The 576,716-nt window shown below is 42.2% G+C and overlaps 1 protein-coding gene across 1 annotated transcript; it reads left to right on the top strand.

Moving 5' to 3' along the window:
• Positions 1–92,885: 92,885 nt before the first annotated feature.
• Positions 92,886–567,276, top strand: Slc24a3 (solute carrier family 24 member 3). The gene is made up of 17 exons (XM_027421608.2): positions 92,886–93,162; positions 157,210–157,338; positions 376,603–376,679; positions 433,261–433,335; positions 438,964–439,048; positions 439,866–439,969; positions 507,593–507,667; positions 519,769–519,794; positions 526,885–526,938; positions 532,244–532,377; positions 534,459–534,619; positions 535,542–535,812; positions 541,290–541,456; positions 544,141–544,255; positions 545,348–545,460; positions 561,981–562,046; positions 564,450–567,276. The coding sequence occupies exons 1-17, from the start codon at positions 93,024–93,026 to the stop codon at positions 564,594–564,596; spliced, it is 1,938 nt and encodes a 645-aa protein (XP_027277409.2). The 5' UTR covers positions 92,886–93,023; the 3' UTR covers positions 564,597–567,276.
• Positions 567,277–576,716: the final 9,440 nt, after the last annotated feature.

Raw genomic sequence — 576,716 nt, 5'->3', positions numbered from 1 at the left:
TGGCCTCTAGGAAGCAATTAGGTCAGTACATTGGAGCCCTTGAAAATGGAACTATGGGCCCCAAAGTACTCGACCTTTTTCTGCTGTGAGAAAACAGCCCAGCATAGCACCATGTATGAACTGGAAAAAGGTTTTCCTGGGCACAAACTATGCCAGCATCTTGATCTCAGAATTCTCACTTCCAAAACTATGAAAAAGAAATGCTTGTTGTTTCAACTATCAAGCCTGATACTTTTGTTGTGTCAGTCCCAAGGACTAAGACAAGGCTAGTAGAGAGAAAATCTAGGAGAAGCAAGCAGAAGACATTTGACAAAGGCATTCTTTTGTCTCTTAACACACATTCTCATCTGTCATCTGGGTGAAGTGTTCAAAGAATATACAGAGTCCTACTGCCAATTACATTATATGAGGTGACATTCATTTGGCTGCATGCCCAGTTGTAATTCTGAATGTTAGTCACTTATTGGTATCTGTTTTCAATTCAGCAGGACCATGATGCATTTCTGAAGAAATCACTCCTCCTTTGGTGCTTCTAAACCCAGAAAGATTATGAACAAGGTGCTAATAAGCTAAAGTTTTTCAAGTGGGTTATGAAGAGTTACAGTGAGATGGGACATTTTTTTCATCCTGGCTGTGGAAGAGGGAATCATATATTTAGATGTTGTTTTAAATTAGGTAATGGAGAACATCACCACAATTTCATATAATGTAGTGGTACACAAGAGCATCATTTCAACACATAGCAAGCCAGCATCTAGGTGATGGGGCGTGTTGAGAAGCCAAATAATCCTGTATGTGTAGCCATTGGCACCTCTGCAATGAAACTTGATTTCTAAGCACAAATCACACTGTATAGGAAACCATGGCATAGACAACAGATTTCCTAAGTCTAGGAATAGTAGCTCTGGAAGATACATTGCCAGAAAAGAAGGTAGATGCTTGTCTGTCATAAGTATGTGCTCCCATGAGAACAGAGCACTGTTCACACCATTATGGGACAGTCTAATGTGATCAAGTCGCCATCAAGTAGTTGTCATATCTAGCACTAGTTAAAGCCAAGTGGAAGCCACTGGGTAAAGGACTTTTAGTGCTGCTCTCCACCTCTGACAGCTTTCTAATTGGGAGCCATTTGGAGAAGGGCAGAGAATTGAACATTGGTTTATGAATTTACAAATCAAAATCAAAGGCTCCTGTTCTCAGACCAATGAGCTACTTAAGTCTGTGATATATCTCCTCTTCTAGGATCTTCTGGCTGTTTCTGCTATCAAAACTGAGAATTCCGGAGATACATTTCATCTCGGTGAGAATGTGGAGTAGCCTCTTTTCTGTGTGTGTTTGCGTTTAACAGCAAGTGTATCTGTTGTATGTAGACTTTTTTTTTATGCTCATCTGGAAGGTGAAGGATATCATACTAATGCGCCAGCTGCTGGGCTAAAGTGGGAGTAGCTTGAGAAAAGCCATCCTCCGAGCTGGGTGAAGGAGGAAATACACCGATGGATTAGTAAGTAGCAAAGGAAAAAGGAAGCAGGGGTGCCAGAGAGAGTCCATTCAAGAGGGCCTGGCTCACTTCCATGTGGGCCATGTGCAGCAACTCCAAAGAGGAGGACCAAGGCTCAAGGAAAGTCTCAGAAGAATAGGCAGTGTATTTGTAGTACTGGAAAATTTAAAGAGCAGAACATGGTGAAGAAAGGAGGGAGGGAGAGAAAAAAAGGAGTGATGCAATGGACAGAATGTGTGCATAGCAGATGAGGGGTAGAAACCAAAGGGAGGGAACACAATTAATGCTGGACTTACCAATGAGCATAATTGCATGGACATCCAACATGTATTTCTCCATATGTGTACACACAGAGAAACACATATAGCACGTACACACACACACACACACACACACACACACACACACCCAAGTGCTCTCAAGTAAATGACTTAATGGCACAACTAAATTTTAGAAAGATATAAACAATCCAAAACTCCATGGAAAGAAATAATAAAGATCAGTGTAGAAGCTGATGAAACAAATATTAATAGCATTAATATTATTCTTAATAATATTATTCTTAATAATACAAAAAATCATAAAATCAGGGAAACAAAAGATTCCTTCTTTGAAAAGATAAACAAGATTCACAAACCCTTAGCCAAACTAGACAAAACCAGAAAGAAATGAGATTGAAGATATAATAACAGGTACCAATGGAATTTAGAGTGTTATTAGGGGAAGGTTTGAAAACCTATCTTCTAATAAATTACAGAATCTAGGCTAAATTGGTAAGTTTCTAGACACTTATGACCTACCAAAATTAAACCAATAGAATATAAAAATGTAAACAAATCTATAATGAGTAATGACATTGAAACAGCAATAAAATGTCTTCCAATTAAAATATGTCCAATCCCAGATGGACTCACAGTTGGATTTTACCAAACGTTTAAAGAAGAACAAACATTGATGTTTTTCAAACGATTCCACAGATCAGAAAGAGAGGAAATACTACCAAGCTCATTTTATAGAACCCAGATTACCCTGGAACCAATACTAGCTCAGGCCACATCAAAGAAAGAAAATTTTAGGTCAATCTACTGGATGGATGTACATGCAAAAATTCTCAATAAAAGACTTGCAAATTGAATTCAGCAGCACATTAAAAAGATCATTCACAATGACCAAATTGGCTTCAGTCTAGGGATGTAAGGATGGTCCCATGCATGTAGATCTGTACATACAGTACAGCATATAACTAGGATGAAGAATAGAAATTACACGATCATTTCAACATACACAGAAAAGGCCCGTAACAAAATCTAACATCCCCTCATGATAAAAAGCCCCAAAGAAACCTGAAATAGGTGAAGCATACATCAACCTAATAGAGGCTACATATGACAAGCTTACAGTCAATGTGATATTACACAGAGAAAGAGAGCACCTCTTCAGATCTGGAGCAAGACCAGGTTGCCCTTTCTCCACCATACATAGTTTTTGAATTCTGAGCTAGAGCAGTAAGACAAGAGAATGAAATGAAATGGGTACAGATAACAAAATTAGATGTGAAATTATTTTTATTTGCAGGCTCTGAGAACTTCCAGCAAAGCAGCAGGACACAAAAATCAACACAAAAAACCCAGCAGGTTTCTTATATACCAATACGAAGCTGCCAAGAAAGAAATAATGAAAGCAATTCCATTTCCATTAGCTTAAAAATACCCATAGTAAACAATGCAAACCAATGCAGCCAAGTCTTGATTTCCAGATAGAGAAGACACAGGCAAAGGTATTCTGAGAAGGATTCTGATGCCAATGCACAATTTCAAGACTTAAGAGATAGGAATGCAAACAATTAATAGCTCCTGCACAGCAAAGGAAACAATGAAGAGAAGAGACGGGTCACAGAATGAAGATCTTCATTAGCCTTATACCTGACATTTGTATGACATTCAGTGTCTAGGTTATACGAAGAAGTAAAAGAACTAAATAGCAAACAATCCAACCAAAAAAAATGGGCAAATGGTATCAGTAGACCTTTCTCAAAAGAGGAAATACAAATGACCAATAAGCATATGAAGAATGTTTAACATCCTTCGTTACCAGAAAGATGCAAATTAAAACTACATTGAGATTCCTTCTTGCCACAGTCAGATAGGCAATCATTGTATGCAGCTGGGGACAATGTAAATCAATTCAGCCACTGGTAATCAGTATGAGAGTTCTCCAAACAACCGAAAGTAGAACTGCCCAGCCACTCCTGGGAGCTGTCTAAGCTAGCATTCTGCAGTGATTTGTGCACATACCTGCTGATTATAGCATTATTTACAATAACCAAATTACTGATAGATAAGACCAAAGAAAAAATAGATGGCATTAATGTAAAAGCTGGAATATCTGGTAGTGGGACAAAGGAGAAGGAGAAAGAAGTGGGTGTGGGGTGAACATGGTTTAAGTACGCATCATAGTTTAATGAAAATGACTATGCAATCCACCACTACATAGAGTGAATATACACACCATTTAAAAACAAAAGCAAATAACAGGTATACTAAGTCTGACTCATTCCCCTGGCCGTAAAGGTAACCACTAAAGCACCGAGTGCTATTTAGTTTGGGTTCTTGTCTCTTACAATGTCTATCTCAAGTATCTGGTCATAGAGAAACTTGAGGGAGACTGCGTTGTAGACATTGTCAACTAATTTCTCTAAAATGAGCAATGAAGAAGGATCAAACCAGTGGGACCAGGAAACCCAATGTTCTGAGTTAGACTCTCCTGGGTCCCAGAGGGTATGACTTGGGACAGCTTGTAGACTGGCAGGATCCAACTTTATTCTTCTGAAATCCAGGGACAAGAGTGACTGTTCCCTAGGGCTTAGGAAGTTAAGTGTGGTTGCAAGTGAATGGTAACAGTTCCGGTGGCCCCCACCCTTCCCTCTTGTGATTGCTGTGCCATCCCTTGGCCCTTCGCTGGCTTAGAGTTACTATTTATGTGTTTTGTTAAAGGGTTCCGAGGTCCAGGTCTCAAAGGGGAAGATGAACATTAAGAATTAGAGATGTTAGATAAAGCTGTGGCTTTTTATCAGTGAAACCCACCACATAGTTGTGTGAAGATGTGGCTCATTATCCTCAGGATGCTATTAGTCTAAATGATCTGACTGGAACCTCTGAGCAATGATTCCTAATAAAACTTCCAGGACTAAGGTCAAAACCACCCCCAGCTTGGGCTATTCATCTTACTCTCAAGCTCATCCATGTTGATCTGGTCTACATATGCAGTTCTCAAATCCTTCTTAAGGGGATTGATGTAGTGATTTTCTATGATCAAATCCTTGCTTATAGCTAAGAACTAGGCTTGCCATATTCCACAAGAAAAATAGGCCAAAAAGGAGAGATGAAAGGTGAGAATACATGAATCTCTCAAGCTACATGGATGGACCAATGACTTAAAATAGCTTGATCTGAGTGAGAGATCTTTATGCTTCACTCACACAGTTTAATCAGTTACCCAGATGATTCATTTGATGTCCCAGCTGGGTAATTGTGTGACGGTACACTTGGCTTTTCCATGAACCTTTCTCTGACCAGCACAGCCTCATGAAGAGCTCTCTATTCTGAATTACCTTAATACTCACTCTAGCTCCATAATTGCTCATGTACTTGCTACAGCCACACCTTGACCTTCTTGATGGCACAGGGATAACAGAGAGGGCCCTGAAAAGGCCAGTTACTGTTTCTCAGACATCCTTTCTGCTAGGACTTGAATGTGCAACTGATCTTGACTTCTGGACTCAGGGACAGGACTGGGGAGTTATCTGAGAGTTTTAGAGATTCTCTGCAATTTTAAAATATGGACACCAAGTACTTGTGTTTGCATGGTAGACATGAGGGTGCAGTGCCAGCAATCTAATGGCCAAAGGAATAAAGAACACATAGCCATAGAGAAGCCAGAACAGTCCCTATGACAAAGTTTCAGTCATTGATGGGATTTTTGTGTGTGTGTGATTATGGTGCCATAAGATTATAGCAGATGTGTTAGCATCAATTACTGATATCATAGTTATCACACAATGCATCACTCACTCACATGTTTGTGGTGATGAAAGTGAGAACAAATCTGTGTTACTAGTTGTATAAAACAAGTACATTTCCATACATGCAATTATTTATGGTATATTACACTTCATAATAGTAAATAATTATTTTCCTAGTTTATATATCTAGTATACTATGCATTTTACCATTATTTTGGAATATATGCCTACTTATTTAAAAAGCAAAGGAAAGACGGTGAAAATAGGCAAATGACATTAACTGGTGATGGGAGAGATAGGGTGATACAAAGTAAGAGGGAGATGGGGGATATATGACACTAAGATAAATTAATATGGTTTCCTTATGGAGTTTTCAAAAATAATATCCAAAAGTGCTATTAGTCATGCTACCTAGGGAGAAAAGCAAACAATAGTCTTATCTACCTGTAATGTCTATAGGCTAAAATAATGACCAGCCCGTCAGAGTACCTTCAATTATGCAACAGTGGAAATGTATCTTACGGTCAATCCACTGCTGTCTAACTGGACATGAAGCCTGCTTTTGGGGGGAGTTCATGCATGATACTCTAAATCTAGGCAACTACCCATGACTGGTGAGGTCATGGAACCTAGAGGAGAACCTACAACTGCCACATTGCTAAACCAGTATGATTTCTAATTCCATTTCAAAACTTATCCTTACACCCACAGTTAAATACAGGTGTCACCCCATCAAAGAAGCTTTGTTTTACAGCAGATAGGGACTCTTCCAGCAATCTTCAGTTGGTCAAAATGTAGAGAACAGGAGACTTGGGAGGGCATCCAACCCTAGTTGATACGTCTATACCTAAGGCTCAGAAAAGCTTGTAGAACAGGGGATAGAAAGATTGTAAGAGGACCAGGATATCTGCTAAGAGATAGTATCCTCTAGATAGCACAGGAAATCTGCACCTAAGAAATAAAAAGTCATCTAACCAATACATGCATAAAGACAAACCCCCTGAGGAGTTATCTAATCCCAAGTGGTCAGCTCTAAACACATGCACATGGGAGCAACATTTAATGAACTTAGTAGGTTCTCCCTCTCTCTTTCTCGTGTGTGTGTGTGTGTGTGTGTGTGTGTGTGTGTGTGTGTGTGTGTGTGTATGTGATGGTCTTGAATTTGAAAGAGACCAGGAGGAGCTTGAGGGTGGAAAGAGAAGGATGGGAATGCTGTAGATATAGTACAAATATAGGAAATTCTCACAAAAATCTAAAAATTAAAAAAAGCATGAAAAAGCATGTTAAAAAGTTTATAGCATTCTACTGAAGTGTATTTCCTAACATGCCTGAAAAAGGCAACTTAAGGAATGAAGAGTGTATTGTGACTCAATAAACTGAAGGAATCCTTGTTTCCTTTTTGTTGCTACGATAAACACCATGGCAAAAAAAAAAAAAAAAAAAAAAAAAAGACAACTTGGGGTGGAAAGGGTTTATTTCATCTTATACTTCTAGTTAACAGTTTGTCACTAAGGGAAGTGGGAAAGGAGATGGGGGCAGGAACCTGGAGACAGGAACTGAAACAGAAACCATGGAGAAATGCTGCTTACTGGCTTGCTCAGCTTGTTTTCTTATACAGCCCAGGACCACCTGCTCAGCGGTAGCTCCCCACACAGTGGGCTGGATCCTCCCACATCAGACATAATTTAAAAATCACCCACAGACATGCCTACAGGCTAATCTGGTGGAGACAATTCTTTAGTTGAGGTTCTTTCTCCCTGGGTGACCCTAGTTTGTGTCAAGTTGAGAAAAGTGACTCCCACAGAGGGTACCATTCACCTTGACAGGGAAGGCATGGCAGCAGGAACACAAGGCAGCTGATCACTTAGCAGCGGCTGTCAGGAAGCTGAGGGAATTACTGGCTCAGCTCAGTTTCCCTTCATTTATTAAGTCAGGGCTGCTGCATACAGGATAGTGCAGCCCTTATTTAGAGTGGCATTTTTCATTTCAGTAAACTCAGTCTACACTCCTTAGTGGGCATCCCCATAGATGACTTTACACACCTTAGCAGGTAACCCCTTAGATGACTGTCAACTTGACAGTCACTAGAAGCCATCACAGTAAGTCTACCCCTTCTACATAGTGAAAGCAGTATGCTACATTATATTGGCAATGACCTCAAACATCTGTTATTTACTGTAGTTCTTGATCTCACCAAGTGACCACATTGTTATAAACTTATACCATTTAGGTTTCTGTAAGTACACTGTATAATGTTCATACAGCACCACAATCACCTAAAGAAACACTTCTCAGATTGTATCCATGTTGATGAAGGCGCTAAGATTGTAATTCAGTTGGTCAACTAACCAGTCCTGGCATTGCCTCCTTTCAAACTTCTTGCTATGTACAGTTATCAATGCCCTTAGTTGTAGGCACTTTGGATTGTTGCCAGTATTTGATGATAATAATAATTTCAAAATATTCCTCTTCATTCCTTGTTAAAAGAATACAATTCTATTCATTAAGAAGGAGACCCTCTGTCCTTGGGGGAGTTGAGTTCAGCCTCCATGCTAAGCAGAGTGGGTAAGTTAGGTTGGAAAATAGAGTAGAAGTGAGGACTTGGGGTGGCTATGAGAAGGGTACCTCTTTCCTAATAACCGAGAAGCTTGTGAACACAGAGGCTCTGCCCCAGTCTCCCTCATGAAGACAGTTGCATAGAATGTGTTGTAGAGGAAGGAGGTGCCCTCAAAGCAACAGTGGAGGACACATCTTTGGGTTTCTGAACTGAATCTTGAACTACCTGCTTTTAAAGTTTTAACAAGAGCCATTTGTAACTATTTAATTTGTAGCCATAGTTGGGATGTCCCTGCTAAAAAGACTTTCAAAGTGCTCAGTCCTTGCAGGTGGTAGGGGTCAGTCAGGTGGGTTTTCACAGTGATGCTGATCAATTTTCCTCTTTAAACAAGGAGAATGCATATCTTGTTTTTAGAGTGGTGGGAAAATTCAACAAACTAAAATGCCCATCCAAGTGAGAGAACTATGCCCTTGATTGGGACAACTTGAAACTATGGTTTGGCCACAATGTGGTACAAAACAGAAAAGTCCTATGTTAATGAGGACAGTGGCTTCAGCATAGAGAGCCTCAACGCCTTATGACAGGGCCCACACCATAAATAACAGGAGAGGGGAGACATCTGACAGAACCACCTTTGGAAAATAGATGGGAAAAGAGTAGAGATTGATTCCGTGATTTGCTGGTCAATTATAGCAGTGACTATTTTTTTTTAATCACTAAGCTCATGAGATTGGTATGGCTTGGGGAAAATTGGCATATGATTCTGTGTTTGATTGTTGCCAGCACCTCTTTAGCCAGCTTGTCTGCACCTGTTAGGAACCATCTTACACTAATCTTTTCTCCACGTACAGGCAACAAATATGGTGTTTGAAATTGAATTGGGCAGATATTCATTGAGTCCACACCCTGTCCCAGGCATGGTGGTAGGTATTGGAGGATTAGTAATAAAAGGCTGCTTACACGAATCAGGGCAAACATCTGATAACCCTTGGCTGGTCATTGTGGCTCTACCCAAAGGGGCTTCTTGTGTGTTAACCACTAGAGGACAGAAGAGCAGACACTTTGGAGCTCCTGTACTATCCACAGAGGCATCTTTCTGGAATTACACCAGGCTCTGGAGATCTAAGAGGGAGGCAGGGGTGGGACTAGGACTCCTTGGAACTGTTTCTGGGCGCTGTTCTGGCTTTTGGTGTTCTTCCCAAAACATTCCATAAACTGGAAAAAAAAATCATCCAGTCATATTAGTAATGGCGGGAAGCGACCTCTTTCAAATTACCCCTGCGTCCGAGTTCTGGGAAACAAACTTTGAAGCTATAAAATATCTTCTTTTAGCCAGGTGGTGGTGGCGCACGCCTTTAATCCCAGCACTCGGGAGGCAGAGGACAGAGAAACCCTGTCTCGAAAAACCAAAAAAGAAAAAAAAAATCTTCTTTTTTATAGAATGAAGCACTTTTATAAAACCCTCAATGTACCCATAGGTTCCCAGGAAAATGGAGTAGGCGACTTTTCCTAGGTAGCCTCTCCTCCTTACCCTTGAATTGGTTCGGAGTATTTATGAAATGGTAGATTTGCCCCGTTGATGGAGAGAGTCGTGCAAGTCTGACTAACATACAGCCCAGTGTTTCAGCTACATCAGCTTCTCAGTCCTCAGGGAACCACAGTTGAACAACTAATTAAATGGCTCTGTGTATTGGGAGATGCCTCATGCCTTTACACTGAATTTTCTCTTCGTGTTTGTTAACCTTTAAGTGTGGTCACTCCACAATAAAGAGAAAGTCTCAAAACAGGAAATTATTTGCTGTTGTGGGACTTGAAGCGATTCCCACCTTCAGCAGAGAGCCCAAGTGTGCCACTAGGTTCTAGTGGGGAGGGGTGTCCAGGGTACCAACATCTTGTAGAGGACTCAGCATGTGGGACAAGAGAGGGCAGAGCCCCAAGACATGAAAAGTCCTACAGTCTTGTTTATGTGGAGCCTTGCAAGTAATGTGCTACTCAAATAGCCTATGGAATTGCTTGCATGAATAACTGGCTACATCATTTAGGAGTTATATCCTAAGCATTTTGGAAAGCGGCCAGAGGGATGGACGTAATTGAAAATGGCTTATCTCCAAGTATTAGTTGCCCAGTGACCAAGTCCTGAATATGCATTGTGTAGATCCTGAGAGACGCAGGCATCAGCTGGTTAAGAGTGAGGGACTGTGAAGTTAGGTTACCTGGCCAAGCGTCTCTGCAGGGTGTAGGGTCATGGGAGGGAGTGTTTAAAACCTGGACTTTATTTCTGCAATCAGAAACATGGTTTGCAGTTGGAAATCTCTTCATATTCTTGGGGGAAGCAAGAGACATGTGGAAAGTGTAGATAGAAAGTTTTATGATGATTGCTGAAGAATTTCTCCTGAAAAGCCATTTCAAGAAGAAAGTGGTGCTATGTGTTCAGGTTGGAACAAGAAAATGAAATCTTCTACTGCTTAAGATAAAAATCAACCTATGGAGAACAAAGAAGAATTACATGTGTTTGTGTCTTATCAGGATTACAATTCTTGGGTAACAAAATTCAGATCATCTTGAAAACGTGTTTTGGGTTTTACAATACAGTAGCTATGCGCATTCTTCAAATTGCAAGGGAGCTGTTAATTACATCTATTGTTTGTCAAGAATGGGGGATTGCTGTTGCAAAGGTCAAGCTCTTTCACAGAGAAAGGACTAGGTGTGGTCTCATCACTGGGCAGTGAGGAGACAGGGTTAGAGGGACTGGGGGTGGGAGGTTTATGGAGGTGTTGGGGGTTGACACTTTGTACAAAGGCTGTTGAGTTTTGTACTGACCTAATAAGAGAGTAACAAGTCCAGAAGCTTCTGTCCTGCTCAGATGGTGGCCAAGAGCCAGGGCTTCAAGTCCATGGCTTGAAAAGTTTGACTTTGCCCACAGCAGTAATGTTCGTTTTATTATTATTATTATTATTATTATTATTATTATTATTATTATTACTTTTTAGAGACAGGGTTCTTTGTGTGACTTTGTAACCTGTCGTGGTACTTTGTCTGTAGACCAGGCTGGCCTCGAACTCACATAGATCTGCCTACCTCTGCCTCCCAAGTGCAGGGATTAAAGGTGTGTGCCACCACTGCCCAGCTAGCAGCAATGTTCAAATAACAAGAGTGATTACAAATCCTGAAGCTTTTTCCGAAGTTTGAACGATTTATAGTGAGAGCTGAAGGCAGAAATATGTAACAGTAGGTATTGTATCACTGTTTTAACTGTAAAACTTGGCAAAAAGAAAATAGTCCATAACAGTTAAGTTTGTGTGTGTGTGTGTGTGTGTGTGTGTGTGGAGGGGGGTGAATTATGGAAAGTATGAACTTGAAAATGTTTATTTCAAACAGTTTTTAGTGACAATGCAAAGTGTTCATGATATGGTTGACACAAACTTACACAAGCAATATAATTCTACCCCTATTTTTAAAGCCTTTCTTTGTAGATAAAAGAGATTCGAATGAAATATGCCAAATATAATTTTTGGGTGGTGTGATTATGAATGATTCTAATTTTCTTTTTATCCTCACTATTTTTCCAGAGCATTTTTCTTTCATGATCAGAAAAAAAAAGTACAGTTTTGTTAGAGACTGGGTAACAGAAGCGTGGTGACTTGTTCTAGCTAAGGTCTGAAATGTCCTCTCCAAAGCCTGAAGCATTAAGTGGTGTGTCACTTCAGCACAGACCCAAGCAATAGGACCAATTTAGCATGGACCAGTGTCTCTGAATACGTGATTCAAAATGAACCTGTCCACTTTGCAAATTGACTGTCTCAGATCTTTTGCTTAAGTAACAGAAAGCTGAACACATCCCTAGTGATAGTTTTGAATCTCTTTCTCTTTAAGTTAAACTGCCCTTCCTCATCACAGTTCCCAGGGCTTTCTATTGTAGTCATCCTCTTCTATCCAGGCTCATCCTGATGGCTGGAATTGGGTTTCTCTTTAGTAGAGCCCAAGCCCTGGCCTTCTCCGATCCATGTAATATCCTGTCTTGGACATATGTGGTACCTCACACTCACAGAATTGGATTGTAAATGTAAGACTTGGTTGGGTATGACATTAGGGGCAGCAGGGGGAGAAGTGAAGAGATTAAAAGGTTGGTAAGTCATGATTTTCTGGCAGGGTGTAAGGGCATTTTTTTTCTTTACCTGGTCATCTATGGGTTGAGAATAAAGACAATGCCCTTCTCACAGCATGGCACTTTCAGTGAACTAGCAGAAGCAGAGCATGCTGGGTGGCTTTGAATGTGGAAAAGCCACTTACTACTGGTGTTCTCCCTCAAACCCTGCCACTCTGGAATCCTTACCAGCCCCACTAGGGGGACCATCTCCAAAAGTGTGAACTGAGGAAGTGTGGGTCATCTCATCCCCTTCCCTTGGTTCACCTTCCATCCACTTGTTGCAAATTTCTTCACCATCTGGGATCATAAACCCCCTGAACTGGGAAATTTATTAAAGTTTGTATTCTCTTCCATGCATTGCCCTTAGCAGGTACTAAATAAAACATGTTTAATGAACTTTAATTTCCCTTCCCAGATAACCTATTTTTTTCTTGTTAATCACAGCAATTCCTAAACTCCAATGCAAATGCTTCCTGTTTACTCTAAGGCCAGGTCCTGGGGGTTGGCACCTGGAAGGTTAAAACAGGACAGACCTTTGGAGACAGAGTCAGAGGCTTTCTATAAGTGAGTTTGGAAGAGGTGAAGGGATGCTGGCCTTCACTGGGACCATTCACTCTTGGGCACGTGTCAGCTTGTCTTCAATGATGAGAAGAGGATGTAAATTTATCTCTCATTTGCGTCATTCACTGAGACATAGCCTTGTAGATGCACAGCCCCTGGCACCCAAGATGTGTTGAAATATTTATTTACCATAAAGTTCACACATATCTCCAGGCAACTTAGTTGCTCTCACCTAAGTTTGTTAACAGATACAGAGGGAGGGAAAATGAGCCAATTTTTAAGTTATTCACAGTTCTGGGGTTCAAGGGCACTTTCAGAATAACAGTGTGGGGACTTTCTATGCTACATTCAGAGCCTGATAGAAACAGGACTTATTCTCCTGGTCCTGAAGCAAATCCCTAACTAATCCTCCACAATACAGCAAACAAAATCCATTCAGGAGGTGGTCCTGAATTCTGAGCCAGCCAGATTTTCAGGTTTGTTTGTCCATGCCACGTAATTGTGTAGCATTAAGCAACCCTACTAACTTGTCACTGATCATTTTCCTCCCGCCTAAGGATAAGTCAGAGGCTTGTGACCTTGGTCTCTTTCTGGAACAAGGTGAGTATTCATGTTTTTATGTAAACATAAATGCTTGAGTTTTTCTAACATAAATGCTAATTGGTAATAACCAGTTGGTAAGTTTGCTGATTTAGAAGTCTCTGGAGAAGGCTCCCTATTTCATCTGCAAATAGAGCATTTCACATTTGGTGGCGGGGTTGCTTGTCATCTCATAATAGTGTTGGACCCTGTGTCTTGCTGGAGCATGACTCACAGGATGAATTTGCCTGCCACCGGATGTCACAAATAATGCTGCTATTCAAATGAGGAGGGATGCTAGAAGCAGGACTCAGAAGTGATTTTTTTATTTAAATTGAAAACCTTGTTTGTATCTCCTCTGGAATATTCCAAGCCCCCTCCAGGAGAATATACAATGTTCTCTGTTTAGCTGTGAGGCAGAGGCAACAAAAACCCCATTATGTGTAATACCTCTAAAGCCAAATTACAATGTTTACCTCTGCATGTGAACTTGACATGCATAATTATCTCTGCTTAGAACAGAAAATGGGGGAAAAGAGGTTCAATGAACAGCCACGTGTGTGCTGAATAATGTTGTTCCCACAGAAGCAAAGCTGTGGGGGAGGACAGGAGAGGAGGAGAGTGGGGAGGAGGCAGGAAACAAAGCACAGGGGTATCCTGGGGAGAGGAGAGCAAGAGGAAGTCTCTGGGTGTGGGAGCAAGACTGGAGAAGTGTAGCCTGGAGCAAAAGGGTCTCTTGTCCCATCAATGGCAATGGGATGTCCTTCAGCGGTGACACAGCTTTTCCCCTCTAAACCATCCAGTATCCCCACTATTCTTTGGTCAGAATCAATGTAAAGTGACAGCAAAGCAGCCAGGCAAGCCCAGTGTGGTCCAGGCCCTACTGCAGATTTGGAGGGAATCGTCGGACTGTCTATGACAACAAGCCTCTGTGGCATAAGAAAAAGAGCTTCAAATACTCCTGGCCAAGTGGACTCTAGCCTCCCCACTTCCTAGACTGCCCCGAAAGGGTCAAAGCATGTAGAATCTCAAGATCTCTCAATTTTTCCCCCCTGGATGGCCACGCAGAGGAAGGAGTCTGGGGTAAAGAAGGAAACCCACAATGACTCAGTTGTCAGAATAGGCTCTATCTTGTGCTCTTCCACAGCTACAAGCAGATAACAGTGACAGCCTGACCCAAAGCCCCAGCAATCAGATCTTCACTCCAAAGCAACAGGAGCATTTATCTATGATAGAGGAAAGCTGAGTGCTCAAAGTTTTTACTGGCCTGTAATTGACTGATGGGTAACACTAGTTTAAGTATTGATTTTTAATTAGCTATCACCTCAAGACACTGCCATCCAGATAGCATCCTCTGAGAATTATGAAGATTTGCTCTTACTTCATCTATCACCCTATCCTTGAAAGGAAATCTCCAGGGACAGAAGACAGAACATTCTAGCACAGCCTAGAAATAAGCTCAGCTTTCTCAGCTTGGAGGCTGCTTGCTTCAAGTGCTGAAAAGGACACCCTCTGGGGACATGGTCTCTTGAAGTCAAGCCAAGACTCCAGTTCCCAGTTAATGCTTGCTGTGCCTCAGCCCCTAATAACTTTCAGGTGCTACCTTGGATGTGCGGGGGCTGTAATTTACTTTCAGGCCCTGCTTCTTATGTTTTGTGTTCACAGCCTGGCCTAACCTCTTAAGCTCTATAGAAACCAGTTTCCCATGACCCAGATGTTGAACATGAGCTTCACTGCTGGAATAGACATGGACAAGTCAGTGGGAACAAGCTGGGTAATACTTAGGACTTGAAGGCAATTGCCACACACTGCCATCACCATAAATTAAATTATGTTAAATTGGAAGTAAATACATCACATGAAAAACAAAGAAAAACACTGTTAACTTGCAATATTCCTATTTTACTGCCTTTTCCCGTTGCATCTAATTGTGAGGTTACTAGTGTCTCTTGCATGTAAATGCATGTCCTTATGGATGCTACATCATACCTCTTCCTAACTGTGACGCCACTTGTGCAGCTTGGACTTGTCCAACCCAGGAGTATTCACACCATGGAATGGTAATTATAACATGAGCTGCTTCTCAGGCTGCTCGGGGAGACAGGCATTCAACATTCAGAAGCACAGCACTGATTTTGCACACCTCTACCCAATACATGGTAAGAAATTCCCAGACACATGTTTTGGGTGTCATTTTCTGGGAGATGCTTAACTGCCACTTATGGGTAAAGGCTGGGTGGCTAATTAATAGTCCACAGTGAATACAGTTGCCCCCACAATGAGGATTTATCCATCCCCAAATGTCCTTAAGGCTATTTTAGGAAACTCTGAGCAAAGCAGACAACACAGGTCAGCCTTCTGGTGCTGAGACCATGACCACAAAAGAAAGTCCAACCATGAACTTAAAGGGAAATAGGGCAAAGGTGGATTGTGCTGTCTGACTGATGGCACCGGAAAAACCAGAGGCAGCTTCTTCACCACTGGAGTTTTTTAAGGAGGTCAGTCTGGTTGTATCACACCTGAAAAAGTGTTGGAATCAACTGACTTAACAGCTCCCAGGATGCCCCTTCAAGCCAAAGGACCAAGGAAAGCAGTCAGATAGGCCAGGAGCTAGAACATGCAAAAGAGGTTAGCATCTCCCAGTGCACCATGAGCTTGGTAAGCCGACATGATGTTACCTGCAAAAGGACCCTACTTCCTACCTACCTACGTATGTTACCTACCGTGCTTCCCACATGCCTGGGACCATCTGTTCCTGGAAACGCACAAATGCAATCTAAACCAGCAATGCTGATGTCACTGCCTGTGTACACTGCATATGGAACCCCCTTTCTGTGGTGAGCACTGCAGTAAGGGAGCACTGTGGAAGACTGTGGGCTCTTTGTCCAGTGTTGCACCACCAACCCTTCAAAGTATCCCATATATACAGTTTAAACTGTATGCCTCACCAGTTGCTTTGGTCTCTTGACAATCTACCCCTCTGCCCTGTGATGGCTCAGACATTTATAACTCAATCATTATCAATCAGCTGGCTGAGTTACTTTGGTTATGCCTGAACAGAAATCATAGGTAAGTTAGGAGAAGCTCTAATCCCTGGACCCTTAAATATTCAAAGTCTAGGGAATTTACTAGCAAACCCAGAGTTCAAAACTCTGAGAACTAAGGGCCCACTCTTAACATGGCTTTGGATCCCAAAGATTTAAGCTGCAAAACTCAGGTTGAGGCTTATCACTCTGGGCTCTAGCCAGCAGCAGTTCTGGTGTCTGTCGGCTACTATAATCCACAGCTCCCAATAGCGGGAGGTATTGTTAAGAGCCACAAGAAGTGACAGTGGGTGGTGCCTTCTAATGCTACATACCTCAGATAGACAAGTGCTGGAGTCTCCTGCTTTGACGGTGACATGTTTTATAACGCTCGGGATAGTGTGTCTGAGACCGTTGGCCCTTAAACTTTGGTATATCCCTTGAACTCTTCCAGTGACCAGTACATGTATCTTCACTTCTCTGGCTCTCCATAGCCTTCTATAGTCCTTCTGTTTCTATTCTCCACCCTGTTTTTCTGTTTCTCTACTACTATCCTTCATCTTTGTCACCTCTGTTCCTTATCATTTTTGTCCTAGCTGCCACTACTAGGGTTGTGGCTACCACCAGTGTTGTTGCCTCTTTCAATCTGCTGCTGCTTCTGCTGCTGTCCACCCTTCATGTTAGCAGGTCAGCCTATTCTACTAAAGATGAGGCAAAACTAGGCAAGCAAAAGCCATTCAAGAGAACTCTTTCAGTCAACCTGATGTTGGATACCAGGAAAAGCTCTGGAGGGTTTGAAAAGTGAACTGAACTGCACACTTACATAGCCAGAAGGGCAGCAGAGTGGCAAGGTTTTCTTTTCCACCAAGCAAAGCAAAACCTCATGCAAATGAAGGGTGTTGGTACCAAGCCTGCCACCATCCCTCATGTAAATGGAAGGCTTTATATGTACCAGTCATGGGTCTTGTGCTGGACCATCAGCACAAGAACTGTTGTTCCAATAACTTGGGTATATGGCTACAGAATCCTGCAGAATTCATTGCAATTTGAATGGTAAAATTGTGCCATGCAAGCCACTGGAATCAGTCCCTTTCAGCACTGTACATTAGCAACTAGCAGCTGTGCTTTCCATGTTGTTTCCTCAAGGTGTCTGTGAATTGTTAAAAGCAGCTGATGCACTAGAATGATAGTAGTCTGATTGGCTGTTTGGCTTTAGCTTTCTGGTTAAGCTGGCTGAGACACCACCATCAGAAATCTGGTGGAGCAGGGACCTCTGTGATGCCTGGCAAGTACTAAGAACACTGAATGAATGGAGGAGTGCAGTAATGAACTCTAACTGGATAAAATACCTTTCTCAGCATCACAGGGTGGAATAGCAGAGTTCTGCCTGGCTTCCTCTTTATGTTCCTGCCAGTGTTCAAGCCCAGCTGGTACTCTGTGGTTCTGGCCTCTCCCTTGCTGAGCAGTACAATTGCAGGTGCTTTGTCCTTCATGGGAGTAAGTATGTGCTGGTCACCATGTAGGGAGCTTAGTCAAGGGCTTTTCACACGGTAGGGCATCAACAATACGTGTCTCCTCTATGCTGTATGCTTAGGTTTTTGAGTCAGCATATGGAGCTTTGTGTGGCTTTCCTTATTGTGTTGCTGTAAGTTATTAATCTTTGTTTTTGTTGACAATTCTCATCTGTGGCTTTTGGTTTTTCATAGGCAAGAAGTCAAAGCTAGTTCACATGTACAATGAAAGAGAGGAAGTTGACTCTCATTCACACCACTTATGTCCAATAGTCACTGGGAACATTTAATTAGTACCAAGCCTTAGTTCCTGGAGGAAATAGAACTGGGCTCCCATGAGTTTGTGGTCACAAGTCAGAGGCATCCAGTCCCAGAGGTGTGGCAAGGGCTACAAGGCTCTTAGCTCTGGCAATGTGGTCCAACCATAATCTACTTTTGGATATTTAAATTTTAAGCCAGCAAGCAACTCAAGCCAGATTGAATCACCTTCATTATTGCCATTTTCATGCAAATGATCCATGATTAACTTATCCATTTAGTGAAAATCCTTTTTTACTATATTGCAGAAATGCAATGCAACTGATGCTACTTTATTTCCGATAACAGGTCACTCTCCATCAAATGCCACATTTTACAAAAGAATGCTTTTATGAAAGCTGCCTTCCTGACAGACAGGCAGAAACACATGGATACAGAGGGAGCAAAGAACTGAAACTAATACTATAATCTGCTGTGCCATTTCTCTTAGGTCTCCTGGAAATCCACACTTGAGTGTCCACTTCTTTGGTTGCATAGCTGCATTTGGCATTCTTGCCATGACTTTTTTCTCTCTGGGCTTTGCTTTTTTCAACTGGGGTACATGGCAGGCACAATAGGTCTGTGATGGGGACTGGAAAGCTGGAACTGGTACCTTCATAATGGGCTGTTATCGTAAGTTCTCTGGGGGCACAGCTTACATCATTCCAAGTTGCACTCTGCAGATTGCTAAGTTCCAGAGAAGTGAATATTAATGGAAACACATTAGGCACGAGGTTGTCTTGGAGTTGAGCACTTGTTCCCAAAACCACCCTGAGAAACTGTTTGCATGAAGCTGATTTTGTTCATTCTTTTGGTAGGAGGACATTCTGGTAATAGGATTGGACAGACTACATTATTTCCTTTAATGCCTTGCCGGAGAGAGATTGATTTTTTCTTGATGTAAAGTACTGATGCATCTCTTCCATTAAACAAATTAAACTGCTTAGGTCAGGAAGGCTACACGAAGGAGGAGTGGTGTGTTGATAAATGTTTAACAACCAGCTCTCTGCAAGAAAATGCCCCAGTTTGTAGGAGTTGCCAATTCCCATGGCATAGATCTGCTCACTGTGGCTGATTCAGCTTGCCAGCCTTCTGCGGCTCTGTTTGGAGACTGGTGAGTAGATACATTTGCATGAGCCTGCCCCACCCTCACTGCCTTTGATGCTGTGGTAAGATGAGGTGGAAAAGAATGGACTCCCTTGATTGACAGTCAAGGGGTGAAACAGGTAATATAGGGGCTCTGTGTAGACTTTCTTGAGGGTAAAGTCAGCACAGGATGAATCAGGATGAATCTAGAATGCTGATGGAAAGGCCTTTTCCAGGATGGGGCTGTTTAAAAGTAATAATAGCACTGCTGTGTTTTCTGTGTAGCTATTACAAAGCTGCCACTTCTCTTAGCACTTCACCCCCATGAACACAATTACTGTTCATGTGAGCATGTAAGCAGGACTCTACTGGAAATATGGGCAAGGACCAAACTTGTAGTAAGACTCTGATTGAAATCCAGGCACTTTAATCTCAAGTCCAACTTTGACATGAAGCTGACTTTCCCACAGTGCCTGAAGAAGTTAAAATTAGAACAGCTCTATATTCTCCTCCTTCTCAAAGATACCCCCACAACTCTGCCAGGATATGCGCACCTACATTCTGCATTTGACAGGTGGATACTCCTGCAAGAAGGAATAAGCACTGGTATCTCTGAGGCTGAGTGTGGCCCTGCCTACCTGTGCCATGACTTATACCCCAGACCCCAGCCAGAATCTCCATTCAGGGATAGGAAATCTAGCTTATGCTTCCTCATAAGAGCCATTTGGAAAATCTTTGGGGGATTTCTCAAGCTTTTATCAAACATTGAGTCACATAAACCCACAACTAAACACTTTGTGAAAGATAAAAATAAATACTTGCCACTCATTTCTTCTGAGGTAAGTGTCCTGCCATCTGTGACCTGGGGTTATTCATATGGCACCTATCTAGAAATTTTTGTAGGAATGGGGCCACTGAATGTGCTTTCTAACTTTATGTGTAAGGCATCACAGGAGAAGCAGAAAGCCACCCACGGCAGGAGGATTTGCACCATGGAGACCGTCAAAACAGAGCTTGGTTTATGATTTTGTTGTTGGCTGGAGCTGAGAAGGTGCTGCAGAAGACATCACTAAAGCAGATTAAACTTCAAAGTCTCTGTCGTGTGTGTGGCAATTACAGCCCAACATGGTATGAAATGTGGCATTCCCAATATTTGAAAGTATGATTTGATGTAGGCAAGAAGTCCCTCATGTTCCCAATGAGCATGTGACATCCCAATACTTTGTATCATTTTTGTTAACAAAAAATACCAGTAATGGACCTATATTCAAATAGCAATTGCAATAAGTTCAATACAGATGCAAGAATTAGATATTTGATGAAAAAAAAACGAATAAATGAAAGGATTCTTTATATTTAGCCAAGGCGAAGTAACTAGACTATTCCATAACTATAGTATAAATATAATTTATAAAAATGACTTTTTGAATGTCAAGAAAGTGAGGAGACATGTGGATTTCATGGCTGCTCAAGATTGTTGTTAAGAAAAACAGCAGGAGGTTATAGCCATGGGACAAGACAGAGCCTGGCAGATCCCTTGAGTTAAGGAGATGGAGCTGGCTGTGTAGTAGACTTGTTGAGTTAAGTAGATGGAGATGCTGTGTAGAGAGGGCAACATGGCTTTGGTATCAAAGAGCTTCAGGGAGGAGAAAACTCTTCAGAGGCAACATCCATCCAAAGGTGTACCCAAGTGTTCACTGGTGTGTTCATCAGCATAGCAGCTGGCAGGCTTAAACATGCAGGGCTATGCATACACACTTGTTTTAGGTACATTGGCACGATAGACTAAAATAGGCATACATAATGTGAAAAGCCCCTCTTTTACATTTGGGAATACCATAGTAGATCATATTTATTTATCAGTTGACAACCCTTTAAGCTATCTCACCTGAACAGTGTGTTTTAGTCTGCTTTCTATTGCTGTGATAAACACCATGACCAAAAGTAACTTGTATGAGGAAAGAGTTCACTTGGCTTACACTTTCATATCACTGTACACCACTGAGGGAAGTCATGACAGAAACTCAAAGCAGGGGCCTAGAGGCAGGAGCTATAATAGAGGCCGCAGAGGGACACTGCTTACTGGCTTGTTCCTTCTCACTTGCCAGCCTTTCTTATATAATCTAAGACCACCTACCTAATGGTGGCATGGCCCACAGTGATCTGGATTCTCCCGTATCTATCATCAATCAAGAAAATGTCCCATAGATCAGTGTGATGATGGATAGTGGCATCTTCTTAATTTAGGTTGCTTATCTTAGCTTGTGTCAAGCCGACAAAAAAACTAACCGTCATACAGTGAAAGAGCTGATCTTCATTTATGCATAGCAGGCTTTGGATACAGTACCATCACAGTGATGGAGGCAGAATGGCCTGCACTGTTTTGCAATGGACCACCAGCTAATATGAGATGCACTTGTAATAGGTGTCAGCCAGGGCTAGGTATCTGAAGCTAAAGTTGCAATGTCTTTAGATTCAGATATGTGGACAAGCTGAACTGAATTAGCATTTTTCAAATGTGTGTTCATTTAGAAACCTTTAATGAGCATTTCAGATTATAATCCAAAATGAACAAGCCCTTGAATGAAACTCAGTGTTCCCATCTGTACAACAGGATTGCAGACACAAAAGTTTTGAGCAAGCAAACGGTGACTCCATTTAGTGATGCAAATGTGAAGCTGTCAAACACTATGTGGGTGCTGATGGCTTACACTTTATTCTCTAAGCACCACTCTACAGCATGGAAGTTAACCAGGCAAGCTTTGGAATCAGACAGGCATGGCTGGAAAAGCTCAAATATGGGGCAGTTGCTGTTTCTGAGCCTTGGTTTTCATATAAAACATCCACAGCCCCTCTAAGAACAATGGTGTATGTGAAGGCCTGCAGCCCACTTGAAACTGCAGAGGTCTCACTCCATGTGGGGCATACCTCCACATCCCAGGGTATGGCTTGGAAAGAATCAAAACCATAGTGTTTGTTTTTGTTTTTTCCCCCACACATCCTAATCTCTTCTCACCCAACCATTAGATGAGACTATTTGTATTGAAAGGACTGGACCACATTTTGTTGAAATGTACTCAGCAGGATATTGGGATATTGAATGCAACACTGTTCTTAGCAGCAGCAGCAGGAGGAGAAGCAGAGGTGTGTGTGTGTGTGTGTGTGTGTGTGTCTGTGTGTTGTGTTGTGTTATGTTTCACTGTGCCATGTACTGGAAAAGGTTATTTCAAACTCTGCAAGTTGAGCAGGGCAATAGCACATGGCTGACAGTTCACTGAATTGCTAACAAAGGCTGACATGTTCATATTTGGGAGATTTCTTTGTCCTCATGTGAAGATCTGGGCTGACTCAACACTTTTATTTTAATTGATCATCTACAACAGTGCAAATATGCCTAAACCATTTGAGTGTGTGATGGACTTCTATACAAGGGTGTGATGGGTGCCCAGGGCCCTACCTTCCATTGATCAACTCATACAGTGTCAATTTCCACATCCAAGATTTGCATCTCATTCCCAAATTCATTATTTTAAGGAGATGATTCTGTTAGAAGTTGCAAAGAGCAATCCTCAACCCCAGGGTGTTGGGAAACCTGAACAGGGAATCCCAAGTATTTTAACTTCGAAATAATAAAGCTTTAGATGCTAAAAATACTTCACAGTGTAAACACTTGGGATTTTAATTGGCCTTCCAGCATGTCACAAATATGTCACAGCCATTTAATCTGCTGTGGAGTGCCATGCATAACCTCTGAGCATCCTGGGAATCGGGGAACTTGAGTTTTGGTTATGGCAGTGGTCCATTTATTGCCCAGAAGTTCATGAGAAAGGCAAATTAGGTCTCTGCATCTGGTTAAAAAAATGCCTTTGGAGAGTCCATTGCCAATTAAATTTTAGGCTTTAAAATTAAACAAGTATAAGATAATTTTCACAATAAAAAATTCATTTTTACAACAAGAAAAGTAACTTGTTAGCACCTAGCTTAAGAATTGTAATTCTGTGGGTCTTTCAGAAGCCTGTGGATCCTGTTGTGATACAGATTCCTTTCATTCCTGCAGAGGGAGAGCCACTACCTTGAACTTTGTGCTTATAGATAGCCTGCTTACACTCAAATTGTGTTATGTATATGCAAACCTTTCTCAATATGTCCAGCCTTCTTCACTTGGTAACGGGGAATCATCTGCGTTTTCCTTTAGGACATGCTGTTTAACATTGCTCTCTAAGTCCCCCTAGTTTGTTCTGAGTTACAGTAGATCACTCATTTGAATTTCTACCCCATTCACTGTCTAACATTACAGTTTTCATTTTCTGGCCTTTCTTGTTTCTTGTTTCTTTTTTGCATGTATTCTTACTTTTTCTTTTTCTCTTCCTTCCTTTCATTCCTTCCTTCTTTTCTCTACCCCTTCCTTTCTTCCTTTCCCTTCCTTCCTTTCCCTTCCTTCCCTCCTTCTTTCCTTCCTTCCTTCCTTCCTTCCTTCCTTCCTTCCTTCCTTCCTTCCTTCCTTCCTTCCAGAGCTCCTCAAATATCTAGTAAGTTTGTACTTTATATGATTTGGGTTCACACTGTATATCTTAGTTTTTTTCCCATTGTTGTAACAAAATACCTGAGGCTTGGTATTAGTTAAGGATAAGAAGCTTATTTAACTCACAGTTTTTGAGGCTAAAAGTATAGACAGGATGATACTAGCTTTGGAAAGGGTGCCTCTCGTTCACATCACATCACGCTGAAGGACATAGAGATGTTTAGTCAGAAGTTTCCCTTCACATCAGCAACTAGATTGTGCAAACCATTTTCAGTATGCTGGGGAAAACAGGCCTGCAAGTATATGCCTAGTGAACTTTACTTTAGAAATTTAGTCAAATCAGGACTGGGCATTGCGAGGGGCCACTTTTTCTTTCTTATAGTAACCCTTCATACTGTAATTAACCAGGTTCCAAGAAAGGAATCTTACACTCTCTCACTAGTGGCACTCCAAATGATCAATCACTTCCCATTAGGTATAACCTCTTAGAGGTTCCACTTCCCCAACACGGCCATAGTGAGGACCCAAGCTCCCAACACAAGAGGACTTGGAGAACAACTGCACCCCAACCATAGCACTGTGGGGATGTTAATACCCATTCTAATCTTTAAAAGGCTTGAGATTATTGACGTCTTCAGAACTTCTCAAAGCATCACAGATTTGGACACATTAGCTCAGCTTACTCCACTCTCCCCCAAACACACTGGATATTTTTGTGATTTTAATTCCAGCTTGTTTTTTTAGCACCCCAAACTGGATATTTGAAAAGCCTTTTGTAATGCTTGGCTTGACTTACCCATATCTTCCTCATGTTTGCCCACTCCTCTCTTGTGTATTGCCCACCTTCTTTCTGGATATTTTTTCCTAATGCGTATCCTTTGGGATTTTTTCTTTTTAAACATCTATGAGTTTTTATTTTATGTGTATAGGTGTTTTGCCTGCATATATGTCTGTGTAGCAACTGTGTTCAGTGCCTGCAGAGGACAGAAGAGGAGATTGGATCCCCTGGAAGGGGAATTACAGACAGTTATGAGCTTCTAAATATAGGTGCTGGAAACCAAACCCGGGTCCTCTTCATAAGTAGCCAGAGGCATTTTCAGACTTGTATTCTTTGGAACTTTGTTTAGTAAATCCTTATCCATGTGTCTGTGACCATGTTTGTTCTGTCTTCTCGAAGTGAGTCTTACTACACGTATAATCTCAGGCTATCCCTTTCTTAGCATATTGAAAACATTTAGATCACATTTGTGTTACACAGTTGCTGATGCAGCCTGAAGCAGCAGCCTAAAGATCTTTGTGGGTAACTCTCAGGTTGAATTTTAGACTGTGTCCTTGAGGTTTATATAACTTTACCATGCACTTGACTTTCTTCTTAATGATCCTGCCTGAATTTTTTTCTTGCTTAGTTCTCTACATGAGTCCTAGCAATGCTTGGGTATGGTATCTTTGCTTCATACTTGTTCTTTCTGGCAGGACTGAGGCTGTCAGGTGAGTAGAATACACATATTGAGTACAGAATTAAAAAAGAGGGGCTAAAATACTTAGTAATTGAGGCAAATCATATCTTAATGTGACAATTCTAGAAATAAAAACCAATTCTGGAAGCAGCATTGTCTACCCATACAGGGTACCTTCACTTAAATTCACACACACACACACACACACACACACACACACACACACACACTATGTGTGTTATATACGTGTATGTGTGTATGTATTATATTTAGGTGTATGTATAACAATAACTACTAAAGAAAAGGAGGAATTTGAAGGAATCAGATTATAGGGAGACATCAGAACAGACGGAGGGAGGAAAGGGAGGAGGGATAAAATGTAATAATACATATGGAATTCACAAAACAAAATGTATAATATAAAGCTATATTTTGTAATTGTCTTACAAACTAGTGAGTTTCCACAGTCTTTTCCCATACATCCTTCATTTTGGTTAGCACACCCTGTAAAACCCTTCTTTCTCCTAACCTCTCTTAAACTTTTAATCTCTAGTATTCCCTATGTCTTCTTTTGTATCACATATACCACTATCCCTTCTAATGGTACTCTTTAATTAAGTTGCAAGGTAATAAGTTTCATCTGTTTTTTTTTATACACTCTTCAGTTTGGTGAAACCTCCAATCTCTTTCTCTCTCCGTCATTTTCTGCATCTCCCCAGCTCTCTTTGCTAAAACTTCCCCACCCTCAGTATTCCCCCTCTCTACTTGTTTAATATGTATTCTACTCTTCTGCATGGTATCCTGGCTTCCACATGTACTCCCAGCTAAACACACAAAGATTCAAAGCTAGAATCCACCTCTGAGAGAGATCATGCGCCATTTGTTTTTTGTTCATGAGCCCTAATGGCTTCCAAAACAAAACAGGCTATTACTATTGCTCTTAGCTGTCTATCATAACTAGATGGCAAGGCCCTGTTTCTGAAAACATCACACATATTTGTTTCAAGACATATAGAAATCAGTCTTGGAATGACCTTGAAACTTCCTTTTTGCTAGCTAGCACTCATTGTGCCAAATACTATGCATGTCATTGGGAGAAAAGGCATCAATGGTCTTATATAGACTTGGATCTTCTATACTACAATACAGAACTTCCATGCAAGATGTGCTCACTGGTTCAACACTGGCTTAAGTGTTGTGAGGGTAACCAATTGCTTTCTTATTGAATCTGAGTCCTTCTCTGTAGGAGGCAATTGTTCCCCAGTACTGTAAACCTAGCCAAATGATTAGAGGACACTTACTACTGTCTTTTTATTTTAATGGTCATGTTGTCAAACTGATATCTAAATATTTATATTTATACCCATAAATCTATTCTACTCTCAAATTTTTCAGAGAAGATTCTTTTTGCAGTAGGCAGGGTTAATGCAGGGACTCCTAATTGGTCAAGAATGATGACAATAAGCAATTGTAGGTATTATATAATGTGCCCACTGTAACGAACTAGTCCACTTTTTTATTAACTGTTAAGTATGTGATGAATGGGCCTTATGCTTATTGCCAGTTATTTGGTCCTCAGACTTGTCAAGGGATGTAACACTGAGAAGTTGGTCCAGGATTTGTAGCTCACATGCTGAAATATTGAGGAAGATGATGAAATGACCTGAAGATGGTTAGATTTTTCACACTTTGGTGTAAACAAATGACATATATTAAAAGTTAAAGGAACATTTCTAGGCTAGCACTCCATCACTAAGCAACATCCCTAACCCAAAGGCATTTTTTCCCATCCAAGTACTACCAGGTACTTAACTTCTGCACATATTTAGGGTGGTATAACTGTAGAGCTAAATGGCATTTGCAAGAGAAAATTGAAAAATTGAGATGATCTACCCACTACCTGCAGATCCTTTTGTTTTATTTGCCTCTGATGTCTGGTGGAGCTGGAGTTCCCTGGAGGCACAGCTTGAGATAGTTGCCAGGTTGCATCTTCTTCAGCTTCACTCCTTGATGAGAAGCAAAGACAGCCTTGAGAGCTGCTTGATTGGAAATGTGATCCTCGAGGCTCATATTCCCACAAAATCTCCTGTGTGGCCTGAAAATAGTCTCCATCTATGTATATGCACATGTGATACCTTTAACAATGCATGGTATGTGTGGTATGCAATTCACGTGCAGTGTGTATGCATGTGTGTATGGCAGGGAGGAAAAAAGGGAGGAAGGTAGCTTTGAACAGATGTTCCCGAGAACTTCCATTTTAAGTCTTCAGGGATGGTGAGACAAAACTAAACTATTAGGCTTCTTGATACTTGCTTCTGTGAGCATTCCTCCCATACTGGATGAACCATGGTTTATATGCAGCCCAGACCTGAACTGCTTTTTTTATTTTCATGATCATTGATATATGTACTATAAATGACTAGAATTTTCTTGACTGGTCCACAAATTTATCACAAACATAGGAAGAAATCTCTGCCAGTCACATGATTGAGGGTACCTGCTTTATCTTTATTTTTCAGAGTAAGATACTGACATTTTGCAAGATACTTCAGTGTGTTAAAAATTTATATATATGATGTAAAACAAGATAGCTCAGCAGATAAAGACACTTTCCAAGACTAATGAACTGGGTTCAATTTCCAGAACCCACACAGTGGAAGGAGAGAACCAACACCCACAAGTTGTCTTCTATCTGTACACACATATGGATGCATGTGGGCCTGTACACACACACACACACACACACACACACACACACACACACACACACACACACACCTAAGTTAAGTGCTGCAAAAAATTGATAAGGCAACTGACATGGAAAATGAGGTTATTACTATACAGAAAGGAAGTCAGACAATGTTTAAACATTTATCGCTGGAGAAGAGACACATTTTAGATAAACCATTGTGAGTTCTGGTCAAGTTCTCCCATCCTATTGCTTCAGTGGCTCAAGTTAATAATTTTTCAGAGAAGCCCCACAGCATAGGTTTCATATGGTTGGTTTAAAACAAAGAAACAACAGCCATTGCCAACAGTATCTTTAGAGAGCTTCTATACTGCTATTCCTTGGAAAGTCAACCATATCACCTAAGAATGGAATTGTAAGCCTCAACCATCACTGTGTGCTCCAAAGAGGCTGCTATGGTTCATCTTCAGGCCTCTTCCTTTGTTCTTTGGACAAGCTGATAAGATACAAGTATTCTCCCTAAGAGTAAAAACAGGTCAGTCTGCCTCATTAGTCCACACTCCTCTTACTCACTCTTACACAAGATCCAGAGTTGCTTTTCCTCAATGAAATATTACATTGAAAAAGTCTCCATGTGTATTATCAAATGATATGGATACTAGGCTCATTTGACTATTTAGATTTCATAGAAAATCAAAACAGCACCCAGCATCCAGTGACTATGATGCCAGACAGCAGAACTAGAGATTTCTTCCTCACATGAAGTACTAATGGATAGCGCCAGTCTCCACTGCACCTAATTTGTTTGCCAATGTCAGGGAGTGGAAAGAAGTTCTTCAGGCTCTTACTAATCCTCTTCTAATAAATCTATATTTTATGGATTGTGAATTTTCTTACTTGATTATTATACATTTTATTCCCTTTGGCTCTATAACACAATGGTCTCCTGAAGCTTCTTTGTGGCTTTGGCACTTTCATTGCTCTAGCAAGAATCATAATTTTAGCATCCTGTGTTTCCATTTTGTCATAGAATATACCCTACAGCCAGTTTTGATGTGTTGGATGAATCTGCATGGCCTGGTGTTTGGTTTTATATAAATGGCCATAGTAAGTCTTGCCAGTTGGCTGTGGATGCTCAGGGCTGGCAATAGGTGCCAAGCAGGTGCAGTTTTCAGCCGGGGTTGGACATGCAGTGAGTGTAGAAAGTGAGCCAGGGCCTGGATTTGCTGATAGAAATAGCTGAGTTCAGACCTGGTTTTTCTGAGTCATTGACTGCTTCCATCATATGAGCAGATCAAAAGATACAGCAGAGACCTCTGAAAATGACTTGTGGTGAGTTTGAAGAAAGAGTGACTTAAATCATCATTGCCACTGCTTCTTCTAGGGAATATGAACTACTCCCTTCTCCTTGGACCTCGTGGGTTCCTGTGTTTTTATTACTATGTACTAAGTTTCCACCAACGTAGCCTTGTAAAACCACACTTGTTTCTTCACTCTGTAGGTCAGAAGTCCAACACTGCCCTCTGTGTTTTCTGAGAACATCACAAAGGTCAAACCCTGACATTGGTCGGTGGGGCTTATTGTCTGGAGACTGCTCTCAAGATCTTTCAGGCTGTAGACAGAATTCACTTCTTTGTAACTATATGACTGAGTCCCTGTTTTGTCACTGACTGAATTAGGAGGCTCCCTCTGCTAGTAAAGGCCACCTGCAAGCCTTTCCATAAAGCTTCTACCACTTTTAAGGAGCAGAGGTACACTGGATCCCCCATTCTTCAGATTTCCAAATCCTCCTCCTTCTTCCCCCAGCTGGAACATTATATCATGCCATTCGGACATCCTAAGGTCAACTATGCCAGAGAACAGAACTTAAGCATAATCCTGGCTTTAATGAAGGCAGGACAACTTTGGGATGTCATCTGAGAAGCTTTTCCACAGTTTGTGACAGTTTGACGGACAGAATCTGTTAGGAATGAACCAGTGTGGCTTGTAAACCTACATCACAACAGATGCTCCATCTTTTTCCGAGCTCACGGTTATGTGTATCTGTGGCCTGCCATATGTGAGGTCAACCACTCCATGAAGTGAAGAAGCAATCCACATGTATATGACTGCCTGAGAGCCCTCAAATGTGACTCAGCTTAGATTAGGTTCCAGGCCCAGAAGGGGCTAGCCTTAGATAAATCTGTCCCCCACCCAGAGACATTTCCAGTTGAGGTCCTAGACAGGAGAGGAGAAAGAGGCAACTCCTGCTGTACCCTCCCCTGGTCAGTTCCTGATACATGAGCAGAGAACCATAACAGCATGATTGTCTCAGTCTCTACCTTAGGCTGTAATTGGTTATACAGCAATAATCAACAGGATAAGTAGCAGTAGAATGAAATCACCATTTTCTCATTGCCCCTTTATGAAATGAAAAAGCATTTACTTTATAGAAGACAGGAAGCAGGGTCAAATTACAACAGGGAGAGGCCAGGGCAAGATACATCCCCAAGGGCATGCCTTAAGTGACCAAGGTCCTCTAAGTAGGTTCCACCTTCCACAGTCTACCACCTTCCAACAGTCAAGCTTGAATCCATAATTAGATTAAACTGTGAGCCCGTCATTATATCAGAGCCCCTGTAATCTAATTATCTCTGGGATGTCCTCACCTACACAAAGAGATGTGCTTGGTAATATTCTAGTATTTCTCAGTTCAAATGACATTAACAACCAAGATTAACCTTCACAGGTGAGATGGGACTGCTAACCATAAGCCTTATTTTAAAATAGTTATCATTTATAGCTGTCAGACACTAGGCAGGTGAGGGGGACGTGGTGCTTGATGGAGCATCTCCTTTGTGGAGGTTAGAGACTAGTGAAGGGAAGATCAAGACAGGTAATAATTCAAGATTACCATAGATAACAGTAACTAGAGCACAGAAACTAGAAGGGCTGGAGTTGTGGCTTAGTGACAGAGTACTTGCCTAGTAAGCACAAAACGCTGAGTTTGATTGCAGTACTAAAACTAAGACAAGACAAAACAATACAAATAGAACATGGGTGTGCACTGGGCCTGTTCCTGTGGAGAAACAACCATGTCTAACAGGGTGGCAAGCCAAGGTCTGTTGGAAGAGGCAGAGCTGAAGCCTGAGCTACAGTCAGGGTCACTGCTATACTCATTTTGAAAATAGGGATTTCCTTGTGGGATTGCTACATCCAGAAAGAAGTTTTGTATTTGCTTATGTGGGTCTCACCTGCAAAAGCACATGGTGTGCATGGAAAATGACACCCAGAGAACCAGGTGCTTAGACTATGCAAAAGACAAACAGGCCTCCAAACCCAGCAGCCACCTCCATCCACAGGAGGTGTGAGGGACACACATGCCCATCCAGGTCTGACAATAGAATAACTCAATTTCAAGGCACGGGAATTTGCCAGACTCAGCTTTCAGTGTGTTTCTACAAGCAGACTTTAGGCCATTTTCAGACCTTGGCGCATGGTTTGTCATGTTTATTGCTTCCCTGACTAAAATTCTGCTACCATTTTTAAAAATTGAATTTATTTTTAGTTATTTTTTCAGACTATAATTATAGCATTTCCTCCTCCCTTTCCTCCTTTGCAAAGCCTCCTACATACCCTCCTTATATTTTCCAAATTCATGACCTCTTTTATCATTAATTATTGTCACATACATATATGTACACATGTACACACACATACATATAATTCCCATTTTAAGAGACATCTTTTTTAAATTTGAATTTAAATTGAAAACAAGCTTATTGTACATACCAATCCCAATTCCCTCTCCCTCCGGTCCTCCCACTCTCCCCACCATCTCTCCATTCCACCCCCACATCTACTCCTCAGAGAGGGGGATCATCAAAGTCTGTCACACCATTTGGGTCAGGACCTACCTTCTGTATCTAGGATGAGAGAGCATCCCTCCATAGGGAATGGGCTCCAAAAAGTCAGTTCATGTGCTAGGGATAAACACTGCTTCCACTGCCAGTGGCCCCATAGACTGCCCAGGCCCCCCAGCTGACACCCATGTTCAGGGGGCCTGGTTCTGTCTTATACAGATTCCCCAGCTGTCAGTCTGGAGTCCATGAGCCCTCACTTGCTCAGGTCAGCCGCTTCTGTGGGTTTCCCTAGCATGGTCTTGGCCCCTTTGCTCATCACTCCTCCCTCTCTACAAGTGAATTCCAGGAGTTCAGCTCAGTGGTTAGCTGTAAATCTCTGCTTCTGCTTCCATCAGCTCCTGAGTGAAGGCTCTATGGTGGCATTTAAGGTAGTCATCAATCTCATTATATGGGAAGGGCATTTAAGGTAGCCTCTCCACTATTGCTTAGATTGTTAGTTGGGTCATCCTTGTGCCAGGTTTCTTGTTAAGTCCTTAATGGCTCTCTCTATTAGGGTACCTCTTTCCTTGCTCTCCTTCTCTGTTCTTCCCCCAACTCAAACTTCCTGATCCCTCATGTTCTACTCCCCACTCCCCTTTCCCTCTTTTCTTTTTCCTTCCTCCCTCCCCCTCCCCCATGCTCACAATTTACTCAGGAGATCTTGTCCCTTTCCCCTTCTCTGGGAGACCCTGTATGTCTCTCTTAGGGTCCTCCTTGTTTTCTAGCTTCTCTGGGATTATGGATTGTAACCTGGTTATCCTTTGTTCTATGTCTAATATCCATATATGAGTGAGTACATACCATGTTTGTTTTTCTATGTCTGTGTTAGTTCACTCAGAATGGTTTCTTCTAGTTCCATCCATTTGCCTGTGAATTTCAAGAGGTCATTGCTTTTTTTCTGCTGAGTAGTGCTCCATTGTGTACATGTACCACATTTCAACAAGACAAAATGGCAGCCTACAGAATGGGAAAAGATCTTCATCAATCCCACATCTGATAGAGGGCTGATCTCCAACGTATACAAAGAACTCAAGAAGCCAGGTGGTGGTGGCACACAACTTTAATCCCAGCATTCAGGAGGCATAGGCAGACAAATCTCCGTGAGTTTGAGGCCAGCCATGTCTACAAAGCTATACAGAGAGACCTTATCTTGGGGAAAAAAACACAAACAAACAAACAAACAAAACACCAAGCAAAAACAAAAGCAAAAAAAAAACCCTCAAGAAACTAGTCACCAAAACACCAATTAACCCAATTAAAAATGGGGTATGGATCTAAATAGAGAATTCTCAACAGAGGAATCTCAAATGGCCTAAAGGCACTTAAGGAAGTACTCAACATCCTTAGCCATCAGGGAAATGCAAATCAAAACAACTCTGAGATACCATCTTACTCCCATCAGAATGGCCAAAATCAAAAAACATCAGTGACAGTTTATGCTGGAGAGGATGTGGAGAAAGGGGAACACTCCTCCATTGCTGGTGGGAGTGCCAACTTGTACAGCCACTTTGGAAATCAGTATGGCAAATTCTTAGGAAAATGGGTATCAGTCTACCTCAAGATCCAATAATTCGACTCTTAGGCATATACCCAAAGGATGCACATTCATACCACAAGAACATCTGTTCAACTATGTTCATAGCAGCATTATTTGTAATAGCCAGAACCTGGAAGCAGCCTAAATGCCCCTCAACTATAAAGACAACATCTTATGCACTCAAGTCTGTCCCCCCCTCTTTCTGTCTCTATCTCTATCTCTGTCTCTCTGTCTCTCTGTCTCTCTGTCTCTCTGTCTCTCTCTCTCTCTCTCTCTCTCTCTCTCTCTCTCTCTCTCTCTCTCACACACACACACACACACACACATACATACACAGAGAGGTTTGTGTCATCATACCTGGCTACCTGCCATTTTTATTGGCTTTAAGTTATTACATGTGTGTCACTGATGATGTTGATACTTTTGAATGTTGTACCACTACTGAAACTTTTACTGCAGTGCAGTGGGTTTTGTTTTGTATGATTCTGCACGGCAGGGTGATTTTTAGGAACACATAGGCCATGCTATAGAAGATCTAACTTTAAGATCTTGGGAGATCTTAGAGCCATGTTACACTGTCTAAGACGCAGAAATAAGCCTGTTGTCTAAGGAACTGTGACACCTGGACATAGGGAAAAGGACAAAAAAGAGATGTGGAGAGAGACAGCCCTGAGGGCTGGATCATAGGAGCCTTAGAGTTTGATAGAACTCGGTGCTGGAAGCAACTCATATCCATTGCATTAATATTGAGTCACTGGAGAGGAGAAAGAGAAGGGAATGAGAGACCAGCGGCTTTCTCACCATGCTGCCTGCTGTGGGCAAGTGATGGCAGGTCCTCTCGGGAGCAAGGGGAATATAGAGCTGGATTTCTTCAACAATTTTAATTCACTTTCTTTTTTGCATTATCTCAGGTCCTAGTACAGTGCTGAGGGGTTGATTAGGGATATCTCTGTGTTAGCCTTGAGGGCTTTTCACCATCTCACTTCTACCTCCACCCCAAGGGAGGAGAATTGTGTGTGTTCTGTTGGACTGAAATGTCGTATGACATTATGTTGATCATGGCAAAGCTGGATGGGAAACCATGTCTAATTTTTGATTGATTGTTTGGCAGTGGATGAAGGCATACATTTTCAATTTCTGAGGGGGCAAAGCTTACATTTCTAGATATTTAATGATACCCACATTGAAGGGATTTGAGGAAATCATCTCTTTTCCCTAACAATGCCTGCTCATGAGCGTTATAAACTCGCTTGCCTGCATACTGGGAATTTTCCATTGTGGCATTATTGCCCCTCAGAAAATGTTGAGTCCTTGGTTTACTAATGCTTCTGGGGACAAAGTAGAGCTTCCCTCTTTGATCTCCTTTGATCCCTCAGCAATTCTGGGACATTTTCTCTTGGCACTAGGATGAGGTTTTAACAGTGCTGACAGGGAACCAGTGGGGGAACTTCACTTGGCCTGTGGACGGTGAAAGGGAAGTAACAGTTCTCTGTTCAGTGGGTGGGGAAACTGAGGCAAGTGGGGAGGAGTGTGTGATAGCAGCAGAGATCCAGATAGCCTCGTATGTTGATGAACTGTGCATCACTCCTTTAACTGTTTTCAAATATAAGGATAGTAGCTCTATACAGACCTTAGCCATCAGCCCTGGGAGACTGTTGGTATACTGTCATCATACTGATGGTATGTATGATGGTAGTATATGGAAGACATATTGTTGACAAACGATGGTGCATTGTTGGTATAATGATGATATACTGATGGTGTATTGATGGTATACTGTTGGCATACTGATGGTATATTGTTGGTATGCTGATGGGATACTGATGGACTGCTCCTTAGGACTTTCATGTCTTCATTTTCTGTGACTACTATTTAGGAGTTATGTGGTGAAATGGAACTCCCCCTTAGTCTTCTTAGAGTAGTATGTCCCCAACCATCACTATTTCTTTCTCTTGGGATAGAAATATGATACAAGAACTCACAAGGATCTTCTCTCAAACATGCCAAGCTCGGTCCATCATCTTCTCACCATTATCATTCAAATGCCAGGCATCTTCTAAGATCTGGGTACTCTTGGCCTCATTCTCCTGAATCTTTATCAACACTGGACCCCCTGCATGTTTGTTTTGGATGTGAAATGTCCCCCACAAGCTCATGTGTTTGAACATGTGTTCCTCAGTTAGTGGTGCTGTATGGTGAGTGTATGGAACCATTGGGAGGTAGAGACTAGCTGGAGGACATGGATCTCTGGTCGATCTGCTTCTGGATCCATCAAGAGGTGGGAGAGGACCTTCATGTTCCTGCTCTCACAGATAATCTGTGAGAACAACCTCCCCATATCGTCCCTGTCATGATCGACTTACGTTCCCTCAAATTCCAAGTCAAAATGAATCCTGCCTTCTTTAGGTTGCTTCTATCAGAAGTTTTGTTAACGGTGAAGAGAATTTGTTAACAGTGAATAGTCACCCTGCCTTTACATTTATTTATAAAGAGAAATAGATTCCCACAGTCATGTGAGTGTATATAAAGAAAAATGAAGTGAAGAGGTTAGGATAAGAGAAATGTACTCAAGAGTTGAGAAAGTTCTCTAAATAGCTGAAGAACTTGGCCTCAGAATGGGGGTAAGCCAGTTAGTTCTAAGAATGGGGCTGGTAAAAATTGCATATCCAGATCTCTGTTTCTCTGTCCCTTCTCATCATCCTCATCTTCTTCCTCCTCCTTCCCTTTCTCTTCTTTTTCTTTCTTCCTTGTTATTTATATTCAGTAAATATTTTCCAACTAGCATTCTGCAGGGTTTACTTACTCATACATAACTCTTGTATGCAAAATGGTCCCAGTGGGGAAGCCCCCTCTTCGATTCACCTTGCTCATTGGCCCATGTAATTGATCAAATACTTACTTCTCAGTCCTGAGGTAAGAAGGCTGGGTTTTTTGAAACAGGTATAAAACCCTTAAGTTGGTATCCACCAAGGATCAATCAACTGTAACACAAAATATCGATAAAGTGGTATGCCAATCCCTCTTGGGTCCATGAAAAATGTGTTCAGGGTGGAGAAGAAATTGGCCTTTTTAATACAACTTATGTTCAGCTCTACAGAGCTTAAAATTTAATCATCCTTGTGATAGTTCCTATGTCTGAATCTCATCTCCTCTCCGAGATGGGTCCCTGTCAGCCCATCTGTTAAACGGTCCCTGTTTGACCTGCTGTTTCCAACAAAGTCTCATTGAGGAGATCAAAGGAATCACTGTCTATGGTGTTGATTTACATATGAAATGTCAATCTGAACACTTCACGGAGGGCATTTTATTCAGTTAAATCATGCCAGCGCTGCGCAGAGGAACACCATCCCACCAATGAAGTGTGGTTTAGGTAAAATATTTATGGGGTAAGATGTTTAAACCATTGTTAAATGAAAAAAGTGAATCCTAAATGGTTCACACATTATTATTCTGCCTGTGAGTGCACATGTATATGTGAATACATGCAGACACATAAAAACACACATACACGCAGTCTTCATATTGGGGAAGATGCTCACTAAAATATCACCAACGGTACAATGTAGATGCTGATAATCATTATTTTGTCTGTGTGGTGTCCATGTCCGTGTGTCCGTGTGTGTGTGTGTGTGTGTGTCCGTGTGTGTGTGTGTGTGTGTGTGTGTGTGTGTTCTTCCGTGTGAGTGTATGAGTGTATGTGTGCATGTGGAAAATAAAGATTTCTGTAGGGTGTCTTCCTGGATCACTCTCCATTTTATTAACTGAGTCAGGGTCTCTCAATGAACCCAAAGCTATAGCTATCCAGCTTGCCAGGGTCACCTATATTCATCTCCCAAGAGCTAGGATTACAGGATGACTGCCATGCCTGCCTAGCTTTTGCATGGTTGCTAGTGATCCAGACTTGTAGGGCAAGTATTTTATCCACTGATCTTTCTCCCCAACTACAGGTAATAAGGTTATTGATGATAAAAATTTATTCTGTTTACTAAGCTTTAATTCTTATATTTTCAACAATAAGCATCAGACACAATGCTCAATCTCTTTAAGGATAAACTACATGTTTTAGCATCTGCCATAAGAGGCCCAGGAAGTAAATGTGTGTTCCCTTAAATTCTAAGTGGAAAGTTTTAGGTGTATTCACAGGTGCCTGTGCCTGTGTCTGTGAGCATGAGTGAGTGGTCACATGGTACTGAATGGCTTTCTTGCCTGTGTCTGTGAACATGAGTGAAGTGGTTACAGTGCACTGAACAACTTTGTAGTCTGTGTCTGTGAGCACGAGTGAAGTGATTACATTGAACAGAATGTCTTTCTTATGTCCAACCCTGTGGGAGGTAGTGGTTTATTTGAAAAGTGGTCTCAGGAAAGAGAAAAGGGAAATAAGACTGATAATAGAGGAAAGCCAACAGTGTGTATGCTGTTCATCACACTTTGGGGAAACTGAAACTTCCCCCATAGGGATATCCAGAGGGCAGGAGCTGGAGTATCTGTCTGTTTCCTTTTACTATTGGTTTAGGTCTGTTCCAAAGGGGTGTTGACTCTGTAGTCCTTCCAGTCTCCTTGTACCCAGAAATAGCAGTTCTGGAGACTCGATATGGTCTTTGTCTTGGCAAAGACCCATAGCACTTGGAGTTGGAAAGCACTGAGTGGATCATTGTACACAGAATTATGAATTTTGAGAGGATGTGACCAGGTACCATATACATCCACTGCCACGGGGTTCTGCTTCTTTTCCTTAATTTTGAGTCTTACTATGTACCCAAGATTGACTTAAAAATCAGTCCTCCTGAATGAGCCCTTTATAATTATAGGTGGATAGCATCATGCCTAACCATTTTGTCCACCCCACCTCCACCTTACCTTTAACACAGGATCTCCCTATTTAGTCATAGATGTCCTAGAACTCATCATGTAGACCAGGCTTGCCTCAAACAATTGTGCTACCTTTATCTCTTGAGTTCTGGGATTAAAAGATATGAAACAATACTCCCAACAGTATTCTGTCTTCTCTATGAACACCTTCCCACCAAGTTTTACCCACAGTTTTTCTTGATAGGTATACAACTGAGATTATTGGGTTTACTTGTAATGGTCCATGTGATACTGTTATTGATAACCACTTAAGCCAATTAAAAGTTTTAAGTCCCTTTTACTGATGGCCAGACCAAGAGTGGGCTTGTGCTTCTGAAAGTGTCTTGGTACCCAAGTGCAGAGATACAGTTTTTTAAAGCCAAAACCCACAAAACCCACAATCTATATCAAAGTTATATGAGGGTCAGAGTAATCTAGAAATGTTCATTCCTTCCTGACCATAGTAGTTATTTTAGACATAACTTGCCAGTTATTTTGTCTAATACATCTGGACCATGGTCCAGACTATGGAAATGTCAAATGTGTTGCTAAAGCAGACATGACCATTGGTGGGAAGTAGAGGACTAATAACTGTCTAAGCAAACACAAAATGGAGTCAGAACATGATGGTGTTACCTTAATCATTTCATACTGACAGAACATGAGTGAAGGGTTGCTGGCAGAAGTGTGGATGACTCCCAAACATCCATGTTTTAAAGTCTTCCCTCCCCATGGACCATGACTTCTCCACAGTCACGTAGAAGGAGGTCATAACTCTACTTAACCTTTACCAGTTTATATACTTTATCACCTCCAGAGTCCCTGAGGATACCTGGTCTTAGGTAAGAATGGCATATAAATGGCTGGAATCCCAGGTGAGGGTCAGTGACCCTCTCTATCCCTTCCATCTAGGAGGCATCAGTTGCCAACAGGTCAGCTCATGACTGTCTCTTACAAGCACTGACCTGATGAAGGTAGAGACAGTTTTACTTACAGAAACCTATCATACAATACCTGGACTTGGTATAATTCTGTTGTTGAAGACTAAAACAATTATCCCTAATGAATCTGGGAACACACAAAGCAAAGGTGTGAAATCAGGGCCAGTGAAATTGAAAAATACATCATGAACACATGATAGCAGAACTGAGAGATGTTTATTTATACATTTGGCAAGGTCTTTTTATTTTTATGGAGCATTTGAACTCTTCTACATATAAGGCAGAATTTTATCAGCCCAACAAGTCTATAAAATCCTTCACAACTCATTTTATGGTGTGTTTGAAATACTTCAGGCTAAGTTATTTGTTGATAATTTGTCTTTTCTTTTTGATGTCTCATCCAGGGATTATCTTCCCCCAAATAGGATTCCTAACTTCTTGGAGACCTGTCACCATTGTTTGTTAGCAGGACACATAAATATTTATTTATTGGTGCCAAGCTAGTAGCAGCAGAGTTCTGTGTCTTAGGTTTAGTAGAAACAAAGTCTTTCAGAAGGAGAATCCCAAGTTTTCATAGTATGATTCAGAAAACAACCTCCATCATATTATCCGGTTCAGGGTGGAACTCCACCATTTCTTCCCCGAAGTAGCCTATGTGAATGCTGACTGGTGTCTTGTCCTGGTTGGATGGTAAATGATTCAGTGATTCATGCTAATCATCAGCTCAGACTCCTGTGGTTGGAATTCCATGTGATCTCTTTCATTGACCACAAAATGTTTGGAGGAGGTCTCAACCTCTGTAGCTTTCCTGGGCCTTTTAAATTTATTGGATTCTTTCAGAAGAGCAAGGACAATTAATTACTTAAAGACAATACCAATTAACTAGAACAAATCATTATGGGCTCCTAAAATAAAGTTTTTCTGTGTCATGGAGCCAGCAAACTCCACTTCTCCAGCCAGGCTCTCAGCCTCCTCTATGGGGTCAGTTTTGAGGCTAAATTAAACGATATGTATAGTGAAACCACTCTGTGGTCAGGCTTAATTTTTAAAAGATTGGATGTTCAGAGAAAGAAAGGGCAACTGGCTATTTAGAGGATTCATAAGGAATGCTAGCTAAGGCATATCCACAACATGCTAGGACTACCTGCTGGCCAAGAAAGGCAAGCTTTAGCAACAGAGTTTTAAGAGAGAGTCTCAGAAGAACTATTTAAAAGCACTTTGTACATGTGTTGTTGTCTATTTAAGGTGTGTTCTTTTGTTTAAAGAAGTCAGGCAGGAGATGGAAAAGGAAGAAGACATTAACCTGCTTGCCGATGTAACTCCTGAACCTCAGGTAGAGAGAGGACAGTGATCTTTATTATTATCGCATCAGTGTGTCATGTTCTCTCCCATACTGACTTCCTTGTTGTACATCAGTTACCTTCCCCAACTCAAACTTTGTGCTTCTGTCTGCTTACCATAACATTGGTACCATGGGGCGGATGAGGATAGTGGTGGATGCCTTCAAAGGAAGCAGAAACTGAATCCATCCTATAGCCAGAAAAGCCATTTACTCCTGGTGCTGTAGCCTACCACTACAGTGTTAGGGTGTCACACACTGTGGACTGTGATCTACACCTGGGCCTGGGCACAACATCCCCTTTAAAATGTGTGAGAGTAGCCAGGCACAAAAACAGCTTTGTAGAAAAGCCAACCATAGCCTTGTCTGTAGGGCTGTACTGTACCACATCCCATGGAACATTCATTGAATAAGAAGGGATTTGAGAGGTGGTTCAATGCACTTTCCACTTCCCAACTGCATGGAGTAAAACTCCTGTTTCTTTGAAGTTCTGATAATGAACTCAAACCTCAATCCACTTTATGATATTTAGTATTTGCTTAATAGTTCACCAACCACAGTGGCTAAAATCTTTTGCTGGGTCAAACACTATAGAATTCAGCCTTAATAGGGCACTCAGAAAAACCTTATAGTTTGAAACACACAACAGCCTGCAGTAGAATGTGTCTTTTTATGAAGCAATAGTCCTGGGAACTATCCCACCTGAATTTCCTCAGTGTTGAGTATACATCATTGAGTGTGCATCAAAGACTGTGTAAAGCTTGACTTGGAGATGAACTCTCAATGTGGCCACTATGCCGGTGTTGCCTGGCTGAGATAGTTTTTTTTTAATTTTAATTTTCTATTATTAATATATTTTCATACCGACCACAGTTTCTCCTCCCTCCTCTCCTCCCATTCCCTGCCCCGACTCCTATCTATACCCCTCTCCCTCCACTCCTCTGTCTCTATTCAGAAAGGGGCAGGCTTAAACTATGCTTGCACATATGTGAACATGTGTGTGCGCGTGCATGCTGCTTGTCTCCAAATGAAGTTTGTATTTTAGTTAAGGTCTGTGCTAAGTATTGGTTTCCAGTTGTAAATTTTTGTCTTTTATGTTTTCTGGCATCTGATTTAGTTTATCCCTTCCCTGTTTTCCTCTTCACTTCCTTTCCCTTCTCTTCCCCTCCCCTCTCTCCTGCTTCTTCTCTTTTCTTTCTTCTCATCCTTCTTTTTAATTGTCCATTAAGGATTTCTGCCTCTCAAATCAACCTGGATGACATAATTCTAGAATATCTGCTATCTGGCAAGTGCTTTGTATCAATGGGCAGAATCTTACAGTAGGCCTATAGAGTAAGTGCTGGTGGCAGTTGATATTTGAGATAGAAATGAAAGCAGATGCTATTATCAGTATCTCTCCAGGGTCTCATGACCACACATATCCACACTCAGTGTGTGTGTTTACAACAGCTAGTATCTCACTTCTCTGATGGAAGACTGCCCTTGGGCCTCTGGACAGTTCTGACTGTATGCCAAGTCCTGGAAGTACTTGAGAGTGTGTTTTAGTTTTAATGAAACTAACGACAAACAGAAAGATTTGACAGGAAGCCAGTGTGGTGAGAAGCCAAGTTTTGAATAGGATTCTTCTACCTTCCAACTTAGACTTTAATACATTGGGACATCATTTGTATTCAGCCCAACAAATACGTATCTTATACCCCCATGAAGACAGTGAACATTTGCATCATCATGAAGGTGACCTTGTACCCATTTCTCGTTAATTCCAACCTCTCCGGGACCACAGACAACTCTTCTCTCACTTACATTAACACTGTTGACACTTCCATGCTCTAGAACTTTATGAAACTGACATCATTTATTTCCTCTGTGTCTATACTACTTCCTTCAATGTTATGTATGTTTGTAAAATTCTGTCACGTCTTTCTTTGTCGTGATAATCACCATTCTGGCTGTAGAGTAGACTACAGCTTCTATATCCTTCCTTCTGGTAATAGACATTGGGGTCATATACAATTTGGAGTTTTTGTGAATAAAGCTGCTATGAACATTCATGAATGAGTCTGTCTGTAGACCATCGTGTTCCTTCCTGACATACTACATTTAAACATCTACTCCACATTGGGTTGGAAGAGAAAGGACTTCATTCTTCTTTCAGTGTGTCCTGAACAAGATTTTGCAGACTTAGTCTTCAGGAAGGGCTACTCATAAAGTCACCCTCTCTCCCTCACCCCACCTCTTCCTTCAGTCAACCACGCAGCCCTTGCATCCTAAATCCTTCTCTCGGATGATTTCAGCTCTTCCTGTCTCCCCCGTTTACCAGCACCACTGTGCAAAGTATTAATTGGTATTTTATTGCTTCTCTACTGGGAATGGAACCCAGGGCCTCACACTTGCTTTCTGTGCCACTCAACCATATTTCCCAGGCACTCCCCCCCTCTCTTTTTTTGATCCTCACATGTCAGTCTGACTTTACACCCATTGCTTGTGGTTCCCTTTTATCCAGGTGGAAGCCCTAGGCTCATCAGATCCCTCTCTTCTGTTTAGTTTCTTTCCCCAGCCTGTTGTTCACAGCCTGCAAACCCGAGACCAGCAGAAGTTAAAGGATCTGTCTAAGGTTAAAGACCTGTGAAGCCAGAGCACGAACTCAGGGCTGCCTTGCTCTATAGGCCACTTCTTGCTACTCTCATGTTTTAGATAACATTATAAATAAACCCTCCAGGTGAAGAAGAAGGAAACTGCAGATCAGAAGTCTCAGACTCCATCTATATTTTATTTTAATTACAAAGGAAAGCAGACATCCTCAGGGAACAAGCAGCCTGTGTGGGAGGAGCTATAAATGACTGAACTTAGATTCCCATGGGGGCTGCTTCTACAGCAGGCAGTGTGAGAAGTACAGCCATGCAAAGGCAGGCCTGTCTATAGTGCTCTACAAGTGCAATGGCCAGGCAGGTGAAGGTGCAAGGTATTTTATTCTGTATTAGTCTTATGATATATATATATATATATATATATATATATATATATATATATAATGCAGCTTGAGAAAGTAGAACATAGGCCAAACACGGAGAGCTGGAAATTCAGAATTACTGAGGGACGGCATTCTTTTCTGTGCCACCCCATGACAAAATGGAAGAAGCTGTAGTAAAACATCGGCTGATGCAACTATAGTCACAGAACACCAATCTTCAGAGCCTAGAGAAGCCTCAGGCTTTAGGAACACCTGGAAAATGCACATAAAACTTCATAAAACTTCTGCAGGCTCCCCTGGTTACCTGGATTAACTGTCATGCTGTGGACATGTCTGGCCTACTACCTCTGGGCTTTGTGCCAGCCTGTCTGAGGACTGGAGCAGGTGGAGACAGTCCAGCTGCTGAAGAAGGCAGGACCACCTGTGTTATCTGCACACACCTCTGCTGCAGCAGCATGGCAAATGTGTTAGGGGTGAGTGAGCACTTGTGGAGACTTGCTATGCAGGTTAAATCCCCAAAATGGAATACTGAGGACACATAGTCTGTCCATGTGATAAGATGATTAAGTTTCTTTGTCCAATGAACAATGTAGCTTAAATATTTTTGAAGGCATGTGTTGAAAATTAAAACACTTCTGTTTTTAACTTTTCATTTCTATGCCGTTTCCAATACTTCCCAGTAACATTTTAAAACTAACTAACTGAAGAAAGAGATGGCCATGGAACTTAAGAAAGTGGGTTAGAGGCAAGTCCCAACTGACAGAGACAGAAGAAAGGCCCCACAGAAGTAAGGAAGGAGGAGGTTGAGTAATGGGGGACTTGCTGGCTATGCATCCTGATCTTTCTGGCCCTGGTCAGGGAGGAACAGAGAGGAAGAGGGATACTGGCCATGTGTTCCATTTGGAGTTTTAGTTGTTCTGATTGGACAATGAGGGAGAAGAGAATCTAAATTTTCTCTTCTACAGTCTCACTGCTCCCATATAGCTCGGCAATGTTACCGATGGACTCTTTGGACTCAAAGGATGGAGAGTTAGTGAGAAAGTCCTGGAAGATGACAGAAGTGACTTGTAGCCAACAGTTACAGGAGACTACCCAACCACTTGGGACTTCTGCACCAGGGAGTATTGGGTTGAGAGGCCCAAACAAGGAAATGAGGCTCCAGGCTCTAAGGGGTTCAAGAAAATGAACCATGGCTTCATCATCCACTGCGGCCACCAATGGAAACAGATTGACTTGAAAACAGACAGACTAGAGTTTCCCCAGAGAGGCCAGGAGAAACACAGCAGTACCCATGTTATCAGGGCTTGGAGTCTGGGCTGGGTCTTTCCAGGTTATTGGCCTCTTATTAAAAAGTGAGATAAAAGTCCATACAAACTGCAAAGTGTTGAAAAAACTTCATTTAAATCAAAGAGATAGAATAGGTTGGAATGTACCACAGGAGAGCAGCAGGCCATATGAGTGAAGATGCTCCCAGGCCCCAGCTGGGCCTTTTTATGGGGTAAAAGGAAGGAACGCTGGTAACTAAGGTTCTCTATTTTGAATGATAGATTAGATCATATAGTTATTTTCCTATTGCCCATATCCCTTCCCATATTGCATCTCATTTTAATCATATGCACACTGGATTATGCATTGGCACAGATACCAAATGGGGATTAGCCTTAAAAGTTTGCTTGAAGATCAAGTTATGCCTAATTGTAAATGCGTCCAAAACTAGTTTAGACTACACTGACCTTTATTTTCTCCTACTTGGACACAAGCACATTACAGGTGGAGCAAATCTGTTGGAACAATGTACTTTGTAAGGGAAGAAAATATCCATTTCATTGTTAGAGAGGAATGTATATATATGTAGCCTGGTATAAACGAAGGTCCCAGGTTGCTAACAGGCTGCCAGGCACATTGTTCAGTGTGTGTGTGTGTGTGTGTGTGTGTGTGTGTGTGTGTGTGTGTGTGTTACGTGCAGGCAAGGGATCTAGGCTTCCAAGTACATTACTATTAGCAGGTAGGGGTGCATATAGTCCAAACCAAGTGAGGCTCCAAGGTTGATAAAATATTCCTTATGCTCAACTGACTCACCTAGATCTGTGTGCATGGATTTGAGATGCCCTCTTTTACACCATCAAGGAGTTCCCACCTTGACATCATGAAATACCAAGGCAGACCAGCAAAGCAGAAGAATAGCATTCATTTGGAGCATACTGGGTCAACTAAGAACTTTTTAGTGGGAAAGCAAGTGATGAGAAGTGGGTATTCTGGCCTCTGTTCTCTGGCTCTGATTCTCATGTAGGTAGAAGGCAAGGCTGAAGATGGAGAGGCACTTACCCAATTCCCTTGGGAAATATGGAGGGGCACACTTCACAGGAGGCAGCTAGATCAACATTGAAGACATTTGAGCAGATTTAGATAAAAAGAGAGTTCAGGTCTATCCCCTAGACTCCGCTCTTTTTCCTTGTGGCACTGAAGTGAAGGCCAAGTTCCATAGTTTGTGGAAGCTAATGGTGAAGTATTAACTATGGGAGTGAGTCACTGTGGCAGGAAGTTGAGAGTCAATTCCATAAGAGGCAAACATTACTGTGTCCAAATCTCTTAGATTAGAACAGTCACAGACCTAGGGAAATGCAGGTATTGCTTATGATAAATGGAATGGTTAGTATACCTAGCAAGGCTGCAACTAACCATGTTAGCTGTATAAAAAGTAGTTGTGTATTTTAAGGTGGAGACTTAGAGGTGTTCAGTTTATGAGTGAGTTATGTGTGTGGATACTGAGTCAAAGAGGTGGAATCTACTTCTTACAGGTCTGAGGATCTTGTGTGGAACCAGCATGAGCTAAGATGGAGTCAGGTAAGCATAGAAACCCTTCAGGTCCTAGAGATTCAGCAAATGTGGATGCAAGCAAAGATGCCCACTGAAGATACTTTTTCATCTCAAAGGACAAAAATCAAATAATGAATCATGCAGGTATATGAATATGTAGAGATATCCATATAGTTATATACAGAAATATTGGGTGAAACCCATTACTTTATATAGCTAATGTATATTAATAACTACAATTAAAAGTAAACTAAAGGATCCATCATGTCCTCCTCATCCCTCCTCTTCTCCCCTTCTCATTCTTCTAGCTCCCTCTCCCCTCCCCTCATGCTCCCAATTTGTTCAGGAGATCTTGTCCCTTTCCCCTTGTCCAGGGGACCAGGTATGTCTCTCTTAGAGTCCTCCTTGTTTACTAGCTTCTCTGGCAGTGTAGATTGTAGGTTGGTAATCCTTTACTCTATGTCTAGAATCCACATATGAGTGGATACATACCATGTTTGTCTTTTTGTGACTGAGTTACCTCACTCAGAATCGTTTCTTCTAGTTCCATCCATTTGCCTGTGGATTTCAAGAGTCCATTGTTTTTTTCCCACTGAGTAGTACTCCGTTGTGTAAATGTACCACATTTTCTCTATCCATTCTTCAGTTGAGGGGCATCTAGGTTACTTCCAGGTTCTGGCTATTACAAACAATGCTGCTATGAACATAGTTGAGCAGATGTCTTTGTTGTATGAATGTGCTTCTTTTGGGTATGTGCCTAAGAGTGGAATTGCTATGATGGGTCAGGGAGGTTGAGTTGGGGAAAGAACAGAAGACAGCAAGATAAGAGATACTATAATAAAGGGAGACATTATATGTTTAAAGAGATATCAGGCACTAGGGAAATGTCTGGAGAGCTACAAAGATGACACCAACTAACAATCTAAGCAACAGAGGAGAATCTACCTTAAATGTCCTCCCATGATAATGAGATTGATGACTTATATGCCATCCTATAGCCTTCATCCAGCAGCTGGTAGAAGTAGAAGCAGACACCCACAGCTAAACCTTGAATTAAACTGAAATCCAGTTGCAGAGGAGGAGGACTGATGAGCAAGGGGTCCATACCAGGCTGGTGAAACCCACAGAAACAGCTGACATGAACAAGGGAGAGCTCTTTGTTCCCAGACTAATAGCTGAGAAACCAGCATGGGACTGATCCAGACCCTCTGAATGTTGGTGTCAGTGAGGAGAGCTTGGAAATCTATGGGGCGTCTTGTAGTGGATCAGTACTTATCCCTATCATAGGAATGGACTTTGGGAGTGGATCCCACATGGAGGGATACTCCCTGAGCCTAGACAGAAGGGGGTGGGCCTAGACCCGATCCTGAAGGATATGACAGACTCTAAGGAGGCTTCACCCTCCTTGGGGAGCAGAAAGGGTATGGGATAGGTAGGGTGTTAGTTGGGGAGGGGAGGGGAGGAGGGGAGGGAGAGGGACATGAGATTGACATGTAAAATAATCTTCTTTCTAATTAAAATAAAAATATTAAAAAGTAAACTAAAGGAGAACACTGAAGGGCAAATAAATAGAATGCTCATTGTTAAGGAAGTTTCTTATTTATCTCTCGGGGTGGAGATATGGTTAGTCCCTAAGGAGATTAAACTTGTTATTATTGATAAGAAAGATGTGCTTTCTTTACCTGGTCAATCATAGAATGAATTAGACATTTTATTTAGATGAGTTGAAATTCCATAAGCACTAGAACATCCACTGAGCTGTTCTTCTCTAGAGTTCTGATATGGTGACTTCAATAGATGGGACACCTTCATATCTGTGCTTTTTTGAGAGTCATAAATTGTATTCTATTTGAAGGTAGGAGGGCCATATGTCTTCTAGTTTCATGAATCTATGTTTGGTAACAGCTTGCCTTTGAAAGAAAAAAAAAGGTGCTGGTCAATATTAATTTAGCTGAAAAACCTGCATGGAAATAACACACAGGTAGGCAGTGTACACTGGCTGAATGGGACATTAGAACCTTGCAGTGATTATGCAACCAACCAACTGGGACATTTGAATATTTAAAAAATACTGTGATGAGATAACTCAGTAAAGAGCTTGCCATGCAAATATGAAGGTCTGGGTTAGACTCCTCCCCATTCACATAATCACATAAAAAGTCAGGTGTGGCTTGTAATTTCAGATCAAGGGAGACTCATATCCCATTTTTTACTAACCAGTCAGCCTGAGCTAACTGTCAAGCTCCAGAGTCCAGTGATCAGTCTCAAAAATAAAAAAAACAAAACAAAACAACAAAAAACCAAGGTGGACAAGCCTCTGGAGAATGACACAACAGACGGACTTCTAAATTCTACACACATGTGCACAAACTTGCAAAGATACACCACACACACACACACACACACACACACACACACACACACACACACACACACACACAAAGGGAGGAGCAAAGAAGAGAGGAAGGGAAGGAAGGAGGCAGGCAGGCAGGCAGGCAGACTGACAGGCACTGTGCTCAGCAAACAAAAATGCCAAGAAGCAGACTTCAGTTTGCAGTCTCACTTTAACAGCTAATCCTCTGAAAATTTAAATGTACATTATGTGGAAATAATTTTTAAAATCGTTTGCTGTTGAAGAATGATTTCTTTTCCATTTTTCTTTCATGAGCCACTCTGAAGTTCCGAGGAGGCTCAGCAGCCACCAGGACCTCAGGTTACCTTAGAAAAGAACCAGTTAACTATTCAAAGTTTTGCCAAAAGAGAGGTAAGTTCATTGTCGGGCATTCCAGCTCAGCATTTTTCTTTGCTAGGAGACATGGCCAATGAGGTTTTTTTCCACAGGTATTAAGTTAAGAGTATTCCCCACTGATCCCTGAATTCGGTAAAAAGAAGAAAAGGAATTGCCAAGAAAAACATTAGAATTGTATATAAAAAGTTCTCAAGATCAAAGTGGCCTGTTGGCAAATGTCACTACTCTGCCTCCCCACCCAGGCAGTTTTGAGCAATGAGGCCTGGTCTGTCAGGGTTCCGATTTCAAACCTCTCAGAGAGGGACACAATGATACTCTGGGTTCAGTGCTCCTTATCTGTGGAGAGTATGGCAGTGGCTTTCCAGTTGCATTTATAGAGCCCAAGGGTAGGATGTTTAGAGGATCTGTGCAGATGTCAGACCAGCGAAGACGTGGGCAGCACTTGTTTACAGACTGCTGTCTCTCATCCTTCCACACTCAGTTGTGTGGGATCTAGCTTCACGACTGCCCCACCTGCTACTTTCTGGTACTCTCCATCAGGAGGGCGTGAGCAGAAAACACAGGACTAGGATAGAAGGATCTGCTCTTTCCTCTTTGCTTCTCGCTCTACCTTGCATCTTCATGCTGGCAGAACTGTTGGTTCCTATACCACAGCTGGGTGTATTTTGCAGTTTTCCCAACAATCATAAACCCACCCCAGGCAGCACCCCCAGCCAGTCAGTGGCCCTCTTAAGAGTCCATCATCAGCACCAGGGGGACCCCCTGTGAGCTCAGAGGCACCAACACTGACTTCCAATACCCCCCCCCAGCATCTGTGCTACAGTAAGGATGTCCTTAAGCATCTATGTTCTTGTCATTCCAGCCTCTTTTTCATGTTCCTATGGTCCCAAAGACGTTGTTTCTGCTTCCTGACACTCCACTTCATGGCACAACACCTTGGTGTCCTATTTGTGTCCCTTTCATCTTCATTATAGGGTTAATCATTCTTTTTACGTTGTTGTCTTTGTGAGGGGAACTAGTTTGCATTTTGTTTCCTGACTAAACAATGACTGGTAAGATGAGCATTTCAGAGGGACAGAGGAAATTACACTCACAGAATTGCCTCTCCCATGTTTGTGCCTAGAGACTTCTAACTCAGGTGTGTGTCTATACTTTGAGTATTCTGATGGGGGTTTCCAAGTCTTGTTGTCCATCTGCTACCACTTAAGGGGCCTGCTCATTTCTCCATGATGAGAATGGAATTCAGTCTTACTGGCTTTTGGTTACAATCACAAGACCCCAGAAAGGAAAAATTCTTCTATCAATTCCAGTGTAAGGTCTGTCTTCACAGATAATGAATTCCATCTAATGTAAATCTCCTTTTAGGAGTTTAGTCTTTGAGAACTTTCTAGATAAAAGAGCAACTCTGCCTGAGGGAGTGTGAGCTGCTGCCTACATCCCACAGACAATTACGGTAGGAGAAAGTAGATTCATTCCCCAGTCACTGGCTCATCCTTTATAACTTTAAGCAATGTGGACAGGCTATGCAGAACATGTTCTCTGGATCACTTATTTCTTCCCTCAGTATGAAATACAAAGAGACTGTATTGGTACTTTCCTCCTTGGTGAAACAAAATACCTGATAAAAGCAACTTAAGGAAGAAAAGGGATATTTTGGCTCACAATTCAGGGGACACAGTCTATTATGGTGGGAAGATACTGGTGGCTGCAGAAGGTGGTTGGTTACATTGTATCCACAGTTAGGAAGCAAAGAATGTATGTGCTCAGCAACTCCAATTGATTGAATCTGGGACCACAGCCTATGGAACAGTACCACCCACGTTTAGGATGGGTCTTCTCACCTCAATGATCTAATCTAGATAATTCTTCAGAGATATACCCAGAGACTTGTCTCCGAAGAGATGCTAGATACTCTTAAGTCAACAATTTAAATCATCACACATCTTCATCCCCATGGCAAATTGTCGGGGCCCATAAAGACGATTCTGCTTCATCTTGTCTCAAGGTCAGAGAGTTCAAACTTGTCCTTAGTAAGTCAAAAGACCTAATGATCTAAGGCTTGGCTACTGCAAGATGTTTTGGTCTTGGGAGCAAATGTCTTATCTAAATAACAGACTTGGGCTGAGGTGTGTTTACTCTTGAATCTCAAGGCCAAGGCTGGACAACAGGTGTGGCTACCAATTCCTTGAAGGATTAATAGAAGAAAGTCTGTTTTTTCCTTATACATGATAATAGAAGTCCTCTGCCTTGTCTTCCTTTTGGTTGGGGGTACTTAAGAATGTTGAAGAATAAACTTGGGGTGTTCAGTATTCACTGCATTGCCTTCCTGACTCTATCCTGTGTCCTGTATTTTTCTTAGTGTCTTTACCTGCCTTTTCTTAATCCATACTCCCCCTCTCAGGTATGAACCAGGCAAGTTGGCTGGATCTGACTAAAGGCCCACAAAGACAGGTTACTAAAGCAAATCCTCCTTGCCTGCCCAGAGAAAGCCATACACAATTCTGTAAGTACAAACAATAATATGAGGCAGATTAAATCCATACTGGGATCACACGTTTCTTTTATTCAAATAATGGGATTTACAAGTAAAGCTTGCTAAAAACATACCAAACTAGCCATGGTGGTGACAATCTGTAATCCTGGCACAAGGAAGGCTGACATAAGAGGAGTTCAAAGTCAGCTTAAGCTACTTAGCAAGACTTTGTATCTAAACAAAAACAAATTAAAATATCTGCAGAAAACATAAGTCAACTTTATATTCATAAAAGAATATTTGACAACTCATTTCCAATGTCTACACTCAAGTTAACTTATTTAACATTGACTTATTTGTACCTAATTTATATGAAGTTTCTCCTATGACTAAAATAAAGAGTGTTTCATGTAAAGTTATAGTGTGCCTAACAACTGTACATCACCTTTTTGGGTTTCCTTGGGAAAGAAAGTTGGTGTTCTCAAGTCTGGCTATAATTTAAGCAAGTTGGCTTAGAATAAAGGCAGAATTCTTTGAGAGAATCACACCATAATTTACTTCAAAAATCCTAATGGGTGTTTGTCTATAGTAAATAATATCTCCCTAAAATACAGGTTCACTCAGAACCTCAAAACATGACCTTATTTGGAACTGGGGCTAGCAGAAGTTATGAATCATGATGAGGTCATATTGGCTGAGTCCTGATCTGGTGATGCAGCAATTGCAAAGTTGTCCTTTGTTGCTGTTTTTCTGTCTCCCCCACACCCTCCCCCGGGACTGTATCAAAGGCCTTGAGCTTGCTAGATGAGCAGTCTAACAATGGATTAGGCCCCTAAGCTTTGATGCCATCATAAGAAGCAGAAACAAAACAGACAGAGGAAAGGGCAGCTTATAATAATGGGAACAAAGAATGGGGTAAGGATCACACTAACCAAGGGATGCCCTTTGTGGCCTATACTACTTTATTAAGTATTGTATAAACAACTGGAAGAGTTTGAAAGTTCTCCACACAAACAAGTGATGAATGTCCAAGCAAGTGGAAATGCTAGTGACCTGGTATGATCTGCACATCGTGCCCATGTCCAATTATCACCCTACCCTTTACACATGCATAAATAAACATAAAACCTTTCAACAAGAGAAGGCACATATAACACTCTTACACTAAAGATTACAAATACTGGTGTTAGAAGTCAAACACATCTCAAGAAGAGGAGAGATGCATTATGGAGTTCAAGAGTTCAATAATGCAAAACCACAAATTCTACCCAAACTTACCTTGAGTAACAAAACACAATGAACTTAATCTTCAAAATGCAATGAGCATAATCTTTTCATCGTTTTGATGTTGACCATGTTAACAGAAGGCAACCTGTGTTCATTCCTTATAAAAGTCATGATTTCCACCTCTGCCTTCCTCCTTCCCTCATCTCTCTTCCTGTCTTCCTCTGTCCTTTTTTCTTCCTGGGTGGTCTTTCCAGAGGCTTGAAAATTTTGTCAATCTGCTATTAAAAACCTATTTATAGCTCAAATGATAGTCTTGACTATGTCTCTGCTTAAATGTTTATTCATTTTTATTCTTTCATAATTATTTCTATCACACTTAATATTATGTTCCTTTGATGAGCTTTTAAAATTAGACATTTTTCTCATTTCTTTTCAACATGGTTTCTTATAAGATAAGTGTTTAAAGTATTTTATTACTGCTTATTTAGGTATACCTATATTTATACTTTTTGTATACTTTGTATCTCTGTTATCTTGTTATATGTCACCAAAGCCTGTCTCCCTCAAATCTTATCACTGGCTCATAACTCAGTGTAATAATTATAGAAAAAAGTGTAGTAAAATTGGACAGTTTGGGGATAGATAATAGCTTAAGTGTCAAACTTGAGGTTATGGTATGTTTTATATTATTACATTTCAGTCCTAAGCTTCTTTTCTGAGAGCAATATAATATATCTAAATGTGATTGTGAGGCTACCAGAAGCAAAGAGTTTCATTAGAATAATAGTTAAAGAAATGAGAAGCAGAAAGATTGTAAACATTATAAAATCAACAAATGGTAGGAGGTAAGGCACATCTTCCCCAAAGAACTTCTTTTTTGCCTTTATCAGCTACAGACATCAGATAAAGGCAAAAAAGAAAGAAAGAAAGAAAGAAAGAAAGAAAGAAAGAAAGAAAGAAAGAAAATTATAGGCCATTCTTCTAACAAACATAGATGCAGTTTCTCAACTGAGTATTTGCACATCAAATTCAACAACCCAGGAAAACTACCATTCACCATGATTGGATTGGCTTTATTTCTGAAATCATGCAATCATTATATAATAGATGCAGAAAAGTCTTTTGACAAAAATCCAATGTCACTTTGTAATAGAAGCTTTAAAGATGATAGGAATAGAAAGAACAAATCTCAAATAACAAAGGCCATATACAACAAACCTCTATTCAGTAGTATGTCAAATGGGGGAAATGCTTTTCCAATTTAAGAATAAGACAAAGGTACCCATATTCTTCACCTTTATTCAAAATAGTACTTGAAACCTTACAACACTAAAACAAGAGAAAGAATAACTGAAAAGGATACAAAAAGGAGAGGAAGATGTCAAAGTATCCCTACTTGTAAAACAATATGACCCTGTACCTAAGGAACTCTAATATTCTGTCACAAGACTCTTAGAACTGACAAACATTTGCAGAAATTTGGTAGGATACAATAGTCAATATGAAGAGAACATCAGTAACCTTGCTATATAGAAGACAGTAACAAACATACTAAAAGAAACCAGGAAAAAAATCATTCATAATATCCTCAAAAACACCTCACAATAAACCCAACAAAGGAAAGGAAATACCTCTATTATTAATTATACTATATAACATAATATATAAATATATCATTAATAGAAATAAATATATCATTACATATATTAAATACATTATATATAAAATATATTTAAGAACAAATTAGAATATTGAATAAATTGAAGAAGGCTGTTGGAAATGGAAAGACATTCCATGCTCATGGGTCAGCAGAATCAATATTGTGAAAATGATTGCATTACCAAAAGCAATCTACATAGTCACTGCAATTATCCCACTCAAATTCCATGACGTTCTTCATATAAATAGAGAAAACAATCCTAAAATTCATATGGAAGCCAAAAGTCCCAAGATAGTCAAAGCCAAAACAAAAGAACAAAGCAGGAGGTATCAGCACTTCTGCTTTCAAATTGCACTGTAGGACCAGAGTGACAACAATAGAAATACAGAACAATAATATAAAGGACATGTATACAGGACCACATGGCTACATCTGCTCCATTATTGACTAACATACAAAAATACACACTTGAAGTAAGAGAACCATTCAGTAAACAATACTGGGTAAATAGTATTTGGTTATCCACAAATAGAATAATGAAACAAGATCTATATCTCTCACCCTGTACAAAAAATTGACCCCAAACAATCAAAATCCTTCTGGTAAAACCCCAAACTCTGTAACTGTTAGGGAGAATACTTAAAACCAAAGCTACAGGTAAGGGTTTTCAGAAAAGCATTCTGGGAACAATCCACACGACAGAGAAATTAGATGGTATTAAAGCAAAATGTGCACAGCAAAGAAAACCATTGAATGGAGAGAGAAACTATGCAATGGGAGACAACCAGTGCTGTCTACTGAAGAGGGCTGACATTCTCTAGAATATACCAGAAACTCAAAACACAACATAGCAATGAATCAAATTACTCAGACAATAATGGGCCTAATGAAATGAGCAGACATTGCTCAAAAATGTGGTATTTCTGTCCAATAAGCATATGAAAAAATCCAACATCAACAGCCATCAGATGAATGCAAATTAAAATACATCTCAGTCAGAATGATAGCCATTATGAAAACCAGTAACAACAAAATCTGACGAGGATTCAGGGGAGAGGGAGCCCTTAAACTGATGATGGGTCTGTGAATCAGCTACCCACTATGAAGTCGTTATGGTGATTCCTCCCAAATCTAAAAATATCTACTATGTCACCCAGATATATTCCTGGTCACTTACGCAGAAGACTGTTAGTGAGCATATTACAACAGTGCTTGAACATTGATGTATATTGTAGCACCACTCATGACAGCCAAGTTGCAGATCCAGCCTGGATGTCTTCTAAGACAGAAATGGATCAAAGACCTCAGCATAAATCCAGCCACACTGAACCTCTTAGAAGAGAAAGTGGGAGGTACCCTTGAAGAAATTGGCAGAGTGAAAGACCCCCGAAGAGGTACTTTCGTAGAGGGAGACCCACACCCAGGAATCAGCGAGGCCACGAACTGGATGTAAAAACAAGAGGCTTTATTGGAGACGCGGGTACCCGGGGCGACTTAGCTTCTGTGTGGCTAAGCGCCCCGAGCCAAGGGAGAGGTGCCTTTTTTATAGAAAAAAAACACAAGCGAGGAACAGGGATTCTATTGGATGGTTCAAATGAGGCACAGAGCCATTCCAGATCAGCATATTCTCAAGGTCTGGTGTCTGGTACAACAGACTTGATTCCTCCCTCCGCGCCCAGGTGGCTGACCTTGGGACGAAGGTTCCCCAAGGGGGGGCGGCGTGGGGGCGAGGGGTGCCCTTTTCCCGCTCGGCCCCAGCCCCGGGGCGCGGTGCCAGGGCAGCCCCGCCTGGGTGAACCGGCTTGGGAGGGAAAACGGCAGCCGGGGGAAGTGGAGGCCGGCGGGGGCAGGGACAGCGGGATGAAGGTGAAGCAGGGCGGCTCTGCGGCAGCTCGCCCGCGCTGCACTCTCCAGCCCCTGGCCGTATCCTGGCTCTGCCCTGCTCAGTCCCCGACGCGCTGCCCTAGGTCAACTGCTCTTCTCAGCCCATCCCGGCTGCTCCAGAGAGAACACCCAGCATCAGCATAGGCGGGGGGAGACAGAGAGGCAGCGGGCCTTTCATTCCCCCATTTCTCTTGTGACTGAATGGAATCTTTCATTCAGAGGTCTCTGGATATTCTGGATCTATTTGCTTTAGCTGGTGGTATTGTTGAGTTAAGATTAAGGCCTGTATGACAGATAGTCGTTCTCTGATGAATAGAATGCAGGGACCAAATATGAGGATCAAAAATAGGATAACCAGAGGTCCCATGAGCGTGGATATAAGGGTAGTCAACCAGGGGGACTTAGCGAACCATCCTTGTTGAGATTCAAATAGCTGTTGTCTCTGTTTAAGCCTTTCCCTAAGTTTGGCCATGCTGTACCTGTAAAAAAACAGCATTCTTCCTTGAGGGCAGCACATAGCCCCCCCTTCCTGTAAAAATAATAAATCTAATCCTCGTCTGTTCTGCAGGACCATCTCAGAGAGTGATGTTAAGGATTTCTCGAGTGCATTGACTGACTCTTCTAGGACCTGGATATCCGTGTGCATGGCTTGCTGTAGAAGTTTGAAATGACTAGTTTCCTGTAAGGCAACCGTACCGGTTCCTATGCCAGCTGCTATACCTCCCATAGTAATTCCCCGGAATAATAGGGCCACGGTTAAGGACATTGGCTCCCTCTGATGTCGCGTTGACTTCTCTAGTACCCTATAAATATATTCAGGTTGGTGGTATGTGACTTTGGGCCAAAGTTCTATCAATATACAAAAGTCAATGGTGGTGTTGAGAACAGTGGTAGAGACACAGGGAGTCAACCCAGTACTGCAAGCCCAATAAGTTCCATAAGGGGCAACAAGGTATCGGCTGTCCTGAGATAATGGCTCTGTTTGGTTACATAACTCTTGATATGAGGGAGGAACCCTGCCTATGCATAGCCCCTTTCCTGAGACCTCAGACAATGTGAGCTTGTGCTGCATGGCAGTTTCACAACTGGTAGGCGCTGAGGTCTGGTGACGCCGGACCCAGACAGTGTCCCCGATCTGGTAGGAATGGGGAATGGTAGGATGGTCCCTCTGGTCTTTATAAGTTTTTTTTTTAAAGGTGTGAGCCCATATGGCCTAGGGGTATGCTAGGGGGAGTAGGAGGACCCAGTCTCTAGTGTCCCCATCAGGGAGTGATAGGTACTGGCATCCCCACGCAAGGGAGTTCCCTTTGACTTAGCATTTCAACCAGGGAGAATGGACGGCGAAATTCTTTTCCAAACTGCTTCCTGCTGACTTTGGGACGAAGTTAGGGACCCCAGAAGGTTGAAATGCTAGTCAAAAGCAAAAAGGAATTTAGGCAACGGGGAATCCATCAGGGGCTTCTGGTTAGCAGACACTGTTGCAGAGATAGGGGGTGTCCATATCAGCAGACTAGTTCACATCCATAGCAAGTCTAGGGTTCGCAGTCTACTTAGAACAGTCTGAAGTCAGCAACTGGTACTCAGATGTCTGTCAGAAGCAGAAACCTGTTTAAGACATATTTAAACTAGGAACAGAGGTTAAAACTTATTTATAGAAGCCCACAGTGCAGAAAAAGCAGATATCTGGATATCTGTTCAAACAGCAAGAACATATTTATAACTTTGAGTCCTAGCAAAAACTACAGATTTGGGCTATAAGCATGTACATTTTTCTTCTGTCCAGAGAGCTAGGTATGGATTGGACAGAGGTGCCTTTGGCCTGATGAAAAGCCCTTTAAGTTTGTACTTAGATGACAACCAAAATAAACTTAAAAACCTTGAGCTTGTGCCTGAACAGTAGATAGTCATTATTTTATCAGCTAACATACTGACTAGTCTATAGTGGATCTGACTGTCTGATGCTGTCAAGCTGACAACCAGTAATATTTCAGAGATCTGAGAAGGGTATATTTTATCCGAATCTACTAAAAAGTGACAGAAGCCAGTTAGAAGCAAGTCCATATACAGTTAGCCAAACCCAAGTTTCTCCATTACCGTTGGAGGCAGCTGTCTCAAAGAACAGCAATCTTCGCCAGGCCTATATTGTGAGAGGTTTTATTTTCTCTCTGTGGAAGAGGGACATGGAAAAGACTGACCTTGTTTTGTCTAGGCAAAGGGGTACAATCAATTTTCCAGCGTCCAGCAGCTTTGTCCACAGTCTCGGCCAGGTTCTGGCAGGCGGCAGGTTTCATATCTGAGCATCTGCTCATTGGTCCAGGTGCAGGAACTGAGGTGCCTGTAATCTTCGGGTCATTGTCAGGATCTGGCAGTCTGTCTGACATTATAAACTTTAGAGATAACAATTTAAATGCCATATTCTGAAGATCTCTGAAGCATTAGAGGTCTGTTTGTCTGTTTTAATTACTTGCCTTAAGCATACATTAAGTATCTACAGGTGGCTAGGTAAGGTCTTATTTCTGTAAATAATCAGCACCTGTTCTAGAGAGGTACAGGTGATGCAAGCCCAGGGCAGGCACATCTAAGTGCCAGGATTCCTTAAACAGTAGCTTAACTTCTTTCTTAGGCAGGGTTTTTCTGTGACTTTGGAGCCTGTCCTGGAATTCGATCTGCCGGACCAGGCAGGCCTTGAACTCATAAAGATCTATCTGCCTCTTATTCCCGAGTGGTGGGATTAAAGGCGTGTATCCCCAATGTTCTAAACTTAAGGTGTGTGCTACCAACATCCTGAGCTTAAAGGTGTGTGTTATCAACATCCTAAACTTATTTCTAAAATATAAACTGTAATATCTTATAATTTAAATTGAAGCTCTTTAAGTACAAACATTAATAAAAACAAACATAAAAAAACTGGTTTTAAAAAGAAATTTAAATTCCCTTAAGGTCTTTCTGTAATATATAGAAGCATTAACATTGTAAATCTCAATTGAAAAACTTGTTTCTAAGATGGTACCTCTAATTTCCATGCGGTCATCTTTAGTCAAGATGGCGGTTTAAGTATTCCTTTTTTAATTTTAGCAAAATGGCGACCAGTCAAGTCATATGAACATTTTAAAACAAGTATATATAAAACAGAATTAGCTTAATATGGTTAAAATTTTAGACATGAGAAACCATAGCACAGTTTACATTTTTCTCTGACTTATAATAACCTTTTTTCTGACTTTTAACAACTTTCCTCTGACCTTTTATAACTTGCTTTGACCCTCCATAACTTTCTGTAACAATCTTCTCTGCTATGACTTGCTTGCTTTAATTTTCTATAACCTTTTAGTTCATTTCTCTGACTCTCTTAGACATTCTTAGACAAGTTTCCTTTTTCCTTTCCCTCTTTATTATTTAAGTCTCCTACATTTTTTTTTCATTTCTCAGTTAACATCAAAATTTTATCAAAGTCCTTTTTACAGTTCTTAATAACTTTAAGGCCGTTTAGATGTCCGGATCAGGCCAGATAAGTTTATACGCTCGAGCTGAGGAACAAAGAGTAATTCATTTGCGTTTATGCACATCAATTACAAAACAAAGGCCAAACAACACAGAACACAGAACAGGTTTTCGCAGCGCGGTTTCGACAGAGAGTCGAAAGAATTGAGAGGGGGGTCGAAGAAGGGGGCCCTCCTTCTTCGTCCCCAGTAAAGATTGCAAATCCCTCAAGCCGAGGGCCTTCTCCAAAGAGACTGGGAAGATGTCCAGTCATAGATCTAAGTTCAAAGTACAAATCCCTCACACCGAGGGCTTCCCAAGTTCAAAGTACAAATCCCTCACACCGAGGGCTTCAAACGCTACCAGGACGTCTCCTGGAGCCGCGGTCGGGAGTCCGAACTCGTCAGTTCCTCTCGGAGCCGCCAAATACAAATGTACACAGCTGTATACTACAAACGCAAGCGCAATTTACAAGACGGACTCAGACCAGACAAGACAAAACAGTGGATCCGCACAACACTTACCTCCCAGACGTGGGTCGGTGGTCCCTGGGCGGGTCTCGATCCCGGACGAGCCCCCAAATGAAAGACCCCTGAAGAGGTACTTTCATAGAGGGAGACCCACACCCAGGAATCAGCGAGGCCACGAACTGGATGTAAAAACAAGAGGCTTTATTGGAGACGCGGGTACCCGGGGCGACTTAGCTTCTGTGTGGCTAAGCGTCCCGAGCCAAGGGAGAGGTGCCTTTTTTATAGAAAAAAAACACAAGCGAGGAACAGGGATTCTATTGGATGGTTCAAATGAGGCACAGAGCCATTCCAGATCAGGATATTCTCAAGGTCTGGTGTCTGGTACAACAGACTTGATTCCTCCCTCCGCGCCCAGGTGGCTGACCTTGGGACGAAGGTTCCCCAACGGGGGGGGCGTGGGGGCGAGGGGTGCCCTTTTCCCGCTCGGCCCCAGCCCCGGGGCGCGGTGCCAGGGCAGCCCCGCCTGGGTGAACCGGCTTGGGAGGGAAAACGGCAGCCGGGGGAAGTGGAGGCCGGCGGGGGCAGGGACAGCGGGATGAAGGTGAAGCAGGGCGACTCTGCGGCAGCTCGCCCGCACTGCACTCTCCAGCCCCTGGCCGTATCCTGGCTCTGCCCTGCTCAGTCCCCGACGCGCTGCCCTAGGTCAACTGCTCTTCTCAGCCCATCCCGGTTGCTCCAGAGAGAACACCCAGCATCAGCATAGGCGGGGGGAGACAGAGAGGCAGCGGGCCTTTCAAGAGGAGACCACTTCCTGAACAAAACACCAGTAGCACAGACACTGAGATTGACAATTAATAAATGGGACCTCCTGAAACTGAGAAGCCACTGTAAGGCAAAAGACACACTCAACAAGACAAAACTGCAGCCCACAAAATGGGAAAAGATTTTCACCAACCCCATATCTGACAAAGGGCTGATTTCCAAAATATACAAAGAACTCAAGAAGCTAGTCACCAAAACATTAAATAATTTAGTTAAAAGTGGGCTTCAGAACTAAATGGAGAATTCTCAATAGAGGAATCTAAAATTGCTGAAAGACACTTAAGAAATTGCTCAACATCCTTAGCCATCAGGGAAATGCAATACCATCTTACACCTGTCAGAATGGCTAAATCAAAAACACCAAATGAGATACCATTTTACACCTGTCAGAATGGCTAAAATCAAAAAAACACCAATGACAGTTTATGCTGGAAAGGATGTGGAGAAAGGGGAACATTCTTCCACTGCTGGTGGGAGTGCCAACTTGTGCAGCCACTTTGGAAATCAGTATGGCGATTCCTCAGGTAAATGAGAACCAGTCTAACTCAGCATCCAGCAATTCCACTCTTAGGCATATACCCATAGGATGCACATTCATACAACAAGGAAATCTGTTCAGCTACTTTAACAGCGCATTATTTGTAATAGCCAGAACCTGGAAGCAACCTAGATGTCCCTCAACTGAAGAATGGATACAGAAAATATATCCATTTGCACAATAGAGTACGACTCAGCAGAAAAAGAACAATGGAATTTTAAAATTTGCAGGCAGGCAAATGGATGGAACTTGAAGAAATCATTCTAAATGAGGTAACTCAGTCACAGAAAGATAAACATGGTATGTACTCACTCATATATGGATATTGGACATGGAGAAAAGGATCACCAGCCTATAATCCACACTGCCAGAGAAGCTAGGAAACAAGGAAGACCCTAAGAGAGACGTACACGGTCCTGCAGTGATACAGAAAGGGACACGAGCCCCTGAACAAATGGGGAGCATGGGGGAGGGGGAGGGAGGTAGGAGAAAGAGGAGGGAAGAAGAAGAGGAGAGGAGGAGGAGAACGTAAGCAATCAGGAAGATTGAGTGGGGAGAGGTGATGGGGAATGTACTGTGTATGTTTATCTTATTGATTGTTAAATAAAATACTGTTTGGCCAATGAGATAGCAAGTAGACGGGACTAGGAGTCAAAGAGGATTCTGGGAAATGTAGTAGAGAAGTGATGATCCAGGCAGGAAGTGACATAGCAAGGAGACTCACATTTAAGCGAAGATGAAATAGGGAAGGGCCTCTCTTTCCCCTTCGCCTCCTCCAACAGCAGGATGTGATCCACCAGCAAGGAGGGATGCCAATAAGGCGTCCGACAAGATAAGTCTTATAAAATATATAAAATATATAGGTTTATGATAGTTAAGACTGAACTAACAGATGAGAATCCTAGTCATTGGCCAAGCAGCATTGTAACTAATACAAGTTTCTGTGTATTTATTTGGGCCTAACTTGGGCGGGCGGCTGGCATAAAGCTCACACCTGGCGGTGGGGCTCAGGCAGCTTTTGGCAGAAAGATTTATCGTAACAGAATGGTGGCAGTGGTGGGATAACTCCATGCCCCAAGGTTCCCAGAGAAAGAGGTAAACCTGCTGCCACAGCCTGCCGCCGCTGAGAGGCATCGGAACAGTTTCCATATGCTCGCGCCTTCTCGGCACTTCTGGAGTTTAGACTCAGCATTTCTAAGATGATAAAGACAGATCCAGATAAAGAAAAACCTCTAAAGGTTTACACTGCGTTTAAAAATATATGTAGGCTTGTGAGAGAAGGAAGCAGAGGCAGGCGGATTTCCACAGAGAAACACTGTCTCAGAAAAAAAGAAACAATAGGAAGTAAAAGTAAAATAGTAAAAAAGCCACCTAGAGATAAAAAATACACAGAGAATCTGGATACTAAATGCCATATGTTGTCTTTAAATTGATTGCCGAGGAAAGAATTACTGCTGCTAAAATACATTTGATTATAAATGCTGCTAAATTAATCCAACTTATAAATTTTAAAAATGTTTTGACTTCAAAATTTAAGTCTAAGGACAGGCTACTTAGAAATAAAGGTTTTGCTTGTATTTCCACAGAAAATAAAAAGCTATGGATTCCTTCCAGACTAATATGGTTTAATCAAGCAAGACCCCCTAAAGCTGAGATGATACAGCCTTACAGACTACAAAAACAAGGACTTGGTCAGGTTTCTATGTTTTATCATGATCCCTATGGTATATGAACATTGTCCCCAATCAGCAGGAAGCAGTTTAGAAAGAACGACGCCCATATTCCCAAGTATTGTTTATAAATGTTTGTTTTCATTTAAATGGGGTTAGTTATAAATGATAATGAGCATAGTCAATCTCTTTTTAAAGAAAAAGGGGGGAATAGGATATAGGAATGAATACTTTGCATTGGTATAGATTTTCATTTGTTGATACAACTTTAAGGTCAATTTTGTGATAGGTATATGTCTCTTCTTGTTTGGGTATTGTGTTTATACAGATCTTTTACCTATAATAGTCAGAACTTATAATTAGGTTAGTTAGGTTTTCTAAATTTACAGAGATGTATTTGAGATGGTTAGGTATTCTTCAAACCTTTCAAAGACCTACAGAAATATGGCATTTAAATGGTTTAGGGTTTTTCTTGGCAGTGAGACACAACTGCTCCTGGCACACCAATTACGTCAGAAAGGAGGATGGGTATCAAAGAAACTCATTATGGAGTTTGCTTTCAACATGGCAAGATTAGCCATTTGGGCAAGAAACTGCTCTTGCCTGGACTGTTTGTTGCTTAATAAACTAGACATGCAGGACCCACAAGAAAATGACTACTGAACTTACAAAACAAGACAGTTCTGAAGGGTTCCTGTTGAAATGGAGAAGTGTGTCAGACATACTATGGCCTATGGGCTGAAGATGGATGCCCCAATGTTACAGAGGAACTTTGGGTGACTGTCCAGGTAGTGAGAAGTCTCTGTCAATTCTAGAGTTTATATATTATCCTTCTATGGTCTTTGATAGAGTTAAAGACAGATAGTTATGGTTATAGGTTTCTTCAGTTATAAAAGATAAGTTATCCTTGTTTTTATTTAGACAGAAAAGAGGAGATGATGGGGAATGTACTGTGTATGTTTATCTTATTGATTATTAAATAAAATACTGCTCAGGCAGCTTTTGGCAGAAAGATTTATCGTAACATAGAGGAATAGAGGAGAGCAAGAAAGAAGACACATCAATAGAGGGAGCCATTATAGGTTTAAGGAGAATCTGGCACTAGGGAATTGTACAGAGATCTACAAGGATGACCCCAACTGGTACCCTAAGCAATAGTGGAGAGGCTAACTTAAATGGCCTTCCCGTATAATGAGAATGATAACTACCTTAAATGCCATCATAGAGCCTTCATCCAGTAGCTGATAAAAGCAGAAGCAGAGATCCATACCTAAGCACCAAGCCAAACTCCTGGAATCCAGTTTCAGAGAAGGAGGAGTGATGAACAAAGGGGTCAAGACCACATTGGAAAAACCCACAGAAACAGCTGACATGAGCAAGTGGGAACTCATGGACCCCCGTCTGACAGCAGGGGAACCAAAGTAGGAACAAACCAGGCCCCCTGAACATGGGTGTCAGCTAGGAGCACTGGGAAGTCTATGGGGCCACCGGCAGTGCAACCAGGATGTATCCCTAGTGCAGGAACAGTCTCTGGGAGCCCATTTCTCATGGAGGGATAGTCTCTTAGCCTAGATGCACAAGGGAGGGCTGCCCCAGATGACTTGACAGATATTGATGATCCCTAATGGAAGGCCTCACCCTCCCTGGGGAGTGGATGGGGATAGGATGGGGCGTTGGTGGTAGGCATGGAAGGATGGGAGGGAGAGGGAACTGGGATTGATATATAAAATAAGATTGTTTCTAATTTAAATAAAATCTACAAAAAATTCTACTTCAACAAAATACCAAAAAAACCCCAAGTACTCATTGCTTACCAGAAACCATATTTAAATATAAAGACTCATATAGGCTACAAGTAAAGGGATAGAAAAAGATAATTCATATTTATCACAATCAAGGAAACAAAAGTAATGGTTAATTTCAAACATATCTTTCTTTAGGGCAAGAAAAATTATTTGATATTGTAAGGTATTTCAAAATGTTAAGAAGAAAGCATGAGGGTAGGGGAGAGGGAGCTGGCAGAATGAGAGGAGAAAAAGAGGAGGGGAGAGGAGGAATTGGAGGAGCAGGAAGGTTGAGTCGGGGGACGAATAGAGGAGAGCAGGATGAGAGATACCATAACAGAGGGAGCCATTATAGGTCTGAGGAGAGATCTGGCACTAGGGAGATTTCCAGAGATCTGCAAAGATGACACGAACTGACAATCTAGGCAATGGTGGAGAGGCTACCCTAAATGTCCTTCCCCTATAATGAGACTGATGACTATTTTATATGCCACCCTAGAGCCTTTATCCAGTGGCTGATGGAAGCAGAGGCAGACACCCACAGATACACACTGAACTGAACTCTGGAACCCAGTTTCAGAGAGGGAGGAATGAATATCAAAGGGGTGGGGACGAGGCTGGTGAAACCCACAGAAACAGCTGGCCTGAACAAGGGGGAAGAACATGGACCCAAGACTGCTGTCTGGGAGGCCAGCACGGGACTGATCCAGACCCCTGAATGTGGATGTCAATGAGGAGGCCTCCACACTCTAGGGTCCCCTGGTAGTGGATCAATATTTTTCCCTGGTGTAAGAAGGGACTTTGAGAACTTTGTGAAGGGATGCTCTCTCAGACTGGACACATGGGGGAGGGTCTAGACCCTGCCCAGGATGGTGTGGTGGACTTTGGGGAGCCCCCATGGAAGGCCTTACCCTTCCTGGGGAGCAGAGGGGGGATGGGGTGGGGGCTGGAGGGAGGGTTGGGGGGAGGGCAGAGAGAGGGAGAAGGGATTGACATGTGAAGCAAGCTTGTTCCTAATTTGAACTAATTAAAATTAATAACAACAAAAAAGAACTTTGTATTAAAGGAACAAAAAGGCTTCAGTTGGGATATATTGTATGAGAGAATACTGAACTAAAAAATAAGGTAAAACAAAATCACAGAGTACACAGAAAATCAGACAAGATATGGCTGATCTATATAGGGTCATCAGTCACCTTGATTTTTATAGAATACTCCATCAAATAATAGCAGAATATACATTTTTCCCCTGGCTCATATGACATTTTTACCACACTGACCATAAACCATTCCTTAGTAAATAAAAAGGAATAGAAATCACGTAAAATATGCTTAGGGATCAAGTTAGAAATCAATTACAGAAAGATTTCTATAAAGCAGTAAAAAAATTCAGAACATAAATTAAGATTATTTAAAAATAATATTACATTTCTGGGTAATTTCTAAGTCTCTGGTCCATATATTTGTTTAATTTAATTGGTTTTGTTTGCTTGCCTAAGAAGTGTGTGTGTGTGTGTGTGTGTGTGTGTGTGTGTGTGTGTGTGTGTGTGTGTGTGTATACAAATGCAGGGCATCAACTCTAAAACCTTGTGCATCACCCATAAGCACCCTACCACTGAGCTACAGCCTCAGTCCAAATTGTTTTAACATGAAATGTTGGCACACAATTTCAGGGTCCATTAGATTTCAGCTTTGGCCTTGGTGTTATATTCTGACCTATTATTTGGCTTTGCTGCATCTCAGTCTTTGGAAATGCAGTTTCTACTCTACTCTGTCTTATCACTCTGTTTTTGCAGCCCAGTAATCAGTTTCCCACAATCATATGATTACATCAATAGCCCTTATATCTCATTGGAAACAATGGCAGCATTTAAAAGAAAGCCTGCTTAGCAGCACTATTTGTAATAGCCAGAAACTGGAAGCAGCCTAGATGCCCCTCAACTGAAGAATGGATGGAGAAAATGTGGTACATTTACACAATGGAGTACTACTCAGCAGAAAAAAACAATGGAATCTTGAAATTTGCAGGAAAATGGATGGAACTCGAAGAAACCATTCTGAGTGAGGTAACCCAATCACAAAAAGATAAACATGATATGTACTCACTCATATGTGGATTTTAAACATAGAGTAAGGGATTACCAGCCTACAATACATACTGCTAGAGAAACTAGTATACAAGGAGGACCCTAAAAGAGACAAACTTTGTCCCCTGGAGAAGGGGAAAGGGACACGATCCCCTGAGCAAATTGAGAGCACGGGAAGAGGGCGGAGGGAGCTATGAGAATGAGAAGGGAAGAAAAGGAAGGATGCAGAGGTCATGAGGGAGCAGAAAGGTTGAGTCAGGTGTAGATTAGAAGAAAGGATATGTGATAGGTAGGGTTTTAGTTGGGGGGTGGTAGGGGAGGAAGGGAGGGAGAAGGGAACTGGGATTGTCAGGTAATTCAATCGTGTTTGTAACTCAAATAAAAAAAGAAAAAAAAGAAAGCATGCTGTTTAGATTTATTCTTACTATCTGAATTTCTATTTCCAAATACAGATACATGTGCTAAAGGTAACTTTGGACAAAAAGTATGTATATGATGAAATTCCATTAAAGTATGGATACATATTAATTATTATGGGAGTAAGATGTTGCAGTGAGTAATTATGAATTTTAATGTTTTATTAGCATATATTAATTACACACAATAGTGGGTTTCTCGTTATTTTCATGGGTGTTTATAACATGTTTTGGTCATAGTCTCATCCCTCTAGCAGACTTCTCTCTCTCTTGCTGATAACCCTTGCTCTTCAAGTAGCTCTGCCTCTACTTTCATGTAAGCCATTTTTTTGTGTGTGTGTGACTCATTGACAGGAGTTTGAGCCTTTTTTTTTTTTTTTTTTTTACCAGTAGCTATACCACTGATGAAAATGCCCCCTAACCTACCTGTTAACTAGCTATAAATCCTTAGGGTAGAGTAATTATTATGATTTTTCAAAGAGGATGATAGAACTGGGAGTCCACAGGCCACACTGACTGGGGAAGCAGTAGGCTACCTGAAGATCTTTGCTTCTCAGAAGCATGCCAGATTCCAGGTACATCTTTCAGTTTGTGTTCAAAAATTAATAAAACAGAGAGCAATGGAGGGAAATTACTAGCTAGAAGGAGTAGAGCTATAATCAGCATTCTTTGTGTGTGTGTGTGTGTGTGTGTGTGCGTGTGTGCGTGTGTGCGTGTGTGCGTGTGTGTGTGTGCGTGTGTGTGTGTGTGTGTGTGTGTGTGTGTGTGTGTGTGTGTGTGTGTGTAAGACAGATGTTTATTTCAGCTTAAAGTTTATAGTCCATTACTTGGGGATGCCACATAGGTGTCTGGAAGTCAAGGCAGGAATCTGGAGGCAAGAACTGAAGCCGGAGACCATGGTGATGCTTACTGGCTTGCTTTACATCATTGCCTTCCTTCCTTCCTTCCTTCCTTCCTTCCTTCCTTCCTTCCTTCCTTCCTTCCTTCCTTCCTTCCTTCCTTCCTTCTTTCCTTCCTTCCTTCCTTATTAATTTATTCTTTCATGTTTTACATTCCATCCACAGTTTCCTTTCCTTCCTCTCATCCCAGTCCCTCCTTCCCCTCCCCACTCCCCATCCACTCCTCTGTTTCCCTTCAGAAAAGGGCAGACCTCCCAGATATATCAACCAAACATGGCATATCAGGTTTCAGTAAAGAGTAGATACCTCCTAGAAGAAGGGGAGAAAGAACTGGAGGAGTCAGAAGGGTTACAGACACCACAAAACCCCCACAGAATCAGCAAACCTGGACTCATACAGACTCACTGAGACTGAACCAACAACCAGGGCGCCTGCATGGGTCCAACCAAGGCCCTCTGCATATAAGTTATGATTGTGTAGCTCAGGGTTTTGTGGGACTCCTCTCAGAGCAGGGGCTGTTTCTGATGCTTTTACTTGCTTTGGGGGACTCTTTTCCACCTACCGGTTGCCTCCTCCAGCCTTAATACAGTCAGCATCTTTAGCCACCAGCAGACTACAAGATACACAAGAGGCTCAAGGAGGGCCATGTCAGATGCTGGCAAGAGACATTCACATAAGCAGCAGTGACATGCTTAAAAGGCTTCCAAGAAAGAAACAAAATGGCAACCAAAGCCCTTCTTGCTTTAACACTGTGTTTCGCTGTGAGTTAATGGATGGAGTCACTACCAGCCGTGGTTGCTTTCAGAGAAAATTGGTGGAAGCGGTTAGAAGAGGGACCAAATGAAAGATCTTAAAATGTAAGTTTCACTAGTAGTTCAAGGGAAGCATTCAAGTAGCAGAGGAGAATAGAATTCAGAGATTAACTCTGTGCTTCTGAAAGCTAGTTGTGTCTCCCTTTTGTTTCCATAGTCATGATGGGGAAAGACATTTTTATAGTATTTTTACAATACAGAAGCTTCATGTAGAACCAACTCTGACATATAATCCTCTATCTTTGCCAATATCTTCATAAATATCACCATTATATCTGTCGCTGAATATATTTACTCTCTTTAAAGCAGAGAAAGATATAAGTTTGTTAGATGGCTCCAATAACTGGGTTAAATACATTATATGATATAAATGTTTATGTTATTTCTATAATCATATAAATGTCTTTACAATAGCAAATAACTTTTCTGGCTCTAAGGAAAAAATTTTGAAATTGACAATTTCCTTTGTTCCCTTGATGGTGTTCATACAAACTATCCTTTTCTATTCCTTTACTTTTAGGCTATAGGAGTCTTCATATTTAAAAATGGTTTCCCAAAACAAAGAAATTAATTAATTAACCTGGTGGGGATGTTAATTGCATCGCCAGGTCCAGTTAACAGAGGAAATCTGTTTACTATTACTATGTACAGTATAATGGACACAATAAAGTGGCAGCTGATAGTCCATCCTGAGTCCATCAAACTTTTAAAATGTGGTATCAAAATTCTAACCAATACAATTATACTGATGACTGAATGTTTTGGGTCAGTGTTTCTGATTTATTTGTCTGTGACAGAAGTTCATTTAAAATTCTGTGATCTTTGTTTGCCTTGATTGAAAAGACTGATTTAGCATCTAGTCCTGTTGAATTTGGCCACGGGTAGTGTTTGATGCTTTCCTTCCAATACACCTTGAGAGGATGAGAAAATAAGTGAGAACATAAAATGAGCCCTGACTATCGTCATGTTCACTATCAATATCATTGGGGTTTTGGTTTTAGCTGGAATGGGAATGGCAGGAATAATTTCAATACAAAAATATAAAACCAGCACATGATGGAGAAAACTGCCCCAGAGGCACCCCTACCTACTGAAAATTAGCAGTCACCCATGCCCATCCAATTAACTCCTCGGTCTGCTTGGGTCCTGGGTGATTGACTCATGTGTGTGAGCACCTAAGATTTGGATGTAGATCCAGTCAGTGCAATTCACTTGCTAAGTGAAACCGCAGACCTAGTGAAATCCGCATGCTTGCAAGAGGTTAAGGGAAGCAGTAGTTGGGGGTGGGTGGGGCTGTCTACAAGACTGATGACAAATGAAGACCTGGCAAGTGTGTCAAGTTAACAGCTGGGAATGGGAAAACACCCAGACGGATGGCGGGAGGCACACCTTGGTAAAGAATGATCTCAGTCTCATGGGAAAGGAAAAAAGCTCTAAGAAAACTGATGAAGCTATGATACATGTTTATTAAAATCCCTTCTCATTATGAATATAAATACTGTCTAAGTACAATTACTAATAATGGAGACTATGTATTAGATATTTATCATGTGGCCGACACTGCTTTAAGTATTTTTTGCATTAATCTAACTTTGCTCTTGCCTTCTTTAACTGCTCTCGTTTCATACATGAGTGAACTAAGCTGAAGACAGACTTAAGCCACTCTCCCAAAGTCACACAGCTAGTGAGTGGCTAAATTGGTCAATTAAGGATATTATAGCAGAAGTCTATTGAAAAAATTACAACTTATTAATCAACATGTTCATTATCTGTTTTAAGAACTGTGTGTTATCCGGGTAGTGGTGGCCACGCCTTTAATCCTAGAACTCAGTAGGCAGAGGCAGGCAGATCTCTGTGAGTTCGAAGCCAGCCTGGTCTACAGAGTTCTAGTACAGTAAGATTCTTTTCTTAAAACATATTATGCATACTAGTCCCGTCTTAGTGGTAGAACTTAGAAATATTTTCCATTCTGTAAGGTTGTCTTGATAGTAACCTTTAAAACAGAATTATTTTCTGCTTTGATAAAGTATAATTAACCAATTTTTAGGTTTCCCTGCTTTGGCATTAACCTGACTAGTCTTAATAGTCAACTTGATGCAGTCTTGAGTCATCTAATGAAAGAATTGCCTATGGGCATATCGGTGACCACTGGTTTGATTGCTAATTTATGTGGGCACTACCATCCTTGGGAAGATGGTTCTGGGAAAGCCAGCAAAACATGAGCATGAGAAGCTAGAGAAGGAGTCAACAAGCAGAGTTCCTCCACAGTTCCTTCCTGGAGTTGCTGTCTCCACTTTTTGTGATGGTAGATTTTGATCTGGAAGTATAAGCCATATTAACTGTTTCCTCCCCAAGTTGCTTCTGGTAAGAGTGTTTCATCACAGCAACAGAAAAATAACTAACACAGGTATTACCTAAGAAATCATCAATCTGAGAGACTTGTAATTATCATTTTTTTTAAAGAGTTTTTATCTTCTTAGCTCTTTTATTCAAGTGTGGTTGATTTTGAGTTAGTTATACTGCATCTTAGGTGAAGTTTGGCTCTGGTCACCCACTTTCAATATGCAGCCATTCCAGTACCATCTGTTACAAAGGCTCCTCTTTATTCACTGTCTAGTTGGTCCTTTAAAAAAATTAATTCATTATTAAATGTGGGAATTTATTTACAGACTCTCAATTAATCGCATTGATCTGCATGTTTTGTCAGTGCCACACAGTGTTGATTACTGTAGCTTTGTAGTAAGTTTTCAAATTGAGAAGTGTGAGTTCTCCAACCTTTTATTTTTTCATGTTAGTTTTAGCTTCAGTCAGTCCTTCCCACAACCATTCAATTTTAAAATAATAAACCTTATTTTATTTTGGTTAATTAAAAAAATTAACATATACTTATACCATTTTTCCCTTCTCTTTTCTCCCTCCAATGTCTTCTCTTTACCTCCTCCTTCCTCACTATCAAAACTCTGGCCTCTTTTTCTTTAATTGTCATATGCCTAAATATATAAATACAACCTGCTTGGTCTGATTAATGTTATTTGTATGTATATGATTTTAGGGCAGACCATTTGATAGTGGGTAACCAATTATGAGACTCATCTCTAGGGTAGGCTATTTCTTTCACTCTCAGCATTGTTTAGTAGTTCCTTGTCTGTGGGTGGGGACCTAAGAGATTTCCCCATTCCATGTTAGCAGGTCAGCTGATATTATACCTCTTCAGTACACTCTAATTTTCAGAGCTGTTTAGACTGGAGGAAAATGGAGCAGAAGGCAAAGAGAATCCCCATGTAGCCCCTTTCCTGTGATATGTGAATCCTTCCTCACATAGAAGTCTTGTATCAGAAGAGTACATTTGCTGCATTTGATGAAACTACATTGACACATCATAATGCAGCCTGGTGTTTATTATATTCGGGTTCACTCTCAGTGCTATACATCCCATGGATTTGGACAAATGTGTAATGACATGAATCAGCACTATTGCATTAAGCAAAGTAGATTCTCTGCCCTAAGATTCTTCCGTGCTCTATTTGCTAACAGTGACAACCACTAATCTTTTTACTGTCTAAGTAGTTTTACCTTTTCAAGAATGTCATGTGTGGCTTCTTCAGACTGTCTATTTTCCCTTGGGAACATAGTTAAGTTTTCCTGTGTGTCTTCTCATTATTTGATCACTCAATTGCTTTGTGTACTGAATAATGTTCCACTGTCTGGATGTGCCACGGCTTATTTATCCACGTCACGAGGATGGAAGACTCCATGATTGCTTCCAAGTTTTGACAGTTTTGAATAAAGCTGCCATCAAACCCTCCTGTTCAGGTTTGGTGTGGGCATCAGTGTTGGACTCACTTAGGTAGACACTGAGGGGTGGTTGTGGTTTGAATGTGACATACACACGGGCTCCTGTGTCTGAACTACTGCTTTGCAGCTGCTGGTTCTGTTTGGGAAGGCTGCAGAACCACTGGGACATGGGCAGTAGCAGGTGTGTATAGGCCAATGGGGCAGGCCTTTGAAGATTGTTTCACACTCTGGTTCTAGTGTAATTGTTTCTCTGCCATGGTCATCAGTGATGTGAGAAGCAGTGGCCGCTCATGTCTACTGTCACAGCTGGCTCTGCCATGCCTGCCCTACAATGATGCATTGTGCTGTTTTAAAAAATGAGCCAAAATAAGCCCTTTTCTACCACAAGGTATTTTGCCAGGTGTTTGTGTTACAGTGACAAGTAACTAACAAGAGTGCACAGTTTCTGAATTATATGGGATGAATATGTTCAGATTTACTTACAATTGCTCAGCAGGCTCTCAATGGGGCCATAACTTTTTGTATTCACACCAATGATGGATGAGAACTAATGGTTCCCATGGTCATTGGTGTTTAGCATTGACTATAGGATTTTTTATTTGAGCCATTCTAACAGCTTATAGTAGTATCCTGTTGTTTTAATTTGCAATTTTATAATGACAAATGATAGCCAACACATTTTCTCTGTGTAATTTACATTTGTGTATCTTTGGTGAGGGGCCTGTTCAGGTTTATTGCCCATTTAAAACATATTATTTCTTACTGTTGAGTTTTAAGTGTTTGCATATTTTAGACAGCAATTCCCACCCCCACCCCGCCTTCCATTTCTTTTTCTCCTCTTAACGTTTCTCCACTTCTTTTCCTTTTCATAACTTCCTCGTTTTCCTCTTTTTCTTTTTCTTTTGAGACAGGGACTTGCTCTGTGGCTCCAGTTGGCCTCATGATCCTCAGTTTGAATACTGCAATGACATATGTGTACCACAACATGGGATTAGACCACACTTCTTTATCAGATGTGGCCCCCAAATGTGCCTTATTGTCTCATTGTCTGGATAGTGTCTCTCACAGAGCAGACGTTTTCTATGTTGAAAAAGTTCAACTTATCAAGTACTTCTTTCAAGAGTCACACTTTTGACATTACATGTGAGCAATGGGCACTATTCCCTGGGTCACATGGTCCCTCTCCTGTGTTACCTTCCACACGTTTATAGTTATAGAAATTGGCATTTAGGGCATTGCCCTGCTTTGGATATCCTTCTAAAATCCACACTGAAGTCTCACGGTCCTCCTAATGGGGCTAAGAGGGAGAGTCTTTAAGTGGTGATCTGGTCACGACAGCTGTGCCCTAATGAATGGATTGTGCTCCCAGTGGGAGGGGGCTCATGATAAGAGTGTGCTCCCCCTTTCCTCTCACTTGTTCACTGCCAAAGCTGATGCAGCACAAAGACCCTCCGCAGATCACACTGACATGCTCTTAGGCTTGTCAGCTTCCAGAGCTAAAGACACTTCCAGGGTTTATAATTTATTCAGTCTGCACTATTCAGATGCAGTGGCAGAAAATGCTAATAATCATGCTGGACTTCATTTTTATGAGAAGTCTGAGGCCTTTGTTCAGATTCACCTATTTCACTCTGATATCCTGCTATTTAAATACCGTTTATTGAAAACACCATCCTTTCTCCACTGGCCTGCCTCTGCCCTTTTCTCAGAGATCACTTGACTATATTTATGTGGATCTATTTATGGTTTCTTTGTTACATTCTATTGATCTCTCTGTTCCTTTGCCAGCCCCTTGTTGTGAGGATTATTGTATGATTATTTCAGCTCTTCAAGTCATATATTGTTGGTTCCTGAATTTTGTAGCCCTTCAAGATTTGGTTGGTTATTCTGAAACTTAATATTTCAAAATAGTTTGAGAATTAGTTGCTTTATAGCTACAAAATAACTATCGAGATTTAAATTGGACTTGATTTGAAAATTAGATCAAGTTAAAAAGAACTGACATTCTGGCCATCGTGTGTGTGTGTGTGTGTGTGTGTGTGTGTGTGTGTGTGTGTGTGTGTGTGTGAAGAACAGCTAAACAAAATGCTGAACATACTACGTGTTCAGAAATCTGGTCATCAGGAGTCCTCTATATTTGTGATGCCTACATATCTCCCCACTTTCTTCTTGCTTCCCATATCTGGCAACTATTCCTTAATTTTATATCTATATGAATTTACACCTTGGGTTTGAAATTCTGCATGTAAACATATATTAAGGAATTTTCCTTTTGGCATCTGCCTTCTTCTATTCTGCATAATATCCTCCAGGTCCAACAATTTTTTATAGATGGAAGGATATCCTGCCAAGTAATAGTCATACACACACACACACACACACACACACACACACACACACACACACACACACACACGTATCTATTTTCCCACCCCTCATCAGTTAAAGGGTACATTCCAATACCACCTTCAGTACCTGAAACCATACTGGTGCTGAGCACTACAGATAATAGTTTACATACTCTATGTAGATGATGGATAACTGTTGTGTCCAGGACTCTGTACTGGTGATGGAGATGGCCACTAAGTGACTAATAGGAAGATAGTGTGCACTACATAGATATTTAGGACAGTGTGATGAGTTGTCTTCCCCGCTAGACAGAGAGATGTTCTAAAATTCCAGCATCTACTTACTATAGCACACAATTCAGACAGTTATAAATTTTTTCTAAACATTTCCATTCAATATTTCCAGTTTATAATTATATAAACTTCACAAAGGGAAAACGAATATAAAGAGAGAATATTGTTTAACATTCTATTTATCCATTCATCCATTTATAGAGAGTAGTGTTGTTTACAAATCTTGGTTCTTGTGAATAAAGCCACAATGGTGCCAGACATAATCATATGGACATACAGATGTCTTTTTGAGGTGGTGATTTCATCTTCTTTGAGTATGTAATAAGGAGACTGATAGCTGATTCATTGCTCATTCTAGTAATTCTGTGGGAAACTCCAGACTGTTTTCTATAATGGGCACACCTATTTGCATTCCCACCAACTTCCTGATAGGATTCTCTTTTTCTGTGCAGTTCATTATCTCTTTTTTATTTTTGAAATTATAATTACATAATTTCTCCCTCCAAACCACCCACCACTTGTTGCTGAGAGCAGGAGAAATAGTGTTCTCTAGGTAACAGTACACCAATTGGTTATCCTAATACCAAATGGTAAGGCCTGAAAATACATACATACATACAAGTATCATTATATGAACTGAGTAGGCTGTATTTATATATTGAGTCACACACACACACACACACACACACACACACACACACACACACACACACACAGGCACAGATGTAACAACAGTTCATTATTTTTTGTATTTGTTGATAGCCACCATCCTAACTATGTGGTTTAGTTTAATACTGCCATAATACAAATAAGGTATGAGGCATGAGGCCATAGTTCATATGGTTTTGGGTTGCATTTTCCTAACGATTAATAATGTTGACCCTATCCTAAACCTACTTATCATAAGCCTATCAAACAGTTTTATTTTATAAAAAAATATTTGCTGAAAACACCTAAACTCAAATTTTCACTGCTAAGTTATAAATTTTTTTATTAGCAAACCAACTCTGAGATACCATCTTACACCTATCAGAATGGCTAAGATACTGATGGCAGCTTATAATGGAGAGGATTGAAGTAAGGGGAAGACTCTTCCATTGCTAGTGGGAGTAGAAACTTGTACAGCCACTTTGGGAATCAGTATGGCAGTTTCTCAGAAAATTAGGAATCATTCTACCTCAAGACCCAGCAATTCCACTCTTGGGCATATATCCACTCTTGTTCAATCATACCATGAGGACATTTGCTTAACTATGTTCATAGCAGCATTATTCATAATAATCAGAACCTGGAAACAACCTAGATGCCCCTCAACCAAAGAATGGATAAAGAAAATATGATGCATTTATAGAATGGAGCACTACTCAGTGGTTAAAAACAATGACATTTTGAAATTTGCAGGTACATGGATGGAACTAGAAAAAACTGTCCTGAGTGAGGTAACCCAGACCCAGAAAGACAAACATAGTATGTATTCATTCATAAGTGAAGATTAGACATAAAACAAAAGATATCCAGGCTACAGTCCAAAACCTCAGAGAAGCTGGCTAAAAAGGGGGACCCTAATAGGGACACACATGGAGGCCCCAGGAAGGGAAAATAGTTCAGATCTCCTGGGTTAACTTGGAGGTGGGTAGAAGGGAGGGGGTGGAGGATGGGAACGGGAGAGATTAAGAAGACTGAGTTGGGGAGTAACAAACGGGGAGAGCAACTATGGGGTTAGGGAGAAACCTGGTGCTAGAGAAATTCCCAGGAATCTACAAGGATGACCCCAGCTAAGACTCCTAGCAATAGTGGAGAGAGTATCTGAACTGGCCATTCTCTTTAATCAGATTAGTGACTACCCTAATTGTCATCATAGAACCTACAGTAACTGATGGAAGCAGATGGAGTGACCCACAGCCAAGCGCTGGGCTGAGCTCCTGGAGTTCAGTTGAAGAGGGAGGAAAGGGGGGTCATATGAACTGGTGGGGGGCAGTCAAGAACATGATGGGGAAAATCACAGAGATGGCTGGCCCGATTTAGTGGGCGCTCAACGACTATGGACACACAGCTGGGGAACCTGCATGGGACCAAACTAGGTCCTGTGAATGTGGATGACAGTGGATGGCTTGATCTGGTAGGGGGGACTAGCAGTGGGACCAGGACCTATCCCGAGTGCATGAACCGGCTTTTTGGAGCCCATTCCCTATGGAGGAGGGGCTTGACCCTGCCTCAACTTGATATGCAAGACTTTGTTAACTCCCCAAGGAAGGCCTTGCCCACTCTAAGGAGTGGCTAGAGGATAGAAATGGGAAGGTGAGGTGGGAGAAATGAGGGAGGGGAAACTGGGTTTGGCATGTAAATGAAAAATAATTTTTTAAATAAAAAAGAAAAAATTGGATATTAACCCCATATTGCATACGTGCCTTGTAAATATTTCTCCTTATTGGGAGGTTGTCTACTCATATTTTTTATATGAAGACCTTTTTTAATGTCATGCAGTTTTTTGTTTGTTTTTTATACACTAAAGCTTTTGGCAAGGTCTCAGAAATATTCTCTAAGTTAAATCTACAAAAGCAAGAGTAAAGTAATCAAAAGCAAGAGTAAGGTAATTTTAAAACTTGCCTTTTAGGTAGGTTGTTGTTTGTGTATAAAAAGTGTTACTGCTTTTGTAGGCTATTTTGTGTCCTGCACATCTACCTGGTTCATATACTAGCTGTAACTAGGTAGGAATGGATGGATGTGTGTGTGTGTGTGTGTGTGTGTGTGTGTGTGTGTGTGTGTGTGTGTGTGTGTGTTTCTTTGCATAGGATCCTGCCATCTGGAGGTACAGAAGATGTCAAGATTTTCCTTTCCAGTTTGGATGCCTCTTGTCTCTTTTTCTCGATGGGTTAGATGTTACTTGTAGACTTTTAGTAGACAGACACTTCTTTTAGTAGACACGTTTACTCATGTCGAGGAACTTTACTTGACCTTTTTTTTAAATTGCTTTTTCTGCATTCACTGAGGTAGTCATGTGATTTTTAAATAATTCTGCTAATACAATGTATTCCTAGTGACTGATTTACTTATATTAGCAAGCCATACATGGCTGCAGGAAGTCCCATCTGATAATGTATGTGTTCAGTAAAAAAATCACTTCATTGTAAAGAACTTGAAAAAAAAATCACACAGCTTTTAAACAAGTACTTGCCCTCACCCGAAGCCTGTATATGCCAATGAACTTATATATAGTTAGGACAGCTATTCTGAAGCCATGGAGCTTTGCTCTGAGTTTTATGCTCTCACTATCAACTCCAATTTTATGCAAGTATTCACCACATAAAGGGGAAAACATCCTTTACAGAGTTAAAACCAGAAAGAGTTAATTTTATATTCTTTTTCCACAATTCTTGCATCCTCTACCTGCATCCTTTCCTTCCTAAGCATCCTTTCTTATTCTCTTTTCAGCATGATATTTTACACCTGGCCATACATCTGATTATATATGTACATGAATATATTATATGCTACAGTCTGTTTATAAGGAAGAACGTGTGCTATTTTTTCTTGTGATTGAGTGATCTTACTTAATATGATATATTCTAACTCTGTCTGTTTTCCTGCAAATATCGTGAGCTGAGTGGTATTCTATTTTATATGCATACCAAATTCTGATTATCCACTCTTCTGTTGATGGACAAGTAGTTTGGTTCCATTTCCTTACAGCAACAAATGTGGGGCTGTAAATATCTCTGTGATAGGGTCTGGAGTTCTCTGGATGTATGTCCAAAATTAGCTGGGTCAGATGGTTCTATTCTTAATGTTTAGAGGAATCTCCAATTTGTTTTTTCATAATGGCTATATTAATTTGTGCCCCTACAGTGAGTACTTCTAATGTGTTATAGAGTTCTGTTGCTAATATTTTATTAAGGATTTTTTTTTTGCATCAGAAATACTGTCTGCCATTTTCTTTGCTTGTGGTATCTTTGTATGGATCAGATGTCAAGGTGACAGTGGACACATAAAATATATTGGGAAGCATTCCCTTTTGCTCTATTTTTGGAAGGTTTAATAATTCCCCTTTAAATGATTGATCAAATGTAGAGATAAATTCTTGCCAACCTTGTTTTTTCTTTATTGGAAGACTTCAGTTACTTCTACAATCTCTTTATTTGTTACTACTCTATCTATAATTTTAAGTTTTCCTTGATTTAATCTTAGTAGACTATGTTTTTCTGAAAAGAAAACAAGACAAAACATTTACCCTCAGTTATCTCTTTTCTGGCCTATCATTGTTCACACAGCTTCATTATTCTTTTCATTTTCAAAGTGTCTTCATGTTTTTCCACTTAGGATTTTAGGTGTGTGAGCTTTTGCTCTTTTCTTTCTGGTTTTACTGTAGGTTTGTAGTAGGACTTAAAATACATGCTCTTAGACTTAAAAGATGTGCTCTTTGTTTCTTTGACTTCTTAATGTTTCTTTTTGTTCTTGATTTATTCCTATTCTTACGTTTATTAGCTTCCTCCTCCTGCTAACATTTGCTTTTGCTGCCTATTACAGATGTGGCTATTAGGATCCCATTGTAATTTATCTAAAGATAGCTTTCATTTTTCTACCTTTTCTCCATTTATTGTTGAGGAACTTGTTTAATTTTACATATTTAACTTTTTCCTGATATTTCTTTTATGATTGACTTGTACTCTGACATTATTGGAGTTGGTGTTGAGGAACATGTCTAATTTACATGTTTTACTTTTTCCTGATATTTGTCTTATGATTGACTTGTACTTTGATATTATTAGAGTTGGGACTAATTCTCAACATGAGTCAATTTTGAATTTGCTTAGGCATATTTTATGGTCTAACATGTAGTTTATACTGAAGGACATTCCATACATGCTTGAAAAGAGTATATATTCTGCTAGTGATGAATAGAACACTCCATATATGTTTTTAGATCAATTTTGTCTATCAAAAGTACATTTCTAGTTCAATGTTTCCTTCCTTATTCCTATCTTATTAAACTACTCACTGTTCAAAATGAGATATTAGAGTTCCTTTGTTCAATTGCTGTATTTTTCTTCCTTCACATTGATTAATATTTGCATATTTAGGTACACAGATGTTGTTTGCTTCTGTATTTACAGCTATTACATCCTTTGGATGACTAACCTCTTTATCATAAATCCTAGTTTTCTTTCTCTCTTGTAAAAGCTTGAAATATATCTTCATTTCTGGCTCTTTTTTGGTTAATGTTTACATGAACCATCTTTCTCTATCTTTCAATTCTCCCCTATGTGTTGTTCTTAAAGTAAGTTTACTGTTGGCAGCATTTAGTTGGGTCTTGTTTTTCATTATTAGTTCTATATCTTTGAATTGGAGCATTTAATTCATTTACATTTGGGTTTGCAGATAGGCAAAGACTTCTACTACTTTGTTAATTGTTCTCTAGTTGTTTCTTGAACCTTCATTCCTTTATTCCTTTCTTGTCTACCTTTATGACTTGGCAATTTCTGTGGTGCTAAACTTGGATTTTTTCACTTTCTCATATACTTATATATTGTATATTTATGTCTTGTGGTTATCATAGAGCTTGCATTAATAATGTAGTTATTATACTTATCATAGAGTATTTTAAGTTGATTGCAAAGTAATTTCACTCACATTCAGACACACACCAGCTGTTTTATCACCCTACTCCAAGATTTGTACTTATCAGTGCCACAAGTTATATATTTCTAGTACTGTATACTCCTTAACTATGTATCTAGCTACAGTTGGTTTTGACTTGAAATTCTAAAGATTTACACAGTACCATAGGAGTCATGGACTATTCTGAATCTGAATTGGACTGTAGATTTGCACCAACTATGGACTGTGGATTTATACCAACTAGTGAATTTCATCCTTAATATGTTTTCATGATAAAAAGTGTCACTCCTTTGTTCTACAGATGAAGTGGACCTTCCCAGGAAGTCAATTCTGTGGCTACTCGGAGCAGCGATGCCAACTAACATTTCCTTCATGTTTATACAGTCAACTCAAGTCAATCAGTCAGGGAAGGATTTAGATTCATTTTGTCTGTCTAAACTACATCTCTAGTCCAATGTTTCCTTCCTCATTGCTATCTTGTTAAACTACCCACTGTTCAAAATGAGATATTAAAGTCTCTTTGTTGAATTGCTTTGTTTTTCTTCCTTCATGTTGATTAATACTTGCATATTTAGGCACTCAGATATTGTTTGCATCTATATTTACAACTATTACATCTTCTGGATGATTAACCTCTTTACCATAAATCCTAGCTTTTTTCTCTTTTGTAAAAGCTTAAAATATATCTTATCTAATATGTGTATATCATTTCTGGCTCTCTTTAGGTTACTGTTTACACGAACCATCTTTATCTTTCAACTCTACCTGGTATGTTCCTAAAGTTTAGGGTGGCCTCCAGTCTTTACTCATCATGAACATGACCTCGAAATAGACACAGCTCTTCACATGCATGTGGCTTTATATATTCCTACAAATGTTGGTGTTTTCAAAGCCCTTCATGGACATCTCTTTGTCTAGATCTTATTTTTAAATTTTTGGTTAGCCTACTTTGTTCCATCTGTTATTCACTGCCTTGGGCACAATGTTAAACAATTGCTGTTGATTAGTTCCAACAAATTCCCACAAGCAAAGGTCAATCTGTATTGGCTGAGCTCTGAGTCAGGTTAAAATGAAGAGGAATTTTTCCAAGAACATGTACTGTAATGGCTGTCTGCTTCTTCTCATGGCTGCTGGTTTTATACTGCACTTGGTCACAGGCTGTTGATTGTCAAAGGCTCCCATGGAGGTGGAAAGTGTGGGTATGAATGGGACAAGCTAAAAATCCTGCTAAACTCACTGTTATTTCCCTGTTTAAGCCACAGTTTCTTGACTAAATGTTCCATGTATTAATGGAAATCTTTGGTTTTTCAGAAGCCTATTGAAGTAGATTGTGTTTCTCTAAGTTCTCCTTGTTGTCAAGGAGGGAGATATTTTAGGGTGTACTAACTTGATTCTTGGTAGAAACTCATAGAACTTTTGAGCAAGAGATGAAACACGGTACACATGAGGCTTTGAGGTGTAGTAGGCATCTGCCAGTCAACCTCTCACAGTTCTGGCCATAAGAGCTATTGTTTAGTGGGAACTCAGAGAGATTGCTGTTGTAAGCACACAGACCTCACAATTTCAGTGCCTCAGAAGTTTCTCTTAAATACACAGAGAGCAGAATTCATGTTTTAAGAACAAAACAAAACACTTGAACACCATGACATTTTTGAAAACGAACTCTATCAACATCATGATACTCAATATATCTGACTAAAGATGTCTTCATGGAGGCCCTTAAATCATCAAAAGCATGCTGCATACCAAAAGACTCTGTTAATGTTTATAGGACATGGTGATTTAAAAAGTTACAGATGCAAATCTATTTGATCACAGATAACTGGCTCTGCTTGATTTATGTATTCTGCTAACAGTAGGGTTGGCACATGTAGATTGCGGGTGTTTGTCTATTCTGAATGGCACCTAAGCTAAGGTTACTCACAGATACAGCTTAAAGCCTTATATCCTTGAGGCCTTGTCTGATAGATTTATATTTATGGATTGAAAATCTCCACCGGAGATAAGAAAGTTCTGAAGTTGAACAATGCACTTAAATGTGCAATTTCCTACAGACAGGGCACACTGCTCACTGTTTATTGCTTGAACACAGTTTCCTTCCTTTCTCAAATCCCCAGCCTATGCACACACACACACACACACACACACACACACACACACACACACACGCACGCACACGCACACGCACACTCACTCCACACATCCACCCTCTGTTAGTCATTCACCAGTTTAGAAACATGGCAAGTAACTTCATCAATCAGGTGAATCTTATATTAGTCATCCTAGTTAAAAAAAAATATTCCACCAATGCTACTGAAAGTATTGGGTGGAATTTTTATGAGAATCAAGATGTACATAGTTTCAAAGTGTTTACCCTCAAATAATTAGTAGTAGTGATCAATATTGGTATCACCAATAATAGACCTAGTAGTGGCACCAGAAACCACTCTGTAGGGTGTCCTTAGAAGGACATGTCATATTTTCATTGCCCCAAATGCATAACATCAGAAAAATCGTGGGAATATAGTAGAAAACCTTAAAGTAAGTCTGCAAAATAAGCTCACAGTGTGCTTCAAATGTGTCAAAGTCACGGAGAACCATCACAGAGTGGAGAAAACCATAGAGACATGGAACTAAATGAAACGTGGGGTCCTTGACGGGATACTGCATCAGAAAAATGGATGGGAGAAAAATGATGACATTAAATAAGATACAAAGTTTAGTGAGCAGTGTTTGTATCTCTGCCTGTTCCATTGCTTTGATCATGATGCTAAAGATACCCAAGGTCATATCACAATATGAACATTGAGCTGTCAGTAAATCCCTGTACAACTCCTGCCACTGTCTTCTGGAAGTCTAAAATTAGCTGAACCACCCCCCCCCAAAAAAAAACTGACCAGTAAGTGGCTGCATCCATTTTTACTATTTCAATTGGCTTTTATTTCTTTAGTATTGATGTCATTATAACTCAAAAATTGATAGTTTTTTATTTAATCTAATGAGAATATGACTGGTGTAGACTAAGGGTTGGAGCACTTCAAGAAAATAAGAAGTATGACTCTGAGGCAGGATTGTATTCACAGATTCTCATGATACTTTTTCAAAGTCTAGGTTACTTCCTGCTTTGTGTTTGAAATATATTATACACCGATGTTGTTGTCAAACTAACATGGTTTACTATAGATGTGGGATTTCACTTACTTTTTTTCTTCTCAATGTTGTGTGCAATAGAAGCCTTCCTATTTACCTTTAATTTTGTGCTATAGCTGGACTTCTTCCTTGGGGACTTCTGAATCTATTACCTACATATTGTTTTAAGAGCTTAAACCCTGGGGATCTAATTTTGTTGATTTTCCATATTTAAGAAGTGTTTGGATGCAAATGAGATGTAGAAAGTTGGAACAGTAGAATGAGCCACAAACATGGGCAGTTTTTGGTATGATTTGTCAATCCTCTGAATCTGTTCCCTAAAAGTTTGGGGGACATAAGCTAGAAGCTTGGTCTGTGTGACTATACTGAGATGACAGGATGTTTCAGTAGAGGCCATGGTGACACCAACCTTGCAATGGATTGTGCTGGCTCTTGGCAATGCTGCCTCTTGTGGGATTGGATTAGCACCACAAGAGTTAGTGTTCATAAAAGGAAGTCAGCCTGCATGGTTGACCTTTTCTTCACTTGATTGGTTCTCATTTTGCCTCTCCACCATGTTGCCACACAGTCAGGGGCTTCTCATTAGATCACTGGTACCTCTGTTTGAACCTCCAGCCACATACTTGCAAACCTAACATGCTTCTTTATTTTATAACTTCCTTAGCTTCTGGTGTTTATGTTGTAGCAACTCAGAATGAACTACAAACACTTACAAAGCACTATTCATCTAATCTATGGGTGTGCATAAACCTAATCCCTGCTTCTCAGTCTTTAATGTGTAAAAGAATCTACTGCACAGTTTGCTAAAAATGAAGCTGGTGAGCCCAAGAGTCATTTCTAACAATCTCACAGGTGATGCATCTAATTGTGGGTCCTTGTTAGTCCTGTGATGATGTCTTGAAAGAAAAGAATTTCATTTTAAATGAGGGAAATATTAAGTACCTACAGGCAGTATGGCTTGATCATAAACATCTGAAAAAAAATGTTGTCAATAAAGTGGACTCTGGAGTCCTGAAAGGCTGCCTGTGACTTTGAGTCATTTTAACCTTGCCTTAAAGGAAGCATGAAAACCAAGTAGCCTGGATTCCACCTCAGTTTAAGCTAAGCCAGTCTAGGGCAGATAAGATGAGAGTAGTGAACACCTTTTAGGAATGCAGATCCTAGAGCAGGATGTTTGCCACTGCCACCAGGGGGCGCACCACCACAGCCTTTCCGGCCTGCGGCATCTGGTTTGAGTCAGTTTGAGAGGCTGGTAACATGTGACTAAAATGGGATTAAAACAAAACAAACAAACAAAAAAACAAACAAACAAACCAAACAACCGATACTGCACTGGCAATGTGGAGCATTACCTAATGTTGAGGACTTTTGGTAGGTTGCATATGTACAATTCTCATATCCCTGGCAGCTGTGCTGGTCTTGTGTTAAAGTGGATTCTGAAGTCAGATTGAAGACTCAGTAAAGAGCACTTTCCAGTGATTATCATCCTTAAAATAACCCAGAGCTGTGCCAGAGGCGAATGACGTTGGCACTCTTTTGCTTTGAAAGTTTTGCGTTTCCAAAATGCTTCACTGCTGTAAAATGTTTTAATGAGGAAGGGCTGTGGTGGTCTAATTATCAGAGGGGAAACTGAGGCACATGTTAAGAAATGGCTCCTGCCATTTAGATCTGTGTCTGGATTCAAACCAGAAGTCCAGTTTCCTGCCTAGGCAGCTGGCTGACCACCTGGGTGGGCTGCCCAGCTGCTTGACACCCCAGGGCTCCTCAGAATGTACCTCCGGGCCACAGAGCAACCCAGTTAAAGTTGAGAGAATGGCTGGCATTGGAAGGCTGGCTGGGACCTAGCCTTCTGCTGTTCTGCCAAACTGAAACCATGTTGGCTGTCTAATTTAAGTCAACTGCTTGCCTGTGAACCCATTCTTTTAATTTTATTTTGTAAATTTAAAAACTATGACATATTGATGGGAGAAGAATTACCAAACTACAGGAGCATATAAAATAAAAAAAGTGAAAAGCCCCTTTGTGTTCATCAGTTGTCATCCAAATCCTACACTCCACTGTTAAACACCTAATAAATGTCATGATATATGTTGTATTTTATATACATATATACACATATGTGTACATATATACAATACAGATCTTTGCTTTAAACTTTCACAGGACAGAAATTAAGTATGTGCAATTTGATTAATTTGTTCATTATGTCAGGAATGTTTTCACATATAAAGATGTATAAACTCACATATATAGGGATAGAAAGGTGATTTGCTGAACTTTCAAGAAATGGGATTATGCAACTCATAGTATGCCTTCTAATTTTTACACACACACACACACACACACACACACACACACACACACACACACACACATATATATATATTATATATATATATATATATATATCCATATCCTATCAGGATAAGACATTAAAGAAATCTTGATTAAAAGCATGGAATTCTTTTTTTCTCCATTTTTTTTGTTTGGATTAGAAACAAGATTGTTTTACATGTCAATCCCAGTTCCCTCTCCCTCTCCTCCTCCCTGCCCTCCCCCAACTAACACCCTACCTATCCCATACCCTTTCTGCTCCCCAGGGAGGGTAAGGCCCTCCATAGGGGGTCTTCAGAATTTGTCATATCCTTTGGGATAGGGCCTAGGCCAACCCTCATGTGTCTAGGCTCAGGGAGTATCCCTCTATGTGGAATGGGTTCCCAAAGTCCATTCCTAAAAAGCATGGAATTCTTAGCTGTGCACAGTGGCCATATTTGCAGCTCCAGCACTGAGGGACCAAGTTGGGAGGGTTGCATGTTTGAGACTGGCCAGGCTATGTACAAAAGTGTCTGAAAACATAAATCCCAAGGGACTCCTAAATCCAATGTTCTGTAGACAGCAGCAGTATGCTTTGAGGCCCACCCTGACCTTCTCTTCACACATTTAGCATCATATCTGCTTGAGTTTACATAGACAAAATAAAGAGACATTGGTGTGGTTTCCTTCTAAATCAGTGGTTCTCAACCTTCCTGATGCTGTCACCTTTTAATACAGTTCCTCAAGTGGTGGTGACCCCTGCCCATACAATTATTTTCATTGCTACATCATAACTATAATTTTGCTACTGTTATGAATCGTGATATAAATATCTGTGTTTTTAGGTGGTTGGTCTTAGGCAACCCCGTGAAAGGGTCATTTGATGCCCATAGGGGTCGCCATCCACAGGTTGAGAACCGAATGATCTTAAGCCTGCTCAAAGGGCTCAAATTGTGAGTGCTGAATCTTTGCCTTCTGAGGATTGAACATTTTAACCTCTTGTCTCTGGATTATTTTATGGAACTTATTTTTCATATTCAGGAGAAATAGGAGATGCAGACATCTCCTATAGAGTGTGTTGGTGTGTGATCCTCAGTTCTTCAAAACAAGTCAATTGAAAATATTGACAAATAGGAGCTAGGTAGTGGATCGTTCCTTTGTAGATTTTCCTCCAGGGTCCACGAAAAGTGCCCACCCAATTGTTCCTGCCTCACAGCAGCAGGTCTCAGCCTCAATAATGTTGAGGCTGGAGAGTCCCAGGAAGCTGGAGAATAATATAGCTGACTAGGTGTGTCCCCCACTGCCTAGGGTGGCTGGGTGAGGACATCTCTGACATGTGCCCATGGGCCTGTAACAGCAGATAACATTGGATTACAAGGAAGGTCTATGAGTATGAGGGACCGAGTGTGTATTTTTCCTGAAGGCAACTGTTCTATTTTCCTTCCCTCCCCCACCTCCCTCTGTCTCTTAGAATAAAAGGGGTAGAAAAAATACAGGGAAAATGATTGTATTGACTTTCCCCGTGAAAAGCAACTTCTAAAGTGTACATACTTCTCGAGAATTCCTCTAGGTTCATCTTAAAAGCATGACACCCCTCTCTCCCCCAACGCGTCTGTTGACGAATAACTGAAGTCACCCTGGTGCCAATCCTTATGTGGTACAACAGGTTTGAGAAGCAGCCAGTGACTGCTTTCAATTTTAGCTGAAGTTCCTTAACAAAACTAGCTAGCCCGGGAGGTCATTTGTCTCCGATCCAGAGGCGGTGGTTTGATTATTCTTGGCTCAAACTGAACTTGGAAGGGAACTGAAGCATCAGGTAGGGGAAAAAAAATCCTCCATACCTACATAACATGAGAAAGAACAAATAAATGAATGCCACCAGTGTGGACAGGTCTCATGGAAAGAAAGCCAAGTGACTGGACGTTCAAGGACAGGTAACAGTGACCTGAAGTGCAATAGGAAGGAAGGTTGTCCTATGGGAGGATTACTGCTTTCCAAAGAGACCATGGGGAAATGTTCCAGGTCCTATTTTGATGCTTATTTATCAGGATGCATGTACACACCTGACTTCATGGAGTAAAGACTTGAGCTGAGCACACTCTGCTGTATACATATATTATACCCCATTAAAGTTCTTTTTATAAAGGAGAAAGCTGTGGTCTGGGCCGTGAGCCATAGGAAGAAAACTATAGTCATCTGTGAGGTGAGTCAAAATTCATCAAACAAATGCATACAATTAGGGAATGAATGAAAAAAAATTAACACTTAAAAATAATGCTAAAATAAGAAGGTCTCTTAATTCCAGTAGTTAAGAGACCTAACACAGGAGGAGCCCATGCTGTGGATACAGCATTCTCGAAGTCCACACCCCATAGAGGGGCCTTTGTGCTTAGAAATGCTGCTGCACAGGCCTTTTAATAGAGACAGAGGGCAAGGAAGGCACAGTGTCTTCCTCAGGAAAAGTGGGTCTTCTCCAAATCTGTGTGATGGGCAAATGAAGAACACATGGGACTTACAGGTGAGGAAGGGCAGCTGGTCAGTCCTCCCCATACAATAAACATACAAATCACATATCCTTAACTCCCGAGAAGGTCCTGCATTCAAGGTCTGTCCCAGGAACATTTTTTTTTTTTTTTTTTACCTTTTTCATCGTCTTCTACCTACACCAGTTCATTGTGCTAAAATGTTCCCAGTGGGCAGCTAGTGATCTTTCCTTGCTTGGGCCATGCCTCTGTGTTACTGAGCAGCATGGGGAGGGGTCACTTCATCACTTAGGAAGCTATTTTTCTTTTTTCACCTTCCTTCCCTTCTAAACCCTGGCTTGTCTGTTTGACACAACTGGCAATGCTTGGCGTTATGGAGACACAACCTTGCTTTGTTGTGGAGACTGCTCAGTCAGGTCTGGGCACTATGGGTGAGGGGAGATCAGAGAACTGGGAAGACTGCAAGAGAGCCCAGAACAAGGTGCCTTCCTTGTCTTGACACAGTGGAGGCCCCACCTCACTGATGAATGATATCAAGTCAGTGTTGTCATAGGAGGGACTGTTGTTTATTACTGTTGTTTATTGTTGTTTTGTTTGAGATAATGTTTCACTATGTAGCTCAGGCTTGCCTGGAACTGTGTTTATAGCCCAAACAGACGTCAGATTTATCATCCTCCTGTCTCAATCTCTTAGGGGCTGGGATCACAGAAGTGTTTAGCAGGCCCAGTTTTCTGGGAAGGCTTTTGCTTTTTGTTGTTGTTCCTAGTACAATGGCAGGGCTGTGAAAGCAATGAATTGCAACTATTCCCTACATCAACTCTGCATGAAACTGCAAGTGAAGTGCTTATGGGCTAAAAACTCGGGCAAAGAGGGTGAGCCCTGCCTCCAGCCAACTTGGATATACTCTGTAAATACACCTGCTTCATTCTTGGAAGGGGAAAGATCCCAGAGCCTCCAAGCTTCTTTTTCCAAGCAAGCTCATTCTGAGATGGAACTGTAAGTGTGAGATTTTCATCTTGGAGCATAAGATGTGAGACCAATTGTGGAACAGACAGGAATAAAAGACAGCACCCACAATGGGATCCTCCAGCTTTCCTGAGAGTGAAAGACCGCAGATGCATTCTTTATTCTGGGTCCTACTCCTTCTAAACTTCTGTTTCCTGAGGGACCTCCCAAACACTGAGTCAGGCACATAACATCAAAAAGCTCAAAAATGATACCAAGGCTGTCCCCCTTCCCCTTTAGCTCTGACGGGGCACCAAGAGATTGCTCTACATTTGCCTGGTGGTGGGGTTGGAAGAAGAGACAAGGGACCTGTGGCCCCAGGTAAATTCCTGCAGATATAATCTCACCCTAGGAATTAGGGGGCCTCTCTGAGCTAAGACACTGCCAGGAAGGGGGCCAGAGGGACCCCCACCTTGCCCTCCCACTGATGATTGGCAGTACTCAGAAGCTCTTTTAATGTGCTCTACCTTCCTTTGACTCAGATTTCTCAAAACAAGTATCAGCTAGCAGTGTTCACTCTGGGCCATGGGAGTCTCCTCTCTCTCCCAGGGAATCATCAGTTCATAGTCTTCCCCACTGTCCTTCTCCTTCTCCTTCCTCACACCCCCTACCCATGCCCACATCACACAATTCCTTCTGTCTATGGTACTTTCTGTCCCAAGATGAGTTAGTGTTCATTCTCTGTCTCGGTAAATTCCAGATCCCCCTCTCCATCTCCCTCCTGTCTTTCACTAGAGACACCATATGAGTGACTTTCCTAGCAAGTTGGATTACTCTGAACTCCTCATGGGCCTCAGAATGCTCGATGGAGATGGCCTACCTGGAGAATTCTCCATGACACTCCAACCTGGATGGACTTGAATAGTTTGAATCTCTCCTTTGGTACCTGGCAACCTAAGCAAAGGTAAACTCATCCAGGCATTTCAGGGAAGGTGTGCTGTACTTGGGGCAGCCAGCAGGAGAGTAGGAGGGAATAAACTGTACACACCGGGAGCAACCCCCCCCCCCATGTATGTGTATATGTGTGTGTGTGTGTGTGTGTGTGTGTGTGTGTGTGTCTGAGAGAGAGAGAGAGAGAGAGAGAGAGAGAGAGAGAGAGAGAGAGAGAGAGAGAGAGGAAATGGTCCATCTGTGGAAAGGAAGCCAACTATGACCACTTTTCATTTCCCCAGATGTTGTCAGGGGGTATCTACCGCTGATTCTGTGGGTCCTTTGTGACCCATGTTTGGAAAAACCTGTACAGAGGTTCCCTCCTCCCTCCAACCTCCCAGAGCTACACTGCTCAGTCCCAAGAGCTTCCACACAACCATCCAAGTCATATATTTGGTTTCTAGGGCCATTCCTTTTAGAATAAGACTTAGGCTTTCAGCACCACGTGTAAAAACACATCTCTTCCTCCCTTCCTCTGGGGTTGTGTGTCTTCCAGTCAGCAGGCACCTGGGAAGAGGCAAGGAAAGTCTAAGTATGGAGAGTGAGCTGTTCCGGGCATCACTAGGTGTCCTATTAATGGTCACCTGCTGCAGATGGAGGTGGGGACATCAGCCCCCACATCTAAAATAGACAGGGGTAGAAGAACCCGGATTAGGGGAATGGGGGCCTAGAGCTTAATCTTGGGGATGAGATAGGCTAATGATCTTTGTAGAAGGCCAGGAGATTCCGTCCCAGGGATCTTGCCAGGGCTCCCTTAGATTCAGCCACACACTGGACTTGCTTCAGTTCCTCAGAGAGCGAAATGTGAACCTGAGCCAGAGGGGGGAGCCAGGACACCCCTAATAAGCCAAAAGCCCCCAGGAGGCCAGTTTTAGAACTTGAGCCTAGCTCACCGGGATCCCCACCAGGGGGCAGAGGGGAACCCCAGAGGCCAGCGGGAGGAGGCAGTACCAGTGGTTAGGCACTTGCCACCTAGCACACACTCACGCTCTAGCTGAAGGCAGCGGATGGAAGAGAGCCAAAGAAGCCCTCCTTTTCTCCGAAAGTTTCAGGCGAATCCTCCTTGGTGGCGATCTGTCTACCCAAATCCCGCCTTGCGGGCCTCCCGTACCACCGCTTTCTCTGGGCACCAAAGGGTTGAAGGACTGTGCACTGGGCTCCCTCTGCAGCCCAGTCTCCTCCCTGCGCCCCCTCCCCGCAGTGCTGGCCAGAGACCCGTAGCATCCTGGGCGCTGCCCCCGACCCGTGCACCCCCACCCCCTGCCGTCGACCCGCTGCGGGCTAGGGGAAGCTGTGCTCGCCCGTGCTGCTGGCGCGCTTCTGCCGCCGCTTGGCTCCTAGTCCTCCGCGCTTAGACAGTGGAGTAGGGGGGCGGCCCCGCGACGCGCTCCTGCAGCCCGAGGCCCGGGGCCTGCTCAGGGTGGCCAGCGGCTGGCCCTCCTCTAGCCGGTCCTTCCCCGCTCCTCCTTCCCGGCCCCGCCGCCCCCCTCTCGGCCGCCCCACCGCCGCCGCCCCAGGCCGAGCGCGGGCGCGGAGCGTGGGAGCCATGGTGTGCGAGCAGGAGAGGGACCCCGAGCGCAAGGAGGCGGCGGCGCAGGCGAGCAGCGAGGAGGAGGAGGCGGCGGGGGAGGAGGGACTGAGCGATAGCGACGAGGGCGACGGCGTGGAGACGGGCAGCGGCCGGGAGGAGGGAGAGCAGGAGGCGGCGGCCGGGTGGGAAAGCAGCGAGGACGCGCGGCTGCTGCGCGCAGGGCTGCCTCCCGCCGCCGTCCCCGCCGCGCCGCCCGCGACCCGAGCGGACGCCTCCCGCCGGGGACGCCGCCCGGCCGCCCGAGGATGCCGCCGCCGGGCGACCAGGACCGCGCGCGCCGCCGTCGTCGCCGCCGCCGGAGGGACCTTCTGCTGAGCCAGCTCTGCTTCCTGGCCTCAGTGGCGCTGCTGCTCTGGTCGCTGTCGAGCCTGCGAGAGCAGAAGGGTGAGTGCTCGCCGCCTGCCCCGAGTGGGCGCTGCGGCTCCAGCGGCTCAGGCTCCCCGGGCTCAGCTCGGGCCAGCTGTGCTGGGCTCCGGCCACACCGAACAGGCACGAGGACACCCGGTTCCTTGCAGGGTTGGGAAGGAAGGGGTCTGGGCTCTAGGACTGCTGCGGTGGAGGAGTGGCCAGTCCCCCTTGGGCACCCTGAAGACCTTTCCTTGTGACTCTTGCTTTCTCCCCCTTCCCCACAGCCTGAGGACTGGTGGTGGCGGTGGTGACAGGGAGTGTCACCCTAAGCAAGAACCCTTTCACCACCAAGGCCAGTAATAAAGTTGTTCTGGCAGCAATCGGTACCTGTGCAGGTAACCAACCACCTGTACCCCGGCTTGCTGAGGGCATGCAGGGCTGCCTGACCGGCTCATACCCGGCTCTCCACGTGTTCGCCACACAGAACAGGTGGGGTGGGCAGCAGAGAATGCTCCTTGCCACCGTTGAGGTCCAAGAACAGGTGCTGGGAACTTCCGACAGGAGAAAGTGATAGCTACCAGCCAGCATTTAGGAATGGGCATGTTTTCTAAAGGGTTGCTGGGCAGGAACACATGGATTCATTTCTCAAGGCTAGCTTGCTTTCTTCCCCGGACTTGATACTGGGGATGGATGGACCACTCTATGCTGTCCACTTTTTCCTGGTGCCTTGGCTGGTGGTGCACTCGCGGGTACACCATACACACACACACACACACACACACACACACACACACACACACACACACACACACACGACTTCTTATCTTTGCCCTTGGCTTTTCTGGAGCTAAAATAGACATCGAGGAGAAATGTGCTCAAAACAGTTGCCTATTGGAAACAATTTGGACTCTGGGATGCAGCTGTGTAAAAGAACAAAGTAACACCATGGAAAGGCAAGACCGGGGCGGGGAGGGGGTGTTGTAAAATGATTTTGTATCTTGGCTCTTCAAGTGCTAGGGTTTGTTGGGAAGCAGACAAATAAATGGTTGTGGGTGAAATAAAACAGTTAGAGATATGTGCTATATTGTTAAGATAGACACAGATCTGATAAGCGATGCTTTGAACGCACAATAAAGGCATTTTGATAGTGATGGTGACATTTTTAAAAGATGCCATCAATCAAGAAAGGGATTTCCCTCACATTATCTGGTGTAGTGCTTCATGGTGAAACTTGAGGGTCATTTTAGAGTTAGCAGATCTCTCTTACAGACTTCATCATATATGGTAATAGGAGAGAGGCAGTCCTGGTTTTCAGTGAAGCCCTCAGACTTGACGACTCTCCCCGTTGCTTCTGAATCTCAGATTTTCTGGCCTTGGGTGCTGACATGAGGGAGGGGCCTGTGTTGTTTGAATGAAGTGAAACTTCTCTCCAAGGGCAGATTCAGACCTGCTAAGCAATGTCCACTGACTGTTACTAAAAGGGTTTACAGTTTTTCCGAGTGAAAGCCAACAGATAGTTTATGCCTCCCTTGGCAAGAGCTATTCCAAGTCAATTACTTGGTGGCCCTTTCCCTACCTACAGGTTTGGGCCCGGTGAGTGACAGGGTTCTCAGCACTCTCCAGGACATTAAAGACATTGTTTTTTTTTGTTTGTTTTGTTTTGTTTTTTTTCTGGATGGTGAATGTGACCAGCACATTGAAGGGGGCTTCAAGTCCTTATCACCACCAGAAGCTGATAGGGTATCAAGCATTGTAAACTTGGAACCAGGAGACTAGACTTTCGTTTTCAGTAGTTTCCCTGACAATGACGTTTCTGTCCATGTGCTACTGACTTGGATTTTATTCCATAGTATACCCTTTATTCCATAGTATACCATCTGTACCCTTTTCTTATTTATCTTTCATGTTTCCTTTCTCATTCTCACTTCCCCTTTAGCCCCAATGTCAATGTCTAGTTTAGGAAGCCCTGATTCCCAGTCCTGGAAAGACTTAGTTGGGAGAAACCCAACAGTTCTAAGGACCCTGCTACCCAGACTTTGCTTATCCCCTACACTCCAGCCCCCAACTCCATGACTTGTTGGTCCTAATTCTGTCTCTAATCACCTTTTCTTCCATTAGATGATGCTGTTTTCAATAGGGGAGGCACAGCCATGTTGCAGCAGCAAGGCATAGTTTTCTTGCAAGATAATTTTGAACAGATCAATTACTGTGTGGAGATCTTCCAGTGATATTTTTGCTTGGGGAATTGCCACTCAGCATTATAAACATCAGAGTAGTGACTTTCACCCTGAAAACTTCTGGACTGCTCTACATAATATACTTTCAGCATGGGCAAAAGCTTCCTAATTTGGCCCCGTTTTAAAGACACTAGGACTCACAGAGGGTGATTGAGGAAAGTCACACAGGAATTGAGGAATGGAGGGACAAACCAACTTGAGGTGACCTGGCTCTTTGTTCCCAGCTGTGTTCCTTGCTTTGGGGTGCAGCACGGTGATGCTTATATAGTCATGTGGGGGTATTTCTCTAATGACCAAAGGTGCTATTTCACCTTTAAAAGCATGTGGTAAATAGTGACCATAACAGGATAACACCCAGAGGCATGTTTTCCATGATCTCCCCTCCCTTTTTCTTTATCTTTCTTATAAAAAGGACAGTTAGTTCTTTTTTATAAGAAAGTTCAAATAGAGGTGTGTGGAAGTTATGTTATATAACATTTCTAATCATGGAATTTGGGATCTCTTTCTTGATTCCTAAGTAAATCTAGATTCGGTTATATACTGAAAAGTTTGGTTCTACTTTGCAAATGTTTTGGTGCTCAGTATTTGGTTAGAAGAAGTATATCAAAGAATATATACTGATTCTCCCCCCCCCCCCCGTGTAGCTAGGACATGAGGATTGTTTAATTTAGGTCAGGAAGAGTGAGTGCTGGAATGAAGAGAATTCTTAATTCTAACTACAACAAAAGCAATAATAATAACAACTACAGTTTGGGTATCTCGAGTGCCAGGCACTGTGCCAAGCAAACTTCCTGTGCATCCACCTCATCTGCAATCACCGTCTTCAGTCCCGTGAGACTTCAGCCGGGAAGACTCAGGCCCCGGTGCCCTATTTACTTGTTGCTGATGAAGATTTCCTTTTTGATCTCTGTGTTCAAAGCCAATTTAAATAAGGTGTTAGATTTGCTAATGAGGGTTTTCATTTATTCTTGCCATGAGAATGAATTACTTTTGTATATATTGAGTGGCTTAGAAGTGTTTCACTTATCTTGATATGAACTACATGGTCATCTTTCTCCAGAAGTAGGGCTTCTAACCCAGGAACAATTATATACATCTTCTCTGGAAAGTTCTCAGTGTGTAACTAAGGAAAAAATATTTGCACACACATACACACATTTGTGCGTGTGTGTGTGTGTGTGTGTGTGTGTGTGTGTGTGTGTGTGTGTATAAACATATTTTATATGTAAATTACTTTTGCTATTTAACAAATTAGCCCCAAAGATGATATAAAACAGCTGTTTAACTTTTTTGCCCATGGATACTTTGGTTCAGGAAATTTAATGGACATGTTTGGGATGGCTTTTCTCTACTCCATTATGTCAGAGGCCGTGGCTGGGAAGAGTGCAAGACTGGGCAACTTGACAGTTGGATCTGGAGTCATCCAAGATAACATCACTCCCATGTGTAGGGGTTGATATGGCTGTTCACCCAGACCAACAAGGGGGCCTTTGCAGGGGGCTCAGTTTGAACTTCCTCAAAGCATGGTGGCCATGTTCCTAGAGATAGCACCCCCAATTTTATGCTCTCACAGTAGCCACAGAGTGCTGCCGCCATGGAGGTCTTCCGCTGGTCAAGGCAGGAACAAATGACACCCAAATTGGAAAGGTGAGGACATAGAGTCACGGTTTTCTCAGTTTTAATGGGAGATTTGATGATTCGTATATTTGGTAAAATCTGGAGATCCGAAAAGTTCATAACATAGGGTAACTTAGGAGTGGGTGAAGGCATTTCCCAAAGTAGCCAGCTGTGAATAAAGGAAGTGTATGTATATGTATGCATGTAGACATTTGTATGTACACCCATGTGAATATACACTGTACATGCATGCGCATGTATAATATCTTTGAAATGCCCTCCAATCATGAGAGTCTTGCCTTTAACCTTATTAGGTGTGAAGATAGGAGGTATCCTTTGAAGAAAGAGCTACAGTATGGATTTGAACTGTAAATTTGAGAGCCCATCTTTGCTTCTATGGAATCCCACTCATCAGAGAGCTTGGGTGTGCAGCCTGCAGAATCCCACACTTCATGTCCCCTACCTTGGCCTTCTCTTTTCTGATTTATTTCACTTGGACTCTTCTGTTGCTTCACAAGGGTGTGACCTTCCTGGTCCCAGATTTCTCACATGTGCTGGCCCCATTGAACTGCTGTGCCCACCACAACTAGCTAATCCTTCACCCTGCAGTTACTTAATCCTTCTGCAAGGCCAAGGTCTTCTGGACTATATTAGATTCCCCACTGTGCTCTCTGAAAACACTGCTTTCTGTTGATTATGTTTATCAAAGTCGGCAGCTATCTATTTGTTTGGTCAGTGTTCGAGTAACATTCCTCTTCACTGGATTCTGAGCTCCAGGAGGTCAGAGACCCTGTGATCTATTATGCCATCTGTCACCCCCACCACCTAGCCCATAATAGGAGCTCAAAATGTATTTGTTATAGATAGAGAAGCACTTTTGATTTCTGAATTTCAATACCTCTGATAAAAATGCAAAACAAAAACAAAAAAAATCCACTATGTTTTAGGACCCTAGTTGCTGTCATGTGTTTATTTTCATAATTTCTAGTCCTGTAAATTTGATGTTGTTGCCTTTTTTTTTCCTTTGGAATGCACTGAGCTAAAAAAAAAAAAAAAATGGCAGGCTGTGCTCCATATCAGTTGGATGGTGGTAGGATTTGAACCTGGGGGTGCCTGTGTCAAAGCTGCATACGGCTGCATTTTCCAGCATTGGCAGAGAGGAACACAAGACTGGGAATCACCCTGCCTTTTTCAGTCAGCCAAGGAGTAAGGAGTAACAGAAGGCTGGTTTCATAGAAGCGGTATTTTAGAAACATGTCGCTTTCAACCTTTTCTATTTTCCGCACAAACATATATAGAAGTGTTTCTTTCCTCCTGCCTTTTCTTAGCTGCTCATCAACCCAGATTTTTCTCAAAGATTTCCTCTCCTTAGAAGCCTCGAATCCTTGTGGGAAGATTTTTTTTTTACCCTGGAGCGTTGGCAAAGCCAAAAGAATTGCAAAACTAGCTATTTGCTGAGCATTCCAAGGCCTGGTGGAAGCTGGCTGATAGTGCAGGACTTTGGCAACTCTCGCTTCTATAAGGAGTGTTCCATGCGCACAAGGAAGACCTTTGTGTATGTGTTTGGGTAATGGAGGGAAGGGTACTACATAGAGAGTACTAATGGAGAAACTGAGGTCTAGGGGTTTCAAAAAATGTTCCCAGGGTCACACTGCAAGTGTGATCTCAAGAGAGTGATTTGAGGATGTCTGGTTGATGGCTGCCACTTTCTGATTCTGTAGAGTTTTATTCATTGCATGTAATAGTTTCAAACAAGGTCTTGCTGTGTATGATCTGAGAACCACAAAGTATTGACGACTCAAGTGGAGGAAGGTTTGCTGTGAGCCAAGGGGGTGATGGGCTATGGTCTTCCAGCGTTCCACTTGCTGTTCTCAGTCTGCTTCTGGCTTGAGATTGGCCATGCTCCTCACTGTTGCCAGTGTTGGGTGTCACCATTCTTTGATGGCCTCGCTATCCCATTGCCATCTTTGTTAGTTGTCTTTTTATGAAATTCTTCTCAGTGGATTCCTTGGAAGGTGTCCTTCCCAAGATCCCAAAAGCATCAGATCCAGGGATCTCTGCCTATGCCTTCTGTAATTAGGCATTTTGCTAGTTGTTTGAATGACAGTGGTGTCTGTGGTAGACACCCAGGATCGGTGTTCAGGCATTTCGAGAAGAGGGGCACTGAGTAGCTATTTTTGAAGAATTATTGGAGATATGAATGAGGAATCCAGCATGCCCTGGAGGAGTTTGTGGTGCTTCGGAGGTGCTGGGGCCTGGACAACAAACAGAAACTCCTAGAAAACTGAAAATATTGTGGGCAGGCAACTGACAGAGACACAACTTCAGATGGCCAATAGCCACAGACAACATTTTCCACCCTTAATTGTCAAGTGGGAGACTGGAATTTAAAAATAATGAGATGTCATTTTTATTTTTATAGTTAGATTGGCAAAAGTTAATGGACCCAAGTCTAGTTAACTACAACATGGAGGCTGTGTGGCTAAGTTGTTGCTGTTTTGAACTACATACATGCTCATGGGGTTAAAGCAGCCACATATATTTTTGAACCCTGGGTAAAATCTTAGTGAACTTGAGCCCAAATGTAGGCCATGGAGCTGGTTGGCTGTTTAGTCTGGAGTTTAGGATTCGAAGGGAACTCTGGGGATCAGGAAAGACCAGTGCCGGGTGCTTATTTAAACCATGCAATTTAGCATTCATCCTTTGCCTTTTAGTAGCTATGTATTCCTGAGAGGGTGAGCAAATAAAATCAGCTCAGCTGCTACCCAGTTTGGAGAATTTCCCATCTGTAGCTTTTGCAGCATTGACAGTGTTCCTCTTCATTTTCCCTGTACATGTTTGCTTTGTTCTGGCTTAGAAAGGGGCATTTTTACTTTAGTGACCTGGTCTGCCACCAGAATTTGAACCACTGGAGGACACGAAAGAACAAAGAGTGGTGAGGAGGCCTTGGTGACCAGACAGGCATTGCACATCCACACCAGGAGGTCAATCATACCATTTTCTAGACAGAATGGAAGTGTTCATTTTTGGATAGTTTGAGTTAGTGTGGTGGTGGGACATGAAGCTGATAGTTGAAAATTGGGATCATTAGCAGTTGCAACCATGGGCGGGGAGTTGTGAGGAGTGAAAATTATCTCTTTGGTGAGCTCATGTTCCTCAATCTTCTCTGCAGTGTCACCTAGGTAACTCTGGGCTTCACTTGTGTCTGAATCTTACCTAGAGATGCTGATGGAGTGCCCCAGGTTGTGCCGTGGACATTGGGATTTGTTGTTGTTGTTGTTAAGGGTGTTACAGCTGGTGCCAGTGTGTAACCAAGCCTGAGCCCTGCTGGGGTTGGTTCATATGCAGCACTCATTGTATTATGGATATGTAAAGACTCATTGTCTCTGATCTGTGAAATACACTGAACTCAATTTTTCTCTTCTGGATGTAAATCAATATAATTCTGCTTTGTTTTCTAAATCTTTGCCACAATTTCATCCCAAATTCTCTTCCATTGGCCTCATCTCAATTTCATAAGTACACTGACATTAAGTTCTCCATAAGGGTGTTTTTGGGAAGTGATCTTCACTCAGATTATTCTGACCTTTTCTTGTCTGGTTACTTGGTAAGCCTGCGATCCAGATAACATCTAGACACCTCCCTTCTGCTCTGTGCCCCTCACATCTCTTGACTCTCCCCTGGAAGTTGTCTCCCTAGAAGCCATGCATGTGTTACTCTTGGCTTACTCGCACGATTGTTTTGGATCTCACACATTCTAGGTGCCTCTGTAATAAGGCAGAGAATGCACAGGTTTGACACCTTGCATGTTTGAAGGTCTTTGTTCTAACCCATGTGTCAGATGAATTGGGCTCATAACTTAGGTTACACACGTATAATCCTAGAACTAGGGAGGGCCGAGGCAGGAGGGTTAGGATTTTGAGGCTAGCCTTAAATTTAAAAATAGAAGGAAGATAACTTAGGATGATGCCTATTTTCCTTGGAGGTCTGAAGATGTTGCCTGGATACCTTTCTTTCAATGATGCCTCTAAGGACTCTGATGCCGTCCTATTTTTTAATTGTTTTTAGACTCTGTTTCCTTTTTCTAAGACATTTGCTTTGCTTTTCCTGTGTTATTCACTCTGTGTCAGTGAGTTATAAGACTAGTATGGGTATGTGTCTGTCCAGTCTCTTATGTCTTCCACCAGATTCTTCTAATCTGGAAGTGAATGCCACTCAGACCTAGGAACCTCCACTCTGTGATGTCCTCATCCTTGCTCACTCTCTTTCTGGGTTGGCAGTTACTGGATGCCTAAGTCCCTGAAAGTATATCCTAATCTACCTATCATCCTCACTTCTTTCACCATTTTGCCTGAGTTTTTTTTTTTTTTTTTTTTGTCTTGTTTTGAGATAAGTTTTGTTATCTAGCCCAGGCTGGCCTTGGACTCACAATCCTTTTGCCTTAACCTCTCAAGTGCTGAGATTACAGTCCATTTGCAATCACCCAGGACTTTTGGTATGATTTTTATTAATGTTATTTCTATATTTATTTATTCATATTAGCACATGTGGGTATTTTGACTACATGCATGCCTATGCACCACAATGTATTCTTGGTACGTGAGGAGGCCAGAAGAGAAATGTAGGTCCCCTAGGACTGGAGTTACAAAAAGTTGTGAGCTGTCACATGGGTGCTGGGAATCAAATCCAGTTCCTCTGGCAGAGCAGCCAGTCTTACGTCCTCCCAACCATGACTGTCAAGGGGTTCAAAACCTTATTTGATGACAGAACCCAGACCATCCAATGTTATTTAAGTCAGCTGGTCTCTTTCCTCCCTCCTCTTCCTTTTTAGGGTCAGCTACTATACAAAAGGAAACAGAAGGTGGAGGGGTAAAAGGAATGGAAAACCTTTTTTAATTGAATTTTTTATTGAGTGAATTGATTGTCATATGGTTGGAAAAACAAAATACAGACTCCATTGTATATGTTTTCTAGTTAACTTCACTGTAATATTTTGCAAAATTGTGACATAATATTATCAGGAGGGTGGTGACATCAATCCAGTCCACCTCTCTTAATTACTCAGGCTGACTCTCAATTGTGCATGCAGGTACGTGTGTGTGTGTGTGTGTGTGTGTGTGTGTGTGTGTGTGTGTGTGTATGCCAGGTTCTACACAATTGTATAACTCATCTGAGTTTCTGTATGTACCATTAACAGTGAGGAAATGGAGAAGGGGTCCTCTTCATTCAAAGCAAAAGGAGCAGGGGCATTAATATTCACCTACAGTCAAATAAAGTCAATTTTTAAAAATCACAATTTAAAGGATGGAGGGAAATCACCAACAATTTTATTATATTCTGCACAAAATTTGGATTATCCACTGGGGCAGAGAAAGGATCACCAAGTTCATTTACATTTGAAAACTCTAGAATATGGAAAGCTGAACTGAACGTCAGGGGAAGGTTGTGCTTGGCTTGCTGAGGGCTTTCTTAATGGATAGTTATTTTCTGTCACGTGCACAATATTTCTGAATGAAGGATGCTTGAAAAAATGGCTTCTTCAGATAGATGGACCATTCAGGCAGTTTAGCCATGGGGCTTCCCATACTGCCTTCCTTAGTGTTTGTTTTCTGGACTATTAGACATGGAGACACTTTAAGGGGCCACTGAGTCTTAATGTCTTATTTTGTTAGAAGTGACATCCAAGAAAATTGCCAGTTTCACTCTTTACTTGGAAAAAAAAAAAGCCACGTGAGAAAACAGCACAAAGTGAAGGGAGGAATATAATGAATGAAGATCAACTTTTGGCAAGTTGTCTCACATTCTGAAATGCTACTGAAGTGCTGGAATCCCCTGGGAAACTTTGTGACATTCAGGAGAGTCCGTCCCTGGGAAAAAAAGGGGGAGTCACAGGATGAGCTGCTTCGTGTAACAAGTAAAGCGATGAGCTGAAGCTGGCCCCGCCCTCGGGACACTCCTTGTTTTCTAAGAGTTTGTGTTACTATTTCAGATCCCTCTTTCTTGGTGTAATCAGTGGGATAATGGGCTCTTTGGAAAATGAGTGGCCATGGATTTTCTTTTTCTTTTTTTCCTTGTCAGCAATGTTTGCTTCTATAACTTTCCAACTTTGTTTCGTCCTTGCTGTAACATTTCTGGACATTGATCTGAACACCGGTTGCTAAGAAGAGCTTCCTAGGATTTTAGCAATATAGGATTTGAAAATCAGACTTACAGCCTTTGGCGTGGTAGTTCAGGTTGACGTTTAAAATCAAAGATAGTTTTGGGCTGTGTACAGACAGTAAACTCATTGTACCCACTTTAAACAAATCTAGGCGATTTCAGATCAGTCCCATTATTTTCTAACATTGTGATGTTATTTCCTCCTTCAGCGTGTCAAAATTGAGATCAAACCGTGTATAATAGCTTAGATCTTTAAAAGTTTTGTTTGTTTGTTTTTTGAGACAGGGTTTCTCTCTGTTGCCCTGGCTGTCCTGGTATTTACTCTGTAAACCAGACTGGTCTCAAACTCAGAGATCTGCCTGCCTTTGCCTCCTGAATGCTGGGATTAAAGGCATGTGCCACCACTGCCCAGCAGATCTTTAAATAGAAAAAAAAAATCTGTCTGTCTGTCTATCTATCTATCTATCTATCTATCTATCTATCTATCTATCTATCTATCTATCGTGTATGTATGCATGTATAATACATGTATATATGTGTATACATGTGTTCATGCCTCAGCATAGGTGGAGAGGTCTCAGAGGATAACTTCAAAGATTAAATTCTGTCCTTCCACGATATGAGTGGGTCCTAAAGATCAAACTTATCAGCTTAGAGGCTACTGCTTGTACCCACTAAATCATCTTGCTGGTCCCTACATTTTTTAATTAAAAATTAGTATGTTTTAATTTTAAAGTTGCATACAGTAAAACTGATTGACAGTCAGGATACAGATAGTATATCACTCTCCCTGCCAAACTCTCAATTGTCCCTTAGCAGTCATGTCCTCCTCTTATCCATTACCCTGATCTATTGTCTGTCACCAGAGTATTTGAGTTTTTAAGAATGTAGCCAAATGTAATGGCACACACCTATAATGCTAGCGCCAGGGAAGTGTAGACAGAAAGATCATGAGTTTTAGGCTAGTTGAGACTAAATAGGGAGTCTTGTCTCAAAAGAAAAAGGAAAATGAAAATTAATGTTTTGTAAATGGAATCCAACACTCTAATAGTTTCAGTTTGTTTCTTTTACTTAATATCATGACTTCATCTAAGTTGACTTCTGAATCCGGGAGCTTACAGGTCCACTTCTTTTGACTGAGTAACATTCTGTTTGTGGTTTTGAATGGTTTAGCCCATTACCTGTTGTAAGATGCTTGAGTTGCTTTTAGTTTAAGTGTTTATGAATGGAGGTGCTATAAATACTCAGTTCTAGGTTTATATTTTCTTTTTCCTACCATGTTACACTGGCTGGATTCTTTAATATAATGTTGTTTGAATAGTCATCTATGACTTGTCCCTGATGTTAGGGGGAATATTTAGTCATAAACTGTTTAAGCAAGATGTTTACTGTAGTTTTCTCATAGTTATATTTTATGATGTGAAGGGATTTCCTGTTGAATTTTCATTTGATGAGAAGCCGTTTTTCTTTTTAAATCAGGGATAGGTATTGAAATTTGTCAAATGTCTTTCCTGTAGGAGTTAATTACTCCTTTGATTTTTTCTCTTAGACAATTAACATATAATGGCTATACAGAATGGATTGTGTGGAACGGCTTTTGAACACAGAGCCAGTCTTTCACACCAAGGATAAGCCACAGTAGCTCAAGAAATGGTTTGCAGTTTATATTTCTTGAATTTGATTTGCTAAGACTTTACTGAGCACTTTTATGTTTTGATTGCATGAGAAAATAGCTTGTGATTTTCTTTCTTGGTACCGTCTTTGTCTGGTTTTGCTGTCAGGGTAATACTGGCTCGCAGAATGAGTTGGGAAATGCCCCCCTGCTCTTCTGTCTGCTAGAAAAGATTGGAATTGACAGAGCCTCCCTTTTAGCTTGTCATCAGCATTTCTTCATGACATTAAAATTAAGATGTAATTTGAATGTCTGCATAATGGTAATAAAATTGCATTTGTGTATGTGAGAGAGTACCTTGCCATGTAGCTCAGGTTAGTCCTCTTGCTTCAGTCTTCTAAGTGTGGGAATTACAGGTGTATGCATCTGTAATACAAGTCATGCTACTTTTGTTGATTTAATGGAAACCAGCATTTCTGGAGTACTCAGCAGGCCCGAGACAGTGTTCCAGGTACTTTTTCTGTCTTCTTTACCCTTGCCCAATAACACTATGGAATGGGAAACATTCTCTGTTTTACAAGCAATGGAAAACAGGACAAAAAAAATGAAGTGTAACCACTTAGGTTAGAACCCACCCTGTCTGGTTCAAAATCTCATCACATACCATACTGTCTCCTTTAATTTTAACATGTCATATCTGATTCATTTGACATTTTATTTTTCAGATAGGGTCTTACTCTGTAACCCTGGCTGGTTTGGAACTTGCTGTGTAGATCAGGCTGGCCTTGGACTCATAGAGATGTCCCTAACTCTGTCTTCTGATGGCTGGGATTAGAAGTGTGTGCCCCCCACACCTGGCATTTTTAGGTTCTCTATTTAGCACGATGAGACATTTTCCATGGGCTATCTGTGGTGAGAGTCTTTTGCAGAAATCTTTGCCAGTTTCTTTGACTGGAATCTTCAAAGTGGTATTTCCTCCTTAATGGACATGTCTGTTGGAGAGGCTCATAGTTACTGCTCTGCTAGCTTCCAGGAATGTATGTGAACAGGTTTGAGAGAGCTTTGGATTCAAGGCACACTTGCCAAAAGTGAGTATTATAATCGTGTGGTGCGTCTCTTCAGCAATGGGAGTCAAACCCAAAGCTTCTGATGGATGCTAGGCAAGTGCTCTATCACTGAGCTACATCCCAGCGCCTACATTGTTCTCATTCAGTTTACTATAGGAGAATGGAACCTCACCACTTTTGTTTGCCTTTCCCCTCTATCTTTCATCCATTTCTATCATTTTCTTTCCTTATGGAAAAGACTTGTTCATCTGTAATGTCAATTTTTTTTCTTTTGAGAAAAAGAATCCCAGGTTGGGATTATTAGTTTGTGTCACCACACTCAGGTCTACATTTCTATCGAGAGGAGTGATAGTTTTTAAAAGAGAATGTATAAGAGTTTTATATGTATTTTGTATATCTTATCCTCCCAGAAGTTTTTATGGCATATTGGTGTCATTTTCATCCAGTTCAAACTCTCTTTTTTTTGGCTTATATTTTTCAATATTTTATTCCTAGATTCAGGATCTCAATCATACATTTATCCCACATACTCTTTCCTGTCTTGTCTTCCTACCTGTATGATTTAGCAAAAAAACAACAAAAAAACAAAAACAAAAACAAAAACCTCCTATACTTCACTTAGGGTTTATTCTGGTTGAGCTGAAGAAGTGAGCAGAATCACTCTGTTGATTCTAGTATTGTTTATGGAATCATCTTAACCCATGCATTTCTCCAATCACATCAGTCAGTGTTTATTCCCCCTGTGCCACTGGCTGCTTTTATGACATCTATTTTACTCCACTTCCTCATTAATTAATGCTGTAGTTTATTAGCATGTTAATTATCTGGCAGGGTGAGGCTCCTGTCCTCTTGTTTTGGAAAAAGTCATTTGCTGTTATCATCCATTTATCTTTCTAAGTGAACTTTAGAATCTCTGTGAAATTTCCATGAAATCCCTCTAGGACTGGGCAAATCTATAAATAGTGTGTAGAAAATGGCATTTTGCAGTGCAGATTTCTCTCACCCCTGCTGTGCTGTTTTGTTTGATCAGGCTTTAAGGAAGTTAGCTGGGAGTCATGATTGCTCCCCCATTTCTTTCCTGCATTTGTCTGTGAAAGTTGTTCTGCTGTGTATTATTTATGATCGCCAATGATTCATTCAAAATATTTCTTCATAATGTGTTTTTCTTTTTCAAGGTTTATTTTTATTTATGTGTATGTGCTTCTGTGTAAGTGTATGACATGTGTGTGCAGGTGCCTGTGAAGGCCAGAAGAGAGCATCCTATTCTCAGATCTAGACTTACAGAAGGTAGTGGACTGCCTGATGTGGGTGCTAGAAACCGAACTCATGTCCTCTGCAGGAACAATATGCTCTCTTTACCATTAAGCCATCTCTCCAGGCCCTTCCTTGTAGTCTTAAAATTTAAAAATTATGTAAGTATAATTATTCTGCTAAAGCAGTAGTTCTCAACCTTCGTAATGCTGTGACCCTTTAATACAGTTTTAAACAATTCCTGCTGAGGTGACCCCAACCATAAATTTATTTCCATTGCTACTTTATAACTGTAATTTTGCTACTATTTTGAATTGTAAATACTTGTGTTTTCCGATGGCAGAGAACTGCTGTGTTAAAGGAATGTAGCAATAAAATGACTTCTAATGAGATTCCATCACACCTATACACCTCACTCAGCCGCGTCACAGAAACTTCTTGCAGTAGATGAGAACTAACACAGAGACCCACAAGTAGACAATGTACAGAGAGTGAGAGACTTTGGAACATTCAGTCCTAAAGGGGATGTCTTCATCAAAGCCCTTCCTTCAGAGCTCAGGGATCCATGGGAAAGAGGAGGCAGAAAGACTGTAAGTACTAGAGGTGATTGGATGACTCCAAGGCAACAGCGCCTTCCATGCACACCAAGTTAGCCAACTCCATTATATTAGCCTTGCTGTTTATAGTTATCGAATTTTTTTCCCCTATAGCCCATGTTTCTTGCACCACACTGAGACTCATTTATGTTCTCCTGGAAATTTTTTTTTCTATATAATTCATTCTTCTTTGTGGAAAATATTGGCTTTCCTTTCCTTTTTTAAAGATTCAGTGAGTTTTCAGGATATTCAAGGCCCTGTTCTCTGATTGAGGAAGTCCTGATCAGATTTTGAAAAGCCCTCTTGTTCCTTCAGTGTCCTTCTGCACTCCAAAAATCCATTTCCAGCAATATCAGTGATACTGACAGGCAGGCTGGTGGGCATGGCTTGGATAACTGTCCAATGTTTGGGGATCCCTGTTCTACTCTGAAGTCCATTCCTGCTGCCTAGTGCTGTGAACATGTGGTTGAAACTTTATTCTCTTTATTATTTTCATAGAGAGATAATTCATCCTAGTTCTTAAACCAGAGATAGTGTATGAAAATTTTACATCTTCCCTGGTTTACAGCTTTCTGGAGCTCTCCATCCCCCCTCTTTTCTCTTAGTCTCTGGAAAGCAATGTATCAGCATCCTGTTTTCTATCTGGTTAATTTGCATTTCCAGGAAATGGGGTCTCTAAATAGATGAAGGGGATGAGGTGTCCTTGAAATCAGCTCCTTTCAGTTACAAAGCCTGCATTTTTCTGAGTTTGGTGCTTACACCTGGGGGTCAGTGTGTTCTCCACGGTCCACCTGTCACATCCCATTTTTATGTCTCAGGGGCTTCACACTCAGCATCTTTTTATGTATTTCCATATTCCGTTCATTGGGGGTGTGGAGAAATGTGAACTGTTTGCTACTAGCTAGTTGACATTATATTCCAGAATGCCTCTTCATTTCAGCTTGAAAATGTCTGCTCATTAGAAAGGAAATTATCTCCACAGAAGTGCAGGTGAGGCCCTGCTGCCCTATCCAAGTTAAGGTCAGTGGTCATTTTGAATTTGCACTTAATTATTAAAAGCTGTTTGTATGCTTCCCCTATTCCATGACTCTCAACCTTGCTAATGCTGCACCCCTTTAATCCAGTTCCTCATGTTGTGGTGACCTCCAACCATCAAATTATTCTGGTGCTACTTCAAAACTAATTTGGCTACTGTCATGAATTGTGATATAAATATCTGGTATGCAACCCCAAAGGGGTCGTGGTCCATAGGTTGAGGGCCACTGTCCTATTCTAAGCAGCTCTGAAGACAGAGATCACTGAACATGGAGACTCAGACAAGAGGTTATCTCAGTGTGTTATTCAGGGTTATCCAGTGGAACAGAACTGATGGAAAAAAGAAATGATATGTACCATATATTTTTACTTATAATATGTATTATTTAAATTTTTTACATGATCTGGGCAGTGCAACAATAGCTGTCTCAAACTGGATAGGTCAAGAACCCAGTAGTTGTCCAGTCCACAGTTATGAGTATCTTACCAGTCATGATCAGTACTGAAGACCTGGAGGACTATTGGAGAATTGCTGTCTTTAACCTATACTGGAAGATGAAGATGCTTATTCTAGCATCAGTGAAGAAATGTGGTAGTGGCAGTCACAGAAGGGATAAACTTGCCAGCAGGAGTGAAAGTAAGCAGGCAAAAAAAGAAAGCTTCCCGTTATCCATAAGGGTTATTTTCTTGACTGTCTGCATTTTATGGTAAAGTCTTCTTACTCCAGATAATCAAATCTAGAAAGCTCCTCATAGGAGTGCCCAGAGACTAGTGTTGTAGCTGATTTAAAATATAGTTAAGATAGCCAGGCATGATGGTATACATCTTTAACCCCTGAATTAGGGAGGTAGAAGCAGGCAGATCTCTGTGAGTTTGAGGCTAGCACAGTCTACATAGTAAATAATAGGCCAGCCATGGATGCATGGCAAGATCCTGTCTCAAAAAAAAAGTCAAATTAACAACTAAAATTATCTGTTACACCCTAGCATGATAGGTGTAACAGTGGTCCTTCATAGATGCCTATGCCCTGGTACCTAGATTCTGTCATTTTGCTATGCTGCATGGCAGTTAAGGGGGAAGTAAGTCTACAGGTGGAATTCAGTTGATCCTGAAGTGCTGAGATGGTCTTGATCCTCAAGATGGTCTCATGTCATTACACAGCTTCTTGTTGGCAAAAGGGAGGAAGGAGACACTGAGTCAGAGAAGGGGATGTGATGCCCAAGCAGAAGTCAGAATGACTTGAAGATGGAAGGGGACCACAGGCCAAGCACTGCAGACAGCATCTAGGAGCTGCAGAAGACAAAAGATTCTGTTGTATAGCTTCCAGAAAGAACACAGCGTTGGGCATGTCAAGACCTGCTTTGGATTCTGTGTTCCAGAACTGTAAAATTGGAAGCTGTTCAAAGGCACCAAAGTTATGTTAATTTCTTAGAGTAGCAACAGAAACTCTTTTTAAATTTTTTTCCATTTTTTGTTTAAATTAGAAACAAGATTGTTTTACATGTCAATCCCAGTTCCCTCTCCCTCCCCTCCTCCCCTGCTCCCAACTAACATCCTACCTATCCCATCCTCTTTCTGCTCCCCAGGGAGGACGAAGCCTTCCATGGGGGATATGACAGAGAGTCTGTCATATCCTTTGGGATAAATAGAAACTCTTGTACTCTATGTTTCAGATACTGACCACAGCCTAACTTTTAAATGTAGATGCCAGAGGTCTGTGTGGTTGACTGTGTGTACATTTCATGGGCATTTTGTGTTAACATTTCTGTGTAACTACTTGAGGGTTATATATTTATTGTTCCTTCAATTGTTACATTCCCCAAACTGGAATACCAGCTCCCTAAGAAAAGGCACCCCATGTAAATAAATAAAAAGATTAATGCTTTAAGAATTTCCACATCACAGACTGGTCATTCCATTGAATAGATTGCTCATAATTATCTGTGTTCGATTCTTTAAGTTGTGCCGGTTGTTGAGGTATTTCATTGCTATTATTAGACACTTGTGCATGGCTCAGTTCAAATCCATTCTTCTTTCCCCTTGCCATTGTGTTTGCAGTAATTCCACAGGCCTGCACAGCCCAGTCAAGCTATCGATGGTGCTGATGGGTTACAAGACTTTCACATACTGTAGAACTTCTTCCAGGATACCACCCACTGTAGAGTTTTGAATGGTTGTTCAGTTTCCTGTGCACCTGTTGTCAAGTGTCCCCATATTGCCTCTTCAATGTCAGCTTATGCTTCTCCTGTTCTTCAGTAGACATCTCCAGAAGCTTTCCAACAGATGGGGATAGGTGCAGAACAGGAGGGAGCACAGTGAAGGCTAAGGTGAGCAACCAGTGTGGAAGGCAAAGCAGCAGGCTTGTTGCTGTCAGGCTGAGGCATCTCCTTCTAGTGTGTCATAGGACATACTTCCCCTTTTCAGTAGCTACTTTGCTTCCCTTATCTGATCCTCATGAAGGCTGCTTTGGCTTCCTCACACACTGACTGCTTCTCAGATGAAAAAATCTGAAGGAAAACACAATTTCAACCCTTGCCTCAATTTCGCAAAAGATCAATAAAAAGTTGGGGTGGGGGAAATGATGTCTCTCGGCTTCCCATTGTTGTACAAACATGCAGTGTTAGTTGAACTAAAAACAGCAGTCCTTAGGGGAGAGAAGAACGTCTGTGCTAAGACAGGTCTGGCCAGTCATTTTGTCTAAAATGGCAAAAACATGATTTTTCAATCTTTATTCAAGAGAAGCATCAATGGCTACATCTTGTTTGACTGGGTCAGGATGCTCATGTGGGTGTCTGGGTGCTGTAAGTGTCCCTTGACGGCTGCCCCACTCCATGCCCTGGACTTTATCTTTTCGGAAGTGGGGTATGAATGGGATTAGGGAGGAAGGGAAGACACAAGAAGCACACTTGCCTGGCACTCTTTCCTGATGAGCATTCCAAGTGTCAGCATGGAAGGAAGATTTTCTTTAGGAGAGTTGAGGAATGAAATCTTTTATGTTGCTGTTGTACAGGACTGGGTGGGATCACTCTGCTCTTGTATCTTTACAGTTTCTGCCACAGAAACACCCAGGTATAGGAAACTTGGCTTATTATTTGAGTGACATTGCCTAGAACAGGAGTAGTGGATAGAGAGCGTGGAGGCAAGAGGTTCTAATCCCTTTCTGGAAGTAGTCTTCTATGTGCTCTCTTTGATCCTCAGTTTCCTCATCTGTGAAATGTGGATCTGTGTGTTCAACTGTTGTTGCATTCACAATACTGTGTTGCTCAAAAATTAATTTGAATCTGTTAGCCTCCTGGATGATGTGGGAAATACTCTTCCCTCTCAGGTGTATTTACAGCCAGAACACTGTTGCTTTGCCCTCAAGCGTGCCCTGATTCATCATTCATTTTTATTTCACAAGAATTACTCTTGTAAATGTGATTTTTCAATTGGTTTCACAGGGCCATTGAGATTGTATGGCTGAATAGATTCCTTCCATGTGTTGTAAATTTTTGCTCATTGTATATAAGTCAGTGGTTTTCAAAGTGATCCCAGGGACAGCAGCTGAGATCCTCTGGGATCTCCCGAGAGCTATGTTAGTCGGCGGAGGTTCTTGGATCCCACCCTGGCCTGCTGAGTCTCTGTGAAGAACTAGACAGCTTTGTTCACCATGGTCTTATGCTGCATCAGAGAAGTGTGAGAAGAATTGCTGATAAGCCAGGGGAATAGAATGTTGCCCTTTGCCCTCCCAACTCAAATAAGCACATTTTCTTCTTTGAATGGCTGTTATAGTTTGGATCTAGACTGTACTTCAGAGGCTCATAGTGTTGTAATTTAAAGAATGGCTCAAGAGAGAAAGATGCTCTGCAACATAGCTCATGTGGAGGGTTTGTTTTAATTAGAGGAAATGGAATGGCAAAAAGTAAGGGGAAGGGGGAGACCAGCCTCTGGGGCCAGGAGCAGCAGAAGAGAAAATGGGGCAGGGGTAGATAGAGAGACCAGCAGAGAGGCAGAGAGGTTGGGGAACAGAGAGAGAGGGAGAAAGAGGGAGGGAGGGAGGGAGGGAGGGAGGGAGGGAGGAAAGGGAGGGAGGGAGGGAGGGAGGGACGGAGGGAGGGAGAAGAAGGAGAAGGTGGTCAGAGCTCTTTTAAAAGGGAATGTAGTGAATGTGCACAGTGGCTGCAGCTGAAGACATATCCTGTCTGAACCCCAAAGGCAGACCAGTACAGATGCCTGAATACTAACACATAGTTTGAGGATTTAGCCCAGGCCTGCGGTCCTTTCAGAAGACTAGAAGTTTTAGTTGGTCAGAACTATTGGAAGAGAGTTAAGTCATTGGAGGAACCCATGGGAAGGAGATGCTGGAACCATTGGCCCTTCTGGTTTCTCCTTTTGCTTTCCAGGCATGATGAATGCCCTTCTCTGAAGGGCCACAGGCCCAAAGAACAGGTCTAAAAGATCATGAAGTGAAACCTTTAAAACTGTAAACTGAAATGAACATCTCCTCCTAGTAAGTGGTTTGCCACAGGTAATTTGTCACAGTAACGAAACTCATTAACACAGAATTCAGATCCATTTGTGTTAGAGAAACAACTGTGGCTTCCTCAAGAGCTTAATGATGCTAAGGGGCGAAAAGTGGACCTACTGCAGGTAGAATGGAGAATGGGTCTCTTTAACTACTTGGATAGCAGGATTAACTCTGGAATTTCCCAGGAATGGCTCCTTTGCTGACCTCATGGGAACTATAGGCTCATATAGGCACAACCTGAAATGGGGTACTGGACCAAGTATCTCTGAGGGACCTGGGTGATAAACAGCAGCCATGATTAGTCTGCCATTTATGTGTATGGCAGTTATTTTGATATGCATCCATGGGCTTTGATTCCAATCCCTGTGGTGATAGGCACCATCTAATTGGGAGCATGGTTCTGAGACCTAAGTAAGTATCAGCCCTACAGGGAATTCTTAGAGACCAGCCTGAGCCCAGGAGAGATCAGAGTTTCTATCTTTGGTCATTTCTGCAAAAGTTAATGTGCAAAAGCATTGTGCATGGATGGGCAGGTGTGTGTGTGTGTGTGTGTGTGTGTGTGTGTGTGTGTGTGTGTGTGTGTGCACATACATGCCCCTTATTACCATCTGTTCCCAGTGTAAGGTGTTGTAAAGTGTCTGTTTATCCTACCCTAACTGGCACTTATCTGAAGTGTGTTATGACAGCTTGAGAGCCACCATAGCCTTTTCCTTATTGTGAACATCTCAGAGTTAAACACTGAGAAGTTCACATTCCCACTCTTTAAGTGCTTTTTACCAATAGAACACTTGACTCATTGCTGGCATCCTTTGATATCTAGTAAAGATCCTTAGTGTTCCATCAGGAACATAAGGTAACCAAACATGCATTGTCAGGATGTCCAGCTTAGGTGGTTACTGGATGGAAGCCCTGGCCTGGAGCTATAGCCACTCAGGAAGGACTGTCTTTTCCACATGCACGTGTCATTCTTTCTGTATATTTGCTTGGCATCCTCTTTGTACAGACTTCTAATGGGTGGGCTCTGGGTCCCTGAAAGGTGAAGGCAAAACCTGAGTTTTCATTTATATGTTCTGTCTCCATCTCTAAGTGTGAATATTGCTAAAGAAAAACTTCTCGAAATGGCCTCTTAAACTAGGTTTCTTTCCTGTTTGGTTACCTGGGTTTACTATCTGAGCATCCTAGATCTGTGTGTCTTTACTATACCTTACCCTGGAAGCTGGATCTCTTGATTCTGTTTCTGTTTCTCTCTCTCTCTCTCTCTCTCTCTCTCTCTCTCTCTCTCTCTCTCTCTCTGTCTGTTATGTATACTCTTACCTTATCTTTTGTCAGGTCTAGATCTTGTCACCTGTATGTCTCTGATTGCATCCATCCTGCTTGTTAGACACATCACACAGTATCCTGAAGTAGTGATGTGCTGGAGGCAGGGACATTCTTAAGCTGAATGTCCTTTCATTGCCCCTCCCCCCACATTACATGAAAATGGATCCATCTTCCCTGCGCTTGAGGCCTCCAGCATTCAGTTCTTGCCAACACTAATGATGCCCAACCCATTCCACAGACCATAGGGTTAAGGTGAGCATGGAATGCCTGTGGATTTGAGAGCAAAAGCTTTGGGTGACAAACCAAATGACAGCACACAGGAAGTACCGCAGAACAGAAAGCTGGGAGACATTTATTGTGCGCCTTGTTTTATAGCCTAACTCAACCCCTGTCTAGTTGACACCTGTCTAGTTGTCAGCTTCTTTGAGGGAGGGAACCACTTGGCCATTATTTAATATAGCTAAGCTGCCTTTGGAGGTGGGAACCACTCGTTCCTGGCCCCACGGTGGTAGTGCTTAGACACGGTGCTTGTTCTCAAGATGCTCAGAGTCTAGTGGGAAGATAGACATGTATAAGCAAAAGGCTCCTAATGCCTCATGTAAAGTCCCCCAAAGAGTAACATGGGAAGGCACTAGCCTGACTGTCAGGGTTGGGATCCGACACACAGAAGAGCCACTTTGTGTGTCTGCTTTTCAATGTGATAATTTTTAAAATTGAAGTATTTAATCAAAAGATATAAGTTATTGTCATTAAAGAAGCATAATGTGTGGCATATATATGTATATATATATAATGATGACAAAAATGTATATATATGTATAGTGGATACATACACATATAATGGTATTTAACAACACAGTCGTATTAATGAGCATCTATCCCTAGTTACTACAACTAGGGATAGATGCTCATTCCTACTGTGAAGAAAATACACCATAACCACTTGGGTGTGGTTTATATAAAATTTATTTATCCATAGCAAACATATGGTGTTTCATTGTATTTAGGCAATAACAATCTGTGCATTTCATTTGATATGTTACTTATTATCATCCAGTTATTATGAGAAAAAGATCCACTACCTTTTCAATGTCATAGTGGTTTCCTAGGATATCCTATGCATGTTCACCCCTCTTCCACATTATTCTGTGCAAGAAACTGCATTTCCCAGCATTCTTGCCTTCCATCTTCTGGGTAGATTTGGTTCTTTTTCTCATCTCCTCCATTTCTTCCTACTCTTCTTTAAGGGAGTGTAATATCCCTGGCAGTGACTGTGACTCCTTTTATGCTAGACAGCCCCAGCCATCAAACTTGGTTTTCTAAGCTCTTATTAACATTGTAACAGTTAATAATGGTCAGCTTGACAGGATCTAGAATAACCATGTAAACAAGCCTCTGTAGATGTCTGCAAAAGGATAGTCTAGATTATATTAATTGGAGTGGGAAGACTTACCTTAAACGTGGGAGATACCAGTCCATGGGATGGGGTCCTAGACTGTATGAAATGGTAAAGTGGAGGAAGGTACCTGAACATGAACATTTGTCACTTATTCCTGGTTGCCAGCAATGGAACAGCTGACTCCTACTCCTGCCAGCATGCCTTCCCTGTCAATATATATATATATATATATATATATATATATATATATATATATCCTCCTCGAACTATAAGTAAACATAAACCTTCCTTTGAGTTGTTTCTTTCCAGATATTCATATCTCAGCAATGAGAAAAGCACAGGATAAAGCACCTTCTTATTTATTTACTTATTTATTTATTTATTTATTTATTTTGGTTTTTTGAGATAGGGTTTCTGTGTGGATTTGGAGGCCATCCTGGAACTAGCTCTTGTAGACCAGGCTGGTCTTGAACTCACATAGATCTGCCTGCCTCTGCCTGCCTCTGCCTCCCAAGTGCTGGGATTAAAGGCGTGTGCCACCACTGCCCGGCTTAAAGCACCTTCTTAGTTCACCTCTTTCACCACTGTAGAGATGCTGACAGTTTTCTCCTGTGGACAGCTCTAGGCGTGCATCCCCTTTGGCCATGTTCTCACTTACAAGGACGATTCCCTGAGTTAAATTCCTGCCATTTGAAATGCCTATTGTGATTTTGGTATTTGTCACCAATGTCTGCCTCATTCATATGAAAATAATGGATTATTTTGGTTTTCGGTTCTTTCTCATCATGGTGAACACTTGAGTTACGTCTAATTGTCTTCCCAATCAGAAATGCATGGGTGTTTGCACCCCTGTGCAGAGTTCTGAGTGCACAGGCATGAGAGCCATTTCTCTGGGTAACACCAAGCAGTAAGATCACCAGGGTTAGCACTGAAATCTCCTCCAGTGCATTCTGTCTGCAGTCTCTAGCAAGTTCATCTTCAGGGATAAGTCTGTTAAGCAGCTATGAATGCAGTGAAATGAATAGGTTTCCACTTACATCTGGAGAAAGCATTGGCCAGGTGACCTCCGATGAAGGACTCTCCGACTTTTTAGCTTACCCTTTTCTTGTTTTTCCTGGTCATAGTGTACATTACTTTGGGGGCCCAGACCCTGGAGAGATTGACCTAGGAATCAGGGTTTGCTGCTTTATATAGGATCCAGATTTTCATGGATTCACACAATGAATCCCGTGTCTGGTCTAAATAGATTGTTACAGAGAAGTCCTGTTTTCTTCTCCTGGGAACCCAGTGTATATTGTCATAGAGGGAAGTGTTGTGACTCTGGGGGTAGGCTAGGTATTGGTAGAGATCAATATAGGTTAGTATCTGACAGTATCCCAGGAGAGGCAAGCAGCTGTTGTCTGGAGAATCATGGAGTCTCCATCCCTCCCTAGGGGTTGATAGACCACCCAGTCCATGTTTCATTGTGTACTTCTATCCTCTACCTTATAACACCTCTAGATAACGAGAAATCTTAAAATGTGCATCCAGAACACATTGAAAGGACAACAGTTATAACAGCAAATCCACTGTTGGCCAGGGATACATATGTAGAAGGGAGAGAATATTCCTTGGTAGTTATATTATTGTATTAGTATTTGTTTGCTATAAGAATATACCCAAAGCTTGGTCATTTATAAGGAAAACTGAGTACCCCAAAGTTTTGGGAGCTTATCTAAACAGCATATTCTGTCTCTGGCAGATACCCCCTGGCTTTCGAATGTCACAGCAGACATGCACTTAAGAGGAAGAACCTGTAGAGTAAGATAAGATGCCAGGGAGCAAGATGGGCTCAGTCTCGCTCTTCTTAGAACAACTCACCCTCATATAACCTTCACTATCTACCTAAACATTTCCAAGGACAGCTGCTCCAAGGACCCGGCCACCTCTTAAAGTTCCCATTGTCTCCTAAAGTCACCAGCCTGGAGAGCAGGAGTCCAACACATGAGCCCCCGAAGGACACACCTCATCCTAACACGAGCAGGAAGGTTGATGTCTCCACAGAGGGAGCTTTGTAATCAACCAGACTTTCTGTAGAACATTGAGCAGACCCAGTCATTCTCTTTATCTCTGACTGTTGGGGAACCTGCCCAAGCTCCAGACAATTCTAAATCCTGAGATTAACTTAAAAATATGAATTGTATCACCCTTGGCCTGAAATGTTGCCAAGGACACATGATGGATACACAGTAGATATGTGATGCTTGCAGTCTTTATAAACACGGCACTTGCCAATTGTACACATATAGTAGGAAATTACCAACACGGAGTCAGGGAGAAATATAAGGGTATTTAATAGGGAAAAGCCTTATTTACAGAGCGAACCAGCCAGCTGGTGGTAGTCTGCACAGCAAGAAGCAAAGAGAAACCGAAACCGAAAATGCAGTCCCCCTACTCACTCTGACCACGCCCTCACAAGCCCTCAGGTACTCCTGTAGCCAGCCCCTAGTCTGTACAGCAAAAAGCAAAGAGAAACCAAAACCAAAAATACAGTCCCCCTACTCACTCTGACCACGCCCTCACAAGCCCTCAGGTACTCCTGTAGCCAGCCCCTAAGAAGGCATGGCTACAGCTTCCCCTACATACACATGTCCCTCTTCCTTAATGTCTGAGTTTAGAGACCTCCAGGTCTCAGGTACTACACATGCATTCACTTGTCCCTTCCTACCCAAAGTGAAGGTCTTTCTGTGGTCAGATGTCTAGGGACTTGCATGCCTGCTGCTGGCGCAGGCTGGTGTGGGGCAAACCATGGAATTGGATGGAGTTAGTGGCCAGGGACAACAAAGTCTTCTGTTATTGTCCTGTATTTTTTTCAGTCTCTGCCTTTAGCCACTGTGCCATCTGCAAGTCATCTTGAAAGTGATTTCATGAGAGTTGCCTTCTGGGAAGGCCTGGTGTGGGGTCCCTGAACAGTCTGAGGGAACTGCTTTCTGGGGTCAACATTTACTCATGCCACATGCTGGCCTAGCCTGAGATACCTGCAAATTGGAATGACCAGGCTAGAACTCAGGCCATCAAGTAGATCTTACACATGTTCTCCTTGAATACTACAGCTGGCTTTCCCTATATCCATATCTATGGATCCAAACGCCCATGATTAAAAAATTATCCAGAAAAAAATGATGTGTGTGCCAAAGTATATAGACTTTTAATCTAGCATAACCAATGTTTCTACAGAATTCATTGTATTCAATGTTGTAAGTACTACAGTGACTTCAATTTTATGAGTTAATGTGCACAGGTTGTAAGGACTTGGGGTTTCTTTGGCTTTTAGTACATGCAAGGATACTAAGGGGTGGATACTGAGGGGTGATTGCTTTCTATCTCTGGTCTTACATTAGTGTGGACATGAGAATGGCTCAGTTGAGAGAGAAGTTGGGAGGACAGAGGTGCTTCTCTCATGTGGGACTCTTGGTTCTGCCTTTCCCATCAGTCCCCCCAGTCTCCACCTCTCCCTCTGCTGGAAGCATTCTGCTTCAGCTGATTTTACTTTGGGTACATTCTATGAAAGCCTGAGCTGCCGAACGTTTCCTGTGGCTTTTCTATTTTCAACCTGAATAGGAAGTGACAAGACAGCTTCAGAGGAGGGAAAGCATGATTCATTCTGTTTCTTTAAAACTGCTCTTGGAGAGGGAAAGAGAAAAGAGAGGGGGAAGGGAGGAAGAGAGGAGAAGGGAGAGAAAGAGGGCGGGAATGAGGGAGAGGGAGAAAGGGGGACAGTGTGAGAGAGAAATATTATATACATATAAGAAATGCACCCAGCATAAGTGTTTAGATGCATTCTCGTAAACAAAGCACCCTCTTGATAGACATTGATTTATTCTACCCAATATTGTGTTGTTTCAATGTAATCTGTGGGTATTCCTTTGCTGAGTGTCATATATGGGAGATTGATCCATGTTCGCATTGGTGGTACATGATTACTGATCGTTGTCATTTACTCATGAGAACTGATGAACAGCTGGTGACTTCCTGTGGTTTTATGTTATGAGCAGTGCTGCTCAGAGCATTCTGGCTCACATCTGTTTTTCCATCTTTCCATGGTCACATGTCTGCATGGCTGCACATCTCTACAGAGTGGAGCTGTACCTGCACTCTGATGTGGTGCCTCAGAAGTCCCTCTCCTCAGTGATACTTCTTTTTAATGTGTAAGCAAGGAAGAAAGTGGGCTTGCAGTTTCCTGTCATGTTTGCTGGATGGAAGGCCTCATGGGAAAACTAAAGCCAAGAGAGGACCAAAGTCTGGGGGGATGTAGGGGCAGCCAGCATCATGGTGCCATAGCTTCACATCCTTGATGAGTCCTAGGACCATACAAGGAAGTACCTAGACAATGGACACATTAGAGGCACACGAATTATCTTTTGGAGGCAAACCAATGATTGTTGTTATTATTTGATACTCCTTTCTTCTTCTCTTCTACACACACACACACACACACACACACACACACACACACACACACACACACACACACACCTACCTCACCCTGTGGCAGTAATGCAGGCAGGGGATTACAGTGAAGAGGAAAGTGTTAATTATCCCAGAGAAAGTGTGATCACAATAGCCACAACTCTTCAGAGAAATGCTTATTAAAAGGAAACAGCAAGGATGAGTCTTCCCAAAATGACTGCGTCTAGGGTCTGCCCAATAAGCACTGCCTCTCTCCCCTGGTCTCTGTGCAGGGCTGGAAAGTGCTAAACTTATAATAAGTGGTGTGAGAACCAGACACCCTGAGGTAGAAATAACAGGGCAGCATTCTCCAAATGCAGCATCTTCTTTCTAGCCACACCCTCTGTGACTGGGGATCCCACTGGCAGCTTGCTGTGGTAGCTCTGAGATGGGGTGAGGGCTTGCTTCTCACCTGAAGCCTTGATTTATGCAGAGAGGGCAGGGTGCTGCTGATGGGAAAGACATTTACTTGAGACACTTGTTACATTGCTAAAGAACAATGTCCTTTGGGATGTTGGCCCGTCTCTCTTCCATTTAGTTCAGCTCAGGTGTAGGTAGCATCTTGAGAAGTCCTTATATATCTGTGGAATGCTGGGATATCCCAGGCTCTCTATGTTGGCAAGTGATTGGTTTGATTTACACAAAAGTCGTGTTGTATTTTTTCTCCTCCTACCTGTTGATCAGAGGTTTGTGAATCTGGTCTGAGATCACAGGACATAGGGTGGAGAGGAAGAATCTCAAAGCCTGTTTTGTTGTGTCCCATGTGGTCCTACCTACAGTGCTCTGTGGAACACCATAACAGCTGCTGAAGACTAGTGGTATAGTGTCTCTAGAAATGGAGGGAACACCCATTGTGCCTTTCCACATACATTGTCTCATGTCCTGTTCTTGTACAGAGCCTTGCTTCCAGCCAGACCTGGAGAGTCCCAGCTGCTGGCAAGAGTCTCTTCTACCAACAACTGTGCTCTGAGAAGTGGTTTGACATGGTATGAGATCCCTTGCAGGCAGCCTTGACATGAGTCTTGGGCTCTAGCACACAAAGCTATTCTGGGATAGGTTCCAGACTGGCTGGGTTTAGCCCTCAGATGCAAGAGAAGTGAGTGAAGTGGGTTTTATGTCACCATCAACCCCTTCTCTCTCTTTTGACCATGGCCAGCCTCCTCTTCTTGAAAACTCTAATTACTAGGGCTGGGAAGCCTCCATCTTGATGGCAGAGTGCACCTTGAACTTTGTGGGGCGATGTGATAGTTGGTGTGGTCAACCTGCACCTCTTCTCTCTGGCTGTGTCTTCTCACTGTCTGGCCCAACTCCAAGGGCCTAACAGAGGATCAGTTTACAAGGTATAAAAAGGCTGCTTTATAAGGTTCCTTCAGTGAGTATCTCCTAAATATCCAAGGTTTTGCAAGATTCCGTGAGTCAATCAATAAATCCATATATTAATAAAGCATCATTTCTTCCCTGTCCACTGAATTCATCCTAGACCTACACAGCTAATTACTGGGGCTGTCAGTGAGTGCAAGAAGTGATGTGACCACTTGAGCTTACGTCATTATGGATGGAAGCAGAGGCTTATGGGTTTCTTTACAGCCATATCCAGAGGAGGTCTGAGGTTCTTGATGTATTTCAATAGTATACAGCCCCTCAAAGCCACACTGCCCTGCCACTGGGCAGAGGAGCAAAGGCTCAGCAGTACATGCTTGCATTGTGGACACAAACAATCTTCCCTGTAGGTTCCACATCCTAAGTTACTCTTCACAGTGAACCAAACTGTGTGTGTGCAGATGGGTACAGGGAGGCCAGCATAGGAAGCCTGGGCTGGGGGGACAAATAAAAATAGCACTCTGGCCTCCTCCTGGGGAATCACCTGCTGCCTCAGGTTGCCACCACTGTATTCTTGACAGTTAGAAATAGGAGAGGCAGCTAGGAATGTTGTCTTGCTGGAGTCTAGTAGGTCCCACAATATGAGGACATCACAGAGTCAAACTGATCTTGAAGCAACGGGTCATCTTTTGTATTTCCCAGTCTGCTGCTCATTAGCCCCAATACCTGGCTATTCCTGCCATGGGGTGGATGGCAGGTATGTGGCCTCTGAAAGAAGGCAGGTTATCCAGAATACTGGGGTAGCTAGAAGCCATGAGCAGCCACTGATCACAGTGGCAGGATGATGTCTGGACAAGGGATGGATTCTAGTTGACACCAGTTGTGAGCACAGGAGCCCCTGTGGGCCTGGCCTGCCTTAAGTCTTCATCTACTGCCCTTATAAATCATCTTGTGAACTCCCCTGGGCCAGCCAGTTTACACGGTACCATTCAGTAGGTTTGGGGACAGCAGACCTCCCATAATCAAGAGCACTAGGCCAGTGGGCAAAACAGCTGTGAGATGTGGCCATTGGGTAGAGCATGATCTGAGGGCCCCAGATATCTGGTGACCCTGTTTGAGGCCCATCAAAGCTTAGTCATATATCTCTGCTTAGAACAGTTACTATGAGATACCAGGGTTGTGTGGACACCGTGCAGGTCTAGGCAGTTCCTCAGGTGCCACCAGAACCGTGAATTTTCCACTCCTCATTCCCCTCTCTGGACCAGGACCATTTCTGCAGATGGCCTGGATCCTGTTCCAGCAACTCCACCGCTTCATTCTTGGGATCTGGATGTTGATTCGGAAAAGCATAATGGTCTCACATAGACTAGTGAGGCATCCGGGTCTGAATTCTGAAACAGTGAAAAGTACTCCCCGAGCATGCCCAGGAGCATGTCCCGAAGACAGCACAGATGAATCGGGTATGAATGGCTTGTAAGCAGCGATCATGGTATCGGTGGTGCTTATGGTGAAAACCTCAGGTCTCAGCCTTCTTGGCTGAGTTGGAGGTATTCCTCCCAAGCTGGTGGCTTTGCATTCACCTTAGAATCCTTGTCATATGCAGGGAAATGTCGATGAATCATGAGTTAGCACCTCCCAGGTACTGGGGGTTATTTTACTGCAGAGTGGCTGCTTTTTGTCTCTACGGCAAAGGGGTGATGAGAAACGAGTAATAAGGACCCGTAGACATGCTGAATACTAAGTGAACTCGATCCCATCAGGCAGCACGTTTGAATGGCTCCCTTTGATTGGCCCAGTATACCTCTAAGGTTCCTGGACGGGCACTTTGGAAAAAGTGATTGGCTTCAGCTTACCTCTCTACCTCAGGGTGATCAGATCTCCTTGCAGACTCCCATTCTCACAGGGAGTTTTAGTTTTGAGAACAATAATTTTATGGAAAAGCAAGAGGAGGTGAGGTGAAGCGTGGGGTTGTGAGTGGTTGTACTGAACCCAAATCCAAGAGGAAGATTCATTTACAACTAAAAGGGAGGGGTGTTGGCAGTATGTGGAGCCAGCCTGTGTGCCCTGATAGGAGTAAATGAAACCCTCAGGTTTTGTCTGTTTCAGGTTCATTCATTCACTTACACATTCCCTGAGGTGAGAGGTGTGAGGTGAGACCAGTTTTGCTTGTATTGTGTTTGAGATGCCCCATATTGATTGGGATTTGGACAATAGAGGTCCAGGCAATGGAAAGAAGAAATTTTCCACTCTTTTTCTCAAAACTGTACCCACAGCAGCCAGGATTGCAACTGACATTTACCATACATTGCAGTATTTACTGGTCAGTACTCACTCAGGGGCAAATTCTCTTGTTCTTAGCTAAATAAAAATGTTCAGGAATGGTGGCCCATGGATACTGTGTGTGTGTGTGTGTGTGTGTGTGTGTGTGTGTGTGTAAAGAATTCATTTACTGACTTTTTAATCCGGTAAAATAATAGTAACACGTCAAAAAAAAAAAAAAGAGTACAAAGAGCAGGTAGTTACTGGCCAGGGAAAGTAACCAGCATGCAAATGGAGGCAAACTTGCTTTCCTCTTCAGTGGAGGAGGGAAAGTTAATTAAATGTACTCTATGAAATTAGCAAGTCCAGGTAATTATTTTTGCGTCATCAGTTTACAATGTTGTAAAATAGCTCAAGGGTAATGAAAAGTTAGAATCATATAATTTGGAAAATGTACTGTCAACAATACATGATTTTTCTATTGAAGCATGCATTTTCCCCCTCAGTAAAATCCAGGAAATATGCTGCGAAACTATCCTTCTGTCTATTTTTAAGTGTATAGATAGAAATAATGTTTTTAAAAATAAAAATTTGATATTATCTCTATTTCCTTCCCTGGCAGTGTTGCCATATTGCCTAGGCTTACCTTGAACTCCTGACTCTCCTGGAAGTCTTATACTGGGATAAGGGCATATGCTTTAAGTAACTTGAAGAGTTATTTCAAAAGCAAATGACTGGATTTACCCTGCATGCTTTCCCAGGATTTGTACTAATGAGTCTAAAATGTGGTTAGAAGAATATATATATATATATATATATATATATATATATATATATATGTGTGTGTGTGTGTGTGTGTGTGTGTGTGTGTGTGTGTGTGTAATGCACACGATGCTGAGCGTGTGCATAGCCTCTGGGTAGCTAATCTGTGAGCCAGAAGTGAAGAGGGCATGAGGAGCTGCCCCACAGCCTGCTATGGTCAATGCTGGGAGGTTGGGGACCAGCACATTTGGAAATGTCTAAATAGTTGCAGAACATGATATCAGCACTTCCAGTGACCATCATATTTTTTGCACTTGATCTTTTTACACTTCATCCTCAGCATGGGAAAAATGACCATAACCAAATTGCTTCCTGTGAAATGTGACTCCTTTTCAAATGTAATCGTTCCTTACATTGATTTACCAAGGACTTCAACTCTGCCCTTTCCTTTCATTCTATCATCGTTATCGGACCCCCGACCCTCATTCCTCCATCCACTGGTGGGTCACTGCTGTGAATTCTGTATTCATCTGAGTTCTATAAGCATTTCTTTACTGCTTTCTGAGGATCATGAGCCAGATGCTGGAGATCTGATGCTGCAAATGAAGATGGACATCAATTAAAAACTTGCATTTTCAACTATATAACAATAAACAGAGGAAACTTCTAGGAATATACTACATGAGTATGCAGTGGGAAACCCGGTTTAGTCTGGGAGCCAAATGAAACTTCCCCTGAGGAAGTGATTGTTGGGACAAATAGTGACATACATAAAGGCAAGGTGGTGGCTTTTGCCAGGACACTGGGTTGCAGGAGGCTTGTTGCATCCTAGAAAGACTGAGTATGAGAGATGCATGTGCTAACAGGAAGTAGATGAAGCCTAGAATAACCTGGGATGAAATGGGGAAGGGAGGCAGAAGCAGGCAGTTCTATGTTGCAATAAGCAATTGAGTGTCTATTGCCAGGGTGAAGGGAGATCCTGGAGGATTTTAAGCATGTGGGGAATGATATAACCAGCCAAATCTTTTACAAAGGCCATTGTAACAGCTATGTGATGCCCAGTAGACAAGAAACCCTGAATGCTGGAGAAGATCACAGCAGGGGTAGGGATAAGCTTACAGGGAAGGAAATGATATCTCTGGAACTAAAACAAACTGACAGACCAATATTAGCGGAAGGAACATGCTGCCTCTGACTGCTTCATATTTCTGGTGGCATCTTGTCAATAGACAAGAGATGTACCTTTAATTAAATGGACAAAAGGTAAGGCTAAGGGTGGTCATGGTTAAGGAGCTAGATACAGTATATTCATCTGAGAAAGCGACACTTTCGTTTGTAAGAAGAACGCCATATAGTAACTTCCTTCAAAAGAAAATGTTGGGGAACGTCTCCATTTTGACCTGGACTCTGGTTGGGAGTGGAAGATCTTGTTCCAAAAATAGCTTGCCAAGGACCTACCATCTGGGTTTGAAATTCTTCTTTATTTTCATGACTCTAGATATCCCATGCCAAAACCTAAATAATAATAGGTCCCACACATCCAAAATTCTCTTAATCTAAAGAACTTTATCCAACAGCATGCATGAACACATATATAAATATTTTAAGATGCATAGAGCAATAGTGGGTGGTATAATTAATTTGGGTAGATGGTCAGAATTAAAACACTACATTCTTATGTTTTGAGGGGAAGACTAGCTATTTTCAATTATATAAATTTATTGAGTTAAATGTGTATGTGTACATTAAAATTATGAGGAATTACTAAAGTAGTAAGACTAGGGAAGGTAACACTTGGAATAAAGAATCTTGTTGGTCCAAAGAAGAGAGCATCAAATAATGAGGAGAAGAAATGATAGTATAAGAAAAAGTGATGATATAAAATCATAAAGTAAAAACAAATTCAATCAAGTAAATGATAAATGTAAATGGATTAAATTTAGGATAGTTGTCCAACTGAATCATAAAACACCTAATTGCACGACTGTATTTTTCCACAGACAGATACAGCATAGAAAAATAAGTGACTGTAAAGATAAGAATGGAATTTTATGGATAAACACTAAAAAAAGACCCTAGAAGATAATGTAACACATTGCTATAAAGCAGTTTCAGGAATCAAAAGAATTGATGTAAAGGGTCAGTACTTAATGATAAATAGTACTTTTCATAGCAGTTTAAATCTAAGAAGTTAATACAGTCATCTCAAAATATAATTCAAAGACTGAAGTCATCGCAAGTAAGGACAAAGTTACATATTTACAATACCAAGAGCTTTTAATACAACATTCTTTGTTCCTGAATAATCATGAAGTCAAAATAGCCACTCATGATATGGAAGATCTGAGCAAAAGTTTGATCTGGGTGATACATGGAAAATTGCTCTAAACAAATAAGGATACAATGCATTAGAATTTTCTTTACACTTGGCTATGATGTAAGTTGGGGAAAACGCAAGATTTAGCATCCTGGCAATTAAGTTATTTGACCTCAGACAGACACATATGGTCTAATTTCATCTCTGTGTTCTGTTCTCCGATACTACAGTTTATCCTGTAGTCATCTACCACTTAATGATTGGGGGCCATTCTGAGGAATGGTGATTTTGTTGTCATGAGAATATCATTGTTCATATACAAACCCAGATGGAATGACATTTTTCACACATGTAGCCTATGTACAATGCCTGTTACTGTGCTGAATACTGTAGGCAAATGTCACACCATGGTTAGTATTTGTGTATCTCAACAGAACAGGTTCAGTAAAATACAGTACAAAAGATGAAAAAAAAAAAATCATGTCCCTATGTAGGCACCTACTACCATGGATGGGACTTGCAAGCCTTGAAGTGATAAGAACAGGAGAAAGGTAGGAATTGGCTAGGAAGGTTAGGGGCAGCAATGAGCAATGTGTTTTGTAGAGGAAAGGAATGCCAGAATATATATATCCTTAATTGAGCTCCCTGCATGAAGGCTATACTCAAGGTTGTGACTGAAACTCCAAACCAGAAATGAATCCACCCTGGATTTTCATTATGGAGGAGGATTATATTTATCCCCCAATTTCAGCATTTCTCCTGATGGTGGTAGGGTTACCACCATCTCCAAAGCAAGGGAATGCTACAAAGCTCTGTTGAAGCTCCATATTAAAATAATGTTAAATAATTAAACATTATTAAATCGTGGTTAGAAGAATGGAACTGATTTCAGGCACTGGATAGAGACCTGACATTCCAAAACTGTTAAAGTGTTAATCCAGCTGGACCCCTGGATCACCTGGCAAAGGGTCAATCACCTTAAGACATGCTAAGGAGATGGGAGGAGTAATTACCCTTTTAATGAGGTGATGTGCTTTAGATTCCCAGAAAACTGCCCCCCAGGGCAGCTGCCATGCACTGGGTTAAAGCCTTTCTGACTTGGGAAAACATACTTTCCACTTTTTCTTCTTTTCTATCTTTTGGATACTAGCCATAGCCCATGTATGCTTCCAGACTGTACTTTCTCATTCTCTTTCTCTGAAGCTATCACCCTTCATGCCCACCACGTGGCTGCTCATCACATGGGCTTCTCTCCTCTTCTCCATTTTCCTTTTCCAGGCAGCTGCTGAGATTTACATCTTGCCAGCCTCCCCGGGGGTCTTTTAAATGCTAATTGTCCTCCATCTTTCTCTTTTGAGTCTGTTCTTAAATTATTAATGAGACTAAGAACCCTGAGAGGGGACCCTAGTTTCCCACAGTAACTCCAGCTAGGGGCACCCCTAAATTTTCAGAAACAGAAGCTGCTCTGTGCCAGCCAGAGAGTGAATGCTGGATAAATGTGAAGACAGCATGGACTGCCCACTGTAGAGGGCTTTTTGGTGTTCTGCTTTTAAGCTAATTTAGAGAAAAATTAGTCATAGCTACTATAACTTACAAAACTATCTTCTAAGATTTTTGATCCTTTTGTAATAATATTTAGGAAACAGATGCATGATAGTTTTGTAAAAATACTCTTTTTCCCCCCATGTGTGACAGGGTCTCTCTCTGTAGCCCAGGCTGTTCTCAAACTCACAGCTCTGTCTCCACTTTTTAAGTATATCATTATAGGCTTACATCATTATGTCTGGCCTTAAAATGCTTTCTTTATGTTCTTGTTACTGTTTTGAAATAAATTTTCTAAGCCAAAACACGAACACAAGCACGAGTCTAAGCTGACACAGGACCAAGAATCTCAAAGTCACCTTCTATCACCTCTACATCTGTTCCACTGGAGGGTCTCCAGGGAAGGACCTTTCCCAGGATGTTTTATAGTTAGCCTTTTACAGAATGGATAGAAGAGTGATAGTTTTCAAAAGAAAATCACAGATGGCCAAGAGGTTTTCTGTTTTTGTTTGTTTTGATGTTCAACATCCCTAACTATTGGGAAAATTCGAATTAAATCTACTTTGAGATACACCTTACTCTGATCAGAATGGCTGTCACCAAGAAATCTGACAATAAATGCTGGGAAGGATGTGGGGAAAGGAGTGCAAACTAGTGTAGCTACTGTGGAAGTCAGTGTGGAGAATTCTCAAACAGTTAGAAAGAGAAATGACCTACGACCAGTTACACCATTCCTTAATGTGCACCTAAAGGGATGTATATCTTATCAAGGAGATAATGCAGTTCCATGTTCTTATTTGCTCCGTTCACAATAGCAAGGAAATGGCATCAGTGGAGATGCCCATCAACAGAGGAGTCCAAAATGGGACACATATACACAATGGAATGTTATCAACTGTAATGAAAAATAAAATTATGAAAATTTCAGGACAGTCGGTCTAGAAAGTAAGCAAGGTGACCTAAACTCAGAAAGACAAAAGCTGCATGGCTTCTCTCATATGTGAATAACTTATAATGTGTGCATGAGTGTATATAAATGGGTACAGATGAAGGTAAAGCACACCAGAGCTAGAATGGAGACCAAGACAGAGTGAAAAGAAGTGATGAGAAAGGGAACTGGAGCCAAAGGACACATTTCATATGAGCATGGGAAGGAGAACTGGCTGGGGGTAGCAGTGGGTGGAGGACAGGAGATGAGTGGGGAGGAGAATCTGCTAAGATATACTTTGTTCTCTTTCTTTGAAAATGCTATCATGATAGCTAATATTTGCATGCAAATTAAAAGTTCAAAACCATATAATATGGCAAACAGGGAAACTAGTGATGGTGGTCCATTATCGTTACCAGGTTCAGGCATTGTGCATAGTTGTGCTCTCTACAGTGGGCAGGATAGCAGACATCTCTACATCAGTGTCAGTGCAATTAAGGATGAAGCATCCATTACCTTCATGATAGCTAGGAATGTGCCCAGTCCTATTATAATCTGAGAGGACTATTTCAAGTGGAGTCTGTTGTTGACTGAGGCCATTATGTAGTGCCCAACTGTAGTTTACTATGCCACAGCCCAGAAAGACTAAAAATAAATGTGCTAATTATTCACTGTAAGAAGTTACAGGGAAGAACAATCAAATAAACCCAGAGACATTCAAAGGGAGAAACTAAGGTATGTAAGTACACCCAGTTAAATAGGAAGCAGAGCTTACAATTCACGGAATCCTCAAAACCAAGCCCAGTTCTTCATAAAGAGCAATGAAATACACTTCTCAATAAGACTTGAAATGGCTGATACTAGACAAAAACAGTGGCGCATAGATGTATCTGTGCAAGGAGGTCATTGTCAGTGCAGTAGGAGACCCTGCAAGGCTGGAGTTGTTTTAGAGAAACATATGCTGACAGTGGGATCCAAGAAGACCTGAACATTTACAGGAATGTGAATTATTAAAAGTTTTTTCAGTAGTGTAAAATATCTTTATGTGTTTAAATTTATTAATGGGGGTTACCTCACAAATAGGTCAAAAATAAAAGATGTGATTCACAGAATAAATGTAGAAAGGCATTTCAGAAATTCAGCTATTCTTCCTCCCCCCTTTCTCTCTACCTCTCTAGCTCTTCCACCCCTCCCACTCCACCTGTCTCTTTCTGCCAAGCAGGGCTACTAGAAAGTAGAAGTAGACTATCAAAACCAGATAAGAAATATAGCTATAAGTTCAATATTAAATAAGTATTTCTTTTAAAGTCAACAACATCCAACATTGATCATATTATTCCTCTTAATCAATATTTTATCTGAGCTTGTAAGTGATGTACTATGTCAAGACAAGTTAAAGACAAAAGCATTTCCTCAGATTAAGAGCACTGGTTGCTCTTCCAGAGGACCTGGGTTCAGTTCCCAGCACTCACGACCAATTGGTTCCCAGTGACTTACAACCATCTGTAACTTCAGCTCGGGGGTATTTGTCCTTCCCACTTCTGTGAGCTCTAGGCACATACGTGGTGAACATACATACATGCTGGCAAAACAGTCACACATTAAGACAATACAATCAATAAACAAAAACCAATTGAATGTCCACATACCAGTCCTGTTCAAATAGGTGAATATGTACCTTTTAGAAAGGAGGGGCATCTGTCTCCTTCAGTGCCATCTCCTAGCATGGGGTTTTTCCTGATCAGCCGCCTGTCCCATTCAGGCACACCCATACCCTGCACCTAACTCTGACCTTCCATGCCAAAACTCCCTCCTTAGTTGCTTCTCCCAGTATTTGGCTGACTAAAGGGAAATTAAAGGGGGTTGGGGGGAAGAATCTAAATCCAATTTCTGAACGTCTTCAGCACTTTCTAGTGATCTGTGACTTTCTCAGAACACTCTTTAAGAAGGAAGGGTATAATCCAGAGGTAATAATTTTGTGGCTAAAAATATGAGGCTCCCAGCCACTGAAATGTTCAATCCTGGCGGCGGCAGATGGCTCCCAGCTCTCTGTGGTACAGCAGCCAGCAGTCACATGTACATGAATGAGAACTTGAACTGCAGAATCCAGATTGTAATGTGCCCATCAGACTTAGAAGACAGAATGCAAGAATACAAATATTTCAATAATAACTCTCTATTGATTATGTGTTACAAGGGTATTTTCGATGTATTTGGGTTGTTTACATTTGTTTTTTCTTTTAGAAAAACTCGAAGTTGTAAGTGCCAGGCAATGTAAGGTTCTAGGTTGGGCTTGCATCTGTACACATTTTGTTTCTATCGGCCAACAGGGTTTTGATCTGCTTTTCCTAGTTGTGTGGTTTGGGGTGAGTGCCTCATTTCTTTGTGTCTCACTTTTCTATTTTGGAGGCAAGGATGGTGTATCTCAAGTGCTGCACAGGAGGCTGAGAGAAGTGAGAAACCCATCTGACGAGGGGCCCATTTAAGTCAAAGCAAAGCTTTAGAAAATGGACACTGGATGCTTTTGTTCCTTGCTCGCCAGTCCACTTTTGTTCAAGGACATAGCAGAATTCCACAAGTTGAGGAAAACAAAGGGGTTTGGGAAAAAAAAAAAAAAAAACAACCATAGTTCTGGCATCTTGTTTCATTGATTGGACCCAGCATTCTGAACCAACCTCTAAGCAAGCTTTAGATATTTGTCTTCCTTAAAGACTTCTACATATACAGAGAATTAATTCTATATGCTCAGCATCCCACATTCCTGTTGGGCTTGGAGGCTAGGCTAGTGGTAGAGTACTTGCCTGGTATGTAGGGGGCTCTGGGATCCATCCCTAGCACATGAACTAAGTAACAACTACAAAGGCTTTTAGCATTGGTTATAAATTCACAGTGTGGTGAAACATAAAAATACAAATATTTAGTTAGAACACTTTAAACATTTGAAATATTGAGATTCAAGTGTCTTCTTTGTAAAATAAAAAATTTAAAAACACCAGAAAAAAAAAAAGCAAACAGTAACCAAGAGTCCTCTGAATAGGGCTTATGGCATAGAGTAAGCATTATTTGCATGATTTTGCTGGTGCTCTCTCTGTCAGTTTGCTTTTTGTGCTTTTAGTTCCATGAAACATTTCCAAGAGTTCCTCAGACACAGCCCTCTTTTTCCTCGTGGTTGCTTTCATTGCTTTTGTTGATAAGTTTGCCTTTGCTAATTCCTGTCGCTGCAGTCCAGTCTCACTAACCCATGGCATCATTCCCATGGGCAGCTGTGTCTTCCACAGCTCCACCACCTCATGGCCACATCTGTGGTGCCACTTTCCACTGCTTTGCTTCACTTCTATCTTGTGGGCAACATGGTCTTTCCATTATCAATCTTGTAACATGTCACATGGGCATAATGCCTGGGAGATGGGGGAAAGCACAGCTTCATGATCTGCTGCCCTGTTGGAACCAGTAAGCTGACTCAGTGACCCTTCAAGACCAACTTTGAAAACTTGGATGTGTGGGTCACTGATCGAGAGGCACATGCTGCTTGAATGGTGATTTGAGTTAGCAGCAAATGCTGAGCTTTTGGTTGATATACAGTAGAGGTGAAACTTGAACTGTGCTATTGGGGTGCTAATGTGATTTAACTAGACCATAGCAACTGATAGCAGTGTCTTTCAGGACTACATAGTGAGGCCTGTATATACTGAGCATGTTTCTTGGGAGAGAGACCCCTCTGTATCTCTCTCTAGTCCCTCATCTGCAGTGGAAAGGCTCCTTTCCTAATTGCATTCCTCTAATGTACACAGTCTGAGCGTGTTAGGATGATGTGCAGGGCCAGCAATCATTGAGTCATTCAACAGCCATGTGCCCAGGCCCCATTCTACACTGGGCTAAGGGCTGGCCTCTGGTACATTTTCTGGCAACTGAAAGTGCCTGAAATTGCTCTCATTTTTGGTTTTTGGCAGCTAACTTTCCAGCATATTTTCCAAACCACTGCTTATACCGTTTGCAGAAGGTTTTCAAGTTGCTTCTTACTTGCACAACTTTCCAGTATCTTGATGGTGAAGATACACACGTTAGGAGCATCGGCTCCTGCGATTGGGCTACAGTCCCATTTTCTAAATAGGACAATCAGCTAATGGACAGGTTCTAAACTTGCATCGCTGCTGGTTAATTATTCAAAGCAACGTTTCATCAAAGCCAGGGCTATTTCTCAGCACCATCTTTCCTTAGTGTCTTTAATTGACCTAGGAATTATGGCCAACATGGTCTACAGGGTGTGTTTGGGTTTACTTAGGATTAGATGTCTTTGCCTGGAGGGTTAAATTCCACTACAGAATTAACCCAACCAGAATAGAGGTGTGGCCAGAGGGGAAAGTTCTACTTAGAGGAAAAAAGAAAAAAAAAAAAACCCAAACCAACCAACAAAAAACCCCCAAACAAACAAAATAACAAAAGATTTTAATAACTTTATGATCCTTTACCATTTAGATACTTTAGGTTGTATTGGCAAATAATACATTTGCTTAAGAAACTTGAAACTCATTTTGAGTGAGTTCTCTGGCTTTCAGTACGAGGGGAACTGAACTTTCATTGAGCAAGGACTGTCATGGGGGCTTCTGCATATCATCCTGCATGGTCCTAATAGTAGCCTTCTATTTAGGAGTCATTAACTTTACAGAGAAAACTAACAGTTAGGAAGGAAAATAAAAATGTCCAAGATCTAATATCTTTATACATTAGAATTGAATTTTAATTTATTAGTTTATCTGGTTTCAAATTCTTTACCCCTCTCTATGTGGAATTGTAAATGTTTTAGCTTATGGACCAGTCTCCTATCTTGGTTCCACTACAGACATCACTAATTGATAGCCTATTATCTCTATCTTATGACATGCTCCTGCCTTTGAAGGTGTTGAATGGTGCTCAGAATAGACATTTCACTTGACTCCTTAAAGGAAAGGTAAGGTAAGCAAACAGATTTTAGGGAAAATTGTACTAAAGAACCAGCGGGGATCCTGGTGGCAGGCAGCTTTCAGGCCAGTGTGAGAGCTCTTCTCCTGCCTGGCATTTTCTTAGGCCCATTATTTCTATATTAGGGGTAGTAAAGGAGAGCTAAAGTATCCCCCAAGGAATAAGCCACAGACAACAAAGGAAAACAAGAACTTGTGAATTTAAATCCTGCATATTCAGCCAATGTCTTGGCTTGAGTTTCCTTAAAAACAGACATTCCGATAAGTGCTGTAGTCCAAGGAGGTGACCCAGGAAGCAGACAGAGGGGAATGAGGTAAGTGAGACAGAAGGGCAAATAAATACCATTTTTTTTCATGTGGGTATGTGATACATACACACATATGGGAGTGTGTGAACATCTGTGCACATGCATGTATGTGCATGTATATAAACACATACAAATACATACGTGTGGGGAACAAGTAAACATCTGTGTGCCTACATGTGCATTCACATGCCTAGAGAGGCCAAAGGTCAAGTTCAGGTGTCTTCCATGATTACTCTTCACCTTAGTTTTTGAGTCAAGGTTTATCATCAAATCTAGCAAGCTGCCTAATGAGCTCCAGGGATTCACCTGTTTCTTCCTCCCCAGCACAGGCATTACAAACACATGCTGTCATAACTGTCTCATGCATAGGTACTGGGGATATGAACTTCTGTCCTCATGCTTTCAAAGCCAGCATTTCTCACCTGAGCCACCCCGTCAGCCCTGAATACTGTACTCTTAAGCTGAGTACTGCAGTGGGGTTGTGAGACTGAACCTTAGTGGGACCTTGGAATATAAAAACAAATAGAAAACAAACAAACAAACAGCTTCAAGATCATTCCATCGCAAAGCAAAGAAGATGGGGTATTTTCCCACCAAGCTGGTTCCCTACAGGTTGAGGGTGCTTCTCAGCCCTCCCTTGCCCCTGATGAAATCTCCTTTTAATTCACAGGCTCTGGGGACAGTCTTTGTGAGAAAGGTGCTGGGAAGCAGGGACAAAGCATGGAATAGAAGTGACATGGGCACCCATATGGCTATAGGGGTGCTCCAGCATCCATCTTCTTTCCACCTAGCTCAGAGGGATGTTTTTCTAGATGGATGTTTTTCTAGTCCCACCTCCCTTGCTTATAGGACATCACCCAGATTTTCCATGTTCTGAACTGCAAATGCCATGTACTCACCCCTTAATGGCTTTTCTCTACATCTAGGCAACATGCCTAGCGGTTGCAGCCAGTTCTGTGGATTTGTAGCTTATGGTGCTGGATGATTCCATCAAAGACAGCACAGAGTGCTGTGTGTAACTCCTAATAAATTCCTCGTTATCTTTTACAACCATTACGGGAGAGCATCATTCCTCTGGATACAGCGGGCCATGTCAGCCAGAGCAAATGTTACCCTAGATAGCTGTGGATCCAAGATTAAAGAGGTGTCAGGGCCAAAATAACTGCCTTTGAGATGGAGCCAAATAATTTTGTACGGCAGAAAGGCAGATCCAAGGCAGGATGAACTCAGATGGTTTTTGCATTGGTGATACCCTCAGCTTTGGAGGGTCCCAGCAGCTATTGGTAGCAATGCTTTGCCACCAAAGCTTGGAACAAGAAGAAAAAACCATGGTGATGACAGGGCAGTAATCCACCCATGGTAATAGGCGCTAATTAACTCAGACAGATGATTTTAATAATTTTTGTCATCTGTTGAAACCAGCTAGCTGGCAGAGAGGTTCTGTTTCATCTTTTCCAATGAATGGATGCTTAGAGATGTTCTTTTATCCTACCTTACCTTTCTTCTAGCTTTAAAAAGTTCTTATGGTTGGAATAGGGGGTGTGCTTCCCAGAAATCCCTGATCATTCCCTTTGAGTTGTTTTGGTGTGTTCATTTGAATGTGACATTGTCCCATTTGACTGTGGAAACTAGCAGCCAGCAACTCCATGGATTTTTAAATACCTTTTGTCTGGAGTTCCTATGACACATTTCTTTGGATCCTCCAGTTTGGGGATGAATTAGTGTCTATCTAAAGTAGATGTGGGCACAACTTTGCACCACATTCCAAAGCTATAGGCAGAAGTGGCACTTGGTTCTTCGGTGTCCTGGTAGGAGCCATGTGTGTGCTTAGATTTCTGTCATTATGCAATAGGTACTGTGCCTTTTGGAGTCAGGCGAGGTCAGTCATGCGGCAACATGTGGAGCAATTCCTGGATGTTTGGTCTTCCCACAGGATTAGGCAACAGCCCTGTTCCTCATGTGTCTCCCCAGGGCTGCAGCTGGAATGGCGCCATTTGTAAAAGGTATTGGCCATTGTCCCAGGTTGCCTATGGACCCATCTGCCTGTTCCTGTAGGTGGAGGAGGGGCTGTAAGTAAGTTTCACGTCCCTTGAGGACTTGTTGGGATATCCCAAGGTGTAGGCCATGCCCTACCAATTTCAACCGGTGACCCCCAGATGTTGATGGTAAATGGTATTCCTATCACTCTTGGTTACAGAAACCAGCCATTTCCAGGGCCTTTCCAGCTCAGGAGAAGAGAGACATGCAAAAAGTGTTCAGGATCTGAGGAAAACCTATGTGTAGCACAGGTAAACAATTTCCTTGCCAGGTGTCACCTTGACACTGCTTGCTCTACCCTTGGGGCCTGAGCTCTCTCTGCAGTCAAGTCAATCCTCTGGGTTTTCAGTGTCCTTCCCTGAAGTCTGACATTCACTGCTCTGATTATTGCATTAATGTTAATTTGGACTCATCAGTGTCTTAATCTGCAGGGATCAGGTGTATACCAATCATGACCTTCTGAGGTCTTGGCACAGGTTTGAGCACTGGGTATCTGTGTGAACCCACATATGCCTTGCCCTTCCTTCAGTTGTTCAGTCTGCAGGAAGAGGGCTGAAAGAAGGTGATGGAATGGCTCTGCCATTCCAAGTTGCTAGAGGAGATGGAAAAAGCAAGCATGTGTGTGGGAGGGAAAGCGTGATCTTCTATTCTGGGCCAAAGAAGGGAGCCTGAGTGCTAAGGGAAGCCCTCACAGGTGAGGAGTGCCTGAGTGCTAAGGGAAGCCCTCACAGGTGAGGAGTGTCTGAATGGCCTGCTCCTGGTGTGGTATGCTGTGTGGGGCTTAAATAAGAGAGAAATGAGACCTGATCAACTGGGGCTTGCCCATTGCCAGCTGCAACATGTGTGTTCTGTGCCTATGTCCCATGGCCTTGTGAGCAGTAAGAGGGAGTGGTTGGAACTCTGAGAGCTTAGAACTTCTCTTGTCCAGTACATGTCCATGTTCTCCTCCATTCCAGAGTGGCATAAACTCTGGGCAATTTTACCAGGTCTTCTTGGCTCTCGAGCTAAAATTGCTTTTTTTTTTGTAAACTTGGGAATTTTTTTATACTGTATGAACAAACTAAACATGTGCATGCCTATATCTAGCCTTTGTCCAGCTTCCATCCAGGACATTCCTAGTGTGCTCTAGTGGGGGTAATAATGTTCCCTGGGCATCCTGCTGCCTGTCCACAATGATGTGACACTAGAGCCTGTCTGCTTCTATCTGGTCACCCAGATGTTCATGAATAGATCCCAAGAACACATTTTAGTCTTAATCCTTTTTTCCCTTATATTGGTAAGGACCTCATGCTTGCTCAGCAAGCACTCACCACTAAGCTTTTATTTTGAAACTGGGTCTCACCAAATTACCCAGGCTGGCCTTGAACTCACTCTATAGCCCAGGCAGTCATGGATTTTGCTGTCCTGTTGTGTCTCACCCTCCCAAGTTGCTGAAGTTACAGGCCTTCAGGATTTGTCTGGCTCTCATTGCTTTTCCCTGAGCTGAGACTAGAGCATTGAGACCTCATGTTTAGTGGGAAAGTCACGTGCTAGGCTGCACCAGAGGAGGACTTCGAAGAAAGCATTTCAGGCACAGGTTTGGGGCATGGTTTGGGGACAAAGCCAATGGATCTCAGCATTGTGGAGTCTTGTCATTCTTCAATGACAGACTCAGCAGCTCCTTCCTGTTCAGTAAAACCCTATGGCTCATGCAAGCGATGACAAGTAATAATAATTCATAAGCAAACAGAAGGAATTCTTTTGTCTTTCTATTTCATGCTTTGTAAACAGAGTGGCCTCAAATGGAGTTAGAAGGCTCAGGGCGATATGCACACACACTGGAACTCTTTGGGTTCTGTTGAGGGAGGTAAGCTTCATAGGGTGAGGTTAGGTTCCCTGTACGTTCAGTCTTTTCAGAAATAGCCTCATGGTCAGAAACTTGAATTCTGAACACAGATGCCTGGGATCAAATATGAGTTATGCCACTTAACAGCTCTGTAGCTTCCAGGAGATTATTTAACTTCCCTGTGCCAGTTTTTCTCTTTAAATGTTGATCATGAAAATAACAGCAATAATAATAATGATTACACTTACTACACAGGTTTTGACAAGCTACATATCATATCTAAATGTACCCTATGAAAACCTCTCAGAAGAGCATCTGGTACCTAATTACTGTCATATAAGTGTCAGCTGTTGCTATTAATTATTCCTATATGCTGAAGAAAGGGTATATGTGTCATTTCCCAGAAATAGTAAATGCCTTCGATCCAGTGAGTGGGGATTCATGGGCATTATTATTTCCAAGGGATGGAAGTTCATTGCTGACTACCCAGCAAGTCTCCCATTCCCAGGTGTACTTGCATCTTGTTTCCATAACTACTCTCTAAAGTAGGGGATGTGTGCATTGTCTTTTTGCCTAAGGACTTCAGTTCCATTATTTCTTGCAGTGACTGTCAGTTTAACCTTTGCTGCCCATCAATAACTGATACTATTGGAATTTAGCCATCTCAAAGATGGAGAAGCCCCCCCTCCTCTCTCTCTCCTTTCCCTCACTCCCTCTTTTCTTTCCTTGGCTCTTCATATGGAGCTGTCTTCAGGGTGACTATGGCAGCTTTCCACCTAGTCTCACAGCCTGAGCCTTGGATGAAAACAGAATGACAGCCATGGTGTAGAATGATGTTCAGGGAGAATAATGGACTTTTGGATGGATTTCCATCTTCCTCTTCTCCATGTGACCCCCAGTTTAGATGAGGATGAAGCATGTTGCATAGAATGGGCATATGAACAAACAAATGGCAAAGACTTTGGTAGTCTTGTCTGTTTTCTGATAATAACTGGATCCACAGAGGTTCAGTCAGAGAAGCAGGATGAGGAGGGAGATACGAACGAGCTTTAACTTACTGTAACTTTCCCACTGGGCTCATGATTTCAGGGATCCCCAGAGATAATCAAGCAGGCATGGAGGCTACACGGCCACGATCAAGTACAAGGTCAGGGCAGATCAGACTGATTTGTGGAATATGATGCAGATAGCATCCAGGCCATCTGGTGCTCACAATAAATCACCAGTAAAAATAACCCAGCTCACCCAGAAGGCTTCCATTTTAATGAGTGCAGGGATAGACCCCAAATCACAAGAAAATTGCCTGGGTGATTTTCCTAGGCACAGAGGAGGTACTGAAAATAGAGCTGCACAGAGAGAATTTGCCCCTGACCAGGATTATTTGATGGCTCTGTGCAGAGAGTACTCCTGTCTTTGTGGCTTTGCTACTGAGACTAAGCCCTCCAACCCCTCTGATGGGAATGTGAGACAAACTCCTCTGGAAGAAGGACTGAAGCCAAGGTACATCCTGAGGTGCTGGGAGAGTTGGGGTGTCTCTGAAGTACAGATTCAAGTAGGCGTGGTTCTGGAGAAGGATGCTCCTTACTGCCTGATGCCACCAGGACTTCTGTATGGGTATGTTCAGGGTGCCTGGCTACAGTGGGTGCCAGTACATTGTCACCCCAAGACCCTGAGGCAGAGTAAACATTATCTCAGAAACTTTTGAATGGCAGTACACCATGATATTTTAGGAGCAGACAGGGGCGAGCATACTGGCCACAAAGACAGGCATGGCCACACCTGAAGGGGTTCATTTGTGCACACTGAACTTGGCCATGACACTTGCTGTACTGTTAGATACTCCAAAAGGGGGATTATCAATATGAGAGCACTAATGAAGCCTGAGCAACATTGTCCCCAATATTTCATATGAAACTGTTAGACCACACAGAGACATTTGAAAATATTATAGCATGTCATTCAGATTCCCACCAGGGACATTCTACCACCCACTTTTGTTGTTCCTCTAGCTTTGCTGTTTTTCCTTCACCACTGTCAAATCTTCTTCTGAATCCCCCATCATATCTAAAAACAACAACAACAAATGAACAAAAGCAAAATAGTCCAGCCCCTCATTTCAGATGTAAACATAAAGGGAAGGAGATATTGGTGAGGTAGATCAGAATTCAAACATCTGGAGTTTAAGGTACTAAAATACCTATAGAAGATTCTTAGGTAGAGGGAAAAGTGGGGGAGCCAGGCCACACTCTGCTGCTCAAAACATTGTGAACTTGGAGTAATCACCTTAAGTCTGCCAGGACCACTATCAGGCTGATGTTCGACTTGGTGTAGCTATCAGTCTGCCTAAGGCAGGGACTCAACATGTAGTTTATGACCTTTGACAAGTTGTTAGACTCAATTCCCTGGTAGTTCTTTTCCATTTTAGGCATAGCAATAACAGTAGCCACCTCACAATATCACTGTCATAGTAAGTGAACTGTTGAAATGTAATGGGAAGGCCCATTTTTAACTATGTCTGGCGTGCTGTCGACATAGCTAGGATGACAGATGTTAAGAAGGCAAGAATGCATATGTCTTTGCATGGTGCCCTGCACATCTCCTCACAGAGGAGACATCACTGAAGTTCTCTCTGTGTTGTATTTAGAAGATCAGTAGAAGGAGCAGTGTTGGTTGTAAAGTGAAGCAGACCAGGACTGAACACAAAGAACCAGTGATTAAAACGAAAACAAATTCTCAGTTCACAACCTGTAAATCCTCTGCATGACTCTGTGAAAAGAGCTGTTCTGGTTGCCTCAGAGGAAGATAACTTGCTGTTTTACTGTTTCCTATCAACTAGTTATGAGACCCCTGTCCTTTGGACCTTTGGAGAGGCCCGTGAGACACCATTGCTGATGGTGTTATTTGCTGTATGTGCTCTTTGCTCTCATTGGAAACCCCTCTGACAAGGGAGACACACTACTCTGACTCAGTGAGTACCTGTCTGTCATTAGTACAGAGAAGTCAACCAGAGACATAGATCAGGTAGCCTTGGGAGTAGGACATAGCAAGGAATGACTTTCTATAGCACCTCAGGTGCCCCCAGCTCCTCATGTGGCTTCAGACTGTCACAGAAAACAGATGGTAACATTCATAACACCATCATGGCTTCAGTGAGCCTCTCTGAGGCAAATGTTGCTCTCAGAGAGCATCCCTTTCCTTCTTCTCTTCTGCTGCAGTGGTGTGGAGTTGCTTGCCAGGCTGCCCCAATGGACAAGGTGCTCTCCCTCACCCAACAGATGGGCTTGAGTTGATTCGATGTGGGCCCTGAGAAGGAGAAGAGCGACATTGTGATGAGCATTCACTGACTTTATGAAAAATCTTCTTGTCGGGGGAGGCAGACCTGTGGGACAGTTCCCACATGGAAATTCTCAGAAGCTCCCATGGCAATAAGATTACACAGGCCAGAAATCCACAGGTGCCAGGTAGGAGACAGTGTGCTGGTTCATGGCACTTCATATTGCCCAAAATAAAGCAACTGAAATTCTGTCTTTACCTGGTGATTCCAAAACAGATGTTTTCAGTAGACTATGAGGGGCATCAAGGCTTGAGAAGCAAACAGATCCGTGGTCACATCAAAAACCCAGTTTCATTCTCTCTTCCCATGTGTTTCCTTCATTTCAAAACCAACTTCTTCATGGTGGCACAGTAACTGTAATGGTTCCAAACCTTACCTCTTTACATATACGGAGAGCAGCGTATGACACCAACAATTCTATATGAAAAATGAGAGGGCATCCCTCCCTCCCTCCTTCTACAGACTTCCTTTTATGTCTCACTGGAGATTACTTCTCACTCCCCAACCAGATATGTCACATGCAAATCCCTTCTACTAAAAAATAGTGGCCCACATTTGAAGTTAAGGCAAGCCACCTAATCTCTATATAACCTCCTGCTGGTAACAGCAGGATGGGTTTCTCAAGAAGTGATCTTGAGAAAAAGACAATATCCATGATGTCTACCATGGGGGTTACCACGTACCAACCCCACTCTGTGTCTGGCATATCTGTGATGTCACCACTCACTCACCTTTCTGCCACGGAGAGATAATACCTCATTCCAGAAGAGACAACACTTCCATTCATTGCCAGAATCCTTTGTAACCACCCTTTTATAATGTGTCATCTGTGTGTGTGTGTGTGTGTGTGTGTGTGTGTGTGTGTGTCTGTGTCCATGTGTCCCTGTGTCCATCCATCCATTGTTTACCCTGTTTCTTTGCCATGGAAGCTGTGATGGGCAGGGTGTCTCGCAGCATTAAGAAAGGAAACGGGATGGGAGCTAGAAAGCAGGATTCAGGCAGCCTGCAAGCACCAAACTTAACAGAGTGGGACCAGGATCTCAAGGCTAGGTGCATATGGCAGAAACCCAGTATTCAGTATTGAGTTTCATTTTCAATGAGCACTTTCCAAGGGGAAGTCATTGGAAGACTGCCTCAGAGACTTGTGGGAATTCTGGGAAATAAGCAATAGAAATGCAGGGCTCCTCTGAAAGTCAGCCTGGGGGAGGTATGGCCCCCTGGCTGTATTGTATGATCCTGTCAATCCTGCTTGCAGTTCAGACAGAACGTGGTGGCAGACAGCAACCACTTGCTCCAGCCTGTGACTGTCAAGCTCAGTAGTCCGCTTTCCCCAGCTTGCCTTTCCTCCCAATGGAGCTGAGACCCAGGCTGAGGCAGGAGGGCCTGGAGCTGATTTTGTTTTTCCATTAGCTCCAAGTGTTCTCCTGTTGCGGGCTTCAGTTGCCAGCTTGGATAGGTGTGTGCATGAGACCAAAAGAGCAGGGGACTGTGAGAACGAAGTGACTTTGTTTAAACAGAAAGTGTGCCACCAGCCCCCTCCATTGTCCTCTTCTCTTTGTCAAGGGGGTTATTTCTCTTCTGGAGTCAAGTTCCATGGTAAGAGGAGAGAGAAGGAGGTAAACATCATTAAGATGTCCATCATGGCTCTGAAAAATTTGCATCTTTCTACTTGTTTCAAGAGACTTTGCATCAAAGACAAGGCCAAGGTTACCTTTGGTGGATGACATCATTTGGATTCCCTCTAGACACCATGTCTGCTCTCCTTAGGTTCCGGTCACAGCTATAGTGGGAAGGTCACTATGAATTCAGACTCCCATTGAAATTACAGGGTATGCCTTATTTCATTATCAAACCCTTTTTAGATAGGGTGTCCCCCACAGTCAGGAGCTGGCTTGACCTACTCAAAATACAGGACTGAATTACACCGTTGGGATTCTAGAAGTATACCAAATTTATCCTTCAGATGAGCAATTTGGGAAGGCATTTTGTATGCATCACCAAGTGTCCAAGGGGCTTGTGCCAGGTTAGGAGTAAGGGTGCATCATGCTTTATTTTCCCCTTGTCTTGCCTTCTGGTCTTTCTCTCATAATAAATGACTTACATCCAGGTCTTCCTCTTCTCAAATTTGACTTTGGGGAACCCAAACCAGGACACTCCTCAGTGTTGCCAGCACTGCATTGCCATCTAGAACATTCCTGTACCACCACAGTGGTATTTGAGGTTTTTCATCATTTATATGTGCTGCCCTGTGGCTGTCAGCTGCCCAGACTGGCTGAGTATTTGGAGCTGAGTATTGTGCCTAATTAGACTAACTGGATCCACTTTCAGTGGCCCAGCTTTGCCTGTAGTTGATCTCTTTGTACCCTGTAGTCATCTTAGTTCACAGTAGCCCAGTGCTCTTATAGATCGATTCCTTTGTTTTATAGATGGCATTTGAAAGCTCACTCTTCATGACAGGATGAGGAACATTTGTTCAGAAAAAAAGAGCTCCCTGCAGCATGGTAGATGCAGGATGAAGGCAAGCTGATTTAGACAAGAGCAGTACTAGTTTATTCTTTTAGATTTCCTCAGATTTTGCATGAGAAAGACCAACCTAGACTGGCTCAGGCTGCAGACAGAAATCATTGCAGCATGTGACTAAAAGCTCATGATCATCTCGGGTTCATCTGTCAAAGCCAATATATGATGTCATCTGGGCCTCGGCTGCCTGCCTCTTGATCTTGTCTCTGGTCACCTTAGTATGCCTGATGTGTTCTTATGCTCAAAGCCTCTGGGAATTTCTAGCTCCAGGTTCATGTTCATTGGGAAAGAATGGGTGAAGATCTTTCCTGGGAACTGGCCTGGTTCAGCTATAGCCATTTGTCAGATCCCATGAGATTATTAGTATGTTGGTCAGTTTTCCACTACTATAACAAAACAACAGAGGTGATTAACTTGTGAAGAAGAAAGGTTTATTGTGCCTTCGAAGTTTGGAGCTTTCTGTTACCAATTGCCTTGTTACTTTGGATCTGTGGTGAGGCGATGCATCCTGGTGTGACACAAATGGGACAGCAAAGCTGCTCACTCATGGTGGCTGAGAACTAAAAGGAGAGAGGAGGAGAGGAGCATCTCGGGTCTCTTTTAAAGCATGCATCCAGTCTCCTAAAACTTCCCACTCGGCCTCACCTCCCAAAGCATCAACACATGGGCTCTAGAAGGACATCCAACATCCAAACTGCTACAGTTGCCCATGTGTTCTGTGCAGGCTGCACGGCTGGATGGAGCTTCCTGTCAGAATGGGTAGACAGGGTGTGGTGAAGGCTCTATTCTGGAAAGGAAATCTTAGGTTGATTCAAATTAAGGGAGAAGAGATGTAAAAGGGGTGGAGTGAGTATAAACATCAAATTTCCAGTGTAGTGAACATTGTGTATTTCTCAATAGGGATTTATTGAATCATTCTGTGCAAGACCTTCCTAGAGACCAACGAGGAAAGGAGAACCATGTCAGGAAGCCCATTACCTACGTGGGGTGGAAATATGTGTGGCTGGCAGTCATGCCATCGTCATTCAGAGATGCATTTCTTGCTCTTTGTGAGGCTGTGACTGTTCTTCCTCACTATTAATGTTATTTCCTTTCATCCCTGGTCCCTGTCATCCCCCCCCACCCTCAGGGAGAGTCCTGATACTTCCTGTGTTTGAAGAGCCTGTCCTTAGGTCCACAGAGGAAAAATTTCCTTTTATCTCTCCTCCCTCAGCCAGATTCTCTCCTGATGTTTTTTATCAGTGATGGGAATTAAGAAGAGCCCAGGATGAGGGGAGTCTTAGTCCCCGCCCTTTTCTACACCAGTGGGATGATGCAGCCTGTGAGGAGATGCATGCAATTTTGTACTCGTACCCAGCAATAAATTGGAGTGTTTATTCAAGCACAGATGATGGAAAAGGCCGTGCTTTTGAGGAGCCAAGTGATGTAGTGTGGTCAAATTCTACTCAATTGGAAGCAAAATGTGAGTTTTAAGAGAAACGAAGGAACATTTTAGTCAGAATGCAGGGGTCAAATTTATTCTCTGTATGGAAAATACAGTCACAGGGGCACACCAGCAGTGCGTGGCTTAGCTGGAATGGATGGAGTCATTTGAAGCCAGAATCTGCAAATTCTTCTGAACAATGTGAATTCATGTGTCTTAATACTTTATTATGTGTGAAAATGATGTATTTTACTGGGTCCTTGTACCTAATTTTGTATTTCTATTTTACATTTTGAAGAAGGAAGCATAACTTTAGGCTCTATAAAATCCAGAAACATAAATTTAAGAGGTGAAAATAAAAGTTAAAAAGTGATTTGAAAATTCTTTTTATTTTTTCAGAGCAAAATATTTAGATTTTAATGAATACCATAACATGAATGAACATTGTTTTATTGAGTAAACAATGCTCAATACACTTAATCATTTTTGAACATGTGGCCTTCCAGAAACATGTATTTGATGCTCTGACAACTTTGGATTTCGTTTAGACTTGAAGCTTAATGGCTAAGGTCATTTGGCAAGGCACATGTGTCTAAATGGTAGAAACACACTGTAAGTGAGCTCTTCTAAGTTATAACACTGATTTTTCAGTCATAGCCAGTTATGCAAAGAATCCTCATCCTGGCTCAGCTGATTAATCTTGTAGTTTTTCAGGTGGTACTTTTACACAATTTTAGTACATGTGCTCAAAACTCCTTTTTTGGAATGCTTTTCAGCAGATTTCACTATTCTAGCTAATATATGGTAGGTGGGGCATACAGATATTTTTAAGAGTCTACTGATCTTTGTCTTCCAGGAAGAGGACACAAAACTTCTTGATATTTGTTTTTCAAATGATATTTTCATAGAGCAAGTTACTTGAGGAAAGCAACAACATTCTCACTAGCTATTCAAATGTCATTTTTGAAAGATGCACACTTGTCTGTGGGTGTCTATGTGTGTGCTCTGGAAATATCAGCTAATAGCCTGCTTATCTGGTAATCATGTTCTCCTCAGAAAATTTTAGCATATTTATAGCAGTTGTCATTTTATAATAGATAAATACATACTTAATATTTAAAAATAATTTTTACATGCACGGACTGTAAATGTGAATTCAGGAATGCATTTGTATGACACTTAGGGAACACCTGTGGAAGGCAGATAACAACTTGCAGGAGTTAGTTCTGTCCTTCTACCAGGTAGGCTCCATGGCTTGAATGCAGTCATGAGACTGGGTGGCAAGCAATCTTACCCACTGAACCATCTCACTGGCCCAAAGTCACCAGTTAAAAAACTATACTTTCTGAAAAATAGTTACACATCTATGAAGTAAAAAAAATGATCTGAGATCATAACCCCAATTCATCTCAAAATAGTGTACAGAATTTACTATTTTAAGTAATAAGTTGTGGTTTTATTAAACTGAACTTATTCAAAGAGCACCATGCTATAGTTCTATGAAAGCAAGGGTGACACTGTGAATGTCATGTGCTCTTCCTTTAGAACCATTCCCTGCCTTTTGGTTATAGTAATTATTAATATTGGACATGTACACTCAGTGTGGTGTTGCCAACTTATATGTTAAATATTAAGTCAATATATGTTTTTCTGACTTTAGACTGACATGTGATGAATATATACCATTTCTAATAGTTCCTTCTTTCAAGTCAAAGCTATATGACCCATCCACAAGGCTCTGGAGGCCAGGGATCCTATTAGCCATCAGATAATTCTGCCCTAGATAAAAGACAAATATAAAACCCAGCTAAAGGGACATTAGAGGTCAGATCACTCATGCCCTTCGTTGCTCAGATCAGTAACAGAGATGGAGTGATTTAACTTCTACAGACAAAAGCTCTTGGCAGATCTGGGGCTAGAATTCCAAGTCACCATATGCTCAGGATGACAAGGTGGCACTACCGGGTCCCTTCCCAGAGGACCTCATGTGATTTCTTGATTGACTAGATTTTGTTCGGGTTTAAATCTGATTTGGGAATGTTTCTGAGATAACACACCAGAGGGCTTGGGACTGGTTCTGAGTTTTGAAAACTCTTTCTGTTCTCTTCTGCCTTTAAAACTTGGCCTTTTTTTAACACCTGGAAATAAGAAAGGGAAAAGGAAAACAAAATTGAGGAAACTCCATCTCCTCTGTCTCACTCTGGTGCTTGGTCAGCTTTATCTGAAGGACTTTCCCTTTGCCTCCTTTGCCCCTGAAGTATACCAATAGAATAGGGATTCTACCTTGATTCTTTGTCTCAGAATGAAACATTTTATTTAAGAGATGCAACCAGACTTTGTTAGACACCCATTGCATGTGGCTATTTAAACCTAAGTTTAAACCAATTAAGATAAAATGAAACAAAAGCTTCATTTCCCAGTTAGGTAATTTCATTTAAGCAAATAATAGCCGTGTGTGGCTGGTGGCTAGCTTATTGGTGAGCATGGGCATAAGAAAATCCCATCAATGTGTAAAGCTGTCAATTTCCAAAGTATTTATACTTTTTTGCCTTCTAAAATATAGAGGATTACTTTGGATTTTAGGAGCATTGAAGGACATAGGTATTCATGAACCTACCGGAAATTTCTTGGTAGGTTATATTTTGAGTCAGGCAGGCAAAAACAAGAGTTTAGAGAAGCAGTACTTTAGCTATTTCAGCCTCTATTTGGAAGGGTTTCCACTCCAGAGTGAGGTCCACATTCCATTCAGTGGATTACGGGTGCACCTGATACCAGCTCTCCTTTCCTTCCTTCGTATTTCCCCCTTCTCTCCATTCTTAGACACTGTCCTTGCTTAAGTCCAATTGTACTGTTGGTAGAACAAGCTGAGATGAGATTGCAGCCTTTGGGTGAATGGATGGAGTACTGGCTGACCCAAAGTCTTCTGCTACTGAGAAACCCACAGTGCATTTCTCTGCCTCTCCTCAGGTAAAGAGGGTGCATGAGTTTGATTTTACTATTTGATCCTCTAATTGATAGATCCAGCAGGCTCTTGCTCATGGAGGGAACTAATTGTAGGTCTTTAGGAATGCTACATGAAGAGAAGAATGCCCCCTCAGACCTTCATTCTGCAATATGGAACCCACCACTGGAGGAACCAGCGCCCTTTTATTTCCAGTCTGTCCATTTCATTTCCAAAGGCCCACATTCCTGTTGAGACTGCTTAGCCCATCCCCCAAATTGGGATTCTCTGGGGGAATGCATGGAGTTCCTACAGAACTCACTCCCAAGACACATGCAGTTTCCTTTCTGAATTGCATTTTGGGGACAACTAGTATACAGCTACTCAGACTCTATTCCTGAACATATATGTGTATCATTTAAAGATGTATGAAACTCCTGCTTCTTGGAGTAGTGTTTGGACCAGCAGTACTGGTCTTCCTGGAAAATAGTTAAAAAGGCAGAATTTCAAAACTCACTCTAAAATCTGTATTTATATATAATTATATTAAAATTTGAGAATATAACAGAATACTGCAGATTACATGGCTTAAGCAATAAAAAAAATCTTCCTCATTGTTCTTAGACTGCAGTTCTGAGATCAAGGTATCAGGTCAGGGTCAGGTGAGGCCTTCTGGGTTGCAGGCTACTGTCTTCTTGTATCTTTATCTTTTGGGAAAAGATCTAGAAGGCTCTCCAGGGTCCCTTTATAAGGACACTAATACTATCTCTCCTTGTAATTCAGTGATGACATTCCAGCCTCATAAACTAATTACCTCCTAAAGGACCCGTGTCCTAATGCTGTCACACTCAATACAGCAATTTGGGGGAGGCACAGTCAATATATTGCAACATGAATCTCCATATCAAACATATTGTGTGTGTGTGGGGGGGGTCCTCTTATGTGAGGCCAGTCAGGAGACACATCATGAAGAACCTGAGCTTCAAGCTCTGCAGACAATGGAATCTAGAAAAAATCATCAGTAGGCAGGATGTGGTGAAGGAGTTTCTCCAGTATGGTGACGTGATGAGCAAAGGGAGACTAAGGAGAAAGTGAGGTACTTGGTGCTAAGTTTGGATCCTTGACATTGTCAATGGACCATCAAGAGGAAATTGGGCTGTGGGCAGGATGCATGGGTCATTCTAACAATCCCATTTGCTGCACTTAGTAGTTGAGTTTATGTCATGAAGACAGAAAGCTTTCTGCACTCTTCACCCCTGTGTCAGTTTCACAGCTACCCTACCTTGACCTTCCCAACATCTTCATCAGCAGTTTGGCCTTTTTCTAATGTCTTTGCTCTCAAACTCTGGGAAGTCCTTTCTTCCTTGCCAGGGACTCATCCAGCTTGCATCTTCCCATGCCAGACTTCTTCAGGATGGATGAATTGGTGTGGATGTATAAGGTAGAGCAATGGAGTGATCAGCATCAGGCTGGACTAGAAATTAAAATGATTTTGGTGGGAAGCAGGAAGAGACCTGGGCCTCCCCTTTCATTTGCTGTGGTGAGCTTGTATCTTGTCTTGAGATGGGCACAGTTTCTACAGATATATGGTGTGGCTGTATACCATCCATCTGACAGCTTACTTAGGTCCTCATCCTCCCTGACTCCATCAAGGCTTGAGTCTGCTGTGCTCTTTTTTCCTCACCAAGAAAAATATCAGCTTCTGACAGGTTCTTCGAACCTTTGCCTCTGGTGATGAGAGGGTGGCCTCTCAGAGTCTGGATGGAGACCCCATAACTGGTATGGCCAGGGGGCTCCATGAGTATTAAGTACAGAATCCAACATCTAGCCCCAGGAGGATCTGAAAATGCTTGCAACTCCAAGAATCCCTTTTTAAGTGGGCTGGTGACTAGTATTGGTTGGTAATCTGCTCCCCTCTACTCTGAGCCAGAAGGAACACCCCTCAAATAGACTGAGCCCCTCAATTGGATTCAAGTCCAATGTAAGTTTTCTCTTGGAGTAGAGACAATAGGAGGAAGTTTAAATTGGTCATGAAAGCTGCTGACTGAGAGTGCCAGAGATGACTGGGAGACACTGGAGGTATGACTTCGCCCATCAGATTCTCAGGGTCCTATCACCTGCCACACACAATGTGCACATGGCCTGAAGAAGAGAAATTAATGGAATCTACAGCTTCCCTAGGGTTTGGAATTCTTCCCTTAAATACCTCTGGATCTCCCCAGTACTCTTCCTGGAAGCTTCCACACAGTTGGGAGAAACAAGTGCACAGCCCCCCCCCCAGGGCTCAACATCTTCCTCTGTGCTGGGTTTGGAGGGCTCCCTTGTTGAGTTATGGCTTTGCTACGCATTTCCTTCCCAAGGACCAGGAAACAATGCAGAGGGGAGTTCTTGGTTCAAAAGGATTTTTTGGTGGTGGGGTAGATATAGAAAAAAAGTGTAAAGGGAAGGATACAGTGAGGAGGGGTGGGCCAGGAAATGAGAGGAGAGAGAATTGGCCCCAATGAATATGTATAAAAATCCCATATGGAAACCTGCTACTTTGTAGGCTGATTTATGAAATAAGAACAAAGTGTTTAAAAAATTCATTGGAAAAAATCCTCGTGTATAAATCCCTTTCAGTTATAGAAGTTAAAAATTGCCTGACCACCCTCTTGGGATATAAGGGGTGGGCCAGAAAAGGGGCCATGTGGAGAGTGGTGCTGACCACGGAGACTGCAGAAGATAGTCTGCAGGCTGCTGGCTTGTGCAAACTCGACCTCCAACCCTGGGGTGAAGACCTGGACTGCATAGAGTGGAGGCAGCTGTGTAAACTGCAGGGTGGGTATTTATAGCCTTGGTGAGGCTTCAGAGCCAGCCTAGAGTCTGTCAGTGTCCATCACCATCAGCTTGAACCTTGTGCCCTGGACTGAGTTTTCTGTTCCTTCCTTCTTGAGTGATGCAGGGGATCCCATAACTTAGTCCCTGCACCTGCAAGGAGGGAGCGGCTGTTGCTATGGTGTTCAGGATACTTGGGAATGGTGGCTCTCCAGTCTCATTTTCACAAAGCAGGACAGCATTCCAGTTCTCTAGAGGAAAGAGTTGTATGTACTCTCAAAGAGGTGCTGTTGTTCCTGGGAGGTGTCTCTTTTGCCTCCCCTAGCACTTCAGGACAAGGTAGGGAAATGCATGCCTAGACTATGGACTCAGATATGGACTTAGGTTCCACCTTGGCTGATCAATGTCTGAAGCAAAAGGGTCACAGGATGTGGTGACATGACACAGGTAGGGCATTGGATGCATAGCTGAAGGATATACAAAATACATTTTACATCTTCTATTTTCCATTTTTATTAGCATGTATTAATTGGACAAAACGTCATATTGTGACATTTTCATACAGGCATGTGTGTGTGTGTATGTGCATGCATGTGCACACGTGTGTGTATTTTGATCACGTTTATTTCCCTGGCCACTCTGACTTACTTACCCCTCCCTCTCCTACTGTTCTACTGTCACTGATGATGCCATCTTCAACCTGTCCAGGTCTCTGAGGAGTTAATCCCGTGGCAGAGAACAAACAGCTCCCCCCACCCCCAGCTTCTCTTCTGAGGCTACAACCAGTATCTGAGAAGGGTTAGAAGGCCTGTGAGTCAGGCTAGCAGAACAAGACAGAGCGTATTCGGAGTCAAGGCTGTGAGCTGAGAATCTGGGTCATGGAGCTCCCAAGAAGATGCATAATTGGCATCTGAAATCCTTGGGATCTGTGTGCTTTGGTCATGGGAAGGAGAATGGGAGAGAAATGGAGAATGAGGGGAAGGGGGAGGAGAGAGCTCTAGAGTGCAAAAGGGTGAGCACACAGCTCTGTAATGGAAACTTGGCACCCAGCCTCCACTTTCTTTTCTTCCTCAGTGCATGCAGCTCGGATCTCAGATTGAGAGTTGAGTTTCCCCTCCTCCAGCAGGAACCCCCAGCATCTCTATGGCCCCCTCTTGCACTTCTTCTCAGAGACCACAGCCTTCCAAGCTTCCTCTGCTGGTAACATGTGACATGGGAGCCCGCTGCTTCCCCTGCACACCCCCTGCCTCCTCCCCTTCCCCTGACTAATTAGGCCAACATGCAACTTCCAGGGCCTGGCAGATGAGAGGCCAAGAATGCACTGGATTGGGGCCAAGTGTTTTTGTTGACATTGCTCGAGTGTAGCTTTGTAGAGCAGCCTCTTGGCTGTAGCAGAGAAGTCCAAGGAGCCAGGGAGGTGAGTTAGGAGAGAGAAATGAAAAGAGCAAATGTGGGCACCCTTTGCATATCTGCTTCACCTTCTCTTGCCTCCAAGCTTCCCCACTGCCCACACTTTGTATTTTCTCTCTAAATGCAAGAATGCAACAGCCCATGTCATGGATAGCCAGGTTCTTGAGTAGAGGGCCATGAATAGAATGAGATTCTACAAGTGTTTGAGTCTTTGGTTTGCAGTGCTTTCCAGGTGTGCTGCTCAGCTTCATAATAGTTCCTGGGGACTGTTGAATATGTCTAATGAGATCGTCTTCACCCACATCTATTATAAAAAATTCAGCCTGCTTTCCCAATCTTACTATTAGCTGTGCATTGAAACCAGGGAGAGCTTCTTCCATCCAGGGATCTGCCAGGAGGCTGGCCTTTGAAACTGTTAGTCCTAGGTTCAAGTCTCTCCTCTGCTACTTGCTCACTGTGCAATGCACAGCAAGTTGCTTAACCAGGTTATGTGTCCATTTCATTTACTTATTTGCAAAAAATAGAGCTAGTATTTCCGCATAGGTTTATTATAAAGATGAAACATACTGAAGAATGGAAAGTTGTTTCCACATAATAGACACTCAATAAGCACAATGACAAAGGCTCTGGGAAGTATTTGATATGGCCATAGATTGCCTGTGGTCATAGGCAAGTCACTTCCATGCCAACTTATTTACTTCAGAGATACATAGGCCCTGAAGCCGTCTCTTCTTACCAGGAGATTTTTGAGGAAATCAAACTGGACTACAGCACCATCAAACTTTGTTCTCACTGGAGGTGGTTACTATTTTTATTATTAATATTTTCTCAGACTCCGAACATCATTGTTGTATCAGTGGTCGGTGGTCAAGTCTGTTTTTGTTGAGATAAAAGTTTGTAGATTTTGGAAGGCTGAGGTGCTGTCTTAATAGTGTCTAATTCCTGAAGATATTGAATCATTATGTTAAAAAATCCTCTCATTTTCTGCTACAATAGCTGGCTTTGCTTTTACATCTCTTAATTGGTATCAGCTTTTCTCTTAGAGTCACAGAACCATGGAAACTTGGCAAAAGAGCTTTGGGAGTCATTGGAAGGAATACTTTTGCTTCTTTGCAAGTCTTCAGGGTCTGCCTGAACCTTAGGACTGCAAGTCCACAGAGCACCCTTCTCTGACCCACATTATGAGAACAGGCAGTAGAATGGCCACTCTGACAACCACAGCCTGACTGTTTCTTTAGACACAACTCGGATTGGCCGATACCATAGTACTCTGCCCATGTCTGTTGTTCAGATTCTTTATTGCTTACCAGCACTGTACAGCTTCTAGAACCTTCATCTGGCTGCACCAGCACTTACTTTGGAGCTTCATATCATAGATTAAAGAAGCTGGAGAGCGTGTTAAAAAGATGGCTCAGCTATAATAGAAGAAAAGTGGTGCTCCTGCCAAGGACCCTGAGTTCAATTCTCTGCTCCCACAAATGGTGGCTTACAACAGTCTAGAATCCCAACTCTGGCTTCCGTGAGCACTTGCACTCAAGTACACACACACACACACACACACACACACACACACACACACACACACACACACACACACACTTAAAAATAAGAACTAAAAGATAAACATGAACATTAATGTTTGTGGCAATAACCTTAAACCTATGGCAGAGGAGGAATGGGTAGACCGATACCCGTGTTGCCTCACACCTTAGGTATCTGAGATGCTTTTTCTCTGGCTTATAGTGCTTTCAAAGGGGTCCAGTGCTCCTGGCTTATTTTGGCAGCAGGTTTGATGCATACCTTCCCTACCCTACTTCTCTATTCCCTGGCACATTCTTCGTGGTATCACATTGTAAGCCAGTGGTGCTCAAATCTTCCTTAGGAGCCACTCCTGACATCTAGCCTGGGACAAAGTTAATACCTCTCTCCACACTTGATAGTTTTAATATGGTACATTTGTGTTTTAAGACTGCTTATTGGAGTTTAAAGGCCACTGACTTTACTCTTTCTTCATGAGTTCTTGGAAGATTTTTTTCCTCTTTTGATGTCATTTTTAGTCATAGGACCAACTATTCAGGTTAAACAAGCTATCCAAATAACTTGATTGAACTTTGAACCCCTTCTTAAGTGTTATTCTGGTAATTTTGGACAAGTGAATACATGTAGCTACCATAGAGGTTTTTCATAGTTGGGAGTTGAAGTGATTGTTTATTGGACTGTTCCACCCTTTCTCTGTCTAGGGGTGCTTTTCTGGCTAAATGCCTAGGTTCTAAATAAGCTATCTTAACAGTTTTACATTCGGAGTGGAGCTGTTTGGGTGGAAAACCTAAATCTATGTGCTGCTGATTCTATCTTTAGACTTTGAAGTGAGATGCACATGAGCACTGCACTTTCCAGAAAGGTTTAGGACCCTAACTTATCCATGTACAAGGTGGAAACTGTGATTTCAGTTTGGGCTTACTGAGTATATTTGGGCTTACTTAAGTATATTTGATCATATTCTTCCCCTCCCCCAAGTCCTTCCAGATCCTCCCCACCAACCCAACTTTAAGCTCTTTCTCAAAAACCCAATACAACCATTTTTTTAACCACAGCTATTCTAGCTATTTTGGAGATGATGGTCTCCCATAATTTCTTTTCTTTGTGCCAGGCTGCTAGAAAGAACTGCCATGTCTTATCACCTCCATCTTCAAGTTCCCTCATGGCCTCCATCTCCAATAACCACCCCTCATGGCCTCCATCTCCAATAACCACCCCCCATGGCCTCCATCTCCAATAACCAACCCCCATGGCCTCTATCTCCAATAAACCCCTCATGGCAAGCTCTGTTTGTCTTGCTGGATTTGTCCATGGTGTTCAAGACTGTTATTTTTTTCTTCCTTGGATTCATTCTTCCTGCTTTTCATTCCACCTTGCCCCCTTCTTTCCCTTCCTCTCATAACCCTCTGTTGAGTTCTTTTAACTTCCTGCTCTCTGGAGAAATGTTAGGTTCTCAAAGGTTTTCTTTTTCTATTACTTCTCATTAGTCATCAAGTCATCACTAATGTATGTATTCATGGAGTCTCCTTCTTGTCATGAAACCTACAGAGACCCCATCTGTACTATATCCTAAGGCCTTCCCGGGGATCTCTTAGCTCTCCTGCCTGAGGTATAATTACCAAGAAGGTATATGATTTCTTCCTGATAATCTTATCTGTAGAAACTTCAGACTCAGCATCTCCTAAGCCAGATGGAGAGCCTCTTCCCTCATGTGCCCTTTCCTCTCTGTTCTTTTTACTGACACTTTCATCTCCATAGTCGTCCTACACAGAGACCTAGGTCTTCTTTTACCTTCATCTATTGTTTTATTGAATCTTATCCTGGGTCCCTTGCAGGCCACTGCTTTGGGAATGGTGAAATGATGCCTTAGCTTGGGTAACCCACAAGAAGCAGATTCTTAGCATACCTTCAACTACAGTTGGTTTAAGTGAGAGATGATTTAAGCAAATATGGCTAAAGCAGCTCACACTGACTTAGTAGAGTACATTGTTTCCATCTCTTCCCAGATTGGTCTAATGGTGTCATATTCATAGTTTGGATTTAGTTCTTGTGAGAGTATTGGTGCCATGGAAATCATACGATGGCTACAAGTCTAGATGCCTCTCTCACTATTATTGGTTGTTAAACATTTCTTAGCATCCTTGAATGTAGAGGATTGCAAAACAGAGGACATAGCCATCAACCAAATATACTTTATCATCAGATTTGTCTTGTAGACAATACTAATTTATTCACACTGTGGGAAATGCTGGAGACTAGTATAGAATGCATCCTTCATTATCCTCTTTCTCAAGCAATGAAGTGTTCATACATGAGTTTCTTCCTGTCATTGGACAGAAGACTACTTTTGTTGAGCCTAGTAGGAGTCAAGAGTCAGAGGAAGCCCTCAAATAGATTCAAGATTCTTTAAAGGCATCTATGAAGGACAGAGGAAAACGATAGCCAGTTAAGGTGCAGGCCAGCATGGGTAAAGACTGACAAGACTGACATTACATTCAGTTATTAGTGATGCATGGTGATTCTTTTTTTTTTTTTTTTTTTTTTTTTTCACTTTCCAGAACTTGACCTCATGGATCTCATTGGGGAAGATAGAAAATGGATGGTGGGGAGGAAGCTGATGCAGATGAATGATACACTGACTTCTGAAGATGCAGGACTCCGGAGCAGCAAGAACTGCACTGAGCCAGGTAATAGTGGTGTCATTGTCCTGGCAATGGCTGCCATTGTCAGGGATTGTGGCTGAGGATAAGATGTGTGACTTGTCATTTCTTTAAATTCTAATCTGGAGAGATTTTAAAGATGTTTAGGGCATATGTCCCAGAAGCTCATGCTTGATTCTCTCAAAAGCCTCAGAGCTCAACAATATGAGGATTGTGTATCTAAAGATGGGGATAGACCGTTGTTATTGTGCTTCCAAAAGCCTTAGGTGTTTTGATATGTAAAGTGTTTCAAGAAGTCATGTATCTACTCCATTTTTGAAAGATGAATAGAAGGATCTTTCCCTACTACAAGCATCCTAATAATCATTTTTCAAATGTAAATGCAAAGAATGAAGACCAGTTACTTGTATGCCTGCCCCAAAATGCTATATAACCTATAGTCCTCAGGTTGGGGGAGTCATGGTTACTATCGATCGTCTGTTATTTAAGGCTCACAAGGAACATTGTCAAAGGTCAGTGAAACATGTGGAAGCTACATTAATTATAAATGAAAATACCCATGAAGGGTTTGAATGCCCTTGCTGAGTGGATAGTCATGTATGACCTGAAAAGCACAGACATATCAAGGACTGGCCTGAACAGACAGGAGAGGAAAAGTGCAGGCTCTACTCCAAGGGCTCTGTTGGTGATTTTGTCTGATAGTCAAACAATTTTCAATGTATTTCTTCAATTAGCCAGCAAATGGTAAGTGAGAAAAAGGAAAACAGGAATCATGGTAGTAAAAATCTCATTTTTACCTCTGTGGTGGAAGAGTGGAGTGACATGTGACAAGGTGATGAAGTCCCTTCGATGAATTTGTTTATATGCAGGGTTGGTGGAGATGGAAGGATTCTATTTCCTGCTGGTGTGGCTTTGTTTGTGGGGAGAAGGTAGGCAGTCTTGCTGTGAGTGACATCACTCACTCTTTTAGGGATGTCTTCCTCACAGAGATAGAGGTAGAAACTTCAGGTACATTGAAAGTCATTCCAAGGGAAGAAATGACTCGATTTCATAGATAGCAGCAATAATGTCCAGGTTGATAAAAAAATCCACAAACTTAGTGTCTACTGGAGTTGTTAAAAGAGGGTCCAGAGAAGAAGAGATGAAAGGTTTTTGGAAGAAGAAAGGAGGCAGTGAAAGAGAGATCAGGCATGCTGTCCAGGGAAGACTATGATGTGTGTGTATGTCAAAGTCATAAATAAACCCACTATTAGGTACAATTAATAAATGCTCATAAAACATTACAAATAATGGTTGCAAAGGAATACAGTACCAGAATTGACTTTACTCATCTGTAGACTAAAGGGACTGGGATTCACTTTGGGACCACGACTGTGAACTAAACAATAGTAGAATTTTTCATGCCTGAAGCAGAGAGCCCTGTTCCCATTCTAGCATGTTGGAGCCTGTATTCTTCAATTCCCCTCTAACCCAAACTGTGGGGACCACTTCCTTTCCTGAATATTGTTGTTGTGAAATGTCTCTAACTGCACCCTGGCTGCAAATATTCAGTGACAATTTAAGTCAAATGAAGAAAGCTAGAGAGATGGCTCAGTGATAAAGAGTACTGGCTGTTCTTCCAGAAGCCCAGAATTTTTATTCCTAGCACTCACATATCTGCAACCGCACTTCTGGGAATCCAGTACATTCTTATGGTCTTTGCATGCACCGGGAATATCTATGATACACAGACATACATGTATACTAAACATCCATACACATAAAATTTGTTAAAATTAAATCAAATGAACCAAAAGAAGTAAAACATGCAGATGCTCAGAATGTTAAGTTGTGTTAGCCGTGTGTCAGATATCCACTTGCTGCATGTGACCACCAGCTGCTGTAACAGGGAAGCACAGGTCCTAGAACATGTTTATTAGCATAAGACGGATTGTTGGACAGGCTGATCTAAAACTCCCAGTGGTCTTTGGACCCATTTTCTCTCTTACTGGCTCACTTGCAGACATCTCAAGAATGAAGAGTGGATGTGTGTCTCTGTGATCTTAATTTCCAACCTTCCAAACTAGATCTTGGAGTCACATCTAGGTTTAAATTCTAGCTTGGAACCTATGTGCTGTGGGCAATGTAACCAGATTATCTTAGCCTATCAGCTTCTCAGAAACTGTGGCAACCATTCTGATCTTTTACAAGTGATGACCAGTACTGACTTCACAGGGCACGTACAGTTTAGGACCACTTGTATGATAGTATTGTAAGAGTTGACTTGTAAACTCCCCATGTCTGCTGGAAGGTGTCTATCTCCCCGTTTCAGGTTAGTCATGATGCAAGATTCCTAGAGCCACAATTCCATAGCTACTCATTCACAAGAGATGGTCAGTCTGGGTCTCTCAACTTCTCAGACTCTCTAGAGGTCCAGAGCTGAGCAGCCAGTCAGTCAGCTGGACTGTGAGAATCAAGTACCATTATCTGACAGACAAGCTTTGAAGATCTTGTGCTGATAATGAGCACTGTCATCTCCCCTGACCTCCATGACTAATACTGATGTGATAAAAGCATGCTGGGCATGCATGGCGTAGCTGGCTCAGGGCCCTCCTAAGATAAACAGGTATTTTAAAGCCAAATCACAGGTAAGGCTGTAATTTAATGTTATTACTTTAGTAGTGACATCATCTCCCATTCTAAAAGTTATGAATTTCTCATGTCTGGAATTTTCCATTTAATGTTTTTGGACCATAGTTGACTCCAGGAAACCAAAGTAAACGAAACTGTGGGTAATGGTAGGGAGCTGCTGTGTTATCTCTACCTCTGACTTGTTGAGTGAGAGGACTTAGCTGGAGTGAGCTGTGGCGAGTCCATTCACCAATCATTGTCCGGTTTCCTTTAAGAGGCTCTGAAAACAATGAATATCATTGTGCTGACTGAATACAGTGGTGTCTGCTCTCAGAAGTCTTAATGTAGGGGCTAGGGAGGGAGCCTGTGGTTTCTGGACTCTTTCCCTTCTTATTTGTGATGCCAGCAATGGCCCTGCATTGACAGAGACTATGGACTGGGGTTCCCTCTGTGCTTGGAGAAGTGATTGTTTGTATTGAAACTTCAACATGCTGGGTGCCAGTTGAGCTGTAGCCATGTGAGCCACGGTGTCAAGGTCATAGGCAGGAGTTAATGTAACATTTGTCCTGAAGCACAGTCTGTTACTACTTATGTTGTTACAGTTTTCAGTTCCAAGACTGTGTCCTTGGAAACCCTCATTTTAGATGCTGTTAGAGAAAGCCTATAGATTCAGGCTCTAGTGGTAGAATTAGGGCATTTATTTCCTCCTGTTGTCATGGAACTGGTTTGCTTTTCAGAGCTCCATTTCTTCAACTATGAAATAGAACTCCAGCTTTCATCCCTTCCATTACACAAACCCACTAATTCAGAGAAATTTCCAGAATAGAGACTGACAAAACTTCTACTCCAAGTCAGCCTCCTGCTTCTCCTAATAACTTCCTTGCATCTGCATAATTCCACATCATTTCAACCTTCTTTTCCCTTTCCCTTCTCCTCCCTGCCCCCTCACCTCTCCCTCTCCTCCTCTTCTCTCTCTGCCCCTCTTTCCTTTTCCCTGAAGGTCAACAGCCTAGAGCGCCCCATTTGTAGGCTACAAGTAGCAGGGTGCAGGGCCTCTTATGAAATAGTAATGCTCCGTGTGACTGGTCTGGCAGTATTGGGGTGTCTTACTCTTTATATGATACTTGCCACTTTAGGAATATATTATTTTTTATTTTTACAAGAATGATATATTTCATCTCCCCTGGTTTTTGTAGAAACCTATCATTTTTTTTCCCTCCAGAACTGAGTGAAAAGACTGACCTCCAGGCTCCAATTTTTTAGTGCAATTGTTCCAGCTCTGTGTGAGTTTTTGAGGCTGTTTTCTTAGCCTGACACTGCCGATTTCATCTGAAGCCTGGAAACATATTGTTTTTTTGGCAAATAACACTTGAAATTGTTTATTCAGATGACCTATTAAGAGAAATTTCACTTTGAATAAATTTGATCCACAGAAAATTCAGTTAGCTAAATGTAATATTGAGGGTGGTGGGCAACTACAGCAGGAATGCATTCTTTAGAATACTTCTGTGGACACTTGGCAGAATTTTATTTATACACTTTGCAGTTTGTCTCCAGAAACCTCTGTCACCCCCCTGTTTTTAGTTCTTTGATATTTTAAAGAAATGAGTTTCTTCTTAGGGTATCCCTCTGAAATAAACGTTGGAAGGAGCAAAATAGCTAAAGTTATAGGCTTTGGAGTGAGGCCCTTTGGTAGAGAGGTTCAGCTCATCACTCACTCTGTCCCCTAACTTAGTTGGGTCTAAGGTTTGTGGAGGTAAGAAAGCCACCTGGACCGTATTGCAAGACCAAGGCAAGGTTTTGGGGAGAATTGTTCTGAGGGAGTGTGTCAAGAGGATCTATTAGATCAAGGGTTTATGGAATGACCAGAAACCGTATAACTAAGGAGGTAAGTGGTAATTAGAATAGCAGAGGGACACTAGAGGTAGTTGTGAAGGAAACATCCTCTTTTAGACTAAAAGGAGAATTGTAGGGAGACGCCGTAACCAGGCCTTCTAAGGTGTGGTTGCAGGTGTCTCCCTACAGGAGTAAGTATGGTGGAAGATAAACAAGAACTTAGATGTAAATGGATGAAATGCACACAAGGTTCTGGCTGTGAACAGCCTGCCAAGATCCTACTGTTAGAGATTTGGCTAGTTTAATGCAGGGCTGGATATGACCAATCTACATTCATGAGAAGGCTCCGCTTCTGAGTTTTACATGAAAGATCAAGATCCAGATGGGGAGAAACAACCTACCCAAGGTGATGGGCCATAGAAAAAGACACCTGGACCGTATTTCAAGACTCCTTCACTGTACACATAGTGTGTACAGACGTGCATAGACAGCCTGAGTCTCACATTATTGAGAACAGAACCAGTAGGAACATAAGGCCGACTCAAATGTACACTTAGATTTTTCTAGCAGCTACCTTACAAAAATAAGGTTGAACAGGTAAAAATTAAAAAAAAATATGTTGACTATATTTCTATCAAATACATGAAAAACATTAGGAATAACCAATTGCAGCTACCTTCGTGTTGTCATTAGTTGCTGGCTTTGAATTCAGGAAAAAATGGAGTCTAAGGACTTAAAATCCATATGTCATTACTGAATGTCACACAACTTCCACTAACTTCTCTTTGCAGTTGCATTTTTCTTCTTTCTGGTATAGGTATATGTTGTATGAGTGTGTGTGCATGTAAGGGGGGTTGCCCATACCCACATGCACACTGCAGAGGCCAAAGAAAGACATTGAGTGTCCTGTCCTATCACTCTCGACCATATTCCCTTGAGATGGGGTCTCTCACTGAAACTGAAGCTTGACATTTTGACTAGACTATCTGGACAGAGAACTCTCTAGGCTCCTCCTATCTCTACCCCCAATTCTGGGTTTCCAGGTACACAGGGCAATGTCGGACTTTTACATGGGTGCTGGGGATTCAAACTCAGGTCCCAGTGCTTATGCAGCAGGCTCTTGTACCCACTGAGCCATCATCCCAGCTGTAGCTGCAGTTTTTTTAATGATTCAAAATAACAGCTGTTTACATCCTTATGTGGAACAAATTAGAAACTAATGTGATCTGCTTTTTAATTTGTGTTGATTTGCTTTTTAATTTGTGTCAGACTTTTCTGCTGAAGTAGTTATATGGATTAAAACTGCTATAACAACAGATATGGGTGCTTTCTATCAGAAACTTTCTTTCTCAAGCAGAATTCTGGTCCATGGTTGGCCTTATTGTAAGAAGTGGTCCATGAACTTCCTATTGCCTAGGGACTTTTGTATCCCCAAATCTGGCTTCCAAACCCTGTGTTTCTTGACATTGAAGGTTCACACAGAAATTGGACATAGCAGGATTGGTCACTTCTGCTCAAATTCCATTGGCTAGAATTCAGACACATGATATCTTCTACATACAAGATAGGCTAGTCCATGGATGTTGGAAGAATAAAGAAAAAAATAGAGAGAAAACATGTTTGGCCAATAGCTAGCTAGATCCTACTCCATTAATTTCTCCAAAGGTTAAAAAAAAACTTTATGCTTTTTTATTACAATGGTGTGGTGGCTAGTTTTATGTTAACATGACATAGATTAGTTATTGGATAGGAGGGAGCCACAGTTGAGAAAATGCTTCCCCTCCATAAGATCTGGCTGTAGGTGAGCCAATAGGGCACCTTTTAAATTAATGATTAATGTGGGAGGGCCTAGCCCATTTTGGGTGGTGCTACACCTGAGCTGATGGTCCTGTGTTCTATAGGAGAGCAGGCTGAGCAAGCTGGGGAGCAAGCCAGTAAGCATTTCCCCTCCATGGCCGCTGCATCAGCTCCTGCCTCCAGGTTCCAGTTCTGTTTGAGTTCCTGTCCTGACTTCCTTCAATGATGGACCATGGTATAGAGATGTAAGCCTTTCTTCCCCAACTTGGTTTTGGTCATATTGTTTCATGATAGCAATAATACTAGGATAAAAGGCAATGCATACCACTATAGAAAACTCATAATTCAAATAATATCTTTCAAGCTTAGCTTCAGTCCTTGGTGTCACCTGATCAAGGTGATATTGTTGATTCTCTTTTCACCCAGGGAAGATTATCACTCAGGTAGAAATTCTCCCAGATGCAAATTATATTTTTTTCACTGGAAGAGAATGGTGATTGTTTTTGCATAGATGAGTTCATTAATGGTGTGGAAAGAATCTGAGTCTTTGAGGAAATCCTAAACACCAGTCCATCATTTGCAGCCTCTTTGATGTTACATGAGGTTTCCAAATTCTCTAAGCTCCATTGCCTTCTTCTGTAAGGGGAAGATTAAAGTTTCTTTTTTATAAGTGGTACAGTCACTAATGGTGTGAGCTTTGTAGAATCCTTAGGTCCTCAGTGGCCATTGTGTGCATCCTCTTTACAGAAATGGAAGAGAAGGCAGGCTGACAGCAACCATTCGCAGTCACTATATGGCTATGCAGGCACATTAGAACATGGCCAGATATTTGTTTTATTCAAAGGATAATTAGTATTCATACTAGTTCAGCAAGAAGGCACCATTCTCATGGGTCAAGCAGTGAGAAGACAACAGATAGAGGAATTACTCAATGGACTTCTGACGTCAGAAGGCCAAAGAGGCCATGTTGGAGACAAACAAGATGAAAGGGAGTGGGGGACTTTCTACTTTATAGTCATCACAGTTTAAAAGACATGGGCTCTGCCAGGAAAGGGGCAGCCACCCCACATTTCTTTTAACTTTGACATCCCTTTAAGATCTTCAAGACATCTTATTGAGACCTTTCTCTTTTTAAAAATAAACTATTCTCTAACATAATCTGTTAAGTGGAGTGTCTGGGATTCTTCTAAAAGGCAGGCACAGGATGATAAAACATCCTTTGATGTAAGGCTTTGGGGGCTATTTGTAAAGCACGTTTTGCTTTTCAGAGTATTTCATGTTCATTAGCTTACTGGAACAGTTTGGCCCTTGGAACAAATCCACCCAGCTCAGACCTCCAGTTCAGGAATGACTATCCTATAATGCCCAGTTGATAAGTAAATAATTGCAAGCCTAGAGTCACAATGGTGAGGAGAATTGGAGGGATTACTACTTCTAGTCTCTACCAAATCTCTCCCCTTAAAGTCAGTCTCAACAAACTAGAGCCCTTGGATAAAATGGCACTGTTGACTATATTTTATGAATAAAGTTTTATTAGAAAAGAGTCACACATAATCATTTATGTGTGATCAATGACTATTATTGTCTATTAAGATTTAATTGAGTAGTTGTAGACAATAAAGTATGCAAAGTGAAAATTAGTTATTCTCTGACCCTTGGTAGAAATATTTATTACTGTTCCCGGTGCTGGACCCTGACATCAAAGCCTCATGTGGCCTGGAAAGGAGATTAAACCAAGAATGATTTTTTAAACTTCCTCTATGTATCTGACCCTGTCCATTCCTGTGCCACATGTAATTCCCAGTATTAGATGGATTGTGAGCTACATATTTTTCCTCTCCTGCCCTCTCTGTTCAACACATAATATAAAATTCGTCTGTCCTTCAATATTTCTCTGTTATTATATTGGGAATATGTTTAAAATTTTGCTTCAAGAAAACTTCTCTACTTCCTACAAATACTTCAGAAGTGCTTTTCTGAACCATCTCCTGCTTCATAGCATCTGCTTTTCAAACTCGTTTCAAATAACTGCCTGCATTTTTTTCTCCCTTGGGTCTGAGTGAAGCTTCAATGCAGGGTTGAATCCAGGCATACCAGCCCATGTCATGCATGGACAGTTTCATTAATGTTTGCCTTTCAGGCATATCCAGAATGGTGGCCAACATACTCACCTATGTGAAGAGACCATAAGAACAGGAACGGGGTGGCTGGAAGCACCTACTTTTGGATCTACCCAAGAGAAAACCACTTTCTAGCCCTATTGTACCTCTAGACTGGACCAGTGTTGCCTACAACAGTGATGGTTATGTCTCCCTCCTGGCTAAGGATCAAATGCTAGTTCATGTCTCTTGCCCTCTGGGTCTTACTTCTTTGTCCTCTGTTATTTCTGTAGCAGCAATATATCCAGGGTAACTGGGGTACTCATTTGAATCTCTCACTCAGAAGTTATCTTTTTGCACAGTTTACCTCATTGTTCAGATAAAGCCAAGCTGCTGGAATTTGCCACTAGAAGGTGCGAGAATGAGAACAGACTAACCACAGTGATAGTCTAATGCCTCTAGCTTTGTTGGTGTGTACAATCAGCTTTTAAGTCATACCTGCAAATATGGATTAGCAAAGAGCATCTATTTGGCCTTATCCAAGTGTTCTCAGGTGTCTCAGAACCATGCACAGTCTAGGCCCCAAGGCTTGCAGAAGTGGTCATTTCTTGGCCAGATTTGAGACCTGCTAGATCAGAAGATCTTAAAAGAAGACCTAGACATTTGGATTTTCACATATTTTCTGGTCTTTTTGGGTGCACTCGGGTATGAAGTCCCCCTTGGTCCAGCTTGTGGGAGTCACTTGAGGAGATGTGAAATTTATGCTTCTCCCTAGGCTTAGAAGTTTAGATGGCTTAGGTAAGAGACTAGGGATAGAACCTTATGGTGTAAGCAGCTATTCCTGCCACACTTAGACTCAGAATATGATGCTCTGAGCCTGAGGATGAGACCCAGCTTCTTTCCCCCAGAGCTTCTCTACTGTTTCTCCAGGATCCCAATAGTCTCAGCTGCCTGCCTGAAGGACACAAAGATGGTGGAGCTGAGTTATGTACCACATGAATTCAGATGCAGAGACATCCCTCAGTGGGCTTTTGTGGCCAATAGGCTGATAGACTCCTTTACTGTCTACTTAGGGGCCAGGCCCTAGCTAAGCTGAGAATAGTACTCACATTGCACTTCAGATAACCCATTAAATATGAATATATCTAGTTTGTTGTATGGCTTCTTGTAAGCCTTCTGAAATGAGCCCATTCATTTCTATGATAGAAAAATAAAATTCCCAAATTAAATATTAACAGCCCTTTGTAGAAACACAGAACAAAAATGATTTTATGCTAGCCTAGTATCTTATCAGTCTATATCAAGACATGGAGTTCATCTTGGGCTCCCAGTCCTGGGCCAACAGTGAGACTATGAGATACTACCCACCTTTGGAATAAGAGACAAGGAATTGAGACAGGAAACAAGACAGTCTACCAACTGTAGTAGACTGTCCTGGAGGAGGCAAAGGTTTGGGAGACAAAGAGTAGGCTGGATTTGTCAGTGGTTTTGTTATTCTTTTGTCTTGGAGTCATGAGAAAACCTTGAAGATAAGGGATGTTGAAAATTGTTTTTGTTTTTTGAAACAGCATTTCTTTGTGTAACAACCCTTGCTGTCCTAGAACTCACTTTGTAGACCAGGTTGGCATTGAACTCATAGAGCTCTGCCTGCCTTTGCTTCCTGAGAGCTGGGATTAAGGGTGTGTGCCACTACACTGGCAAGGATGCTTGTTTTATAACTCCTTGGTACAGTTAGGGATGTAGGCCTGAGTCCTATAAACCTGGATAGGAATCCTGACTTTGACACTCATACAAACCATCTATTTAACATCTTAGGGACTCCAATTTCTCCTCTGTGCAGCAGAGTCAGTTCACAGCAGTGAGTTTATAAAGAGCACTAAGTACTTTACACCTAGCACATGCTCAGTATTGAATGGATGCCCATGTCCTGGGCACATGCTGTGAAGATTCCAAGTGACCTCACAAACAGGGACTCAGTGAGTGACACATAGGGAACTGTGATTACTATTCATGCTATTGATTCTTTTCTCTGACGTGGGGAACATGAGAAGAGTAAAGTGGATTTGACAGGTATTAATATAAAAATCTAGGAATAAAATAGAAACAACTTTAACTGCCCAAGTGTTGGTGCAGGGCACAAGAATAGCCTATGGGCATAAAAATAAGCCGCTAAATGTGTCTTTTATAGAGAAACAGGAATTCCACATATGGTAAAACTTGTTGATTTGTCCTAGGCAAAGCCAGAGAGAGACCACTGTTGATGGGGATTTGGAGCATTAGATGGAGTCTGCTAAGTTGTGTGTATGGAATAAATCCCAGTGGATGATGAAGAGTCAAAGGCTGTGAACAGGTGCAAATGATGTTGGTTTTTTTCTGTTCAGGACTCTGCTTCCTGTTGTCTTAGCTCATTTGGCTGCTGTAACAAAATACTGTAGGCTGTTAGGCTCTAAGGGAAAGGAATGTGTGCCCACGTTTCTGGAAGTAAAAGGAAGAGGTGCCCACAGATTTGGGGCATGTCAAGGGCACGCTTCCTTTTTTGCAAGTGACAGCTTCTCACTCTAATGTCCTGTGTTAAGGTCTGAGTTCTTTTTCAAACTTTCCTTTAAGATTTATTTATTTCATTGTGGTGTGTATGAGTATTTTGTCAGAACATCTGTCTGGGCGTCAAGTACATGTGTGGTGCCTGTTGAGGTGAAAGGAAGGGGTCAGATCTCCTGAAATGAGTCATCAGTGGTTGTGAGCCACCACATGGGTCCTAAGAGTTGAGCCATGTCCTCTGCAAGAGCAGCAAGTAGTCTCAACCACTGCACTATCTCCCCAGATGGTGAAGCCCTACCAGTGCTAATACTAAAGAAGCATGGTGCATTGGGTACCTTCCTTCCCTGAATCACTTGCTCATTCCCTTATGTTGTTTACTGGCATAGCCTCCTAAATAAATACACTCAGATCCATGCCTTGGCATCTGCTTGCTTGTCTTGGCATCTGCTTTTAGGGGAGCCCAAAGTAAGCTGAGGCACTGGGTAGATACTGCTATCTTTGTGTGCTATCTTTATATGGGTCATTTATAATCATAAGTTATCTAAAAAAATCACCTTGTAAGGGACTGAAAAAAGGAACATTAAGAAATAAATGGCACCTAAGGGAGTTTTTCAGCAACAGAATTTGTTGGAAGTTTAAGATATTATTCCATTCAAGGATCCAAATACAATTCTCACGTTAATACAAGGGCCTGGTTTTCTTACCTGGCTCAGCATCTGTGTCTCAGTGCAGGCAAGTGTAGACTTTTTTCTTCTCTCTGATGCTATGACTGTTGACTGTAATAAGGAAACTGCTCAACTCCAGAACAGTGCTGCATAGGCCTCCTGGCTCCAGAAGCTTCCATAGAGGAATCACAAGACTGTTTACACAGTGGATCACATCACTCCCTCCAGCCCCTTAGCTTCTCCCTCAGACTTACTATAACTGATTTTTTTTCATTATGCCCAGAGATATACAGGACTAGCAATAAGCCCTTAAGAAACACAGAGACATCTCCCACACCCCAACCCTTTCCTAGGGACAATCCACACTTCTACTTTGGAGGGACATGAGAGGGGGCATTATGGGTAACTGGTCTTTGCTAAGTTTCTTTCCCTGATGAAGTTTTCAGATACCACAAAAGTGTAAGTATCTGAGAAAAAAAAATGACCAAAATTTATAAAACTTTTCCCAGAGAGAAACTCAGTCAATTCATTAACATTTACCCAGAGAGTTTATCATTGCATATATGTGCATATGTTTACATGTATGTACATAGAACCAAGAATATATCTATACTACAAAATATGGATGGATCTCAAAGTCTGTGTGCTAAGAAGGCTTGCATCAAAGAGCATGCTTACACAGAATTCTAGAACAAGTATGAACTATTTTATGGTGATAGAAATAAGATGTGTGGTTGTGGGAAGGTTGAATGGGCTGGGAGTGTCCGAAGAGACTGTATGAGACAATGTCCCTGGGGCCATGGAACATCTTTATCTTCATAGTAGTGGATGCACAGGTATATAGTTGTCCTCAATTAGCTGATGGTAGACTTTAGACTTGTGGACTTTGTTCTGTTGGTAAATGTAGCCCCCCAAAGAAGGGAAATAATAAACTTTAGTTAATGATACATTTATTAGCCTATGAATGGGAGGGAGTATAGCTGTAGTTTGTCTGACATCTGGTCTCAGTATGTAGCCCAAATTGGCCTTGAATTCCTGATTCTCCAATCTCAGTCTCCCAAGTGCAGGGATTACATGAGGGAATACATTAACTTCTGTAAATTGCTTTGAAATACACCAAAATATGACAGATTAATGAATGGATGCTGGCCTGGCTACATGGAAAAAACTGATAGAGTAAAATACAAATTTCAGCATTTCAGTGGTGGGTCTGTGGTCTGTGGATGGTTACTCTAAAATTCTTCCTGTTTTCCAGGATGTTTGCAAATGTTCACAATGAAATGTCTAAAAAACAAAATTGAAGACAAAAGTGTTGAAACTGAAAGGGGAAATTGGGGGTGCAAATTTTCATATAAATAACCTGTAGAGTTGTGGCATTTTCACACAACAGTTGTAGACTTCTAATGATAACTATTGAGAGATTGTGTCCCCCTGGGAATTGCTTAGCTGAGCCAACAGCTTTTAAAAAACTGTCCTTTTCTAACTAGAATGATAAAATAATTCTGCAAAGGGGCCAGTGTCCTGAAACCAGGGCCAAGGGATACAATCCACTGACAGACAGAGAGGGGCAGCTGTGTGGTTACTTCTAATTCAGCCATAAATAATTCAATGTAATAAGTCAGCCTAGGATTTCAGGTTAAAATGGAACAGGCAGTGGAAAAACATAGAAGGTCTGTAGCTTTTATGTCTGTGGAACACAGGTCACCTCTTTTGGGCTGGTCTGACTGAGGTGACATTCAAAAGACAGGCATGAATGCCAGTGCTCAGAATGGAGGAAGTGGGGAATCACGTGAATACTTAAGTTTCTCCTAAATTCACATGCTGAAATCTGAGCCTGAAAGGAATTAGAAGCCAGAAATGGGATTAAAGTCCTTTAAAAAGAGAATCCACAGGTACAGCAAACACACCTTGGAGTTCTTCCACCAAGAAGGGCGGGAGACCAGCTTTCAACAGTCATGCCTTGAGGGAAGGTGTACACAGGTTCTGGTTGTTGGAAGTTGGGCCAGTGTGTTCCCAAGAGCTAAGGGTAGAGAAGGGCGAGTAGTACATTAGCAACCATTGGCCAATCTCTTTCTTCTGTCTCCCCACATATCTTAATATCCTGGGAAGTATATCCTAACCCCAGAAATTTTGTTGTGTTCCATCTGAATGTGCCCGTTTGTGTTTGTCTCCCTAAGGACAAATAAGTATGCAGACTTGGTCCTCTAGATCTCTCAGCCTCGTAATGTGTTTGCACAGTCACTGATAAAGGCACATAATTAGCAGTAGGTTCAGATCTCTGAAAGGGAGAGAATGTTCATGAAAATCAGAAAACATCCCCACCTTCCCCATTCTATCTTTTACTACCTCTCCTCCCATGTGAGACATCTGGGGACCCAGGAGGAAGCTCCAAACTTGTCACAATTGCAAAAATGGAAGCTAGAAGAGAATCCTACTCCAGATTCTTCTACCAGGAAGCAGAGGATTAACTGTCAACAGAGCAAATCTTTTATTTTGCAATCCAGGAAAGTAAGCAAGACATGTCTAGAAGTGTTGTTGGGACCTGAGCCTGGGACTTACATAAATTCAGAGAGAAGAATCCTTGAGGACTGAGTGGATGTTAGGGACATGGTACTGCTGGAAACATCCTGCCCACCCCATCCATGGCCCTTGGAGAGTATGAGATTTTAGGGGCACACATAGGCTTTTCTGGCTCCAGAGTTCAAAGCAAATGGATGCATATCTTCAGGCAACACTTTAATCTCTCACCAGGCTTTGCCTTGTGTGGAATGGAATTTGTATTTCATACTAAATAATTTTTTAAAGAGAGTCGGTATGTTTAAAGTGAGGAACCCTGTACTCCTGTTGTTCAGCTCTTCTGTGGTTTTCCCTTTTCTAGAGATTCTCGAAGGTGGAGCACATATATGTTGGCAATATTCTTCAGCCAAAGCTTGGCGCAGTGGAGGGAATCCCCAGGCTGGTATGAGGTGTGTGGATTCCTCAGAGGAACTAGAGTATAGTTTTTAGGGAGATTGTACCTCATGGAACTTTCAGACATGCCCATCAATGCTGAGGCTGGGCCTGCTGGCTATCTCTGTGAACATAGCTGGCCATTGTGACTTGTGTCTGATAGGTAAAATGTAGCAGAAACTGTGTGCCTTCCACATCTGAGTTATTGCAGGCAGTGCAGCCTCCATCCGGCTCTCCCTTGGGATGAGTTGATCTTGGAATCTGGCCAACACACTGGGAGAAAGCCAAGGAGTCAGGGAAAGCCACATGCAGGCTCTCCAGTCAGCAGTCCCAGCTGGCTCAACAACTAAACATGTGAGTATAGAGCCTTCCTGGACGACCCAGCCACAGCCCTTGTCTGATAGCAGCTTCAGAAGAGACCCCGAAGAGGAATTGTGCACAAGAGCCCAGGTACTTCTAGAACCAGGAATGAGAAAAATGAAACAGAACTGTATTTCTTTGGTGCTGCCAACTTGGGTTGGTTTGTTCTGTAGCCATGGTGGTTGATGCAGTTATTCATCCACCATCTCACTGCTGAGGAACACCCATGACCAACAAAGGATTTCCATTGCCCATCACTCTTCTTCGGCTGTTCAATTCTTGTTTCCCCAGAAGTCATAGTCAGGGGAGAAAGGACAGGGGGACATCTCTCTTTCCTATGATTCTCAATCTCCAGATTTTTAACACTTAGAGGCAGTGTTTGTGACTTAGAGGCAGACATAAGGTTTCTACCACACTGATTATTCGATTGATCGTCTGTTTGGCTGTTAGCAGTTTCTGTTTTTCTCTCTATACACAGGATCACCATGGTGATGGCAGCTATGACACAGTTCTGTACTTACCATACTCTGGACTCTGGCCTCCATTGGCCAAATTTTGCTTTTGTCTTTTTTAAATATATGCGTGTGTTGGTGGGGCTTATGCATGCTTGTGGAGGCCAGAAGAGGGTGTCAGAGGCCCTGGAGCCATGGTTACAAGTGGTTGTCAGAGAACCGATGTGGGTGCTGGAAACTGAACTCAGGTCCTCTGTAGGAATAGTATGCGCTCTTAACCACTAAGCCATATCTACAGCCCTTCTAACTTGAATTCTGGTCAGCACCTCCATAACCAAAACTGGGGCATTAAGAAGTAGCCAGCTGCAGGGTGCCTAGCAGAGGCTTTGCTGTCCCTTCTAGTTTTACAGTTCTTTCTTGTATGAATATTTGTGGGGACCTTTATAGTGTCTTTCTTCCTGACACCATTTTGTGATCAGTCCAGAAATGGCCAACTCCACTGGCTCCTGGGGATAAATGGGAAGAGAAATCTGCAAAAGCAAGAAGCTACCATTAAGGGATTAATGAGCAGTTACCAGGTAGGGCAGGAGTGGCACACCTTTGTGGCTATTTGAGCACCTCTCCACATACATTAGCTCTTAGCACACACAACTTAAAAAAATTCCTGTGACCCAGGTAATTCTGGAGTTGCCTTTGTAGCATCATTCTGAGGTGCTGTACCTTCATGTCCTTGGATACCTGTAGTGACAGGAAGTTCACTCTTTATCTCCTTTTATTGCTAGTTGCCTGGGGTAATTAATATTGTCATCCTTTTGAGTAGCCAAAGTTAGTTGCCTTTATGTTATTCTGAGTTTGTACAATACATCTTAAGCCTTTCTCACTTGTGTATATTTGAAGGCAGCTATCAATTTTTTTCCATTTTCAGGTGTCCCTCTGGTTAATCTTTCAGCATCCTTTTACTGTGACATAATTTGGAGAGCCTCTATCTCCCTGCTCACCTTTGGCCTTCAATATCATCTTCCCTGCTCACCTTTGGCCTTCAATATCATCTTCCCTGCTCACCTTTGGTCCTCAACACCATCCTCCCTGCTCACCTTTGGTCCTCAACACCATCCTCCCTGCTCACCTTTGGTCCTCAACATCATCCTTCCCGGTCACCTTCTTTCTCAAATGTTGATACGTTCATCCTCAGCTTACAAACATCAGTTTACTGCTGTGTTTGAACATGGGAGGAAATGGAAACGGATGGATTCCATGATCAGTTCATAGTTGCAGTTGTTTCTGATGCACTCTTAGCATTCCTACAGTAGTATTTAAGCCCACATGTCCTGTCCAAGGAAGAGACAAGGGAACCAGGTGCTTCTTGAGTACCCTCCTTGAAGTCAAGGCTGGGCTAAATGCCCTGCCTCCAGAATCTTAGTCCTGGTACCATGTCTATGAGTCAGACATTCCTGAGCACCTAGAGAGAGCTGGGCAGGGCTGGAATTACAGCCTAGCCATGCCTAAGTGCTGCTTCCCAAAGCCTCACCCCTCACTAAACCGTGCCAGGGAAAGTCTTGCAAGGGTGCATCATTTCTTCAAGTTCTGACCATTTCCCAGTGGGTGATAAGCCCCAGTGCAGGGCTGCTTTGCTCACTAGCACATCCTCAGGATATAGGTTTTTATCTGTCATGTGGAATGAAACCTTTGCTCAATGAAGACTTGCATGAATGAATCTGTGCAATTTCCATGTGGCAGTCTTTCTTTATTTTAGTTGCATCAAAACAGCAACAACAAAAACCTACCAGACTTCTAGGTATTTACCCTCAGAATTAATAAATTTGGACATTTAATATAACCTTGGGACTAGAAGAGTTTCTGACCTTAAGTTATTTTGGGGATATACATTTTGCATATACAAAATGAGGTATCTTAGGGTTGGAACCCACAGCTAAAGATGTAATTCATTGATGTTCACATGCAGGTTTTAACATACCTGAAGATAATTTTCATATGATATTTTCAAATTTTTTGTACATGAAACAAAGTCATGTACATTGAGCCATCAGAGGTCAGGTGTGGACTTTCCCCTTGTAGTTTTGTACTAATTGTTATTCAGAAAGCTCCAGGTTTTGGATTTATAGTTTATTCTCTGTATTTAATCTTTTTTTACTACAGGAAATAAAGCCTATCAGTTCAAATTTTTAATCCTTTATATTTAATTGCCCAGATCTTTGATCTTCATAAGCAACCACCCTTCTATTTTGAAAGTCTCTGGGTTGTATTTGGTGTCTTTAACTTCATGTGTATGTATGCATAAGTAACAAATGGTTTTGGTATTATTTTCAAATTAATGTAAGTGTCATGTTGCTTTATTAGCATTAACATTCTGTGATTCTCCTCTCGTGGTTGAGCAGAGCTCTAAGTATAGACTCTGGCTCATTTTCCTGCTGTGTTTCCTATTTACACATTGTCCAGGAATCAATATGAGGGCTGTTGTCTGTTCTCAGCTGTGGGCATTAACATTATCACCATCATCCCAAGCTTTCAAGTAAGGAGATTTAGACCTGACGGGTAAATGATCTATCTAAGGCGAGACAGTTAAATGATTGTGCAGCCAGAGTCAGCCCACTCTTTCTACCTCGGGCTGGTGGTCTCTCTCACTGTTAACAAGATCTCCCTTGAGGGAATGATACAAGTAACAGAGGGATCCCTACATCAGCTGGGAGCTAGAGGAAAGGGGATGATCACTTTAAGAGTTGAGTGTAAATGTGTTGTTGCAAAGGTTACTCCTGTGTGTTAGCAGGGGCTATTCATGGTGTAGAGTTTCCTTCTGTGTTGTCACCACCAGATGTGGACAACATTGTCACTAAGTCTCCAACCTAGTGGATACTGAGCGGAGTACCCACTCCTGTCTCCTGCACACAGGGCAAGGATTATGTTTACCAGAAGTCTGGTGTACTTCATAGAAGACACAGGTGGCTGTGTGAGAGAGCATCTCCAGACTCCATCAAGATGGGACCGTTGCTGTCCTGAGTTAACATCATTTTGTTTCTTATTTAAACTGAATACAGTGTCTCACTGAGCAAAGTTTTAAAACCAGTTACAACCAAAATGGCCTGATCATGTCTTCCCTCATTTCTCTTTAAAATTCAGCACTTAAAATTAGTCAAGATTTACGAGTTTCTCAGAAGATGTTCCTGTAACATTAAAGATGCCCTTTGCTGTCTCAAGGCATGTGACAGTGCAATGTTCTTCAAGCCTCCTGGCTCTGTTCCTTTCCATTGAGAGACCTGGGGGCAGTTTGTGTTTCCAAGCACATGATATTAAGGTAGGTATAGGGTAAAGGCTTGTCATCCCACCTACTCTAGAGGAAGGAGGATCATGAGTTCAAGGCCAGCCTGGTCTCAAAAATGAAATTTCTCACATACGCTTATTCATTCACGGGGAAGCATTCCTGAGGTTCTTCTGCAGTCACCCTGCCAAGACCTGTCTAATTCCCATTTATGACTTGGTAGGGTTTTTCATAAAGAAATTCACTTAGATTATGTGAGCTCTGACCCTCCACACTGGGGACCCACTTCATTCAACAGGAGGTTGTCACAAGGAGGATGCTGGCACCAATGAGCCTGTTGCATCATGCATGAATAGTGATGGTTAGCCATTGTTAGGATAGTCATTTCACTAATGGCCTGAAGGAAGAGTGAGTGTTCTGTCATTACCTGGACTGAACTGAGTGTTCCACCAAATTTAATCTTTCCATTCTGCTTCAGTTTGGCTTCTTTGGGGGCTTCAAGAACATTGTGGCAAAGACTTGAGGTGTTAGTCCCTATCCACCAGATGTCCCAGGATTTTTGTGACATGGTAGACAGAAATCCATTCATTCCCTAAGGACCTTCATCCTATGTTCTTCCACTATTGTCTGTCAAAAGGAGACAGCAAGGTTCTGAGCCATCCATTCTGTGCTTTCTTTTCTGGTCATGAAAGAAAATGAAAATGAAAATGCTTCAAGTTAAAGTAATGATAAAGCATTTTACAAGGAAAGAAATGTGGGAAAAACACTCATCAACAAAACATTAAGGAGGTGTTTGGGGGAAGATGGACCATGGAAGAGGGAAGTGACTGGAGTTTATTTGGAGCATGCTCACTACCTGGCTGCGCGAAAAATCCTCTCCCTTCAGACCTGTACCAGGATATTTTGGTCCCATCTGTGTTTTGAGGTCCATTTTTCCCTTTATTTTGTTTTTATAAGCAAAGCGATAGTTGCATTGCTAAATTTACCTCTTTTAGTTGACTGCCTCCAATTGTTTTGTTCACATATGATATGTGTGGGTTGTTAGCAGATTTTTATTGAAGATCAACATGACCAGGAGCTATCACATCCCTGGAGAAGCATGGTCCCATGGGGCCCCATAGAGTTAGTTACTCTCAAATGTCACATTTCTTTGTATATAATTATGTTCCTTTCCCAGAGGAAGGTTTTTGGTTATTTTGGGTTTTGTTTTCATTTTTTCTTTTCTTTTTTCATTTTCTTTCTAGGCCTTCCTTGTATTCTCAGTTTTTCTGAGAGAAATAAAACTATTCCAGTTTGGCCGTGGCCATGAGAAACTGTGAGAAGGTGATTGTTGTTGTTGTTGACTAACTCTGAAAGTTATTTGTGATCGTCAATTTTCTGTAACTATGACAAAATATCTGAGATAATTAGCTTGTAAGAAAAGAAAATTGGGACTGGAGAGATGGCTCAGTGGTTAAGAGCTCTTCCAGAGGTCCCAAGTACAATTCCCAGCAACCACATGGTGGCTTACAACCCTCTATAATGGGATCCAATGCCCTCTTCTGGTGTGCAGTTGTACATGAAGACAGAATACTCATATACATAAAATATATAAGTAAACAAATCTTTTTTAAAAAGCAAAGCAAGATATAAAAAAGTGACAGTTAAATTTAAAAAAGAGACTTATTTTGGCCCACCATTTCAGAAATGTCAGTCTGTTATCAGTTGGCTTTGTTACCTTTGGGTCTGTGGTGAGTAGAACATCATGGCACAGACACTGTACCACAATGGCTAGAAAGCAATGAGAATGTGAAAAGAGCACCAGGGTCCCAATATCCCATTCTGAGCATTCCCCCAGTGGCCTAACTTCATCTTACTATGACTGATTTCCCAAAGGTCCCACCACTTGCCAATTGCACACAGCCTGGAGACCCTTTAAAACATGGACCTTTGGGGTTCAGTTAAGATCTAAACTCCAGCACCATTTATGAGATCTTCCAGTTTCTTCCCTCTTTGAATACTGTCTTAACACTCACTATGTACAGTGCTGGCACACAAACCAACTGGAGGGTAAAGGGTTTGTGGAAAGTGAAAGTGGCAACACCTGTTAAAGAGTGGATGCCATGCTATGACTTGGGATACTGCTCTTACTTGAGCCCATTCTTGGTTCTCATTCTTTTTCTTTTTGATTAATTTAATTTTTTTAGGAGTTTCATACATGAGTACTGTATTTACATCATTTTTACCCCTCCTTCTCGCCCCTCCTACTCCTCCCACTTCCTTGACTCCATCAAATTCATGACCTCCTCTTCTCCAATTATTACTGTCGTACACACACCCATGCACACATGCACCCGTGCACACATACACACAACCTACTGAGTTCATTTAATGTCGCTTATGTGTGCATGTATTTAGGGATGGCCACTTGAGGTTTCATAGCCTATCTAGGGGATATATCCCTAAAAAGAATAAAGTCTCCTTCTCTTGGCAGTCATTGTTTGCCTTTATCTCTTCATCAATGGGTGGGCTTTGTGTAATTTCCCTCACACAGGCATGCCAACTGGGAGTCTTATTAAGCAGGTCTTGTTTAAGTGACAATATTGTTAAGATTTTATTGGGGAAGCTTCCCTGTCATGTCTAGAAGATACTATCTAGTGGCAGACATCCTGGTCCTCTGGCTCTTACAGTATTTCTGGCCTTCTCCCGAGATGTTCTTTGAGCCTTGTGTATGTGTAGGCATTGCATCATATGTATCAGTTGAGATTGGGTACCACAAGGCCACTTGCTATATTTGGACCAGTTGTAGAACACTGCAAATAGTCACTATCAGAAAGAAGTTTCTGTATGAGGAGTGAGAGCTGCTCACAAAGTAGCTCATGGGAACAGTATATGTGTATAAGGATGAGTATTTAGAATATATCTAGGAATTATTTGGATTCAGGAAAATGGAAGTTGTAGGGTCTCCTCTAAGACCCATAACCTTTCCATCCGTGAGTAATTGGGTAGTTCACGGTAACAGGCATGATTACATCCTAATGAGTGGACTTTTATGTCTAATGAGACAGCTGCTGCTTACCCCAAGATAGTAAAGATATCTTGCATATCAGGCATTGTTATGATTCATAGGCTCTACACTGGGGAAGGACTATTGATTAATTTCTCTCTCTTTGCAGCTTGTATATCACATTCAGATACAATGGGAGCTAGTCCTCAGGGAGGGGGCTTCTGGGACAGTTGAAACTCAATTTCTCCAAGTCTTATATTTGAAGTACATGGTGTTGTCAGCAATAGGGTCCTACTGTCAAGTTTTTAGAGGCAACTGAAGGCACTGGAAATAGTTTATGTTGTTGTGGGGGGTCACTTGGACCCACTTGTGGTCCTCACTTGATATATGTATTAAGATGGCTTGAGTCTTATGGGACACTGCATAGCAACTATTCCCATGAGCTGCTTTGTGAGGACCCTTGACTGATCTTTTGTAGTGAGAGCTGAGGCTTCAAAGGGCTAGAAGATTCTGGAACCTTCTTTGAGGTCTGGCTGTACATGCTCTAATTAAGGCTTTGGGTGAGGTGTAAGCCATGGCAAAACCATGGAGAAGAACTAAACAAACAGTTTAGTTTTGGCACAGAAACTGCATCAATGTGACATTCTGTAAACTTTATTTTGACACTATCTTGTCCATGACTCAGTTAGATAGTTTTCCAGTTTCACAATGAGGCTACTATAAAGGTCAAATCAGATAGTGTCCGATAGATAATGAATAGTGTGTCGTATACATGAAATACTTTATGGACCCTCTCCTCAGAAGTGCATATTTTAAGTATGAAATACAAAGGTGAACTAGGTTTGTTAAGTCTCCTGCTAGTGTGAGAAGGAATGCTTTTATTTTTTAAGAAGATACATAAAAATGTCCCCCAATAGACTGAAAAGCTCATGTGGAATAAAAAGGATAAAATTTAGGAAAAATAGATATCTTGTTTGTAAAATTCTTTGTACAGAGATACGAAGGTAGGGAACCCTCTGAGAGTTGGGCCTTTGTCTATCATGTGTCCTGTTTTTCTAGGGCCTAGAGCAGGAGTTGGTATGGAGTAGATTTCAGTGAGGTATTTGGTGAATGAATGAATGAATAAATGAATGAATGAACGAACGAACAGCACAATGATTAATATTGTAGGTAGAACCTACATGAAACCCCAGCATTTATGGGTCCAGTGAGCTATAATGATAAGCATCTGGGGACAGTGGCGGGCAGATCCTTAGGTGAAGAACTGTTTGTGTTTAATTGTCAGAAGGATCCTGTCCTAAGATTCATTGATCTTGAATTAAGTAAATCACTTTCCTGAAAATTGGATGTGGCAGATGGACACTGAAAATGAGTTTTGTTTAGACATAACTTTGGATAAAGCCTGGAGAAGAAACTTGTGTCAGTCACTATGCTTAAAGAACACAGACCTGAGTCATATCCTGTGAGGGACCTAATGATATTTCACTTTCAAAGCCTCAGGAGCCACAGTGGCAGATCTGTCTGATCCTTTTAAGTTTCCCTTTCCTAAACCAATGGAGCATCTTTCTGTTAGTCTCTGTTAGGAATGGGGTTCTGTAAAACATGCCTGGAGACATGCCCATTCAGGAGGGTGTCAATCCATGTTTCCTGTCTAGGACATAAACCTCCACATGTGTCCAGATTCAGATTAGGATCCTCAGAAGCATCTCATTGTAGACAGCCAGTGCATAGCACACAGTACACACTGGACAGCCAGTGCACAGCACACAATACACATTGGACAGCCAGTGCACAGCACACAGTACACACTGGACAGCCAGTGCATAGCACATAGTACACACTGGACAGCCAGTGCACAGCACACAGTACACACTGGACAGCCAGTGCATAGCACACAGTACACACTGGACAGCCAGTGCACAGCACACAGTACACACTGGACAGCCAGTGAACAGCACACAGTACACACTAGACAGCCAGTGAACAGCACACAGTACATACTGGACAGCCAGTGCACAGCACACAGTACACACTGGACAGCCAGTGCATAGCACACAGTACACACTGGACAGCCAGTGCATAGCACATAGTACACACTGGACAGCCAGTGCACAGCACACAGTACACACTGGACAGCCAGTGCATAGCACATAGTATACACTGGACAGCCAGTGCACAGCACACAGTACACACTGGACAGCCAGTGAACAGCACACAGTACATACTGGACAGCCAGTGCACAGCACACAGTACACACTGGACAGCCAGTGCATAGCACACAGTACATACTGGACAGCCAGTGCATAGCACATAGTACACACTGGACAGCCAGTGCACAGCACACAGTACACACTGGACAGCCAGTGCATAGCACATAGTACACACTGGACAGCCAGTGCACAGCACACAGTACACACTGGACAGCCAGTGAACAGCACACAGAACACACTGGACAGCCAGTGAACAGCACACAGTACATACTGGACAGCCAGTGCACAGCACACAGTACACACTGGACAGCCAGTGCATAGCACACAGTACATACTGGACAGCCAGTGCATAGCACATAGTACACACTGGACAGCCAGTGCACAGCACACAGTACACACTGGACAGCCAGTGAACAGCACACAGTACACACTGGACAGCCAGTGCATAGCACATAGTACACACTGTGGGTAGCCCATGCACAGAACACAGTACATACTGGACAGCCAGTGCACAGCACACAGTACACACTGTCGGTAGTCAGTACATAGCACACAGTAAACACTGTGGACAGCCAGTACACAATACACAGTGCACACTGTGGACAGCCAGTGCACAGTAAAAACCTCCAGAACTTCAGAACCAACCATTCATCTGTCTTGCTCAAGCAAATGCTGCCTTGCTTAGCTCATCATAGAAATACAGTAGTCCCCTATTAGCCATGGCTTCAATTGCCTATGATTAGCTGCATTCTGAAAAGATCAAATGGGAAATTCCAAAAATGTAATTGCGTGACATTCTGAGCATCAATGTGGCATCTCCATCTGTCCCTGTCCTTAAGAGGGATGTCCGGGACATTATTCATCCCCGGGTCTAGTGTATGTATCCACACTGTATGCGCTACCTTCCTGTAAGCTAATCACCTAGTCTCAGCAATCAGATTGAGTGTCATAATATCAAAATGTTTATCTTCAAGTAACCCTTGTTTCATGTAATAATGTCCCTAAGCACAAGGGTTGTGGTGCTAGGGATTCAGCTATGTCATCTGAAGTTGCTAATTATTTTAAGTGAAAAGGCGAGAAATCATGACTTAAGGAAAAATTGTATGTTAAGAAGTGATATTTTGAGAGAACATACTGTCATTTTTATTATAATTATTATATTTTATTAATAATTTTTCTTAGTATCTTATTATGCTTAATATATAAGCCACATTCTCCCAAATGAATGTATATACACGGACAAGTCTGATAATATAAGATTTGGTACCCTCTGCAGTTTTATACATGTCCTGTTGGCTTTACCATGAAGTCTCCATAGGTTACTACACTACTGTAATTGTCATTTTCATGTGCTTGGTTTTAATGGAAACCTGCATTTACAAAAATGAGTTGTCATCTTTATTTGCCAACATCGAGTTAGTATCTATGACACTGAGGTCCTTCCTGTGGACCTTCGGAAATGCATGGAGAAAGGTGAGTCTTTTTATCATGAGGATGTGTCCTATTAGGGGTATCTCACTTCACTGCTGTGAGTTTTTCTGATGAACTGATAAAGGGAAAGGCTTCGCTAAAGATGTATTGGTCAACAGTGATGTTAACAACTCTGTGGCTTTTGGTTCCCTTCAACCTCACGTTTGTGAATATTGCTCAAACATCCTTGCAAAAAGAAAGATACAGCTTAGACTCAGCCTGGCTTCATTATGAAATGGGGAAAAATAAGCATGTAACTCTGATTTTGTTACATGTTATGTTGTAAAAATCCAGATGCTCTGCATTGTAGTCCCCAAGCCACTGACTGAGTCAGACGACATCTGTATTGCCCTCGGGGAGCAGGTGCTGTAGAGATAGATCACCACAAGTCCCCCTGTCCATCTGCCAGGTATTTGACGGAGGGCCTCTCAAGATAGATTTTATCCTTGATACACCCTGCAAACCTTTATTGAGCTATTTGTTATTAAAATGCCCCCAATCAGCAATGTCATTTGCAATTCATGATAGAGACATAGTAAGCAGGCTACACTAGTGGCTTTATTTCATTACTAAGGAGCCTGAATTATGGCTTAAGTGTCTCATTTATCCAGCCAGCATCATAGAGAAATCATTTCTACCTAAGTGGCTGCTGTTGATAGTACGGTTCCTTATATATGGAGGAGCTCCTTGAATGGTTGTTGAATGTAGCAAAATGAGTGAAATGCTGCATCTCTTCAAATGCTGCAGGATTTACAAGAGGTAAGCATGCAGTCCATATCTTTCTAAGGCAAGTTCTATTCATTTTTGTCTTCTTAATTACTCAGTATATGCTAAATGTAGATTGACTTTCTGGCAACACTATGAAGCCATGATTTTGTTGAGGATACATTTACTGTACTGTTGTATAATCCATCCCTGGGCCCCCTGTTCTCTTGCTGTCTTTTCTACTGGCTCCTAGGTTTGCCTTTAAATTGTCCGCACCTCCTGGTCTCGTAAAGATCCATCCTGACAGGTATCACAGAAGCATGACAACAGGCAAATTACTGTATGTCTGGCCCCTCCCATTCCCTAGCTGCAGAACTCCGTGCAGTTTCTCAGTTTCCCTGAATGTGATCTTTTTGTCTATCTGCCACATGGTCTGTGCTTGAGCTGAGAGTGTGACGAGAATATTCCATTAATTAATTTGGATTAAGGGCCTAATGCAGGGGTTTTATCATTCCTTAGCCTCCTGCTACTCAGTTTGGTCAGGGGACCACTCAATCAGTGCCAGTAGCCCCCAGGAGTACTTCCTAAATGCATGCTCTCGGGCTGGAGAGATGGCGCAGTGGTTAGCAGCACCCGCTTCTGCTGTTTCTTGCAGAGGTTCAGTTTCATTACCCACCTGGTGATTCACAACCATCCTTAACTCTGTGTAGTTCCAGGTGACTCCATGACAACCTCTTCTGACCTCTGTGCATGTATCAGACATACCCACACATTTGTGCAGGTGAAGCATTCACACACATAAATAATCTAAAAAATAATGCAGAATATAGGTCCCAGCCACCTAGATCTATTGATTCACAGTGTATAGATGAGTGCCCTCCCCAGGTGCTCCCTGTGCACAGTACATTTTGAAAGTACAGCTTCTCCTTTCCTTTCCTGGTGAAGAACAAACCATAACTCCAACTTAGGCATTCAGGGTCTTCTCTTTATAGAGGGTGCATGTACCTAAGCTTCATGAGCAGCATGAAGTCTCCACAGAACAGTAGAATGCTCTCTAGACTCCTCTTTTTGTAGGAGGGCTATCGATAGCCTTTTGACACTCTTTCTTAAATGTACACATACGGATGCAGAATTGTATGGGAGGACAAAAGATGGCATCCAGCCTGCTTCTGGAATCCCAGTCCTGACTAATCCTAGGGGCCTGAACAGAGCAAGGCTACTTGTCAGCCATGTCATCAGAGGATATTGATATATGATCACCCACTCTTCAGTTTTTCAATGTCATAGGCCCTTGACTTTCCACTGTGCCCTAATCATCTTCGAATCATAGTCCAGACGCTTGCCACTCAGAATGTAGTATGAGGAGTGGAGGTATAACCCTGCCCCACAACTAATTGTGCAGAAGCTCAGGCTAAGTCTGCCTAGGCCCACTGAAACTGAAAGTTCATTCCAAACAGTCCAGGGTGACCATGCACACAGCAAATGTTGAAAAGTATGGGCTACTGTGTGTTCAGTAAATACTCTCTCTTACCTTGTTAAATCCGTTGTGTGAAATACAAATCAATAAGCCACTACAGGAGAGTAATGAGTAGGCCATGAGCAGGCCACATAGCTCTCTAGGAGGTTAGGGGTGTCTAGAACGGACCTGTGGCTACCCAGAAATGAAACATACTGCCTCAGCCACTGTTCCCCTCATGGATGTCTGCATCCCATGAAGCCCTGGCTGGACACAGCTCTTGTCTATCTTGCAATGGCTCAGGTTGCAGGAGCAGAAACAGAGCCCAGCATAGCTCTTTCCCTGCTCCATTTCCCTGAGTTGCTCTTTAGTAAACTTTCAGATGTTGTGTGTGGGCATGCTCTCCTAGTCTTGGGCTACCTGTTCCTTTAACTGTATAGTTTTGTTGGAGAAAGACAAGTGTCAAATCCAAGGACAGCCAAAGTGTTCAGAATTTGGGAACATGCCTTTTTGAGATCATTCTAGTTTTTCTTATTTTTTTTTTCTGGAGCCTATCTAAAAGCTTTTGGTTTTCCTTCACTCGGTAGAACCCAACACTCCTTATCCCCCCTCCCTTCTACTGAGAGGTAGATCAGATCTTCAATTTGGGTTGCTTACTCATATGTATCACTAAGCCCAGATAAGTGAGTTTTTACAGCATGAACCTAAAACATGTATTCAAAGGCTCCAGATATAGAATTCTACACTTGCAGTGGGTAGTTTCAACCAGCAGGGTATGCTCAGGGGTTCTCCTTCCATGGTGGATCATTTCAGAGCCACGTACAGGAAATCAGAACGAAGCTGCCTACACTCAGCAGGCCCACATTCCTTGAGGTTTCCTGGGGGCTAGGCATTCCTCCCCATGTGAAGAGGCATAAACATAGGACCTCAGCAACCACATGCTAAGGAGCTAGGGAGAGAAATAGTTACTTCTACTAGAGGTATCTGTGCTGTTCTTCTTGGCTGTGGACCAGAGGAGGATGGATACAGGATGTGGAGTGAAGAAAGATTGCCTATGGAAAACAGTTAATTTAGCACTCACCTGGGAGGAAAATGGTCCTATGAAGTGGTGGATGCCATAAAGTCAGCACTGTGTGTGTGTGTGTGTGTGTGTGTAAGAGAGAGAGAGAGAGACAGAGAGAGAGAGAGAGAGAGAGAGAGAGAGAGAGAGAGAGAGAGCATGTGACTTTCTACTTTCACCTCACATCTGAAAAAAGTTCATATTGCCTCTTGCACTCATTAAAATCCATCTTTCAAATGGATTGCACAAATTATGTATGTTACTCAAGGCCACGTAATAACATGGCAGCCCATGACCATCTTCCCTATTAGGGGTTGGTTTCCTATGCTTCTTTCTTGTTCCTCTGTCACAAGTGCTATGTAATTTCTTGCTCACCTTCATATTCATTCCTCACTCTGGGGTATGCCTGTGTGAGTGCAAGTGCACCTGTATTTGCAGGTTTGCATTCCAGAGTGGAGGACAGAGAGCAGCCTTGGTGCCATTCCTCAGATACTGTCCACATTTCTACCTTCTCTGAGACAAAGTCTCTCACTGGCCTGGAACTTGCCAAGCAGGCCAGGGTAGCTGGCCAGATGGGAGCCCTGATCTACTGTCCTAATAGGATTGCAAGTACATGTTGTCACTCCCAACCTTTTCTTTGTGTGTGTGTGTGTGTGTGTGTGTGTGTGTGTGTGTGTGTGTGTGTGTGTGTGTGTGTGTATGGATGTATGTATGTCTACACATGCACACACAATGCATTGGGATTGTATTTACCCCATTATACTGTGGAATCCCCTTCCTTTCTCTCCGAACCCCTACTCCTACCACTTCAGTCGTCACATTTTTAGAGAAAATGACACCCCACCTCCAGCAACCATTCAAAATCATTAAATCCCCAGGAGGGGATGGAGCCTCATACACCCACCTGATTGCTGGAAACTGTTTTATTTTTATTTTTTAACTTGGGTTCTGGTAACTGAATGCTGTTTGCAAGGCAAGAACTTTACTTCCTGAACTATCCTTCTGTCTTTCATATTCATTTCTGAAGCCCTGGAATAGTGAACGAAAGGGAACATGTAACAGTAACTCTTGCTGTGAACCAAAATGGCATTTGCTGGGTTCATGAACCTGCTAATGTGATTGTTAAGTTGCAGTGGGCATGCCTGTCACATTCCAGATCACCGAGATCACTGTCTGGGAAGTATTCCTAAGGTGTGCAAGACACTCAGCCCTGGTTTTGCCTTACTGAAAGGCCTAGTTGATGTTTCTAAGAAAGGTCATACAGGGCTGGGTGTAGAACAGCACATCTTTGATCTTAGCACCCAGGAGATGAACACAGAGCAGTCTCTCTGACTTCAAGGTCAGCATGGTCTACAAAGTGAGTTCTAGGCCAGTCAAGGATACATGGTGAAACCCCATCTCAAAACAGGGGATGGGAGGTGGGAGGGACAGTGTGTGCCCTGAATTATCAACAGGTGACCCGGAGTAGGGAAAGGTATAAAAGAGAAGTCTAGAAAACTGTTCACAGTCCTAGTTGTATGGAAGTTTAAAATAGTGAAATGTCTCGAGATTTTGTATTCATATGGTTGGTTTTAAATTAGCTGAGTCCTTTCAACACACATATTTGTCCTAAAACAAAAAATCCAAATGGAACCACATAGACCTAGAGCATAAAATTAAACTCCTTCTGAGACAGGGTATAAGCTGATGGCTCAATGGGTAGAGCGTTTGCTGTTGATATGTGAAGACCCAAGTTCAGATTCCCATAACTCATGCCATCTCCTCCTGGCACAACAGCACAAACCTGGAATCCCAACACTGGAGAGTGGAGATAGGCAGATCCTAGGAACTCCCTGGTCACTTGGTCTAGCCAAAAGAGGGAGGAGCTCCACATTCCAGAAGAGGCTCAAAACAATATGCTGAAGAAGTGATGAAAGATCCTAGTGTTAACCCCTGGCCTGCACTGATTCCTTCAGTGGGAGAGTATCCTCTCACACATGTGTATACAAACACATGTATGCACATACACACATGTGTATGCACACACACATACATGAATACACAAGCTCATACACACATACAAATATACACACATACTCACAATAACCCCCTGTGTACTTCTGCTTCTCTGTGTATACCACATTGCTGCCACCTATGTTGCATAAGGAACTGAGCCACTCTGAACAGGGTTCTGAGAGGGTGGAATTGCTAACCTCTTACTCATTTACAGGTTCTTGCATGCATTATGAAGCAGCACCAGTGAGGCACAGCTTCTATTCACTGAATGTGTAAGTGTGAAAACTTACACAACTCCTGGGAGCTTGTGCTCGCCCCACTCCCTTGGTTTTTCATTTAATTACTGTTGTTGTTGTGGTTTTGTTTCTGAGTATATATCTAGACCTTATAATTAGAGATGGAGAAGGACCTTTGGGTGGTCTCTTAAATTTCTATTGCTAATCAGTATGACAAAAAATCAACTTGGGGAGAAAGAATTTATTCCAGCTTACCATTCCCAGGTCACATTGATCACTGATGGAAGTCAGAGCAGGGACTCAAGACAGGAATTAATGAAGAGACTATGGAGGAGTGTTGCCTACAGACTTGCTCCTTGTAGCTTGTTGGGCCTGCTTTTTATAGCACCCGGGACCACTCTCCCACATTAGTCATCAGTTGAGAAAATGCCCCACAAGTGGGCTGGTCCACAGGCCAATTTGTAGGGGTATTTATTTTCAACTGAGGTTCTGTTTTTCCAAATGACTCTAGCCTGTGTCAAGATGACATAAAACTAGCCAGAGTAAGTTGTGATGTATTTATTTATTTATTTATTTATTTATTTATTTATTTACTTACTTACTTACTTACTTACTTATTTTTTTTGAGAGAGAGACAGAGCTTCTCTGTGTAGACCTGGGTGTCCTGAAATTCTCTCTGTAGACAAGGCTGGCCTCAAACTCAGAGATCCAATCTCCTCTGTCTCCCAAGTGCTGGGATTAAAGGTGTGCTACCACTGCCCAGCACAGGTTGTAATTTTTATTTTGGCTCTTGAGTGAAGTTTGGGGATTGCCATATGCTTTTGTAGTCTTGGCAGCTCAGAGCTCCACTGACCCACTAAAGCCAGTGTAGTTGCATTGTGGACTTTGGTGGTCACAGGGAATTACCAGCATGGCCTGGCTTCTTAAGTTCCCTGGACTAATAGCTTATTTGCACATAGGTAGGTCACTCTTATTCACTGCCCCCTCATTTACTGTCCTTCAAACAAGACAGCAGAGTCAGGACCCATAGAATGAGGACACATAGGCATGCCCCTCAACATTTTTGTTTACTCCTCCTTTTGGGGTCTTTCCATGACCCCTTCATCAAGATAGAGTGAAACAGAATATTCTGGAAGCTTCTGCATGTCCTTTCAGAGGCAGAATAAAATCAGAACATCTTAAACAGAGCAATGGGTAAGCAGCTGGTTCCTCCCATATATTTACCTGGGGCTTTGTATCTGAGACACTGAAATAACAGCAAACAACAAATCTAGCATCCAGGTTCACACTGCACCATTTCAATGGCAAGGCTTGATCTTGATTCTTCTCAGTCTTCCTTTTTTTTTTTTTTTCTTAGTTTAACAAGTCATATTTGAAGCTCTAACCAAAAATCCAGGGCACAGAGTCTGTATGGCTTCAGAATTCTGCTGCTTATCATGAATAGTTAGGTAGGAACTTCCTGTTTCAGAGGAAGTTCAGTGGGCTATGATGATGACATGTTTTTCTTGTATTTGTACCCTTTCTTCTTCCCCTTTCTAGCCAGTGCCACAGAAATGCCCCTTGACCAGTTTAGCCCTTTCAGCCCTTGAAGCTCCTCATATTCTGCCTCCCCACACTAGAATGATACATTTCTATGCTTAGGCCAAGAGGCAACAATGCCACACACCTGGCTGAACTGTAGACTTTCAGCTACTAGGGTACGGGGACACATGCTGTACATCCTCCTGATGTAACTCATATGCACTTACTCAGCTCACACGTGTGGCACCTGGGTGCTCCTTGCTGGTGTGCAATGAAAACTTTTCCACTGGATAGACTGTCTCTAGGCTTGTCTGTGGCTTTGCTATAATATCTGAGGCCTGCAGAGCTGCTTCTTTGGAACAATAGATGGGCAAAATATGTATTAAAAGTATGATTAAACTAAAGGTGTCTGTTTCTATTCTAAAACTAAAACCTTTCCTGGGTTGTTCTGGGCACTTGAGTGTTCTCACTAGGCCCTGAAGCTTTCCTTGCTGCTAGATAGAAGGGAGGTGCCATGGAAGGTTCTTAGCTATGCTGCCATCCTGGAATGCCTGCCTACTCGGCATTCTGCCCAGCCTTACAGTCTTCCAGGAGAAGAGTCAGCAAAGGCTTGTCACAACACACCTTGGCACCTACCAGGCCTAGGCCTGCTGATGTGCTCGGACATGGGGTGCTGATTGCAGGCTGGAGGCCTGATGTGTCAGATGTGGGATTTACACATGACGTCTGTAACACACAGACCCGTGGTACCACCCTGTCATCTGCAAATGTGAACTGCCTCTCTTGGCATTCCAGCAAAGGCAACCTCTGAGTAAAGTGCTGAAGAAGAAATCCACTTTGATCTTACAGGTCACTGAGCCAGCAGGATGGCAGTCAAGTTACTCACTGCCTCTGGGACATCCCTCCTTCTGTCCCAGCTCCAGAAGCCCATCTGCTCTGGTTTGCTACCTTTAAAAAGAAAGGGCCCTCTGTGTTACTGTCCTCAGACCTACTTATCCTTGTTCCCACACCTGTTCCTAAATTCCCCAGATGTTGTTGGTTTTCTCCCTACCAGGCAGGATTATTTGGTTTTCCCCACCAGATTAGGAGCATTGAAATGGAAATGGGAAGGGAACTGTGTGCCACAGCAGGGTGCTGTGCCCCCATAGTGGGCTTTTCATGGCATGCTTATCTCAAGGTCTGGGCACAGAGCTGAGGCCTCAAATAGGCACTTAAATATTTAGGAGGTGGTATACATTTGAAGGTTATTTTCACCCAGCACCAAATAGGAATGAAATGTTCTGGAGAGGAACCATACTTATGCTGGGATCCTAGCATTGTCGTCCTACACGGAGTTATGTCTGAAGACAAATCCTTCAAACTATGAGACCATGGAAACTTCTGACAATATGAAGGTGTGGCAGGAGTCATGGTGGCTCCAGGTGCTGGGCTCTGCATGCCTTGTATGTTTCTAAGAATATCCAAAGTTGTGATCATCATGCTCTTTGTGTAGCCAGTGGCTCTGGGGAAGGTTGTCACCTTGTTGGAGGCTCAGCAGTATAGCCAGTCACACTTACTCACCAAGACTAGGAAAGCAATAGTGTGAGGGTTTTTTTGGGAAATATGAGACCATGGTTGCCACCTCTATGTGCTTGCTGGAGGGGATCAGTAGATAAAAGTGTGTCATCAAAGCCATAGAGAAGACAACCAGGTCTCTAGGACTAACATGGAAGGGAGAAGGTAGATGACCGACAGTCACATTGTGTCATTGGACTGTTAAAACATCAGTGGCTGTTCCTCCCAGGAGCAGGTGTAGTGGTCCATTTGACAGGGCTGGGGTTTCCTATTTAATCTGATCTACGAGTCATAAATCAGTCAAATGAAAAATATCCAATTTTGAAAATCTGAATAGTGGGGCAGTAAATCAACCAGAAGTGAAGTCATCTTGAACCCCACTGGATAGAAGAGAGGAGTGTGGAGGTCAGGGTGGCCACAGTGGAGGAAGGTCACCTGAGCCAAAAAACTCAGAACAATGTTAAGAAGATAAGAACAATGTTAAGGTCTTTGCTTAGTAGGTGGGCCTCAGATTTTTATTGGTGCATATTAATTGTGTTAGAATTTTTACTTAACTGGGTTTCTTGATTTCCAAGAGAGTTCCCACTGGGTTGGTGTATTCATTCATGGGGTCAGAATCCTCATTTCCATTTCTTCTCCATTGGTAAATGATGCTTTTATCTCTACCCTGCTTCCCGTAAGAACTCTCTGGCAACCTGCTCTGTCTACATCTGCATCCACATCTGTATCCACAGAAAAGAGAAAAAGGGAGAAGAGCTTGTGACACAACATCCATAAAGGTCTCCTCATCTCTCACAAATGGTAGGGCAAATTTGGGTCCTCAACCACATGCCAGTCTTGCCTTGAGATGCCTCTTTTGGGGTTTTTGAGACAGGGTTTCTCTGTGTAACAGCTCTGGCTGTCCTGGAACTTACTTTGTAGACCAGATTGGCCTTGAACTCACAGAGATCCACCCACCTCTGAGAGCTGGGATTAAAGGTATGTGCCATCGGTGCCAGGCTTTGAGATGCCTCTTTAGAAACTGACAAGGAAGATGGCCAGGGTGTACACTGTCTTAGTTACGGTTTCTATCACTATGAAGAGACATCATGACTATAACATCTCTTATAAAGGAAAACATTTAATTGGGGTGGTTTACATTTTCAGAGGTTTAGCCCATTATCATCATAGTGGAACATGGTGGTGTTCAGGCAGACATGATGCTGAAGAAGTAACCAAGTGTCCTACATCTTGACTTGAAGGCCATAGGAAGTGAACTGTTTCACTAGGCATGGCTTGAACATGTATGAGACCTCAAAGCCTGCTTCCACAGTGACACACTTCCTCCAATAAAACCACGCCTACTCTAACAAGGCCATACTTGCTAACAGTGCCATTTCCTTTGGAGGTCATTTTCTTTCAAACCACCACATATATCTTCCTCCTTTGAGCTGGAGGCAGGTCTAGATTCCTTGAGAGGTGTCTTTGGCTCCTTACCAACACCCTCTTTGTTCAAATTGAACTACTTTGTTGGTTGAATGTGCATGCCTTGGGTTTTCAGTAGCCCTGTATCCCAAGAAGCTTCAACCTTTAATTTAAAAGGTGATCTGCATCACTGATGCTGATTCAGTAACAGCTGTGCTCTGGGTTGTGTGGGTAGCAGACACTGGCCATATCTTGCCTCTGGTTCCTTGTTCTTACCTCTTCAGTGCACTCTGGACAGGTGCCACCTACTCCCAACTGTGTTCCTTTACTAAAAGGCTTTCTCTGGAGATCAGAGTCTACTTACCTCTTTGCTTTGCCATAGCAGCTCCTGTGATACCCCTCAGCAAGTGGTCCCTTTCTCTGGATTGGGAAGTGTCAGGTGTGATTCTGAGTCCCTCAGTAGGATTAGACTCTAGTCCCGTCCCCCCCCCCCGCCCCCCACCCAGGGGTGACATGCTGTTTCATTGACAAATGTTCCCCAACTTAATCTCTTCCCCCTCCACTTTTTGAATAATTTATTTGAACTAAATATTTGCCCCATGTTTTGTTCAGTGGATCTGTACCATCTTTGCATGTAGCTGGTGGTTGAAGGAATTAACTGTGATGAACAGAATCAGAGAAAGGCCGGGGCCTGGAGAAATATAGGCATTTTGGCTGCAGAGGCCACATTATATCCTCATCTCTGGCACAGATGTTTGCAAATTTTCCAGAAGTACTAAATTAGTTCCTTTAGTGCCTGTTTCCCAAGGTCTGCTGCTGTCACCACCAGGTGTGAGATCAAGGATAGGAAACACTGACTTCTCTCAATTTGAAGTCCCTGGCTCCCTCTAGAAGCACCTTGTAGTCTCTTGTAGGATTCCAGGGGTGGAAGGCGAGGTATGTGGAAGGGAGTCACAGATATTTACCCCAGACAGATGACTGTGAGAAAAGAGCACAAGGCTAAAGAGATGCCCTTTGTGTCATAAAGATAATCCAGTCATGTGCATGTCCCAGAGCCCGAACCTACTTGAAGGGGAAGGAAGCATTTTGTCTAACTTCATGCAGAATGACTGTATCAGTCTAAATGATGGATTTCTTTCTCCCTTACACAAAGAAGCTTTCACTCTGTGTAGTTCATCCCCCTTTTCAGACACAGTCCAGACTTCAGAGAGAGGGACCTGGTATTGGGGTGTAGGAGCTTCCCCATAACATATGACAGGTTATCTGCTTCTTTTGGTTTGTTGGAATATTACCCTCATACTATCACTTCCTTCCCTAGTCATTACAATTATTTGAAGGTGAGACTTAGCTGCATTTGGGGAAGTAGAAGCAAGAGCAAAATGAATCTCACAGAATCATGGATTTTCCTGTCCATGTAGTAGGGGCACTAGTCTGAATAGGGCATTCTTTGGTGTGTGTGTGTGTGTGTGTGTGTGTGTGTGTGTGTGTGTGTGTGTGTGTGTGTGTTAAAAGTGTGTCCTGGAGCTGGAGAGATGGCTCCATCAATACAGTGCTTGCCTCATAACCATGAGGACCTGAGTTTATATTTCCAGGTACCACATAAAATGCCAGGTGTGCCAGTATATGACTGTAATCTCTGGGCTGGGGAGGCAGAGATAAAAGAATTTCTGCAGCTTGCTGTCCAGCCAGTCTTGCTTAGTCTGTGAGCTCTAGGTTCTGTGCAAGGCTGTGTCTCTAAATACATAAACAAATAGATGGAGAGAGACTGAAGAAGACACACAACATTAACATAAACACACACACACACACACACACACACAGAGAGAGAGAGAGAGAGAGAGAGAGAGAGAGAGAAAGAGAGAAGAGAGAGAGTGGGTGTGGCTCAGAGACAGTGCAGTTTGTACTCTACCTTCTTTCTCAGTTGCTGTGTTCACTCACTCATGTGGACAGCCCTGTCACAGCAGAGACCGTTTCATTCCGCAGTGGATTCTTTTGGATGCCCTAGCTAGTGCACTGCATGCATGACTCTGGGAGAGATGTAGGGTACAGAGATAAATAGCCTCCCTGCCCTGAAGAACAGGGTTCTGAAAGGCATGGTGCTGTTTAAAGTGTCCATTAACAGCAGCGCACAAGCATTGACAATTGGAACTGCCCTAGGTTAAAGGGAGCAAGGTGTTGAGAGAGTCATGGGATGGACCTCCAGAGCAGGGAAGCAAAGTAGGAAGTTCTGGGGGCAGGGTTTAGAGGGAATCTATTCACCAAATGGTACAGAATAGGTCAGTATTTGAACAAGTGGTAAGTCTATACTGGTTTTATATCAGCTGACCTATGCCCCTATTGACCATGGGTTTTGGTATACTCACACCTCCTGCTCATCAGCTTCTCCATGCACTAGGGAGAGATGACCAGAGTTTACAGATGGCCAGGGGAGTTCTGGAACAGCCAGTGTCTCTGGATTGCTGCAGCACAGATCAGGGTTGTGTCCATGAAGCTTCCTCATCTATAATTATGTCTGTTTAAATCTGTTGGATGTCAAGGCTGCATCAAGGCCCAATGTGCTTAAATAAAAGCTGGGCCAAAGGAGCATTGATGTCCTGCGTCCTGTATGACAGGCGTCTTGTGTCTTTGTTTTCTGTTGAGCACAGATAGGGCCAAGCTTCGTTCTTTAGAGGAGTGGTGTGCATATGGCGCATGTTTTTGTTCTCATCAAAATATGGTAATGTACTAACATCATAAAGGTCGAGTTATGAAATTAACATGAGGGGATGCCTGAGTGGAACTTAAAAGATTATTTCTACCTCATTTAGGAGATTGTTGCTGAGTTGCTGTTCTGGAGCTCTTGGGTTTGAGCATCTGCTCATTTTTCTGAGACAGATGTTGTTCATTGCTTGATTCATACTATAGTCATTGTACCTTGAGTGGGTTGACCTTTTTGATATAGTATATTTCTTGCCTAGTCTCAACATCAACAGGGGATTATCACGTTTGCTTAAAATTCCATGTCCATACTATGTGTTACATATACACAAGTGCTAAACCATAGCACATATACTATTATTATATAAACAAGTGTATGATGGTACATGTATATGCATTTTACATGGTGTTCCCCTGATTTGTTGAAAGTTGGACATTTTTGGTAAGAAGAATGTCTGTCCCATCAGGTTCATATGTCATCAGGGTCTCCTGTCAAGTTGGTCCCTTGGTACCTTTACAGACTGTTGCTTTGCTGTGTGTGACTATCCTGCTTCCCAATGACCTTTTGTCCCATGGATTAGTATCCTTGGGTCATCCTCACCTACATCAGTCATTATACCTATGTATACAGTGTTTTCTCTATTCAGCCACCCTACATTAGCTGGTATTCTTCTCTGTAGAACGTCCCTCTTTTAGTGCCACTGTAGATTCATGGAGTCTGTCTAATTATCCCTTTCCACCCCTAACAGTCCATTACCAACATTATTCTTTCAGAGCTCAGATTGTCTCTGTTTGGCTCATGTGATGTGAGCACATGGCATGTTCCTTGTGGTCTTCCCAGTTGTCCCACCTTGTCTTTTCCTTGAGGTATTTTTGACTTTCTGTGTCCTGGAATTGTTCCTTGCAGCCCGAACTTTACAAGTTCTGTGAGATCTACTTAGAGTGTGGCTATTTTTGTTTTGTTTGTTTGTTTGTTTGTTTGTTTGTTTGTTTTGCTGCTATTACTGTGTATTATTCTTCTGAATTCCTGTGTCTACTGGGAACAATCAGAAGATGCCATCCACACATCAGCCTTGGACTCAGCAGCCTTCAACTCACAGAACACAGCAAACTGGTTATGTTAAGCTCTTCCCCAAGCTTGCTGGGATTAGCTTTCCTTGTCAGCTGGAGCTGATGAAAGGACACAGACATGGGCAAAAAGGAGCCCACTTTGGGTGAACAAGTTCTCCTTTGAGGATAAACATAATCCTCTTTATTCCGTAAGCTTTTATGGTATTGAACATAGAGCTTTATAAGCAGAATGACCCCAGTAGAGTTTAACTGTATATGTGGTAACGGGGTTAAAGTGCCAGGGGCTCCGTGGCCTAGACACTTTTTGGATTGACCTGAAATTTCTAGGACCAAGAAATTTAAACTTGAATTCTTTCTGGCAGAGCTTATCATGTCATTTTTATTCAAGATATTCTTAAATATAAGTAGACCTTGTGAACCAATGAAATCAGGCCCTGTGGAGATGACACGTAGTTCCCTAGACACTCAGACCACTTTGTGCTATGAAGCCTGCTTGTTGTCAGCCTGCTGTCTGTGAGGGCTTCACATTCATCTCACATGTGGCTGAATCACCAGGAGGTCAGTAGGGGAGATAAAGGGAGGTTGCTGCAGTTTATACAGTGTATGGCACCTACTGTCACAGAAGCACCAGGAATAACACCCGCAGAGATAACAAAGAATTACCCCTTTATCTGTCAAGGTGGCTGAAGAATTGTTCCCTTAAAAGCCTGCTTCATTTAAAGACTTTCTTTGTGTAACTCTGAAAGACATTTAGATGACTTTGCTATCAACACCATCATTGGCGTTTAAAAAATGTACTAAGTTAATAATCTTTACTTCCTGGCCTGTCATAAACTAGAAGAGTGTCCGCCTGGGTCATTGAGAGATAAGCCAGACCATGCATGGAGGGCTCCTGGCATAATATCTATAGTAGGGTAAGAGTTCGGAGACACTGGCTAAGAACCTGTTTGCTGGCCACGATGGTGTGAGCTTGGACTATTTCAGAATGAAACATGTTCTTCTGAAGCCATTAAATATTCCCCTTATTTCAGTCTTTTGATATCGCCAGGCTATCTTCTGTGGTAGAGGGAAGGCTATAAATGGACGTCTGAGAGAGAACTTGACTGTCTTTTTTCCTTCGCTACAACAGGAGAAATTACCTCAAATGCTACATGTCTCAATTCTCAAAATCCACCCACATCCATTTGAAATCATTTTAACTTTAATTAGATTTCTAACCTATAGAGAGATGGGGCCACAAACATGAATCTTGTCTAAATTATAAACCTGCTTGCATTTATTATGAAACAACTACTGCTCCAATTAATTCTGCCTCTTATGAAGTTCATTTCCTAGAGGTATACACTAAGAGATATCATGACCCCACATGCCCTGGCCAATGCACTCTAGGGCTTCCTGATGCTGTGACCAGGGTAGCATTGGTCACTGTACTCTCAGGACTCCACAGCTTGATGGTTTAACATCTGTATCCATTGGTTAAGTCATAGAAAGTCAAATTATTGATTTAGGAATGGGATTTTCTTGAACCGTGTCTATGGAATACCTAATTATGCAGCTGAATGGAAAATCCAAGTGCCTGGTAGTTTCCCAAAGAATTTGATGCAATCTGATGTTTGGATTAATATTGTGACACCTGCCATCCTGGGAAATGCCTCAGACTGGTACAGGAAGTTAATCCTGGTGCTATCTTCAGTTTGCAGTCTTCACCCTGGAAATTGATATTCAAGAATACAGCTTTTCTGTGATGACAGCTCAGAGGTGAATGGAAGGTGGAGTTTTTTTTTTTTTTTCCATGAGCTGACATCATCTCATTCTTACTCATGCTGATCATTTTTCCACAGTCCTAAAATACTTGGCCTTGAGGTCAGAATGGGGTCATCCCACAAAGAGAAGAAATCTAGATTACAACCACAAGTGCTGACATGGGTGAACATCCTCAGCCTGAGTTAGTATGAATGGTAGTCTCCTTCAGAGCTTTTCACCATCCTGACCATTCACATGGGAGAAGAATCAACCACCAGGACTTTAGGACTGTATGCTGTTCTGTTGGCACATGCATTCTTCCTTCATCCAGAGACTGGGGAGCATGGTGGGATGCTCAGAAGCTGGAGAGTTCCATTTGAACAAGCTATTCACCATGATGAGATGTATGAGAGAATCAAGAGATTATGAAGCAGCCAGAAGGACCATGTGAAAAACCATTAGCAGGACCATTGTGCCTATAGGAGTAAAAGGCAATGGTGGACAACACTGAGAGCTTTTTACATCAGGGACTCAAGAGCCGCTATCAGCTGAAAAAGAACCAGCAAAGAGTACCCTACCCTCTCTTTCCTCCAACTCTTTGATCTGCCATTCATCCCCAAAGGACAAGTGGTCCAGGCAAGGTTTCCTGTGACACAGAGAAGAGGTTGGGATAAGTAGAGAGTGGATCAGGGGGGATAAAGGGAAAATTTACAGCATATTCTGCCCCCTTTCTTTATTTTCTTTAAAAAAATACAGAACAAGGCTTGTTTCCTTTGGTTTACAAAATGATTCTTAGTTTTTTTTATTAAAAAGGAAAAATAATCTTGCCAATAATTAAGTACTGTTTAAAGACTCATTAAAACAAGACCTTGAGCCAGGAAGAGATGTAATCTGTCCCTTCCAGATGTAATTTTGTTCATGTTTTTGTATTTCTTTAATTTTATTTTTAATGCTCATTAATATTTAGCTACCAAGTCTTGGGTTGTTTTGCTCTGTTCTGCTTCACACAATGGGAGAAGCATTTTTAGATGCCTCTCCTGTTCTAGTTGGCAGAATGCTGGACTAATGGGAAAGCCATGCACTTGCCAGATGTTAAGAGGTTCCTTGTGGACTCTGTCCATTCTTAGTCTGTTCATGGTCAGTTATTATTGGAGCACTTGACTACATCCACTCTCTTTCCAAACAGGTAGCAGAGAGAAAAGATCCATGCATAAGTCCCCTAGGTGAAGATGCTTGTATTGAGGATATAAGATGACATTGATATACACCATAGAGTTTGTTACCTTTGAAGACTACAGTGTGATAAATAAGAAAAACATCAGTGTTTTGCCATTGTGATGTTTAAATTAGAAAAATCCTTCATAAATTCATGTATTTGAATACTTTGTCTCCATGTGTTTAGGGTGATAATTTTTAGGGAGGTTATAGAACTTTTAGGACATGGGATCTTGCTGGAGAAAGCACATCACTGGTGTCTGATTTGATGGTTTATAGCTTTGCCCCACTTCCTACTCATTGACTCTACATCTGATGTGTGGTTAAGATGTGAACTTACAGCTTGCTGGTCTTGCCACTATGCCTGCTTATTACCATGCTTTGCCACCATTATAGACTTTAGCCCTCTGAAACTGTTAGACAAAATAAGCTTTCCTCTTGGTCATGGTATTTTATCACAACAACATAAAAAGTAGCCAATACAGCCATACTTACCTGTTCTCTGAGTCTTGGTGTTAACATAGTCCACCATTTTGGAATTATGTGGAATCCTTTATTCCTTTATCCTTGAGTGAGTAGAGCTCACTCAGGACAGATTGTCTTGCTCTTTGAGCTCCATACACAGCAACATATATCATTAGGAAGGAGCTTATTTGAATGAATGTCTTCCTAACCTCAAGACCTATTGAATTCTCAGCTCACCATCTTTAATGTTCCAAATGTGCTTCTGTGTTATTTTGTCTATTTTTCTACGATATTTTATACAAATGTGTTCATTCATTCATTGAATTGAGTAGTTACTGTAGGTCACTGATTGTGTCTTCTGTGATGGAAGGACAAGAACAAAGATAGAGCCTATATTCATGGAGGTTCTATAGACACTAAACGATGGTGAAGAAGACAAATAATGAGCAATGAAATTATCTGTACAATAAATAGAAAGGATGTTAGAAAAGCACAGATAGTAATGGGGGAAATTAACAAGGACAGAGATTAATTGGGGGAATATGTGGTAGGTTTACACTTTAATTCAAGGTAAAACTCTTTGAGAAGGTGGCATTTGAGCAAATAGAGGAAGAAATTGGGGAAGAAACCAGAGACATATCTAAACAGCAGCATGTAGGCAGAAAGGATGTAAGAGAAAGATGCCAAAGAGAAAGGATGCATGATAGGTATATGTGAGAAGCATTATAAAAGTTGCTGAAATTAAATAAATGAAGAAGAGATAGGAGAGAAGGCAAGAGAGATGGACTAACCAGACCTTGGAGTTCACTGGCTAGAGTTCTCTTATTTTCAGAAGGAAGATCCCCTTATTGCCTCAAGATGTGACATGGAAAGCCTGGGGTTTCTAAAGGTCAGTCAGAATGTTGCACTGACATAATGTAAAGGGCAAGTGGAAAGTTTTAAGGACTATTAAGAAGTCATGGCTCACAATTGGTTGGTGACAAGAGAGAACATAAAGAAACATTAAATTCTAGATGCAATGTGAAGATGCCGCATTATCCTGAAAGAATGAGTGTGATAAGAAGTCTAAGGTTCTTGATCCGAGCAGGTGCAAAAATAGTTGAGAAGGCTGGTATAAAGTAACCTCTGCAGGGAGGTGGTATGCTCTGTTCTGGAAATATGTTCTAGAACTACCGTAGGTTGAAGGCAAGAAAAGGCAGATGGTTATGAGAAGTCTTCATTTGATGTAGGGTCATGACAGAACAGGCACCAGGTCAGGGCTTAAGATGGAACAGGAGACTTGGATAGTAAGAGGCTTTATTTATAGTTCTGGAGAGTCCTATGGGAGAGTGTGGACAGGCGTTGATCAAGGACTTAGCCCACACACCTAGAGAGCAGTCAAGGAAACTGAGAAGAGCCAAAACTGTGGTCCTGGAAGCTGGGTCCCAGGATGGAGGGAAACAGGCAATGGAGTACAGACTACTGACCTATCAGGTGGCACAAAGGCCATTAATGACATAATGAGAACATGATGTGGTGAGAACAGATGAGAGTAAAATGTGGACCGGAATAGTTACAGAAGAGGATTCCAGGAGAACTGGAGACAGATTAATAGGTAACTCTTGGCAGAAGTTTTGTACAAATTGATGAAGCACAGTAGCACACAGAAGGGTGAATATTAGTTTTTCTTGATTAAAAAATGTAGAATGTCTATCCTAATAATCTTTGTTCCCCTGAATATACTGGCTTTTAGTCTTTCATCTTTTCACTAACTGATGTTAATCCTTTATTCTACAAATGTGGCTTCCTTTCCATCAATAGAAACAGATAACCATTACCCTAATAGCTTACTAGTTATGCATAGCTCATCAAATAAGTTTACATTTATCTTAATCATCCAATTATTTAATTGTTACAGTCTATCTTATAGATATGAAGGTGATATTATATATACTATAAGGTGATATATATTTTTTATTATATATATATTTACTATTTTCTACAAGTTTATTTAACTTGTAGAAAAATGAGATGGGCTGCAGAATCTTTACAAAAATATGACATCACTCTATCAGAATTTTTGTCCCCCTTAAAAGATTAATTAGCCAGGCAGTGGTGGTACATGCCTTTAATACCAGCATTCAGGGAGGCAGAGGCAGCTGGATCTCTTTGAGTTCAGGGCCAACCTTGTCTACAGAGTGAGTTCCAGGACAGCCAGACCTACATAGAGAAACCCTGTCTCAAACAAAACAACAACAACAACAACAACAAAAGATGAATTAGTTTGTGGTTGAAAATGTTTATTGGTCCTGGGTTTATTGTTGGCTTTATTTGGTGTAATTAGTACACAGTGAGTTCAGTGCTGTTATTCATGATAGTTCAAGGTTGTAGTATTACCTCAGCAGTAGCACAACTGCAGCCAGCAACCTGGGAGTCTTGGTAATATGACGTATGTGAAATGTCTCTTGTTCTGGAGTGGAGGCTTGTGTGGTGCTGGATACCCACTGAGATAGTTCAAATTCAGAGTCTCTTAATGTGACTTTAAGTGCATGGAACTCATTAACCCTTACCACACACCATTTTACTCCACATTCGGTGTAATTTGATTTTAAGGCTAACACACTATTTTTTGAAATATGGTTATGCATTAACATAGAACTTAGTTGTTTTCAAGGGCATGTGATAGTTCACAGCTCTTTAACCAAAAGTTGTCTAGGTTGGATTAGATTGAAAAGTGTCTTTCAGATGCAGTGTGTGGAACATTTTCATGAAATTAGTGTGATGGTTTGAATGAGGATATCCCCCAAGTGGTTCATAATCTGAATTAAACACCAAAATATTTAAAGATAGAAATTAATTGTATGCCTGAAAAGCCATGTTTTTCTTAAATAGATTGACACAGAGAGAAGCAAGTAGTAGGGGAGGGAGAGTTTTACCTGCAGTAGATTAGTGAGCATAGCCTGCCAGATGTGGAAGAGGGTGCTGGGCTTGGAAATTCTTAATTTTGTAGCCATCACTGGAAGGGTGATGTAAGATAAAATCACAAACTCAGGTAAAATCTAGGAGGAAGTTCTGATGAGGAAGAAGAAACTTACATTGTCTTTAAGTCTCTCTAGATAACAATAGGAAAAGAAATAGTAATGGTAGAGAAATCAGATAGTGATTTCACTAAAATGACCTTGATCAAAGTCAATGTCACAGTGAAACTAGGTGGCCATGGTATTGTCCAGAGGTGATGGTTCAAGAAGGAAGGATGCATTTTCTCTGTAGTATTCTGGCTAGAAATGCACAGTCTGGATATTAATTTTAGGAAATACCCGATTAAAAATTTCCTAAGAAACCTCTCCATGGGTTATTGTGTCTTCAACAATGTTGGTGTTGGGCTGGTGACATAGGTTTGGGGGTAAAGGCGCTTGCTGCCAAGCTTGATGACCAGAGTTCAATCCCAAGGACCTGGATGGTAGGAGAGGACCAACTCCCACAAGTTGTTCTCTGACCACCAAATGCATGCAGGAGTATGCAGACAGCCACGCAAATATACTTACACTCTAAATAAATAAATAAATAAATAAATAAATAAATAAATAAATATTTTAAATTGAAGAACAAATGTCAGTGCCATTCAACATAGAAAGACTGTGGAATTGATCCAGATAACCATAAACTAAGCAGGGGCAAAGGGGACAGTTGCACAATGGGTTGTGGCATGGCTATATTGAAAAAAAAAATAAAACCTCCAATGGCTGATATTGGATTAAGTAATAAGATATAGGTATATACCATACTTTACATAAATAAAAGGTGTTGGAGAACCTCCTGGGAAATGTTAGGAATTTTTGACCAAAGAGGGAACTGGGAAGAAAGAATGAAATTTTTAAGAAGGAATCTATGTTTTGTGTGTGAATTTGAATGTTGTTGAGCCAAAAAAAATATTGCTGATGAGTTTTACTACTTTTTTGCAGTAAAAAAAATCATGGACGTGGTTGAACACTGACACCGTGTTAATTTATAAAAGTGGGAAGAAACAAGCACTAATGTGATTATTGTTTATTATTTTGTCTTTTTCGATGGTAACTATTAGCCTTCTGTTAATGCATGTGATTCTGATGGTCAGACACAGGAATATATGAGATCACACTGCCTGAAGCCATTTATAGTGAAACAGCACACTCAGTGAATTGAATTCTTGAAAGCAAAAAGAGGCCAAGAGAGTGACTCTAAAGAAGAGTAAACAAAATTGCCTGCCACTAATATTTTCAATAATAAGTATCAAGCCAGCCCCATAAATACACTGGCAAACTACCAAATCACATGCTTTCAGTGGCTGAATTGTATGGGATGGGAACTATATCTGAACAAAAAGGTAGCAAGAGAAATGGGTAGATAGATGTGACCATGGAGAAATAGGATTTTAGAAGTCACACAGGAAATAGGGGAAATGAGCAGCCATGGCCTCCATGGCCATGCTCCATTTATTCTAATGACTTGCTATTGGCTAAAGGGCCTGAGAGCTGGACTGTGGGAATTGCTTTCAGAACCCAGGACATGTTCTTTTCAGTATTCTCAATGGGGGCCAGATGTCACTGAAGAGCGGCTTGGTTTTTGGAAACAGCTAAATGTTCTAAAAGTAGAACTGGCAATTAAGCAAATGATCAAGCTGAGAAATATCAACACAGTTTAAAAAAAATACAAGAGTGCTGCAAAGCATAGAAAATATAGAAAGTGTATCCACACAGTAAGAAAGTTAAAGAAGTACATTTTCCTGAGATCTTATGTGCTAATTCCACAAATGATGGTCTTTTTTACTAATGAAATTAGCTAGGTTTCAGACTGTGAGATTTAGAGCCAAGATAAATGTGACTGTCTTACTGACATAATTGTCTTAGTTAGGTTCCCTCAGAACTTGCCCAAGTTGAGCCAGTAAGGGAGTATGAGCCAGCAGGCAATCATGTGGGCAACCTAGGTTTGCCGTATCTAGGCAACTCTGGAAGTCTCAAGAGTCTATGTCTCAAAGAGTGACCCAAGATAGACCACATGGAAGCTGGGGTATGTGTTCACTGATCCCTACCTGTCATTTTTCAGGTGTTTGTAGGCATTGCTGTTCTGGCCTGCCTGTGGCCCAGTGTTCCCTCCAAACCAGGGGCCTTGTACTCAAGTAGAGAGTTGGGATATCCATGGCCAACAGTTTCTTTGACAGAAGTTTTTCAGTGTCTCCACACTGGAATTTCTGTGATGATAGACATTTTCTCTATCTGTGCCATATAGTGATATAGCTGGAAATGGAGCTAATATTGCTGAAGAATTAAATTTTACTCCATTGTGATTTGCATGGCTACATATTAGTTAGTGACTACCATCTTGAAAAGGTCATTGCCAATAGAATGCATAACAACAAAGTCCTCCAGATCTCCTTGTCTCAAACTTAAGGATTAAGAAGAAAGTGAGTGATGTCTAAAGGGGTGCTTTCACTGATCCCTAAATCCTTTCAGTACTTTGCATGTCAGTTATTAGTGTTAAGTCTTCCTTAGCTAATAGACAGGACTGTACACAACTGAAGATAATGATAAATTACCTAATTCAAATTTTGAAAAGACTTTTATAGGCAATCTCTGTGTCCATGCACCTTACTCTTGGACACAGAGAAATAATAGCTGGGGTCTCCATTGATGGGGAATCCATGCCTGTCAGAATGCTCAATGCTTGACATCCTAAATAAGGCATGGTCAGGCCTGTATTATTACAAGGGAGTTCCTGGTAGGCAGTTTTGTTTACTCTTTAGCTTCACTCTACTGACCAGTGTTTCAAAAAACAAACAAACAAAAAAAAACTAATATAGTTAAAGATGTCAACCAATCACTTGGTGAAGGGAATTCAGAAGTATACTAACACCTGTTTCTGAAGCCCAAATTACCATCAATTAGCTTTTATGTAGATGAGCATTGGGTGGAATGTTTGACTTACCTCATGCCATCTTTCTTCATGTCTTTGCTCAGGGCAGGCATTACTAGTCAACCAGAGTGCTCTTTCTTATGCACCTATATATAGCTTCTTATGTTCTCTTAACACTGAGATGGGAGGTCATATGTAGCAAGTACATCATGATGAGTCCACTCATTAAGAAACAGTTAGTCATCTCTGTCTCATAAAAAGGGTGGATGATTCAGATGCTATTAATATTAAGACACTTTTAGTAGACTTTTTATTATTGTTTCCTAACTCCAGGTAATAAGGGCACTGATGTTTCCATATATTTCTCCTCACCTCGTCTCTCCTTCAGGTTATGGCTTAACAAACTGTATCTGATTTTATAGAGAAAATGCTGTGGGATTCAGCTACACCCTCTCATTTATGTGTTTCTGTGTCTGGTTGTGTGGTAGAACAAGACTATATGGTCTGTAACAGCTGAAATAGTGACTGTCTGGCTCTTCTTACATTAAGCTTTCTAAGTCTTGCATAGACACATAGTTACATACAGGGTAACTTTTCCTTCTTCCTGGGTGCCAGAAAGAACTGTGTAGTCTCTGCTTGTCCTGTCACACAGGGAGAGCCCAGAAAGCTTGTTGCTATTGAAAACTCCTACTGGTAGAATGCACATGTACCTGCTGTCCAGCCATGGTGGAAACTTAAGTTCTTGCATAGCATAATTAGTTAATTGCAGAAACAGACTTCCTAAGCATGTGAACTGGGGATAAGTTGACCTTAGATTCAGTTTTTGGAGTAGTCACGTATCATGTGACTTTAGTTCACTCAACCTCTCTTTGTTTCTAGTATGAAAATATTAAGTGTTGTTGTGTCTGTGTGGCTGTTAAAAGCAGTTTCCTACCAGAATTAAATAAGGAAATGGAACAGAAGAAGTGTTTTCTGTAGCACCCAACACCTATTAAAATAATATCATGGTAGTATGTTTTTCTAGAAAATAGAACAGAACAAATTTGGATCTGCCACATGAATGTGTTGGGGAAAGAGCCTTCATTTATGCACTGGGAACCAACCCTGGTGCATCAGTTAGCTGTAGTTGTATTACAAAGTATCTTAACACTTTGTTGCTTCAATTTATCAATATTTGCTGTGGTTCATGGGTCCATGGTCAGCTGGGCACTCACACTGAACTGGACAGGATCAGCTGATCTCAATAGAGCATGTTCATGTGTGTGATCATCTGGGGGCATCAGCTAGGGGTTGGAAGGATTAGGATGGTTTCATGTGTCCAGAGGGTGACTGACTATTGGGTAGGTCTCTTGTGCTTCCTCTCCCTGAAGTGTCTATCTCAGATTCATTCCAGTGGGTGATGGAGAGCTGGAAAATGCACAGGGCCCCTGAATCCTGACCCATGAAAATGGATAGCATCACTTTCAGTGATTTTCATGGTCAAATCAAGTCACAGGACAGCCCAAGTTCAAGAGATGGTACCATCTACCAGTGAGACGAACAGAAAAATCTGATTAAAAAGGGATAAATGAAGAGCAGGCTAACAGTTTGTCATTCCATCACATTTAATTTCTCCTGCTTAGGTGATTTTTTTAAAAAAAATAATAAATTAGGAGGTCACTAATACCATATACCTTTTAATCTTATGAAATATAAATATCAAATATCCAAATATTTTCAGCTACAGCTTTAAAATATTTTATAAACTTCAATATAAAAAACTTACAAGTAACACCCATAACATACTGACATTAATCAGACCCAAAGTCTACATCTCAGCAAATAATTAGAATAGGTATTTTGAAGCTTCAGCTACAGCTTGTAGCTTTTCAGGGAGAAGTGAGTATACATTCTTGGCTTTAGTAGGAAGAAACTGTGAACTAAAGCTGCATATTAGGAAATTCTTGGCAAAGCCAAGATCTCCCCTGACCTGTCAGTTTTGCTATGAAATGTGGTCAAGGAAGCCTCTGGCATGTCCAGATGTTAATTTGGGTCTTGCCTCCCACAGTTTGTCTCTCATATAACAGGGTTACAGACCTTCAGGGCCAGTTTGCTGGCTGCAGATCAGTTTTCATTCTTTGAAATTTCCTGGTGCCTCGTAGCCTTCAGATTCTCCAAGGAAGGAACCTGAGAGACCCTCAGTTCCCAGACTAGAGATTCCACAGGCTATGTATTCTCCCTGAGGCTGCTTGAAAAGTGAGCTTCAGGGCAGTCAGTATCATTTTGGTGGCTGGGATTGGGCCCCCCTGGTGGACTGCCAACTTGATATCACTTACTATTCTATGTCAGCCTGTTGTTAGGGCTAAGTGTGAGGAAGCCTGAGGAGTTTGAGTTTGTCCTCCGGGTTTGTAAACAGTGTATTGAACTTGGCTCCTTTACATGCACTATGACCTTGAATTACATGCTGACCTTGAGAGGCTTCAGGTTTATTTCAATACAATGGGAGTAATAATGGCCCTTCATATACCAGCTGTGAAAATAGCCCGTGTCCCTTACTGTGATACACCTGACTCCTGTGGATGGAGCAAGCCCTCACTCCCTGAAAGCCCTTGTTACCACCATTGTTTTATAGGTCTATACCAGGCCCCTTGGCAATTGCTAAGTCTAAGATGGGCCTAGTCGGTCCCCTTCAAAGGGTTATCATCTGTCTTTTTAAGGCCTGATCTGGAAGATCCAGTTTGAGTGGAAACATCTATGTGTTGCCATAGTGATGTCATTTTTTATTCACAAGGCACTTTCTGTATTTTGAGGGGGATAACATCTCCTCAGTGCAGGGAGAGTTGCCAAGCTTCGAAAGAGCTATAAACTTACTGAATTGTGGAAAGGCATTCTTGGGCACTGAGCTCCCAATAAACATGTTTGCAATTACTCTGGATGCTTTCAGAGCTTCCTGTTGTAGCTCCCGCCCCCCTCCGGTGTATTCCCATGGGAAATGCTTCAGGCTGTAGCTGCATGTGGATGCTTGAGTTCTGTCTTCATTCTTGACCAGGAAGCCACATTTTAGCAGAGGGCAGTTAGCTTTTGTCTCCAGGTGTCTATTTGATCTTTTTTCTCTTCCGCTTAGCATGTATGTGGTGGTTCATTCTCCAGAAAGGATAAACAAACACATTCACCGAAGAATCCATGACAATATTTATTCTTAACCATCAATGAGTCTATATAGCAATCTATAAGAGATCTTTTGAAGAGTCACTTCAGTTACTTAGCTGTTCTAAACTTCTTAAATGTCCTGCTTTGCTTGGAGAAGTAGAAGGAACACATTAGGAAAACTTAACCCAATGTGTGTCCCTGTCAGAAGAGACAGAAATTGTTAAATAACCGTTGGGAGTCTCATTTCACTTTGCTTCCCACAGGGTGTTTTAGAGAGGGCCTTCCCTGGTATACCTGCTGGGTAGAAATGTGTTCTTAACCTAGGACTTCAGGGTTTGCCAAGACTAGGGGCTAAGGTCCAGGAACCAGGAGGGAACCAGGGGCAAGCACTAAACTCAAAACTGTCTCCCCAAATTTCAAGCCAGTAGCAAGTCACCTGAGTGCAGCTTAGAGTTCGTAGCACATTATTTACTGATGAATCTTGCTTAGCCAGAAGTACATTAGATAGGGGAAGAAGGGGAAGACACAGACCCATTGCATGACCTCTAAAGGATTTCCTTCTGGAAGTTTCTGAAGCAGGGGATGTGGTATGAAGTGCTCTTCTAGCTGGATCCATTCACCCTTTCAAATGGTTCACACTCTGTTCTGTCACTGGGTCTTAGGGAATGGGGAGGACCAGAAAGTAGGCTCAGGTATTTCAGTTTGGGGTTGTGTTGTGGATTGAATTGCAGCCTCACAAAAAGATATGTTGGCATCCCTCCCTCCTCCCTGAGAAAGTAGACTTCTTGGAAATAGGGTCTTTATAGAAGGTGGCTACACTAAGATGACATCATTAAGACCAGATAGAACAGGCATGACGGGGGTCCTTTTAAAATGAGGACATTCAGACACTGTCTTTGTTTGGTTTCTAATGTGATGATAAGCAGCATGACCAACAAAAATGTGGGAAGGATTTATTTATTACTGTTGTAGTCTATCCTGAAGAGAAGTCACGGCATAGTTGCAAACAAATCAAACAAACATCAGTGCTTGATACCTGGGACTCATTCATGATCCTCTGGGCTCCAAAGGGTCTGGGCAGCTCCACTTCTCCAGCCCTGTCATCTGCAGCACACACAGCTTGTCTTACAGACCCAGGCCAGTTCCATTCTACAGCTACTGCTGTCCTTGGAGGTCATTCCACATGCCTGGCATCTCCAATATTCTTCACCTTCACCAGTAGTCTTCCCTGGGCTCTCTTCAGGGATTCTAACCAGGTCTCATAGTGTCAAGCCTCATATTCTCTCCATGGCATTTTCAATCCTGGAGATTCCGCCATAACTGAGGCTATAATCCTCACCAATAGCCTCTCCTAGCCTGCCACAGTGCCAAGCCTCTGCAACTCTCCATGACACCTTCAGAACAAGTACCACATGGGAAACTAAAAACACATTACCAAGTTTGCTATCATGAGCAGCCTTGGCCGCAGCTTCTGTGTGATGACTCCAACGAAATACTTCCCAGAAGATTTCACCTCAATTGTGCTAGTCTCTTTAAATCACCACTTATTTCTCAGTTCTAGCTAACCAGGATATATTGTCCCAATAAAGCAAAAATTTCAGTTTAGTGATTTTGGCCTCTTGTTAACCAGAGCTGAGAATGTGAGGATGCATGCAGACATTTGGGTGAGGTGTCTACAATCCTGGGACATGGAAGGTTGGCAGCAAATTTCTGGGATCTGGGAAGAAGCTGAAACAGATTGCCCCTCACTGGACTTGGATGGAACTAGTGCTACCTACTCCTTGATCTTTGGATGTTTGCCTCAAGAACTGTGAGACGATGGGCTTCTGTTGTTGAAGCCACACAGTCTGTACTGCTGAATTGTAGCAGCTGTAGCAAACTCACACAGATGCTTCCCGCTGAAGAGCAAGAGTGTTCTTCCTCAATGGCCCCACTGTCCTGTTTATATCATCTCACAGCAGATGGATAGAGTATGGTGGTGGGGGAGTCATAATTCACTGTCCAGACATTGCCAGGTCCCCTTTAAAAAGGCTGGGGATCACCTAGCAATGCACTACTACACACCCAGAAATTAGAACATAGATTGGAGATTTCTGTCTCTAATATTTCCATTTGGTCTTTCTGTTGAGAACAAAATTGCTGATATAAAAGGTACCATCGTGTAGTAATCCTCCTTCATGGAATGTCACAATAACACAAAGAAATTTGAGTACACAGTATGCTGAATGGTTTCCACAGCAAGTGAGTAGTTCTTTTGGTCCTTTGTTGTGAAAGAACTGAGACTCTGTGCATAAGATGAACAATACAGGTAAATGACAGAACCAGAGATTAAATTCAAGACACTTAACTCACTGACTCTATGCTTTCCCCATTACTCTGTAGGACAAGCACACCCAAGCCAGGATGGTGGTTGAGATCTATGGTCTTTGTGGGGCGTGAGCATGGGGATTTCTAAGCTCTCTCACACTGAGACCTTCCAATGAATTACTTAAGGTTGGCAGCTGCTTTAAGATCTTTATCTTGTTCAGAGATACCCACAAAGACTTCTGACAATCGCCTGGGGCGTGGTTCCTTATGTGCCCAGGCATACAAATCAGGGTTTCTAGAACTAAAGTTCATGGAATACTATTTTATGAAATATTCAACAGTTATACATGGATCATAGGGGTTTAGGAACTAGTTCTAGTTTGTCCCCTTCAGAGTACATTCTGGAATCTAGCTAATGAAAAGACTTCATTGCCTTCCCATAAATTTCTTGCTAAAAAGTTGAGAGACATGGACCTCCTATATCCCAAAGATAAGCTTTAGAATGCTACATTTAAAACATTCCAAAGGGACCAGAATGTAAAGAGAGTAGCCACTCCTTCATTCAACAACCACATATAACTTCCAGTCACCAGGAACCCTCGCATGAAATTCAGCAACTTTGCATAATGCCTTCGATAGAAGTCCCTTTTTTCATTCCACATATGCACAGGTAAGAGATATTTTCATGTAATCTAGTCAAATTCTTTACTCCATGTAAATGAAGTCTATATTCCATGTACTGTCTTCAAAGGGCAGGTCTAGGATTCAAATTCCAGTTGTTACATTCTTCTTGTTGCTCACTGTGTCTGACCATGGATGTGACTGCTTCTAACTGCAATTGCCAGTCTGCATTTTTGAGATAACTGTGCCCTGGACTGAGCACTTGTTACAGTGGTACCATGATGTGTGACAAATAAAGCTTTCTTGGAAAGATTGTAAGCTAGGAACTTGAGAAGCATGTCTGAGAAGAAATATCTCAGTTTGCATGCACAGCTTAAGTCAAATGAATCTGAGTTTTATTGCACCGTGTTGTAGAACAGTATTCTCAAACCCATGGGTGCAGTCCAACACATTTGTTGCCATATTACATTATCAAAATTTGGATACCCATGTTCTAGAATGAATACATAGCCTTCTCTGGAAGGTCATCTTCAGTGCTGAGGATCACCCAATCTGCATCCTGTAGGTAAATGTGTATCGCTTGCTTTCTATATAGAACCCTTACCCTACAGTGGTTCATGCCCTGTGGAGCAGGAATTTTAGAGAGGCAGTATGGTGTGATAAAAATGAGCACAATGTTTAGGGGTTGAGGCCTGAGACCCGAGTGTTTGCTTACCCCTTGGCTACAGGGGATAAACTCCTGAAGCTTTCTGGGCTTCTGATTTGCATCTCTAATAATATCTGTGTTTGAACTATTTTTGAAAAGCAGGTAGGGTGGTGATTATTCAAATATTAAATTTTTAGAGAGCATTAATTGTTATTACTGGTGTTATTAGGACATTAGTCTGCCTCAGGGGAAACTGAAAGTGGGGTACCAGCTTGGATTTGAACCTACAAGAACAAAATATTATATTTATTTTTGGCCACAAGTGCCACAATTTTCCTTGGCTAGCCTTTAAACAGTTAAATTATGCAATGCCCTGTATGGTAAGTTAAGCTGATTATCCTTCTGTTCTAGATCTTAACATCCATGCCAGGAAACATTGGCAGTAATGAAGATGACTGGGCTGTTAGCCAATGCAGGTCCATTAATGAATCAATCCTTACATCTTGCCTAGGCACTGTGGGAAACTGGTGTAGAGCCACAGACCTGCACTCTGCCAATGTTCTAAAAATTTGCCCCTTAGTGTCTGTCATGACAAATTTCTGCTGAATTGGCCATGCTAATCTTTGGACAGATCTGATGTCTAAAATCATATTCAATTATAATACCCAATGCATTGGAAGGTTGGGAAATCACAAATTATGCTGTTAATTTTGAATGGCAGGGGGACATGTTTACAGTAACTATTTTTGTGCAGTGTGGAAATATGTATACCAAGTGTTAAGAATGTGTTCCTCTTGGCAAAAGGACGCTGCTTTTATTTTCATCTTTATATCTGTTTGAGAAATGCTAATTCTGCTGGTGAATGTGACTTCATAGGAGATATGACACCTGAGGAGGATCTTAGTGGAGTTATGGAAGTTGAGACAGCTGGAAGTGCTAGTGCAGTGAGAGCAGCATGGATTAACTAAAGTCTATAGTTTTTTCTGAACTAGTGGCATTTAGGGTAGTCCATATTCAGGCTGACAGTTATTAAAATGGTATAGCACTTTGGTACCTACCTAATCCACATTTGAGTTTTGGCTTTACCATTTTAACCGGGTGACTTTGGGAGAGTCAGCTTACCTTATGTATCCTCAGTGTCTCCGTTTGTAAAATGCAAGAAACATTAGGACTAACCATAAGGGGCAAAGATTGAATGATTAACATGTAAAGCTATTAAGCTTATACCTAAGCATAGGTAGTGCTTAGCAAATGTCAGCAATGGTATATAATTCAGGTCACTTATAGCAGATATTGTGCTGGGTCCCGAAGAAGTATATAACCTCATTTATCTGACAACTGGACAGACTCCAGGGAGGACAAGTGCTCTATGGGGGTCTGGAAATTGTTCAGACAGCCGTGAGAATGTCATTACAGTGGCATGGTTGCCACCAAGCAAGAACATTCCAAACCTAAGATAAGTTCTGCCTGGAGCAGGGAAGAAGGATGGGCAATGCTGGGAGACAACACTGAATGCATTTTCCATTTCCAAAAGAAATGGAAAAAGGCCACAAAGAAAAACAGCTTAGGATGTGAATTTACAGGTGTAGCATGCTTAATGGAAAAATTAGAGTATATGTAGTGTGGGCCCAGCCATATTTCCCAAAGCTGTGGGGTTGTGTTTCTCATGGATCTCACTTATGACTAGTACTGATCTAGGAGGATTTTGGTCTCTCTTTTCCCACAGTGTTAGTAATAAGCTCTGATTGCTAAGCCAAGAAGGAATCCTGGTAGACTTCCTTTCTGAGTGTTGGGGTCTTGGCTAGAGAGCAGATGTCTGTGGCCCCTTCCTCTTTTGGTGGACAGGCAGGGCCATGGCTAGTTATGAAGGAACAGTAAACATGAGAGGGCCACAGCAAAGTGTATGACTATCTTACTTTTTAAAGTATATTTGCTTTTTAACTTTTCTTAATCTTGGCTACCTCATTATTTTTAATTTAATGATATAGTCAAGATATACACTTCACTGGGTTTGGAAAAGTGACTGTACCTCTAAGCCAGCATTCTTAATGCTAATTTACATGTGTAGAAAAACTGAATATGTAGTTTCAGAGAAATCCCAATCAAAGTCCATACAGGTTTGTGAGTGTTAACAGAGTGACCCTAATATTCACATACAGAGGCAAAAGTTCAGTAAGTTTCTAATAATGAGTAGAACAGCCAAGAAAAGTAGTAATACCTGACTTCAACACTTGCCACAAGTGACAGAAGTCAAGTCAGTGTGGAACTAGAGAAAATAATAGACAGAAAAGATGACTGGGATAAGACACTATCACATTGACCCACATTGGAATCAATTAAGACACCCTCAGTAGGTGTTTGATGAATGAAATATGGCATATTTATAAAATAGAATCAAGCCACAAAAAGACACACATAACTTTAATGCATGTTGCAAAATGAAACATGCCAATCTGAAAAGGTTATGCACTGTTTGACTCCAAGTGCATGATATAGGTCAGAGTATAAAAAAAGAAAGGGTCAGTGATTACCTGGAGGTTCAGGGGTCTGAGAATTGGAAGTGGGGCACAGAAGAATTTTAGGGAAAGAGAACTAGTCTATATGATACCCTTGTGGTGGGTACATGATATTTTGCATTATCAAATCTCAGATATCACATCAAGAATGGAACCTAATACAAACCATGGGCCACAGTTAATTAGCAATGTTGGTCAATCACTTATTACAAAAATACCTTATCAAAGGAGGGGGGCACATTTGGGAAGATTATGAAATCTTTTCAATTGTTCTGTTAACTCAAAACCTCTCTGAAAAATAAAGTCTAGAAACAGATAAATGGAATAAAGTAAATCCAGAAATTTTAATGTTTGTGACTAGTTAACTTTTAAAATAGATTCTGGGCTGTTCCCACAACAGTATGTCCAGTACAAAAGATGAAAGGTTAATATCAATGCATCAAAAATCAGATGTTTACGGAGGTGTGTCGTATTGGATAAGGCCATGTGGGGTTGAAGATCAGTAGTTTTAATCCCTATCTCAGACTATCTCTAAAATGCAGTACACATAATGTACTTTTGCATCCACTAAGTGAGGGTGGCCAGACCCTACCCCTTGGGGTTGTAATAAAGATGAAAGAGGATAAGGTCTGCAAAATGGTTAGACAGCAGGGCACACGGTGCTCAAGTTCTTCCCACATTTGCTTTGGCTTCAAACCTTCCTGGTGTTGAACAGAACGTTTCTCCTTGATTTGGTCAAGAGTCATGCCATCTTTGGCTTGTGTTTTGTGGTAGGGTTGCCAATCGATGATAGACAGCTCCTCTGGCAGGTCACAACAAGGTGGTAATTGACCTTGCTTCTCCCAGGACATCTGTTTGGGCTCTGCTAGAAGTCAAGGACTCCCCAGTGCAGGGTTTTGGTTTCACATGGCAGTCCATTCTTTATGGGCTGGCAAAAAGAATTTCACACTTCAGATGGGACTCAGGAGGGCGATTCACTTTCTTCCAGGAGGGCTGGGAACTTCCAGATGATTCCAAGTTTCTACCCCGTTCATTTAATAATGCCTTAGATAGATTCCCCTCAGCATATGCAGTCCTATCAGAAAAGTGATCAGTCAGGAACAGGAGGTGAACTGTCATTGTGTTGGACAATAGAGATACAGATGTTTACACTGTCGCAGAAGGTTCTGCTGTGGCACAGGACACAGAATGTTCCATCCCTTTGCTGGTCATCCCCGTTTATCTCCTCTATGTATCTCTCCTTTGCTGTTAGTGTGCTTACCTCTCCAGTTCTGCTGTACCATTATATTTTAGCAGGTTGTCTGTAACCCTGAGACTCTGGCTTCTCTATGGCAGACTTACTCCTCTGTTCATTGTTCAAACTTTTGATAGGCTCCCAGGGTATCCAGAGCACATTTTCTTCCCTACTTCCCAATACAAAAGCACATGGGAAGTAGACACTGGCTACTTGTTGTTTCAGGAGCCACATGGTCCTATTCCCAGCTCTAGGCCTAAGGTCTTCTGGGAGCAAATCTCCTTCCTATCTGCTGGCCCTGCCCCAAATCCTCCATCAGAAAGCACACCTCCTCAATATCCCCTCTGCAAAGAAGTCTCTATAATCACCCAAACACAGACAATGTTTCCTTGGGGGACTCATCCTAATATTTTAGGTTTCACTCATACCATGTCCAGAAACATCTTGTTTCATATGTAATAAATGTTTATATTTCCTAATGGAAATAAAAGGCAGTAGTTCTGAACCTGTGGGTCATGACCCCAATAGAGGTTGCATATCAGATATTCTGCGTATCAGATATTTACATTACAATTCATAACAGTAGCAAATTTTCAGTTATAAAGTAGTAACCCAAATAATTTTATGGTTAGGGATCACCACAACATGAAGAACTGTATTAAAGTGTTTCAGCATCAGGGAGGTTGAGAACCACTGCTCTAAGGGCAGATGTTCTGGTGCCTTTATTGGTGTAATGCCTTGATGGACAAAATATATTTGGTGTGTGGTGAAGCAGCCTCTTTTCAAAGAGCAATGCCTTTATTATTATTATTATTATTATTATTATTATTATTATTATTATTTAAGTGTGTGTGTGTATCTGTGTGTGACTATGTACGTGTGAGTGCAGGTTTCTAAGGAAGCCAGAGATGTCAGATGCTCTTGAGCAGAAGTTACAGGCGGTTGGTGGGCTGATATGGGTGCTGATAATTGGACTGAAGTCCTCTGCAAGGGTAACATTCACTCGTAACTGCTGAGCCAGGTCTCCAGCCCCCATAGCAACTTATAAAGTTCTTGCTTCAAGAAATTTGTTTCTAAACCTCCACAGCAACAAGGCAGCAATCCTGCATTGATTCCACCTAGGGAGAACCATAGAGCCTCTATCTCATCGCTGGTCTCCCTCTGTCTTTGCATCATCCCCTCCCTATCTGCATGCCTTAGATGAGCATACACACAGGCCAGGTGTCCCCTTGTGAGGGACATGGACTGTGTGTTAGACCCTGTCCTTGCTCACTGATGCCCTTCTAGTTGTATTACTCACTTGCACATCTCCCAGGCTTCTTATTGCCTGATCCTGAGTCTTTCTACCTGAGATTTAGGAGGTTGGAAAAAAATGGGAGGAGCAAACTACCTACTACACAAAGCAGACTAGGAGTTCCAGACTGGGTCCAGGCTTCAACCTAGAACCAGCAAGAGGCAGTATGGAGATGCCCTCTGTGTGGCCTGCTTGTAAGTGTGCACAATTCATCTGGATTTCTAGAGTTCTCAACTGAGCTCAGTTGCCCACAACAGTAACTGGGTTGCTGTCTTGCCCTTTGTGGGTTCCCTGTCCCCACCCCACCTTTGCTATTACGATCCTCCTCATCTCAGTAGAGCTACTTGCCTTAAGTCTCTAAGTCCTGTTTTTGGAAAAAAATACAAATACTGATTGAATGACAGTCAGACAATCTTCATTTCTGATGTCTTGGCTCCTTTAGTTTCATCACCCTGTGATCTTGCATAGCCAGTACCTTGTCTATGTAGTTTATCACTGCGTGACACATGTCCCTCTTTACTTAGCTGGAACGATTGGCTTGTTCATGTTACAAGAGTAATCCTGGTAAATGCCATGTCCAAGTACAGACCCAGGAGGGTGGAGAACAGGCCTTGAGAGCTGTAGACCTTTTCTAAGGTATTCAGGAGCCATGCGGAGAACTGTACAGAGAGGTTCTTGGCTGCTGTTGCTCTCTCTTAAGCCAGAGGTTACTGAGAGTAACAAGCTCCACTCTTTGTAAGGAATGAATTCACAGCTGGAGGCTGTAAATGAAAACTGGGAAATACTGTTTTAATGTGAAATTTCATTGGTTCTGTTTAATGCTGATTAAAAAAGAGCATTTGTTTAAAACACAATTTTTTGGAAGATACCAGTTACTCTGAAAAATTGCTTTTCAGTTTAATTCTCTCTACATTCTCTTTTCTTTCCTAGATCTCCTGTCTTTTTATGTTCTTTTTTTTCTCTTTTTAACTATTATTATTTGTATCACTGTGTTTAGAAAATATTAACTTTTAAAATACACATACACAGAGCAGAAAGGTTGAGTCAAGTGAAGAATAGAAGAAAGGGTATGTGATAGGTAGGGTTTTAGTTGGGGGGAAGACGGGAGGGAGAAGGGAACTGGGATTGTCATGTAAATCAATCTTGTTTCTAATTCAAATAAAAATGATAAAAATAAAATAAAATACACATGCACGTAATTTGTCTTAACTATTAGTATTTGAACTTACCAGAAGTTTCTAAACAGAAAAGAGCAAATGTATGACTAATGTGTTACCATCTTATATGTATTATGCTTGCCAGGCATCAGTAGTCAACCACAGCACATCCTTGATCTTCCAGTAGAAATTGCCAGGTGATGGAGAGTTGTGAGATGGTGTAAACTGGTTAGATTGGGGACATCAATGTAGGCAGATGCTTGGTATGCTGGTCCTTTCATTTGCCATGTGTTTTAAGAGTGAGGTTAAATGATGGGCTCAGAATCACTTCCAATCAGGCGGGATGTTTCTTTAAGTTCCATGTCGTTTGAATCAGCCGTGATGTTTGACTCCATTGGGGAAAACTTCATGGAAGGGTGGAATTTTAAGTCTGTTTTTCCATTTACCTCCTTTCTGACCCTGATGACAGTTTAATGTAGACCTCTAAGAATATATAAAGATAGGATTCTTGCTTTTCATCTCCTCTTATGAATTTTATACACATTAATGCCATCAGGCTTCCCCATGAGTCATCTATAGATCCCATTAGTCATTGGCAGTTTCCTCACTTGAATTCCTTGATATCTGTGGTTATCATCAGTCCCAGTTCAAGAATGGTCCCCACTGAGTTTCTTGGGGGATAGATGAGAAGGCACATCTCTCCTCTCTTGGATCATCTCAGTCTTTCCCAGATACCTAATACTACACTGTGAACATCTCCCACTGGTTTTCTGTCAGTTACATACATTGAGATCTTTTAGTTATTTCAGACACCATGTATGGGATCATCTTCTCCTTCCATACCAACTTTCCCAGATGGAAATCTAGTCTTGATATTACTTCATCTCATCTCCTCATTACTGGTTAAACATAATCTCAGCCAATTTATGGAGATGATCAATCACCCAGTCCCTGAAACTTCATGACTATCTCTCTCTTCTCAGCTCCCTTTGTTCTCTTATCATTGAGCTTGGAGAACTTCTTTAGTGTCTGCTATCTAACTGAAGCTCAATGTTAAGCTTGTTGGCAGCCTTCATCTGTGTGACCAAGAAATAGTAATTTTGTTCGTTTGAAGGTCACTGGTCCCCATAATCTCATAGGGAGGGGCACTATTAGGAGGTGTGGCCTTCTTGGAGGAAGTGTGTCACTGTGGGGGCTGGCTTTGAGGTCTCTTTTGCTCAAGCTTCACTCAGTGTGACACATCATTTCCTGTTGCCTGCAAGATGTAGGCCTCTCAGCTACTTCTCCAGCACCACAACTGCCCGCATGCTGCCATGTTCCCCATCATGATGACAATGGACTGAACCTCTGAAACAGTAAGCGGCCACTTCAGTGAAGTGTTTTCCTTATAAGAGTTGTCATGGTCATGGTGTCTCTTCACAGGAGTGAAAACCCTAACTGAGACAGTCATTTTGTGCTGCCCTCAGATTCTGTGTAGTTTCTTCCCTGGAATATTTTCCAACTCTTTTTACATCACTAACATATAGACTGGAGACTTGTCTCTGTGAGTTCCTCCCTGTGCACTCCTAAGGCTTCAGGAAATGCCTCCCATTTGATGCCTCATTTATTTCACTTTACCCAAGTGATTGGTTTAAGGAAGACTGAACATAATAATAGCCATAGACTCCTTGGGTTTCAAAAAAGCACAGAAAGTATGAAATTTTATTTTAGCTTTGATCCTCTGCAACTCCTGAAATCAGCAAGCATGACTTCAAAAAGTATTGCCCTCATTATCATCAATGAATCAGAAAAGAAATTGTGTCTCAGGTATCTATTTTGGGGTATCTTAAGTGGGATTGCCAGTAGTAAACTCTGGCAGTGATTCATGGCATGTGTTTTGAGGGGAGGACAGAACTCAAGGGAGACCTGTGAGAAAGGGAGGAATACAATGTTGAGCAGATATGGAACCAAAAGTAGGTATGGGGTCAGCCTTGGCCTGGTCTGTTGTAAACAGGATTGATTTTATAGCTAACATCACACCTACACTCTCCCTGAAGGGTGAAGGAATCAACCTTCTATGCATCTTTTGATCAGTCAGTGAATTTCCCTGGAAGTGGGGAGGAGGTACAGCCTTCTGGGTGCCCTACTGATGAAGGACAGTTCTGTCTCGAGTACTTTAACTTCATTCTCATTACTCAACAACTGGGAGATGGTGGTGCCAGCTGTTAAGAGATGGGAGGCAGATTTTGGGGGCTGGAATAGGACTCGTTTATGGTAGGCAAGCTCTCTACCTGAGCATCCTCTCCAGTCTGTTTCCCTGGTTCTCAAATGGGGAATCTGAACCTTGGTGAGATTCAGATGTTTCCTAAATCTGGGAAGTACTAAGCAGAAGACTCAAGATTTGAACCCAGACCCCACTTTCTCGTTTCTTTCTCCACATCACTGACCCAAATTGCTGCATTGCCTCACACTCTTGTACCTCTTTCAACCTGTTAATCCCCAGACTGATGAGAAACACATTGTATCAGAGTCCTTAAGGCTCCAATCAGACTCATTCACTTTATTTATTCAGTTGTCAGCTTATGAACAAGCTCATAGTTAATCCAAATTGCCCATTTGAAAGGTAGGTCATCTACGGGCAGGGGGAAATTGGAGATCTGAAGTGGAAAAAGGGACAATTTAATTATAGCAATTTTAAAAATGATCAGTCTTGAGCCAATCACCATAGAGAAGCCTACAGCTTAGCTCTCTTCAATAGGACCCAAGAATGTCATTAAATTATATTCTATAATTAACTAAAATTTGTTCACTTTTTCCCAGCAGAGTTCAATTGAACACCTTCCATGTGTCAGATACGATGCCAGAGATATAAAAACATGGTTCTTGTGCACAAAGAGTTTCTATCTTTAATACCGCTCAACTACAACGAGGATAAAAAAGGAAGTAAGAGCTAAGATTGGATGCCTTCTCTGTGTAGGCTTTATCTCATTAACCAATGCATAAAAATGCATCATCCAATAAGCTCAGTAGTCACTGGAAAATGAAAATCAAAAATACCATGAGATACTACTGTATGCTTATATGAATGGCTCAAATTTAAAAGCTGACAATACCAAATGCTGGCAAAGATATGGAGCAACTGGAATGTCTTGTAAATGGAAATATAAAATTTATTGAAGCCACTTCAGTAAACAGTTTAGTTTCTTCTTATGAGACAAACTTTCACTTACCAGGTGATTTACCTATTCTGCCTCTGTAGGAATTAACCCAGGAAAGATGAAATGATATAGTCACATACTAATATGCACATGAACCAGATGTGTGGGAATGTACCTAAAGTCCTAGTTACTTGGGAGGCTGAGACAGGAAGATACCTTGAGCCCAGGAATTTGAAGCCAACCTGTGTAACATAGCAAAACTTTGTCTAAAATAAAAACTAAATTTAAAAATTAAGATGTAAATGTGCTTATTAGTTTTATTCATAATATGCTCAATCTAGAAAAACCCAAATGTCCATAAACTGGCAAATGAATGAACAAATAAAGACGTATCTGTGCAACGGAGTATTATGCAGTAGTGAACCTCCAAAACACAAAGGATCTCAGGAAACATCATGCTGAGTGAAAGAAACTAGACACAAAAGAATGCCCCCATGTTGGGAGCTGGAGAGGTGGCTTGGAGGTTAAGGGCACTGGCTGTTCTTCCAGAGGTCTTGAGTTCAATTCCCAGCAACCACATGGTGGCTCTCAACCATCTGTGTAATGAGATCTGGTGCCCTCTTCAGGCCTGCAGGGTTACATGCAGACAGAACACAGTATACATAATACATAAATCTTTTAAAAAAATGCATCCATGTTATAATTGCATTTGTAAGCAAGCTAAGTTATGAAAGTAGAAAGCAAATCTCTCGTTATGGGATGGGGTGCAGGTGTGGGGCTTGGGGTGTAAAAGGGAAACTTTAATGACTATAGTTCATACCTAGAAGCACACATAGCCCATAGCATACAGTCAGTAAATGATGGGCATGTAAATAGCTATTTGATCATTTGGTGCTTTGGCTACTTTTTCACTAAAGAAATTAATGATACTGATGAAAATAATGCAAATAGAATCTTTAACAAATGGACTAATTTTTTCTGATTACTGTTTATTATGCACTAGCTTCACTTCTAGCCTCAAAGGCAGGGCAATGACAAGAGTCAAGAGACTATGTACCAGTCCCTAGTCCAAAATTTCATTTGAATTTTTTTTAAGTTAGTATGCAAACGTAATGGAATTTATCAGGTTATTTCCATACACGTGTGCTGTTTTACTTTGCTCACCACCATTTTTTCTTCGTAATTTCTCTTCCTCCCTGTAAGTAGTCACTCTTCTGCTTTCATGTCATAAATATACAAATTTTTGCATAAATATATATTTAAATCCAGGTCATCTGACCTCTTTAGTCACAAGTTTCAAACAGTGTGCGCCAGCATCACTGTAAGCACTGAACTAGGACTATTGTATAATATAAATAAATCAAGTTACTTTGTCCAAATTCATATTGCTTTTTATGTCAAGAGTGAGGATTTTGTCACAGAAGTGTCTGAATGGCTTCAGTCTTAAATCAATAAGTGGTAGGTGTCATGAAAAGATGTGTGTAGATGCTTGCCAGCCTGCTGTCTTGGGCAGACGATGGTGCCTTGTTCTGTGCATGTAGAACTCTCGAATCTCCACCATGTAAGTGGGGCAGCAAGGCACCCTCCATCTCCTCTTCTGAGGAGCAGTTGTGCAGAGGCTGCCCATGGGGTCCCCTTTCACTGCAAGCGATGTGTCTCTTTTCTGTCTTGTAGTGTGACCCTGCCTGATTCCAGAGGCCTTTGGCCTAGTTTGATTTTCTGTTGCTGTGATAAACTGCATGTCCAAAAGTAACTTGGGAGAGAAAGGATTTGTTTCAGGTTCAGCTTGCAGTCCTTTGTGAAGGGAAGTCAAGGGAGGAGCTCAAGGCAGGAACCTGGAGGCAGGAACTGAAGCAGAGACCGTAAAGGAACACTGCTTACTTGCTTGCTCTTCTTGGCTTGCTCACTTTGCTCTTGTATACAACACAGGACCACCTGCCATAGTGGTATCACCTACAAAGGGCTAGACCCTCCTTTATCAATCATCAATTAAGAAAATGTCCCATAGATATGTCTGCAGGGCAATTGGATGGAGGCAGTTCCTCAGTTGAGATTCCCTTTCAACATATATCTAAATGTGTGTCAAGTTGACAGAAACCAATCATCACAACCCATTTGCTACACCCCGGGCCCCCAATCCAGGCAGAATCAGAACATCCTAAGTGGCCAGAGAGAGACAGCCACATGTGGTTCTCATCACAAAATTAGGAGTGCTGCCATGTGCTTCAGTTTCTGTTCTGTTTGGAGGCTCCACCCACTAGTTCAGTTCTTGTGTTGAATTTATGACAGGTCAGACCACTTCACAAGATAGTTCCTGATTAAAATCCAATAAAATAAGACAGGGAACAAATGAATTAGCAAAGATGGCATGTCCAAAAATAACTTGCCTTAATTTATGAGCTCTGCAAGCAACATCTGTTAAGACAAACAAGCCACTTCCTGGAATCCAGATTGATTGAGTCTCACTTCTGGCTTCTTTGACCCAGAGCTGTGGGGTCCTCCAGGGACCTTCAATAGTGCCGACCTGGTCCTTTAGTAATCCCACCCTCCATTTCCAAGGTCTCTTGAACCCCTGAACAGGGTTGTAAAAAATTCTTTTTAACCATACAGACATTAAAAGGTATTTTTATTGAAATCTGATTATCAGTACAGTAAATAAAGAGTCAGTCAGTGGAAGAATTGATGGGTTTCTTTATTGCTGCATTTAGTAGTGAGGTCAGGTGATGGGCCTGATGACATTGTGAATTGCTGATGTGCATGTATGCATGCTATTTGGAGATGTCTGTCATACTGCATTGTACCATAAAATGCTCAAATGCTGTTTGCCATAAAGTCATGATAACCACTGATTGTTGCCTCAAGTTTTGTTGATGGGCAGAGCCATGTAGGTTTCCCAGAGAGCCCATGAGAGAATTGCACTAGAAGATAAGTCTTGGCTACATCTTTTTTTTTTCCAGATTTATTTTTTATTTGAATTAGAAACAAGATGGTTTTACATCACAATCCCAGTTCCCTTCTCCCTCCCGTCCTCCCCTATCCCCCCCCACTAAAACCCTACCTATCACATATCCTTTCTGCTCCCCCTGGATGGTGAGACCTTCCATAGGGGGTCATCAGAGTCTATCGTATCCTTTGGGATAGGGCCTAGGCCCACCCCCATGTGTCTTGGCTCAGGGAATATTCCTCTATGTGGAATGGGCTCCCAAAGTCCACACCTATGCTAGGGATAAGTACTGAACTAAGGAGGTCCCATAGATTTCCAAGGTTTCCTTTACTGAATGGCCATAGTAATTATTTTCATGCTGAGTTTGGTAGTTGTCAAGTCCCATATCTCTTAGTGATGTATTAGTCTTTCCTAAAAAGTGACCACCACTAGAGAATCCAATTCTGACACATGTGGCTCCTAGCTCGGCTGAGTTAGCAGGGCTGTTCTCCATCCTGCTTCTGCATTCACTATGCTTTTATGTTAAAATTTCAGCTAAAGTTTTATTTATCATGTTCCTTATTTCTCTATCAATGATACAGATTAGTAACAAAGACTTTGCAAATGTCCCCACAGTGTGGCAGGTGATGGAGGAGCAAGGACAGGTTCTGCTCTAAATTGGAGACAGGCCAGATAGATGTTGCCTTCACAGCCTATCCAGGCTCTGGAGGATTGTGGAGCCTCAGAGGTGAGCAATTGAGGGGAGAAAATGATGCTGTTGTTGTTGTCAGTATCTTGCCAGACACAAATGTCAGTGTCAAGCCAGACACAGTTGAGGATATTCTAAAAGACAACTGTGTCACTCACTTTTGTCCATTGAAACAGTAGACCCCAAGAAATTAGAATTCCCTCAGGAATCCCTTGTTGGAAGAAGAAAAAGACAAACATTTGAGTGAGCCATAGTCTGGAGGGAGGGGCTTCTCTCTAGGAAAGAGATTTCCAGCTTGTCTGACCAACCACCTTGCAGGGGAGAATAGCCCAGATAATGATGATCTAATGAAGGGGGGAGCCTACCCCTTATTATGGATCCCATATTATATAATATGCATAACTCTGGTCCTATACTTAAATCTAAACTTTGGGCCAAGACACCAAAGATGAAATTGGTATAGAGTAAGTGTTATTGGATCACTTTGTATCTCTTCTCAGTGTGACTGCATTTTGTAAGTCTTTTCTTTTTTTTCCGCTGTTGTTTGTTTAATTGGTTTATTAAGGATAGTGACCAAACATGGCTTATTAGAGTTATGGGGACACAGTCTCTGACCATTAATAACTGAGGTAATGGATAAATACCCCAGCATTCCCACGTATATGCCAAGTCCCATCCTGGATAAAAGAACAACCTCAAGTGGAGATTCAGGAGTCTATATGCACAGATAATGGCCTCCAAGGAGTTAAGGATTGTTTGCTGCAGGGAAAGGGATGTGGAAAATATTTGGCAGATACTAAGGAGAATGAGTGAGAATTTACACCTTGCCCAAAATGTTTGAATGTCCAGCACATGTGTGACAAGATCCAAACATCTCCACATGTGAGCCCCTCCATGAATCAACATTAAAACAACCTCCACATCTGAGTTTGAGGGCTTCAACACCTGTGGATGTCTCAGAGTTTCAAGCTGATAATGTCCCATCATCTCACCATTGAATAGCTCAGCATGTTAGTTCAGATGTCACATCAGGATCTGAACACAATGTCCCATCATCTCACCAAGTGAATGACTCAGCATATTAGCCTACATGTCGCATCAGCATCTGAATTTGTGATGCTTTAACATCTCAACATGCTAATGTGTCAACAGGCAAGATTCACATTCAACAGGTTTGGGAGTGTATCAATGCCTCAGTAGCTAAATCCATCTTGGAATGATGCAACACCATCTGAACCAAACGTCTCAACATAGCAGCCTGAGCACATCTTTATTACAGCACATTATTTATTGAGGGGAAACATCTTCTTACTCATCCATTTCCTCAAAACTTTATTGGAATGCTAATTGTTGGAGGGTTCTGCTCTTTTGTAGATGGCAGGGCTGGCCCAGCTCTGTAACAGTTCAACAGCACTGAACTTATATGGAAATCAGGATGCTGGCTCTCTCAGATGCTTCCAAATCCTTCAAAGACAACCTTGGTACCCATGCACTTTCCTAAAACTGGCTTTGAACTTACCCCCATGATCCCTAACAAAATAACTGCAGATAACGAAGTCACAGATTGAGAACACTGTTTGTCAAATGCCTGTCAAGTGACAGCTGATTATAATGAAAAGACTCCAGAAAGTGAGTAGCCCAGGGAATATGGGTGTGTCCACTGGGGAAGGGGAGGAGGCTTCCCAGTGCATGGTCAGAGCGTGGATCAGGCTCTAGACTTCACTTGCCAAATCATGTGAATACACACTTGAAATTTGTGCATTTTATTTTGTGGTTTTAATTATATTTCAACAAGCAGATATTATAAACAAATGATGAATGTCCTGCGATATTTAGGGAGAAGTATATAGATTATGACTGCAATATATTTTTCAAGTTTTATATTGGGAGTAGGGGGCACATGTATGGGACTCATGTGTGGAGGTCAACGGACAACCTTGTGGAGTTCCACTTTTAAAGGGGCTTGGTGGGGGGCTGGAGAGATGGCTCAGAGGTTAACAGTGCTGGCTGTTCATCCAGAGGTCCTGAGTTCAATTCCCAGCAACCACATAATAAATAAATAAATATTTAAAAAAAAAAACAAACGGGTTTCAGGGAAAGAACTCAGGTTGCCAAGATTTCAAAGCAGGCTTCCTTACCTGCTGAGCCATCTCAATGGCCCCTGTAATACAATTTTAAAATGTGTTTTAAAATAATAGGTTTATTGATGGGTACATGGATGAAGATGTGATAAAACAAGTACTTTACAATTTTGTCGTAAAATCTAAGAGATGGTAGAACTTAGCTAAATGTGAAAATTACTCTAATAAAGTATTCCAGAAAAAAATTGTAGGCTGAAAAAAAACCAGCAAGTCTAGCCATTAGGAGTCGCTCTGCCAATGTCACAGACTAATACTATTACCCAGTTGTATCTTACTTTCATACTTGATACTCATTAATATCAGAGGCTATTTTTAGAATTCTTAAATTCTAGTTCATGTGTATTTAAGACAGGGAAAATGTGTAATTACTTTTGGAAATTTTCCATTAAAAAATCTTTGCACTAAAAAAGAGGTTGATTCTTAATTAAAGGAAGGTAAGCTTTATATACCTGGAAAATCCCCTTTAACTGAAGCCTTGTAGAAATGTCATGTTAATTAGCATTTCTGCTTTGTGGGTTGTCATATCCCCTTAACCTTCACTTGGCACAGAGCTTTTTTAATTATGTATCATTTCAGGGGTTCAGAGAAAGGACCTTTCAGTTAGAGTCATCTTTTGAATTATACCTTGACTGCTTGCTGGTAAGGGACCAAAAAGATTCTTAACTTGTTTAAGCTCAACACTTTCCAGTGACAAGTGGAAATGATGACACTCAAGACAGGTTTGCCTTTGATCCCATGATTCTAGGAAAGTGAAGCAGGAAGATCAAGAATTCAAATTCAGCCCGGGCTACACAGTGAGTCCCTGTCTCAAAAACCAGAACTACAAATCCCTCAACAAACTTGATGTGACTACAGTGAAAGCAATTAACCATTTGAGCTTCACACATGTCACCCAAAGAAACTTAGGCTGGAACTGTCACTTCCATTGGTCTGAGGTCATAGAGTAGCACCCACAGATGTCTCCCTAATTCTGAGCACTCTAAGTGGGCCACCATTTTCCTCAATGGCACCCCTTCCCTTCCTACCTGGAGCCAAAAACAAATGAGAAGGTGGAGATGCAGGCTAAGGAGTGGGCCTGCAGGGCAAGAATAGCCTTTCAAATGCTCATGTGTCCATTCATTGTTCCCTGTCTTTGGTGGAAACTGTAGAATTTCTTACCCACAATCAAAGATAAGCTGTGTTTATTACTTACCAGATTGACTCTGCCTTTGACCTGACAGTATTTAGATAGCTTTATTCCAGATATCTAAGGTTATGTTTATTTTTCCTTTATAAAAACAGCTCTCTGTGGAGTTCAGGCTGTCACTGAACTCATTCATGTTCCTCCTTCCTCTACTTCTAGAGTGCTGGCACTGGAAATGTATAGCATCATACCTGACCATAAGACCTCAGTTCTAGTGAAGGCTTGCACATCTCCTTGGGGTCATCATCAAGTACTGATAGTACACCTTATTTACAGTGTGAATGGATAAGAGAACTGTCCACTAGAGCATCTTGCTAGCTTTTTGAGTTTTGAGTGCTCTGTTGATTTGAAAGGGAGAGTCCTGGAGCCTGGCCAGCTTGTGTCTGGCTGGGGATGCCCATTCAGGGTGCTTTGTGGCATGTCAGAACCCATGGAAGGAACAAAGTAGACTGGGACCAACCCCAGGAGAGAAGCTGAGGCCAAAGAACACATACCCTCATGTGGCTTATTGTTTTTAGAGCATGCTAGAGAATTACAACAGACTGCTTGGAGCCTTAACAATCGCTTGTTTTGTATTGGATGCTAAAAAAAAAAAAAAAAAAAAAAAAAAAAGCAAAAGGCTTTTTTTTTTGTATGTTACACATATGCCAGGAAAAATAGTTCCTGGTGAATGAAAACAATTCAAGGGTCAGTTTGTAACTTTAGAAGGCCCTTTGGGTCCAGTTTTGAAGATGCCATTTTCTCTGGAATAATGAGGTTTAGTGTCCTGAGGGAGACAGATTCCATATTAGGTGGGTAGGCTTGAAGGCAAATGGTTTGTGTCTTTAGGGAGAAGTCACCTGAGTCTTAGGGGAATGCTTTAAGGTGCAGTAAAGGTCTTGCCTCCTCTGGCCTATAGGGATATGGGTTCCTGGACAACTTTTGTACAAAAGTTAATGGGGAACAGATCTCTGGCATGATATGCCAACTCTAATGTCCATACATGGCCCTAGACTTCCTTAGGTGCAGTTTGCTTTTAAATCATGTGTTGCCTCAGCATCTCCAGGGCTGGCCTGTGAAACTCACCCAGACCCTGGTTTTCTTTGGGCTGTGCTGTTACATGCAGGGCCAAGAACCTGCCAATCAGCAGCTGCAAGGGTGTGCAGCAGCAGAGACCTGGAAAGGGAGAAGCAAACAGCCCAACTTGTAAGAAGTTAACCAGGGCTGCGGTGTACAGCCTCCCTGAAGACCACAGAGAGGAGATCTCAGGGGCTGTGTGTACATAGTGTGTTTAGAATGGCACACTCAGCATGGCTTCTTCATGGAGCCATAGCACTGGGCTGGGTGATGACAGATACATCCCAAGAAGCCTGCTTACTTGGCTCTGGGCACAGATTTGGTCCCACTGACCACTTCAACTTGACTTCCTCCCCTCAGACCAACTTCTAGGAACATTGGGGGTATTCTAGGAACACTTCTAGAACTTGTTCCCCTCCTAGGAACATTGGCAGTGTGTCTCAGAGAATGACCCAGTGACCCCATCACTAGCTTCCTGTAGGAGCATGTGGGAAATATAGATTCTTAGGACCCATCCCAGTCTACCAAACGGGGAATTCTGGGAGCAGCATGGGAGGCTGAGTTTTCATTTTCCCCTAAGAGGAGCCTGATCAGCATTCCCAGTTCAAATCCCCAGCTGTGGCAAAACCACAATAACTTTTGCAAAAAATCCGAACAGATGGCCAGGTAGGAAGGGCCTCCATTGTTGGGTGATCCTTTAGTCTCTTCCATTCTGTAATTCACTCTAGCTGCAATTAGGTTTCTATAAGGGAAGTCTCTGGAGATATGTGAGGCAAGGATCTTCTGGAATGGTATTTATAACTTTTAAATTTCTATCTAGAAACTCATAGTTAATAAATTAGATGATATGGATCAGTACTCTAGTACTTTGTTACATAGGAGTTAGCAACTGTCAAGATTCAGTTTGCCTCCAAGGCTATTTCTGTAATTGCTGACGGTGGGAGGTGGCACCATGACTACCCTCCACCCCTTTCCTCTAAGGCTCCAGTAGCAACATGCATGCATTTTCTGGTTTGGAACCCTGACTTGTGAAAAATGAAGACCTTTTTTTTTCTTCCTGACTTTTCTCTGACACGTGGGTCCAGGTATTGCTTATTATCTGGTTTTTCTCCTTGCCTCCAGGCTAGGACTATATTTAAGCCAATTCAAACTTTGCGAGTCTTAAAAATAGCTCTCCCCTTGCTAACGTCTTTTGGGTTTGGCAGGGGCTTCATTGGAACAGGAAGTCCATCTTCCTACCTTCCCAACCCCTGTGATTAACCCACCCCATGCCCTAAGCATTTCGAAGCTGTTCAAATATTATTTGACAAAGCCTTCTCCCTTTGGTGGTTGGTGGTCAGTGTGAGTATGGGGTCCTGATTCCCCTGATCTATTGTGAAGATCCTGATTTTTCAATGGCAAAAATAAAAAGATTAACTTTTTTGAAAGCAAACAGTCCTCTGTACCTATGATGAATGTCAAGTTCATCTTTGAGTCACTGCTCTGAAAGTCACTCTCATCTCTGGAACTGAGAGTGACTGTGATGATTTAAACCCTTCCTGTCCATGGCGTAAGTAAGCTGGTAATTATCTCCAAAGAGAATTACTTTCATACAGAGAGGAGGCCCCACAATAAATATATATATATATATATATATATATATATATATATATATATATATATATGGGTTCTGGATCCTCCAACAGCTTTCCATTTACTCTTTTTTTTTACTTACTTATGTACTTGTTTATTTTTAGAACCCGACCACTGTTCCCATTCTTCCTCTCTTCCAGTACCAGTCCCCCATCTCCTTTCTGCCTCCCCATTTACCCTTAAGCTTATTTGAAGATTTTTCCTGTCCTTAAAAACAAAATAGAACAAAATTTCAATAATTTAACCCAGTATCCATTGAATAAGCACCCCCAACCCACATGTCTCTATTCATGAAAAGTTGAAAAATAAGAAGCAAATGTATGAGCCCCTGAGCATTTTGGTAGATTTAAATTGACTTGTTTAATAATCCAGGATAACATAGGGGCTAGTGTTGCAGCACCATGTTGGAGTGAGTTTTACCTTGTTGAGAAACAAAGAGTGGGACATCTCAGACTGTTGGTGTTCAGCAGATGAAAGAAAGGATCAAAGTCATCCATCTCCATCCACCTTTCAAAGCTGTACATGTCCTGGAACTTACTACCAGCATGGTCATATGGAAACTACATTCTGATAAGTCACTGGGTGGCTCAAACCCAGGCTTCCTTTACTTTGACATATGTACCCTTTGGTTAGCTCCAACATCCAATGACACAAATATTCTTTGTCCCGCTTAGTGTTAATGCCACTTGCCACTGTGTCTATTGTACACTTGACACATGGACAGTGTGACTAAAAGACTACATTTTGAAATTTATATAATTAGTATTGACCTTTTAAATAATCACCTGTAGCTAGTGTCTACCATGTTGGGCAGCTGGAAGGAAGGAAATGGCATGAGCTGAGCAGAGCCTGTTCCTTTGCAACCTGATGATTCCACTAGACCAAGGCCACAGGAGCAAATTGGCTTTTTAAAGAGAAGTTGTTTCTAAACTCTAAATCTGGAGGCTGAGAGGAGAAAAGGCAGCTGTATCCTATACCAATGGAGACAACCAAGGCCTTAAGTTTTCATCCTGGTGAACAGAGCCTCTCCTTGGCTAGGAAAGGGTGGAGTGAGTCTGTGTCTCATCGGATGCCCAGGCTTTCAATTAGCTTTGCACACTCACTTCTGGTTTTCCCACCCTGCTAAGCCACCCCTCCTGCCTCATTTGAGAAGTGACAGAAAAAGGAAAGAGAACTAAGTGATGTTACCCTTGTTGACCAGAGTCATGAGATGAGTGGCAGGGAATTTTTTGAAACATCCCAGACAAAGGCTGGAAGATCTCAGGTGGTGTCTGGTACCATTTGCAGTTAGTGTGGGAGCCATGTTTATCTGAGAAAGCAGTTCTGTTTGGTAATGTTCCTTGGCAATGATTGGCTAATTGCCACTGTTGATGTCTGCTGTATATTTTAATCTATGAGATTCAATGAAACATCATTACATGTGTTTGTTTGTTTGTTTGTTTGTTGAGATTCTAAGGATTGAGCCTAAAGCTCCTTACATCCTAGGCAAGTACTCTGCTGCAGGGCTATACCCCCAGCACACCCCTTTTATCCTTTTTATCTTGAAGCAGTCTTTCTAAGTTTCCTGGATTGGCCTTGAGCTGGTTCTTCAGTAGACAGGTTTTGACCTTGTGTTCATTCTGCCTCAGCCTCCTTAGTAGCTGAGATTACACACATGAACCACCAGTCCTTGTTCATAGAGAAGCACATTTCCCCCATAGAACATATAAACATGCTATTGGAAAGCTACAATGTGCAGTCTTTCTAACATTCCCATTTTTGAGAATATCACCAGAATACTATATTGACACAGTTTCCACTCCTCCCTATTCCCCCTCCAAGTCTTCTCATGCCCCCAACTCCACTTCAACCTTGTGACTTTTTTTGATTATTAGTGTTATACACTCACACACACACACACACACACACACACACACACACACACACACACACACACGAAAATACAACCTATAACCTGCTCTGTCCATTTAATGTTGCTCATATGTATATTGCATAGGGACATGCAATATTAGAATAAATGGCAGAAAAATAGTTCTCAAAGTGTTAATTCCTGGGTGGAGAATAGAAATAGGAGTGAATGTGTGTATAAAGATCAACTGCTGTCATCGTGGCAGGAAGTCCGAAAAACTTGTTACAGGGATTTGGGGTTGCTTTGATGCTGAGAACAATAATGGCTGACATACCCATGCAGGACAGTCCAGCAATTGATGATGATTAATGGGGCAAGGTATAGCCAAAGTGAAAAACAGGACTGACAAAGTCAATAAGCAAACCAGGGTCAGAAGATTCCATGTTCTTGCATCCATATCATCTTTCTTTCTTTGAGCTTGGTTTCCTATCACACCTCTTGGCTTGGGCCCTTGGAGTGGTCTCAGTCCCTTGTAACTTCTCTACCTGGTACTAGCTTTGAAGCCTGCTGTGGGCCCTCTATTTACATTGTTAGTGTTCCCTCCCACAATATCTGCTGAACCCAGCTAAGGTTCTGGCATTGAATCTGTTTCCTGGGTCCTCACAGGAGCCATTTCCATTCCCCCCACAGTCCCTAGCTCCTGTAGGCTTCACTTTTTTCTATGTAACAAATAGCCATGGCAGCCATTTTATCCAGTATAAATTGGTATAGCAAATGATGTCTTAATTAAAGACAGGCATTCAAGAACAGTTAAATCCATTCTGAAACGAAAATGAAACCTATGGTCCCTTGGTTTACAGGAGAATTTTATAGTTCTGGTATGTTGAAAAGGCAGGGGGGTTGATTTGATTTAAAGGGGCTGTCACTGGCAAAATGTGAGATAATTGTAATATAAAACTAAAGACATTAACAGAGCATTATAATCCAGAGCATTACAAACAGAATCTATGAGTATTCATTAGAAGGAATGGGAGGGAAAGAGGAAATGAGGCAATGTGAGTAGAGAAAAAGATAGTATTTGAATAATAATATTTATCAGGCATTATGATGATACAGCATATGTAGTTTTCTATTACTCTAACAAAACTTTTGTGTTAAGAGGTTTCTGTCCCACCTGGTCCCACAGCCCTTTAGTCCCAAATAAACACAAAGAGGCTTATATTAATTATAAACTGTTTGGCTGATAGCTCAGGCTATTGGCTAACTCTCTCTTAATTATTAACCTATTTTTATTAATATGTGTATCTCCACCTGGTCTTGGCTTACTGGTGATGCCCTGGTCTCTTGCATCCTTCACGCTGCCTACTACCTTTCTCTATCCCTATTTGGATTTCCCACCTGGTTAAATCTTGCCTGTCCATTGACTGAAACACCTTTATTCATCAACCAATAACAGAAACATATATTCACAGAATACAGAAGGACACCACCTATCATCTCCTCTTTTCTGTCTAAATAAAAAGGTTTTAACATAGTAAAACCATATATAACCAAACAGTTATCAAGCAAGAACTACAGTTAATAATATTTAGTCCATTAACATTTGGCAAAATTTAAAGAAAATATTCTATCATCTAGCCTATCTTTGTGAGTCTAAAGTTTTACATGTAACTTATCTTTTACCATAACTAAGGAAAATCATAACCAAAGCTATCTGTCTTCAACTCCATCAAAAACCTCACAAGGATAATTTATAAACTCTAGAATTGACAGAGACATGTTGCTGCCTGGACAGTCACCTGAAGTTTCTCTGTAATGTTGTGGCAACCTTCTTTAGCCTATAGGTCCAGAATATCTGGCAGACTTTTTGATGAAGCAGGACCCTTTAAGTGCCATCATTCTCCCTTGACAAGTTCAGCAGTCAGTTTTCATTGTAACCTGCTTGTCCAGTTTGGATAGTGTGCTGTCAGGCAGTCCAGTAATGAATAATTTCTTGTCCAAATGGCTATTCCTGCCATTTTAAAGTCAAACTCCATATGAGTTTCTTTAATGATTAACTTATAAAGAGAAAGATTGGCTTTTTTTCCACAGCACTAATGGTTCTGAGCCCTTGTCAGGTTGATTCATTGCTTGAGGCCTCTGATAGGCATGGAAGATAGCAATGGTTGGGAGTGTGTGTTAGAACAAACTGTACACCTTATGCTCAGGAAGCAAAAATTGAAAAGACTGCCTTCCCAGGTCTCCCTTCAAACACACCCCAAAGACACACCCTAAAGACCATCCACTAAATCTTACATCTTAATGCCTTAAATGATGCATTTCTCAATAGCACCACCCAAGGGACCAAGACTTCCACACATGGACCTTTGGGAACATTCAAGGTCCAAGAGGTATCTATCAGGTGACAACTCAGTGGGTGATAGGCTACATAGTGGTAGTGGTTCCATAGAATTATAACAAATTTGAAAGACATTTGCTGTTGCTGACATTTATATTCATCATAAGAGCTAGTGTAAGCACTCACATGTTTGCAGTGATGAAAATATGGACTCCCTAATTGCCAGAAAAATGAAAGCACTGCACACATAGAGAGTATAACACTTGGTGATAATAAATGACTGCTAATGGCTTTATTTACGGATTCAAACTAACTTTTAAACCATGGTCTTTCTATTTATAAAACAGCATGCCATGGTCTCTGGCAGGAGCCACATATATCTTATCTTTACTTTGTTTCTTGGTTGCATCATTTTCTGTTATGCTTGATTTAACCTGTGTGATTTTATCATGGCTCTAGAATAGTCTCTAGAATAGTCTCTCTCTCTCTCTCTCTCTCTCTCTCTCTCTCTCTCTCTCCATATATATATATATATATATATATATATATATATATATATATATATGAACCTATTGCTCCTAAGTTATTATATATGTGTATGTCTTTGTATATGTATGTAGCTATATACCATACATCCTAAGTATTTAGTTATGAATTATCTAGGTTTCTTTAAGTGCCTCTGATGCTTGTACAATAAATTAGTTAGGCCTTCCTTCCTTTCCTTCCTCCCTCCAAACCTTTTTGGGCTAGAAAGTGAACTCTGGGTCTCATGCATATTAAGCAAGCACCCTACCACTGATCTACACCTCAGCCCTTAAGGATATGCTTATCGGAATATATTCCTGTCATAGAGCAATACAGAACTGTAATTATTTCAAACAAACACTGTAAATGAATCCTAAACCTAGTGCTAACAACTTGGTAAACAGGACATTAGCATATTCTCAAAGTGGATCCCACAGAATAGTTAGTGATTACAAAGGGAAACATGATTGCTTCACAGCCTGGCAAACTCCCACCTCTTGTGAGTGTTTGTTGTTGAAATCTTCAGTGAAGGCAGACATAGGAATGTGCTGTCTGATGAAGTGTGAGAAATGTACCTGGGACACCATGACACTACTTCTGGGATCTTCTGCCTAACATGTGTAGCATGAGAATAATCACAAGCAGTCACCAGGCAAGTCCAGACTGAGTCATTCTAATAAATTTCCAGCTTGTAGTCTTCCAAAATGAGGAGGGTGTGAAAGGCAACACAAGAGTAAGAAACTGTCCCTGATTAGAGACAATGGGACAGTTAAGGAGGTGATGGGACAGTTAAGGAGGTGATGTGACAGTTAATGAGTGATGAAACAGTTAAGTACGTGTGGCTGGTGGAATCCTGACCCATAAATTACCATTTTTTCTTCCAACAGTCATTAGTGTCCTAATGAGAGAATTGGGGGAGATCTGAAGTTAGATAAATAGTAATACTATTCCTGTTCGTTTCCATGTTTTGACAAGTTTGTGTTAGTTATGGAAAGGAATGGCCTCGTTCCTAGGAAATGCACTAAAATGTTTGGACATTCAAGGGCATGGTATCTGACCGACTGGAAGGGACACAAGGAACCCAGCTGGGTGGGGAAATGCTCTTTAGCTTTATGGGTTATGGTTTACAAAGAAATTCACATTGGACAAATTTCATTAAATTTACAGTGCAAAGCTACATGTTTTCCTGTAGGCAAACTATACCTCAATGAAAAATTAAATCAGAATAAAAATAAGTACTCGAATGATTGATTCCAAAATAGCCTAATGTGTAGGTCATTACAATGGGTGTGTAAATCTCTCACAGTGGCTACTTCAAAATTTCAGTGAAGTCTCTCATTAGAACATACTACTTTTAAAAAGTAATTTACTTTTGTCTTATGTGTTATTTCCCTTTCGTGACTGATGGAGCATCATAAATATTTGACAATTGATAGGTGATCATTGTGATTGGCATTTTTATATAGTGTGTTGCATTTGAGATCTAGCAGATGGGAAAGACATTTGTGTTGACTGGGAGGAACAAAGGGTGACCCTAAAGGTGACTTTCTGGGAACACTTAACCTCTGTGGAAGGATTTTCTGCCTTGAGAAATGTCCCTGCCATGGTGGAGCAGCAACCAGAAGGGGTGCAAGACTGCACAGCTCTGGGAGACAGAACTGGCCAAGCCACTGACAGGGCTTTCCTTGTAAGGCGTGTCTATCAGCTTCCTGCCTTGTCAAAATTTGGAGATATTATTTGTGGTTTTTCAAATTACACTCCATGCCAGGATATTGTAAGTCCTTGGCCTACAAATCAGTTGGAGTAAGACTCTGCAACTAGCCCAGCTCAGCAGGGGGAAAGATGTACAAATATGTCAAGTCTTGGAAGCAAAGAGTAGAAGTCAGGTCAGGGAAGCAGAGACAGGCTTTTCTCTGGCAACATGAGGCTGAACCTTAGCTCACAAAGCTCAAGCAATGAAACATGCATCTCACACCAAACCAGCACCAGACTCTTGGCATCTTAGAAAGTCATAGTGCTGGTTCTACCCTTCAGCATTTGCTTGGGGCAGGCACGATTCTAACCCTTATTTACAGATGGTAAAGCAGAGGCTATTTTACATTGAATCTGAAATGTTCTCAAAAGGCTCATGATAGGAATACTTGCTTCCAATCTGCTACAACTCTTTTGAGAGATTCTGGGAACTTGGCGGCAGGTACAGTCTACCTTTATAAGATACTGGGAGGCTAAAGATGCAACTTAGTTGGTAGAGTCCTTGCCTAGCATTTGCAAAAATCTGGGTTTGATCACCAGTACAACACAAGGTGGATGCCATATACCTATACTGCTGTATGTGGTACTGTGTACCTCTAATGCTAGCACTGGAGAGAATTTCAAAGTCATCCTTGATTCCATAGTGAGTCCAAGGCCAGCCTGCGCTTTTATGAGACCTTTACTGAGACACACACACACACACACACACACACACACACACACACACACACAGAGAGAGAGAGAGAGAGAGAGAGAGAGAGAGAGAGAGAGAGAGAGAGAGAGAGAGAGAGAGAGAGAGCACAAGCTGGGGTATGAGGTGTCTCCTTAATGGTGTCATTCTGTCATTTTCTCTGCTTCTAGTCTGCTGTAATTGAACAGCTATTCTTCCACTGGCATGATGTTCAGCCTATACACATGGGGCCAACCAATCATAGGCTGAGCTCCGAAAGACTATGCACCAAAACAAACCTATATTCTTTCAAGTTGTTTCTGTCAGCTGTTTTGGTCACCGTGGTATAACTGTCATGAATGTCGAGGCTCAGGGATAGCAATGCACTGGAACCTGGACTTTCCCCCTTTCCCAGGGCCTATCCCATTGTGGATTCTCTCAGAAGCAGACTTGAGATTTGAGGCTAGGTCATCTATATGGTAGATGAACCAGAGGGAGGAAGGAAGTTCTAGAAGCCCCTGGGCTGACATGTACCATGCTGGTTTACTGTGGTTATTGTGGCAACTGTCTTTAGTCCTTGGCCAAAGGCTGTGGGTCAGTGGGATGAGGATGTGGATTTTTTGCTCTTCTGCCCTTTACACATCTGGGCAGAGATGCCAATGCTGAGGAAGCTCTGAAAGAGCAAAGGCAGAGGAGGAGGAGCAACAGTATACCACAGGGTCCACCATGTTGCCTTTTGCATGCTGGACTAAGTGGAATAGAACAAGAGTCCTGAGCATAAAATGAACATTGTGGAATGGACTTCAGGCTTGTCTTTGGAATAGATATGCACTGATGTGTGAAGCAGTGTCTAGGCAGAGTCAAAAAGGTACTGAGAGAGCGGACAGGCATTGTCTGACTAGTTGTGAGAAAAAGAGCATAACTGAACCAGGTGACTAGCATTAATCACAAATGAACCCCATCCTCCAGAACCCATTTATAGAGGAGCCCCCTGCAATGTTCTCCACCTTTAGCTGTCACTACCACGACTTCGACTCGCCCTCCTACCTTCCTTCCATTCCTTCCACCTCCCCTTCCTTCTCTTCCCTTCCATTCCTTTCCCTTCCTCCTCCTTTGTCCTGCCCCTGCTGGGAAGGAAGATAGGTAGGAAGATCCAGCCATGTTGGATCAAGTTCTTGAGCCCCTTCCTGTTCAGTCCTTATGCGCTTCTAACTCAGAGTAAGACACACAGTAGTGAGGCTGGAGGAGACAGGAAGTGCTGTGAACAAGGGAACCATACTGAGGCACAGGGAGAGAGCAGAGATGCCATCCACCTGAGGAATGTTCTTAGAGAAAAGTTAAAAACTGAACACAGGTGGTGGTGGTAGTGGTGGTGGCATGTGTCTTAGTGCTATATGGCATAGGTCCTGTATGTCATTCTCGTGTGTGTGTGTGTGTGTGTGTGTGTGTGTGTGTGTGTGTGTGTGTGTGTGTGTGTTTTAAACCAAAAGGGGTAAACATGACAAAACAGAGGAATGAATCAAAACAGCCATCACCTGGCCAAAGCTTGGAGAAGCTTCCAGCCTCTCTACCAACCATCTCTCTGGAAGGAGAATTCTGGGACTAAGCTTGTTCTATGAGCTCCACTGGCCTCAGTGGCAAAGAGAGGCAGCTAGAGCAGGAAGTGGGGCCAATTCCAGAGAGAAGCTTGAAAACGTGCAAGGCAAAGCTTCCCCTCCACCTGCTCAGGGCCAAGCCAAGGACACAGAATAACCACTAAATCCTATTGCTCCAGCGGGCAGAAGTTGAGATTTCATCAGATGGCATCAGAGGGCAAATATTTGTGCCTGTCTATGGAAAGTTCTGATTCACCATTTCCTGTGGCAGCCTGGGGCTGGATGAGACCGCAGGGAAAATGAGCTACACAGAGAGGGAACATGCTTAGGCTGGGTGGTCAGGGTCAGGGGTGGGTAGCACCAGTACACGTATACACCTTAGACTTTGTGATTTTGGGGGGCCCTTTTATAAAAGGGATGTTACTCTGGCTTTTCTGGATCCCGGGGTTCAGGGCCTGTAAACTGGCTCTATGCCCTCACCTTATTTCGTCTTTCTATGAGGATGCTTTCAGGCCTGGTTTTGGTTTGTTGCTGTACCTCGGGAGACTCTGACTTAGACGACCCAGTTTCTCCCTTGGCATACCCAAAGGAAACCAGACCTTTACTGGAATGTTCTGGTCCTGCTGGCCAACATCAGTCCCACTGCCACCTCCTCTGCAAAGACGGGGCCCTACTGGGGCTGAGCACATCTTTCACCTGGTTGGGAAACAGAATGGACATTGCTGCTCTGTGACAAATTAAAGACCCATGTTGACTTCTGGTGTCAAAAGTTCAGACAATGAAAGATGAAATGAAGAGTGGATGTGGAAAGATGTAAAGGGAGGAGTGGGAGAAATAAAAAGAGGACTCCCAATTTTAGAGAAGAATTGGGCAGGCCCCAGTGGGGAGGCCCTGATAGAGACTCTTGGTCATTACATTCCTGTCTAGTCCTCCACATGACTTTGAAAAATCACTCCAAATTTCAAAATGTGATCATTTCATTGGAAGAACAAAAGCAATTAATTTAAAAATTTTTTTAAAAGAACAAAATCATATAGTGACATCCAAAACCTCCAAAGAAGGCAAACAACAATGAGTACCAAAGCCAGTGGTCCAGAAAGGACATGGGCTGGTGTGCTGCCAGCAGTGAACAGGTTACCGAACTACTCAGAGTGCCCAGGGGTCTACACTTCCATCTCCTCCGGGTGCCATGGGAACATCTCAGACTTCTCTACGGGACTGTCTTTCTGTCCTTCATTGGGTGCCAAACTCAGTAAGCGCATACTGACATCTGGGGGTGGGGGCATCAGTTTTACTTAAGGTTTTTTTGGGGGAATAGTTATCTCTTATGCTAAAACTAACGTGGATATATCATACTTCTTGGGTAAAATGAGCTTTGATTTTAAAGATACTGTTAAGTGGTGACTCTAAACAATAGATTCCACACGTGTTAAAACAGTAGTATCCAATCTGTGGCCAGGACTACCTAGATATAACACTTAAGAGAGCATCTTTTTTATTTCTAGATATGAGAGCAGCCTGTGTACCACTTACATCTCTATATCAGATCCTTTACATATTGATGTCTGTTCTAGGTATTGCTTTAGAATACGATGGTGGTTCCCAACTTCTGGGGGTGGGGGTGTCTTGCGAATAAACTGATTATTGTGGCTGTACATTTGAACTTAAAATTTTCACAGTACTTGAGAACATTCAAGTTACCCTATAGATCTCCAGGTCCCATGTCCTAGGTTAGAAAGGTATTGTCTAGACAGATGTGAGGCTGGAAGATAAAGTGGAGAAAGACCTTTATCTCCTGCTAGGTGCCATATTTTTGGAAATAGTGGACTTCTGAATGTAGCCGTGTCTGCCGAAGTCATTTTCAAACCACACAGTATGAAGCTGTGTGAGGTGGTGAAGGCAGTGTGTGCAGAAGGAGTACTGTCTATCTAGAAACCCAAGACCCTTCATGGGCTTAGTCATAGCTTCTTTTAGAATCTCCTTGGATGGGGTTGATTCTTAGCTTAAATAATTATTCATCCATATTTTTGGCCCCTGCCTATTGGAATCAGATTTTCACACCATAGTTTTCTAAGGAAGTATGGACACTTGGATGCTAAAATGCCTTTGCTTAAGGACCTAGTAAGGAAGGGGCCTCAGAAGCTATCTACTGTGAAACATGGCCATAGAGGATTACAAGTTCAAGGCCATCGTGGGCTGCATAGTTTCTTGTCCTGGGCTACACAGCTTTTTGTCCTGTGCTAAACTGAGCTACACAGTGAGCTATTTTATGTTTATGGGTATGTATACACACACACACACACACACACACACACACACACACCACCTCAACCTAAAAAAGTATATAGTGACACTTTAGTCCTGTAGGCTGAGAGTAAAGCAAAGACTCTCAGTCATGCTTCAAAACCAACAAAGTCTCCTGTTTATCTGCTTACCTAACCCCAAGACAGGATTCAAATATCACTCTGGAGTGGACTGAAAGAGAACAGGATGGACTGTTGATCCTCATGCTCAAGTGCCTTGTCTTTCTGGTCACACATGAGTAAACATAACCCTGTTAGAGTGACACATTTTCTCTGAGCTGGTACTCTGATAAAGCAGGGTGAATTCACTCGAGCTCTTCAAAAGGTAGTCTGAGCATGAGCTGGTACTTAGCTCTTTGAAAATTATGCCAAGTACCTCCTTACTCTATTCTCAGTCAAGTGGAATCCTGAATGGTGAATGAGCCTTCTCTTAATGCCATGTTGTAAAACACAGAAGGCCAATGCCTGCATCTAATCTCCCCTAGAGTCCCTGGTGGGCTCCCAGTACCCTGCAGGTTTGAGCAGTTATCAAGATTACCATGCTTTCTCATTTGCACAGTGGGTTTAGGACATCATCTGACTTAATTCTGTCCACATTCACATGCAGGACTTGATATAGGAGATTCTTGGCCTGGCTGGGTTCCGCAGCTCTTGTGCCCCAAATAAACACATAGATACTATGTTGATTATAAAACTGTTGGCCGGTGACTTGGACTTCTTTACTTGCTAGCTCTATCTTAATTATTAACACATAACTACTAATCTATGTATTGCCATGTGGTCTCCGTTTACCAGAGAATGCCCAGTGCATCCTCGCTTCCTGGGCTCACATGGCAACTCTGTCTGCCTACATTTTCCAGAATTCTCCTAGTCCTGTCTATCTCCTCTCTGGCCAGTAAGTGTTTTATTCATCAACCAAAAAGAGAAACATATATACAGAAGACATCTCCATCAAGGACTGGCACTATTTTCTAGATGACACCATAGGAGTGTCTTCCAGAAGGTAAGAAATATGGCTGTCAAAGCTCTGTTCAATGAGCAGACATCAGACTCAAGAGTTACCACTGTCCTGTGAATTTCCTTCAACCACACCTTACTTCAGGGCAACAGCAGTCCTTTGCCTGAAGGCTTCCTCTGGCCACCTATATTAGTTACTTTTATATTGCTATGAAGAGACATCATGAAGAAAGAGTTTATTGGAGGCTGGCTTACTGCTTCAGAGCATGCTCCAGCAAGAGAACAACCCATGTCATTCCTGTGGTGCAAGAGTGTGCAGTGAATTAGGTGGAGAGAGAAAACCAGAGGGGCCTGAAGTTACCTTGCAAGCTTACCAGCCAGCCCCTCAGAAGCTACGCTCCTTTCCCATAAAGAGAAGTTACCTAACATAGAGGCAGGGTTGGCAGAGACCAGAGAGACTATCCAGCGTCAGAGCTTCTGGACTGGGAAGAAGATTGCACCAAGATAGGTTACAGAGTTCATGATGTTGTTACATTTGTTTGGCAGACAGCCTTGGTATGTGAGGGGAGGAAACACCATGTCCAGCTCTGTGACAGCCATTGTAAATCATGGGAAGTATGTGTGGCCACCTCCTTGAGGAGGCTTGGAAACCAGGAATCAGGGTTGCATTTATCTGCAGCCACCTTGGCTTGGACCTCTGGCTAACAGGATATGGGAGGGACAATTGGGGTGTCCATCATAGGATGGAGCTCTGCATTCTTTGGGCATGCTTGCAAATCACTGAAGCCTAACAAAGCCCCAATGTTTTAGAGTACCTTTTCCACTTTGCTGAGGCAAGCCATAATTGCCATGTCAGCACTGAACGACTTTTAAAATGAGGCCAGACCTCTGAAGTTATCACCTCTTCCTAGAAAGCTCTTTTGAGTGTGTAGAAAGAGATTGAAATGAAGAGAAGATCTTGAATACGGTCTGCCCTTCTTTATTCATATCTGATAATCAAAACCCAATCAATTTTCTCTCCCACAAATGTGTATTTATGAGTATGAAAATGAATACACACAGCTGTGTGTAGATATGTGCAGACAAACACAAGTGGTCACGTGTGTGTGTGTGTGTGTGTGTGTGTGTGTGTGTGTGTGTGTGTGTTCACTTAAGTATACATTATAACATATGCAAGGGTGAGAGGAAGGAATGTCAAGAAACCTTGTGGAGGACATTGCTTATTATTTTTCCTTACGATACTATTCTGTTACTGAAACTGCCAATTTGAGGACACTGTTTTAGGCTCTAAGTGGCCATTTTCAGTAAGAAACCCGAAAGAGAAAGGGCAAATGGAGGGCTCTCTGTCTTTCAAGATTGCCCCTTGGTTAGTGTTCTGGTGAATATTATTAGAACATAAAGACTAGCTTCACGGATCAACTGAGACCTATAAATGAGACCCCAGAGTCTTCTACAGATTGCCTCTGCTTTGTTCCCCATGTGTCCCTGGGGTGGGCATTCATGGCAGCTTATGTAGGTTTTCTGGGAGGCTAATTCCAAGTCATTTTCGTCTCTACCATGAGCAAGCCAAGAGAAAAAGATATTCCAGGAGCCAGAGTGTTCCAAGCATTCTGAAAGGTCATTGCCACTTCTTCTTTGGATACTTGGATGTCAACCCTGTCCCTTTAATACAGCTACGAGCTGACTCCATTTGCTGGAGATAAAACTTCCCTCTTGGTCCAGGAGTGTTCACGGCTGAGTTGGCCCCTGACAGAGGACCCTGTGTTCCTAATTATTTCTGGATGAAAAGTCCTGCAGGCAAGTGGAGATTCAGGGCAAGGATGGCCAGGTGGAGCCATCACCAGTGTGCAGTGAATTGTAGAAATGGAGAGATAATTAAATTAAGAGAGGCAGGTGCAAGCATTGAGAAATAACCATGGGTGTTAATTATACAGTCCAGCCTCATGGTCTAGTGTTAGCAAAGGAAATGCCACAGGCCTGTCCATCACGTGGCTTGTGAAAAGCTTGGAGAAACACATTCATGGTCTCTAGAGGATTTGCCAGGGCAGCCTACTTGGGATTCTAGTGACACAGGAATTATTTATTAGTGGCACTGTGCTGCACATTTCCCTCTGAGCCAAGATGGCCATTTTTTTTTTTTTTGTGTGTGTGTGTGTGTGTGTGTGTGTGTGTAGATGATGTGGGGGATTAACTTCAATCACATAGAAGTTTGAATGGAGTGCAGATGTTTGGATGTGTTTTCTTTCTTTTTTTGTTTTTTGGTTTTTCGAGACGGGGTTTCTCTGTGTAGCTTTGGAGCCTATCCTGGCACTCGCTCTGGAGACCAGGCTGGCCTCGAACTCACAGAGATCCGCCTGCCTCTGCCTCCCGAGTGCTGGGATTAAAGGTGTGTGCCACCAACGCCCAGCTTGAATGTGTTTTCAATTTAGGCACCTCTGCAAGTATTTCTTCTCTTTTTTACTTGAAATGATTTTATGGGCCAGGGGACATGCACCCTTGTTCTAAAAAGGTAGAGATAGATGGCAGAATTTCTGCACAAGTGTAGAGCATAACAATCAAAAGGAATGGGTGCTAAGAGCTTCAGTAGCACATGGCTGGATTACAAATACAGTCAACTGAGGGGAAGCACAATGTCTTAGAATCTATTGTGTGTGTTTCCATTTTAGTGCATCCCATAATAGGTTAAACTAAACTGTGGTGGGTTGGGAATATAGCTAATTGCTAGAGTACTTGCTTAACATGCATGAAGCTCTAGGTTTTACTCACAGGAGGACATGAACTGGTGTGAAGGTGTATACTTGTAGTACTAACATTAGGGCAGGGTAGATTAGGAGAACCAGGAGGATCTGTGTTGGCTACACAAAGTTGGAGGCCAACCTGGGTTATAGGAGACTGTCTCAAACAGACAAACAAACAATCTAAGCCACAGTGATAGGTGTCCAGTCTTCACCAGGTACACAGGAATGTCACAAGGTGGTGGGAATGGTCTCTGTTTCTTGGATGACTGTGGTGAGGATGTAAAGATTTTAAAAATTTGTCTAATGTGCCCTTTGATGTCTTTGCACTTTCTTCCTGGTAAATAATGCCACTCTAAAAGGAATGTGGAAAACCCTTCAGTGCTTTGACTTCACATGGGTTTTGGATTCTGGTCAGTTTATCTCAACACATACTGAGGATAAGTTTTGGTGGCCCAGCATTTCCCAGTACTGAGTTATTCTGAAAAATCTTTCATTAATGTAAAATAAAATCAGAGACTATGGATGGCAAACTGAAGCCTTTGCCCAGATTCATCCACCTGCATTTTTTCTATGTAAAGTCATCTTGGGGCACAGCCATACTTGAACGTTTCTGTGTCTTTACTGTCATTGCTCTCTTGTCCCAGTGGCAGTCAGGTAGCTTGGCCCTGAGCCCCATTGGACCACAAGTCTGAAGGATTTACTCTCTGTCCCTTTACAGAAGAACATTGTGAATGTGGTAGTGAATAACCACTTCTGTTTGGAGGTTCTCACTTCACTGTTTGTAGGTGGAGTTTTCTGATAGAGAATGTGCCTAAGGAAGAGAACTTTCTAGAAAATACAAGATAGGACAGCTCAGAAGTGTGCTCACTCTTTGAGATCAGTTGTTCAACTCATAGAGTTTGCTAGACACACATGGTACCAAGGCCCTGCACTGCTTGGCCTATATAAAATCTAAATAAAAGTTTTCTGGGTCATCTTTTTTAGAAGAGGAGAAATAGATCTGGCCTGGAAGCTATGCGAGACCAAGGCTAGACTCCCTTTTTAAGCTTAGAACTATTGGCTGGGAATTACCCCTTCACAGAAAATAAAGCCAAGCTAATTGATGGCAATGAAGGTGGATGTGGTCTGGTTAAGCATCGTCAACACAGTTGGCAGTGTTTGTTCAGTAAATGAAGGAACAAATTGAACCAATATGAAAGCTCCGGTTTGAATTTGGGGCTAAATGAGTCATTTAGCTGAAGATTTTCTGTAGTGTTACTTCCCTTAATAAGGCTTAACCTCCACCCCCCACGCCCATCCTTGACCTTCCACCTGACATGAGTGCTCATGTCAAGGCAGGAAGTCCCTGGAGCATTTGGGAATGAGACATACAAGTCCCAGAGTTCCAACTTTCTTCATTTGACAAATACTTAGTTTCTTCATCTCTCTGCTTTCTCTTTAAAGAATTTGATCTCAGGCAAGAAGGATCAATACTTATGTAATGAAAAAGGCAAAAGTTGGTAAGTAGTACCCAAAGATAGAGAGGTATGCACTTACTCTCAAACAAAACACCACATTAAATGGAGGGAGCTGACTATGACTGCATCTTTACACACACCTTGCAGAGCCTAGATTTGTTTTTATTATAAAATATTTTTATTGATTTTCCTGTTTAAAGATATTTACACTTGTAACACTTAGAAAGTAAAGCCTATAGTTTTATAAGCACAGGAAGAGAGCTGCTATCAATGAAAACTGTGCATTTTCACAGGCAGTTATTTAATCACCTTGCTTGCTCTGAACAGAATTGGTCAATTGGCCTGGCTATGTGTGTAGCTATGACCAGAATGTGAAGATGCCCATTTGTGCCACAGATTTCCACCCACTCACATCAACACCCTCCTCACATAGTTTTACTAGTGGCACATTTGGAGTCAGGCATCAGCTTGGCTGCATCATTACCTTTTTAAATAAATGTATGTGCTATTCTAGCTAAAGCATCTTTACAGAGCCTAGATTTTTTAACTTAATTATATTTATTTTAATTAGAAACAAGATTGTTTTACATGCCAATCCCAGCTCCCTCTTCTTCCCCTCCTCCCCTACCATCTCCCCCCGTCCCCCCAACTAAAACCCTACCTATCACATACCCTTTCTGCTCCCCAGGGAGGGTGAGGCCTTCCATAGGGGGTCAGTAGAGTCTGTCATATCCTTTGGGATAGGGCCTAGGCCCACCCCTGTGTGTCTTTCAGAGCCTAGATTTTTAATATGGCTGATTTGGAACCACTCTAGGTTACAGTGGCTGTGAGCAGGTAAGTTGTTGCTCCCTGAGACATGACAGGAATATGATGAAGACTCACAATTGTGTTCAGTGCAGCACAAGGATTGCTGATTTGATCATCTGGTTGGCTATTTTATCTGTTCCATGTGCTTACAACCCCTGGGACATCTGACCCTGCACTAGAAGCTTGCACTGCCTGAGGAACAACCCCACATGTGCCTGGTTCATGGGCCTCTTTTAGGGTGGGACTGAAGTAGGAAAGTCTTTGGCAGTATGTGGCAGTCATCATCTTTCTAAGTGTGATGTTGAATCCATGATCAATGAGGAGCCAGTTTCTGCTTTTCTAAGGTGACATGACTTGGTGAGTCCCAGCTCAGCAGTTGTTGGTGAACGTGAACTGGAGTGTGTTGTTATTTGTGTTGGTGAAGGTATCTCTGTGGGCCCTTGGGTAGGAATTGGGGTTGGCCGAGTTACCAACCACCAACAGTTACCTTTGTCTTCTGGGAGACTGTCAGGAACTTCCAAAATGCTCCACAGACCACACTGCTCTCTGCTTCTCCTGCAAATAATGTAAGAAATAATTAAATCCCTACAAAACCTCCCCATCATTCCTTAGGCCACTGAACCTGACAACAATAACAACAGCAACCCATATACCATAATTAGATTTCCCCCCTTATACTTTCAGCTCTGGATTTGGGACTGAGAGAGAATATGATTTTTTAATACTTGTTTCAAATATGTATGAAGTATTTTATAGGTATTTTCATAGAATTGCTAATAAGCCCATGAGTAAGAATGCTGTATTCCCATCACAATCTGCTGAATATTCTCTGTGCATTTGTTCATTCATCTATTAGGCCATGAGCTCATCTTTATGAAGCATATCTCCATATGTGAAGTTTGCTACTTATTGCAGGGAAGTAACAGGAAGCATAAACAAACTTATTCCTTGCAGCTTAGTAAAGAAAGCAGATGATTATATCATAATGTGCAAATCTGTGCTTGCAAGTTTAGAAAAACATTGGAAAAGATATGGATTGATTAACGGATCTGTGGAAGAGGAAGGTCTTTTAGACAAAAATGACACTGGGACTGGAATCTAAAGAAATCCTTACCAGCTTAATGTTGAAGGAAGCTGAGCAATGTCCATGCCACACCCAGGTGTTCAGAATAAAAACATAGCAGTGGTGTTGCCAGGTTGCCTTCTGAAAAGATGAAGAAGTTGCCTAATCTCAATTGTTTGATGCTTATAAAAAATAACTCACTTGCTTTTACTGTTCAGACTCTTTTCCTCTGGTCATTAGTCCTTTCCCCATACTCAGATCATGCCCTGTGCAACAACAGGCTTCTAGAATGTGCATTTCCACCCTTAGTCTCCCACCACATTTGCAGCCCTGGGAGGTGGGCAATTGGGAAAAGTCATAGCATATTCACGTGTAGTGAGTCACAAATTGCTGACAGTTTTACCAAGATGTTGACATACTAAGAATGCCTCCTGGTTCCCAGCCAAGAACTGACACGTGGCAGATGTGCACATGGATGTCAGGAGCAGTGTTCATGGCAGAGAACACCATCCCTGGAATGGAGAGCAGATGCTGTTAATGCTACTGAAGGGACATTTCAGCTACGGATGTGTTCCTTTCAAATTCTGCTTCAGTGTGTCAACCCTGACACTTATTTCTGTGTCCCATGCTTAAGAACATACCTGCCTCTCCAGTCACCATGAGGCTGTATAAATACAGAGTTTTGTCACCCTTGAATTTTATCTAAAAGGAGATGCAATGATACTGTGACTCACTAACTTTCTTGAGATGGCTCTTCTGGGGACCTTTACCTAGTGAATGAATGACTTCAGTCCTAACTTATGCTGAGGCAGATGGGAGAAAGCAGAAATCAAAGCATTAGGGACAAAGACAGAAGAGTGAAAGTGGGTGCCTGTCACTTTATCCGAGTTGCTTACTACTCTACCTGGAAAGGAGTCTACTTTTGCTAAAAAGTTAGTAGTTATTATAGCAGATTCCCTGGACGCATAGCAGACACAGTAGAGCATGTATCTCAGGTCCTGAGAGCCTTCATACACACTGTTCTCATAACTCTTCACACTTCATTCCTTTCCCCTTTCAAAGCAACACCAGAAGTTCCAGAATACATTGAAACCATATGACCGAATTGCATCAACATGAAGAGAGGGAGACAGCAGGTCTGAGGTGCATCATCTTTCATTGCCCATCTACTCCCACCTAGAAAGTGATTTGTGAAGCACACACAGCCTGTGAGTGCTGGGGGCCATGGATTTGAAGCTGGTGCACCCTTGCTAGGGGTGAAGCAGCAGTGTGCTCTGGTCTTGCCATGTATTCACTCCAATCTAGTCTGACTGCCTGGTGTCTCTGTGGTGAAGCCTACAAAATTATGAGCATTCAACTCTGTACAATTGACACTGACTTGGCTGCCAAAACATATTTTCTCTCTGTTTCTGACTGAATAGAAGAAGAAGGATGCTCTCTTTGCAAAGTGACTCCAGCCTGATTCTCAAAGCACAAGTGGTCAAGTCACCAAGTCTGATTGGAATGGATTCATTTATCCTTTCTAGTCGTCCTGATCAACACCCTCCCCAGAGGCTAGGCTATAAATGGGAGGTAATCATAATGATATGTATATTTTCCTGTGCTGCCCGACTAAGCCAGTCCATTTTCTATAGATATCACTTCAGATAGATGCTGTTCCACTGTGGGTCTTAGGAGTTTTCAACTGAACCCAGTGCTTCCAGAAGAGGAATCTGGTAGTTTTGTGGATGCCCTTGAGTCGCCAGCAAAGATTGGGATGGGGCAGGGTGTCCTGTTCTCTGTTTTTTACATGTTTTCATTAGAATTGAAGCCTTTTACTCCTTCCTTTTTGAGTAAGAGTTGGATAACTCATTTATCTTGTGTAATGATATAACCAAATAATACCTTAGAGATAATAATCCATGCACATTTGCTAATGCTCTGTGTTCACCCACCATCAGGCTTTGGGTTGTCGTGTTACATGTTCATTTTGTTTGACACTTTCATTGTTCTGGGCTTCACTACAGCAAAATTTGGTATATTTTCATGGCTGTCCCATGTGCCAACTGGCTCTGCAGATGGAAATCTAGAGGACTATTTGAGTTCTGACCTGTTTCACCTCCCAAAGCTGATGCTTTCCTCAGCCATCAGCTGTTGACTGCATAGGAACTCAGTGCTTACCTAGGTAATATTTCACTTTCAGTGTCTTCCCCTTTGGACTCAAACTAAGGGTTCTACTGGGATTGGGAATTTCTGGAATTGCTTTACTCCAACAGCAAGTTTAGTATACATGGATTTCTTTATATTACACACTACTTTTTTGAAAAAATTGCTGAGTGAGGGTCTTTTTGTGTAGCACAGGCTAGGAGTTCAGACTTGTGTCTCCACAAATGGCTCATCTGATTTTAATTTTTAAGGGTACTCCATACTGTACTCCACAGTGGCTAGACTAACCTACATTGCTGCTGTGTTAAGGGATGTCCACTTCTCTGTGTCTTTTTCTAACACTTATATTCCATCTTCAAGTAATAATTACTCTAATAGGTATAAGATGATATGTCATTGTATTTTCATTTGAATTTCTCCAATAATTAGATTTTCTTATATACTTATTAGCCATTTGTCTTCTCCTCAGGGATATATGTTCAGGGTTCTTGTCCATCTTTAAGTCAGGTTATCTTGTTATTGAATTGCTCAAATTCCTTACATGTTTTCAGTATTAACTTCTTAAGCAAATATTGTCTTTTATTCTATTTTCTTCATAGTGTTGATTGTTTCATTTGTTGCATTGGTGGTTTGTAGTTTGAAGTAATCTGTGTGTCTATTACTTTTGTTGTTTATATTTTGGAGGTTATTGCTAAAAAATAGTTGCCTAGACCAATATCAAGGAACTTTTCCCCATATATGCTTCTGATAACTATAGTTTTAAGTCCAAGTATTACATTTTCATCTGACTTTGAAAGTGGTACATGATGAGGATCCAGTCTGAATCTTCACCATATGGATATCAATAATGTTTCCAACACCATTCTTGGAAAGACTGCCCTTTTTCTCTTCTATGCTCTTGACAACTACATTGAAGTCCAATTTACTGTACATGCCAGCACTTATTTCTGGATCTAATATCTTGTTAATGGTCTATTGGTCTATCTTTAGCTCAGTACCTATTTCTTATTACTGGCTTCTTTGGTATATATTGAAATCAGGTATTGTGATACCTCTAGCTTTCCTGTTATTGTTCATGATGGCTTTTAGGATTTTTAATACTTTCATGCTAATTTAAGGGGTTATATTTTTTCTGTTTCTCTGAAAAATTCCACTGTAATTTTGTTAATAATTTCATCAGCTCTTTGATTGTTTTGGCTAGTGCGAGCGTTTCAACAAAATCGATTCTTACAAGAAATTGGGAATATATTTCTGTTTACCCAATTCTATTTAGTGTCGAAGTTTTCACATACTGGTATGTTTTCCATTTTTTCTTGTTTTATATTTCCAGTTTTACTTTGATTGTAAAAGATACTTGGTATTATTTTAGTCTCCTTGAATTTGTTAAGACTTTTGTGGCCTAGCCTGTGATCTTTTATTGAGAACTTTTATATGTGCTTAAAATAACTCTGCATTTTACTCTGGGTATAGTTGTACATGCCTTTAATCCCAGTACTCAAGAAGCACAGGCAGGCAGATCTCTGATGTTCAAGGCCACCCTAATCTACAAAGTGGGTTCCTGGACAGTCAGGGCTACACAGAGAAATCCTGCCGATAGATAGATAGATAGATAGATAGATAGATAGATAGATAGATGTGTATTCTGTTGATGTTGGAGTGTTCTGTATCACACTAGGTGATTTTTGGTCTGTAGTATTGTTTGAGCTTGATGTCTCCATACTGGTTTTCTGTATTAATGATCTATCTGTTGTTAAATGTAGGCTATGCAAGTCCCCATACTTATATTGTACTGTGACTATTTTGCCCCTAGCTCTGATAATGTGTCATATATATTTAAATGCTTCTTATTGGATATATGTATGTATGTATGAATGTATGTACTGTAGAATCTTGATGAGTCAACTCTTACCATGAGATAATGGCTTTCTTCATCCCTTATGATACTCCCTAACTTAAGATCAACTTTGTCTGAGTCATATCCATCTTGTTCTCTCCTAATTGCTATTCCCTTGGAATATCTTTTCGTTATCCTCTATTTTAGCCTATGCATGTCATTAACGTTAGCATAAATCTCTTATGGCATTTTTTAATAAAGAAAGAGGTCATCAGTTTGATTTGTGGGTGTGGGAGACATGGGAGGGACTGAAGGGAGGAAAGGAAAAGGTGAAATGTTATACATATATTTTAATTAAAGTTAAAATGTAGAGGCAAAAGTCCATCCAGTCTATCTGTTGATTTGCAAATCCAGTAATCCACATTTAACTAATCATTGCTAAATATCAATGTATTGCTTTCCATTGTGGTAGTGGTTTCTGTTTCATATATCCCTCCCTACTTTCTCCCTTATCTTTCTTAGTGATTTGGTGGCTTTTATAATGATATGCATTGGTTCCTTTCTCTTAATGGTTTCTGGTTACCATGAAACTTACTCAAAACATATTGTGGATATTCAATCTAATTTGACCACAATATACCACTGACTACATTTTTAAAAATCCCTTTTTCATGTATCCTTCTCTTATATGTATTACCAATGTAGTTGTTTGCATCTTTAATGTGTCATGTATCTACCACCAAGTAATTTCATGTTTTTCTATTTTTTTAAAATATAGTTGTATTTTAACATTTTTCCATGTTTGGAGTTAACCCAGGGATTTGGCCATGCCAAGCAAGCACTTTACTACTGAGCCACTCCCTCAACCCCTGTCACCTAACTTTAATAATAGACTTAAAAGTGATTTATATACTGCCATCATAACATTGGAGCCTTCTCATCTGATTTCAACTTTTAAGTTGAGCTTTGTCTTTGTCTTTTTATATGTTCTCCAATTCTCTCTGTCCATTCACTTCAGTTTTAAGAATTACCTTTAAAACTTCTAGTGTTAATAAACTTCTACCATCATTGTTTGCCTTCGAAAGTCTTTCTCATTCACTTTTGAATGACAGTTTTACTAGAGAAAAGCATTTGTGGCTGGTGAATGTCTTATTTCAATATTGTTAAATATTTTTGCCTGTAATTCCCTGGCGTTCAAAGTTCCTACTGAAAGTTTGATGGCAGTCTTAAAGAAGTCCCCTTGTGTATACAATTTGCTTTTTTCTTGCCATTTTCAAAATTCTTTTTGTTGTTGCCTTTTGAGAATCTTATAACCTGTATCAGGAACCATGTCTTTATATTTAATCTTCTTTGTGACTCTTTGGGTTTTGTGGATTTAAATGGGCTTTCTTTTTACAGATTTTAGAAACTTTCATTGCTGTTTCTTTACATGATATTTTAGTCACTCTGTCTTTCTCTAGGCCTTCTGGAACTTATGGAATGTTCTTATTGGTTTGCTTGATAGTGTCTGTTGGTTATCATAGGCTTTTTAAAATCCCTTTTCTTTTTGTTTCTCTAACTGTAAAATTTTAGTCAACCCATCTTCCAGTTCACCAATTCTAGCTATTGCTTGATCAATTCAGCTGCTAAAACACCCTATAGAACTTTTAAGTTCAATCATTGTAATTTTTACTATCTTTGTGTGGGGGAGGTGTGTGTTATAGGAACACTATTTTTTATTTAAATAACATTTTTTCATTTATTTTACATACCAACCAGTTCCCCTCTCTTCTCCTTCTGTCTCCTCTTTCCCATCTGCTCTCTTCCCCATTACTTCCCCATCCATTTCCATTCAGAAAGAGACAGACCTCCCATAGGCTTGCACAAGGCATGGAACATCAAGTTGAGGCAGGACTGAGCTCTTCCCCTTATGGCAAGGCGAGGCCGGGTAATCCAGCATGGGGAACAGATTAGCAAAGTCCAGCTAAGTACCAGGGAGAGGTCATGCTCTCACTGTTAGAAGCCTTACTAAGAGACCAAGCTATATGTTTGTTACACACATGCGGAGGGCCTAGGTTGATCCCATTCAAACTCCCTGAGCTCCCAGGGGCTCAGGTCAGATGTCTCTGTGTATTCCCCCATCATGACTTCCCTGGCTGGTACAGTCCCTCTGCCCTTTCTTCAGCAAGACTCTGGGATCTCAGGGTAGGCTTGTCTGTGGGTCCCTGCCTCTGCTCCCATCAGTTACTGGATAGAGTATCTCTGATGACAATCTGCTTACAGTAGATGGCCAGTTCAGGCACCTTCTCCACCATTGCTCGGAGTCTTAGTTGGGTTCGTCTTTGTGGATTCCTGGGCGCTTCTCTGTCACCAGGTTTCTCCTTAACCCCAAAATAGCCCCCCTCTATCAATACATCTCTTTTATTACTCTCCCACTCCATCCTGTCTCCCACCAGTCTCTTACACCCAGCCTGCCCAACTCCCACCCCCAATTTATCCAGGAGATCTTTTCTACTCCTTCTTCCCAGGGAAATCAATCCTTGCATCCCTCTTTGGGCCCTCCTTGTTATTTAGCCTTTCTGGGGCTGTGGGTTATAGGTTGGTTATCCTATACATTACTCCTAATAACTACCTATGAGGGAATACATACCATGTTTGTCTTTCTGCGTCTGTGTTACCTCACTCAGAATGATTTTTTTCTAGATATATCCATTTGCCTGCACCACTAAGTAGTACTCCATTGTGTAAATGTACTTTACACAATTTTCTTTATCCATTCTTCAGTTGAGGGGCATCTAGGTTGTTTCCAGATTCTTGGTATTAACAATAATGCTGCTAGGAACATAGTTGAGCAAGTGTCCTTGTGGTGTGATTGTGCATCCTTTGGGTATATGCTTAAAACTTGTATAGCTGGATCTTGAAGTAGATTGATTTCCAATCTTCTAAGAAACCACCATACTGATTTCCATATAATTTTTACGAGTGTTTCACTTGGTTCTTTTATTTCTCAAGCCTCTTTGTTGAACTTATCATTTTCTTTGTGTTTTATTTTACTTTTTATTTTTACTTTTATATTTTTATCCAGTCTCCTGTTTTTTGTTTTATTTTGTTGTTGTCTTGAGACATCACAAGTTCTAGGCCAGCTAGGGCCACATAGTAAGATCTCCATGCCATGTATCAATACCTGCACATTAGAAGAAGCCAGCTCCTATCCTAATCTTTATAGACTAACATTGATAAGGTAAGCCCTTTACCAATCAACTAACTTAAATATTCTGGGTCTGGGCATGGTCGCACACACTTTTAATTCTAGCACTCAAGCAGCTGAGGCAGGAAGATCTCTGTGAGTTCAAGGTGAACCTGGTCTGCATAGTGGGTTCTAGGACAGCCAGGGCTATAGAAAGACCCTCTCAATGATAATAATAAACAATAACTGTTCTACAAGTACTAACTGGTATTAATAATAAAAACTCAGAGTCAGATATTAGAGTTAAAGCTGAAGATCAGGGAAGCAAAGCAGCCAGTCACTAGAGAGTTCTTAAGTTCTACTAATGCTCAGACCAAAGGGACGATCCTGTCCTCAGATTGCATTCTCAGAATGCTTAGACTGTACTGTTCCTCAGACTGCATTGCTCCTCAAACTGCATCTCTCACTTGTCTCCTCCTGCCTTATATTCCTCTTCCTGCCATTCCATATCACTCCTGTCTCTATCTTCTTAGTGCTGGGATTAAAGGTGTGTCACTCCAAGTACTAGGATCACCTTTGTGTGAGCTCTGTTTCGTGAAACCCAGGGTGGCCTTGATCTAACAGAGATCCTTCTGCCTGTGTCTCCTGAGTGCTGGGATTAAAGGTGTGTACCACCACTGCCTGGTATCTATGCCTAACTAGTGTGGCTAGCTTTGCACTCTGATCTAAAGGCAAGCTTTATTTGTTAGATCATAAACAAAATATCACCACAAATAACAATAATATTAAATAAAGATTCTAGGAAGAACATTTGACAGGGTTATAGAAAGCTTCCTTTTTTCTGAAATCATTGGGTATGCCAAGCATGGAAGATAGTCCTATGATAATAGCCTGGAGTCTGAGAATAGAGAGACTGGGCCTAAAGGCAGGTTTGCTATATCTATTGCAGCTGGGAGGCCAGGCTAGATATTAGGGGCATGGGGAATAGTCTAGAACTTGTGTCTGCAGGGGATATTGAGGTCCATTTGTAGTGCCATAGGAGTGTGGGTGGAGTGTGTGGAGTGTGTGGAAGCTTGGAGGCCCTCTATTGGTGTGATTTTTGGAATTTTGGGTTGTAGAAACTCATCTCTGACTCTACAGTGGGTGATATTGAAGACTGACTTTGTAGGGGTGACCCAGTAGTGGGGCTGGTTTGAATACTTGAATCTTGGAGTGAATGAGGCTTAGCCATTGGTAGAACATGTCTGAAGCTTAAGACTTGCAAAGCCATCCTAGGGACTGGCCTGTTGCTGGGGTCTACAGTAAAGTGAAGTGCTTGATACAGTCTTCTTACCCCAGGTTGAGACGATCACTACCTTACACTGCTTGGATTTTGGTGGAGGTTAACTCAGTCAAATTGAACCTATCTTTCTAATCCTCGTAAGTGAGTCTGTCTGATTCTGCACTGTGGGTGTTATAGTCTGTCATCTGTATTTCTCAGCTCTCACAAAGCTATTTTTCTTCCCAGATTGTTATTTCTGTGAGGGGATCAGCACTGCTAGTGTGATTACAGTGCTCTACTGATGACAAGCCCCAGTGTCTCATAGATTTATTTGTTCATTTTCTGCATCTTCTTCTACAAGCTCTGTGGCAAATCTAGGAATTTATTTTGTTTATTGTTGTATTTCTAGCCAAAGGTAGAGTCTGAAAATTTAATCAATAGAAAATACTGTACTTAATTATAATTTGTCCTACACATCTTTCCCTTTGAGCTCTTATTACATGCTCTAAGTTCTTCAACCTCTGCTCTAAAACTACAGGCTTCCTTTTCTGTCATTATTTTGTTATGAGTATTTTCAGTTAAACTGAGAGCACTTCATCAATATTCATGTAGCTACTACCTAGGTCTTACTAGTGGCATTTGCTAGACTTGCCTCGTTGCCTATTTCTCCACTTATCTAAATTGCAGAATGCCCTTTAAATTAAAAGTGGGAGTAGGAATGAAGGTAGGAAGCTTAAAACCTTGCCGAGGTCATCCCAATATGATTGTCCTAATCTGAGGTCTGTAACCCCTGCAGCCAACCTCAGAAAGAAAGTCTATCTGAGAAGGGGGACAGTAAATGTGCCAAGCAACTCTCCTGGGATCTCCCCTTGTCTGCCTTTGTAACTAATGAGAATTGGTAATCACTGGGGTCATAATCACTGGTTGGGCTTCTCCCCCAGGCCTGGGTCCTGCATATTTGCTTGGAGAAGTCCTACCCTAATAAAACTGTCATATACATGCAGGAGAGGATGTGTCCATGGTATATTGTTGTCACTCTTCACCTAACATATAACCCCAGGCTGTCTTGTTTAATTGATCTGAGGGAGGCTCCCCTCCCCCTGCCAAGACTTGAGCATCCTAGGTCAGACTCTGAATGTGTTTTCTTTTTAGATCCCACACTAGCTTCAGGCTATGGTGTATATATAGTCAGGGGTCTCCAGAGGAATAGAATCAATAGAATATATACAACTATAAGAGGGGATTTATTAGGCTGTCTCTTGTGATTAAAGGCTGAAGCATCTTACAATGGCTGCCTGCAAGCAGGAAAGCCTGGTAAGCTAGGAGGAGCTACTCATTCAAGAATCTGGGAATCTCAAAATGAAACAGACCAAAGATGAAGCCATAATTAGAGACTGAAGGCCTGGGAGCCCCCCAAAGAGTTACTGGTACAAACTCAGAATGAATCTGGAATCTGAGGTACACAGGTAACACCACACCAGCACAGAGACTCACTCAGCAGGGTCATGCACACAAGAGAGAGCTTCCCTCTTCTACTGCCGTTTTGCTCCGCCTTGGCAAAGCCTGTTGGGTAGTGCTGCCCACACTCGTGGGAGAACTTTCACACTCAGTTTACTAAACCACACACAAATCTTCTCTGGAAGCACTTTCATAAGCATACCCCAAAGCATGTTCTAGACAGCTCTTGATCCCTTTAATGTTGACAACCAGCATAAACCATCACAATGAGGCTCCTTGGTGACTAATGGATTGGAGAATCATTGGTGAGTCAACAAGTCTCCCTAGCCCTGAGTCCAGACCTGTGTTACTGAAGACTGTTGACGGACTCTGTAGTCTGAGAAAAAATGTCTTGCATTCTTCCCAGGGTGTTGGATCTTGCAGCTTGGGTTTTTATGTGCATAAATATAAAGTCATAACCAATTCTTCTTGGAGTGGAGACATCATCCAGCCGCACAAGCATCCATCAGTAGTCTGAAAACAGATATCAGTTTCCAAATCAGAACCTTGGGGATGGTGACCTGCAGTGTATGCAGTAGTCAGCCCACCAGGATTCTAGATTCTAGATTCCTCTCCAAATGTGAGGAACAATGGGCCAAGCCACAGTACATTTGGCTATTCTACCAGAGAGAGCTGACCTTGGTCTTTGGGAAAGGTATTGCTGGCTACCAAGAAGACTTTTCCAGGCTCTGTGACTAGAGGCATGTCTCAGAAAAATACAAAAGTCTTTATTTTGTTATTTCTTTTGTTGTTTTGTGTCTGCTAAGAATCACTCCATTCTCCAACACCTACATCTGAGGCTAAGTGTGAGGACATACTGAGAACAACTGCATCTGCTGTATGGATCATGGGTCATCTGGCGTGTGGTGGCATTGCACTGCTAATGCATGGAGAAGGGAATAGATGTTTTAGCTACTGGTGAGTGTGTCCAGTCTGTCTTCCTTGGAACATTTGAACTCTATGAGTCCAGAGCTGGGGCATCTCACCATTTGTCTTTGTGTAGCCCTAACTCAGAGTTACATAACAAATATCCTTAAAAAAATAAAGGAAAAGTCCAAAGAACTTAGATGTCTAGAGGTCAGAAAGGGGCTTTTGGGGGATAAATAAGCAACAGGCACACCTAGTAGCCTCTAGTGTCAGGTCTTTAAGTTACCTGCATGTTGGGCAAGTAGAAAGGTGGCCATAGAGGGAACACAGTAACTTACAAGGCTTCGGTTTGCCATAAATGCCCTTCAAGCATTTAACACTGAATTCCATCATTTCCCATTACCTTCCTTGAGAGTAGAGGCTGTATGATCTCTGCCCCCTCCCTGATGTACAAAGTTTTGGAGAGGACTTTATGATGAGAAACATTCAAACGAGGCACCCAGTTTTTCAGTCATGACTGAGTATCTCTGTGACTTTGCTGATCAAAAGCTGTCTTAATGAAGTCGCATCCAAAAATCCCTGGTACCCACAGTTATGATCATGTGGAGTATTTTCAGGGCTATTGAAATTGGTGGTCATCTCTGTCTTCTGGGGAAAAGACCCTCTTTAAATTATCCTTGAATGCAATCCTTAAGTCAGAGCACACGTTTCTCAACCATTTGTCCTTAATGTACAACTGTGCCATGCATCTTCATTTCAAATCACAAATGTTGAGTGTGGTATCATGGTAGAATGCCTGCCTAGTATACATAAAGCCCTGTACCACCAAGGAAAAAATATATAACTCTAAAATGTGAATGTTCAATCTCCAGTACCACCAAGAAAAAATATATAATTTTTGCATATGAATGCCCCAGTATATAAATCATCAGAGAAACACTGCCACTGTGACATATGATCACATAATAGTAATTAAGTAGACAACCCCTCTCAAGGGAAGAAGTGTTTGTCATGCACAGGGAAGATCTCTTCCTTGATTACTCAGGATATGTGGATCTTTTGATGAGAACCAAACTATGCCATACTTCCCGTTTATCTCTTATTTCTGATCACATTAGTCATATTTGAACAAAGAATAGTTTTTCTTTGATGAAGTAATTCAGTCATAATATGCCCAATAAATCTTGATTGTTAAGTGAATTTTCATTGAATTATAAGAATTATACATGGTCCCTATCCAATGCTTATAAGAAATTTATAATAAGAAAATATAAAAAGACCATTAATATCCAAAGTTAGCATACTCGTTGGTGAAGGATGAAAAGTTGATTTTTTGTCTAAAGCAAGGAACATGATCAGGATGCCATTTGTATTCAGCATAGCCTTAAAAGGCCTAGTAGAGCAATCAGACAGTTATTTTTAAATCCAAATTTGGATGAAGTGATAAAATTATTCTGTGAAAGATATGATCCTATATTTAAAAAACCTAAGATTACATATATAAACACATATAATCAACACACAAAAATCAATTCTATAAACCATTAATATATAATATGAAAAGGAATCTAAGAAAGCAATTATATTTAAATATTATCCAAGTTATTGCTGAAAGAAAATTTCTAAGGCATAAATAGAATATTGCTAAGATGATAGCCCTATTCAAAGTAGTGTTTTGATTTCTTGCAGTCTCTATCAAAGTCATAGTATTTCTCCCATAAATAGAAAAACATGTCCTAAAATTCATGTAGAATCGTAAAAGCATCCCAAAAAGCTATAGCAATCATGACAAAAGTGAAGTTTTTACACTGACTGGTTTCAAAATTTACCAAAGCCAGAGGGGTCCAGAGAACATGGCAGGGCTATAAAGACTGACATGTGCTTAGTGGACCCAAACAGGAAGTCCAGATACAGCCTCACACATAAGAAGAAATGGTTTCCAAGAAAGTGCCAAGACCATTCAAAAGGAAAAGGACAGTAGTCAACAAATAATGTCACGGGAAACTTGTGTACACATAAAAGAATGAAATATTTGCACCATTTAAAAAAATACTAGCTCAAAATTGATCATGTGCCAGGGTTCAAGGTCTAAAACTATAGAGAGGAACTTTGTGTGGCAGTGTATGCCTGTACTTCTGGGTCTCCATAGGCAGAAGTAGAAGAATAATGAGCTAAAGGGCTGCTTAAGGATGTCCTGTCTCAAAGCAACAAACATCAACAAACACAAAGCACAAGACTTTTAAAACAAAACACTGAAAGTTTATGACATTGGATTGTTGATTTAGCAGTGATTTCTCAGATATAAGGCCAAAATACAGGCAACTGAAGTCAAAAGAGATAACTTGAATCATATCAAAGTTAAAAGCCTCCATTAATGACATTACAAGTAGGGTAAAAAGAGAATGGAAGAAAATATTTCAAATTTATCTGATAAAAACTTAAATCTAGAATATAGAAAGCACTTCTAAAATACACAGTTTATAAACAAACCATAATAACTCAATGCAAAGTGGGCAAAGGACTTAGATTGACATTTCTCTAAAGATGGTCTACAAGTTGCCAGCAACTGCATAAACAGATGCTTAATGTCAAAAGTTTCTGAGAAAGTCCTGATCACTCAATCACCCCATACTAGGGTCATGGCTGATCTATCACAAAAAAGAAAAGAAAAGAAAAAATGAAAATGAAAATTACTGGGAAGTCTGTAGATGAATTGGAACACATGTAATGGGGTAAGAGGTGTACAATGTTTTCACTGTTGAAATTTCTCTAAAATCCAAAATGAAATTGCCATATTATCAGCAACTATACTTCGAGGCATATTCCTAAAGTCCCTAAAGCAGGGACTCTAACTGATGCCTGTATTCTCACATCCATAGTGATATTTTCACACTAGCCAAAGGTAGAGGCATTTAGCATCTGTATTCAAGGAGGTTCTGATACATGCAGCCATGTTTATGAACTTTGGAAAATAAGCCGGTTATGAAAAGGAAAACACTATATGATTTCTCTTAGAAGAGACACCTTGTGTGGCTCTGCTCATAAGGACAGGAAACTGAACACTGGATGCCAGGAGCTCAAAGGAAGAATCATGAAGAATCACAATTTTATGGACCTAGAGTTTCAGTTCTGAGAGGTGAAAGCGTCTGGAAATGTGTTGCACAATGTGAATGAAGTTAACCCTACTGAAGTGTACACTTACAAGTGGTTGTGATTGAAAATTTTATGTAATGCATTTTACCACATTTTTTAAATCAGCCATTATCTGTTTAGTGACAGATCTATACCAAAATATTTGGTATAAAGTCTCTTAGATTTCTCCTTCCTGTGTATATGTGTTTGCAAGTGTTCACATAGGCACATGCATGAGCACACATGCACATACACAGACACGCCAGCACAATGCTGATTGCTGGTTTTATGGTGTTAGAGACACAGAATAGTCCAGATTGTGTGACCTGGGCTCTGCTTACACGATCAAACAATTGCAAAGAAACCTAGCTTCACCACAGTGACTAAAGGATAAAAATGGAGAACTACCAGATCAGAACAGGTTTATTTCACATAGGAGGAGGTGTCTGTGTTATGTTAATATATTAGTGGGAGTTCTACAGATGGAGAAAGGGAGTCACATTCCAAGAAGTAGAAAATATGTGAAAAGGATGCGGAAGCATCAAAGTTGTGATGCATTTGGAGAATGTTTTCAAAAATTTTGGAGCATTAGAGTGTGGTAAGGGGTGGCAAGGCATGAACTTATAGTTTTGGGGGCAATTTGGGGTCTATCTATTAAAAACAAAAATGTCCCACCTACTAACTTCCCAAATGATATGCTGGTTTTAAAGAGTGAGGGTGCTGTTTGGGTGGCAATGGCAGCCTTAGTGGTCATCAGTAATCAGTAGTCACTGAAGAAGTTGCACAGTGAGCCCTGAAGATAATTGTTTATAGCTTTGACAAGGGAAATTCCAAATATCTTGGCTCCTGCAGGGATTATATTTCCTACACATGTGGAAATTGCCTATTAGTAATATAGTCTTCATGTTGCTTTTTAAAATAGCCTAAGGAGTGAGGCCATAGAAGCTACCATTACTTACCATTCAGGACAGATCTGTCCAGGAGAAAGAATACAAGACATGTAATACGTTTACAAATTTTCTTTCTTTAAAAAAAAGATATATTATTTATTTATCTATATTTATTTATTTTACATTCCAGCTGCAGTTTCCCCTTCTTCCTCACCTCCAGGTCTCTTCTCCTTACCTCCCCCTCTGTTCTGACCCCTCAGTCCTTCCTCTTCCATTTCTGTTCAGGAAAGGTAAGGTCTCCCATGGATCAACAAAGCATGGCATATCAAGTTGCAGTAAGACTAAGCACCTCTCCATGGATTAAGGCTGGTCAAGCCAACCCAGAATGAGGAATAGTGTCCCAAAAGCCAGTAAAAAGAGTTGGAGATAGCTCCTGTTGCCACAGTTAAGAGTTCCACAAGAGGACCAAGATACATACCTGTAACACATATGCAGAGCCATAGCCAAACATTATACATTTTCTAACATCTGCCTTGAATAAAATAAAAAACAACATATGAAATGACCTAAAGAGAATATTTGATCTCTCCCATTATTAAAATTGTTTCATTTCAACATGAAACTAATATAAAATTTATTAATGATGTTTTAAGTCCTCTGTTGATCTCTGGTTTTTAAACTCCAGTGTGTGTTTTGCACATCCAGCTATCTCAAGACAGACTGCCAGCATCGTGAGTATCATGGGCTGCAGTGGCTACTTACACATCATTAATACAGTATGCAGCAGATACTTCAAGACAGTCTTAAGAGCCATGCCTTGTGCATAACATTGGTTGGAATAAAATATGCTCAGCCTTTCCTCATAGGTACAACTCTAATTACTTCCCTGCCTCTTAGGAGGAGTTAAGCTGAGGGACTATAATCTTAACTGACCCTTTGGTTTTCCAGAATCCTTTATAGCATCTAAAAATCATTCAGTCATGTTAAATCGTAGAAGTGTTGTCAGGAAGAAACTTGTCAGGGACATGCATGCAGGCTCTTAGCACCTCTACTTGCCAACCTTGACAATGGATTTTTTTTTCTTTTGCACTTTCATTCTGGTCAATAAAATGAATTCCTCTACCGAATATGTACACCTGGCTAAGTATTAATACAGGTGGGACTGAATTTAGAAGATAATGAACTGAAGAGTACAAGAGAAAGTGGCCATTATCATGGTAGACTTTAGAAACACATACACAGGTGTAATACATGCTAGTAAACATTTGCATCTTTCTATACATTTCAACCCAACCTGTAGAATCAACTCTTTAGGTCTCAATTTGAGCACAATTTAGTTGTACCTTTCATATTTTCCATCCTCCGACATCTGACCTATTTTTAATCTATGGATTTGGAACCTTTAAACTGTACATTTACTTTTGTCTCATTACCCAATCTTCTCCTATAAGCCATATGTTTTTATTTTTTCAAAATAAGATTTGTATTCATCATAACCAGGTAGACTCTTGCCAACAGTATGATATAAGCTCTGAGGTGGCATATCAAAGCCAAACCCTCCAATCAAGATAACAGACTGACTGGAAACTACAGCATTTGGAAAACAAACTAGACATGAGCCTATGAGTTTAGCAGGGTTTACAAACATTGAGGGAGAATAGAATCCTAAAACCATTTTTAGGCAAGCATTTGTTGTTTCCAAAAGCTTTTTTCCCTGTGCCTTGCTGCTTTTTACCTTAAAAAATGTTATTCTTTCAAGTGGTTATAAAGGGAAATATCATGCCTTTTCTTTACAGTGAAAATTAAGATGATAAAGGAGGCAAGATAAAGGTTGTAAAGTTAAAGGTTAGCAAATTAAGGTGGGCTCTTTCATCTGTTATATAATTGGAAGCTTCCAGTAAATAGCCTACTTTGGAACTGTCACCATGATATTGAAAGGGCTCAGAATTCTTTATGTCACATGAGAACCAGCTAGGGCAGGGATAGTACACTGTAGCTTTGCTCCCTGGGGATGCAGGGCAGCAACAGGAAGTCAAATCACAGAAGGAAGTGAGATGTTCAAAGGAAGTAAGAATCATGGTTGTTCTCCCCCAAGGAGCAAGGGAAAGAGGTGTGTGTGTGTGTGTGTGTGTGTGTGTGTGTGTGTGTGTGTGTGTGTGTGTGTGTATGTATGTAGAATTACACCATATTTGTTATATTCTGTTTTATTAAATTCTAGGTGTTTCATGATTCTTCTGTTTTGGCCTCTTTCAAATCTTTGGGTTTTTTTTTTTTTTTTTTTTTTTTTTTTTTGATGTTTGGAGCCTTCTCTGCCCTCCCCCAATAATCATTTTCTTTTGGCTTATGATGAAGCATATAAAACTTATTGTTTATTTGCCTCATCATTTAATTTAATTTAAAGGAACTGAATCTTTTATTATTAAAAAAGCCTATTTGGATTTTGATTTGGCTTGTTTTGAATGTATAAATAGGTTTAGAGAGAACATACAGCAACCTAATTCTGAGCCTTCTGACACTAAGTATGGCACAACTCTCCACTGCGTAGGTGTTTAGCATCTCTCAGCAGTATTTTGTAATTTTCAGTGTACAGATTTTGTATACCTTTTATCAGACTTATCCCTCATTATAAAGTTTTAGTGCTAAATATATTGCTTTTAAACTATTTTCTTTTAGTTTTGACATTTTAATTTTGTTTTGGTTGTTTGTTGATAGGATGAAGACACAATAGATTTTGTATATTTATTTTGTATTCTGTAACCTTGTAAAACTCATGTTACTTCTAATACAATTTCATTTGCTGCATTAGGTTTTCTATACAGAGGTCCATAATGTCTGTAAACAATAAGTGTTGTTTTTTTTACTTTGTCCTTCTAACTATATTTATTATTTTGTTTTCTGTATTATATATATGTATATATATGTATATACTTCCTACATATTATTCCAATTTTATTTTTTTCTTGCCTACTGCACTAGCTTTAGTAGAAATAATAGATAACCTTGTCTTGCCTATTCTTTTTGAGAAACTGGTACAGTCTTATCTCTTTAATAAGATATAAGCTGTAGGAATTTTTGTAGATATCATTTATCAAGTGAGGGAGTTCCCCTCTATTCCTAGGTTATTGAGAATTTTTTATTGAAAATGAATATTGATTTCATCAGGTATTTTATTAGTCTCATAAAACAATTGTGTATCTTCTGTTTGTTTATAGTTTGTTAATATTGTCTAACAGCTGGATATATGGCAAATGTGTAAACCTCTGCCTTGGTTTTTCAACTTTCAGTCTGTTTCACACGACTGGTGTGAGAGTGTGGAGGCTGATGGGTGTGAAGCACTTAGAACATTCCAGTCATAATAGTATATGCCCTCCTTCTCTTAGGTCTCAGGTCCAAAAGAGACAATGACCTAATTGCTTTTCCAGAGATTGTCACACAGTTGTCTGAAGTCCATTGAGGTGCCACAGAGGACTTTAGATTCTGTCATCTCTCAGAGTATTCTCCACACTGAAAAAAGACTGCATCTCAAGCTTTCCTGAAGTGGCAGGGGAACCCAGACACTCAAACAAATGTTTTATGGGTCAAGAAGCTTGTTGTATCTGATGGTATACTGCTAGGTAGGACATACCATAGGACGTCCACTTGGATAGCTGATGGAAACTAATCCAAAGCCTAAGCTTTGAAGAATCTTCAGAACCTTGGAAATCATCTACGTTTGTCCCTTCATTAGGCAATGGGAAGGTGAAGTGTCTTTTCCCACGGTTTCCCAGTACAGGTAGATTAGAACCTGTTTGAGGGAATCATAGTGTAATTGGGGCACTGGACAGAGCCTCTTACCCTTACCACTTCAGAGCATCACCATCCACGTCCTGGCCCACAGAAGTTGCACTTTTTTCATTCATGGGTATTAATTGTACATATTTATGGTTACAGCTTGCTATTTCCATCCATGCATACAGGACTGCCCTCCTCTGAGGTCTTTCTGTGACTAACAAAGCTTACTATGCCTGTCCAGTGGATGTGAGAAAATACCATGGGGTCCAGGAATTACCCTCCATGAATGCCTCTGGGGTTTGGTATATACCCCAGCTCCCTTCTTCTGAGTCACATGGAGTTAGGCCTTGCATGTGCATGGCAGAACTGGTTTCCTGGCACATTTTTCATTGATGGCCTTCACTTTACTTTCTTGTCCTCCAGTTTCCTGGAAGTATTTCTTAGTCTCAGCCTCCATAGTACATTGTTTGCCTTTAAATCTTTGTTTTGGTGTCTGCTTCTTGGAGAACTAAAGCTAAGACAGAGGCTATATGGGAACAAGTTACAACCCTTAGCAGCAGCAGAAATCCCTTTTTAATGTACTGTTATGAAAGAGGAAAGAAAGAATTACTGCTCTAAAGCTCTAATCTAAAGATTAGACAGAAACCTTGAAAGAAATGATCACAAAATAATCAAATCCGTGATGATCTCAGCCAGAATAGGCAACAAATGAAGAAGGCTCAGTACAGGAAAGCAGATTTTCTAGGTTTTTCCTATCCCCAGCCATCCCCCATCATTGTTGTGTGACTGTGAGAGATGAATGTAGATGCAAGAGCCTTGGCTCAACTACCCAAACTTGGTTTCCCAAAGAACCTACTCAGGGGCCTTAGAACCTACTCAGTTGGTTCCCTGTCATGCAGGAAGCCCTAGGTTGATCTCCAGCACAGTATAAAACCAGGCATAATGATGCATACCTATCACCCTAGCACTCATGAGGTGGCGGCAAAAGGAAGAAAAGTTCAAGGCTGGCCTGGGTTACATGTGACCCTGTCTCAAAAATTTACAAAAAGGAACTAGACATGGTCTCAGAAGGATAGACATGTCGTAAGTCAAGCAAACATTTACTGTGAACTCCACATAGTCAGCACACCTGAAAAAGGAGACTGCATCCTCAAAAAGAAGTCAGGTGGGGCAGCCCAGTGATGGAGAGACTGTAGTGAGAGGACTTACCTTGACTGCAAGCTTTTGTCAGCAAAGAACATGAAAATGACAATGACAGATAGGACATATAAATGTGTTGGGAAGAAGGAAAAATCAGAGAACTTGGTTTGTTTAAACAATTTAAATTGTTTAAACAATTTAAAAATCTTTCTATTTCTACCTTTCTAGAAAAAAAAGATCAATGGTGACTATTTGGTTGTAAAAAAAAAAGTTGCAATTATGGTGTTAGAAAAGAGAAAAATCTAATTTGGAATGATGCGGATGACCCAAACATGGACTTACAGAGCTGAGGAGGACCCAGAACAGTATCCATGTGTCGTGGTAGAAATGATCTATGCTGTGTGGACAGGATGGTAATATCTACAGCCATGGGAGACTCTTGAGCACGAAAAGAAGGACAAGTGTGAATGCACTGAATTTTTATTTTATTTAATTTTAATCACTGTAAGTACACTTAATACATGTGGCTTGAAGACTCTCAAACTATGCAACCCAGAATGTGTCCCAGGGTCATCTGAGATGCTTCAAAGGAGCCATTGGACTGGCATTGTGAGATATATATGACAAAGAGTGAGCTCTGTCAAAGTCAAAGAGCCAGCATTGTTTTTTATCCTTTCTAAGATAAATGAGTCACTAGAAACTGTAGGCTTCTCTGACCTCAAAAGATGTGTGGGACAGAGTCCTCATAGCAATCTTGGGCAACACATATGCAATATATTTTATTCATTGTCCCCATCTCTTAACACCTGTGTTTGCCCATGTGGTGTGTGTGTGTGTGTGTGTGTGCGCGCACGTGCGTGCGTGCGTGCGTGCGTGCGTGCGTGCGTGCGTGCGTGCGTGCGTGCGTGCGTGTGTGTGTGTGTGTGTGTGTGTGTATGTTACCGGATACAGAGCCTAGGGAATGTCATGTGCTGCTATTTACCCACACTCCACTGTTGAGTTATACCTTCAGCCTTTTGTTTTGTCTTTTAATTTTAATTTTGAGGTAGAGATCTCAGAAAGCATCCAACTTTGGTCTCACGCCCACCATATAGTCCAGGCCAATTTTAACTTATGATCTTTCTGTTCAGCCTCCTGAGTGGCTAGGATTACAGGCCTCTGCCAGCATGCCTGTTATTTTGTAATTCATTCATTTACTTCTTCAGGAAATAGTCATTGCAACATGAGTTCAGCTTTGAGGACACAGAGTCTGCATCTTCATACTCAGGAAGATGAGGAGATGATCATTTAGCAAGAGGAACAGATGTCAGACAAATAATTACATTGATTTATTTAATTATGACTAGGCAAGTACCATCATTAAAAGGGCAGAGTACTGTGAGAACCAGTAACAGGGCTCAGACTCACCTGAGGGTGGCAGGTGGCCTTCCTGAGGAAGTGACTGAGTAGAAATTAGTCTGGCAGAGATGCAGCAGTGAGTGGGCAGGAAGAAACATTCCAGATCCAGAGAACAGCATGGATACTGGCCCCGGGGAAGCAAAGATACTGCTTTATATTTGGAGCTATAAGACTAACAATGTAAGACTGCTGTCCAATATCTTACCATGCAAGCATGAGGACTGGAGTTTGTTGGATCTCCGGGACCAAAGTAGATACTGAATGGAAGCTCCCACATAATCCCTGAGTTCAGGAGGTGAGCTGAGAGATCCCTGGGGCAAACTGACCAGTGAGAGAGAAAGAAACAGAAACAGAGAAAGATGAAGAGACAGAGACAGACAGACAAATAGACAAAGGGAAGGGGGCACATGAACTTCCACATATGTGAGCATGCATATATGCATTCAACACACACGCATACAGAGAGAGAGAGAGACAGAGACAGAGACAGAATAAACCTAAGATGTTATCTTTAGCCATGTAATAGAGCCTATAGGGACAAGATGTCCCAATAATTTTTCCAGCCATTTGTTATTAGCAGTGGAATTTCACAGTCAAACAGTCTTTTAAGCACAGTGGATGAAGGCAGGTGTGCTCGGCTTTCCAAAGTATCCCTAAGGGGAAGAGGTCTCAGCAAGCTTAGGGTCTGAACAGCAAGTAAGGTACAAGACGCTGCTGGAGGGAATCTTCATTTCACACGTGAGGAACATGAAGTACAAAGCACATACAAGAAATGGTCAAGATTGCACATCTCACCCAAAGCAAAGCAAATCAGCAACAGATTACATTATTGCAGAAGGAAAGCTCCAGCTCTCAATTCAGAGTTCAGTTTTTCCAATCGGGTATTTCTGGAACCACAAGCACATGCCAGGTATGCTCCTGGAAGCTGGGAACATATCAATTAACACAGGAAAGCATTTCTTCTGAGGCTCAATTTTATGAGTTCACACTCATGTTGACTGTTATGCTAGACAAGCTCATTGACACTTTTAATTTAGAAATCCTTAAGTTCTTGTGACAGGACTATGGACCAAAAAAGAACCTTTTTGGTTTGTTTTATCGAATTGTCACGGTCATATGAGTAAGTGGGGAAATGATTAAGGAGTCACTGGGTGCTAAGTATTTGGTGACTACAGCTTGAACTATGTTACCAAAGAAAAGTCACCTGTGTCTTAGGGGTATGGTAGTTTCATAGTAGTTCTTTCTGTTCCTTTCACCAGCCTCCTCCTTTATGCATTTCTGAATCACAGCCTCTTGTTAATATTTCAAGCATTCATTTCAGTCTAGTTCCATGCTTCAATTTGGTCCAGTCTGGCTGCTGGTGGGACCAGTCAGGGGTAGTCGGTTGCCGACCTGAGCTTGTCTCTTCCTTTGCATACCAGCCTTCACCTGGGCCTTGTCATGGCAGAAGCAGTGAAAGCCACCTGCACAGGAGATGGGTTCTACAAGTTGAATGGCTATCCTTTCACCAGGCGTGAAAGAAAAGTGATCTTGGTTTCTTCTAAGCCTATTAATTTTGACTTGGTTTTATCCATTCTTTCTGGCCTTAATCTTGGGGCTGGAGGGATGGCTCTGTGATTAAGAATGCTTAGTCTTCTTACAGAGAACCTGGGTTTGGTTCCTAAACCCACAAGGAAGCTAACAAGAACCTGTAAATTCAACTCTGTAGGATCTGATGTCCTCTTCTCGCCTGTGGGGGCAACAGACACACATGTGTTACACATACATACATACATACATACATACATACATACATACATACATACATGGCACTAATACACATAAAATAAAACATAAAAAATATTTTAAAAAGAACCTTAATCTCTTCCTGGGAAATTCTTAGAGTATGTAGAAAAGATGATAGTAAAGGCGTCCTTCCCCAGGGACCACTAATTGGCATACATAGGGTGACTGAAAGTCTGCTGCACATAGAGTAGTTTCTAGTACAAAGTCAGGAATCACCTTTGTGTATGTCACAAACGTCAATGTGTCTTCAGTCTTGAATCTGAGATCCAGTGTATTTCTTCATGGTCTGTGGTCACAGAGTCTTTGGCATCCTCCATGAATGGTGGCTCCAATAAAAAGTTACCTTCATTCAGTTGGTGTAACTGCAATGAGACATTGGAATCTTGATGAGTAATGTCCTTCTGTATGCTGTGAATATAGGTTTCTCTTATTGGTTGATGAATAAAGCTGTTTTGGCCAATGGACAGGCAGGATGTAGCTACCGGGAAGGTAGGATGCCCAGGCATTCTCTGGTAAGCCAAGACCATGAGGAAGTACATAGATTAATAGAAATGGGTTATTAATTAAGAGAGAGCTAGTCAATAAGAAGCCCGGGCCCTCAGCCAAACAGTTCATAGGAACATAAGCCTTTGTGTAATTATTTGGGACTAAACAGCAGTGGGGCAAGGCAGGACAGAAACCTCCATCCACAGAACCTACTCTTCCCATGTATTCCAACAGCTTTTTAGGAAAACCAGATCCCTCACATGCCACCTCCAGTCGACCTCTTTGCCTTCATTCCCTCTGCAAAGTAAAACTTAACAGAAGCAAAAAATCTATGTGTTAGGAAACAAAATGTTGTTGAGTGCCTTCCTATCTGCTTCAGGCACTTTTTCATTTGGAGGCAGAGAATGGAGAAATAGGCAAAATGCCACTGGTGACCCATCATGTGTGGAAGCTTCACAGAAGCTAAGCAGGCAGAGAAACAGCTTGGCCATAGTCTCACAGAAGCAGAACTGTTTATACCCCTCCAGTTGCTATCTCCTCTGAACTTTCATTGGCCATCACCCTGACACAAATCACCTAGTTCCCAGTATATCAGTAGCATTGTTTCCTATCAGTTTAAGACAAAATTGACAAACCGGGAAGTCTTTGAGGAATTGTAGTTTTGTTTCTACTCAAATTAAATCTTACTTATCAGAAGATACAGTTCCAAGCTAATGGGGATGTGCATGCTGGGTTAGAATAATATGAAGGTGCGGTTTAAGGTTTTTGTAGAGGCAACTTTGGGTAAAATAATGAAGTGGCTTTAACACATGGATTTGGAAATGCATTCAGGTTTGTTCAGGGGATGATTTCCTTCGCTGAGGATTATATTAACAAAGACTCTGTCAGCAAATGGATTTCAAAAGGGAACTTCTGCAAATCTGATTTTTAATTGTCTCATGGAACCTGCTAAAATCTTGTGTCTATTCTTCCTTCCTTATGTGATTGCCTTGAAAAGTCCTTCAAATTCAGTCTGAGGCTTATCTAACTTTGAGAACACTGGGGGCTCAACCAAAAGGTATTTTAGCAGAATGCCTAGTATTCTTATATATGTGTTACTATTTGTATGGGGAGAGTGGAGAAAAAGAGGAAGGGAGGGAGGGAGGGAGGGAGGGAGGGAGGGAGGGAGGGAGGGAGGGAGGGAGGGGCATAGAGAGAACTTGACTGTTGGTACCAAATTATAGCCCATCTGGAAGATTTCTTCTTCAAAATTCTACATAAGTATTCTTGTACTTGTGTGTGAGAGCAATTGGGAAACACAGAGTTTTAGCAAAGTTGTTTTAGAATTGAGGAACTTAGAGTTGGATTTTACAGTTCTTCTGCCTCTCCTTTCCTTTAATATCTATGCAAAGACTAAAATAATTGACTTTTCAAGCTTCATCTGGAGAGTCAGTTCAACTCAATTCAAAAAATGCTTATTAAGAACCATGCCAGCTCTACCTACAGCCAAACAATCCTGAGTCCATCTGATCAGAAGCTAAGCAGGTTTGTGCCTGGGTAGTATTTAGATGGGAGAAACTTACCGGTGCAATTTGAAGTAATAGAATTTGACTCTTCGAAAAATTTTTAGTAGCAAGGGATGAAAACCTTGTAACACAGAGCAGTGATATGAGTAGGGATAAACCATAAGAGAAGGAAAAATATTAAAATGTAAGGACCTGAGGGTTAAACAGTAGTCACAGCCATCTCCTTGTCCTCGGTGTCCAAGTCAGCCCTGCATCCTGCCAGTGTAATGAGGCAGGGCTCTGCTTTTAGCATCCAAATGCACATATAAAGTTCATCATTTTCTGTCTTTAGTGTATGTTATAGAAGTACCCCGCCTCTGTGACAAGGTACCAAGCCACAAAGATACCAATACAAGTCCTGGAAAGTAAGGGGTGATCCAGTAAGGGATGGCAGCTGGCAAATTTGTGGTATTCACTTGTCCTCCCAAGACCAATGGCATCAGACATCAAAGATCAATCATGGTACTCTTTTCCTGTTGACTCTCACGGCAAAGTCAACCGGACAGTCCCCACCAACCAGTGAGTGGTCATTAGCAGGATGCTTTTATTAGGGTCTTGTCACCATGGCAAATACCTGAGAGAGTTTTTAAAAGAATATGTATTTTATTTTGGCTTATGAGTTCATTCCGTGGTTGCTTGCCTCTGCAATGCCTATTACCGATAGGGGTTGGTTTTGGGAATCTGAACAGGCAAGTGGAGGTCAGTGAATTTTTTGATAGAGGAATTATGGAGGCTCCCCAAAACCAGCATCCATTCTTTTTAGAACCCTTAGTTGGCCATGCTGCTGGGAGCTTGTAAAGTAGTACTGAAAAGTGGGAAGCTCAAGACTTACAAAGAGTTAGGAAGGTTTGAAAGATGGGCAATTAAAATAATGGTGGTGAGAAATTTCTAGAGTTGGAAATGCCCTTCAGATGGAAAGTACTTGTCATTTTCAGTTTTGTTTCCCAAAGCTGTGTCCTCATTTCTCTCTCTCTCCTGGGAGTTGAGGAAGGGACAGGCTATGCTCTGACGGAGCCTGTTCCAGCTGCTCCAGGCATTGAGGGAGACCACCTGGCAGGGTGGAGATGGCTTTCATGTCCGAATCAGAGAAAGGAAAATAACAACAAAGCTCCCCTGGCTTCAGAGAACTTCAGGAAGGATAAAACAGATGAAGAGCTTCAAGGAAAATGAATGAACCACACAAATATCTATTTTAAGAGATTTTTATTTTTGATTACTCTCAGGCATAAAATGAAAAAAAATACATAAAGACAAACAATGATAATGATCGCTGTCATTATGTGCTAGGTCTCCCTTTTTGCTTCACAAAAAATAATGTTTTTCATTTTATTGATGAGTCTTCTGTATTTTGGGAATGATATAATGGCAATGATTTGTTTCTTTTTTAAATTTATTATTAATATGTAAATGACTATATAAAACTAGATTTCATTATGACATGCTTATATATGTGTATGAATGTACTTTGATCATAGTCACCCTCCATTGTCCCCTCTCATGGTCTCCTTCCTGGGGTCCCCTTTATTTTCAAACCATTCTCCCTCTACTTTCATTTGTTTTTTTGTGTATTTGTTTTGGCTTGTTTTTTGAGATGGTTTCTCTGTAGCTTTAGAGCCTGCCTTGGAACTCCCTCTATTTACCAAGTTGGCTTCGAACTCGCAGAGATCTACCTGCCTCTGCCTCCCGAGTGCTGGAATTAAAGGCATGAGTTACCATAGCTCAGCTACTTTCATTTGTTGTTAATATAGATTTAGGGTGTGAGAGAAAATATGGAACACTTGTCTTTCTGTGTCTGTTTAATTTCACTTAACATGGTGATTCCGGTTCTGTCATATTCCTGAAAATAACATAATTCGTTTATTTATTGCAAATTAAAACTCCCTTGTGTGTATACATATGTGTACACATATTCATACATACATATACCAGGAACATTATATAGATAACAGTTCCATTCTTTGGTCATTACATTGGTGCCATAGTAAGCATTAGTGTGCAAGCATCTCTATTGTATGCTGACTTGAATTCATTTGGATAGACACAGAAGATGAATAGCCAGTTTACCTGGTAGTTCTATTTTTCATTGTGTTGTGGAACCTTCATATTGATTTCAATAGTATTCCCCACAGTAGGAGGTTTCTTTCTCCCCATTATCTTTGCCAACATTGGTTTTTGTCTTCTTTCTAACTAGAGTAAGATGGGATCTCAGCATAGTTTTCAATTGCATTTTCAAATTCAATTGCTGATGGCTGGGGATGTTGTGAACATTTCTTCATGTATTTATTATCTGTCTGTTCTTGCTTTGAGAACTGTCTGTTGAGTTCATTTTTCCATTTAACAATAGATTCCATCATTGTATCTGCACTCTGTGCTCACCTAGACACTGCTATGGACTTGGCAAAGGGTGTCAGTGAAAGAAAAATCCTGATACTTTTTTTCCACCTTTGTGGAAATTAGGGTATACCAAGATAAAGGATGCTGTCAATTCCACATTTGCATATAGGAGTAAAGTTTCAACCAGTACCTCCTTTGAACACTCTGTAACACCTTAAAAAATAACTACTGCTTGCAAAGCCACATATAAGAATGGAAGAGAAGACCAGCTGTCTGTACCTAAGAAAAGTGAAGGAAAATGTTGATTATCAATACTCCAGAAATTGAAGACTTTTTATATTATACTTTTGTCTAAGTATAAAATAAATATATGCTGATTGGACAAAGAATACAAAACACTGAAAATATAAGGAAAAATAATAATTTTATTGCTCGGGCATACCATTAACATTTGGTACATTTATTATAATTTTCATGATTCTTTTTGTGTTCATGCCTATATGTGTATGAGAGAGAGAGAGAGAGAGAGAGAGAGAGAGAGAGAGAGAGAGTGTGTGTGTGTGTGTGTGTGTGTGTGTGTATTTATATGTGTGCACAGGCATGTAGAGGTCAATGTCAGGATGGCTTCCTCAATTGTTCTCCACCTTATATTTTGAAGCAGAGTCTGTTCCTGAGCCTGGAGCTCACTGATTCAGCTAGCCTGGTTATCCAGTGGGCCACTAGGAACCTCCTGTCTCTGCATACCCAGTACTAAGATTCCAAGTTCACTTCCCCATGCCCAGGTTTTCACTTGGTTACTGGGATTTGCATTCAGGTCTTCATTCTTGTGCTTGTATAGGCATTCTACTCACTGAGTCATTTCCCCATCTTTGTTCATGACTCTTTATACCCATGTTTTATAAATTGTATCTTTATGTGCATGTTTTTACTGACTGCATCATATTTTGCCACCCACATGAGATTAGAGTGTACAATAATTGCCACATTTTTATATTAGCATTTCTTTTGATTCTAAATATAAGTAGTGATCTGATTATATCCTTGTGTCAAAATTAGTGGTTCCACTTTTGTCTGTGTCATCAGGAAAGATTCCTAGAAGCAAAATACTGGGCAAAGAGTGATGGTTTCAAGATTAAAGAAATTCTCCAAGCATAAAATACATCCTGACAATGTGGCAAACAAAATATAGAACATTTCTCTAAGGAAATGGGACTTGTCTTTGCTATGGTTTTTGTCTGGCAGGGGTTCACATGAGTAAAAGGTTGATTCTTGAAGAAGAGAAAGTGGGAAATACTGTGGACCCTTAAGATGGGAGATCCTTAGGTCCTGGGAGTGCATCTTTGATGACTACTATTATGGATGGTTCTTTCTGCCAGCCTGGTCCCATAGCCACATCAGCCCCAAATGAACACACAAGACTTATATTAATTATAAACTGTTGGCCAATAACTAGGGCTTCTTATTAGCTAGCTCTGTCTTAACCCATAACTACTAATCTATGCATTTCTACATGGTCTTATCTTACCAGAGAACACCTGACTCATGTCCTCTCTTGCTGGACTCACCTAATGACTCCTCTCTGCCAACACTTCCCAGAATTCTCCTCATCTCCTGGACCTGCTTATCATGCTGCCCTATTGGCCAACAGTGTTTTATTCATCAACCAATAAGATAAACATATGCAGAAGGACAACACCATCAGGCTACTTTTGTGAAACCCTTGAGATCTGCCAGGAGGCTTATTATAAAAGGAGACAGCCTTGAACAACCAGTTCTCACTGCTTCCTAGCCCTCCCTGTGATCTTTCTCCACACCTATTCTTACTGCTTGCTTTTGGCATGATCCTTGCCAGGATTTGCACACATGCTCAACCATGCCCAGGTTTGCTCCAGTCCTAAGAACATTTCCTGGTACATAAGAGGTGTTCAGCAAATGCTGAAAACAAATAAATGAAGTAATCCAGTACACCATGAGGTTCAGGTGTCTTAAAGTAGCGTCAGAAACATTTACTCACAGATCCACTCATTTCTCCTGCAAATGTTTATCAAATAGTTCCCTATGCAAAATATCATCTACAAAATGGCAACAATACACAACAAATGTTTACTAATAATTTGAGCAAAGTTGCTAATGAAACAAAGTCTTTGTACTTGCTACAATCTTCTTCGTTTGATAGTGAAAGAGAGGTGGGAGATCTAGAAACATTCTTGCCATTTTGAATGGAGTCTCAAGAAAGACTGCATAGTTTTCTTCCAGGCATTCTTCAGTGCCTTGGCATGACTACTCGACTTCTGATTTGACTCCTGAGTACCTGTCCTCCTTGACCAGTGGACATGTCTCTCTCTGATGTTCAAGCCAACCATGACTTATTCACTGGTTCATATGGAGGAAGTCTATTGAGCCCCTGGCATGGTATGATAGGAGTGACACAAGTCTTAGACACACCCTTGCTTCAGGATGCCCCTATCCCCATCTCTTCTGTAGACGATTAGTCTACCCCAAGTATCCCAAATTGACCCCCTCCCCATGGATCTGGAAATGTCTTTTTCTTAGCTTTCTGTTTCACTACAGAGTGTGAGGAAACAATGGCTCTATGCATTGATGCCTTTTATTTCTCCAGTTACAAGTGTTTAGAATCCTACAATAGCCTCATAGTTGGCAGGACAATGAAGTCAATATTTGGACCTGAAGATTATATTGAGCCTTTGCTTTGGACATCACCTAGCAGATTGATGATCCGGCATTTTGATTCTGGGATTGGGACCTTTTAAGCATCCGGAAGCAGCAACAAGTGAGTTGGATTTCTTAAGCAATTGGCAGTCAGTGTTTGTGTTTGCCAATGTAGAGTCAAGCAAGGCGGACCTGGGATTAATTGGAGGAAAACAAATAGGGAGCAGCAGGGTATTATTTATGGAGTGTCCTATGTGCTTCATTTTCAAAGACCTGACCACTCCTCTTTTGGTTTGACTAATTGTGGGTTATGCTTTGAGGGTGCAAGCATTTCACTGTAGCAGCCTCTAGCACTTGATCTCTAGAGGCTGCACTCTGTAACTTAGGGTATGGGGACATTGAGTTTTCTTGGGTGCTTCCAAAATAGTTAGATGCCGTTTCTTAGGTTCTTCTTCTCAGAACCTGCCCATGGGATAAGAAACTTACAGTGTGAGCTTAAGAAAGGCTCCTAAGTAGCCCCCTCCCAACTCTGTAACCCACAACTTATTCCTCATGTATTTTAACAGCACTTTAAGCCCTCCTGACACAACAATCTAGTTTTGCACTAAGCAAACTTCTAACCCCAGTAACTCTTAAGAATTCCACGCATTTGACCTGTGAATTTACCTCCTACCATTTTTTATTCATACTCATCAAATGCATCTTTGTTTAAAATCTGATGAAATTATGCCTTAATGAAATTATACAGACAGAGGGAGGGGAGGGATGGGGGGAAATGCTATTGATATAGTGAGACAGAGCCAAAGACTCCTGGAGAAAACCCTTCTGTAGAGTAGAGCTGGGGAAAGTAATGGAGAAGAATGTGTGTGTTCAGTTTCCCTTGTGGGTGAAATGTCAGATTGAACATGAAGAGGAAGAACAACAAAATCTAAAAGCAGAGCGTGTCCTGATAAAAATGCTCCCAGGCTCTCCCACAGTGCATCCTAGTCAAATATGGTGCAGAAAAGGAGGGAATGTATTGTCCTCTTATGAACTGGACTCCCCCATACATTTCCATGTGTGAACAACAACTGAGCCATTTGCCAATTGTTCCCTGATTGGCTTCCAGCCCCCCTCACCAATGCCCAGACTCTGGCTAGCTGATACTATTTTGTAGACATCCAACTCTTTGATGTGTCTCTGTTGAACACGCTGCAGTGTTTTCAGGGTAAATATGATAACAATAATCAGGACTGGAAACTCAGAAACAAGATGGGCCAGAGCATCCAAACTTGCTACTGAAATGTACCGTCTTTCTGGGAGTGCTCTAATTAGTGGCCACCTGGGACATTTTCGCCATCTGTTTAGTGCCGGGAGTAATGTTCCCTTTTGCCTCCCTTTGTTCTAAATCATCAAAAATGGCCAAGCTCACAAGTTTAGAGCTGGGGTTAGCATTCACCCAGAACTGACCTGGAGCTGTAGGTGGTTACAAAAGTGAGAATACGGTTGGTTAACTGGTATATAGTGTTTTCATGAGATTTCTTGTATCAAACCAAGATACACTGAGCATTTGCTGCATAAATAGCAAATGGATATTGGATTCTTTGTCTCTATGATGGGGGTAGGGTTGGAGAATCGAGGAAAAATGATGGAAAAGTTGGAATGATTTCCCACATCCTCTAATAAGGAAAGTATTAGGTTCAAGGAGCACCTTACAAGGAGTCCATCTGGGAAGATGCCTCAAGTTGAACATTTTAGTCTCTATTGTGGACACTCAGTAATCAGTAAGCCCCTTTTCACTTGAGGCTCAACCCCACTTTGTAATACAGACTATCTCAACTATCCATCATGATACATGCATCTGAGATGACCAACTCATAGAGAAAAGGTGCATCTTGGCTCACAGTTTCAAAGGTTTCAGTGCATAATTAACTAGACTCATGTCTTTGCCTTGCAGTGAGGCAGCACACCACACTAGAGCAAAACTGCTCACCTCAGCACTAGGAAGCTGAGAGCAAGGACAGTCCCCTACAAGAGCACATCCCCAGTAGCCTAAGGACCCCTCCCAACTAGGTTTTACCTCCTGATGGATAAACTACCTTCCAGTCTACCCTGGGGATAAAGCACATGGGTTCTGAGGGACATACAAAATCTAACTATAATCTGGGTGACCACAATTGCAGCTTCCTGTTTAAGGCAGTCAAACATAAGGGAAAGCAAATGACTTGCTGCTGCTCTGCTCCAGTTCCTGAGAAGACTATTCTAGGGGAGCTCTGTGATGGATTTGCTAAAAGCAAATGAATTGAATGAAAGCATAATGGAAATGATTACTAGGTGTGGCTTCATTTCAGGTTAGCATTTTATCTGTAGTACTGGAAGACAGGATTAGCAGACAAGCTTTGGGAAAGATTTGAAACAAACATGACAGAATAAAATATGAATATTCATAATAGATCAGGTATTCATATAAATCAATAAGAAAAAACATTAAGGCCCCAAATATATATCCAGACAAAGAGCAACAAATCTCTAAAGAATAAATGCAAATGGAAAAATCAACACAGCATAGAAGCCAGCCTAACTGGTTTTGAAAAGTGCAGGTTGAAATGGCAGAGGGACTCATGTTCTTTATTGACTTAGCAAAGACTCAAAAGTGGTGCTCTAGAGGAAGGATCAGGGAGGTAGAGTGTGCTCCTCGGAAGCTCAGAAGACCTGAAAAACAACACACACACACACACACACACACACACACACACACACACACACACACACACACCGATATGTATCGGTGTATCCAGGAATCCGGTTTCTTGAATAGGCCACCAGGCACTGAGATCTCATTTGTTCATGAGAGATGTGTGATTTATTTAAATGGACCAAAGTGCACCAAGTGATAGGTCAGCAACTATGGTTCACCCAGCCCACGAACTGTAGAGCCATTAAATACAATAGTGAGTACAGAGTTCTTCCTGACCTGGGGAACTCAGCAGAAAACCAGGAAAACACCACAGGCGACTGTTTAATAGTTTCTAATGGAGAGAGACTGGTAGAGGATTCTCTAAATCCTCATATCAGCCATCTCAGGGCAACAAGAGCACAGGGAGTTACTGTTTGCTTCTCAAACATTTTATCTCAGATTTCTCAGAAGCCACATCCTTTCTCCTTAAAACAGAAAAAGAACAATGACCCCCGCTAGATGCCCTTTTCCAGATCAATGGCTTCTTGGTTTAACATTATCTCATATATTCCACAGACAGATAAATGATGCCGCACATCATAGCATTTTTCCATTTTTTTCTTTGGGTGCTAGAGAGCTAAGATTAAACATTTTACTTTTATCAAAATAAATTATTATTTGGGCTTTTAAGTCCCCCTCTTCTCTGTATCACTTTATGTATTTCATATTTATTCTTATAGGCTGATCATGTCTATTTTTAGTTAAGATTACACCTGTGATAAACTGGAAAAATATTCTTTGCAAAGATATACCTTCTAACATCATATTCTATGACAAATTAATGTTAGCTATATGCCAGATGGTGTGATTAATATAATCCTAGAATTATCTGGGAGTATTGCTCAGTGGCAGAGTGCTTGACACACATATTCAAGGCATAGATTCACTTACCAGCACACATATATGATATGCAACACACACACACACACACACACACACACACACACACACACACACACACACACACACACACACACACTACCTAGATTGTTGTATTGGTCATCAAATGCATTAACACATTTCCTTAGAAGAAGCAGGCCAAGGTGGGCTGATATACAGACACAAGGTCACTGGAAGCTGGAAACAGATGCTTCATAAAGCAAGAACACCCAAAGCCTAGGGAAGAGAAGAAAGATTTTCCCCTCCTGGCTCCAGAAACGTAAGAGGATTCTCATTTGTTGTTAGTGGGGATATGAGATACTGATCTTAGGAAACTGACTCAGCACCCCATGCCTTAGTGGGCTGAGATTGTTTATACCCATTTCTATGAAGGCAACCACAGCCATCTGCACATGTTCCTGCCTCAGAGGATTTGTACAGGATTTTCTAAAATAAGAGCCATATCTGGAAAGGACAACACAAAGTGTTCTAATTACATAAACATACAAACTCTAGAAGGTTTTATACATCCATTTTGGAAGATACTTGGAACTTTATTCAAACATCTAGAGGTCTTTTCCCTTTTGCAATCTTTTCATATGAGATCCTGAGAACTAATGCTGAAGCAACTCCTTTCTTGTCAACATTTTACCAAGTAAACCCCAGGAGATGGAATGGCTAGCTCATTTGCCCACTTGGCCTCTGCTGAGAATTGGAAGAACATTCAGTATGGACAAGGTCATCCTATGTAATTATCAAATGTTCCATTGAAGCAGAAGAAAGAAGGTAATTTCACTCATGGAAGAGAAATTCTAATTTTGCTTGTGCCCTCCTGAAGTATCTGCCTTGGGTGACATCTGCCAACACTGTATCTAGTCAGTCTGGAGGGATTCAGAGGTGTCGCAGTTCCTGTGTGTGCCACGGTGGAATTCACTAGGGAGATGAGCTATTTACATAGCAATGATTCTGAACTAAGACAAATATTTGTGTTCAAAAATAAATGCCAATTTTGACAGATTTAAAACAAGTAGTTGTTTGGTTTGACACAGAAAACTTTCTGGGGTCAAGAAGCTATTACATTTCTCAGCTAAGCCTGGAAGTCCCAGTGGTTCCTGGGCACATTCCTTACTTCAGCACACTTGCCAGACAATTCTTATTTCTTGTTTAGATTCTTACCTACAATATGATAGGCTCAGTGACAACTGCGGTCCCTTTTGGCTTCAGTTGATATATATATATATATATATATATATATATATATATATATATATATCAAGTCCATGACTACTCTGAATCCTGAGTCAGATGAAATTCTGCCTTAGCACTGTTCTGGTTTCATTATGCTGCTGTGATAAAAAGCTGTGACCAAAATCATCTTAGTGGGGGAAGGGTTTATTTCTGTTTATAATTCCAGATTGCAGTCTGTCATTGAGGGGAGGCAAGACAGGAGCAAAAGGCAGGAACTTGAAGGCAATGTTACCTCCAACCAAGGAACTCATTTCACAGCCAAAGAAGGTACAGTAGGAACCATGGAGAATGTTGTTTGCTGGCTGCCAGATGGTCTTAGGCTCAGAGGGCTTTCTTATACAGTTCAGGTTCACCAGCCTAGGGATTGTACCTCCTACAGTGGATTGGGTCCTTCTATACCAATTCATAATCAAGACAATCCTCCATTGACATGGCCACATACCCATCTGGTCTAGGCAATTCTTCAACAAAAGGCTCTCCTTTCAGATGACTCTACACTGTATTTGTTGACAGTTAAAGCTAACTAGAATAGCACCCAAAACTCCATTTGAACCTTTCTCTCTTTTTTGGGTTTCTTTTTGAGATAGGGTTTCTCTGTATAGCTTTGGAGCCTATCCTGGCACTCGCTCTGGAGACCAGGTTGGCCTCGAACTCACAGAGATCCGCATGCCTCTGCCTCCCGAGTGCTGGGATTAAAGGCGTGCACCACCAAGGCCCGGCACCATTTGAACCTTTCTTAAAACACATTCCAGTTATTTGTGAACTTGTCTTACAAGGCAATAGTGTGTTACACTTTAGAAGACTGCTCCGGCTATGTTGTAAGTTTTCATTGTATTGCTCACCAGCATCTGAATTCATTTCTATCAAGTTGAGGTACTTTCCTACTGCAGTAACCCTGGTAGAAGACTTAGTCACCAACATCCAAAATCACATAAAAGGCCAGTGCTGGGGTTCTAGCTCCCCAGAGTTTGGACACTTGATCTTGGCCAATCAGACAGATATACCCACATGTACTTGCAAGAGCAGGAGAAAGAGGAGGACTGGTTCTGGTAACAGGTTCTCCAAGTCTCCAGCTTCAGTGGGTAGCACTGATGTGTCATGTCCACTCTGAAAGTTGTGATATTAATGCCAAGTTGGTGGCAGTGGGCCACTGGCAGGCAGGTTCAGTAGTATGGTTGTGATTATATTCTAGCCACTGAACTGGCATTTCTGAGTCTGGGTTTTCATTGTCATGACACTTCTCTGACAAGAACAATATCTACTCAGCTTCAAAGATGTCAAGGGGATAGAAGCATGACACCTCACCAGTGGGCTACATACAGTTGGACTCCTACTTTTGCAAGATGCATGGGGGGGGGAGGACCAGCTAGAAGCAAACTGATTAATTTCAGAAAGAATTTAAAGGTTCATAAAATAGGACAAATTTGTGGGTTGAGATAAGAACAAGAGGGTTGGTTGACTTCTCATTAGGAACAATGACAGACTTTTAGCTTCTTCCTGCCACATTTTGTAACCAGAAATCCACGCCCCCCTAAACTCAGGGAATCTTCGGAAGATGCCTCCTCTGATGTGACCCAGAAACTTTCTGACTCAGGTATGAGACTGGGTGAGGGAGGAGGGCGAGGCATGCCACTTACAAAAGTGAAAGTGAATTGTTTTCATTCTGCATGCTAAGAACCCACCATGATATCCTGAAGACAAGATATAAAATTAGAGAATCCTGCCAGTAGAAACTTATCTGTTCAAGAGAAGAGGAACACCTTCTAAGTCCCCAGAAAGACTTCTGGACCCTCGTTTGACCTCTCTTTAATGAAGCCTGCTGGGAGACAGATTCTTCTCCCTTGGGACTTTAGCCCATCCCCTAAACATAAGTGACCCTCAAAGAACCATCAGGCATTTGAAGGGGAAAAACAGAAAAGTAAGACAGGAATCTGTAAGAAACATAGATGGTGTGGTCACACATAGGAAAATCAAGAAAATGATGAAAGAGAAAAAGAAAAGGGGGGAGGAGGAGAAAATGATAGGTGCTAATCTTGGGTTTAAAGGAAGTTACTTCATCATGGAACAAGAACAGCATGCTATAAAAAAGGAAGAAGCAGAAAATTCAATAGAACCCCAGGGGCCAGGGGAGACAAATTAAAAGCTCTCATAGCATAGTGGCAACATAAAATTGAAATCTCTCAGAAAGTAGAATCAAACATGAATGAGAACTTAGAATATTAGTTTAAAACACTTAACATTCAGATAAGTGTTTCCTAAACATAAAAAGCGAAGAAATCATCAAATAAAAACAAAATGTCCTGCTCATGGCCATGGGTTGTTTACTCTGAAAGGTTCTTAAGTGTCCATCACAATGGCTTTTAAGAGCCCCTCCTGTACAGACTATTCCACCTAAAAGGAACCAGAAGTCACTGAGAAAAATGGTTTATTTGAGGCCCAAGACAAGAAGTATTCAAGGTGGAACACTGTGTCAAAGGAAACAAGAAAATACTCACTGAAGTCTGGGTTGGCAAGGACTCGGGTGCTTGTTTGGAGTAATTCCCACTAACCAGAGTGTAATGACTCCAGCCTCCCATAAAATAATGACTGCAGTGCACCAGGTGTGTTTCAAACCAGGAGTCTGTAATGAATCTTCAAAACAGGAAAGCCCATTGGCTTGGAAGATGCTATCGATCCAACTCATTATTTTAAAAGGTAATAAATAACAAGTAAGAATCAAAATTTGTTATTTCTTTCCTATAAAATTGTAACTGTGGTTACCAAACAGTTGATAGGAGAAGGATTTTCTTTATATCTTTATTTCAGCTAAGAAACAAGCAAGCATGAAAACAAAGGAGAGTTTTGCCATGTTGTATCTCCCAGTGAAATGAAGGATCCAGGCTAAGGCTGTTGATGCTGCTAACACCACGGTGGTAGTTGGACATTTTGTGCCTCCTGATGAAAGCACACCACCCCCTGGGAAGGCCTTTTGTCAAATATCCTCTCCTGCTGGCACAAAGTAGACAACAGAAACTCAGTTTCCCTGTTTGGTTATTTAAGAGAGGAGAGAATATTTTAGGGTGGGTCACAGCTTATGATGTGTGCAGGGACTAGGGAACTGAACTAGTGATTGACATAATAAGTAAAAGGTGACCTGGTGCCTCCAGGAGAAAATTCCTGAATCTCTCCACAGAAGGATGTAGAAGTTGAGGTCAGCTAACCATCTATCAAATAGGTCAGTTCTTCTGTCCTTCAGATCACCTTAGGGCAGTGGTCCTCAACCTTCCTAATGTTGTGACCCTTTAATACAGTACCTCGAATTGTGGAGGCCCCCCCTCTCATAAGATTATTTTGTTGGTACTTCATAACTATAATTTTGCTACTGTTATGAATCATAATGTAAAAATCTGATATGCAGGATATCTGGTGTAGGACCCCTGTGAACGGGGTCATTCATCTCTCCCTCCAAAGGGGTCACAACCCACAGATTGAGAACCATTGCCTTAGGGGGAAGGCTATCAAGGAGCTGGGAATGGGGGTAAAGCTTGCCATATTGAATCTTCCCAATAGCTGCTCTCTACTGTCTCTTCCATGGTGGGGAGTGGCAATGTGCATACCTTACTCAGTTAAGATTATTGAGTTGTTAAAAATGGAGGTCAATAGGCTACAATATTAACTTCAGGGCTTATGATGCTTATTTCAGCTTCCTTCTTACTTGATCCTGAATCAGGTACTGACTTGACCCTGCACCAGAGTTTGAGTCTAGGAAGCATCCATCTTCCATCCTAGGAAGCAGATAAAGGATGCAGGAACAGAGATGAGAAAGCCAGTCAAGATGCACTAATGTTGGGGAGGAATTCCTGCAGTAGGCAGCTGGGGCTCAGTCCCTCTGGGAACTTCTGTACATCTGTGGGGAACGTGACTTGGTGCTTTCTCATACAGAGGCAAGGAAACAGGAGTTACCCCAATTGGTTGAGTCATTTTTGGTGTGCTACTGAGCATGCTCACTGAGCAGGGATCATACGTAGACAGGCTCAAACTCTCTGTAGGAAGTCAAGGTCTCCTACACCCATCTAGTGCATGACATGACTCAGAGCAGAACCACACCAATATAGTCCCAATTCTAAGCATGTACTGCTACGCTAAATCACTCTCCAGGGGGCTTTTGTAAAGCTTACATTTGGAACTTGGGAAGAGGGCAGCTGGAAGATCCAGGAAACATTTGCTTAGGTTGAGCATGTATCAGATATGATGCACATATCATGTATCAGAAAATCAAGGATTTGCGTGGATAGGGCCAGATAATTCCAGAACTAAATGGGACTCTTGTGCTCAGTGTGCCCGCAGGGGTCTGGGCTCTGGGGCTGCCCTCCAGAGTCCAGCATCCTTTGCAACCAGCTCTTAATCAGATCTAATCCTGTCCCTGTCCCTGTCCCTGTCCCTGTCCCTGTCCCTGTCCCTGTCCCTGTCCCTGTCTCTGTCCCTGTCCAGGCAGCTTTGGTGAAAATGCTGACAGTAATCACAGACCCTGACTGCACAATTAGGTCACCAGGAGACTTTGAAAAACACTGATGCCTCTGCACCCAAACCAGAGCAAGGAAGATAACTGGTCTGCACTGAGTCCTGACATGAGCTTTAAAAATACCCCCAGTTGACCTAATGAACATCTGCATGCCCCTAAGAAAGTTTGAAATGCTTAAGCAGGGAGTCTTTATTGTAAGCGAGTATTATTTTAGCAATCAAGAAGGAATTTCTCATTTCCCAAAGAGCCCCAAGGAACTGGGAGGAGAATGAGACTCCATAGAGGGGAATGTGAACAAGTGCTTTTGCCTATAGATCTAAGGTGGAATGACTGTCACTGTGTCTTTGAATAGTGGAGACTGATCACTCTTGCCATCTCCTACACATAAAAGCCTTCTTACCATCCATCTTACTTCAAATCCTCTGACTTAAGTCTCCACATTTTTAAAATGGGTGTATTTGCAAAGGAACCTGGGCATAGTATACGCAGGGCAGTTACACCAGAGGCTTTTGCTCCGACTTCAGCTAGACTGGCCAAGGGTATTTCTAAGTTAGGAGCCACAAGGAAGCTACTTTGACAGATAAGGGAATGTTCTATTTCTTCTGCTGTGTGCAGGTCAGCCAGATTCCATGTGAAAGAAACATTTGAGAAGCCAAACATCTCTCTTCCTCCAGCTTTCCCTGCCTATCCCATGCAGCTCCAAACCACAGAAACTGCAAGCCAGCATCCAGCAACAGTGCCAAATGATAAAGAGCCTCCAAGGCTGAAAGAGATGCTGTGGTCAATAGGACAGAAAAAAAATGTAGCTGGACCATTTACACACTTTCAGTTTGCTTTCTTTCCCTGAGAATGAGCAAATGAAGAACCCCTTCCACCAGGCATTTTAATGGGCCTGAGCAGCAGAAGGGTGGCACAGTTGTGTCCCCAGCTCCAAGTGCTTCATTGCTGTTTGAACCTGGGCACTGAATGGTATTGGTCTGTAATGGCTAAACTATTACTATTAACAACAGCATCATTCAGAGATTAGCCCAAGGCAAGAGAAACAGAAGCCTGCTATCTAGGTAGAGCAGCATGTTTAGTGGCATCCCTGGTAGGTGGTATCTGTAGATTTTTAGGGGGCAGGGGTTTCCCAGTAGGCAGCTAGGACTCAGTCCCTCTGGGTACCTCCAGGAGACTATGATGAACACAATTTAGAATTATCCCATACTGGGCCAGAGAAGCAGAAGTCTCTTTCACTGCATCAGTGCTAGGCTGATACTGAACAGAATGGCACAGACATTGTGTGCATACAAGGCCAAGTGACTGGCAGGTGAGTCAAGGTCTCCCACCTACAGCCAGAAAGTGTAACATGAATAATAGGATACCCAGAGACAGATATTGGGGTTCAAGATGAAAGGTGAGAGAAGCAAAGCAGCCAGCCACTAACTCTTATCTCTACCTCAGACCAAAATGGGTAATCCTGTCTCCATAAATCCTCAGAGTACAATGCTGTCTCCACCAAGCCTCAGACTGCAGTCCTCAACTGCTGCCTCTCCTCAACGTGGCTGAAGACTAAATCTCTGATACTGAATATTGAATGTCCTGCTCCTATCTTGTATACCTCTGTAGAGCTGGGATTAAAGGCAAGGGATCACAAGTGCTGAGATCTCCTTTGTGTAAGCTGTTTCTCTTTTAGACTAATTCACTCTAATGTAATCCTGGGTGGCCTTGAACTCACAGAGATCCATCTGCCTTTGTCTTCTGATTTCTGGCATGATTAAAGTTGTGTGCCACCACTGCCTGGCCTCTCTATGGCTAACTAGTATGGCTGCTGGGATTAAAGGTGTGTAGCACCACTGCTGGCTCTATGGCTAGCTATGCATTTTGATCTCTGGTTGCTTTGTTAGATCATAAACAATATATCAACATAAGAAAGTGGCTAGACACGGAGCAGAAGTAGATTAATGTGGCTCAGATACAAGGCATGCTATTGCTACATTAATTGCTCTCTGGGCTCTTTCCTACGGGTTAGACCTTGAGGCTAGGGAAAGAGGTAAATGGATCCTGGCTAGACTTGCCTAGGTATCATGCTTCCAGACAACAGGCCTTTTGGTGGCCAGGGATGGCAATGCACTAGTAGTACAGTCACAAATGAAAGCCACGTCTACCTGGAGATCTTACTGGTTACAGAAGGATGACAATATTGAGTTGTGTGTTGAGAAACAGCAGCCAACTGGGTGTGGCTGCTACAAAAAGGTACAAGGGGGATGGAAATGAGTTGGGAGTTACCCCGAGGTAAGCTGAAAATAGACCAAAACACACAGGTCCATTTCCTCTATAAATGAACAAGAGATCTTTCTCACATTGGCTCTACCTCTTTAGTCTGAAATTTCTGGTCCACAAAAGTCTTACAGTAAATAACTGTACTGCACACATGGATTCCCTAACTTGTCTGCAGATGCCAAATTGCCTTTCTCCATTCTGGCTCTTTTTCAGAAGCTTTGAAAGTAAGTTATAGGCATCAAGACTAAATGCTTGAGCAGCCATCAGCAGGAAGAAAGGACATTGTCCAGCATAAGCACATTGCAATCACAATCGTCACACCTGTGGAATCAAACATTTGATAATATATTGTATCTATTTTCTGACATTTTCAATGCATTTTGGATATATTCCCTGTAGGACTAATGCCTTGTGCAGAACTATCTAAATGAACTTCTTAGTTCTCTTGCTCTTTGTCTAGAGTTTGTCAAGGAGGACATTACAGTTGGGAAAGTAGCTTTTATCTCTTATAAAATAATCTCCCTCTTCTTTCTGGTTTTGTTTTTCTTGACATTACCATTTGACAGCCTGGTGTAGTGTTCCCATTCTGCAGTAGCAGGCCACAAATTCTAGTAAGATCCTGGTTCAAATTAACATTTTTTTAAGGTCTGAGGAAGTAGGTCAGTGGTAGAGCACTTGCCAACCAAGTGGGGCATGTGGATTTGATCCCTAGCATCATGAAAAACAAATAAATAGTATATGGGGCACAATTAATGTGTACGGCAAAGGAGTCAGAGAAAGTTTGATGAACAGATGTTTTAATAGGAGAGTACTCACATGATGGAGTCAGTCCCCTACAACCAGGCGAACCATGGAACAGGGAGAGCCACCTGTGCGTGACCCTCATATTTAAGGTCTTGGTACATCACTGACCACACCCTAGTGTGCATGGTCTTCCTCACCTGTGCTAGCCCCCAAGAGGGCGTGGCTAAAATTTCCCCTACAATTCCCCCTTTAGTCTAAAAGAGGATTAAAACTTAACAGTGTAAATTATCTATCATTATCAATCATAAGGGTGAATTTTACGAGGTTATAATAATCTACTAATGTCACACCTTAACTATAACTATTCCAACTAAACCTTTAAGTCATCGGAAAGAGATGTCCAAGCTTGAATACCTCCTTCCAAACCCAACCTTAAACAATAGGAAACTAGCCCAACTAGGGGTCAAACAGTGGAGAAAAGGGGTATAGTATTCTCCATGCTACTTCCTGCTGAACTGGGATGACAGCAGCCTTGTGGGGTCCTGTGGGAAGAAATGTTATTTTGATGAAAGTCCTAAATGGGTCATATCCAGTCTGTGTCTGGTGGGAGATGCTTGATTGAAGATCCAGGTTGAAGTCCTTATCCTTATTGAAATTCTTGTGTTGATTGAAGTCAGTACCTAAAGTTCTGGCCAGAGTGTCAGTTGAAATGAAGCAAGTTGGATCCAGTGTACTCTAGGAGGTGTGGCCCACTTTCTTTCTGGAGCATCCAGGGATTGCTGTCAAGCAGGGCTTCATTGGCTGTGTGGGACTCAAACATATAAATGTTAGCAGAGAAATGTTTGCTTGTATATGTATGCATACAGGGAAAGGCAACCATGGGAAAATAAGAATTATGAAAGGGTGTACATCTTGAGAGAAAAAGCCAAGAAAAGACAAATGACAGTTCCTAATCTTTCCCCTTTTCTGTATTACATCAATTGGCTTTTTGATACAATACAGAAACTCTGAAGTTTATTTTAACAACGTGCTTGGATTTAGAGGAGGAAAGCCAAATCCAACTCTAAAGCCAGCTTTGGCTTAATTGAATAGGGACTAAGAAATAAAGAGAGAGAGAGTTTTCTGAGAGACAGCTGTAAAGTTAACCATATGGCACATTCCTTTTGTTTGATGGTTATAGCTACCTTCTCTTCTTAACTATCTATCCATGTAGTGTCCTTTGACTTCTGGAGATGAGTTGTCCTGTGAAGATAAAAGCAAAACACTTCCCTTTCCTTTGGGAGGTTTCTATACCGTTTATGAGATACACCTTTTAATTGGATTATTTGGAGTCTGGGTGACTAGCTTCTTGAGTACTTTGTATATTTTGGAAATCAGCCCTTTGTCAGATGTGGGGTTGGTGAATATCTTTTCCCATTCTGTGGGCTGTTGACTGTGTCCCTTCCCTTATAGAAGCTTCTCAGTTTCAGGAGGTCCCATTTATTGTCAATCTCAATGTCTGTGCTACTGGTGTTTTGTTCAGGAAGCAGTCTCCTGTACCAATTCTTTCAAGGGTACTTCCCACTTTCTCTTCTAAGAGGTTCAGTATGGCTGGATTTATGTTGAGGTCTTTGATCCATTTGGACTTAAGTTTTGTGCATGGCAATAGATGTGGATCTATCTGCAATCTTCTACATGTCAGCATCCAGTTATGCCAGCACCATTTGTTGAAGATGCTTTCTTTTTCCATTGTGTAATTTTAGCTTCTTTGTCAAAAATCAGGCATTCGTAGGTGTGTAGGTTAATATCAGGGTTTTCAATTTGATTCCATTGGTATAACTGTCTATTTTTGTGCCAATACCAAGCTGTTTTGTGGTAAATATTTTTGGCATAAGGGCTATGTAAAAGGGAGCATGTCCTTCCCATTGTATCATAGTGAGAGACTCAAGATGCCTGTTTTGTCATCAGATTGCTGTGCTAAGTGGTTCACTTGGCTGTGTTGCTATAGTCTCTCTACTTTAATGATGCATTTGAACCTTCCTAATTAAGGGCAATTCTATAATACTTTCATTCCATTTGCTGCCTGAATTTCTTCCGTAAAGAAAATCTCCCACTGCACGCCTTAAAGTCATCATTGTAGATTTATGGGCTCATCTTTTATTTGATACATTATACTCTAATTCATGGGCTTTGTTATGCTTCTTGGTGCTCACATTGCCCCAGATTGGGCCAATGGGAGCCCTTCAAAGACAGGTCCTGCATCTCTATTTGGCTCTGAGTACTCACGGGCCTTCTGCCTTGCTTTGTACTTACTGATCTGGTGTTGGAGTTGACTTCTCAGAGGAACACAATGTCATCACTGAAAATTGACATTGGAAACTAAGGTCCAGGTGTCTACTGTCCGAATGGCTGCAGAAATGTCCTCACTTCAGGATATCTGAGTAGAGAGTCTTAGGGATATCTGCTTTTTAAAAACTGACACATTTCTATCATTAACAAAAATGAAAGGTTGTTGTCCCTCCCATTCCATGGTGATTCTAAAGTTAATGTATAAATGCATGCACTTGTTCTCTCTGTCCTACAATGTGCACCGAATCTTTTCAGATGAATCTGAAGTCTGAAGGTACATCACTAACCACAGTGGCTTAATTTAAAAAAAAAATATATGAGATTTCTTTACTTCTCTTCCTTTCTAGAGTATGGCCTACTATAGGCAAATGTTAAGAGCATTTAATTAAGAATTGATGAAATGTATTATATGTGTCTGTGGTTGTAAATGTGAACAATTAGATTCATTTGTTTATAACCTGAGGGTTTTTATCTTAATTTTATTCTTTGGAAATAAAATACATTTCTAAAGTCAATACTACATAAAATTATGCCCCTAACCTGTCTCCTAGGGATGTGTATTTTGGCTATTTCCAGTAATTTTCTATCACAAATAATGCTGTGGTGAATTATTTCAATTTCTGCTTGTGCATCTTCTGGATAAAGTCCTGAAAATGTGATTGTTGTGTTGAAAGATAAAGCCTTCTGCAGTGCTGTGGGTTGTTGTCACACTCCCTTCCATACGGGTCAGGCCACTTGGGTTTTCACTGCTTCTGTGACAGCATTGTTTTGAGAAGAAATGAGGTCAGAAATAGGGGGATGGGTCAGGAGGCCCTGCAGTAGTCCAGGTGGTTGCCAAGCTCCTGGTGATGGGACTAGAGAGGGAGGAGAGGAGATGGATTAGAAGCTATGCTGTTGATTGGATGCGGGGAAAGGAGAGGATAAGAGCAGAAAGTTAAAGGAAATTCCAGGATTTCTGGGTGAAAAGGACAAGGGATGGATGTCTGTCTGTCTGTTCATGCCTCTGAGTGTTTGTACATTTATTTGTTTATATTTGTTCTGTATGTCTTAGTCTACATGCATGTGTACATAAGATTTTATGTGTAGGTCTTGTCTATATTCATGGGCATGTGTTACAATGTGATATTTGCACAAATGTGTCCATACAAGTACTGGAATCAGTTCAGTCTTGGGAACAGGCTCTCATAAGTCTGCATACCAAATAGAGTAGGCTGGAACCAGGGAGACCCTCCATAAAGAGGGCACTGAAGGCATTGATCATGGATGAGATTAGTAAATAACCACAGTGTATCCCCAGGCTGCAGGCACCAATAGCACTGTATTGCGGTTACTTTTCTTGGATGAACACAGATACTTCTTAATTTAAGTTTAGGGGCATTTCAACTGAAGAAACATCTAGAGGACTGAGAACAATAAAGCTAACTCTTATTTCTGCTACTTTATGATTGGCTGGCAACATCAATTTTCACTCCACTGAAATGTAGCTCTTCTCTTTCTTGTTTGTTTGCTGCTGGAAAAGTGAGTGAGCTTGGACGCTGGCATTTATTTGGCACTCTGCTAGTATTTTGTGTTGAGTGACTATCAGAAACTCTGACTAAGGTCCAGGAAATAAAGAAATGAGGGAGATTATTTTGGACCAAATATAAGTTATCAAAGTCTAAGAACATAGATTCAAGTCACCCTGAATTAACATGTTCTTTTGTGGAAAAGGGTACATTAGCTTTTTAAGTGGGAAGAAACCATCCTAAGACAGCACACTTACCAATTCCAATTGTGAACATCAAGTGGGCCAGCTGGAGACATGAGGGGCACTCTCCTAAGTCTATTTCAGATGCTTTCTTCCATGGCTGACAGGTTGATAGAGCTTGCTGTCTACTAAACTTCGCGGTCTATTCTGTGAAGTATATCCCAAGGATGCAAGGGCAGATAGGAAAGTTAATGTAATGTATTAAGGGATTAAGATAGCCTGAGATAATTTGGGTTCATGACCTGCATGTAACATTCCATCTCTCCAGAATCTCAATGTTCTTGTCAGCCAAGTCCAACAATTCTCCAGACTGTGGAACATAGATGTGTCATCTTCAGAGAACTTGATTTACAAGGTTACCACTAGCCAGGGCTGAGAAATTCCCAATTTGAAAACAGGATGTGGAAGACCTTTGACCTAGATGGTAGTGTCTTACTGCTGGCATTTGTATATAGATACTCCTTCTCCTCAAAATTGTAGATCTGACAGTACAGATGACTAAGCTATAATTTCGTCACTCCTCTGAATTCTTTTCTTGAGTTGGTAGGGGTGGCATGGGCCATCCATAGTCTTTGTCTTGGAGACAGAGGGAAGGAAGCCCTAGCTTGGAGTTTTGAGTTCTGACCCATTCTGTATACTATCAACCCTGAGTCATATGATCTTGGGCAACTTGGAACCTACTTGTATGTGTCTCCTTATCTCTTAATACTGTATCTCTTAAGCATGTATTCTTTCAAGTGATAGCTATGAGAAAGCTTCGTTCGTTCAGTGCAGTCTTAAAATTAGAGTATGTATATCCTTAAGTGAACCGTGGGAAGATTTTAGATATAATCAGGCAAGTTACTAAGCATCATTATTCCCCTCAGCTGTATTGATCATGTGGTGCTTCCCTCTCATCTTGAAGGTCTTCTCTCTAGTGTTTTCTTCATCTCCCTCTACCACCAGGAATTTTAAAGGGAAATACACTATTTGGTTTTAAATTTTATTATACATATTGGCTTGTTTCTTAATGGAGGTGAGTACATGTCATGATCCATGGGTAGCAGTAAGAAGACAGTGTGCAGAAGTGGTTCTCTTCCATCACGTGAGTTGAGAGACTGAACTCTAATTGTCAGGATTGACTGACATCTTTGCCTACTGAGATATCTGTCTAGACCCTCAAATTCACTGTTTTTTCTAGAACTCTGAAATGCCTGCCCCACTGATAAGCTGCAATTGTTATCAGAAACTTTCATTTCTCCAGCGATTACTGGATGCAGGAAGGAATGTGGAAACATTGACAAAAGCAAGCACCTCCACTGTCCCCCACTGTTCTCACCTTTGTCTCTATTAAGCTGACCCGTAGAAAGCGGTCAATATTTGATCCCTTTTGAAATACAAACATGACAGTTTCCTGTGCTCAACCTGACAACTTCCAAGAAAAGAGAATTTAATCTTGACTCAGGGTTATCCAAAGCAGTGTTTGCAGTGCTGTGACCCTCGTGTTTATGGTGGAAATGCTAGAGAGGAAACCATATAGCACGTCATGTAAATTAAATGCCCTGGTAGAACTAACCGTACCATCCCTATAGCTGTTTCCCTGGGCTCCAGACCTTTGTTCCCTCTTGAATGTAATTCAGACTAGGAAAGAGGCATGTTCATGGGGAAGACTATGGGTATTATATTGGAATGTGCTGTGTCATTTTAGTATTCGGCTTCTTTTATTTGACTGTGAAGTTCTCAAAGTATTACATCTGACACCCTGCCGAAATGCTAAATAAATAATGCCCCGGCCTTCAGTCCTACATGCTTCATCCAAAGGCATTGTAAATCCATAGTCATTGGTCACCAACTATCTAGTTAGCAATCAGCCAGTCTTTAATTTTTACTGTCCCATATAAAGCGTCTTCCATGAACCTAGTTAGAAATTCATCAAGAAATTCATCATTTGATCCCAAATTATGTCACTCTAAAGCACAGAGAATTTCCTCACAGCAAATCTCTCTCTCTCTCTCTCTCTCTCTCTCTCTCTCTCTCTCTCTCTTAATCTAGAGTATCAGGAACACCTGTATATACAGCTGAGGTGGGCAGCTAGTAATTAAATGGGGTCAAGGACAGGGGGAAAGCCACCATCCAGTTGCCTGAGGGCATTCTACAAGGATGCAGTGGGAGCTGAAGGCTTGATGGAGACAAGCAGAAGGGGCCTGTGTTGTCTCACCACCCATCGCTCTGAATCCTGTCAGCTAAGATGCAGCCATGGCTGAGGTAGAGCCCACCTTTTGACTGGGGTCTCTGCTGGCAGTAGCTTTACAGACATGGCCAAAGGCATTCTGGTTGCATTGGGGGTCCACAGAATAGAGCAAGGAAGACTGAAGCAGAGGAAGCAAGCAATCCAGAGAGAACCTCCCAGCTCAGCATTATGTGTCATTGCAACCAGACCAGGGGGCTGATGCCAAAAGAAGGGAAGTAGAGGAAGGAGGGACATTCAGACTGAGGGAGACCAAGGGTGGATTTGCAGGAGGAGGAAATAGAGGAGAGAACCAAAGCAACACAGAAGGAGGGGCCAGTCTCTCAACTCATTTGGGTGGAAATTAAGACCTAAACCTATGCTGAAGGATTTCTGTAGCCTTCAGGGAGAACAATAATGGGCAAAGTAGTGCATAAAAACACAGCTGATCCATATTGGCAGCTCTTCTCCCTCGAGATGCCCCTGCCTCAGGTGGTGACCACACAGTGCACACACACACAGTCATATACACACGTGTTTGTATATCCATGCGAGCCACTCACAATAGTTATATGCTCAGATGTGGATACACAATACATTCACATGTGTACATGCACAGAGATGCATATGCACACCTAGACACACATGTGTGCACGCACGTGCGCGTGCACACGCGCGCACACACACACACACACACACACACACACACACACACACACACAGAGAGAGAGAGAGAGAGAGAGAGAGAGAGAGAGAGAGAGAGAGAGAGAGAGCAAGCAGGTGGGGGCGTTGTTCCACACCACTCCATGCCTCCTGATTTGACCCTGATCAGTAGCGAAGTCTCCACAGGGTTATACCCTTTACTCTTGCCTACCCTCAGAACCCCAGCCCAGCCAGGAGTCTTTGCTAGGAATAAATGGAGCAATTACTGCCAGCTTTGGGGGTTGGGCCATAGAGCCAACTTCCTGCAATTGGTGAAGGTCTCAGCTGATTGACTGGCCAGCAGAAAGCAGGTGCTGAGGGCATCAGCTGTGTCGTTTGCTTGGCCTTTACTTGACATTGCAAGACCATCCATTCTGCAAGCTTGGGTCCTCTAAGAAGCAGATACAAATACAAGATGAAATATACAAGGGTCTTATTAGGGAACTGCCTGTAAAGAACAGCGGGGAGCTGAGCAAGAGAGAAGTGGCAAGCCACTGTTTTGACTGATTTGGAAGAGGGAGCAGGAGGCAATGTTGGTCTTCTGGAAGCATCCTTTGGGATGAAAGTGCTGTCTGGGGAGTGTTCAGCAAGATCACCAGGGAGTCACTGAGCTCCCGCTAAGACTGCACACTAAAGCATGGGCTAGAAATGCACATCCATGGAATTATGGGCTTCTTGACCCTTAGTTCATGGGTGAGATGTGGGTCTCCTTTAAGGTGAGCTGCTGGAGCCTCCATGCTTTGATTGCCTTGAAGCTATCATGAAGAAACTGAGAATCAAGAAGATGCTTCCTGTCTGCACCAATGGGCCCAGTCAGTGATAGACCAGAAATAGAAAATCAGCAGTTCACTCAAGAACAGATTTTAAACATAAAAAATGCAAATGCAGTCAAATAATTATTTGCTCACAAGATTACGATCTGTCTGAATTCAAAGATACTTCTCTCTGTGTCCATCTGGGAAACATGTGGCATTCTGCTGTCTTCACTGAGAACTGTGGGATCTAAGCAGAGACAGGGAGCTGTCTGAGGGGAGACACGATGAAGTCCCTGCTTCTCCTGGTATCTGGATGAGTTGAGCAAAATTCATGCAGTATTGAGAGGGAACAGTGCAGCTACTGCGGTCACAGAAATGTCAAAGATGTTTGCACTCACCTTCTTTAGCAAAAGCCAAACCCCAAGATAGGTGTTCTGAGAACCCTTACTCTGCATCATTTTCCTCAAGATGAAACTGAAATGTGCATGTGGTCTTGGCATTTATCCTACTAAACAGTGGAAATTTCAAAGCCCCAATTCATCAAAGAAAAGATCCCTGGATATTTCCAAAGCACTCCGTTGCTTTTCCTCTGCTCATCTTTCTGTTGGCCTGTTGAGCTTATTCTTAGTGGCCATATCCATTTAAGAATCCCATGGATAATATCACCCTGATGTCAGTTTCCACAGCCACCTCACCTTTGCCAAGCTCTAAGACATGCATGATAAAATTAGCAACAAAAGCCAACAAGGAGAGCCAGAGGCCTTCCATCCTAAACCGGGGGTCTCTTCTCTCAAGAGATAGAAAGCATGGAATGGTGTGCCACAGGGAGCTGCTCAGCTGTGTGACCTTGACTGGGAAGACCGCTCTGCCTGCTCTTCATAGCCAGATACATTATTTAGCATGTGTTCACTGGAGCCTCTTAAAACACTGCTCTAAATTCACTGCTGTAAACTGTGAAAAGGTAAAATGCATGTGACTGTTTAGCATTCCCCACGATCCTTCTGTGGATGATGGCAGTTGTAATTGTCCCCTCTTATGTAACTTACAAGGCAGTGGCATAGCTCCATTCTTCAGGTAGTTTCAATTAAGGGCCAGATGTTTTCTCCGATTCATACAGCTATCTCTCTAGGAAATTGCCTCCTTCAAGACTTAATGGAGTCTGTCTCCTCTTTCCGATCTGTCACCTAGAACATTTCAGGTTCTATGTGGGGCAATAGCACCTGCATTTTTTCAGCAGCCTAATGATAGATGACCAAATCCTTGTGCATAAAACATTTATATTTTAGTTTCAGAGTTTGGGAATTGAAACTGGGTCAAATCACAGAATGCTCTTCCACAATCTAATGAGCTTACAAAATCCACAGATCCTCAGGATCATACTTGTGGTGGTTTTAATGAAGGCTCCATAGGGAAAATACACAGAGATTTTTCATTTGAATCAGGCAACGACTAAACTTGGGTCACTTTAGGCAAAAAAAATCTCTACATTATGCAGACTATTAAACTTTTATCTGTGTGGCTTTGATTCTTTGGATTCTTTCTTCAGTCACAATGGTTGGTGGCCCTCTTTGAGAAGGAATATAAAGGTGAAGCCACAAAAATGTTTCTGCTGGCCTGGGGGTGAGCATGCTATGGAGTCTAGTGAGTGTGCAAGTTCATGTTTTCTCAACTTGACATTGGGTTGCCTGGGAAGGAGGCACTTCAGTTGAGGGATTGCCTCCAATAGATTGGTCTTTGGGGAGGTCTGTGGACATTTTCTTGATTAATGATTGATGTGCGAGGGACCATCCCACTGTGTGTAGAACCACCCCAAGGCAGGTGGTCCTGAATTGTCTAAGAAAGCACACTGAGTAGGCCATGGGAAGCAAGCCAGTAAGCAGTGTTCCTCTCTAGTCTCTGTTTCAGTTCCAGTCCTGCCTGAGTTCTACATTGGCTTCCATTTATGATGGAATAAACTATAAGCTGAAATAATTCCCCATGGTTTTTATTACAGCAATAGAAATCTAACTAGAATGGTGAGTGACTCAGATGTCAATTTTGTCTTGAAGCACATTGTGTTAATAGAAAATCCAAGGCATAGCAAGGCAGCAAATTGGATGACCACCACTGGACAGCGTGTTACTCAGTTCCAAGAAGAGGGGCATGTGCCATTCAGGACGACAAAGGGAAGAACCAAACAGGCCAGTTGGGAGAACAGTAGGAAAAGCCATTCTTGTGGTTTCCATAGGAAAAAACAGTTGGGGCAGAGAGGGCAGGCGAAGGATTGTGGTTTAAATGACTCTTGTAACTCTGGGACATAGAACTGTACCCTAGGATTTTGGAATCTAGTTCAGAACAGGTAGTTAGTAGTCCTAGATGAGATGTGAAAATCCAGGCAGAAAGTGGTTGGGCTGTGGACTCTAGGTTGGTTGGTTTGTATTTTTGTATTTAGCTTCTGGGCAAATGGTTTATTGTCATTAGGTGTTGCTGACCTTGAGACTGACAGGCTCTCCCAGAGTCAACAAGTACTCTTGTATCAAAGCATCCAAATGCACAAAATGAAAGGCAGAAATCCCTATATATTTCTTTGCAGTGAAATTAAGGAATCTTTCTTCTCTCATAGAAGCCTATGAACCTGGAGACCATTGGCCCCTTCTGGTCACTCCATGGTGAGGGTTGGGACTGCTTTATAGGGAGAATGAGTCAGCTGAGCAAAGTCTGAAGAAGAAGGCCTGTGACTGAGCACATAATAGAAAGCAGTTAGAGGGTATGGCTTAGGTGACCTCAGCCCCAAAATGTTTATGCTGTAGGAATAACATTTCCAGTGCTGGATATGATGGAGAACTTTGTAGAAGCCTGGTCTCTGATGTGACAAATGACATTTTGAGGTGAACTCACAATTTGTTTAGAAAAAGACAAAGGCCAGCTATAGTATAGTGTGGGAGCTCCCATTCTCCCTGTTGCTCCACGTGCTATAATGGACTACACAGGTGTTTCTAGGTGTGTATTTATCTTGGCTAATTATAGTATAAAGAGACTTTACAGTTTTACCTGAAAGAATTTATAGTTAAAACTCTCTTTTAATTTATGCTAGAAAAAACAATGAGTCTAACTTAATGCCTAATTAGAAAATTATGTACGCAGGTAGAAGAAACTGCCAACTGTGCATTGGAAAGTCCACGTTTCTTCTTGCCAATGGCACACTGTAATGCCATCTCCTACCCTAGAACATAACAAAGAATGCAGTTATCCTGGCAGTAACCAAGGGGGTGGTCTTTCCTGCATGTTGCTTACAGGAAGTAGGCAGCATCTGTATTTTTCATCACCTGCTCCAATGAGTCCAACTTTGGATTTTTCAAAACCATGACAAGATGCTACCATCTCTCTTTTGTGATAGCACATTAGTTTTCTGTCTATTGTGATAAAAATGCTGGCCATAAGCAATTTGGGAGGAAATTTTAGCTTATAGGTTATAGCCCACCATAAATGGAAGCCATGGTAGGAATCTAATGCAAGGAGATTAAAGCAGAAACTAATGAAAGAGCCCTACTTTCTGGCTTGCTCCCAGGCTCACATTTAGCTACCTTTCTTGTACAGTCAAGGCCTGCCTAAGGATGGTACTGCCACCAGTCCGAAGGGTCAAGCTACATCCATAGCAATCACAAAAATGTCCCCACAGACAGGCTCACATGCCAACCCTATGGAGGCAATTCCTCAGTTGAGGTTCCCTCTTCCTTAGAATATTAAGTTGGCTACTTAGAACAGCCATCACAGACAGTCTGCAATGGAGAGTAACATGCAAAGCCATTGCTGCAGTTATCTGCATTTTCTTTCTTCCTTCCTTTCTTTCTTTTTTTCTTTCTTTTTTTTTTTGTTTGTTTTTTTGAGACAGGGTTTCTTTTTGTAGCTTTGGAGTCTATCCTGGTACTCGATCTGGAGACCAGGCTGGCCTCGAATTCACAGAAATCTGCCTGCCTCTGCCTCCCAAGTGCTGGGATTAAAGGCGTGTGCCACCAACGCCCAGCAGTTATCTGCATTTTCAACATAATATTCCATGCACTTCTAGCCAGCCAGTGAGAGCACAGTGGTTTTCCCTATAAGGCTCTTAGAGGGAAGAAAGTCAACAGAGTTGTGCATGTCCCCAGAATGGTACCTAGCATTCATCTATGAAGAAAATGCTTGTCTTCCCACCCACTAAAATCATCTGATTGAGTTAGAGTGAAATGGCTTTTGAGTAATGGAACTTTCAACTGAGGTTTTTGGGCTAGAGAGATGGCTCAGTGATTAAGAATGCTTGCTGCTCTTCCAGGGGACCTCAGTTTAGTTCCCAGCACTCACATCAGGCAGCTTATAATGGCCTTTAACTCCAACTTCCGGAGATGTGATGCCTTCTTCTGCCCTCTGTGGGCATCTGAACTCATATGACTCCCCTGAAAATGAAGCTTGCTGCTTTCACTTGGGTGCCTTGTACACTGTGCAGCTGTTATATGCACCTCCACTCTGGTCCTCTAGATGTGACATCCCAATCACTTTGTGCTGCTGTTGTGGTAATGACCCAGGTCTCAGGTTGGACAGTGCATAATGCCGCTGGGCAGCCCTCCAGGTCTGAAGGTCAGGCCTCACTCATCCGCAGTCTGTTCCTTTACTTTACAGCCCAGCACTGGAAGATCATGGCACCCAAGTTTTCTGCCTTGACTGCCCAAACTAAATGCAGCAAGCAAGCAAGCAAGCAGAAAAACAAAGCAAAAGGCCCAACAGCTATATTTGGACAAAGTCCTTTGGACAAGAGATGTGTTTGTAACATACTTGGAATGATTTTTTTTGTTGTTTACAATGCTGCTGGCCAATTGACTAGGATTTCTTATTGCTAGCTCAGTCTTAATTATCAACCATAATCATAAGACTTATCTTATGGAGGATGCCTTCTGCTGCACGAAAGTTTAGTATGAGCTTAAGTTTTGGACCCATTTGGCTCAATTCCAAGGAGCACACCTCCTGGAGCCTGCAACAGGATTATGTTTAGTTTTGTGATGAACTGCAAACTTTCAAAATAGCTGTACTATGTTGCAGCCCCATGAGCAGATGACTGGCAGGCCTTCTGCTTGTCCTCACTAGCATTTGGGGCTGTTTGAGTTTGGATCTTCACCATGCTAATATGCATGTAGGTATCATTGTTGGTTTTGTTTTATTTGCATTGTCTGAGTGACATATGATGCACAGTGCCATTTTATGTGCTTATAAGCCATCAGGGTATCCTCCATCACAAAGTGTCTTTTCAGATGGTTTGATAATTTTAAAAATTCTATTATTTCCTTATTGTTGGGTTTTAAGGATTCCTTGTACATTTCACTACCCACTCTTCTGTTGGACATTTGTTCTGCAAATGTTTTCTCCTGGTCTGTGCTTTGTTTGTCTGTGCTCTGAATATCTTTTGTAGAACAGTTTTCGGGTTCACGAATGTTTAACTTGGAACTTTGATTTCCTTTTCTGTAAGTCATGAAGCTCATCTTCCAGATTCTTCTCTGATGTTAGAGGTTCTTGACTTTGCATTTACACTCATTCTGTGGTCCATTGTAGGTCAACTTTGTGAAAGATGTGATGTCAGTGTCCAGAGTCATTTTTCTTTTTCGAATTTGGATACTTAGTCTTCTCAGCACCACTTATTGAAAAGCCTCCATTTCCATTTCTCCATTAAATTGTCTTTGACACCTTGTCAAGGTTGGCTTATTGTATTTATAGGGAACTATTTTTGAAGGCCCTACTCTGTTGTGTTGACCTTTGAGCCATTTCTTCATCAGTAGTACATTGCTGTGGTCACTGTAGCTTTGTAGTAATTGCTGAAGTTGAGCAGTGTGAGAACCCTGCCTTGTTCTTCCTCAGAATTGTACTGGATAGACTGTGTTTTTGCCTTATTAACCCAAGAATCATTTTGTTCATACTTAAAGAATGACTTGCTGTGATTTTGATTGGCATTGCATTGCATTCACTTACCGTATGTGGGAGAACTGACACATTAGGAATATTCACCCTTCATCCATGAAATGACATATCTGCCCCCCCTTCTGTATTTTTTCTTTTTATTTATTATGTGTCTTTTACATCATGTATCTTGATCTCTTTCATTTCTCCATCCCTTCATATCTGCCCTCCACCCCAGCACACACTCCCAAATAAAGAGAAAAAAAGAAAAAACTAAAAATGGGAAAAATAATAATCTCACCATGAAAGCTACAGTGTGACACAGTGAGCCACACTGTAAATCCCTTTGTCCATGGTCTTTACTTGCAAGGGTTCATTGCAGAGTCACTGGTCTGATTCGAGGCTTCTGGTTTCTACAATACTATAATGCTGGGCTCACTAGGATGCTAAAGCTGCAGGACCTCCACAATACAGGGCAACAACAGGATACCCTTCTGGGTTTTCTTTGATTATTGATTTCTGTTCAAACTCTTATATCTTTCTATTCTTACCTGGAATTTAATTATTTTAGTTTTAAGCTAGAAACTTACACTTTTGCTCTCTGATCCATTTTACCATTCCTGAGATTTTTTTTAAGCACAAAGTTATTTTAACAAATTCTCTGTTACCATTAACCAGAACTGACCTTGTCAATAACCTCATTATTTGTTTTGTTGCTTTATAATAATATCTGACATAGTACCATATGTAATGTGGCATTGTCCTTTTGCCATGGTCAGTTCTCATAACTTCTATCCTTTACCTTCGTAGTTATCATGACTGTCATGTGCTTGCTCACATCCCAGCTACATATACTGTCTTAATGACCACCTTGATTATTCCCCTGTCAACAGTATGGACTTCATAAATCCAGAAAGGAGAAAACTCAATGTGTTGAAATAGAGTAGAAACAAAATTCATAGGTCCAATCCAGGATCCAAGCTAGAATACATAGATGCGTATGCATGCACAGGTTTTGTTCTTTGAGATGTCTGGAAAGCAAACCCAGGATCAAGGATTCACATTGTGTAGGTTATGTGACAGTGTAGGTCAAGGAGAGGGACTGTGAAACAAGGAAAAGAACATCTGGAAAGGTCACATTATCAAGTTGAAAATGCAGAAGACTGGAGTTTAATTCTTCTGCGAAATGAAGCCCTGACATTTCTGGACATTGACAAAGTCTCAAAGCCAGAATGGGCCCTTAAGAGAGAAGTTCAGTGCAGGCAAGCAGACGTTGGGTAACTATGTCCTGAAATGGCCAAGGGAAGGGGACGTGACAAGTCTACAAACAACATCTGCTGAAACTTCCTGCAAAAGGCTCCTTTTCTGGAGTTGTACTTCCTTAGTAGGTATATAAAAGAAAAAAGGAAAATGCCACCTCTACTGACCATATGCTGTGTGCCAGGTCCTGGGATCTCATTCCATCTTTGCAAGCCCTCAGAGGAATTTAACTGTTACCTTCATCCCCATTGTCTGGTTGATGGTTGTCGGGTGTTCAGCATTTATCTCTGACATATACAAGGCTAGCACCAGAACTCTGATTAACCTGTCCAAGCTCTGGGTTTCAGAATGTGGCTTCAATGAGTTATGCTAAAGGACATCTAAGAGGAGAGAGCTACAATGGCAAAGAAAGCATGTGCTTAGCCAACTTTTGGAGGGTAGGATATAATGAGTTCTGGGAGACTTTTTAATTAAACATTGAAAGTACAAGAGGTTGAAAGCAAGCTGCTTCAATGGGAAAGCTAATATTTACAGATAAAAATTTGAAAGTCTGGAAACCCAGGTCTCTTATTAGGTGTAATATAATTACTGAACCTCTGTTTCCTAGCAATAAGGAAATATGTTAATTCTCTGTCCACTGGTGGCATTTAGGGAGCTCTCAGGCTTGGTCACAGGCTGAAGCCATTACCAGGGGGCATGCCTTTGTTTTCATAGAATCCTGTGTTCTAGGAAATCACTCTGGAAAGGAAGTCATTGCTTTCACTTGAAGAATTTGGGTGACAGTAAATGTCAGAAGAGGGGAGTGTTCTTCAAGTGACCTTGAGCCATCTTAAAAAACCAGAGCCCTCATTCAGCTTTGCAGCCAGCCCACTGTGATGGGACTTAGAGCAAGTTCACAGAATTCTGAAGGTCTAAAGTGATTTTGTTTGTTCGTTAGGTCCTATTAGGATCTGTTCATTTCTTTTGGCAGGCAGGTGAACAAATAAGCAAGGAAGCCTTTGCCAAAAGATTTTGCATGAGCTCCCAGTGTTTATTGTAAGTTGCAACCCACATCCATCACTAGCTCATTCCACTTCTGCCAAGTTTGATGGTTCCCTGTGGTTCCCAGCAGCTCCTAACTGATTAGCGTCAAGTCTCTGAAACTATAAAAGCCTACCTGATGGATACAATAAGCCTAGAAGGAAGGACAAACAAAAAGTATCTTGTTGACCCATGATGATCATAAATGATACAGTGGATCTTAGTAGTTTATCAACATAGAAGTCTACTTATCAAATTTGCAAAGTTCCATGACTATGCAGTACTCAGCCAGTACCAATCCACATAATAACTCAGAAGCCCAACAGCCTTGTACCTTCAACTTGCCATTTGCTAGGACCTCAGGGCCTCTCTTATGCTTAGCAGATAAGAAATGAGAGAAAGAAGATGATAGAATGACAAGGGAAATTTGAAGGCTTAGACCAAGAAGGCATGAATATCATTTCTGCCCCTGCATCACTGGCCAGAGCTGAACTACCTCACTAAGCACTATGAGCTAGATGACTTAAATATGTAGTGCATGGATTTTGGAAAAAACACATCTAACTAATTATGTCTTAATTATATGACAGCAGAAATGGGGTACAAAAGTCCAACATACTGTAATGAAATATATCTTAAAAGATGAGCTTTGATGACAATGAATAGAATTCCAAGCTCTCAGTTGAGGGGAAGCATTTTTCAGAAGCATGGGATACAGACATTTCTCAAGAGCACTATGCATATAAGTGCTCTTTGGGGCTTCTTTGGGTCTGCAGCTAGTGTACTGCTGGGCTCTCCTATCAACAGCATTCCTAATGCTGAGGCAGTGATAAGTTAGACAAGGTCTCACCCACTTAGGGTCTGTGAGATTGGGTACACACCATCTGTGACTCAGATATGAATCCTGCCATACAGTAGGCAACATTCAGAATTCAGCTGCCTCTTTTCACAGGGAGCCACTGTGTATCAGTCTTTCCAGGAAGTTGCCAAGGAATTGATGGGATCATCTGTGTGTATTAGTCGGCTTTGTGCTCCTATAACAGAGTGACACCATCCAGGACATTTATAAGGAAAAGAAATGTATTTCCTCACAATTCTAGCAACTGAGAAATCCATCAAGGATGGGCATCTGACAAGGGTCTGCTGCATCATCATGACTGAAGGGGGAAGGGCAAGGGAGGGTGGGAAAGGGAGGAAAGAAGATAGAAGGGAAGGACAGAGACAGAGACAGAGACAGAGACAGAGACAGAGAGGAAGTGAAGCTTTCTTAACTTAGATACACCCCTAACACTGTTACACTGGAATTAAGTTTCTAACATGTTTCTTGGGGATCTGCTCAAGCCATAGCTTTGTGCAAACCAGCTTAGCTCAGTCCTGGCACCTACTATTAATATTTTGGAGAGTCGGGGTCTTGGAGCCATCTTTTCCCTTTCTATTCATAAAAGAAAAGGATAATCCATACTTCCTGATCAGGGAAGTACAATCAAGTAGCAGTTACTCAGCACCCTCTGGTGTGCAGCTCTGAGTTGAATACATTATAGGGACCCTGCCCATTTTGTTTAGTGGTCCCTGCGAACAGCTTTGGAGATCAGGACTCAAGTAGTTTATCAGGTAAATGATGAGAAGAAAAGAGGGAGCAGGCAGTAGAGTGGGGTGGGGAGGGAAAAGCTCCAACCAAAGATGTCATGTTGAATAAGTTCCTGCTTAGGACAGGAGGGACTGTGGCTAGCTCTGGGCAGAATGTCCTATTATGTTCTCTACCACCCCCTGCTGATGATAGCTGAAAACCAACTCTTTGCATTTTAGGGGGCTGGGCAGCTTTGCTAGAGGAAGCCTAGAGGGGGCTGGAGATATGGCTCAGAGGCTAAGAGCAGTGGCTGCTCTTCCAGAGGTCCTGAGTTCAATTCCCAGTAACCACATGGTGGCTCACAACCATCCATTATGAGATCTGGTGCCCTCTTCTGGCCTGCAGGCATACATGCAGGCGGAACACTGTATACATAATGAATAAATAAAATAAAAATCTTAAAAAAAAAAAGGAAGCCTAGAGGCAGACAGGCTGAAAGCCACAGCCAGTGCTGGCTGGGAGAGTCCACTCAGGGAAGGGCATGGGAAGTCTCCACCTTGTTACAGTGAGACAGGGTGTGGAGTCTTGGGGTGAACTAGATCTGATATACTTTTTCATGAAAATCAAATCTGATGGAATGATAGGAGTGCCTTGGCCCAGGCCCATACTCTTGCACTGAAGTCCCCAATTTCACATTCACTGAGCATGAACATTCTATGGACTATGAAGCATATGACAGACAAAATGACGAAAGCTTCTTCATGGGCATTGTATCTGTAAACCTTCCACTAAAGCTCACACTTGGCATTTGGGGCAAAAAGGAGGAGTAGCTTACTGCTGTAGATTTTTTGCTGTGACACCATACTCACTGCTTTTCAGCTGGGGGGTCCTACCCCTGGATCTCCAGTGGCTGCTCATTAGGCATCCAGATGGTTTTTCTCTTGAAACTTTTGGGAAAGGCACATCAGGTAGAAGATAGGGAGTAATAGGACTCCTTTTTAAAAACGACCTTTGTAATTCACACACCTATTGTTTCCTGGGTGCTTGTGACTTTCCCCAAGGAACAAAGCTATAGACTCCAAACATCAAGACATTTGCTTTCATGGGACATAATAGCAGAAGGCATATTATGGCTGTAGATCACCTTGGAGCATCCATCCTTGGTGACAGGTAAGAGCATTGTGGTTCAGATAACCTGGGTCTAAGGCACACTTTTCCCTCTGCCCATTACAAGTTATGTGAGGATGCTTCAGAGGACATGATGGAGATCACTTGGACCAACCAGACTAAACTTTCTTCCACCATTCCAGCTTGGCTGATGGGCATCATCTGGTCTCAACACAACTCTCCACATAGGATAGGATATTCTTGGTGGATTACACTTTTTGTTTGTTCTGCCCCCTTAGCCCATGCAATTCTCTTTCTGGTCCTATCTCCCCTGCCTTGATCATGATATTTTGTGGTATGTTCTGTAAGAAGGAGAAGCTGACAGAGAGTAGGAAGAGAGGAGACAGAGAAAGTGCTCTCTTGCCACATTCTTCGGCACACAGTTATAATTTTTTGTTTGTTTGCTTATTTTTTCATCCCAACCGAAGTTCCCCTCTCTCCTCTTCTCCCATCCTCCCAGTTCCCCCTCCCTGCATCATCTCCTCCTCCTCTTCAGAAAAGGGACAGACTCCCATGGATATCAGCTAGTATATCAAGTTGTAGTTAGACTCGGCATCTCCTCTTCTGTTAAGGCTGGATGAGGCAATCTGGTGACAGTGTCAGAGATAGCCCCTGCTGCCACTATTAGGAGTCTCACAAGAAGACCAAGTTACACAATTGTAACATATATGCAGAGGGCCTAGGTCAATCCCATGCAGACTCCCTGGTTGTCAGTTCAGTATCTGTCAGCCCCTGTAAACCCAGGTTAGTTGGTTCTTGGGGTTTTCCTGCGGTGCCCTTTACTTACCCCACTGGCTCCTACAATACTTCCTCCCTGTCTTCAGCAGGATTCCCTGAGCTCCACCTGATGTCCAAATGTGGGTCTCTGCATCTGTTTCCATCAGTTGCTGGGTGAAGCCGCTCTGATGATAGTTGGACTAGGCACCGAACCAGTCTATGAGTATAGCAGAATATCACTAGGAATCATTTCATTGACCTTTTTGTGCCAGTTGTGTTGCATTCTATCCTAGGTGTCTTGGGTTTGGCCACTTTCTCTAGATTCTATTCTGTTCCATGGAGCTTTTGTGAAGACCTAAAGAAAACAAGAGTCCTTATGGCACTTGTAGCCTCATGGACAGTGGCTTAATGAACAGATGGCACCTTGCTGCAAACCTTTTAAAGAATGCCTACTGGAGGGATTCCCTGGGGTATCTGCTAGCATTCCATGTCTTTCCCCAGAGATGAATATATGAGTATGTTTAGTTAACTAAAAATAATCAAGCCTGGGACTTATGACTTAGGTTCTTCACCTGTATGTATTCTATATTTTGAAGATATTTAATAAAACCTTAAAGTAAATATATATAATCTGTCCCCAAGAATGGCTTGTCAAGAGGGTGGTATTGTGGGATTACAGCATTCAGTCCCCTCTTAAGCCAGGGACCCTTGCTCCCTGCACATCCTACACAACCATAATGGCCCTCCTCACCTTAACCAACAGTGGGCATGGGGCAGGGGACTTCCTGTTTCATCCTTGGTACCTACAAGCAGAGCTAGATCTTTATTTCTATTGTTAGTTATAGCTGTGCTATGTGACAAGTGGCAAGGTGGCTGATGTACACTGAAGAGCTCAGACACTTGAACTAATGAAAAGTTTCGTAGCAGCTCCCTGTGGCAGAGACATTTGGTGTTGACTGCAAATACATGTCAGTGTGGGAGAGTCTCAAGGTCATTGGGGAGATGACCTTTTGAGCTGTTGATAAATAACAGTCAGTGGTTTGGTAGCCTCTATCCCTCTGTGATAAAGTTTTCTTCCTTCTTCCTAGCATAACTGTATTGGGAGTGGACCACACAGTTCTTGTCATGCAGCTGACATTGGGCCCTGGACTGTGAAAAAGCAATCAACTTTGTCTCTGCCTTACCCCCAGTAGTATTTGAATGGGCTTCCTGTCTCGATTGAGTGAAAGATGGAAGTGTTTTGCCAGCGCCTCCCTCTTTCCTTGCTTGCTTTTCTAGATGCCTCCGTCCATCTACACATTGTAAGATAGGATTCTCTCTGAGGCTGTTTTCAGATGTTCAGACCATAGCTCATCACAGGATGAGAACATAAGTCCAAAGAGGACCAGCTCCACTCCTGGGAAGCATTGCGTGTGAAAGATAAGATGCCGAAGGCTTATCCAGGCCGTGCACTGGGGCTGCTGCAGCCACAGTCTCACATCTGAAGAGCCCTGAGGAAGAGATGATGTGCTTTGTAAAGAAAAGGATCCAAATTTCCCCAGGGGCAGGCACCATTTATCAAAGGTTCACATTGAAACCTGCTTTCTGGCCATCAGCTTCTAGCTCCTGGCAATATTTCTGTCCCGGTTGTCATACTTCATCATTGGCAAAATTTTAAAATTAGAAAGAAGGTGGCTAATGTGAGACTGTGTGTGTGTGTGTGTGTGTGTGTGTGTGTGTGTGTGTGTGTGTGTGTTTGAAGTGAAGGGGGAATGGATATGACTGAGAGAAAAGCAATGCTCTGCATATCCCTGGGTTTTGTTAAGAGGCTAAGTGGGGCTGGGGAACAGCCAGAAGAAAGCACTTCCCTTTCTGGAGAGGGGCCCGTGAGTCACTTACTTTTTGACCTTCCACAGAGCATTATCTAGGGAAAGATCAGTTTGCCCACATACCTTCTTCTGGCCCTTGGCAGAAGAGACTCTCTTGGACACAAGGGACATCCAGTTAGCCACTGAAGTCCTTTGGAAACATGGTCAAGTTCTGAAAGACATTGACTTCTGATCCCAAATGAAAAGAGACTGAGTCCTGGGGACAGAGGTGGACACGGTTCTGGGATGATGGATACATGCTTGACAAGTTTGCTCAGCAGGCCCCTGTTGCCATTGCTATATGCTCTCCTCCAGGGTGTGTTTCCCTGCTCCGTATTCAGGACTCCTGTGCATTCGCACTTGCATCCAAGCTGGCTCTCCTTCCCCAGGTCACTTGCAGGCTCTGCCAACTGATAAAGTAAGGAAATACAGACACCAGAAGAAGGCTGAGAAAGTTCACAAGCTACCCTGTATGACTTTGAAAATAATACCTATACCTATCCCTCATCCCTCAAGGCTTCATTTATTGCAAGTATTTATTTGAAAAAAAAATCACTAACACCACTGACAAAAGCCATTTTTCTGTTTTACAAACTGCTATCTATCTCCAATATTTTTAGGTAATTGTCACCAAATTTTAGAGAGTTGCCCTTTAAGCCATCTGGCCACCGTAGAATTAGTATATGTACCACTTCAGTTCAGGAGGCATAGATGCTGTGGTTGAGATGCCTGCCCAAAATGAGTAGGTTAGAGGCAAGCCTGGTGTAGATGAATAGTAGTAGTCCATTGTTGAAAGAGGGGCTACACAGCTGGTCTTATTTACCTCCCACCAATCTGTGGAGCTGCCTGTCATCAAACTAATGAGGAAGAAGATAGATCCTTATATTATATTCCTCAACATATAATCCTGATCCTTATAGAAGTTTCATTAAGGGCATCATTGGCAATGATTGCTTATTTTAAATGGTTTGCAAGTGGGTAACTCCAGACAATGAGATGGATGGCTTTGTTCTCCATTTCAACATAGGATTTGCAGGATCTAGTGTTGGCCAGACACATGACATGCTACAGATGGAAATGCTACTGATAAGTTAGTAGCTGTTTGAAAACTGTTTCAAAATGACTCAGAGAAGAATCCTCTATAATAGCATATCTATACTTGACCCCAGCAAGCTCCACATTTTTATAAGTGATAGAGAATTAGAAAAGTCAAGCCATGAAGAACTCCAGTGAAGACATAAAATGTATAATTATCAGATTTTCAAAAGGCCAAAGGGTTGTAGGATTATCCACAAAGTATAATGAAGAACAAATATTCTAGGCCCTCTTTCCAGCCTGCAGGTGAATGGGAGGAAATTTAATTGGCATATGTATCAGCTCCCATATGTAAATTCCTCAAACTAACTGCACTGCACAATGCAGTGGGTGAACTCTGGCTAAAGATCACATTCTCTAGAAAAAGCTTGTACGTACTAGTTTTGTTGATATTAGTGTGATCACATATGACTGGGGGTGTACAAATAAAAACAGAGTACAGAAGATAGTGTGTCACTGTCAGAAACTGAACCCACCCTACCTCTTATTATGGTAACACTAACTGGATGTCCCTTGTGTCCAAGAGAGTCTCTTCTGCCAAGGGCCAGAAGAGTGTCTGTTTAACAGTAAGGTGGATTTTGGTGTTTTGGTCCCACCATCCTTAAAGACTCTTTTCATAACCTATGCTGTTTCCCAAGCCAGTCATTTGCATGGAAAGTGGAGGTGCTACTATGAACCAGGACTAATGAACATCTGATCAAGAGGAAAACAGATTAACTGGGCAAAATTGGACCTTGTCTGAAAGAAGCAAAGGGAGAAATGAGTGTTGGGTGGGCAGCTGGAAGTTCCAGATACAGATCAGGAACAGTAACTTGAGATTTTCTGGTCCTTTGTTATTTTTAAGTAACCCTAGTAGAGTGTTTTCAATGGGTTGACTAACTCATTATTATGTTTAATATTATTTTTATTTTGTTTTGTTTATTATTATTATTATGTTCATTTCTGATCATTATAACTTGGGTAGATTGATAAATCCGCCAGGTATATGGGATGTGAGATTGTGGACTGTTGGAAATACTGCCAGTGCCTGCACCCTATTCCCTAAACCGACACTGAGGGTTGCCCATGGCTATTTTTCATGAATGGCACATAAGATTTAACACATCTCTCTTCCTCCTGCTGTTCATTGGCCATGGAAGTGTGCTCAATCTGAATTTAGAACAAGCTAAAAATGCCCAGGAATGAGTGCGCTAGAAGCAATCTTCAACTCATGAGAGATGAAAATGAATCAATAAATAACATCCCCTTCCCTTCTTCGTGTACAAATACAGAGTTGATTCCATAGCATCTTTCAGAGGACCACTGTGGGACTGAGCCCAGGTTGCCCAGTGAAGTAAAGCTCACAAACATGTCCTGCATGGCTGTCTTCCCTCCCTACCTTGCCTCCAACCTCCTGACTGGAGTTTCCTGGAATCACCCTCAAATATGCTCCCTGTCTCAGAGTTAGCTTCTGGGGGAGGGGCAGGACCCATGTGAAGATAGGGACTACACAATTAGAGCTACTTGATTGTGAGAATTAAATTGCAAGTGTCTTTGTAATGTATAGTTGGTTCCTTATGGGGCATGTCTTATGCACTTACTGAATCTAGGAGGTACAGGCATTTATGTTAGGCATTTTTGCATTTTGGATGACCTGTGTATTTTTAGTATGTGATGAAGTAAAGCAGCTACATCTACCCAGTTAATTCTCTAGGCTTCCAGGAGTGAGATCTCTTGTGTGAATAATCCCTCTGTATCAATAAAAACTTTTCTTAACCTTGTAGGCTCATCATTTAGAAAATTGCATTTGGGTCCCCCAGTTAGGAAGCTTTTGAAGGAGGGTCTATGGAAAAAGAGAAGGCAGATGCTTGAATCTATCCTTCCAGCAGAAACGTGGGTTCACAAGTCTGGAACATCTTCCCAAGTTGATACCTAGGTTTACAAAGCACTGTAGCTCCAACCCAGATGTGCAAAAGCTATGGATAGAAAGACATTATATAAGTGCAGAATTAATACAACCTAGAATTTCTAGAACAATCAAGAAAACAAATGTATCAATGGCTTCCAATCCCTACTCTGGTCTTTCTGCAGCTATCTAACCCTATATCTTGCCATCTGAGTCTACTTGTGTAGCTGTCACTCTCAATAATCAAGGAGCAGCAGTCACTCCTGAGGTCCTTTCCCTGGGAACTCTTAGCTATGGAGTTGATACCCTTGCTCTTCTCCAGATGGGATGCAAACCAGGCCAGTATCCCAGTCCAGGAAATGACAGTGTTAAAAAGAACTGTAGGTTTGGGCATGGTGCCCTGAGGAGAGAGCTGAAGATATGAGGATAATAGAGCTTGCCTGGCTTCACATTCCAGCTTAGGGACCTTGTAAGAGCTGAACTTTAAAAAGCTTTTCCCATTATACCACCTCCCAAATGCACCCCACTATTAACATCTCCGAGGCTAAAAAACAGTGTTGACTTTTTCACTAACGTTCTCCTATTCAGTAGAACCAACCTTCTAAATTGTAAAAAAAAAAAAAAAAAAGAAAAAAAAAGAAAAGAAATCCATATTTTCTTCCATATTTTCTTTCATATAATTCACAAAGCATTCTCATTTGGAGTTTTCAGAAAGTAGCACATAAGTAATTTTTATCTTTGAATTTGTATTATGCAAAACAATATGTTGCTTGAAAATGGCCCAGTCTTTCTCCTTCATTCAGAAGTTAAAGCCCAAGGAGGTCAAGTGATTTACCCAGGTCACATAGTAGAAGTGACACCAGAACCCCATCTTGACTAATCCTTTCTGTCACATCTAGACTAATAATAAAAGACTGTAGAGTTGGCATATCTGAGGTCATCAGATTAGGGTTTCCCTAAAGGCCCTGGGCCAGATGTTGGTAAGCCATGCATTATTCATTTCCCCTTGGTGCAGACACTTTTCTATATGCCCCCCTGCAGTGTTTCTTTATATAGCATCAGGCAGTTAATGAAGGGGCCATATCTGGCATGTGTCCCATCTTTATTAGTTCCAAGACAAAGCTCTGATATTTAAGCCCCCACACCATTGGTAGGGAGGTTTATGACAAATGATCAGTATTGTTGTCTTTTGTATCTGTGATCACAAGGTGCATATCTGAGTATTGTGGAGTGTTATGGACCCAGGTCAAAGCGATCTGTATTAGCTTTTTCGTTGTTCTGACCAAATGCCTGAGAGCACAATTTGAGGGAAGGAGTTAATTATTTTGATTCATGATTTAAGAGGATTCATTCCATTTCAGCTGACCCAGTGTGGTGTGATTGATAGAATATCATGATGGCAGGAGTGTGTTCTAGTGGAGGTTCTCATCTCACAATGGACCAGGAAGCAGAGAGAATAAAACAGACAAGGGCTAGGGACATCCCCCACTGACATACTTCTTCAGCAAAGCACTACCTCCTGAAGTTTCTTGAAGCTCTCCAACTAGAACCACCAGCTAGACACTAGATAACATGAGTTTTGGCTGGGGGTAAGATTTCATATCCAAATTACAACACTGTCTAAGGCTTCAAATCATCCAGTCACTGCAATCATTATGTACAGTGTTTCCTAACCAGACCAGAACATGAGATTTGTGGGTTGACAGAGGATCTTTGAGGCATGGCTGGTTGCAAAAGGACAAGGTTAGAAGAGAATCTGAATGCTTTTACATGCTGTTACTGCCCATCCATGGAAACCAAAGTTCTCAGGATCTGCTCAATATAATAAAACAGTCAGAAGCTGCAGTGATGGTGTAGGAGTTCAGTCATCACTTGCTAGAAGGAGGAAGGAAGACCAGGTGTCTGGGGCCAGTCTGGAGTACATGGTGGAACCCTGTGTCAATCACCGAGAAGCATAGAAATGAACAGCAAGACTGGGATAAAGGGGGAGGCATCTAGGATAGCCAAGGAGTCACCAAGGTGCTCTTAGGGAAATGCTCCCTCTCTGGGGAGTGTAGCACGGGTGGCATGATGCTGAGAGTAGAAGGCTTTTTGTATGTTGTGCTCTAGTTGCCCCACCCACTTTGTCCTACTGTTGGCTCTGAAGAGAAGCTTTTGGTTCAGAGAATTCACAGCTCACTATTTGTTCTAGAGGCTGATGTGACAGAAACCTCTGCCCATCTGAGTAGAGACACACAGCCTTCCCTGCTCTCTAAGCTGCCTCAAGATTCCAGCAGCTGTGAAACCTTGGCTGTCTGGCAGGTGAGGCACATCAAAGTCAATAGGCAACATGTTAGATGAGTGCTCCTGCATGTAATGTGTGTGATGTCCTCACAGCAGCACGGTGAGTTAGCTGTGGAGTCACAGCGTGCACCTCAGTAGCTCCCCGACTTGCTGTGACTGCATATGGCAATGGAGCATGCTCAGTGCACACTTTATTTTGATGCTGGCCCCTCAGTGTGCTAATTAGGGATCATTGTGTTCTCCTCAGCATGGAAGGACAGATTGCAAAGCTTTCTACTGCAGGCCTTCCATTGTTCCTTTACCTACTTCCTCTTCTCAGCAAGTCTCTTAATGATCCAATAATGTTAAATTAAAAAAAGAAAAAGAAGAGACAAGAAAAGAAGAATGAGGAGATAGCTGACAAATGCCCAGGCCTCCTCCTGCTTTAGAATGTGGGGAAGTTCCCGGTGTGTAGTCTGGGAAGTATAAAATTCTGAGCAGAGCTGATTTCTCTTGTTTTAAAGATTGGAATTTATTTCTGGGCCTGGGAAGAAATTGAATGATGCCCTCTCATATCATTCCTAAGGTTTTCAGGTCCTAAATGAGAAGGTGACACACATGGGGACACCTTGTGTGAACATCTGGCCCTTCTGAACACTGTCCTTAACTCACTGTGTTTGCTGCATTCAGAAGCTAACCAGCTCTCAAGGGAGTATCTCGGCATTGTAAGTCAAGTTTATTCCATGGTCTCCAGAAGGTCCCACACATGCCAGTTGTCACCTACTTTGAGTTTTAATTCTGTTCCAATAGAGATAAAGATCTGATTTCCAGAGATAAGATATCAGTTCAAGTTCAAGTTCAAGTTCGTTATATGAAATTGCGTATTATTTATATTGTTCATTTATACATTATATATTTGTCTTTATTATACTTCAAGTCACCTCTAAATTACTTATAATTCCTAACACAATGTAAGTACTATATAAATCATTATATTTTATATTATTTAGGGGCTAGTGATAAGGAAGAATACTTTATAGATGTTCAGAACAGATGCATTTTTTCTCACTATTCTTGATCAATAGTTGGTTCAATCCATCCATGATTATGGAACCCATGTGTAAAAAGGGATGACTTTATGAACACACTTTACATATACTTAGACATATACATATGTACATATACATTTACATACATATAAACACGCATACATGTATACATACATATATACAATCACATGTTTTATGTAGTGTGTCATATATACATTGAGAAGTTCTTATTTGCTGGATATTTGCTGTGTACTTTGCCTATACTAACTTACTTATTCTTAGCATCAATATTCAGAAGCAAGTTGTGTAAATTATTATAGGTGAGATAAATGTGTTGGCTGGTCCTGGATTTAAATCCAGGTGTTCTGACAAAGTATCTTAAGCCTTAATCACTGGAGCGGTCATTCTCAAACTTGAGTGCCATGGGATTCCTCTGGAGAGGTGCTAAACCGTACTTGTTAATGTTCATAGCTGTAGTAGTGCCAGGAATAAACAGGCTAAGGGAGGAAGGATATATATTGGCTCACAGCTTCAGAGGTTTCAGCCCATCATGACAGGAGGGCATGGTGGAGCGGTGTTACACTAGCAGCCGTCTTGAACATGTCCTGTTTCTCTTTAGTTTTGATTGAGTCTCATGTTGTTTTGTAGAAACCTAGACCAGCAACCCCACTGGTATGGCTTTACTTAGGCAGCTCTGTGACAGATTTCAAGGGCTAGCTTAAATCTAGGGATGGGAAGAATTCTTAGAACAAAAATGTCAATATCCTTTACCGTGTAGCACTAGGAAAAGCTCAATCCAATGGAATGGCGCTTTAAGCTGTTTGCTGTTGCTCTGACAGATGACCACAGACTGGGTAAATTGTGAATGGTCAAAATTGCACTTCCCTCATGGTTCTAAAAAGATGGAATGCCCAGGAGCATGACACCAGCACCTAATGAGGGCCTTCATGCTGTATTGTGATGAGGGCAGACAAGGCATGCAAGGCACATACATGGGCATGCCCAGGCTCTGGTTTCCATAAAACCACTAATCACATCATGGGGCCCCAACTTCCTAGTGTTTTCTAACCCTAATTACCTCCTAGAGGTTCTGCCATTAACGTGAGAATTCAAAGAACAAGTTTGCCACCCATAACTTAAAACAAAACAAAACCACTAAGCATACTTAATCCTGTATATCAAATACCATACAAAAGACAAAACATTTGTGAAAGATGCAATAATCTCTTAGGACTTGTTTATGAATATGTATGCAACATGTGAGCTTTTACCATAGCAAATGAGGCAATGGAAATGGAGTGTCGTTACTTCTGTGTTAAGTTTGGATTAAACCCCTGACATTTGGGTTTAGGTTCAAATATTTAGGAACTGAATCAAGTAAGACAAGGCATCCAGTGAATATCAGTTTATGTGCCCAGTTGCCTCTTTGGGCAACTGAAATGCAATCCCACTTGGCAAACAGGGTTGAGGACCAGGAGACAAAGCAGAACACACCTCACTTGTCCCACTGAGGGATGAGGGAGCTAGGATATTTGCCCACCACCTCCAGCCTTTCCAGTTGGCATGTGTGCAACAGAGAAAGCCACTTAACGGATAGGCACTTGATACACTGAGGATGGTCTCAGAGGCAGGGTAATGATACATACATGTCTGCTTTTGTCCCCAAGAACCTAAAGATAAGGATGCTGTTAGCACTGTCCTTTCTGTTATTTTCAAGAGTAGAAGAACAGACATAGCTCTTTGTTGAGCCTTGAGAACTGAAGGCTGCGGTCTCCTCTAGCCTTTGGAGGCCGCTAACCTCCAACCCCCAGGATACCCAAGGCTTTCTGTTTTGTCATATTCATTTAAGTGTGCTAGATATATAGACAGAGTCCCAGTCACTAATGTCACCAATGGAAGCCCAGATCAGCTGTGGTAGCAATTGTGGGAGACTGAGGAAGGGAAAGGTCACTGTTGACAGATGATCAGAGATGAGACATCTGGGGAGCCATGTCATTTGATAACTCAGTTTTGTCATTGGGGAGGCAAATCCAGAGTGGGGGAGAAAAGCAGGGTTCTTCACCTAAAGTGGGAAATTACCAATATGGAGCCAAGTAGAAATACAAGGGTATTTAATAGGGAAAAGCCTTACTTACAGAGCGACCTAGCCAGCCAGTGTGGCAGCAGTCTGTACAGCAAGCCAAAAAGCAAAAGCGAAAGTGAAACCCAACTGAAACTCTCACTCTTTGTCACCCCTAAGCGGGCAGCTTCGCCTACATTCACCCCCACTCCCAACTATTGGAGTAGGAAATGCTATTTACATCTCGTAACCCTGGGTCTAAGACAAACCTGAGCCTCCAGAATACATTTTATCATCACAAGATATTAATGTTGCTCTTAGGACTAGTAGGAATGGATGGAGGAGGGGAGACAAGGGGAGGAAATGGGAGGGAAGAGGGGAAACTGGAGTTGGGATGTAAAATAAATGAAAAAAAATTAAATAATAAAAAAATAAAGTCTGTGGAACCTTTATCTACAGTAGACTAAGGGCCTTTGGGTTGTCCAAAAGCTTCTGTGTAAGATTTGTTGTTCAACTAACAGCATACCATGAGCCCTTTGACCTTCTCAAAAGAAAAGTATCCTATAACTTTTAATAACTGGACCATTTACTGGTGCTCCATCTTTTCCTAGACTCCTCTTCCGAGGCGCTAAGGGGACTCCTAGATTTTTCTCATTCTACAAACAGTGCATTTGTACTAATCCAGTTTTTCTTATGACACATTTCTGGGAGAGTATTTTCCAGATGTGCTAATGCCACTAACTTGTCTTAACACAACCCTGCAGGTGGACATAAAGTACCAGTAAGAGGCTGTCACCAGTGAGACAGAATGGAGGTCTGGACCATCTGAATCACCCAGGTGGACTCAGTCTGGGCACAGACATTGAAAGCCTTCAGTGCAACACTGACCCACATTCCCTAAAAGCTAGGGTTTGGCAAACCAAGAGCCTCTTCCACACTGAATGTTTGGATAGATAAACTCAGAAGAAAATGTGGCTTGTAGAGGCAATTGGCATACAGACTAAGGGCTACGAAAGGAGAGAAGGTTCTAAGGGGCTCCAATTGGCTAGCTTGAGGTCTTGTGAGGGGAAAGCACAGCACAGACTCCACTCCCCTGTCACCTTTGCAGAGCCTTTCCCAGGAGCTTGAAGGAGACCTAGCTAAGGAAGAAGGATACAGCCCTGACACCTTCCCCCCACTATTGAAGCCCCATTGAAAGTAGAAAGGTGTTCACACCCAGCATTCCCAGCCCTGAATGCCCACTTCTGGCCTGAGAAACATCAAGAATGAAATCTCCCTGCGCTGTCACTGAGGCCTCAGGGAAGTTAATGGTTTTTATTGACCTGTAAAAAGGTCAATAGAACCTGTAAAAATGTGCCATGAGAAGTTTTTCATCATATGGGCTGACAGGGCCTGTCTGGCCTCTGGAATGACCCTATCTGGCAGCGGGAAGCAGGATGGGGCTGTTCAGTGTCATTGCAGAGCTAGAGGAGCAAGGGTTTGGCTCTGCCTCTCCTGCCACACAGCTATGGCTCCATGGCTTGCCTGTGATTTGCTTTCCCTGCTCTCTGTTCCTGAGGTCCTCAACTCAAACTCATAATGCATGTATGCATAGCTACATGTATATAAACATATGCACAGTCGTGCATGCTGTGTGTGTGTGTGTGTCTGTGTGTCTGTGTGTGTGTCTGTGTGTCTGTGTGTGTGTGTGTGTGTGTCTGTGTGTGTGTGTGTGTGTGTGTGTGTGTGTGTGTGTTGTGTGTGTGTGGCTGGCTGGCTGACTCGCTATCTGGCTGGCTCTCTGACTCTCTGTCTGTCTCTTTTCCAGCCTATTCACAGACTGGTGTATCTAAAAAAGGAAATACTGTACACCTCTATGTGTGATTATTCACTTACTCACTCTCTGACTTTTCAAACTGGGTCTGATCATGAGTGATTTTTTGTTGGTGTTTAATATTGTTATAATTACTTCAAATTGTATCCCATCCTGTGTACACAGATCATTTATTGCAGGAATTAAAGCCCCTTCTTTTTTATAGCAAGCCTTCAAATATATTGGTATCATGAGAAATAGGAAAGCACATACTCTCTATAAAGATGAAGCCATGAAACCCCATATATGCATGATGGCTCCTTTCCCGGGAAGTCATATATTGCACGTAACACTTGATCTCCCTACTACTTCTTTAGCAGCAGCCACTGTTTCCCATGAGTCCATGGGTGAGACATTTCAGGTCTCCATCAGTGCTGTCCACTAGAACTTTCTATGATGATAGAAGTACTCTGGTCCTGATTAGTTAATAGGATCTACCTATGACTCTCCAGCACTTAAAATGTGACTAGTGCAACTGGGAATAAGGTTTTAAATTTTTACTGATTTAACTTCTTTAAATTTCAATAGCATGCAAACTGACCTTGGCTGTTAACATACCTACAAAGAGGGACCCTTAATACTGAGGACCTGTTTCTGTCATATTGGCCTGTTGGCACGTCTGTGGGGAATTTTCTTGGTCACTAATTCATGTAGGAGGGCCAGCCCACTGTGGGCAATGCCTGGGCAGAATGGCTTGAATTGTGTAATTAAAGTGGTTGAAGTTGGGTGGTGCCTTTAATCCCAGCACTCGGGAGGCAGAGGCCAACCTGGTCTACAAAGCTACACAGAGAAACCCTGTCTCAACCCCCCCCAAAAGAAACAAACAAACAAACAAAAGTGGTTGAATGTGGGCCTGGAAATAAGCCAGGAAATAGTATTCCTTCATGATCTCTGTTTCAGTTCCTGTCTTGTCTTCCCTCAATGATGGGCTATAAAGTATATGATAAAATATGCCCTTCTTCCCTAGTAGTCTTTGTTCAATCTTTTATCACAGCAACAGAAATCAAACTCAAACAGATGGTAACATGTGTCCAGTGGCTATCGTGTTGAACAGAACACAAACCTGGGAAAGCACATAATGAGACAACATCTCTCTCTCTCTCTCTCTCTCTCTCTCTCTCTCTCTCTCTCTCTCTCTCTCTCTCCCTCCGTCCTCCCCTCCCTCTCTCTCTCTCTCTCTTTCTCTCTCTCTCTCTTTCTCTCTGTGTGTGTGTGTGAGTGTGTGTATGAGTGTGTGTGTGTGTGTGTGTGTGTGTGTGTGTGTGTGTGTGTGTGTGTGTGTGTGTGTGCATGTGAAGGCTACAGGGCAAGTTAGGGGGTTGTGTTCCTCAGAAAGGGTTCACAGAGACTCTCATTGGCCTGATGCTCGTGGAGTAGGCCTGGCCAGCTGTCCAATGAGCTTGAGGCAACATCTCATGACGTGGACTAGCCACATCTCCTCTGCTCCTCTTATTCCCTTGATGTCATCATCTGAGCAGATTGGACAGGTGGAGAGGTGTGAACACTGGAGGGGCTTCAAGCCTGAGAGCATCATGGCTCATGGTTATGGAAGCTTACATGGAGCCCTGTCCTCTGAGAGTCACTTCTCATTTGGGGATGGAGTCTCCCCTAAAGGGCTGGGGATTTTGTTTTCACATTAAGACACACCAAGAGATAGTTACCAAAGTTCTTCCCTTATGACTTGCTACCGTGTTGAACAGAGCACAAGCCTGGGAAAGCACACATTTGTTTATGAAATCCAGCCAATGGGCCATGAAATTTAGTTAAGACATCCCTCAAATGATGTACCTGTTAGGTTACGTGTGTGTGTGTGTGTGTGTGTGTGTGTGTGTGTGTGTGTGTGTGTGTGTGTGTATGTAGGGGGTTGGAGGACTCATGCATGAGTCTGAGGTCTTCCCGAGAAATGGGACATCTTATCTCTGCAGGCCAACTTGTGGTGTGCTCTAAGCAGAAAATGAAATTGGCATGGCTCAGCATGTTTCCCTTTTGTCACAGATGTCAGAAATTGCACAAGTGAAGTCACCGCCTACTTGCTCATTTTGGGGTGTAATGGAATCTAGGGCTCTTTCCTCTGGGCCTGATGCCTTAGAGTCAGTGGTGAGCTTTAAAAATAACACAGTGAAGCCCAGGCTGCATCCTGGGACAAGTAAATTGAAGTTGCTAGGTGTACTTAAGAACTGACCATTTTTTTTCATCACTCTCATGACCCTACACTTCAAGTGGCCATGCTCCCCTTTGCCAGTTTCCTTTGGTTTTGTTTTCCTTATGAGAATCCCAAGGTCTCTTTTAAAGTAGACTGAATCTAAACCTTAGACACAATTCTATACTTCATTCATGAAAGTACAAGCACATCTTTATCATATATGTGGAAGTTTGAGTCTTCGGAAGTTCAGGAGCCCTAATAATAAATCCAAACCTAATTTCTATACAGTGTCAAATGATGTTATTATTTCAATTCAACACTCTCCATCCCAACACCTTCCTTGGACCAGAAGTTTGGTTCAGTAAAATACACCAAAGAGAAAAGGACAATGAAGAAGAGTGATCTGAAGCACCTTCTTCTGGCTGCTGTGCAGTGGAAGTGGTGTGTGGCAGTTTGGTGTTTGCATGGAAGAACAAAACATGATCCTTGCTCTGAGGGAAGCCTCTCTCTTGCCTCTGGAATAGTTCCCTGGTCAAACTTCCCTCAAAAGGTAATAAAATATGTGCATGCGTTGATTAGGAACAAATGTCAAAGTACCCACTATGATGGAAGTCTCGATTTCCATGGCTCTGATAAATCGCAGCAGGCTCTCATGAATCTTTAATGGCTGGCCTATATTTAGGGGCTTTCAGTTTCTGAGGGCAATGAAAGGTTCTGCAGAGATACCGTTCTCCCAGTGCCTGGTTTCTTCCAGGCCTGGTAACTATTTAAAGCATATCTTGTCTTTTTGAACACGGGCAGATTATGCTGACAAGAAACTTTCCTAGACCTGAAATCAAATGACAAGACCTCCAACCTGAAAAGTGTTCATTAATTTCACCCAAAATATGACATGGATTGTCTGCTGTGTGTCAGGCTTTGTGCTGGGCATATTGAGGAAATAACATAGAGCCCCCGACCTCTGAGTTTGCACTCTAGTTGGGGGAGACAGTCGGTAGATACAAAAACAAATCATCAGGGTAATTACAGGCTGTGGTAATTGCAGTGAAAGAAATAAGCAGGGTGTCGTGGTGTGTTTTTAAGCAGGGAAGTGATATGAGCTGATTTGCATTTTGAAAGATCACACTGGCTGCTGGATGAGAAAATGGATTGTAGAGGCCAAAGGTGAAAGCCAGGGCACCAATTAAAAAGCCACTTCAGTGGTCCAGGGACCAACTGGTAATGACAGAGGACGTGGGAGACAGAGAGTGGATTTGCAATGTGTGGTGTGTGTGTCTGTGTCTGGTGTGTGTGTGTGTGTGTGTGTGTGTGTGTGTGTGTGTGTGTCTGTGTATCTATGTCTGTGTCTGTGTGTATGTCTGTGTGTGTATGTGAATGTGCCTCTGTGTGTGTGTGAATGTGTGTGAGTGTGTGTGTGTGTGTGTGTGTGTGTGTGTCTGTGTGTATGTCTGTGTGTGTATGTGAATGTGCCTCTGTGTGTGTGTGTGTGTGTGTGTGTGTGTGTGTATTACTGGAGATGAAAACCCAGCCCCTTTGTACGCTAAGCAAGCCTGTTACCACTAAGCTATATATCTCTGCTGTCCAATGGAATTTTGAGTCAAAGAGAGAAAATTTGATGATAATGGAACGGAATTGCCAGAAACAAAGGGATAAGGACAGCTGCACTGTGGCTTAATGACTTAGTGAACTGTCTATATTCTTTTGAGCCATGGAGGAACAGAATCTGTTAGAAGGGCAGGTTTCAGGGTATGGAGTGTACTGTCACTTGAACGATCTAAGTATGAATATGGTTGAACCGAAGATGTGATTAGTGAGAGTTCTGGTTACAAGTCAAGCTTGAGGATTCCTACATAGGAGACAGAAAAATGATGAGTGTCATTGAAAGCCTCGAACTATACTAGGAAGGCAGCCCCACTGGGCAGTGAGTCCTCTGGACCTTTGCCATTTACAGTCCAAGAGCAGGGGTACCATCAAGAGCAGGGCTACCATCAAGAGCAGGGCTACCATCAAGAGCAGGGCTACCATCAAGGATGACCAAAATTGTGTGGCCAATGGAGCACATCCTAGAAGCTGACATAAGAGCTCCATTAGCTCATAAAGGAGAAAAAAGAGAATAGAGAATATAGGTTTGTACTTTGACCTCTATGCCCATGCTATGCCATGCACATAGGCACACACATATTGTAACAGTAATAGATTTTTTTAAATTGTAACTGAATGGGTATGACCAGTTTATCTTCCAAACCCAAATTTCAGGCTCATTTTGTAAAAATAAACCAACAGTTGAAAATCAAAAACTCACAAATAAAGCCAGACCTATAATCCTAGTTACGTGTGAGGCTAATGTAGGATTCTAGGACTGCCTGAGTCACAGAGTGACCACACAGTCAGCCTGGGCATTGTAGCATGACCCTGTCTCAAAATAAAAGGGAAATAAATAAAGGGTAGTGATACAGCTCAGTGGAAGAAGGATTGCCTATCACCCAAAAGCCTCGGGATTCTAAGCCCAGTACCAATTACTTACTTGTATAATTAAAATAATGGTATGTAAATCTCTGCCCAACAGAGAAATTTTTGCTTTACAAAGGAACTTGCTATGTAGTTCTTTAAATACTGAGTTCTCCTGGGATTTTTAAACTATTCAATTTTTACTGAAACAAAATTTACTATTTTATTTTTATTCCTGTTAGATAAACTGTGGGGTCCTGTTAGATAAACTGTGGTGGGGGGGATGCTTGAACATGTGTGACGCACTCCTGTGGCTTCATGGCACTGGATGACAGAAGATAACCTTGGATATCAGTCCTCTCTCTCCACCTTGATCAAAACAGATCATCTTGCTGTTCACCACTGCCTACACCAGACTGACTCACTTGCTTCTGAGGATTCGCATTGTACTAGGGCTATGGGAGACAGTTTGTGATCCTTTGAATTCCATGCTGGGGGGTCTCACAAAGCATTTCCATCTCCTAGATATCTGGAGGCAAAGCTTTCCTAGCCTGACTAGCCCAAGAACTATAGGATTTCCTACTAGAAGAAGATGACTGTGGATGGATTGCTCCTCCGATTGCTCACTGCCACTTTCCAGTCATACATGTTCATATTCATGGACACCCAGGCTTACCAGACCTCCAGCAGGGGGTCCCTGTCAGTTTCTTCTTGCATACCTCTGCAGTACTGGAATCAGTGGTTAGGGAAGCTGCTTGTAAAGACCCACAGGGGGCTAAGAAGGATGCAAGTAATCTTCAGCCAATTGAATGGAACACTTGTTGGCTACCATCACTAGATGGTGGTTTGGGGGACACTGAGCAAGGCTGGATTAGAAGCCCCTACTGCATCTGGCCCCAGAGGTAGTCCTCTGTCTTCGGCCTGTCTTTCTGAGCCCCAGAAACCTGACTTTGCTATTTTTAAAACCAGAAATATTGCTTCAGGGATTTTTGATAGGTTAGAGTTTTAGTTTAGAACCCCAGCTATCTCATATGCAGAAGATATGTTCTGTATGAATGCCTGGCCAACTCTGTGCACATCCACTGCTATTCTGCAACCATAGGTCTGATATCAGCGATGTCTACCCAGTGATTAGCTTGTGGGTAGCAAATACAGCATGGATACACTGGAATAAGGGATGATTCAGGCCACTCCAAAGAGGTAGGTTTAAACCCTATGAATTGTTTGCCTCAGAAATCTTCTATTTAATATTGACCACAGATAACTGAAGCTGTAGACAGTTTGGGTAAGAGTCAGCTTATGTCTATTCTTGATAGTTATACATTCAGTAGAATATGAAGCTTATATCTGTATGAGTCTTCAGGATTCTAAAGCGTGTGTTCCTTATCGTGGAGAATAATTTATTCTGGAGAATAAATATATAGTAGATTTTTATATATTTAACTTACACATGTTTTTAGAAATGAAGTTTGAGGTTTATAGAATTGGCTCAGGCAGGGCAGAGCCCTAGGCTCCCAGCTCCCACTGCCACTGCAGCAATAGTAATAATAATAGCATGTGTAGTGATAACAAGAGCAGCAGCAGCCGTCGTTGAAAGCACTTATGCGACTGTGTTCACTCCTTACTGCAGCTCTCTCTTTTCATCCCACACAACCCAGTGAATGCAACAGTGCAGTTAACTTTCCCATTTCTGAGGTCACTTGGGTAAATCCCTCACCCACATCACAGGACTGCTGAGCAGCCACCATCTCAACCCTGGTGGCTGAACTCCAGATGTGAAATTTTCTCATCTGTCTCTAGACAGCATCTGTCACTCTGACCAGTGTCTCAGGGGAACTCTTGTCACCTATAATGGTGGTGTGATAGCTGCCCTGCAGGTGCTGAACAGGGTCTCCAGTCGGTAACCCTCCCAGGGTAGGAGGAATCGGGCTAGCTCTGGCCTTTGAACTCATGGCTACTCACTGTCCTTTGCAATCAGATCAGTCTTTAATTTGGTGGTTAAGTCTGCAGGAACTTCTAATTAAAAGATGGATTTTGTAATGAACTTTTATTAATTTAGCAATCTGTCTAGATGCTGAATTGTCATTTTTCCTAATTGAGAAAATTGGTTTGGTTTATTTTCCTGAACAGTGGAAGTCATTCAACTTAATTAAACTGTCTGAGGAGATTTTCCCCAAGTCTTACTCAACATGGGCCAGGAGGGAGCTCCCTCCGTGAGGCCTCAGTGGTGACTGGAGATGGGCTTTCCTTCTGAAGCCAGTATTTCTAAAATCCCTACAGTGCAAATCAGGGGAAAAACGGGGTCTCCTCTGGGTGTGTGGGTACATGCCTGTAATTCCAGCACTCCAGTGGAGGAAACAGGGGTTTCTAGTTCAAAGCTACCTAGGGAGGCCCCATTTTAAACAGGATGATGCCTATGTTATATAGCTTCCAGTTACCAAGAAGGTTCCCCTGTACCCCCTGTGCCCCTGCATGCCTGCACCCTGTATACACAGAAGGGTACAGACTGTCTCAGATTTCACAACACAAGATGACGACGGCACAGCCAGAATTTCAAACCTTCGGACTACCCTAAAAGGAAAATTACTTAAGTTTTTGCACTGTCAAAGAAAATACTAATCATATTTGGTAGTACATTAAAGAAGCATTCCTTGCCAGCAGGTAAGGATTTTTGTCAAGGATGCAAAGCTCTAATAATAATAATAATAATAATAATAATAATAATAATAATAATAATGATATATCAAGCAGCAGAAAACAGCATAGAGATGGAACTCTAGAGAAAAAACGCCTAGATACTTTCCTAGAGGAAACCGTGTTTATAAAAAAGTGTTTGCCTCTGTTTCTGCTCTGCTTCCTCTCCCTGCTTTCTCTGTACTCTGTCTCCCACCTATGCTCTCTCTCGGTCTCTCTATGGCAACCGGCCATGGTGGTCAGCCATTTACCCTGTTCCTTTCCTCTTCTTAGTCTCCCTACTCTACCGGGCCTTATAATTAACTTATAGTCAACATGTAAAAAAAAAAGTGTTTGCCTGTTTATGGTATGTATAGTATATCTGGGCCATTTTAATAGATATCTTATTGTGGAAAAATTGAGCTAATAAATGTCTGTCACCTCACACACTCACATATTGTGGTCAGAGAATTTAAAAATTTATCAGCAAACCATCTCAGCAGTTTTCAAGCTCATGGTGTATTAGCATTTATCATTATTTGTTATATATTCCATATTACAGTATTTTGTTATTATTATTAGCTATAGATAGCCACCACACATAGTCACAGAACTTATCCTTCTGCCTAACTGGACACTGTGCCCTTTTATCAATGGCCCATGCAGCTCCCTCACCAACTACCATTGTGTTCTCTGCTTCTGTGAGTTCAACGGTTGCAAGCACTGGAGGTTTCAGGGAAGAATACCCACTGGTGACAACTCTCTGACAGCAGGAAGAACACCACAGATGACCAGGAGATAAATATGTATGCCCTATAAAAGTCACAGACAATACAGAAAATGGCTGCCATTACAATTTTCTTTTTCTTAAATGTCTAAATGTTCCACTACATAGCACTGTGCTTAGGATCACATTTATTTGCAGATAACATGACAAAAGAACTAGACACTCATGAGAATATATTGATAATCTCTTGAAAATATAAGAAAGTTTCAAATGATCAAAGAAAAACCAAGTATGCAGAAACCAGCAGCTTCCAAAAATTAAAAGTAGATATGCTGGATTTTATTTGTATATAATAAAAAATAGTAAAATTGGCTTTAACCATGTACCACCTGTAAAATGAGAAACTTCTAACATGCATCTAAATATACATTTAGGTGTTTTAATGAATAAATATTCTTGGATAGAAAAACGAGACTTATTAAGTCTTATTTCCAATTTAATTAAAAAACTCAGAAGTTGTTGGGTTTATCAATATACTGAAAACATTTGCATGAGGAACATCTTGCTCTACTCTATACAGAAATGTCTTTACATGTTATTTAAATTCCAGCATTAAGTCAGGCAGAAGAGTGGAACAAAATAAATTGTCCAAAACTGGCTCAAGAAAGCATTTCTGTAGTCAAAGAAACAGGCTGGACCAAGGTGACAGATTATTTAGCAAAGTGTCTGGGAAAATAGAAAAATTACTTGGAAAGCTCAGCTTCCATCTCCTCACCACACTGCTCTCTGTTCCCTCAGACCCACATAGTCTGTGACTAGCCACTTTCTTTTTTTCCTTCTTTTAGAAACAAGCTTGTTTGACATGTCAATCCCAGTTCCCTCTCCCTCCCCTCCTCCCCTGCCCCCCACCAACCCCCTATCCTATCCCCTTTCTGCTCCCTATGGAGGGTGAGGTCTTCCATGGGGATCTTCAAAGTCTGTCATATCATTTGGAGCAGGGGACCAGCCACTTTCTTGCTGGTTTTGCAGCTCATTTTGTAAATGCACCCAAAGGTTCATTCTGATGAGTAGTCAGTATTCATCCAAGATGTTGGTAATTAAAAATATAGAGAGAGGGAAGTCTGGGTTGGCCTTAGGTGAAAATCCTGGAATTGATTAAATGCAAAAATACGAGGGACCCTGATGACCTTATTTAGCAAGTGGCTTTTTGTCCATGCAAATAATATAGAATCTAGACCCAAATGCAAAATGCAAGGTAACATGGAATAATGTCTAAGTGGACTTGGATTGTCAGTGATGGTTTATACGCAACACTGAAAGCAACCTTGGAGAGGAAAAATAATGGTCAGCTGAACTTCATTAAAATTGAAACATTTTGCCTATGAAAGATAATATTAAGAGACTCTAAAGAGCAAGTCACAGAGTAGGAGAAAAATCTGTACAAATCACATCCCTAATGAAGGATGAGCACTGAGAAAGTGTAGACATGCACAACATATTCTTGAAGGCTGAAGAGACTGCTTAGAGATGATTACCTCCAAGGAGGAGGAAAAGCTTCGGAGTTTGGTAGTCCATATGTATTAAAAACATATTACCCAGTTTGTGATATTTACATCTTCTGGGCTTATTGGAATGTGACCCAATCATAAGTCAAGGGGCACTGACATAATCTCCGTGTTTACTATCTGTACTCTCTAGCACAAAACCAGTTAGACTTAATGCAAAGAGGAGTTTAATTTACGAATATAAGGTTTGGGGTGAGAATGTTCTTGTCACTCTCACAAGAGGCAGCCTGTGCAAATGGACGAGCATCTCCATAGTGAAACAGAATATATAGGTCCCTGGACATAGATTTCCCCGCCTTGAAGACCTTCAAGAATCTCATCCCTGCTGCCAGCCGGGAGTCCTTGATCATTCCCATTTATTCCCATCTGTCATCTTGATTATTTCTAGGGATTTCATTTGGGGATGTGATCTGAATCCTGAGACTGTCATCAGCACCAGGATCCTGGGGCAGGGTTGTGTGCAGCCTTGTATTCCTGCTCTGGTCCTGTCTCAGCCTTCCTGAAATTGATAAATAGCATAGCCTCTCTCTTCCCCTGAGAGATATGAAGTGCAGACTTGGGGCCTCATTGATTTCCCAGGACACCCGATGCCACTTTAGGACTCTATTTTTATTTCAGAAGTGGCCTTCTGACCTGACTCAGGTCTGTAAATCAGCTGGCAAAATGCTGCTGCTGCTGCTGCTGCTCTCAGCATGATCTCTCATGCTATACTTTTTCATTTTTATCTAATAAGGAGAATATCCTTGAGAGTTCAGATATATCCCCTTCTTTGGGTGGGAAAGATTTTCTGAACTCTGACCTCAGTGATAGGTTTTTTTGTTTTGTTTTGATTTCTGTATTTTAAGGCTTGCAAAGGCACAGGCCTAGATCTATTGTGGCTTGACTAGTCTAGTTCAGAAAGATGCAGTGTTCCTATAGCTAAATGCCTCTGTGACATATGTTTTTCTTAGCCTCTGGGCAGTAAGAGTGGACACGTCACAGTAGAACCAGTGGTTTTCGTAGAGCTCCTCACTTTTTTAACCACACTCAGGTACTAAGTCCCTCAAAAGCTTTTATGTTCTGAAAAGAAAAAAATCATACATGCCCCTCTGTTTCCGATAGACAAATTCAGGATTCTCACTCCACTCAAATCTGTGCTGCTTGTTCACATTTCTGTCATTGTCACATAGCTACAGCTATGTTTCCTGTAGTTTTAGTTACCCGTGGTCAAATGTAAAATTCGAGAAAATAGTAATTCATTTTAAACTGCACTCTGAATGTCATGATGCAATCTTATGCTATAATACTGCCCCACCTAGGGTGTGAAATGATATTTTTGTATGCAGTGTGTGCTACCCTCCTGTTAGACATCTGGCCACAACTGCTGCAGGATCATAGCATTTGTTTTTAAATAACCTTATTCAACTTTAAAATGACCCCAAAGCACAAGAACAATGATGACGGTAATTCAGATATTCCAAACAGAAACTATAAGATACCTCCTTTAGACACAATACTTTGAGAAGGACATCCCAATAATATAACTTTACTATGGTTTATAGTATATAATACAGTATTATTATAATTAGTCTATTTTATTGCCAATCATCTTATACTTCACTGTACCTATGTGACTTTATTTTTATTCACACTTTATCATAGGAATGCATGTAGGGGAGAAAACAGTGGGGTTCAGTGTATGCATCATTTCAGATAGCCATGGGGGTCTTATGATCCCCTGAAGATAAGCAGAGGCTACTGTGTGCCATGAGGAGCTGCAAAGCCAGAATATTGAAGAAAAGAGTTGTCTCAAAGCCGTGTCTCATAAACACAGCCCTGCCTCTGGCACAATCACTTGCCATCAGTGAATTCCAGTGGGTTGGATAAATAGCTAGAGGCCTTGCTGGCCCCATACCAGTTATCTTTGGGAAGCAAAACACTGTCCGTGTTCTAGCTGATAACTTTGTCACTTCTCTAGGAAAAAAATAAATAAATAAAAAATAAAAAAATAAAACACTCTTAGCATGCCTCGGGTCTCTAGAGTGGTGTAGAATTCTCCAAGTTTTTAACAGACCATAGTCCAGGTTCAGAGACTGGTCCCTTCCAAGTGGAAAGCTGAAAGAGGCCAGAGAACCATAGCTAGCATGTGTCATCTTAGACTTCCACAGATTGTACACATGCAGCTTCTTTCCCTTCCTTTAGTAGTGTCATTCCTGCCATCCAGAGCATCTGAGGTTCAGCAAATCCACATGCTGGCTACTTGCAGCCAGCATCCTTCCCTTCACTCATTTTGCTTGTGCATTTTGCTACTTGCTCTGAAGTTGTTGTGCATCCTTATTCCTGGGATGAGGCAGCTTCTCTAAAGGTTCTCTTGATATCTCCACCAGGGCTTCATAGACTTTGCATTCTTCTTGCAGATCTGGAATGGGAGGAGGTATATGTTGTTCTTTCCTCACATTGTCTTCAACTGGTTTCCCCAAAGAGCAGACCCTGAACAGAGAATTATGTGCTGTAGCTTATTTGGGAAGTGATCCAGGAAATTTTGGTGGGTGAGTGGAGGAGAGGAAAGGAAATCTAGATGTGGTATGTTAACAAGTAGGTTGTTTTCATGTTTAATTGGCACTCGGTCCCCCTAAAGAGCTCAAGGAGATGGAGTACATGAAATAGGCTGTAGGTTTTGATTTCTAGTTCCTAAGCCCATCTGTCATTAGGCTACATCTAGGGATATTAACTCCCAACTCTTCTGATTTGTTCCATTGCCCTCAATATAAGAGAAAACCTCGAGAATTCTATGACAGGTATGGGTATATGATCAGGACCTTGTCAGTCTAACCCAGCTACCCACAGGGTTAAAAGGATCATAAAAGATAATTCTAAGGGGATTTAACTCAACATTTGTTCACATAGGAGAAATAGGCAAACTCACTGATTCCTGTTCTTTGTGCTGTGAATAGGGACTGCTGTGGGGCATACTTTATTACAATTGTTATGAAATATTAGGAGAGGTGCATTATGTGCTTAATATGGGACCTGGCTAAGAACATTCAAAAATATTTGTGTTATTGACAGCATCAGACAGAAATGTATTCAGGATAGTGTGATATGCAGTAGATCATTGCAATTCTTGGGTGGCCAAGGACTTGGGTATCTGTAATGAAGATGAGTGAGCTAAACCAGCCCACTCCACTCTCTGTGATCATTCAGAAAAGAGCAGGGGCTCTCACTGAGAATTCTATGAGACAGTTATACACAGGAAAAGGCTTGTATTTCACAGTACTCTTAGAACTTCAAAAACCCACCTTTGCCAAGCTTACCTTCAGAACTATGCTAGCATCACAGTACAAGCAGTATCCCAAATCTCAGCTTTTGTTTTAAAGGAAAAGGTGTTCAATTTGAGGTATACCGTTGCCGTAACTAATTAAAAACCATAGTGTCTTACTTTCTGCCTGATAAATGGGCTTTTGTCAGACAAGTAAGGCATTTTGCTTCTGAGACACTATTCGCAGAACAGTCTAGAACATTCTGTATATTCTGTATGCCAATCATCATATTCAGTTGGGAAAGCCATTCTGTGTGTTGACCTTATAAAAAGGAAAACGTATAAAAGAATTGTTTTCTTCTTTGAGTCCCTTTGGTAACTGAACTCCAGGCAATTCTGGGTTCCTCAGTTATGTATCTGTATTTCTGGCAGATTCATCCTTCCTTATTCTTTTGTGCTCCAGAAAGTATCAAAGAGCACAACTGACCTTATTCATGAAATAAAATTCCAGTAGAATTCTATATGTGCATAATGATCGTCCTGTTTAATGTAGGAACCCGAGAATCTTGATAACATTATACATGCTCGTTATATGGTTAAACTGATAAAAGTTTTTATAGCTGTGTGTTCACTGAAGAGACCATCACTTATTAAGCACATTCAGAAAATTGTGATGAGAGCTTGGGAATAAAATATGCATGAGAAATCACCCCTATTTGTGAGGAGTGCCCAAACAGAAAACAAAAGCAGATGTTTTGAAGAAGGTAGTATGTTGCTATTTGGGGGAATTAGGGTGGACCAAGTATGTAGAATAAGATAGTAAAAATAACTAAAATTTATTGAGAAATTACTACCTGCTAGACACCAAGTTTAGCACTTACAGTCTTAATGCTTTGTTTTATACAACTTTGTGAAGTCTATGAGACTATAGTCACAGACTTCAGGAATAAGTCAAGTCATAGCTGCCCAATTAATGCTCAACTGGTAAGTGGTAAAGCCTGAATGGGACTCTAGGAGGCCTGACTTAGAACTAACTAAAATTCCATCAGGGAAAAGTCTGACATGGATACAGAGGAAAGGCTTGGGCAGAAATCAAGTCTAAGCCATGAAGCATTCAGGAACAAGAATGTTCAGAGTGGTGATTATTTTTCAGCTGGGTACCAGAAGACATAGTGATTCCAGTCATCCTTAGAAAGGACACAGAACAAGTACCTGGTAGGTTGCTCTGAGACAGGAAAGAACAGAGTAAGTCTGCCTTGGAATGTATGGAGTGAGATATTGGTGGGATGATGTCCAAGGGAACGCTCTGGAGAAGTCAGAAAAATAGGCCAGCATTTCCTTTAATACAGGCATGATTCACAAAGCATCACTTGAGGGACTCTTTCCACCCATGCCCTTCTTCTCTGTATCCTAAGGCCCCATGTATGCCTTCTGGCCCTAGATTCTCCTTGATCTCTAGAACCATTTATTTCTATGGGCATTTCATTCTGGGAAACCATAGGGTCTTGTAGCTCTACATGTCCAAATTTACCCCTTGACCCATCCTTCCGACCTGGTCCTCCTCCCTAGATCCCACTTACAATTCACATACCTTCTCCAAAGGAGTACTAAAAGTTCCTCTTCTCATCTTCGCTGTACCTGAGACCATGTTGTTCCATTCTCCTCCAGTATTTTCCATACAACAGAGATCCTTCTACTACAAACTTACCTGGATTGTGTATCTTCTTATTAAAAGTAAATAAAGGGCTTCCCATTTTTGCACAGGTAAAGGCCTATGTGTCTACCCTGACTCTTTCAGCCCACCTGGCTACAGCTCCATATCTTGCTGGTTGGAGCTTTCTGGCATCCCCTTGCCCCCTGCTACACACACACACACACACCACACACACACACACACACACACACACACACACACACACACACTTGCTTCTCCCTTCTCTGACTTCCTTAGCCCTCACCTTGCTCTCCTTCAACTATGCAAATACCTTGTTAGCCTCCTCCTTTCAACCACTCTAGGCATATCCTCTTCCTGGACCAGTCTGTTTCTACTCATCACCTACTCCATCCCTAGACCATTTACCTCCCAACTAGGCCAAGGGAATCAAGGTTCCTTTGACAGGCTCTGAAAGCCCTCAAAGAGACTTTCCATTCATTAAAGAAGTTAAATCTACAGTTGCTCCTCTTTGCATAGCAATCTCTCTGGATCCACAGTTTCTAGCAATTGGTAGGTACAATACTAGTCTTCACACTTGCTCTCTGAATGAAAGAATGAAGAAATGATGCAAACCAGGTAAAGTGTCATACTCTAGGGAATAATCATGCCCTCAGTGATGATTACTCTTCTATCTGTGACTTGTGGCACTTACCTTATAGAAATGGCCTCAAATGTGAGAACCCTGATGGTTCTGATATTTCCGTCAGGTATCCCTCTGGTGTTCCCCTGCTTTTGTGGACTCTCAGATATTTTAGGAAAGTCTCCAAGAAGTAGAGGCCTAGCCATCCAGATCTTTTGCCACTCTGCCCTGAATTCAATTCCAGGGCTTCTGGTTCACTGTGAAAACTAGTTTAAGCAGATAGAAGGTGTGAAGCCACAAACATGTGTCATGACGTGGTCATGATCTTGTCCTCTCAGTGATGGCAAAGCCAGCACAGCCTTCTGGAAGAGTTTGCTTGTCAACATACCTTCTGTCTCCACTCCAAAAGCCAAGGCTCTATACCAACAAGTAGCCTAATGAATCCCCCTTCTTTAATTAATGGTGGCTGAATCCTGGTGAATTGGTGTCCACATCAGTTCTAAATGAATTGACCAAACTGTGCACTGACAGTGGACCAACCCCAGGAGGCAGATGCATGTAGTCACCGGTACTTCTCGTCCTACCCATCCCATGGAGACTGACATTTAGACAACAATAGCTCCTTGGCAGATTTCTCTAAACAGTGAAAGGGAGACTTAATTTTTTTTTTTTTTACTTTGCAACTGAAACAAATGGAAAATAATTTTGGCAACTTCCAGCTAAGGATCTTGGACCCAGAATTTGACTTTTGCATTCCAGTGGCTTCTGGGGTTGTGTATGTAGATTTTAACCAAGCTTTGAAATTTAGGGTTTGGAATGGCTTGGAAGATCTTAAGCATAAGTGGCATTTTATCAGCTGTACCAGCTGTTTTGCTCAACCCATGTTAAGTGATGTTTTTGCCTCCCTTTCTGGGGACACCAGAGGGACTACAACTAGGAGTAGGAGAAAGGCTCTACACAGCCAGGAGGCTCAACCAGGTGCCCCCAAGGATTAATCTTTGTGGCCCCTGCATCAGGAACTTTGCAAGACCAGCTTCATCAGACTGTGGAGGCTAAGTTGGCTCCACAATAATAGGACTGGTTTCTGGCTCTATTGGGGTCACATTGGAAGGTAAGGTCCCAGACTATCAGAGGGAACTGAATTTCCTTAAGGGAAAAATTCTATGCTACATTTGAATATTCAAGAGATGCTTCCTGGGAACAGAGGTCAGATAGTGTTTAAGATTCATCCAAAATAAAATGGTGTTAACACATGCTAAAAGAATTAATCATAGAGTTATCATTTAACACAGAATTTCCAGTTTGGGTTATATATCCAAATGAATTGAAAGCAAGGTCTTGAAGAGATATTTGCTTGCCTATGTTCATAAAATCTTTATTCACAATACCCAAGATGTAGAAACAAGCCAGGTTTAATGTCAGGACTTGGGAAGTTGAAGTCTGGAAGATTGTGAGGCAAGTCTAGGCAATATAGTGAGTTTAAGGTCAGCCATCGATATATAGTGAGAACTTGCCTCAAAAATATACACATCAGAGAATACCAAAAAGAAGAAGGATATAAAGGGCTTACAGATAACAAAATATGGTATATCCACTTGAGGGATATTATTTACCCTTAAAAAAGGAAAGAATTGCTTCCCGCCCCTGAATCCCCAGAGGGACCTGGAGACAGAACAAAGCATCCAGCATCGGCAGCCTTTCCTGTCTCAGCCCTCTACCCTCTGTGAGAGACAGAGAGAGGGATAGAGACCTGGAAGCAGAACAAAGCATCCAACATTGGTCACTATTCCTGTCTTGCCCCTGTACCCTCCAGGAGAGAGCCTTGAACCCATACCCACCAGGAGAGAGAGAGAGACCCCACCTTTACCCACTGGAAGAAGAGATGGGAAGACAACAGTGTAAGAACACATTCAACAACAGAAAGAGTTATACAACACCACCAGGGTCTAGGGATTCTACACCAGCAAGACCTGAACATCCCAACACAGATAAAACAGAAGGGAATGACCTTAAAAAAACTTCATGAAAATGAGAGAGACCCTCAAAGAAGATCTGAGAAAATCCCTTAAAGAAATGGAAGAAAAAACAAACCAAAAAAGCAGGAAATCAACAAATCTCTTTTAAAAAGCAAGGAAAGCCAAGAAAAAACAATCAAACAGATGACAGAAACAATTCAAACAGTTAAAGACCTGAAAACTGAGATAGAGACAATGAAGAAAACACAAACTGAGGGAATGCTGGAAATAGAAAAGCTGGGTAAACAATCAAGAACTATAGATACAAGCGAAACCAGCACAATACAAGAGATGGAAGAGAAAATCTCAGGCACTGAAGATAAACTAGAAGAAATAGATTCATCTACCAAAGAAAATCTTAAATCCAACAAATGATTAACATAAAATATCCAGGAAATATGAGACACCATGAAAAGACCAAACCTAAGAATATAGGTATAGAAGAAGAGATGAAGAAGCCCAGCTCAAAGGTGCAGAAAACATATCAACAAAATCATAAAAGAAAACTTTACCAACCTGAAGAAGAACATGCCTATGAAAGTACAAGAAGCTTACAGAACACCAAAAACACAGGACCAAAAAAAAAGAAGAAAGAAAGAAAAGAAATAAATAAAAAGGTCCCTTCACCACACCAAACATAAAGAATAAAGAAAGAATATTAAGAGCAGCTAAGGAAAGAGGCCAAGTAACATACAAAGGCAGACCTATCAGAATTACACCTGACTTCTCCATGGAAACTCTGAAAGCTAGAAAGTCCTGGATAGATGTTCTACAAACACTAAGAGACCACGGATGCCAGCCCAGACTACTATACTACCCAGCAAAACTCTCAATCACTATAGATGGAGAAAACAATATATTCCATGACAAAACCAGATTTACACAATAAATATCCACAAATCCAGCCCTACAGAAAGTTCTGGAAGGAAAACTCCAACCCAAGGAAGTCAACTACATTCATAAAAATAGGCAATAGATAATCCCACTTTACCAAAAGCCAGAAAGGGGAGGGGGATTCACACATAATACTACCACCAAAAACAAATCCAAAACAAACAAGAATCAACGATCAGTGGTCATTAATATTCCTCAGTATCAATGGTCTTAACTCACCTATAAAAATACACAGGCTAATAGAATGGATACAAAGACAGAATCCATCCTTCTGCTGATTACAAAAAAACAACTCTGAGATCTTACACCCATCAGAATGGCTGAAATCATTTACACAATGGAGAATACTCAGAGGAAAACAACAATGGAATCTTGAAATTCACAGGAAAATGGATGGAACTAGAAGAAACCATCCTAAGTTTGGAAACCCAGTCACAGAAAGACAAACATGGTATGTACTCACTCATATATGGATATTAGACATAGAACAAAAGATTACCAGCCTATATTCCACACTATCAGAGAAGCTAGGAAACAAGGAAGACCCTAAGAGAGACATACATGGTCCCCTGGTGAAGGGGAAAGGGACAAGAGCACTTGAACAAATTGTGAGCATGGGGAGAGCAAGGTAGGAGAGAGAGGAGGGGAGAAGAGGAACTGGGAGGGGAACATGAGGGATCAGGAAGATTGAGTGGGGAGATGAATGGAAAAGAGCAAGAAAAGAGACACATCAATAGAGGGAGCCACTACAGGTTTAAAGTGAAATCTGGCACTAGGGAATTGTGCAGAGATCCACAAAGATGACCCAAACTAGGACCCTAAGCAATAGTGGAGAGGCTACCTTGAATGCCCTTCCCTGTAATGAGAATGATGACTACTTTAAATGCTATCCTAGAGCCTTCATCCAGTATCTGATGGAAGCAGAAGCAGAGATTCACAGCTAAGCACTGAGCCAAACTCATGGAATCCAGTTTCAGAGAGGGAGAAGTGACAAACAAAGAGGTCAAGACCACGCTAGGAAAACCCACAGAAACAGCTGGCCTGAGCAAGTCAGAACTCATGGATGCCAGTCTGATGGTTAGGAACCAACATAGGACCAAGCCAGGCCCCCTGAATGTGAATGTCAACTAGGAGCACTAGGCATTCTATGGGGCCTCTGGTAGTGGAACCCTAGTGCACGAGTGGACTTTGGGAGCCCATTTCCCATGGAGGGATACTCTTTTAGCCTAGATACACAGGTGAGGGCCTAGGCTCTGCCCCAAATGACTTGACAGATTTTTTTTTGATGATCCCTCATGGAAGACCTCACTCTCCCTGGGGAGTGGGTGGAGGAGGGGATGGAGGATCGTTGAGGGGCATGGGAGGCTGGGAGGGAGAGGGAACTGGGATTTGTATGTAAAATAAGATTGTTTCTAATTTAAATAAATTTTATAAAAAAAAAAACAAAAGAATTTCTGACCCATGCTGTAATATGGAATAATTCTTCAATTCTGCTAAACAAAAGGTCCAGTCAGAAAAAGATACTGTATGATTCCATTCACATGAGGTTTCTAGACTATTCATATTCATGAAAAAGAATAGAATGGTGTTTTCCTAGGCTGAGGAAGGGAAGTTCAGAGTTACTGTTTTATAGATGCAGAGTAACAGTTCTCTAAAACCTTCTAGATAGTAGTGATGTGAATATGCCTAACATTATTGAACTTTATACTTAGACATTCCTACTTGGATGAAATTTTTAATTTATTATATATATATATATATATATATATATATATATATTCATAACTGAAAAGAAATAACTAAAAACCAACCTTTAAAAACATTATAGTGGATGCACACTCTGCAACCCCAGCATGCAGGGGTCTAAAGTGGTAAGATTGTGAGTTTGATGGCAGCCTGAGCCATAGAGTAAGATTCTGCCTCAAAAAAGAAATGTTAAAGCATATTGAAAGAAACTCACTCTTATCTGTTAGGAAGGAAAGTGCAGGTTCCAGCTACTGACACTGTTTTTCTTTTATCCATGGTCAGGTTTACAAGCTTATTCAATATGTTGGCAAAAGTCTTGGATCAGACACCAGGCATTGATAGTGGGTGTTAAGATGAGGAGAAGCCATTTGGATGGTGAAAGTGGAAACACCTAACCCAAAACACCAAAACCTAAAACACTGTAACTTTGAAACTCTGTTAGTGCTCTCATGACACTCTAAGTGGAAAATTCTATACCTGACCTCATGTAGCATTTTTCAGTCAAAACACAGATGCACTAAAAATAGTGTTTAAAGTTACCTTCAGGCTGAGTGTATAAAGCATATGCCAAGCATAAATCAATTTCATAATTAGACCTAAGTCCTATATCTTGATGCCTCATTATTCATATTTCATATTCCATGACCCAAGAAAATCCAAAATCCGAATTCCTTCTGGCCTCAAGCAGTTTGGAGAAGCACCATTTCTATCACATGATGTTTTGATGAAAATATCCAAAATATACATTGCTTTTCTCCATCAGTTCCCATGGTAACATTCTTGTGGGAATTATGCACAGGATAATGGGACAACTCTGTTTCTAGTGCAAGTAACTAGCAGTAGGCTGGATGTCCACCATGCAGGCATTGTCCGGCAAAGGAATGAGGCAGCTAGATCTACAGGCACATGTAGAAAGATTTCCAAGATATGTCAAGGAAAAGTAGCATCATGCAGATCACTGTGTTTAATTAGCTACCATTTGTGTAAAAAGAGAAGCAGTTATATTATGCCCAAGTGCCTGATATGCATTAAGAATATACATTCCAGGACTCTGAAGACATAGCAACTTGCTTGTGTCTGGACTAGGATTAGGTGACTGGGAGGCTTAATTTCCTCTTAACTGTTCCGGGGTTACTTTTCTAAAACACAAATTACTTATTCTGTGTAAACAAACACATGCATAAAGTGCCTACCAGAACATACATACACTTTTTAAAAGCTGTGATGATAAAAGTCCCAGCCCTTCAGGCCAGAGGGACCACTGATCACAGACCTAAGATTAAACCATTCGACTTCATCCACTTCTAGAAAACACCTTCTCTATCTGCCTTCCATACATTGATTGTTAGAACTCCAACCCAGAGTTAAAGAGTGTCCTCTTTCTACAAAAGAAAGGAAGGAAGGAAGGAAGGAAGGAAGGAAGGAAGGAAGGAAGGAAGAAAGAAAGAAAGAAAGAAAGAAAGAAAGAAAGAAAGAAAGAAAGAAAGAAGAAAAATCCCTCTAAGTGGCAGAAAGCCCTCTCCGTGCAGGTGGAAAGGCATTCATTGTCCTTCATCATAGTCCTTCAAAGCCAATGACTAACTTTGAGGGTGACCCCAGGTCTTGAGTCATTTATGACCTTTGATGCTGCCGCTTGCCGTCTGTGGATGTTTTTAACTTCCAGGAGTCTGGCATAGGCAGTTACAGAAATGTGTGGTAAGAGGTTGTTTATAGTCCATGGGCAGGTGGAGGGAGGTATAGGTCAATCTTCAAGCACTGCCCAGGCTCATTCGCTATCTTGCCTCACTGCATCCTTAGACTTAGTGTGTCCTTGTTGACCAGGGAAGAGATTCTCCCCCTCAGGCAAGTCACTAATTATAGAAACATAATTTGTAAGGCCTAAAAACAACCATTATTATAATAATTTGGGTTCTGAAATTATAAGAACAGAAAAACAGATGAGCATTTGCCAAAGTCTAAGAGTTGACTACCTGAGAATTTGGGATGTGACAATGTTTTGCATCTTGACCTTGAAGGGGAACCTTGGTTGCAGCTCGTATTATTGAATATATATTTTTAAAAGTAAATATAAGTTTTCAAAAGTCAGTATCTGTCTGCTCCTGAAATCAACCAGTAAACAATGCTGTAAACATGTGGGTAATCTAGGTTTATGACCCCAATCTTTCACTTCAGAAACATGACCCAAAATTTCACCCAGCATGTCCCTTTTTATCATCACAGTTTGGGGTTTACATTCTTTTCTCTTTGTCTTTGCCTAACACTATCAACAGCACTTCATGAAGTGTTTTGATCTGTTTTCCTTATGCATGCCTTATTATCTACCCAATGGCTTCATCATGGGGACCAAACACCAGAGGTGAGGTGTGGTGTGGACTGTGGCTGAAGAAGAAACTCACTGTCTGCCAGGCACACTGGTCTTTGTAGAACTGTCAAAGATACGGTATTCCATGGAACAGACATACATCAGCTCTTGATATGGCTATTCTCAAGTTGTGACTGTATCATGAAGTTTCAACTGATGGGAAAACTGTGAAATATACTGACAAAGGAGGGCAGTCAAGCATGAGATTGAGTGAGAGTTTCAGTTTCATGAACAGTTATCAAAATCCATAACCAAAGTTCTGTCCTCGATTAAATGGGAATCATAATACCACCTTCATGGGAGAGTTTGGAAGACCTGGTAAATAAATGTGAAACACCATTTCCTTGTGACATTTCCCTGTCATCTTTTACAGAACCAATTGCTCAGGACACAGGAAATACAAAAATAACTCCTCTTTAATTAAACTAATGTTCTATCATATAATAATGAGTTGAGGCTAGAAGTACCAGTGCCAAAGGGGGTTGGTTCCTACTTTTTCTTTTCTTTTTCCATTTGATGGTGGGAACCACACCCATGGTTCCCCACATTAGGTAAGTGTTCTACTGCCAAGTTTCAGCTTTGCCTGGATCTAGGCTTCCTTCTAAATATGTAAGAATATGCTGTTTTCTCAGCACCTTTGTTCTCTTTCTCTCACAGTCCATGGTTTTCATATGTCACGCTCTTTTCCCTTACTGTACTTTGACCAAAAACTCATCAGTTTTCTTACTTCTGAATTGGTGCTCCCAAATACTGATGATCACAATGATAATACCAACATTTTATAATTCTAAAGCAAAACATCCTTGGATAAGTAAAGCAGCTACCTCTAAGGGAAAACCATGTTTCATGTGTCATCCTTAGATTCATATATATTGAGGGACCCAAAGGTCTTTGAAGTACAAAATCTCAGGGTGTTACTCCATATTAGAAGGACATAATAGCACCCATACTCTATGCCATGAAGAAATTCATTTTGAGTCCATTAAAGCCCATCTATCTAGCCAAATGCTGTGGAGCATGACTCGGACATTGCACCCCTATTTCCAAAGGCCATTGGTAATGGTCAAGGGGGACTCTCTTATGCAAAGCAAGAACAGCATCAGCATACCCTGTGTAATGTGAAAGTTACAAATACCCTGGCATCTGTTCCATGGTCACTCTGTAGTCATGGGACAGTAATCAGGTTATTTCTCTGAGTCAAATGAAGCTAAACTGTGTGTGCTTAGAGCACCAACTTGAATGTCTCATCCCTTCATGCTCTCTGCTCACCTCCAAGGACCACACCTCCATTGGAACTAGAGTCAGAGAAGTTCAGAAGAAAAATCCATCTATTGCAAAATTAAAGACAACTAGGGATGTGCTTTCTAAGCAAACCTTATGTCAGGAGCTCTGTTTTCCTTCCCCAGGAGGACAAAAGATAGATCTAAAACTCTTAGCTCAGCTCCCTTTTACATGTGCCAGCAGGACACGGTCTTTTCCTAGAATTCCCATCTCTGATATTCCTAAGGATAAGTGCACTTGGGAAATTGACCTGGTTGCTTTTCAGCCTCATTATCAATGAGCATAAGTAGTTTTTTGGAGCTATGCTTGCTGAGACCAATACAAGAACATGCAAACCCATGCCTCCTAGTTGCTTTTTCCCTCTTCTTTGCATTCAATAAAGAAATATCTAAGCCAACCTTAGACTTTCTGGGAAGGGTATGTGGCCTGGTGTAGTCTTGTGTTTATAACTACTGCGTGTTATTTCCTGACACAAAAGGGTGTCATTCTTTGATGAGATGGAGAATCAGTAGATTCTCAGGTCCACTCACAGGGAACTGTAGACAAATGGGGCCACTTTTCTTAACCTGCTCTCCAATACTTGAGAAAAATCAACTGAAAAGAAAGGTTTGTTTTTGACTTGTCACTTCCAAGATATCAATATATGATGTCTTCCTTCATCATTTGCAAGGCTGTGGTGAGGAAGCACATGACGGTAGAATATCCTAAAGCAAAGCTTGTTCTCAGGATAACTAAAAAGCAAGGAGAAGAAGAGAAAGAGGCCAGGGCACCTATGTCCCCTTGAAGGGCCTGTCCCCATGATCTAACTTCCTTCCACTAGGTTCCTGCCCCTTAGAGTTCCACCTTATAGCACCACAGATTGAGCCAGGGTTGAACACCTGAGCCTTAAGGGACACTCTACACTCAAACTATAACAGATCTAGCACCCCACTATGAATTGTTTTTTAATGTATGGGGATCTTTACATTTCAGAATCCTGACGTAAGACCACATATTTTAATGGCAAGAATTATATTTTATTTTATGTTATGTTATTTTCATTACCACTGTAGAATAAAGTAGACCATGACTTGAGAAAATGAATGCCACAGCCATACATTTGAGGCTCAGTTGCTGATCTGCATTACTAAGCACCTGCAATTTGAGAGATGCTATTCTAAACATATGCTTATTTCTCTCTCTTAATGGATGTTCCCCAGTTTACACTTTCAAATGAGCTTAGGGAATTTAGAATGTTCCAGGATGCCATCTGCCAGAAGCCACATTCTCTGGCTCCAAAGTATTTGTCATTGGGGTTTTACCTGCTTTGGAGGCTTCACTGTGGCCTGAAGATCTCTAGGTCCTGAGCTGCCAGCAAATATGGAAGGAAATTCATCTTGTATTCGTAGAAGGCTCGTTTAGAGTGTCCTTTAGAGCGTGTGGTCCACTAATTGATGGCCCCTATGTTAACATCTGGCGGGCATCTCTCTGGAGTAATCTGTGACTTTTACCATACTAGGTAACAGAACTGAATGTTCCTCATTTTCTTTCTGAATCCATCACTAGGTTTGGAGTAGAAGAAAGTATGGAATATCTTTGGGATAGAGGAAGTTCCAGTGTGTGTGTGTGTGTGTGTGTGTGCATTTGCATGGGGAGGGGAGAGGAGGTACATGTGTGTCTGTACCTTCAGTCTTCAGTAATTGCTTACCACCCTGAATATAAATCTGCAGAGCCTGTATTTACAACTATAGCTATCCTCAGACTGGCCACATGAACTCTTTCTAGTCCACCAAGCTAACCTCCACAGTCACATTTCTACCCATCTGTCACTCTCAACAATAGTTCTAGGGAAATTAATCAGTAGCTTAAGGGTAGACCCTCCACAAACACAGCCCCATAGCAACTGAGATGGTAGGTAGCCCCAGCTAAATTCCCCCAACACAGTAACTCTTCTCATACCTGTGAGAAATCAGGTAGTTGAAACATTTCCACCACCACCTCCACCACCCCCTGCCCCAGTCCTTCAACAAAACCTAAAAGGTAGGCCATATATCCAGAGTGCCATCTACTTTTTTGTTGTCAAATCAGTTGACTTGCTGGGCAGAAAAATACCCAGATGCCCCTACCCCATGTTATCATGTATAGAACCAATAACCTTTGGGGACTGCTTAAAGTGTAATTGTATTTGAGACCCTGAAAAGACTTGATGTGGACTGCTGCTAAAAGACTATAACTAGGATGCTGGGACTGATAGAAGTTGTTCTCTTAAGTGGGGGTGCTGAGGTGACTATGTTACCAAAAACACTAATAACATTGTTCTTCACTTTGTTGCTCCCCATCCAAAGCCATTTCCCCAGAAGATGCAGGACACTATGTGTGCTTCGCAGGATGACAGGGGTCTATCTCTGGGTGCTTGTCTCTAGACTCTGCTTCTTGTCTTTCCTCAAGGATTTTTCAAATATGTATTAAACTGATATGAAAGACTAACTTTGGAGAAGCCCATTATGTGTACCCTATCTTCCTTTTGACAATTTTTTTTTTCCGGTACAGCCTTTAAAATCTGATTAATAGCTTAAAATACTATTTTAATTGCATAAGTGGATGTAGTTCTATCTTATGTGTGTGTATACAGTATGTAATGATAAATTGTGGATTGTTAAACTGTCCAACCCCTTAAATTTTTGCTTAATAAATTATACATATACACATATATATAATAATTAATATTTATTTGTAGGATGCAGCATGTTTCAGTACATGTTACAATGTATGCTATCCAAATCACAAAACACAGTTTTCCATTCATATTTTGAAATATGAACCATTAATAAAACTGAGTTTTGTCTTTTCCCCCCTCTTGCTACACATCAGTGACTCCAGATGTGGCCATAATCATTTGAAGCATGTGGTCTCATCCTTGGTGAGAATCCTCACTTCCATATTTTCAGGTCAATTCCAGGGCTATCTGCAGCTGTCTTTCCCTAAAGCCCTTCACCCAGCCCTTCGATGGCTTCCAGGCAGATAAAACATGGGGGTTGTTAGGGGATGTTAGCTCTTCCCTGCTCTTTGCCTGTGTGTTTCTTGTCCTGATTTCTTTTGGTGACTGTGTTTTCCTATGTGTTGATTTCCCCTTGTTAGATATTGAGTCTGTATCTAACCTATACAAAAATGGTTCCTTCCATGCACTTTATATATTTAATGTTTACTAAATTCATTTTAAAATGCATTTAAAAGTAAATTTATTATCTATCTCCAGCAAATAAAAATAAATATTTTATTATAATACTTAAACACCATCATAAAACTATCAACATTTTTGAAAAGTTTGTTCTCACATAGCCTCACATCATGTCATGTTGGTACACAGAGCGGTGATTTAGCATCCTGCCAAGCCACATCTACTTCCTATTTCTTAAAACTATTACCCATTCCCAAATGTAATTATGGGACTTGCACATCCCGGTAGTTTAGGGAGCAATTAAGTGTATGCTATTTATTTCTTTTTATTATATTTTATTTTTTTGAAATTTTCAAACATGTATGCAATGTGTCTTAGTCGTCTCCATCCCCCACTCCCTCCCTTCAGTGCCTCCTGGTCCACTCTCAACTATTTCTAATCTTTCCAATAACATCTCCTATTTCTGAATGCCAATGTCTGAATTGAAGCATAGAATTATTTCTGACCTTGAGGCTGCCTGGGGGTCTGATGGTAGCTCTCTGAATTAAATGGATTGGTTCTGACTTCGTTGCCATGGTGACAGAAAGCTGCACAAGCTGACCAGGTGACCAGCTGGATGGCAAAGCCTTCCAGGTGTGAGACATTTCTTTTTCAGCCATCCCAGTTACTGTCCGTCCTATCCCCCTGAGCTGTTCACACAAGGGATGATACTCATTCGGGTGCCCAAAGCCCATGGTCTAATGTGCATAATGACAAGGTGTCATGATATATGAAAGAAAAAAGTGTAAAAATAATAAGTAAACAGGGGAAATACCGCCCCTTTAATTACAGATGACTAGACCACTCTGTGTAGCATAGGCACTGTAAAACTTCTGTGGAAGAATAAACCAACAACTAAAACCTCACTATAACAATAACCAGGCATTGACTCCTCGGGCTGGCACTGACTGGCTTCTTCCCACACTCTTAGAGCCATCTTAAGGATGAAGGAATGGTATGGCTAGTAATGGGATGCACTGGTGTAATATAAGAAGGTTAGGTGTAGGGAAGGAAGAGAGAGTCAGAGCATGTTATGCAGAAAACAAATGATGGGTCACTAGGGTGGTGGGTCAGAATCTGAGTTGGGATGCAGATAGACTATACATACAGACAGATCAGCAACAAATCTCTCAGGCCAACTGTCAATGCATCCACTGTTCTTCCCCCAAAGGGAAGATGGCATAGTGTTCCACACCAAGAAACACCAGAGACAAACCAGACTGTCTAGGTGTGTGCCACAAATGATCGACTACTCATTCCTCATCTCTTTGGAAAGTTCTGTCTTAAGTATGTTTGCTGTATATTGTATATTTTGGCTGTGGGGCTCCTAGCTTAGCTTGTCATGTCCCAGATTAAAATAGTGTATAGACTTGAATGAAGAAAAAGAGTCCATAGCTGACTTTTACTGAGCATGTCTATGGGGAGTCAACCTTAGCCACTATCTTACTCCATGTGATCAGCAGAGATCCTCCAGGTGTTAGCTGAATGTCCAGATCCCAAAGTTGCCTATCTGTGGCCTCAGCCCAACTGTCAGTCATACTCAAGGGAAAAAGCTTAAAACATGTTCAGTTCTTAAAAGAAAAAAATGGGTACAAAATTTCCCTCAAAAAGTCAAGTTGAGAATGCTTCATGGGGCTCCTTCCTCAGAACAATGAACACATAATAAGAAAGCTCAGCCCAAAAGAGATTTTAAAAAACAGCAAAGGAAAGCTCTGCATATTTGAACATTTGGAATGTCTCAACAAGGATGCCTGGTTCTGTTCAAGCTAATTCCCTTCCAATTGATGGACTCACATAGAAAAGAAATTTCTTATTAAAACATGTACACTCCACCCACCCACAATCCCTGTTTAGATTTCAATGGAAGATTTTGGAAATAAAAATTATACCCAATTTTAGCTGTCATAGGCATGTTTAGTGGGGGGAAAACAGCATGGTTGTTTATTTTTTTTAAAAAATTGGCTGGAGTATTTGCAATCACTGGGCAACGAATGCAACACAAATCATTTAATGATGTCTGGGTATATGTGGGTACAGGATCATCTACTGGTAAGACTACCCATGCTTTTCAGGGCCTGCATCTCTGAAGAAAACTGACTCGCCCTCTCCTAGCAGCCATCAATGCCACTAGTTACTCAAATAGTTATAGATTTTCATGAGCTTGTCCCCGATCCATGCTGGGACTTTGGATGGCTTGATCTAGTACAGATCTTGTGTGTGCAGTCTCAGCCACAGTGTGAGCTCATGTGTACAACAGTGCTATTGTTTCTAGCAAATGCTGTTTCCCTGCTGATGTCTTCTCCCGCTTGTTCTTACAGTCTTTCTGCCCCCCTCTTCCATAATAAGTTCTTTTCTAGTCATTGGTCAGTGAAGTTCCATAGACACTCTCACAAGCATCACAAGCTATTGCTGTTGCTCTGGGTTACCATTTAAAACTTGGTGATAGTATCTTTGCCAACTAATTTGATGCCAACTTTCAAAATCTAGAGTTATCTGAAAGGAGGGAACCTTGGCTTTCTTTAAGGAATTTATTGATTTCTTCCAATTTTTGTTTGTCTTTTCCTACATTTCTTTAAGGGAATTTTTCATTTCCTCTTTAAGGGCCTCTATCATCTTCATAAAGTTATTTTAAGGTCATTTTCTTCTGCTTCATCTGTATTGGGATGTTCAGGTCTTGCTGTTGTAGAAACTCTAGGTTCCAGTGGTGCCATATTGCTTTTGATGTTGTTGAATGTATTCTTATACTGCCGTTTACCCATCTGGGTTTGGGGTAGTTTATAGATATGGATGTTGATTCTTGTGATGTCTTTGTTTTATGGGTCTTTTGTTCCTTTATTGTCTGTTCCCCTTATTGTCTTTTGGCTTGAATGGCTAAGGGTTTTGGTAATTGGCTGGTTGTCAGGTCAAGTAGGGTTGTCTCAGCTGAGGTTTGTGGGGGTTTGTGTGCCAGGTCCAGTATATCACCCCATTCTTCTGGGTGGTGTGGTCCTTACTTGTGCCTAAGGGGGTCTGTCTGTTCTTCCAACTGGTGTGGAAGTCATAGCCTGTGCCTATGGAGTCTATTTTTCCAACTGGTGTAGGTTTTGTCTGTCTGTGGCTGTTCTTCCAACTGCTGTGTGTGGTTCTTGTGCCTATAAGGTCTGCTGATATTGCTGGAAAAGGCTGTTCACAGGGAGGCTGCTCTCCTTCCAATTTGCAGGTGGCGTTTGTGCCTCTAGGGACCACTATGTTATGAGGGATAGTTGGCCAGGGAAGAATGATAGGTTGGGTGGGTTTGGGCTGCAGAGTGGGTCTTGTAAGTTACATTGTTCAAGGGGATGACAGCAGTGGTGGGGTGGCCTGCATTCAGGATCGAAGGATGAAAATTCAATTGAGAAAATTCTTTGATAAAATCTGGCTGTAGGGCGTGTTCTTAATTAGTGATTGACAGGGGATTACCCAGATGCTGTGGGTGGTGCCATCCCTGAGCTGGTGGTTCTGGGTTCTATAAGAAAGCAGGCTGAGCAAGCCATGGGAAACAAGCCAGTAAGCAGCATTCTCCATTGCCTCTGCATCAGCTCCTGCCTCCAGGTTATTGCAGTGTTTAAGTTCCTGTTCTGACTTCCTTTGATGGTAAACAATGATGTATAAATATAAACCAAATAAACCCTTTCCTCCCCAGTTTGCTTCTGTTCGTGCTGTTTTATCACAGCAATAGTAACCCTAACTAAGACAGCATACTAGACAATTTTATGTCAATTTGACACAAGCTAAGATTATCTGAAAGGAGAGAACTTCAATAAACAAAGTACCTCCATAATATCAGGCTGTAAGCAAGCCTGTAAGATATTTTTCTTAATTAGTTATTGATGAGGGGGGACCCAGCCCATTGTAGGGGGTGCTGTCCCTAGGATGGTGTTCCTGGATACTGTAAGAAATCAGGTTGAGTGACCATAGGAAGTAAGCCAGTAAACAGCACCCCTTTGTGGCCTCTGCATCAGCTCCTGCCTCCAGCTTCCTGCCCTGTTTAAGTTCCTGTCCTGGCTTCCTTCTATGGTGAACTAAAATGTTGAAGTGTAAACCAAATAAATCCTTTCCTCCACAAATTGCTTTGGTTATGCATGCTATTTCATCAAAGCAATAGCAACCCCAACTAAGACAGATGGTATCTTATTGGTGAAGACACACATACGCAAGTTATAGGACATGGAGAAATCAAACAAGTGCCAACCTGGAGCCTTCATTCCTACTGGCTAGTTTTCATAGTTCTGTAAGTTTCTATGCATTCTTCCAGCAAATAAAACCATTTATGGAGTCAGGGTAGGGTGGCACATACCTTTAATCACAGCACTCAGGAGCCAGAGGCCTGTGAGTTTGAGGCCAGCCTGATATACAAAGCGATTTCCAGGACAGGCTCCATAGAGAAAGATACACAGAGAAACTCTGTCTCGAAAACCAAAAAACAAACAAACAAAGACATCAACAGTCTTACCCAGACATGAACTATTGTAGCAACTAGCTTGGCAAGATATGTACACTGGTGCAATAGCAGCACAAATATTATGGGACTAACCAACCACTGTCTGATTGGATATAAAGCCCAAGACACAAGATAGAACCCATGCCAGGTACCATTTTCTGGGCCAAAAACCCATCCATAGCTGGCTAGATCATAGGCCTAGGAGGAAATCTAATGCCATTATTAGGTAATTATTATATTATTATAAAAGGGTATTAATAATCAACTGTTCCATAAATTCTTATCTTTATTACTGTAGATTGGTGTATCCCTCAACCCATGTAAGAAAATCATATTGCAGTAGATAGTGATTAATACGGAGACTCACAATTATGCAGTGTACTGAGAATAAGAGACTGTGGGGTGGATCAGTAATAACTGGGACATCTACAAAACACTTGTTTCTTAATGACAAATCCAATTTCTGATCTGTGCTGTCAGTTTCTAGGATACAGCCTGGATGGCAGCTATTCTCAGACTGGGAATTTAGATTGGAACAGAAAGAGCTGGAACTACTGGACCAATTCTGGGCCACAGTGATTTAGAAGGATTCTGGAGGCAAAGCTTGCTCCGGTTACCCCTAAGTAGCCATTTCTAATACAATTTACATTTCATTCTACATTCCTTTGGAGGCTTATAACAATTGTCAACCAAAGGGGTTATCTCAGGTTGGGTTCAAAAAAGACCAGGAAGGGGGCTGCCACCACAGAGCTGCCCAACCTCAGTGCATGAACTGGCCTTTACACCTTTGCATTAGCCACACATTGGCTGTGCTACCCTCTTGGAGCAAGTATTTAGTATTTCAGGCATTTCCAGCTAAAGTAGAACTTGTTAGCTAAGAGCAATTAACTGAAGAAAAGTGTGCATGGGGCTATTAGCATACAGCATGCCAGCACTGGGTGGCAGGGCATCAGTCAGTGAAGTGCTTCTAGGAAGGTGCCAGCAACCTCTCCTGAAAGATTAAACAGTCATATTGTTGTCTTACTGTATTTGGACAAGTTATGTGAGCTCTTGCCACTTTTACGTAAAAGCATCATTCACTCTTCTATGAAAGCTCCTTTACTCTCCAAATCATATACAATATCAGGTCTTAGACATGTTTTAATAGATGGATAAGGAATAGGGTGGGTACATAAGCTAAGGTAACTGGTCAAACATGAACAGCTTCTCCTGTATAGAACATTGCCAGCATGGATGTAGCCACTCAGCTATTCAGTCAGGCTTATTAAAAATATGAGGGCATAAAAAGAGCTGATTCCAATCATTTTATGGCAGGACAGTTTCCCTCGGGAAAGCAAGGCTGGCCAAAATGTGTGTGGTCCATACCTTTTATGTGGAAGACATTTGGAAGACTTCCCTCACTTGGACATGCCTAGTCTTGCTCCTGACCGTTCACTTGAGCACCACACCTTTTCTCTGCCACTTGCCTTTCTGGTATTTGGAAACAGTCAACATAAATTACAAATTTTCCATTGCCAAACTCAAGTTGCCAAGTTCTTTCATCCCATGTGGTTCTAATATCCAAAGACATCCCCTGCCTTCTTCCAGATTGGGACTGGATATCCTAATTGTCACCTGAGTGGAATGTACCTGCTTCCCAAGCACAAAAGTATAACCATTTGGATTTGAAATTCCCAGTAAAAACAAGGTTTTTAAGGACGTGATGAGCAAACACAGAAATACATGGAACGTGTTCAAGACTAGTGAAGTGGTGCGAGAAGACAACTCCATAGCTGCCTCTCAATTCAGACTAGTCAGACATGCCTCTGGGACACCCCTGGCTTCCTTCTGCTGGCACAGGGAATGGAAACTTTGGCCATGGGTAGTTGTTTCTGTGGCTTCTCCACTCCATGCCTCATCCTCAAGCCTCCCTCCTTCTCACTGACAATTTCCTAAAGCAAGTCCAGTCTAGCATCCGTCCACCCCAAATACCAGCCAGCCCTTTTCAGTACAGCAAAGACTATGGAGTGGTGTGTGGGTGCGTGTGCGTGTGCGTGTGCGTGTGCGTGTGACTTGGGAGCCTCTTGTTTTCAGGGAAAGCATGGAGTTCTATATCCATCACCCACCTCCCCAATTTACTCTCATGAGGTTTATATCCTGATCTTTGTAGTGATTTAGTACAGAATTCCTCTGTGCTGACCAAGGAAATGTTGGAAGAAGAAGCAGTGTCGATGTGCTTTCTGGGTTAGCCTGCAAGTAAGCATTCATGAGAAAGTGATGTTGAAATTGCAGCCTGGCATAATGAGTAAGAAATCAGCATGGGACAGGGCATGAGGGCACTACCCCAGGCAGCAGGGACTCTCAGTTCTGGGGAGCCCTGAGTATAGACTGTTGTACTTGGGCTGGAATGAGCATTTGGGAAAGTGATGGAGCACCTCAGTACCTGCTCTTGTCTGTACTGGCAGCTTTCACGGGAGATTTTAGGAAGAACAGCTGCACCAGGCCAACTTTCCCCCCAGCATCAGAACCTGGCTCTGTTGTAAATTGGGGTCTTTCATAAGCCCTGATCCCAACCTTTCCTGCCTTGCCTAAGCAGATAGTGAGAAGCTGGCACCCCATGACCCTGAAGTGTCCACTTGATAGCATGAGGTCCTAAGCACAGGAAGTGTCATGCTCAAGGTGCCAGCATGGTTTTCATCAAAGGCATGTCAGGCAATGGAGATTCTCAGTCAACTCCATGCTTATGCTCAGCCCAGGACAAATGACGAGATAAAGAGAATATTCCCAGCACTTAAAGTAGAGAAAAACTCCCAAACCAGTTCTTTCTAGAGTGGAAGTGGCTAGGACTCTTCCATCTGAATAACAGACACTAGCTGAGATAAGGAATTCACTAAAAGGACCACAAATGTAGCTCAGTTGGTGAAGGGCTTGCCTAGCAAACACAGAGCCCTGGGTTCAAGCCGTACCACTGGATTTGGCACACTGTAATTGCAGCACTCAGGAGTATCAGAAGCTGAGGATCATCCTAATTACAGAGTTTGAGAATAGCTGGTATGATGTGAGATCCATAAGAAAAGGAAGAAGGACGAAAAGGAGACAGGACAGAAGGACAGACACACATGCTTAAGATTTGCAGTGAGAATCAATACCCCGAATCTACATGCCGTAGGGATGTGTCTTTCTAGCTGAGACTTCATAGAAAGCTAATCAGGACATTGACCAATTCTTGTATTGGATTTCATGTTAGATTTTAATGAAATTTAATGCCACTTTACATGTCCTTTCAGTTCTTGGTAAAGACTTTCTTTGAGGAAAAACACAAAGGCTGTGGGATTGGCACAGGCATTTACTTTAGTCTCAGAGCCTGGAAAAATGCAAACTCAGGCATGTCCAATGTGGGTTATGAAGATGATACTACAATGGGGCCATAGGGGGTACCTGGATTAGAAGACCTAGCCCTGGAAGCAAACATGTTTTTTAAGGTGGGCCTCAAGTTCCCAGACAATTCTCAGGGGTATTTTGAGAGTCAGGAAGATCCTGGACTGGGAAAAATAGCACAAGGATGCATAAACCAGTATCCTTGTTTTCACTGGAAAGCCTGTTTGTTCCTTCACATTACAGAGCATCTGCCACAGATGCTCCACCCTTTCCTCTCTACTTTCCTCTGTACCTGGCTAGCCCCTCTGGGCCATGGAAGCTTATCCTGTCTACAATGTTCCACTCAAATCTGTCTCATTTCGTGAGGTCTTTATCTAGTGCCCTGGCTTAGGGTCACCTCTTTCTTCCTGAATTCACAAACCAAATGCTGATCAGTATTAGTAGCTATTTACTAGCTATAAAAGCAGTCATAAATAAGGTTATTATTATTATTATTATTATTATTATTATTATTATTATTTTGGTTTTTCGAGACAGAGTTTCTCTGTTTAGCTTTGGAGCCTATCCTGGCACTCGCTCTGGAGACCAGGCTGACCTCAAACTCACAGAGATCCGCCTGCCTCTGCCTCCTGAGTGCTGGGATTAAAGGCGTGTGCCACCAACGCCTGTCGATACGGTTATTATTTAAAGGAGGCAAATTGCAGCTTCCCAACTACTCACTACACTCTTTCTTAGAATCCTGCTCCTCCCTAACCACACATGTAAAGGGATGGTTCATTCCCTTTAACACCATGCAGACCTTAGTAACTTCCCTGATGAACAGAAGGCTATAGCTGTGCTCTGTGGATTCCCAGGTTAGGTTACCAAAGGCCACAGGAATTTCTCGTAACTCTGTCTTGGAAGATAAATACATAGCTGTAAGCCACAGGGTAAGATGTCCCCATGCAGGAAAGACCACATAGAAAGACCATAGGGAGATTGAGAGGAGGCCTAAAAGCTTTAGCTGTACTGGTCTCCAGGAATTAGGGCCCCTCCAGACCAGGAGTCAGAGATGTACTAAGAGCTTGAGGCTCTACGTATGTCCAGATCCAGTGTGATTGCAGCGGAGTGACTAGGAGCCACCGACTGAAACCTGTCAACCACTACAAATTTTAAGAACAAATACTGAAATGCCAGTGTTGCCTTAGACTGTTATGTTTGAGACTCATTTTTATACAGATATTAATGGGCAGAATTACATACATCCTGTCCAGGTCTCTTTGAAGTACTACAATGAAGTACCAACATGAATATCTCATAAACAAAAGCGCATTCTTCTTCTGGGTAGATGTCTACCTTGTAGTCAGGCATGATATGGAAGAGGACAGAGGATAGACCACTCTCTCATGGCATTTATAAGGACCCTAATCCTTCTCAAGCAATTACTTCCAAGGACCCCATATCACAATATCTTCTTATTAGTAATTAAAAATATTCAGGCCATTAAATTTACATATTTACATAAAGACACATGTCTATATGCATATGAAAATATACACATTCAGGTACAAAGCCCCTGTGTACATACACAATACACACTTTATGTACACCTATTTGTGCATATAAATTCATGGTTCTGAGCATTGGCTTCCTTCTATCCTGTCATCCTTCAGCTTGTGTTCCTTGTGTATGTGCACATACGCTTGGCTCTGGCTTCCGAGGCTGATCTATTGACTCCAGGAGTCCAAGAATGTGTTACACACTCCCTTGCCATCCTCTGACAGCCTTAGAAAGACATGGCTAATGTAGCAGCTATACCCTGAGTGTTTAAGTTCAGTGGACAGGGAACATGTGTACATCTGGGTCTTTACAGAGCTGATTACAGCATGTTACTAGGGTCATAAAGAAACTGGACTCATTTTGATCTTTGAATCTCTCTCAGAGCAACTCTGTGTCCTTGGAAAGAGCTGTTGATATGAAATTGCTGAGAATAAGCCTCTTGATTCTCTTCTGTGCCACAGATTTAGAAAAAGACAAGCTTCTCCCTCCCCACTACAGATTCCAATTCCAGGATACAGGAAACTATTGGGCCAAGCCCTGCTTCCTCCATCCTGGCTCCCCACAAGCTCCACTCTTTCCACCATCAGGTGAAAAGAAGCCTGATTGTCACATAGGAGATACAAGTTTTTTATGCAGGTATATTTGATTCTGTGATGTTATTCATATGAACTATGAAGGAAAATCTAAGCATTAAGCTCTCTCACAGAATGTTATTTGTATTTAGAAAGTAGCTTCAAGCCTGAGTGTGGTGACACATGCCTTTAATTCCAGAACTTGGGATTCAGAGGCAGGTGGATCTCTGTGAGTTCAAGACTAGCCTGGCCAGCAAAATGGGTTCTAGAACAGGTAGGGCTTCATAGAAAGAGCCTAACTTTGAATAAATAGTGTTCCACCAGTAAAAGGATTGTGGGTTTTTTTATTTAATTATTTTTTATTTTAGAGGCACTCATATTTACATATCCATTCTCCCATGTTCCTCACCAAGCCCCCCAATTCCTCCCCAGGGATAGTGAGGCCCTCCATGGGGGACCTTCAAAGTCAGTCATATCATTTGGGGGAGGGCCTAGGCCCTCCTTGCTGTATCTGGGCTGCAATAGTATTCCTCCATAGGGAATGGGTTCCCAAAGTCCATTTGTGCTCTAGGGATAAAGACTGGCTCCACTGTTAAAGGTCCCATAGACTGTCTTGGCCTCCTAGCTGGCACCCACATTCAGAGGGCTTGGTTTGGTCCAATGCTGCTCTCACTAGGTCAGGTCAACTGTTTCTGTGGGTTTCTCCAGCACTGTCTTGGCTCCTTTGCTCAACCCTCCTCCCTCTCTGCAACTGGATTCCGGGAGTATGGTTCAGTGCTTAGCTGTGGGTGCCTGTTTCTGCTTCGAACAGCTACTGGAGGAAGGCTCTAGGAATGGTAACCAAGGTAGACGTCAGTCTCATTATAGGGGAAGGGAATCAAAGGCAGCATCTCCACCACTGCCTAGATTCTTGGTTGAGGTCATCCCCATAGATCCCTTAACATTTCCCCTGTGCCAGACCTCGCTCCAAACCTGTGCTGTCTCCCTCTATCAAGGCATCTCCTGTCTTACCCTCCTCTATTCCTCCCCTGTCTCAGTCCTCTTGTTCTCCTCCTCCCTCCCCTTAATTCCTTCCCATCTCCTTCCACCCCCCCAACCCCGTGCTCCCACTTTGCTCAGGGGTTCTTGTCCCCCTCCCCTTCTTTGAGGGACTATGAAATCTTCTCCTTGTTTCCTAGCTCCTCTGGAAGTGTGGATTGTAGACTGGTAATTCTTTGCTCTATGTCTAAAAATCATATATCAGTGAGTACATACCATGTTTGTCTTTTTGTGACTGGGTTACCTCCTAAGGATGGTTTCTTCTAGTTCCCTCCATTTGCCTGTGAATTTCAAGATTCCATTGCTTTTTTTCCCTCTGAGTAGTACTCCGTTGTGTAAATGTACCACATTTTCTCTATCCATTCTTCACTTGAGGGGCATCTATGTTACTTCCAGGTTCTGCCTATTACAAATAATGCTGCTATGAACATAGTTGAATATATGTCCTTATTGTATGAACGTGCATTCTTTGGGTATATGTCCAAAAGAGGAATTGCTGGATCTTGAGGTAGACTGATTCCCATTTTCCTGAGAAACCTCCATAGTGATTTCTAAAGTGGTTGTACAAGTTTGCATTCCCACCAGTGTTCCTCTTTCTCCACATCCTCTCCAGCATAGACTGTCATTGGTATTTTTTATTTTAGCCATTCTGACAGGAGTAAGATGGTATCTCAGAGTTGTTTTGAGTTGCATTTCCCTGGCTAAGGATGTTGAGCACTTTTTTAAAAGTGTCTTTCAGCCATTTTAGATTCCTCTATTGAGAATTCTCTATTTAGTTCTGTACTCCACTTTTAAATTGCATTGTTTGGTGCTTTGTTGGCTAGCTCCTTGAGTTCATTGTATATTTTGGTAATCAGCCCTCTGTCAGATGTAGGGTTGGTGAATATGTTTTCCCATTGTGTGGGCTGCCATTTTGTCTTGCTGTGTCCTTTGCATTACAGAAGCTTCTCAGTTTCAGGAGGTCCCATTTATTAATTGTCGATCTCAATGTTTGAGCTACTGTTGTTGTGTTCAGGAGGCTGTATCCTGTACCAATTCATTCGAGGGTACCACCTACCTTCTCCTCTAGGAGGCTCAGTGTGGCTGAATTTATGTTGAGATCTTGGATTCATTTGAACTTAAGTTTTGTGCATGGTGATAGATATGGGTCTATCTGTAGTCTTCTGCATGTCTGAATACAGTCATGCCAGCACCATTTGTTGGAGATGCTTTCTTTTTTCCATTGTATAACTTTAGCTTCTTTGTCAAAAATCAAGTGTTCATAGGTGTGTGGGTAAATATCAGGGTTTTCAATTCAATTCCATTGGTCAACCTGTCTATTTTGTGCCAATACCATGCTGTTTTCAGGACTATGGCTCTATAATAGAGCTTGAAGTCAGGGATGGTGATACCTCGGGAAGTTCCTTTATTGTACATGGTTGTTTTGGCTCTCCTGGGTTTTTTATTTTGTTTTGGTTTGGTTTTCCATATGAAGTTGAGTACTGTTCTTTCAAGGTCCAGATTGTGTTTTGAAATAATAATTTAAGTACAGTTTCTCAGAGAAATGATCAGAAATAATAATACTGAATTATTTTCCAGCCTTGCAAAGTCATCTGTGTTGTTTTACTCTACATACTTCATGAACACAAACAGACCGGCATGACACATGATGACAGTGTCATGGCTCAAACTGAAATGTCCCCTACAAGTTCATGTCTTGAATGCTTCCCATCCCCAGCTTGTGGCATGCTCTATTGAAAGCTGCAGAACATCTTGGAGTTAGAGAATAGGATTTTAAACACATCACTGTGGATGGGCATCTGAAGGTTTTACCAACATGGACTGTTCTCCATGCCTCCTAGGCTACTAGTGTGTGCAGAGTTCCATCAAAAATACTTTCCCCAGCACAATGGACTGAGGCACTCTGAATCCATGTACAAAATAAATATATCACCCTCTAAGTTGTTTCCATTTGGCATTTTGTCACAGCTGTCAAAGGTAACTAATGCATGCTGCAATCCAACTTATTCCAAGATGTACAACAATGGTTCTTTGAGGCTACAGGAGAATTTATGTCTTGTATCAACCTTACTGAATTGGGCCTGAGACACATCCTGGCATATGTACATTAGCATATGACCTCTGTGACATCATTACCTAGGTTATTACATCCCAGAGGTTATGAAGCTGGTATGACCTTGACATGATTTTTTTCTCAAACTATAGGTGTTGATTGCTTTAAATATTTCTTTCAAACTGTCTTAAACTGAGGTCAATTCTACAATGAAATATAACCACCAAAAAAGACGCAAAGTCAGCCAGTGGCACAAACCCTAAGTTCTGAGGGGACCTAGAAGTTAGTGTGATGGGAGAGAGCCTGACACAAAGATGATTAGAAACCTTTCCCTCCCACCTGGTGTTGCCTTTCCCTTTTTCCTTTCAACAACAACAACAAAAAATGGTAGCATGTATTATCTGTGTCTCAACTAAATCAAAAATGAAGCAGAATTTTTCTTTAAAAAATTCAAACTCCTTTATGTGCCTTACGTAATGGCTGGATTTTGTCACTGGCATCCTTTCTCTGTTTCCTTTGTGTAAGGCTTTGCAGATTTGTCTGGACTTGAAAAGCATTTATTAAACACCTGCCTTCCATTGCTGTGAATTTCAATTTGCCATCCTCACGTGGGACATCAGATATGACACTTAGAGGAAACATAGAAGAAAGCCTCCAGATTCCAAAAGAACTCAACTCCATTTTTGTAGCTATAGATGGTGGCCAACACTGTTTTGTCTTTGAAGACATGATCTTGCCTATAAGCCTTGGGGCACTGTCTGTCAAAGACATCAGAATTTCCACAGTGCTTGTTTGGATGGCTTGACCCTGAAATATTTATAGCCAAGGGCTTTGGAGTGCTGCAGTGTCTCTTTCTGTAACCCCTCCTATCCCAGAACCAAATCTTGATCCTATCTATTCATCAGTTTAGCTATATAATGCAGTATGAAACTGGGTTATCTCCCAGACCACCCATCCTATCTTGACAGCCCAACCATCAACATCATTTCCCCTACACCTCTACACCTTGCTTAGCATTGGGCCGTACAGTTGCTCCATGCAGCATTAGTACCATATTGGCATACTATGACTAATAACAGATTTTTGGAATCTTAGGTGTATTGGTCCTGATTTGATTTGCAGCAAGTAATGATGAAAAATGCTCTCTGAGCTTCTAATGTGCTGTTATTATAGAATGGATAGCAGATCAAGTCTCCTATAGGAGCTATTATAAACATTGGACAAAATACTGAAATGATTAGTATTTAAATTATCTGGATGGTGAACAAAGAAAGCAGAGGGAATAAGAAGCCAGAAAGAAATAAGGTGTTAGGTTGAAATATTAGTTGGCTTTTCCCCTTAGTAGGTTCCCCCCTATGTGTGGTATATGGGGTACCAAACTCAAGCAGAAATTAGTCATTTTACTGAGTCAGGACATCAGAGATTACAGTTTGGAGCACCCAGACCTGTTGTCAATTAAGGGAAATGTCAGAAAGGGGGAGTCATAAAAATGTTTTAGAATAAGCATATTCTCCTTATGCATAGACCCCTGAACTGCCTAGGAAATTTCTAAGCATCCTGGAGAAGTTCCACACAGTCAGAGGAGGTGGAGGGAGAGGACAGAAGCAACATTTTAAAGGCTGACTGACTGGGCAGACAAGAGCAATAAGTTCCAGGAGTGTGGCTCAGTGCGTAACTGTGGATGTCTGCTTCTACATCCATCAGCTACTGGATGAAGGCTCTAGGATGGTATTTAAGATCATCAATCTTATTATAGGGAAAGGCCATTGAAGGTAGCCTCTCCAGTATGGCTTAGATTCTTAGTTGAGGTAATCCTTGTGGATCTCTGGACATTGAGGGAGGAGGGATAAGCAAAGGGTCAAGTCCATGCTGGGGAATCTCACAGAAACAGCTGACCTGACCAAGTGAGAACACACAGACCCCAGTTGTAAAGCTGGGAAATCAGCATTGGACTGAACCAAGCCCTCTGAATGTGCCAGTTAGGAGGCCTGGGAAGTCTAAGGGACCTCTGACAGTGGAACAAGTATTTATCCCTAGAGCACAAATGGACTTTGGAAGTTCATTCCCCATGGAGGGATACTCTATCAGTCCAGATACACTGGGGAGGGCCTAGACTTTGATGGTCCCCCAAGGAGGGAGAGGGAACTGGGATTGATAAGTAAAATAAAATTGTTTCTAAATTAAATAAATACATAGTTTTTTTAAAAAAAAAGAATAATTTAAATTATCAAGTTAAGTCTCTTAATGATTTAGACCAGTAGTTCTCAATCTTCCTAATGCTGTGACCCTTTAATACAGTTCCTCATGTGGTGATGACCCCAAACATAATGTTATTTTAATTGCTACTTTATGACTATAATTTTGCTGCTGTTATGAATTGTAATATAAATATCTGATATGCAGATGGTCTTAGGTGACCCTTGTGAAAGGGTGGTTGAATCACCAAAGGGGCCATGACCCATAGGTTGAGAACTGCTGGCTTGGACTTTCCTTCAAAATTTTATAATGACCATATCCCAATACCGAGAGCACAGTCCAAACAGGTTTGTTAGAATAAAGTCTACAGCACCACAAGATATGATTCTTCCAGAACTTCCACCAAAGCCTATAATCCTAAAACTACCGAAGAGCCAGCACTCTTCAGCAGAAGATAACAGAACCTAAAATCCCTTCAATACATCACCTGTGAAGTCATACACACAGCCAAAACTTACTAGCCATCCATCAAGTAGATTCTTAACCATCCCATTTTGATCTTGTGTATCCCACACTGTAATTGGACATAGTCTTCCCACAGCATTTCCTTTGTCATTGGTTCCTACTCTTTGTCTGCTCCTATGAAACCTAAATGGAGACACAAACTTATAGTCAAAGCAAAAGTCACTTAGTCTGTTTCATTCAAAGTGACCATATACCATTGCCAGAGCCCAGTCGTCAACCAAGGAAATGGAAAACAATGATGAAAGAATACTTTTAGCTTGGGTTAATTACTATCTCATTTAGTATCCAATCATATTTAGTAACAGGTGTTTTCTAACAGATAGATGCATGGTATTCGGAATATATACTTTGAACACAGAAACTTACCTAACAAAAAAATCTCAAATTTAAATCTGTTCTGAGAAGAATTGTATATGTGACTGGTGGATTGAGTGTTTTGATCCACAACTGTATGCAAGTGATCAAGAGATATATAAGAGCTGATATAAGGGGGGAGATGATGATCTTCTCTAGGCAACAGCTACATTTTCCCATGAAGGAACAGGCCAGCGGATGCCAAGGACAAAATTAAGGTGCAAGCACAGCTTAATTCAGTGATATTTTGTCTTCCTCTAACTGGATATGAGTTTTCTTAGACATTTCCTTTATTATCATAAATTTCAAGCAACTATTTATGGGTAGTAATAACCTACTCCATATGATTGAATATGTTTGGTGTCTCTAGGGAATCACATCCAAACACCTTTAAGCTTTTCTCTCCTATTAAGTAAACTGTGTTCTTTTAAAAAGTACAGATCAAAAAGAGTGGTGGGAACCACTGTTATCAGAACTAAGAGCAGCCAGTCATTCCTGTATTTGAGGACTCTGTCTGCACACCTTCTATGTAAAAGAGCACTCATGTCCTCTTTGCCATTCCCATAACCATAGCAGATACTTTTAATGCACTGGGCCTATTGCATGTGCTCAACCAGTCACTACTAGTCAACTGATGGCTATGTCTCAGTCCTATTTTCTATCCCTGAAACAACATGGAGAAACAAAAAACGCAGGGCTTTCAAAGGAGACAGGGAAACCTTTGTGATTATCACCAAATTTTTTGGTTCTCAGTTTCCCATCTGTAGACCAATAGAAAACTAAAGGTTACTCTTAGCTGTGAGATTTGGCGATTTAACATTTAAAAATGTCACTGGTTTGAAACCTCCAGTCACTTGACCTATGCACTTCATCTTCTATAAATCAAATGCTTAAAGAGGAAAAATGTTAAATGTGGGTTCCTGCAGAGAAGTATTACATTCTACAAGAACTAATTTAAGCATGTTTTCCCTTAAAAATAAGTCATTCTACCTCCTCCTTTCCAACAGTGCTAAGGGACTGGGCAAGCTCTCTAACCATAGTGGACCTTTATAAGGAACCATTAATTAGGTTTATGGGTACATCAACTTCTTGGTCTGAGTGTCTCTAGATCACCAAACAAATGTAAGAATGGCAGGGACACAGAACTCAGCCTGGACCCTGGGGTCATCCATGCAAACATTGTCTTTGACATTGGCACCAAGGACCATTTTGAGGAACAATGAACTCCAAGAAAGAGACACAGTTCTGAATTCCACAGGGATGTTTACCTCTATTATTTTATTTCCCTTAATGAGAATTCTTTATGGACACAGAATTGATAGTCCCACATGATCAACAAAATGCAAGCTGTCACCTGCAAATAGGCCTCCTTTCTGTTAACATGTTTGTGACCTTTGAATGGTACATTATTCATGAGATCCCTGTATTTTCTGCGGTAGCTGCTGGCTCAGAGATACAAGCAACCCTAATGTTGTTTTTAATATTATTTATAAAAATATGTTTCTTGTTCATCAAATTAGATTTCATTGCTCTGCCTAGCTAAATGTCTACGTAACGAATGATCAAAGTTCTTTGGTTCCAAAGAATGTCTGTTCCTTTCCAGGAGAAAAGTTTGTGGGATGGTTATTTAAAATCTTCTGCCAATGTGGACATGAAAAGAACTCTGAAGTAGAAACCAAGTTTGTCATGTGTAAGTCAACTTCAGCACCATGAAAAAATGGCTGAAGATGGTTTCCCAGCCTGCAGTTTGTGATCTGATTCTGGAATGGGGGCGGAATTGTGTACATCCATGAACACATAGAATAAGACCAATGAACATTGCTCATGAGACTAGTCACTTGAACACAAATGAGTCCTTTGATGGAAAAGTGAATTGTAAAAGTGCAAAACTCCTAGATCTCCTTGTTTCATCTGGACCTTCCTGAGGCCAACTCATGTACAAATGTATTGTTTGGTGGGTGAACCTAGGTGGATAAATCTGCCAGTAACATCATAGATAAAGAAAGGAAGACAGCCAATCAGCTCAAACAAGCCAGTCAGCCCAGGGACCAGAAGTATCTGCTTCTTCCTGTTGAGAACTCTATGTAAATCACACCTAACTTGTCATGAAATGTGGAGGGCAGGGGTGCATCCTGTTTTCATTATACTTTGATTGAAGAAAGAAAACGCTTGGTGCCTGGCACTGCACTTAGCTCAGATGTGGAGCAAGACCTCAGGCAAAGAGATATGAGTGCTGATGACTCATGTGAAAGTGGCAGGTGCCAGGCTGTGCACACTAATGCCTTAGAAAATACCCAGTTGTCCTTATTTCTCTCGCACGCTCTAATACTATCCAATTAAAAGGGACCTATTATTTGTTAAGTGCTTACCCAATTCTATGCATTGCATATTTCATAAGTATCTTCACAATTAATCTTCATAATAACCACATAAATTAATATCGTGTTCATTATCCTACTTTGCATTTTAAGAAACTAAGACCCAAAGAGATTAGGACATTTCCCCAAGGCTACACACCTCCAAGTTGGTGAAGAATGAATTCTAATCAGGCATTCATAAAACCCTTGTCAGCTGTGGTAAGTAGATGTCATATCATAATGTAGATAGATAAATCATACACAAACAGATAGATAGGTAGGTAGGTAGGATCGTGCTACATAGCCCAGGTTCGATTGAAACTTGTGATCCCTCTGCTGCCTGTTTCTGTGTTCTAGGATCTCTTAAGCATTTAGCTGACTGATCTTCACCCAGTTTGATGGGCAGTGTGTGTCATTTTGACAGCTGGATTCACTCTTCATTGTGGCTCTTCTCTAACCAGGTATTCATTTCTTTTCACATAGATACTGGGTTTTTTTCTTTCATTCAAAACTCATCTTTTTAAATAAACTTTATTATTTAAGAAACTTGAAAAAAAAAAAACAAACCACACACTGATGTTAATCAGACCTAAGGTGTCTCAACAAACATCTGTACAGTATAGTAACTATTCAGTACTGAAACTATGAAGCTTTACATTGGATTTTACACTTTTGCTATCAAATATATTTCTACACACTTAACCATCACCGTAAACAAAAGAAAAAATCATGACAGCATTAGAACTAGAAAACGATTTGTTTTATGTCCTCCTTAATGATTCATGTCTAACACTGGCTTTCAGTCTTTCCTCATCCCCTTATGTTGAGCCTCTCTTGCTCTCTTTTCTGCATGTTATACTATAACCACAAGTTATATATACATGGATTATTGGCTAGATTCCATATTTTGGAGTGTGTCACCTTGTTTGATGTGAAACCTTCTAAATCCACCAGTTGTTGAATGTTTTATTCTCTTGGAATAAAAATCACACATGGAGTCTTATTATTACTTATGAATGCCTGGCCTTAGCTTGACTTGTTTCTTGCCAGCTTTTCTTAACTTAAATAAACCCATTTACCTTTGGCCTAGGGACTTTTCTCTTCCTCTATTCTGGTATACCTTACTTTCACTCTTACTCCACAGCTTGGTGGCTGGCCCCTGATGTCCTCCTCTCTTTGGGTCTCCTTCTATTTATACTCTCTGTCTGCCAGCCCCGCCTATCCTTGCTCCTGCCTCCCTATTGACTATTCAGCTCTTTATTAGGACCATCAGGTGTTTTAAACAGTCAAAGAATCACAGTTTCTCATAGTTAAACAAATGCAGCATAAACAAAAGTCACACATGTTTACATCATTAAACAAATGTTCCACAGCATAAACAAAAGTAACACACCTTAAAATAATATGCTATCACATCTACCCATTTTGATTCTTTGAAGGAAGGAATTAGACTCTTAAAAGTCAAGCAAAGCCAGATATTATAGTGATACACATCTGTAACCCCAGAATTTCAGAAGTTCATGAAGGAGGATCAAGGCTAGCCTAGGCTACCTGGTGAGGCCTCGAACCAGAAACAAAATAATACCATAACAATAATGATAATAATACAAAGTTAAGAAAATCGTAGCAGTATCCCCTTAGTGGTGTTGTGGAAAGAAACATGGTAGAACCAACAGAGCTAGTCACACCCTGCTTAGATCTCCCTTCTCTGACATCTGAGTGGACTTGAGCTGATTAGTTTGCCTTCTTGGGCCTAAGACAACTTGTCTGAAATCAGGGATGATGCTTCTTACCATGTAGAAGCAATGCAAAATACATATTTTCATGTTTTAAAGGGCTACTTTGGTCCTTAAATTCCGGACACTGACATTACCAGGTTGAGTTCGCAGACTTGAGCACACCTTTTCTCTCAGCTTGGCCTTGTCTCCACCCAACTTCAGTGATAAGGACTTTGAATAATTTGCTTCTTCACATTGGGTTTCTTCGGCATGCTAACTCAATACACATTTGCATGGTATCAGTTTCTTAATAAACTAGTCAAAGCAATTACAGAGATAGTCTTTAGAACCAAACACAAATCCAAAAGATCTCAGAATAATCTGCAGCCCCTGGATATCCAATATTACCCTTTGCCTGAATCTTTCCTCTTGTGTTCATCCCTGAAGCTTGCACAATCTAAGAATAAGAAAATGGAGTTATGAGGAGATGGTCCAGTCACAGAAGCATTCGCCCTGCATGTGCAAAGTTAGATTCCCTAAAACCCACATAAAAAAAAAGCCTAGATGCAATAGTGTGCACTTTCAATCCCAGCTTTGAGGAGGCAGAAGCAGTCGATCCCTGGGGCTCAGTGTCCAGCCAGCCAAGCCTACTTGACAAATTTCAGGTCATCAAGATACTCATTCTCAATCCAAACCAACCAACAAAACAAAACAAATGTAGCTGACCTCTGAGAAATAACACCCAAAGTTATTCTCTGGGCTCCACAGGCATACAAGTGTTCATGCACCCTCCTCCCACCTGTATACACAAAGTAGTACATCAGACTGTCTCTAATACAATCCCAGAGACTAAACATTTGGAAAATTAATTTGTGCATATACGGGTTGAGCACATCCAATCCAAACACCAAATCTGAATGCTTTTAAGCAATGATGTGATGTGGAAATTTTCCCCGCTATGAAATTTTGTTTCACATATCAGTTTAAAATACTTTGTAAAATTTGTTCCATGATGTATGTCTAAGGTGCTTAGGAAGTAAATTTTGTGTTTTGATTGGGGTCCTAACACCAAGATATCTCATTGTACATTAGTGAGTATTCCAAAGTCCAAAATAATACAAAACCTCCATGGCTGCCCGAGCATTTCAGATCAAGGCTATTCAGCTTGTGTGCCCTTGCTCGTGGGTTCTCTGGTGAATTATTTTGTTCAGGGACCCTTGGTTATGAGCAATGTGTTGGTTTCTAAAGTGAACATTTGCAAAGTACTGGGGGAACTTCTTAGAATAAATGTTATGCAATCTAACCATCTTCCCAAGCCTAGTAAAGAAGACAAGAAAACAGTTCAGTTTTTCTGCCAGCTGAGATCTTACCAGAAAAGTCACAGGATGCTGAAAGCCTTATTAACCTCATGTTGCTCACAACAGGTTGGGGTGTTCTGGGTAACAGGGAGTTCCAAAAATCTCAGTGAGGACAAAAAAAAAAAAAAAAAAAAAAAAAAAAAAAAAAAAAAAAAAAAAAAAAAAAAAAAAAAACAAGATGTAACTTTTATGCCTGCTGCTTAGCCAAAATACATGCCTCAGGAGGAATGGGGACTCTAATGTGCCACAAGAGAATCCAATTGAATAGGAGATTCACCCTGCTGTAGTTTCAGGATCTCCAAGGCAAGAGAATGCAAGCTGGTGAGTTGAGCACTGCCCTTCAAAGCCACAAACAACTGGTATTGTGCTCTGATTTCGCTAGCCAGACTAGTTTCCTGGTCCCTCCCACCCTTCCAAGGGATTGTAGAAGGGCCCCCTTCCAAGTCTTTGGAACAGAAAGAAAAGAGATATTTATGAACAGTCCTAATGGTCGGTGGGGTTAGGATGGAGTTGTTGAGAGTTTTACTGAAATGTCCCTTCCAACAACATTTCCCAGTTAGTAATTCTGTCCTGTGTTTATACAAAAGCCACCTCCTGGGAAAAAGGCCCTCTATGTTTATTCACACTTAAATTCACTTGACATTTAGTTCATTTTCATGGATCCTTGCCTGGTGGGTGTTGGCAATAAAATGAGAAATGGCAGGGCTCCTGTCCTCAGGGAGCTCACAGTGTCCCTGAAGTAAAGATATACATTCATAAGCAAGAAGTACAATGTGGCTGGAAAATCATTCAATCAATGCTGCCATGGTACAATGGGGCTACAGAAAGTCAGAGATGTCTTTGTGGGAAGCCAAGTAAATACCACACCTGGCAGAGTTCAGAATGTTCCAGCCAGGAAAAGTGGGAGTAGTGGGTTTTACTGTGTTATGGAAGGAGAATCATTAAGACAGACAAAAGTGTCTGGCAGTAGTGTAAAGTCACCCATCATTGTATGGAAGAGCTAGAGGCAGCATTCAGACCCCCCATTTTGGTGGATAATCAATGGGATTGCACTAGGTAATGTGTCATGAGAAGATTGTTCATGAGAGTATGATGTTCCAATGAGTGCAGGAGCCAAGATTCTGTTTGCCCAGACATGGTGAAGGATCTATCTTCTTGTGGGACTTTGCCTGGAAAGTCTATTTCTATTCACAACAGAAAGAGAAGACAACAATGGCACAAAGAAACAATTGTGTCCAAAAACATATTGATGAACCAATGAATTTATTGGAGTTACTGCAAGAATATGACTGTCACTTGGGTAGCTGTATTACCAAGAGCCCCATCTGAGCATGAATTCCAACTCACCAAAGCTGCATAAGTAGACAGCCTGAATAGCTTGCAGACAAGTATATATATAAAAGAGTCTCTCCTCCCCCAGCAGTTATCTGCTGTTAATGTAACCTCTGGGAGGTCTGTGTCCATTCTAGCCTGTTTCTTGATCAATATGTAACAAAGTTGTCTAAAGACAATGTTCATGTCCAAACTAATTTTTTTTCTTTCAAACAAAACAGAACATGTTTTACCTCTTTGCAACCCTCCATTTAGATTTATCCCTCTTCCACCTCGTGAATTTACCCAGGAGACAGACATGAGGACACTGATTGCTGTTGCCTTGGAAAGAGGGATCCACTCCATCCAGGGCTCTGTGGTTTCCATGGGAACAGCACTGATGCTTTTGCTGGCCCCCAGACTGGCAGGACATACTGGAAAAAGAAAGTTGCAGGGAAGAAAGAAAGTAGCTGGAATAGAAGGAAGTTATGTAGGGGGAAACTCTCAGCTGGATGAGGCTACATCCCTACATAAGTGGGTGTTCTTAGCATGGCATATGTACCATATGGGATTCCCCATAAACTTAACATAGGAATCACATATACAACTCTCATGGACTAACCACCATCCTTGGAAGCATATGAAAAGGCAAGCTGGAATTAGTAATAGGTGGATTTCCATACCAAAACCAGACATAAATGCCCCTTCTACTTCATGCTATCCCAGAAACCTGTTATCATTGTATTAAGAATAGGCTAGATAGACCCAGGAAGCTTGATGGTAGGTATTTCATACACATTGCTTATACTCATCACAGAAATTATACAAAGATAACACCAATGTGCCCATCTACTGATGAAGGAGATCTGGCTCTATGGAGCATAGGATAGAACCCTAGTCTCCATTCCATACTATAGACCTTTATGCAAACTGTAGACATCTGCCTATCATGTTCCCACAGGCAGAGAGCATCCTACTCCATCCACAAGAAAGGTTTTCAGTTGTTTTGGATTTGGCATGGGAGATACACCCTCACAGGATGGCCAGCACCAGACATCAACTCTCAGGGGGCCCTGGAGGGCCTGCACTGATCTCCTATTAACAGATAAGGAAATGGAGGCCAAAGACTACTGGCAGAGACTTCCAGCTGAGTATGGCCCTCTGCCTCCATATGTTCCTTATGGGAAACTGCAGCTGTTCTGTAAACACCACTTCCCACACACATGTATGAAAGTCATATGAATAGTTTGCCTGGTGTATGTGGGAGGATCTCAGCTGCTGTTGGCTACCCTTTCCTGAACCATTTGGCCAATGGGGCAAAGTTGACCTCTTTTCCTGTACCATGACCAGCAGCTTCTCTCTTCAGAGTTCTTTGTCTGCCTCACTGAAGATAGACACGGGCTATGTGTTTACATCATACAGTGTTCTTGGACCAGAGGGAGCAGTGAAGAGGCCCCTCAGAGGCCACCATCCCAGTGGTCATTAAGCAAAGAGACAGAGAGTGGTATTGGGGACTTCCCCCCAAAGAAAACACTGTGTAGTGGGCCTCTGGTGACAGTGTCTTTCCTTGTTCATCGTGTGCAGCCAGGCACAAAGGAACATTTCTCATTGTTTGTGACTCACGCTTTATTATACTGTTAGTGCCAATCAGGGAAATGTGGAAGCTACCAGGGCACAATTCCCTCTACCTTGGGAAATCTCAAAAAGGTCAAAAAGGTCAAAAAAGGTCAAAGGTCAGAGCTGAGGATGGCATCAGAAACCTACATGCAGGCTCTGTCATCAGTAGAGAAGTTTCAGAGCTAATAGCTTCCTCCTAGGGACCCTGGAGAGCATCCTTCATGGTACCCAAACCAACAAAGGTACTGCAATCCAGAGGTATTAGACTCATGGAGGAAAGATTTGGGGATTGAGACAGTTCAATATACTAGTTGGCAGCATTGTAGGGCCCAGGGCTTGACATCAACTTACAGCTTATTTTGTCCTCTCATTGTCATTTCTATGTTGTAGCTTCACTGTGGCCCACAAGGTGTCATCTTCCAATGTTCCTTTGTTTTTAATTAATCAGGAGAATTCAGTGTGGCATGTTTAAAAGAGTGTCCTTATAGAACACACTTGGAGTATCCAGGACATTCTTGTCATTCCTAACCTCACCATTTCATCATCTTAAGAATAGGATACGAGTAGCAAGTATGATTAACTAGCAACCCACAGACAAGCCTTAAAAAAAGTAAAACAACTTCATTGATATATACAAGCATATAACAATTATGTGTTTATTATATGTGTCTGAGCTCAAAAGTATCTTGATATTTTGCTGTACACATATGGTGCGTGCCTGTGTGCGTGCGTGCGTGCATGCGTGTGTGTGTGTGTGTGTGTGTGTGTGTGTGTGCCACACATTGATAGCCCAGAATCTAACCATCATTCAGAATTCAAAGTATAGTTTCACTGAACGTGTGAAGCTTTTGCACTATTGCTTGTTGAAGGTCAGCTATAAATTTTGAAATGATTCATACATCAGAGCTAACTAATATCTCTTACCTATGTAGTTACTATAAGGAAGATAATGAGAGAATGGACAGATTGCAAATAAGCAATCAGTACTTTTAGTGCTTCTCCTTGCTACACTTTAGAAGATAAAGCTTACTCTCTGTGCACATGTGTACAGATGTATTCTCTGTTACAAATATCCAGGGCGACAGGGTGACTTACCCTGATACTATCTTGGAAACAGAAAACTGAATATTTGGCCATTGGCTTGTGTCTCGGACAGATCCCCCAGGTGGTGAACCATGATCCTGAGATATTTTCTGTAGTAGCTTTAGGGTTGCCCAGCAGGACTGGGCCCTGGCATCCTTTATGGTCTTCTTTGGTTATCCTCCCTTCCTGGTCTCATGGCCTTCTTCATTTACTATGTACACAGCAGTCACTTCCCAGATAAGCTACACACACCTAAATCTTTGTCTCTCACTCTGCTTTGGGGAGAATGCAAGACTAGTGGCAAACCTATGTCCGTGACACCTGGAATATAATCCCTGCCCTCAGGTGATGATTACCTTGACTGCTCACTAGAGAAATGGTAGGAGGCATCATCAAGCCAGGGGAGATGCTTTCATTGGCTGGTGGTGTCTGCCAAAGGTTGGATGTGGGCAGGCATGGTGTCTGCTGCCTCCTGAGTTACACAGTCTCATGGCAAACGAAGGTCAGGGCAGAAAGAAGAACTGAGTTCCAGAGCAGGATGGAGGTATTGGCGTGCCCCAAGCCAGGGGAGTGTGAGGGAAAGGGAAACAAGGAAGTGAAGGGCAGCTTGGATCTACCCCTTCACCAGCCAATGAGGTGAAACCTGCATGCCCTGCTTAGAAAAACCCTTTTCACTGCATGCAACAAAGTTTAAGATAAATAAAAATCAAATGAAAATATACTATAATATTATAAAACAAGTTTGTAATACTAATCTCATGCTTCCTTGTTGAACTTTTTTTTCTGAGACAAGGTCCCCCCCATGTAATGCCAGCTGGTCTAGAATTCACTATGTAGACCAGACTAATCTCGAACTCACCGAGATCTGCCTGCCTTCGCTGAGAAGATTAAAGGTGTGTGCTGCCACACTCTGCTTCCTTACTTAAAGTTCTAAGTGATATTCTACAGACGGCCGTAGCACTGAGGTGACAAGAAGGAGCTGCACAAACTAATGAAGGGGAGTGGAAAGCACCCTCCACATTTATGCATTCTGTACCACAGATCAACCAACTGTTGAAAATAGTGTGCAGTCCCTAAACATCACAACATGACAACTGTTTACCTACATTTTACATTGTAGGAAAAGCTATGAGTCATCTAGTGATGGTATGCAAAGACCGTGTCATTTTCCAGAAGGGACTTGAACATACCCAGACTCAGTGTCCTCAGAATCCCAGATTCAATCACACATAGACACCAAAGGACAACTCTAGATGAAAATTTGTGTTGTCAGCTGGGGCTGAGGTCATGCTAACACTACCATAGTTGGCCGCTTCTTTTTTGGAAGGAAAACTAAATTCTAGCTGGAGGTTCATGAACTTTCAGTCTTTTAGTTTGTTTTGTTTTGTTCTTAGGCAAGTTCTTAGACCCAGAGTCAACAGGACTCTACAGTCAGGGCTGGAGGTGCTGGCCTAGGTCAGCTGTGCTCAAAAGGTCATCTGTACTGAGCTGCTTCTCTCTCTGTTCTCTAGCCCTGCATGAATTCCCCAGGGACATCTTCTCCAATGAAGACAGACGACAAGGAGCGGTGGTCCTCCATGTGCTCTGTGTAAGTAGCCCCTCTTGTGCCATTGCCTGAAGGGCTTGAAGGACAGAAGGTAGGTAGACAGTGGAATGCCCACAGAGGCTCCACTCCCTCCCGCCTATCTGTCTGGTCATCTCCAAATGTACCAGCTTTTAAAGACTGGCTGGCAGACATTTGACTGTAGTTTTTCATTTTAGTGCCTGCAAGGTATCTTTGAAGTAACGTTTCTTTTTCCCCAATCTGCCTGATCCTATCAACAATCATACAGCACTCTTCGGAGGAAAGATGGAGCCATTTTGTAACCAGCTGCTCCATGTGTCACATGTTTCCATTTACCTTGCTTTATTTTTTCCCTCTATGTAGTCTGTCATTATACAGTTTTTCTCATTGCCTGTCAGCATCCTATGTGGGCCCTGTGAGAACAGGGTCTTGGTAAACCTGGCTCCATTTTCACACTCGTTCTTGGCACATCATGGGAAAATGTTTGCTCAGTCAGCAGATTAAACATAATGACAGCCAGTGTCGCTCCCTTAATAGGTGATCAAATGTAGGTTGTGACTTCCTCTGGTTTTGTAATTCCCACCATTATTCCACATCATCCTCTAAAAACACAGTGAATCTAAGGTATTTGCATCACCTTGTTCCTGTTTGGAGAGGTTGGGGGTTGGTGTGTGTGTGTGTGTGTGTGTGTGTGTGTGTGTGTGTGTGTGTGTGTGTGTGTAAGTGACTGCAGAACAAGAAAACTCCAGCTGAGGTCTAAATTAGGCATGTTACTGCCTCAAAACACTCTCACTGCCATCCACTCTGTTTTTATTTCTATGAAATAAGCATCCTAAACTTAGTGAATCCTGTTCACATCCTGTTCTGTGTGTCAACCATTCTGAAAGAGCATGAAGGAAATGCCTTTCCATTAGGGTGGGACAACTTAACTTGAACTGCATGGTACCCTTCCAGAGTGCTTGTTAACTCTAAGGTCTGGGACCTGGGCTTTGCTGAGCTCCTCTTGCCCATCAGTCAAGGCTCCTTCACATGGTCTCTACAGTCCAATAGCCTCCAGGAGTTGGATTTCCATGTGGAAGCTGTGGACTCTAGCATGGCAATGGTTTTGACAAGCAAAGAAGAAGGGTCATAGTCTTTAAAATTTGGCCTCAAGAGCCAGAATGTGTCATTTCTGTTGTGTTTGTTTTAGTCACAAACCCACAATGGTTCAAAAAGAAGATTCAGCAACTAATTCTCAGTCTACACCTAGAGGTGATCGGTAGACATGCCCTGGTCTCTGGAGTCACATCAGACATGGGTTTGAGTCCCTAACCTCTTTGCTGTGTGCATGGTCTCTAACAAGATCACTTCTCTAGATCCACGAGTCATTGAGCTGACTCCTTTCCTAGAAAAGGCAATTGATGACTCTTCAACTCTCTTTCTACTGCACTCCTACATGGAGACAAAAAATGTGACTTTTAGCAAAGACTCTCTGAAAACATCAAACAAGTAAGAGTCCTGGAAGCCTGCCAGTCCTCCCTGCCCTTCCAGAGTCCTGTACACCGAGCAATTAATGTGGGTGCCATCTTTGGCACCACAGAGGCTCCCCTGTCACAAGGCTGAGGCATCCCAGGCACTGAGTGGGATCCAGACTTCCCTGGCAGCTAACAGCACCCTGCTGCTTTGACATCTGAGATATGAGATTCCTGGTCTTGGCCCAAACAGTAAGGGCTTTCTTCCTCCCACAGCAGCACTGCTAGGTGCTTATGGCACGGCCCTACTCTCTCGCTCTCCATTCCCAGCCGAAGACCAGGGGTCCTGAATTCCCTTTGCCCTTCACAAGGTCAGGTTAATCAAAAGGGCTCCTGGAGCCTGTGGTAGGAGTTCCAAGCTGGCATGAAAACAAAGTGGACAACATGTGCTATTACTGCTAGACACTTCCTTACAGTCCACAGAATAACACTTTGTAGTTCCTGATTATCTAATGTTCCATTTTGCCCCTGTCCGGCATCCTACTTTTAGAATCTATAGAGCAAGAAATCCAGAGACCAAGGTCAGTGCCCACGCTCTACGTGCACAGAGTCCAGGAATTATCTATGTATACAACCACCCATGTAGCTTGTGGTGGTTTGAATGAGGAATGTGCTCACATTATGTGAACACTTGGTCCCCGTAGTTGGTGGTGGTACTGCTAGAAGGTGGAGCCTTGCGGGAGGAAGTGAATCACTGGAGGTGGGATTTGAGAGTTCATTCACTCTCTCTGCCTATGACTGAGGATGTAATCTCTCTGCTTCCTGCACTGGCTAGCTGCTGTCATGGTTCCCCTGCCATAAGCCTACAAAACTCTTTCTTCCTTAATTTGCCTTTGGTCATGGTATTTTGTCACAACCAAAAAGTAACCAACACATAGCCTCAAGCTGGCTCCTGAGGTCTGCACAGGCTCCTTTCCAGGGTCCTGATCTTGGAAGGAAGAGACCCAGGTGGATTAACCTTGAATTTGCCCCCTGTACTCCACAGGCATGTGCTTAGCCCAGGGCAGAGTCAGGTGGGACGTGGGGAATATTTTTCTGCATGGCAGAGAGGAATGGGCTGCTGATGCAGCTGCCTTGTCAAGGACACCTCTGACCCATTGGAGGCCCTGCAAAGGAAATATGCCTCAGGAGAGGAGCCCTTTCCATCATGTTTGACTTGCTGAATATCATGAGTTGTAGAGTTATTACTTGCTCAGTGCACGGAAGATCCTTTTATCCCCACATAACTAACATATTACCCAGCAAGTTTAGCTTGCTCAGGAAGTTTACAATGAACATCTTGGGGTGTAAGAATGATTGCTCTAAGGACAGAGAGTGTTCTGGGGGCCAGCAGGAACAGAAGAATGCACAAGTCAAAATTGCAAAAATTTAAATGACCACAATTCTAGAAGCACTTCCTGAGCTCATACAGTTTGACAGTTTTTGACTGAGCCCTTCTGGATGGATGAAAGACAGCTTTACCCTGCAGGAAGTCAGTATGTTGTGAGGAGAGCTACTGGAATCCCTCATGTGCAAAGTACTAACTATGGTTTCTTCTGTCTGCTCACCGGGTTCAGCAGAGGCACACTTAGGGCCAAGATGGTGCTGGCTTTGAAGAGTAGACAGGAAGTTACTAAAGGAAACCTTTAGGAAGAAAACTGGGTATAATTCCAGAAAATAAAGGGAAATCATGAGGTTGGGTCTATGGGTGTGTGGAAATTCAGAGCACCTGGGGGAAGTAAAACTGAAGGACTGGGTAGTAGTGAATGCATAGGGGTGGAGAGGTCATGGAACTCACCTGGAAGTTACCATGAGGTAACTTAGAGGTTGCACTAGTGGGGGAGGGGGACACTGTCCCCCTTCCCCTTCAGCCATACCTCCTTGTTTATGGTTAGGGCTAAAAAAGATCAAATATATAATCAGAGTAGATCTGTCTCCTGCAAGTTGAAAATGTCCCTGCAAGGTCACAGAAAATGGCCCAAAGGCATGTGAGAGAGGCACCTGAGAGACCCAGTATGAGGAGACACACTCCAGAGCCTGGTGTGCCCCCCCCAGCATGTTCTTCTGCCAGTGGGTCCCTGTAAGCATGTCCTGTCATCTTCAGCTGCTGTAGTTTGAATAGATGACCCCATAGACTCTTGTGTTTGAATGCTTGGCCATAGGAAGTGGCACTACTAGGAGGTGTGGCCTTGTTGGAGTGGGTGTGGCCTTGTTGGAGGAAGTGTGTCACTGTGGAGATGGGCTTTGAGGTCTTAGATATGCTCAAGCCACACCCAGTGGGACAGATTACGTCTACTGCCTGTGGATGAAGATGTAGAACTCTCAGCTCCTTCTCTAGCACTGTGTCTGCCTGCATGCTGCCATGTCCTGTCATGATGATAATGAACTAAACCCCTGAAACTGTAAGATGCCCCAATTAAGTGTTTTCCTTTATAAGAAATGCCATGGCCATGGGTGTCTCTTCACAGCAGTAGAACCCTAACTAAGACAGCTGTCCTAGGGATAGAGCTATAGGACTGTTCTTTTCATGAAGTTAACTGGCCATTGTCATGTGTCTCAGGCAGAGCAGCACACACTTTCAGGTCCTCCTGTGAAGCCCAATCACACCTAGCTAGCACTTGCACCCAAACACACACTGCCCATTAATGGTGCTTGTCTCACATGTGTTTGCTTTCTAAATGATGTCTGTAGCCTTTGGCCCTAATTGGTACAGGTCTGTGGATGCGGGCGGCACCAAAGACACCCCCAAAGCAAACTTTTAGAGCTTGCTTCTATTATAGTTTCCTGGAAATACTTCTTTTTCTTCGGTGATTTGTGGAACACATGACAGCCCTTTTTTGCTCAGTTGCTCAACACCCATAGCTCTAATTTCCCCTCTTGGAACCTTTTGGTTTAGAATGCCTAAACTCTGAGATTACACTTGAAAATGCATTTCTGTTTCTTCCAACTGTGTGTGTATGCCTGCCCTGCAAGTGGGCAAATCCCTCCTTTCTGTACAGTTTTAGTCAACAGTGGCTATTCCTAGGAAAGCACAAGTCTTAGAAATCCTTTGTTCTTCCATCTTTTCTAATGCAGAGGTGTTAGAAGCAGGATTTCCTGTCTCTGAAAAAAAAAAAAAATCTGTGTCTTTTGTGAAGTCATTGAGTCTGCCTCCAAATAGAGGGAGAAGCCTGGGGATTATTTTCTAGGGCTGTGATTTGTTTGTGGTTTAAAAATATCTGGCAGATTTTTGCTAATTATCCTGCCTGCCATGGAAAGCTGAATCTCTGGGATGATCAAGCAAGCCAGGCATTTTCTATGCCAGGGGAGGGAGGGAGGCTGTAAATAATCAATACTTGAAATTCTCAGAATGAATTTGGGAAGCTGTCTCTCTTTGGTGGCTCAAACTCCTCTGTGTGACTTGTCAGCTTTCGAAAGTACATTTCATAAGTGTTGAGGGCTTCCCACTTTTGTTTCCCACATTCTAGGTTCATTTTAAATTTATTTATTCTTCCTCATATATTACATTCCAACCACAGTTTCCTCTCCTTCCTCTCCTCCCAGTCCATACTCCAGATCCATTCCTTCTTCATTTCCCTTCAGAAAAGAGCAGGTCTTGCAGAGATAACAATCAAACACACCATAACAAGTTACAATAAGACTAGGCATATAGCCTCCTATCAAGGCTGGATGAGGCAATCCAATGGGAGAAAAGGGGACCCCAGAGCAGACAAAAGAGTCAGAGACAGCCCCCACTCCCACTGCTGGGAATCCCACAAGACACCAAGGTATACAATCATAAAAATGCAGAGGACCTAGGTCAGACCCACACAGGTACCCACTTTTAATGCAGCTCCTCTTTTCCCACAAACAGAACTCTCTCTCTGTCTCCCTCCCTACCACTCTTCTCTTCTCTCTTTCCCTCCCTCTCTCTTTCTCTTTTCTGTGAGTGTGTGTGTGTGTGTGTGTGTGTGTGTGTAATGTCACACAAACTTAAGTAATTCTCTCCCTTGTTAAGGCCACTTCTCATTAAGTAACTCTGAGAAAAGGATGGCTAACTCATCCAGCATCCCACACCTAGCAAATGGATTGCCTAAGAAAGGGACCACAATGAGTGGGCTGTGGGAGCTGTTCACTGGGACAGCACAAGATGGTAGGTGTGATCCCTAAGGCTGTAAAACTAGGTTTTTGTTTGTCTGTTTCACTTCGTTTTAACTAGCATAAATGTAAAAACCCATATATGGCTAGGTGTTACACTGGAAGTCGTAGCCATGAATTCTCATTCAGCATTTAGCCTCCCTTCCCTTGACATGATAAAGTTAGATCTCTCACTGGCAAAGAGGCTCTGCTTTTCTACTTGGTCCTTTCAAGGGGGTCCTGGGCTTGGCCATTCCAGGAGGAAAGGTTCAAGGGAGGTACCACTGATCATTAGACTTACAGAAAACAGAATGTGAGGTACTAGAGAGACAGGAGTGGGAGGTAGGAAATGTGTGTTATTAACTATTTAGTGTTTTGGAACAAGTACCCTATATCTCCTGGTACATGATAGGTTTCTGTAGGATTAGGGTCTTAGGTCATTATCCTCTCCCACACCCATATAGAATCTGTCACAGTGAGGCTCCTGCCATTAGAACAAGGGCATCCAGGCAAAGCCACTATTCTTATGAGCAAATGGACAAGGCACCACAGCAGATCTCTCTGCATGAGCATTTCCTTCAAGCTTAAGGCTCAGAGGCAAGTAGTGTTGCCATTTTCTGTGAAGGAGGTTAGTTTTCTAATTGGCATATAAAAATTAATTGCATATATTCATGGGGTGTGATGTATGGTTTTGATACATTATGGAAAAGTGGGCTAATTAATATATCTGTCACTTTACACACTTAAAATTTTATTTATGTCGAGAATACCTAAAATGCAATTATTACAGAGTTGTAGTTATAGCTCAGAAATAGAATGTCTGCTTAGTATACACAAGGCCCCGTGTACCACCAAAAGTATAAGTACACAAAATCCATTCATTTGGCCTTTTAAAATTTGGATCATTATTAACTAAAAGGTAGGAAAAGACAAAGTGGAAATATCTGCTGCTCTACAGAAGACCCCCAAAGACTCTCCCAGAAGAAAAAAAACCTAGAAAGCTAATAAATGAATTTGAAAGTTACAGGTGACAAGATCAACCTTCAAAAAACGAATAGCATTTCTGCACAGTAGCAATATGCTAACCCAAAAGAAATTTAGAGCACAATCCTATTTGTAGAACTAATAAAATACTCAGGAATAAATTTAGTCAAAGGGGTTTTGAAACTGAAGAAAACCTGCATGGTCTGGTCAGAAAGGTTCCAGCCACAACTCACTCTCTGGACAGACATGTTTAGTTAAGGGATTTCACCCTGGAAGAGAAAAAATGATTAAAACAGCACGTGGAATGTGCTGTTTACTCTTGGAAAAGTGTTGAGCATGTCCTTAATTTGTCAGTGTCAACAAGGAGCTAAAGCTGGTGTCCGGAGAGGATTAGAACAAGGAGGGTAAATTATGTTCCAGTGGATCTTAAGTCATTCCCTCTCCTCCTTGCTCATGAGACTTACTTTACGAGGCCCACATCAAACCACTGGGCCTCTTAGTTTCCACATAGCTTACTACAAAGGTTCCTTACCTCCCTGAGCGGATGACAAACCATGGTGATAAGAGTTTGCACTTCAGCCGGGCGTTGGTGGTTAATCCCAGCACTTGGGAGGCAGAGACAGGTGGATCTCTATGAGTTCGAGACCAGCCTGGTCTACAAGAGCTAGTTCTAGGACAGCCTCCAAAGCCACAGGGAAACCCTGTCTCGAAAAACCAAAAAAAAAAAAAAAAGAGTTTGCACTTCAGTGAAGCAAATCTGAGTCTCAGTCCTGGCTTTTGTGCTTACCAGCTGGTAATCATGGGCAAACTATTTTGCCTTTGCAGACTCTTGGTTTCCTTTTCTGTCACTAGAGCCAAACGCAAAACTCCCTTCCTTGAGTTGTGTCAGAGGGTACCTGCAAACAGATGTGTGAAGCTCTTGGCAGTGTCTGACACTGACTAGAGCACACCTTCTACCCATGTCTCCTTCTTTTCCCCCTTTTTAAATTTAAATTAAAAACAATCTTATTTTACATACCGATCCCAGTTCCCTCTCCCTTCCATCCTCCCATGCCCCCCAACAAACCCCCATACCACCCCCCATCCATTCCCCAGGGAGGGATCATCAAAGTCTATTACATCATTTGGGGCAGGGCCTAGGCACTCCCCCATGTATCAATCTACCCATGTCTTCTAAGTGCTGCTAATTGTGTGTGCTCCCCAGTCACTACTATGCACTCCTCTACAAGTCTGAGCTTTCTCTGGTTCCAAAATCCTATTCTTCTAGAATTCAGGACAGCCTCTGGTAAGTTCCAGAAAATCAACCTGGAAGTAGCCTCCTGAGAGGGCCTTGGTGTTAGATAAATATTTCAGTTCCACAATGAACTAAACAGGTCACACGCTCTACCTTGTCCCCTCCTGTGACCCAGTGGAATATGCTCCAGTCACCATTCCAGTATCTCCCTTGAAGGTATTCTTTTGCCTTCTGCCTCTGTTCCCAGACCCACTCTCCCATTTCCTGGGAAGACCCACTTACCCCATTCAGTAACGGATACTGGAATTTCAGTGCTGTTTCTGAGGCATCAGCCCACCAGGTATGACCTACTGTTGTTATGCAAAATAACCCCCATTACTTTCTCAGACTATAGGAGCTACAGAAACTCTGACTCTTCCACAACATGAGACTGAGGTTACCCCTTTGGATTCGAAATGTTATTAATAAAGAATTTAGAGTGGACTCCAACAGAAGCTCAAGGACAATTTTATTAAAGTTTGAGAGAAAAACAGTAGTGCAGGCCAGTTGAAAATCCCAGCAGCTACCAGGAAAGATAAAGAAACAGCCCTGCCTTTTTAATTTAGATGTGGAATAGAAATAGAGACAACTTTCTAAGAAAATAATAATCACTCCCCAGAACAGAAGTGGGCTAGTGGCTGAGAAAAGTGCCCCAAAGCCTCTGGCTTTGCAGCATATGACTTTTTTAGGCCCCATGCCCCTTGGCCCTTTGCTTTTTATTTCACGGACTTGATGTAGCTTTTCCCCCGTCTCCACTTCCCTAACACAAGAGAAAAACTTCTGCTATAAGTTGATCTTTCACTACTTCAGCTCAGGTCCTGACCCCAAGCTAACATAGAAAAGCATTTGGAGAAGCAAACTTTGAGGGAGACATTGTTTTAAAATCCATTTCCTGAGATCCCAGGTGGAGGCAGGAGGAAGAAGATGTCCATTAACCCATTCTTCTGCAATAAGGAGCTTGCCCATTGCTTAGATGCCAAACATTTACATACAAAGACCAGATATCTGCACAGTGACAACTGCTGCCCTTCAAACCATTTGTCTAATGTGTTGCTTTGTCTATGTGCTCCCCACTGATGTATTTCATTTCTTCCTTTGTAAAAATAATGTACTTATTTAATTTTATGTGCATTGCTGTTTTGCCTACATGTATGTGTGTGTGAAGGTGTCAGATCCCCTGGAACTGGAGTTATAGATATTTGTGAGCTGCCATGTGGATGCTGGGAATTGAACCCTGGTCCTCTATAAGAGCAGCCAGTGCTCTTAACCACTTAGTAATCTCTTCAGCCCCAGCATTTTATTTCTTATTGTTGTTTAGTAAATAAACTTGATCTTTCTGTTCTCCTGAGATACTATTACCAACCCTGACAAAAGCACATTGTAGTTCTTTGTTGATTGCAATTACATAGAAAGATTTTTTTCCCACTGAAAAGCAGAAAAGCTAAGCCAACAACAAGGTACTGCCCTCTGGGTTTATAATATTTTATCACTTAAAGAATTAGCCTTTAGTAAATGTTCAGAAAATCACTTTGAATAAAATAATCAAATACTGTAAGTTATGAGAAAATACCCATGTGTGTTAAATGCTGTGCTCAACACATTTTGTTTTTTGGCAATAATTTCTTGGCAATTCTGTTCTCTGGAAAAGCCAAGCAGAAGACCTAAGTTTATAGACCTTGAGACTGAAGAACAGGTGATATCTAGCAGGAGCTCAACTCACAGCTCTGGTGTAAAACAGTACAAGTAATGGTTTCTAGTGACTTTAAAAAATATCTGAACATATAGCAAAGAAGTTTCTGCACCCCCAGAAACCCCAAAGTGTTTTCAAATCAGTTTTTCCGGGCATCATTTCTTCCTCCAGGACTTGCAGGGAAAGAGCTCCCGCAGCCAAGAGCCCTGAGATGGGGAATCCAGGTCAGGCATTTCCTTGGCAATAGATGTTCCCGGGAAGTGTCCTGTCAGGAGAAAGTATAGAATGTTGGCAACCAAGAAAGAGAGTTCAGCGAAGCTAAGTACTCCTGAGCAGACCAGCTGAAGGGCAGACCTGTTGGAAAGCTAGCGTGACAGGAGTTGAAGGGCACTGTCTCGTATGTCCCAAACTAGGTATGAGAGGACTGAGGCATTAATACTCCACGTCATCTATTGATTGAAACAGTTTTACCTCCTTTCATTTCCACTTGGCCCCACAGCCAGGGTAGCCAGGCAGTCTCTAAAGCCTTCATGCAAATGGACAGTTATTGTATTGGGATGCCCAGGGACGATGATGGCTGCAGATAACACCTGCTATAACATGTTCCAGATCTTTCTAATGGATCTCCCCAAGCAGAAATAGCCCCAGACCTGTCCCAACTGCTAAATTCAGCCTGTAGAACTCAGACAGGTGATTTCTTCTGAATCTTCCTCCAGCCTCCATGTGCCATAAGTACAGACTGTCAGGGAATACTCAGATGTAGCAGGTACACTCCAGAATCTCCTGTGGCCAGTAGTTTAGGCAGACTCTCAATGCTTTGGGCACAATGTCTTGGAGGTAGAGAAAGAGAAAGAGAAAAGATGCCATGCCTCTCATCAAGTGTGCAGTGGGGAGTGTGCATCTACCAGCTCTAACACCAGAACGCAGCCAGAAGAGCTGTCAACACTCTCTTCAGGTGTGTGGCGTGATGTCTTTCTGGCCATCCTCTCCCAAACAGCTTTTCTTTCATGTAGCCCACACATTTCCTCTCCTAATCCGTGTGTTGTGAATAATGAGGATCTTGCCTCATTCCAAAACATCTGTTCCCTTCAGTGTGTTTCCTCTAGCCCTGTGTCTTACTTTGTAACCCAGAAAGTAAGTACCATTCATTCCTTCTACCACCACCATATGCAGTATTAATGTGGGGGTCAGGAGAGCTGTGCCGTGCAATTCCAGTTTGACCTTTAATACTGCAAAAATCAGTTTCCCCACTGGGAATGGGGCTAGCACCTACCTCAAAGAGACAAACAAGAGAAAGTATTGCACTGGATTCCTACTTCCGTGTCTAGTGCGTAATAATGCTCAGTAATAACACTCAACCATGTTCATAGCTCCTACCATGGGCTACTCTATGATCACCTCTTATCCTGATCCAGTCTATTCCCTTCCATTTAAAATTTAGCTCGCCAGCACCAGATCAGCCTCTGGAGAGCAATGTCCAGGACATGCTTTGCCTAGAATTCTCCTCCAGCAATCTTGCCATCAATGGATTAACTTGGCATGTTAGGGAGGGGCTGGATTGAGGAGGGGCTGGGTTTTTAGAGTCAGACTTCCCAGACTTCACACATTCACGACTAGAAAGCAGGCAGTTCTGTTCTCTCCACACTTTGGGACCCTACTCAGTGAAGGCACTGGGAGGCCTCATGCTAGATGACACTTTAATATCCTTGTGATCTCAGCTGCCTTTTTCAGATTTCTTACATTTTGGGGGATCTTATCTCACACTAAGGAATGCCCTTTCAGTCTGTTCAACTCGTTTTCTTGAGGAATTAAGGAACCACATCCAAAGGAGGTGGTGGGAGGAAGGCTATCAGGAGTCACTGTCAACCACCAATTCTTCCACTGCCATGGGATAAGTCCCAAGATGGGATTCGATGGCTTGGGATGAGGTCGGCATCCATGGACTTGACTCAGAATGGCACTCTTTGTTGGAAAGACTTACTTCCTAAAGTTCCCTTGACCACTTCTGAAGTCATTAGCAAACAGATCCCGTGTTAATATGTTCTTTTATTCTACCTAGAAATCACTGAGCATAAATGCTAACTAAGTGCAAAGGTGACTCTCACTATCCTTGATTTCTCCTGACTTACCCTGATAATACTGAATGGCTGGCTGGCTCCCCACTGCTTCCCCTATGATTCCCGAGGTAATCATTGGATCTGTCTCGTCAGCTTCTTCATTAGCATTCTGATTGCTGTTGTTTTATGCACAAAGGTGGAAGCCTGCAGATTTCCCTCCCTTCTCGAGCTTGTTAGAACTGCCTCTCCTCTGCTGTGACCACGGGGATTCGGCAGAGGTAGAGTTTTGGCAGTTAGCATAATACTTCTCAGCATCTGAAGCTGTTACAGAATCAGCCATTTTGGCCCGTGCCAAGTCCTCCAGTCCTCTCTTGGACCACAGGCCCTGGCTTATTTGATTTTATCACCTTGGTTTTACAGAGTCTGCCTGAGGAAAAACTAGTTACCATCCTCTATTGAGGGAGGTCCTGGTGGATAATTTTATGCTCAAGCTTAGATATGAATGTCTATGTCACACACATTATACATATACATTCATGGTGTTTAACCTTTTTGTGAAACACATCAGACAGTAATTGTAGTATATGAAAAAGAACTATATGCATGCACATATGAGGTGTGTGTGTGTGTGTGTGTGTGTGTGTGTGTGTTTCTCTTGGCAACTCAAATATCTTTTCCTGGATATACATATCTGCATGGAGTCAGATGTAAACTGAGATAGAGTTTCCAGGTTTAAAAGGCCAAAGGCTTTTATTCTCCCTGAGAAACTCTTTATGCTTTGGCCTTGCCATCTTAGCATTGGGCCACTTGGGCTGGAAACATACAATTGAGGATTGACTTTCTTTCTGTCTTCCCTCACAACAGTTAAGTTCTATGAATCAATCCCATCTCTTTCTCTCCATTCCATTGGTCCAGCCCTTGTTTAGGTCACTGCCATCTCTTCTGGGCCCCAGTGAGAGTGAATAGTTTTCTCCATAAAGTCCATATTTCATGAAGAAATCTAGTGTGTTTGAAAATCTGAACTGCATGCTCTGGTCCTGCCCAAGTTTCCAACTTCATTTATCGTCCCTTGACCTTCCTCCTAGTCCTCAAGCACTCCACTTTTGTCCTGCCTTAGACACCTGGGCAACATCCATTTCTTTGATTCCCCTTTAACTCTGAAGAGTGCTGTCATGTGCACTTTGTGACACATGACCTAATTCTTGCTTTCACAAGAACCCTCATCAACAGCCAAACACTGACCTACTCTTTGCCCTACTGGCAAAGAAATCCAACTTTTCTATACTAGAAATGGCAAAACAAAACAAAAACTATCCTGTGTGTCCCTTCCTATAGTAAATAGAGAAGGCAATAAGGGGAGGAATCTGTTCAAACCAGAAAAAAAAATAGTGTGGCTAAAAACATGATGTGCTGTGGCAGTCCTCATAAGATATTCTGGCCCTCACCAGAAAGAGTGTCAGAAAGAAAGTAGAAAACTGTTCTGTGAATATGTTCATATGGACTTGGATTAGTGGTCCTGTTGGCATGGAGACATAGCATGAAAAGAAGGAAGAAGTTGTCCTGCACTGTAAATTATGGGCAGAATGCTATTGTTTTCCATCTGATCTGTCTATTAACAAGATACAACAAAATGATGTCTGCTGGGTATCCAAAGAAGAGTCTCTCTGTGTGTGTCTCTAACTCTGCTCTGTCTCTCTGACTCTCTCTCCTTTATCTTTCTGTCTCTGGTTCTGGAATCAAATTCAAAACCTCATGCATGCTAAAAAAGCATTCTTCTACTGAGCTATATATCCATGCTGTTAGGAATGTCTTAAAATCAACTGAGCCCTTTCTGGGGGTCTCTTACTCTTATCTTTGTGGTACAGTTATGGTTGTATGTCCATTCATCAGCAGATTAAGAACATGGTTATATGAGGATATTAGTCCTGTTTGTTTCTGTAATAGCTAATGGTGTTGTGTCTCTCTGTCCAAAATCTCGTACTGGACATCTCCATGGCTATGATCAAGTCTCCTGCCCTTTTAGGATCTTGGTTTCTCCATCTGTAAAATAAAGGAAACTCCATTCTTGCTTTTACAGTGGAAGAGGAAAGAATCTGATCACCTTAATATCCCCTCATTAGAAAAATATGACCTGGTATGATTCTGTAGCGCACAGTCTCCTCAAGAGACTGGAGTTCTGACAGCACAACAATAAACTTAATATTACCCAACTCCAATTCTCCAGGCACCATCAGAGATCTTAAGTACTCAGGTATGGCCAGCATACCGAGAGGAAGGCTGTATGCCTTTTTGTTCTAAACAGATGGGCATATCTCCAAGGCCCTGGGGCTATATGACCAGTAAAAGCAGAGCCAAGGCTCCTAGTTGTACTGTGTAAGGAGCAGGACTTCTGTCATATATAAGAACAATTGCCAAAACATAGTTATAATCTTGAAAGCAAAAAGCAAAATGCTGGCCAATGCTTCACTCTAATTGCCTATGGCCTTAGTGATTCACATACTACAGTTACATCAAATCCATACTGCTCTATATGTATCAGGATAGGAGGTGAATAGAAGGGCTGCATTTCATTGTCTCTCTGTGAACTCTGCCCAAACCAAACCATGTGTCTTCTGCTTCACCTTACAGCCACAAAGGACCTAGCAGTGTATTGGAAGGCTTGCTAAAGTTTCCAGAATAAACAATCAAATAATTAGAAATGTATCTCTCCTATGAGATATGTATAAGAAAGAGTGGAATAAAGATAGATGTGGTTTGTAGAATTATATGTATATCAATACCTCAAGTTCAACCAAGTAATGAAATAATATCTGAGGCCATTGTAAATGAGGGAGTAGGGTAGCATACAAACAGCTATATGATTCAGACCTCTCTGTCAATGAGTCTTAACTTTCCCAATTAGAAGCTGAAGACTTTATCAGAAGGAAGTTCCAGATCTCTAGGCAATGACATGGGTAGTTATTGTCCTACCATGTATCTTTTGGCACCCCCAATTTTTCAAAGGGATAATTAAGGCTCAGAGAGGTCAAATAATTTGTTCTCTGTTGTGTAGATATGATTTGGTCCTTAATACTATGGATGTGGAAACTGAAGCACAGAGAAATTGTGCAAGATAAGGTAGACCAGATGCCTTTCTTGGCTCACTCATATTCCAAGAAAGAAAATCATCAGGTTGGACCCTAGTTATATATCAGGCCTTGGCTATGCCCAAGGCCTTGACTGTTGTCTAAGTATATAGGCTACACGAAAGACCAAGAGCCCAGGGTGGTGGTATCTGTAGGGCTTAGCCAATTATCTATCTGTTAGACTCACTTGTCTAAGATTCTGGAAGCCACTGGATAGCACTTAGGATAATTACAGAAATTCCACATATATTGATGAGCAACAGCTACATAAATAGCACAGCTTGGTATTTACAAGTGCCAGTTTTCTGCAAATATAGAATCTTGGCAGTTACTTCAGGCAATGTGTCCAAACTCGAGAGCTAGCATTTGTCTTCTTACAGCTTTTCCAAGGGAAGCATAAGGTCACTTTCACCTATGACCAGACCAGTCATCTCATGGGGTACTATTCCATTAAGCAAATTGCAGTCTGAAATTGGAAGCAGCAATCTTCATTTGGAGTATAGAGACACTTTTCTGATACCCAAGAAAGTGTTTCAGTGATTCTCAGCATCTGTGTAGAGACTTCTGGTTCTCTCTCCAAATAAGCTGGAGTTCCCTCATCAAGTTTTTAGACTACAAAAAAAAGCCAAAGCTTGGTTAACAATGTTAGTCAGCACTTCCCAAAGTATTTTCTTTAGATCCTAGTGAAAGAAAGACACCTAGGTATCATCCACAAACTAAAGATTCCTTTAAAAAAAATACTGATGGCTAAGATGAAAGACAGTTGATACCAACTGTTGAGAAGGATCTTATCTGTTGGTGGTAGAATATAAATACATCACTCTGTAAAATCATTTGGCAGTATGAAACGGAACTTCTTCATATTCTATACATCCATTCCTATACATCCATAGTATTGTGCATATAGGCACACCAAAAGTATTAGAATAGTCAAGGCAGTATGATCATAGTTTCCAGACTTATCTGGCTACTATGAATTGTATGAGTGTCAATACCTCAAGTCCAATCAAGTAATGAAATATCAACTGAAATCATTATACACAAATGTGATAGAAATGATAAAATCCATTATGTTTATATGTACACTACACAGTGATAGTAATCAATAACATAAAATATAGTTGAATCCCACACAGTATTGTGGCTGAAACAGAAGAGTCCAGAGTATATGATCCAGGTATAGTAATGCACACAAACAGGCAGAATTTAGAGCGGTGACAGAAGGCATCACGCTTGTCAGTATTCTGTGACTGTAATAGATAGCTGGGACAACTTACAAAGGGAAAAATGTTTGTCTTGACTCAGTTTTAGAGGTTCCAGGCCCTGTTATTTTTGGACCCATGGAAGACAACACATCCTGGTGGGGGCATGAGGTATAGCAAGGTTTGTTCATCTAATATTCAAGATGTACCAGGACCCCACAGCTCCCTCTGAGAGTACACGCTCAATTATTAGAAGATAGGTCACTAGATCCATCTCCCAAAGTCTCCATTACCCTCTGGAGCACTATGCTGGGGACCAAGTCTTTAACATGGGGGCTTTGGGAGATATCCCAGAGCAGTTAGGATGATGGCAAGCCACAGGTGTTGGCAACTGCAATAGGGTCCTTGGCCATGTTATGCTACTTTGATTACTAGTTGCATAGGAGTATTTTCTAGGACAGATTCATTCAAGCTGTTTATTTGTAATATAAGTAATGTGCCCATTCTAATTAAAAAGGAAATGTGAAATCAGCCCAGCACATCTCTGGTAACGTGTTAGACCCAGACACATAGAGAGAGCCCTGACTGCTCCCCCCCTACTTGTTATCTCTGGGCAACAACCTGGGGTGAAAGACTATGCCATGAGTAGGGGTATGTCACATCCAGCTGGGCAGGTGCATGGTGGAGCCTGTGGGCCACATGCTTGTGATTGTGTATTCTGGAGCCCACCTGGGTGAAGTTCTGATGGCTGACACACATCTTTCCTGAAGTGAGTGTAGCACAGCTGGCCCCATGGACATATCTGCTGTTAGCCCCTGCTCTGTTAAAGGCTAAACATCACAGACTCAGAGGCCTGAAGGTTTACCCAGGGCACTGAGTTAGCCATTCAGCATAGAGTTTCAGCTGGACCAAGGTGTTCCAAGCTCTAGAACTCGTCTTCTATAGGATGTGGCCTTTTCGACAGAAAGGGAGCTCAGCAGGCAGTGGTCTCATGAGGATGTTTCCTAGCAAACCTGAGCCACCCACAGCTAAGGGAAACCCCCGGCACACAGTGCTTCTGCCTGAGCACCCATCCTAAATGCAAATGAGTTCTTCCATCTGCCCTAAATTTCTAACATTTCATTCCAGAAGGTTCTCAGAGGCCAATAACATGAATTCCCTCATATAAATCCTGCATTGTAGCCTGTGGGGGGTAGAGGCAGTACCATGGTGAGGGATACACATCGCATGTGTTACACGTGGGTGTACTAATACTGAGTGAAGGCTGGGTGAGGCCTGTTTCCTGACTTTCCACTTTACATTTTAATCACAGCCGCATTAATGGACAAGTTTGCCTTTGATTCACTTTATTTCCAAAATTATGCTCAGCAATGAGAAAGGAAATTGATGTGGGAGTGAGAAACAAAACATGACTAGTGTTTCCTCCCTTCACTGGACAGTCCTTGGAGATTTGTCACAGTCCCCAAAGGCCAATTTCAAGGATTAAGAAAAAGAGAATCTATTTTAATGTCACTTTAAATGGATTTACAATATATAGGCCTTGAAGCAATTTAAAACTAATATTCTCCCCTACTTCTTCCTGCTTCTTGTGAAATAACCTTCCAAAGCTATCCTCGTTAGGAAATGGGGCAACAGGAGAAGACTTGGAAGGGTCCCTTTTAAAAACCTTATGCATATATAGCTCATACGCTCTTCTGATTTAGAAGCAGCTTTTTGCTCTATACTTCCTTTATAAGGAACACATTTTTGCTTAAACCTTTTAGGCTAAAACCTATGATGGAATCCTTTTTCACAGCAAAGAGCACCCTGTGTGAAAGACTTTATAATAATAGCAGTACTCAAGCTGCTCCAGCTCCTACCCCCAGAGTATATGCTGGAGCTGTTTCAAGCCCCGGGGTCCCCAGCTCACTTTATGTGCTCTGGAAAATGGGTCTCCTGCCCCACCCATCCTGGCATCTATCTCATTTTTCTCCTTCCTTTTGCCCTTTTATGTTAAAGTTAAAACTTTAAGACTTTTTAAAATTATGAGTGTGTATGTGTGTGCACACACATGCGAGTGAGCACACACTCACAACTATTGGTTTGTACACGTGTGAGTACACATGTCCACTAAATCCAGGAGAGAGTGTTGGATGCTCTGGAGTTGGACTTAGGAGCAGTTGGAAGCTGAGGATGCTGGTAACTGAAGCTGAGTCTTCTGCAAGAGGAGCAGTCATTGTTCTCAAGCACTGAGCTCTCTCTCCAGCTTTCAAGCTTGAACTTTAAAATGTATCTGCTCTAGATACAGTACCTCCTCCATCACCTTCCAGGCTCATACCAGTGATGGAACTCATTTATTTGCAAGTACCAAGAATGGGTATGGATGCCTGTTGATGAGTTTTCTGGTGCCTCCAGATCCTACTGCCACTTCAGCCCCAAATAAACACATGGGCGTTGTATTAATTGTGAAACTGTTGGCCAATGGCTTGGGCTTCTAATTGACTAGCTCTCTCCAAATTATTAAGCCATATCTGTTAATCTATGTATTGCCACGAGGCTATGGCTGGCTTAATAATGTGGTATGTCCCTCCTTTGGCAGCCTGGCATCTCTACTGCTCCTCTCTCCCCAGCATTCTCCTCCTTCCCTAGCCCTGCCTATATTTCTGCCTGGCCAATCAGTGTTTTACTCATCAACCAATAAGAGAAACATATATACAGAAGAATATCCCCCATCAGATGCCTGCATCTCCCCTCCCAGTTCCTGATCCAGCCAGAACCACAGACCTCTAGCACCTAGGATTTACGAAGGCTCTTAGTACACACAGTTTCTAGAGCCTGCATTTTTGTTTCCTGAGGGCCTCCATTCAAATAAAAAAATATGACCTGTTTTGGGTTTTTGTTTATTTGTTTTATTTTGAGCAGAGACCAAAATAGGCTTCCCACCTGGGGCCTATGTGCTGCTGTTGATCCTGCTCTAGGTCTTCCTACTCTCTCTTAGCTTTAAGATCTGCAATGGCAGCATGCCCTGTGCTGTCTCTACCAATGCACAAACAAGCTATGAAGTATAAATATCAGGGTGTTGTGCAGTGTGGGAAAAATCTGGGAGCCATCTCACTGCATCCTGCTAAGAACATGAATCAACTATGTAGTGTATCAATGCTATATGTGTCACTCACCCATTAGAGACTTGGCCTTCTGGGTTAGCAGATGGACCACCTTGTTACTTGAGTGTTAATGTCCAAGAGTCACCATTTTAATGGCCCCAAGTGCAAGAGTAGTGAAGATGGTGATTGGATTCACCAAAGGAAAGCATTAAATTGCTTCTTTTCAGTTAGAAAAGTAAATATCCTGACTTAATAGTAAACTATGGAGCAGTGTTTCTCAACCTTCCTAATGCTACAACCTTTTAATACAGTTCCTTGTGCTGCAGTGACCCCAACCATAAAATTATTTCATCACTACTTCATAACTGTAATTTTGCTACTGTTATGAATCATAAAGTAAATATCTGATATGCAGGATATCTGATGTACAACCCCCAATGGGGTCACACCCCATAGGTTGAGAACTGTTGCTATAGAGGGGTAACAAGTTTATTGAGTACACAGCTGGAGCATAGTGGGCAGGCAGTGACAGAATTGCCAGCACAAGATGATGGGTTGTGGCTGCTTTTATGTGGAAACCTTCTTCTGTGGGTTAGAGTGGCCTGCTGTGAAGTTCTCCAGCATGTGGAGAACTTCAGTCCCCAGCATGTGGGGGGGGGGAGGCAGGGCAAATTGATCAAGGTTTAATTCTGCTTTGAGACTGGGTTTACTGGACAGCAGCTCTGTGGTACCAAGTCGTGGTTCATTTTGATTGGCTACACTCAGTCATATCATGTTAATTCATGGCAGCCTAGAAAGGAGCCACTGTTTTCTCCTGAGGGTTGGGGGCTGCCCTCTAGACCAGTTTTGTACTGTTGATGTTCTCTGACAGGGACTTGATAGCCTTTGTGGTTTCTCAGTCCTGCCTTTTCTCATCATTCCCTACTGACAGAACAACAAACCTAATCCAGAAGTTAGTTGGAAGTCTTTTCTTCTGTACCTTCTTCAAGCTTAATAAGAGTGACACACAGACACTGCATACCTGTCATGTGATATTGTACTAGGGGCCTTAGGGTGGGTGCTATGAAAAGAGAACCATAATTAGAAGTGATTTTGGATGAAGGCTCTAGGATGGCATATAAGGTAGTCATTGGTCTCATTATCAGAGAAGGGCATTTAAGGTAGCCTCTCCACTATTGCTTAGATTGCTAATTGGGGTCAACCTTATAGATCTCTGAACATTTCCCTAGTGCCAGATTTCTCTTAAAACCTATAATGGCTCCCTCTATATGGTATCTCTTTTCTTGCTCTCCTCTATCTTCCCCTGACTCAATCTGCCTGCTCCCTCATGTCCTGCTCTCCCCTCCTCTTCTCCCCTTCTCTTTCTCCTAGCTCCCTTTCTCCTCCCCCATGCTCCCAATTAGCTTAGGAGATCTTGTCCCTTTCTCCTTCTCTTGGGGACCATGTATATCTCTCTTAGGGTCCTCCTTGTTTACTAGCTTCTCTAGTGGTGTGAATTGTAAGCTACTAATGCTTTGCTCTATGTCTAAAATCCATATATGAGTAAGTACAAGTACACACCATGTTTGTCTTTTTGTGACTGGGTTATCTCACTCAGGATGGTTTCTTCTAGTTCCATCCATTTGCCTACGAATTTCGAGATTCCATTGTTTTTTTTCTGCTGAGTAGTACTCCATTGTGTAAATGTACCCCATTTTCTGTATCCATTCTTCAGTTGAGGGACATCTAGGTTGCTTCCCAGTTCTGGCTATTACAAATAATGCTTCTATGAACCTGGTTGAACCTGTTTTGTTATATGAATGTGCATCTTTTGGGTATATGCCTAAGAGTGGAATTGCTGGGTCTTGTGGTAGAGTGATTCCCATTTTCCTGAGGAACCGCCATACTGATTTCCAACTGATATGACGGACTTTTTTGAAGATCCCCATGGAAGGCCTCATCCTCCCTGGGGAGCAGAAAGGGGATGAGATAGGGGGTCAATGGGGACAGGGGGGAGGGGAAGGAGAGGGAACTGGGATTGACATGTAAAACAAGCTTGTTTCTAATTTAAATAAAAAAGGCAAAAAAGAAGTGATTTTGGTAGAAGGTTCATGTTGCTTTATCTAGGAGATTAAAGGAATTGTGGCTTCTGATGGTAGAGGCTAAAAGCCATGTTAAAGCATCATTTGGTGATAGAACTATTTAACCATAGGGAAAACAATTTGATGGATAGATCAAAATGTGAAGACCAAATGCAAGAAGTAGACAGATAGCCATAAGTGATCCCAGAAAGGGGAGGAACAAGATTACCAGGTCCATACATTTGTTTTAAAATCCCATCAGTCCAATTTCCCTTTGATCCTTTCCCCGAGAATCCTCCACACAGTTGCTGATATTTTGGAATCTGACTGTGTTTTTCCAGATCTTTTGATGTGAAAGGAACATTCTTCCTTTAGTGTGTCACAGATTCTAGAGCCTGGCAAATCTAAACTAAAACCACCGCTGTACGTGAATTAACTATGGTATTGAAAGTTCCTGGGTGGGTGGTAAGATTGCTCCATGGATAAAGTACTTCCTGTGCAAACATGAAGACTTGATTTTTGATCACCAGAACCCATGTGAAAACCAGACATTGTGGCGTGGAGCTGTAATACTGTGCTTGCATGGTAGTCATAGGTAGGCAGATGCTGGGGGCTTGCTGGCTAGTCACTCTGCCAGAACAACAAGCTTTAGGTTCAGTGACAGAACTGTCTCAAAAGAAAATAAGATAAATGGTTGTTTCAGGGATTCATCGTGAATTCAGCCTCTGGTCTCTCTGTGTAGCCTCATGGGCTATTGCGCCATATGATAACACATGCGCACAAGACATACGTTCATGCACACACGAGTATAGCTCACACAGAGACAGTTTGTTCTTGGGCTAGAATAGTTATTTCGTTTGGGAGTTCCAAAGATGGTTCTTTTGGAAGAAAAACTTGCTTCAAAATCTACCATTTATGCGCTCTTATGAAGATAAGGCTGAAAGCTACCAAAAATGAAATAAAAAACTATTCTTTTAGTTCAGTACAGACAGAAAATGTTGAATGTGATTTAGGAAGTATAGCTGCCAATATTTATGTCCTTATCCAGTCATCTGGAAGGCAGAAACAGGCCTGGTCCTCAGGATTTAAGTAGGAAGCACAAACAGGATTGAACTATGGCATGCCTCCAGTAACCTAGAAAGGTGGGACCATTGATGCTCCCTAAGAGGTTTAAGGCACCCTGTAAAAGAGGAATGCATAGAAGGTATTTTTGCCCAGATGAGCAGTTTTTATTAGAGTCCCACCCCAGATCTCCATGAGATATATTCAGAACCATTGAATGCTATATCCATTTAATCGTGGAAGAAGTAAACATGATTAGACATGGAAGAGGGAAAGGGTCAAAATAAGCCATCCTGTTAGAAGGATAAGAGATCAACCATGGTCACATCCACTAGATAATGGCTGGAAAGGTCAGTAATGATAAGCAAAACCAGAATGGAAGGTTTGTGATAAAGAAAATGTTCTGCCTATTAGGGAAGACAACAGGAAGGCAAGATCTTTTGCATCTAGAAGCAGAGAGTTTAGTTTCCTGGAAGCCCCCATGAAACAACAAAAAATCAGGATGAGAATCCTAGTCTGAGGCTGAAAGAAACCTGTTTGTTATATTCATCATTTTACTATTTGGTTATACTTTCTGATGAGCATTTCAGGCCATATAGGTGACCCAAAATGAACCTTATTTTTCATAGTTTAGGTCATTTGGGGAGCTTTAGGGGTAGATCTTGGGCCCTTGGCTCTTTTAGTTTTTTTTTTTTTCTACCATTTATGTCACCCTAAGGGATGACTCAACTTCTTGTTGGCCATTTGTATAAGCTCTGTTGATGTTCCTCTGTAACGACCCTACTCTTTGGAGCATGCAAACTTGTTAGAGTCTAACTTCTGGGGTCTCCATAGCCTCTCAGGATCAAGAGGACAGGTCACTTACTCGAGTTGTAAGGCCCTTTAGATGTGTTCCATTGTCACCTGTGACCTGGCTGGCCTGTGTGTAGACAAAATATTGGCTGTCTTCTGAGCCTCTGCTCTCATTGGCTTTGGCCTCCAAATACCCAAAAGGTCAGTTACATCATTTGGAGGCAATGAATGGTAAGTCAAAACTTACCTATTTTTGAATATTTAGATAAAATTTGTCAAAATAAATAAATCAAAATTCTTTTAAGACTTAATTCTCTATGAACTTTTAAGGCCAGCAACTTGCCAGGAAAAAAAGATATTAGTAATATCTTGATATAATACAAAATCTTTGCTTTTAAGCCTATTCTTGTATGTGCTATCAAAAGTAGATCAATATCTTGATGTTTTAATGAACACTGAGGAAGCTGTATTTGAAATATAAAAGTAGACAGTATCTTAAATATCTAGCAACAGCGTGGGCAAAATATGTTAACATTCCTAAAGACATTTTTAAAAACAAACTTAAAATAAAAACTAATGTATTACATTTGTTTAAATCTCATGAATTTAAAGTGACTTGGACTGAGTTTCCATGCATACTTATAAGCCTCCTTGAATCTAGCTCTTTTGGGGGAGATTTTATCATATAAACATACTGCATAACACACACACACACACACACACACACACACACACACACACAGGTATACAAAAGCACACATATATATGATAAGTCAAGATGAAGTAGGTTTCAAAATTTATGAACGACTGAAATGAATTAAGACAACCTATTTATATTGTCAAATTAAATCTAAAACCCTTTTGTGTTATATTAAGTGAATTTCATTGCTGCTTAGATTATAAATGTTTTTTATTTGTTTTTTCCCTTAGTCCCAACCAGTTTGATCATTAACTCATTGTTTGCTCTCAGCTAGGCTTGGGCTTAGGATAGAAATCTTGAATATCATATTTTCTTCAAAACAGCAGCAAGAAAAAAAATAAGACTGAGAGGTAAAAATCTCACATTGTAAACTCACACATAAAACACATACAAAATAAAAATGTCAAATCATAGATACAAGCTAACAGTTGGACCAGCAGACAAAAGTCAGTTACATGAAAACAACTCCTACAATGTGTAATATAATTACATGTAATCAGAGTGCACTATGCCAAAATAATTTACATCTTAAAGACGTAGATTTTAACCTAAACATTAAGTAGAGGACCAAGCAAAGCAAAATGACAATAAATAAGACTTCCTATGTAAACTGTGGCTGTGAAAGTAAGCTTTTCAGTGCTGGTAGGAAATGATGAGGCAAAGAGCTAGGACTGGGGCCAAAGAACTATACTGTGAGGAAAGAACTGATGTCCTTTTAAGGAACACAAGATCTTCCTTTTCTGGGTCTAAGGATGGACTTTACACCAGTTATTCAAATGCAGAGTCTGAGGGATAGATGGGGCCTATTCCGTGCTAAGATAAGTCTATGACCCCAGTTCCTAATGAGTCATCCATTTGGGAGAGAGAGGTCCATGTATCCATGGGGACTCAAGGTACAACTTTCAAGAACCTCTTTGAAAGAACCTCCTGACCCAACATCCCCAAAGGACTTTTAAAGGGGACATCTCATTTTTTGAAAGGACCTTATGGCACTGGGGCCAAAAAAACATTGTGCATACAGTTGAGATTTGGAAAAAGGAAGACCTCTCTGATGTTACAGGGAGGTCCTGAGGTGAATGAAATTATTCTTCAGAGCGATAGCCTAAAAAGAAGGAATATACCAGATGATGATGATGATGGGGATGAGGATGATGATGGGGATGAGGATGGGGATGATGATGGGGATGAGGATGAGGATGAGAATGGTGATGCTTCATGTAGGATGGGAGGGAACAGGATCTGAGCTGAGAAAAACTAAATAGTACTTTCTAACTTGTAGTTAAGTAGTTCAGCCACCCAGTCCCAGACCTTCAGATCCTGCTGAAGTGTTGCCTTGGCCAGAAATGAGGTTGCCAGGAAATGAGGATCCCTCCACTGAAAGATCTTTTGAAGAAATGGGTCCCTTGTCTCCAAGAGCCATAGGTTATAGGGAGTTTGGTCCAAGACTGGCCAGCCTTATAGTGTTGGGCCTTTGGGGAGAACAGTACACATGGCAAGGGTACGTGCTGGGGAGGGTACTCACATCATGAGCCAGGAAGCAGAGTAAAACTGAGGTCCCCTGAGGACAAAGCCCCTCTTCTTAAAATCCATAGCATGTCTCAATACCATTCTCCTGAGGACCAGGCCTTTCCATACAGACCTCTAATGAACACTATCCACATTCAAACAATAGCAGAGAGGAGATGAGGCACAAAGGGATCCTTCATACTGGGCATATGGGGGAGATAAGCATTGGAATGACATCCCATGACAAGAGTTGGGCAGTATGTGAAGTGAACCATGTTCAGTATGACGAGTCCCCCACAGCAGGGCAAACCATTGGAATCACTGATGTCCCACAGGTTCAGTTTTCCTCATCTATAGAAAGGGGATGATGGCACCTACTGTGAGCCTTAAGGGACTGAGGAAAAGTTTGCACTTAAGGCACTTAGCGACATCCTAAGATAAAGTCTTACATATGTGGGACTTTTACTATACTTATTCTCATCTTATTCTTCAAATGAGCCACAACTTTCTTTTCTCACTCTCACCATTACATAGGTTAAAAGGCACAAGTTCTGTTAGATGAACTTTGGTCTTCAGTTTCATACATATATACATATATACATACATACATACATACATACATACATACATACATACATACATACGGGTCCTGTGATGAGCCAAGCATTGACAGTGTTAGGGATACAAAAGCCAATGAAACTTCAGATTGAGCCAGAATACTGTTGACACAGGAGACTATATGACAGGTCTCTCTTGAAGGACCACAATAAGGGAATGTTCTAACCTGGCTGGGTGGATGGTAGCTCTTTATCCAGGTGGTGAGATGAAGCATAGCATGCTACATTCTAGATGGTGCTTGAACTGCTTACAAACCAGATCTCCTAAAGGTTGTGCATCACCCTTTGCAAAGAGCCTAGAAAACCTCTGAAAAGCACAATCAATTCCTCCCAGGTACATCTGATGGCCATACAGAAAGAGTTCATGTTAAAAAGAACCGGGCTGCCTTTATGCACTGTCCCAAGAGGTCACAAGTTTGTTCCTACATTGCCATCACACAGAATACCTTTGAAGCTCTTCATTGTCAAGCAAAGGGTTCTGATGTTTCTGAGACCAATGAGAAAACCAAACTCATTATGCCATGGCATTCATGCTTCATTTTCAGCCGAAGAAAACTTCATTACTCAGCATACTCACCCACATGAGTCAAATCCTTTACCTCTAAAGGGTTTGGGGTCTCCTTCCCAAAATCAAAACCACCCTTTAAGTATCTAGTTTTCCATATCTGAAGTTGTTAGGATGTGTAACCTGAGCCCTGGAGCAAAGAGCAATATTAGCAAGGAGCTCAGAGCCACCTCAGTTTGTATTTGGCTCCTTAAGAGACTCAGAGGAGATAAGAAATGGACCAGCCACGAGAAGGTACTTTCTGTCCTCTTACTTGATTTTGAGAGTTCACCATTGGTTGTGGCACTGCAGGAGAATCAGTGGATAGCTTGAAGGAAAACACAAAAGAAGCATGAAAAGGTCTGCTGAAATTTGAACTCTTCTGTGTGGAAGTAGGAAAGGAAGTCTCTGAGTGGCATCACTGTCACACTAGACTAAAATCCATAGTGCTAAAGGCAGTGGGGAGAGTGATTTGTAAGCATCGCATCTGATCTTCCAGATGCTGGGCATTTCTTAGCAAAGGATAATAGCACACTTTGAAATTAGGTGTGCATCTGATGCACATCCGTGCAAAACACTGATAAAAGCTGGATCAATGAGCCCAAGCCAAGGCTCAAATGTTGCTTCCTTCTCTCTCACCAGCAAAACCAAGCAGTCAGCAAAGTGAACCTTGAGTAGAAAGTTTCAAACGAGGATCATTTCAAGGAAGCATTTGGACTCTGACCTCAGATTCACTCCCTTGTAGGCACTAGTAAGGGAAATTAACAGGACAATAGAAGCATGGGGAAGTGACATAGTGACTGCATTTTAGCACCAGATTCAAAGATGAAGAACAAGAAAAATGGATGGGTACCATTGCATTTTTTTTTTCAGAGATCTGATGGAAGAAAAGTCACATGGGGTTTAAACACAATTCAGATCTTTTGTTTGCCTCTGACTGCTTACTGGGTTTCAAGAGGTGAGAAGTGGGGAATACTTCTGGAAAATGCAAACCAAAGCTTTTAACTCAGGATGCTTACAGTGTAGCTAGGGAGAGGATCTATAATGAGAGGGAACTCTGCAGGAGCAGATCCTGAGCTAGCAAGCAGTGGAGAGAGCTTGTGTGAACACATGCAAGTAGGGGGAAAGAAATTCCCAGAGTCTGTGTGGATAAGTGAGTGTCCAGCTCCTGGCCTCTGCAGGGCTCCTCTTTAGAGGCTCTGGCTTCCCCATTTGCAGGGTCAGAGTCACTATCCCCTATGCAGATCTTGTTTAATTAAGATCAGATAAAATGGCTGCTTTTTTTTTTTTCTCTTGCTCCCATGTGGAGTTGAAAAGAATCAAACAACTAGGTCAGCCAATTGCCTGGGCCCTAAGAGGGAAATGATGTTAGCAGGTTTCCCTGAGACAGGGGGATGGGGTAAGATGTGGGCCCCAATGCTATGCCAACCCTCCCCCACTCCCCTGGTATGTGTATAAGACCCCTTGTCACCCGCTGGGATGTATCATGCTGTGAAGGTATTTCTGTGGCTCTGAACCAAGAGCAATGGCAGGTTTGGAGGCATGTGCCTTTCAGAGTCATGGAGACTTACACTGTGAGTTCCATTTTCACTGTCACCTATACAATCTGGTTGATTAGTAGGATGTCTTCCAACCCTTCAGTACTTCCTGCCATCATCTTGATTTTGCTTTTGTTGTTTTGAAGGCACAGTATAGAGGCCAAATCTCATTGATGTATCAAACAGAACTCTCAGCCAGGACAAGAGACAAACTCGACACACCTTATCACTTCTCACTCTACCTGACCCACCCACGCAACAAGGCTGCTTCCTGGAATGTTAAGAATGGGTGGTCAAACTTTCTGCTCCCTCATGTCCTCTGCATCCCTCTTCTTCTCCCCTTCTCATTCACCTAGCTCCCTCCCCCTCTTTTGAGTCAGGGGAAGAATAGAAGATAACAAGAATGGAGATATCATAATAGAGGGAGAGATTTTTGGTTTACAGAGAAATCAGGCACTAGGGAAATGTCTGGAGATCTACAAAGATGACACCAGCTAACAATCTAAGTAACAGAGGAGAGGCTACCTTAAATGCCCTCCCCTGATAATGAGATTGATGACTGACTTATATGCCATCCTATAGCTTTCATCCAGCAGCTAGTGGAAGTAGAAGCAGACACCCACAACTAGTTACTGAACTGAACTGGAACCCAGATGCAGAGAAGGACAAGTGAAAGAGCACAGGGGTCTAGACCAGACTGGTGAAACCCACAGAAACAGCTGACCTGAACATCCGGGAACTCTTGCTCTCCAGACTGATAGCTGGAATACCAGCATGGGACTGATCCAGACCCCAGGAACATGGGTTTCTGTGAGGAAACCTCAGAAATCTATGGGACCTCCTGTAGAAGTTCAGTACTTATCCCTAACATATGTATGGACTTTGGGAGCCCATTTCATATAGAGGAATACTCCTTGAGCCAAGACACATGGGGGGGGGGGGTTAGGCCCTATCCAAAAGGATACAATAGACACTGATGACACCCTATGGAAGGCCTCACCATCCAGGGGGAGCAGAAAGGATATGTGATAGATACGATTTTAGTTGGGGAGAGGCGGTAGGGGAGGACAGGTGGAAGAAGGGAACTGGGATTGCCATGTAAAACAATCCTGTTTCTAATTGAAATTTTAAAAGTTGGAAAAAAAAGAATGGGTGGTCATAGTTTGAAAAACCTGCCTTGATTTTCTAGAATGTCAGACTAATGACTTTTTTATTTTATTTTATTTTGGAGTCTCACTGAGATTCTCACTATCTTTCCTAGTGTTGGGATTATAAGCAAGTACTGTTCCACCCAACCATACTAGAGCTTTTTTTAAGGTACTTTCCAACTTGGCAGTTCTCTGATGCTCTGTGTCATAATTGCACAATACTCAAGCCATCTGCCTACAAGCCTGGTCCCTTTACAGCTTCTCCCGGCTCTAAAACTGGACTTCCCATCCTGAAATCACAGAACCTGAAAATTTGGTTACCATCTGTAATATCATCATTCTCTCTGGAATGTTATTCACAGCTTACCTCTCAGATCTCAGCTGAGAGGTAACTTCCTCCCTGCAGCCACCTCTGACAGCCCATGTCCAATCACACCCCTTGATGATATGAGCTGGTAGCATTCTGTACCTTTCCTGTGGTGACTATTATTACCATGTAAAATTATACATGTTTTGTGGGATTTTTTATTACTGTGGCTCTCCCCATTAGTCTTAATTTCTTTAATAATATGGACTGTATCAGTTTCATTCAACATTCCCTGCTCAGTTAGGGTCTGGCAGGAGGCCTGATAACATCCTGCATGAATGTCTCATAAGCTTTGAGCTAAGTGAAAGAAACCAAGTACAGAGTATGAAATCTACTTGATTCTAGTGACTGAAATTTTTCTAGGAAAGAAAAGTAATGAAAGAAAGCATTGCAGTGTTTACCCAAAGGTGGGACTGGTAGTGAGGATTCATTGAAAACAGAAAAGGGGAAATTGGGGAATTGGTAGAAATAGTCTAGGACAGTGGTGATAGTTTCATTACTGTGTAAGTTTATTAAAAATTATAACAATTATAGCATGCAGACTAAGCTGCTAGAAAATGACTGCAATACAAGGAACCAGAGTCTCACAGGTGACTTCAGCCACACGGCCACTGTCATATCCGCTGCCCATATCTTTTCCCAGTAAAGGATTGCCTGTGCTCAGCAGCAGGTGGATGGATGACCAGGCCAAAAGACTTCCTCAACCCTCACCTGCCCTGAGCCTGTAGCAGATGCTGAAAGTGCAGTTCCTTTGATGATGTCCCAGAGCCCAGGCAAGAGAAAGATTCATGATTTCTAATAAGCCTCGGCCCTGGCTATAGCTCTCAACTTTCTCTAATTAGAGTGGTCTCCTTTGGGCTCAGCCTAGAATCAGGGCATCTTTTCTTTTTAGCTATTGCTACAGACTTTAGCAAAATAACTAGGTATCGGAACTGTGACATGGTTCAGCCCTGACCCTCCCAACATCACCAAAAAAAGAATTCCCAGCTAAGTTTGTGCTTTAGAATTGTTCTTCCTTCTTTATTTTGTCCTTTGGGGGTAGTTTCAGGTCAAGGCATTGGGACTGTACACTTTTAGGATTTTCTAAATCCTTTTAGATACTTACTAGGAGTAAGCATGAAGGTATATGGTATGAAAGATCTCTTTTAGATCAAGCCTGAGAATGTCACCCATTACTTCTGCTAGCTCTTTTTTGATTGGTTGTAATTCAGTCATATGATCACTCATAACTTCGGGGGATGCTGAAATATCTTTAATGTGTCTGGGTAACCATTTCTCACTGAGATCTTTATTCTGTGTTTTAAAGGAGCACAGGAACTTGATAGATAGCTAAATAGGTCTCTACCTCAACTGGATTCAAGTTAACAATCCAGAATGAATCCACCCAAATGTAGCATATTAGTCTCCTATGTCAAAAGTTGACACAACAGAACTAATTCATCAGCCATGACCAAAAGATACAATGTATTTACAAGTTAACCTCAAATCCGCTTTTTTTAAGGTGTGTATGTGTGTGTGTGTGTGTGTGTGTGTTGTATATGTATGTATGCTATGTGAGGGTGCAGACATATGGGTCGTGCCATTTTGTGGCAGTCAAAGTACAACCTCAAGTGTCACTCCTTGCTTTCCACCACATTTGAGACAGGATCTTTCTCATGTTTGACACTGCATACATGATGCTAACTGTCCTGCCAGTTTCTGGTACTTCTCTTATCTTCAGCTTCTCTTGATGTAGGTGTCCTGGGGTTGCAGGTCAGCATGACCATGCCCTGTTAGCTTTATGTAGGGAGCTTGAACTCATACTTGCATAGCAAGCATTTTACTCAGTGAGCCATCTCCCTATCCAAACCTCAAAAAACACTGACTCCTAAAAGTTCATTTCCGTTGTCAATTAATGAGGAGTTAAATGACTAGGGTTGTTTCAGATGGTATGAGATAAGCCACCAAAATATGACTCCCAAACACATTTTGAAAAATAAAATGTGGGTTGGGGAGATGGCTCAGTTGGTAAAGTGCTTCTTTCACAAGGACCTAGGTTTGGATTCCCCAACAGTAACACAAAATTATAGACAGAGAGTCATATGTCTGTCACCCAGGCTACAAAGATAGATCCCCAGAGCTCACTGGCCAGCCAGTTTTAGACAAATCGATGAGAATTGATGAGTTTCAAGTCAGTTAAAAGACTATCTCAAAAAAAATGCAAAGTGAAGACCTATAGAAGAAGACATCCAATGTGGCTCTCTGGCCTTCACAAATACCTACCTTCTTGTGTCCATATATGCACACACATTTACATGCACGTGAATGCCACATACACAACAGATAAAGAGCAAACTAGAAAATGTGAGAAATCCTGAGCAATCTTTCAGAATAGCTAATTTGAATCATGACAGTCATTGAGAGCTTGTTTGAAGTTATATCAGGAAAGAACAGTCAGTGAAATACTCTTGGCCTAAGACTGGTCCTCTTCCATGAAGGATGGTCCTCCTCTTCCACTGAGTTCACAGCTTTGAAAGGATGAATGTGGAGTGATGAGGGAAGCCATGCTTAGCCAGCCAGATCAGCAGGATTAACCCTGGTGATCAGTGTGGCAGGTGTCGCAGCCAATTTGTCCTCCCATTCATGACATTTGCTTGATATCATCTTTCAAACATCTTATGTTGTTAGTCACAATTACTGTTTGTCCTACTTTTCAAGGAAAAGTATGTCTGAGAGGAATACAAACAAAGCTTTGAATCACCAAGACAGCAATTACTGAATTTGGTCTTGAAATTTTTCTGAAAGTTACTTTCCCTATGCTATTCTAGATAACACCCATGAATTGCAGCAATTTCCTTTTTTCTCCCACTCCTTTTTTTCTTAGTCATGTATCTCTTTTTGGTTCCTTAAAAGAAACAGACATGCTGTGTGTTATGGCACATGCCTGTGATCCCTGAACTCAGAAGGCTGAACTATGAGGATTGGCATGTTTGAGCTATCCTGAGCTACATTGCAAGTGCTGGGACAGCCAAAGCTACAGTACAAGACCCTGCCTTTAAATAAGTAAATACACAACAGGTGAAACATGTTAGAGGCAAAGCATCTGTTTCATTCACAGTCATTTCAGAACACCAAGCAACACACATAGGGCCCTTGCACTGAAATTCAATGAGAGCTATAGAACTTGACAGGGTTCAAGGGGGAAGAAAACTGAGTCTCTCTAGGAGACTGCAGGGCTGAAGTTTTGAAGAATTTTCCTCAGTTCATAAAATGAGACCAGAAGACCAACCAGAAATGGAAAGAAATTCTAACTTCTTAGTTGTATGTCTCACAACAAAAATCACAACTGGAGAAAGATGGAGTGTGTGTGTGTGAGGGGTGGGAAGGTATTGGGGTGAAGATCTTCGTGTATAAAAAGAAAAGAAAACTGCATTTTTGCTTTTATTTCCATTTAAGCACTAGCAGAATGATGTCATGATATCATAATTAGGTCTAGGACCAATGCACTGTCTTTCTGCCCTTGTAATATAACAGCTACTGCCCTTCAACTTGTGCCCTGCTGAACCATTCCATTGCACCTGGTAGGAAAAGTGCCCCGAAGTTTACTTGAGAGAGGAAATGACTCCATAGCAATGACCAATTAAGGAGCAATATTGAAAAACCTAAAGAGAGATAGTAATTAAGAGAAGATGAGGCAGAGAGGGGAGGGTGGAAGGAAAAGTGGCCCCAAGTGGGCTGTGAGGTCTGAGAGCAAGAGTGGAGAGGAAAGAGGACACCCGATGCTGAGCTGACTCTGTCTTGAGACTTTATCAAGCTGTAGGCAGCAAAAACCTCCACTAACAGTGGCCTTATCTCACAGGGTGGAAAAGGAGTCCAGGGGAGTCGGTTCCAGGGTCAGTGCACGGCCTTCATGGCTTCTTGACTTCCCAGTCTTTCCATCTCTCCAGTTAGCCCAGCTCCCCTTTCCTCTTGTGGTTTCTAAATGGAGGGTAAAGGGTTATTGAAGTTGGAGCATCAGACCCAATAATCTGAGAGAGTGAAGTATAGGAATCAAGTCTTGCTCATCCCATCTCAGCCCCTCACCTCATGGCCAGCAGATGCCACTGTGGAAAAAGGTCCAACAGAACAACTATAAAAAGCTTTATTTTGGCTCAGGGTTGGGGGTGGCACTTTTCAGTTTATGTGGTAGAATGGCTCTGTGGTGATGGGAGCTTGGCAGTACTCCTCATATGGTGGCCACATCAGAAAGCAGAGCTTTGGGAAGCAAAGCTCCCGGGAGTAAATATTTCCTTCAAAACTCTCCTCCAGTGAGTGATCCACCTCAGGCAACCAGACTGATCATCTCAAAGACACCATAACCTCTCAAACTGAACCACCACCTGGCTCTTGGGTCCACATTTCTCTCCCTTCTATAGTTCTGTCAAGAGTTTTGTCACAACAAGGAGAGCAGTAACTAACGCAAGGGCATGATGAGTATAATACCAAGGTCTTCCGAGGTATGTCTGTGGAGGTGATCATCTTAGGTATGGAGAATGGCGAGATCCTTGTGGAAGAAGAACTTGCAAAACAGAAACGATTAATGCCCATACCAACTATATCAAAATCTTCAGAAAATCAAACAGACGTGGCATTATTTTGAAACTTTCTTCACACTTTCCCCCTATCCCATATTCATATGGCCTTCTGTTGTGTTTGTGGTGGCCATAGGAAAATTCCTTGGTGGAGTTGCTGTAATGCTGAGAGTCTGTTGTGGTTTCTCCCAGTCACCTCCAGAGAACGCACATCCCACTCTGCTTGGAGGACCTGAAGGAAGACATTCGCTTGATTCCTGGGGATGATAAATGCCCACAGAAGGCTCTTCTGCTTCTCACCTCCTGTGGGACACACTCAAGACCATCCCTCTTCCCAAGCCCTGGAATCAGTTTCAAGCTCCCCCCCCCATTACCTTCATTCTACTTTCCTCCACTCCCCAGAGGACCAAAACAGCTGATCTCAGCTGCCAGATCTGTTTCTAGGGCTCAGAATAAATCAGAATCTCTCCAAAGCCTAACGTTTTCAAAAATAAAAACAAAACCTTGGAAGCCGCCTTTTGCTGACTGCGCACAGTGCTCCTCCTGTGTTGCTTGCGCTTATATTTGCCTGCAAACTATTTTCAGTTTAGCTACCTCTCACCTAAGAGATTTCCTTCCAAATCCACCTCTAGGGAAACCTTCTGTTGTCCCTTTCTGAATCTTACCACTAGTCTGTTCCTAATACTCATCCCCCTACAAAACCAGTCAAGGCCAACCCATTCTCAGTCTTCAGACTGGGAAGGAAGGCAAGCCAGTTCTACTAAGTGGCTGCATCCAGCAGAGGGAAGGAACAATAGAACAATATGAGCATCTCTACTCCCGCATCCCTGGATCTCCACCTCCAGCCCTGCTTCTCTTGTTGTCTTTGTAGGGCAAACTCACCCCTGTCCTGTTGCCATTTACACATCCACCTGTGGCAGCCATCAAACCCATTCTTCTGGTGTGATGTCATTCAATCACCAAATCATCCAGGTTCTTAGACCAGTCCTCCTCAGAATGTCCTTGGCATCATGATACTCAGCAGCTAATAACAGAATGGTAGGGAGGATGTATAAAACGAATGCTAATATAAGCATTTGGGTCGCTTTGCTGGTCTTGATGCTTTCCACCCCTTCAGAAACTCCACTCCTTCTAAGAGGTGTTGTGAAGCCAAAGGCAACCCCTGAGACTGGGAGCAAGTGGGTGCATTGAAAGATAAATGTCTGTCTGCAGCTGTTTTCAGAAATGTACATGGGGGTGCGCACACACACAAAAGAGGGAACAGTCTGTGCTTTGGGGTGGAGTTTCAGAGAATGTGGGCTAGCAGGCTGGATGACCTGAGAGTATCAGAAAGTTCCCAGTGCCAAGCAGTGGGATGAATGGAGGAATGAAGGGGAGATGGCTGGGAGAGGGGACTGGGGTTAGTATGTAAAATGAGAAATGCATTTTTTAAAGAAAAGGGGAAATGATTTTTTAAAAAGCAGAAAGCATCTCTATGGCACTAAATGGAAAGAATAATGGTTTGAGTGGGAATAATCCAATCTAAAAGAAACAACACAGGGACAGAGCGTTGGCTATCCTGGTTCCCCTATCCAGGATCTAAAAGAAACAACACAGAAACAGAACATTGGCTATCCTCCGTGCAAGCAGCAAACCCAAAGCAATGCTTTTAGCAGAGTTTTGAAGAGAAGAAGAGGAAGTTGAGGAGGAAGAATTGTGATGCTAGAAGTCACATTATGCTTTGAGTTCACTTCCTGGTGATCAGTGCCTGGGCAAGTGACATCAGCTCAGAAAGTTTCACGTCCTCCATTTCTATGACAGACAGCACTTGCTAATGACATGTATTTAAAGGGACAGTTGTCAAGCCTAAATTAGGAATCCACGAAAGGCCTCTAATGAAACACCTTGCATACAACAAGAAATTCTCAAAGGGTAATTCTTTCTTCCCTTCCATTCCCTTACCCAGAATAACATCTTTATGGCCCTCAGGACATTAAGGAAAAAATGAAGTAAGTTTAGTAAGGTTTGAATTGTGCTTCTGCTTGCTGGATGTTCTAGATGTCAGCCTTTGGAGCAAGTGACAAAAGGAGTAGAGAGCCCAGCAGAGGAACCTAACAGTTGAGCAAGTACTGCAGCCAGGCCACAGTGGCAAAGCCATCCACCCAGTCAAGAGGGGAGATGGAAGAGCATCCTACCCACAGTTTGTGGGTCTTGAGATGCCATCCCAGCTCTGCTAAAGCATTGCTCTCAGTTACCTTGCATCTGATCCTGTTGATAAAGGGGTGGATTTTTTTTTAATTCTTTGCAGTTTTGTAAAAATGGCTGTTTTGTGTTAGCCATCACCTTAATAACTGACAGCATTAATGTGTCCCCCCAAACAAAGAACAACGCATTCCAAAAATAAAAACAGTGAAATTCTTTCTTACTCAGTAACTCGTGAGAAGAGCCTGTTCCTTGGTACTCATAAATAAGTCACCTTCCAAAGAGTTATCAAATAACAATAAATGTCCCAAGATCCCAGAGAGGCTCCATGGCAGCAGCAAGAGCAGAGCAGATTATTTCAGAGACCCTGGAGGTGATTTGACATTTCTTAAAGGAACATGAAACCAGGGAAAATTGATGGATGAGAAATTGCATTGCCTACTTCCAATCCATTGAATTCATACTTCAAGAATAGCCATATTTCTTCCTCTATTAGTTAGTCTCAACAACATGAAGGAAAAATAATTCAATGGCTAACTGGGGACAGTGAAAGATCATCCTCAAATTACTTTAGCAGAACTGTAAAGTCAACTTGTGTGGAACTATAAGGAAGGCTGCCTCTGCTGCAACAGCTCCAGCATGCTCTTGGGAGTATCAAGCCCCTTGTCAGTGGGCCTCAGATTCTCACATATAAAATGAAGAATACATTGTAGGACAGGATATCATGAAAAATTAGCTCCTTTATTTTATGCTTGGGAAATTAGTCTACAAAATTCATCTTGTAAAGAATTAGAAGGAGATAGTGACTGGCTCTGAGTTTTAAAGGACTTACCTGTGGAAAATAGCATGACACCTGAGAGTTTTAACAGCCCCAATGAATAAGGTGCTAGTAATGACAGATAGATGTGCAGAAAGGCTTGCCACGTGGCTCAGACAGCTCATGTCCCAGTGACAAAATAGCTTATCATCAGTGTCTTATAAATATCAGAAATTTGGTGCTTCATCCGTTCTTCTTGTAGAAGCTGGGAAGTTTGAGATTAAGGCACCATCTATTTCTGTCTGCTGAGGACTTTCTAGAACATAAGAGTACCTGGACAGGTCAATGCAGCTTCTAGGGTATCTTTCTTTAGCATTAAAAATATTTTTAGATTATAATGTAATTGCATCATTTTCTAACTCTGCCATATATCTATCCTGGATTTCATTCAAATTCACAGCCTCCTTTTTTCATTAATTATTGTTATATACATATGTTTTTACATATACAAATATATTCCTAAATACAGAAATACAACCTGCTAAGTCCATATAATGCTACTTATGTGTATGATTTCAGGGCTGACAATTTGCTACTGAACAACCAAGTGGTGTGCTCTTCCCTAGGGAAGAGTATTTCTTCAACACTCAGAATTTCTTAGTTGACAGTAGTTCTTCATGTAGGGTTGAGGCCTCCTGAGCTTTCCCCCGTCCACTTTAGCATGTCTGTTGTTGTCCTTGTTCATCTCATGTTCAGGCAGTCATGGTCAGACTTTATTGGTGTAGCTTCTGACACTACTAGGAACCACAGTCTTAACGGAAAATTCCCCAATTCTCTGACTTTTATGATCTTTCCACCCCCTCTTCAGAAATGACCCATGAGTCTGAGATGCAGATGTGTTGTAGATGTATCCATTGAGACTGGACTCCACAAGTACATTCTGATTGGTTGTGGTTTTCTGTAATAGTCTCCATTTGCTTCAAAGGATGCTTTCTTGATGAGGGGTGAAGACTAACGCTTCTCTTTGAGTTTAAGGACAAATAGACTATAGTTGGGGATGATGCTGGTTTAATAAAGTGCTGGTTTAGGTTTTCCTCCAAGATCCATGATTTCACTAGCCCTGGATTTTCAGCACCTGGCTTGCTTTCCTTCTTGATGAGCAGATAGGTCTTAAGTCCAATTAGAGAGCTGTTGGTTGTCACCAAGATATGTGTACCACTAATGCACCCTTAGGGTTATTGAGTCATGCTGGTCATTGATGTAGTTCATAGGCATCACAACAGGGTAAGACTTTGGTTGTTTCCCTTTGGAAGCTTGCATGGTGCTTTCTGATACCATGAAAGCTAGTCCTCAGGGAAGGAACACTGAGGTCAGTTCTACATCAGGGGCTTCTGGGCCCTGTTTCTGAAGTGGGTGGTATCTTAAGCAATGGAGAATTACCTTCCACCTTTAATGGGGAATGGCAACCAAGGGAAATAGCAATATCCTATAATGTTTTGGGAGTCTCGAAGACAACTGTGACCAAAAGCGAGCTTCCCATGCCTGCTGTTGGGGTTTTTGTTAGGTGGTCTTTGGCCATTGGAGGGAACATCAACAGCCCATATGGGAACATTTCATTTAAATTACATGTGAATACTTAAACAGCAACTTATATATATATTATAGGTAATTTTAAGTTAAGTGTGATTCCTTATGAATTTTTCAGTTATTCTTTCTGTCATTCACCCTTTCTTTCTTTCTTTCTTCCTTTCCTTCTTTCTTCTGTATTTCTCTCCTTCCATAATTAGAGCCCATCCATTTTTTTTTCATTTTATAAGAACACTGGTCCCATTATTAGGGGATTCTCCATTGTAACCTAATAATTTCCTAAAGGCCCCATCACCAAATACTGTCACATTAGTGGTTAGTGACACCAAAAGTCCCCTGTTGGGACAAGATTTCAACTCTCGATGACAGAGTATCTGTCTAGCATGCAAGCCCCAGGTCTGATCCCCAGCACTGAGAAAACATAAGCCTGCTATTTATTGGCCTTTCTGTTTTTGCTCTCTATTGCTGCAATAAATACCTTTATCAGAAGTAATTTGGGGAATAGAAAGTTTATTTGGCTTTCACATCCCAGGTCAGTCTATCACTAAAGGAAGTCATAATGGAAATTCAAGGCAGGGACCAAAGAAAAACCATGGAAGACCACTGTTAACTAACTTGTACCTCATGGATTGCTTATACAACCTTATACAATTCTTATACAACTCAAGAACACCTACTCATGAGTTAGAAACGCCCACAGTGGGCTGGACCCTCCCACATCAATCATTAGTCAAGAAAATTCCCCTAAGCATTTGTCTGCAGGCCAATCTGAGGAGACAATTCCCCAGTCCACTGTTCCTGATGTTCCTTCTTCCCAGTTGACTCTAACTTGGGTCAAGTTGACAAAAAAAAAAAAAAATACAAAAAACTAACCAGCGCACTTTTGTATTTCCCAGTGTGTTTTAGGCATAAAGAAAATCCAAAATAAAATTCCTTTCTTGCTAACAAAGTAGTCTACTGGGAAAATTGTTCACAGTGTTAATAATCAGTTTGTCTTATTAAATTGTCTTTTCCCCACCCTATCATCCAAACTAGTAGAGAATTCAGAGTCAGCTGAATAATTTCACCATTGAGTTAAGTAATTTAATAAGTGTGGGTTTTCTTCTGGCAAACCCCAAATAATGATGTCAAATCGAGAAGGAGGCATTGTTATTAGAGTGTAAAAATATTGCTGTAGTGGCCAGTGTGGTTTTATTTTTTAAGGCAATTTCATCACGTAACAGTAACTCACTTCTACAAGTACGTTTCTGTAAAGTTCATGATGCAATTCCTGGTTGGGACAACTCTTCAGTTTTCAGTGACTAGTTTAGTATAATCCAACCTCCAAATAGTATTTCCCTCTCACTGCACAGACAGTATGTGCTGTGTCTTTACTGGCCTCAAAAATCAAAGCTTCCTGGAAGATAAACCAAACTGGAGTATATTGAAATATAATACTATGGAAATTTTAAGAGCTGTTACGGTTAGTATTCCCCCCTTTGTAATGAAGCCATGGGCAGTGCAGTACAGAAGTATGTGTGTAGCTAAAATGTTGGAAAGGAACATGAGCAGAGCATCATAGGTAGGGAGGTAAGTGAGATAGTCAAGGATGAAACATCCAGGCTGCATCATTTCCTTACCTTAGGTTCTTTGAAGAATCATCAGGTTCTCTGGGTTGGTTTGAAACACTGACATCCTAATTTCCCATCAGCTTAGTTGAGTTATAATTTCCTACAAAATTTCAGGTTTTAGAACTATTTTAAATAATTTAGGTTTTTGAAAATAGTACAGAGAATCCTACATACCCTTCATGTACTCTCCCCTAATGCTGACTTCTTAAATAGTTGTAGTATGGTGATCAAAATTGTGAACTTACTCTGCTACAATACTAGGGACTGGTCTGTGCAACCATATTCAGCTCTCATCAGTTTCTTCATTGATCTGCTTTTCTATTGCAACCCAAGGTACCACAATGCATTTAAATCACTTTGACTCATGTCCTTTAATTCTAGGTCTATTTTGTGACCTTCACAGATACCATTTGGTGTCTGTCCTCTGGTTACTTGTACTGGGACTGATGCTGGGTTTTAGTGGAATATTGCATGACATTATGAAATTTTAGTGTTATCATGCTGTGAATATGGGATATGGATACATTTCCTTACTTTCGAACCAGCCATATAGTTGTGCACATGTGTTGTGTGGAAGATGAGGGTTTGTTCCTTTTTATTACTGAGCAGAGTTCAATTATGTATTTGTGCTGAAGTTTGCCTGTCCATTCACTAGCTGGAAGACATCTGGGTTATGAGTAAAACTGGCATGAACATTCATGCACAGTGTGTTTTCCTCTCTTAAGGGTAAATATTGGGAGTGGTATATACATATATGCTGAGTTTTATAAGCCAAACTGCTTCTTAACAATGTGGCTAAACCTCTGTATACTCAAATTAATAACATATGAGAGTTGAAGCTGTACCAGTCGTCACCAACACTTGGCATGATATATGATTTGGTATTTGTGTACTCATTTACATGTTTATTTGGGGCTGTTTGTTTTCTCTGAGACAGTTATACTATTAGCCCAGGCTATCCTCCAGCTAACAGCATGTGCCACCATACTTCAGTCTTGTTAGTCTTGCTCATGTTATTTTGAGTCTCTAACAGTAGCTCTGTGTGGTTTGGGTTTGCATTTCCCTGATGACTGATGCTTTTGAATGTGTCTTTGTTAGCCTCTTTCTCCCTCCATTTGTCTTCTTTCAGGAAGTGTCTGCTGAAATGCTTGGCTCACTTTTCATTGTGTTATTCTTGTCTTGGACTCATCATTGGTCTCCATCATTGGTAAATTATAAGTACTTTATGAGATATACATTTCACTACTGTTTTTGCCACTTTATAGCCTTCCTTTTCCATTTTCTTAGGATCTCCTAAAAAGTAAATGTTTCTTTTTGCTTATTGTTATGTTTTGCATGATCTGACTTGTTTTATCAATCTTTTTTTTTCCTTTTCTGGTGCTTTATTTTCTGTGTTCTATCTAATAAGTCTTTGTGTAACTCAAGGTCATAAACATCTTCTTGTAGGTTTTCTTCTCCAATGATGCTGTAGTGGAAGAACTCCTAGCATCTATCCCTTCTTTTTAATTTACCTTCCTGCTCACTTAATTCTAAATCTAAGAACCAACAGTCTTCTACGGCTAGCTGCACTTAGACTCATTAATCTTTAGCCCATGAAGAAATGTTCGTAATAACCCTGGAAACTTCTAATTCTCTCCTGGGAAATGACTCCACTTGCTCCTGACACTCTTAATTTGCAAACTCTAGACAAGGTCTTGGACAAAGACAGGAGTGTGCTAGTAAATATGCAAGTACTAGCTCTCCTTAAAAAGCTAATACTTTCTTAAAAGCTTTAATTATTAGTGTTGGTAAATTTCCAGGTTGTAAATACAACATCCCAGTTTCAAGGTATTGATGTTATACCAACTAACAACATTCCTGAAAATTTGATGATTGTCTCTCATGAACTGATCCAAGCTTGAGCCTGCTCCAGCACACCATCGAATAAAGCTTGTTTATTTGAACTAATCTCCATAAATCAAATTGGAGAGATTGAGCAAAAAAGACAAATAAAGGAAGAAAGGGGCTGCCAACAAAGGGAAAATTAAATAGCTGGCTAACTATGGGGAACTGGACTCAATCCCACTGAGAACACTCTGGGGCACACTTTCTGCAGACCACAATTTGGAACTCACCCAATGAGGGCTAAGAAGACTGGGTCACTGATTCATTGACTCCTACTTTACCTTGGTGACAATTGTCTCTAAGTTGTTAAGACATAGGCACTTGTATACTTCCCTAGAAATAAACTGAGGGACATTCTAGAACATTAGTAGAAGCCTTGGGCAGAAAAACAGAACCATAGGTAAAGTGGGAAGCTCTCCATTGTCTGAAATGGGCCAAGAGGCATAACTGATTCACACATCACACTACTTCTCAAGCCTTAGATTACCACCCATCTCCTGGTACTTCCCAAGAGCCACAATCAAAGACACCAGTCCTTTAAAATGTAATTGAGAAGAGGCGCCTTTAGTGTCCATTAAACAACTCACAACACTCCCTCCAGTATTCATGATAAGTATTTTTCCATCAATTAGTAGACTGTTTCAAAGAAAGAAGATTCCTACTATGTTGTTCTTAAGTAATATAAGTATCAGTGTTAGGTTCTAATGAAATAATTTTCCTACCCAAGCTCCTTAATTATCAAAATTGTACGTAATAAGGGGGTGGGGCAAGGAACAAACTAGTAGACCAGTCATATTTGCACACTTTCCTCCCTCACTGTCAGTATCTTAAGCTGTGGTAGCAATTTGTGTTCCACTGACTTTTCTTTGCTTACACATGTGATCGAGTGTTTCTGTGGTTATGTAGATTAGAGAAAATCTTATCATGACAAGGAAGATGATTTCTTCAATGCAATAGTCCAATCTTTCTTGGAGCAAAATAGAAATTGGCCACAGCTCTGTCTTCTCCTCTGGGAAAACATCCCACAGATGTGAAGCAGATGAATCTAGATTTAGACACCATCTGTTTCTCAGTTGCAATTAACATCAGATCCAGGATGGGTTGGATTTTTACCATTGAGTTGGCCATCTCCATTGACCACTGGGGACTCTTAAATCATGTGTTTGTTGGAATGTGAAACTTGGGCTGGATTTCTTTGGATGGGCATCAACTCTTATGAGACAAAAGAAGAAAAGGAAACTAAACTCTTTGGCAAACCATTCATTCATGTGTGGTTGCTCCTATGGAAGGAGTCACCACAACCAGAGAACAACAAGCCTCTAGGTCTTTCCTTGTAAGGAAGGGGTGTAAGAGAGAATACAGACACTTGTCAAAGTCTCTTCTGGTCTGTGGACCCTACTTTTCTAAAATGTTAACATATTAATGCCCTCCCTCATCAACAATACTCTCTAGCACTTTTTGGATGTTTGCAGCATTCTAGCTATTACACTAAGAATCATGCATGCATTATCTAGTCTCAAAACCAGAAAATAAGGAATAGTATTTTCTCCATTTTACAGACAAGGAAAGAGTTAATGCCTAATAAGATTAAATACTTAGTATCATACACCTGAAAAATGAGCCAGACTTCTGATCCCTTCTTTGTGAGTGTGGCATCCATTTGCTTCGTGACTGTGGTACCTTCGATGCCCCCTCTAACTTCCTTACAATAGGATCAGCAGTACTCAGTGATTAAGTTCCCTCTGTTCTGGTTTTGTAAAGCATAGCAAGAACTGTAAAAACTCAGAGATACAGCTCTCTTCTAGTAGGCTTCATAGCATCTCTAGCCTTGGCATTCCTTTCTCTTGTGTCCTAGCATGCTCTACCTCTGTGTGCCTTCAGATGATCTCCAGGTTCCTATCTGCAACACTGATTTTTGCTTTCTCTAAGCCTTGGGGAGGACAACTGAATGTCTGATTAAATTTTAGCACTCCACCTTGCAGCCATGTCTCCTAATGCTGGTGTCAGCATCTACAAACTACAGAAAGTCCATCCTTCTCATTAACCATGAGAACACCTCAAAGTGCCTCTCTAACTACAGAGAGTGTTTCAGTAGAGTGGTTGATTGAAACTTGATTTCTTCTTCAAGTCACACAGGCCAAACAGATTGTAAGGACATAGTGAGACAGAAGGCACGCACCAGTTTCTCTGGGCTATCCCTGAATTTTAAGCCAGCCAACAAGAGAGGAGAAAGAGGAGTCCATGGGCCCATCCAAGCTAATTGCCTGACAAGAGAGGTTTTGAATCTTCTACTTAAAAGTCCATAGTAATTATCTGGTAATTATTCTAATGCATTGTCATTGAAGTGTGAAGTTTGAAGTGCTGTAAGAGGAAGTGTGGGTCTGCCTTAATTTGCTATACTAGATGCTAAACAACAAAGTGAAAGTAGGTGTTTATGACCACACAGATCAGGACTGTTGACTTTATTCATTTACACACCCAGCTCGAGGCTGGACCCCCACCCACCCATATCATCCAGCTTGTTAGTTCTTTGTACCCATCTCAGGAAGGATCTGGGTACATTTTCAGGCTGGTCCAATGTAGCTGATTAACACTATTGCAAGCACATCCTATGGGACTAGTTTGGACACACTAAGGACACACAGTTAAGGAGGTAGTTCTATCCTGAGAAAGTTCTTGTGACTTCTGACTAGCTGTCCAAACCTAAGTTCAGGGTGCCAGTCTGCTAGGGCATGCAAGCCATCACCATAACAATGACAATTAACTTGGGTTCCAAGTCCTTACACAGTAAAAGACAGGATGGGAAGAGGGGAGGTGGAAAGAGAGGTTGGACATCTCTTCCCTGCTCCCTCCTGGTTCTTCCGGGTCTGGTAGGACCCTGGCAGGGATAAGGCAACGAGCAAAATTATTTGGGTGCCCAGAACTTTGCAGTAGTGAGGAGCTCCTATCTTGCCCTGCACCAGGTGCAAGCAGCAAGAAGGGAGTTGCTCTAATGTGGTGAGTGCCAGGAAGGCGATTCATGGCAGATATTTAATCACACAGGAAGATGAGGCTCCTAGGATATTATAGATATTACAGATAATTTACATGTTCCCTTGGACTCCCTGCATCAGAACTACCTGCTGCTGGTTAGAAATGCAGATACCTGGGTCTCAGCCTAGGCTTCACATAATAGGTCCCCTACAATCTGCTGGGAGCCCACATTGTACAATGACACAGTAATAAGGTTACATGTGGCTGGACAGTGGTGGTGCATGCCTTTAATTCCAGCACTTGAGAGGCAAAAGCAGGTGGATCTCTGTGAGTTTGAAACCAGTCTGTTCTACAAGAGCTAGTTCCAGGACAGCCAGAGTGTTATACAGAGAAAACAAACAAACAAAAAAAGTTACATGTGATCTTTTGTTCATGTATAGATAGAAGGTCTTTAACCGGTCCTCAACAGCCTGTTTTGGAAGGAGTGATGTCACAGTAGTAAGAAAGATCCAAGTTATCCACTGAGGACCTACATCCAGATCCTGCTGTTACTACTATGACTTCAGGCCTACACTTAGAGAGGAGGGAAACACTGAATTCCATTGAGAATTTAATAAGAAAAATGGCATAGCAAGGAGGACAGAGTCAACAACAATGTGTGGTATATGCCAAAATAAGAGAGATCATTTGCAGTGTATTCACAATGTTTAGTTGACAAAACTATGATAGATATGCTAATTATCCTGAGGTGACCATTACCCAATGTATACACCATTCAAAATATCATATTGAGGCTTTTTGGATTAAGCTCAGTGGTAGAGCAGTTGCCCACCAGTTGTGAATAAGCCCAGTAACACACACACACACACACACACACACACACACACACACACACACACACACACAGAGGGGATTTAAATTCAGGCAAGGAGACAGAAGCAATACTCAACAGTCCTCTCCTAGAGCTGCCCAGTGGCCAGGTGATTGAGAGTATGCACTCAGAAGTGGGGGGTTACCTGGGTTCACATACTGGTTCTCCCTCATGCTAGCTGTGGGGACTGAGCCAGTCCCTGACCTTCCCTGTGCCTCAGTTCCAAATCATGAGCCTGTGTCCCTTCCTACAAGCTATGAAAAAGTATGGCTGACACACACAGAGAATCCTGAAAACCCATTTTACCTGTATGCATCATCCCAGCCCTACTCACCTGTTCACACACCTTCCTTCTGTAGATGTCCAGCAGGGGCAATAGGAGAAGTAAATGGACACAAGAGACAATAATGAAAAAGTCATGTGGAGTAAAAATAGCAGAGAGAGAAGACAGAAGGAAACAAAAGAATATGGAGGCATTTAGCAGGCTCTTCTTCTACTGAACTATCTCCCCAGAGATAGCAAATTTCTCATCTCCAGGCTCCACAACAAATGATTTGTGATGCTATGATACGGAGCAGACTCAAACACTACCGAGGATCTTATTATTTGTTTGTTCCCATCCATTCATCTATTGTAGTATATTTATTCACTCAATTATTGTAGTGCTTGAGATTCAAACCAGAACCTCATGCATGTCAAGCAAGTTCTTTACCCTTAAGATGTCCCAGCCAAGCATCCCTCCGGAGTGCAGGCATTGCACCTTGCCTGGGCAGCACAATAGAGCTGACCCTGTTGGCAGAAGTTGTGAGCATGGGAGAACTGTCCCTACTACTCATCTGTCATGTGGTATAGGTGCGGGAGAGATACAGCCCCTTACCCCTCACCCCTTACTACTCAAGACAGACTAGCAAGCTGACCCTCCCCCTTACCAGTTGCAGCCCTCAGAAAAGTAGACCCTGCACCTTGCCTGACAGCACAGTAGAACTGACCCTGTTGGTGGAGGTGTGGGTGAGCCAGCCTTGAAGTTGTGAGCATGGGAGAGCTGTCCCCATTATTCATCTGTCATGTGACAGCGTGGGCAGGGAAGAGATGCCTCCATCAATGCCTGAGGCAAATGGGAGAGCTGGCCCTGGGGTCATAAGAGTGGGAGAGCTGCCCTTCACCACATCAGCTGCAACTGGATAGGGGCACTCGGAACAGTGGCCCATACACCTCACCTGAACAACACAGTAGAGCTGGCCCTGTGCTGGAGGTGTGGGAGAGCTGACCCTGGGATGTGAAAGAGAAGAACCGGCCCCACCCCTTGCTCATCACTGCAAGGGGTGAACTTGCCAGGGCCATGGAGGAGACCTCACCCGGTGGTGAAGACAGGTGGTGAAGAAGCTGGCAGGCTGACCAACCTGGCAACTTCCCAGGCACAGAACAAGGGTTTTGTATTACCCACCCCAACATCCACCGCATCTGTGATCTGGCTGGGGTGCAGGGGTGGGAAGAGAAAGTGGTGGCAGTGTCCTGTGGGCCAGGGCTGCAGGGACTCCACACCACAGGACAGCAACAGGATGTCCAGGAAGAGTCCAGTGAGAGCTCAGCATTGATGATTGTAACAGAGACCAGGGGCCTTGAGCCAGACCGGTGATTCTTGTGATGAAAGCCTGCATGGAAAAATGTATAAAGAGTTTCACTGCATGACTCACCATGTCACATTACACAGTGAGGTCCCCCTCCCCCACCCCACTTTTTCATCTTAAATTTTATTTTGTTTTATTCTGGGGTGGGGGAGAGAGGAGTGGGATTGAGAGACATGATGTGAAAGACACAAAGAATAAAATAAGTTAATAAATAAATAATGTCCCAGCTGAAATCTAGGACATCTGAGCATACTGAAGTTCCTTTAAAGTAAAATAGTCACGAAATTTGTGTTAATGGAACAAGTGTCTTAACATATCATCCTTCCCATTAGAATCCAAGCCCCTCACTTTTTTTTAATCTTAGAGGTCTTTTACTTAAATATTATGGGGTTTTTTTTTTTTGATGAATTGCTGTGTGTGTGGATATGTATGTCTCTGTGTCTGTATGTGTTTCTTATGCTTTTTTCTTTAAGTTTTTTTTTTGTTTTGTTTTGTCCTTTTGGTTGGTTTGTTTCGTTACATGATTATTTTCTAATGAGAGAGAGGGAAAAAAGGGTGTGGATCTGTGGGGTGGGGGGAATCTGGGAGAAGTTGTATGGAGGACTGTGATCAGATATGAGAAAAATTATTTTCAATAAAAATTAAAATTACTGAAAAAGAATAGGAGAAGCAGCAGCAGCAGCAGCCAAGGCCCTGAATGGCTTTAAAGACCTTCCCAGTGCCAGCTGACTAATGACCATGGTGGCACTCAAAAGGGTCCTCTAGACTTTAGGAGGGCCTTGTTTCTGAAAATGGCCCGCCTTGATTTCCCCTTGAATTTTATTCCTCCCACATTCTCCCTTACCTCACTTCCCTTTTGCTTTCATTTGGAAAACAACCTTGAGACAAAGATTTGAATATAAATGGTTACTTGTGGTAGAAATTCATGTCACTGGGGACTAGGAAGTGGGTCAAGGAAAGGAAGGGTGCTGTTGAATGAACAGACATACAACCTTCTTGACAGGTGACACTCCATCCATCTGGGAACTGACCTGGCCACCTAGTTACCCTACCCAGAACACGAGGGAGCTATGCATTGATATACCAATTCCCATAACTTATTGCTTGAGGACTGCACAGAGGGTTAATTAATTACCCAACATTTCTTTTCCACACTAGAGCAGATTCTGATGTTAGAAAATTAGTAGTGTTCTAAATTATGCTTGAAGAATATAGTTAGATAAGGAAGGAACACCAGTGTCCACCAGCTATATCCCCCTTCCCTGGCACTACTATTTGGAACTTGCATCTATTCTGTGAGGCTTGCTGTCTCCCTGTGGTCACTAGAGTCCCTGAGTCAGTAATGGATACAGGATCAGCTCTACTGTAGCTTCATTGGGCCAAGAGACACAAAGCTTGTTATGAGAAAATGATTTCATTTATTTATTTATTTATTTATTTATTTATTTATTTATGTGTATGCATATTGTGGGAATTACCAATACAGAGTCATGTAAAAATACAAGGGAATTTATTAGGGAAAACCTTACTTACAGAGTGACCTAGCCAGCTGGCAGGGCAGCAGTAAGTACAGCAAGCCAAAGTTGAAAACGGAAGAAGGGAAGCCCACATGTGTGCCCCTCACTCTTAAACCTTCCCTATGTCACCCAGTAGGCATACTTGTAGCCAGCCCCTAGCAGGCATGGTAACGGTATTCCCTACGTATGCATATGGTATATGGACATGACCATATGAGTGTGTCATATAAGTATACAGGTATGCACATACTCATGTGTACACAAACATGTGGAAGCCAGGGCTCAATGTCAGATATCTTATCCAAGCCTTTTCCACCTTATTTTTTGAGGTAAGTTCTCTGAACCCGGAGCTCACTGATTCTGCTAGGCTGGTGGGCCCCAGGACTCCGCCTTTTCCCCCATCGCGCACACACACACACCAATGCTAGGATTTCAGAGACATGCACTGCTATGCACAGCCATTGCTTACTTGCTGGGGATCTGAACTCAGGTCCTGTGTTTGCACAGCAGGCACTTTACTGATTGAGACATCTCCCCAGCCCCAAGAAAATGCTTTTAAAATGAATCATTTTCCTTTTCAAATCCCAATCCTATAAGCACTTAAAATGGGAAGGGGGAAGAAAATCTACTTTTTTATTAGTGAACCACAGTTCCTTGGAGGTTTAGAGCAATTTCTAGCCAGGCAAGAGCTCCACAGACCCGCCCTATGAAGTGTTCCCCAGTTCTTCATTCATGGAATTGAGAGACAGAGACCGGAGGGCAGATGATGTAGTAAAAGGAAATTATCTGTGAAATCTGCTGACTGTAGATGCCACATAAAACAGCAGGGTGAAAGTCACGCTGCTCAAATACATTTTCCCCACGATTCAGAAATGCGTATGGATATCAACATTTCAGCTCTAGCCTGTTCACCCCCATTAAGTCACAATCCACAAATATCTCTTGTTATGTTGGGCATTTTTTTAAGTTTAACCACTGTAGTCAAAGTTCTGTAGGGTTTTTATTTTTTTGGCAGTCTCTGACTAGTATATTCTTTAAGTATATGAATATTATGTCAGTGGAAAAGAAAGCCTGTGGTCTTTGCTGCCCCTGGAAGTTCTTGATCATTTTATCACTTAAGAAACTGCCTTCTGGGGAATCAGTCATGATTTTGTGTTCACTGTGACTATCTTTGTTATCTATTGCCACATACAAAAAAAAAAAAAAAAAAAAAAAAAAAAAAAAAAAAAAAAACTTGATGCAAATGTCCTCAGTTGATTTGTTGAACTTGGGTTGTGTTTGGCCAGTTGCAACTGGTCTGTACTGGAGAGTCTTTTTGTCACCTGATCTCTGACAGACTTGGCAAGAACAAGTAGAGCGAAAGGCACTGTTGTGTGCGTCTTTTCCTCCAGAGGACTGGCTGCCTCCATTGCAACAGTAATATTGGCATACGAGATACGTCACTACACCCAGGCACTGTTGACCATTTTTCTCAAAAACAACCTTGTAAGCCACCACCAATCATGGCACAATGATTGGTCCCACATTGGAGGCTACACAGGGTAAAAGGAATCATTTGAATTCATGCAATGCGGAAGTGTCATATCTGAAAGTTAATGTAGCCCTTCACCTCTCTGTGTATCCTCCCAGGCTCCGGACATTTCTTTTTCTAGATCTCAGCAGTGACACCAGCTGTCCTGGGATCCATTCACTTCACAGAAGTCATTCTGTGCCAGCTCAGCCTGGAACATGGCAGATACAAATACATGATGGATACCAGCTGCCATTCAGGAAAAGGAAAGCTAATTACATGAGCAAAACTCATTCATACCCCCAGACTGTGTGTGATCAATGCCAGCATACAGATTCCCACTCTGACAGCTCTCCCAGACTCCAACGAAGAGAAGACCCTGTGATCTTTCAAACTGAAGCTAAAGCTCTAGAGATGAATGCACCCTTCACTAGACACATCCATTATCTCCGCCCCAGACTTCATATTGGCTTGTTCAGATTTCAGACCTGTCTTGTATTTTACATCAAACTGTTACGATAAATCTTTCCGCCAAAAGCCACTGAGCCCCACAGCCACGTGTGAGCTTTATGCCAGCCGCCTGCCCAAGTTAGCCCCAAATGAATACCAAGAAACTTGTATTAGGTATTTTATAAGACTTATCGGACGCCTTATTGGCATCCCTCCTTGCCGATGGCTCATATCCTGCCGCTGGAGGAGGCGAACGGGAAAAAGGGGGCCCTTTCTGTTTCTCCTTCGCTTAAATATGAGTCTCCTTGCTATGTCACTTCCTGTCTGGATCAGCACTTCTCTACTACATTTCCCAGAATCCTCTTTGACTCCTAGTCCCATCTACTTGCTGTCTCATTGGCCAAACAGTATTTTATTTAACAATCAATAAGATAAACATGCACAGTACATTCCCCATCATCTCCTCTTTTCTGTCTAAAATAAAAGGATAACTTACCTTTTATAATAACTGAAGAAAACTATACCCTTAACTTTCTGCCTTTAACTCTATCAAAGACCATAGAAGGATAATATATAAACTCTAGATCTGACAGAGACATCTCGCTACCTGGACAGTCATCCAAAGTTCCTCTGTAACGTTGGGACATCCATCTTCAGCCTATAGGCCATAGTGTGTCTGGCACACTTTTCCATTTCAAAAGGAACCCTTTAGTATTGTCTTGTTTTAAGTTTAGCAATCACTTTCTTGTGGGTCCTGCATGTCTAGTTTATACAGCAACAAACAGTCTAGGCAAGAGTAGTTTCTTGCCCAAATGGCTAGTCTTGCCATGTTGAAAGCAAACTCCATAACGAGTTTCTTTGATGCCCATCCTCCTTTCTGACGTAATTGGTGTGCCAGGAGCAGTTGTGTCTCACTGCCAAGAAAAACCCTAAACCATTTAAATGCCATATTTCTGTAGGTCTTTGAAAGGTTTGAAGAATACCTAACCATCTCAAATATATCTCTATATATCTAGAAAACCTAACTAACCTAATTATAAGTTCTGACTACTAGGTAAAAGATCTGTATAAACACAACACCTAAACAAGAGGAGACATATACATATCACAAAATTGACCTTAAAGTTGTATCAATAAATGAAAATCTATACCAATGCAAAGTATTCATTCCTATATCCTATTCCCCTTTTCTTTCTTTAAAAGGAGATTGACTTTGCTCATTATCATTTATAACTAAGCCCATTTAAATGAAAATAAACATTTATAAACAATATTTGGGGATTTGGGCGTCGTTCTTTCTAAACTGCTTTCTGTTGATTGGGGCGATGTTCATATACTATAGGGATCATGATAAAACATAGAAACCTGACCAAGTCCTTGTTTTTGTAGTCTGTAAGGCTGTATCATCTCAGCTTTAGGGGGTCTTGCTTGATCAAACCATATTAGTCTGGAAGGAATCAATAGTTTTTGATTTTTTGTGGAAATACAAGTAAAACCTTTATTTCTAAGTAGCCTGTCCTTAGACTTAAATTTTGAAGTCAAGTAAGTTGGATTAATTTAGTAGCATTTATAATCAAATGTATTTTAGCAGTAGTAATTTTTTCCTCGGCAATCAAACAATTTAAAGACAACAATATGGCATATAGTATCTATATTCTCTGTGTATTTTTATCTTTATGTGGCTTTTTTACTATTTTACTTTTTTTTTCTTTTGTATCTTTTTTTCCGAGACAGAGTTTTTTGTGGAAATCTGTCTGTCTCTGCTTCCTTTAGCAAATCCTATCGGCGTTGGCCATCATAACCGGCTACTCTATTTTCTCCTGTTACTTTTCCTCTCACCAGCCTACATATATTTTTTAATGTAGTGTAAACTTTTAGAGTTTTTTTTTTTTATCTGCATCTGTCTTTATCATCTTGGGAGTGTTGAGCCTAAACCCCAGAAGTGTCGTGATGGCGCGAGCATATGGAAGTTGTTTCCATGCCACTCAGTGGCCCGACAGGGCAAGCTGTGGCGGCAGGTTTACCTCTTTCTCTGGGAACCTTGGGGCATGGAGTTATCCCACTCCTGACATCAAACTTTATAAAATAAATAGCACTGAAGAGTGTCAGCAACTCTGACAGGCAACCCCAGATTAGATGGCTGGGACTCATGTTTCTCTTTCTGCAAGGTTGGATAGACAGAAAAGCAGAAGCTGAGTTGGAAATCAGAAGAAGGGGCAGAGGCTGCATGGATGAGAATTGCCCTGTATAGAGAGAGCTGGGCTCAGAGAAGGGTGGAGAGCGTCCTGGGGTTCAATATAAGCCTTGCCATTTGCTTATTGCAACTCCCTGCATTGCCTGTCTCCCAAGTACCAGGAGAACTAAGGGAGATAGTTCTGAAAAGACCTGGGGTGGGATTGCACACAGTGGCAAATGTTGTTATTCTTCTCTTTGATGATATCCTTTGTCCTTTGCAAAGACAGGCCTGGGCAAATGAATCTAAAAGTCCTTTAGTCTTGTGCCAGTTGCATGGACAGCCTTATAGATGTCGAACTTCCTGTAAGAATTTCCCACCATATATCATATATCTAGTCTTTGAGCCTTTGTTTGGGTCCTTTGTTCTTTTAGATTGTGCATTTTGTTTATTTTCCTGGTGGGAACCTGCTTTTCTGTGAGCCTAATGGGAGAGATGTGCAGGGGATTATAACCACAGAAGCACACACACACACACACACACACACACACACACACACGCACGCACGCACGCACGCACGCACGCACGCACGCACGCATGCACGCACGCACGCGCACGCATGAAAGTGCCCTAGAAAAAGCAAGGCACCTCCACATCTCCTGGGCCTCACATCATCCCCTGATATGCTTTGTCAATAGAGTGATTGGCAGTGTGTATCCCCACCACACCTCACCCTATCTTAGAAACCAAAATCAGTGTGGCTTTCCATATCCATCACCCTCAAAAGCACTGTGAGCTTGCCAGATCTGTTTATTTCGTGTCCCAGCCCAAGCGTCAGTGTTACAATATTGGATGGAGGTTCTTGTCTTGAAACAAGATCAATACTTAATATGGGAACATGCTCTAACGGAGAGGACTCATGGACTTCTAAGCAGCAGCAGCTACTCAAATGAGCTGTGTCAGTGATAGACAGCTTATTTAGGTCTTGGTTAATCCACAAATGTGTTGTTCTGTATTACAATTACTTAATTTGGATGTCCTTTCAAGGACAGTGTTAAAACCTGCATGTCATTGGATCAGCCAAGTCACACAGCAAAAGGAAGTTTGAGTGTGTTACTGTTTGGGGATGTTTTTATGGCAGCTCCAGAGTGCTGTAAAATACAGTATTAATTTTTTGTTTGACATATTCAAAAATGCCATGGGCAAATGATTTTTGTAGATTATGAATATATCAGGCAGTAAAAAATTATTTTAGAGACTTCTCTGGGTTCTCAGAGGTTAGCAAAATATTTTTTAAAAATGCCTCTAAAACTTCCTACCACTTACACAAATCACAGAAGAAATGCAAATTTAGGGGGAAAATATGGATAATAACTATAAAATACAGATAGACTGATTCCAATGAAGAAACATGGCTATTACTTTGAGAGCATGACCAACTCGTATGCAAATGTACTTATGTATGGGAGTTGGTCCACATATACACCTAAATAATTCAACAAGAGAGCGACTGTAATTTTCAACATTTTCATATAGCAATGGAGTATAGATGTATTTTCTTATCACTAAATGTACATTCACACAATCTCTTTTGACAGCATTGCACCGAATCATGAGTCATAGTTGATCTAACCATCCCTGTGGTGTATTTTGGTAGGTTTTGATAATTTAGCATAGTCTGCAGTTTAGGACACATCATCTTTGTGCTTTTGTGTAACATTTCCACAGAATAGAGTATTACATTGTACTTGAGAATCTCCCTGTCCTATGGGAGAGAACAAACACATACACATGGAAAGAAATCAAGTGAATACAAAGGGACCCAGGGGACTAAATTAGTGCACTGGCCAAGAGTCGAAAGCCTGAGATCATTTCTAGCTAGGACTGTAGCAGAAGGCCCCAGGAAAGAAAACTGTGAGCCACAGAAACAACACTAACACAGGCTAAGTGCAAAAGGCAAAGCTTTGGCTCATGAAATTGAAACATCCACTTGGTTTCAAACTGAGCTGCGACAAGTGTTTGGATGTTGGTGTGTGTGTGTGTGTGTGTGTGTGTGTGTGTGTGTGTGTGTGCGCGCGCGCGCGCGCATATGCACCTGGTGCACCTCGTGACTCAGCTCCTCAATGTGGTAGCACTATTAACAGACTCTCTTCTCTATGACTTCTTCCTCTGGCAGCCTCAGGCCTGAGGGGTGTTTATACTCTCTATTAATCTCCGCCTGACCCTTTGCACAGTCCTTCTGACCACCTGTCACTTTATGACAAGAAATGGCATGGTCTGATAGCTGGCCTGGGTCTTATGCTTGTGCCCTGTGTGACTGGAGACCCATGCTGTGAAGTAGTAATCAGTGGGAAAAAATGATAGAAGACGACAGTCATGAACAGACTAATGAAGATGTTGGGCATTGAGCAGGCGCTGGTAAATACTTTAGGCTACAAATACTGGAAAGCTGTAAACCGAACAGCACCAGCAATGCTGCTGGTGTGTTATGAAGTCCAGAAGGCATAGTGGGCTCTACCGCCATATGATCCATGGCTCCATGGTGACATTGAGGACTCCGCTGCTTCCCAACACAGAATCAACTTCTCTCTTAAGAACCCCACACTTCCTATGTACAGCTAGCCACAGAGGGTGAGAAATGACCCTCTTTGAAGAGTTGGTTAACTCTTTTCTTTCATCTGATTGGATGAGCCAAGTCACATGCATACCTCTAAACCAATAGCCATCTCTATTAAGAACAGTACACACTGATTGGCCAATCAGTGATCCGGGAGAAAGGGTGAAACACCTTCTCCCTGAGGCACTGGGAATATGTGAAGGTTCTGGGATCCCCTGAAGAAGTGAGAGGTGTATGTTGAGTGGTCATTCCACACTGGAATCCAAACAAATGGTCATTGCTTCAAGATGGTGTCTTGAATAAGAAGAAGACAATCTCTGGTTAGAAGGTGAAATTCTAGGGATGCCCTGGTGATAGCTGACCACAATGTGGAAATAAGTTTGCACAGGGACCAGGTAGTAAGTAAGCTCACTGGGATATGATCAGCTACTCATGCTTTCAGGCAAGCCTTGGGCTGACTTCTGAGGATGTAATTACAAGAGGAAGTTCATATCCTCAAGAACTTCTGGTGGTGGAAGCTGGCAACAGACTAATAGAGTTAACCTATAACCTACCCAAAAAATCAAGATGGAAGTGTATAGAGGAAAAGGTGGGCAGGGAGTCAGGTTGGCATTTGAAAGCAAGGTCGAGTAACACAATGGTATATATGAAGGGAAGGGTTCTTTGGGTAGAAGAAGCAGCAAGTGCAAAGGCCCTAAAGCTGGTGCCACTATCTTCTTGGAGTTTTAGTAGGGGGACAAGAGGCAGTTAGTAGGTAGAGAGGTCAAAGTGGAAGCTAAAGTCAGGCCATGGATCTTTCAGGAATTGCAGAGACTTTGTACTTAGCCTGAATAAGAAGTTAAATTTATGATAATGGGGGATAGTAATTGCAGGAAACAATGACCCAGCACTTTCTCCTTGGCTCTGCATGACTCTTAATTCTTTCTCCTCTCCTTTCTTCCAGGCCATGTATATGTTCTATGCACTTGCCATCGTGTGTGATGACTTCTTCGTCCCATCCTTGGAAAAGATCTGTGAGGTATGTGGGGGCACATCCCTAGTGTGCTTGAGAGGAGCCTGGGATGGGGACTCTGTCCTGCCATGGTCTAGCCTCTTCTCTGAGGTCCTTGGGAGTCTCAGTTGTAAACACCTGCAGGCCTGAAAGAGAAGGACAGTGTTAGCTCAGTCTTCGTGACTGATATTTGGTAATCCCCTGGGGTTGGGGCAGACTTTAACCCACAAAGCATCTGCCCTTACTGCGAATATCCTCAGGGTGTCTGTGGGGATGCTTCCAGAATGTCCTGCAGCAACATACTTTGTGACTGCTCCAGCACATAAAATATTGTAATAAGGTGTAGTGTTTGCGAACAACCTGCACATATACTCCTGTGTGCTTCACTACACTGCTGTAAGTCCTGTGGAGACAGATGTTGCACTGTGTTGTTTAGGGAATAATGACAAGACCAAAGCTGTATGTTCCTTGCAGATGCAAATAGTTTTTCAAATAATTGTGGTTTCTGTGTGTTAAACCCACAGTTGACACCCCAGGCATGAAGCGTTAGACTTTGTGTTCTGCCCCTCCCCCTTTTTTTTCAATTCTGCTGCTTCTTGCTCCCTAGCCTTCCCTCCACCTTCCTTTGCTTCATTTCTTCCCCCTGGGGTCCTGTTAGGGTAAGAACCTACAATCACTACATGCTTCTCTCACACTTAACTCTCTATTTACACTCTGGGGGGAGGCCTGGCAGGCTCTGGGACAAGAGAGCTGGGCACAAAGTGTTGCACATTATTCGCATTATCACAGCCACTGCCAGGCTGAAGTGCAAGTTCAAAAAAAAAAAAATTCAGAGGTCAACAAGATGGCTCACTAGGTAAAAGCACTTGCCACCAAGCCAGACAACCTGAGTTCAACCCTCATGTCGCACATGGTGGAAGGAGAAAATAATAGTCTCCAACAAGTTGTCCTCTGGCCTCCACATGTGTGCCTGGAATCCACCTGAACATAGGAGCATGTGCAAACATACCCTAATACACACAAATGTGCATTACACACACATATGCCATATATAAATAAACTTTAAAAGGTCTTTAATACCCTACTAGGAAGCTCTTGTTTTCTTATCACCTTCATCCCACTGTCTGTCCTGAAATGTATCCTTTTTATATGCAAGCTTTGTGTTTTGTTCTATCTACTGTTTTTATTTCATTATCTGAGTGTCCCACCTGAAAGTCCAGTAGCCATCAAGCCTTGTGGCCCCTTCTTGCTCCATTCACAGCACCCAATTCAGTCAGTAGGTCCCAAAAACCTACTGACTGACAGAGAAGGCAGTCAGAATTTATATTTCTAATCGGATAGTACTGAGGATGCTAGTCTGGAAATCTCACTTGGAAGATTATATTAACCTAAGCATTTTCTTCCAAACTCTGGACATTTGTTCACTTTGTATTTAGAAATAAACAATCATTGCACAGCAACCCTAGATAGGTCACAGGAGTGCATCGTTCCTCTTTGCAGTGACAGTAGATTAAGGAAAGTAGGGTGGTATCTGGGATGCACAGTTCTCTAGTAGGGGTGTGATTGTCACAATGATCCAGCCCAGGAACAAGATCATCTTATGGCAAAGGCAAGGGAGTGTTCAGCCTGGTAGTAGGGGCATTTGGGATCGTTCGGTATCCGTGGAGGATTGGCTCCAAATCCTTGGCTGTTCAACTCCCTTTTTAAAGTAGTGGAGGAGTGGCCGTGCACTCTGGAGGTAGAGGCAGGCAGATCTCTGTGAGTTCGAGGCCAGCCTGGTCTCCAGAGCAAGTGCCAGGATAGGCTCCAAAGCTACACAGAGAAATCCTGTCTCAAAAAACCAAAAGAGAGAAAGAGAGGGAGAGAGAGAGAGAGAGAGAGAGAGAGAGAGAGAGAGAGAGAGAGAGATAAAGTAGTAGAAGAGTGTAAAGTGTAAACCACCTCTAGCCTATACCTAGTATAATGTCAGTGTTATGTAAATCTGTCAAGGATACTTTTCAGAGAGAAGTGATGAATAAAAAGATAGTGTGTTCTTAGTAAGGATACAGGCTTATGTTGTTTGTTCCCCCCTGAGTATTTTCCATCTGAGATTAGTTGAGTCAATAATTAAGGATACAGAGGGCCTACTTACCACCGGTTGCTACTTTATTCTCATACAAAGCAAAATTGTTCTGCCTCTCTCCATGTGACATGTTTGCTGTTAATAGCAGAGGTATTTATCATATCCTATTCTATCAATACAGATAGCAACTTGTTAAAGTTAAGAAGAGAATGTTTAATGGGATAAAGATGCTATTTTTACTGGGTCATCGGGGTGCAGGAAAATGGCTGTGTTGCTAAGTCAATGTGGTGTGACTGTGCCCATCCTCTAACCACATCTAAGACGCCACCAGGTGACCACAGTCAGCTTCTCTCTAGGAATCTAGAAACTGAGGCTCAGAGACTTAGTACCCTGCCCCAAGTCACACAGCTGTTGAGGAGTGAGGTCATGATCTGAGCCCAGGTTGGTCTGAGCTTACCTCTGGGTCATGGTCACACCTGTTGCAGTTTTGCGACAGTCTATGTCAGGGTTATTCAGAACTGCCTCTACCTCAAGGGTCCACAGCTATCTAGGGAGAAGGAATGCAGATGAGGGGCCTCCCTTCCCAGAATGCTGCCTGTTCCCAACCAAGTCCAGTTTTAAAAGCAAAATAAGTTACAAGAAAGCATGCCGTGCCGCATGCCTGTCTCTATGAGTACAGCTCCATGCACTTAAAGCCACCATAGTAGCTGAGGAAATGCCATGTCTGTAGATATGGATAGGACTAGAACAGAGCTTGTATCTCCTCGGAGATGCTTTATGTCTTTGAGACATAAAGACATAAAGCCATGTTTATGTCTTTGAGAGCTTTGCTCAACTCTCCCTGGCATTCCATTCTTTCACAGGATGTGGGGGGCATGATTCAGGGCCACCCACTGTGGCCTGGTAGGGCTTCCTAGCCTGGGACTCTCCCAATCTCTTTATATAGAGAAAGGTGATGCTATGTGTTCAGTGCTTGCTCTCAGACTAACTCTGGCGCTAAGCAGAGATGCTCAAAAGGGATGTTGTTTGGACTTTGGTGAAAAAAAAAATGATTCTAGAAAGAAATCCACATTACTCAATAAATCATAGCTGAGGCCGGAGATGGGAGGGGGTGGTTCAAGTTCAAGCCATGAAAAAATGTTGGGCAGGGAAGAGAAAAGAGTGCCAATATGATGAGCCAGCATACCAGCAACAGGTCAGATAAGTCACTAAATCTTAGGACAGCCATGAGGTTACATCATGGAACATACAAAGGTATTGGAATGTTGAGAAGTCCTTTGTCTTCAAAAGACAGACAGCCTCAGACTCTGCTACACTGACTCAAAGGGGGAGAGGAGTTTTAAGGGCTCAGCAAGGGGAACAACACAGCATTCCTGGGGATCAGGAGGTAGCAGCAGCCTTAGGTTGGCCAGAGCATGTGCATAAATGAGGATATTGGATGTCAAGAGTGGGAAGGCTATAGTATAGGGCCATGTGTTGCAAAAGCAGTAATGGGGCCTCCTGAGCTGTGAAAGAAAATTTACAGGCCCTTCTTCAGGAACTGTAAACACTCAGCTAGGCTCTGCTCCAGCCAAGCTATTTGCCCTGGCCATCAGTGAGCTTGTGGACCACTGATGAAATGAAGCACTCCACCTTCTATATGCAGGTTCCACATCCCAGCATTCAACCTTGGATTAAACTATTTTTTTCAATTACATCAGTATGGGACAGATAGACTTCCTTGTCATTATGCCCTGGATAATACACTATTCTATGTGGCATTTACATTATATTAGGGATTGTAAGCAATCTAGAGATGATTTGCAGTATGTGGGAGAATTTTATAAGTTAAATGCAAACATATTTAATATGAAACTTGAACAATGCTTGAGTTTGGGTATCTGGGTCCTGTAGGGAAGGAGGCATTCCTCACTGATCTCAAATGCTGACTATATTCACAGAGGGTTTCGTGAACCCAGAGAGGACTTGGTGCAGAGAGAAGGGAGCAAACGATGGATGCTGCCATGGTACCAGGGCGGGGTTGTGTGGAGGGGAGGACCAAAGGAGCTGCATCTGGAGGACAGGTCTTATTGACAAAGCATTTCAGGAAAAGACAGAGAATGCCTGAGCTACTGAACCTAAATGGGAACAGGACCTGTTGTTCATGCGGAGCCCAGGGTGTCCAGCTGTGAGGGGATGCAGGAATTATTCTCCGCTCAGGATGAAGCTAAGGAAGATTATCCCTGGCCTCCCCCCTTATAGCAGCTAGCAATGCAGAGGCAAGAGGGCTTCATGACTAATGATTCTAAGAGTCCAGTGAGGTATTGTCAGTTCTGAATGAATTAGTCATAAGGGAAGGAAGAAAGGAAGGAGATCTAGAAGCAAGAGAGAAACTAGACATGAGGCCAAGCTTCATAAGCAACAAGGAAAACCAGCCAGTAGAGCTCCAGAGAGAAGTACAGCAACTCGGGGCTTTCTTGGGAGCTGACTCCAAGGTTCCAACTTCCTGGACTCCTGGTTCCAAAGTCAAGTTGGCTTTTGACCATCCACCTCCATTGAGACTCAAGTGCCTGGGGCTTCCCTACCAGCCGTAGTTTTTAGTGTTGAATTACCATCTCAGGGTCTCCTCAGTACCCATGTGAACCTTAACTGTAAGAGACAAGGAACCCAGGATCCCAAAGAGAATGCTTCTTTCAGAGGCTCCTCCAAGGCCATACTGCCTCTCTGTGGCCAGGCATGGAAGTGTAGCCACTGGTGCTACTGAGAATAAGAGGGGGTGACACTGGAAACTGGAAACTGAAGTCTCTGCCCTGACACCAGAAGGGAACTGGGTGCTTCCCAACAGCCCGCAGCTTACTTTCAGAGCCATGGTGGGATGCCAGAAACCCTGACACACCAACCAACCACCAAGGTGCCTTTGTCTTGTGCTCCTGAAAATCACCTCCTAGCTTAACACACAGATTGCCTTGAGGAATGAGGAGTATCCCCCAAAGATCTAGGGCTGCATCATTTTCTACTCAGTCTGGAGTCCTCTCTCCTGCCGGACTACGCAGAGTTTGAAGGTCAAGGGTCAGGACTGTGCTTCAGGAGGGTGACTGAAGAGGCACATTCATGAGCTTGCAAATGAACTGCTGTGAGCTCGAGGTAGGAGAAGCTCTGCAACAGCCATGATCTTTGCACACGACTCTAGATGATCCACATCTGTTTCTAAACTCAGAGTGTCTGCCAACCCCTAGGAAGCTGAGCAGAGCTGTCGTGAGAAAGGATGTGACCAGCCACCACTGCCCACAGTGCTCTCACCTCCCGGCTCCACCCTCCTGGTCCTTGGCACAACAACCCCTGGGCACATCTGGGTTGTGGACCCCTAAATCTTCTGCAGAGCCTTTGACTAATGAATTCTTATAATCTGCTGATCCTGCAAGTGAGGGTTGTCAGCAGATTGCAGAAACAGCCAATCTCTGAATGGAGGACAATGAGAGGGACTGAACCCAGCCCCTGGGTCCCCCTGAAGTCCTAGTGCTGCCTTCCTCAAGGTTTAGGACCTGGGAAACACAGTCACATGTGTTCCCAGGTAAAATCTCAACTCAACCTGTCTTGTTTTTGTTCTTGCACAGCGCCTCCACCTCAGTGAAGATGTGGCAGGAGCCACATTCATGGCAGCAGGCAGCTCAGCCCCAGAGCTGTTCACATCGGTCATAGGTACGTGACACTACAAGGATATCTCAGCCCTTTCCTATGGGAGAGTGATGGGGAATGTACTGTGTATGTTTATCTTATTGATTGTTGAATAAAATACTGTTTGGCCAATAAGACAGAAAGTTAGACAAGACTAGGAGTCAAAGAGGATTCTGGGAAATGTAGTAGAGAAGTGCTGATCCAGGCAGGAAGTGACATAGCAAGGAGACTCATATTTAAGCGAAGGAGAAACAGGAAGGGTCCCTTTTCCCCTTGCTCCTCCAGCAGCACAATGTGATCCACCGACAAGGAGGGACACCAACAAGGCGTCCGATAAGATAAGTCTTATAAAATATATAGACTTATGATAATTAAGACTGAGCTAACAGATGAGAATCCTAGTCATTGGCCAAGCAGCATTTGAACCTAATACAAGTTTCTGTGTATTCATTTGGGCCCTAACTCAGGTGGGCAGCTGGCAGTGGGGCTCGGTGGCTTTTGACAGAAAGATTTCTCGTAACAGGAGAGAAAAGGGCTCTGGGGAAGAAGGCCCTCAAATTTGGGTTTTCTGCCATCAGCAAACAATGAAGTTCACAGAGCCCAAGCAGAGCCTCCCATTTTGCTGTGGTCATTCAATCCTTTTACTGTATGTGAACTTGTCCTAGACCCAGACCCAGGGCTGCTAAGGGAAAGTCTCACCTCTGGGTTCAAAAGCTCCTCCCAATGGTTAGCTATTTGCTGTGGATCCTGAGTATAGTTTAGAGCTAGGAAATGTCCTTCAGGTTCTCCTTGAGATGTAGCTGGACCACTACAGCCAGACTGGTTTTGGTCTGTGTTTCAGGAGTCTTCATCACCAAGGGTGATGTAGGAGTCGGCACCATCGTGGGCTCTGCTGTGTTCAACATCCTGTGTATCATTGGTGTCTGTGGGCTCTTTGCAGGGCAGGTAAGGCTGATGACATTTATGTGATGGTTGTAAGTAACATGTGGAGAAGCTAGGAATGTGGAGCTGGGGCAGGAAATTGTCGTGTTGGAATTCATCTACATTGGAGCATTGAGCAGTGTGATTGAAGGTTTCCACTGTTATTTGGTTTCCAGATTTATAGAAAATAGACTTTCCAGCTCCACATGGGAAATTAACCAGCCTGACAATGTTAACTGTGAACTGAAAATGTGATGCCCACCCCCACCCCTCACCCCCCATTTTGAGAGCTACTGATCTGTACTACAATGAGCTAAAATAATTTCCAATGTGATGGTTGCCTCAGAGGAAATAAGATAAAAGGGAGAAGAAAAGAGACAAGATTTTTCTGCTTAAAGACTTCTTCATAGTTGTCACCATTCAGGATGTCACCTTTCTGCCGGCTGCTGGAACTTTGGGGGGGGGGCTTATAGTCTTAAGATAACCTAAGGAGATTATTCCAGTGCTAGGGGTATCCTGAGCTGTCCTTCATGAATGTTGGTTTCTCTTGAATAGTCTCTGGAGTTTGTTCAGAAGTCAGAGTATGAGGCTATTGGGCAGCCAAGATCAAAGGTTCACAGGGCTTAGAGCTTCCCTGGGACTCTCATATCCTAGTTTCCTCAGAAAATAGCCATAATAAATAAGATCCTCAGTTCTCTGTCTAAACAGTCAAGACTCAGGATCTCCTAGAGAAACCCAGTTCTAATATTCCAGAGGTGGTCACTTATAACATTGAGGGACCTGGTAATCCACTTCACCTGATCAGGAACCTCAGTGTGGTCTGTGCCATGCCCTGCTGGAAGTGACTGGTTGGTATAAAGGGCTGAGACAGATGCTAGTGTCCTTCATCCTTATGTGTCCAGGCCTCTGTCTCTCAGAAGCTGCTCAGAATGGCATGATATCTGCTCTTCAAATGTACACTCAAGAGTTCCCTAGAATTCACCATTATTCTCCATGATCCATTTTTCCTGTCACCATTTCCATGCCAACTGATTTGTCTGGTGTGCCCACTTGTGTTTATTCCTTCCAAGTGATAGGCAGAAGAACACCTTGATGGTGTCCAAAATCAGCTCCAGGGCTCCTGGGTGGACAGGCCACTTCTCAAGAGGCTCCTGGGCAGGTGCTTTGTTCATGATGATTGAAGTCTGCCCCACTCACTTGACTGAAAATTTTCTGCTTTCTCAATGACCCGTTGTGTTAAGTGTAATGAGTCCACACTGCAGTGTTCTTGAATTCTCCCACGTAAGTAGCGCCGCCAAAGGAATGAGCCGCATGCCTGCCTTTACTGCTGTCATTCTCCCCTGGCTCTACCCTGCCTGACCGACTCACCATTGCCTTCCAGAGATGAATAGTCACACCACCAGAAGCTGTTGCTGTTCGCACTTTCTTAATTAGCATTGTCACCATTAGCTGTATGATTATTAGCCCAGCCGTTATTAGTGTTGTCATTAGTTCATTAGTCATTTGTACCTGCAACTTGATTCTGAAGCATGCCCGAAGGGGAAGAGATAATGTAAAGAAATGAAACAAATGACTGGGTGGTGTCTATTCAGTGCCACACAGCTAATGACTTATGAAATGACTGCAGTGTGTTTGTGGCGTGTAATTCATCAGCGGTACCACTCATCACAAGCTTGGCTAGAACACCAGCTCATAGCTTATGCACAGGTTGTTGGCATCGGTCTTTCTACCTCCTCCAGGTCCTTGCTGGCTGGTCTCACAGAGCCATGTGACTGGAGAGAGGTAACAGCCAGAGCTTTTCCTGGAAGCAGCCATCATGGTGATCCTAGATGTACCCTGCCTTTTTTCTTTTTTCTTTTATTTTTTTAGCCTGTGCCTACTTGGATACATCCAAAGTCATCTATACTTGCTTTTTTTGTAGAATCGCTCACATCTTTGCAGAAGATTGTATTTGGAGAGTAACACGGGCCAAAGAGTCAGAATAACCTGGGATTGCATATTTGCTCTGCCGTTTGCTAACTGGGTGACTTTGGAGAAGTTATTTTAGCTACTAAAGCCTGATCCCTTCTCATCTATAGAGTGGGTATAAACACCCCTACTTCTGAGTGTTGCCATGGTGCTGAAACCTATCATGTTTGACATTAATAATAGCACTTGGTCTGCAAGGACAGTCAATACAAGTTAGACACTTTGATCAACTCTTGGTATACTTATCCTGAGGTCCCCACTACCAGATTCCACCCTAGATCCCTGGGAAGGTTTGGCCATTCAGCTGATGGAGTGATTGACAAGGGTGTCTGTGACTCCTGTCAGAGACATGTCGGGGAGCAGAGAGGTCAGGAAGAAAGGTCTTGTAAATGAGAACGAAATGGTACATTAACATAAGAGATCAGAGGACAAGTACTTAGTCCTAGGCAGTCTCAGGAGTGGTAGAAAAGAACAGTCATCAAGTAGTGAGAGTTGTCTAGCCTCACACAGGGGGACGCATTCCCAGACAGCAGAGCTGGTGCCATGGGATGTCACAACAAAGGACAGGAATCAGGCAATGAGTCATTAATAAATTTACTCACAGGTACCACTTATTATTATTTATATTGCCCTGTGCTTTCACTTGGCTGGGAGAATTACAGCAAGCACCCATGGGTCTGTCTCTAATGCAGTTCAGCTTTAAGGGCAGTACATGAGGAAGTCTGTTGCCCATCCAAACTGAAAGTCATTAAGCTGTAAGGTTTGAGCTTCTGTCTCAATTAGTGTTTTGATGAATCTGGTGTAATTGGATGGCTGCTGTATTAGCAGTTTACAAACATACCCAATGCCTCGTGTTCGCCTGAGGTGCTTTGTGGAGTTTATACGGGACAGGAGGAAATTGCCTCTCAGAAAGTGGCTTGGAAAGAGGTTGTGGGTATCCCACAAGACATTTACAGAGCTGCAGTCCTCCCAGGTTTTCCTTAAGAACAAAGAAGAATAACAACGAAGTGAAAATATCCAGGTCTTGACGCAAACTTCTAATATATTTTGCATATTGCATTAAAAAGACTTCATGCCAATTTCATAAAACAATGTGCTTATGAATTTAAATCCACCATTCAGAGCATGTTAAGCTTTAAATACATAACCACAAACAGAGAGTAAACAGTTTAACTGCATCCCAGATTAGGACTTTCATATTCTGGTTATTACAGGCTGGCAGATGGCTCCGGTTTGTTATAAAAGCTCCCACATTGGCTCCTGGCATCCTTATAATGTCCCTGATGTTCTTTGGCGAGGTCCATCTAATCTTGGCTACATTTGCCTTTCTTCAAATAGCACCCTGTCTGAGCTGGCTCGTTTACACAAAACAGAGCAGCACCAAGTGGTTATACATCCGAGTTGAAGCTTGCCTTCATTTGAATATCCCCAGAAGAAGAATCCAGGCAGGAAGTCAAGTGCAAGTAGTTAATTTGAAAGGTTGCCCCAGGGAACACAAGCAAGACATTGAGGAAGTGAGACAGGGAAGAAAAAGCCACAGACAAAAGTATTAATGAGCAAGTTATCACTACCAGCAACTGGGACTTGATTCATCTTGGGAACTGGTTCACAGGTGTGCAATGATCTCACATAAGAGGCAAGAGAGCTGGATACTTATCCACCAGCTTCCAAATTCCATTCCATGTGAGTGCTGGTAAGAAACATGAATCCCTCAGCATTCCAGCTTGTTGGGTGGTCACAGTCAGGGTGGATGGACCTTGGGACTCAGAGAAAACCCCAGGCAAAGGGATGCAAGGGTTGCCTACTCAAAGGACCTGAAAAGGTGGAGAGATGCAAATGGGCATATAGAGTGTGTGGCAAACACAAGACTAAGGCTTCAAAATAAGCTAGCTCTTTAGACCCCATCTTCAACTCCACTGATGGATACAAGGGTGAGGACCAGGTGGACCACTAGGAAATTATAGATGTGGATCTGAGGCAGTACAGTGCTTGCCTAGTGTGTGTGAGGCCCTGGCTTGATCCCTAGTACCAAATAAATAGATAGATAGATAAATAAATAAATAAATAAATAAATACATAAATAAATAAATAAATAAATGTTCTTAAAGGTTTAAAAGACTATGATTTTTCATTTTCCAAAAGTGACTGATCCCACTCCAAGTATGTCAATTTAGTATGAATTTACTGAAACTATGATTCTCATGGTATAATTGGTAAGTTTATTAAAAAAGCCAGAAAAATCTTAGGATTAGCCAATGTATAATATTCATGCAGTGCTACTTGTATATTATATAATGTTTTAAAACATTTTAATATGTAAACGCATGTCATTCCTCATGTATCTTTATCATTATGGACTATGTTGTATAAATAATAATGTTTTTGCATGTGTGGATGTCTATGTGTGTGTAATATATATATATATATATATATATATATATATATATATATATATATGTCTATGTGGGTATGTGCACATGTGTGTGAGGTTTGGGTGTGTGTGGAAGCCAGAGGTCAACATCAGGGGTTTCAATTACTCTCCACCAATCTCTCACTGAACCCAGAGCGCCATCAACTCAGCATGACTGTCTGCCTCTGCTCTCCCAATGCTGAGGTTACAGATATGCACTGCCACACACAGTGACTACCCAGACTGGGGTCTGTGTACTTGTGAGGAGGCCCTTTATCAGCACAGCCATCTCCTCAGCCCAAATAATAAGGTATTAAAGGAAAACTGGTATATACCGCATGTCCTATAACCTCTGGGAAGAAAAATACAAATTAACAGTGACTCTGATAGTTTAATTCTGCCCCAGGTCAGAGCTTCATTAAATAGAAACCTTTCATTTAAAACGGCATGCTTCACAACTCACATTAAAAACCGTCATCGGATGGGGGAGCGAGTAGCTGCTGCTCAATAAGCTGATTCAGACACCACACCCACCAATGGTCTGTGAGTATTTGTACAAAGGTACCCACTGAGTTTTAAGGTACAGGACAGTACTATCCTCATCAACATCTTAGGAAATGGGCCCTAAAGATTTGGAAAAGGGGGTCTGCTGAGTTAGTTAAGACCAAAACAAGCGTATCTACTGACTACATAATCCGCATGAGGAACTGCTGATTATAAAACCTCTGCATAGAACTATTGCACTCTTATCATTAGGCTGAGATTTTGTGTGCCCTTTAGAAGTTTGGGGTGCAGGACTTGGATCAGTGCAAGGAGCGGATATATCAGCAAGGTAGTGGACTCAAAATGGATGGTGGAAGCACTCAGCACAGCTAAGGCACATCTAGAAGCTTCTATTATAAGCCAAAAAGCATCATCCACAGCTGAGCTTTTGCTTCACCAATAATTGAGATTTGGTTTGATGAACATATTAGAAGACACATGGGTCTCCCGTATACATTAATTCCCAGGTTATTGCTCTCCAGACAAAACTGAACACATCATCTATCACATTCCAATTCTTGGAATCAGTTCAGATCCCCATATTGTATAGGGACTATGAAAAGTGAGAATGAAAACCACACATCACCAATTGCAAACCTGGGGTTGGAGGTCAACTATCCACTGTAAATAGGGAGATGATGGGGCAAGAGTGAGCTGGAGTGACCCCTGGAAAACTAAGGATCAGGGGCCCTCTTGGGGCAGGATGCATTAATGCTTAGGGCTGTCAGAGGCAAGAAAGCTGCACGCATGGTGGAAAGATGGGCCTGGGCAAGGGTTGACCCATGGAGCAGTCTATCACCTGGGAAACCAGAGGTTCTTGTGCAGCTTCTGCAAGCTGCCTGCATAAGGAGATGGAATGCAAATCCAGTCCAATTAGATCAGAGCAATGGCTTAAACTGCTAAAGCCCTATCTTCAGGCTCAGCTCCACTCATACCAGTGCTGGCTCTGAGGGGCAGGGAGCACTCTGGCATGAGCAGCCCTTCTTGGATGCCCCAGTCCTATAGCAGGCTGGGTTACTGGGGTGTTTTCCATCTAATCCTAGTGATATCATCTCCCTGGCTATTCTTGAAATAATATCTTCAGTCCCACATGCAGATGAATGCAGAGGCTTTCAATTTCTAGTAACAAAACACCAAGCTTAATTACATTTAAGTAAAGAGAATTCAATGGCGTCTCTAAAAACTACACAGGAAAGTGTATGATTTGACCAAAGCTCTAGCCCCCTTGTTGTTCTCTTGCCCTGTTGTTCTCTGTCTTTGTCCTCAGATTAGTTTTCTCTGAGGGAAAAAAAAAAGACTGTAGCTGTTTTAGGCCTCATATACACATACCACGTGGGCTAAGAAAAGAAAAAGAAAAAGTCACCTTTTCCACACTACTGTCCAGCTCCTACTTAATAATAACATTAAACAAAAATCTGTATGGACCCATCAGATTTGACCAACTGTTTTGACTAAAGTTACCAGATTAACTTAAGTTAGCAAGAACCACCCACTCATGTCTTCTCTCTAGAGATAAGAATCTGATCTACTCCACAACCAAAAGCTGTTGAAGGAAGTTTCTGTCCAGCTAAGTCCCACCTTCCTTCAGTCCCAAATAAACACACAGAGACTTACACTAATTATAAAATGTTTGGCCTATTGCTCAGGCTTCTTATTGGCTAGCTCTCTGTTAATTATTAACCCATTTCTATTGATCTATGTATCTCCATGTGGTCTTGGCTTACGCAGTAATGCCCGGACCTCTTGCTTTCTTGGCAGCTAATTGGCGTCTCTTCAGAAACTCACTCTTCATGTTCCTCTTCCCAGAATTCTCCTAGTCTGGATAGTCCCACCTGTATTTCCTGCCTGGCTACATCCTGACTGTCTAGCTTTATTCATCAACCAATAAGAGAAATATATTCACAGCATAGAGAAGGACATCCCCTTAAAAAAGCATAGCTTCTGGCCTTTCCTTGTCATGCAGTACAGAGTCAGTGATGAACTGGCTGAGCCTGTGCTGGATCTCACTGGCTTTCTTTCCTGGGCTGGCCTCACACAGTGCTGCCATTGGCATTTATAATGGATATATGCTGTCATTTCTAACTGAGTAACCAAGGAAGATTACTGAATCAAAGATGTGTGTGTGTGTGTGTGTGTGTGTGTGTGTGTGTGTGTGTGTGTGTGTACACGCACGCCTGCATGCACGCTCGTGTAAGTGTACATGTATGGGGGAGAAAGGATTTATTTTGAGTCATGGTTTATAGAGTTCATAGTCTCTTGACCCCATGTAGCTGAGAAGGGCATCATGGTGGTGGGAACAAGTGACAGATACTCTTCTTGGGGCACCGATGTCTGAGGGTGAGTCTAGAAGGAAACAGGAATAATCGACACCTGACAACCTGCCTGGTGACTTAACACTCTCCAGAGGGATGCCAGCCCTAGAATTTCTAGAACCTACCAAACTAGCACCACCGGGGGGGGGGGGGGGAGATCAAGCATTCAAACCATGAGCTTCTGGAGGGGGGTGCATTTTGCATTCAGGATATCATGGTATATTTGTCATTTGCTTTTTAATCATAAGCTTCCAAACTGCTTTTCAAAGTGGGTACCCATGTTCCCTCCCTCCCCGATCAGTGTGATCTCAGTTATTTGCATCATCCCCAGCACTCAGTGTGATCAGTTTTACTTTACTTTTTCTTTAACCTTATTCCGGGAAATATGAAGAGTGCCTCTCTGTATGTTTGGTTTGCATTTAGAGGCATGGCTCTGAACATCTTTCCCTGAGATTATTTGGCATCTTCTTTGGTGAAAAGTATGTTCAAATCTATGTTCGTGCTGTCATTTGGACCTTGTCCTTTCCTTACTCTCTTGTCCAGGCAGTCTCTAAATCATGGCACTCCACTACTCCTCTGAGTCCTTCTGTCCAATTTGTTTTAATTTCCAAATCAATATAGAATAGGGTCGTTAGAAATGATTTAGCATGGCCATGGAGATGTTTTATTAGTGCTGTTGCCCTCATTTGGGTTTGCAAGGGAGGTACTCAGAAACCACACTCTTCAACTGTGCCAAAGAAAATGAAGAGGTTGGTGCCCTTGTGCCCAGCAAAGCAAACTTAGCAATAACTGAGATCCAAGATGCATATTTTCAGAAATGTGAAGTGGAAAGCTGGAGTCCCTGGAAGTGGGGTGAGCATTCCTTCCATGTTAAGCCTCACATTGCTCCTGGAAAGTGAGTTTCAGGTCACTGCCTGCCTCCTTGGAATGTCCATCTTAAGGGCTGGCTGACTGTCAATGCAAAGGGAGCCCAGAGCCTTCTCTCCATTGCCACAGAGCATCCTTCTAAGAGGAGAGATCAACTTTGAGACTGAAGCCAGTTCCTCCCAGGACAATTTCTTGTTCCTGTGACAAAAAAGACCTAACAGAAGCAACCTAAGGAAGGTTCTGTTCTGACTCTCGGTGTGAGGGTGAAGTCCATTGTGGCAGGGAAACCATGCCAGCAGGAGTAGTGGATAGTTGGCCATGTTGCATCCACAATCGGAAAGGAGAGGGCGGGGGGGGGGGTGATGCTGATGCTCAGCTGTTCTCCTTTATATTCAGTCCAGAACTTCAACCCATGTAACAAGCAATGCTGATCATGTACTGGATACCATCTATGCATCTTTAGATATATTGTCCTCAAATAACTCTGAGAACAGTTTTTAAAAAAGTAAACTGAGGCTCCAAAAGGTTTAATAATCTCACCTCACTAGACCATCAGAGGCTTTAGGACTGCAGGGTCTGGCCAGTGGTACAGAAATGTCTGCTGCTTTCTCCAGGTTTTACAATGAGTCCATTTAGACAAGAAGTCTCACACCCTAAGCTGCCAGGCATACGACAGCCGTTCCCATCACTCCTTCACAGATCAATGCCTTTCTAATCATGAAACCCATAGGAAGCAGAGGACACAAGTGTGTTGAAAGGGAACTGTAGGGCATGGCTTCCTCCTTCACCCTCTCACTGGGGTGTCTTTACAGCACCAGTTGAGCTCACATGCCTTGGGTTGTCTTAAATCTACAAAGTCTCCTATGCTCCAAAAAAACAAACAAACAAACAAAAAATCTGCCTGAGGGACCCAGGCTCTTGACACAGAGCCTCCTTGTTTACTGTGTGCCCCTAAGGTACCAGCAGGCCCACAGAGCCAGCAACAAGGGGTGAAACATTCTGATCATGGCCCTGTAACTCCACCTCAGACAAAAGAACACAAGAAACCTCCATGATGCAGGATAGCGAGGCATTGGCAGGCCATGAGAGTGTGTAGAGCAAGACTGTGAACCCGCTTCCTCAGTTCCTTAGACTGGTCTCCAGACTACATCCTGGTCTCACTTCTTGTCATCACAATATATATGGTGCTCGCCCATATACATGTAGGACTGTGTGAGCCATATATGGCATAATAAACCAGATTGCATGATTTGAGCATAAGCAGCTTCAGTCAAAATGCCTATGGAAGGACCTGTTGCCACAACTGAGGCTACCCAGTTGAAATTATGTTCCTGTTTATATATACAATATCTCTGAGAGCAGGTTTGTCTGGCATCTGTGGATTTAAAGCCAGGGTAATAGTCCACTGAAGAATGAACCCAGGTTAAGTGTCAGACCCGAACTCACATCCTATCCCAGTGAGTTCTAGATTTAACAAGGTTCACTGAGTGCTTGCTACATGCTGAGCACTGTTCTAAGCACCAGAGAGATGCCAGCGAAAAGAACTGCATTCTAGAATTTGGCTACAAGCCTTAGGATGCTATTAAATATCCAACAAATATGACAGCTGGTAGGTAGGAATGTAGAAAGATGGATGGATGATGGATGGCAGGTGGGTGGATAGATAGATGGATGCAAGAGAAAGAGAGATGAGTTGTTGCACTTGGTTTGGGCGCTAGGAAGAAGATGCATAGTGTCAGTTATGAGTCAATGCTATGAAGGGAAAAACAGCATAGGAAGATTTATAGAGGATATATGAGACTAAAAGGTACAAGCTTTCAAAGAATTTCCAGGAAGATCACCACCACAAATGCTCATAGTTCAATGCAGTGAAAAAAAACACTCCCTTCCACTCTAAAGAAAATGGTACCACTTAAAATCTAGACAGATTCAGATGACACTCTGAATGTGAGTCACTTTGAACAGAGGGAACACACCATCTGAACAGACACACTATTGCTGTTCCTAGAAATAATCTAGAATGCTGGTCTCCTAGCCTCACAAGCCAGAGCAAGGAAACCACAATGCTGAGAGTACTAGGAAGATGCATGTCCAGTGGCTACTGCTTCTTCCAGCAAAAGTGAAACATTTGAAGTGACAGCAAAGACACAGGCGTGTCTGTTCTGTAAGGAAAGAATAACAGTATTGGGCTATGAACTCCCCAGTGACGTCTCTGGCTGCCTTCTCAGGTAAAGCTAGAATGAGGGACCTGAGGAGATGGATCAGTTCACAAAGTGCTTGTCGTGCATGAAGTAGGAGATGCATTTGGATCCCAAACATCCATCTGAAAGCTAGGTACAGCACCATGCATCCGTAACCCCAGTGCAAGGGAGAGGAAGATGTAAAAATAAGCAGACTCCTTGAACTCTCTGACCAGCCAGTCTAGTCAACAAGACCCTGTCTCAAAATATCAGGTGGAAAGGGAAAGACACCTGACCCTCACCTCTGACCTCCACGTGCATACACAGGAACATGCATCCACATGAAAATATACACATATGTACAACACACAGTAGCAGCAACCCCTGAGAAGCACTTGCTTGACCTTTGATCAAGGACTAACTGAACTGCCCTTAGCACAGCACATGGGGGGAAGGCTATATACCATCTTAGAGAGCTCACCATTCTCCCAAAGTCTGGTACACACTGTAGGGGGAAGTTTCTGCGTCCTGTCAGCCAGCTCTGTTCTGCCAACCAACTCCACACAGAGACTTATTATTAATTATAAATGCTTGGCTGATAGCTTAGGCTTGTTACTAACTCTTACAACTTAAATTAACCCATATTTATGGATCTACATGTTGCCACATGGCCCTTGGCTTATTACCTCCTCTTCTACATATTCTGCTTCCTCCGAATCTAGCTGACAACCCTGCCTATCTTCTTCCCAGCATTCTCCCACCTAACCTCATCCCGCCTAACTGTTGACCAGTTGGCTCTTTATTAGAGCAATGAGAGCAATGAATATTCACAGTGTACAAAATGATTATTCCATAGCAACACAGAGACTTTTTCTTTGATTATCTGACTAGGTTACATGGATGAAAAGGTGAGAGTCATAACTTGCCACAAAATGTATTGAGACATGATCAGAACAGTAGAAACTGTTTTTTTAAAGATTTTGTTTATTTATTATGTATACAACATTCTGCTTCCATGTATATCTGCATATCAGAAGAGGGCACCAGATCTCATAAGGGATGGTTGTGAGCCACCATGTGGTTGCTGGGAATTGAACCCAGGACCTCTGGAAGATCAGTCAGTGCTCTTAACCTCTGAGCCATCTCTCCAGCCCCAGTAGAAACTCTTTAAGCAGAACCAGAGGCAGTCAGGATACAGACTAGAAATTTTATATGGCCTCCCCTTCATTTCCTATTATGCGTAGTACAGTCATGGTCTCTGCTCTGCCAGAGCTTATAGACTATTGTAGGGACTTAGCAAAAAACATATAAACTAGTACAAGATCAAATAATAGTTAAAAGTTCATTCTAGAAATGTGTTGGGTAATGGTATAGGTGTTATCTGTGGAGAAGATGGAGGATTGATGGGAAGTCTCTCAAAGGGATCCTTAATTATGAAGGAAAAGAAAATTCCAAGTGGAAAGGTGAATGGGTAGATGTCTAGACATGAAGCAGCTAGACAGGCATGAGGGTCATAGAAGAGGCCAGTTTGAAGCCTGGTGTGGTGGGATAAGTGTGATAGAGAGAAAGAGACATTGGCAGGGAAAGATCAGGTTTGGCCAGGGGTCTTGGGATTTGGGTGAAATTGGAAGCCACTGAAAAGTTCTGATCCCCAAATAATGGTATCTGATTTGTGCTCTGAGAAAACCACTCCAGCTACTCACTAGAGAAAGGGTTCTGTGGAGAAAAAGATGACGGCAGGGATCCAGCAAGAGTGCTATAAGAAACTTGAGTGGATTCTGCGATTGGAGGGGTAGTGAGAAGTGTTGGTGGATCCAGAGGACATCCCAGAGGTGACAGGATAAATTGTAAATGGCAGTGAAGGAAGGAGATAAATCACAGAAGGCACCAGGATTTTTCACCTGAACAGTGTAAGTGGGCTACAGAATAATTGCTGACTCTATTAGTGATGTTAGATTGGTCATGAGAGATTAGAATTTGTCCCCACTGGAAGTGTGGAAAATTCAGCAATTCTGTGTCAGATCCAGAAACACAGGAGGGTCACCGAAATAGCAAGATGAATCTATTAATCAAAAATTAGTCTTTGCTTTTTAAATTATTATTCTTTTTAGAATTTTTAATTAAAATATAATTGTATAATTTCCCCTTCCCTTCCTCCCTCCAGCCCCTCGTATCTCTCATTGCTCCCTCTTAATTTACATTCTCTTTTTCTTTGTTATATTTACATTAATGCCTAAATATGTAAGTACAACTTGCTCAGTCTGTTCAGTGTTCCTTGTATATGATTTCAGGGCTGACTACTTGGCATTAGGTAACCAAATAGGGAGCTCATTCCTACAGAATACTGTTTCTCCTGTTCTCACCATTCCTCCTCCTCCCCAGACAAATTAACTTCTAACTTAATTTTAACTATAAAACCCACATTTTAAACTAAAAGCTCTTTCACCTATCTGCTACTCCCCAGCCACTTTTACTTGATAGCCATTGTCACTACCAGTCCTACGTAACCTCTAGAAACAACCCAACTATCAAGAAGACATGACTCCCATTGGTGGAGCTTCTAGTCAAAATGCTGGTTGATTGGTTCCTTGTAGGACCAGGATCAGTGACTCACAAACCCTGCATAGTACTGCCCATCTCAAAAATCAATGCATATAAATTTCCAATAGACCAAGTTTCACAGACTCCTAATCAGTCACGGTTTGGCAAATGGCAAAGCAGGAAATGAACAATTGTCATCTACACCTTTATTAGTGTTGCTTGACCCATCCATTCTCTGTTTTTCCCTCAGACACCTATATGCCCAATTAAAGCTTTGCTAGTTCTTCATCTCACACTGACTGCAGTACCATCAAGCTATCTTTATTCCAGGTTCCCTGACTTCCAGGCAGTCCATACCATCAGACAATAAGGACTCAATATGTAACTTTAAAATGCAGAAGCAGTGGAGAGACCCAGGAGAAGTCCTATGAGCTTTCTAGTTTTGTTTTTCTAGTGTGACAAAATCCTTTTCTAGTATAGTTACTGTCATTGTGGGCCAGTCTCCCTTGACTTTGTGAAGTAAGCCACCTATCCCTCCTGATCCAGCAGCTCTTGCTTGCCTTTCCTCCCTTTAACTCTGCATTTAAATGAAAGTCTTAAGCCTGGACCTCATTCTGACTCTCCCAGTGAGAAAAATAAGTGCTGTTTGTTAGCCTTTCCAGCTCATGTGTGGAGCACATGGACAGTGGCGTTTGTTAACCAAATATCTGGTTTTCGCTAGCAAAGCAAGATGTTCTGTCCATTCCCAGACCCAACCAGGGGACACTTGGCTTGTACATGGAGGGAGCAGGGGGTGTCCGTCCTCCCTTTCTTGTAGGGAATATACATAAGAGGCCACTCCTTAGGAGGTGGAGAAGAAATCTGGTCTGGGTATGCTTTATTTGTTTGTGACTCCTTTTCCTCAATATGAAGCTGCAGCTACAGTTGGAGCATGGAAAATTAGAACTGGGACATGTGGTGCCCTGGCCAGCAGCTGGGAGACTCAGGATGAGGTGGAGTGGCTAGTCACCGTTATCCCATGGCCTTCGTCATTCTCAGATCTCTGTCACGATGCAGTAAACCTGATTTTTTTCCATTCTCTTGCTGTCTTTGATTACTGCAACATGCAGCTTTCAAAGACACGTGTCCTGCCTCCCCACCGAGTCATTTATTTTTCCTTTTTAAAAAACAATATACAACCATCTTCTGCTCCCAGTTATTCTCTGTTTTTATTGTAAATTAAAAACAGCTTTTGTGTTAATCACTAATCTTTTGGGAGGATCTCATCTGAGTTAATGCAGAATTATATGTATTAACTCTTCTCGCCTTAGATCAATCCCATGGCGTAGATACTGTTTTTCTCATTTTACAGACAAGAAACCAGAACCCAGATAGGGAGGGAGAGAAACTTGCCCCAGGCCACACATTGAGGAAGAACAGAGTTAGGATTCATCTGGAGCCTGGCAGTTTGATCACAGAATGTACATCCTTAATCTCTGGAGAGCAAACAGAAGCTGGTTGCACAAAACAGTGCCGAGGCGGCTCCACGCAGGGAGCTCCAGAAGCACACATCTCATGGAGGAAGAGGTGTCCTAGATTGTTGTGCACTTCTCTGTGGTCTAGAAGATGATTTCTCTGGGGTGCCCTTGAACCTCTTTGTTGGAGAACCTCCTGCAGAAAATGATGAGGCTGGCTACCCAGGTGGCCAGTCATCTCTGAGTGAAAAACAAGATCTCGTTTCCTTTGGAGTTCAGACTCCATCCAGAGCTCCATTTATATGTGCCCCATGGTGGAACTTAGGAGCGATTGAAATATGGCATTGGATAAAGGGATTTTTGAAGCCTTTTCTGATGCTGATACCTAATTCTGCTATGCTCTCTGCTTTGAAAGTCTGCTGCAGAGAGCAGTGGAGTCCTCACCTTCCCTTGCCTCGAGTTAATGATGCTGGCCCAGGATGGGTTTGTTCAGCTCTTCTTGCTAGTGGACAGTATTTTAGGGGAGTCAACTCTGTTCTAGGAATACGGAGAAGAGACTAGAAGGGGCAGACAGGTGATTCTTAGATTAGCTGGGGGTCAAATCCCAGGGGGTTCCTGGTGACGTGCGGTTTCATTCTCAAATCCAAATTTCATCCAGAGCCCAGGGATGCTTTGGCTCATACCATCTGTGGAGGCTGGGGCCTGTGGAGTCTTGCTGAGAGGATGCCTCACTGCTCCTGGAATAAAGTGGTGAACAAAATCAAAATCAAGAACAGTTACTTTTATGAAAGCGATGGAGGGAAGCCCCCAACCCTGACAACCTGACTTCACTAGAGCTCTGGCTACTAAGTCTGCCAACTCAGCCTAGGTGAAGCATACCATACACAGCCAAGACTTCCTAGACTGTATAAATTCTCTGTGGGCAGTTAAGCCCCAGCAAAATGCCAAATAAGGGGCTTCATAGTCACTTGAAAGCTCTCAAGGATCTCAAGGCCATTTTTCAATGCTGTCATAAAAACCCAGATCTACAGTTGCATATATAAAAAAAAATAAAAATATCAAGCTAAAATATATTTTAATTTCTCTGACAATAAAATAATTTTGCTCATCTGTCATCTCCCATAAATGAAAATTCATTTTAACGAAATGTGACTCTCCAAGTTTTAATGGAAGCAAGTACTTAAAATGTATGGCTCCAATTCTGGCCCTCCACAGAGAGAATGATTGTAAATATCAGTCATCTTGTGTTAAATGTACATGCACTGAGCCAGGGTTTTTATATGGCTCTTAAGGATGACTCCTAATTCTGGCCTCCCTGAATCTTGGCTGTGTGGCCTGTGGAAGTTACTTGACCTCATTATGACTTAGCTTCCTTGATTATTAAGTGAAAATAATAATGTTATTATAATATCTACCAAATAGAGTTGTTGTGGTTCTCAGATTTGTTTAGATGTGTGTACCACCTAGAAGACCACTGCCTTGTGCTGATGGTCTATAAACAATCTGCTCAATACCAGAAAGTACTGTCCTCATTATTTCTGGGGGCTGTTATGAGTGTGAAATGACCTCCTCGAGCGCAAGTGTTTGAACATTTGGTCCCCAGATGGTGGCACCATTTTGAGAGATTGTGAAACCTCCTAAGAGGTTGGGCCTAGCCAGAGGAAGTGGGTCACTGGTGGTGGTGGATCTTAGCAGGGACAGCCTTGGCCTCCCATCCAAGCACTCTGTGATTCTTGGTCTACACCATGTAACAAACTGGACTTCAGGCTTCCACCACCATAGACAGGAGCTGAAATATGCTATGGCTTCCTAGCCATGGTAAACTATAGCCCCTCAACCATGAGCGCAGATAAAGCCAGCCTAAGTGGCTTCTGTCATATATGTATATTTGGTCAAAGCTGTGAGAAAAGTTACTGACAGATGGTTTCCAGGCAAGAGGAGAATTATTTAGAAACCTGCAGCAAATAATAGCAAAGTTCCATGGAAATTAAGCATGAACATGAATGAGTGTATTAACATGAACATGGCATCAGGCCTCTGCAAGGCTTCCCTGGTCTGTGTGGTAATGTTCCCTCAATCTCCTAATCTTTTTTATTATTATTTAAATTAGAAACAGGCTTGTTTTACATGTCAATCCCAGTTCCCTCTCCCTCCCCTCCTCCCCTGCCCCCCACCGACTCCCTTTCTGCTCCCCAGGGAGGGTGAGGCCTTCCATGGGGGATCTTCAAAGTCTGTCATATCATTTGGAGCAGGGCCTAGACCCTCCCCAGTGTGTCCAGGCTGAGAGAGTATCCCTCTATGTGGAGTGGGATCCCAAAGTTCATTTGTGTACTAGGGGTAAATACTGATCCACTACCAGTGGCCTCCAAACTGACCTCCTCGTTCAGGGGGTCTGGAACAGTCCTAGGCTGGTTTCCCAGCTATCAGTCTGGGGTCCACGAGCAAACCCTTGCTCAGGTCAGCTGTTTCTGTGGATTTCTCCAGCCTGGCCTTGACCCCTTTGCTCATCACTCCTCCCTCTCTGCAACTGGATTCCAGAGTTCAGCTCAGTGTTTAACTGTGGGTGTCTGCTTCTGCTTCCATCAGCTACTGAATGAAGGCTCTAGGATGGCATATAAGGTAGTCATCAATCACATTATTGGGGAGGGCTTTTAAGGTAGCCTCTTGACTATTGCTCAGATTGTTAGTTGGGGTCAGCCTTGTAGATCTCTGGATATTTTCCCAATGCCAGAATTCTCTTTAATCTTGCTCCACCCCACATTTTAACTCATCAAGATCCTCTGCCTCTGACCTTCTACCCCTACAGTCCCGCCGTCTCAGCCTTGTTGCCACCCCCTCCAAACCCTGGTTTGGCCTTCCTGCCCAGTAGGATTTAGATCAGCTCTTACATAGGGTATCTTTCCTTGACTCTATATTCAACATCTCTAGCTGCCTTCTCTTTTCTTTTATTTTTGTTTTGTTTTGTTGAGACAGGGTTTCTCTGTGTAATTTTGGAGCCTGCCCTGGAACTCGCTCTGAGGCCAAGCTGGCCTCGAACTCACAGAGATTCTGCCTCTGCCCTGCCTCTGCCTCTGCCTCTGCCTCTGCCTCTGCCTCTGCCTCTCTGCCTCTGCCTCTCTGCCTCTGCCTCTGCTCTGCCTCTCTCTGCCTCTCTGCCTCTCTGCCTCTCTCTGCCTCTCCTCTGCCTCTCTGCCTCTCTGCCTCTCTGCCTCTCTGCCTCTCTGCCTCTCTGCCTCTCTGCCTCTCTGCCTCTCTGCCTCTCTGCCTCTCTGCCTCTGCCTCTGCCTCTGCCTCTGCCTCTGCCTCTGCCTCGTGCTGAGTTTAAAGACTTGTTCCACCACCGACCAGCTCCAGCTGCCTTCTCAAGCATCTCCTGTCTCTTTGATATCCAGATCTGTGACTCTGCTCTGAGAATACCTAATCTTTAGCTAGCAAAATGCAAGGACTGGAAACTTCTCCATCTTGGATTGGCAGAAAAGAAGACACACCCAGATCCTAGCTATCTGTGTGGTCCTCTACCCTTGTGAATCTTACAGCTCAATTGAAGTCTCATCTTCCCCGAAACCAAAGAAGTCACAAGTACCATGTTGGCTACTCAGCAGGAACTCAGGTTTGATTTGACCCTTTCTGGTCCCAGAGCTCCTAGATTCCAGAATGTCTGGCTTGTGATACAAGCATACACTACAAATCTGAGCATTCCACAAGCTGAAGTTCATGAAGTGTGAAGTGCTTGAATTTTCCTGGGAGGAAGGTGTGAGCTATTTTTTCTTAGCCTGAACAATATGGTCAGTATTCCACATGAATAATTTTGTTTTATAAAATCGTATCACTGTGTGGGTATATAAATCTAGATTGTACTTAACACAATTTACTTTAAATAGGGCCATCAAAGTGACTAAGAGAAGGCAAATTTTAGACATACTCTCTACTAGTAATAAAAACTGATATAATCAGATTAGTAATGATAATTAAAAATGTAATTATTTGTTCCACCCCAAGGGTCATTGTGTGCTGCTGTGCTGTGTGCTTTTCATACACTCTATTATTTGATCTCTCTAGAGGATAGCCCTGGAGGATAGCCCCGTCATTACTCCTATTTTATATATGGGAAAACAGAGAACTCAACAATGGCAGTGTTAATGGTTGGTTCAGGAACATTTTCACCCACCCACTCAGCACCAGGTTCCCACAGTGCCCTTGCTATAAGGACAGGACTTTAGAAATCCACTGAGTGTCTCTATCCAGAACTTCACCGTGGTCCACCTAAGACTGTTTCTCAAGAAAAACCTAGTACACCTAATGGCATGTGTGCAGTTAGGAGTTTCTGTCTCTTTACAACCATGTAGTTGCACCTCGTGACCCTTGTCAAAGAAATGAGGTTTACCCAGTGAAATCCCAAGTTTGAGTCTGAGGCAAAAGGATCCTACACATAATTGAGCTGGACGTGACTCACTAAATCTTTGCGGTTAGGTTTAAATTCTGAGTGGGCTTTGATCTAAGTGCTTCTGGCTACACCACGGTATCTGCCCACTGAAGAGATGAACCCAGCAGGGCACGATGTACCCAAACTCTGAAAGGCATAGGAAACAGTTTTCCCTTGGATGAAGAAAGGCGTCAGGCAGCCTTGCTAAGAACAATGGTATATATTCAGTTTTGCATCTCCAATGTCTCTCCTTTACCAAAGAAAAGAAATCAATGAGGAATGGAGTTGGTATCAGGTATTTCTAAGGTTGTTTGCCTGCTTTTAGCACTCCTGTATCAAGTGAGCCCCATCAGAGATGAAATCAATAGGTACCAGAAATAGTGGCTTCATGTACGTGACTAAATCCTTCATTGGGTCTGCGGCTTGTTTACCAGCAGGCTGGCTATTGCCAAACCTCTTGGTAGTTGTGTGAAAGCAGGAAACCTTTTCTCTACCGGGAAAAAAATAAAATTTCCTATAGATTTTAGAATAGGAGTACACATTTCCCTCTGGGTTTTACTTTTCTTTTGTTTTTAGAATCTTAAATTCTTTGTGCATTTTGAAATTAAATGTGTATTGAAACTTGGTATGCACATGACTCATAAAATGCCTGTGACCCTCTGGGGTGCCAACTGCATCTGTCCTGGTACCCAGGTTCCCACTGTGCCTGATATGTTGAAAGACAGCTGAGCCAGCTGTTGTCTCTGTGGCTTGTGGGCTACCCAGAGCCCCATTGTTCGAAGGCCCTTGAGGCTTCCCAAGGAGAGCTTGAGGCTATGGTACCTTTATGTTGCCAAGACACGAAAAGATCTTCACACATCTCCAGACAACAAATGGTATTTACTGAGGGCCAGTTCTAACAGTGGGTCTCTAACTGTGATTAAAGAGAAGATAGGCTTCTCATGGCCTGCCCCTTCTGTGCTTTGGAGGATCAAAATGTAAATGCAGGCTGGGAGTGTAGCTCGGTGGCTCCTCTGCAAAGTCCTTTCCCTGTGCCTAATTACTGAAACTACCAAGGGGAGAAGGAAGAAGAGAGAAGAAAAAGAGGATGAAAAAGAAAATCAATAAAGAAACTTCAAAAAGAAGTGGTTTAAAGTTAGTAAAATTAGAATCTTACATATGTACACACACACACACACACACACACACACACACACACACACACACACACACACACACAAAATATCTATAGCACGACCCAAGGATGATGTTTGTTCAAAACCCTTCATTATTGGTGTCCAAGAATTTCCACAGTTGCTTTTCTTTATCCCTCCCTGGCCCTGTAGCCTCTGACTCTGACCATGAAGCATAAACCAACTATCTGCCATAATTTTGTAGCTTAAGACAGATTAGAGTTAGTCTAAAATCTAATGAAATAGGACAGGCCGTTTTGGCAAGTAGGAGCTACAGAGAGAGAGAGAGAGAGAGAGAGAGAGAGAGAGAGAGAGAGAGAGAGAGAGAGAGAGAGATATATATTCTTAAAAAGAGTATTGACCAATATACACTTTCAAAATGGCATTGCTCCTCTCCCAGAACCTTTTTTTCCCCTGACCAAACACACATCTGTGTCACTAGCAGCATATTGTGGAAATGGTGGTGTGTGGTTCTTGAGGCTGACCATGAAAGGCGGTGTAGCTTCTGCTTGCCTTTGTCTTTTGAATCATTTTCTCTGGGAGGAGAGGCAGTCACTACCTGTGAGAACACTTGAGTATCCCCATGGAAGATCTTCATGCAGAGAAACTAGACCACCTTCAAATAACACAGAGTCACCAGTCATGTCCAAGAGGCTCCTTAGAAGCAGACACTACTGCCTCATCATATCATCACATGACTGTGGGCCCCAGCCAGTATCTTTCCTGCAGTATGGCGAGACATTGGAACCAACATGGCCCAGCTAAGCCATTTGAAATTTCCAGTCTTTAGAAACGGTGAGACAGTCAATGTTTATCGTCTGACATGAATAAGCGTTACACAGAAGTAGGCAATTGACATGGTAAAACTTTCCCCCCATTTGATAAATAAGAATTCAGGTGACAGGGTGAAAAAGGACTAGGAATTAGACATACCTAATGTCATGCACACAGTCCTCCTACCTCCAATCATTACTCCTAGCAGATACAACATTTAACAAGCAGGTCATAGTAGGAAGAAACAAGAGGCCACGTTGACTTCATCTTGATCTTACATAGCCTTGGATGTAAGGCATCTCCTGCTGATTTGAATCACAATCTCCAAGTAAGGAGATGCCTTCTACCATTTGGATAAAGTGTCTGATTGATCAATTCCAATTAGAGTTCACTGCTCACCATGTTCACCAACAGCTGTCTGGTTTTTAAAGGCTTTTACATTTCGTTATTTTTTTATCCCAAGTTCCTCCTCTTGTGATTTTTCAAGATCGTTTAAACTTGCTACCTAAATAATTCTGTTTCCAATCAAGACTTTCACTAAACTTTCTCACAAAAGAGCTGTTTTCTTTCCTTTGTGTTTAAAACACAATGAAGCTTTCCTGCTAGAATATAATAGCAACCCATGAGTTCTTCTGACTGTTCACAATTTATATTGACTGCAATTGAGAGAACACAAGGCAGCCCGCCCCATACTCCTGCTCCAACTCATCATCAGATTTGCTTGTCCATTCACTGCTTTCTTTCTAGGAAGATTTTTCCCTACAGTGTAGGCTGCTTCCACCCATGAAGTGTATGTTCAGTGACCTGATTCTTCAGCCCCCTCCCCAAGCAGCCCACAATCGGGACACAAACTCTCCTCACTGTGAGTCACACCCCCAATTCTATAATTGCAAGTCATTTCAATTCTTCAAGACTGTATTCAACATTAGCTCCTGTTGCAAGCATTCTCCGATTTCACCAGCTAGATATAATCTTCTCTTCTTCAAACTCCAGTATCAATTTTCAGTTTTATTTTCCTATTTGGGTATAGATGATAATCTCTCTGCTCCTGCTATTGACACCGTTTGATGATGGCAATGCTTGAGTGAGGATACAGAGAAAAAAACATACAAGTGTGAGTATTTAAGTAGATGCCCAAAGAAACTCAAAATGTGAAGATATAGGTTGGTGAGGGATCAAGTGCTGGGTGAATGATGGAGACCTCAAGATCCCAATGTATCTGCAGAAGAAGCTAAGCTGGTTCACTGACACAGCTCCATTTGCTGCTGTGTTCCTATATATCACACACCACAGACATATAACCAAGTCAGCGACTTTCTTTGCTGCCCGGGTGTGTTTTTGTTGTTCATGGAAAATCACCAGGTCACAGTGTGACCTTAGAAATGAATAACAATATTTTTCAGTGTGCCAATACCATGAACATCATGCGTGACGGATCTCACTGGCCTAAGTTCAGTGTTCTTTATCTGAGCCACTGCTGTTGGCACATTCTCTAGGGACACCACACAGTGAATACACTCAGTGTTCTCTAATGAACCAACCAGTTTAGAAAGCTAGGTGCCCTCATCCATCTTGCCCTGCTTGACAATAGCATCTCTTCCCTTCAATTACATCAGCCTCTCTGTCCAGTTCATGGCAATTTGTTGGAAGATGTAACATCCTATGAAAATGTGACCTGGATGCACAATGAAGCCGAAAGTCTGGAAGATAGGCAGTATTGCATGAAGTGGCTGTGCTGAAGAAAGGCATGCACTCCATACATGGAGGCACTGATAAAGAGGAAAGAGAGAGCAAGGATGACAGCATGGCCCCCTTCCAGAAGGAACATTAGAAAATGAGAGGATTAGGAAAACCTGATGAAGCCATTGCATTTCTCCAAACTATCTTTATAAAGCCAGGAAAGGGGACATCAGCATCCCATGCCCTTTTCTATCAAGCTATGGGAGCCCTGCGACAGGACAACAAAGGACAATTAACACTTGACGCCTTGTTACTGGCAGAATGTGGTTGTTCCTCCAACCTGATTGTTTAGGAAACATTGTGTTCACTTATTTTGTAGAGTAAAATTTCAATACAATCTTTCTGTTACTTGTGCAACTTACCCTCATTTTAAGTAGATTATGTAAAGCTTTCTCCTCTTTGTCAGTTGTCCTCATGTCCTAATGGGAGAATGGGAGTAGGTTTTTTTTTTTTTTCTTAAACAATATAAAACAAAACTTTGGGATTAAAGGAATTTAGATTGGGGGAGGGGATCTCTATATCCCTGTGGATGTGAGAGCAGTCTTGAATTTTACAGTATTTCCTGTCACATTGAAACAGAACTTGTCCCTCTGAGTCATAGCCACAAATCCTCTAATTGTGCTCACTGGGTCAATGTGCTGGGTTTGAATTTGCATATGAGGAAACTGCCCATTTGTATTCCTGGCAAGCCCCTTCCTCTAATTCCAACAAAAGAGGGCTTTTCCTGGAAGTTCCTATCTTGTTCTCTATTTTTCCTTTCCTTTTTCTTTCCTCCCTCTGCCCATCTCTCCTTCCCCCTTCCTTCTTTACTCTCTTCTTTTTTTTCTTTCTGACTTTAATATTAAGTTTACCAAATGTCATTTTACCTATAACAGAGAAACACTGGGATAATAAATTTACAGGTATCTCATAGAAGATGCTAGAACTGGACTTTAGAGATGATATGGATCACTCCTCTTGGACTCATGCACAGAATAGGAGGCCTGGGCTGGCCCTCTATATCCTTCCAGGCCACAGGCCATTGGCAGTAAACCTGCCTGCCTTCTGGTAAGGATGGCCACTAAGAATAATGACAAGAATCTAAAGATTCCACCTCTTGAACTCCTTCCTCTGTGTCCAATTTTGTATTCCCTAGAAACAGACACACACACACACCCCAAAAAGAAAATTCAAAAACAAGTCATTTATCTAGTATGGGTCCTAAGAAACACTGGGTCAGAATGGGGGACAGAGACAGAAAGGGAAGGAAGGTAACCTGTGGTATGTTGCTAAGCAGATTTCTGCTCTGGACACAAGAGACTTGATTCACAGAACTCTGAAAGAGCAGGTAACACCCTCCTCAGAGACACTCCCTAGGATGGTTGATCTCAGCTGACAGACAGGCCTCTGGGCCTGCCTGTGGAGTTGTTTGGATTGGTTTAACTGTGGGTAGCAAGGAAGGCTGGGATCGTGGATTGTCTAAAGGGAGAAATTAGTAGGCTAAGCATGCACCTTCCTTGCTTTCTTCTTCCTAGTCATGGATACCATGTGACCAAGTTCTTCAAACTCCTGATGCCTGGCTCTCCCACCATGACAGATTATAGCCTCAAATTGCAAGCTGATAACCCTTTTCTTTCTTAAGTTGTTTCTGTCTGGCATTTTGTAATGGCAACAGAAAAGCAATTAAGACATCCACTGCCCAGGGGTGAAGAGGCTGTGGTGTTCTTTTACAAACAGTGTTAGTCCTCTGTCCAACACTATAACAAAATGCTCGAAATACTAAATTTACAGGGAAAACGTTGGGTTAGGGATATAGTTTATTGGGAGAATACTTGCTTATCAGACTACATGTTCAATCCGTTTGCTTTTGAGCTGTAGCAAAACAGACCAAGATCTGTGCAGACTGTCTCAGAAAGAAGCACTGTGGAGCAAGACCCACCAACACATGAAGTGCTGTAAGTTCAATACATTGTTGAAAGTAAATTTGGGCTAAGAAATGGAGTTGTGGACCCATCTTGTGCCTTTGCCCCTCTCTCTGTCTTAATGGTAAAGGTTAAGTTTGTTACTGGCATGAGTCCTAGGACAGAAGAAAATGAAGTGGCTGTACCCTGTTGATTCTTTGAAAATAAGAATCAATCTGCTATCTCCTCCAGGGTTCTAACTCCTCACCCAGCACTCTGTTGCACACACAGGAGCCCATCTTAAATGAGTATCTCCTTTTTCATCAGTAGCCGGTGAGTGATTTCATCAAAATGAGAAAAATGTACTTGGTTACAGCAGAGCCTTTGGTCAAGGTCAACACTTCTTCAAAAGGCTTTTGGCCTTAAACAGTTCCTGTAGGTCACCCCTCTTCATGTGCTGTTCATCTAAGCAGTTTCCCCAGAATAGAACTGCTAATAGGGAGCATCTTGGAAATCAGCAGAGATGTCAGGGTTCACCCTCTAAAGGTGTTTCCAGTATGGTATTACTCCAGCAGGATGCTGTTGCCTCTCCAGACAGGCTTGAACCCTTCACTTTACCACACCCTGCTGACTGAATCTAATGCCAGCAGTACCGGACTCCAGGGTCCACACTGTCCTCTTAGCCCTCATGGCTCCTCCTCAGCCCCTTGCTTCGTCCTTCCTCATCTCATCACTGCAGAGTTTGTCTTAGGAATACTACAAATATTCTCCTTTCTACTGATGATTTTGGCCACAGGTCTCCAGTCATCTACTTGACATAGCATGTCTGTTAAAAACTGGACTTGTAACTTTTTCCTGAAATTTGCTTCTCTTGAAGTCTGCTTGGTAAGTCAGGTTCATCCTTTCAGAACTCCAGAGGACCCTACAGTAATTCGTGTTTGCTTCTGTGACCCACATCAAAGCTATCCGGAAGTTCTGCTGGATCTACCTTCAGAACACACCTGCCATTCTCCGCACCTCTCCTGTTGCCCCTCTGGCCAAACTGCCATTGTTCCTCTCTGGAATGAGTCATCAGACCCTAAATGGTCTCCCCATTTCTTTCCTCCATCCCTCTGTTCTCTGTATCCTGCCAGCTTGCTAAAGTGAAAGCCAAAAGTAGAACGTGTCACCACACTCCTTAAACCAACAGGGCCCCACCACACCCAGAGTAGAAGCCAAACAGATCCTCCTGGGGATCTTCTAGGTATTGAGAGAGTGTATAAAACAGGTTACATTTCTGTTTTCTCTGCTGAGACAGAATGCATCCATTCCCTGTTTAACTGATCATGAAGCCTGACTTCATCTTAACCCCAGTTTTCATTTATTTCCCCAGTGGGAACTGATCCCTGACTTATTATTTCTCTTAACGGCATTTTTGCCATTTGACTTCAAGACTTTTGTTCCTGTTTGGTCTCTATTCCAGGGTGGTCCAAACCTGGAGGACATTGTTCTCTTGATGTGGAATGACAAGTACTGAGCCCAGAAAGATGCCCATCTCTTTCCAGTCATGTGAAGGACCCTTTACCCAGCTGCAGGCTCTATTGGTTCTTACACTCCACCCATGGGAGCTTTTGAGCAGTCCTGGTATCCTTACCACATGTCACCCTGTTTTCATTTTGCACCCATCCCTTCAAATTACCCTTGTTTGCCTTGGAAATTGGCATCTTCTTAAGTCTTGACCCACAAACACAGTGAGAGATCTGCCTTCCCACTGTGTTGTTCACACACCTGATCAGGAGCCTCTATGATGTGATGACAGTGAAGCCAATCTTAATGTGTTGATTATCTGACTAAGCTGTCTATCTCAAAATTACGCATAAAGATGCAGATGACAGTGAAGCCAAGGCAGGTGGCTCACTAAAGCCCCCCCCATTAATGATCGCCTTTGTGTTTGTGCCAGGAAAAACAATGAGCCTCTCAATTTTCCAAATGTAGAAGATGGGAATTGACACACCACCATGATTGCTATGTTCTGAAATCCACCACAGTGTCTGAGGCAATGCAGTGTTCCCCATGGGTAGTTTACAGCCAATGGCTTTATGGTCCAAGAGTTGTAAGTATACCTGGTGGACCCAGAAATCCTCTCATGGTGAGTGGCTTGGAATCTACTTGACAGCCAAGATTTCTTAGAATTTAGACTAAAACTTGGATTTTAGAATACCAACTAAGATGCTTCTACTACACCCAATCTGTCTGTGATTTTCCACTCAATCTTGTGACCCTCACAAGAATCTGCAGCAAAGCATGAAATTAGATCTTTTATTTTGAGCTGCCCCTGTAGAATTACAGGAATTGGCATCTTAGAAAGATGGACGATTGACAGACAACATGAAGTAGATCTTGGGACTTAGAGCTCAAATACTGGGACTGAGTCTCATCTGTGCCACCTGCTACCTATATGACACTAAGCAAATTACTTCTCTCTGCATAGATTACCCAACTTCTCTCTGCATCAGTTGGGTAATCTATTTGATAGGCCAATAATAATAATAGACCCTTGAAATGATTCAGTAAGAGAATACCTGTGAAGTTCTTAGACTAGCATTACATAACAAAGAAATAATCATTGTGAATGATCTAGTATCCTCCTATATATGCAGTCCCTTTCTCTTAGAAAATACTTCCTGCAGGACCCAACACAAGCAAACTGTCCCATAGTTCCACAGACCCTCTGCCCTTCTCTTTTCACTGCAGAGCCTAGTAAAAACCCACTCTCCGTGCTATTCTGCCTTTCTTACCCACTTTGCACCTGCTAATCTGGGCCACCAAGCTAGGCTGTGGCACAAGCTAAGCAAGTGTCATTTGCACAGCAGGATCATCTTAACAAACCCTCCACCCAAACTGTCAAACTGAGAAAGTATAAGCTATGATGCTGAGACCCCTGTGGATGCTCTGTGGACTTGGATTAAAGTGGCACCAACTTTACAGCTCCCGAGGCCTTGCCTCTGTTCCCAGGCAGACCTCTGACTTGGATTAGTCGGCTAAGAGCATCATGCCTGAGAATGACTAATGAGCTGTATTCAAAGACATCTGAGGCTACTAGGTTGACAACCCAAATGTACCTTGGTTTTCTCTCTCTCTCTCTCTCTCTCTCTCTCTCTCTCTCTCTCTCTCTCTCTCTCTCTCTCTCTCTGTGTGTGTGTGTGTGTGTGTGTGTGTGTGTGTGTGTGTGTGTGTGTGTGGTTAGTAAATTGCTTCTGTTTGCTCATCATCTAAGCCATAATCTCTTGTTTAAACCATAATCTTTTAAGCTTTAATTTCATAGACTCTGTGGAATTTAGCTTCATCCTTGAACAGACATCCATGAGATAGAGAATCTTTCTGAACCTATTATTTAATGTCTTTTCTGGTTGATTTTTTTATTGTTTGTTTGGGTTTTCCTATTTTAGAAAATTAGGCAAGGACCAAAACTAATCCAGAAATGTAAAAGGGATAGATTCTAGACTATTGGTGGGTAACGTTTGTGGAAGAAGATGCTGAGATGTTTAAGTTGCAAGATACATGTTAGAGATCTAAATGGGGAGAAGAGGAAAATAAAGTAAAGCTATGATACAGGTTCAGGAAAGCCCCCAGTGAAGCCCCCAGAGAGCTCCAGAGCAAGTCTGGCCAACATTTGGCCTGAACTACTATGACCTGATGTTGTTAACCTTGTAGTCTGTGACTATGAGCCTCTCCCAAAGGGTATGACCCTGTAAGGTTGCTCTACTCAGCTGAGCTGACTCAGATCACAGGTGGAGACCACTGTTGGCCACATCCCTGCAGTTCAACAATGTTTCCATGTGAGGGTTTGCATGTCACATCTCCAGGCCTACTGTGTCTGCTGTACCACACTCTGGAGGGAGAAATCCAGGAGCACTATGCATCCATGGACACCTTGAAAAGAGAAAGCTTATTGGGTTCTGGATGAAGAGTTGACAATGTTTAACAAGAGCTGGACTTCCCACTTCCTGGGCCCATTGTCTATTTGAGATAGTTAATCTATATCTACCCCTCTTATTCCAGAGCTACCAAATAAGCACTTCAGGCTTTGAATTAATAATTTCTATTGTCAAAAACACCCTGGAAAAAATGAATTATAGAAAGTATAAATTACCCCTCCAAAGTCATTGGAAAGTGCAGGAGTCATTGAGAAATTGTGATCCAAAAATGGTGAGCCACACCCTTAAGGACACCAGGACCCCTTTCTATCTCCCTATTCAAGAACAGGAACCTGGATGTGTCCATGGTCCTTCTTAGGCAGCCTCATATTCCTTTCTGAGTCTGTTGGAATGAAAGGAGGATGGAGAGAAAGATGGAAGGGAAAGAATAAACACTTCCTACAAGAACCGTGAGTTCCCTCACATAAGAGTTCTATGTGGGGGAACTACTCTTACTTTCCTACATTAAGTCTTACTGAATATCTCCTTGTAAAGGAAATAGATGAGCCAACTGCCCCCATGGGCTTTTGTACATATGGGTTGTTTGAATACACATGGGTATTGCACATGGCCCTACCCTTCAGAGCTCAACATGAATATGAATCCATAGCCTCCTCAGAAGAATGGCACTGGGCCCACTTCATCCAAACTCTGGAGTTTGGTTAGGTTTGAGAATCTAGACAGCCATGGAATGTACCTGAAAGGCTCTGTGCCGAGGTGTGCCCACACATGTCTGCCAATGGGTAAGGACATGTCCGTAGAACATCTCAGGGATGTTGGATAAGAAGCTCCCAGGACAGTGGAGCCAAGGAAATGTACCTAGTTCCTCTGCCAGGCACCATCAAACAGAGAGGATAGACTCCAGCACCCCACAGCTACAAGGTTTGGGGGCATCCAGTAAAACAGATCTCAGTGTTGAGATCTCTTTTCACATGGCACCAAGAATCCGGTCTATAATATCTGTTCCAGGGAAGAGTTGGGGAATCTGCAGTGAAACCTTAAATGTTACAAACCAAGTCAGGCTTCAGAGGGTGATCCAAGCCCCTTCTCTGGGACCTGGAGCCAGGGGCTCAACCTGAGAACTCTGTCCTTAGTTTTGATCCCAGGCCACCCACATACTTCAAAAATTACTCTCACCGTATACTCTCTCCTGTAAGATAAGATAATAAAACAAAGGACTTAACAGAAAGAGAAGAGGCATCCAGCAGGGACTTCAGGCCTACAATTCAGCAGAGGCTGCCTATTGCATAACTGTGGGAGTAATGAACAGACAGGAAGCTCTCAGGGCCCTGGTGTTTTCCTTTTTGATCCCCAACTTCCAAGCCAGATCCCAGGGAGCTTTAAAACTGCCCTAATCCTTTTAGAAAAGAGCCTAGCATCAGGCTTGGTGAGGGAGGGCCCCTTCTTCACTGAATTGGCTTCTCTACCTAGCATCTTCCACTAAGCAGCTACCGTGAAATTTGCAGGACAGGAGTGCCAGCCTGATTCGTTACTAGTGTTTGGAAAGGTTGGGGGGAGAGTCAAAACTGGGGACCCACATTCTAACGGGAAAAGGATGAGTGAGTACATAGAGACAAGGTGGATAGCCTTCACTCCAGATTCACATCACTGCTTCAAAGCCAGCTAGAACCACCGTAGCAAAATATCAGGGACCCACAGGCTGCTAGGACAGAAGTGTCCTCCTCGCTCTTCTTCAGTCTAGAAATCTCAGCTGAAGATGTCACCAGGTTTGCTCTCCTCCAAGCCTCCCCTCGGCACCTAGATGACTGTCATTTTGCTTTGCCTTGATGTCTTCTTCCCTTTGGGTGACTCCATATGTCCTAATCTTATGAGGACACTAATTATCTTCTTTAACCTTAATTATCTCTTTCAAGAACCTACATATCTTTCAAATATAGCCACATTATGGAGCTATACTGAGGTTGGAAGACTTCAACATACAATTTTTTTAGCCTTATATCTCTTAAGTTGCAAGTGTTCATTACAGTCATTGGTCTGGTTTGAGACATCCGGTTTCTGCTATACTGTCAATGCTGGGCCCCCAGTGGAACTCCTTTTGGTTATCTTGCTACTGCCCTGTGTTGTGGAAATCCTGTGGCTTTGGGTCTGCAGGACTGGTCCCCTCATGTGCTCCAGCAGATTGCAGATGGGGTGATGTTGGGGTGGGTCAGCACATACATAACCTTGGTTCTGGCCTGGGGTAGTTGCAGGATTGGTCAGCCCACCAGCTGTCCCTGGTCCTCGCTACCAGGGTGAGTTCACCCCTTACAGCAATGAGCAAGGGGCAGGGGCAGTTTTCTTGTTTTAATGTCCTCAGGATCAGATTCCCAAAACCTACAACTTCAGGATCAGCTCTACTGTGTTGCCCAAGTGTGGCATGGGGTCTTTCTCCTAAGTGCTGCAGCTGATGAGTGGCAGGACCAGCTCTCCCACCTGCCTAGGGCATTGATGGGCAGTAGGGAGTATTTTTCTCCTGCCCATACCACCGCATGACAGATGAGTAATGGAGACAACTCTCCCATGCTAGCAACTACAGGACTGGTTCGCCCACACCTTGGCCAACAGGATTAGCTCTATTGTGCTGCCCAGATAAGGTGGGGCTGCTTTCCTGAGTGTTGTATCTGATGGGGAACAAGGACTTCTCATGACCTCAGGGTCAACTCTCCCACCTGCCTCAGGAATTGATGGGGGTAGTAGGGCAACTCTCTCTGGCCCATGCTGCCACATGACAAATGAGTAACAGGGCAGCTCTCAATGCTATCAACTTTGGGATTAGCACACCCCCACCTGGACAACAGGATTGGCTCTATTGTGCTGCTCAGGTTCAACATACAAATTTTAAATGGGTACAGTTCATCCTCTAACAACCCTATACAAGAAACCTTAAGGAAGTAGTTTTGAAGCTCAACTCTTGTGTTTTTCTCATCTGAAAATTAGGGCATAGTAACACTTCCTCTTTGTGTGTTGGGGTGGAGTGTAGATCAAGTAGTTAAAATAGTGAAAAGAAGTTAATTCTCAAGAATAGCTTTTTATTCTTGTGATTTATGCTTTTTATTCATGTGATTTAGAGCACCAAAGGAGAAGGGAGGAAAGGGAGTGAAGGAGGAAGAGAGAGGGAGGGAAGAATGGACAGAGAGGGAAGGAGAGAGAGAGACAGAGAGAAAGAGAGAGAGAAGAGAGAGAGAGAGGAGAAAGAGAGAGTGAGTCAAAACACACCATCTTTGTCCTAAAATTCAGAAATTACAGTCAGTTCTTTTCACTGGTTGAGAGTACAGCATAGTTTACATGTTTGAAAACCAGTTGTGAAAGTGGTTAGATGAGGGCCAGAGCCACCTCCCCAGCACCTACTTCTGCTCTCCTGGGATGCTTCAAAACATAGCGATAAGCCCTACTCCATCTTGACCTCTCCTACTGGCATGTGCTCACTGATTCTCTTCCAGCAAACCTGAAGCAGATGGGACACTGCACGACTCCCTGGCCGTGTGTGTGTGTGTGTGTGTGTGTGTGTGTGTGTGTGTGTGTGTGTGTGTGTGTGTGTGTGTCCTTTGTTCCCTCCCTCCATCTCTCTCTTCCTCCGTCACTCCCTTCCCCTCTTTCTCCCTCCTTCTATGGCCCTTTGGTTCTCTAAATCACCTGGAAGCAAGTACCCTGAGACCATCATGTTATATAGACCTTACTAGCACTCAGAGTGGTGCTGGAGGAGCCTAATGTCCTGAACTAAATGCTTCCAGTCCAGAAGCCGACATGAGAATCCACAATTGTTATCTGACTCCAATCCCCAATCTTCAAGCCAACTAGAGCAGAGACAAGCTGTCCCCGAGGATATATGGTGGTTTCATGTCACCACATTTTGGAGTGACATGTTTAAAGTTACACAGCAGGAAAAGCAACACAGTTGAACTCCAACTGCCTTGGGGCAGGCTTTGTAGAGTAGTGCTTAGGTTTCTAACAAAGTGAGGTCTATAGCCTGTCCCTTCCATGCTAAGCAACAGGTCTATGTAATGAACTCTATGTCCTTGACCAGTGAGTGTTGTTTAAGTCATTGAAAACTGCCAGAAGGAACATCTGTTAAAGATAATTAATAACTTTAAAAGGCCAAGTCAACCTTGGGATAGCAGTGAGTGTAGAAAGTTACAAATTAAATTATGGTCAGAGAAAATCTTGGCAAAGAAGAAGCTTGACCAAAAAGGGAAAATTTAAAAAAAAAAAAGATGGGGACACACATACGGATTCAAGATACCATAATCTGTAAGCAAAAGAAAATTCTCTGGGACATACTAAAAGGGCCTATCCCCACCTACCCAGAGGCTCCCCTTTGTATTGCCAGGGTAAAGTGGTCAGACTTTTGCTTGGGCCATTTATCCCACAAGTCTCAGTGTTAATGCAACTATCAGCATCCCTCAGAGATCCTGGCCAGCCTAGCTCCCAGAAAAATGAGGCCATGATACTGCACCCCTTGCCTCATTAGCCATACTGTTGAGCAGATCTTTTTATCAGGGCAGCTTCCCACACTCCCTTCCCACACTCTCGAAATGAGATTAAGCCATGGTTCTTATTCCCTTGGGATAAAGGAATGATGGTCAGGGAGTGTTGTGTATTATTGTACTATCAATCCTCTTTGACCTGAGAAAGCTTGAAGAAATCATGACTGCACTTGAGCATCTCAAGTTCATGTCTCTTTCAAAACCCAGATACTTGGCAGAGCTCTCTTAAAGGAAATGTGATACACGGTGAGAGCTTCAGCATTGTTGGTGGGGGTGGCTGAGAGAAGTTCCCTAGCAGTTTGATATTATAGCCTGGTGACAAGGAAGAACTTCATCGGGGAGCAGGGAGATGTTTACACCAGCTGTCCAGGGATGCCAGCTCATCATATCAATGGACATCATCCAAGATTCCACCTGCTAGGTCATTATCAAGTCTCCTGTCCTGTGTTTACAGAGAAGCCGAATGGGGAACCTAATGTGTTCCTCACCTGGGCAGTAGGTCTTAGGCTTCTATCATAGGGTGTGAGATCAGAAAGGACAGGGGGTGTTTGTGGCACTCGTAAGAAGCTGCATCTCTGGCTGCATTTTGAGTCTGCCTTGCAAAATAAGAAGAGAGACTGGTGAGGGCTCCCAGCTCTCATTCCCTCTGCCAAAGAGGCATTGGCAAAGCCCAGACAGTTTTCACGGGACTTGCTTCTTATTTTCCTGCAAAATAAAAATCTCACTAGCTCTGCAAACATGTCTTACTTGAGAAGCAAAACTTGGTGAGCTGCCTGGTGCTTACTAGCAGTGTTTATGCTGTTTAGACTCTCTCTTCTTTCTCTTCTATAGCCAATTGAAGGTTCATTTTCCATACCATGCACTCAAAACATCCAAAGATAGCAAAAAGAGAGAGAGAGGCAAATAACATAATTTCTGGCAAACACAAGAAAACCACCATATTTTCTGTCCTCTTCATCAACATCTTAGTTGTCTACTTGACAACAATACAGGGTATTTGAGTGGGTTTCCAGAAGTTCACATCCTTAACCCCCTAGGTGGATTTACGGTTACCAAATTTTCCCCTGAACCTCTTACCCGCTCCTGCCCAGTCACAGTACCCCTGTACCCTTAGACATAGTTTCCTCAGGTTGTGTATGAGTTTTCTGACTTAGTTCTTAGTACAGATACTTTCTTCACTGAGATAAAAAAAAAAATCTGAATCCAGATACTTTGGCTCAGTGTATTAGGCCTAGTCCCCTCAGAAATAAAATCAAATTCCCAAATATGTTCAGTGAGGTATTCCTCTCTAATGCGGGAGGGGTCACATCCTTTGTGCATGGCCCAAGTGTTTGCTCAGTTTTTGTTCTTATTTGAATCTGAACTTTCCCCAACAGGCTCATGTTTTGAATACTTAGTCTTTGGGTGGTGAAGTTTTGGGAAGTTGTGGAAACTTTGAGAGGTCAGACCTGACCGGAAGGAAGGTTTTCACTGGGGACAGGCCCTGGGGACTGTGTTATCCCTGGCCACTTACTGTCTTTCTCTCAAATACCTGGTCAGACAGAAGGTGAACCACTCTCCTCCACTGCACAGTGCTAGCATCCTAGTGAACCACCCATGCATATCTCAATGAAGCACCCATGTATTCAATCCTGATACTGTGAGTTCAATTAAATCCACCTTCTTAAAAGAGGTCCCTGTGAGATAGTCTCAGCACAACTCTAACTAGTCCACTGAGATTCCATGTCTCAATGGTAGTATGCGGGACAGTCACTGAGGACCCAGGGACCTTGCAGTTTCTGATTTAGTAGGTCTGAGATGAGGCCTGAGAATCTGAATTTCTGTCTCCCAGAAGATACTGTAGCAGCTCTATCTCATCACCCACATCACAGAGTCAGTCCAGAGACCCACCCAAGTTTCGGCTCTCTCCACTTTCTGCAGAGTTCCATGTTCTGCCTGTTCTTCTTCAGAGACATTCCTCCCGGCTGGTCTGCTTGTGGAAGATCATTACCACTAGGCCTTAAATCCCTGAAATTCCAGTGCAGAGTAGTCCCTTTTAGTATCCCACCTACCCAATGTCAAAATCATATTGTGCTTCTTCTCTGAGTCAACATCAGGTGAGATACTGGGAGGTGTCTCAGTCCAGGAAACTTCTTGTGGAGTTCTTATGCACTTACAAAGTCAAGGACCCAGAAAGAAAGGCAGATGAGTGAACCAGAAGGCAAGTACATAAGCGCTGGAACACACTGCACCTTCTCTCGAGAGTCCTTGGGGGATAAAGAGACTCTACAGGAACAGTCAGAGTAGCTTGGTGGCCAGTGAGGACCTGGAGGGAGGGTCTGAAAAGTGCTGCCAAGGAGAATATCTGCTGGCTTGAGTAGATACAGACTCAACAAAGCATTGAGCATTGGGCCATCAGGGATGAAACTGCTGAGAACTGAATGTCTAGCAGACATAGGCAGATGCAGAAGATGCAAACCAGGGTGATAGAGATGGGTAACATCCAGAGCACATCTTCAGGAGCTGGGACATTAGAGAAAGACATTTTCCACTTGTCACCACACTAGCGGCCACTGTTTGGAGCCTTGAAGGTTGAGTATCTGATCCAAAAGAGCTGGGAAATGGAAACGCTCTGTTAGGGATCATGGCCTGATGGGTTTTCACTCTCTGAGTACAATCTGGAGAGTGAGAAGGACCTTCACAGCACTGGGTGCTTTGGGCTGAACTGTGGTCTAACGCGGCATCTAAGGGCAGACTTGACATTCCAGCTGTGCTAGCACATTTTCCAGCCCTGAAGCATGAGGATGAGTTCATGTGAGTTCAGTGGTGTTTTTTAGATTGTGTTCGGTTTCGTTTTTAAACAATAAAAACTACCAAATGTAGTGACTTAAATCGGGAGTCTTTAATTGAGCGAGAAAAGGTTATTCCTTTAGCTCACTTGTGCTCTGGACCTTTGGGTACCTTTTCCAGGAGAGTTGAAAAACAGCAGCACAACATCGCATTGCTATCTATTTATTTTGATGGTATCTACTTTCACACCATCAAGTGTTTCTCAACAGTAACCCTTGACACTTGAGAACTCGGTGCACTGATTGGCAGCATCCAGCATGTTTGGCCTGGAGTGAGAGCCACTAAAGCAACCATAAAGCCTGTAGATATTTTTGTAGAGGTTTCATCTTCCAATAGCTTTAGGTATTACATCATTGATATTTATTAGAGGTTCATAAATGACCTATAGAATTATGCTGTCCACTGGCTTCACAGGGCCATCCAAATTTAAATTAATGAAAACTAAATAAAATTAAAACCTGAGTCCTTAGGGCATCCAAGTTACACTTCATTGCTCATCACCACATATGGTCAGTGGCTGCCATGCTGGACAGCACAATGTCAACCATGGCATTATTATTGAACGCCACACTGTACAACTGAATCATATACATTATCTTGGGTTTTCCAATTGTGGATAAAAATGGACCTAGCTAGATATGAGTCAGGCATCCACAGAAGAAGAGCAACAATGCATCCTCAGGGACAGGGATACACCTGTCTAACCCACAGTGGACTGAGATATGTATTAACAAACACCTGGCGTCTAGACACATCCCACATCCCTGTGACTCAGAAAGAAGATGGGTGGTTAAAGATTAGGCTTCATTCCCCACAAATGCCTCTTTTGATGAACTAGCCTGATAATTCCTTCTCTTGTAGATGCCACAGTGTAAACCAGAAATCTTTTTAGATCTCACTTCCTATTACTTCTATTCAAGAAAAGCCTTTGCTTGGGTGCATCTAAGCTCTTATTTTGAGGAATTTTGGTTAGCACTTGCGTTTCCAGGCACTGTATTCTCTCGAATGTTAAAACTACACTCTCTCCTTCATTTGATCAAGCATTGACCATTCAATCACTGCTCTGCAGAAAAGGTTTCCTGAACCTGGCATCCTAAAATCCAAGGCTGGAATAGCCCACAAGCTGTCCACCTGAATAAGGTTCAGACACATTAGTTAAGTAAAAAGTAAAGTGGTATGTGACAGTTAGCTGTGTAACAAACAGCCCCAAAATCCCAGTCACACAAAACAATGAGCATTCATTCCTCATCTACCATTCATTTTGGTACCAGTTTGAACTGGCAGCAGCTACTCAGTGGAAGATCTGAATGATGACAGAAATATAAGAGAACAAGTGAAAATTGTCAGGTCGATTAAAGCTGAATTCAGAGCTGGTGAGCCATCATGTCTGCTCTCATCAAAGTAACATTATTGCCATATCCAAAGCCAAGGCCCAAGAAGGGGCATTCTGTATCATATAAGAATAAGTACAAAGTTACCTAGACTGTGATTTGAGCCCAGGGTAGAGTGAGAATTGCATCCTATAATTCAGTCCCCTGCATTGTGTTATACAGATTATGCAGGGAAGGAAAGTGAGCAGATAATCAATTATAGCTCCCACTAGTAGGCTTCTAACTCAGGGAATGAGCTCTGCAGTATCATGTATCTGTTGCTATGTAACAAGCTGCTCCAAGATTCCATGACATCAAAGAACTACCGTATCATTTTGCTTATAATTTTGTGGGTGAGAAATCTGAGCTCAACTAGGTGGGGTAATACTTCTGGTCTGGGATGTTGCTGCTGGGTTTACTAAAATGTTTCATGTAGGAAACCTCTCTTTCTCCAACAGGCTAACCAAGCTTGTTCACATGGTGTTTAAAAACAAATCCCTGGCGTAAAACTAGACACATCAGGCCTCCTAAGATGAAGACTTAGAATTGGCACTCACCAGTGTGGTGCATCCTATCTATGCCTCAAGGCAAGTCATGTCAGATTTGAGATGGGCATAAAAAATAGAATCTTCTAGGATGGTGGCTCTCAGCCTTCCTAGTGCTGCAACCCTTTAATCCTCATGTTGTGAGACTCCCCAAAACCATAAAATTATTTTGTTGCTACTTCATAACTGTAATTGTGCTGCTGTTATGAATTGTAATATAAATATCTGATGCACGGGATATCTGATATGTGACTCCCAAAAGGGTCATGACCCACAGGCTGAGAACTGCCATTCTAGATGGTACAAGTGTGCAGGAATCTCGTATTATTTCAGCCATCTACTAGCTAGAGCCAGAATGCATGTCTCATGATTGTAAATAGAATCATGATGTTTGTTCCCCATTTGGCATTTTCCAAAGAGGCTGCCCAAAGAGTAGAAAATTGTGTGTGATAGAATTCAGAGAAGAAATATCTATCAGTGACTCTCTTTACAGTGAGACATCATTAGTGACAAGTGCCCTGTCACTTGATAAGACGATATTAATAGTATTCTGGTATCATATTCTGACTTCATCCAGTTATTCTCAACCCCACAGAACACCATCAGTTCACTGGGGAAATCCACAGGACTAAGAAAGTCCCCATTTACATCCCTTGTAGGTCAGTCCCACCTGTCAGTCCTTTTCTAAAGGACAGGGTTGCAGCTGTCACTAACAGCTGCAACAAAAACACTAAGTTCCTATAGTTTCATTCTTTATGAGAGCCAATGTGAACAGAAATGACACACTATGTCATTTTTCCTTTGAGGGGTATATTTATTCAGGAACAGCTGGCCAAGAGTGAATGCAAGTGTGTGATTCCCGAAAATATAGATTTTCTCTATGCACTCCCTATTTGCCTCTTCATCCTACCAAGATTTTCAGTGCAGCATACTCTCTTACAGCCTTGAAAATCTATTCTAAATCCCATTTTCTCCCTATGCATCTGTAAGAGTCCTTTTTTTTTTAACTTTCCTTCAATTTTGTACAGCTAACCATAGCTTCTTAGGATACCTTGAATTTATTTTAGTTATGATTATTTACCTCTGTATTATTTGGATTTGTAAAGCATCAAATTATGATTGTCACCAATTCTTATTCACCTATGTCAGAACTAATAAAACTACCCACCAGATTCCATAGCAAGGACTTGAACTAAGTGTGGTCATATCAGTCCAAAAGGAGGTAAATTGTTCTGTTTCAGTTAAGAAATGTCTATTTTTATTCCATGTTTATAGTAAGTAACCTGCAAATTTGATAACAAATTGGACAGAATCAAATCCATCTTTACAACAACTACAGCTCATTTCAATAATAATTGGATACTTCTAGTCCTGTCCTTTGGGGTCTAAGTATGCCTTCTTGATTACATATAAGCTTAAGTCATCTCTCTCCTAAATCTTTATTACTCGGTATACCATGCTGCTTATACCACAACTTGAAGTGTTTATGTGAAATTACTGTGTCTCTCTACATCTCCTGAGAATGTTATCCACCAAACACCAGGAAAAACAAAGAGCAAAGTAAGAAGAAAATAGTCTAAGTGCCTTGGTCCTGCTGAGAAAGCATTGAGTATTTCTGTTTCTAGCAATATGCCCATTTGATCACCTATGTCCTTTCCAGTATAAATGTGGGCCATCATATAGAGCCAGCTAAATACTACAAAAATATCCCATAGAAAGTCTTGGAGGAGTTTTGGACAAGAAGAAGATCCCTTCCACTTCTACCGAAAACTCCTCCACATGGTTTTATGAACTGGTGTGAAATGCCTGACCTAGCAAGGACTACAGCCTAAGCCCATCACACTCTAGCATATCAAACTTCCTTATTATCTGAAAATCAGGAGTGAGTTGTGTCTAGGGGCATTTGAATACAAGATCCTAGTCAAGATCTAGCAAAACAAAAGGCACATTCTTGTGAACCTATGCCAGCCACAGATGTCCCTACCCCCCAGACACACTCATTTGGGTCAACCATGTCATAATTACACCTGAGGACCTTTCATGCTCACCACTTCTTACCATTTCAGCAACTATAAGTGTTTTTGTTTTGTTGTTGTTGTTTAGTTTTTTGGTGTGTGTTTTTTTGATGCTCTGTCTACTGTATTTTCCCACTATTATTTTATCTCCCACACTAAACATTTGGGATTTTAGAAGAGAACAGTTCTTCAACTCATTCAATGGCCTAATCCAATAGTTGACCGGTGTCTATTTAAGAACTTGGTCTTGGTCTATTTAATGGACATAAAAGTGCATTGAGTCAGTCCTTTGTTTACTTGTATCACGGGTTAAAGATACAGGAGAAGGTACAGGTTGAAAACTGGTAAATATTCTAGAAGTCAAGAGAAAAAATAAAACTGATCTAAGAATAGTCACCATATTGGGCAAAGAAGGAAAAAATATGACATGTCTGACCAATGTTAATTTAATTGTCCTACTTTATTAGTTAGTGGATCTGAAACAACACAGTGGCTTTCCTTGATGACTGTTCACCGGGTGACTCATGAACAAAATAGAAGAATGGGAAACCTCACGTGTTCTTTCCCTTCCTAACTGGGCTCTGTAAAAATATATAGACCAGGACTCTTCTGTGAGAACCTCTAAAATCATTTTAAGACATAACCCTATGTGGGTACAAGACCAAGAGAAGTGCAGTGGAAGAGGTAAGAAATTCTGCCACACTTAAGGCACTGAATTTCATCCTGCTAGAACAGTGTGCTGAAATCACAATGAAATGAACAACTTGTGGCTACTTCTCCAAGAGGGGAAAAAAAAAAAACCGTAGGACATCCTGCATTGGCTGTTGGGAGCTGCCCAACTGGGATTTAGTTCATGTATTGCCTGATAAAGAGAACTGAAGAAGAAAGATGACAGAATGCTATGGGTGCTTGTGGACCTCTGAGAACAGTGTGACAACCCCTTTCATTGTCTGCGGCACCAGAGAAATTATATTATCTCATCTGACACTAGAGGGAGCATGTGAGTAGAAACAGGCTGAGCTGTGCAATTGGCTCAAAGAAGATGCAAGAGGCTGGCAGAGTCTCTCCTGCAGGTGATTGATGAGCATGGTCCCCTTGGTGAAGACAGCCCACAGCCTCAGAACAAGCAGCTTTGTTTCAGTGTCTGAATCCAAGCAACGCATTCAAAGATAATTTTAAAAATTCAAAATTCGACCCAGTCAAAGGAACAAAACAAATATCAGAAATGTCCTGGGGAAATGGAAGTCTCCAAATTAGCTGTATTTGGGGATATATATGTTATGTATGTGCATATATGCATAAAGTAACAACTAATAGATAAAGACGTCATGAATTTGAAATAGAGCAAGGGTGGGGTTAAAAGGAGGAAAGGGGAGGGAGAAATGATATACTCGAAAACTAAAAGAAGTAATAATTTAAAAAGAATTCAAAATGATTGTGATCAAAGTGCTCATTGAGAATGTAGAAATCAACAAAGGCAAGAAAATGATGTGAGCAAAAAGAGACAAATGTGTGTGTGTGTGTGTGTGTGTGTGTGTGTGTGTGTGTGTGTGTATGTGTGTGTATTCTCCCTGGAGGGAATCAATAGGAAGTTGTCCTTAGCAGAGAGAGGTGGTCATTTGACACCATGAAACTGGAGGAGCAAAAGGAAAAAGAGATCTGGGAGCACTGGCCTGTAACCTACTGAGCTACTGGGAAGACAGAGGCAGAAGGATGGCAAGTTCAAGACTCATCTCTACTGCAGAGGAAGTTCAAGGATCATGGATTTAGTGAGGCACTGTCACAAAAATAAAAGTTTCAAAACCAGGTGTGGGATACAGCTCAGTAGTAGAGTGCTTGCCTAAAATGTGTGAGACCTTAGGTTCAGTCCCAGTACCACACAAAAAGGAAAAGAATGAAGAAAATCGGAGACGTCCAACATATCAAATGCACCAATATACACTTATAGAAAGATTTAAGATAGAGAAAAATCAAAGAGAGAATTTGAATAATATCCAAATTGCTTTCAAATTTGAGGAAGGATATATAAAAATTTGGGAAGTGTGAATAATTAATGGTTACATAACTAATCAAACCAGGAGCTGATATGTAGCTCATTGGTAGACAACTTGACTAGTATGGTAAGCCCCTAAGTCTGAATTGCAGCAATGAAAAATTAACTGGTGATCTGGTCCAGTGATTTTTGCATGGTAGGGAAGTACTCTACCAACTGAACTACACAACCAGCCACTATGATCTGTTAGAGATTACTTACTGCAGTTTTCCTGGTGGTATGGTTCAGATCAAAAGCTTAGAAGGGCTTGATCCCTAGCTATTGGTACTACTGGAAGGTTTGTGACTGACTGGGGTCCCCTCAGAGGAAGTGAAATCATCATATCCATTAATGTGCCTTAAAAGTGTTATTGAGACCTCAGTTCCTTCTGCTCTCTGCTCTGTGATGGTTTGAATAGGTATGATCTCCCTATTAGGCACTATTAGGAGGTGTGGCCTTGTTGGGGTGGGTGTGGCCTTGTTGGAGGAAATGTGTCACTGTAGGGGTAGGCTTTGAAGTCTCGTATGTTCAAATTATACCCAGTGTGGGACACAGGTCTCTTCTGTTGCCTACAGTTAAACCTCTGAAACTGTAAGCCAGCCTCAGTTAAATGTTTTCCTTTATAAGAGTTGCCATAGATATGGTGTCTCTTCACAGCAATAGAAGCTTAACTAAGACAAGCTCCTAGATTATCCAGAGATAAGCAGTTTTGCCCTATCACTCCTCCCCCTGTGGTATATTGCTTTGTCAAAGGCCCAAAGAAAGGGGAGTAGTGAGCATAGACTGAACCCTTTAAACACATGAGCCAAAAGCAACTTCAGTTGACTCTCCTCTGGTATCTTGTAACTATGATAGGAAGCTGAGCTACCACAGAAAAAGACTGGCGTTGCTGAGGTTACATACAGCATGACATACTCCGTGAGTGTTGACAACTTTTGCACTGGAGTTTAGATTATCAAATTTTTAATTATCAAGTGTTTCTGGCTTCTCCAATGTTTTTGTATGAAAGTGAAACTCAATATGTGTCAAAATCTTAATAGGTTTAGAGTTCTGCTGAATAAAATGAAATTTATTATGAAATAAAAACCTTTTTAAGGTTAAAACAAAGACTCTTTCAAGCAGTAGGTGAGAAGTGACTCATTGAATACAGGGGCACTTCTGTGAGCCTGCCGGTGGATTATTTCTCCCAGAGCCTTGTATATTAGAAAGGTGTGGAATAAGATATTCAAATGGCTAATCGGGAATCATTTGCAACAAAACTCTCCAAAAAAAAAAAAAGGACATAAAGATTTTCCCAGATAAAGCTGAAAATTTGTTAGCATCAGATGTGCCAACAAATGCTAATAGAGGCCCTTGTTCATTTGAACTGGGTAAGCTAGACAGCACCATGAAGGTCAGCAATTTTGAAGCTGCACATGCTAGTGCAGCTAGCAGATATATAGTCCCATAATATTCTAATGCCAGTACATATCCTTTAATTCAGGCAAATAACTTAAGAACTTATCAGGACAAAACTAATTAGAAATTACTGATAAATGGTATCAGAAAGTTCACAGTGTAACACAAGAAACTATGTGGAAAGCCACCTGGTTTATAACTCACATGAAGTCTAGTCTGTATGTTAAGGCTGTCTAGCTGGAGGAGACAATCAGAAATAAGCAGAGTTGGAAAACAAGACTAAGACAGCTTGTGACTTAGAATATTCTTGCTTGATGACAATGTGAGTATGAAAGGTGTGTGGTGAGCAGAAGCCCCACCGTATTTGATTTCAATTATCTAAATGACCCAATATGCTAGAAAGTAAATATCCAGACTCCTCAGCATCTTAGCCACTTACAATGGCCAGGTAACCTGTGTGCTGAAAGATGCTCTGATGATGAAAATAAATAACAAAACAGGATCAAGACCATCTGAAAAAGTTAAGAAGCATAAATTCTAATTCTAAATTATAACCTAGACATTAGGAAAATGTCTCCCCAACTGTTACGATAAATCTGCCACCCGATTGAGTTCTGCCCACCACGTGGGTGGCCAAAATAATACACAGAGACTTATATTAGGTGCAAATGTGCTTGGCCAATGACTAGGATTTCTCATCTGCTAGCTCAGTCTTTGTTATCATAAATCTATATATTTTATAAGACTTATCTTATTGGACGCCAGCAACAAGCATCCTGTCTTCCCGGGCTCACATGGTGACTCTGCAGGAAGAGAGAAGGGCCACTTCCTTCTTGCCCTTGTTTATATATGAGTCTCCCTGCTATGTCATTTCCTGCCTGGATCACCACTTCTTTACTATATTTCCCAGAATCCTCCTTGACTCCTAGTCCCACCTAACTTGCCGCCTCATTGGCCAAACAGTACTTTATTTATCATCCAATAAGACAAACACATACACAGAAGCACTTCCCCCATCACCCAAGTCTTCCCCAAAAGCAGGGTGTCCTTTCCTGCAGCCAGATGACAGTCACTCCTTTTCATTTGGCTCAGTAATACATAACCCTGTTTTCTTATTTAAAGAGTTTTCATAGCTTACACATAAATTCCATTATGCCAAAAGGATCTTAAGTATCAAATTAGGCTACAGTGGGAAAGGACTGACTGTCCATAGGTCAGCCAGGGAGGCATGTCCCAAGGAAAGCGTTATCTTCCATATCCAGAACAGCAAGCAGGGACAGGTCTCCATGGAGGTGCTCTGAAACAGTGTCAGAGAAGTTCATTCTGGTCCTTGACTTGCCCGAGCTGCCTAGGAATGAAAGTAATTACATGAACAACGCCGTCATCATGTAGAACATAATTGGCATGACCATGTCAGAATGTGTGGGGAACACAGATGCCAATGACTTTAAACCTATTGACCGTGATGGTTCAAAATGTTGTGTCACAAAGTCTCCCAGGGACATATCCATCATAGAATATTTAAAATAAAGACAAAACATGCCAACTTTCCATTTGTAGAGTGGTAATACTTCCCTCTATCACTTCTTGATCAGAATAGCAGACAGAAAATAAAAACAATGTGCTGGAAGCTGCATTCTGTGTGACTTGGTTTGGTATGGTGTGTATAAAGGAAGATAATGTAAATGATGGAGAATAATTTTAAACGAATTTTGCAAATGTCTGTCATTCCCTTGTAATTGTTAAGCTGCTCCACAGATGGTGTAGGGGCTCTGTCCACACTTTCATAGCCCTGAGGTGCAGATGTTGAGATGTCATGTAAGAACACCACTGCCAACCTGATCCAGGCTAAAGCTCCCTTGAGGGTCCGTGCAGGGAATACAATGGAATACAAGGAAATACAAATGTTACAGGCTTGGGTTTCATGCTTGAATGAGTTTGGGGGCCATTTTGCTGAGTAAAATGTGGCAGGTACAAAAGGACCAATACTGTGTGTTTCTACTTGCATGGGGTACCTAGGTCAGTCAAGGTTAGAGACAGAGAGTAATGACGGTTGACAGCACGTGGACAAATGGAGAATGGGGACTGCTAGTTAAGCAGATGACAGTGATGGTAACAATGGTTAGTGATGTCAGAAGTTTTTTGTAAGAAAAAGTCACCCACAAAAGCACAAATGGATGGACAGTATACATTTGGTGCTTTTAATGTTAACTGTAGCACAATTCATGGTAGCTATGTTATAGAACCCAGCTAGGTGCCCATCAACAGAGGGATGGATAAAGAAACTGTGGTATACATACACAATGGAATTCTTGTCCACCATAAAGAAGAATGGAGTGATGTCACTGTCAGGAAAGTGGATGAGGCTAAAGATAAGTAAACTAAATGAGTCTCAGAAAGACAAATGTTATATGTTTTCATTCATTTGTGATACCTAAATATTTATATAGATAAATAAAACCAGGTATGTATATATATGACCTGAAAGTAGAAGTGATACTGCCTAGGAAAACAGAAGTAACGGACAGGAGAGGGGAGGGCTTAAGAGTGGAGTGGTTGCGTGAAAGAACATGCTCAACACACAAGGGATACTTGTGTGAAAAGCTTAAACAAATTTAACGGGAAAATATGTATATTTCTATGTGTATAATATGTATGAATAAATACATGTCTATGTATTTGCTGGCAACCACACACTTAAAATAGTTAAGATGGTAAGTCATAGATCTAATTTTTTAGAAGATCTATTTTATTTTAAATAGTGTGTTAGTGTGTGGGTCTGTGTGTGAATACACATTCACTGTGCATGTGAACTCAGGTACCCATGGATGCCTGAGACATCAGGTTCCTGGGAGCCAGAGCTGCGGGTGTTTCTGAGCTGCCTGACTCAAGTCTGGGAACAGAATTCAGGTCCCTTGCAAGAGCAGTATGCCCTCCTGACTGCTGAGCCATCTCTCCAACCTTTATCCTCATATTCCTTTAAGCTTTGGAAAATGTTGGCTCCAGATGTTGGCAAACATGGCTCTGTGTGTTCCTCTGTCCCTCTCAGCTGGGGGACCTGGAGAAGCATGTCCTAAGCTTCTGTTCCCTCTTTGGAAAATAAGATAGCCATGTGTACCCACCAGGACTGTGACAACAGTTGGAGCATGTGGCAGATCCATAAAAGACACAGCATACCCCCACATAGCCACTAGGCCTTGGGACAGCAGGACATGTTTATTCCAGGATTCAGAGCATCTCTCTGCTTGGAGCTGGTGGAGCTCAGTGGCATCTGACCCTTGGCATGACCTCACAGCAGGACAGATGTGGGACTTTCCCTTCGCCTCTGGCACACATTACTGAAAGCCTAATTGCCTCAAACAACCTGTTTTGATTGTCTGACAGTTCCAGAGGTTAAAAGTCAAACATCACGAGGTTGGAAAGGCTGAGTTCCTTCTAGAAGCATCAGAGGGACTCTGCCTTTCTCAGCTCCTAGAGGCTGCCTAGGTTCCTTGAGCATGGGGTCCTTCCTTACATCACCTGAGTCTCTTGCTACCATTCCCATGTCTCCTGTCACTCCCTCTGGTGGCCCTAATTCCTATCCCTTTTAAGGACCCTAGTGGCCATTTAGAGACTTTCTGCAAAGTGCTTCTCGCCATGAAACTAACACATCCTCAGCATCTGGGGTCAGGAGCCTAGCTGACTGCCCCAGATACCTTTCCCCTTAGGAGACCATCAGACAGACCCTGCCTGTCACTTCGGAGCCACACACCGGGCACAGGGGCAATCGCGTCATTAGGCATCCTTGACAAGATTTCTGGTGTGGTGAGCCCATCTTAGACAATCCTTCACAAAATGCTCTTCTTTACCTGCAGCTACTTGGACTCTGCTGGCTAACTGAGCCTTGCAGACTGCCTGCCTTGAGGTTGTCTTCAGAGTGGGGTGTAAGGGCACATTAAGTAGGGGCATGCTTTCCATTTAACTGGGTGGAGTGGGGGAAGAGATTTTTATCTGTTCTCAACCTTTCTAATGCTGTGATTCTTTAATACAGTTCCTCATGCTGTGGTGACCTCCAACCATGAAAGTATTTTCTTTGCTACTTCATAACTGTACTTTTGCTACTGTTATGGATCATACTGTAAATATTTCTGTTTTCTGATGGTCTTAGATGATCCTTCTGAAAGGATCAGCCCCAAAAGGAGTAGTAACCCACAGGTTGAGAACCACTGGTTTAGAGCATTGGTTTTTGTGTCATTCCAGTGGCTCAGGTCTTGGTCATGCAATTCTATCAGGTTGCTATAATCTTCCATCGCCCTCATCTGTGAACTAGAGATCATCTCATAAATTCATTGTTCCAGTCAGCTAGGACCAGTGGAACAAAATGCCACAGGTGTGGTAGCTTCACTAGCACAAAACTTTCTTGTTTTCTCCTCACAGTTTGGAAGGCTGGAAAGCTGACTTCTGTGGTCACTCTTCCTGGTGTGGTGGTGGCCACCATGTCCAAGGGTCTTCACCTGGTCTCCTTTGGATATCTTTGGGTCCTGAGCTCCATTTCTTCCAAAGATGGCAGCATTATGTGAGCTGAGGCCCATCCTAACCATCACATTCCATCCCGTTATGTATTTCAAGACCTTGTCTCCAAGGACAGTTACCCTGTGAGTCTCCGGGGTCAAAACCACACTCTTTTGAGTTCTGAGGAAATACAGTTGAGCTGAACAGCAAGCACACATCTCAGAAGAGCAGCATGGGAGTTAAATTAGTTAAATCATGCAGAGAAACAGCTTTAGAAGGCCCTGATGTTCAAAGTCATTAAATGCTGCTGCTGCTATTGTTTTTCAAGGAAATTGTGCAATACACTCCCACACTTTATCTGCTGTAGAATAGCCCATGTGTTTATAAAGGAAAGAAAAAGCTTCCTGTACCTTCCACTTCCTTTCAAGTTCCCTACTCAGCACTTACTTTTACAGGCATGGCCATTCCTAAAGGCTGAAACACCACAGTCAACGGGGAAGCATTCTGTTCCTTGCTCTATGGCCCTGTTTATATGCTGCTTAAAGGAGGCTGCCTGGCTCTTTGAAATGCTTATTACCAAGGCACTCCGGAGTCAAGTTTTCCAGTTCAGCAATCCAGGCTTTGATTTTCACAGGACACTTTTGATATGCTTAGCTCCTTCCCCACCACTCCTGGAAGCCAGAATTTTATGTTGAAAAACCAAGAAAAAGAGACTCATTTATACATTTCAGTTGCCCAGCTGGTACCAGGAATTCTGCTGGGGAGACTCCAATCCTCTCACAGGGAAGCCACGGATTTCAAAAATATGGATCTAAAGCATCCTAATAGTGTCCACGAATGAATTTATTACACGTTGAGCAGCCAAGGGTCTCTGCATTTGCCTACTTTCTTTACAAAGGGAAGTATCCCTGATTAAAGTTAGGAGTAACATTGTCTATGGCTATAAACATTAATATTTAAAAGGACCCTTGGAGCCCTGACAGTTTCACTAAGAAACAATAGTGTAAGTTCATTCCTAGGGCCTAAGGCCTCCTCAGCCATAGGGTTTTGATGGGCAGGCAGGAATTCTCTATGTGCAGCAAGCTTCTCCTGTCAACAGCCAGTCATGGGTCAGTCAGGAAGGAGCTAGGGGAGGGGAGGGGAGGGCGCCCTACCTGTCCCTGCTGAACTACTATCTACTGAGGGGTTCTGGGGAAAAAAAAGAGGTCATTGTCTTCAGGCTCCAGATTTCAATGTTGATTGCAAGTCACACAGAGGATCCTGGGTGTTTTACTCAATAGATCAAAAAAATAAATAAAATAAAAGCTAAAACAAAAGACGAGTGGGGGGTAGATGGGGGTAGGAGGGAGAAAATTAGAGAGGCTGAAGGAGTCGTAATAATCAGAATGCACTTTATTCACATATGAAACCGTCAATAAATTCAATAAAAGTTTTTTGAAAGATTCATTCCATGATGTTAATAGCAGTTTGTCCAAACTGCTGCTACCTGAAATATCCATTAGCCAGTAAATGGGTGAACAGATGGAATATAGCTCAGCAACAAAAGGGAACAAATCATTGTCATAAACAGCAGCATAGACGAGTCAAGGATACAGAGTGAAAGAAACAGACCAGAAGTGTGAACACTGCATAGCGTGAAGTCCTGAATGACTGTGAGTGCTCTGTGAGGCTAGGAATCAGGGCCATGGTTAAATAGGTATAGCTGTCCTTTATCATGTTGAGGGTGTAAACACACAGAAGTGCTACATTTTTTATGACTCATTAAGTTGCAGATTGTATGTGGGTGCATTTTATAGTCTATAAGCCAAACTTCAAAACTTTTGCTGAAAAGTCAATTAGCAAACATGGTGGTTTGAAAGAAAACGGCCCTCAAAGGGAGTGACACTATTAGGAGGTGAGACCTTGTTGGAATAGGTGTAGTCTTGTTGGAGGAAGTGTGTCACTGTGGAGGCAGGGTTTGAGGTCTCATTTGCTCAAGCCAAGCCCGGTATCTCAGTTCACTTCCTGTTGCCTTTTGATCAAGGTGCAGAATTCTCCAGCACCATCATATCTGCTTGCATACCCCAGCCACCATGCTCCCTGCCATGATGATAATGGACTAAACCTCTGATACTGTAAGCTGCCATCTCAATCCACTGTTTTCCTTTTTAAGAGTTGCCATGTTCATGGTGTCTCTTCACAGCAATAAAAGCCCTAACTATGACAGTAAATAAAAGAGCATTAAACTAAAGAAAATTAATCTCATGTTCACAGGGTGAGTGATTAGAAAGGCTTTTGACTTTTCCTATTGGGACATGTGTTCTCTCTCCCAGACACAGCCTACATCTAACTCATGAATGCTGTGAAATGTTCCACTTTGGGGACAAAGGACCTCTCTTTTTTGAAGTACTTCACTAAATGCTTCTCACAAGGGACATTTACCATCCATATCTACAAGCTCTTTGAAACAACAGTCATGTCACAAAGGAGATTATCCACCATTGCACCATTTCCTAAGAGACAGGGAAGGCATTCCCATAGAGACTTGAAAACCTTAGTGAACTTCTAGAGTACAGAAAGAAAAATATGCTTCTGTGGACCAGGAACCAAGAAATCTTTAATCAAAAACACTTACAGGAAAATATTCAAGAGGAGAGAGGGGACATGATTGTAGACACTCATAGAACATTAAGCATAGACTAAAGGGGTGTGTGATATGAGTTTGTTGTAGAGAAGAAGGAATTGGAGCAATTAACTGGAGGATTATTACTGGGCCCTGGGTGTCTCTTGTCATGTAACTATCAACCCAAAACTTAGTACTATAAAACAAGAGTGATTTAATTCAGCTCAGTGAGTCGGTGGTCCCAGACTATAGACAAAGCAGAGCAAGACAATCACAACTATTCTACAATGTCTAGGGACTATACTGAAAATCTCAGAATTTTAGGTGAATGGCAACTAGACTGGGATGACTAAAAAGCTAGAACCCACTGGCACTCATCTGAAGTACCTACAAGTAGTCTTTTCATGTGTGTTGGACCATCTCACATCATGGTTGCTTTGGATATCAAAGTACCTTCATGGCAGCTTACAACTCTGCAATTTGCCTGAGAAAAATGGATAGTTGTTGCATGGTCTTTTCTGACCTCTCCTCAAAAGTGTAACTTCACATCTGACAAACTCTGTTAAGTCACCTGTTCCACAGAAATCAGTACTTTCGCATGTCAACAGACTAGTGACTTTCTCAAGAAAGAGCCAGAAGAATCATTTTAAAGCAAATAAAGGTGTGCCTAAGAAAGTGGGTGACTGAGTCTGGGGGTTCTGTGGACCTTTCCAATGCCAAAGATCATAAAGAGACTCTTGACCAGAAAAAAATATTACATCCTCTTCTATTTTTATTTTGCGGGCTCTGAGTTTTCCTACAACACTGACTACATACTCTAACATGAAGCTCCCCTGTCTGAATACCCTATGAACATTTACAGAGCCAGAAAACAGCATTACCATTGAAGGACTCTGAGCAGGTAGCCTGCGCATGTACAAAGCTATGGCAGGCAAGTTCCCAATACATTTGAATGTATAGCAATGATTTCTGAGACTGGCAGACATTTGGGAATCCTTCCCCAAAAGAAGACCCAAATGAATAAACAAAACAACTGTCCACCAAGTAATCAAAGATAAGTCTGGTGATAGAAATGATTTTTTGTTATTGTTGTTGTTCAAGGCCAACAGAGTTAGTTCTAGGACAGCTAAGACTACACAGAGAAACACTGTCTCAAAAGAGAGGCGGGGGGGGGGAGAGGAAGGAAGGAAGGAAGGAAGGAAGGAAGGAAGGAAGGAAGGAAGGAAGGAAAGAAGGAAGGAAGGAAAGAAGAAAAAAAGATGATTTTTTGACCATTTTAATTAGTGTCTTCAGAGAGCGCCACCAAAATATTGAAGCCATAAAATAAGGACAAGCTGTTATTTTTACTTTTTTTGGAGACATGGAAGACATAAATTAGACTTTTAAATATATATAAAAATAGTGGTGACAATGCAAAAGTTAATTTCATTTATATATAAGACAATTAGACTTTTAAAATATATTAAAAATAGTGTTGACAATGCAAAAGTCAGTTTCATTTATATGTAAGAGAATTTGAAAAGTAGAAAGTAGGGGCTAAGAATGTAGTTATTGGTAGACTTTGTGCTTGGTACACATAAAGCCCTAGATTCATTCCTAAAACTGGACACGGTGATACATGCCTGTAATCCCAGCATTCAGCAAGTAGAACAAAAAACTCAGAAGTTCAAAATTATCCTCAGTCACATAGCCAGTTTGATTCCAGTCTAGGCTACATGAGACTCTGTAGGTGGAGTTTTTTTTCATACCCACCAGTTTCCAAATGACAGACATGGAGGCGATATTAATTATAAATGCTCAGCCAATAGCTCAGGCTTATTACTAACTAGCTCTTACAACTTAAATTAGCCCATTTATGTTAATCTACATTATGCCACATAGTGTTACTCTCTTTCATCTTGCACTTCCTGTTTCCTCTCCATGTCTGCCTCCACCCTTCTTCCCAGTGTCCTTAGTCTGGTTCCCCTGCCTAACCTTATCCTGTCCAGCTATTGACCAGTCAGCTTCTTTATTAAGCCAATCACAGTAACATGTATTCACACAGTGTAAAAGAATATTCCACATTTCCTCCTTTCTGTATAATTAAAAAGGAAAGTTTTAACTTTTCGGGGGAGGGGTTTTTAAGACAGGGTTTCTCTGTGTAGCTTTGGAGGCTGTCCTGGCACTCGCTCTGGAGACCAGGCTGGCCTCAAACTCACAGAGATCCACCTGCCTCTGCCTCCCAAGTGCTGGGATTAAAGGCGTGCACCACCACTGCACAGCCCAGCTAAAGTTTTAACTTTAAAATAGTAAAAGTATATACAATAAAAATAGTTATTAAGTAAGAATTACAGTTACAAAGTCCAGTTCATTTGTAGTTGGCAAAATTAGAGAAATTATTATTTATTTTATCTTGATGAATCCAAAGCTCTGTAGCTAATTTACCTTCTGTTATAACATTAGGAAAACTATAACTATGACTATCTAGTCTTCAACTAAATCAAAGACCCCAGAGGGTGAAATGTTACCTAATGGCAGGGACATTGGTCTGCCTAGATAGTCACCCAAAGTTCTTCTGTAATGTTGGGGCATCAATTTTTAGCCCACAGACCTAGTATATCTGACAGAGTTTTCTGTGAAGCAGGGAATTTTGAAGGTGTGCCCTACCTTATCTTAGCCAAGTTTTACAATCAATTTGTGTCCTGCTGGTCCAGTTTGGACAATATAGTGTCAGCAATTGAGGCAAGGGTGATTTTTTGCCCATATAGCTGGCTTTTGCCAAAAGGAAAGCAAACTCCATATGGAGTTTCTTTGATGCCCATTCTTATCTGAAGTAGATTGGTGCTGCCAGGAACAGACATGTCTCACTGTCAAGAAAAGTCTTATATTATTAAAACATTTTAAATGCCATATTCTGTATGTCTTTTTTTCTGGTTTTTTTTTTTTTTTTTTTTTTTTTTGAGACAAGGTTTCTCTGTTGCTTTGGAGGCTGTCCTGGAACTAGCTCTTGTAGACCAGACTGGTCTCGAACTCACAGAGATCCGCCTGCCTCTGCTCCCAAGTGCTGGGATTAAAGGCATGCACCACCACTGCCAGGCCATATATGTCTTTGAAGTATTTGAAGACCATATATCTATCTAAATATATCTGTTTTAACTTGAAAACATACCTAATGTAGCTAGAAGTTTGGTTATTATAAATGACTAACTACTAGCCTCTATTTCTTAATTATACATTATAGTTTTTAATAAGCTGTATGAGCACAATATGAGATTAATGGTTATTTTTTGGATTAAAGTAGATTCAATAATTTACCTTTTTTTCTATAATTCCTATATCATATCTCCCCTTTTTATTTAGAAAAAGATCTTTAAATTTAACTTTTGTTTGGCTTTTTTATAGATAAGACCAATAATAATTTGTAACCAACCCCCCTTAAATAATAATAAACATCTGTAACCCATCTCTTGGGAATGTGGGTGTCATTCTCTAGACTAATTCCTGTTGTTTGGGGTGTTGCCATCTTTGGGAACCTTGAGAAAATCAGGACAATTGTTAGGTCTTGGCTAGAGTAATTTGTGGGGCTGGATCATCTCAGCCAGCAGACTTGAAGCTGTTTGGATGCAGAATTTTAAGGAGACTATAATAGAGGCATTTGAAATGCTAGATCACCAGGGGCATCCATTTTCATTGGTGTTTGGTCCCTTGTGCTGAAAATGCATAAACTTTTAAAGGTAACATACATTACAAGTATGGAATATGTGGTGTGCACTAGTCAGTTAAAAGTGATTTTTTTGCTTTATCTTTGAGCAGGGAAAATACACATTACATGTTTTGTAGTTTTGTTTTAGGTTTATTTCTTTATGTCTATAGTCAGGATTTTCAGAGGGTCTTCCTCAATCAGGCCTGATCATCTTTAACCAGGAATGAATCCACAGCCTCTCATTTCCTGTGGAAATAAAAGCATAACCTCTCCCCCAAAGCAACACACCTTTTGACTTCTATTTTGAAGTCAATATATTTTTAAAATATATAGGTTGGTTTAATCCAGCAGCTTTTATAATCAAATGTCTCTTAGCAGCTATTGTTCCTTTATTAATCAAAAAAGTTAAAGACAACACCGTAATATACAGGATCCAGACTGTTTATTTCCTATCTTTATGTGGATTATTCTTATCATTATCATCATTATTATTATTTTTCTTTTCTCTTTAAAGACTTTACTATTTTTTTCTATGACTGTCTGTATCCTTTATCTTCTCTTCCTTAAGCCTTCACACCTTGTTAAACACACTGGAACTTGTTTAGAGATTTTTTTCCCACTTGCATCTGTCTTTACTGTGTATCTATAATCTTTTTCTGACTGCATGAGCTAAGCATTGTGACTAGGACCTCTGTCTCTGTTTTGGCAGCTGTCTCCACCCTGCTTCATTCCCTGAGAGCCTAGCTTCATGGAGGAGATACCAGTGAGAGCCATGTTTACTGTGGGAAGTTTCTGGATCCATGTTGTCACCAAGTAGTACACCTCTGGCTGCTCGTAAACCCCATTTATGTGTTCAGTAGCAGGGCCTCTTAAAAGAACCATGCCCATTTTTGCCACTGGCAAACAATCTACCCTAGAATAGAGAGTTACCAAGAAGCCACACTTGACTCCATTTTTGTGTGTTTAGAATCTTTTTTTGAGATTTGTCAGGTCTTATGTGGAAATTCTGGCCCCACATTTGGTACCATTTGCAGGCAGAGTTTTCTTTCATGCCTGCCAGTTCCCAAATAACTGACACAGTGATTTAATATTATTAATTATACATGCTTGGCCAATAGCTCAGGCTTATTAGCTCTTACAACTTAAATTAACTCATTTATATCCATCTACATTCTGCCACATGGCATTACCTCTCTTTCATCTTGCACTTCCTGTTTCCTCTCTGTGTTTCACTGGCAACTCCTCTGACCTTGCCCTTCTTCTTCCCAGTGTCCTTAGTCTGGTTCTCCCACCTATCTAGCTATTGGCCAGTCAGCTTCTTTATTAAACCAATCACAGCAACATATTCACACAGTATAAAGGACTCTGTCTTAATAAATAAAGTAGAAGGTGGTATAAGAGGATGGCAGGAAGATACTGATTTGAACAGCCTTGTTTTAACTACCAGAAAGTCCTGTGGGAACAGTGTGGTTGATGGAGATGAGGAATGAAGGAACACGACTGTAGAACCTCTGAATTGTGTGACTGCAACCCCTGTTGTCTGCCTGGCTGTATTATGAAGTCTGGAGTTCACCGTGCCACATCCTACCACCTGGCATTCTGTGGAGAATATAGGAGAATGACTGTGAGCTTTCAGAGTGGTGCAGTGGAACTTGGTGTGAGTACCCTGAGGATGTGTTTGTTCAGGATGGGATCCCTTGCAGGGGTGGTGGCTACTGCTATGAAAAAAAAAAGATGCAAATATGATGACCAGTGATGGAAGCCAGGGGTGCATCTGGCAAGTGCTACAGGGAAATCAGCACTCGTGGTGATTCTTTTGGTAACTATTGAATCATGGGCAACGCATACATGAGATGTCATAGCTCAGATGTCTTCTGAGGGAGAGTTCAGTGTGAAAAAGTGAAAGATCTTCCCTTTTTGAGAAGTCATTATACTTAACATTGGACTCACTTTGATGGTGTCACCTGCTAGGGCACTCTGATTACCATTTGGGGATGGCCATCCCTGATGTTGGTGATGTGGAAAATGACACAGGCAGTGGTTCAGAGCATGTGTGCATTCACAAGAAGTGTGTCTATAAGTCAACTGGAACAACTTGTTGTTCACTGGAGACCTACCCTATGAACCTTCACTTGAGCCAGAAACCAGCCTAACTACTGAAGGAATCTGGACAGGTAGCCTGTACATATGTAAGACCAAGGCAGAGAAGTTCCCACTTTACTGCTACAGTACATTGTATGTATAGGTGTCTGAATTATAAACACCACTGCCATTTTAACTTTAGGGGGGCCCACCACACTGCCAGGTAGGTGGTACTAGAAGGAGTGTTGACAGTGGTCCATCTCCTATGAGAGAAAAGGAAAAGAAGATGCTACAACATAATGACAAAAGATTATGGAGGGGTTCAGAAGCTTAATGGAATGTGAAACAGAAGGAGAACCATCAAATATATAGTAGCCATAGTAACCATCACTGTCAAGTACCACTTGTATGAGAGGAAGCAGGGAGTAGTATCATGGTGGGACTCAACAGATTGCTGAGGAAGCTAAATCAGGAGTCATTAAGATCTTTTGATTTGGCCTATATAAATTAGAACTAAAAGATCCCAAAATGAAAATAATTACAAGTGTATATATAGTTCTGGGCCACTGGAGAGGTTAATAAAGAAGTGGGTGTATTTCCCTATAAAACTCCAAGTACCATTTAGTTTTAAATATGTCAGTTTAATTTTTAATATAAGAACAAAGTCCTCAAGATGACCCATAGCAATAAATTTTAAATGTCCAAGGAGGGAAGAGGGAAGAGATCAGAGGCAATGGATATGGCTTCTTATATAGACATGGCTTGCTGGGCAATGTTCTAAAGCTATTAGATGCCATCACACTTGATCCTCAGAATAGCTCTTGATGGGGAAGCTGTTAATATCATTATTCCCATTTTGTAGATGAGGAAAGTGTGATACCAAGACATGAAATAACAGCTGTCTCATGGCCAGGCAACTGGTAACTATTACCAATGAGATTTCCATTGTGTTGGGGTTTCTGGCCCTGGGTCCTTGTGTTTCCTGGTACTGCTACCATGCCTCAATCCTGCTACCACCACATGTCATTTCCTCATCTTCTTCAATGAGAAAATCAGATAAAAAGACAGGCGCATGTTGTTTAGTTTGGTGACACCTAAAATAACCATTGAGAATGGTTGCCCACTGTGAGGAGGACAGGTGGGACAAAAAGACTATTGCTCCTGTTAGGCTCAGTTTGAGTCCCTTTTACTTTTTAAAATAAAAGTAATAAAGTAAAAATTTTATTGTTTTTAGTTATGGGTGTCTGTGTGGCGTGTGTACACATGAAAGCAGGTATCTTGGGAACCTGAACTCTGGTCCTCTACAACATGCTCTTAGTGACTGAGCTGTCTCTCCAGCCACTTGAGTTTTCTAATCATAATTGCTCATATTTTTAATAGAAATTTATTTTTGAGATTTATGCTATATAAGTTACATTTAAGTGGCTGGTTTTGTTTGTTTGAGTATATCTGTGTTTGTTGTTATTTTTGTTTTGTTTTTCTGAGGCAGGGTCTCTCTACATAGTCCTGGCTTTCCTGGAACTCACTATGTAGACCAGGCTGGCCTCAAACTCATAGAGATCATCCTGCCTCTGCCTCTGCCTCTGCCTCTGCCTCTGCTCTCCTCTGCCTCTGCCTCTGCCTCTGCCTCTGCCTCTGCCTCTGCCTCTGCCTCTGCTTCTGCCTCCCAAGTGCTGGGATTAAAGATATGTGCCACCATGCCGGGCTGCAGTGGACTTTTAACTTAAAAATTACATAGAACCAGGAAGAAATTTATGAAAATTCAGTTTATATTCATTTTGTCTCCAGGACTAAAGGTAATCTGTATATAAATATAAGGGCAGTTTGGGAGTTGTTTGTTTGTTTGTTTGTTTGAAGGCAAATACATTTAGATGTTCTAGCTTATTCTTCTAACCTATTAGAAACTTCCTGTTTATGACAAAGGTCCTTCTGAGGCTGGGCTGAAAGGCCTTCCTGGTCTGGTCTCAGAAGTTGCTGTTATCAAACAGATACAAATGGCTTCTATGATAGAGTCAAATGGATACTTACTTACCAGCAAGGGACTGAGTGCAGGTATACAGCCACATGACTTGAAAACCCGGAGCCTCAAGTGTCAGCCTAGTCATCTGTAAAATGACAATGTTAAAATACTGCAAGAAAAAAACATGAAAGTGATTGGCATATAAAAAGCAAGGTTTTAAAGGACTTATTTAGTTTTGTTTTGTATGTTTTGTCTGCATGTATGTCTGCATCACATGCATGCAGTACCTGTAGAGGCCATCACAAGAGGGCGTTGGATCCCTGGAACTGGAGTTACAGACAGCTGTGGCTGACCATGTGGATGCTGGGAATGAAACCCAGGACCTCTGGAAGAGCAGCCAGTGCTCTTAAAGTGCTGAGCCATCTCTCCGGCTCCCAAGAAGCAATTTTAATGCTAACCACTAGAGTGTAGGATACTAGATCCCCAAAGACCTCATGTCATTGAGAATGGTCATTTCTTTCTGGAAATGAGATTGGGAGCTACATGTAAAACAATCTTGTTTCTAATTCAAATTTAAAAAATGATTAAAATTAAAAAAGACCTCTAATGGCAAATAGTCTTTGCTCCTAATACATTCTCATACAAGATACCTTTCTTTCCAAAGTCTTAGATACATCTCACCAACTTTGCTTTGGGTTCTCAGACATTACTATGGATCTCATACCAGTGAATATTACCACTCCAGATGGGAAACTCAAGTAAACCAGAGATACACAATTTGTGTACTGATAGTCACACAGTACTATAATGTTAATAGTGAGGAGAATCTCACTTCTTCCAGCTACATGCTTTGGAAAGTGATAGGATGGGGGGGGGGCACTGCCTTGGGATCTCATCCTCCTTCTCTCAGCTCTTTCTATGAATTATAATAGAAGCCACTTACTCCTGTTGCTGGACTCTGCATCTGCTGTTGATTGCAGGTACAGACTCAGAGGGAGCTCAGGTGCTAGCTGCTCTCTGATTATATGGCCTTCATCTGTAAACTGGAAAAATGGTCGTCAGTATTTAGATAAAAGAATGTCTCCTATATTTTTGTTTATAAAGCATTCAACTCTTGAGGGAGGGATTTTTGGGTTTGGTTTGGCTTATTGTTATTGTTTATTGATTTGATTTTATGTTTGTGGAGTTTTTTTGGTTTTCTGTTTTGTTTTGTTTTGTTTTTGGAGTGTTTTGTAGCTGGCTTATTTGTTGGTTGTATTAGTCACCCAGTTCCCTCAACTTTCTACCTAATTATTTAATACAGACCAAGCCTGGGTGTTACTGATGCACCACTGTGTTTTAATTGTCAATTCATTTAATGAGAGGGGATAATATCTTCCAAGCACACATTATGAAATGCCCTTGTGTTCCATTTGCCCTGGCAGCAGGACTGATTCATGAACATCACCTGCTCTCCCCACTCTGAGTCACAAAAATTACTTAAAATAGATTGGCTGCAAATCAGCTGGAGCCAGAGGAACCACAGACATAGCAACTGGTATTGTTTAGTATAAAAATATCACCATACACCTCTAAGGGAGGAACACAGCCTACATCCTCACACCAGGGAGGACGGATAGGTGCCTCCCTCCCACATGGAGCTTCCACCAAATATCCAGAAGTTTGGGCCGAGCGTTGGGATCAACCACATTTATTCTTTAAAGACAGACTGCATGTTAAGTCAGATTAGCATCTACTATGGCAACAAGCCGTCCTTTTGCAAACACTATTGTAAATGTGCACAAATCCCACTTCTAGTGCTTTAAATGATGAAATTGGAGAACCTCAGATTTTTCCAGGTGTGAAATGGAAATTTCCAAATCCAAATCTGTATACAACTTGTATTCTGAAAATAGCTGGTTCGCCTCTTTTTCTGTCTCAGTTGTTCTGGGCTCTTAATTTTCAGAGCAGGTGGTAGTAGGTGGACCTTCAGGCCCCCGGGATCCCTTTATCCATTCTCTAATACCAGGGAAAGTCCTCTCCTCTAACCTGATAATGCAGTAGACAGTGAATGCTAATGTAAGGGTGTCAATCAGTTGAGGGAGGGCCCTTTTTCCAGAAGCTTAACCTCCCATCCTGTACGTGGTCTAGCTGTCTGATTACTGAAGTCACATGATATGGATGAATGCCCATTTTGCCCCGCTTTGAATGCTTAGAAGCTGCGTGCCATCTTGGAGACCAAGCCCTCTAATGACCAAAATGATTCCTCAAGCTTGAGATTGTCCCATTATATTATGTAAGTGAGAATACATTATATCATGTAAATGAGGATACATTTACCATGTAAAATATATCTGATGCTAACTCGAAGGCTGTCCATTTTTAAATAAGTTCTAGTCTGGATCTTTCCTGTTCTCTTTTCAGCAGAAGAAACTTAAAAAGGAGCAGTAATTTTTTTTTAACATGGTTCCATACATAGTAAAAAAGGGATGCCTCCTCAGCATGTCTGGGACCTACAATAGATGAAGTAAGAAACCCCCATCCAAGCAGCACTTCTCATTTGTAGTGTCATCCTTCCTACACACACAACACACACACAACACACACACACACACACACACAGTTGTCCTCCAGCCTGGAGATCTTGTTAGCTTTCTATGACCAATGCATCATGTCCAGACTCTACTGTGTATGCCGAGGTCTGGTGAGCTTGGTTCCCTCCCAGCTCCTTACTCTTTGTATTTTTCATTCTGTCTGTGTCTCTGACTCAGGTACACCCTGGCCTCCAGCCAACACTGTAAGTGCATATATATCACTGTGCTGGTAAGACATGGGTTCTGATGGTTCTGCAGTAGTCCTGAGAGGCAACTGCCAACACCAACAATTAAATCACCAAACCCTGACAGCTAAGGAGCCCAGCCTCAAGGCTTCCATCTCCAAAAGGTAGACGAGGGGATCAATGAACATTGATGAGAATAAAATTACATACTTGGTTTTACTAACCACTCCTGTCCAGCATTTCATCTCTTTATCCAGGAGATAGCAAATGAGGGCAACCTCGGCCGTCACAGCCAACTGTGGGATGCTTTCATGATGCAGTACAGTTATTGCAGATACCACCAATCTCCTTCCCCATCCAGCCTGACCTCAGAACAGTTAACTCTGCTCATAAAGAAACTTACTTGCTCTTGATTATGGAGAAGTGTCTGTGTGTGTGTGTGTGTGTGTGTGTGTGTGTGTGTGTGTGTGTGTGTTCATTGAATTCTTGTATAAATTCACATTTTCAGTTAGAGGAGACATAGCCAGTGCTCAACCCATGATCCCTTACCTTTACCAGTTCAATGCCCCTGGCCTGGCCTTATTTTCAACTGTAGAGCTTCATTTCTTTTCCCCAGGGGTTCCTTCTTGCCACTGAAGCCTATATTTTCTGCCCTTGTGGGTTAAAAGGTATCAGGAAAATTAACACTTGTGTGGCCGATAGTTGCCTGAATAACCCAGCTGCTCTTTCCCTGCCTACCTCCCACTGGGACTGAGTCTCACTTGCCCACTACCATCACTTTTTTTTGTCTGCTATCTGCCTCACTTCCCCAACTTCCAAAAAATGTTTTCCAGAGTCACCTCCCTGACACATACAGTACTTGCATTTCTGTTTCATCCATTTAGTACATGTGGGTTAATGAAAGTACCCTAAACATACTATTTTTATTCAAGAAACTTGTGTCAAGTAACTAGTACTACCAAATACTGAGACAAGTGCTGGCACATCAGTGCCTGACTGTGAATGCAGATGGACCTACACCTGGTCCTTAAATGGGCAAAGGGACCCAGGCGCACAGCAGGACATAGCCCTCTAGACTAGCATTGTCTTCTCTGGTGCAGCAGAGCAAACTGTGGCATCCTGGGATGCGGGTGAACTCTAAAGCAGCAGGCAGTGGCTTACATTTGTCACAAAAACTACTGCACGTTATGTTGTAAGAGATGGAGAAGGCCCTTCGTAACCCTTAGAAAGCCCAGTTCATATGAGCAGCCACGGTCATCATCCAGCATGATGGATAGAAAGCCTTAAAAAGATTATTCTCTGTACCCACTGTCCTGAGGTGGCCTCTTTATTTAAATATATCTCAGGCAGCAGCTTGTTGACTGTCAGTTGTCTTTCTTATGTAAAACTAGCGCTCAAAATGAGTTTTCTTAGAAAAACTAATATGAATTTGCTTCATGTTCCCTTTGTGAAGATTAATAAACAAGCCAAAGTTGGGCTGGAGAAATGGCCTAGTGGGCAAAGTGTCTGCTGGCTAAGTATGACAAAACCCAGGTCAAAAGCATAGATAGGCAGCATACACGCATAATACCAGCTCTGGGAGGAAAGGATGGGAAGGTACTAGGGGCCCGCTAGCCAGTCTAGCGTCTCAGTGACCTTCAGTTTCAGGGAGAGATGCTGTCTCAAAAAGTAAGATGACTAGTGACAGAGAAAGACACCCACACAAAAAGACAAGATAAAATATTCATGAGCTCATGTGTTTGCAAACTTTTAAAAAGAGCAAAGCCATTTAGATTCCAGTGGCTTTCCCCAATGTAGAAATATTCTGCAACAAATCTGAAAAGTGGACGTTTGATAGCACCAAGACTTCCTGGTGGAGGAAGAGACCACACCAATCTCTCTTCCGTTCAGACATCAGTACCAGTGTCTTCACACTGTTTCAGGGGATCCCAGAGCCCCGTCCTAGCTCCAGACTGTGTGGCTGGGCTTCATGACATGAGAATTGGCTGTAGGAATTATGTCAGCTCAGACACTTGGAACTGAACCCATCTTACGGTCTTCTTAATTTTTGTTCTATGAAGTTTGTGTGAAATAGCATTTCTCTGAGACAATAGCAACTTCATGTTGTACAATTATTGTGCTGTTTTGTGTGTCTTGACAGTTTTACTAAGAAAGAAAAGCACTAAGAAAATAAAAGGATTTGACTTTCTAAAATGGGTCTGACATGCCATATTTGTCATCCAGAAAAACATACTATATTGAATAATATGCACATATTCTTTATATTTCCAAAGATACTCTGTTTATATCCTGAATATGAATAACTATGGGGAGAGTTAAAATGTATCCATATACAGAAGGCATAATTTTGTTGTAAACAATTACTGTTAACCTCCTTGAAGAATCCAGAATCCCAAAGGAGAGAAGAATGTGTTTTCCTCTGTTTGGGAAGTGTGATTTTCTTTTTCTCTCATTTATACCACTCTGAAATGAAATGGAATTATAGGAAGGAAATCGAAGCTGCATATTCAGTTGAGAATGTGTGAAATGCACTCCAGAAATAGCAAGGAAATGTCAAGATGAAATTCCAGCCAGGAGGGTTTCCTAGAGCTGTGGGGGGGGGGGGGCAGAGCTCTGGATTGCAGAGGAGCTTGCCATTGAATGGCCTTTTTGCAATCCCCACCATCTGTGCCACTGATTAATGAGGTCAAGGGCAAAATTACTCACTGTTGGTTTCCTCCCAGGACCCTTGTTCTGGTCACTTCACCAGGATGACTTGTCTTGGTTCCTGCCAGTTGTTGTGTGACAGAAGTCGAGCTGTCTGCTCGTCAGCCTGCTCTGGGTTGAGGAACACCTGCAGGCAGATACACCCTTTTGTCTCAGGGATACTGACATGTTCATCTCCACTAATATGTTCAGGGTATGAGTCAGGTGGATCCTGTCTCCATCTTCCACTAAGAAGCAAAGGAACTGTGTGGACTCTACAGGGTTCATGCATCCATGTTTATGGAAAATGAATAATTACTAAGCAATGGCAAGAATTTTCTTTTTGAGAAGTGGACAAAGGGACCAGTAGTTTCCGCCTGCATTTAACCAGCTATTTCCCTCCTAGGACATCCACCTCCGTACCTGCAGTCTGCATGCTTTGACTGCTTGTCCTGCATCTCCTTTAAACACTTCATTTCTAAATTTAACTGTTACCATTAACTGTGGCCAATGCTTTTACTTTCCCTTTTGCTACGTTTCTAATACTCTTGTCCTAACAGCTTAAAGTAAGGACACTCCCAAAAATCAGCTTAAAGGAAACTCCCTCCCAAAAAGAGGCGATACAATGGCACGGGGGAATCTGATTTTTTTTTTCAGCCTTGCCTCTTGTGACATGATGTATAGTATAGTATGCAGGGACAGGGACCTACAAGCCAAGCTTCCTGGGTTTAGATCCTAATCCCTCCTCCCAATTCTACTGGCACAACCTTGGTCAAGTCTTTCAATTTTGCTCTGATAACTAGTAAAAGAAGGCAAGGCATAACGTACTAGGATGTTGTGCAGATTACATGAAATAACCCTTTGCACCCTTTGGGTGCAGAGTCAAATAAATGTGGTCATTGTCAGTGAATGATGGGTTCAGAAAGTTAGGCAGAAAGGACAACAGTCCCTGACGGAGCCTTCACCGAATCTCTGGCAGAGCTGTGGAAGGTTTGGGGGTGTGTCTTCCCCCAGTTCCCTCTTGAGGAGAAAGAGATTATCCTCTGGTTTGATACCTTTTTACTGTATTCCAAGTTCACCCCATCTGTAGCCAGGAAATCAGTTTTGTAGCATGTTGCATCTTAATCTGGAACTGAAGTTTGTCCACAGTCCAGATGCTAAAGACAGTTCATAATGAGAGAAAATGTATTACAGTCTGCTCAATTTTGACATCTGGACTTGGTGTGAGGTTCATTTCCTGCATTAGTAAATCTCAGTGGATAATTTGTATTACACGCTCCTGTTTTATTAAGGTTATATATGCACAGAGCTTAAGCGGGGAACCAGTTATTAATGACTTCTTACGGAAAACAGCCATCTTGCAGCCCCATCAGTACCAATTTCCCACTACTTCCCACTAATGTGTCTGCTCTTGGTATCAGCTATGAAATCCTTAAATAACATGCTGAGGTGGCAGCTATTGGATTTTCAGTTGCAAGCATTCTGTATTGACTTCACAGCATGGAAGAGGAGCTGTTAGCCCCAGCTCTCCCCAAATTAGCCTCAAAGACTTGTATCATAAGTTTGTTTATACAACAGCCTGCTTAATTTATTATGACTATGCAACCACTCTTTCTAACTGGGTCATTAATATGTAATGATTCATAATCTTTTCTGGAACAACTGCCTTTTTACTTGTTTCAGGTTGGCTCAGGAATGCATATTTTAGAGATAGTGTCTTGCTATGTAGCTCAGACTAGCCTCAAACTCACAGTCCTCTAACCTTAGCCTCCCAAGTGCTAGGATTGAGTAGGCACCCTCTAAGCCTGCTGAGAATAATTTATTTTATAATATTGTATGGCTTCCTCCTATAATTTCCTTTTTGCCACCATTTTAGAAATGTCCTTCAGTTGTTATTGCAATTGTTGTTCAGTTCATGGTGTTGTGTAACATGTTTTGTGTGTAATTCTATTTTGAAGGAGTGCACCCCCCCCCAATGTCTATTAAGGAATGAAGCATAAGAGAGAAATTTTGAATGGAGCCAAACTTTGTTACTTTCTTTTTCCTCACTTTTAACTGATAAGTCAGTTACAAACTTTCAGTTAAAATAATTTCTCCTCTCTAATTTTGAAGATATTACCCATTTCCTTCTGGTTTTCAGTATCTTTGTTGAGAAATCAGTTGTAATCTGTTTTGATCATGTACATACTCTTTGTCTCTCTCTTCTTCCCTCCCTCTCCCCTTCCCTTTCCCTCCCCTCCCTCCTTAATCTGTCTCTGTTTCAATTTTAAGGTCTGTTCCTGGCCGACCATTGTGAAATTTTGTGGCTATGTGTTTTGTACAGTTAACCTAAATGAATAATTTGTATTTTGAGGTTTTGTCCTTGTTTGTTGTGCCACACACTTGAGGGCCTTTTGACTCTGAAAATGTGTAGGTCCCTAACTTCTGGAGGTCGTTTTTAGATTATGCATTTGGTTATCATCCCTCTGCAATCTGTTTTCAGAACTGCTGTTGCTCAAGCACCATTGCTCTTACTTTCTGTTAAGGTGACAGATAGACAGTGGCCAGGATGTTAAAATGAGATAAGTCTGGGGATGAAATTCTTAAACAGTCATATTCTTAAATAGTCACATTTCAAGGCCCATCTGCTGCCTGGCTTCTGAATTTTTTACAAAACCAGATGAGTGGTGAGTTATTCCCCTGCTTTCCAGATTCCAAAATTGTACTGCTTGGATCATCTGTTTTATCTTTTTTTTTTTTTTTTGCTTGTGGGTTTTTGACTTGTTTTAAGAATATTTGTTTTGTCATATGGTCATAGCATAACAAGAAAGAGGAACAGCAGTAGTGTGAGGTCAGTCTGCTATCTAAAAGCCCAAGTGGTTTGCTAAAAGAGGTTCAGAACTGATATTTATCTCATGTTGTAAATTTGTTCACCTGATTATAATAAATTGAATAAATATCCAAGACCTTTTGCAACCTGCTGACAAATAAGCGATTTAGTTCAATTTATTCTATTCCAACCATGGTGAGTGATGACCACAGCTTCTCAGAGTCCACAATCCAAGAGAGAATGATAAGTCAGTAAAGAAAGCTTTGTAGTCATTGTGCAGCAATTGCCATGGAGTGGGTCTCATCTGGACAGCCCTGTCCTTGTTAACTTAAATCAGCCAACGCAAAGACCTAATGAGGTAAAATTAGCCATGAAAAAATCTACATGTCAGTATGCTGTAGAAGAAGGTACTAATGGAAAGAGGCTGGCCTGCCTTTCATGTTAGCCAAATACTAAAAAGCCTTCTCACCTTTTCCTGTGCCTGGTCTTTGTAGCTGACCCAGAAGTCAGGGTCAGTAGAGGTATGGGAAACCACTTTATCTATGGGATCCCTTTTCCAGGTGTGCTTGGTGTAATATGTGCCTGTCACTGGCCTACCTGGGAATGTTGGAATTTGTGGTATCCTTTTCTACCTACTAGTCCAAGGGTAAAAGCAGCCAAACAACTGTTCCATGCCCATGAGTTAAGGGAAGGGAATAATCCAACAGCCTGCTGACATGGTTCTGTGGGCTTTTCCAGATTGCTCTATTCAAGTCTGCCAACATAGACCTACAGAGCCCCTAAAAAGAGACTTTGAAGGATTTACGGGGCGGGGGGAGGGGGGGAGAGGGATGGCTTGCCCACCCCTCCCCATGATGCCCAGTCCTGGTCCTCTACTGTCATTATCCAACAAGACTCCTCCTCCTTCTGCAGCCATGGCTCAGTAAAGCCAACATCTCTTTAAAGTGGCATAGACCAACTTCTAAAGTAACTTTCTTTCCAACCTGCTTGGTAAATCTATTTAGTTTTTAATTCAGTCACTAACAGATATGGGCATATGATAGAAATGAGGCAAGAAAACCTGGAGGGTCTACAGGGGCCTGTCTGCCTTCTGAAGGGCTGCAGCTGCCCTATCCAGGTGCTTATTCCGTGTTGATGAGGGCATGAGTTCACACCTGTCCCTCCGTTCACATGAAAGATACTAAACAACTTGTGCCTGTAGGTGTAAGACTCCCTTAGTGAGCACTTTTGCCCCAAAGCCCAACCTCGACCTTAGCTACACAGTTCTGGAACTACTCAGCAGCTGGACACAGCAGCCTTCCTTCTCTCCTTCTCAGAGGTTAGACCACAGTCACAGTGGAACAAGTCCCTTGACCCCTCCCAGTTTTTGTCACTGGTCACTCCTGTCAGCCCACCTGTTGCATCTTCTTAGGAGAAGATCCAGACTAATAGCCCTAAAGCCTTTCCATAAGTCCCCATTGAGGGGCAGATTGATCAGGGCCAGGTGGCAAACATATTTGAGTCTATGTCCCTGATTTGCCACTGGCCAAGAAAACAGATGACTCTACTGAAGCAGAAACGGAAAACACACTTTTCTTTTTCTCTTCTATCTGGGTTCTCCTGGAGGACAAGTGCTGGCAAGAGTCACCCTGTCTTGTTTGGATAGCCTGACAGCCTGTTTCCTGTTTGTCTCCCTCTTCCTTTAGGTCGTGGCTCTCTCCTCCTGGTGCCTGCTAAGGGATTCCATCTACTACACGCTGTCTGTGGTCGCACTCATTGTGGTAAGTTGCTTTTACCATCTTAACTCAGTCTTGCCACCAAACTTCTCAACACCATTGTAAGGCTTGTCAATGTGGAATTTCTCTCAAGGACAAAGTGGCTAATAAGCAAGTTTGTGTCTCTGTGTGGATAAGTTTTCCTTTCTTCAAGTTACTTTGGTTACCCAGACCCCTGCTTGCTCACTGGCTACTCAGAACAATGGTCTTAAGTCGTCTGGATCTAAGTGCTCTGTATCTATTCTGTAACCCTCTTGCCAGTTCCTTCTTGATGACCTCATGGTTCCTGACTCCCCTCCCCAGTGCCCCCAGAACTCTTCCCCTCCCAGTGTTCTCTCACCCAGCATGTCTTCCATGACCACACCTGACCCAGATGCTCCCTGAGGTCCATTGTGGGTAAATAATTCTGCATTAGACAACTGCATGTCACAACCTTGGCATGTCTCTACTAACTTTGATATGTCTAATAAAACTGGACTATCCTCCTATAGTTCTACTCCCATTTCTATCCTGACTACCCAACATGGAAATTATGTTAAGTCGCTCTTTTCTCCTGTTAGACATAACTGTCCTGTAGATTCCACCTCATAAAAAATGTCCCCAGGATGTCCCCACGTCACTTGGGGCTGTAGTCTTGGCCTGAATGGATATGTCAGCCAAGCCACAGTTCTTGGTGGGTCAGATTACAACAGAGAAACACTTCTGCACCTACTACACTCCCTTCTCTATCCCCAGTAAATCCTCAGAGCCATCTGAGTCTCCACCAAGAAAGCCCATGAACATTCTTCCCTTGTTTAACTGACCAGAGGTAACCAAACTCCTTAGCTTGGCAAGCAGAACCAAGTAGATCATTACAAATAAGGGAAACAAGAATTGGGAGACCTGGCTCCTAATGCTAGTCTCATGTGACAGTTAATTCTATGTGTCAACTGAACTGGCTAAGGGAGGCCCAGTTCTCAGTGGTACATTATTTCTGGGTGTTTCTGTGTATTGGTTACTTTGTTTCATTGTCACAATACCTGCCAAATACCACTTTAGAGGATAAAAGATTTGTTTGGGCTCAAAGTTTCAGAAGGTTTCAGGTCATAATGTCAAGGAAGGATGGTGGAATAGTTAAGACCATGGTGGTGGAGCACGTGGCAGAGGCTGTCAACATCACGATGGACTTGGATGCAGAGAATGAAACAGGAGCAAGTGACCGGGCTATCCCCCTCCAAGGCCTCCCTCTGATGTCATATTTCTTCCAACTGGACTTCACTTCCCGAGCCAGCTAGAGAACAAACAATCAAAACTTGTGAGATATTTCCGATTCAAGCCATAATCTGTATGTAGTCTGTCCAGATGGAGCATTTGTATTGATAGAATTAAAAAAAGAAGACCACTCTAATCAAAGAGAGTGTGTATCAACCAGTCCCTCCAACACTTAAGTGGAACATGGTATAAGACAGTAATTTGTTCTCCCTGCTTAAGTAAAGTCATTCATCTTCCTGTGCCCTTGAACACTGGTGCTCTTGGACACCTCAACTCAAAGAGGGAGTTGAACCAATGGCCCTTTGGTTATCATGTCTTTAGGCTTGGTCCAGAATGATACTATCAGCTTTATAAATGGCATATTGTGGCAGATATGAGCCAACACTTCATAATTAATCTAATGTACATGAATGACATGTATGATGCATGTGTATATATTGGTTCTAAGTGTCTAGAAAACTGTGCCTATCACACCTTCTTACCAGCAGCATTGATCTTAGAGAAATCACCCTCTCTGGGTTTCCCTTTTCTTATCTCTGCAGCAGGACTATATGACCTGCTTTACTTTCTTGTGGGTTGTTTGGGGTTGAAAATTATCACAAGGTTTGTCCTGGAAACTAAGTAGCATATGTTCTAAAGTATGTTCTCCGAGCTCTTAGGACTTAAGCAGGCATCTCTGGAAGGATCAAGACCCACCTCAAGAGCAGAAGGGCTCAGTGTGTTATGTCCATCATTTGAAGTCATAGGCAGTAGACTTTAGGACATACATGAACTCTGTGCTTATTCTCCACCTTGACCTGTAAGAAAGGATTAGTCATGTCAAACTGAGAAGATTCTTTTTAGTTTCAACTCAGACTTTCCAAACATGTTTTCTGGTGAGCTTTGCCCTGCAAGGGACCAACACACATTGCTCCTGAACACTCCATCATTCTGCCTTTTTAGGGTATTGTCTTGGTTACAGTTTCTGTTGCTGTAAAGAGACACCATGACCACAGCAACTCTTATAAAAGGAAACATGGAATCAGGGTGGCTTACAGTCCAGAGGTTTAGTCCACTATCTTCATGGTGGGTGGCACACAGGCCGGCATGGTGCTGGAGAAGGATCTGAGAGTTCTACACCCTGTTCCATAGGCAACAGGAAGCAACTGTGTGCCACACTGAGTATAGTTTAAGCATAGGAGACCTCAAAGCCTACCCCCCACAGTGACACACTTCCTCCAACAAGGCCACACCTACTTCAACAAAGCCACACTTCCTAATAGTGCCCCTCCCTTTGGGGAGCCATTTTCTTTCAAACCACCACGGGTATTTCCTCAGGGTTTTTGAAAATTACATTTTTTTTAAGAGACGTATGTGAGTAGGGGATGTCAATGAATGCAACTGTCCACTCTGCTAAAGTTCAGGGAGATGACTAGGTTTACAAACACAAGGCAGTGGCATGTAAAGGAGACAGTCAGGGCCTCCCATAGCACAAACTCAGCCATATCTAACCCCTAGAGCAGTCTTGTGAGTGTTGGATTTTAGCATAGATGCCTCCTGGACAGTGTGTGGAAGAACTTGTCTTCAGTCCAATTCATCTGGACCTGTCCAAAATAAATCAGATGCAATTGCTGCTAATGGTGTGTGAAGAAGTAAAGAGGTTTGGCTTCTCTGGGTCAGAGATGACACACCCTCCTGAACTTAGTTCTTTGGGCCAAGCAACCATCTGCCCTGGGGCCATGGTACATAAATCACAGACCTAAGACAGCTGAACAAGCTGGCTGCTGGGGCTGCCCTGTGTTTCCTTCAGCAAGCAACAGACTGCTACATCAAATAATTCTTTGCCATCAGCTGGAGACTTGGACTATGTATTTACAGATGGGTTGTCAAAACTAGGGTTTTGAGAGAAATTGCATTTGTCTATTGTTAAGAAGTGGAACAGATAAGATGGGAGTCCTCAAAGCTGATTATTGCTTCATTGTACATTAAGCGAGGTTCCTCCAGTTTCTTGAACATCCAGAACAATTGGCACTCTTATCTAAAATGTGGAAGCCAGAGATTTTCACTCTGGGTTTTGCAGCAGAACCCGGGAAACTGCATTTCAACCTGCATCATCTTTCACCTCAGGCACTTTGAAAAACATAACTTCTCACTGTGGAAGGAAATCCTTCAGGATATTGATCCCTGGCATACCCGTGATCATTTCCAAAGTCAATATTGAAATTCTGGAGAAACAAGATCATGTTAGTATGATCAGGCTAAGTTTGTCTGCAATTCTGACTTCTTTTAGTAAGAATGGACCATATTTTCACAGTATCTGTCTGTCTATCTCTCATCTGTCTGTATCTGCATGTGTGTATGTGTGTGCTCTTGCTCATGTGAGTGTGTGTGTGTCATCTCACCCCATGAAGGCAAAAGTCTGATGTTGGGGTGTCTTCCTGAATCGCTTGAGCCAGGGTCTCTCTGAATAGGGAGCTTCTTGTTTTGACTAGGCTAGCTGGTCAGGGAACTGAGATCCACTGGTCTCCACCCCCAAAACATGTGCTCCCACCTCCGCCTTTAACTTGGATACTGAGAATCTAAACCCAGGCCCTTCTGCTTGAACAGCAAGTACTTTACCACTGAGCCATCTCCCTAATCCCACCATCTGGGATCATTTTCCCATGAGACTGTGTGAGGAATAAAATACATCCTTAGTCCAGAAGGGCAGTACTCAGCAAAGTAGCTTTCAAAGCATCTCCTGCACAGCTATTTCCCACCCCAGCCTCAGACTAAAACTTACAATTCTCTGTAACTTTTTGTCAGTACTTTTTTTTTTTTTTTACTATTCCTGTATCTTACAACCACAGATATAGTAACAAAAACATTTTCATCCAATTTTCTTTAGGTAAAAACCTAGGTTCCTACAGGATTGTGCCACGGCCACATGAAATGCCTCTATTCAAAAGCCCTTTCCCCAACCCACAAAATAATCACCAAGCTTCCCAAACAATTTAACTATTAATTTTTTTTAAGTTCTGAAATGTTCCGCTGACCCCCTGAGGTTGTACAAGGAGAACCCGTTCACACACAGGGCAAGTCTGGATTAAGTGGGACCAGATGCCATTCCCATATATCTTCTCATCAAGACGCCCTTGAGAGTCACAGAGAGAGCCCCAAGGACAAACCAGGGGGCCTAGAGATCCAAAGATAGCCAAAACAGGTTCTCCAGGGACACTGCTGCTAAAGGACAGAGGGCAAGGAGTCTGGCCAGGAGAATGCTAATAGCTTCATTATTGCTTGGAATCTAAGACTGCTGAGACATACCAGTTAAGGTGGGACACAGATGGGGCAGAAAACAGAAACACAGGAATGAGACAGGCATGTGTATTCCACACACAGCACCTCAAACTAAAGACAGTTAATTAATAGACCCAGAGTCAGTTCACTTTGGTACATAGGCTCCATCTAAATTTCCTCCGTGTTATTTTATGATTAGTCTGCAATGATGGTGTATCAGTGTCTAAAGCAATCATTCTTTCAAAAACACACAGTACTTTCTTCCCATTGCCCTCCCCTTGGGAAGAGAGCCTCCCTTTAGCCACATCCCTCCCTCTGTATTGAAATCTCTGGCCATGAAAAGCTAGACAATGCCTGGAAGCAAAAGCGATGCCTCTATTAAATTCTAAAACTATTCTGTGTTCTTCACAGTGCCCCCCATTGTGTGTCTGCTCACATATGCTACAGCTGTCCACAGATCAGGGCAGGCCTGCCCTGCCTCTCCTCCACACCCGGGAGCACTTGGTCCATGGGCATAGCAGGCCTCCTGGTCCTGCCCTTTTTCCAAATTCTAGCCAGCCTGTCAAGTTTCTTGCATTGAAATGTTGCTGTGATTTACATAATCATGAAATTTACATAAATGCAAATGATCCATCACATCATCAGTCTAGCAGCTGCCCAAAAGGAACTACTTTATTTTTACACTTCATTTTAGTTGTAGCCAGAGATTGTGAACATGAAGAGAGAACCTTCGTGGGAGATGGAAAGCTCTGTGAACTGGCTTCCCCATAACTTAGGCAGGTACAAAAATCCAATTCAAAATGCTGTCTGTCTCTACATGTTAAAGCAGAGAAGACAGTGGTGCTGGTTGCCACAGTCCTCAGGCCACTCTGGGTGCAGGCCCAGTGCCAAAGCTAGTTCAAGTTAATGCCTCCATTTCCATCACTGGGGAAGCACTTTGCAGAGCCCCTGGGTAAAGGGACCCCACAGGAGTGAATAAACAAGTAAGCTGACACTTGCCAGAGACAGGCGGTGACTCTGCACTAGTTACCTTTCGGTTGCCATGACAAAATATTTGAGGCATTTATAAACAGAAAGGTTTGTTTAGCTCATGGACCCAGAAGTCCAAGTTCAAATTCAAGTAACCCTGCTGCTTGAATTAGGGCAGGTGTATGTGGTGGAACAAGGTGACAACCTCACAAGCCAAAACAACAAGAAAGAAAACTGAAGACAAGAAATCCCACTGTCCCCTTCAAGGACATGCCCCAGTGGCCTAAAGACCTTCCATTTGGCTCCTCTCCACAAAGATTTCACTAGCCTTCCAATAGTGCCAACCCAAGCACCAAGCTTTTGACACATGACCCCTGGGGACATTAACTTCCCCGAATGAACTCAGAGCTTTCTGTCCCTTATCATTGTCTCATACAGTAACCATGGGAGCCATGTGGGCATGTACAGCTGCTGAGGAATGAACAACTGAATTTTATTTTTGTTAAGTTGCGTTATACAGGCATTGATGATGAGTAACTACCATATTGGCTAGTGCAGTCCTAGTGAGCTAACTGTCCTGTAGAAAATATGAACATTCCTACAGTCATCCATGTCTCTCAGACTTATAGAGCAGGTGTCTAAGTTGGTTCAGCTATACCATGCCAGTGTAACTCTAGCTATACAGTACAGCTGTATAGAATCCAGGTTTTCCTTCCGATAAATCTGCCTCTGAGAGTCTGAATATTCCTTATTCTGAGAGTATGCTGTTAGAAAAAAAAATAGCTTTACCTTACATGCCCTAGAACTCATGAAGGTAACTGTTTAGTTTCCTTTTATGTTGTTGTGATTTTAAAAAAAAATGACAAAAAAAGCAGTATAGGGTGAAAAAGGGTTTATTTGACTTACACTTCCAGGTTACAGTCTGTCATTTGGGGAAAGTCAAGGTAGAAGCTTCAAACCACAAGTCACATCATATCCATAGTCAGGAACAGAGAGAAATGGACACACATATAATCACTTGCTTGTGCTCAGCTCAATTCCTCTGCCCTGACACAGTTCAAAACTTCTTGCCTGGGGAATGTTGCTGCTCACACTGGACTGAGCCTTCCCACAGCAGTTAACTTAAGATGATGCCTACAGACATGCGTACAAGCCAACCCAATATAGACACTCCTTCATCCAGACTCTTCCCGAGTGGTTCTAGGTTGACAACTAAAGCTATCCTTCACAGCAGATAATCTTAAATACTCTAGAAATAGTTTTGTCCTATTCCTCCTGTGGTAGAAAAGCAATCGTGACAGTCATGGTGAGCAGTGTCCTTTACCTTCCAGGAGGCCTTCTCTCTAGTCAGTCCCCTCTTCCTTTTAATCCCATTCTTCATTGGGCATTAATTGATTCTCTCTTGATTCCCTAATCAACTGAACTGCCATTTCATTTTAACTCTCCTTCTGGCCAAGAGGAAATAATGATGATAGCTAGAAGCTTCCCATGGCAATGATTATGACAGATATGTAAAGTTCTGAAATAAATTGACTGTGGTCACACAGAAGTTAACTGATTTTACAATCCCTGTGGCAGGTATACAGAAGGAACTGTGGTGTGGGAATACTAGGAGGCTGGGGTCATCTTTGCATTTGCTCACTCAACAGGAAGGGGCATATGTCCACTGTTCTGGAGAAGGTCTCTTACTAATAAGGAGCCACTCAGCTTTTACAAGGAAAATTGTAGGCAGAGTTTTCCCCGTCCTGGGAGCCACTTCCAAATCACCACACAGAGGCTTATATTAATTGCAAATGCTCAGGCTTGTTACTAACTAGCTCTTACAACTTAAATCATTTCTGTTCATCTATGTGCTGCCCCAAGGCTCGTGGCTTTTACCTCTACCCCATTTTGTGTATCTGACTCATTCGGCATCCAGCTGGCAACTCCTCTGACTCCACCCTACCTCATCCCATCATTCTCAGTGTAGCTTTCCCACCTAACTTTATCCTGTTCAGCTATTGGCCAGTCAGCTTGTTTATTAAACCAATCATAGCGACACATATTCACATAGTGTACAGAAGGATTATTCCACAGCAGAAAATGACTTTAAGTTTTTAGTTTGCACTTGCATTTGTTTTTGTGCTGCCCAGCTACCAGTCCTTTATTTTAGCAACCCTTGTCTCCTTTATACTTCATTTATCTCCCCACCCCTTTCCTTCCTGGGAGTAGGTTCTTACAAGTGCATAGGAGATGATCAGTACTTTTCAAACTCTTCATTTCTTGTCCTCCTTCCTGCAGCCACTAATGTCATTCCAGTTATCTTCCTACATGTCCCATTATCCTTAAAGCATAATCATAGTAGGGAACAGCTTTTTAGTATGGCCCACTGGCTTCCTCCCCTCAGCCAAGCCACTTGCACGGCCTGCTCCTAGACCCGAAGGAGTGGGTGCTCTAACTGCAGAGCAGCTGGGGCAGGGAGGGGGACGTGCTGTTGAATGAGAAGGGTCTATGGGGGAGCCTAGCTTGATAGATAGTTAAGAAAGGAAGATTTTCAAGCTTCAGCCTCTTGAAAGAAAATGATGCTCTTGATTTCCCCTGTCATTTTCACTGCTTAAAATTCTTGCAGTGACGATGATTATAATATAGATTATGAAATCGCAGCAATGCAGCCATTCCTGCCGTGTGGTTATAGCTTATAGGATTCAAACACTGGGACTGGTTGGTGAGACAATTCTCTCTCTTCTCCTGGTTACACAGCCACTCCCGACTCGTCTTTGCCATGTTTTCCATCTTGAGGGAGCCACTCCCTTGGCAGTCCACTGAGATGATCTGGTATCGGGGATCCACCTGCCTGAAGTCAGCCTGACTTTTAGGGAAGAATTCTAGAGCAGGCACAAGGATTGACAAGCCTGTTTCCATGGTACCAAACCACTTCTCTGAAGGAAGCCTAGAGGAAATGAGTGCTTTTGTCAAATTCATTTCTGTTTGTTCACATTTAGCCCAGCTGCAGAATACGTGGAAACCTAAGAGAAAGACTTTGGATGAGCCACATCTGGGTCAGAGACCAGGACCCCAGGGTAGCGCTTGCTCAGCAAATCTGAGGCCCCGTTCTCTGCACCAGTGGCTTTCAGCACTGTGAGTTATCTCAGTTCCTGGCCTCAGACACATACAGCAGAGAGTATCCAAGGCTTGCTTTCTATCGGGAGAAGGTTGAGTTACTTCCAAATGACACAAAAGGAGATTGCTTGGTTGCAACTCACAAGAAGATTCAGTCTTGGCATAGATGACTTATCCCCTGACACCCCTCCTCCAGTAGTGAACATCAAACAGAAACTACTGCCACTTGCCACATGCAGCTATAGGCTGGCTGTAGGCGCTTCAGTGGGATGCTGCCTTGAGGTACTTCTGCTCCTTCCCTAGGCTTCACCAGAGCTTTGAAAACGGGCTTGAACCGCTTCATTTTAAATCCTCTGCCTAAAGCAGGGTGGAGGGCTAGGGTGTGAGCACCACCTAGTGGTAGCAACATGGAACTAAATTGGCATGTCTTAAGCGAGCGAATGATTTTCAGTTTCCTACAGTCTGGACTACTCCTATGTGGGTGAGGGATGTTCCTTCCCTCTTACAGCCTGAGCACAAAACCAGAGGTATTTGCATTACTTCTGTCAAGAGAATGGAATTAAATAATATCTATAATCAATAGCAAACCCATTCCCCACAGAAGATCCCTGTCGGTCATTTAACTTTCCACACAGAATAATCCTAGTCCTCCATCTGGATGGCCCGAGGTCCTTTCTGAAAGAACAGTCAGCTTCCATGTTGATGTCTTCATCCCCAGTCTTCCAGGAAGGGATGGCCAGGCCGCACTGCCTCCCGCAAGAACCTCCACTGAGGCATCTTCTCATTGCTCTCCACACTCCTCTTAAGGTACAAGGATAAACTGAACCATGTTTCTGCTGAGTCCCCTGGTTTGTAGGAGGCCTTATCATTGGCAGAAGGTGCAGCAGTTGTTACCCCTGAGGAACAGGGTGTCCCTGAGCCACACAAAAGGAAAACTGTCCGGTATTCTGAATGTTTCCAGATCACTAGTGTGTGTTAGAGCTTGTGGGAAGATGACATCCGTTTCTCCTGTATCTGCCTCCCAACCTCCACACATCACACACCACCTCAGCAGTCCTGTAGGCTCAGATGCTCGGCCTCTAGCTAGTAATTTACCCAATCTCACCATGGTTTACCCACTGTTTCTCGGATCTTTTAGGTTCCCTGTAAACTCTAACCCCCCACCCACCCAATTTGGGACCATGTTAGTCACTTTTCACTATGACAAAACGCATGACATAAACAACTTAAAGGAGAAGATTATGGTTAGCTCACAGTTTGAGAGGGAGTGCAGGCCAGCATGGCAGGGGAGGTACAGGAAGGGGTGTGCTCCTTTCTGTGGCAGAGGGAGTCTTCTGGGGCTTCTCACACACCTGATGGATCAAGAAGCAGAAAGCTTGGACCAGAAGCAGACACAAGCAGACATTACCTGCAAGGCCAGTGACTCATCTCTGCTTGCTAGGCCACCACACCAAAGGCTCTGTACCCTCTCAGATCTCCAGGGGATCAAGTGTTCAAGACTATGCATCTGTGGGGGAGTTTCACATTCAAGCCATAGCGAGAATCTTTGTATAATTAAGCCCATTATTATTTAATAATCAATAGTTAAAGTCATACCAGCCCACAGCTGTTCCTAGAAGGTACACAAAGCATGCCTGTACCTCTGTACCAAGACTAGGCAACTCCCAGTGAGTCCCTTTGTAGGACCTATGCCTCCATCTATGGATAATCTTCCACAGAACGCAGGCTCCCTAAAAGCTGCATTCATGTATGGCATCGCCTGCCTTCTCTGATGGAAGAGAATTAAATTGTCCTGGCTTAATAAACTCTCCTAGAGTCTCATATTCTCTTGAGTGACTATGAAGTAATTGTTCCTTCCCCATTGCTACGACTAATATTGAATTAAGTCATTAATAAAATTTTTTCCATCTTAAATAATTGGTTCTGTTCCATTATTTCATGATAACAATTTGTTAATGCTAGTGATTATGTAAAACAACCGTGAATCTTTCCAGGGGGTGGATTCCATACCATCCAGCCTACATCATGGGATTGCTTCCTTGATTCCTCAAATCCTTTCCCCGATTCTGGCTTGGCATTTTCATCCAGATGTCAGCTTGTTGAAATTGATGGCAGAGACAGAGTAACAAAGCAGTGAAGCAACATTCTTTTCCTTTTTACCAGCTTGTTAAAAGGCACCAGTTACAAGTAAGCATGGCTCCTATCTCCTGGTCCTTCTCCTTAGACCTTTAAGATGACAGAAGAGCTCCTTGTGAGGCATGTGGGCTGTCTTTGAGGTGACTTTTGTATCTCAGCATGACTGGAGATTATTAGAATCGCTGGGGACCAAGGCAATGCCCACATTATTTAGCTACATTCACCATCTTGCTGTATGGTGATCTGGCACTGGATTCCTAGGTTGCCTACAGCCTCTGTCTTAGTGACTCCAGAGGTCTCTGCCTCCACAGGGAGTGTTACTCAAAGTGTTACTCGCCATGCTCAGAGAAGCTGTGGAACCATTTCTGTGGCTTTCTGCCTCCAGAACAGGTACACCCTCTGTGGTCCTATGAGTCATATGGGCAGAAAAATGTGTCATGAAAAGCGGTCCAAAATCAGAGCCAGGCCTGAGTCCTGGAATCAATTCCACAACGGGTTGCTAACCCCAGAAATTATTTCTTCTTTCTGAAATTTGGTTTCCATATATATATATATATATATATATATATATATATATATATATCAGTGTTCCTTGGTTTTTTGTTTTTGTTTGTTTGTTTATTGTTTTGTTTCCTGGAAGTTAACTGGTTAAACTTTGTTATAGATGCTCTATTGGTCCCAACAGAGATAAGAGTAAAATCTCGGTTTGTCTTTTGTTTCCTTCACTGATTCTGACCCTCCCTAGCTTCCTTCTTTGACAGAAGGCAAGCCATGGCACAGACACGGGCAACCAACAGTGCGCAGGATCTGAACACAGTTTGATACCATTGCGTTCACTTGCATTAAGATCACTTTCTTTGTGAGATGCTGAGGGGTGCTCATCCCCCACATCTCTTGTGATAGAATGTCTCCTCTGGGAACCAAAGGAGACAATTAAAAGGACAATGTTGAGTGTGGGATGTCAGGTGCTTGCATCAAATCCGAGATGTGCAGAAATGTCACTTGTGGCACCTAAAGGATCAGCATTTTAAGTATCTGCCAAGTTCCCATGGCCCTGTAGACCTAAATTCCGTGATGCGTCCTGTCTGGTTTTCTAAAGTAGAGTCCTCTCTCTCAGTCCCCCCATTTTGGGGACAGACACTGAAGGGTGGCCTTGCTTCTCCTTCTCACCTGCATCCACCCCAATCTTCACAGTACTTATTCTGTCACTATTAGTAGCCAAAGACTACAGAAAGAGTTTGCCCACAGGTGCCTGACATTCTAGCCCAGCCATGAATGCCACCATGCCATCAACGAGCATGGCAGCTCACCATCTTAAAACACTGTATGTGCCTGTGTGTGTACGCATGTGCACAAACATCTCTAACTACCTTTCTCTTTTATTTTTCTCACAGTTCATTTATGATGAAAAAGTTTCTTGGTAAGTACCTTTTTGTCCCTTCTAATTGTCCCTTTTTGATGGTGCAAGCCAAATGCATAGGTTGGAGCTGAGGTTTAGAAAAGAATGGGTCAGCAAGATAGCTCAGCAGGTAAAGACACTTGCTGTGCATACTGACAAGCTGGGTTTAATCTCTGGAAAGCACATGATGGAGGGAGAGAACTGACTCCCACAAGTTCTCTGACCTCCACAGCCATACCTGGCACGCGCGCGCACACGCACACACACACACACACACACACACACACACACACACACACAAGTAAACAAATCCAATTTAGAAAAGGAATGTCACAACTCGGAACAACCAGAATTTCTTAGGACCTGCCCATCCCCCCTCAACAAAGACATAGATTACCTTTTTCCTAGCTTTTCCCTTGGCTGGGGCGATGAAACTCATATCTTCATATCTAGATATCTTTATTGTAGAGGTTGGATGTTGTCAATTTTCTGTGTTCTTCAACAGTCAGCCATAGCTGGACCATGGTTGTGGCTTGGCTAATCTTTTTATATCCATGTCAGTCAGATTTCCATTGCTATAACAAAGTAACATAGATGATCAACTTATAAATAAAAAAGGTTCATTTTTATTCCCAGTTTCAAAGTTCTGCTGGCACATCATGGTAAAATGGAATGTTTGGCAAAAACAAAATCACTCACCCCATGGCCAGAAAGCATGGAGAAGAGGGGTCCCACTCTTTTCTGTAGGGGCCCATTCCTAATGACCCAAAGACCTCTCACAGGGGCCCTACCTCTTCAGGTTTTCCCCAGTTCCTAGTAGCTTCAAGCTGGGAATCAATTCTTTAATACTCTGGCCATTGGGGGAACATTCTGGATCTGAGCTGTAGCAGGAGGTAAACCAATTTCAGTATTTCAAACCTCTGTGACATCTTAGGAGTCAAGATCCAAGCACATCATGGGCAGTTATCCCATTAAAGTGCTGCTGAGACTCTAAAGGGAATCCTATGGCTCTGAGTCTGTGGTGATTTTGATAGAAGATGTTGTTCAATTAAATATATGGAGGGATATTTGCATTTTGACCAGCTGTCCAAACCCCCATTCTTAAAATGAGATCTGAGCAAGTCCAATATGTTTGAAATGGAAATAGAAATCTGGTGTTCTATGCATTCTTGTTACAGTATTTTTCCACAAATGTTTGATCTGTATAAGTAGAAGAAAATGAATAACTTGTTAGAAATAGGTGTGACTCTGTACTAGAAACTTCCAGGGTATTACCTTGAGTTCAGAATGAACTAGAAAAAGAGGCAGAGAATTCCTCCTGTGGGTTCACATTTAGCAAAATGTTCTCAGCTTTGTTCTAACCTTACATTGGGGCCTGTGCCTCTGTCTGAGAATAGCTCTCCGGCTTCCAGAACTTGAGGATGACAACAACCTACCTTAGTGATGAGGACTGTCATAGGGTAGCTATGACAGCACATAGAGATATATTGTTAACTCCCTTTAAGACCTGTCTCTACGTTCAAAAGAAACTTGTGACATGTTTAGAAACCCAATTATTAAAAATTCAGATTATAATAAAATATATACAATATATATTAATTTTAGAAAAGACCCATGTTCTCCATAATGATTCACACAAAAAAATTAAGTAATTGTGATCAAAAGCCCGAAGAGAATCAGAATGCCTAGGAGCACCCCAGGTTCCAAGACTGCTAATGCTGTTCTAGGGGGCAGCACATCAGAGTCACTGCTGATCTCAGCAGCTGGCCACCCCTGCTGGAAATGTCCTTCCCAGGGTGAGGAGCTGCCATCGTGGGGGAGCTCTCACTTGTGCTTTTCTAGCATTGCATTGCTGCATGAGAACCATGGCAGGGAGAGATGAATAAAGACACCCTGATAAACCAGCTTTGGTTGGTACCCTCACAGAACCCTTTAAGATATCTAACATGTGTTAGAGCCAGAAAAGGGAGTTAATTTCCTCTTCATCCCAAAGGTGTCTTAGTCACTGCTCTATTGCTGTGATGAACACTGTGACTAAGGCAATTCTTATAAAAGAAAGCATTTAATTGGGGCGTGCTTATGGTTTCAGAAGTTTAGTCCATTATCGTCATGGCAGGAATCGTGGTGGCTGAGAGTTCTACATCTGGATCTGAAGGCAGAGGGAAGAAAAGAGGGAGGCCCTGGGCTTCTCTTGGGCTTCCTCCAATAAGGCCACACCTACTCCAACAAGGCCACACCTACTCCAACAAGGCCACACCTCCTATTCCCTCTCAAGTAATGACACTCCCTAATGACCAAGCATTCAAATATATGAGCCTATGGGGGACCATTCCTAGTCAAACCACCACAAAGGCTTCTCTCTCTCTCTCTCTCTCTCTCTCTCTCTCTCTCTCTCTCTCTCTCTCTCTCTCTCTGTGTGTGTGTGTGTGTGTGATGTTAAGTAAATGTATGCTATGATAAAGCCCAAATCCTATTACAGGGGATTCTAGATTCTGCAAAGGAACAGGCCATAAATGTCTACAATCTGAGCACCAACAGTACCATACATGGAGTCAGGAGTGTGGAGACAGGAAGACCACAGAGGCATGAGTTACAAAGGGAATGCCACTTGATGCTAGCCCTGGGGGTGTCTTTGCTTCCAAAGATCTGAGACAAGGGCTCCCAGGCCCCAGAGTCCCATCATTCTCATAGTGCTGGCCTGTTATATAATCACTGTTATTGCATGCATGGGCTGACAGAAAGAATTTCTCGTATGAGTGAGACCAAGAATTAAAATCTGCACCACTGACCCTTTGCTGCTCTGGGGCTTCCAGGAATATTAATTCCTCATTTCAGGGATGAAAAATACATTGAACTTGAAGATGCCTTTTATTGTTTGCTTCTCCTGACTTCCTACCTACCGAGCACTGATTGTCCTGGATGGGTGTGGTCAGGAGCTGATCTCTTTCTCTTCAAAATCAGACTGTTCAGTGAGTAGAGTGAAAGCAGAGCTGGGTGGTGGTGACACCTCACAAGCTGAGTTCCACCCTTGCTGCTGGATAATGCAGCAGCTCCTAGAGAGGTTACGGACAGGCGTTTAACTCACTTCAGATCTTCAGAAGGAAACAGATTGCAACTGTGTTGATTTTGAAATGAGTGCTCTTTAGGAAATGAATATTGCCAAAGACAAATGCAGTAGTTTCTAGGTTTTGTAAAGAATTGGTTTCAGGACTTCTGAGGATACCAGAATCTATTGTTCCAGTCCATATGTAAAATGTCGTGGTATTTACACACCCTCTTCTGTATGCTTTAAGACACCTCCAGACCACTAATACCCACTGCAAGGCAAATGCTGTTTAAATAGCAGAGCAGAAGTGTTCTCACGTATTGCACAGTGTTACACTAAATTGTTCAGGGAATTGTCTTTGTTTAATTTCCCATTGCTGTGATAAAATACCCTGACAAGAGCAACTTTGGAGAGAAATTGGTTTATACTAGCTTATAATTCCAGTACAGACTTGCTGGGAAATCACAGCGTCAGAATCCTAACAGCATTGATCACATCACATTTACAATTGGAAGCAGAGGATAATGAATGAATGCATTCTAGTGTTAAGCTCACTTTCTCTGTTCTTATACAGTCCAGGGTCTACTGCCCAGGGAATGATGCCACCCACAGTGGGCATCTCTTCTCATGAATTCAGATAATCTTCCTCACATGCATGCCCAGAGGTCAACCTAGATATCCTTTCCGGGTGATTCTAGTTTGTATCAAGTTGATATTACAAGCAACCACGACAGGAATGATGGTTTTAAAAAAAGCATCTGTATATGTTCAGTAGAGATAGAAATTTTAAAAAATATTTTCAACCTGTAGTTGGTTGAGTTACAGATGTAGAACCTGCAGATAAGCAGGGATAACTGTATACAAAGCAAGGTATCCCTGCTATACCTGGATGAGATTCCTTCACCATTTTTAAAGCCCATTGTGCCATATGTTCATGTACAACCAAGAAGTGAGAGCCAGCAATCAGTTGGGAGGCTTTTAGTAGAAGATGACTTTAAAAAAAAACAAACCGACCATCATGGATCTCAGATGCACCATGTTTCTGCAACCTTTTCCCTAATAGTCCTAAAATGGCTCCTGAGATTCTAGCAACATATCTGTGTTAAACAAAATGGAAGAATAAGAGGTGTTAATGCCTTTCTGAGACCCTTCCATCTTACATATATATCTTTGGTAAGATGATGGCCAGGCCAGGACTAGCAATTACAACTTCAGAACAATCACTACTGATCATGTGAACCAAAGGTGGGACTTATCTTTCTTGAGGTCATTTGTTGCCTCAGTGCGGTAGAGTTCTATTCCTGGGCAAGGGATGGGGACAACTTTCTATTAGACAATATTCCCAAAGACACTTAAAATTGAAAACATGAGAGACCCAACTGTTGGGTCATCCTGCAGGACAAGGCCTGTGGATCCTTGGTAGCAGGTCAGCCAGGGTCACAGTTTCAGAAGGAAACTGAAATATGTTTGTCACAATTCCAAAGGCTGGAGAAGAAACTAAAATATCCAGAGTGGTGTTCTGGTTTCTTCCTGTGAGTTCAAGTTGTGACTATAGGAGACAGAAGTAACTCTAGGAAATGATCTGAGAACATCTTCTGCTCCACTTGGGGGCCTGTGAGGAGCTGGACCAGCATGGAGCTGCAGACAGTGCTGGCCTGCAGGGTCTTACTGGCTAGTGGACAGGCAGTGAATGTGTTATCGGAGGTCATTTGGAGATGCTCACAGCACTAGGGAAAGGTGTTTGTAGAGAGAACCATGAAGATCCCTGGTGATCAGCTAAGCAAGGGAGCCAAGGGAATGATGGGAGGCCACAAAGGCCTCAACAGCCCAGTGTGTTAGGGTAGAAAAGGCCTTGGCAAGTCCACATAGGACACCAGCAATGTAGGCAGGAATCAGGCCTCCCATCCTTGGGTGATCATGAAAAATGTCCAACAGCCAGCTTAAGAAAGGCAGTGGTGGTGCACACATCTTTAATCCCAACATTCGGGAGGCAGAGGCAGGTCGATCTCTGTGAGTTGGAGACCAGCCTGGCCTACAAAAGCTAGTTCCAGGACAGGCTCCAAAGCCACAGAGAAACCCTGTCTCGAACCCCCCCCCACACACACACACACAAAGGCTTGCTTTGAGGGATAAAACTCAAACAATGGAAAAGTACTGGATCTAAGCTGTGCAGCATGGTCCATACCTGTGATCCCAGAACTCTGGAGGCTGAGGTAGAAAGGATACAAATTTGAGGGCATGCTGGGATACAGCATGACCAAAAAGATAAAGAGAGGAAAAGGAAGAGAAGGAAGATAAAGAGCTGGCCACTGGATTTGGTTCTTTTCCAGGGATCTTACACTGTGTCTATTAAAATGAACCTTTTTTAGAATGACTTCACCATGAAGTTCCTTTCACATATATGATGGAGTGGGGGTCAGACTGCAGGCACCCTCCTGGTGACTGAAGCCAAGATCTGTGGCTGAACCTGGGACAGTTAGGATGCCCAAAGGCCTCTCACACCCACAAGGACTTTCTGCTTGGGTAAATCCATGCTAGTAAAATCATTCTTAAGGAGGCATGGGAGAGCTCTGGGTGGGCACAGGGTTTTCATGACCAGTTTCATTTTATTTAGACTGTATTGGTTGTATAAAATAATGGGCTTTGTTATTAACTTTCCCATTCAAATATATCATATACTTTGATTGCATTCATTCCATTCTAATCTGTTGCCCCCCTATTTTGCCCTCCATTGTCCCCTTCCTAATTGTTAATTTCACTTCTACTTTTATGTCTTATTTTTCATCTATATTCCACATATGAGAAAAAAAACATGATATTCATTTTTTTGAGTATGGCTTTTTTTTCTTGATGTGACCTCTAGTCTTACCCAATTTTCCTGCAAAGAATACAATTATATTCATGTTTATGGATAAATCATTTGCATATATATACATATACATATGTACCACAATTTCTTTATCTATTATTCTGCTGGTGAACAGCCAGCTGGTTTCTAAGCCTGAGTGAGCAGGAGTCTCTGTTGTATCTTACTGTATCCTAGCCCCTCTTGCAGGCAAAACTGCCTGAATTTCCCAACCATTTCCATTTTATAAATGTAACAGCACACATCCCGGTATATTCTTTATATAACAGTTTCTCTGGGATCAAAGAAAGACTAAGGGGCCTGGAACTTCCTCCCCAGACCTCCCCAGGCCCCTTCTTTCCAAACCAAACATGCTCCTTCAACTAGTTTAATCCTGCGGCTAATCAGGGGTCCAAAAACCAAGTCCCCCGAGATTTAGCTGGGAGTTACTAAAAAAAGAAAATGAAAAAGATTCCTAAGAGGCAAGGACAGACATTCCTGTTGGCTGTTGTTTGCCTTCCTTTCTCTTGGCTGTCTCACCTCTTACCCTTTTTTGCTTTGGTTTGGGTTTTCTATTTTTTTGTTTTTGGATACAGGGTCTCCTCCGTAGCCCAAACTGACCTAAAACTCACAAGGTAGTACACTTTCAAGGATTATAGGCACAAGCTGCTGTCCACCACTCCCAGCTCCCTCTCACTCAGTCTTACTCTTCCTGGTACCTTTTCACCCAAGAAGGTTCTGGATCTCTGCCTTGCTGTCCTTGACTCTACCTCATTCTCTCCATGACTCTCCTTATCTCTGTGTCTCTTCTCCCTGTTTCTTTCTGGCCACACCCCTCTGCATCCAGCCCAGCCCCCACCATTACCACTACCCAGTCCCTGATCAGTTCCTCTGGTGTGTCTGCTCTTAGTAAGTAGATCTGGATCTGGGTAATCCTAGTAGGTAATTAAACCACAGCAGACTTCTGCAAGCACTTGTATGCTCAAGGGCCTGCCACTTTCCATAGAGCTCTTTGTGGTAAGCAAATAGCAGAGCTTCGTCCTCCCTTCAGGTGAGAAGGGAAAATCTATACTACAGAAAACATTTGCATAGACTAGGAATGTGTGTAACTAGTCTGCCTTGCCATCCCGGCCATGGACATCAGATGCCTCCAGCACCGAGTGACTGGCATGGCTTAGCCGCTGGGCTTGCCTTCTCTAACTGTCCTTTGTCCTGTGCAGGTGGGAATCTCTAGTCCTTGTGCTGATGTACCTCATCTATATCGTCATCATGAAGTAAGTAAATCACTTGCTGTGTTGTGTAAGGATGCAGAGGAGTGGGGGGGTGGGCGGGCTGACTCATGTCAGTGTCCACCACTATGGACTCCATGGCTGTTGGGAATATCGCTTTGATTAGGAATCATGAAAAAATGACCCTTTGACTCAGATTTGGTGACAAAATCAACACTTCCGTATTTCATTCAAGAATTCTCTAGAACCTGCCTCTTTATTTAGGATCTGGCAGCCATGTTTCTAGCTTTGATTAGAATGAAGATAAAACCCAACAAGTGGTATTTCTATACTGGTTGTGGGAAGATGGAATGAGAGCTAACTAAGGGCCTGAAACCATACAGACTTCCATTACTTCAGATGTCTGAGTCATCTGTTGCTGTGTAACAAATTGTCCCAGAACTTACAACTATGTATTATCTGGGAATTAGAAATCCCAGAGCTTTGCTTCACTGGGAGGATCCTGGCTGAGTCTCTCATGAGATTGCAGGTTTGACATTGGCTAGGGCTGAAGCCCGAAAGATGACTAAGGCTGCTTGAATCTGCCTTGGAGATGGCCCTCTCTCATGCAGGGAAGCTGATACTGGCTGCAAGGCTCAGTTTCTCACTACATATGAGCTTCCCCCTGTGGCTGCTCGAATGGCTCCCTATAGAGCTAGTGATTCCAGAGAGTCAGAGAGTGAGGCAGAGGGCAGAGCAGCCTGCCTTCTCTCAGACATGCACACCATCACTGTCGTCTTGTCCTACTTATAGGACCTGAGTCACTGAAGGCAGCTCTCACTCAGGACTGTACTTTAGTTATGGAAGAATAGAGAAGCCAATAACTTGCTCCTGTTTTAAAGCTACCACTTCACATGAGATCAAGGCAGCTTACTTTTATAAATTTTTTATTTTAAATTAAAAACAATCTTATTTTACATACCAATCCTATTTTCCTCTCCCTCCGGTCCTCCCACTCTCCCTACCATCCCCCATCTCACCCCCCCATTCATTCCTCAGAGAGGATAAGGTCTCCCATGGGGGAATCATCAAAGTCTGAACCATCATTTGGGGCAGGACCGAGTCATCCCCCCACCCCCCATATCTAGACTGAGAGAATATCCCTCCATAGGGGATGGGCTCCTAAAGCCCGTTTGTGCACTAGGGATAAATATTGGTTCCACTGCCAGCAGCCCCATAGACTACCCAAGCCCTCCAACTCATGTTCAGGGGGCCTGATTTGGTCTTATACAGGTTCCCACTTTTTTAAAAATCAAAAATGATAGTACTGCTTATTATTCTCTAAGGGGGGAAAAAGCACATTTTTTTAACTTGATGCTTCTGGTCCCCACCTAGTGTCTCTGAGATGAGGAACATGTAAATAGGGCAGAGCTGTAGATCGCATCCCTGTGGAGCTGTCTCTTGAACTCAGCCATCCCCTCCATTCCCCCAGTGTGGGTAAACACCTCTAGGGGAAGGAAACTAGAGAACTCGCAGCACTTGCCAGCTTGGATATGCCAAACAGCAGTCTAAGATGGGCACAGTATTATTTTTTTTTTCTGATGAGATGTGGAAAAGAGGTAATTTGCACCACCAGGGCCTGAGAGGCCTGCTAGAAGAAACAAGTTTGAATGAAGCCAAGCATCACATGAGCAGTGAAATTGGGTGATGTCTTGACTGGTGTCCAGGGTGGGCCATAAGAACTCACTGCCCCTCTATTCAATATGGCATCCAGCATTTACTGGAGGAACAGTCCAGTGGTCAGCTCTGCATCCTCTCACTGGGCATTTCCCTAGTATGACCTCCCTATGGTATATCCTGGCTTGGGATTGCTACAAAGAAATTTATGAGGGAGCCAGAAGTCATACACCATGTAACTAATTACCTTCCATTGTAAATACTAATCAGTGATCTCCCAGTCAAACCGTAGCTGACCCAAAAGGCTTTCTCTGGCCTCCAAAGAGAAAGCCCTAAGGTGGAGCAGCCACCTTACTCTTCTTGGCTTTAAATGGAGTCAGTGCCACAGTGGGAATGTATTCAATGATTCTCACCACTTCCATCCATGACTTCTTTCCAATTATTTCACCTTCTTTAAAAAGTCTTTTGGAAGCTCTAAGTTCGGGTTCCTATAGCCAAAAGTCCTCTCCTTTTTGAGAAGCTGATCCTGCAATGATCCAGGATTGCCCTACAGTATCTCTCCCAGGCTGAGCATTTGGGGTTAGCATTTGGTGCTGAGCATTTGGGTTCTCGAATCCTGGTTTTGATGGTTATGTGTACCATCATGAATTTAATGGAGACTTTGCAAAATGAGGTGGTCTTCAAACACAGATAGGATCTAAAGGGAAGGATGCTGAAGAATTTTGCTAGCAGGCTTTCTGTAGTCACTACACCCTTTGCCCCGGTCACCATAAAGCCACAAGTTGCAGGTCATACATGTAAGCCTTAAGGAAACAAGTGAACCTCTACCCAAAGTCACACCACATAGAGCAGCTAAGGAGGTTGTTTCTGCCAAGGCCTCAGCTTTCTCACCATTCCAGATGTTCAAACCAGCAGGACACAAATAAAACTGCAAATAACAGCTCCTGCTCTCATGGAATTCTCTGCATAATTCCATCCCACGTTCTAAATTGAAATCTCTGCTCTTTAGCCGTCCCTCTCTGCAATCAGAGGCTCTGATCATTGGGTTTTATAAAATCTGATTTATAAAATTGCATGCTTCACAATAAAATAGCTTCAGGGTGCAAGCACAAAATTTAAAACATTCAATTAAAAATATAAAACAGAGCCACAGCCATGGGAGGAGAAAAAAAAAAACCCAACAGCATATATTAGACTCTTCAGCTGCCTCCTGAGTAGACAGCTTTAAAATGACTTTAAACATTCTGTCTGAAAATTCAAAAGCAATTTTTGACTGGCCAGAGAGATAGAAACATTCCAGGCTATGTGGCACAGGCAACCTTGTCAAAGACTGACCTTGATTCACCCTGGTCACTTCTCTGGGATGAATTTTGTAGAAGAGGCCATATGGTCTTGTGGGTAAGAGTTAAGCACTTCCCATTCACCCCTAGAAGCAGCTCTCACCAACTGCTGAGTAGCCCTGGGAATGAGGCTAAATTATTCAGCCATTTTAATATTGGTTTCCTCCTCTGCAAAATAAAAATGAATAATAGTTCCTACATTGATGGGTTCTTTATCAGGACAGGGTGTAACCAGTTAGTTATCAGTGTGATATCTGGCTTCAAGAAAGCCATCACTGAACAATTTTTTTAAAGCTTTCATTGTATGGTACTGTTACCCTGTTATTAAAACACCAACAAATTAGTAAGATGCTATTATCCTTTGAGAGCAAATCCTTGTGCAAGTTGGCATCTTTAGGGGGAAAATAGTTTCTGAGTTAAGATAGCACACTGTTTCCAGCTAGATATGATGGAGTAGGTTTTAATTCCTGCACTTCTGAGGCAGGAGGATTGCAAGCCCGGAGTATTGTGTTCTACATTAGAACATTCCAGATTACCTGGGAATACACAGTGAGACCTTGAAAAAAATAGCCACTGCTTTTCTCCCTGTCTTAAGGAAAGGCAATCATACTGAACCTAAAAAGCCTTTCTATTAGGTGAATGTTGAATATAAGCAAACATCAACAGAATGACAAGCCCCACATGTCCATCCTCAGTCCCCAAGCCATCAGCCCAGCCTTGTTCCACGTGAACCTGTTTCCCTCCCTCCATATAATTTTGAAGCCCAGGCATCAGACATTATGGTTCATCCATGAATATTTCAGCATGTGTTTCTAAAAGGACTAATCTTTATCCTAGCCACAATTATTATTGTACCTAAAACAAATGCTAATTCCTCAATCTCCCAAATACCCACTGAGTAGCTCAACTTCCAAAAGTATTGATCTGTCCTACTTTTCAGTTTCCTTCGGGTCTCATAAATATCATAAATGTTTTTCCAGTTGGAGTCGAAAGGAATGATTTTAAAATTACTATAGGTGGGAGCTTCATGCTTTGGAGCTCTTTCTGCCTATAACCACTCCTCTGGGCAGGGTGTGTGTGTGTGTGTGTGTGTGTGTGTCCATCCTTACAGTTTATTCTTAGGCAGAGTTTAGTTGTTAGCCTACAAAGATGTCCATGGTTTGGAAACTGTTACTGCATTCCCCTTCCATGGCATGGCAAAGCCAGTTCCTTTGCTCTCTGTGTCCCGTATGTCCACGTTTGGTTTGAATCAGGCTCAACTGCATCGACATGAGTTATACCATCAGGAGGCACGTCTAGGTCACCTTTCCCTCTGTGGTGGTGGCAGCCATTGATGTTCAACATCTGGAGCCATTATTTCACAAAGGTTACATACAATATAGTAGCGTTCTGATTCTATCCCACTTAAGAATTCCAAGAATCTAGGGTTGGCTGTCTGGGTCCCTTTTCAGAGCCTATGTCTATCACTCTTGATTAGTTTCCTGTTTTCCTTTGTGCCAAAAAGGAACAGCCACAGGCTCCAGAGAATTCAAGAAGGGGTCCATGAGAAAGAAGGTTCAAACGCAGAGCACACCCACCCATCCGCACCACACCACACCCTGTCTCTGCCAGGTAGTTGGGAAGTTCCCACAGTTAATACTCCCACTGAGGCACTGACTAAAAATCAGGGCACAAGAATATAGCAGGAGGGGACTGTAAAGGGCCTCCTGCCTTGGAGCAAAAGGAATGAGGGACAGAATGAAGCAGGTTTTATGTGGTTTCTGGCCCAGCCTGAATTCCAGTGGGAGGCTGGAAGTCAAGTTGGTTGGAGGTGCAGCTTCAGGAGGTAGTACCATGGACAATAAGCAATAAGATCTGTGAGTGAGAGAAAGCGCAATAGTGAACCAAGGTGCTCTGTAAATCCCTGTGTCTGCCTTTGCCCTTGGGATTTTGAGAATTCCTCTGGGAAACTTCAGAGTAAAGGGACTCGAACATTTTCCTGCCCAAACTATCCTAGCAACCTGAAAATACTGCTTCCTTTCAAAGCTAGTCTACCAGGGCATGCCAAAGGCACTGCTTGGTGCAACTCACCATCCCTGCAGAGCACTGGAGTCCAGAACATTATCAGAAAGCCACAAACCAACCGGACCTGAAGTGAAGGTACACAGTAACAGTAATACTAGCAATAAAATCTCCTACTGCAGGAAGCCAAAGTAGGTCTAGATAACCAGGCAGCTGTAGCATGCAGACCATGAGGATCAGACACAGGGCCTCACCAGCTGTGTCCATATGGGAAGATCTCAGAGAGGATGCTGTGGAGTCGGGAAAAGGAGAACACAGGCGCTGATAGATTCTCTCTGCTTATGCTTGCTCAGATACAATGCGTGCATACACCAGTGCTTCGAAAGGAGAACGAAGGGTGCCGGGAACATGGTCAATGGATTGGCCAACAATGCTGAAATCGATGACAGCAGCAACTGTGACGCCACTGTGGTGCTACTTAAGAAAGGTAAATAGCAGATCCTGAGTCCAGGATGGGTGCTGCAGTGTGAGTCTGTCTACCTAGCACATAGCCACAGCTAGACATTCCAGTTGGCCCTGAGAGAAAACAAAGAAGAGCTTTCTCTCCTCCTCTGCCTCATGGGCCATACCTGGATCCACTTCCATTGCCAGGGAACTCATTCTGTGAAGGTTATATGGAAACATGGGGCCAGAAGAGCCAAGACAGAAGACCATGGATTTTGAGAAAGTAGATTAAGGTTGTGTGACTATGAAAAGTTACTTAACCTCTCTGAGCCTAAGAGAGACATCATTTCTGTAGTGAGGAGGTCAGTTAAATATGAAGAACTTAACACAATGCTTTATAGTGATAGGCATTGCTAGTTATTATCACATATATCCAAGTTCTCTTTCAGACTGCATTAACTCAGATTCCAAGCTACAGAAGGAGAGAAAAAAATTACCTTTGTTTTCAAAGTAATTCTTCTATTTATTAGGCTCTTAAAAGACCATTATTATGATAGGGGAAGCCACATGCTACTCTCTGATAAATAACATTGTTTGTATGGGGTATAGAAAAATATCATGGAATTTTTCCATGAATAAATTTTATTTTATCTTTGAAATGTGTCCCATATGGACACTTGCAGGGAAACAACAAAGAATAAATTTTAAAACTTTACAGGTTATTTTCAACTATATCGCTAACTTTAGTCTCTTGATAATTTATTATATTTTGAAATCAGATATTTGATACTTTTTTCTGAATAACTATATGTATGCTTAATGAAAGACTTTGATGTTACTTAATACCATCCCATGTGATGATTTTCTTTAGTTTCTCACTTCTGAGTACTTTATAACCATAAAAGGAGCTTGCGGGAGCAGCAAAAAGCTAAATAATAATAGTGCTGTGCCTGGCTTGGTGGGCATAGCATTTGCCACATAGTATGAGAACCTGAGTTCGGATCCCCAGTGCACACACACACACACACACACACACACACACACACACACACACACACACACACACACAGTATGCATCTATAGCACCAGTGTTGGGGGATTCGGATAAGAAATCCCTGGGAGCCTATTGGCCTGCAAGTCTAGCTGAAACTACAAGCTCAGTGAGAGATCCTCTCCCAAAATAAGAAGTGGAAAGGGAATGGAGGAAAACACCCTGACATCAACCTCTGGCCTCCTCACCCACATGGGCAAGTGAATCCACACATGCACACGCTACACCCATACAAACACACATAGCAAGGAGGGCTGATGGTGATATGAGAGATCATTTCATGTTTTCATGTCCTGGAAAATCGGAGTGACTACTAAAAGGAGCTCCAGCCATGTACCTATGAGTGATGGGTGTGTGGTGCTCTTCTGCAGAGAGAGGGCTCAGGCCTGAGTGGAATGTTTCATATTGTGCAAGGCTTCTCTGAAGTCTTCTCCTAAACACTGGTCCTCTGTGGGTGGACAGCTGTCCCCCTGTCCACTCTGTTCATGGGATGATGCAGGAGTGTGTACATATCCATGCCATGCCCTCCACCTGGAACATAAGTCAGCTCTTCAGCATTTACCAGTGCCTTTGGGTTACCATGCATGGGCATGATGGGTTACCAAAGGTTATTTGAATCTTTCCCGTGACTGGGATCTTAGTGGTGGGAAAATAACTCTTTGGGGACAAGGAGGAATTCTCTTACTCTGCTCAGCCTTACCATATTGATGAGTGGTATTTGAATAGTCTCAAGTCATTTCAAAAAATTATTAAATATGACCCATGACTCAAATATGACCCCTAATTTTGATCATTGCAACCTGCAGTGGGTGGATAGAAGGAAAGAAAGGATGAAAAAAGGAGGAAGAGGTTGGTGGGAATGGAGAAGAGGGGAGAGCGATGAGGAAGGAAGGAAAAGAGGGAGAGGAAGAGAAGAATGGGGAGGGGAGGCAAGTGGATGGATGGATGGACCAATGGACAGGTGGATGAACAGGGGCAAAGGTGTGAAGAAGTAGGGTGGGGGAGACTCAAAGGGAAGAGGAGTGGATGAATGCCTCCCATGCTATCGTATCTTCTCTTTCACGTCTCCCTAGCCAATTTCCACCGCAAAGCATCAGTGATCATGGTAGATGAGCTGCTGTCGGCCTACCCACACCAGCTTTCTTTCTCCGAGGCTGGCCTTCGAATTATGATCACAAGCCACTTTCCTCCCAAGACCCGGCTCTCCATGGCCAGTCGAATGTTGATCAATGAGGTATCTGGGAAAGAACAGTGGAGAAGGGAAGAGGAGGGAAGGGAAGGGGAGGGGAGGGAAGGGAAGGGAAGGGAAGGAAAGGGAAGGGAAGGGAAGTATTAAATAAAAATGCTTTTTTATTTAAAAGATGCAGCACCTGGCTGAGAGTTTATCAGAAGCCTATCCCTCAGCCCTTTCCCAGCATCTTTGCCCCCTGAACCATCTGTGCCCCGGCCCTCACCCTCTCCTCGCTGCATTGAGGAACACAACCTAGTCATATCTACTTACCTGTTTGTTTGTTTTGGGTTTTGTTTTCATTTTTTTTTTTTGAAATAGGATCTCACATAGCCCAGGCTGGCCTCGAATCCACTATGCAGCCAAGGAGTATCTTGAACTCCTGGGTGCTGGGTCTACAGGCATGTGCTACCACTCTCAGTTTATGAGGTGTAGGGATGGTATCCAGGATCTCATGTTTGCTAAACAAGTACTGTACCAGCTAAGTTATATTATATCACCAGCAGGGACCTGTTTTCTTCCATTTGAATAAATCTCCACCTTGTAAACTTGTATCAAAGTTGCTAGGGAAAAGTTACCATAGTTTAAAACAAGCCAGAGTACAGCAACCTCACAAACACACTAGTCTGAGCACAGTGCTATAGCTTCTTGAATATAGAAAAGATAATGTCACAGTGCACACATGTCAAAGAACTGCACACCCTGGATGTAGAAATTTTCCCAAAGGGAATTTTAAAATTCCAGTGGGTCAAAAAAGGTTAATTTTCCCTCCCGAAGGGAAACTGCCTGAATCTGTTACAGCTTTGAGGAAGCTAACTCTTGGCTCTCAAGTCTTCTGGATGCATCTCCTCATCATCACTAGGGAAGACCTACCTACCTGTGCTTTCCATCCCTCTGACAATAGTGACAGACCACTTTCTATTTTCAGAGACAAAGACTGATAAACAGCAGGGCTTACGCCAATGGGGAATCTGAAGTGGCCATCAAAATCCCAATTAAGCACACTGTGGAGAATGGAACAGGGCCCAGCAGTGCCCCAGACAGGGGTGTGAATGGGACCCGGAGGGATGACATCATTGCTGAGGCTGACAACGAGACAGAGAATGAGAACGAAGACAATGAGAACAACGAGAATGATGAGGAGGAAGAGGAGGATGACGATGATGATGAAGGACCCTACACGCCATTTGACCCCCCTTGTAAGAGGTCCTTGATCTGGCCTTGGGAAGGGAGATATCTGGGGATCCCTGGGTAGATGGTCTTCACTTGGCTATCCTTTTGCTATTGGATTCCAAAAGAGTCTCTTGATAAGCAGAAACATAGTTGTATGAAGTATCTGCAGTGGGAAGGGCTCTGTTGTGAAAGGCCCAAAGATGAGGGCACGTGGGCAGGGGTTGAAGTGTGAGCACTTTCAACAAATGCATTTGGTGAATGCAAGTCCCCTCTTAGACTCTTAGCCGTGTTGCAGGACCTTTTGTTTTAAGATATAAATGCACATGACACATGTCAGCAAGACATCATGGTGCCCACAGCAGAAGCACTTCACTGATGTTTCATCCTGGCTGTACATGCCCTGCCCAAGATGGCTCTGGCAGATGTTCTCACTTCCTCCTCTTTGCCTCTATTCAGGACCTTGCATCTTCCACACCTGCTCTCTGCAGAGCAGCATCCACAGGAGACACAGACAAAAGCTAGTCCTTGGGGGTCTTAGCCCATGGGACTGGGCAGGGACTCTCCCTGACATATTGGAAGAGGAGAGACAAGACATATAAACCTTTCAGAACCTTGACGAGTAGGGCATGTCCTTGAATGTTCCAGTAACCACGTCTTTCACCCCCACCCATTAGCAGAACATGAGGACCAAACCCAAAGAATTCTGTGTCCTTTCTAGACCTTCAAGAAGTTTCTGTCAGTTTCATGAAGCCTGCACTGGTCCAATTCCCATTCACAGTCGTTTGAAAATTAACTAGTGAGTGCAATTCCCCTGGGCTGGCTGAGCTTGCTTGAGGACTGCCTAAGCAAGTATTGTGTGATAATCCTGAAAGCCCATTTAGTGAGTCTAGAGTTCCCAGCCCTGTCCTGTCCTCACTTGCAAGACCTTGCTGTGCTTCTCCTGTATCCAGCGGGAGGGGCAGGTAACAAGTCCAACTCAGAGCAGAACTGCTCCTGAGTCCCTGCCCCTTCCCTAAGTCAGGAGTCTTGATAGTCACTTACCAAATCTAGTAAAGAAATACCATTCAGATTCCTGCATACCTGCCAAAGTTAAATTACTTCTTTTTAGTAGATTATCTCAATAGAAAAAAAAAAAACATACAGCACCACCCCCCCATCTGTGGTTTTTCACTCATTTGCAGTTAACTGTGGTCAACCACAGCCACTGTCCATTGTCCGAAGATATTTAATGGAAAATTACAGAAATAGGCTTGAAATCAAGGTCTACTCTGAAGCTTCTCATCATCTTGCTGTGTCCCACCTGGACCATCCCTCTGTGCAGCAATTCGTCCTGCATACACTACTCTCCCATGCCTGTTTCTCAGTAATCTTACTATCATGTGCATATGCATTTGTATTAATATAACTGTTTATAGCTGCAAATGGAGTTTATGTATGCATTAAACACATAGACATTATATATACACCTATGTATAGTGCATTTATCTACACACCTACACACACACACACACACACACACACACACACACACACATATATTCTTGAGTGAAGAAAGTCTTACTACTTACAAACAGAGATATGTATGTAGGTAAATACATTTCCATAAAAGAACATACTGGAAGGAAATCCACCAAAATAAAAATGTTTTGCTGGGTGGATTTTTTTCTGTTGTTAATATGTGTTTTGGTTTGTATGCAATCAGAACAAAAATGGATGTTTATTATAGGTCTAAAACATTGCACGGTGTCTTTTTCTCTCTGCCTGATCTAAGCATTCTTAAAAGCTTAGTCAGCAATAGAGCTCCAAAGCAAGTCCTTGGAACAGACCCTGACACTTGTCACCCTGGCTTTGCCTCCCAGTCACTGGCTGACTTCTGTGAAGCCACATTGTGGCAAGTATGAGGCCCCCACAGAGAAGAAGTATGCTTTCTAATTCATGCTGTGTCCTAGCCTGGCACAAAATGGCTTAAAGGGCACACACCCAACACATATGCTCTAAGTAAACAAATAAACATTTCCCCTGGGGCTCTGTTTGGAAAAAATGGTGACACAACAAAATATAGAAAATATTCAGAAATGCTGCTGACTCGGGAGAGAAAATGTCTCCCCTCCTACTCAGAAACAGACATTAAAGCTGGCTGAAATATGTGCCTTCCTTCTTCACTCCTCCAAGGCATTTTCAAAGCCCTTTCTGTGTTGCTTGCTTTGCTCAAGGAAATGAATCTGTTACCTTGTGTTTAAAGTCATATTTTAGACACTGCTCTCTGAATTTCTACCTTTAGGGTTGATGGAACAAGAATGTCAAATGTGACTGTACAGTTTCACGACGGTGGAACTGTTTTCCTGATTCCATGTCCTTCAGAGCCAAACAGCTGAGAACGGTGGGGGTAGGGGGGACTTGGCCCTTGGTGGCACCAGCTCACACTGTGTGCAGCTTTCGCTAATCAACCCCATTCTCCCTGCTCTCTAGAGTGCCATGTCATGACCTCATCTTCCTCTCATTTTTAATTTCTGAGGAATATTAGAGATCCAAGTTGAGGTCATTTCTTGTTCTTTTGGCTTGTTTCCTTGTAACCCTTGATTGGGGGTCCATTTCAAATTGCTCTCTATCTCTTTCTCTGTCTCTGTGACTGTCTCCCCCTGATATAATGCCAGCAAGGGGGAGTTCCAGGTAGGTAAAGCCTCAATGCCCAACTCAAGGACTCACATGGGACCCAAAGATCTGGCCTTATTCTGAATCCTGCAGCACTTGAAGCCCATCACAAAACAACCTGTACAGCTGCCATCTTCTTGATGAGCAATCTAGCTGGGCTCTAGGGTCTCATTGTCCTCTTGACCTTCCCCAAGTTAAAGCTAACACAATACATAGTGCCCAACAGGAAAAGAGAGAGATACCCAATAAGACTAAACGGCTGTGGGACCAGGTAGAACAGCAAACTCCATCTACAATAATCAAAACCAACTTGAGGAGGTACGGGTTTATTTGGATTACGTGTCCCAATCAGAGTCCATCATTAAGGGAAGCCAAAGCAAGAACTCAAGCTGGGCAAGACCCTGGAGGCAGAAACTAAAGCAGAAGCCAGGAGGTAACATTTCTTACTGCTTTGCCCCTTATAGTCAGACTTACTTTAGACTGCCAGCTCCCAAATAATGACATGGCGACGTTTTATTAATTATAAAAGCTTTGCCTTAGCTTAGGCTTGTTCCCAACTATCTCTTAAAGCTTAACTCATTTATATGAATCTATATCCTGCCACATGGCTCCTTACCTCTCCTTAGGACTGTATGTCCAACTTCCACCATGACTGGTTGGTGACTCTCCCACTTAGATTCTTTTTTGGAGTTCCTATCTCTGTCCTGAATTTCCACCTATCCTCTCCTGCCTCTAGCTATTGGCCATTCAGCTCTTTATTAAACTAATCAGAAGGTGCCTTAGGCAGGTTAGATAACACAGACACATCTTCACACAGTGTACAAAAAGATCATCCCAACACCCCCCACATGGTTTCCCAGCCTACTTTCTCATACACCCCAGGACCACCTATCCAAGGATGGCAATGCCCACAGTGTGCTGGACCCTCCAACATTAGTAATTAATCAGAAAGAAAATGTCCCACTGTAACAGTAAGTCTTTCTACCAGGCCGCCCAAGTTCTGCCCACCACCACGTTAAGGTCCCAAGTAATACACAGAGACTTATATTAGGTACAAATGCTGCTTGGCCAATGACTAAGATTTCTCATCTGTCTTAACTATCATAGCTCAGTCTTAACTATCATAAATCTATATATTTTATAAGACTTATCAGTCAACAGCGGCAAGGGATTTGTCTTCCCAGGTTCACATGGTGACTCTCCACTTTCTCCTACCTTTCCCAGAATCCTCCTTGACTCCTAGTCCCACCTATCCTGTTTTCCTATTGGCCAACAGTACTTTATTTATCAACCAATAAGACAATCATATACACAGAAGGACCTCCCCCATCATCCCACGAGAAAAGACTTGCCTACAAGACAATCTGAGGGAGGCATTTTCTCAGTTGAGGTCCTTGATTCCTACATGTGTGTCAAGTTGAAACAGACAACCAACACAGAGATGCAACAGTCCAACTCCTAAACCAGAGGGTGCCTTCACCCCAGTGCTGTCTGATGAGGAAGCCACATTCTCCTTATAGATTGGTCTGTCTTGCCCATCTGATGGGGCGAACTGGTGCCAGCAACAATAGGTACCTTTTCTATTTTTTTTAAAAAAAGAAAAAACAGTTTAGATGGAGTAAGAGGTAATATGAAATATACTGCACATTGGTTTGAAGAGATGAAATAAATTGTATTAAGCCTTGTATTAATCACTGCTCAAAATAATGAGGTAAAAAAATATGAGATTGTTCAATCATTTGTGAAAACTATTTTTAATTCCTTAGTAAAAAGGTAAACACACATCTCATGACTTGGAAGCTCCCCCCCCTCATCTTCAGGCAGAATAAAGCCATCTCCAGAAGACCATACATTATCGCCACTATCATTATCATTCTATAAACCCGACCGGCCACCACCCAATGCCTACCCCAGGAGAGTGGATAAGCAAAGAAAGCATCTTCCAGGCAATTAAAAGGAATAAACTAATGGCACTTCAGATAACTTCAAAACAAAAATGTGCTAAATAAAGGAAAAACTACTCAATGACTAGTTCCTTTGACATTGGGGTGAACAAAAGCTAATCTGTGGTTGTCAGGGTGAGGGTTGACTAGAAAGAGGCACAGAGAGCTTTCTGGAAGGTGGAGGATGTTTTGTGTGTCAGTTGGCATGGATATTACACATGTGCATATGCATTTTGTTCCATAGGCTAATTAGAAGTTGAGTAGAACCATAAAGGAAACCAAAGGATTTGAGTTAATAGATTTGTCAAATCTGAGGTTACAAGGAATTCATGGCAGATAGTCACCATAACAAGCATTTCTGGAGTTTCTGGTATAAAAGTACTCTGGCAACACAGGATGGTAGGGGCAGGCATCACTGGCAGATTGTCAACTTGTCCTTTTACTTTTTAAGTAGGCTAGCACTCATTTGCAAACCCTTTTCCGTTTATGATGTAACACTAAGAAAGTTCACTAGATGGCGCTGTGTTGGCTGGCTCTGTAATTTGGGAAGGATTAGTGGAGAACAGACACAAACTGGTGGTCTTCCCAGCCCCCCACACTGACACACCTACACCCACACACCCTCCCCCCACACACACACACTGCCCTTTTGTGAGTACCTTCCTCGTCTTTCCTCCCCTAGACCATTTGTTAGATCCCCCAGCCCAGTATTATCTGAAGTGACTCAGTTATTAACAAGAACCAATCAGCAGGCAGGCAGTACATCTCTTTTTCTCTTTGGTTTTATGTGTCCCGCTTGGGTGGTGGTGGAAAATCATTTAAGTATTTTATGAAAAGAGATATATGATAAGACTTAGCTCTTGGGAAAGCAGTGTGAAGGCTACTTTTTTGTTTGTTTCTCCCCCCAGCTGGCAAACTGGAAATCGTGAAATGGGCATTCACCTGGCCACTGAGTTTCGTCTTGTACTTCACTGTCCCCAATTGCAACAAACCCCGCTGGGAGAAATGGTTTATGGTGACATTTGCTTCTTCTACACTATGGATCGCAGCCTTCTCCTACATGATGGTGTGGATGGTAAGTTTGTAGGGACCCTGTACATTGCTGGGTCTCTTTAGAGCCAAATGTACACTGAGCCAGAGATGAATAAGAGCCAGAGTTACACCTGGTAACTCTATCAGCCAGTTATTGCTACAGCAAGTTACAGGACAACCCACACCTTAGCATGGGGCTAAAATCACTAGCGTTCATTCTACTTGCATAGCCATAGGCTGGCTTGATTTAATTACCCTGTGACTAGTCCTGCAACTCTGCTGCAGCTCCAGGACAGCTGCCTTTGATTCAGGGGCTGCATCACTCCATAGTGTTGACTCTTTTTCTTTGGGCTGGTGTGATCCTGGGAAGGGTAAAGTCGAAACACTAGGTGCCTCCTGGGGTCCTTACTATTACTTCCTCTCCAGTGGGCAATTCCAGCATCCACAAGTAGAGAAGTAATTCCCCAGCCATAGTGGAGGAAGAGCTGCAGAGCCACAGGCAAAGGACATGTTGCATTAGGTGACTGCTCAGGGGTCTCTTCCAAGCTAAAATAACATCCCATTGGTTGGGCTGGGTTATGGGGCCTCAAAAGAGTTCTGCCCCAGAGTCATTTTCAGAAATGCGGACAGCTCATTTATATACTCCTTAACTGGGAGCAAACCTAATCCATTAGAATTGGAGTTGGGCAGAAATTAAAAGCCATGACAAATTATGCAAATCCAAATTAACTTCACTCGGATGTTTGACAGAGGGCAGTATAAATTCAGGAGAATTCAACTTAAAACTCAAAAAAAAAAAAAATTCTGGAAAGGTATTTTGGAGCTAATAGCAAACTAGTAAAGCTGGCATGAGAAAGTCACAGTTACTCCTGACCTCAACCTCACTCACAGGCAAATGGAGTTTTAAAACCAGAAGTATTGGGGCATCCGGCTTCTCCCTCAATGAGACTCTCACAGCATGTCATCTTCAATCCAGGTTTAGGAGACAGGATTACTGTCCCTGACCTCGAGGTCTAAAGTCCACTATCCTTGGAACTGACTAATCTAGATTCAGTTCCTGCTAGTGAGTGACAACTTCAAGAGAAGCCAGGAGCCTGGGCTGGGCTTCCTGAGCCCACCAGGTCCCCAGAACCCCAGGCTCAGCCATAGCATCCTAACAACAGGGAAAGAGCAGTGGGCCAACTCCAGCAGAGCCAGGCCACTGTCCTGCGGCGGGACCCAAGGCTTGGTCAGGCTGCTGCAGCTTTGTTTTATGAAGGCTCTTTAGAACAACAACCTGGAGAGATATGTTTCAGCAGCCTCATCCTCCCTGGAGACAGATGTCAGAAGCCTGAGGCCACCCTGTGCTAAATTCATCACTGAATGGAAATGAGAACATTTTCTGGTTTGGATCTGAATGGCTTGAACTCACATGCTCCCATCCTTTCACCACGGGCCTAGGGGTGCTGTGAATGGACTCCCTGCCACACATGGTTTACATTTCCTCAAGATGGTATGGAAAGTATGACTGCCCCGGTGGCTTCGAGATGACCTGAGAGTTCCAGGTGTTGCAAGCCCCATTCCTTAAATGCACAGTCTTGGCAAAGCCTGGCTTTGCCACCACCTCTCTTGCCAGCTCCCTGCTACTCTGTTTTTTCCCTTTTGCAACTTGGGGACAGCCGTGGACTCACCTGTGTCACTGAGCAATGCCTTGGGTGATGGCAGTCCACCCTTTACTTCCCATCTCCCTGTAAACTGAGAAGAGCAGAGCAGAACACTCAGACCAGATGGTTGTGAGAATTAAGAAAGTTAAAACCGAATGTTAAGCCCAGTGCCTAAGAACTAAAAGAAAGAAAGTGACTATGGTGAAGAAGTTGACGCTGATGATGATAATTACCAAGTGTCCTTTGTCTTTGTTGCTATCATAAACACCATGACCAAAAGCAACTTGGGGAGGAAAGCATTTATATCATTTTCCACTTTCAGACCACAGTTCATTTTTGGGGGGAAGTCAGAAGGAAACTCATAGCAGGAGCTTCAAGGCAGGAGCCATGGAAGAATGCTGCTCACTGCTTTGCTCCCACGCCCACATTCAGCTACTTTTCTTATTCATCCCCGGGCCAACTACTAGGGATAGAACTTCCCGCAGTGGACAGGACCCTCCTACATCATCAATCATCAATCACAAAAATGTCCCCACATGCCAATCTGATGGAGGCAATTTCCTCAACTGAGATTCATCTTTCCAAGTGTGTCAAGTTGACAAGCAAAATTAGCTGTCACACTGACTTCATGGAAGTGGAGATGGAAAAAGCCAGACCAAAATGAGATGTGAAGCCAGCCCCTTTCCAGGGCTTGTCAACCCCATCACAGATCTGCCAGCATGTTGTTTACGTTCCGAGCACAGCCTGGCAGCCTGGGCCATCTAGAGTTCAAGTGTTTTGTTTCAATATTGTCTTTTCTCTTAAATTCTAGTTTTTTCCCAACATGCAAGTATCACTAGAAAGGAACAAATGATAGGTTCACCCTTCGTTGAAAAGTCTGGGTTCTGTCCAAGAATCATCCAAGGCCAGCAGTCAGGATCTCATTCACACCTTGTTCACACCCTCCTAGATTAAATCCAAAAAAGATGCTGCCCCACCTCAAGATAGCCCACAGTGGAGGCTTTTCTGCAGCTTTATCAGAGGGAACCTGTGCAGGTAGCTCAAAGTGTCTCTTGGCTCACTGCCTCTTCCTGCTTCCTCCAAGGTCACCATCATCGGTTACACCTTGGGGATCCCTGATGTCATCATGGGGATCACCTTCCTGGCTGCTGGAACCAGTGTGCCTGACTGCATGGCCAGCCTTATCGTGGCCAGACAAGGTGGGATCTCCAGGGACAGTGAAGATAGGGAGGGAAGGAAGGAAGGATTCTCTACCTGGTGGGGGCTGTCCCATTCATTTGGCAAGGAAGGGGACAGCAGACCCTTCTTAGAAGGAGAGATGGGTGATGTCAACCTCAGTGCCATGTTGGCCAGATGACTTCCTGAGATCAGAGGAATAAGAAAAAAAAGGCATAAAACATCTCCATGTAAGGCACAGATGCTTGCCCAGGCAGCCACAGCCCCTTTTGATCATCATTATCATCCATTAATTGTAAAACAAAAACCAATAAATATAGAAAAAAAATAGCTAACCTGGAGTGAATGAGGCACTGGGCTGAGTGAGGCACCTTCTTCATTCAACAGCTACAAGAGGTAGGGACAATTGTGCTTCCATTTCATAGATAAGGAAACCAAGACTTATGAAAGACAGGCAATCCCCCATAATTAAGCTCACTCATAATATAGCACCTCCAAGTTGTCAGCAGTCATTTCTCAGCACATGACAGGTACTTCCCCATTTTAAAACAAAAATCTTACTTGACCAAGTGTACATTAACAACAGTGACATCATTTCCACTCTCATTTCCGTGCCTGATCAATGTTGGAAGGCATTTATTTTAAGCAATGAGAGCAACAAAATTTAGCACAGTGTCCTGTGGATTGCTTCAGAAATTCTACTGATGACATTATCTTTGTTACTTGGTTATTAAGAAGCAGTGAATTCAGGGTAGGACAGGTGGGAAACGGTGCAATGGTGTTAAGTTGGCAAGTTTGTGGAACCATGCTTATGCTGTGGGGTTTATTTCTTCTAGGAGGGTGGCTCAGAAGTTCCAGTGTTCTTGGAACCAAATATGGGTATTTTTTATCAATTACACTGTCTTCATACCTGAAGTGAAGTTAGGAGTCAGCAGAATGGGGATTCCCTGTATTATAATCTGTTATTTTTCATACCACTGATGAGCTAAGAGAGACCCAAGTACGTGGTCCAACACAACTACTACCAGACTGCCAGACCAAAAACGTAGGAGAGTCTCATGTGGGTGCTTCCTACTGAGATCCCCTTCCTCTCTAATGGTCTCTTGTCCTTGCAGGGATGGGGGATATGGCCGTGTCCAATTCCATCGGGAGCAATGTGTTTGACATCTTGATTGGGCTCGGTCTTCCCTGGGCTCTGCAGACTCTGGCTGTGGATTACGGATCCTACGTGAGTGCATTCCTCCCTAACTTCTTCAGTTCCGACTAGATAGATGTTTCTAGTAGCCCTGGCCACTGGCCTGTTGTCTCCTAGTAAAGGGGGTGTGTATATATTAATGTTGTGAGGGAAACAAATTCTTCTTGTACGGATCTTCCAAAGCCACACATGTGGAGACAAGCAAGATTCTAAAGCAGAGGTCAGCAAACTTTCTGCCTCAAACAGGACATAAGTATAAGGCAGTGTTGAGGGGATAGATGGCTCTCTGTCATAGCTACTAACTTTGAAATTTGACTACTCAAAACCTTCATGCTGTCATATATTGTGTTTATTTCTTTTCTGACATTTGAAAAGGTAAAGATCATCCTAATTCATGAACTATGAAGAACCAGTCAGTGGACCAGAGTTGGCTGCAACCTCTTGCTAGTTATCTGATTGCATGTAAAAAGAGGCAGGCCATCTAGGTGGAGTATCTTGAACAGGTGTCATCTCTTGGATGGTCTCAGATTCCAAATAACCCTCCTAAATTCTGAAGGTCCGTGAGTAAGATTGCTGTCAGTCAGCTCCTATGATTGGCCCACATCACTCATTCACAAATGTTTGATACTTAAGACAAAATACTGGCAGATGCCAGTAGGATACATAAGGACCCAACAGAAGTCATTCTTGTTTTGAGTATTTATTTGTCTCTGCATTCCTGAAGGAAAATCTTATATGGAAGATATTGGGAGTTGGCTGGTGGGGGTGGGGGGTGGGGGAGAATCCCATGAACACCTTTAAGTTAGATAATCCATCAGGAGTACTGGCAGGGGCCAATAACAGATTATACTCCCAGCTAAGATTTAGTACAGCAAAGGATATGGAGAAAGGAGCAATAGGAAAATGAAGTATATCCACAGTCCAGATAGGCCTGGTGCAGGCTTCCAGTTCCGTCCCTGTCAGGCTGCACAGGCCCTGCTTTCTCTCTCTCTCTAACAGTAAACTCAGGGAACACGCGTGCGTTGGTTTGTGCAAGGGAATCCCCTAGAATCTGAAGCATTGGTGGATAGCTGGCAAGGAGGCACATTTCTGTTCTTAGAACAGCCATGATAAGTGACTCTCAGCACCCAGGTGTGCATCATCAAGCTTGCCTAGCATGTCTCTTTGTTGCTCAAGAACAAAGCATGGTCAAGCAGCAGCATCCCAAGAGCAAGGATTGGCAGAGCCTCCCGGGGGCCCTGCTGTGTTAACATCTGCTGAACAGAAGGCCAAGTTACTCTTTTATTTGTTAGAGTAGTATCACCAGGTACTATTAATATACTGCAGACAATCCAAAATCTTCATGGGGTAACCCAGCAATGGCTAATTTCCTACTAAACTCCCACAGCAGATGTTCCCACTCTGACAGCTCCAAAAGGAGACCCTGGGAGTGAGGCAGTTTCCATCACGTGACTCGGCTGGCTTTGACACCTTCTCTACTGTAGGGAAAGCCAGGGCACGGGATACAGTGCACAGATGTGACTAATGTCAGGTTTGTCCCCATCCCCTTGTTCAGACAGATCTCATTCGCCCACCAACTTGCAAGAAGGGCCTTGCTCATTTGTTTAGCCGTGTGCAGAGGAAGGAGAGGAGAAGCTAATGGCCACCACCTAGAACAGGTTCCTGCAGCATCTTTTCTGCAGAATGACCCAGGGCCCATCCCCAGCCCCCCCCCCCTTACCATCATTCTCATTCTTAAACTGGGAGTTGGAAGCTGGGACAATAGTATTAAGTGTCTTTAAGCTCAGTCATTAAGGCTGGCCTGTCACTTCCTTAAAATGCAAGGTTTGCCAATGCTAAGGACATCTCCTGGGGTTTGTCTACCCCTGGCCTGCCTGAACCTTTACTTACTTACACAGTTGTTCGTCACTCGACAAACAATGCATGCGATTTATTTGCGATTTATAGGTCACAGCAGACATTTTTGCAGTTCTGGCAATTCTGTGTAGCCACACTGGCAGATGCACCAGCCCCTGGCCATACATGACATGTAGGCACTTGGTGTGGGGCTGGTGCATAGGAAGAAGGAATTCTTCAGTTGTATTCCACTTTAATTACTTTAAGTTTATACAGCTACATGGGGTTTAGGGCTGCCCATGGGACACTGTAGCTCCAGGAGATGAAATTTAAATTACCCATAGTGTAGTGCAGAGAAGACCATTGTTAGCATTTTGGCTTATTTTCTCCTTCTAGTTTGTTTTAGGCAGCTGAGATTCACTATACAGATATTTCATATGCCACTGTTTTTACTTCTTATTAGATGAAACACCTTTTGCTTAAAATCTCATTAGAAAAACTTCATTTTCAAAGGCGGCCTAGTATTGTAGCATCTGGGTTTCCCAAAGGTACATGGCCATGCTGCTGTTCAGGGACATGCACATGGCTTTGAGTCTCACTGTGGTGTTTAATGAAGCCTGGGACGCCTTTGTACCTCAGTCTGTGAGGTTTAGAGATCTATAAGCATTGTACATAAATCTGATAGTTCAGAATAATGATATGGTTTTAATAATATTTCAAATTAAATTACTTTAATTATAATAATTAGATAATTAACCTTTATTTTTGCAGTTCTGAAGCATGAACCCAGGGCCATGTACATACTAGGTAAGGGCTCTACACTGGGGCTACATCTCCAATTCCTGGCTTTTTCAGTCAGTGTTTCAATGTGTAACCCAAGCTAACTTTGAACCCAAAATCATCCTGTCTAGGCCTCTTATGTTTTGGATCACAAGCCTACAATACTGTGCCTGACTTACCCCTCATATTTTAATTTGTTGAATGTCATGCAGGAGATTTGAAGAATGCTTCAGCTTCCTCAAATCACAAGGGTGGCAGACACATGCTTGAGCAATGAAACAAAACAGAACAAAATAAAACCTGATTATAGCAAAGCCTACCTCTGGAACTTCATAATTTTCATTGGCATTCACCAAACACTTCCCTTTCGTGAACCGGTTGCCACCTCAGGTCTAGGTAAAGCCCAAAGGCCTGGGCAGCTTATCATTTAGTATTCTTTCCAGCTGATACTTAGAAATAAACATTGACCCAACTTTTTCTTTTTGTCTTTTTCTTTTTCTTTCTTCACACTCTCCCTCCTCCCTCTTATCAAAGTTATGAAGTTATAAAGAAGTTTTTAAAAAATGACCTTTATCTGAATTCCAACTGCTTCTGGTCTCCTCTGTTGAGAACTAGAAGACAGTGGCCTAAAAACCAGGCAACCACAAGAAGAAATTGTGCTCTAAATAACTCTTAAACATCGATTCTGGATACTAAATTTTTACCCCATCAACTCACTTGATGAGACAGACAGAGGCAGGAGACAGAACCCTTTCAGTGTTAGATCCATTGTATTGGTCAGCTTTCATTACTATAAAGAAATAACAGAGACAACTAACTTAGAGAGAGAAAAGACTTTTTTGGTTCCTTACATAGAGGAGAAAACACAGCCAAGCCATGATTCTCTGTGAACAGGAGCCAGACACACAAGGGAAAGTTAGGTTGGGCAGATCATAGAAGAAAGTGCATTGGGTTGCATTGTATCTAAACACAGCTGTCTCAGTGGCCAGTGCAAGGAAGACCTTCATTTAATTTCAGAAATACAGACATCCAAGGGCTTTTCCATAGACCCCTCTTTTGAAAGAAACTCAACATTGTTTACAAGCCCCAGGCAAACCAAGATTTCATTTTTTATATGGAGGGAGGCTGGGGTCTGAAAGGGTAGGTTATCTAGGTGTGTCGTCACTTCTTGTTAAAATTGAGACTTTGCTTTGAACTTTAAAAGTTCAAAAGAAGTGTGACAAGCTTATTTTGCAATATTATTGACAGCATAAGAACAATTTAGAAGCTGTGGTTGTGCAGATTTTGAAGCATATATTCTGGAAACTGTCTTCTACAGCAGTAATAGTATTCATTATTGGGAAGCCTTCCTCTTGAATCAGGAGAAGAAAGGAAATGGGCCAGAGATGAGGTCAGGAAAGCCCTGAGATGAATCAGTAGAGTAGCCATCACCAAGCCAGCCTTGGCTTGTAGGCCCAAGCTTAGCATGTTACTCTAAAATTTATTTCCCTCAAATAATTTGCTTTTGCTTTAATAGGACTTCTAATGAGAGGAGAATTCTCATTTTAAAAAAATGCCTAAGAATTCCCACAGGCGGAATACTCTTGTCAGCGTGGATGTTCTGTCTACCCAGCCCCACACTATGTCTTCCCACCTTTTTGTATAGCACCGGCCATGGACCATCTCTGCTAGAGTCTGAGTTTAGCATCTCACGCACCACCTCAGCCCCTATTTTCATATACATACGGCAGGAAGTTTTTCTTGTTTAAATAAAGACTGTTTTTATCTCCTTAGTTGAATTGGCATGCAGTCCCTTTATGTGGGATAGCTCCCAAGAGCTTTGCCACATTCTGGCTGTGTGACATTATTTGTGTTCATGGCGTTGATCCTGGGTTTCTAAGGAAAAGTTACATCTCCATTCCTAGATCTGGGACAAGCTTCGAGGTTAGGCTCTATCTCAAATGAAATACTTTCATTGCCAGCAGCTGAGCACCTTGAGAAAGCTGGACTTCAGTTATGTAGCAAACACAGGAAACACACTTGTAATGAAGTGTGGGAAGTGATGCTTGGCCAAAATAATGGTATAGCATTTGGCCCTACTAAGCTGGGTCTTTTGTGTTGCCTAGAAGCCTGGGATCCATAAAAGAGAAGGGACTTCTTTCTTCCCTCCACGAGCTTCTGTTCTATCACTCTGAGGGTCATCCTGCAGGTATCAGCTTAGATGTCAGCGGTAATCTACCAAGCCTGAATCGAGTATCATTGCTGTGCTCCTCAGCATCCAGTTGAGCAAGTGTTGGGTGTCTAGAGAAAGAGGGAACACACCAGGAAAAGGAAACCACTAATACAAAACACTGAGGAAGGTCATGCTCAAGAAGAGAAAGAAGTCCAGGGTGTGGGAGCGTAGGATGCCATAAACAGGAGCTACACCAGTGACCTCAGCTGGATGGCTATGTCTCACACTAAGTGAAATGCAGTTGTGACCCAATTCTGCAGATCAGAAAGCCAAGACCCAGGGGGGTTCTGTCCCACAACCAGAAAGGCATCTTTGCAAGTGCACATAGTGCCACAGCAGAGGGCAGAGGGGCGTGGTGATGGAGGTGGAAATCTAGGCTGGATTCACCCCTAAGTTTAAATCTTCTCAGAAAGACAGAGAGGGATGAAGCTGTTAAAGATAAGGTGGCTTCATATACATCATTTAAAAGGAGAAGGAACTAGAATGGGTGAGCACTGCTGACTCTACATGCACGTCTCAGTGGTCCACAGACCCTGTGGGGCTGCAGTCCTCACTATGTCCCTTGGCTAAGTGAGTAATGTTTCTATAGTAGGTCTGTCTCAGGTTTGGAATGTTCTGGGTCCTTTCATGAGGAAAATACTTTGTTCAATTACTGGTTTTTCCTAGCTCTTATGGGGTTCCTTGAGTGGTCAGTACCCCAAGCCCATCTGTTCCTGGGGCATCACTAAGTAGTTTTGTGCTGAGGTGCAGGACTCATTTGGAAGATGGCACGGATCCATGGAAAGGCAACTTAGGACTTACTTGCTGCATGCATTTGGCCTGCCCTCATCTGCACCCTGAGTTGTTCCCAAGAGAGCAGCTTCATTTCAGAAAGGACACTCAAGGGCCTCCTTTCCATTTAGCATGACAGTAACCCCAGGACATCTTTCCACATCTCTGACATCAGAAGCGAGCAGCCTGTGTGTGTTTAATGACCTCTCCTGACCTCTGGAGAGAGACCTGCTGACAATTCTGAAGCAGTTTTTCCATCTTGTCCAGATGGGATTTCCAAGTCATAATTATGGGACAATTACCATCCAGGCATTTGCTCTGTCTGACGTTAGGTTCTCACACTCGACAGTGAAGAACGAATGCACTTTTACAGATTTTGACATTTCCAGACTCTATAGCTTGCTCAGAGGCCAGCTAGTTACTTAAGTGCCCAGAATAAATAACCCTAAGAGTCAAAGTTGGGGAAATAAGTGCTTCTTGTACCATTATGGTGATGTACAGCCATGTGGTGAGATTTAGCAGAACCAAGGAAGTCAACAGTCAGCCTCCAGGAAGTCAGGGCAGAACTCACATTTCTGAGCTAGGATTTAGAAACGTATAGTAAATCTTACAAGCAACGGTAGAAGGAAGAAGGTCTGTCCTTTTCTCCATGCAAGAGATGAGCTTACTCCAGAATTCTCAGAGGTAAACAGCCTCTTAAAGCTAGTTCATTCTTTCTTGCAGCAAGCACTAACTGAACACCCACTGTGCATTGGGGTGCTATGGTAAGCAAATCAGACATCCCTGTGCTTCTGGAATGACAGCCTATGGGAGGAGCCAACTATATAAGTAAATCCACACAAAGCATGTGGTGCTTGCCCTTCATAACTGTGCAGGATGCAAGGAAGTGTGAGGCAGGGGTCAGACGACCTGAAACACTGGTAAGAAAGTAGCGTTTGTTCTGAGTCTGAGGTTATCTGAACAAGCATTTTGAGAGGACGTTTCTAAGCAGACAGATAAAAAAAAAAAAAAAAAAAAAACTTTTAAAAACCCAGGATGTGAGAAGGCTTGACACACTGGTGGACACCATATCACCCAGGGTGGCTCCTATGGTTGTGGTAGAGGGAGGAGTAGAGTTGAAGGCGAATGGCAGGAATGAAATGTGTCAAAGAACGTTGTAAACCATAGTAACAGAAAGAATGATGGGTATTTGAGAGGTAAAGATGTGGTCATGTTGTCCTTTAGAAAGAAGATTGTGCTTGGGGGGTGGGGGTGGGGGAGGATGCATGCCTCTAGTCCCAGCATTTCAGAAGGCAGAAGCAGACAGATCTCTGTGAGTTCAACCAACCTGGTCTACATAGTAAGTACTAGGTCAGCCAGGGCTACACAGTGAGACCCTGTCTAAAAGAAAAAAGAGAAGAGAAGATTATGCAGAGAAGAGGCTGGAACCAGACAAAACTGGTAGCAGCAAGACCCATAGGAAGCATTCACATCAAAGACAAAATAGCATGATGTTATCTGTCTAGCAAAAGGCCCTGAAAGGTAGTAGCATAAATTAGTTAATATCTGTTCCGCATCCATGCACCTGTGTGTTGAAAGTGTTTGGCTGGTCTGGCCTTGACTCCAAGCTCCAAAGGGCTCTGTTCCAAGTGTCTCTTACCCTTGTGATAAGAAGCAGAAACACAAGAAGTTGTGCCCAACTCTGCAAGCACATTTCAAAGATTTGTTTCTATCAAGTCAGGTCTACTTATGTTCTGTTGGCTAAAGCATGTCACCAGCCAGACCCTGAGTCAGTAAGGTAGGGAAATACTTCTGCCCACTGGCAGGCTATAGGAGTAGGGGCCTGTAACCTAATAGAGGGGAGAGGGAGGGAGACCAACCTTCACTCTGAGTTGTAGCACTAAGGCTAGAGAATAGCAGATATTAAGCAAAAGATACAGAAACATTGCACACCGGCCCTTGAGTGTTAGTGGGCGTGAGCTGGGAGAGCCAAGGGCATTGTTGTTCAGTGCTGTGCTGGCCATTGTGAACAGTTGGGTTTTCCTATAAGTACTATTGAGGACTTTAATAAGGTACCTCACTTTAAACTTGAGGTTTCATTTGATACTGCTTGAAAATATACTGGATGAAGTCGAGAGCAGAAGATGGAAGGCAAGTCAGGAAGCCAAAGTTGAAATGGTTGGAATATAAATGGGGATAAACTGTTTTTTCTTTAAGGAAGAAGTGGATAATTAAGTTTTCTAACAGCTGCATGGTGAAGATAAGAGGAAAACAATCAAAGGTTGCTTATTTGTGGTGCCCTTCATGGGGGAAGAAGGACAAGATAAGGGACTCGTTTGAATGAAATAGAGTTCCCATTTAAAGTGGGTCAAGTTTGGTGGGTTTCAATGTCATCCTGATGGAAATGTCAAGCAGACAGTGGCCTGGTGTGGAGTACCTGGGAAGTTCCACAGAGAGGCCTCTGTGGCTAGGAATACTTGCAAGTCAATAGCAGTAAAATGCCTTTTAGAGACTAAAACTAATAAGTGAAATAAATGTAGATAGAGAAGAAAGCCAGGGCTATATCCTAGTAATGTAGAAAAATAAACCAAGGGGCAAAAAAGTGTGAGGTCACCCAGAAAGGAAGGAAACTGCAAGAAAAGGAGTCAGGGGATCCAGAAGAATGTCTGGGGCCTTTCCCAAGTTCCTCTGAGGCCAGCTGTCATCCAACCATCATCTTCTCTAGAAGTCTTCCAGAGAGCATGGGTCTGGTATCTCTGATGTGTGTTACTTTACTCTCCAGCAGAGAGCAGGGGCTACATATCCTTCCAAACAGAGAGCTTCAATGAGATGGATCAGTAGTCCAATCAGTTCTTCCTCTCTTCCTGCCATTCTTGCCTACCTTCTTCAGCAAGTATTTCTAATCTAATTGTCAATACCTAGAATCTGCTGTGTTTGCTAGAACCAGCCTCTCCTTTCTTAAATCCCCTAACCCAACCCCTAGAGTTACCTCAATGCTGGAGCTGCTTCATATACACTTGAGAGAAGCAACTGCTTGCAGCTCTTCGACTCACTTGTAGGGATGTCCTATTGGCGATTTGAAATCTACTGAGATGGATGTATTCCCACCACAGAACTCAGCAAAATAAGAAAGCCAATGTAGGGACAGTCTACATTTTCACATGACCTGAACAGACAGCTAGGAGATAGTGTTGTAGCATTTTGATGGATTCACAACACGTGTCACGGTTGTTGTAAAAGAGCCCAGGGAGCTATAGTAACATCACGAATCCCCATGCATTTGGTTCTTGGGTTCCAGGCTTTGTGTTAGAAAACTTCATTGATGTTTGGGACAAGGAATGGCCTTTAATGATCCTACTGTAGAAAGGCTGGTGTGGAAAGCTGTTGGGTCTCAATATTCATTAGTCTCAAGTGTCTCAGAGGTGGTGCAATCCTGAGGCCAGATTCAGATGAGTTGATTCAAGCCAGGAAACTCTGCTATGGCAGTAGAAAAGTAGACAGGATGAGGAGACAGCCAGTGGCAGCTGTAGTAACAGTCCAGTTGCCATATAAACAACTAGAGCTACATTCCCACAGAGAGGCATTGTGTGAGACTCTCCTGGGGAGACCTGAACAAATGTCTACTCTAGAAATGATGGACCAACAGTTACACTAGAAGGCAACTTGATGAACTGAGTCTAATGTTGCAGACAGGAGTGTGGGTAAGGGGCTACTTAAAGGGGCATGGATGACAATGGCATCACTGGAAGCCCACTGCTAACCCACAAAAAATGATAGTCCTGGAGCTCTCCAAATATGCAGGCAGTTGGAAATTTCAAAGTGTCTCCTCTCCCTGGCTATCCTTATGCTTACATAATACTGGGGAGAGGGGTTTGGGAGCCTTCTCTGTTTCAGTTCTCCCAAATTCTAAGTATTGTTTACTTCCTGATTCTCCTAAGTGCTCTCCTCCCTCCAAGAGAGAATGTTTCATTACTGATAGACAACAAGGGATCTCTGAGAAACTGAACAGCCTTGTCTCTCTGAATGACCCATCTGAAAGGCAGGCAAGTTGAGGTTGCACCTTCCCTTAGGAGTCACCATGGAGAGTAGCTGTCTGGCAGTTCATCAGTTCAGGGAGTTGTCTGCATATTCAGAGGAGGCACTAGGTGTGGAAAGGTAACTGGTACCCACCTAGACATCCAGAGTGGAGTGTATGATCAGCACAGTGCTTATCATTAGCAATGTAGTCCTCAAAGCCCAGTGTTAATAGTGTTTGAAAGCAGGGTATTTTAAAGGCAATGAGTGGGACTAGCTAGTGTCATGGAGATGGTGGCATTTGTAGCTTTATAAGAAAAGGAAGGAGACTGGAGAAATGGCTCAGCAGTTAAGAGCACTGGATGCTCTTCCAGAGTACCCTTGTTAGATTCCCAGCTACAATGGTGGCTCACAACCTTCTGTAACTCCAATCTCAGGGGATCTGAAACCCTCTTCTGGCCTCATTGGGCACTGTATGACATGGTGCACAGACATTCATGCAGGCAAAACATCCATAAACATGAAAAAATTTAAAGAAATAGGAAAGAAGGAAAACACAGCATGATTGCTCTGTCCCACCATTTGATAACCTACACACAGAGCCAGGGACAAGTACTCACACACACAAACACACACACACACACACACACACACACACACACACACACACACACACAATAATACAGCAAAGATACCCTCTTACCAGATGTTAAGCAAATGCTGGTGCCATGCTTTGAGACTTCCCCGCCTCCAGAATGGTTGAGCAAATAAAAATCTACTCATTATAGGCAAACTGCTCTCATATGTTTTGTTACAGCAATGGAAAATGGACTAAAATGCTAATGGCATCTGCTATTGTGGCTTGTGTGATTCTTGTCATTTTTTCAGGACTTAGAAGAATGATAGGAAAGAAAAGCCCAGTAATGACTTCTAAGGACTCACAGGTGAAGGGAAGAACCTAGCTTTTCTCTTTGGTGGGGCAGGTAGAGGGAAGTCTAGAGTTTAGAATCTAAGGCCCAAGCCCAAATACAGACTTGACCTTTCACCAGGTTTGTAAGCTGCAACCTCTGAGACTAAGTGTCTCATCTTCAAATAAAAATAAAAATCCTCACTTACCTCTTGGAGAAAGCTCTAGAGTAAAGGACACTGTGTTTGTGAGTTTGCTTTGGGCAGGTAAAAATGCCAGTTGTCCTTAACTTGTTTCTTTTCTGGGGCTTGTTCACTTTTTCACCCCAGTAAATTACTCAAGGAAAGAAACTCTGACTCAGTGATATCACTCAGTATAAAGCCAGGCTTACTAACATCCACCTGGAAACTACACCCAAACAAGTGTTAGAACTGCCCAATCAGAAAACCCAAGGCCTGGGGAGACTGAGGCAGGACTTTAGGATTTGGAGTCCAGCCTGAGCTACATAGTGAGAGTCTGTCTCAGAAATCAAGGAAGGAATGGGGGTGGGGATGACACTGTGTAACGTATGTTCCCAATAGTAATGAACAGAAAAGAAAAGAAAAAACAAAGACTTTGTTATTTTTCCAAAAGAATTCATGGATTAGGTAGAACCCATGTCAGACCATCGGGATGTCTTAGCTGCTGTGAGTGGGGTTTGGGGGGATGGGGAATGGAATCTTTTTAGCCTGGGTTTCTTGGATCCCTGAAAGCAGTGAGGCTCCAGAAACTGTTTTGTGTGTGACATAAATACATGAAACTTGGTATGAATGAGTCTCTATGTACATCCATACTTTAAAAAAATGTGCATGTGTTGTGGGCTGCGCTCCTGTTGACTTTGGAAGCAGCCAGACTTCTGTTTCCTCCCTCACAACTTGCCAAAAAAGGAATTGGAAGAGGAAAGTGGGTGTTTCTGGAGGCCAGAAATGAAAACAGCACTAAACTTCAGGACTGAACGATCTGAAATGGGCCTCACACGATCTCAGGTCATACTTGCCCTGAGAACACTGCATTTGAGCTTGCCGTGCCTTGCTTCTGCGAGGCAGGGGCTGGGGGAGTGACTGAACTCAGCTCTGTGTAGAGCTGAAGCCCAAAGGCTTTGTTCAAAGCTCATTCAGAAATGACAGAAGTTCAATGTTCAAGTCTGATTTACAGACTCCCCCACCCCCCCAGAGACTAGTTCTGGAGCCCTCAGAGATATTCACCTACATTACCTGGGTGATGAAAGTGAGATAGATGATAGATAGGCAGATATGTAGGTGGCAGATAGACAGGCAGACAGACAGATATAGGTTTCTATTTACATATATGAACATGTATTGATTTTATGAAGTAGTGAGTTTCATAAGGACATTTCACTCAGGTATGTCATAAAGTGTGAGTGTACTTCCTCTACTAAACTCCATTTTCTACCTTGCCACTCCTGCTACTCTTCTTCTGTTTCTCAGATAGTCGTACCTCTATTTTCGTGTCATATATAAAATTTTTACATATATAATTTATCATTTCTATTTACATATACAGTTCATACATGATATGCATTAAATATAGGATCTGCACGTAAGAGAAAACATGGAGACTACGTGAATACATGCATTTGTCAAAACTCATCTGGTAGTACATACACTTAAGATCAAAGTTCCCCATTCCTCATCTGTCATATGGTGGCATAGGTGGGGGAGAGATGCCCTCCTACCACCACCACCACCCATAAATGCCTGAGGCAGGTGGAGAACTGGCCCTGAGGTCAGAAGCGTGGGAGAGCTGCCCTGCCCTGCCTGCCACCAGCTACAACACTCAGGAGCAGGCCCTGCACCTCACATGAGCAGCACAATAGAGTCAACCCCATTGGCAGAAGTGTGGGTGAACCAGCCCTAAAATTGTGAGCATGGGAGAGCTGTCACCATTACTTGCCTGTAACATGGTGGCATAGGTAGGAGAGAGGCATCTCTCCTCCCATCAATGCCTGAGGCAGATGAGAGAGCTGACCCTGAGGTCATAAGAACAGGAGAGCTGGCCCTGCCCCTTATCAGCTGCCACACTGGGGAGAGTGGTCCTTATGTCATGTCTGGACAGCACAGTAGAGCTGGCCCTGCAGGTGAAGGTGTGGGAGAGCTGACCCTGAAGACACAAAAGCAGAAGAATGGGCCCCGCCCCTTGTTCATGGCTGCAAGGGGTGAACTTGCCAGGGCCATGGAAGAGGGCCCACCTGTGGTGAGGACAAAGGAAAGCTGGTGGGCTGACCAACTCTGCAACTACCCAGGCCCAGAACCAGGGTTACATGTGACACATATCATCCACCCTATCTGTGATCTGTTGGAGCACATGCAGGACTGGTCCTGCAGACCCAAAGCTGCAGGATCTCCACAACACAGGGCAACAGCAGGATAACCAAGTGTAGGCCCAGCATCCATAGTATAGTGGAAACCGGGGGCCTCAAACCAGACCAATGAAGCTTTGCAATGAACATTTGCAAATGAAGATATATGGATAAAAGGGTTTACTGTGTGACTCACTGTGTCACACTGTAGCTTCCATGATGAGATTGATTTCTTTCCTTCTCTTTTTCTTCTTTTTCTTCTTCTCTTAAATTTTATTTTTTGGAGGGAGGTAGTCACAAGGGCAGAGTGAGGATATGAAGGAATGGGGAAATGAATGACATGGAGATGCAGGATGTGAAAGACACAAAAAATAAATAAAAAGGAGGAGGAAGAAAATGGTGCTGTGTTACAATCATGAGGACCAGAATTCAGGTCCCAGCAACTATGGAACAAGCCAGTGGTCTGCTGATGCCTATAACTCAAAAACAGGTGACAGGGCCAGATGTGGCTTAGCCATCACAGTTCACAAAGCTATGACCCAGCCCACGTACCCAGCCTTCAGAGAATGTAGCCAAGAGCCAAGCAAAGGGGTCCTAACTCCTGTCTATCACATGTATATGGACAAGCCAGGAGTCAGCCATCCAGGAACAAACACAAGCTTAGTTCTGTAACAAGGAGAAAAATGACAGTACCTCCTGGGTGCACAGAGGGCTCTACCAAAAGAAGATTAATAAGAAAAATGGAGAAAGAAGAAGCCCCAGAGAAGAACTCATCATCATTCATCTTTGCAGCCAGGTTTAGTATTTCAGCAATTTCAGTATTTAGTATTTATTCCTTAAGGCTCTTCGTGACTGCAAGAGTGAAGTTCAAAAACTTGAGTATAGCATGATTCATTTTGAAAGTGGTTAGCCAGACAGAATCTTCCTACTTGGATCTTTATATTCACTGGTCCTTGGCTACTTAAGGATAAGAAATCACTCACTTCTTACAAAGGATTTGACCCTAGAGCTGAAGGGGCAAGAAGGGCTGGGAACACATGGCCCCCCATCTAAAGAAGAATGAATATGATGTTGAAAATTAAGATCTCAAAGGGTTAATTTGAATGTTTATTCCCAGTTTATTAATGTTTGTACACAACCCCAGCACTGTGTAACTGAAGACATGGGCAAAGACAATTCTTCCCCCTGCTGACCGCTGTGATGTTCTGGGTAACCCTCTGCCCCCCAGCGCTGTACAGAGTGGGGGGTCTGTCATAGAGTCTGTAGGTGGTATGTTTGGAGAAGAAAATATTTTTTTCTTCTTAAGATGGTCTCGCTGTATAGCCCAGGCTGGCCTCAAACTCAAAATCCTCCTGAGTGCTTGGATTACATACATGTGCTACTTTATCCAACAAGAGTGTCCTCATCATTATGATACATTTGCAATGTACCCCTCAAGACTGACTTCCCTAGACCAACCTGCTGATGAGAAAGGGTACACTGGGCTGAGGGCAGAAGTCAGATCACCAGCCAGCCTGATATGTGGCCTGTCCTCCATGTTCCTGCTCTGAATTAGTAATGTTAACCTTCCGCCTTTGTACCTGATTCCCCTTCATTTGTCAAGAAGCCATTTGGTTGTTGGTAACTATTTCCCTGCCAGGGACCAGCAGATAGAGAACTCATAGAGATGGTTTCTGTAGGGAGATTAATGTGTTGATTAAAGAATTCAGCACTTAGCCAGGATAGAAGAAAAGTAAATGCATTTGGTCTGCAAAGAGAGCAACTGGCATGGCAGTTACAGAAGAACTACCTGCAAAGGACCATAGGCTGTGGAGAGACTCCATTCAGGAAGAGTCCTCATTTAGTTAGAATAAACCACTTTGCCTGCAACTTCCCAGCTTGTGATTCCAGTCACTGATTCTGGACAGTTAAGGTGGATCACTATGCATATAGTTCCCCTCTCCAGTCGAGTAATTCTTACCATGCAAATGAAACATCTCTGTTGGCTTAGGGTGTGTCTGATTTTTGATTGGCTTTGACATCTGTTATTTGATGTTTCGGTTTTGGTGGTTACTTTCTGAACCAGGTTTATAGTGGTCCCTTTCTGATGTCTTTATCACATCCCTCCCTCTACAATCCAGCTAATTAGTCCTCTAAAAGACTTTGCCTAGTGAGGTTTATTGTGTTCTTAGTCTCTCCAGAAAGTATTAGCTATTTAGAACATCTGGTGAAGGATGAACTGAAACGCTCATCTGTAGAGACCCTCACTGTTCCCACATGCACATCTCAGTGGGAAACATTGAAATAAGGGCAACATATAGCTTGGACCTTGTCAAGAGGCCCCAAGCCACTCCTATGCACAGTGTGCCTTCTTAGAAAATAGTTGACAGATATGGGTATAATCCTAGCACTTGGCAGACTGAGCCAAGAGGACTGTGAGTTTGAGGCCAGCTTGGTCCATATAGCAAAATTACTGTCTCAAGAAGAAAAACAAAAGAAAGAGAAGGAAAACAATGGAGAAATCAACCAGTCTCATCCCCTCTTTCCATAAGCACAGGCTGACTTTCATTCTCTTCAGGACCATGTGCATATGTTGGCTGGGGCTGGAATAGGGGTTAGGTGGAAGTGGGGAATGGAATCCTCGAACTTGAATCCACATGTCTACTTCTTCCAGTCCAGCAGACACAAAACCTATGGTGTTGGTTTTAGTAGGGGTCACAATGGAACAGAAGAAGCAGATTTTGAAATTATATTTCTCTAAATGGCCTGAACTTGGTAACAGGATTGGTTACAGGACCTCCAAGGACTAAATGGCTGATGGTCTATCTTAACCCAGACATAGAGAGTCTTTGTTAGACGTCCTGCATGAGAACCAGTGCTGATAGCTCATGAAAGGATGTGAGCTCCATCTCCACATAGTTCTTAGGCTCAGGCTTCTTTGAAGCTAGCCCTACTCTTCTGGGGGCCTCTTCTGACTGGGGCTGGAAGGGAGTTTCTTTTGAAGCAGGTGCTAATGGTGTCGTGGTACTGAGGGTAGTTTACAAATTCTTCAGCCTTAGTTCTCTTCAGCTGAAATGCAGAATCCACCAGGTTCTCTTTGACTCGATGATTTCATAGCAAGGCTTGCCATTGGAGTCTCTACACTTGGTATCTCAGTTGGCTTTGGCTTCACATATGTCAAGTAGAAGATACTTGATAGGTGCTGAGGAGGAGAAGCATTCTCTGTCAAGGTGACAGCCAGATTCAGCTAAACTCTCAACCTAATTGTAAATCTTTAGCTCAGTATCTCTCTCAAACAAACTTCATGTGAAAAAAAGACAAAAAAATAATAAAGCCAAATTTTTCCCATCATTTACATGATATAATTCACCCTAAAAGTAGTATGAGTCTGAGAAAGCTAAACCTCGATAGAGGTCAAGTCAATAGGTCAGTGTTATTGACAAGAATCCTAAGATGATAGAGATTCTAGGTTTGTGGGCTGGTGTGGCTGGTGCCCTGCCTCTGAAGTAAGGACAAGATTGGGCTAGGAACTGATAGAGACAGCTATGAGTGTCTGTGAAAGCACCTATCCCAAAGACAGGGCACAGCTGCTATGTCACTGTCTGCTTCCATCCTAGAGGAGAAACTTGGAATCACTGCTCCTCCAACTTGCTTGAAGGCCACACAAAGCAGGTGTCCAATTTGGAAGCCTGACCTTGTTCACTCCTTCCTTACAGATTCGGCTGAACAGCAGAGGACTCATCTACTCTGTCGGCTTGCTTCTGGCCTCTGTCTTTGTCACGGTAAGTTTGCAGCTTTGTTCCATTCTTGAGTGTTCATGTTCAATCCCTCCCCTTGCTTACTTCAGAGAGCAGATGGGTGTGGCCTCAATTATGTGGTGTCAGTAGACATCCAGATGTGCCATCTCCTGTCTATTTTTCTAAAGAAGGATCCTAGTAACCTGCTGGAATTCCTCTTCCCTTCCTATAAGGAGCTAATAACCTCTTCTTCAGAGCTGGTTGTACCTCATGTCAAACCTAAAATATATTTTTTCAAAAGCTAGAGAGGAGTGCTAGAAATATATCCCAGTAGTACTGTGCCAACATTCCTATATCCCTTCCTTTCCATCTTATTTCCTTGGGTACCCCAAATTCTCACAACTGCAAACCCACAGAACCTAAAGTTTTTGGATACCAGCACTGTGGTGGTTTGAATGAAAATGGCACCTAAAGACGCATATATTTGAACACTTGGTTCCCAGTTTGTGGCATTATTTAGGAAGGATTAGGAGGTGTGGCTGTGCTGGAAGATGTGTGACACTAGGGATGGGGCACTTGCTCAGGTTGGTCCTCAATCAGACAATAAAAAAGCAAAGAGTTGGGATGGGAAGAGGCTTAGTGGGTAAAGCGCTTTGTGTAAACATGGGGACCTGGGATGGGAAGATGGCTCAGTGGATAAAGTGCTCTGTGTGAGCATGTGGACCTGGGTTTAGATACCCCAGTATTCACATAAAAGCCAAGCATAGCAACATATGCCTGTGATCCTAGCACTATAAATAGGCAGTGAGTGAAGGTACAGGTAGAATCTAGGTGAGATATAAAAGACAGGATAAGTTGGGATCCCAGGAGGTCAGAGTGTTAGCTTTTAAGCATTAACAACCAACCTAAGCTCAGTGAGCCCTATCAGTGTGGCTGGACATTGCTTATCCAACTTTGATGGTGAGTTGTGTGTATCCAGCATGAGTAAATGGAGACATAATTTGAACTAAAGGATCCTGGATTAGCCAAGCTAGTACAACAAATGAACGAGAAACCAGAGACTTTTGCAAAAGTAATAACAGATAGAATGAAAAAAGAGTCGGGAAGGGAGGAGACAGACAAGATGGGTGAAGCCCATGGGACTCTGGTTGTCTTAATTACTTTTCTATTGCTAAGACAAAGCACCATGACCAAGGCAACTTATAACAGAAAGCATTTAATTGGGGGCTCAATGTTCCAGAGGGTTAGAGTGCCTGACCATCATCGTTGGGGAACATGGCAGCAGGCATGGCACGCAAGCATGGCACTAGAGTAGTAGCTGATACCTTGCATCTGACTCACAAGCACAAAACAGAAAGAAAGCCAAATACTGAGAATGGCATAGGCTTTTGAAACCTTAAAGCCCATCCCTAGTGTCACGCATCTTCCAGCACAGCCACACCTCCTAATCCTTCCTAAATAATGCCACAAACTGGGAACCAAGTATTCAAATATATTCATCTTTAGGTGCCATTTTCATTCAAGCCACCACAGTGCTGGTATCCAAAAACTTTAGGTTCTGTGGGTTTGTAGTTGTGAGAATTTGGGGTACCCAAGGAAATAAGATGGAAAGGAAGGAATGTAGGAATTTGTTTCTGCTACTGTTAATAACAAGGTCAATGCTGCAACACTGTTCCCTAGAACCTTCCCAAATGAAAGAGCTGCATATACACTACATGATAAAAAGTGAATGTATCACTTTAAGCACCTAAAGTGAAGCCAATGCCACCCAAAAGGGTGCATTTTGTATCTTATTTCATTTGAATGTAGCTAACAGGCACAGCAGGGAACTCAGTCACTGGTGGGTGACTGATGCAGAATACAAGAACTTACAGGTGTTGAAATCACTAAAAAGACAGTGAGAGTACAATGGTAGAGTGTGAGGATGAGCCAGGACATACAACTACAGAGATCGGGGGTAACCAGGGTAGCATGATTGACAACAACCAAGCCAGTTAGGAAATAAGCGATTTCACTCTTTGTTTTTAGGGGAGGAGAGAAATAATTATTTGGAAGCAGGAATTTGTGGACAACTTCCTCACCTCCATCCACAGCAATGGGAAGAGACTCATGGATAGTAGAGAATTGGCTAGGTGAAGCCAGTAGATCTAGAAGGTGTCCTTGAGCATTAGCCAGGGCTTGGGAAAAGATGGAAGAAGCCTATCTTGAGCACAGAGGACCATGGGGCTGGAGCCCAGGGATGATCCTAGACCACTCTGGGTTTGGGACCTGTCATTGTTATTTGTTAACAGGAGGACCACTGCCTACAGGTCCTGGTTTCCTCTCTTTTTTAACTTTAATATCCCTATTTTTCAAAGATGTTGTAGGCTCAGGATCCCCCTCAACAGCGCCCCCCCACCCCCAGATGCAACCCTCCAAGCACCCTCTGACCTATTCTTTCTGTTGCAGGTATTTGGTGTTCACCTGAACAAATGGCAGCTGGACAAGAAGCTGGGGTGTGGGTGCCTCTTCCTATACGGCGTGTTCCTCTGCTTCTCCATCATGACGGAGTTCAACGTGTTCACCTTTGTGAACTTGCCCATGTGTGGGGACTAATGATTGGCCAGGCCACCTGCCGAGGCCCAGGTCCTCTTTTCTGTGCAATACGAGACCCGGCCGCACCCGAGTCATGCGGCCCCTCAAGGGCCGGCCGCAGCGTCCGTCTCTCCCGTGCTGTCCACAGGCCTCTGCTCCTGTCCTGGTGGCCTAGGCTATCCCTGCCACCTCCTTTGCTCCAAGCTCCCTTGGTCCTACCTCCCACCCAGCCCCTCTCACCTGCCCAGCCCATTCCTGTCTCCCCTCTTCCATGTGAAGACCTGACATCTACATGAATTTCCAAGCTCCATTTTGAACAGTGACTGAGATTCTAGAACAAAACTGGCTGCTAACTGGCCCAAGCCAGGCACAACTTACTCCAATCCCTCCTCCTTTTTTAAGTTATTTCACAGAAGACACCCTAATTTATGACCAGAGACTTTGAGGAAACAGGAGAGGGTCCGCTGATGGCAGGAAGTGTCGGGATTATTTTGTTTCAGGGTGATTCCTAGGTTACTGAGTTTAGGGAATTGTTTTACTTGAGGGGGCTCTTCGTTTCTTTACTTTTCTTTAGAGACGAAGGAGTCACCTGTGTCTTCTCTCACTGGGCTCTGGCTTAATCGATGATCCACAGATTGTACTGTCTGCTGGGGGTGAATTCCAGGACTGTTGGGAATTTAACCATTAGTTGAGAAACCACTGAGCAAGACCACCAGGAATAAGTGCATGACATGACATTTTTCTGCCCAAGGACACCTCACTAAAGTCCTGAAGGCATCACTGGGGGTGGGGGGTATGGTGTTAGAGAAAGAAACCTGCTTCACACATGTTCACTATGACCATCTCTTTCTCACTAGATTCTTTCTAGTTTTTCAAGCAATAGTTCTAGCCTGCCTGAGGCCTTTGACAGGAAGGTCCTGGCTAACTGTCCATCTATAAGGCACCAGGCAGTCAACAACAGAAACTTCCCCAGCATTTGAGTCCTTGAAATGTGCTCTTGTTGCTTGGCATTTGTGGTGACAGGGGATGACCCAAGAGGCTATCGCTATTCTCTGGACAGAAGCTACAGACACTGGTTTCTTGGAAAATGGAGAGAAAGCACATTTTGCACAGATGTCGTCAATGAAGTCCCAATTTGCCACTTGGTATCGAGTACACTGGACCCTGACAGCTGACTCTTGAGCAAACATTCTTCCTTAAAGGATGCCACCACCAAGCTGGCCAGTTTCACTCCTCCCCTCCCGGAGGGATGGCCAGGGAGGGAGAAAGCAGAGAACTGATGCCTTGGAAACCACAGAATGTGTTAACTGCAGACTGTCTCAAGGGCACAAGTTATTGTGAACATTTCACCAACCACCGCTCAGCCGCCCTGCTAGATTTTCTAGAATGCTGAATTATTATGCAGAATAACTCCACCAAGTTGAGACACACCCATGCTTGTTACACTTGTATTTATTGAAACTGTGGATTCTTGCCCGCCCGTGCTGTCCCTTGTATTTACTTTAAGCACTGATCACTTATCACCCATTCGGTATGGTTTTCCCAATCCCTTGTACACATCCTGGTTTGAATCGTAAAAATAACCTGCTACAAATTGGTTGAGTGTTTCTGTCTGAGGTACCAGCCTAGGGGCAGCATCAACCGAGGACCAGGAGAGAAAATCACCAATTTGGGCTCTCAGAGCTAAGACACACTTATTGATTTGGTTGCACATTTTGCACTGGTTTATGGCGGTTGTTTTCTTGGACGGATGGTGTAAAATAAACTTCTCTGTTCTGTATCCTCCCTGAAACACAGTGTATTGCTTTCTTGGCTGGACTCGTACTATTTTATAGCAGGGAGAATGACAGCAACTGCTACAGAGCCAGGTATGTGTAGTCCCTACTCCTTCTGGCTGGACTCACCTGGAAGACTAATTAATATGGCTAGCAACAACTACTGACTGCAAATAATGGGTCCTGTTTAAGTTGAAGGGATTTGGGGTCTGTGTCATCAGAACTCTAGAATTCTGCTTGTAGCAGAGTACACATGACACTGTGTTAGGAATCCCTCCTTTCTGATGGACACAAAGTAAGATCATCAGAGTCCTGCTGTTGTTTGGCAGGGGCCAAGTTCTCCATCCTGACATTAGAAGGTTTCAATCATAAAAGTTAGGAGCTTTCTGAGTTGTCCATGGTATCTGGAATACCAGCCCTCAGGAGACTGAGGCAGGATGGTCTGAATTCAAGTGTTCAGCCTCAAAAAAGGAAGCAACATGCACCTTCTGCCAAGCCAATTCCTCAAAAGAGACAATAATATGCAATTACAATAAGCCATGTTCTGATCCAAAGGACATTCCAGATCTACCATTGTGCCTGAAAAGTCAACACAACTAACATTGGAACTAGAAGAAAAAAATGGGTACTGAGTCATAGTAACAACGTAACTGCTTAATATATATTCCCAGGGTGGGAATGTTGAAGGTGTTGATATCCTGGCATTACGCTGACCCTGTCCCCTGACAACTGGCAGGGTATGCACACCAGCATTCAGGCAGATACTTAGACAGCTCAAAGGGCCCTGTGTTGCGTGGCTACATCACACATTACGTGGCTGTGTACAGACTGTACGCTTGTGCAAGCTTTCCCTTTTAAGCGAGCGCCTCCCAGCTGATCACCCCCTTCTATCTCTGTCCCTGGGTGGCCAACACCTACCCCTCCCTTTGCTCCCTTTCCCCAATAAACTCCACTTGGGCTTTGTTGAGTTTTATGGTTCGTGTTTCATCTCCCACAGCTGCAGCAAACAAGAACAGAAGGTACCTGGCTTTGTTCTTTGTATTTACATCTTAAGATGTCTGACTACCATAGTTAGAATTGTATGTCTCACAAATACACCTTGGATGTGTGTTAGAGTATTGCTATACCTGTTGGTGTTGAGAAGCTTGTTCCTTACTTAGTGTTTCTATTGTCAACCAAAAGACATGATCAGGAGCTTGGCTTTATTTTATTTATCTCTTCTACAGTGCTAATGGTGGAACCCAGAGCACTGTATGTGGTAGGCTAGAACTCTCAGCTACATCCCCAGCCCGAAGAAGCTTAATTTTAAAACACACATTTTCTGTGAAATCTCTAGAAACTACAGTTCAGTTCCCAAAGTGAAACTCTCAGGATGAACCCCTGGCACGGTGACTCACACCTACAAGCCCAGCACTCAGGAAGCAATTGGGACAGCAGAGAGATCAAGGCTAGGCTGGACTACCTAGCAAGTTCCAGGTGAGCCTGAGCAACATAATGAAACCCTGACTCAAAACAAAAGGAAGAGAGGAAGAGACATAAACCTACCCCATCCACCAATCCATCCATCCTTCCCGGCTGGGCCACTTCCCCTGTGGCCATGAGGATTTTCAGCCATGAGGACTGCCTGTCTAGGAACTCTGGGGGCTTCCTTTCTGAAATGAGATTTAGCATACTTCTCCTTGCATTCTGGGCATGCATGATTATTTCTTGGGTTGTCCATTGAGAGTGTGGTTTCCAATGAGCCAGCTGTCCTGTAAGGCCATATTGTTGATCTTAACCATTTCCACGCTCCTGACGTTGTGGTACTTGAAAAGGGCTGGGGTGGTAGGAAAGGACTGAAAAAAAACCAAAACAACAACAACAAAAACTTCTCTTAATATCTCACACTTCACGTTGTCGACAGAGACCATTACTGCTGTGTTCTGACATGATTTGTCCTCTCCCAGGTGACAGTCTCACAGTCTTATAGCCTTTACCAAGGAAAGATACGTGCTAGAACCTGTGTATTCTCCTGAACACATCCTGCCTGGCCCTGCTAGGAGGTGCCTGAAGAGGGCCCTGCTTTCCTTCCTTTTCTGGCGGGCTTGCACATGCTCACAGCCAGCATGCATGCCTTCATTAGAACAGTCTCCTATGTGCACTCTTGGTGCATCTGAGGCCCCACAGGAGACTGTTCTAGTCATGCTGGACGTGCAGTACCTGCTCCTTTAATAAAGAAAGTGCTAGCCCCATCTCTGGGAGGATATGCACTTTGCAGTACATGCATGTTTGACATTTACTTCAAAAGGATGTAATAGCATGGGCTGGGGAGATGTTCCGTAGGTGAAGTGCTTACTGCACAAGCATGAAGACCTGAGTTTGGATCTCCAGCATGCATGTGAAAAAGGAAAAGCCACGCGTGCCAGTGTGTGCCTATAATTACAGCACTAGGGGAGTGGAGACAGGTGGATCCTCGGAGCTTGCTGGCTATCGAGTCGAACTAATCAACAGGCTCCAGGTTCAGTGAGAGACTCTTTCTCAAAGGTAAGGTGGAGATCAATAAGGGAAGACGCTCAGTACATGAGCGCATGCCCAAAAGGAAAAAGAGATGTGATCATGGGATAAAGGTATTGGTTGGACTTCCCTGAAGTATTTTGCTGCAGACATTTATAATTCATGTCCTAATTTTGCATACTAGGGATCTGAAAGTCTGTGTGTCCCAAACTGTAAGTTTGTGCTGATTTTAAACACTCAGATTTCAAAGAAAAATCTAAACATTTAAATATAGTGGCTAAGAATAGTGTAAAGTCTGGTCCATTTTCGAGTTGTGATATGAAATAGAAACAATATCTAGTTCTAATTACTGACCAAAAGTGGATTAGCCCTAAAGTTTACCAAACTGGCCATACAGATATTCAATGGTAATAATTTTTTTTCTTAAAAGTGGAGGAGGGAAACTGCTGATGAACAGGGTGTTTTTATCAAAATTTAGTTTCACCTTTTCAAAATTTGGATGGTTATCTGATTAATAAGACATTCCAACACTGGTTGTGGTCCATGTCAGTCAAGTATTTTGTAAGAGTTAGCACATTGCCATGTTAGATTTAAGACTCACCATAAGAAATCCAGGTGGTAGTCTTGTACACCTTTAATCCCAGCACTTGGAAGGCAGAGACAGGCAGATCTCTGTGAGTTCAAGGCCAGCTTGGTGTAGTGAGCAAGTTCTATGACAGGCTCCAAAGCTACACAGAGAAACCCTGTCTTGAAAAAAAAAAAACAAAAACAAAAAGATTCATGGTAACACAACACACACATACAAACACACACACACACACACACACACACACACACACACACACACACACGCACACACACAGTCTCCCTAGTATCAAAACAGTCCAATAGATTTCATTATTGAGATATCAAATGGTCTAGTTCCATAAGATTACAGGAATGAAGAAAATCAAGCAAACTTATTTCTGATGAATTAAAAAAAAACAGTATTCATTGAGTCATCACTGAAAGAGGGGGGCACTGCCCTGCTATTTAAAAGGCCAGGGGCTGAGGAGGTGAAGAAAAGAGGCCAAGAGTGTGCACAAGATAAATTATGCCATGGACAGAACTGACTTCACACTGAACCTTTCACTTGGCTTCTGAACACAGAGTAAAGGACAAGAAATGGAACCAACATTTTTCAGGTGAAGTGTTATGATCGGGGTAATATATGATCATGGTATCCAAAATAAACTGCTCAGTTACCACATTCACTCAAGTAGTTTTATTCAATCTTGATATAGCAAACATGCTTACCAAGTTCTAGATATTTTAAACATTGTATTTATAGCTAATTCTAATTTTATTTTTGGTTTGTGTTTCTGTAGCAAAGAGAATGGGGAAGATCTAAAATTACAATTTAGCATACATGTCACTGAGTGTTTTTCTACTTAATCTCCATAAACATATGCATCTACAAATACACTAAATATATTTTTTCACAAATTAGACATGATTAGCCAAGCTTGTAGTTCTATAACTTTGAAAGAAGAGGCAAGGAGATTAAGAGTTCAAGGTCATCCTCAGCTACAAAGTGAGGGAGACTTGAGACTTTTTTTTTCATTATAACTGACAGTTTGTTCTGTTTTGATGATGCTATAAGGTCTAGTTTGTTAGAATAAACAGCCCAAGATTCCTGGGAAACCGCATACAGATCTTGGAGTAAAATGAAATGAGGGATTTCAGAATCTCTGCAGGTGATTTTGGGTACTTCTGGCCCATGCCAATTGGCCATACTGAAAATACACTTGTATATGAAAATGCTTTTGCCTAAAATTGGTATTCTATGCTTGTTTTAGAAAAAAATATGTAGCACCATTCAGTGCCATCTCTTTTTTAAGATGAGATAGGCATTCCATCTCCCTGCCATGATGAAGGAGGGAGAATTCTTCAGAAGCGAGCTGGGAACGCTGTGCTCCTCTGTGCTGTTCTCACCACCAGTGCCTGTGGACAAAATCACCTCAGGCTTCAAACTTCAAATGTACTTCTCGTCCTAGGTAGTTTCTAATACATCAGTCACACCATCTAATCCCGGTTGTTACCACAGTTAGTCATGGTCTTAGGGTTTACTATTGCTGTGAAGAGACACCATGACCTCAGCAACTCTTTCAAAGAAAACATTGAATTGAGGGTGGCTCCTCACTTACACTTTCAGAGGTTCAAACCATTATGATCATGACAGGGAGCATGGTCGCATGCAGGCAGATGTGGTGCTGGAGCTGAGTGCTACATCTTGCAAGCAACAGGAAGTCAACTGTCATACTGAGTGAAATTTGAGAAAAAGCGCACCCCCACAGTGACACACTTCCTCCAGTAAGGCCACACCTCCTAATAGTGCCACTCCCTTTAGGGGCCATTTTCTTTCAAACAACTACAGTCACCCTACAGTTACTCAAATATTCTATGCAATTTCCATCTATTTAAAAAAGAGCTCAGTCTGTCTGCATTTGTCCACCTTGTTGTCTATATCAGTGGTTCCAAATGTTTAACATGCTACAGAATTGCCTGGAGACTTATTAAATGCAGGTCTGTGGATAGGCCCAAGAGCTCTCTTTTCTCATAACTCCTGGATACTAATTTCTGCTACAGTGGAACCCACTTTGGGAACTACTGCCTTAAAATAACATGGCCCCTGAAAGCACGTTTGTCCTATACCAGCCCCCACCACTATTATTAGTTCAGCAGAAACCATACACACAGATAGATGTCTTATTTTTTCATCCTTTCAATAGTCTCTTTTATTTCTGTTTCTATTGAGATCCATCAATGGCTTAAACTAGGCAACAGCACATACATCCAGTTCCTCATTAACAAAACTGTTTAATTACCTGCAGGCTCTACTTCACAACAAAAGAACAACTTTTAAGTTAAAACCTACCTTGGTGGTGATATCTTGTTTGTGCCTTAACAAATAAAGCTTGCCTGAATATCAGAGTGCAGAGCTAGCCACTAGTTAGCCACAGAGGTCAGGCACCTTTAACCCCAGCACTTGGAGGCAGAGACAGATGGATCTCTGTGAGTTCAAGGGCCCCCAGGGCTGCACAAGATTGATCCAGTCTGAAAGACAAACAGAGCTCACACCTTTGATCCCAGTACTAGGGAGATGGAGATAGGAGCACTATGGCTGGACTGAGAGAGGAATATCAGATGAGAGGAGACAGGAGCTCAGAGCATTCAGTCTGAGATTTCATAGAGACAGCATTCAGTCTGAGGATTTTTAGAGACAGGATCACCCATTCAGTCTGAGGATTTGGTAGAACTAAAAACTAGTGGCTGGCAGCTCTGCTTCTTTGATCTTTCAGCATTTACCCCTGTATCTTGCTCCCAGTTTTTATTATTAAGACCAATTAGAATTCATGGTACATCTGGCACACAATGTGGGGCACAAATTCATGAAAAAGCCACTTGCCTATGGCTTTGCAGCCACTGGCATAGGCCAAACTACTTACAGCCAGAGTTACTGCCTCACCAACTATGTTTTCCTTTATTTTCTCTTGATGGGTTATGGGTTTTCCCTTAACCTCCATCTTGGGCTGCTGCCAACCTAGATAGCTGCCTTGAAACCTGCTCAGGATTCTACTGTTCTATGAAGCAGCAGTCAGCCTCACATCATCATCACCATTGTCAGCAGATGTGGTAAAACAACTGGGAATTCTTCAAGGGAGGAGTTGGTTAAAAGAGAGTTTTTTTGCCATGTTAAAAAATGGGAAACACAATTACAATGGAGAGAGTTAGGTCACTGTATGATTATACAATGCATGAGTTGAAGTTAGAACAATTAAATCAATTTAATGAAGGGATAATCAGCTGGGATTGGCAGAATGTTAAATATCATCTTGATAATCTTGGTTAATCTCTAAAAATGTTGGGTGATATGAATGCCAAGATACAGGCCTTAGAAAAACTTATTAAAACAGGTCATAGAGATATTCAAACCCAGACAGAGGAATTTAAAAGAGAACCAATTTTAGCATTGTATTATGAGGTTTGAAAGGGGCAGCCTAAGGTTTTCAAATAACCAGCCTTAATATATCCAAATCACCTTATGGGAACTGCCAAATGATAGATATCCCCAAGGCTGTGCAAGAGTTAAATGAACTCCTGTGGATATGTTAGATTTAAGCAGAGTCAGAGAAGCCATAGTCTTATATGGCATGCATTCACCTTTTGTGAAGCAGATGTTAAACTCGTGATCAACTTAGTCTTAGAACCTGGTCCTCAATTACAATGGAGGACCTGGTGGAAAGATGAGGTTAAGATTATTGAACAACAAAGTAGGGCTAGAGGTATGGAAATTTCCCAAGACCAACTTCTTGGAGAGGGAGATAGCACTAAGCTGAAAAACACCGCCTAAAGATCAGCTTTGGACTACAAACTGTTCAGAACAATTTCAAGGTGGCTAGCTGAGTTGATCCAATCTTACAGAGTACTCTAGCCAGGACTTGAGACAAGCCCTACACTTTCCCATTACACAAAGTCTAGATTACAAATGATACAGCTATCTATCCCAGGACTTCATAATTAACCCAAAATTTTCTGTTTAGGATCCCCTAAAGATGCCATTGCCCCCAAACAGGAGGAAGTAAATTTAAGAACATGATAACCACATTCCCAAGAGATAGGGTGGGTGGTTTTGGTCTTTCATTGGATTATGGATATTTGTCACTGTTTAGGGGGGGTTGGTTACAAGTTGTTACTGGTAATGGTCAGGAAAAAAACCAGTTGAACAAGGGGGTTTGGATTCAGGGTTCCTGTTTTGAAAAGAAAAAAAGGGGGATATAGATATAGAAATAGGATAGAAACGTAGATTATTGAATCTACTTTTAAAACATAAAACAACTACTATTTTTAAATATTTTACATTGATGGGGATTTTTATATATTGATACAAATTTAAGATTATTTTTGTTAGAACATACTATACATATATTTCTAATCTTGTTCAAGGTATTGTACCTGTGCAACTCATTTAATAATGTAATGCAAATTTTTAGCCCTTGAAAGTTGTTATCAGCTACTTAGGATAATAAAGAAATGCAGGTTAGTAGTTAGTCACCTATTGCAATCAAACTTGCAGTCATATTAGATATGTTTTCAAGGTCAAACAGAGATATATTTTAGAAAGACAGGACATCTTCAAACCCTTCAGAGATCCACAGAATATGGCATTTAAGATGTTCTAATAACATATGGTTCTATTTTTATGACAATGAGACATGTCTGCTCCTGGCAGCACCAATCTATGTTGGAGAAGAAGATGGGCATCAAAGAAACTCCACGTGGAGTTTACTTTCTTTGTGGCAAAAGTAAGCCTTTGGACAAGAAAGTGCTCTTACCTTGACTGTTGGACAAGCAGGACACAAAAAGAGAGTGACTGCCAAAACTTGCCAAGGCAAGGTGGAATAGTTATTCAAAAGTCCTGCTACATAAAAAAGTCTGACTGGGCGTTGGTGGCTCACACCTTTAATCCCAGTACTCAGGAGGCAGAGACAGGTGGATCTCTGTGAGTTCAAAGCCAGCCTGGTCTACAAAGCAAGTTTCAGGACAACCTCCAAAGCAATACAGAGAAACCCTGTCTTGAAAAAAACCAGGAAGAAAGAAAGAAAGAAAGAAAAAAGAAAGAAAGAAAGAAAGAAAGAAAGAAAGAAAGAAAGAAAGAAAGGAAGGAAGGAAGAAAGAAAGAGAAAAGTCTGTTGCATCTTTTAGGCCCATAGGCCAAAGATGGATGCCCCAACGTTACAGAGGAACTTTGGGTGACTGTCCTGGCAGTCAGCTGTTTCTGTCATTTCTCACATTTTTTGGAAGTTGCCTGCTTGCACTTGCTGCTTACTCAGTGACTATTTCCTTCTGGGGTCTCTGACGGAGTTGAAAGCTAGATAATTATATTTACAGTTTTCCTTGTTTACCAGACTCAGAAAAAAAAAACTCACCAAAGAGACATAAAATGTGTAAAGTTGAGAGAAATTAAAAGATAATTTTGATAAAGCAAATTAAAATAGAATGTGAATTAGGTACAACCTTTTGAATTCACCACGATGGGATTGATAAGGAATATTTTCTCTAAATTTGTCAAATTCAAATGAACTAGTCAATGTATTTATTGCCTGTACATATTATATATAGTTACTGTACTTATTGTATATAGTTTTTGTTATATTGATTATAACCTTTTTTTATTTTAGACAAAAAAGGAGGAAATGTGTAAGGAGACAGGAACTCAGAGCATTCAGTCTGAGGATTCCTAGAGACAGGATCCCCCATCCAGTCTGAAGATTAGGCAGAGGTAAGAACTAGTTAGTGTCTGGCTGCTCTGCTTCTTTGATCTTTCATCATTTCCTACTATAACTGGCTCTGGGTTTTCATTATTAAGACCAATTAGAATTCACTGTACACACCTAGATCAAGAAAAATGGCTTAAGATGAAGATAAAGCCACCATACCTGATGGAGACTATCAAATTCATTTAACATGTAAAGATGTTAGGCACAAATGACAAGAAAGAAATAGCAAATTCAGTAAGAGGATTTTCCTTCACAGGAACCTATATTTGTACATTATGATCATGGATAACTAGCTTGCCAGTGTACATGTGTTCTTTTCTGTTTGTTTTTGACTTGTGTTTTTGTGTCATTCTTGCAATGCTCAGGGACTACACACAGTCTTGAACATTCTAGGAAAGCATTCTAGCGCTGAGATACCTCCCCAGCTTTGGGGTTTTGATGCAGAGTCTGGCTATGTGGCCCAAAAATGGCCTCCAACTTGTAATTCTCCTGCCTCTACCTGCTAAGTTCTGAGGTTACAGGCAGGAACTTCCTTGTCTGGCATTTAATGTGTTAGTTTGATTCAAATTTATCTAGCAAAGAGGTCACATTTCATAAAAAAAATGAATTAAAAGCTTGTTTAGGGAATCTGAAATCAGGACTCCTTATTCTAACACTTAGCCTCTATACTCAGATGGTGACTCCCAAGTGCTGAATGATCAAAGTTCCCAAGAAAGAAACAGACACAGGGACACAGGGACACAGGGACACCGGGCTTGTGCCTGTAGACTGCAGTCTCCTCAGACATGGACTCTTGGCTAACCCACAAGGGCTCAAAGGACACACTGTGTTCCCACATAATGTGGTAAAAGCCACATTTTACAAGCCCATTGAAAATGTTCCTCTGAGTCAGGAAGTGGCTTTGAATGTTAGTGAGAATAATCCAGGGCGGGCAAGGAGGAAGAATGAGGCCTTCCACTGCAGCAGTAGAACATGATGTGTGGCCCACACCAGCCCACAGGCAAGTATATATATGCTCCATCACTCCCAAAGCCTCCACACTCTCAGAAGCGCTCTCCCTCCAGGTGGCATCTCTAGGCTGGAATGTGTTCCTGTAAATCGTATTGTCAGCTGTGAGACCCGCCTGAGTCACCGCCCTTCCTATTTCTACTTCTGACAGAATTTAATCAGCCAACTAAATGCTAAAATTCTTCTCAGGAGGAAGCCAAGGATTTGGAAGAAACAAAAGCTTGAGATATAGGCCAGGAAATCTATTCATTTCTAACACATATGCAAATCAATGACTTGGAGGCACTGGAAGTCGGTATGCCTTGGATGAACGTGATACTCGAATTAGCTGCATTACTCTCAAAGGAAACTAACTACAGTTCCAAAGTTGCAACTCTGATTATTATTTCTGGAACGGTCTTATGTCCCCTTAGTGTTTTAACATGGGTTGACTGACTGCACAAAAAGTTCCGAAATTTATGTATGTAATTACTGGGCCAAACAAGCCTTGTTGAATGAGTGGTCAGATTTCCCCTGTCCATCATCTAGAAGCTACAAACCATGAA

The sequence above is a fragment of the Cricetulus griseus genome, chromosome 6 (genome assembly GCF_003668045.3).
Source record: "Cricetulus griseus strain 17A/GY chromosome 6, alternate assembly CriGri-PICRH-1.0, whole genome shotgun sequence".
In the NCBI taxonomy this organism is placed as follows: Eukaryota; Metazoa; Chordata; class Mammalia; order Rodentia; family Cricetidae; genus Cricetulus; species Cricetulus griseus.
Note: the sequence above shows the minus strand (reverse complement) of the source record. Positions and strands in the feature narration are given on the sequence as shown.

Coding starts and splice junctions, on each gene's coding strand:
- Slc24a3 (XM_027421608.2), top strand. CDS start 93,024: ATGCCGCCGCCGGGCGACCAGGACCGCGCGCGCCGCCGTCGTCGCCGC. Junction 157,339..376,602: donor CAAGAACTGCACTGAGCCAG/GTAATAGTGGTG, acceptor TCTGTTCTCTAG/CCCTGCATGAATTCCCCAGG. Junction 519,795..526,884: donor TATGATGAAAAAGTTTCTTG/GTAAGTACCTTT, acceptor TGTCCTGTGCAG/GTGGGAATCTCTAGTCCTTG.